This window comes from Amblyomma mixtum, chromosome 7 (assembly GCF_055824585.1).
Source record: "Amblyomma mixtum isolate Tamu chromosome 7, ASM5582458v1, whole genome shotgun sequence".
In the NCBI taxonomy this organism is placed as follows: Eukaryota; Metazoa; Arthropoda; class Arachnida; order Ixodida; family Ixodidae; genus Amblyomma; species Amblyomma mixtum.
Genome location: NC_143018.1, coordinates 18,262,621 through 18,839,336, shown reverse-complemented (window position 1 = coordinate 18,839,336; position 576,716 = coordinate 18,262,621). Strand labels below are relative to the sequence as shown.

At 46.5% G+C, this 576,716-nt stretch overlaps 6 protein-coding genes, 2 long non-coding RNA genes, 1 other non-coding gene and 1 pseudogene across 19 annotated transcripts; 4 read left to right on the top strand and 6 right to left on the bottom strand.

Moving 5' to 3' along the window:
- Positions 1-182,629: 182,629 nt before the first annotated feature.
- Positions 182,630-258,165, bottom strand: LOC149335143 (uncharacterized). The gene is made up of 5 exons (XR_016284496.1): positions 258,159-258,165; positions 253,750-253,765; positions 197,566-197,655; positions 188,954-189,083; positions 182,630-183,335 (listed from the first exon to the last, which is right to left on the bottom strand). It is a non-coding gene; the product is annotated as an uncharacterized LOC149335143 (long non-coding RNA).
- Positions 258,159-426,141, bottom strand: LOC149335140 (uncharacterized). 8 transcript variants are annotated; one of them, XR_016284013.1, is made up of 6 exons: positions 424,883-426,141; positions 404,157-404,220; positions 362,695-362,754; positions 311,074-311,124; positions 309,037-309,079; positions 258,167-258,243 (listed from the first exon to the last, which is right to left on the bottom strand). XR_016284013.1 is itself a non-coding variant. In XM_089551803.1 (2 exons), the coding sequence occupies exon 1, from the start codon at positions 426,089-426,091 to the stop codon at positions 424,916-424,918; it is 1,176 nt and encodes a 391-aa protein (XP_089407929.1). In that variant the 5' UTR covers positions 426,092-426,141; the 3' UTR covers positions 422,361-422,383; positions 424,883-424,915. The 8 variants fall into 8 exon arrangements, 2 of the variants coding, with proteins under 2 accessions (XP_089407929.1, XP_089407928.1); XR_016284010.1 differs by lacking the exon at positions 311,074-311,124 and having other exon boundaries at positions 258,161-258,243; XR_016284009.1 differs by lacking the exon at positions 362,695-362,754 and having other exon boundaries at positions 258,168-258,243.
- Positions 315,606-317,478, bottom strand: LOC149335142 (uncharacterized). The gene is made up of 2 exons (XR_016284472.1): positions 317,110-317,478; positions 315,606-315,777 (listed from the first exon to the last, which is right to left on the bottom strand). It is a non-coding gene; the product is annotated as an uncharacterized LOC149335142 (long non-coding RNA).
- On the top strand, positions 405,211-407,387 carry LOC149335141 (uncharacterized). The gene has a single exon (XM_089553887.1). The coding sequence runs from the start codon at positions 405,507-405,509 to the stop codon at positions 407,385-407,387; it is 1,881 nt and encodes a 626-aa protein (XP_089410013.1). The 5' UTR covers positions 405,211-405,506.
- A 50,814-nt stretch (positions 426,142-476,955) lies between the features above and the next one.
- Positions 476,956-478,308, bottom strand: LOC149335139 (presenilin-1-like). Its single transcript, XM_089553886.1, has one exon. The coding sequence runs from the start codon at positions 478,306-478,308 to the stop codon at positions 476,956-476,958; it is 1,353 nt and encodes a 450-aa protein (XP_089410012.1).
- Positions 478,309-494,182: 15,874 nt separating this feature from the next.
- On the bottom strand, positions 494,183-495,160 carry LOC149335138 (presenilin-2 pseudogene; annotated as a pseudogene).
- Positions 495,161-498,890: 3,730 nt separating this feature from the next.
- On the bottom strand, positions 498,891-500,860 carry LOC149335137 (uncharacterized). The gene is made up of 2 exons (XM_089553754.1): positions 500,639-500,860; positions 498,891-499,445 (listed from the first exon to the last, which is right to left on the bottom strand). Exons 1-2 carry the CDS (start codon positions 500,721-500,723, stop codon positions 498,892-498,894), a joined length of 639 nt encoding a protein of 212 aa, XP_089409880.1. The 5' UTR covers positions 500,724-500,860; the 3' UTR covers position 498,891.
- Positions 500,861-507,582: 6,722 nt separating this feature from the next.
- On the top strand, positions 507,583-553,369 carry LOC149335136 (protein FAM135A). 4 transcript variants are annotated; one of them, XR_016284006.1, is made up of 23 exons: positions 507,583-507,910; positions 508,774-508,883; positions 511,411-511,505; positions 512,183-512,322; positions 514,175-514,245; positions 515,416-515,593; positions 516,801-516,829; positions 517,466-517,568; positions 519,039-519,198; positions 522,898-522,947; positions 524,275-524,346; positions 525,494-525,723; positions 526,078-526,250; positions 527,444-529,244; positions 534,329-534,388; positions 535,896-536,005; positions 536,686-536,777; positions 538,403-538,500; positions 541,532-541,683; positions 543,373-543,483; positions 544,779-544,895; positions 546,155-548,725; positions 548,895-553,369. XR_016284006.1 is itself a non-coding variant. In XM_089551801.1 (22 exons), the coding sequence occupies exons 2-22, from the start codon at positions 508,807-508,809 to the stop codon at positions 546,358-546,360; spliced, it is 4,125 nt and encodes a 1,374-aa protein (XP_089407927.1). In that variant the 5' UTR covers positions 507,583-507,910; positions 508,774-508,806; the 3' UTR covers positions 546,361-553,369. The 4 variants fall into 4 exon arrangements, 1 of the variants encoding a protein (XP_089407927.1); XR_016284007.1 differs by lacking the exon at positions 516,801-516,829 and having other exon boundaries at positions 515,416-515,589; XR_016284008.1 differs by lacking the exon at positions 524,275-524,346.
- Positions 553,370-568,049: 14,680 nt separating this feature from the next.
- LOC149335134 (uncharacterized) lies at positions 568,050-574,073 on the top strand. Its single transcript, XM_089553885.1, has 4 exons — positions 568,050-568,086; positions 569,467-569,651; positions 571,544-571,754; positions 573,734-574,073. The coding sequence occupies exons 1-4, from the start codon at positions 568,050-568,052 to the stop codon at positions 573,946-573,948; spliced, it is 648 nt and encodes a 215-aa protein (XP_089410011.1). The 3' UTR covers positions 573,949-574,073.
- Positions 568,907-568,977, top strand: TRNAH-GUG (transfer RNA histidin (anticodon GUG)). Its single transcript has one exon. It is a non-coding gene; the product is annotated as a tRNA-His (tRNA).
- Positions 574,074-576,716: the final 2,643 nt, after the last annotated feature.

The following is a 576,716-nucleotide window of genomic DNA, read 5'->3' as shown; positions in this document are numbered from 1 at the left end:
AATTTCCCAAATGGCATATGTTGGAACTGCCTATACGCAGCATAGGCATGCGTTGCAACTATTCTCGTTCATGAACCTGAACCGGTCTTACCTTCTATTGTTGTGCGCCAGCAACGTTGTTAATGTGCAAGACTAGGAACACACACCGACGGGACGCAAGCGTATGTGTACCCTCGGTATGCTTTCTTCTCCCTAGGCCCCGTGTCTAACAAGCTCTGCAAATATTTGTTAAGGGAATTTATGTGCACGCTGCTTCAGCCTCCATGGCCGGGGATTTCGTTTTAGTAGTTTGTCTCCTCCTAAAGGAAAAGACAAAGGGGCTAAACGAGAGAGTGTGTGTGAGAGAGAGAGCGGACAAGAAGAACTAAAACCTCTGGAAGCGCCTTTTGATGCATTTCCCTGCCAAGGAGTCGTTCGCGTTCCCGGGCATCTCCTTCGCTACAGCTCGCATCGATCGCTGTGCACAGAGCACTGGCCGGGCCCCACCGATGCGCGTTGCTTTATCCTGCGCTTGATTTCCTGCCCTCCGCGCGCAAACAAAACGCGAACCTGTCCACTTTTTTCTGCTTAGCATGTTTTGTGATAGACACACTTCATTAGAGCATCAGGGCAGTGCGAACGGTTGTTGTTTACCTACGCGCTTGAGGCGCCGCTGCAATAGGTTAAAATGCTTTTTGCTTTTTACTCTCTTTATCAGTGCCTACCTGCATTTGCTATTTTCACCCTCAATTGTCATCTACATGCACAGGTGCCGTCAAAAGTAAATGGAAGGCAATATTAACGAAAAAAAATTAATCACTGCCGCCTCAATTCATGCATCCTTGAATACATATGTGCAGCCTAATTGTGATTGTGCGAATTGCACAGTGCACCAACAAACATGTACCATTATGCATTAGATTTAAAGAAATTAAATCTTTTTGACAAAGTCGCCTTCCATTTACTTTTGACGGCGAGTGTACGCATTATTTCTTGCACTTGCGTGCGAAGTGGACTGGCCGGGAACCTTTTCAGAAAACAATATCTCAATGCTCGATGTGGATTGGTATGGTTTTATGGGGGTTTAATGTCAGCATCACTCTGACATTGCTGTGCACTTGGCGGGCCTTCTTTCGTCTTGGTGGAGTGGAATGCTTCCATTGTGATGACTGGGATTTGGTTTACGGGTCGTGCCTGTACACCCAAGACTCGTCACCAGCGATTATGGTGTTGATGAAGTCGGAATCACTGTTTTGTGGAATCCAGCATATCCTGTGAGACTTCAACACGAAGCTGCTTTTGCTCCACCGTGAGCAGCTTCGGCACGATTTTGCCGCATCTATCTCCATGGTCAAACATTCTGTCATAATGGAATGTGCAGAAACATTGGTGATGTCCACCTCTTCCGCAATTTCTCGGACAGTCACACGACGGTCCCGCATCACCACAGCGTTCACTCCGGCAGTGACCTGGTCGTTTCGGCATATTGATGGCCGACCGGAGCGTGGCTCTCTCTGCACCGATGTGCGGCCCTCTTTAAACCAATTGTACCACTGCTTAAACTTTTTGCTGCTATTAGCATTGTCACCGAAAGCCGTCTGAATATTCCGAATGGTTTCCATTTGGCTGTCGCCCAGTTTCTGGCAAAATTTGATGCAGTAGCGCTGCTCCTGTCGCTCCGCCATTTTCCTTGCAATAAAAAACCGACGAGAGCACTGCGCACTGCCTCACTCAAACGCTGCGTGCCAGTGACTGACGCTATTGGCAGGCGGGAAAAAATTTGTGCATGAGCACGAGGCTTCAAGGTAGGCTGGTGCACGCGTGCTTGTTTCAAATCCATCAGGTGTTCACAACAAAAAATAAAGTCGGATACTTTTCTAACAGACCTCGTATGTCTTTGTTTTATGCTCGACGCTGCAAGGACAGCACGCTGTTCTGATTAGCGCTTTATTCCGCTGTAAACTGGGATGTTTGCTAAAACGATACTTCAAAGCCCAGCACTGTGTTTCCGAGAGTTTGTGTGTTTGAGTTATTCTTCGTTAGTTAAAATCCGCTTCCTTAATTGCGTTCGTTCCAAACCAGCTGTAAACCAACGCGCTAACTCGAGGAAACAAAAGGGGCGCCTGTATTTGCGCCGAATTTGCACGCCCCAATAGGCCCATACGTGCGGGAGGCCTTTCTGGTTCTCTGTGAAGATCTCGTTATGCGCGCTTGCTGGGATCACCTTTAATGAGCAGCGTTTTCAATTAGTGTAGCAAATAATTTGATCTATTTACAGGCCCGTCAGGATCAACACAGACATTATTGTGGTCCCAGTCTTCGGTATCTGAGTTTCATGCCGCAGTATTTTCATGCCACAGTGTTTTCACAAGGCAGTTCTTTCATCCACTTTCTACTGCGCGTTAATATTACAATACTTTTTATCAGTATTTCTGAAACACTGCATTTCTGTAGTTATTTATTCCAGTCTGGTTGTCTTCCACTGTAATCGGGTGTGCCGCATGGGAGCGCTTTGGGGCCAGAGCTGTTTCTAGTTTATATGTGTCGTTGTCAGTGAGGCTTCCCCTGCTGCACAAATTTGATTACACATCATCCTGTTTTATTTCTAGATGTTAATAACCCAAATGATCAGAGGTAGGGGCAAAATACCCCCGCTAATATTGCGCATTGATGCAGGTAGTGTGACGTCAATCTGAAAACCAAAAAATTACCGACGATTACGTTACTTCCTAATGCGAAATTTGAGCGCAGCAAAAAGCTGTTTCACCTTTTCGATAGATTGAGGCAAAGAAATCGAGCAACACATGTATGCGCTATCACAGAGTTTTTTTTTATTTTCCACACGTATTCCTTTAACAAAGATTCCACTAACAGTTCTTGACAGTCATGAAGGAAGCTTTGTGGTCGGAGAAATAGACTGATATATGTTCGACTTGGTACACCAATGCTTGATTCTCAAAGACGAGATCTATACAAGTGCCTCGCGAGGTTGTCACAGCCGTGGGACGCGTTACGAGCGAGAGGAACGGGATGTTCTCCCGCATAAGTGTTAGGAAATTGCTGTTTGTCTTTATGTCAACATTAAAGTCCCCCACTACTAACATCGGTGTGGATCGATGGACGGTTGATACGAGTTGCAGGAAGTGCACGACGTCTTTCGTGAGTGCGGTAGGGGCGAAGTAGGCAGCTACTACCAGCAAGCCGTTGGGCAACTTTGCGGCGCACAGTTCGCCAAGTTCATGTGACGTGCCAAACATTTCCACTGGTATTGCAGAGAGACCTGTGCGCAAGTAGATAGCGACTCCCGCCGCTGTGTTGTGGTCTCTGCGAGCACCACAGCAGTATAGGAAATCTATGATTTCGAGAGGCTCTTCGGGATCCATCCAGGTTTCAGCAAAGCAAAGTACAGAGGAATGGCGCAGAATGTGATCGTGGTGTACGTCCTTGGCATGTGCGGCACGGGAGCGTACGTTAAGAATGTGGTTGTGAATGATGAATCAAGTGCTGCCAGCGAATGACGCGTCCATTGGCTGTCTGCGTGTGTTACTGATGTGTGGTTAACATGTTAAGCTTCGCCTGTAAGAGTGGAACGCGACAGCGTCTTGCAACGCTGCCAGGGAGTCCACAGAACGCTATCGCCAATTCGGCTGTACGCCTTGCTGGACGGTAAATTTATTTTTTGAGGAAAGGAAATGTATCTCTCTCGCATATCTGGGTGGACACCTGCACCTCGCCGTAAGGGGAAGGGGGAAGATGGGAGTGAACGAAGACGCCGTATTAGCTAGACGCGCCTTTGTTCATTCCAAACCATTCAGCTGGCATTACGGAGTGGCTAGCGTGCTCGTATCGCACTCCGGAGACCCTGGTTCGATTCCCCAACTCGACCAATTTCGTTCTCGGTTTTATAGATTTATTCGGTCTAACTAGAAAGGTTAATTAGGCTATTTCATATTTACATTATTGCATTTCTATCCATCGTGTTCTGTCATTAACCTGTCAATTGTTGGAACTGTCTAGGATGTTCGACACAACGTATATGAAACGAGCAACGTCTTACTGAGTGGGGAAGTGCGTGGTGGTGGAGGGAACGCGGCTTTCCTATTTTACATTGCCCATTCCTGTTAGAAATGTTTATGGTACCTCTTTAATTGGCTTACCTTACATGCTTAGTGTCATGTGTTTTTGTAAATGTGAATGTATCTTGTAACCTTGGCATGTGTACATATGTAAATAAATTTTTTCTAAACGTACTTATCTGTTTTTTTTTTCAGCAGCGTCTCCTTCCGCGGACGCTGTTGTCGCTGCGGCGCGCGTCTTTCTTTTCTTTTCTTCTGACCTCTTCATTCTCCTCTATATTAATTAGGCTAATTGATTAATTAAGCAATTAACTAAACTCAGTCCAACTTAGTTGCAGCATCACTATACGATCCCTTTGATTGGTTGCATGGTTACTAGCCAAAGTACAATTGGCCCCATTTGAAATTCGCGCACTGTGACGTCACGAGCATTTCGACCAATTGAAAAGCATGACATTGGGGGCGGAGCTGGTTACGAGGCCGACGCCGACGCCGACGCCGACGCGAAACCCAGGAACGGACGCCAAAGAGCTGCGCTCTAAAAAATGATTTCCTTTCGAATAACTCACGAGTAAAACCTTTGACACTATGTATATAAACTGCAATCGTTGCCAGTGCAGCAAGCGACGTCCTCAAAGTACTCAGGTGTAACACTTACTAAGAACCTTAATTAGAACTGTGATATAGATAATATCTGTTCACTCGCATAGCTCTGTTATCTCAAGCTTAAGCTTCGAAACGCCCCAGCTAGCGTTAAGCTCCTAAGCTATCGTATTCTAATTAGGACCAAGCTCGAATATACTTGCCTAATCTGGGAGTCCTGTCGGATGTCAAGTTCAAAACCAGGAAACTAAGAAGAATACACAAAAATAAGTTCTGTCTATAAATTGGAAATTGCTACCGGCTGACTCCCCGTGGCAGTTGATGCACGCTCACGGTATTCAACTACGACAGTTGAGAAGACGGAATTATCGTGTAGAATTTGTTTCATTTCTTCTCAGCAATACTTTCACACTCTACCCTTCGTCTATTCTTTCCCAATGCCAACAAGAACCATACGACGCAATCATAAAACTTCACCAACATCGTATTTTTCACGGACCAGTTTGCACACGTTTTCTTGTTTTTGTTGCACACACCATAAACGACTATAACTCATGAAACGAACCCTATCAATCCTAAGAAATCTAACACATGTTCCTTAGCTTTGTTCCATGTCGCTTCACTATGTATTTCTTCAGCTATATTATTATACTGCCACATTATTCCTGATATATTATTGTTGGTATAGAACTATATATTTTTGTTACTGTTATTTTGATTTGTGTGGACGTGCCGTTCCTTTTGGCCCTAATGATGCTCTCCAGTACGTTCAAAAACAAAAAACAAACAAACAACATAAATAAAGAATTCCACGCACATTCAAAAAGTAGCTACTTCCGTCAGTAGGTTTTCGTAACGTATTTAGGAGTAACTAAACGCACAATCAAGACGAAGCCGAGGAAAATTGCCCTTGTACCTTTCTCCTCGTTCATCCCTTGCCTCCATCATGTTTATCGCTGTTCGCTGGTTTTCACGAGAACCATTTTCTAATTTCTTTTTGATGTGTCAGTGCAATAGATGGAGTCCACGGGGCTAAGACTAGCCTCAGCCCATTCAACCCCAGCCTTAGGCAGTGGTAGCGAGATTGAAACGCTTGCTTCTTCACTGTCAGACTTGCATACTAATCGAGTCGCACATATCGTCATGTTCCATATCTTACCATTCTTTCACTGCGCGATGTCAGTGCACGTTAAAGAACCCCAGGTGTTCGAAATTTTCAGAGCCCTTCACTACGGCGTCCCTCATAGCCTGAGTCGCTTTGGGACGTTAAACCGCAATAAATCAAATAAATCAAATCATTCCTTTGCCTCAAACCACAACGCAACGACACGACAAAGACCAAGGAAATGCAACAGATTGCAATACAATATAATCACAATGCGATATAAGTCACCATAAACACATAATTATGCTCCTGTTTCGTCTTGTTTTATGAATTGCGTTTCGTCTTTTGTTTTTTCGCGCTGTTTCACAATGAACAAATATGCAAGTATGTGGAAGTGGCAAGCGCTTGTGGGCGAAGATATCCCTCAAGACAGCCTACTCCAAGAGTGGGCTGGACCGAGGAAGTCGACCTTTTTTTCGCGCATCTTATTTATTTATTTATTTATACACAGTACCTACAGCGCCCTCACTGGGCAGCACGAAAAGCCTCGGCAGGAATCACGAATATCCCGTGACCATAAAAAATACTCTTGTCGAGAACCTTAACTTCCCTAGTAACATTAGCTGATTAGATAACATTACACAACATCGCTAGATAACATTACTATCGGACAGTAGGAGAACGCTTGAGTTTTCGGTCACTGCATACACCGGCGAGGCTGCCCCTGTCTACGTACCCTTTCTACACGCTTTATTGTGCCCTTAGCTTTGTATCCTGCGTCGTTCATTCTGCTTCCCCTGCGATTTCAGCGTATCGCATCTCCAACACATCTACACTAGATACGGCAATCTCAAGAGGGTCTCCGATGTTGAAGGCGTACAGGAATCACATACAAAGACCGACGTCCGACCGACCAGCTTCGCTGACCTACTTTTCGTTCTCGCTGTTTGCGTTTGCCCCAAATGCGAGCGCCCGTGGTCTTCTCGGCGTTCCTAAACAGCTGTCGGTGTTGTTGTTCTTGCTTAGGCTCGTGGTTCCACTCGCTCCCGTCGAAGGCAGAGATAAACAAACAGCTCGAGCAAGAACACCGGGTCGTTTGTAGGCAGCCGGCTTCCTTACGTGTAAACACGGTGGACAGCACGCTCTGTCTGAATCTGTTCGCAGGGAAAAACACAACCAAAAGCAGCTTAAATGCTCTCCCATTTTTTTTTCTTTTTGTCTTCCTTTCTTCCAGACTTGACGAACAAGACTGCTCTTTGATTTCCTCTCGATTTTTAGCCTTCGGAGACTATTGAAGAGCCTGGATGATTTAACGATTCTCTTCCGGTTCCATTCCATCTTTATCGCATTCGTTCTGATCATTTGCTAAGGCCAACTGCTGCCGGTATCTGCCAAATAGTGCAGTGGATGATGAGGAAATTAAGGGTATATTGTGTTTAGGGGAGTCTCGTGAGGTGAGATAACATTGATATTAGGGAGTAATTACACATCAGCACCCTCCCAAGCGCAACCAATCCGCTACAAATGAAAACTACACTGCATTCGCAGAAATTTCTTGCTTGAAAATGATAATGGCACCTACATCTCTACAGGGCAGTTGCTCAACCAGCTAATGTTACCATTGCGGCTAGTTGATGGCAGAGCGAGATCGATTTAGATAGGGTGGTCCAAAAAGTTTTAATAACACATCGCGGTCTAGTTGATTCATCACAAGGCAGAACAGCGCAAGCTACACAGGGACAAGAAAGTAGACGAGACACACACAGCGCTATGAATACACAGCAGCAGCAAGAAAATAAGAAGAGCAACCGAGTCTGATAGAGTCATCACCATCATAAATAACACAGAACTTAAATCATCCAGATACCGATAAGAACCTCAAGTCTTTATCTGTAAGGGCTATGGAGGGGGAGCTGACACAACTTTGTTTAAGATGCGCGACTTTTTCGGCTTCAGTGATTCATCACGAGGTTTTGTCATCACACCTGCGCAGCACGCTCGTGTTGCCCAGCTCAGGGGCGCATTTACAATCTCTACAATCTCTACATTTCTTTATATTATACAGTCCAAGGTTCTAACTACAGTTTTGTGTTGGTACAAGAAAGCACGCTTATAGCTGGTTTTACAAGCACGGGAGAGGACCCAGTGAAAAAGTGCTCAGCGTCTAAAGCGATGAAAAGCAGTTCGGGTACCTTGCTTATCAGCACGATATCTTTGGTTCGATTCCCAGCAGCGATTGCCGAATTGCAGCTGAATCGGTTTGCAAAAAACTTGTACCTGCGTTAAAATTTTGGCACACGTAAAAACTTCCAGGAAGTCAAAAGTGTTTTTCATACCGCTTCGAGCCTGAAAGCCTTTCGAGCGCAGGTGCATTTTTCTTCTGAAATAATGTCATTTGTTTTAATTAGGGCATCAATCAAATGGAGCCAATTTTCTTTAGCACTCAGTTAGCTGCGAAACAACAGTTTCCATATTTCTCAAGAAAACGCATATGTGCTGCAGCTTCTGTAATTCTGGGGTAAATTGGCGGTCAATTCTTCATATATAAAGCGGACGGGAGGTGTCGTAGCTTCATTCTTTTAATGTTAACAATAGCATGTTTCTTCCTTTAACCGCGCCACAATAATAAAATTAAAAAATATTCCTGAATATAGCATTCGAACTTCCATTCAGTGTTTTAACAAAGACATGAAATAAAAACGCGTTGCAAAGGAAGTGTCTGAAAGAAATTAAAGAAATTGCTCAACCTCTGCTTTCTATATGTGATATGTATATATATATATATACGTGCGAAGTCCCTGCCGAACCAATAATTGGCCAAAAACATTGTGCAAACATAGTAAAAACCATGTGTACGGTGTTTGCACAGAGTGAATAAAGTTTGCACAGTCGATAGTGACCCCACAAAGAAGGCTTTGCAGATCAATCGGATATTGTTCATGGAACAAAGAATCTGTAACAAATAATGTTGCTGTAGAAAAACCGACTTCTCTCTGATAGTCGACTTAAGTGCCGCAATATATATTTGGAGGCCGTGAAGTTTCCGCTGCTGAAAACAACTAAACAGAAAGATGTTCCGCACTAGCACAAAGCTACTCTGAACAATTTGTTGAAACCCACGATACCATAAGAACAAGATGGAGAAAACTATAAAAAATATGCCCTTAAAATATAGAGCAAACTCAGGAAGTCCCATGCGCCGACAAGACCTGAAAAAACATTACAGCGAATGTAAGAACATTTTTACAAAAACTGCAAGGGGTGAAAAGATATTATCAGCGCATTTATTTCGCCTCGTTTCAAGCGACTCGTTCCAGACACTAAAAAACTTTATAACTGCGTTGCCAACTTTACCGGTCGTTCATATTTTTTTTTACTTTCATCCTGGCAATTGTTTCCGAAAGGGGAGAGCCGTATTTCTTGCAGTAGAGGCGACATACAGTCTAAAGGTTTTGTCTCTTGGCGACAAACAAGAACTGGATATTGGTCCCTAAAAAAAAAACTTTATGGTCCTCTTTCTTATCTCCTCCTCCTCCTTTTTACTTCAGTTGGATAGACGAAACCACGCAGGCATTCAAGAGTATCTCCGTCTTCATTCTATATAGTGCAGACTAAACAAACACGAGAAAGTAAAGCACTTGCCGATCTTTGTAACAGACACCACAAAAGAAAGCTTCGAAGCTACCTTTTCTTTCTTCTCCGAAAAAACGCAAGTTATCATCTCAAACTGCCGTGAGGAACTTTCGATTTGAATTTTTTGTTATCCTGTCAAAGCCATACTGTAAGCGCCGGCGCACGGACTCTGTTGTTTGTTAACTTCAAGGCACATTTTTTTTTCTTCTGGAGCTCTCCTTACTGAGGCGTCGAAAGGAGGGAACCGGAGCTGAAGTTTTGGTCCTACGGTCCCCGAATATAGGGAGGCAGTAGTTTTAGGCCCTCTTATTCACTTTCCAGTCGCTGCTACCGGACATCGGGCAAGGAGCCATACAGGCTGAGAGAGGACTTCGTGCTCCCATTACATAAGTGTGCGTGCGTGCGTAAGTGCGGTGAGTACCTAGAAAGTGCAACTGTCGCCCTCTGTTGGTCATTACCAACATTAAACGACGCGATGGATCAGATGCTTCACTTTTTGCTTTCATTCTTGCAACGGCACGAAACAAAAAGGGGAAAGCATTGAACACATTGAACAGCAAAGCACAGGTCATAATGCAAAAACGTATGAGCACATGTAAGCAGAAATACACAAAAATAATAGCGATTGGAGAACGAGAATTAGTTACCAGACTGGACCGGCTCTTTTCTGAAGCGGTTTATTCGGGTGTACCATTTTTCCCGCTTTACTAGTGGCCGTTGCAAACTTTGGCACCATACTATACGACCCGGATCACGTGCTACTATGAACCTTAATGTCCAATGTGATACCCACAAATGGTATTAAGGGACAAGAAACAAATAGAGAAAAGATTCGTTATGTAATCATCATCGTCGTCGGCATTTCATATACCTTAAAGAGAACAAAAGACCCGCAGGCACGCATATCACTGAAAGCACGAAAAAGCCACGAACATGCCGCAGCACGGCGTTGTGGACCAAAACGAAGATCATTAGTTCAGTGGAAATTAATGGACGTGTCCCATTTTCTCGCACAAAACTTCTGAAAATTGAAAAATTGTAAGATACTGTTATGGAAATATGGAAAGTAATGGCCCATTCTACTGACAAATGCCAAAATCATTGTTTTAATTTCTTTCCATCGATTGCATCGAAAAGTAAAAATTGCCATAGAAAACCAATGGGGAACTCTTGACGACAGCAAAAACATTGATAGAAATAAAAATTTACGACTGCCGTCGGATGATCTGCGGATATATTGATTGTTATAACAATATCATCCATTATACGAAAAAATTGAATTCACAAACGGTTTCCCACTCAAAAATGCTTTTCTCCAGAACTGCTGGTTATGTCAAGGAAAAAAAGAAACAACGTGGACGTCCTAGTCTTCGGAGGGACGAGGTCCTGTATATCTTATCTTCAAGAGATTTGGAACCCTGGAAATGCATAGCGGTCTGACCAGTGCGCAAGACTCCTTGGAGTTTAAACTTTCGACAAAGGGTGTACATTTCCTTGACGTAAAAATTTTCTTTTTCAAGGCGTCAAGCACGAAAAAGCTGACGAAAGCGACAGATTTTCAGCTCAGGTAGCGCATAGAGCCAGCTGTTATCTGAGAACGTGGTTAAAAAATGCACCGTGTAGATGAAAGCACTCCCTTCTCCAATTCCCCACCCCAACGGCTGTCTTCTTTCAATCTCCGCCTTTCAAACAGCGGACCATATCTTCGACCGTGGCTTGAGACAGCGTAAAGTAAAGCACGCTTAAAAAGAACTGCGAACCAAGACTCAAGCTTGGCTAAGTCGACAGCAGCTTGCGTCACCACTGCCGCCTTCATCCCCAGTAGTGTCTTTCAGGATAATTAGCCAACTCAAGATGGCGCTGCGCGCAACTCGCTTCAGTGAGGTCACTGTACCTAGTACATGTTGTAGAACCCCACTATATAGGCTTGTCAATCCGGGGCGATTGCCGGAGAGAGAAAAAGGGCTTTCAAAATTGGCGACAGCTGCGTGCCATCACGGCGAACGAAATCTCTAGGGAGCCATTCCGCTTTAGCGGAGGACGACAAGATGGTCATTAAAGAAAACTGGCGCTCTTTCTCCGTTTGGGGAGGCCAGTGTCCTCTCAAGGCATTGTAAAAGGCTGTGCATTATATATTTTTTCTTTCCTTTCGCCGTCAAGACTTTCACCTTCGTTCACTCAGATATCGTGCTCCATCAGCGGCCAATTAAGTCGCTAATGATACCGTGTATAACTCAAATCAACACGATGTGCCTGTTATCGCTAGAATCAGCACTGTGGATGGTAATCAGTTGACACAAAAAGATAAAAAGATAAAAATAATTATTTAATTTGCTTCTCATGCCAATATACAGTAAATGATTCCCTTCATTCGAGTGTATTCCACTTGTATCGCCCAGGTATCGGACAGCCAGGTCATCCTCAAAATGATGTGACCAGTTAGTGGCATGTCCTCGTGCAGAGTACGCACAGCTAGAACACAGGACGAAAGGTGTGAGTGTGAGTGTGTGTGTGTGTGTGTGTGCGCGTGCGCGTGTGCGTGTGTGTGTGTGTGTGTGTGTGTGTGTGTGTGTGGGTGTGTGTGTGTGTGTGTGTGCGCGCGTGCGCGTGTGTGTGCGTGTGCGTGTGCGCGCGCGCGTGCGTGTGCGTGTGCGTGTGTGTGTGTGTGTGTGCGTGCGCGTGCGCGAGTGCGTGTGTGTGTGTGTGTGTGTGTGTGTGTGTGTGTGCGTGCGTGTGCGTGTGCGTGTGCGCGCGTGTTCGTGTGCGTGCGCGTGTGCGTGTGCGTGTGTGTGTGTGTGCGCGCGCGTGTGCGTGTGTGTGTGCGTGCGCGTGCGCGTGCGTGTGTGTGTGCGTGTGCGTGTGCGTGCGCGTGCGCGTGTGCGTGTGTGTGTGTGCGTGTGTGTGTGTGCGTGTGTGTGTGTGCGTGTGTGTGCGTGCGTGTGGGTGTGCGTGTGTGTGGCTTATGCGAATTTAACGTCCCAAAGCAACTAAGGCTATCAGGGACGCCGTAGTGAAGGACTCCGGAAATTTCGACCTTCTGGGTTTCTTTAACGTGCACTGTCATCGCACAGTACACGGTCCTCTAGAATTCTGCTTTTTGGTCAGCATCTGTCTCATATATCTCGGTGGACACCCGAACCCGAACCGCGCCGTAAGGGAAGTCATAAAGAAGGGAGTGAAAAAACAAAGGAAGAAATAGGTGCCGTAGTTAAGGCTTCAGGATAATTTCGACCAACTGGGGATCTTTAACGTGCACTGACATCGCACAGCGCACTGGCGCCTTTTGCATTTCACCTCCATCGAAACTCGGCCGCCGTGGTCGGGTTCGAACATCGGTACTCCGGCTCAGTAGACGAGCGCTTTAACCACTCAGCCACCGCGGCGGGCCTCCATCGAAATTCGGCCGCCGCGGGCGGGATCGAACCCGCGTCTTTCGGGTCAGCAGCCGAGTGCCATAACCACTAAGACACCGCGGCTGCAGAGCTTGAAAATGTCACAGGGACACCTAATTACTAATCTGTTGGTGATGCGATTACATCAGAAGCTTTTGATGCATATTACCAGAAATGACATCATTTCCGGTCTGGTGACGCCACTCTGGTCTGGTGAAGCCATTTCTTTGCAACCAATCAGCGAATTTTATCAGCGGTGACACATTTTTCTCGCGATGAGGCTTCTACCACGATTGCACTAATAAAATAATAAAACAACTGAACACAGAATCGAAAAGTTAACAAAACTACTGTTCGGGCAAGATGGTGCATAGCTTATATTGAAATGAATTCAAGCGCACAGGAACACGCACACAAGAGGAGGAACACACAGGACAGGCGCTATACTTCATCTGATTTATTCGCAGGTAAGAGAGCGAAAATATATACATAAAACGAGACATGCGCAGTAAAGAAACATATCGTCATATGACAATGCGTGCTCAAGGTGCCTGCAAAAGATTAACTGACGTGTCACTCACACAGCCATGCCCCCTCTTCTTGATGTGAAAGACTTCTTACATTTCACGTGCCGTCTTATCACCACCTCTGCCAAGTATCTTTATCTCCTTCAGCCGCGGCTCGCACGCTCTGCAGTTCGCACAATGGTCTGCCAAATGTGTCCCTGTCCTATGTGTTCCTCCCTTCTCTGCGTGTTACTGTGCGCTTGAATTCGTTTCAATATAAACAGAATTGAAATGAACACAGAATTCAACTGTTCCACAATTTCCCTTTCAGTAGTTTAACAGTACAGCCTACAAACCACTGAAAGTTTTCACTAAGGCGAAGTGATAATGGTGGAAGGACAAGAACAGAGAGAGAAGAAAGACGGGGCACTTTCTCATCGCCTGTTCTGGAGCGCCACAGCAGCACGGCAGCAGCGGAGTCGGCTTTCGTCTACGGCGCTTCTTCCACGCATGAGCTGCTCTCCAATTCTCCTCGTAATTGCCTTCAAAATAGCTCCTTTGTTCAATTTTACTTTTCCAAAATGCCAGCAAAACAACGCCGAAGCGGCTGTTCGCCCGCATTTCCTTTCTCTGCTGAAGTCCAGATGGAGAACAAAAAATAATAATCATGGAAGACAGCGACGAAAGGGATATTAGGATGAGAGTGTAGAGCTACAAACTGCCAACGGCAGTTCTTTTTTTTGTTATTCTTTTCCAGCATCATCCTTTACGTCGTTTTGTCTCGTTTTTTTCGACCGCGTTCTCGACTTTTTTCTTCTCGTGTTTTGTTTTAAGTAAACAACTCGAAAGCTTCATTCGTGAGAAAAATGCCGTGTATACAACAAAACACGCAAAAAAAAAAGAAATAAAGCCAAGATGTCCTGAAGGGAGCGCCACGAGTGAAGATTTCGTTGCGTAAAAACAGCAGGTGCAAGGACCGGGGGGGGGGGGGGGGGGGGGGAGAGGGGAGGAAAGGCAGTTGAGCCCATTTTTGCCGACGATGGACGAGCTTACACACGCTTGCAATTGCGCAAACGTCTACACCGGCTCTTGAGGAAAATCAGAGACGAAAAAAAAACAGTTAAAAAGCAAAGGCAACTGAAAAAACAGGTAGAGGGTGGGTTCCTTTCTCTTATTAGGTTTTAGTATTTCTTTTTTCGGAAACTCTCGATCGTCACAGACTCCGCCCTCTGCTCGTATACTTTATTCCTTCGCCTTGGATTGGTCCTGGGGGACTCACATCGGCCACTATCAGTTGCCTCTCTCAGCTGTCCCTCCCGCCCCCCCCCCCCCCCCCCCCCCCGTCCCCCCGTCCTCTTTTCTAAACAACTACCCCCTTACGATCCAGTTGAAATCGGTTCTTTGCCTTTCGTAGGGCGGAAAACAAAAGAAAGAAAATTACACAAGACAGACAGAAACGTTGCCGCATGTGCTTTGAACAGGTCGGCTTTGTCAGCGGGCATAATGACGAGTAGGAGCCAGTAGGGAGCGTTCCGGCCTGAGCGGAGGCATCTGCCACTTGCGTCACAAGAGAGGCATTTCAACTTCAGGATAGTTTCAGTCGCGGGTCAACGGCTCTACATGCGTTGTGTGTGCTAAGCACAACGCGGGCAAGATACGCGCAGCAGCCATCACATTTAACCGTTACAGCGCACTGTAGCTAAGCTGTATGGTGTTTCATGTTGTCATGTTTTGTACGAATTTCTTTCCATCTGAAAAAAGGAGCAGGCGAATAGGCTTTCAGGCACTAGCCGTTACAGATATGTGCAGGTTAATATAAAAAAAGAGAAGCTCGCTTAAATTCCTTGTCGAGTTGTTGTGCAACCGGCAAACAAAGTATGCACAAAGTAAAAGTGGACAGTGTTGGTGAGAACATGAATGTGACTATAGCGCGTGAGCTGCACTGGCTGTCTGCAACAGACCCGGCAGGGTGCTTATGCCACGTTCCTTTGGAAGTGTTAGGGAGACGCCAGTGCTGCAAATGATACTGAAGCGGAACACACAGCTCCAACGTGAAAAGATTCCGCTGAAAAAAGAAATTCTAGCACACGTGGCAGAGTCTAACAAGGGGGCAAGAGAGAAATTCTTCGTGCATAAGCTGCATTTTTCACTCGTGTGATTCTTCTGAGGGATTCCTTGAATTCCAGAGTTGAAAAGAAGAAGGTACATTTTTTTTTAAGCTAGACGTTCAGGCTTTCCTCGGGGAGGGAAGCCGTCCTTTCAAGATCACCTTAGCATGAGCCTACCTTCAGAATTAGTTAGTTAGTTATATTGATTTTAATGGCGCAAAAGCAACTGAGGCTATGATGCGCCAAACACAAGGTTGGAGGTTTTGTTAAAGGTGAAGCTTTTTATACTTAGAGTTTGTTTAAAACGCTGGCTTCCTCGAGAAACCTAAAAATACATAAGATGTCAACCAGTGCACGATCGCCTAAAAGTAGCATGGGGTGTAATGGAAGTCTTTCCCTATAAAATGCTGTAAAATATTTCTTTCTTAGTTCTTCTAGTTTGACACATGAAATTAAAATGTGGTTCACTGTGAGTTCAGCACCACACATTTCACAGAGAGGTGTGTTTTGTTTGGTTAGCAGAAAGTTCTGCGTGAGGTGGGTGTGTCCAATGCGGAGCCGACATAAAATAACTTCGGTAAAACGTTCTTGATGCCTACATGATTGCCATTCCCCTAAAATGGGCTTAACAGAATGTAATTTGTTGTTTGCGTGCTCTTCCCATGCTGCCTGCCACTTTTTTTTTAGTTTACTGTATATAAATTTTAAACAATCCCTGTGCGGTATGTTCACTTGCTTTATTTGGCTATTCCGGGCTTGTGCAGCGCATACATCTGCTTTCTCATTACCTAAAATTCCAACATGGCTAGGAACCCAGCAGAATTTAATGTTATGCTTTTGTTTTGTGATTTTAACTATGCTATGTATGATGTTTCCTATTATAGGTTCAGCTGTGTAAATGATGGTGTAAATGATGTAAATGATGCTATTTTTGATATTCTCTCTTACTATTTTTTCTACAGCTACAAAGATGGCATAACACTCAGCAGTAAAAACCGATGCGCATTCTGGTAGTCGCATTATCTGTTTATTTTTTCCCTGGATTACTGCACTTCCAACGTGACTTTCTGTTTTTGAGCCATCGGTATAAACTTCAATGTAGGTGTCATACTTTTCTTGTAGTGCAAAGAATTCCTGTAATATGTACTCATGTGGCGTTTGCTTTTTATCTAAATGTGTCATTGTGAAGTCACATACTGAAGGCAGGCTGTACCATGGTGGCAAACATTCATTCCTTTGTGCAATATTTGGTAGGGCATCTAGCACTGTTAGCTCTTCGCATTTATCTTCAAAGCGCAGTAGTAATGGTCTGATAGAGTGTGGTTTGTTGATGAATAATCTTTTAGATGGGCACTTGGTGACAATTGGATGGCAGAGATGTTTCCGAAGAGAACGGATTTTTAAGACATATGAGCATGTAAGGGCAATTCTTCGATACTCAAGAGCGGCTTCATTAGTTTCAACGTAAAGGCTAACTACTGGTGATGTTCTGTATGCTCCAGATGATAGGCGCAGACCAAGATTATGAATGGGGTCTAATCTCTTTAAGTAGGATGCTCTTGCCGAACCATATACTATGCACCCGTAGTCCAGCTTGGAGCGAACCAGAGAGCGATATATTTGTAAAAGGCTTGCTCTATCGGACCCCCACCGCTTCCGTGAGAGAACTTTTAAGATATTGAGGGCTTGAGAAGCTTTCTTTTTAAGGTTGTTAATGTGTGGTAGAAATGTGAGTTTCTTGTCGAAAGTTAGGCCTAAAAATTTGTGTTCTTGTTTAATTGGTAGCACAGTGTGATTCAGGTATAGATTAGGATCGACCTGTAGGCCTCGTCGCAATGAAAAAAGAACAGCTACTGTTTTTTGAGGAGAAAATTTAAACCCATTTCTGTCTGCCCAAGCACCTAGTTTATTTAGTGTGATTTGTATTTGTCTCTCACAGGTTGATATGCTAGAGGACGTGCATGCTATTTGTAGGTCGTCTACATAAACTGAATACATTATGGACTTGGGTATTACTTTAGCTAAGGAATTCATTTTTACTATGAAGAGTGTCGTGCTTAGAATGCACCCCTGGGGTACGCCGTTCTCTTGGGTGAAAGTCATGGAGAGAGTTGCTCCTAGGCGGACTCGGAATGTGCGGTTAGCCAGGAAGTCGTTCAAGCAGTTCAACATCCTGCCGCGGATACCTAGCTCTGCTAGGTCACGGAGGATGCCGAACTTCCACGTAGTATCGTAGGCCTTCTCCAAGTCGAAGAAGACCCCAATACAGTGCTGCTTGTGGATGAACGCCTCCCGGATGGTGTTTTCTAGGCGGACAAGATGATCTGTGGTGGAGCATGTTTTCTTAAACCCACATTGGTGTTTATGTAGTAGTTGCCGAGATTCAAGTACGAAGGTCAGTCTAATGTTTATTACACTTTCGAAAGATTTAGCAATGCAGCTGGTGAGGGCTATTGGTCTGTAACTGCTAGGACTTGTTGGTGGTTTTCCGGGTTTGAGAAAAGGTATTATGACTGCTTTCTTCCACTCGTCAGGTATATTTCCAGTTATCCAGATTTTATTAAAGAATTTTAACAGTGCCTCTACAGCAGCCTCGGAGAGATGTGCAAGCATAGCGTAATGCACGTTGTCTGGTCCTGGTGCTGTCTTTTTTCCAGAAGATAATACTTTATTTAATTCTTGTAGTGTGAGAGGCTGGTTATAATCCTCATGTACACCTACTCCAGATGGAAATTTTTGTTTTTCAGCTATTGATTTGTGTTTCTGAAATGTGTTTGTGTAGTTGGATGAGCTTGAGATCTCAGCAAAATGCTCGCCCAGTATGTTGGCCTGTTCTTCTAAAGATGTTTGTGTCCCGGGTGCTGTCAAGAGAGGAAGTGTGAAAGGGGTATGGTCACCAGTAAATTTACGAACTTTTTCCCACATTTTCTTTGATGTTATTGAACTATTTATTGAGGAGACATATTTCTGCCAAAAGGTTTTCTCTGCACTTCTTCGCACATACCGCGCTCTGGCTTTTGCCTTCTTAAAGGTAAGTAAGTTCTCTGCAGTGGGATATCGACGCAGAGCGCTCCAGGCTTTGTTTTGTTATTTTTTTGCTAATGTGCATTCTTTTGTCCACCACGCTTTATGTTTCTTTTGTGCAAGTCCTGTTGTTTGTGGTATAGCGAGTGTTGCAGCCGATATTATGCATTCAGTAAACTTCTCATTAATTTCATCTGTGCTAAGGTCGTCACAAAATTCCTTTTCCAGAGTGGCACTTTTTGTAAAAAGTGACCAGTCGGCGAGCTGAATTTTCCAGCGCCGTGGCCTTGTGGGGATGATTGGAGTAGACGATGAGAGCCTGATGACGGTAGGTAAGTGATCGCTGCCCATGGGGTCATTTAAAACATCCCATTTAAAATCGTTAAAAAGTAATGGTGATGCGAAAGCTAAATCGAGAGAGCTCATTTTTGCTGTGCTTGGACAGCAATATGTGGCTTTTCCCGTATTTAAAAGACAGACATTATTCGAAAGTATAAAATCTTCGATTGTTTGGCCTCTAGAGTCACAGCGTTCGCTTCCCCAAAACGGAGAGTGAGCGTTAAAATCGCCAACTACCAGAAATGGCTCCGGCAGTTCATCGATCAGGCTTTCTAGATCTTGGCATGTTAATGTGATGTGTGGGGGAAGATATACAGAACATATTGTAATGGTTTTGTAGCTGATGACGCTAACCGCAACCGCCTCAAGTTTTGTTTTCAGTTTGATTTCTTGAGCCGGGACGCCGCTTTGGATGATGATTGCGACGCCCCCCGAGAGTCTATTTGCATGTTCGCGATCACGCCTAAAAGTTGTATAATGTTTTAAGATATTTGAATGTTGTGGACCAAGATTGGTCTCCTGGAGACATAGGGCTAGAGGCATCACTGACCCTAGAATATGAGTTATATCATTGTAGTTCCTCAACATTCCTCTACAGTTCCATTGTATTATGAAAGCCATCTTAGTTTTGTGTTTGTACTGATTGAAAAAACTAGATCAAGTTGTTTATGGCCCCGTGACTCGGGGCCTGTCTCTTTTTGACCGATCCAGGGAGCTCCGCCGACCATCCGACGTGGACGGCGAGGGGCTGCCCGGGGTCGTGTCCATCGCCCCTGCGGAGGCACTGGACGACCGTGCAGGAGGCACATTGATTTTCGAATTTGACCTCGACCTGTGGGAAGAGGTCTTTGGGCCCGCCGACCCGGGGGTCTGCGTCCCCTCCTTTGGGGTAGGCGGAGTAGCGTGAGCTACTCCACCAGACGGCGCGGATGGCCCCGCCACAGGCTCACTACGTGTGGCCTGGACAGGTGCCGAAGCCTGGTGTGGTGCGCCGCGCCCACGCACCACATCGGCGAAGTTTGTTTTTGCAGTGAAGGTGAATTTGTTTGTTTGAGAGTATTGCCTTCTTGCTTCTTTGAAAGAAATGTTTTGCGTAGTCTTGAGAGTAATGATTTCTTTCTCTTTTTTCCAGGACGGACAAGCCCTGGAGTAGGCAGCATGGTCGCCATCACAGTTTGCACACCGTAGGTTAGCAACACATTCTTCGGATTGGTGGTCCTTTGAAGAGCATTTTGCGCAAGTTTTGCGGCCGCGACAACTCTGGGAGCCGTGGCCAAATCTCTGGCAGTTGAAACATCTGCGTGGGTTGGGAATATACGGTCTTACATTTATTTTCAGGTAGCCTACTTCAATGGATTCGGGTAATGTGCTCATGTTGAATGTCAAGATCAGGTGTTTGGTGTCCACTTCTTTGCCATCCTTCCGGATCTTGATCCGGTGGACATCTATAACTTCTTGGTCAGTAAGTCCTTCGAGCATTTCCTTTTCAGAAAGGTGGACAAAATCTATTTCAGAAATGACGCCTCGTACAGTATTCAGAGACCGATGTGGGGTCACAGAGACAGGGATGTCCCCAATGGATACAATTGTTGCAACTTTTGAGTGTTGTATGCTGTCGCGCAGTTCAAGAAGTAAGTCGCCACTGGCCATTTTTGACACCTTGTAGCCAAGGCCTAAGGCATCCGTCAAGCGTTTTGAGACTTGGAATGGGGATATTATCCTTGCTTGTGTTTCTTCTGCTTTACTGTGAATGACATGAAATTTTGGAAAGGATACTTTTCTTTTCTGGAAAAAGTCATCTGCTTCGGTCCGCCCTCTCTTGAGAGAGCGATCAAGTTTTGAAAGGGGGGGAGCCATAAAAAAATGTAGTTTTTCGGTCATGGTGCCAGCCACCCACCATGGAGTCCAACAAGGGGACGCGACAGGTACTTGAAAGAAAGTCCTACCCACGCCAGCTGTACACCTTAACTATAACCTAATATGACTCAACTCAGGGTAGTTGGTCACACACGGTTAACCCTCGCCGCCAGGAAAAAGGAAAAAACAAAGAAGAGAGGAGGATACAGGAAAGTTGTAAGAAAGGAAATAGGAAAGTGAAAGGTAGAGGGGAGGACAGGAAAAGGCGACTGCCGATTTCCCCCGGTCGGGTCAGGCCGGAGGTGCCGTCTACAGGAAGCTGGGGCCAAAGTGGTGTGTTGCCTCCGCCGAGGGGCCTTAAGGGTCCAAACGCTCGGCATCGGCTCAACCACCAGGATCCCCTTTTCCCCGGACACGGCGATGCCACGCACGGCTAAGCGCGGATGCTCGGGTCCGTGGTGACGCATTGTTCACCATCATCCCCCTGAGGGGATGTCCCTGCGGATGCTCGGGCTAACCCCGTGGTGTCGCCACTCACCAACGTCTGCATGCTGCAGACGCCTCCCTGCGGGGAACCTTCAGAATTAGAAAATGTGAATATCTAAACAAGTCACCAATGCATTGTTTTTTGTTTATACGCCTTTTAGTTTCTGTACAGATTTCAGCCCTGTTATGGGATACCTCTGTATCCAAAAGCAAAACACAAGCCCATTTCATAGCGACACGTTGCACGTAACTTTTTTTATTTATTTATTGATACCCTCAGGGTGGTAAACATTACAAAAAGAAACATTACTTCACTGATCAATCTTCCAATTTTCATTTTAAATTTTAAAGCCCTTACGATATTGATAATTGGTTTTTAGCTTGGAAACATCGTCACTAAAAGCACGCATCAAAGTTAAAACAATATACTTTTTAAAGAGGCCACATAAGAGTACAAAATCTTTTATTTTTTTCTTAAAAACTGGCGTCATAAGATATCATTTAAGGTGTCCAGGTACACACGTTTAAATTATTACAGCTGATTACGGCTGGAATATCTTACACTTCCAGCAATATTTTTTCAACAATTCAGTCACACCGAACAGTTCATCCGAAAAGAAAGCCAAAGCTGCAAGTGTATAAAAGGTTTTACTTAGCAGAAAATTCATCGAGATTGTAATAAACTACTCATATGTTGCAGTTTGAGTGTAATCTTCTTCCCTCATACAGCCTTAAAATTCACTGGTGGCAATTTCACGTCTTGGTGGCATGGTGGCCGCGGTGGCTCGGGGGTTATATTGCTCGGCTACTGTACCGGAACAGCCGGGTTCGATACGATCGCATTTCGATGGAGGCGAAATGCAAGAGGCCAGTGTATTGTGCAATCTCTGAGCACGTTAAGGAAGCCCAGGTGGTCTAAACAATACGAAGCCCTGCTCTAAGTCGTCCCTTATAGCCCGAGTCACTTTTGGACGTTTAACCCTATAAAACTAAGCCAAACCAATCGTTCTGACGTCTTTTATTATTTATTATTCAGAAACGATTCAGCGGTTGGTAATTTTACGCATAAACACTTCGTCCCATCCAAGTGCAGCTAAGAAACGCCTTGACGGGTCATTGTGTTTTCCCTCATTGACTAGTCAATAGATCATTCGCATCCGTTGTTCCATGGACGTTTAATCTGCGCGCACATGTACTTCTCGGAGTTTATTTCCGCGTCTGGTGCCAATGAGCATTGCTTCTAATATCATGCGCACTTGCTCTTGTAAATCCATTTTGCGTTGCGCATGCCGGTTTAACATACTGTCTTTGCCAAAAGTAACCAGGACACGGAATTTCTTTCTTGGCCGTAAAGTGGAGCGAATATAGCCGCACCAAGAGCTCTAAATTTGTGTAAGGACAACCTTTGTTCTCACCTTTAGAGACCTTTAGAGACCTTTATAGGATTCTAGGAGTGCCGTAAGAGCTCCACTATAAGCGGGGGAACCAAAAAGCGTTGTCTGTTTTCTTTGGCAAGGACGGTCTATCTTCGCTGACACCTCGACCTAAAGAACAAATAGAAAAAATGGTGACCCACTGAAGCCATAGCCACCATAGCGACGGTCATTTTCAGCAGTCGTACCGTGTGCAGGGCGGAGGGAACAAGTTTTTGTTAACCGTTCTCTTTCACTCACTGGGGCGCGCAGTCGGAACTCTTCTTCATATGTCTACCAGTGTTCACAGTCGCCAGAACAAATGACACGTGCATAAGCAGGGAAAGAACAGACACGCAAAAGAATGCCAACAGTATTAAAAACTAACGGTCTGAGAACAAAAGCGAGTATCCCGGGGATCCGGCTTTTTGGCTCGCGGCGGTGAATTGAGGGGCGTCGGTGCGTGTCGTTAAATGAGCTCCCTTTCGACTCGCACTTCCCGCGAGCTGAGCTGCTCGTTTCTACGCGTTTACTTTTTGCTCGCTTTAATTTCCTAAGAACGAACTCGTCCATCACTTTTACACAGTCGCGGTTTGCTTGAGTTTCCATCACTTTATTTCTTCTTATCCTCGTTTAGCTGCATAGCAAAGTGTGTAGTGGGGTTTTCAATGTTCCTTCCTTCTTGCAAGACGCCCAGAAGGCTGGAAGTCTGCGTGGTCACTTCTCCAGTAGGAGTAGAGTTTCTTCTTAAGTGAAGTCGCCTGTGAAGTGTGCGTGGCAGCTTCTTCTCAGCCCAGGTGAAAATCGTTGGTGGCTCATAGGAATGGCAGTAGACATGCGGGGCTGGGTATAAGACAAAAAGCAAAATACCTCAATGTGAAACAAGATTGGATTAGGTTCATGGGGGTTTAACGTTTTTTTCATTCTTTCTGTTCTGGTAGTACATTCTACTAATTGATTGTACAATGTTGTTGCCATGTTCTTGAAATGTGTTTTCTGACATATGATGTTTCACCTATGTTCTTTACCTGCTATAACTTCAGTGCTCAGGATCTTGTATAAAATCTTTAATTATTATTGCAAATTAGAGGTAAGATGTCTTTTTGAATATATAATGATGTTACTGATACTGCTATGTAACGGTCTTCTTGGCCTTAGTCAAGCTGCATGAGCAGCTTTTAGCCAAGAAGACCCTCCAGGCACTTTCTGGAAAATAAACATTGAATTGAACTGAATTGAAAGTGACGCAGGCTATGAGAGACGCCGTAGTGAAGGGCTCCGGGAATTTCGACCACCCGGGGTTCTTTAATGTGCACAAGAAATAAACTATTAGTTGTAAGTGCGCCTACGTGCTTGTCTCGTGTGTTCTTCAATGTTCCCCGTTCACTTTATGGTAACTTTTCACAAAAACTGTGAAACGAACTCGCACAGTACGTGATGAAAAGGAGGGGGGGGGGGGGGGGTAGAGGGGCAGACGGTGACGTAATAGGACACAAGATTGGAGTAGGTCGTACTTGCCTTACATAACAACGCGAGGAATAGGCAAAAGAAGAAATAAAAAAATGAACGAAATTCATACATCTCTATTCATTTCACCGTGCAGCTGAACTGCGAGATCCTTTCTCTATGCACATATATCCTATGCGGCGATGCAGCGTCTGAAAAAAATAAAACAACCTTTCTTCTTATTTATTCTACCGTGTAAATCAGTACTTCAGTAAGGACGACGACAGCTGGCCGGCACCAAGTACGACGAAGTTGGTTGTGCTGCGTTTGCTGCTGGCCGCACGCGTGCTTGAGCTCGAACTTTTCCTTGGGACCCGGCCGTACGCTGTTATACTCGAACTGCTTGTGCCTAGGTTCCTTCCTCCATCTCTACCAGCGTCACAATAAAACCATCTTTCAGTACCGGTAGACAAGCGGCCGTCATTATCGCAGTTATTTTAAAACAGCACTACCGAACACAGGACAAAGGAAAGACACACGAAGTTTATTGGAAATATGCTCATGAATTCATTAGTCAAACGTCAAACCTGCGCGCATGCGCATTGACATTATGAAGCACTTGTAACTGCTAAAACTGCCTTGTGGTGGCGCGTGTAATTATCACCGATCTCTCTCTCCTGCTTAGCAAGCCCATTCCATCAGGGGAGAGGACTGCGGAAGCCAGGCAGGCTAACATAGCCATTTGCTTTTCTTGAATTAGGATAAGCCTCTGCCAATTCTCGTGAGCAGCGATCATTGTGAGCATACATCAGTTTCAACAAAACACGGTATGCATCTCAAGGTGAAAGAGCGCGCTTTGCCAGGCCAGTTGAGGTTTTTTCTAAATAATTTTGTGTTGTGTAAGCCTCACGTTAAAACACCAGCCTGCCTGCCCTTCATACGTACGGCCGCAAGGCAAAGAAATCTGACAGACCACTGCAACCTTACACAGGACGAACTGAACGAAGTTACCTTTTGTGTTTTTCTCTTTCTTTCGTTCCCTATTCTTCCTTTCCTTTCCGTTCTTGTTCCTTTCTTTCTTTCTTTCTTTCTTTCTTTCTTTCTTTCTTTCTTTCTTTCTTTCTTTCTTTCTTTCTTTCTTTCTTTCTTTCTTTCTTTCTTTCTTTCTTTCTTTCTTTCTTTCTTTCTTTCTTTCTTTCTTTCTTTCTTTCTTTCTTTCTTTCTTTCTTTCTTTCTTTCTTTCCTTCTTTCTTTCTTTCTTTCTTTCTTTCTTTCTTTCTTTCTTTCTTTCTTTCTTTCTTCCTTTCTTTCTTTCTTTTCTTTCTTTCTTTTCTTTCTCTCTCTTTCTTTCTTTCTTTCTTTCTTTCTCTCTTTCTTCCTTCCTTTCTTTCTTTCTTTCTTTCTTTTCGAGGAGAAGGAATAACAGGTGCAATTGGCAAACGTTTCGATTCCCCTCCTGGCCACAACGACGTTTATGCAAGCCCTGGCCACAAGAACGAAGATATGCAAGTCCTTTCGTAACAACCTTGTAACTGTTCGTCGAACGGCTGTTCAAAAGAGTGAAGGAAAAAAAAAGTGAACTGAAATTGCTTCGATCCGACCATTGCATTCAGCCTGCGTCTGAACCAGGTCCCGTCCCAAAGTTATGCCCGCTCGCGAAATGAATGGTGAAATTGCAACAGGGCCGTCTGTAGGCACCGGTTCCCAGAGGCAATCTCTCGGAGTTCGTGACCCCATTGCAACTTCGCTCCCGAGGCAGCGGTCGTCGAACGTGCCTCAGAGCAAAAGAATTCGCCCACTCATACGTTACCAACGGCGCCATTCGGCTTTGCTGGCAGTCGGGAAAAAACGAAACCAAATAAACATCGTTGCGGGACGGTGATATATACATATATTTGGCCTTGTTCTACAAGACACATTTTTCTTGCGTTTATTTCGCTCGATTCGTTTCGTCTTGCATCTTTCCGACTTTTCTTCGGTACTTTTTTGTTTTATCGCAAGCCTATAATGTCGGCTGCATCATAAGCCTGTAAAATCACAATCATAATCATCATAAGCCCGTATTGCAGGCGAGACGTTGTAATACCGGTTAGAAAAAATTGTGGGGGACAATTAAGATCCGTCTTAAGGGTACGGCGCGACAGCGTAGTGGGTCAATTCCAATATAAGCTGAAGGTCATTATCTACTTTGCATTCATAGATTCATAGATTCATAGATTCATAGATTCATAGATTCATAGATTCATAGATTCATAGATTCATAGATTCATAGATTCATAGATGCGCCATTGCCTTGGAATTTGAGGTGCTCCCACCGGTGGGCTTTGTGTGGCCCAGATTGCTGTTCCCCAGTGACAGACCATTAATTTAACTGCCGTCTGCTACGGTGGCCAGTTGGCTCACTATCCGCTGGGCAGTTTGTGACGACACAGCAAGGTCACGTGACCTATAGGTGGCCCACCTTCCTCCTAGGTTGCTCTCTGGGCACCACCTGCCAAAGCCTTGCCCGTCATTTTTACCACACAACGCCGGCGTCGACAATTCCAACGCCGACACCGAATTTTCTGGTGAACAGGACCTTTAACGCTATCGCATTAGAACAAATATCTAGATATATTTTGTCTCCTCGACGAACTGGACGAATTGCTAGCATAATAGTAGGAACTACCTTTCCAAAGGTATTTATCACACCGAGGTCAAAGTTTCAGGTGTAAGATATGCAGACGGCATGCTGGAAGATAGATTCATGCAAAAGTAAACGTAATGGAAAATAGCCTACAAGTTTTGTGGCATTAATATTGCATTGACAGCTACTTTTGAGTTTTGGTCTTACCTGCTCCGCAGCCTGAGTACTTGCGTGCGCTTTCTTGGTCCTCAGAGATTCAGAAATCCTAAATAAGGCTAAATTGAACTGCTATATTTCTTTTAAATCTACCACTTCTTTCGAGATCTTGGAAGATTATAACTTCCAACTTTAAATTTAAAACGAAACTTTTAACGTTTTCAATGTCTGGGTGTTAAAGGATAACACAGATACCATTTTGGTGCGCCCGTACTCAATCCTCATTCGCACAGCACGGTGGTGGCAGTAAAAGTTAGCAGGTATAATTTCTCCTTCCTTATGGTCGTACTATCATCGACCCAGAAAATGAATTGCACACTAAAGCTCAGACATCATGAAAAAAAAAGGGCAGGGGCTGATTCGTAAGGTGAAGTATAACGACTGATAATAAACGAGGCAGACGGAAAGAAAAGAAAGTTCAGTGACCTGGAACAGTGGTGTTTAATTATAATTTATTTAATGCTCCCGCGCTCGAACGTGTAATTAATATGGACGTGGCCGAACCCCACCCACCCGCGCGGGTTTCCTAACGACGTGCGACACGTACCCTGTCGATTTAATTATGTTTTGTCTCTTCCTTTTGTGATAAGCGCAGAGAGACGGTGGCTATTTTTGGTTCGGCCTGGGCTTCGCGTTGCCATGAATGGAAGTCGGGGTTTGGGAGAGGGGGAAAGGCAGAAGGGAAGGGTCAGAACAGGGAGGAGCTCGGCTGCCCACTGATAGGCCTCGGAGGTGACGCAGCGGTGATCACGAATCGGGCAAGATGGCGCGGCGCACACTACGCTTGCGCAACTATCGTGGAGGCCGTGGAGAAGCAGCCAGCCGTAAAATTACAGCCACACTTGGCTCTGTCCGTCGCGCTGGGTGCGAGGAGGTGAAGAAGAGGGAGAGAATTGACGTTTGGGTTCGAGACGGTGTCTTGGATAAATGCCAGCTGCCAAGGTAGAAGAAAGAAGAACAGAGCGAAGCAGGCGTGTTGACTACGGCCCGAGCACTGCCTCTGATTATTTGTTCCTTATTAAACGTGGAGGTTGTTAGGATCTAATTCGGAACGCTATTCTTCTAAATCGACCTCCACAATTTGACCTCCCTCCTTCCACCTTGCCTTCATTACTTGACCAGCAACTATTTTTTAGATCGCCTGAACGAATCGCTTGAAAGTTTTTCACCTTTTTTTGGCAGGGGATCATTTGCATTAACGTTACTTCAGTATAGCTTTATAAAACGTACCTAATAAAATCATCCAATTAATGTTTTATTGTCTGCACAAGACAGCGATGTTCGGCAAGCCAGAGTACCGTATATATCGGCCAACTTACATAGATGAAATTTAATTCTTTTATTTTCTGATTTTTCTGTTGATTATTTGTTCTGTAGTGCAAAAGCTTAATTCATCGACAGCTCATTAATTTTCATTAAGCTGCTTTTTCTCGCACTAAAGTTGTATGGTAGAAGGTCGTTGTTTCAGTTCGTATTGATGTTTGAATCTTGTTTCAGATCTATTCTGCCCAAAGCTCAAATTTCATTGGGACACTATCTTATGACCATTCGCGTAAATTTATATTTTTTTAGTAAGTCAATTGATTCGGGAGGAGTACCGCCAGGCTACTTTTACGAAAAAATTAAAAACAAAATAAACTGTAGAAGAACGGTGGTTTGGGCAAGTTCCCCTTCTAGTTAGTTTATAGTGTCCCTTGTTGTTCTTCTTTGTCATGTAGCGGTATTTCATAATTGTGATCAAAATAAACTGCTTGGAGAAATGTCTGTACGGGCTTTTTGCCCGCTTCTGTCAATTGAGCCACACCTGCTTACTTTTTATGAGACCAGCAAAGCAAACACCAAACGCTTCACTCAATTTCTGAAGAAGTAGTGACGCCATACGTTATCTAATTTTCAGGTGTCGCCAGCTCGAAAACAGTTCCTACGAACCCTGCCGTTAGGTACTCCACAGCGTTACAAAGTTCAATATTCAAATGAACTTCCCATTCCCTTCCCTGTTTTGAATGCGTAAAAAACGCACCATACCCTCACCACAAGTGAAAGGGAAACGCTGACGTCAGAAACGATCCCACTGTCCGGGAAATCAGGAACTAACATAGTTCTTGAGCAATCTGACCGCTTACACTGCCATTCCAGAACACTTTCTGCATCTGCTGGCTAAGGAAACTGCGCGAGTAAAGAAGTCCCCCGAAAAAGAAAAAGAAGTTCCCCGGTGATAGCCCGCGCAGCCAAGGTGACGTCAGAGGGTATTTGCTCCAACCAATTAGCGGTCGGCACAAAGCCATGCAGGAGGACTCGCCCGCTCTTTCGTATACCGGGATCAGGGCACACATTGATTGCAAGGAACCGGCAGCCCAGTGGCCTTGGGTTAAGCCTCGCCGCCAGCCGCAAAGGAGTGCCCGGGAAAATCCTTTTTAGGCATGGGAAACAGATGAACCGGCAGAGAATCTGTCTTACGCGCGACCGCGAGTCCAGATTTATGACCGCCATGACAGGACCGGATCGAATATAGCCTCGGCACGGAGGAGGTTAGTGAAGGGACCCTATATTCCTAAGCCTGTCTCGAGGGGCGTATTTGTTGTTACCACAAACGCGCATAACGATAAAATGCATTCAAACAATGTTAGCCAGAATATTAACCATAAATCGTTCTATTCCGAATGGATTTCGCTTTGGTTCTTTGCGCCAGTTCTGAGACAGGGGCAGGTGGACTTTGAATGATTGCTTACTGTGCGCTACTTAGGAACACAATCAGATTTTGGACAAAACAAGATGCGGAGATACGGAGATATGGTTATACACGAAATGCTACCTTATAGCTCTTACCTGGATGCGTATTTTTCTTGGTATTTTCTACATATTTTTAACGCATGCTCTGTCGCAGTTCTTTTCGTGGTAATACATGTGTGGCCGCATTTTTTACTATTTATTTATTCCACTTTTTTATTGCGCAAGTATTTTGTAGTCAGTTATTACAATGAAAAGGTCATTAATTCAAACTATATTATGGCGTTCAGCGCCCGAGAGCGATACAAGTGCTACGAAGGATGTCCTAATGTAGTGGTTGAGAATAAAATAGACCATCGGGGATTATTTACCGTACGCAGGCATTGCACTACACATGACCGTTTTTTTTTTTTTGTATTTCTCCTGCATCGATACGCGGCTGCCACGGATCTAAACCGAGACCTTGGGATCAGCAGCCGAACACGAAACACGATCACTAATACAGTTTTCAAACCAAAGTGCATAATTTGCATATGATTCATAAAACTCCATTTCAGTTTTTTCTTTTCATATCCTACTGCACCTGCGCCTCCAAGCTTTGCTGGCGCCCTTCGTCAAAGCTTTTCTTGATGAACTCAAGAGCCACGTTCATTGATATTTCCGCCTTTAGCAAGTGTCTACAGTCGGTAATAGAAAATAATGAATAGAAATAATGAGCGGCCTTGTGATAAAGGCGGGTTGATATCAGAAAATTTTCCGGCCTCAAAACGCAGTAAAGGAACGATTGTGAGAGTCATTGTATTTCTGTTAACGTCACATCCACTAGCTTATTCGCATTTATCGTTCAATACAGACATTGTCCAGGAGTACAGGGTTATACACCTGTTTTTTTTTTGTTGTTTTTAACGCGGGGTGCTCGAAAAAATTTTTGCTAGCTCGCTTTCCTTTACGCTCAAGCTCGTGATCAATCGCTAACCTTGCTCAGAATGAAAGAAAGATAGACGAGCGTATTTTATTCGGCCTGCCAACCTCGACGCTTCGAAAGGCTGAAATAGTCTCAAGCGTGACGCCATCGGCCTATTCTCGGATGCAAATTGCTAAACAAACCTTCTTTGTGTCTTTTATTCAAAAGAAAGCGGGCATTTACTCTTCGGGTCATGTTGTTATTGGTTGTTGTTATCCTTTCGGATCTACACAGGAACCGAACGAAAGAGCGGGACGACTGAAAAACGCCGCATTCTTTTCCCGCGGGTTTCCACATGCCTCCTTTCCCATCCGAAGCCGATTTTGTTCACGAGACCGTTTTCCCAGGCTGGTTGGGAAATTTTCAAGCTCTCTGCGGCACGGACAGAGCTCACCGGTCCAAAAAAATGGTGCCGATTTCGCACCCTCGTAGTCACGTAACTGAATTCATGCGCCACGCGTAACGGCAACGGAAAACAAAAGACCCGCTTTCACGTGGTGCCATGGACGTCAAGAAGATCAAAATCAAGCTTTTTATAGGACGATGCAATTTCCAGACTCACTTTCTCAACGCGTTTCCTTACTCTGCCTCCATAATAGCCCAACCTTGCAGCCAGCACATGCCATCCGCAGTCGAACAGAGCTTTGGGCAAATAGAAGATCAGTGGCTGCCACGCTTCGCACGTTGCTTCCTTTTGGCTCTCTAGTGAAACGAGTGTAGTGCAGGAGAAACATGTGTATTGTATACACCGGATAATAACGGGCTTGCCTTCATTTCGGCCGAACGAAAGCGATAAACTCTTACTACTGGCACGGTAAATTACAGTCCAGGAAAATGACGCTGCAGGATAGAATAACTGAGCAGTTAGATAAACTGGAGCCGTGTTGATTGTAAAGCGGGTTTAGGGGTTCTCAAGCTGCTCCCATGCAACTTTTTCCTGGGCCTCGTCTATATATTGTATGAAATAGACAGCTGGAATCGAAATTGAATTGAAGTTTATGCCTTTCTTTCATTTTTTTTTTACAAAAGAAACTGTGTTACAGTATCCTAATCCTAGTAGGTCAAGCCTGAAGCAAGAGACTACGACACGCACCCTTGTTATTTTTATTTATTTTTTGTCCTACTGGTCACCCGAAAGCATTATATTTAGATACACAAACGCAAACTGCGAACAAAGAAACAAGGCCGCAACACCGCTGCAACAGCATGTCGACGGAGCATGAAATATTTCAACAAGAAAAAAAAGTCCCAAAGAAGCGTAAAATGCCTGTATTAATTAGCAAAGGAAATATCAAAAGAAAAAGACCCTTGACAACGTGGTACAAAGCCGCAAAAATTGATTATGGGCTATCAAAAAGACGCTTGCGAATTGCTTCTCAATCGTCGACACTACAAACTGAAGCTTTCATTTTTATTCTTTGCTAGTACGGGAACAAACAATGAAATGAATACTATTGTTTGGCTGCAAATTTTAGTATTGCTGTGCTATTTTCACATCTGTTTAATACGAGAGTTGGCAGTTTTAAGAACACATAGCGGTAGATTGCGGTGTATATGTTATCCCTACGTGCTAATCCAAGACTTTTTCACAAAAGGCGCCAAGCCTTTCCAGGAATACTCTGCCGAATGAGCATCCGTTTGGCACTCGCGAATTCATTCGCGCAAACTACACCGGCCGTCGAAAGTGGCTAGCGAATTGCGACAGTCGTTGTGCCATGATTCCTTGCAATCTGGGACGGAAGCTAATTTTGAGCACGAATCCAATCCGCTCTCATAAAGGCCTGTTATATCTCGCGATGACCCGCATGAGCATTGTCAACTGAGCCCCGCACAATCGCCCTTGTTCGGGTTGCTAATCGGCTGAGTGCGGATGTGCAACGGCTTAAGCCGAACAACCCGAGCTCACACTGCGCGCTCCATTATGGGGGGTGAGCAATGGTCTGTTAATGAGATTTTCTGGAGCCGTCAAGGATGTGGCGTTGAATTAGGCTTCTCCTTAAGAGGTTGTGCGACTGAGTGTGCCGTGTGTTTGCTTTAAAGGCTACAATGAGATGCCTGCTTACGCTGCCAAATACGTTTAGTTTCATCTGCGCGCTAACAATGCACACTGTTAGGTTCCAAGCAAGAGAATTGTAATGCAGAAGCAGAAAGATAAACATAACTGTAGTACTATTTGATTGAAATCAAAGCGACTGTTTCAATAACAGATGCTATGATCAAGGCACTGCGTGACACGGACAATGAACTTACTGGAAACACTAATCGAAGTGCGTTTGTGCGCATTTCGAGTGCGTGTGTGTGGCTCCGGCATTTTGCGCTGTCCAGTGGATCAGAATGCGGCCACTGGACATTATTCTATGCTGACACTCATCTCGGGAAGAGCAGGCGTACAGTCGTGAAAAATATGAGTGGGGAACACAGTTGGCGCATTCATTTATTGATTACTCCGTTATTATTTGTGACAAGCGCAGTTTTTCCTCTCTCTTTAACTAGTTTTCGTCTGCGCCTACAATATCCCAATGTCGTTGTGCAATTTAGTAGAGAAATAACCAAGAAATTTGCAATTTTCTGCGTGATGTTTGTTCCCTCTCATATTTTTCACCACTGTACGTGCCATTTTTGTAGCACACTTCTCTATCTCATTTTTGTGGGCCTATTTTCTTCGTGTTCTAAATCAGGCGCATTGTACCAACCTATTTCCAACCTCAATAAATACTGGTATGGGATGGAATAATCGTGTACCACTCTGATTCCGACTGGTCCCCAGTAGTCTGTAAACCCTTGTTATGTTTTCAGGAGTGTGTGTGTCTACTTCAAAAGCGTATAACTGCTTGTTGGTAGTGCCCGCTCAGACGTTTTGTGTGTATATATACATATATATTTATATATATGAAAGAGAGGCAGCCATCCGAAGAAACGTTTTGACAAAAGCCCGTCGCTTGAACTTTCCATCACCTTCGTTTTATGATCTCACGCTCCCATTGACCGCTACGCTTAGCGATGACAGGTAGCACTTTACGTCTGTTGGGCTCCTGGAACATCGTCTAGAAGCCCGACAACGCAACCTAAACCTAACTCAAAGCCAAGCAGGGAGCAGTTGGTCCGCTGCAGACTACAAATCAACATATTTTCAAGCCTCTTTATTTTATACAAAATGCATCCCAACTAGTACCGGGACACCTGCAAATTGTGGAGGGGTTGACCAACCTTTTATCATACACCATGGGGCTGCCAGCACATAACGGCAGTCCCTCACATACCAAACGTCACAATGCAGCACTAGGACGTAGCGCTTCCTAGCCAGCACCTGGATCATCTACTCAGACTAATATACCGGGCGTGTATTGCTGAAACAGACGCAGGTGCCCTAGTCTAGCTAGTGGCTCCACCCACCAAGCTCGTCAAGAGCACTGCTGAGCAATAAACACTTCTCATTCAGTCATTCATTTCCTTGGTGATGATGGCGCATTTTTAGTAAGATGCATGGCAATTGAAACCAGAGTCATACCTCCGTGCGTCTTTTTCTCTCTATTGTCCGCGTCTTGGGAGCGCTTTATTTTTGGACTATTATAGATATTTAAACAGAAACTGCAGTTGATAAATACAATGCATCTCCTGTGTTACAATGATTATCGTTTTATTTGTTCTTCAAATTTGACACGTGGTTTCCTTTGTGTTAGCGGCAAGTGGAATCTCTTGTGGTACTTAATAACACCAAGACTAAAGCCGTCGCAGGTAATACCAGTACACGCAGGCAGGAACTTGCGGCGGCCAGCAGTTGTCTGTCGTTAAGATTAAGCCCTTAATGGTCGGCTATTCAACATAGCTTCTTTTTATATTTAAACGAGTTCTTTCGAAATTCGCAAGAAACGATAATCACTCTGATGCGGAAATTTCACTTCCTCTTGAAAAACTCCCGTCTAGCTACCATGCAAACATAATTGATCTGCTGTAAGCGGACTGTGAAGCCGCCAAGAAAATAAAATGGCTGAGGCTTAGCTTAGGTTAAGCCTAGTCAGATGCGAAGCATATTGTCGCCGAGTTGCATATCGTGCACGCCGCTTGGCTAGACGTTCTTCACGCTCTTCATCAGTCTCTGTAGCACGCCGCAACTTTTGCTTCTCATTCCAACGAGCAGCCCTGTCTCCAGGAGGCATCTCTATCCTGTGTACGCCTAGCAGAGGCAGGCGCACCCCCTTGTATACCGCCGCTCCAGCATCACGTGTTCACTACAGCGCACCTAGCGGCAGAAGCAGGAAACACATTGGTCGCGACGCCTCGCGCGACGGCGCGAGCTGGGGCCACGTTTCTCCTATGTCGTTACGTCACGCATCACGTGGTCCTCCTTGGTCGCGACGCCTCGCGCGACGGCGCGAGCTGGGCCCCCGTTTCTCATCTGCTGTGACGTGACGCACCACGTGGTCATCCTTGGTCACGACGTCTCGCGCGACGGCGCGAGTTGGGCCCCCGTTTTTCATCTGCTGTGACGTCACGCATCACGTGGTATGGCATGGAGGTCACGAAAGGTCAATGGTAACGACACCGCCGCGCTCGAGGAGCTGGGTTGTGCTATTTTAGTATGCTTCGCATAAAAACGAACATTCGCCCAAGTGTGCAATTGAGCCCGCCTCCACCATTTGACTAGGGTAGTCGTAGGTAAATCGGAGTGTTTTGTATGTCCCGTTGCCTAATTCAATCGAGCCCTTTATAATTACAAAACACTGACTTCTCAGCTGGCTTTCAAGCATTCTTTATAATATGCTATGGTGAGACATTGCACTGGTCAGTATCAGGGCCAGAAACATATGTGTGCGCGCCTGTGAGCATGTGTACGTGTGCGTGCGTGGGTGGTGCGCGTCAGCACTTCTGCGGGCTCTGTGTGCGCCTTTCCTTGTCAGAAATGTCGAAACAAGTAGTAAAAGACTATGCCGTCGTCTCTGTTTTTGACATTTATTTTAGGTGTTTCGTCTTGAGAGTTTGCTGTTTAGGTGCAGGACATACCTAATTTGCAATGGCATTGCAAACATTTTCTCATCAAGGAAGCAAAAAGCAGACTCGCATGTTTTTGCTGCAATCGCTGATTGGATGCCGAAGTAAAAATTCAGATCCAAACTTTTGTTGAATTACGCATGGATAGTCAACTTTCATGCCTTGGTATAAAACACGCCATTAGAAATTATTAGTGGTTTTTTCGCGGCAAATAAATGAATACATATTAATATTTTTTTTTTGTTTCTCAAGAATGTGGGCTATACTTATACCAAAGTGCACGCTGCTAAAAAAGCCGCTTACTGACAAGTATATGGGGTTTCTGAACGTGCCACAAAAATCACTTCCACCCCGCCTCCCTCACTACCCCCCCCCTCCCCCCCACCCCCACCCTCCTGCTTTGAGAGTATTCGAAAACATTTGCTTTTCATTTAGGTACACCTGAATGTACCCACCGCGGCGAGGAATGAGAACAGCGGTTTCTCGCCTACCAGCAGAACGGAACAAATTAGAAACGGGAAAAGAAGAAACAGAGCTCTAAAAATAAAACCAGTACGCCAGAAAAAGAAAAAGATACAAGCGTACAAGCTACAGGTTCAGAACGGTACGGTACGGAGTAACCCAAGCCTTTGCTTTTCTCCCTTTCGGTCAGAAAACCCGTAAAGGAACCAATGTCCCACTCCCTTTTACGCTTTGGAGGGAAACCTAAAAACAGAAGAAAAAAACGTGAATAAGAAAATACAAGCTCTCACCCCACACCTACGGCCGCTCTCCATTTCAGCACATGCCAGGTCGGTCGGCGGCCCCGGCGTCGGCAGGTTCGGTCGTTAATCTCAAAGCCGTTGGGCCGCTGCCGACGCTTTCAAGGCGCCAATTGCGAGAGGCGCAGTTTTCTTTTGTTCTCCCATCACCTCTTCCCCTCTATCTCTCTCTCCTCTTCTACCGACCGATAGCGGCTGCGTAGTTTCTGCTCGTTTATCTCCGACGTTGGCCGCCTCCTCTTTCCTTCTTTTTTTCGCTCTCTCACTGTTCGACTTTTTCTTTTCCTCCCCCGCTCTTTCGCTCTCGCTTGCTGTAAAGCCATGCCCCCACCTTTCGGCGTTGCTCGATAAATGTGATTGCACAACGCCCCGCACATCCGCCCGACAGCGAAAAGGGCTGGACGGTGTTCGGGCGGCGTGCGGTGGAGCGGAAAGTGCCCGCCACCCACGCATATCAATCGCGGAGCTAAGTCAATTAAGTGTTGCCCAATGACGATTCTTTCGCCCTGTTCGTCGTCCCTCTGCCCCGTCGCTCGAGCGGGTGGGAGCGCTGCCTTTCTGTCGACCCTCTCTGTTTTAGTTAATGTGCGTAGGAACTTTTTTCAACAACTTGTCAAGCGGCACGAAAGCGGGAGGTTATGAAAGAGCCTCATTTTACGATTCTAAGGCGTCTAAGGCGAGCTTAATTATTGATACGGAGTATAGGCACGTTTCATGACCGTCACCGTCAAGGGAGATATCGCTCGTAAAGTGAGTTCACGATGAAAATATTGATTCGGAAAACAAAACGTTCAGAGCCGGAGGTGAATTTGAAGAACAAACTACTAAATTTAGGCGCGCAAAAAAAGAAAAAATTTAACTCCCGAACCTCTGTTCTTGAGATATATTGTGCAATATCTGCAAATTAAGAAGAATGCAAGATAACACTATCATGATATAGCCAATGTGAGTAGTCTAAGCGTGCTAGTACATCTCCTACATTGAGCGTTTGTGTGCGCTGTGAAGGAATATTCTGCAGACCAGAATGCGCTGTATTCTCGGAGAACCAAGCCTGCAAAATCACGGCGTTTTAATCAAACAAAAAGAGTACGAAAAATGCGAGCTACAGATAAGCATTAGTAGAGAGTATTATTACTGCTCTCAGCGCCTCGTTTTATTCATAAGGGAGGGCGACCCCTCGAATGTCTCGGCGCGGAATATTTTCCGCTCGTTTTCCACAGCAGTGCGGTCCGCATATTTGCGCAGTGCCGAAGATAGTGCGGGATGGAGGGGGGGGGGGGGGGGGGGGGCGACTCCATTCCCGGAGTTCTCTGGCGCAGTTTGTGTTCCCGAATAAGGATGCCAGCCATTCTCTGGGGATATCGGGACAGCAGGCAACGCTGGCAAAATAAATGCGGAGGGGAGGAAGCTGCCGGTAGTGGGTTAGGGAAAAAACGCAGTGGGGGAGGGGGTCACTGTAAAGTGATACGCTGCGGCGGGACCGGCGAAAGCGCGTTGGAGTGTATGTGCCTGATTTATTCAAAAGCTCAAAGTGCTTCCACCACATCATTTTCCAGCTTTCTTCCCTTTAAAGAATAAAGAAGGTTCACTCGTTTTTCAAGCGCCCTTTTCTTTTATAGAAAGTGGTCTTTCTGTCTCTGTATTTCTTCGCTGCCATTTTTTTGCCGTGTTGCAGAAAACGGCTCGTTGCCCCATAGATTGTCTATAAGATACACGCAAAGTAGTCTTTCTGCCTAGGACGCGGTACCTCAAGCTAAAACTTTCACACTTTTAAAGCTTGTTTTGGACATATACAAATTTAGTGGGTCTCCTGGGGGCAAGTCCGTGAAACCTGCTTTAGAGACCCAAAGCGCACGTTGTAAGGGAACATAAATTTAGTGAAATAAATACTTATCAATCGACACACCTCATGTGGTGAGCATGAAACCATGTTTACGCAAAAAGACGCCACCGGCTGGTTCCATGAAGGTCATAGTCATCATTAGCCTGGCTACGCTCACTGCACGGCAAATGCCTCTCCCAAGTCACTCCAATTAACCCTATCCTTTGTCAACTGCGGCCACCCTTAACCCATTAGCGCCCAATAAAATATAACGGAGAAATTTTCTTCATTTTAAGTACATAATGCTCTCTTATAAAGAATAACATATCAATTAAATTTCGTTACGACTGTTTCATTCGCTCCGAAGTTACACGCGTGTACTTTTTATAGTGCGCTGGGCCTTCCCCATAGCACATATGGTTACTGTGCTCAACAACTACGTGGTGGCGTAAATTTTACTAGTGTGTGCGTGATTTTTACACAGAGAGATGTAACCCTTCTTGCAGGCCCTCATGAATCTTTTCTGGCCATACTGGCACCGCAGTTATTCTAATTTGCGCGGGAAGCTTTCTCCTTTTCAAAGAATAATCACACACGATTGAGCAAAACTGTGTGCGAACTACTCGTTGCTGTTTATCAAGGCGTAGGTAATGACGAGTAACGTTCTTAACAAAGCAAAAATAGTCAGCAGGCTCGTCTCTAGCAATTATTTACATTGTTCAGGCGTTCACAATTGCGAAGTGGAGCTTTCGTGTCAACAGCCACCCCCACGTTTTGTCCCTGATGCCGATGTAGTAGCAGTTGACGGTTTGATCCGAAAGGTCGACACTGCAACTACCACTTTACAAAACATGTAGGCTCAATGCTGTTATAGCTGGAGGCCATACTGACTATGCTGTTGTCAACAGACTTCAATAAACGTACGTAACCTACACTACTGAAGCAAGAAGCAATTTTTCCTGGCTGCTTGTATTCCGTTGCTTTCCTTGGGTCGAATGGATACTTCCTAAACCCGTTTTGGTTAACTGTTCCTGTAGCCCGAAGTTCCTCCTGGTGGAGCGTTTAAAGATTGTCCTGACTAGTAAAACTATTGCCAAAAAAATGAAATTATCACTAAGCATTAAAATCACTTCAGGGAACTACAGGAAAACGCGCGCTTACTAAAGTTACTTTTCCGAGCTTAAGGACCTTCCACGGAGCTGTGACATGCATAACAGTAACCATCTGCTCTGCAGGGCATCCAGTAATTTAACCAAAAAGTAGAATCAATCAATCAATCAATCAATCAATCAATCAATCAACCAATCAACCAATCAATCAATCAATCAATCAATCAATCAATCAATCAATCCGGCGAAGAAAAAAGTTATCCCCTTTTATTTTGCTCCTGTAAAGGATGCACTCCTCCAACATGCCTCTTTGTGAGGAGAAACAAATGGTACAGTGAAGTTCCGAAGTGCAAAAAACTTGAGCCCTAAATGGACGAATTCTCGGGGTACGGCTTATCAAGAAAAAGGATGAAAATAAAACTTACTTGCGGAAAACGGCGCAGGGAGTATGAAAAAAAAGTAAAGAGTAGAACAGAAGCACTACATGATTGCTGCCGGGAACTAAAATACATTAAAGGGAAACTGCATAGGTTTTAGAAATCAGCGAGCTTAAGAGGGTCGAATGTGTGAAACTTGGAGGTAAAGCATGCGGAGTCTTTTTGGGTTAGCACTTGAAATAGTGAAGTAATCGCCTATTAAAATCCGGACGCCCTTCAAGCTTCTCCGCAGCGCACAACGCCAAGTGGGGGGCGCATGATGACGTCATCGAAGGTATCGGTACATTTCCAACGCACAAATGCCTGCTTTGAAAGAAAAAAACCAACGCCACCGAAGGCGAACCCTGCCGAGAGTTGTTTGGCAGCGTCTAAAGCGTGAGGGCAGGATGTGGCTGACGACAGTGGTAATTTCAAATCATACCTTCCGTGACGTCACGCTGAGTTTTCCTGCACTCCTCCAGTGTACTGAGGAGAAGCGCAAAATTCAATCGTCGATTACGTCAATATTTTAAGCGCTAGTGCAAAAACACTTGGCATGCTTTACCTACAGCTTACATAGATTTGAACCCTTGAATATCGCGAAATTTTCAAAAAAGTGCTGCAGCTGCCCTTTAAAAGCTAGGCAAAACTACGAAGTTCTGGTACGAAGAAGCAAGAACGATATCGAAATCCGGATAGATATGCGAGAATTTACTTTTTTTAATCCGAATTGAAATGCGCAGAAAAAAAGGCAAGACAGAATCGGCAGTGGTTAGAAAAAAAATAAAGATCACGGCGGCGACCCACATTGGGTAATGAGAAAGCATTCACGGCTCCTCGGCAATCGCCGCCTCTCTTTGCCTCTCTTTATTGATTACTTATCGGTCAATTAGTTAATTATCATTCAATTGATATAGCGATCAAATAATCTACTATCGATCAATTGAATACTTATAGATCAATTGATTATTTACCAACCACTTGATAAATATCGATAAAATTATAACTAACGTTGAATTAATTAATTACAGGTGAAGTAATTAATTGTATCAATAAACTGAGTAGTTATCAATTTTTTAACCTTATCCTTCGATGATTGATTACCCATTTTGTTGTTGAAATTCGACGCCTTGGTTGCTTTTCCGTCCACTTACTATATACCCGTCGATACTATTCAACCCTCCATTGTTTCGCTTCTCATTAAAAAACTAATTACTCCAAATCAACGAAGTATTCTAAGCGCTTATTTGCGATTTCATTCACCAAACACGATTGAATCCATTTCGAACTTTTCATTTTTCACTCAATTTGTTTAATTCTCTGCTATTGCTTGCTGTCCGCGCTATTTAGACAATAAATTTAGACATTTAGACTCTAATTATCGTCTGTAATTAATTGCCTAATCATTTTTGAGATAATTTTTTTGCGCGTCATCCTCACGCCGTCCTCTATACATCGCAAGCATTCGTTTGATGCTACCTTTTTTGAGAACGTCACGACTGCTGCGGACACGTTTTGTGGACAGGTTTTGCGGACGCATTTTGGTGATACGACCCCGCCGACATAGCCTAGCAATGCTTTCGCATTGAAACACTAGCGGTTTGTGTACAGGTGCCTTAATATGTACAGTACTAGAAATAACTACGGTACAACCTGCACCGCACGCATTTCAGCATTTGATTCATTATACACCGACAACATACAGTCATAAAATACGATGCACTTGCTGGCCAGTCATTAGCCAATGCTTACCAGCAACAGTGGCCACCACTAATGTCAAGATAGTGCCTTATACCCCTGTCACTCTAGCAAATTTAATGTCATTCGAACCTAATGGCATTCGATGCATCGAATGTCATTTGGTCTCTTTCGGTGCTACACGGAAAAAAATAATGTCATTCGAAAATGGTGGCATCGGCGATCAGTGAAGAAAAAATAGTCCAACTGAACGACATCAGCGCGCATAAAAGATGTTTGAAATTGTTGTGCAGTATTTCAAAAGCGAGTGAGAACATTTGTGAGCCGTATTATAAGCTGAAAATATTATTTCCGGCCATTCTGCACCACTTCAGCCATCAAAAGCCAAGCCAACTACAAAGTCAACCACAAATCCGATAACTGTAAACGAACAAAATGGCTGACACGGCGGCGTGCGGACACGCGCGGTGCTTGGAATTGACTTCCAAAAGGTGAACTGCTCAGTTACGTCTTTAAGTACCTTCGAGCATAACAAACATTGCATGCCTACCAGCAAGAATCACGCAACCCAAATAACTGCCGGTCGCGGGAAAGACGCTGCTTCACGCTCGGCCGCTGCTGTTGGCTGCTGCTGAGACCGAGAGTAATGGCTATCCACGACAGATTCTAGTGTGAACAGATTCACACCAACATTAACTTTTTTTTTATCAGAAGAAAATAAATGCACTTTTTAAGTTTGGCAGTGTGCACATTATTTTTCGCGTCGCTTGTTCCTGCTGCGTATCTGGTGTCCAGAGTACGCATTCGGTTCGAGATCGAATGCGAATGAGTTCCCCTAACTCATTCGATGGCGAATGTTATTCGAACCTAATGGCATTACATGTTCCCGTGTAGCAGCCGATTAATGACATTAGCTGCTAATGTCATTCCATTCAAATGACATTAAATTTGCTAGTGTGACAGGAGTATTACAAAATAACTCTTAAGACGAATTGCAAAACACGATCAATGGCCCAGAAAAGCAAAGCAGAACGGTAGGTGTAAGAATTAATACACATAAAACTAAAGTAATATTCAGCAGTCTCGGAAACGAACAACAGTTTACGATAGGTAGCGAAACGTTGGAGGCGATAAGAGGGTACATTTACATAAGGTACGCGGTGACCGCAAATAGTGGCCACGAGAATAAAATAGCTAGGAGAATAACAAAAGGGTGAAGTGGATTTGGCAGGTGCTTTCACGTGATGATTGACAGTTTAGCAGTGCCACTAAATATTTATCTATGTTCGACATCTTTTACATAAAAGAGAATACTCGTTTCGCGTTCATAAATGAAAGCCGGAGAGAAGAACCTACCAAGTTATCATCTAGTTCAAGCTGGTTATTGAAGACGACATCTCGTTTCGGCTTTTTTAGCATCATTAATACATTATCTCTATTCATCATTGTATTCCATTCCTTCAAGCGTCCTTCAAACGTCGCCTTTTTTTTCTGCCTCCTCTAATAGCATAACTTGCCCCTGCATCCATTTCACTAACAACTTCCCTCATTCTTTTGGACGCTTTACCTCCACTCTTTTTCTCCACCGCCACGTCATTTAATTGCGCCCATCAGGGCACATGCCCTTTCCCTCTAGAAAGCCTCACAGCGCAAGACAGGAAGCGCTCGCGCAGGACCCGATTATATTCCCCAAACCGGGGACGCAACAGCGCACCCGGTGACGACGGCCGACTCCACTCCGACGCGCACCAGCGATTCACTTGCCCCCTCCCCTCTTTTCATTCTGTCCTTTTCCTTTCGTCCGCCTCCGCATTCTCGTGGGGAATTGTGCGTGCGCAGATTGTTCGAGCTAAGCAGCACAGCGAAAGCCAGACGCACAGCACGAATAGGCTTTGCGGTTAATGCCATTAGCCTAATGACCGAGCTCGGAAAGCTTGTCTGCCTGCCCCGGCCTGTCCCGCTGCCGACTCCTCGCTTCTCCTGTCCTCCGGTGACCACGCAGATTAGCGCACGAGGCTCGAGCGTGCGCTTTCACTTCTCGGAAAACGGCCATCTAGCGCAACCTAACGGAGAGACAGCGGTGGGGGCGAAACGTGGAAAAAGATTCGTTCACTTGCGAAACACTGAAAGCAACTGTTGCGGAAACACGTTCCAACCTACATACTGCTCTGGTGGCTGGTGACGTATTACAGCCCTTTTCCTCTGCTTCTTACCTGTCCTTATCACGGCAACTCCTGTAGGCTAACACTAATATGTGACGTAAGCAATATGCGGTGACGCTCCTGTCGCCGTGAGTCGAAGGGGGGGGGGGTGTCGCAGAGGGTCGGGCGATAGAGGTTATGACTATATGGAATTCATGCAAAGAAAAGTTTTCAAATTATTTTTCTGTTTTCACATTGAACTTATCTGGAACAGAACGTGTAAGGATCAGACGTCATAAAAGGTCGATGTATTTTAAAACACAACAGTATGTGTTTGCTAGAGTTACCCCCGGGTGAGGGTGCTGGGCGGAAGCGAGGTAGATAAGAAACAGCTAAGCAAAACTTTGCAAACTAATTTTGCAAACATCATGATAAATGTGTGTTGTGATGCAGTATGTACCTCCTACAACATCGGGGCGCCCGAACAGCTGGGTGTTTCTTCGAATGAGACAGGCTACTCGTGTAGTCCCACATTCTGCCGCGTGTACTAGATTTTCTCGCAAGGTCATTCTTTGAAACTCGGCAGGATAGACACCTTCACGTAAAAGGCAGTTCTCAAACTGCATTAGTAAAACGCGCACAGTAATGGACGAAGGCGCCGATGATACCCCGGCCACCTCCGGCGTCTGTGAGAGTCTTCTAGTGTTTGAAAACTCGTAGGTGTTTATAAAATCTGATGTATCCAATCCACGTACTATGTCAACGCATTCAACTCCTTGTTTTTTTTTTCTTCCAAACTCACGTAAGTAACAGCGTAACCTGTGCAGCAGTGAGTATTGTTTAGGCATTACGCGGCCACGTATAGAGTGAACCTTGGTAAGGGCATCGGTGCTTGCTATGTTATCCAGGTGACCTTGGACCGGAATTGCTACGCGGATGATCTTTGACAGTAATTGTTATATAATGGCCAGCATTAGTGTTATACAGGTAAGGTTAGGTCTGGATTTTGTCCAGAATAACTTCTTCCTTCCTTCTCTCTACCATGAGCGACCATCATGAATTTTAATCATCATCACCTATCATAGGCAAGTACTGACACTTATGTGAGCTTTACTCTTACGAAGGTGATCTCAGAAGGGAACTGTCATGCAGATAACCTTGCACCGAAATCAATAGATGGATGGGCTTCAAGTTCATGCAAGTGATCTGTTACTGGGATGTTTTGCGGTGTCACGAATCCCGTATTGCTGCCTTCTATACAACTCCGCACAGAGGTGAACTTTACTGTTATAAAGGTGACCTTGGACCGGAATTGAAATATGGAAGAGCTTCATGTTTAAACCAGCTATCTTGAACTGAAATTTTCTGTGTATTCAATAATCACGTGTACTCGCCATCCGTCTCTCAAGAAATGGGATTATTACGCAGACGAGGTCTATAATTAAACGCGTGACCTTGGATCGGAATTTATATGTCGGTGAGCTTTACGTTTACAGAAGTGATCTTGTAACGTAATTTTTAGTGCAATGAAGTGTTCCTCATTCCTGCTTTTCATCTCCTATGGATCAGCAGTTTTATACAGGCGAGGCATATTATTATACAGACGATCTTGGACCTGTACTTATGTAGAGATGATCTTGAACTGGAATTAATACATGAGTGAGGTTAATGAGCTCGATGAGCTCAATTGTTATACAAATAATATAACTGGAATTTTTTGCATGCTTTCAAGAATCGCGTATGCCTCTCTTACAGCTACCATGAAGGCAGATTGTTCCACAAGTAAGCTTTTTAGCATACATGTGACCTTGAACCGGAATTACTGTATAGGGGAGCTTTATGCTTATTTTCAGTCTTATCAAGAGTTTCTGATTCCTGTTTTCGATTGTTGCACAGGTGAGCTTTATTTTTGTACAAGTAATCTCAAACCAGGATTTTTTATGTAATCAACAATCCCATTTTCCTGCCTACCATCTATCATCGAATGACATTGTTCCGTACATGAGCTTTACAGCAATATGGACACACAAGTGCTGTCACTAAAATCTTGCGCACAAAATCTCTAGAATGCATTTCTGCAAAACGAAAAGGAACGCTCTGGGTTGAAGAGCGAATGAAAAAAATCTTCGCCCTTGACCCAACACCTAAAAATAAGGCCCCTTGATTTTCTCCAGTTGCTGACAGTTCAAAGAGCAGAGTGAAAAACACAAACTAAAATTCTCACTGTGGAGAAAGAACCATGGTCAGTGGGAATCGAGTTAACAAAGGTCAGACCACGTCTGTTGACGATCGGTCAAGTAAAGAGTCTGGCGAGTTTTTCCCTTTTTTCTTTTCTTATAACCATCACCACTGAACCGAGAATATAAACTGCGCTTCATAGCAAGACGAGAAAGAGAAAAACAAATTTACTTGTCTGAAAAAAAGAAGCAACGGACTAAACACATCAATAGAGTCGAGCATATCTCGTGACAGCCGGCAACAAAATCGACTGCAAGCTAAAATAAAAATCGATGTCGAGTGAAACCGGGGATGAAAAGTGAGTGCGAAATGGTCGTGGGCGCCGCCAGCCGTGGCCACAATGTCAACAATAACTGATTGTGCGCGAAAACGTGAAGCTGAAAAGCGCCGCAGCACATCCGGTGTCAGATGGAGTCGAAGCTAATTGGAAAACCCACTCGCCGCCAGAGTAGTTGGTAGAGTTTGTATTTTATTATCTTCTTTTTTTTTTACTCTCCTCTTCTCTCTCTGCTCTCCGCAGGCACTGATACGAGGTGCCGAATGATGTATGTCAAGTGAAACAAAACAGTTAGATCCCCTCTACCTCTTTTTTTTTTTAAAAAAGAGCCATTCGCGCCGTGTTCATACCCTCTTGCAGCTAAAAAATACAAAAACCATCGCTGTTGGGTAGCGAATGTGCTTTTTTTCGTTTTTAAACAAAGGTTTAAAAGCGCCACGATATCTGAGTGCCCAGTGGAGGTCAGCAAAAGGCAGCCCCCACTTGACAGGGATCACTGAATATAACAAGAGTAATCGTGGAACTCGCAAGGAGAAAAAGAGGATTAGTGTACCGAACACAATTACCACGGCAACCCTGTCTGTATCCCGGATGACACTGCAACATGTTCGTTGATATGTTTATTAGGCCAATTTCAGCGCGGCGAAAAAATTAGAGCCGTTACTGAGTGCTCTAATGCGTTCATTCCCTGTTTAGAAGCAACCTAAAAAACATGATCTGTTTATAGAATTAAGAGGGATTTGTGACTTGTTTTAGGGGCTGTATATCGACTAGCCTGTGTACCCAAAGGCAGGCAAAGCAGGCCACGACATCATAAATGCTTCACATACTGTTTGTTTTCTTCTTGCATGCTTTTAGAGGAGACGGGGATCAGCGCTGGTATAATATGATAGTTCTCTACCTCCGACAAAATTTTACTTTACCAAGGCAAGTTGCTGGGAGAGTTGGTTCCGATATTCCATGTCTACAGGGAAACGAACGGGACAAGAAGAAGAAGACAGGCAGGGATGCTGTAAAAATGGAATTACTTTACCACCCGCCAAACAAAATGGCCGATCCCAGCGACAGCGGCATGCCACTTTCCCTTGAACAGTGAATGGTCAGGAGAGAGAGAGAGAGAGAAAAAAAAGGAAGAGGGAAGCCATGGATGGTGAGGGTGAAACCAATCGGCAGAGAATAGAATCGCAACGAAACTTCTCTATTATATCAATCTATTTTCTTTTAAATTTGATCCAAACAATAAAGTCTGATATAGAATGGTCCGGATAAGGTCAGGCACCATCATAAATTGTCCATGGTTGCACGCCATGCGTCGTAATAGTGCCAATGACATGTTTTAATGTGATATCAATAGAGGGCCCGTTCACGAGAAAAGCCAGCGTCCGCACGTCCGTCTCATTAAAAAGTAGGCGGCCCACTGGCCACTTACTTTTTACTGAGCAACGTGGGTCTCACAAGTGTAACCAGTGGCAGCACTCGCCATCGCAAGACAGTGGAGTACCGCTGCGCCAGGAGGGGTATGAGGACTCCTATCTACCTTTGAATGTAAAGTAGAGAATGACCAATTCCACATACATGGACATTAACCCATTAACACTATAGCGTCATACCCCTATATACCTTAAGGTACTGTTGTCTTTGGCACGATGGAGGACGTCCCAAGGGATCACGCCACAGTGACTCTAAACAAAGCAGGTACTGAAGTAGGCTGACTATACTAGCTCTGAGCACCCCAAGGAAAGGAGGAGCTGGCAGCAAGCTGGGCCTTGGAAGCATTTATTTTGTTCCTAATTAACGCTAAGGAAGCGCCAATTGTCTTTGCACAGTCCGCAATGCGTGTCAGAGAAAAAATGTGCTGCGTAGCAGCGACCAAGATGACTAAAACTGCGAAGAGCACGAAGTGAATTGTAATGAGAATACATGTCCTTTCATTACTGTAATTGCATTATGCCAAGTACTATATATATATATATATATATATATATATATATATATATATATATATATATATATAACAAATATTTTTAATGTCTGGCTGCCAAACAGGAAAGTAGTTCTTCAAAATATATTGCTTGCCGTTACATACTCGTACAATGCAAATGCATTGTTGTGCAACTGTTATACGTTGCTGATATTGGTGATGAATATATTGAACATGCTGACGATCTGCTAACACTGCCTTCTTAACCGCAGACCCTCTGTTCAGCGTGGATGCTTGCACTGACTGGTACTTATATTACATGCCTTTCGAGCCCTAAGAGAATGCGATGTGTTGCTGTTTTTCATGTTTGTGCCCGCGTCTGCTCAGTTCTGCAAACAATGGGACGACACTTCCGTAGTTCTGAATGCTTATAGCCAGCTCATTTCGGCAGGCAGACATGTGTAAAAACGATCCTAATGTGGTGCATTTTGCAGTGTTATATTGCGATGTTTTGTGTTGCTATGTGTTGTGTTTTGTTGTTTTATGTTGCATTGCGTTGTGTAGTGAAGTGTAGTGTAGTGTATTGTATTGCAGTGTAGTGTAGTGTAGTGTAGCGTAGCGTTGTGTGGTGTTGTGTGGTGTTGTGTTGTGTTGCGTCGTGTCGTGTTGCGTAGTGTAGCGTAGCGTAGTGTTGTGTTGTGTCGTGTCGTGTCGTGTCGTGTCGTGTTGTGTCGTGTCGTGTCGTGTCGTGTCGTGTAGTGTAGCGTAGTATAGTGTAGTCTAGTGTAGTGTAGGGTAGAGTAGGTAGTATAGAGTACTGTAGTGTTGTGTCGCATAGCGTTGTGTAGTGTCGTGCGGTGTTGTGCAGTGTTGTGTTGTGTTGCGTTGCACTACGTTGTCTAGTGTAGAGTAGTGAAATGCAGTGTTGTGTTGTGTTGTGTTGTGTTTTACTGTGTTACGCTGCTTTGTGTCGTGTTGTACTGCGTTTTGCAATGTCGTGCAGCATCTTTCTGCGTTGAGCTACGTCGTGTTGCTATGCCGTGTTGCCTTTCTCGGTTTCGGGGTGTTCCTGTTGTCCTGTTTTGTACTGCATGACGCTGTGCCCGCTTCCTCCGTGCGAAGCCATTTCTGCGCCGCGCCTTCTTGAAACATAAAACAGCGGAGGCTCGCTCATGCGTCCGCACGGTTTGCTCCCAGCCTCCGCTATAATACTAGCCAGATGGCGCTACTGCGGCTCAACGGCGCATGGAGCGGTCGAGGGGACACAGCGGCAGCGAGGCGCCGCTAACTCGCCCGCTTGTCGCTGGTTATCACTTATTTACGCCACAGCGGCCACTTTGGTTGATTAAGCGAATGGCCGGTCGCTGCCTCTTCCGCCCAGCGAAAGATAGAAAACAAAAACGCGGAAAAAGTCGCCTTTCCAAAACAAACAAACAGGTTGGAAACGCCGCATTCTTGATCTTACTCGGAGTGCTAGGTCGGAATCGTTCCTCTGCCTTCCTTTCCTGAGTTTTTGTTTTCTTCATTTCTTCGCGCATTTCGGTCGATCCCTTCGCGGTGGAAAAAGGAGAACGACTGAGTAATTCATATCGCGATCGAGTAACACGGAAATGAAGCGTGCGGCTTCGTTAATGAGAATAAGTTGTTTCTGCATTTCTTCCATTTTAACAATTCAAGCTTTCCCCGCACGGCGCGTGTGCAGGCATCGTCATGTTCCACGCATCGGTCTAAAAAACGCGCGAAACTGTACACCGCTTTCTCTCTAGTTTATCGTTTCCAAAGCCTAGGTGCAGTTATAAAACATACGCGCGATAAAATTTTCAATGAACGACGGAAGCTCTCATAAATTGTCTCAGCACCCAAACGTGCTGAGTGTTTTTGACTTGCATTAATTAGAAAAAGAAGAAAAAGAAGAAAAAATCAAGCCATAGCCATTTGCGATTTATGCATGCCCTACCCATGAGAGTAAAAAGATTTCGTCCATCTTGGCTTTCCTGATGCTCACTGACATACCGCAGCAGAGAGGCGTTTTTTATTTTGCCCGCCGGAAGATGTAACCAACGCTGTTCAGGATTATTCTCCGCAACCTTAAACTCAGCGAGGAAAACCTTGAAGAAACTCGCGTAAAAATTCAGTTACGCTAGCTCTCCCCCATCTCGTTCTGAATTAAGAAAAATCGTGCGGTGTAGGGCTGTGACTCTGCGTGAAGATAACAGAATCAAAGCCTAACTATACCGGTTCTGACTCGCACCAGCGCCGTCTCTTAGTAGCATGCAATCGTTGTGCTTCCGTGCTATTTCATTGTAATGTCACGACTGTGTACACGATAGAACGCTGGAGGAATAGTACATCTCGTTAAAAGCTTTAAAGTAAGGCGAGGTTCTCATAATCACGAGCAAACACGAACCTCTCACCCTAAAACTAATAATCTGCAGCTGCGATTGTTCGAGCAGAGGCGAGTAAAAGCGTTCGGAAGGCCTGAAAGAAGCAGAACAGGCCACTCGAATGTTTCACAGCCTTAGGTAATGATATTCTCGGGCGCAAGATGTGATGATCGCTGCACCGCTTGCAAATGTCTGTTAGAGACCAGCTCGGAACTCTCTGGCGTCAAAGGAAGTGTTTAAAGATTACTCGAGGATTAAAAAGAAGCGACGTCAGCAAACGCAGACTATGAGGACCCGAGAAACACGACGAGATGCAAATCTCTTTTTCGGGTACACGCTATAGTCTTCAGCGAACACAGGAAAGAGGCTAGGGGGGTGGCAGGCGCTTTGTGCTCGCGGCGCACATCAGTAAGTGCGGGGCCTGCATATTGAACAGCGCTCACAAGACACGGGCCGCGCGAAAAAGCGAGGCGTTCTTGGAATACGTCGTTCGTAAGCAGAAAACATTCATCTGGCGCTGACAGAACTAAAGCTCAGGGCTTGAGCTTGGGCGGCGGAAGTCCTTTGTCCCCGACATCGGTAATAAACGTAGATCGACGAAATCGGAGAGTGCGGCGACGCGTCGCGCTTTGAAGCTCCGACGTCTTAGTTGTCGCTGTGACAAGAAAAGAGATAATAACCAAAACTTCTTAGGGCCGGCGGTGAGAAAATTAACGTATATTGGGAAGAACAAGGGCGGGAGGAGTGCCTTTACGTAAAATATCAAGAGACAGGCAGGGAAGAACCTGTTTTGAGTCATTCACGTTGAAACAGCGGCTCCTATACACTCACTTCCTGCAGTTCAGTGCAGCATCAAGGAATCTGTACGACAGCTGTCAGCCAATCAAGTCGTTCACGGACGCTGGAATGGCCTCATGTGATTGGTCGGCATTTCAGCGGTCGTATTTTTGGCTGCTGCGATTGGTCAAAGAGTATACAAGCACCGATGCTTCACTGAGTGCTCATACGTGCGAAGAACTTTGTCCTTTCGATGCCTCGGGAGTGACACCACGCCATCTATAGCTCCCAGAACACTGCACTCTTTTCTTATCGGGAGAAGCAGTAAAGAAGTGATCGAGCTTCTGCTGCGCGATAGGCGGCCGGAGAGAGAGAATATTTATGAACCGCGGCTGCGGAGGCGGGTACCGACCGTCGCCGAAGACAAAAGATAGGAATAAAAAGAACAAATAACAGAACAGAGGAGCGTCGCCGAAGACGAGTGTGACGCTGCATATTCATGGGGCACCCAACACGGGACCAAGATTGTCACGCCATCTTTGTACCTCGTTGCGTCGTCTCCCTCCTTTCCTTCCTTCTTTCTCACACTGCGACACATCGTAGCACTTGCCGCACGTTCGTTCGCTGCAGCAGAAGCACTGACATCAAACCCCCAAGGTTACACTCCTTCTCTATTTTTTTTGGTACTAGCATCTGACGCGTCTTTCGATCGACGTCGTCAGGGACGCGTCTTCATAGCTAGGGCTACGTGTTGAACTTTATTGCGCAGGGGTGTTGCAATGCTGCTTCCCCACCTGGATCATCTCAACGGCGGTAGTGACAAGGAGGTCGCCGGGGGGTGGAGGCCACAACAGTCAATATGTTAATGTGGCTGCGCACGTAGCCGGATTAGTATACGCTCATAATTTATGCATCACAGTATTACGAAAAAACGCGCTCATGCGTGAAACAGCGGAGTGCTTGAAATTTGCGGGAACGTCAACGTTGCGTGTGAATACCTCCTGTTGCTCGCTTGAGTGATTGTAAAACATTTTATTCGCTGGAAAGAGCTTGGCAAGAGGTCGCGTTAAGTGGTCGAGAGTACATAGCCCTCGACGACTTTGTCAGCCCACTCCACCGCCAAAACTCGCGTTCTGGGGCCAGAGCTAGCCAGCACGGACATAACTCATATTGAAATGCAGGCACCATGAAATGCAGGCACCGTGATGATGATGATGACGATGATGTCTTCAGTCTTAATGGCACAAGGCACCATGTTGTTGTTGTTGTTGTTGTCCTCTAGATAATCGCGCGTACCCACTGCGGGGGATTGGCCAAGACACAGGCGGCAACTGATAGGTGCACAAAATGTTAAAACACTCATGTTGCAGTGTATAAGTTTTCTGTGCGAAGGCAATACTGCAAGAATTCAAACCGGCTCAGAGAGCTTGTGTGAATCTTCACCTTGATGGTGTCCCCGGCCAAAACATAAATAAGTAAATATTGATGTGATTGGGATTCAAACTTGTCAAATTGCAACAAACACTCACGCTGTGCATTGCACTACGTCGTCTTCCTCAACTAATAGTATTATCGAACTAATACACAAAATCTCGCACTGTGCATTGCACATCGTCGTTTTCATCAAGTGATACTATTATCGAATTAATATCGTCGCCAAACTTGCCGACGACTCAGCAAAGCAAAACCTTGAGCCAACTAGGCTAAACACATCGTTTCGCATGTTTACTCGGTTTAACTACGTTAAAACCCTGCCACTGTTTCCAAGCACACAGCCTTCTTTCGTGCATGAAACATTCAATTGAAGCGCTGTCTGCCTTTCTGCGTCCCGCCTTCAATGATGTTTTGATATTAACTGTGTTGACTGCTTTTCCTATAGAAACGCGTTGTTAGGTAAAGACACTACAAGTTCAACAGATGTACATTGCATGTTAGAAGAAATAGCGGTACTAGTCTGCATGTTGTCCTTACGTAAGGTTCTCTAAATATAAGGATTTTTTTTTTCTTTTTATATGGCGATTTACGTCCCAAAGGGACTCGGGCTATGAGGAACGCCGTACTGAAGAGCTCCGGAAATATCGACCACCAGCTGAGGTACATTAACGTGCACTGACATCGCACAGTACACGGGCCTCATAATTTCACCTCCACCGAAATTCAGCCACCTCGGTCGGCATCGAACCCGCGTATTTCGGGTCAGCAGCCGAGCACCATCAACACTGAGCCACTGCAGCAGCCAGTTATAAGGACTGCCACGTAGCCGCCTACCAAAACTTCGGAGGAAAATTCAATATGCTGACGTGACATAGCAGTTACACGTCGAGAGTGTACTCAGAAGACAGGCCCCCTACGAGACAAGCATGGGATTCAAAAGAGGCTTTATTATCGATGCGCGGCGTGTTGCCATGTAAGAGAAGAGAGGAAAAAGTGCTCCCAACTGTCGAGGGCTGCAAACGCGCGGTGAGGCTTCGCCGCGAAATGATACACTTGTGCGATAACTGCCAGCAGTTACAACAGCTTAGCGAATAAAGGAGCATGAAAGCTGCGAAAGACGATGAAAAGTTCATCATGAACTGAAGAAACAGGTTACAACCTGTACACAGAAACAAGGATGACGTCAGAGAGGAAGCTGCCGCAGCAGCTGGATATGAGAAACGACGGTAACACCCCATCTGTTGTAAACTACGCTCACTTGCATATATCTAGAGGAACGAGCAGATTTTCACCCGCAGTGGTGGCTTAGTGGCTGCAGAGTTTGGTTGGCTGTTCCAAGGGGTTTAGTTGTCGCGGGATTTAGTACCGGTCGGGGCGGCCGCATTTCGATAGAGGCGAAACTCGACACGCACCCGTGCGCTGTGCGGCGTTAGAGCATGCTAAAGAAGTTCAACATGAACAGCCTAATTCAAATCCCTCCACTGCGGAGCCTCTCATAGCTCACGAGCAGTTTTTTGACGCTGAATTGCAGTCAAACTCAGACAATCCATGAATATATGCGGGTTTGTAGTTTATTTTGATAGTGGGTTATTGCTACCGCTTATGAGTGCATTAACACCTCTTTTTGGGCTAGTTGGTGCATACTTGAATTAGAGAAAAAAAAGCGCAAATCATGCAAACCATGCACACCACGTTCCTTTCTCGTGGTGTGCAAGGTTTGCACTATTTTTTCTCTAATTCAATTATGAGTGCAGGTTGTGCTAAACCGGTCACAGGTAAGCAGTCGCCTTACAGTGCTGATATCTATCGCCCTCACGCATTCTTTGTGTAGCCTATTACAGCCCAAGACTGGAAACTTAGACAAGCCGGTATCGGTGATCCATGGCATGTCCGTCGTCTTGGTTTGCGCTACCCCTCATGTTATGGTATTTTACCATCAGACAGTTGCTGTGTGCTGCTTTGTTTCACTGAAGTCCAAATGACTGCCTCTATCCTCGCGTGTCAAATGTCGTGGCAAAAGAAGAACGCCTTCCAGAGCAGCACAGGTAATCGACCTAATATCGGAAACGTATTGACCAAGGCCAGTCCCGTAAACCACCGGAGTGAAACCATCCATTTGAAATATTGGGCAGATTACCTGCGCTGGTTGGGTCTTGCCCACCTTTTCCAGTGTTCGTCAGTGATTCAAGCGTACGCCCCTATGCAAGATAATCTTCTCACTTTCCTATTTTGCCCTTACCAGTTTGCCGATTTTATAAAAAGAAGGTTACTTGGAAGATTTAAGATGAAGTAATATTGGATTCCACCCAATGTAGCAGAAATTTAATCTATTGCAAAACATTAAGACCAATCGGGAACAAAGCTGCCTTCGACATTGGAAGAACAAAAAATTGTTGAAGAAGGACATAAATCAGCCTAGGTCTTTGTTTACATTTACTGGACTTATAACTAAGCCGGCTTTCTCTGGCCTACCTTCTTTATTGCTCCTAGAGATTTCAATGAACTATAATCATCATGATCAATAATCATCATTTTATTCCAACATCGACATTAGAGATGCTGAGGACCGTGAACAAAAAGCCTCTAACTGGGCTTGACGGGGTTCACGGCCCCTAAAAACATGGCATTGGCAACAAAACTAGAATATAAACACAACGCATCAGACATGGGAGGATGTGGTACAAAATAATTACATAAGCAAATACAATTACAAGATTAGGAGAGTGTTTAATGAAGTATACATTGTACGGTACAATGCAGAAAAAAGTAGAAAGTGCAATTATTGTGGCTACCCACGGCTATCAATAATCATGCTGGTCTATTTTTATACCACTGAAGCTATTTTCAGCAATGGATGCCAATTTAAGGCACACGATGGAATCAAACATGGGCAGAATGCTGGTGCAGTAAGTATTTCAAATCTGCGTTCGGTTGAACCAAGCCCGACGGAACTAGCTTCAGCATCTCCTACAGAACCTTGGCGAAAAAAGTAGTATGATGCAGTAACCTTCGTCATACAAACGGTAATTTGTATGATGTTGTATCACATCTGTATGACAAATGTACGATTTGGCAGAAATGAATGACATCTGTACGATAATTGTGTGACGAGTGACAAACTCTATGAGGTTATTGCATTAAGAACTTTTTCAGTAGGGAAGGGCAGAAAGGTTTCATTTCCGTTGTTTAGGAATCATGGCGTAGGTGGGCTCCTTCAAAGGGCACGTCTCTTGATTCTTTAAAGAAAAGAAATTAACGACTGGAAGCTCCAACCGTCGCACTCGTTTGAGACCTGAGCCAGGAAAGGAGCGCACATCGAGAGCTTATGCCAGAAAAAGTAATCCGCGACTGTTTCAGCGGAAGTCAATATTGAAGCCGAGACGCCAAGAGTAAGCAGATGGCGAAACAAACAAGAGCGGCAGGAACGGCGACTGCCGTTCCTATCCTCTTTCAAGAAAAACACGGGTGCAGTTATTAAGGGACGCACGTAAAGCAACGACTAAATCCCGAGTTCCCAGCTTGTAAGCACGAGACATGGGCAGGCTCGTCCTACGCAAGCGATTGCCAACTGGCCGGAACTGCGGAAAGAATCGGCTGAAACGACACTCGGAGGAGGCGGAGGAGGTTTCGAAGGAAGAGAGAGAGAACGAAGGACAACGCATTGTCGTTCCTGGATGTAGCTCGGAGGACGGGACCTTTCAGGTTTACTTTTATTTTATTTTTTACGACTGGCCATAAAAACGGATCTCAGCGTGGCAGGGCAGGATTTTCGATGGTTCCTTACGGCCGCGGCCGATGCGAAAAGTCGTCTCAGAACCGCTCTGTTTCTTTCGGTGTCTTTTGTTTCTTTATTTGTAGTCCCTTTTTACGTCTTGAATGCCATTCAGACCGTCTCGTCTTTCCCAATGAGACAGCCCAGAGCAGCATTCCAAGGCACGCCCCAGACTTCTGCGTGCACCCTCGTATTCGTGCGGACTGAAAGCCTTGCTTGACCCCTTTCCCAAGTGAAAGTGGCAAGGAGAAAAAAAGGGGGGGAGTGGTGAAGGCAGTTGAGCATAGCCGTATTCTGGTCCCCTTGTGCCACGCGTCACTTGGCCCAATACCACTCTACCACCAGAAGCGAGCGCGACAGCAGTTACGGGTGGTTAGACGCGCTGTCACGCGCATTCAAAGCGCCCGCGATGCTCCCTAGCGGGAATGAAGCTCATTTTCGCAAAGACTCGCGGGGGAGGAGGCATCCGACTTAGACACTGGCGGTTTTACGAGCGGCATGCTACTTTAGCCGCCGTGTATAGTAGCTTGTCGGGCGCTCCAGTCCCCACGCGTTTTCCGCTTATTCGGAACAACCATTCTCTGCTTTTCTTTATCGCTCGAAGCAAATTCTGTGACCCGAGGCTTGTCGAGAGGCGATCTGCCCTACTGCTTAGCATTCTCGTCGTCGCCTGGAAGCACATCGGCTATAGCTGGGCATGCCAGAGTCAGCTGGATTTCCATTAAAGAACCGTAGTTCCGCTCAAAAAGGTCGGTTAACCGATCACGGAGTAATAAAGGCAGGAAGGGAACGCAGTGTGCGTCACACCGAAGCATCTAACGCCAGCTCCTGAACTCCTGTACCGACGCAGTATACTTAGTTGTCAAGCAATCAGACGTTATCAACTTTTTAAACACAAATGTGGTGGAGAGGCGGCTTTCAGAGGAGCCAGTGGCAAGAAATGGTTTTTGCAAAACCACACAAACAATGGTTGTTTTTGAGAATAAAGCTAAAAAAAGAGGGGACTCTTAAGCTCCCCCTTAATAATATTACACGATAGAGTAGTGGGCTAATTCTCAGATATGCAGAACGTCATACCATACTGCACATTCACAGATCCCTCGGAGTCCTCATACCACTCCTGGTGCAGTGGTGCAGCGGTTAAGCGTTGCGCCACTGCCCTGCGATGGCAGGTGCTTCCAGCGGTGGACCTTGTCCTGCAGAGGTTGATCTTCCCGGGCGACCAGTCATTAATTTAACTGCCACCTTCCATGGCGGGCAGTTTGCTCCCTATTCGGTGTACATGTTGTGATGACGTAACAAGGTCACGTGACCTAGGTGGCCCATCCGCCTCCTAGGTTGCTCTTCGGACGCACCTGACATAATCATGTTGCACACACGGCGATACCCGCTTTACCTCGCAGAGTTAAGCTATCGCTTCAAAACTTTGGCAGACGATTACGATATACTGTAATGCGAAATTTCAGCGCAGCTCTTCACGGCTGGCAGGTAGCGTGTTAGGTTGCTAGCTATCATCCGGGTTCTTCCTGTCGCAGTCCGCTTCCAAGTGGTGTTTCGCTCTGATACTTGGACTACCGCTCACGCCGACGCCAATTACTACACCGACAATGTCGACGACTACGACACGGACGCCACCAACGGGTGCCTAAGAGAGTTCTAAATATTTTGACGCACTGCGCACATAACAGACAGTCCTACGAGGGCCTGTCGATAGCGAACACTTTTTCATGAATATGACACTTCGTTTTCGACCTCTGTACTTTCCCAGACATATAATGCAGCAAGATAATCGGCCATCGACTATTCCACTTCACTTCACTTTCCTACATCGCGTTAGCTAAGTCACAATACGAAATCGTTCTTACGTACGACAAGAGTTTTAAAACTTGAACTGGAGTCAGCAGTTGACCCCTGTGACTTGCACAACACTGTCCGGTTTTATGGGTAGGCAGTATTCATTGTGACCTAAAGGATATTCCAGACGTCTGGAAGGGTAACGCTCTCCACCGGAGCAACTACATTCAATCCAATGGTCGGCTAGATCTAGTCCGCGGTGCGCCATCGTAAACGGACCGATGCGCACGCCAACACAAGGCTGAATTTTCTTCTTTAGGCCTATTTCCATTCTTCCAAGGCAAAAACAAAAATAAAATCAGAAGGTGTACTGCTGTTGTTTGCAGGCATCATAGTCTTATCTACGAGGTCACAATAGGGCAATGCTCGCTTATCGCAAAAGCTGTGTTGAATTACTTCGCATACTGCGTTCATGCTACAAATGCTGCAGTGACGTCCCCGTCAGCTGCACACAATCATTGAAGTGACTCTTAGAGAGCAAAAACGTTTAATTCGAACAACGTCTTATCGCATGTCCTAACGTATGCGGGAGAGGAACAACGTTCGTTCACACTTAAGATCCATCAACTCGCGCTGCTGTAATCTGGAGCGCAAAGGAGTGAAAGGACGGTACGCGATGGTCGCGTCAAGCCGGTTCAAGTAAGCTACAAAAATATTCAAAGGAAGTTAATGGTGAGTAGCAGTTCTTGCTAGCTAGGTCACACTAAAAAACTGAGCAGAAAGAGAGAGTAATGTAACGAGGCAAAGCTAAGGTGATGACGATTAGAATACTGCTATCCGTCCAATGCAAATAGTATGCGCTCGCGTTGAAGCCATAGGCACCGCCCCCTTTTTTTTCATGCTGCAGCATTAGAAGCAACGTGGGTTCAAATGCGTTGTATGTCATAAAATTCGATTCTTCTATTGGCTGTAGGTAAGTGACGCCACCAGACCGGAGCACTGGCATTAGCTAGAGGAAGTGACGTCAGCAGTTTGAAGCAGCCTCATTGGCCGGAGGGTGGAGACGTCACCAAACTCGTATTGACGTCAAATCCGGTAAAGGCATCAACAGCTGTTAATGCCATCTCATTTCCAACGTATTGTAGGCTTATGAGTCCCTGTGAATTTTTTTGTGTAAGTTCACCGAAGCGGCCTGATTACCTTTGTGTTCTCTCGTGAAGTGACCGCCAGTGCAGAAGCTAAAGTAGATAAATAAAAATGCCGACAGCCGCGACAAACAGCAAAAACGCCCCGGCTTTCTTCATTCGTCTTCTTTACAGCCTCGCTGAAATCAAGGAAGAACCCTGTGTTCCATGCGTGATTCGGGCCCCCGAGCGTTTACCATACTTCGTGTTTCCGCTGTGAACTCACGGCTCCCGACGAGAATAGGCGTCATAACTCTGAATCGTTCTTCTCAGCTCTCTAGACGCAAACAAAATGGAAGGGCGTATAGCAAGTTTGTCTCCGCTCCGTCGAGCGCACTGCCCTGCGGGCTTTCCTTTCTTTTTTTCCTTTCTTTCTTTTTATATGTTTTTTTCATTCCTTCTACTATTTTATACTGTGATTCTTCCCTGAAGACCGAATTTTCCAGCGAGAAAGCGCGCTTCATGTGAATTGGGAGCTTTTTCTGTGTCTTGTTGCTTCGTTTCGCCTGGAACTTGGGATAGGATTCCAGGAAGCGTTGCATGAGTGTCGTGCAAACAGCGGCGTCGTGTCCCCCACTTCCACTAGACGCGGTAGCAAGGAGAAAGTAGGCGCCTTATTCGGGAGCAATTCCGCTCCTTCCCAGTCGCTCGCATGCTTGTGGGGGAAAAGGGGACTCTGACGGTACTCAAACATTTTTTGTTCCCCTTTGGATATACGGGACGGCGGGAACTCTGTCGTCTAGCACCGCCATTACAAAGTGTAGCGACAACGGCAGCATTTATAGGAAGCGAAAACATTCAAAGGAACACCTAATTACGTAATGCGTTGGCAATGCGGCAGCATTACAAGTTATGGATGCCTTCACCAGATGTATCGCCATTTTCGATCTGGTGATGTCAATTCCGGTCTGGTGATGTCATTTCCTCCCAGCCAATGGGAATCCTCCGGTGTTGTGGTGTCCCTTTACCTCCAGCCAAACAGCGAATTTAGCTTCTGACGTTACAGTTCTGGTTTGGTTAATGGGGTTTAACGTCCCAAACCGACTAAGGCTATGAGAGACGCCGTAGTGGAGGGCTCCGGAAATTTCGACCACCTGGGGTTCTTTAACGTGCACTGACATCGCACAGTACACAGGCCTCGAATTTCTCCTCCAAAGAAATTCAACCGCCGCGGCCGGGATCGAACCCGCGTCTTTCGGGCCAGCAGCCGAGCACCATAGCCACTGAGCCACCGCGGCGGCTTTTCCGACGAGGCTTCTAACGGTGTTGCATTAAAAAGACACTGAAATGCTACTGGATCAGTGCGTTTAAATTTTGATTTAGACAATACGGGTAGAGTCTTCAATCTTCACGCTTTGTATAAGTGCGATAGCGCATGTTGCAACACGAACCCTTTCCAATATGTTATGATTTGGTTTGGTTTGGTTTACTGTCGTTTAACGTCTCAAAGCGACTCAGACTATGAGGGACGCGTAGTGAAGGGTTCCGGAAATTTCGACCACATGGGGTTCTTTAACGTGCACTGACATCGCACAGCATACGGGCCTCTAAAATTTCGCCTCCATCGAAATCGGAAGACGCGGGTTCGAACCCGCGTCTTTCGGGCCAGCAGCCGAGCTCCGCAAACACAGAGCCACCGCAGTAGGGTCCGAGCTGTTAACCGGCAAATAAAACGGGTCAAAACTTTGTGACTCACAACTTAAAGGAGACTTCGAGTCGACAGAAAAGCTTTGTTTGATCTTCCTATCTAGTAGAAGGACCGACAAGGAGCTCTATACTTAGCGCTCGTACTGCTTTTTCGATAAAACTTCCACAAGTGATTTCATCTTCCAATTCTAAGCTGATAGAAATGGAGCCTCTATAAAAGCGACAAACTGTCAATATGCTTTTTTTCTCCATACGTTCTGTCTGATGCCCACTTGGTTCTCTCGAAATTTCTCTTGAAGGATTTCCTAGGATTATCCACACTTCTTCCACAGCTCATAATGGATCGTTTCACAAAAACAAACACATACCGGTATGACAAGAACACACTTCTCCCACACCGATATGTGCCGTGTCGTGTGAGGCGCTTCATAAATATACCCACGAGCTGAATCAGCAAGCCGTTCTCAGGAATAATTGATTCCCAGAAGTTATGCTAGAAAGACGCGTAAACACGCGCAAGCATATCCTTCAAGTTTCTTTCTGCTTATTCGGAAATACGGTGTCACTTTACGTTGTTTATTACCACACAGATCGTGACGCTTGACGATGATGACAGCTGAACTGCTTGGCTGAGAACTGCCGCCGCCTGCAGGCGACTTTGACACGCAAATACAGCTCGCATAAACAAAAATAAATAAAGTTTGAAACCTAACCGAATTCTTATTGATATGACTTCTCTGTTTTAGTGACATAACTCTCATACCTCAGCGCTCTTCAATCGAAGATCCACTATAGCTTGGCTCTCGGTTCTCCAGAAGACGGAAAAACAAAACGTAAGCTTAAACAGAAGGGCAACGAATTAACAACCTTCCCCTCTCTTTTTCCCTCTCTCTCTCTCTCCCCGCTTCACCACAGTAGCTGCGTTCCTCTCGTTAACGATTGGCAGAAGGATTGCGTGCCTCGGAGCTAATGAAAACGGCACACTGCCAAAAAACGGTTCTCCGCGGCTTCATCACAGACGATGTCGCAGCGTACGCCAGAATAAGAGAAATTTCCTTCTCCTCCTCTGTTCTCTCTCCTGCACGACTTGTTGTTTGCCGTCTCTTTCCCCTTACCTGCAGCCTTTCATAGGTAGCTTTTTCTTTTCTTTCATTTCGTTCAGAGGGAACTGCGCTCCCAGCACCGGCTTCCCGTCACGTACCCTGCAAAAACTCCCCCGCTAGAGCAGTCGCGTCGTCCCATTTTTCTTTTCTTTCTTTCTTTTTTGCGTCTGCTTCGCTTATCCGAGTAATTGATTGATTACGAAGCTCCCGCTTCTCGGTTTTCCTAATGGCTCCAATGAAACCCCCTGCAGTGCGCGCGCGCCTGTGTGTGTGGCGCAACCGAGAACGCCCACTTAGCTAGCTACTCGAAGCAAAAACGAAACAACAAAAGTCGGGAATTGTACAAACAGCGTCTATGTGCAAGGGGAGGAGGAAAGGGGGGGGGGGGGGCACTACAGCGAACGATGTTGCAACTTGTGCTGCGTCCTTTTTCCAGAGTCCTGAATGAAGCACCCGCACTTATCCCTTCATTATGGCCCCTGAGGTCTGTAGCTCGTCACGAAGGAGGAAAAAATTTAAAGAAAAAAGTTCCATCAGGACATTCGTTGTTAATCCGGATATATTTGCATCGAAAAGGAACTCTGGAAAAGCACTGTCGCAAAACGCGCCGCAAAAATAAAAATAATTCCTTATGCGCGCCTTACATTGATCGCGTGTTTTTTTTCTGCTTATACAGGGTGTGTCACTTAAGACCTTACACAATTTTTAAACGAAGGCTTTTTTAAGTTATTAAAGCGCTTTCTTTTTGGCGTAGCATGGACAGCGGTGAAGTGCATCAGAATACAGCTAAGACGTGCTAGCTAGCTGGCTTATTAACTAATATTGAAGAGTTAACTTTTAACCATTGCTTTAAGCTCCTTAATTATTGAGAGGCGTGTAGCCCACCGTAGGTAATATTCATAACAGTTTTTATAATTTCGAAAACGCGATTACCCTCGGCGCTGTGTCCCAACAAATTTTGGCTATTTCAATAAGTTACGTGCACTAGATAGGTTGCTTTGCCTGCAAGCTTCTCGAAAGTTCATGTATTTTTGCGCAATGTAACAGAAATTTCTTGGGGCACAGCGCCGAGGGTAACCAAGTTTTGGAAATTCTAAAAAACGGATATGGATATTGCATACGACGGCCTATTCGCCCCTCAGTAACCAAGAAACCTAACACTAATAGTTAAAAAGATCCAATATTAGTTAAACAGCCAGCTAGTTCGCGCGCCTTAGCTGTATTCTGATGTACTTCACCGCTGACAATGCTATGCCGAAAAAAGCGCCATTCTAATTAAAAAAGGCTATTTTTAAAAATTGTATAAATTTTAAGCGAAACACCCTTTATAGATCTGCGCGACCTGCATTCAGTGCTTCTTGATTTTTCTTTCTTCTTCAGACATATGTAAGTCGGCCAGCTTTTCGCATTTGAAAATTACTTCCTTTCGCCACAGTTTCGCCACCTTTGAAGTTAATAGGTCTATACAAGCTATAGTCGCGAAGACCTCCAAGTTCGGTTAGCTTTTAGCTGCTGTGTCGTCCACCCACGATTAGTTTCTTTTTGTGTAAGCATGCACTGTTAAAAAGAGACTAGCTAGTCTTACAGTAGGACATCATTTTGAGCAGTAATTAAAATGTGCATTTCTTTCCTTCTGGATAGAGACTGAGGGAAAGTATCACGACCCAGAATACACAACTCAGGTCTGGGGCCGTGTCGTTTGCTTCATATGCGGTCTCAAAAACCAAGTAGAGTACAAAGCATTGCAATAAACAAAAAGCCAACAGCCTCCTAAAATCCTCCCTAGCCCCGCTGACAACACCCAGCGCCCGACTGGGCGAGATCAGCCAGGCGCCTCACGGAGTGCTCTAACTCTCAGAATAGTTAGTACACTGTTAATTCAGATCACTCCCTCGGTACCGGAAGAACTAGGACGAGCAACAATCGAGGTTTTAATGGCTGTACAGATGCTTCACGCGTTCGCGACGCTGTTGTCTCTCTGGTTTTTTTTTTTGTGCCTTCATTATTTGTGCGTTTTACCTGTTCGCGTTTCGTCCCCAGCCTGAGCCGTGCGCTTGTGCTTATCGCCGCCAGCACACCACCCGCGGGGACCTAACCGGCGATGCGTACAGAGGTGCCGGCTTGCATTTAAAAAACCACGTGGAACAGAGGCACCAGCGGACAGCTCTCTCTATGCCTGACTCGAAAGCATCGAGGCACTGTGGAAGTTTCACAGCTGCCGGAGGAAGCTAACCACGGGTACTGAATTATGAACTGTTTAGCACACGTCAAGGTATACGTTAGGTATCCGCTTGAAAGAACTACGTCAGGAAGAATGCCGGCTACGTCGCAACTGCTTAAGTGAAGGTCGACCCATGAACACCGACCGGCAGTGATGCAGCATGAAAGAAGCCATAAAAGTTGGAAGCGGTTTAAATCTTGTAAACCTAGTTAGACAGAGTGAAGGCTCCATTACACTTGGCTACGCTTAGTTAAACGCTTGAAACGCCTCGCAGGCGTTTCAGGCACACTGTCAGCCGCGCTCTCATCCACGGCGAAAATGTTTGCGAGAGCAGCGTCCCGTAAACGGCGCTTAAGCGAACGCCGAGTCGCGTGCATAATCGCATGACCACGTCTCACGAAGCGGCGCTCGGCGCACCGCGGTCGGAACAGTGGCATCGCGGCGGTTGGAGCAGCGACGCGGCGGTTGCAGCTACGGCGAGCCACATGGTCTGACGTCATAGCCACAGGTGTGGTGCTCCTACTTGGTGAAGGTCAAACTGCAACACCCGATGACCCTGGCGAAACATGGCGTAGTGGATCGCTCGCGCCAAAATTTAGTTGGGTTTTACATAGTTGAACCAAGCAGATATGCGAAAGCATGTGTTTAGCCTGGTTAGCTCATTTCTGGGTCATCGGCACGTCAGGCGATGACATTAGACACAGTTTAAGCTCTGACCGAAGATAAGATGACCTGAAATGTTGACGCCGCAGATGCAGGTTGATGAAGACGACGATATGCAATGCACAGCACGAGAGTGTGTTGAAGTTAAACACTAGGTTTGAACAAGCGAACGAGGGAACCCAGCTGAAGCCAGCCTGGCTAATTCGGTTTGAAAGCTCGAGCGCGTCTTGTGAAGGCAGGCATGCGTCATGTATACTGCATATGCTCGCGCATCGCTCTCTCTCTGCCCCTTCCTTACTACGCTATTAGTGCCTATTACTAATCACTATTACTACACTATATTACTACACTTATTTCACTATTTGTGGCCACTCCCCCGTAGTGGTATGTGCCATTTTATTTGAGGCCAACTAACCAACTAGGCTTGATCGCCTGATCGCCTGGCCTGGCTTGATCGCCACAGGCGTCGCCGCCTGCGGCGATCGCACCTAGTGCTGTCGCACAGTGGCCAGCGAAGCTGATGTGTTTGCACCACCGCGGGTTCGAATTCCTGTTGTGGCAATATTTATTTTATTTCTGCATCTGCTGTTGCTATTCTAGACTTGGTCAAGGTCACTCTCAGGGTCACTCTCCCATTGGCTTCAGCTGTCGCGACACTCCTTCGAACTAACCCATTTTATAAGCATCCGCCCATCGGCTGCAGCTTGCACGACACACGTCTGAACTAACCCGAACTTACCCGAGGTACTGTGAGGCTTCACTCAAGATTCTTGGCTGGGACTGTGTTAAGTAGTGCTTTCGCGTTGAAATTCTAGCAGGGAAAGACGGAGAGAAAGCGACGCACGAGCATATGCAGCATACTTGACATGCATTTATGCATTCACAAGACGGACTCCAGTTTTGAAAAGCAACTTGCCAGGTTGGCTTCAGCTCAGTTCCCTCGTTCGCTTGTTCCATGAATCGCTGAAAGCCTCATGCAGAAAATTAAGACATAAGGCAGTGAGTACTGGGGACATGTCGGTCGATGAAACCGGTGTGGCGCTGTGTGTGAACTAGTTGGCCCATAATTAAAAGAAAGCTGCGAGTGCCTTGTTTTACCGCTCATCTTTTCAGCTCCTAGGAAGTCCGGAGGTCTTTGGTATCAGATTGCACAAAGTAGATAAAGAGTAACAGGCTGCGGAACCACCAAGGACGGGTCAGATTTCATGAGGTGCCCTGAAAATGAAGTATATGAAATTCTCCTTCCATGCGGGTGCTCCCATGTAGGACAAACCGGGTGCTGTGTAAATGAGCGACTAAGGGAACATGAACAAAACGCTGAGCAAAATAAGCAGGGCCCAGATTTAACAAAGCATATAAGAACTTTCCCTTCACTCTCTTGCGAGCCATGCTTAGCTACCGTGCGGACTCTACCCAGAACTAAGAATACTACAACCAGAGAACTGTCGGAAGCGTTCCACATCATCATTGAAACTCCCATATAAAAGTTAAAGCCGAGAAGGATTACTTCGAGCGTTTCTTATCACGTCACTCTTGATCCATGAATGTGTTCTTTGCATATGTGACGGCTGAGGACGCGTTTTATGCGAAGTAAAGCATATGTGTAGGGCGCTGTCTCCCGTTGTCCTCTCGTGTTATGTGTGTTTTTTACGCTTTCAGATACTTCCAGTGAACAGCAGACAACTCGCGCAACAAGAAGTTCTTTTTAATACCAGTCAGTCGCTTCCCGTAAGCCATCAGTGCGAAAGTAATTGTGTGGCAGCGGCAGCGGCCTTACGCAGCAGGAGCAGCACCAGCCGCCGAAGACGATGACGCCGAAGTTCCTCCGAATGGAGCTCGACTCTCGTGCCGGCGAAATGCACCGTTCGGCTGCATGCCATCTTACATCTTAGCACTCCAGCCAGTAAATCCATCATTTCCTTCCTCGTGCCGGCCTCATACTTTTCGGGTGCAGCAATTGTTTCTAAGATGTTACTGTTATTACCGACACAAGTCGGATCTGGGAGTAATATCCGCTGACGTCAGCAGTGCAGCGTCTGCTCTAAGTAATGTTTGTCCCTCTGGAGCCAAGCGGAGAAAATGTACAACAAATTGACGCTGACGATGCTTGGAAGGAAAAAAATCTTTATTTTCTACAAATAAAGTAGCGTGAGATTAATCGATCGGTAACGTCAGCCTTTTTAATTAAAACAAGCACATTTAATTATGCATAGCTCTTTGGTTTTACTTTTTCCATGAGCTCATACCTTCTCTTGTCAACAATTCAAAACAATATATTTGGAATCTATTCTTTGCCACCGCTTTTTCAGTACCGATTTACCTCCTCGTCAGTGCGCCCGAATGTGCTAAGGCATCAATGAAAACATGTTTCTTCAACTGCAGTAGACGCCATTAGAAGAACAAAAGCTGAAAGATAGCGCTGCACTAGCTCCAGGAACTCTAGTTGCTATATATCTGCGTATAAGCGAAATACACAGAAACAGAAAACAAAACGAAACTGTAAAAACGCAAGGACACCATCCGTAAGGAAACATTAGACGACGGAAGGATAACACGCGGTGAGATGGGCCTAGATTTCATGTCTGCGTCCGAGCAAGGCAAACACGAAGGCCCTAAGCGAAGTGGGCCGCAGGATGTGAATGGAATCTGTGCGTACACCGCATTCACGCATATATAAGCACACCACTTTGATGGCGAGTTGGTGAGAGTTTGCTGATACTGATCCACATCTGGGATCGTGGATTACGTAACCATGACTGAATTTGATCTCCTAGATAACCATCCTCAGAAAGAAGCGCAATGGGGCAGAAATGCTTGCATATCGTATTTACTTGAACGTAACTTAGCCACCTCTTGACATATAAGCAGTTTTACGTCACAGAGATCGCAGCTCAAAAAAGAATCGCCGTCGATGTAAACGCTGTTGACTACCAAGTTAACCAACGTGCCTAATTACCACTACCAAGATCATTAAAACGCTTTAGCCAAAATAAGCCACCTACTGCACTAGAGTAAGCACTGGAAATTGTATTTCAATCCGTAATCCTGAAAGACAGAGAACCATATTCCACCGGTTGGATGCGCATCCGCGACCTCGGAATTTCGCGGCCGGTGATCTACCAACTGAGCTACGGCGACAGCTGTCCAATGTTTGACTTTCAGGGGAACTTATATTACGTGTAATCTAACCTTCAGAAAGTTCACCACCGCCACTTTCGTCCACCGCAGTGAAAAATAATGGAGTGCGTATTTTGCGCGAGAGGGAAGAAATATACTTCTATACAGCTAAAGTAAGGGGCGCGTTCTCTACTCGAGCGCGTTCACTACGAGAGTATATATGGTATATGAGCTTCTGTGAGAACTTAACCGATCAGAAAGAGAGCGTAGAAAAGGTTCGGAAACCGCTGACCACAGAAAAGCGTAATATGCTGAGATGCATCTCTCCAGCAGATCAGGGTTAACACGTTTACGCAAAATTTTTTTCTCTTTCCTGCTATCAGCAGTAGAAAAAAACGCACTTATGCGCAAGATTCGAATAACATGGCATGTCACACGTACAAGCCTGACTTATAGCCAGGTGAAAAAACGAGGTTCAAAGACGTGCACCAGTGACCACAACTCTGGCCTCGCGTGCACTTATCTCCAACGGCCTATAGGCGGATGGATGCGGTAGACAGGACGCAACAGGCTTCGTCCGCGCTGGCCACGCGATGTCGTCGGAGACGACGGGGAGAAGGAGCAACTCGTCGCCGAGACCCCCCCCCCCCCCCCCCCCCCCCCCCCCCCCCCCCAACCACGGCCACTAGAGCGCAGCGCTCTCAGCCTGCGTGTGCTCTTTGCAAACAATGGCCGCGAAATAACGCAATTTCTACCCTCCTGCTGGGCCTCGTCATCGTCTAGCGTTACTTGGGCGCGTGCTGCACGACGGCTTTTGTTGCGTGTGCGTGTATAGGAGCAAAAGAGAATAATGGGTGAGGGAGTGAGCAGTCTTCGATTGCATCATCGGCTTTGGTTGCGCTTTTCTGAGTTGCGGGATATTCCTTGCAAAGAGCAACGGCATGTCTAGACTGATCGCGCACGCATGACTTACAACGCAAAGCTGGACAGTTTAAAGTATATCGTAGGAGCAGTACCGCTTCAGTGCGAATCTTCGTTTATAGCGAACGGAAATGAGACCTCTGACTGAACCAGCGCTGCACAACGCAGATTTTGTTTTGTAGTTATCACAAGAGCTGTGAAGTGTCACTCATCAAAGGAAACGTTTCTGCTTCTTTGTGTGAGGCCCTCTCTCCCTATACAACTAGTGGGGAGAGCCAAATGCTGTCTAACCTTACTCTTAGACCCTCTTCCTTCTGACAAAGCCAATTCAAGTTTGGTTGTGCGCAGTCGACATTCACAACACCGTCATTCCTCAATCAACCAATCCCCATCGAGTCCCTTCTTACTTTTTCCTGTCCTCAATCCGTTTGTTTACTCTTGCGCTAAGGTTCCCGTTTCGCTCACATCATTTCTATTTGAGCTCCTCGCTAATGGCGCATTGGTTTCCCGCGTCCAGTGCGTTCACACTTCCCCGGCAATCGCATCCGACACACACAATGCCCGGTCGCAATTCGGTCATTCTTCGTGACGACGCTTCCGACGCCATCCGCCCCGTCCGGCACAAAAACTCCGCCAATTGATGCCCACCGTCGCCGCCTCGACATTTCAGGACTCAATCAACGGAGCCATTGTTGTTGTTGTTGCCTCAAAAACGATGGCACATACCCACGGTGAGGGATTGGCCAGGGTTTGGTGCAGATCCAAACAGGAAAAAAAAAACGGGGTCATTTTTCCCTCTAGTGTCCTCTTTGTTCAGCCTCTTTTTCCTCTTCCGCCTCGTAAGGACTGCGCTCTACTATTGAACGCTGCGTTCTTTTAACTCGATAGCGTGCGTCGTTTGCACTCTGCCGGCCACAAGCGTTCCTTCCCTGAAAGTCGGGTGTCGACTGCGAGGAACAAACAACACTCGCCGGCCTACTCAGTCCTGAAAGCGTTGGCAAACAATGAACCAAACCTGAGGAGGTAAAAGAAGGAAATAAGAAAAAAAAATGAGCCGTCTTTAATACCTTTTATTTTTCTCCGATCCAATGCGAGAGCCAGACAGGAGGCACGAGCAGAATAGGGGCGATCCAAATGAAGCCACCGTTCCCGATTCTCAAAGCCCAGTGGTGGGCGAGGCCGTCTGACTTGCGGGCATAGAATGCGAGAATCCTTTATTCTTTCGACTTCCCTTTTTATACTGTTTATTCTTTGTTCACCAGTTTTTTTTTTTCTTTTTTTCTATTCTTCTATTCGCGGGGCTCCCTCTCTGGCGATTGTTCACTACCGACTGTTCGGTACCCGGGTCGATTGCTGATCGATGTGGTCCATTTGAGTGCGCAGAAGTACACGGTTTTCCATTTTAACTGTGGCGCCCTCTCTCGCGCCTCGAAGGAATACTCGTTTCTTTCTATGTTTCTTTCCAGTGGCCCACCATCGACGATGAGGATGATACGGACAATGCGGTCGCCCCCCCCCCCCCCCCCCCCCCCCCCCCCCCCCCTTTGCCTGCAGCAAATTAGCTGCAGTATTTGTGCCACTGTTTTATTGCTATTAGTTCAAAAGCACTATTCCGATGAGTAAACCTGGAGCAAGATCTTACGATGTTTGTGGGTTTGTGCGAAGTGAAATACATAAAAAGAAATCGGATAAATATTTTCGACTGGGATTCCAACCCTTGGAGGGCGAACAGATCAGCTTCGCTGACCACTGCGTGAGAGCATTAGGCTACCGCCGCAGCCGAACACGTCTCATATGATGATGATGATGATGTCCTCGGGCTGAATGCTGCACTCTCGCGCTGTGCGTTGCACTTAGTCTTCTTCATCAACTAATGCTACTTTCAGGCTAATATTAGTGGTGTGAGCTATGCGGCGGCAATGACAGAGAGGTGTGCACTGCATGGGTTGGTATGTACAACGCTGTGGAAGAAACACGTTAACAATACGCGTTGGCAACACTGCTGCAGAAACGCGGCGTGGAGCATAGGTCGCTGGCGTAGATTGGATGAATTGGCATCGACGATGAAAAAGTTGAACACGCGCAGAACCGTCTCCCTGGATCAGCGGACACCTCAATCGCGCTTTCAGGTTCGTGGCGGTGGTGTCCCCTTGCAAAAAATCGGTGCTTTCGCACAGTATTTCGCGCTTAGCAATGCTAAACTGCCGGTGTCGTTTTCTTGCTTTTTCTACCACTTTTTATGTCAATTTGTGTGATTTTCGTGCTCCAGTATAGGCTGACAGAAGCCGTACCACGTTACGCTGTGTGCATACAGGCAAATATGCACTACTCACATGTTCAACATACAAGTATAGTGTTACTCTATGCGCGAAAACTTGTTTACTTGCTCACAACATAATGTCAATAACAAGGCCACCGCTAGCGCTTTATGGTTTATAAAATAAGAGAGAATCTATTTTCCGAGGTCAAAGACGCACGACAAACTAAAGCTTAGAGGTCAGTGAAGGCAATTTGGAGCTCTAGGTACGAGGCTGATCGCATATATTTATTCGAAAAAATAAACTATCCGCAAACAAGGCGTAACTTTTATCCGACACGTTATTTTACCGAAGGACCGATATCGTAAAAACAGGGCGCATTATTGGCAGAATAGAGTGGAAGCAGACAGGGCGATAAATTTGCAACAGCGGCTCCGTAGTGCTTTCTAAACCAAAGCGCAATTCCAGAACGGAAACATAAAAAGTAAACAGACTTTTATATCTGCATCTTCTATCTAAATGACACCATCTGCAGTTCGGCCAAAGCTTTACTGACGGCATTTTGATGCTCTTTAACATGGAATTCGCACTTGTTGTATTTTTGGCATTTTCCTGTTTTCATCAGGTATGCCCTCCTTAAGATGCGAGTCTCGTCCTCTGAGAAAGAGAGAAGTCGTTGTGCCGATGAAATGTTTGCTCTGTGCTACATCGACGGAGCTGTGAATTCAGAGTGGCTTTTTCGTGCTTAGGTTAGACGTTACGTAAGAAAAACATCTCTTGCTTGTTTATTTTTTCCTGTCTCTGCAAACATTAGGCGGACAAAATTGAACAGACCGTATTCTAGAGTCTTTCAACCATGTACCGCTTTCCCTGTTTTCTGAGCACTTCCCTTTCAGTGAGGAGACCGGAGTAGCGCCTTTAACTGGCATCAATTATTCTGCGCCGCTTGTGCTAAGATCAAGGCGCACTTAACGCAAAAATAAAAACGCCAAAGTAACCGCCTCTCAGATTCCTTGCTCCGTGTAATTGAAAAATTGTGGCATCGATGAAGCTAAAGTGGGCGTCACACGCTCTCAGGAGGAATTTGTGAGGCGAGTCTCGCCCTCGAACGAATCGCAATTAGAGCGAGCTCGTGTTGGGGCTTCGTTTGATATCTCGATTGCGTACCGAGCTGATTCTGGCAACGAATTTCTAACCTCACCGTTATGTGCAAACCTTAATTCTAACCATAGTTTATAGCATTCTACATTTTACTCCTACAACGCAACGTGCGCCTAGCTGAACGTGGCGCCTCTGGATTTCTCAGCTTTCTAACACGTGCGACGTCTGTCGGTCACAGCCACAGGTACTCCCGCGGCATCCACAGCCCACGTTCCTCAGTAGCATCGTTGTCCTCTAGAGGGCGCTACACTTCGAGCACACGTTGATTACGTCAGCTTCCGAGAGCGGCGCTAAAATGACTGCTCGAAACGTATAAAAAATAACTGCTCTCAGGCGCTTGTTAATACTCTCCCCGGCGATTTTCGCAGGCGGCGATTAGCGACGGCATTAACATATACAAGGGCGCCAGGTCAAGACCGTTCTCTCAATTATCCCATATCGCTGCCGCGCATGCAGTATTAATTGCGAATAAACGCGCCACCTCGTGAATTGATTATCATAATAAATCGTCGCCCCACTCACCCCTCGCCTTCTTTCTTGACACGTCTTTGACGCGAGCGCTGTATTTCGCGCTGCTGCCACGGACGCCTTTCCCCGGAGAAGGCGCAAAGTTTCAACAAGACATATTCAAGCGAGGAGCTCCTGACTCTGGCAGCGCCCACGGCACATGCTGCGCAGACTAGCTCGATGGAGACGTCGACCCTCTTGCGCTGGCTATGCAGACGATGACGTCACTGCCGTAAGTGTTCGAACAGCTCTGGGTGGTGCCGATTGGGCACAAGTGTCCGAGGCTGTTCGGGCGGTTACAAATTAATCGGGATAAGATTTCCTTCCGTGGTCTGAAAAGAGAGTTTGGCGATCTCGAAATTCCATCCCCGAAAAAACTATTTTTTAAAACTGCTTACATTTTTTTGCTATCTCTTATACGTTAGGGAAATCCACAAAGAAGGTGTCTTTTATGAAAAAATGATAATACTCTATGATATGAGTTCGCATATTAGGCCTAATTGTGAGCTTAAATATATCAAAGCGAGCCGCCGCGGTGGCTCAGTGGCTATGGGGCTCGGCTGCTGGCCCGAAAGACGCGGGTTCGATCCCGGCCGCGGCGGCTGAATTTCTTTGGAGGAGAAATTCTAGAGGCCCGTGTACTGTGCGATGTCAGTGCACGTTAAAGAACCCCAGGTGGTCGAAATTTCCGGAGCCCTTCACTACGGCGTCTCTCATAGCCTCAGTCGCTTTGGGACGTTAAACCCCATAAACCAAATATATCAAAGCGCTCCGCACACATATAGCCTATGCAACAAATTAATATATAAAAATCGTAGTTGCGTCATCAGCGGCGTATGTTGGAGCGCGCCCGCTGCAGTTTTATGCTGTTTATACGGTAGGGTTTTGGTAGCTGAAGTCAAATGATTTGCAATATGAAATTTGTGTCGTACTGTGAGGATTCAATATTTTGTTGCGAGCACAAGCAACATCTGATGTGTCTCAGATCGCTATAGTGCACGATACAGAGAGAGTTGTAAGGCCATATAACGGCGCTTTGTACTGCAAGTACAACAATGAGTTGGTGCAGAAAAAGCTAACGAATAGATACTATGGCGTCTATATAGTACCTATATACTGTCTATGGGTGCTGTGGATCACGCATTTTAGCGGCTGAGAGCACAGCACGCAGATCTTGAAGTACAGTGCTAAAAGCTGTCATTCCCACTAAGCCATTGCCAATATATTTTTTTTAACTGTGCCCGCTTCCATTAGACTCTGTGATATTCGGAATGACAATGGGTATGGAATGACTGTCTCACACTTAAAACATGTTGGAAACAAATACCTGACCTCTAACTAGGCATTCCATCGAAATAAGAGTAGTCACTCTTAATTCTTCACGAGATTTGGGACACATGTCTTAAAAATAGTTTAACTGGACAACTTTCATCTAACCACAGCGCGAGTGATAGACATGGACGAAAGTAGCACCCTTTCGTGACGAACGCGGTCGAAAGCTTCAGAAAAATCTAAAAATATTGCATGAACTTGAACACTTCCGTCTATTAATCATTCTATGTCATCAATAAATCCAGAGTTGGGAGTCGCATGAGAAGCCATTGTGAAATCCACACTAGTGTTCGAAGATAGTGTTATCTTCTAAAGGGTAGATGGTTTTGAAAGCGTATGATCCTCAAGTTACTTTTGCTAAGCAGATGAGACTATAGCTAAGCACAGAAGCACACTCAGCACATTTTAAAACTGATTTTATCTTAGCTATTATCGATCCATCAGGAATGGCGCCAGTTGAAAATGAGTGAGAAAAATGGATAGTTCAGATAAGACAAATAATGAGTTATGCATACTTTAAAACTCAATTATTGAAACGATCAGTGCTTGATGTGGCTTTAAGCATTTATAGCAGCGTTAAAATACCAGGTTTACTGCTATCTCCCTCTCATAAAGTTATTCTCGCTAAGGCACTAAATATTAGTGACAAATTAGTGCCTTCTTAAGAAAAAACGGTCACCAATGTATCACCGAGAAGTTGAGTGCGCTCTGAACTGGGCATAGGAACAGCACTGGAATTAGTAAGACTACGGTCAAGAAATTCCTTGTCCTAAGTTCAAAACGTCTAGCACTTTAAGAAAAACCACACGAGACAAAACAGAATACATGTTGACGGAATCTACGTCAGTTTTCAAATCGAACAACAGTATTCAACTAGCCAAAGTTTCCGCCGGGCATGCGTACTTTCACCATCATCATCATCAGCGTTACTACGCCCAGTGCAGGTCAAAAGCGTCCCCCATGTTTCTCCAATTAACCCGGTACTTTGACAGCTTCGCCCACCGTGTCGCCGGAAACATAATTCCATCTGCCCACCTAACTTTCTGCCGCCCCCTGCCATGCTTGCCTTCTCCTAGAATCCACTCCGTTACCCTTAAGGACCAGCGGTAACCATGCCTTCGCACTATATGCCCTGCCCAAGCCCATTTCTTCCTCCTGATTTCGACTAGAATCTCATTAACCCGAGTTTGTTCCCTCACCCACTCCGCCCACTTCCGGTCTCTTAACGTTACACCCATCATTTTTCTTTCCATAGTTCACTGCGTTGTCCTTAACTTAAGCTGAACCCTCTTCGTTAGCCTCCACGTTTTTGGCGCGTGGTTTAACACGCCCCCCCCCCCAAAAAAAAAAAACAAAAAAAAACGAAAAGAGTCATGTCTGCAAATTTTTTCACCAACCCTAGTTGTTAGGACTCGCCCACGGTTCAACAACCGAGTTTCGCAGAACACCAGCAATAGCAAGCAACAGCTGCTGCAGAACCCCAGGGCGTCAGTCTATGTGCGCGGAGATGCCCCCGGCAGGCATTAATCTGATTTCTCTCCTACCGCGTGAAACACCGCTCCCGACGACGCGCCAGCCGAAATTCACTCGTAAAGCTTCCGACTAGCAGGAAGTCGCCGTCGGCACTTCCGGTATGGCAACCGCTCGTTGTGTATATTCTCACAGTCGGAGAGGAGAGTCACTAGCTGTTCTCTGCCTCGACGCTTGTCGCTTTTATTTACGGCTACCTCCTTCCCAGAGTTCCACCGCTTTATTCTGGAATCGCCAGGACCGGACGTGGCTTCGAGCTCGTATCTTTACGTGCACCTGGTGCGCATGTGAATCCGCGACTGGGTTCGTTCTTGAGCGCCCGGGCAGGGTTAGTAAGCATCGAGCGTAGAAAGCTGGGCTAGTTGGTTGCTAGTACAATTGTGAGACATTCCAGCGGCTAAAAAAGACACGGACGAAGGTAAAGGAGACAGCGTTCGTCCTGTCTCCTGTATACCTTTGTCCGTGTCTTTTTTCGCCGTTGGAATGTCTGTCACCTCATCATTGCTACGGCTTCGCAGATCGCGATGTATCACTGAGCTGATTTGTAATTACTAGATATTCATCGTAAACTGCTTTTGCAAGAGAAACTAATTATGATCTTTGTGAGGATTTCTACTCAACCCAGTCGAGTCGGCTAAAGGGACGTTTTTGATGCTTTCGTTACGTTTAACACGAAAACTACCAATTTTCCTTGTGAACAAGGATGAGATGGACTCTTTTTTTTTTAAATAAATTGTAGTTCGACTTCGGTACACATTAAAAATATTATATTAGTATTCCTAGCACTAACTTCTTCCTTTTATTTCATATATTTGCAACAGTTGTAACTATGCTGACACCTTGTGCAGTCTAATTTTTTCGTGGACCGGAATGGATTTTTGTTTTGCAGATTAACGTGTAATTACAGTTATATAATATAAATCAGTGCTAGCCAGTCACTGAAATCCGACCTAGAGGCTGTAAGTACATGGCGCTCTTATTGATTAACGGGATTAATAATTTTCAAAACTAAGCTCATATCTTTCGCCAACAGGTCACGAATCGCTACCAACCTACTCACCAAAATTTTGCTTGCCAGAAGCTCTCTGCAAGATCACATTGAAGGTTAAATTTATAGAAATTCACTATTTATTTATTTGTCGATTTATTTATTTAAACATGATCATTATTGCCTCATGCATTAAAGTAAAGAAAGGGGGGGGGGGAGTATTACGCTAAGAAAAGACAACAATTATTACCAGCGACTTCTTTGTACTCTAGTATATTGTCAAACACTTCATATTAAAACATTCAACCATACTTTTAGTTTTCGTCTGGAGCTTGCTACACACGCCTACCACGCGCACGTGTAGTCAAGAGAGACTTTTAGCATATCGTATAATATCTATGGCGATAAGCACTGATGGTATATCGCATACGCTATACTAAAGATACACTGCGCTAACTACTAAAGGTAGGGAGTGTGGTAAAGGTAACGGGTGCGATAGCATAGTAAAGATAAGATAAAGCGTTCGCCTAACTGCGTATACGTGCTGAAATTTCGCCAGTCAATCTCCGGGCATGAGCGGTAACCTTAGTTATGAGTCTGCGCGGTCACTGGTGCCGACGGTAAGCGGTGACGGCAGACGGTGTATTATGCTATGATAAAACTCTCTAATTGTAAACTAAGACGCACAAATAATTCATGTCCGAAGCACTCCAACATTTCCCTCTTCAGCAGGTACCTTAATCGAGCATTCATTTCGTTTGTTCGCGTATCTATATATTTCCGCTTGTTTTCATTCATGGTCCTTCGTTTGTGTTTACTGCCTTTCTTCGCATCCTACTGATGGCAGCCAAATGTATTAAACTATGCCTGGCTTTATGTGTCTGTCTATTGTTCTTTCTCTGCCTCTCCCTCTCTTTCTCGTCGCTGTTATATCTGGCTGCTTGGACAAAAGCAGCCTAAGCGGAAAAAAGCTAACGTGGTCGCTCTGCCGTCCAGAAAACCCACTCGTGCCGCCCACGGAGTCCCGACGCATACGCGACGTTGTCCCACCGACGCCGGGACTGAGGCTGGCTGCACATAGTGCGCCTCCGGAGCGGCCGAGAAGAGAGCGAAGGCTGCGGGTGACGCGGGGCGTCTGTGGTTCCACACGCGAAGGGTCATCCATTAGCATCGCTAATTCGTAGTCATCCATCCAAGCCAGTGGCGATGTACTGCCGGGAGAAGCCTTGCGAGGCGAACAGCCGGGACGAGGTGACCCGTTATGGAGGCGTTGAGAGGAGGTACGGGAATGCATAGAGCGACAGTCGCTTCATTCTACCCTTATAAGAAAGGTAAGAAGACTGTATGTAGACTTCTTTTAGACTCTATTGCCCTTCTGTAGATATTTCCTTTCTTCTATTCATAGCCTATAAACTGTCGTAAGGTATTTGTTTGGGCTAGTCGGTACATTGTTAAAACTGAAGGCACAGCGCACGAAAGACAGGACTAAGATAAGGACAGCGCTGTGTTTGTCCCTATCTTAGTCCTGTCTTTCGTGCGCTGTGCCTTCAGTATAAACTGTCGATATACAAAATTCTACTAAAAAGTGTATGGCCGCAACTATATTTATTGTCTATAGACTGTCTATAGAGTTTGTATTGGCTATAGTGTGGGCTAAGGATTTGTCTATGGAAAGTGTAGAAACTGTGTCGAGAAATTTTTATCAGGGTAGGTTGGAACACAGCAGAGGAAGCCACAAGTCTACGAGGAGAAAAGCGTGCCTTCAGAATCTCTTCCTTCTAAAAGACCACTTAGGGGTGGAATATATTACCGAGCTTAGTTGAGAGTAGTACACGAGATGTTGCTTTCTCTTCAGTGTTGTGAGCTGCATGACTAAATTTTTGTTTGTTTTTTGTATGACATGTTTTTACTCTGCCCAAGGACGCAGGTGTCTAAGTCATGTATTACTTTTCGAGCTTCATCACCACTGCAGTGCCTTTGGCGATATCCACTTCTGAATACATACATTTAAAAAAATAAACCAAAGCCAACTGTACAAAAACCAAACAACATTGGTTTCTTTGTTGACAACGATTCAAATCTGAAAAAAACATACAATAATTGCACTGATTTGCTTCCTGACGAACCCAAACTCTTTCTAGTGGCTATGTGCAAGGTACTTCCACACAGCAGACCGGACTCTTTTACTGAAGGTACCTTATAGGGAGTTAGGGGAGTCCATCCCTCTTTCAGAGTAAGACGCCTTAGGCACCACGAACACAATAGGAATTCCTCTGCACGAGTCGATGACCATACCTGTCATAGGCATTCTAGCCTGGGAAACTTTCAAAACTGATCACGGCTGGAATGTAATTGCGTCATGGTGGTCTGGGGCATCTACTTATAAACCCCCATCAATCTGCGCTGCAGCCGCTTACCGGGCATGCAGAACATTTCGTATTTACAGAGTGTGGTACATCAGTCAACATGCGCAAAGAGGTCCCACAGCAAAAGCCTATAACGGGGCCTTCTGACAATAAGTACGAATACTATACAAATGACGAACCTAGTCGGAAGGAGTGCCGCACGAAAGGAACCCAATGCCTAACGCTTTGGGTCAAAACTCTGTAGATGGTATGGAACTCCGCAGGAGTTGGCTGAAACCTAGTTCTCTACGTTTACAAGAATTTTGATGTTATACTTTCCGCGCTTCAAGATGTATGTGACAAGCTCAGCATGCAACTTATGCTCACTAGGCAGGCCTTTCCATCTCCACTTTCCTCGCTGTATTTTGACCGAGAAAAGAACACCGGAATCGCTCAACAATCCCTCAAGCCGCCGTCATACGTAGCCGCAGGCGTCAAAACCACTGCCCGTTTGTCCGTTCGACACTGGTTCTACCAGATCCAAAGAGCGGGTGAACTCTGGGCCTCACATTCCATACGGCTGCCACTGACAGATGCCGTAGGCTGTTGTTGCGGGGGTCTTTTATGTCGGTGGGGACAGACTGGAAAACACGAACAGCTTGTTTCCAGGCCCACGTAAGAACCGAAGGAGTGTTCACTTAATGTGACACTACTTTCAGCTTCAGCATGCAGTGAAGGGGGCCAGGTTGACAGATGTCGTTGGGGTGGTTTTGGTTGAGGAGGAAATGGTCATGTGCAAGATGAAAAATAATGTTAACATGACTCACTCACGTTTCCAATGGGTCCCACGACGAACCGATTATGACGTCACTAATTATGGTCTTGCGATGATGACACCTCTTTTCAAACAAGGAGATGTCCACGCAACAAGACAGCTGAAGATGTGAAACAGCCCAGGCCACGAAAAGAACGCTGTATAATGGAGCGCGCAATCCACACTCTATGGCGAGCCAGGAAAATTTGGACAAACGTTTCTAGTTTGCGCTGCCGCCACCAAGTGCCGCATGACGCTGAACCTGAAAAAATTATCGTTCAATATATGCAGACTGAAACTGAGTACAGCAGCCGCACAGAAAGTACTGAACGGTGGCATGCACACCATTTTTCTACGTACGAATCTTCATAATCAAAATCGACAGCTTCTTCCGTGTCTCCTCCTGTCCCTCGTTTTTGCGGCCGATCACATTTGCTAGCATTCCCCATCAGCGCCATCTGACACGCAAATTCCCATAGTTCAGATTCACGTGTGCGCATTTTAGTTCCTGCTTCCGCCGCCGCCGTCAGCCCTACAATCTACGTCAAACACGACGACGTCCGTAAAGTCGTTCCCCGAGGCGCTGTCAGTAAACGTCGTTTAGGCATCAACCCCTCCCCCTCCGCAACCCCAGGAAGAAGGGGCAGCCCGAAAGGTCCGCCGTCGTCTTATCGGTGGCGTCTTTTCACCAAGCTCCCTCCGAGCACGGGCGCGAGAGGAGCCTATCGCGCCTCCTTATCGGCAGAGCCATTTTTCACCGGACAGCCACGCTGCGCGCGTCGGGACGAGGTCATTCGTTCGGAGGCCGATTCAAAAGTGTGAGCCCAGCGGCTAGGGGATCAATACCGCCGGCGGCAGGAGCGCCGCTATCCGATGCGCGCTGTCATGGCACGCGCGTACCCCCCCCCCCCCCCCCCCCCCCGCTCCCTACTCTACGTGACATCCAACGCGGGAGACTTCCAAAAGGGGAGACGCTGGACGCTTGCGAAACTTTGTATAGCGTTACGCATATGCTGCCGCCCCTGCTTCGTTGTTTTGTCGCGACTGCTTCATTTAAGCGCGAGGCACGTCGATGCGGTGCTTCGGAATGTTTTAATATGGTAAGGTGCGCTAAGGTGAGAGGAAGTAAGTTAACGTAAGGCCACGTAAGGTAAGGCAAGGTAATGTAAAGGAAAATGAGGCAAGGTAAGGTGGTAACCCTGGTATGTAGGGTTTAATGTGGAGTTTAACGAATTAATGTAAGATAAGAAAGACAATGTAACGTTGGCAAGGTAACGTAAGTTAAGGTAAAATAAAGTAAGGAAAGGAAAGGTAAAGTAAGGTAAGGTAAACAAGGCAAGGTAAGGCAAGGTAAGGCAAGGTAAGGTGAGGTGAGGTAATGTAAGGCAAGGTGAGGTGAGGTAAGATAAGGTAAGGTAAGGTAGGGTTAGGCGAGATATGTGGACTTCAAGGTACGCATGCTCCATGTGAACGATGACGTGCACTATAGCAGAGGTCTCCGTGCGTATGAATCTCGGCCCGAAGTGAATCCTCAACTGGTTCTTCAATGTGTCTCCTGAAAATATCAACCAATCAGCTAGACTCCATTGTTTGCATAAGCGAGGGAGGATTAGCCAGAACAGGATAAATTAATCGAACTTTGAAAGGAGAAGGGCGCCCACTACCACCCCCTCTCTTCCTTTATACTTCCAGTTCATTTTCAGTGCTTTTAAAATGAAGAACAACCACACCTCACCAAGGATACCATAAGGCTTCAGTGCAATGCTAGACTTGCCAGTATTTAAAGGATAGGACTGCGAAACTGTGTTTTGCTTTTTTTTTCAGTGTTCCTTGTAATCGTGTTTCTGTAGCCTATGCGAGAGGCGAATGCATCCCTCTGTACTCATAATGCGTGGTAGGGCACGGTAGTTTCTGTAATCATCAGGATTGTTTCTGGCATTCTAGCCGCCTTATCTGGAGAGTCCTCAGTTGTCTTATACAAAGCCCGGCTGAGAATGATGGCTTTTCTGATTCAGACAACAGTCAAGAGCACTGGCTGCTAACATCACTCCCGAGCTGCATTGTTTAAACGCAGACGCAATTTCACCCAATTAACAGTCCACCGTTGAAGCCTTGCTACTCTTGTCTGGTGGTCGTCATAACAGCAGAAAGGTGCCTAACGGAGATCTAGACTACGGTATAAGCTTTCAACACAACGCTCACGGTTACACTCTTAATGAACAGCACTAACTTCACGAGGGCTCATCGTTAGGTTAGGAGAGGCAAGGTTAGGTTAGGTTCAGTTGGGTAACGTTTGGTTGGGTTCGGTTTTATCTGGTTGAACGGGCTAGTTTGGGCTAAATTACGCTAGGTCAGGTTACTTAATTTTGCAGCCTGTGTAATGCATCGCGGCCACTCGCGACAAGCCAGCGATGCTGCAACCAAGCCACCTGTTAGGAATATTCAGGATCCGACCTTAAACAGGAAACGCTTCGCGAATACGGGCCCCGTGGTCAACCTAGACTTTCTGCGCAAGATCTATTGACCGCACAGCCGCGCCAACGGCCCCTGGCCGACGACAGCGTTTATAAAGACCTCGGACGCCTCATCGCTCCCTCCCCTCAGTCTACACGTACTGTGCGAGCCGTTGACGTCGCGACGGAGACATCTCTCGCGCTGAGAGCTCGGTCACACTACCACACACACACGCGTGGGGAAGATGGGAGGAGTGTGTGCGTGGCACAAGGAAGGAGGGCGTTGTCGTTTGGGGCCTCGTTCCCGTGGCTGTAGAACTTCCCGCCACCCCTCTCTCCCACCTCCAGCGTCCATCTTTCCCTTTCCCTCCTCCCTTGCACCCACACTTTGCATAATGACTTGGCGCGCAGCGGGCGACGAACGCGTAATCCGCGCGGGTGAGCATAAACGGGACGAGGATACGACGCTTGCCGCAAAGCACCCCGTGCGCGCACTTACACTTACGCACACACGTATATGCGCACAGGCAGAGATTGTGCGCTGCACGAGATTCACCCGCGACGAGAGCGAGTGGGGGCGATGGGGTAGGCTTAGAATACCGCAGGAGGTCTCGGTTTTGGCTAGGCCTCATTTCTTCCTTGTTTTTGCTTTCTTCTGCTTTGCTTATTTGCAACATCCTGAATATTTCAGCTGAAGTACCTGCAAGGATGCGGGAAGGCAGGATGGCGCGGAAATGGCTGCCTTGTTCTCCGGAACACCCAGCCGAATATGGAGGGAGGAAGGGTTGCCCGCCAAACAAGGTGATTTATCCCACGCCGCCCGTCTTCCGTCAAGGCAATAACGTGACAGCGATGGCTTCGTAATCTCAAGCCCTTCTCCCCAATCTGCCCTAAGTCAAGCAAACACTAAGGATAGATTGCAAACACAGTTTGCTCGATTGTCCCTTCGGTGGCCGTCTCCTAGCTCTTTGTGCCGCGTGTGCATTTAGCAGCAGACCAATCCGAAACCGACCAGATAAATGTAACAGAGGGCCAAATGTCATTGTTCAGATGGCGGGCACGGAAATGCTCCACTCGCTCATGGTCAAGGGTTACGACGTCTACGACAGACACCCTACGACTCCGTTAGACCCAGAAAATCCGCTGTTAAAGATAATCACATTTCGGATCTTACAACTAGTTGTTTCAACTTAAACAATATCTTAGAGTGACAAGCCAATATCTGCGTGGCGGGCTTCAAAGAAGCCTAGGCTTCTTTGAAGCTCGCCACGCAGATATTATTTTTTTAATTGACCGCTCACTTATGTTCGTCCCTTCGGTCAGGAGTTGAGCTCGTCTCAAGAACCTGTCGGTTAAATCATAGACTACCGGCATGCCAGCGGTCAAAAACTTATGTTCAGAACTGCACTGGTGATTTCTGAAGAAAGATTTGTTGCCAGCGGTTCTTCAGTAACTGGGCACACCACCTCTTTTAGCAATAAGAAACACTGCGTGAAAGGAAGTAACCGCCATGGCCACATCTGTCATTCTTAATGTACACCCTTTTCTTCACGTTCTAAAGGCTCTTTTTGATGACCAGCTCGTAGACGTTGCTGCAAACATTCTTACGCATGGTTGCCATGGTTTCTTTGCTTCAAATAAAAATGCAGCCAAAGATTCTACATGGCCACTAACTACAGTTTCTTTTTTAAATAAACCGCATGCCATTGTGACAGCCTCTGCCACTGAAAACGTAACATCAGTTTATGTTACCCGGAAAATATCATGCGCGAAGCCGGCATATAAAGAACTATTCGTAACCGGTCAGAGTTTTAGCTGCCTCTTCCTCATCTTCATTAGCAGACATGCAAATACCTTTCACTCACAAGCCCTTCCTCTATCGGGCAAACAGCGGCGCTCATTGAATAATCTCTAATTAGTTGACGCAACCCATATCTTCTACAACGTTGCGAGGCTTCACCAGAGAAGTGTAATGCCGAGCAAGTTTTAATCTGAATGCCTGCAACGCTTCAACCCCACTGCCACCTCAAGTGAGCAAAACAATAAGCACAGCAGAGATATATGTGATTCGCCCAGAGGCTGAGCAAATAAATAAATCACACGCAGAGCTTAGCGCGGATATTTTTCCGTACCCGAGTTAGGCTCACACACGCATGAAAGCACCAAGAGATAAGCACTGACACAAAACAACGCAAAATAAAAAAAAAACGCTCTTTGCCGCTTGCCCGACCGGAGGGCGTAAATAACTCGATTCGGTGTTGGGAGGGGAGCAGATGCAACAGCGCCGTGCTTTCGCTATGCAGCTTCAGCCCAGCCAGAGGAAGATCTGTGCGAATGAAAGTTCAGTCAGTCGACAAACACTGCCTGCAAAATTAACGACTTGCATCCGGCGCAAACGTGCAGTACAAAAAAAAAAAAAACGAAAGTAAAGCAAAGATACAGATTGTGCAACAGAGTGAATTCAAGCCCTCCCGGCGCTTTTCACAATAGCTGCGGGATTCGCTATGCAAACTCCGGGCGACGAAGTGTTCCCCACCACAAAAGCCGCGCTTAGAGCGACGGTCGAAACAGGAAATATTTGTAAATGGGAATGCGTGTGTGTGTGTATGTGCGGAGGAGGGGGGGGGGGGGGAGAAGGGGATGGTAGAGAGGCAGGAAGCGTTCGCTACACACAATTACCGGGGTCTGTCAGTCGTAGACACGCAATTTTTTACCAGATGCGCCTAACGAAAGTTCGCTGGTTGCCCAATCGCTCGTTTAGAAAGATAACAGAGGCAAACCGTAGTGCGGTTAGAGATCCGTTGGTTCTGAGCATCCTTCGCTGTGTCGCAACCTGCTGTTTATTTCCATTTTTTTTCTTGGAACAGGACAGACGTATCCGCAGAATCTTCTCGCTTTTGACAACTCGCTTCTTTTCGTTTTCCCTTCACTTCCCCTCTTCTTTGACTGCTCTTTTTTTTTTGCCCTGCGGGCAGCCTGGAATCAAGACTCAGTGTTGGGAAAATTTTGTGCCCTGTTGCTTACATCTGCGGTGAATTCATCGAAACTACGACACTCGTTGGAGGTGCGGTGTTCTATCCCCAATGCCGCCGTGTGCTCACTAGTTACATAATGGTTACAAGGCTGACCCTGGCCTGGTGCTCGGAATATGTGTGGTGACATGCTTGGGAGACCGGTCTTTTGGTCCCACTTTGTGTAGACAAAAATAACTTGTGCCACGGCGCTGTTTGGACCAAAGCTGCGGTCATGGCATAAAATTTTTTCATCATCTCAAAAAAAATTATGACACTCAGACGTAGCTGACAATATGCCACAAAACGGAAAGCAGTTCTCGCTTCGATGCGGTCTTTCTGTATTTTTTTGTTTTCCTTGAGGGAAGGAGCAGCATGGAAGTATAATTCGCAGTGGTGACCCTGCATTACACATGCATAGATACTGCTTTTAAATGTGCGTGAGCATATTGTTCCTGTTCCACACCTCTCTGTTCGGCGTCGCCAATTAAATTACGTATCACCAATTAGTACTACCATCCTTAGAAGCGCGAGGCTCACCCCTTTTGCATGAGTCTTTGGAAACGGACGTGTCGAAAGAAACGCACGGGTACCTCAAAAGCCTGCTTATATGTCTAGTCAAATAGTGCACTCGATCGAAACATGCCACGGATGTACCAACTTGACGCATGCAGTTTAGGACGTGTATAGTATATATAGTCGCCCCTTTTTTTGTAGCACTGAAATACAGGGTTCTCGTACATAAGTTCTGGTTGTGAGGCAACTGAGGAATATTGAAAAGTACTCTTACAAAAATTTTGAAGGTAATGGTCCATTCTTCCGATGCGTAGAAATATATTTCTTTTAAACTTTGTCCATAGCACACATCGAGTAGTTAAGCCTGCCATATGAAACATTTTAGACGATATCAAAAACGCTAATAGCAAGAAAATGCAAGATTTCCTAGGGGAGAGTTCCTGGTATATTGATTGCTATAGGAAAATCTAATGGTATATTTAAAAAATGCAGTCATAAGCTATTTACCGTTGAAAACTCCGCTTATCCAGAATTTCCGGGTGCGATGTATGCCCCTAGTGTAGAATATTTAAGCATGAGATGCTTTGAATTCGCTTCCGGCTTACATCCTCGGCAAAATCAAGTGAACATGGTCTTGAAACCGCAACGAACCTGCCGCTGAACATGAATCCGAACTTGAAGGCAAGCATTAAGCCACACACAAAGCTGAGAAGGTGACCAATGTAGCCGAGAACGTCGTTAAAGCCCGCCAAGAGCGGGCAAGCTCTATGGGGCGTGAAAGAGCAAAGGCAGTGAGGAACACTAATCTCGTTGCCCAGCACAAAGGGGAGAACTTCTTGAGAGCGGCTGCACGTAAAGCTCCGAAAGCAGCCACGGAAACCAAAGGCACAATGTAGCTTAGGCAAGCGCCTGATGGCGAAGGCTCGTCAATCCGCGAAAGCAGCTACGGAGACCATGCTCACTCCCTAGCTTTAAGAACACAACAGCATGAAAGTGGGGACAAGTTCAGCATCTGAAGAAAAGGCCAGTGCCTTGAGGAGGTCACCATTTATGAGTCATTCTAGAATGCACTACGACTTGTGAGCTGTGCATTTCATGCTCACATCTACTCTCGGCGATGAGGTAGGCAAGAATTTTTTTATACACCCCATCGCTTGCTGAAAAATATGCTCCGTTTTCCATTGCCCCGTATTCTGCAAAAGCAATTTCACGTGTACCTGCGGACAGTCGTAAACTACGCAAGGAGTGTTCAATAATGTACAGAACCACCTCCCTGCTCAGCCCCGGCGAATCTGGCTCTTCATGCAATGTACGTCTAGTGTTGTGTGAAATAACACGCTTTTTTTTATAAATTATATGTAGTAGTTTGATGCCTGGAGTCAAATTTACCGTTGCTGCCGTCAAATACTTATAATAAAGTAATAGTTTTTATGCAATATCTCGCCTCTCCTAGCTGCGATAGAGGCTCTGATATGTGGGGTATGTGAAGTTGAAGGAAGCCTATGTTCAACTGATCTATGATGTGCGTAATTATTCAGAGTACCGATAGATGTCTTGGGGTATTTCTGGGGCGTTGAAGGCGCTGCTTATGTCTCAGCTTCGTTGTATGTGTTGCATTGGCAACTGTTGCTGCTGTTTGGGACGGTATGCTTCGAGATATTTGCCATAAAACTTCTTCACAATCTATCCCAAAGCGCAATCAGTATCATTCCGAAGGCAAACACCGCTCACGTCTCGCGTGCAATTGGAAGGAATATCCCTCCCATCTGGCTGGCCTCCCTAGATCTGAAACTGCAAAGCGCCCTCGTCACCTTGGCCCAGAACCTATCGAACGTCTAACATAACGGTTGTTTTAATAAAATTGTCACACCACTACCACCGCACCACCCATCACAGAGACCTCAGGTATAAGCCTCGAACGCTGCTTTCTCTCATTCCATATAGTGCGTTTTGCCAATAGCGCTATTTTTCTGCGGCCACTTTGAAGACCACATCAAATACACAATGACACATAGATTTTCGCTTCACTGGTGCCCCAAGCAGTCGGCTTGTTCTAGTCGGCCCTGGCCCAGCCAGATTTAGGTTGGAGTCCATTCTCTTCTTCCAACAGGTCGCAGACCTGATTTCAGAACTCTCTGCCAAGCAGTCTAGGTAATTGTTCTCGTGACGTCATCAGCCTCGCCTGGCTGGCGTAAGGAGGGCGGCTCGGTTGGCACCATCGCTACATAAACCACGGCCAGCTTTGCCTCGCCTTGATCATTACTAGGTGACCAGTCACTTGAACCCCATGGATGGTACATGTGATCCATAGGAGATATGACACTTTAATCGCACAAAAATGGTTCCTCTAAATCAATATTTTCATGTCAAGTCATTAAGCCGTGAACCATTAATATGTACATCACACCCTTCGCAGCTAAAGTTGGAAGTAGCGTTAAATTTCATGAACATCTGTTCTATTTTCCCTTCGCACTTTCATTTGCACTCCTCTTTCCTATATGCTCTATATGTGACCTTATCCTTTATTCGCATAATAATGGTTCACGTAAATCATTATTTTCATGCAAGCTCATCAAGCCATGAAGTCCTAACATGTACATCACATCGTTCGCAACTAATGATGAAAGTAGTGTTATTTATTTGAAATACTGCGGACCATGCATGGTCCTAGCAGGAGGGGCACATTCAAACATTTTTCAATACAAAAAATGACAAGCATATGCATAGAGAAAAAAATAATAATAATAAGTCAGACAATCAATCAGAATTGAATACATAGACAGGCATCGCAACACAAAACAAACAAAACTCATGAAATAAAGAGATGAGGTTCCAACTCTGCTACAAAATTGCTGGACAGAAAAATATGAGAAGGTAATGCATTCCATTCGGATACAGTTCTAGGGAAGTAACTACTTTTAAATGTGTTTGTGCGGGCGAAAATTGGTGCCAGTGAGTGTTCTTGCGTATGTCTGGTTCTTCTCGTACAATGAGCTTTGACGCAATTAGGCAACTTCATTTTTATTTTTCCTTGCAGGCAGTGATGAAGCAAGATGAGGCGACAAACCTTCCTTCGGGATTCTAGGGTGTGAATGTTCTATGAACATCTCTTCTATTTTTCCTTCGCACTTTCATTCGCACATCTCTTTCGAAACGAAAGAGCCTTACTTATCCTTCTTTCCTCAACTTTACCCATTGTCTTTCCCTCTCTGCTTTCCTCTCTAGGCAGCTGACCTACCTTCACGGCGACGCTCATTCAGCAACGCCATTTCCCCCCCGGTCGGCGGCAGCAAGCGCACATTTCCGCGCATTCGTTTCCGAACACGTTACGCGGCGTGGTTGCGAAACGGGCCACAGGGAAAAGCATTCGAGCGCGACCTAGCGGCAGACTTCGCCACGCTTACACGTGCACAACAGCCTGCGCGCGTGGCGACGCTAATAATAACCCATCCCGAAAAAGGGCGCCGGCTTGCATAAGCTGGAGTCGAGCATGCACACACTGACGAGGACAACGCAGCGACGGGGAGGACGCGACGCCTGAAGTCGAATTGCTCTACAGGAGACGCGTGCTGCTGTATGCTTCGCTGTACGCCCCCCCCCCCCCCCCCCCCCCCCCCAACCACCTCCCTCATTCCCCTTTATGTTCGTCCCACTCCCACCGCTGGAGCAGCAACGAATGCTTCGCATTCTGATGCACCAGAATTCCGCAGCAGTGGCGTGGAATCAATACACCTTCCCCTCCACCCTCTCCTTTTCTCAAGCAGAACACACTTCCTACCTTGCGTTATTTCGTCCACGTGATCATCACTGCCGCCAGCCTCTCCGTGCGTCTGCTGAGCGAGGACACATAGCGCACGGCGCTTTGTTGCTCCAGTGCGGTTTTGGCTCAGGTTTAGTACGACAGTGTGGGTAATTTGGCGAGTTCACTCCTGCTGACTATAGAAAGCAGTGAAGTGTTTTAGACAAAGCCTAAAAAGGGAAAAAAAATCTAAAGATTGTTCGTCTAAAGCCCGCAGCCTGTATGAAACAAAAGGATCCAGTGCTTCCAGCAGCAAAAATCTACGCCGTCTAATCGAGATATGCGAGAAAGCGACGTGATAGCTGCAGGTCGTATGTTTTCGTGTGGCCTTATAACGATTAATTAGAGTCGGTGCAAAGTAACGCAACAATCGATGTAAACAAGGCTTAGCTTAGGCGAATCGCTAAGTCATCCTATGCAGGATAGATCATACTCGCTTGACTGCGCTTTTTTTCCCGCCAAAAATTATTAATTGTGACAGAGATAAAAAATTTCTCGGATTGAACAAACATTTCATTCACTGGAGACACCCACCTCTGCTGGAGAACAAAATGCTGCACTTTATCTCTCTTCTTTAACGTTCGGTTCCTGAAAGGATCGCTTAAAACCCTAGATCAAAAGATAAAAAAAATAGGAAACATGTTCAGTGGAATATTAGCGTTACATTTCCGTAATGCTTCTGAAGGCAGCTTTCTTTCCTCTGTGTTTACTGTCAGCTCTATTAGAGCTTTTTTACGCGGCTACTGTGGATCTACAATCCCGCTTATAGCTTTTCCCGCTGTCGCGAATCCCTTAAATGAGTAATCGTGAGCGTCGTGAAAGTGCTTCACCTTCTCTTGTTTGCAAAAAAAAAAAAACACATAACCGCAGTTCGCACCCAACAGAGAGCGCTGACTCTTTCGTGCACTTACGAGTACAGAGAGAGGAGAAGTCCGCTAATTCTTCGCGTCTGCCGCACACGTTAATTACGTCGTCTCAGAAATAACCGCGCAATGAACGGCTCCGCATTCGAAGACAGAACAGTTGGGCACCACCATCCGTGACTCAACGCTCGCATATGAAAGTGCAGCCTGAAGCAGCGCTCGAAAAACTTGCTGCCATAACGAGCTGGAAATTAATTGAACCTTTCTCTCCGTTCAGCCCCTTCGTCGGAGAACACACTCTGAAAAAACACAAAGGAAAGAGAGCCGGCAGAACCTCTCTAAATGGCGTCACTACTTTTAGGGCAACATTTATTTTCACCATCCTCCTCACCCTCTAATCTCTCGCTCCTGCTGCAACACTCATGAAGCAACCCGCAGTGAGGCGGAATTGTGAAACCTCGCACTTCTTTGAAAGCCAAAGCAGAACCAAAGCGCGCGCTCCGTGAGCGTCAACGCTTTCATTTCTCCAATAAACACACAATTTCCGTTTTATAATTAAAGCGACGAACGCCTCGAACAACCGCCCCTGCGCCTATTCCTCTTTCTTCTCTCTCGGCTTCCAATATTTTCACGTGGTTCCATTTGAGAGGCTGATAGTGCAGCCACTTGTCGCCACCAGGCGGCGAGCAGAGCAACCAAATTCAATTCAATCGAGGTTCGCGCAATGCGTACGCGTTGCTTTTGCGAGGCGACAGTGGCGAGCATCTGCTTGATTTTTTTTTTTTTTACAGTCTTTCGCCCACGTTCAGTGTTTGATCGCGATCTTAAGGACCGCGGCTGACTTGAGCAATCAATTGAGGTGGGCTTTCTTCTTTCCTTGTGTTTTTGTTTGCGTTTTTATTTTACTAAGCTCTTGTTTACCACAAATGATTAAGTTTCTGTCTTTTGACGCCATTAATTATCACCGTGTGCATTTGGCAGACCGATCCTGTGAGACAGCCGAGCAGTCTATTAGTGGAGCAAACGCGGTGTGCGTTAACCAACTGCACGCTTTAAACCTAAATTACCCTATAAGGGAGTAAAAACGGATAGAACTGCCTTCTAGCGCACTCCATTTTAGGGGAGTGGTTTGCTACCCAAGTCCCAGGGAGATTTTAATCACTAAATATACGAAATACTGACTGCTGACAATGGAGGCATGTTTTCACCTGGGAGCATAGGAACCTGGTGAAGTTTGCAATGGAATAGGATTTCTAAACGTGACACGGGAAGTCTTGAAGTAAATCTTTGTAATTTGTAAAAACTTGCCTTGTTTCGAAGGAAATCATTTCCTATTCCGACCATAGGTATTCCGCATTTTTTTTTCTTTGCGGAAATCTACCACAAGCATGGCTTGGGCGCCCTGCCCAGCTCCTATAAAAGAGTGCTCAAAGTATTGTTTTCTCTCTTTTTGTTCCCTTACAGAGTAATTCGTGTTTAGAGTAAGTGTCCGAGATTTCTGTGCACATGTGCCTCGTTCCACCACTTTTTACCCTGATCTGGAATAGCCGGCTCTAGAAAGAATACTCGCAACTGTGTTCAGCCACTGAACATTGAAATCGTCATACATTAGGCGGCGACAACTCGGTTATTGTAGACACCGTGCCACTAGTAGTCTCCTCGTTCACAGGTTAACATTGATGGCAGCAAGGCATGAGTCATTCTTCTGCCAGACATAGAACGGATGAACCCTCAAAATTTCCCCTCACGAACAGCCGACTATTGGCCATAGAAGTCGGTGTCTTAACGCGTCACTGAAATAAGCGGTTAGTTCTCTTAAAATTTCATCCATTTGGTCACAAGGTCGTTTGCTGTCAAGCATGCGGGTGCGTTTCGCTGCTTTTTTCCAGCACCAGAACTTGTGTTCTACTATAACGAACAAGTAATGTGAGAGGTAGTACACAGAAAACAATGTTTCCATAGAAGCTCACGCATGGATATCTCAAGCACGATCCACTCCTGGTAGAAACATGATATACTAGCAGTTAGCAGCAACGGATGACGAATCGGCTATCCTTCCGCATTCTCGTAAAGATACGATTATTTGAGTTTTGCTATATCTTGTTTATAGGGATACTGATTTTTTTAGGCAATTACTTTGCATTTAGGCCACCTACCGAGTTACATCAGTGCACGTTTGTCCAACCTCCGTACTTTCTAAATACAAATGAAAAATGAACATCGCTTTTGAGGATAGGAAATGACGCAGTAACCATCTCACATATCTCCGTGGACACCTGAACCACGCCGTAAGGGATGGGAAAAAAGGAGGAAGTGAAAAAAGAAAGGAAGAAAGAAGTGCCATAGTGGAGGTCTCCGGAATAATTTCCACCATCTGGGGATCTTTAACGCTCACTGACATTGCACAGCACACGGGCACCTTTTGCGTTTCGCCTCCATCGAAACGCGGCCGCCGTGGCCGGGTTCGAACACGGGTACTCCGGCTCAGTAGACGAGCGCCTTAAGCACTGAGCTACCAGGGCGGTTTTCTGAACAGAGCCTCTGCGTGGTTTCGCAAGTGAATTCATATGCCTTAGATAGCGCTTTATGCCACATCGGTAACCTGTGCGCCAGAAATAAACCGCCGTTCGCCCATCTCTCCCGCATCGGAAATTTGTGGAGACAGCCGTCCGAGATGTGCGGGGTCTGTTTAGTCCTGGTTGACCAACCCAGTCTGATTTATTCGGTGTGGAGCAATCATTCGCCACCTCTGTGCGAGTATTGGAAAGCCTGATAGATGTCACTCTTCATCCGCCCTTCTTCGACGTAAGGAAGCGCAATACACTTTTGCTAGAGTGATGAACAGAGATCCCAGACGGGGCATCGGCCTCTAGGGAAATGAACGCGGCTCCCTGCTCGGTCGCTGGAAGCGGCCGTAGTCAGAACGCTGCGTTTGACGTGGCGTAGAGTCAACATGGTTCTCTGGCCAGCAGAAGCTTTCTGTGTACCGTTTTAACGAGAGTTTGACCCACCCTACTTTTTTAAGGCAACATAAGTTGTTTAATGGCCTTTGCATGGGCGGATGTAAAGAACACTTACCCTCTTGAAAACCGATGGGTCGCGCGGGCCACAAGGCTTCTAAAAATTAGGCCACTCTCCTGTTTTTCTGTCATCAATAGTCAAACATATTTAGTAGTTTACAACGCCAGATGCATTCGCTTTACTTTCATTATACCTAGACCACAGCGACTTACACACCCTCATAAACCCGGGGTCGACACGTAACTAGATAATACTCACCTGTAGAAGCAAATGCAGGCACAGCTGATCGACACTTGACAAGTCAAGCAAAAGCTGATCAAGAAGCTTGGCAAGTCAAGAAACAGCTGTCGCGGAATTGCGCTTCAGGCAGGTGTGGTGACCATCGGGAAGCTTTTTCTCTCAATCCTGGGCCCCCGTTACCCGGGAAGCCCTTTGTATGTAACGTCTATTACTATTCTGAAACTTCGGGCAATAAACCTCCAGATTTCGGGCAGTTGCATAAGTAACAGGTACCTTTTCGTTATGCCAGTGCCTTCAAGAGTCAGCTTGAAGGCGCTTTATAATTACTAGCTCATTCATTTGCCACTGCCAGTGTCAAGGGACAAGCAGCTACTGAAAAGCAAGAGCAAGTTTTTTTTTACGCTTGAGCATGCGGCCATTCTGATCACGAAGCTGCATTTTCTCCTGTTGCCTCCACTGCAAAAGCCTCGAACAAAACGCCCCAGCTCCCCACTGTCCCGCGCCCAAATCTGTTGTGCGTCTTCTTCGGGTCATTAGGCGCACCATGCACAAAAAACTGAATGGCCCGTCAGACACCATTTGGAACATAGTAACATGGAGCTGCACGCAAGAGCTCCCTCGACAACAGTGGGTACTTTTTGATCGGTGTTCGTGCGCACTAGTGGACCGTATTTGCACCATTTTAAACAAAGCGATTCTTTCAGCTTCTGCATTTTTATGCATCGCCGATCCATGTCTCACAGCGTCAAGCTTCACCGTTTGTAACGTTCCGTCTTGGTAAATTGGTAAATTGCTTTTTAAGGAAAGGAAATGGCGCAGTATCTGTCTCACATATCTCGGCGGACACCTGAACCGCGCCGTAAGGGAAGGGAGGAAGGCAGGAGTGAAAGAAGGAAGAGAGAAAGAGGTGCTGCAGTGGAGGTCTCCGGAATAATTTCGACCACCTGGGGATCTCTAACGTGCACTGACATCGCACAGTACTCGGGCGCCTCTTGCGTTTCGCCTCCATCGAAACGCGGCCGCCGCGGTCGGGTTCGGACCCGGGTTCTCCGGCTCGGTACACGAGCGCCTTACCACTGAGCCACCGCGGCGGGTCAAACCACAACCTTTTCCGTCCAGGCCATAGTCTGTGCAGGCTTGTCGATAGTGCAGGAGGGGTGCGCTTAGAACAAAAAAAAATTGAAACGCTAAGCCTGTCGCGCAAATTGCTTATGCTTCGCCTCACTCCCTCTTTCTCTCTGAGGAGCGAACCACGGGATGCGTGCACATGGCAGCCGCGTTTCGATTGAAACTAAATGAAAAAAATGGTTTCAGTTTAGCTCAGCTAAGTGTGGTTTAGCGAAATCGTCAGCCGTCTACAGCTCCCGATTTAAACTGCAAAGCAAATGTAAAAAATGGTCGCATGCCACAGCTGCGTGATGTTGAAACCACGAACATTAAGAGTGGCCATTCGCACTCACCCTCGAAGTTGTTAGTTTGAATCCTCTTTTTCAAATTCATCGACAGACCGTTTAATTACGGTGTTTCAAACCTGTTGCATAAAACCATTCTGAGCTTTGCGTTCCAGCCTCTCATTGCTTTAGTAAAGCTTGACCGCTACAGTTGTGCGAGTCCTACTATTCCCTTTTCAATTGTTGCCTTTAATACGGTTCCTGACCATTAGGTTTATCTCATGTAAGGAAAGTCAATTCTGAGTATCGCCTCATTCTTCAGATACAGTCAAACCGTACACTCGAACGAGTTTCCACCTTTCCCTCTTAAGTGCATATACGCGCGAGATGATTTCTCAAGACAAGATTGTCCATGACTGCGACATTTCCACAAGAATAGTTTCTTTTTTCCGTAAAACTAAATATAAAGAGTCAGAAACCACAGGACCGCAAAAAATAAGCCTCCCTTTCCCCCTATCTTGTGGCCTTTGTTGTCCTTCCTTCCAGTTTGTCGTTCACTCCTTTCCGGCAATGTCGACTTCTTTATTTCCGGTTTTGCACATTCCCGCCTTGTCAATTTCAACTCTTATTCTCGCGATCCTTCCTGTTGGTCTACATCGTTCTTCGGCTGCACACACGTAAGTGCCTGCGCATTTCGATCGAAATAGAGGCGACGACGTCACCAACGCTTCGCTATAGCTGGTTCAGACCAGCGCCTGCCTCGGCGGTCTGGCGCCGGGTTCTCTCTATTCCTTCGCCATTGACACACGGGCTCTGTATTTCCCAATTTCACCAAAAACGCGCGCACACATTCACAAACACACGAATGCGCACACATCCGTGCAAAACCAGACGTCGCCAGCCGCCTTGAATTGATCCTGCCATCCTTTCTGCCATTTTCTACTCTCCTCCTCTCCTATTTGTCGACATCGATGAGAGGGGGGTGGGGGGACGACAGACTCGTACAAAAAATCGAATTTCTCTCGACAGTCAGAAAGGCCTTGCCGGACGACTCAAGGTTTTCTTTATCGTTTTTGGGCAAACAGGAAAACCTTTTCCTCCGCCCTCCGGAGTATTGTAGGTGTGTGTCCGAGAGGTTTTATTAATGTTCAGTTTTTCGACCACTGGTATCACTTACTTTGTCACTACACTTGCCTGCGCAATTTCGATCATTTCTAATGCCTTATTCATTTCTATCGTGTCCGCGAGCTGGGCTTTCATACGTCTTGATGACATGTAAAGCTAGCTGTCGTATCTGCAAGTGAAAAAGAGGGCTATGCGAGTCGTAAGTGCGAACACGCCGGCAAAGGAGTTACCTTACGTGGAAGAATATGGGAAGATAGAGGGCAGCTGACATTTAGTAATATATATATTTGCTCCAATGATACTCTATTTATCACGCGTATCTACTTTAAAAGTGTTCAGATGTGTACTGTAACGAAGGAAGCGACTATAATGCCCGATTCGCGGATGCATAGCACCTTTGACGCAATGTCTGCTAAAGAAAAGGTACAACGGATTTCCTGGAGCTCGTACGTGTGTAAGAAGATCGGTCCTGCAAGCATCTACACAGTTCGTCAAGGTTTATCTGGGATAAATTTTAATTCCATCAAGGCTATTGACGCCTCAAAAGCTAGTAGCTTAACTATGGTGGATACTTGGGGCAGTTGCCACGTCTTTGTGGTCAAAAGACAATAAAAAGACTAAGACCAGAAAGAGACCAAAACAACAAGGATGCATATGTCGTCTCGTTTTTTTTTTCAGTTTTTTTTTGGCGCTTTTCGCTCATGAATGCAGCTCAGTTTCTCGAAGGCAGGCTCTGTAGATGAAAAAAAAAAAAAAAAATCCCCCGAGCCGATGTGCTCGAGATTAATGCTACTGGCAGGGCACAAATTGTTTATGCATTTTCCTTTTGGCAGACATCGGAAAGCTGTCGTTCATAATTCGGAAGTGACCGTGTAAAACTGATCTTCTTTTGAGACATCTGCATTGTCTTCGGTGGCTCGCATTCTTAAACGTGATGCTTTCTTTGGCCACCAAGGGCTGCCCAGACATTGCACAGCACAGTGGCTTGTTAGAATTTTGCCTTTATCCAAAAGCGAACGTCGGGTACGGGATTCGACCCCGGTACCTTGGACTCAGGACCTGAACTGCGTAGCCAATGACCCACGGCGCCGGCTCTGTACTTGCCTTGTGTTAGCTGACACTTATAGTTTGTTATATGCACGTTTTTCTTCTCAATTAGTGTGTCTATGTCGGTATAACAAAACACATAATGCAAAGTACTAGAGAGGGGTGCTGAAAACAGCAGACAAAAACACACAAAAAATACGCACTGGGTGACGTGTCCATTTTGTCTTGTGCGCTGACATGCATCATGTGGGTATCGAGACAGAGAGCTGATTACCCCGTAACTGCACTTCACCTGAGACCCCCCTCCCCCCCCCCCCCCCCCCCACACACACACACAGAGACACACTCAGCATGATGAGCTTTTGGACTTGTTATTCCGATTACACGGTTTCTTTTTGTAGTGCGGTAGGACTATTGCCTGCGTTCACGGATTTCGCCGGGGTCTCTCCGAAGCCGCGCCATGACCTTGAAGCGCGAAGATGAGCAGGTGGCGATGCACGCGTCACTCGGTTTATCCAATGAGAAGGCGGCGCGGTCGCGCAGCTGCAGCCAATGAGAGAGCGTCTGTATCATAGCTTCGGCCTTGTATTGCGCATCAGTGTGTCTTCCACAGATGGTGTCGGATTCTCGCTGGAGACCCCGGACAGAACAGACGTGTGTCACTTGCGGTCCCCCAAGCAGTGCTAGCCCGCGCATGGCGCATTTGATTAACTATGCAAATCGGCTTTCATTTTGTTTTTTCTGCTAACACACTAAACGTCCTCTGGGGCCCACTTTTTTTTTTTGTCTGTACTCAATTTCTGCTTCGTCAAAAAAACTTCTGGCAAATACCGACCCCAAAAAGCAACAGTGCGCGATCCTTCTTTCAAGATTTCTTCGAAATCATTTCACCGAAGCAGCACAGCAGTTACGACGATCAAAATCCTTCACTCGAGCCTGAACGTAATGGTGCGCATCTTTGTGCAAGCGCTCGGGATAATGCGGGCTTATTAAGAAAGACGTTGCTCGCTCAATTACTCGCAGATATCCAGTCCATGGAAGCACCTAGTCGCCGATTCTTTTGTAGTACGTTCATTAAGAGTTAACTGCCACGCTATAACAACCTAGAAGTTCATATAAACATTAAGCAGTGCGTCGTACCTTGTATATAGCTACCACACACATCTTTTTTACAGTGAAATATTTCAGCGCTTTCTTTTCATCCATCGCGAACAATAGACAAAGTAAAGCACGAGCTGCCTCACAGTGTAAAGGAAATACAAGAATCACAGAGTGGTAGTAGCTCAACTCTTTATCTCTCCATCGCAGTGGAATGCGTCCAACGTTTCGAGGAATACTCCAGTCGGAGTAGATTCGTATTAACAGAGTAATTAGTCATTAGTACCCACCAAAGCAGCCATGTGGCTACTCAGAAAAGTTATACAGCGTCCACAGGACAATCGGAGTTGAAAAATTTGTCCCAGTCCGGGGATGAATTTTTTTTTAGCTACGACGTTGCCGTGAAAGCTGCATGGCTTTCCTCTGTAACCGTGTGGCTGCACTGGAGTGGATACTAATGAGTAATTACTCCATAGATTTTTAATGTTATGTACAACCCTTCGGGAAAGCTCAATACTTGTATATAAGTATATCAAAACGATCTCGACGGCTACCTTCCTTTGAGTCCAGTTTACCAGTTCCTAACTATGACGTCATCTATTCAATTCGGTCCACTGTATTACCGCGATAGCGTTAAAAGCCCGGTTACCCAGGGAATCTACCGTCGGCAGTGTGAGCGAAAAATCACGAGCATGTCTCTGGTAGGTGGTCCCCAGACAGCAACCTAGGAGGCAGGTGGGCCACCTAGGTCACGTGACCTTGCAGAGCCATCACAACCTGCCCATCGGAGAGTGAGCAGACTGCACAAAATGGCAGACGGCGTTATATTAATGATGGGTCGCTCGGAAAGACCAACCTGGGTCACACAAGGCCCACCGCTGGGAGCACCTGCCATCGCAGGGCAGTGGCGCATCGCTTACCCGCTGCACCACTGCCCCAGGAGAGGTGCGAGTACTCCTAGGGACATATGGATGTAAACTTAGAGAACGACCTTCTGCATATATGACAATCAATTCATTACGCTATCGCGTCAATCCCATAAGGCAGACCTTAAGTATCCCCTCGAGTTTTCCACCTCGTTTTCATCACCGTTTTCTTATTCACCAACACTGAGAACTGGGTCACTACATTTATTTTAGCTGACAGGCTACAGACATATTTAAGACAATCACTCCACAGTTCTGATTTATTTATAATTACCCGTCACAAACAACGAATTAAGGATTCGTCTCATTCATCTTGACAGGCCTTCATCCGTCAGTTTCACACAAATGGCTTAAGAGCAGAAACAGTAATTCACCATCTAGGATAGAGCCAAAGAAACCGGTACCCGGTATTAGGATCTCGATTCTCAGAAGTGGCGGGCCACAGTAAATGGCACGCGCATATTTTGTTCTTCATTCGTTTAGGCTTTCAAAAAAAAGTACTAATAAGCACCGCTGTTTAAAAAAATTGCACGCACATGATGAAGTCGCCGAATTTACTAATGTTCAGAGGCGATGAAACAGCGCAGAGAGTTGAGGAACAAAAGTATTTAATTTAAGAGTATCTAAAAAGTCCTGCCAATGACAGATTGCTGCTTTTGTAGGCAGAAAGTTCTAATTTTTTCCGCAGCTACGCTGAGAAGCGAGACGCAATACTACGCGCGGAGTTGTTTTGGCAATGAAGCCAAAGCTGCACAGCCGGAACACCCCATCTCTTTCTACTCAGCCGAACACAGTCGACGGTCGCTATTAGCAGCTTTCACTTTAAGCAAAATACATAGATGAACTCGCAATTAAAGGAATATTTCTCAATTGCGATTTTTACCTTATATAGTCGGGGCAAGAGTGCTTTCTTTGATATCAGCAAATTTCCTAGACTCGTCTAATTCAAGAGACTGGCCCTGTTTTGTAAATTTATTTTGTAAGTTCCATTATACTGGTTCAAATTTTTGCTCCTCATCAAGGAATGCCTACTCATAATTCTTCCCAATTCCTTTTATAGACTTGAGTGCATGTCAGTAGTCCTTTTCTGCCTAGTACATGACAGTGCGCCAATACATTCAACCGACAACCCTGGAAAGGCTTTAGGAGAATTTTTACTGTGGGAAAACAAATTGATACTCAAGTCGTTAATAATATTTAGATTGAGAAACTGATAGTTAACTTCCCAAATTGAAAATATTTTTCAAGCTCTTCAAAACCTCACAGCGTATGCAGAAAACACACTAATGAAAAAAACTAGCACCTTAAAAACTTGTGTAGGTGGTATTTGTGGTCATTATTTGTAGCCAAAAAAAAACAATGTAAAAGAAGGCACAGAAGAAAGTAGTCTGAAGAGCTACAATTTTTGCTGAAGGAGAGCTCTCAAACACACGGTAAAGAAAGCGCCGTCCAGCAACTATACAGGGAATTGTAGTTGTTCAAGAGTGCGTTCCACATGAGTTTAGCCCCTATTACCTTCGTCCCATCGTAGTACGAATTGGAGATGCGCTGCGTCATTAAAATTCTGAGTTATATTAACATGAGGCGGATAAAAGTATGAAAAAACCTGCTAACTTAGCAATGCAGTAACCAGAAACCGTAAGAGGGCGTAGCCGACTCCTATAAAGCAGCCCACACCGGCTTGTGCAATTGTGCGCATCCAAGCACGCAAGTGGTCATTGCAAGAGAGCATGCTTTTATGGTCCATTTAAGCAATAAGGAACTCACAGTTTTCTATTTATGAGCATGGAAACTCGATAAGCTTTACCACATCTACGTTCACCATTGCGATGAAATTATCCTCCATCCCCGCCAGAGTGACTTCGAAGAGTTTTACAGCAATTAAAGTACCTCAAGGCCACAGACATTCATCTCTAGAACACGTCGAGGCGTCTGTATTCGTAAAGAAGCCACGAGCAGCGCTGAATTCCTGGGAGCGCAGGTAGCATGACATAGAGGTGCTGCTTCCCCAAGTTATGACCGCAAATGTAAAAAATGCTGAACAACTTCCTCAATTGCACTGTCATCGCCCTGTAAGCTACTTTGGCGCATATTGATATTGCGCCTTGTTTCTCACACATAAACTGTGACAGGGCACGTGAGTGGGCAGTTTTATTGTGACTTGTGACATTGTTTTCAAGAGGCACTATTCGGGGTTACTGATTTGTTTGGGCACTTCGAACATCCCTTAAAACTCACAGCTGTGTTGGAACAGGAAACGTGTTCTGTCGCATTGGTTACCTGTTTGAGTCAGTGCACTTTTTATTCATCGCTCCGCGTTGTATGAAATGCGTGTTGAAGAATAGAGTATGCAGAAAATAAATGCAAAAAGTAGAAATCAATTTCCTTTTAATTCGTCGAATTAAGACCCACTTGCTGCTGTGAAGTTTTACTAGTGCAGTGAAGCTATCGGAGCGAACTGAAACGGCAAGCGATCTTTTCTGCACAAAGACCCTTCTTGAGGCAGAGCAAACTTCACGAAAAAAAAATTGCATTGCAAGGCCTAACGATTGTCTGATGCTTGAAACATTCGCTTTTGCGTGGCGTACCGCTGAAGACATTTGTTCCACATGCAATTCATACCACTGGGCCCAACCAATATTCGCTGAATTTTAAAATGGCGCTTGCCATCCAGGGGCATTATTTCAGTGTTCATTTGCCAGTCTGCGCAGTGTCTATAGATGTAGTCTAACTCCGCCGCCTGTAGATAGTTTCTGTATCGAAAGGTTACACGCACGAGCCAGGCCGCACGGTTTTTAGGTATGGCTCATCCAATTTATGCTTTATCATGAAGGTAAGAGAAATTATCATTATCACCAGCCTGACGATGACCACTGTCGGCAAAAGGCCTCTCCCATGTCCCTGCAATTAACCCAGTATCTTGCCAGCTCAGCTTTAAAAATAAACTATCCTAGTCATTTCCAAACCGCACTCCGGTGATGGAAAATAAAGCATGTAGTTTGTACGAAATATAAAATTTAATTTTTTATATGATTTGACGACAAGCTGCTTCAAATTTTTCTTTTTTGATTAAGCCCATGGCAGAGCCAATGGGAGGCCCGGACCTGCCGTCACAATTTTTTGCGCTTTAACCAGATAAACCATTCTCGTCGCATTAGGGTCATCTTTGTTGTCGCATATTAATGGCAGATCAGCACTGAAACTTAATATACTTAAGAATAAATATTTTCAAATATTACTTGTAGAGGCAACCGGAACAAATGTGCACGCTCAATTCCCCTGCCAAGAATCGATCGCTGTGGGGGGGAGAAACTTGTGCCAAACGCAACAAGTTAAGAGGAGCGCTTCTCAACAAGTCAAGCGCCGACGCCGGGCGGTCCTCGAAATGGCTTCTCCAATAAAGCCGCGCTTGAGGGAACAACTTCACTTTTCAATCAATATCAAATAATGGCTTCCTTACCGTTGGGCGATGTTCCTCTCGTTTCACCTCTTCCTTCGTTTCCTGCGACTTCGCGGTCGCAAGGCGCCGAAGAAAAAAATAGGTTGAGTTTCTTCTTTCTTCTGTAGTCGTCGATCACCGCACAAAGTTAATGAACACGTGAGCGCTGCGTCACTCGTCGACGACCAACAAGCTCCGAAGTGCGGATCGTCGGAGACGTTTGAAACTTTCTTTTGGAGAGAACACGTCGTCGCCAAGAAGTATGCGACGATCACGCTGTCAGCACGCACCGCTTCAGACCGATCGTCGACTACAGAATGTATCGAGCTTCTAGTCACCGTTGGTCTGAGAGACCAGTTGCACAGGTCACTCTCACTCTCGGTTTGTGATGTTTTGTAAATCAGGAGTTCTTTTGTCACTCGAGTGATAACACTGATAACACAGGTCGACGCATCTGGTTCGCCGCGTGAAGACTTGCGAGATGACCACAAATATCTCCACCGCTTGGTGACGTATTCACTTCGTGTTTCTTTTTTCTCGGCACAAACAAGTGTAGTCGAACAGGCTCGGCACGACGACGATATCAGCCGCGATCGACAGTCGCAGGTTATTGCGCTATCAAAAAAGAGCGAAAAATTAACAGATTAACCCGTTTTGCAGATATCGGTGAGAGACTAACTCAGTTTGGCACCACACTATGCAGAGCACCTTAAGAGAAAACACCCAAGGGGGAAGAAGTAGTGTGACTTGAATGCTAACACGACAGAACTGTTGCTTTCTGAAACTGCGTTCAACTTGCAGGTGGTATACACAACACACTCAGAGATCGAAAAGCGGAGAAAGTTTTCGGGAGTGGCAACGAAAGTGCGACTGGAAGGGGATTAGAAAAAAAAACCAAAAGGGAAAAACAAAACAAGAAAAACGCTTCCCCAACCGCACGAGCCTGTGTTGTCCCGAACGGAGAAACTCAGAGGGAAGAACGCATAGCAGCGGATCATCCGTAGGACAGCGCTCCCGGTGCCTGCAGCATCCAACGTGCTGGAACGATCTGCAGATCGCAGCCGATCGCAGCGCCCCTTGAATTCGACACCGCCCCCTGAAAGTCGCTTCGCCAATGAGACAGCGCTTCCTTTGCGCCTCGCGCCATCTACCGACCGTAGTGGACGTTAACAGTCTCTAGCTCCGCGGTCAATAGGGGAGCTCGCCTTCGTACTGTGGGCGCCACAACTGAAGAGCTCCCTCCCCCTCCGCATTTTTTCCCCCAGGGCTCTCGTCTTCTTTGCTTTGCGTCCGTTGGTATTCGTCTCTCGGTTGACTCGCTGTCCCGCGCTTCGAATCTGGCGGTTCCTTTGCAGGACCAGCCGGGTGGAAAACATGCTCCGTGCTATTGGAGCGAGAAGGAGTGCTTATTTCCTGATGCGTGGCCGTTGGTAGGCAGCCAGAATCGCTCCAGTCTGATTACACTTGAAGGGACCCGAGCGGCTCCCTGAGACCGAAATTTCTATCCCATCTCGGCTACAGATATCACCGTAATCCCTGCTCCAGGAAGTTTCTTTTTCTTGCCTCTGGAGTTTTGTTTTTTCGATGATTAATGCACAGGAATGGTTTTCGAAAGTAAAACGCGCACTTTTGGTTTACGGTGTACGCGAATTAAAGGGGTACAGACAAAATTTTTTGTTCACAATATTTTTACCTTCGTAAAGCCTACGGGCCTAGTAATTATGAAAATCAGCTCGAAGCATAACTGCGCAGTGAAAATATTTTTTTACAAATGACTTTGTACCGGCAGTTTTGGTCTAGATAGGCAGCAGCGCTGAAGGACAGCTTGACCGCGCGGTCGACGGCCCAACCTGGACTGCCACAATCCTGATGGCGTCAGAGTCGCCGGCAAGCACTGGTTGTTCTGGTGAATGACTGCTGGGTTCGGTGACGTCATAATATCGGGGGCAAGTGGACCTTAACGCGACTTGATGCTCGGACAAGATTCTGAACCATACTAAACTATACAGTTCAGAAGAGCGTGTTGTCGGGCTAGTGGGTTCTGCATAGTATATAAGTGAAATGCGCAACAACTTAGACAGGACAGAGAAAGAAACACATACGACAGTTCACGAGCGCTCGTGAACTGTTGTATGTGTTTCTTTTTCTGTCCTGTCTAAGTTGTTGCGCATTTCACTTATATACTATACTAAACTATGTGCCCTTAAATGCTTGCGACTGAAATTTGCTAGAATGCATCTCTTTACAATCTTGAGGCAAATCATATCGTTTGTTTGCTTTCGAAATTTTGTGCCTGTGCCCTTTTGAGCACTGAACGCCACTGAAGGTTGTGACCACTCATGACTGCATTAAGTTAGTTCCTTATTTTCTTGTAAAAGGAACCATACCATGCGGTGATGATATGTCAGGTATATGAATTTCGCCACAGAGGCGCAGTGAAATACCACTCGCATGAACTTCATTTGAACTAATTTTATTTTAAGACCAACCAACTCCTGCGATGTGCCTCGTCGGGACGCCCTTGTATACAATCCTATTTAATTTCAGTTGGACCAATTTCAGCGCACTGAAATTGTTATTTCGGCGAAGATTTTTGAGGGCACTAAAGCACTGCTTCGTAACATGACACATTTCGCAAACTTGCGCCAATTTTCATCAACGAAACTTCTTACATTGCGACTCCGAAACTATGCGCCTTGATGAATTTGGCAACGTTACGCCTTGCCTGTAGAAATTACAGAGGCAATATAGTAGGACACAACTCATTAACAACGCGGGAAACACCCCACGAGGGAGGTTGTCCAGCCAACGGTGTCGACCGTTTCTCATGGGGTCACTGTTTATCCCCTAGCGTGGCATTGCAGGTGGCTGGCAGGTGCTTCCGTGAATTGGGATAACTACAATGTCATGAAAATCGACTGACGTCATTCGTTGGAAGGTTTCCTTTGAGAGGTGTTTGTCGCTTCGTTCTTAAGTTGTATCGGACTGCAATTATTTTCTCTAGCGAACGGCAAATCCTTGCCCCTCGTCAGAGGTTGCGACAAAATTTCCGAAAGCTGAGTGTTTTTGTCTCTTCAGAGAGTGTCAATATCGCTATCCACGTATTCCAACAGCAGAGATATCATCACCATCATCATCAGCCTGACTACGCCTACTGCAGGGCAAAAGCTTCTCCTGTGTCTCTACAATTAACCATGTCTTTTGCCAGTTGCGGCCACCGTATCCCCGCAAATTTCGTAGTTTCCGATGCCGGCCTGTCCGGAGCCAGCGATTCTTAGCCCCCTCCGCTCCGTCACAGGTGTGTGTGAGAGAGAGAGAGACTCTTTAATGAAGAGCAGAGAATTTAGCCGGCGTTAAAAAATCGCTGGCATGCTACTCTGCGTACGGAGGGGAATTTGAGAGATAACGACAGAAGGAGAGCAGTGTGGAAGAGGTAAAAAAAAAACGAAGATAAAATGCGGCCATGAAATTTGTACTAAGGATGCAATGGCGAGTATTGATGTAACCTATGGAATGATGGAGTACATTGGACATCTCGATAAGCTTTAAATTCATTTGCACGATACCTTCATGCATTCTTCATGCAGTGAACTTCGTGAGCCCATTTGTCACAGGTCTGACCGCCGCCTTGGTCAGTTGCTCCGCAGCCGCTTGGAACTGAGGGCCGATGGTTAATCGGTTTGTTCATAGTAGGTTGAGGCCAACATCCTTTTGACACAGTGTTAATTAAGCTACCATACAAGGACGAAATGTTTCAATTTCGGGCCGGCCAACTTGAACAATGTAAGGCTTTTTGAGAGGCTAGTTGGTACATATTCATATTTAAAAGGCTGTGCGCTAAAAAGACGTTCACATGAAAAAAGATAAAGACGACAGGAAAGAAACGCTCCTTTCCTGACGTCTCTATCCTTTTTTTCTGTGAACGTCTTTTTAGCGCACAGCCTTTCAAACTTGAACAATGGGACACACATGGCGTCGCGAAGTGGACAGGATACGTTGCTGTCATTCAACTTGAGTGAAGATAGGCTATTCAAAGCGGAAATGTATTCGTCGTAGACAGTGCAGTGGGGAGACTATGTGGGGGACAAAGAGGGCATCAGGAAAGCGCTAACGAAGCGAAGTGAAGCAATAGGTTCATTAAATACCCGCATGAAACATGGTAAACAAGAAAAAAAGTATAATCGATGGAAGATCTATATTGAGGACAAATCCTCGTCCACAGCCGCAAAGGTGCCAGTAAGAAACAGAGCCAGTACAGAAATAACCCAAGGAAACAAAAGACGCCAACAGGAACACTACTGATTGGGAATGCAGCGAAGAATGACTAAGAGCAAAAAGCAACCCGCGTTAACACTCGCGTTCAGACAAAGCGCACAGTGGACATCATCTTACAAATTCTCATGGGCCTACACAAGCATCGCCTATCAAGGCGTTTTTCTTTTTCTGAGATCGAAATAAACGCAGATCCCAAACTGTGCTCTAACTTTAGTGAACGGGAACTGTCTCGATATTCTTTTACTCGACAGTTTTTAGCACCTTTTCTACCCGTGTATGGTTATATCGTCAAAGTGTGCGGAAAATTTGCACAAATGCAAGTCATCATCATAATCATCATTACGTTTACTACGCCCACTGCAGTACATATACCTATCTCATATCTCTTCAATTAACCCTGTCGACTAGGTGCCAGCACCAATGGGAAATGCCGCCTTTTAAGGGGGCATCCTGTTCGTTAGAATTATCACTAAAGTGAGTAAAGCTAAGCGGCACTATATGTGAATGGCAGAACGCTATGGATAAGTATAGCCTGCAAACAACAGAAGGATGTTGTTAGACCTCATATTTTTGAAACGCTGTTCATTTGCTATGAAGCTAAATAAAACAATGGAGCGGATTTTTAGTACTCCGATAAAGCGAATCTCTCGATCAGGTGGGTTGGGGCTAATGTCCGACGCTAGTCTGAGTGCTTAGTAATTCTGACTACAGGAGTAGGATGTCTGCAGCTTTCATACGGCGATGGTATTTTTGGCTACATACACCAACTGCGAACCGTCACGTTGATGTATCAGAATTGTGTGGTGCCACCAATGACGTCATGACAACGTGCCAGGTGAGTTAACCTGAATTCCAATCATTGATAGTCCGAATACGACAACCCCCATTCATGACGTCACTAGGTATTCTTTAGAGCTTGCCCGTGGCGCTAATGCGAATATAGCGGCATAGACATGCATTAACAGCTATCGCCGTAATAAAATGAATCACGTGCATTTTGACCTTAGACCACGAAAAAGTTGCATCATCTTCGAGCACAGAAGGCGTGTCGTGTTTTCACTCTACGCCCACGACTTGCGATGAACCAATGACGCATATCATCACGTGAGTGTGGATAGATGCAAAGCGGAGGTGTTTCTTTGGTGCGCTTCACTCAAAGTTTGGTGAAGGATACACTCGCATGATGTAATATTTTTTATACTGCCACCGCCACTGCTAGAAGAGCTTGCCATTGTAGTAACCACTTTGCAGACAAAGTCACACGAGCCTAAATTTCAACTTCAAACAACAATGAATGCTACACATCAGCAACAAAGCCTGACTACCGAGTCATATGGTATAAGCTCGTCGAAACGTAGTATATTGGTAGAAACAGCCAAATATTTATTCATGTTGCTGGCATGCATGTTGTTGAAGCTCGGGATTCGGTGGCATGATACTGCAGGGCAGGTGGCATAATACTGCAGTAGCCATGTAAGTTTTTAAAGCTATGATGAACAATTCTTCTTCTAGGGAGTCTACGAAAATAATGCATGCATTGCAATTATTATTATCACGCCTTCTTTTGTATATAAGTACCCCAGTTTTTTTAACTTGGTAAGTACGTCCGCTTTTAGCTAAACGATACATGGTGGCCAGTCGATTCGAATACGTGGCAGATTCTTGCTGTGATTCAGCCAGAAAATGCAGAATAAATAAATATAGAGAAGCACAAGCGCAGTACGTGGGCAAGAAAAAGCTATGTCGGAACAACAAAGTTCAATAAAGCCTTAAAACACATGTTCCACGGCTGCACAGACAATTTAAAAAAATTCAAGCTCTTGGCCGCAGCTCGTTGAGCTTACGGGTGGTGTCCTTAATCCAAGGCTCCACTGACTTGAGCTGCACTGCAATACCTTTTTTTTTTCAATAAAGTTTTTCCTCCTCCTTCTCCATCTTTTTGTCGGAATGCGCTACTGAAAGCGAACATTTAAGTCCTCTGTCCTCCGCGTACTTGAGATGACGTCTGCTGCCGTCTGCAGCGTTTGATTGATCTCTGCGTCGCTCCCTGTGTTGATCCAGAGGTTGATGTCGTCCGCGTAAAGGTTGTAATTTAAGTTGTAGTTCCCAATTTTCCTTACATCGTAACTACATCGTACACCGTAACTTTCCCTACATCATGACATCCAAGCGTTTCTGCTTGTCTATCTAGCATTTCTGAGCCCCTGGTCTCTGCGTAGTACGAACCTGGCATGGCCATACGTACCTGCAGGCACGGCTGCATAATGTTTCCCAGGTGAGAAAAGGGACGTACTTTGGAGCCCTGCGTGAGCATGCGAATGTTTCCTCACGAGAAACAGAGAACTAAGCCGTTTCCTATGAAGATACAAAGACTCCCGGCGCCCAACCAACAGCCATAAATGCTCTCTCGGCGAAGCAACAGGCCGCATCAGAAAAGCTACAAGAAAAAGAAAAAGTCTGAAGAAGCACAGAACGAGCAATTGTTTAGAAGTACAGACGGAAGCGAAAGGTTCTGAAGCTTTCCTGGAAGCAGCAACCGGGGAATCATAAACAGGGCGCGGAAACGGGACGTATACACGGACCAGTGAGCGAGCGCCGTCGAAGCCGGGGAGAAAATGGGGAAGAAGGGAAGGAACGCGGCGGCAAAAACAGGTTATCTGTGTGGGTCTGGCCCTGGGCTTCCTGGGGCCTCGGTATATAGCAGCAGTCCGAATGGGAAACGAAACGATGACGGGAGCCGAGAAAGACAGGCAGCGCTGGCCAGGCCTCGTGAGAAAAGCAACAGGCGGGAGCGATTGCGGGAAAGGAAGGAAGGGAAGCGTTCTGGGGAAAAAGGGAGCGAAGGCAAAGTGGGCGAGCTAGATACGACGCGGAAGCCGCGATGCTGGATGGAGGAAACAGTAGTGGGGACCACTCGCGATGGGAACGTAGGGAAAAGGGAAGCTGAGTTAAGGACATAGAAAGGGTGGAGAAAGAAACAGACGAAAAACCGCTACCTTTGGGGAGGAAAAGAGAGAACGATAGACAAGGTTTAGAGGGAAAAAATCTAGGGAGGTGAGAAAGAAAGCAAGGTTAGAGAAAGAGCGACGTGAGAGGCCGACATCACCCTCCCCCTTTCCCTTTCCTCCAGCTTCACAGCGGTCTCTTCGAATGAGAGGCAAGGAGTGTGCTTCCCTTTAGGGAACGCAACAGGGTGCGCCGTGCCGATGAGATTGAATCGAGGGGAAGCAGAATTGGGGAAGAAGGAGAGAGGTCGTTGGCGGGCGCCACTGCGGTGGCGACTGCAATAACGAGATTGCAGGAAGGAGCGCGGCTCCAGCGACGGCAACGACGAAGGCAACCCTGGGAAGCGGAAGGAAGGCCAATTGGAAGCGTCAACTCGATTAAGAAGTGGGCCAAAGACTGGGTTGCCCAACCGGACGAAAACCGGTTTCGTTGGGTGGGAAAAGAAAAGCGGTTCTTGAACGAACGCCCGAATTGTTGCTGGCTCAGGGGTGCTACTGCCCTGAGGATGCTTGAAAAAGGGAGGTATGGACTTTCAATTACAATGATTAAAAAAAATATACCAGACTATTTGTTCAAGGAAGAAGAAAGATTGTCGTTGGAAGGGCGTGGCACGAAGACAAAAAACCCAACAGAAAGTGTGTAGTGTAATCTGGCTCTCAAGGCGGAAAACGTGAAGGGAAATATGCGCGCCTGCTCTGGCTTCGTAACTCTGTTGGTGCCGTTTAGGTGAAAGAACTGACGCTTTGATGTATCTATTACTGGATCTCTCTCTTCCGCATGCTGTAAACGTTTCTTTTTATTATAGAATGAGAAGTGTTAACTCGAGCGATAAGAACTAGTTACCCGAGACGTTAAATACACAATGGAGACAATAAATAAGCAATTAAGAAAGGTATTAGCACGTTATATTAAACTCATGTTCAGAGGCACACGAAAGTGTTAGATAAAATGGAAGGCAATATGCAAACAATAATCAACAACATCAGGACAAAACATCATTAGACACATCGGGCAGGACGCAAAAATTATTCGGAGAATGATTGCAATCATGCACCACTTATTTATTTATTTATTTATTTATTTATTTTTTTATACTGCAGCGCAATATAGGGTTGTTGCAGGAGAGGATGAGCAAAACCCTACACATGTGAAGTAGCATACAATGCGGTGTTAAACACAAGGATCTGCTCAAAACAAACATAAACAAATATACAAACTACATCAACAAAATAAATGCAAGCAATGATTTATAAAGAACAAATAAAAATATATTATGAGCAAGAATAGTGAAGTAGAGTAAAGTTTCCATCTGTGTTGTTGGCATGAATACTAGCGACTATGTGTCTTCCATGGCAGTTACAAAAATTTCAAAATCAAATGGGCGAATGTTTTCATGCAATGCACTCCACACCTCAATGGTGCGTGAAAAAAAAAAGAATTTGAACGTGTTAGTACGCGCGTTAAATTATTTCTAGCTAAGTTCGTGATGACTTCTTGTTGATGTCAGCAAAATTAAAATGAGAACGTGACCGAAGAATTGTTTATGCAATGCAAGGAATTTAATGATTCGCTGCGGCGACGTGCAGGAAGTCTTTTTAGTTTCAGGGAAGGATGTGTCGAAGAGGATGAAAAAAAGCTGTCATAGCGGCGAAATATGAAACACATAACTTTTTTGTTCACATCCTCCAACCTATTATTCTGTGTATGTATATGAATTAATAACTACAGATGCAGATTCTAAAACTAGATGTATTAGGGATTTACATCATTATTAGCTTTATGTCTGTTGGAGAATAAGTTGCTGTTCGCCGCAGAAAGTCTAACATTTTGACAGCTTTATTACAAAGAAATCTGATTAAGACCTGACAAGCTATGCGTGAGAATTACATTACGATATTTATTCACACACACTGCGTAAGTTGCGGTCATTCAATGAAAAACTAAAATTCGAATTAGATCTATTAGAAAAGGATATCAGGATAGTTTCATCAAAGTTAATGTTCATCTGACATGTACTGCACTAAGTACAAAACCTACAAAAAGACTGTTGTAGGTGAAGCTAATCATTAGAGCAATTAATGACTTGAAATAAACTGCAGACGCCAGTATAAAGATGAAGGTTGAGAAAGTTGTTTTGTGTATTAAAAAATAATGGCCCGAGTACAGAGCCTTGGAGAACTACTGATATTACATTTGGCTGAAGCAGAGCCAGTAGAGAACAAATGGGAGCGGTGAAATAGGAAGCTGGAAATCAAGTTAAATAGGTGAGGACTATTTTATATGGCATTAAATTTAGCAAGAAATTAAGAATGCAGTACAATGTCAAATGCCTTCCAGAAGTCTATAAAAATGGCATCAACCTGTCTATCAACATCAAGATTAAGAGAAATGTCATTTGTGAATTCAGGCAACTGGGTTACTGCGCTAAAGCTGCGCCTAAAACTGTGTTGAACGTTAGGCAGCAAGTTATTAGATTGCATGAAAAGCATGACGTCGTTTTGAATAATGTGTGTCAACATTTTTTCAATTCTTTGGTATCAATGAAATCTGTCTGCAATTCGAAAAAAGCTGTTTATCGGCCGATTTAGAAAGAGCGATAAGTTTGGCTAGGTTCCGTGAAGAAGGATCTGTAGCAGATGTTAATGACGTTTTGATGGTTTGGTTTGGTTTGGTTTGGTTTATAGGGTTTAACGTACCAAAGCGACTCAGGCTATGAGAGACGCCATAGTGAAGGGCTCCGGAAATTTCGACCACCTGGGGTTCTTTAACGTGCCCTCACATCGCACAGTACATGGGCCTCTAGAATTTCTCCTCCAAAAAAATTCAGCCGCCGCGGCCGGAATCGAACCTGCGCCTTTCGGGTCAGCAGCCGAGCACCATAACCACTGTGCCACCGCGGCAGCTAATGACGTTTTGAATATGACTGACAGATATTTTGATGACCACAATGAGCAACGAAGCAGAAGCGCGTTATGGATACCGTCTGGACAAGTGCATTTGTTTGTATCCAGTTACACAATAAGGTTTAAAATTCCAGCACTACTTATCTCGATTTCACTGATCGCTTCAGAAGAAACTATGCCGGTGAGTGGCGTGATGAGGTTAGTATCAGAAACAAATACGAAGTGAAAAAAACTGACAATACAGAAAATAAGGAAAAAATACGATCTGCAAAAAGGATCGGCGCTTCATGTCAACTCCGCTGTTATAATCCTTCAAGCTTGCCTCTAAAGCCTGGAAAGTTGCTGCTACCATTATCACTGTGTATTTCTGGCCCCATAAAGCTCGCGCAACAACCTTTCGCGGCTTTGCTGGGTCGTTATAGTGGGTACACCCACGTAAGAGCCCTCTCTAACATTGTTTTGCAGAAAAACTTGGACAACAATGTCTGAATGTGCCGGGGAGCCACTTACGCGACGGAGCAAGCGGCATGGTTAAGCACGCGCCGATCCTCCTTAGAGTAGTTTGCCGTGCTGCCGCAGCATAGCGTCGTTTTCGTAATAATGGCCACTAAACTGGTGAAACCTGAAGTCCTGGAGTGTGCATTGTGTCATTGATATTTCGAACGCTTAGGATGTGCTAATTAGATTTCCGAAACACTATAGAGATATCTTATTTTGCGTTTTGAATTTTTTTGCCGTTTGTTCGGAAATGTTCAATGTTGAAAAATCTGAAAAAATGCGGAAGCAAACAAGAAAATTTGGAACCCGCTTTTTATTAAGACGTACTCTTATATGCATTGGCATCACACCTGCGACTGCTAATAAGGGCATAAAAGTGATTTAACGCCTGTTTGAATGCGGAAGAATCCTTTCATCATGGCCGACGTAAAGCTGGCACTCATTGATCGAAAAACAACAGAAACCTTTGTGTTGTCGCAGCAGTTTTTCAGCTGTATTTCTGGTCTTGAGAACGAAGTTTTTGTTTTGCAGTAGCAACACAATTTTCTCTAGTATTGTGCAGACTCCATTCATCATGATAGAATCGATATAGTACAGAAAAATATGTCGGAACAACATGACGCCAAATATTTTGGTGGTCTTTTGGGGCCGGCTCAGTCTTATTATTTGACTGGTTCTTAAGAGGAGGGAAACGTTCCAGGTTTCACCCTACTTCCTATATTTCACAGTAAGTTCTAAACATAGCTGCGAAGGAAAAGCTTCTTGAGGCAGTAAGCCCGGTTCCATGGATGAAGCGCCTCGATTCTGATGTCCAACACAATGGACAAATTTTTCTGTTGCTGGGTCTCAGGAGTCTATCCCAGTACTTACGCCTCGTCGTCAAGCAATTATATTGAATAGTCGGCATAAGAGGGCGCTAGAAGCTCTCCACTCTTCCTGCAATTTTAGTTGTCTCAAAAGGACTAGAGCTGCTGCAAATGTGGCTAATGGTGACTGTAATCAATTGTGCATCGAAGACCAAGCACGCGTCAATCGATGCGGCCCCAAGCAACGCAGATTGCGTTCTCTAGAAGCTCTCGACATTGTTCGCTCCTCGCTTCGAAGGGACATTGGCCAATCGTTCCTGAGTCGCACATGGAGTTGAGGCGGTGTACTACACCAAGAAGGTTTCATTTGCGCAGGCTTGACAAATAAAGAAACAACGATGTGTGAAAAAAAAAAAACAGCACGCCGGCCTAAAAAATGCACCGTGATGCCGCAGCTAACTAAGAAGGTCCAGATCGCAAAACGCGAGCCAATACTCCCAGCCGGACATGCGCGCTCAGTAAGGTATCCTTTAGCAAAAATTGGCAGGTTCTCGATCTTCGCACGCGAACAAACGAATTTAATCTCGAAGTTTATTAGTGACACTTCACGAAGTGAAGAAGACTTTTTGAACCACATGACACATTGCAGAAATCACCAGGTGCTTTCGCGCATAGGCATCGTTTCGTATTTCAAAATTATAAGCCAAGCTTGATATCTGCCTGTCAAAAGACAAAATCAAAATGTGACGTCTACATCGACGTCACCTGCGAAGTGCACAGAGACCGAATAATTGGTTCCTTCTGGACTGGATTAGATATGTACATCATTTTTCATTGAAGTAATATGCTCCATTTATACCCTGCCGCCATAAACATACCTTCAAAAAATGAGATGTTAGATGATGCAACGTTAAATAGAGAGCAGTATTCTGAATGAGATGATACAGTGTGCGCAGTAAATCAAAAAGGCTCTTAGGAGAGCGAATGAGATGCGCAGTTAGAAAACATAAAATTGATCCATATGCAAGAAAAAAGGTGAAGTCTGAATTTTGAAAGCGCATCTATTAAACATCTTGGCAAGTTTTCAAAACTCCCAAAGAAAGCAAAGAAGAAAAACTAATGAGGATTAAAAAAATGGAAGGAGAAAATATCCTAAAAAGACACCCTCCCCCGAGAAATGGGAAAGAAAGAATTCAAGGTTTCGAGATAAATGAAACTACACCACATGAAAATTTTAGTAACCACTAACTCCTCGTGTTAAGCTCAGGTATGGAAGGGGTAAATAAGAAAAGTGGGGCGATTCAAAATTCCGGTGAAGAGCGCAAAGAATCAAGCGAAACAAGGCATCAGGACACTGTACAATTATGAGGTCCACGAGAAGAGGAAAATAAGACAAAAAAAAATAAGTGAGGGCGTCAGAACGCTGCCAAGAAGCAGCTTTTCAGAAAATCAAAATAGAACCAGACAAGAAGAGCACAGAATCATTAACCTAGATTGAATTCACGGTTCATGTGGTGGAGTCTAGACGGTGTCATGAATAAAAAAATCCTCCCGCTAAAAGAAACGACTATTTATTAATACGGCCTTCTTTCTACTTTCGCTCTTTCTTTATGGAAGGTCATGTTCGCTGTTCGTCTTTTGATTGGAGAAGCTTTTGCAAAGAGCTGCACTGAACACTCATGTGGTATGTTTATTAAGCGATAGGGTTACATCCACCTGACAGCCGCTGCTTTTGTTTGTTAGTGCGCACTGTGTAAAGCGGAACACCGGCGTCATTCACAGATATGCTTTAACCTGACATCTATTACTTTTTCTCATTGTCATTACAATCGTGCACTAATAGGTTATTCGCTCTTCACTTATGTTTGCTCAGCCAAATATATGTCGCTTCTTCTGCAGTCTTTTATAATTTGGAATTCTGATACAAAGTCGAATCCAGTTAACTACAACTCGAAGGGGATCTCGAAATTTAACGGAATCATTCGATTCGAACTCAGAGGAGAACAATCGCACTTCTCTTAATACACGCGATTTTCATGTCCAAAGCGTCAGTGCGAGTAAACCTAAAGTTCAAATTAAATCGGTTCTAATTAACAATACTCAGCTGTGACATAAATCGCTTTTTGTACACGGTAGGCTATGGTCGCGAGTCTTGACGTACCTACACTGTTAGCAGAAAAACACCCAAAAGGGAGTAAATGGCTTGTCCTCTAACGCACACCCAAAGGAGGATTTTTTGGCTCCATATGTATGGTGTTTTTAATTTACGCCCTTTAATAAGGGAGATATTTTGGAGTGTAAGGGAGTAAATTGTTTACTACCCACAGAAATGGAGCCCAAAAATGGCGTCATGTTTTTTATTCTCATTCAGGCTCATTCTTACAGCAGTGACAGCGGTGGAAACGGGCAGTAGCTCTGCGGGCCGCCGGCAACTCAACTTGGGAAACTGTGCTGCCCTAATGTGATATTTGACTAAAAACCAGAACATAAAAGTTCAAAACACCCCTGATGGTAAATTGAAATGGCCGTATTTGCCTTCATATTCACTTCATTAGGGCTTGGCTTTTCAATATGACTGAAGAAAAATGTAGTCTCATCAGCTCAGTCAAGAGCTCAGCGTTGACACTATGCTCTGTCACAGTTCCATGTTCATGCAACACGTAATCTGCTGCAACACATTGAGAGAATCACACTGAAAAATAGCCTGTGAGAATTAGGCCTAAGCGGGGGCTGTAACGGGGTGGTGACACTAACAAAAGAAAGTCAGGTATGGTTAGAGCACTGCAGGCTACACAGGAGCAATTCAATTATCTACCGTACTGTAGCGGAAAACGGCGACAAGTCAATATCTTGTACCGCGGCAGGCGCCCGTGAAGGAGCAGAAGTGAGCTGAGATCCGGCGACAATGGTAACCAAGCGGTCTTCACTCACCGCCATTATCAGACGACTGACCAGAAGCAGACGAGACGCTAGGTGGCGGGGTGGATTGCACAAAATAGCGTTTTTTTACTCTATTTCAGCATTGGTGGAGTATTTGGTACAATTAACTCCCTTTCTAGACTGGAGTAAATGCAGGTAAATCCTAATTTTCCCCCCATTATTTCCTCATGGGAGTAAAATGGAGGACAGTCCACCTTTTTACTTCACACTCATGGAGTAAATGTTTTCACAAATGGAGTAGAAAGGGTGGTCGCCACCATTTATACTCCCTTTTGGGTTTATTTTTGTTTTTAGTGTAGGACTGGCCTGTGCCAATATGTTTCCAATATTGGGCCGATTAACTGTGCGTCTGGGGCGGAGTGTGCGAAGTATGTCACTCGGCTGTATGGTCAAACTCTTGATGAGGGCGCCTTTTGCTGACAATGTTGAATTAGCCGGAAGCAGCAACCAGTGACGGGTCATGTGCCGCACCCGACTGTGGGTCGCACTATCTATCACGCACGGTCACATATTCAACCACGTGTAACCACGCACCTAAGTCTGACCTTTGGCGTGACCGAAACTGCGATGGATAAAGGTGTATGGGGCATTACTGATTACGTCTCACACCAATCATGGTGGTGCATTGTGATGATTGTGATGACTGCATTTGTTATGCCGATAATGACACCAACGAAGCGAAAACGGGAAACACGGTCTTAAAGAGACACTAAAGAGAAACATCAAACCAGGCAAGACGGATAGATTACTCCTCCAGAACAGACCGACGACGTTTGTGCTCGGAAAGGAGACTGCGTTGCAATCAAAACCGGAAACGAGGTTCGGAAATCCTCCCAGATTCAAAGCTGCTAAAAAAAACTGAAGTGCTGCTTGAAATCTCTGTAACCTGGCCAACTAGAGGTGCCACTTCCAAAGATCGGAAACTCGGCCGGAAACCTAAAACCGAAAGTCAACAGATAGTGGTGACGGCGGCGACGTGCAAGTGGAAGCCTACTCGGGCCTCCTCTAATTTGACGGGGGCTCTCCGATGCATTGCATTGCAAGCCTCGCGGATGGGAAAGAAACTACAAGAAGGACAGGTTGCTGATCACGCTCATGCATGTGTACGAGTTGGCGCCTTTCCCGTTATTTTCTTGTACCTTCCTTGTCCCTTTTGCTCCGTCTTCAGAATCAACCTTAGCTCTGAACCAACTAGACCAAACCAAATTATTTGTTCAGCATGTATATATCGGCGACAATAACGCGAGCGTATGGCCTTCGGTACGTTGTGTGCCATCGTGAAGTGTACAGGTATGGTTTGGTTTGGTTTGGTTTATGGGGTTTAACGTCCCAAAGCGACTCAGGCTATGAGAGACGCCGTAGTGAAGGGCTCCGGAAATTTCGACCACCTGGGGTTCTTTAACGTGCACTGACATCGCACAGTACACGGGCCTCTAGAATCTCTCCTCCAAAGAAATTCAACCGCCGCGGCCGGGATCGAACCCGCGTCTTTTGGGTCAGCAGCCGAGCACCATAGCCACTGCGCCACCGCGGCGGCTAAGTGTACAGGTATGCTTCGAGGGATCCTCAAAAGCATACTAGCAGCAGTCGCGCTCTAACGTATTCACTGAACACTGCTTCTCAATAAAAAAAATTGCACGCGCATTTCTCACCCAAACGGCACACTGTGCTGTCGCAGACAACCCTTGTGATTTACTTTTCTGTGGTCGGTGCGATTTGTACGTTCGTGAATTGCTTCCTGTGGGCTGTAAGCGGAAACGAATCATGGTACGCTGCACCTGCCCGCAGTCTGCTGCGTGACGCCTATTGCTGTCGGCTTGGTACGCACGCATATTATCGACGAACACGCGTCAGCTGGTTGAACGTTTTTCTTTCGAAAAACCCTGCCTTGCGCGCCCGCGCCTCCCGTACTGCGTGCTTTATGATCAGCGCTGGGAAACCTTTTTCTTTAATAAGGCAAAACGAGAGGCGATGGTGCATTATGTATAATGCAGTTCTTCTCAGATATTTTTCAGCACATCTGTAAGCTAATTCGCCTTTGCACTGCTCAGAAAACATAAAAGGCCACCCGCTCGAACGCACAGGCGACGTGCATTCAAATGCGTGTCAGCATGAGCGCGTACTAAAAATATAGAAACGAACGCTTTGCAATTTCATAACGCCCGCAGTCTGCGTGAAGTAGCTGATTCGACAGGCCGATTTGACAGGTCGATTCGACTGGCCGATTCGAATGGCCGATTCGAATGGCCGATTCGAATGGCCTATTCGAATGGCCGATTCGAATGGCCGATTCGAATGGCCGATTCGACTGGCCGATTCGACTGGCCGATTCGACTGGCCGATTCGACTGGCCGATTCGACAGGTCGATTCGACAGGTCGATTCGACAGGTCGATTCGACAGGTCGATTCGACAGGTTGATTCGACTGGCCGATTCGACAGGCGACACGCAGCCTTAGTGTACAGAGTGCGAGGCTAAAAGTTCCGTGCTCGTGTTTGCGACTAACCTTTTTTTCTCCGAAGTCTGCTTAGCGTTATTTTAATTATGAGGTCCTTCGCACAGTAGGCCATGCTAGCCGCGCTGCTTTCCTCATATTTCGACGTTAATTGGCCATAGAGACGGCGAAATCGTGTTCGTTCAGCCGCTGCCCTTATCTCCCATTGGCGGCGTCACGAGAACCTCGCTTTTACGCAGTTTCTTTTGCATCTAAAATCGTTGTTTATGGTAAATATTACATATTTGCTATAGGCAAGCCTACCCTATAAGTCTGGCCTGACTTAGTATTCCCCTTAAGTGTCCCGTTAACAGATGTCGCTCTAAAAAAGGATAGCCACAGCGCAGCTAGGGAATAAAAAACAAAAAAAAGTGGTAAAGCACCGGGAGCGACAGACGCACAACAGTGTGTATTGCCGTCTTTGTTCTTGGGTTGTCGCCTGCATCTGTCCCGTCTCTTTTTTCGGTTTTTGCTCTTTATAACGTCTCATCAGCTGGTCTGCAACTATGCCCTCCTAAACGTCTTTTTGACCCCGTGGAACACGAAGAGGAAGGGGACGCGAGAGAGCAGCGGCAAAGTTAGGAAGAAACAAAAATATGACTCGATACCATACGCGTAAGAATAAGGCCTGCGACGTTAGAAGAAAGTGGGGGCGGATGAGGTGGGTCAGAGCACATGGAGATCTGACGTGAGGGGAACGGCGAGGTTCCGGCGAGTCGGAGAGGAGGAAAGCATGGGATACACACGCTCGCGTCAGCCTGGACACGCTGCCGGCAGCAGCACGTCGGATGGATCTGTCGGTCCAGAATGGGAGGCCGTCCCGGATAGAGGAGATGAGTCAAGAGAAGCAGCGGGGCATTAAATTGCCCCCCTCCCTTAATGGCGCTGTACGGCCAGCTGCTGCCTCGCGGTGGCATGATGCCCATCTGCCTCCATTTTCTTCCTCTGGGCGAATCTGGCGAAAGAGAGAGAGAGGGAAAAGAAAGTCTCGGGAGGAGGACGTCATTTGGACCGCTGTTTCGAGAACGTGCCCCATTGGCGCAGACAGGGCGGGGTGTCTCCGCGTCGTTCTGCCGGGGCCATGGGGCTCGCAATGGCACTGAAAACGGGCGTGAATTGCGCTGGAAAATTGTGTGAGGCCTCCCTGAATTTAGGTTACTACTGCGATCGCTACCTCGGCTTCAATTTCGAGGCATACTCCGAGTCCTCGTGCATCATTATTGCACGACAGTACACGGGAGAATAGGACACTCCCCGGTTCGCTAGTTTCAACGTAATAATTGGCTCGTTATTACTTAAAGTAAACGCTGCTCAAGTACGCGTTTACTCTTGGAACGGTTATAGAATGGACTGAAAGTGCTTAGTTTGGCTACGTGGTACATAACCTGGAAATAATAAAAAAAGAAAGCTCTTGAAAGACAGGACACTGGTGAAAGCGCAACTGGATAAAAAAAATCCCACTTAATCTCCTTAATTTATGCTCTGTTTTATTCACTGATTCTTGCACTTGTAAAATATGTTTCCACAAACAAATTTCCTCGCTGATGCACTCTGCCTGATCCGTTTTGTACTCTAGCGCCACCGAGCAGTGTGCACGGATATGGCACGTGGTGTGATATACAACTAACCTCTTAGTCTTCAACAAATACGAGTGATATATTTTGATGCGTGGTCCTTATGGGGATGCAAATGCGACCGTGCAGTGTGCGATGTCAGTGCACGTTGGAGAACTTCTATCGGTTCATATTAACCGGAAGACTTCTTCTGCAGCGTCTCTTCCTCTCAACCTGCTTTGAATGGATGTAAAAACTTTACTGAGGGCGCAAGTTTCGACCCTTCACGGTCCCAGGGCCACTGCACAGCCCTCACACCCCGCGCGTGTGTCCAGGCCACGCAAGGCAATGACACTGGCACCCCGTTTCACGTATCGAAGTTGGGTCCTCCCATTCTTCCCATGGTCCTATGGTGGAGGTTTATCCTGCCAGGGAGGATCGGCAGGGCAGCCTAAGGGGATGTGGTCTAAGGTGGTGTTTCAATTCCTCCATTACTATCTCCTTCTCGATGTGGTTTATGAGTCCACCAAGAGTACCAATAAGATGGCGATTTGTCCTCCTCGCGTAAGACGCACTGTGATTGGTCACGTTGGTTGGTCAGCATTCGATGACATCATGTATTACGTAACGGCAACGCGCCACTATCAATAGTCTGAGCACAGTGAAGCCACGCGCGATCTACCAGAGAAGGAGAAAAGTATAGATGAAAATATTTACCACCGCAGACAGCTCTCGCTGAGTCTCGCTTTGTTTGCAAGTTTTCATTAAAGTGGGGATGCGGAGGAGTTCGAGAGTCATTGCTAGCACTTTCGCCCTCCAAGTGCTAACTGCATAAACTCTATGTGTGCTTTTCACAGGATTCATGATGCAATGCCTGAGTCTTTCGTTAGTCCACACTATTGTTTCACCTTTCTCTTCTTTTCTCTACGTGTCTCTATCTCTCTCGGTCGACTTAGCGGAGAAAAAGGGGAGATCTCGTGCTGCGATGCAAATTTCTGGGGAAGCCTACGCGACAACCGAGGGTCGCGGCAGCGGATTCACCGTACCACGCTACGAGGAGCCAACCTTAGGAAGTGGCCGCGAAGAAAGAAATGGTTCTCTGGTCGAAACGCTCGCAGACCCGGCGACGCACCATCCATCAGCGAGGACGCGACCGCCGAGTATCGCGCCGTCCAATATCTCGCCCGTCCCCACTCCCGTCACACGCTCCTTTGCCCCCCTTCGTGTCTTGACGGCGGTCATCTGGACGTGTCTGTCACCTCGGGGATATTCACCGGCAGTGCTGGGCAGAAGCAGCGGTCCGAGCCGGCGAAGACATGGTGGCGCCCTCTCTCCGAGCTCGACGGAAAAATATGCGCCAGTGAAAGCTATGCACAAGGTAAATTTAGTATGTTTTTCAAAACAAAAAAAATACATGGAATGAATTACGAAACTTATTACCCTATCAATAAGTCAAGAGTTAATACAAAACAAATGAGTAAGATAAAAAACCTAGAGGAACTGTGTATTAAATTTAGTTCATGGACTTGTGTTTTTATTTACGGTGAAGAACACAGGAGAAGGACCAGCATTTGTAAAATTGTGTTGGGTGAACTGTTTTCTCTTCGCCCTCTACAACTTCAACAGAGGTAGAAACGCCAAGAACACATATACCAATTACAACAATACTGTGTAATGAATTAAGTGTGTTCGCATACTCTTTGAATTTCAATCCCTAACTGTCTCCCTGTGAAACACACCATTGGCTAATCATCATACCCTTTTCATGTACCCTACGCTCAAGGAAAGACAGCATCTCGATCAACTTACGAGCCATTGTCGAGCGTCCAGAGTCGCTGTTTTTATGCGAAGCATACTACTTTAGCTACCACTTCAGCCCTTCACCGTGGTTGTGCGCCTCCAAATCACGTGATACATGACGTCACACCACGTGACACGATGACGTCACGACAGTGGAGAAACGGGGGCCCACCTCGCGCCGTCGCTGTGGTTGTGCGCCTCCAAATCACGTGATACATGACGTCACACCTCGTGACACGATGACGTCACGACAGTGGAGAAACGGGGGCCCACCTCGCGCCGTCGCTGTGGTAGTGCGCCTCCAAATCACGTGACACGATGATGCCACACCACGTGACACGATGACGTCACGGCAGTGGAGAAACGGGGGCCCACCTCGCGCCGTCGCTGTGGTTGTGCGCCTCCAAATCACGTGATACATGACGTCACACCACGTGACACGATGACGTGACGACAGTGGAGAAACGGGGGCCCACCTCGCGCCGTCGCTGTGGTTGTGCGCCTCCAAATCACGTGACACATGACGTCACACCACGTGACTTGATTACGTCACGACAGTGGAGAAACGGGGGCCCACCTCGCGCCATCGCTGTGGTTGTGCGCCTCCAAATTACGCGACACGATGATGCTTCGCATTCTCCAGGCTTAACCAAGTTAAGCCTCAGCCATTTTTTTGTATACATGTGCTCGACCAACTTGTCGCTCCCAGAACACTGCAACTGCCGTCTGCTGAACTGGGACCCACTGCTCAGTACTGACAGAAACACTGGTTACCAATAGAGATAACTGTAGCCATCTCCCAGAGCCACCTAGGACTTCAGTAAATATCTATAGGACGAGACTTCGAGGAACTGAGGCGCGAAGAATGGGGGCTAAAAAACGAAGGTTTTATTGTCGTCACTAAGGAGGCAACTTTGCTTGCTTCTGTAGTGTTTGGTATTGGCGCCTCCCTTGCTCGGGCATTGTCACGCTAGCTTCAACGCACCCCCTATCGGCAAACACACAGCGCGGGAAAGGCACGTTATTAGAGAGTTGTAGCACCACTATACGGTAAACACGGGCACTAAGTTAATTGCAACCGTACGACAAATGTCGCTAGGCAAGCATGACAACGGCAGCAATGGCAACGCATTAACGCGTTTAACGCACGGGGTTCCGGAAGTACTAAAACTATCTACTAGAGAACTTTTATCATAGCGTAAAAATTATAGCGCGGACGTACCACGGTTCAGGGGATGCCGACTGCACACGCACGCCGTGGCCCCACCTGCCAAGGGGCTGAGTAAGGCGGAGGAGCGAACTCTGCGGCGCCTGCAGACAGGAACCCTTCTCTGTCCTGCAATAGCAAAACACTTCGATCCGAACACAGATGGGCGCTGCCCGCACTGTGGAGAGATCTGCGATATCTTTCACATGGTGTGGGCATGTACTCAGAATCCTCACCTTCCCCCCTCCCCCACCCCCACCCGAGAGGCATGGGAGACTGCCCTCCTCAACTGCTCCACACTGGAGTCCCACAGGGCTCTGGTCAAGCGGGCGCGAGACGGGGCCTCGTCATGCGGTGTCCCGGACTAAGGATACCGACCATGCAGCAGGGTTATTTATTTTTTTTTTTAACCCTCAAGCTCTCTTGATTAAAGTTTTTCACCACCACCACCTCCACCACTGCTCATTCGTCGCAGGAGTCCAGTAAACCGCTATAGGTTTACATTAAAGATACCCAGGTGGTCGAAGTTATTCAGGAGACCTCCACTACGGCACCTCTTTCTCTCTTTCTTCTTTCACTCCCACCTTCCTCCCTTCCCTTGCGGCGCGGTTCAGGTGTCCGCCGAGATACGTGAGACAGATACTGCGCCATTTCCTTTCCTCAAAAACACAATTTACCAATTTTCAATCTGTACGTCCGAACGTCTACACTATATGCTAACAGCCTCTACCATATAGACACAGAAGGACCACCGCACCAGCCACAGAAGTTGATAAACGCTTTATTGAAAAACTTAGGAGATACTTTAGCTCCGCCTTAGAGGTATGGCACGATAGCACTAATGCATCCCTTCAGCGGGCCTGGGGTCCACTTTGAGCAACACTTCGCAGAAACGGAGACTGTCCTTTCTTTCACTATCAATTAATGCATAACCTACCATTAAATATACAATGCAATAGCATTAGAGATCCTCCCTGCGCAAGTACTCCTCCTCTGCCGCCTAGGTTCTGCCTAGGCATGTGAGGTAGCGCAAAACTGGACAAGGAACAGAGAAAGACGCACAGAACACAGTGTTGTATGCGTCTTTCTCTGTCCCTTGTCCCCTTTTGTGCTACCTCACATATACCATGGACCACCGTTACCGACTCCCTAAAATTTCTGCCCTCGTAAATTATAGGTTTTGCCTACATGCCCCTATATGCACAAATAGTCATTCTCTACTTTTCTTTCATAACTCGCGCGGAGTCCTCACTACTGGCGTTGTGATGCGGCGAATAAGAGAAGGGCCACTACCCCAGCAGGTGGCTGCTTCAAACACGGCCATCAGTGGGGCTTGGGACACCCAGGTTGCTCGCAGTTTGATCACAGTCCGGTGGGCATGTTGCCACCCGCCAAGGCGCGCAGGTGTGATGACGTCACAAAGTCATGTGAGCTCAGTGGCAGGTGGGCCGCCTGCTCTTCTTGACGCGCCAACGCCGCCGGCGCCGGTGTTGCCACTGAACAGGACCCTTATTGCGCTAAAACCGAAGAGCAGAACCATAGTGAAACGTGGAAGAACTTTAATAGAAGCTAAAGGCGTTATGGAGGAACCTATTTCTAGGCTTTCTGCTGCCGACATTTGAGCGTTGAGGCAGTTTGCAATGACTCTTTTGTGCGCTTTATTAAATTTAACAGGTTTTCTAATGCTGTGGACACAGTCGGTCACATTGGTCTCTAAAAAAAGGCGTAATTCTCAGCTGACAATTTGGTAGTGAGCTCTTTTCATGTTCGGTAATTCTATAATTTACGTTTCAGGGTGGTAGGCAGCTCAGCACACAACTTCCACGTTAAACTTTGCTTCTGCGCGAATAATTCATGGTGCGGTGTCTAAGTGGCGTGTGCACACACAAAAATGGGAGCAATTAGAAAAAGTTGGCCGAAAAATTTTCAGAAATGTAATAGCAAAAAAAAAGTTTTTTTCAAGGCACCTGCGTATAAGCAGCTGCGTCGTCAGGAAAAGGTGAGAATAGCGGCTATCCGTGTTTGACCGCCCCCTCTTGGGCTGATTGGTTTTTCGCCATACGCCATCCTGTCAATAATATATACTCCATCCCTTTCATTCGTTTTATTCTTCAGGTATGCGTTTCATCATTTCGAGCTGAATGACTACCGTGATGTCCTAGAACTCATTTCCAAAAGACCGACATCTACGTCGACAGTTCAGGGAAAATAGCAAAGGGCAAGCGCTCCTGAAAACTCGCTTGAACAGCACTGAACGCAAGCAGTCTCAGTTGAAACTCTTAAGCGATCCTCGTTGGATCGTTTAAATGCGTTGGCTGCCAGTCATTCGTTATATCCATGATAGCATACCTTTAGGATCGTTATATCCAAGGTAACATGTAAAATTTCATTATATCCAAGGTCAACACCAGCAAGTTCGTTGTATCCGAGGTGGTATACTAAGGCGCATTATATCCATGGTAGTTTACTAAGTTCGTAAAGCTCGGTCGCTGGTAGGCCGCTGGGCAGGTTGCCAGGTTGCCACCTGCTGCTGGCTACTGACAAAAGGTGGTTGTCATTATTTGTTGACAACGGTTGTCAGAATTATTTCGGTGCTTGCATTCCTCGTTGACCTATGCACTCAGTACGATCCGAACATCTCTCTGAGCGGTGTATGTATACTGGGCGCGGAGTACTCCTGCGCCTGCTCACCAACACGATGTTGTGCCCGGCAACTCTGCAACATTTCGATCCTCAATTCGACGGGCGGTGCTCACACTGTGGGGAGGTGTCTGACACTTACCACATGGTGTGGGCCTGCCAGCAGAACCCATCCCTACCCCCTATCCCTAACCCCACCCGAGAGGACTGGGAGGCGACCCTGTCCGGTTGCTGCACCCTCGAGGCCCAAAGGGCCTTAACGCAGCGCGCCCGGGCTGCGGCAAACGCCAATGGGGTACCTGTCTAGGCATCCCACCTAGTGGTTGTAAGGGCGTGACCCTTCAGGTCACGACCCCCAACACCTCTCCCTATGATTTAATAAATGTTTTCACCACCACCACCTTCCTCGTTGACCTATGCACTCAGTACGATCCGAACATCTCTCTGAGCGGTGTATGTATACTGGGCGCGGAGTGTTCATTTGTGGGCAGAGTGTGGATTTATCATGTCTTATTAGCAATGAATAAATTCGATAGATAAGGAAAGCCTGAGGCATATTGTAGGAAGGCAAGGCAGTGTATTTTAGGGTAATAATACAGTTGCAGTACAGTCACTGCACTAGACTTTCTTTCCCGTGAGGATCTGTATTAATAATCTGTCTAGGAGCGACAGAGTGAAGGCTAAATCAGTCCACAAACCCGTAACTGCGATGAAGGAACAAGTGTACCGATTAGATTCTATTGATACTCCAAGCCAGACGAACTCACGTGTTGCATCTCGTCTTCAGACTTTGCGCCTCGTCGTCCAGAGATTTGAAGCCTTTGACTTTTTATTCTATTTCTCCTTTTTGCTTACTTTTTTTCTTTTCTTTTTTTGAGGCAGTACAGGTTTAAAACGTCACGACGAGGCTGTTTAGCGCAATAGCACGTGCCCGCCAATAGCAGTGCTAAGTCGTAAACACCGCGCCATCGGTGTAGAGGCAATCTGTGCAGGCCTTCGTGCTCACTTCTCTCAGCGCCCCGCCGAATCGAACGATCGTGAAGGGGCCAGCAAGAAAGCACCGAGGAGCATACACGGCCCATGGTTGTGGCGATGTGTGTACGGAGGGGGGAGGGGGGGGGGGGTGGAGAGGGGGGGGATGTTGTCGGATCGAAGACGGCGTGAAAAGGTGCCGCGTAATTTAAAACTTGGCAATAGAACCGCGGTGCGGCGCTCGTGATGCGGGCCAGACCCCATTCCGACGGTACTGTACCGACGGAAGAGTGAGGAGAGAGACCGCCCTCTCTCAGAGCGCGTAGCGCTCCGCACGCCACGGCTGTGTGCATGGCGCGAGGAAATCTCGTCGATCGCTTTCCGATGAAAGCCTGGCGCTAATTAAACACAATTAAAGAGCGCGACGCGTAAGAGCGAGCGGGATGAGGTTTGGGGAGGCAGAGGGGAGAGGCTGCACTGCCGCCGAATCCCGTAGAGACGTGACGCGGTAAACAAGGGAGTTTCCTGTGAGGAGGGGAAAAAAGTCGAGTTCCGTGTACTCGCGCACGTAAGCGACAGCCAACGGGAAGGAACTTCGCACTCCCCTGCACCTGCCTTTTCGACAAGGCTATGTTCTGCTCAGCAGTTGAACCGTTACTCACTTCTCTGTAATCATGCACTCTAAACACGAGATAGTCTATTTGGAAATAAAAACGGAGTAAGCTCTTCTCCGGCGGTGTCTCTTTTAGGGGCAGAGTATTCTGCTTCAGGCCTCCGGTAGATTCTCATCACTAAAATTACTGAGTACTTACGGCTGGCTATGTAAAAGAGATTCCCTCTTCCAAACATGAGGTTCTAGAAGTTACGAATATCTTCTCAGTTTGCTAACGTCTAGAAATTCGGTGCCGCGTTTAAAATCCTTATCCCACTGCTAACGGCAACAAGTTATTCTATGATTTGTGGTGGAAATACGTCTCCATTGCCAAGAGCGACCATTCTGCATGTTTAGTGATCGAAATCCGCCAGTTTACATGGGCAACCTACCTTTCCCCTAAAAAGTGCTCCAGTGGACACTTACTCCCTTTTTAGTCCCATAGAGGCTAATTTTTGTTTAGAATGTAGCTAGCATGCCCGCTGGCGCAACGTTCCCAATCGCAAGCCTATGCTTAGCTCAATATTTTGCTTAAAGAAGGAACTAAAGTGATGTCACTGAGCATTCAGCTACCGCAATCATATTCCTATTGCCACTGCCCCTACGACGCCGTAATCTCGGTTAAAGCTACACTAAGGACCTGTAAATGTAGAAATAGAAAATATTTTCAGAAGTGAAAAAGAAGTCAGTGATTCCTCTTTGCTTATTGTGCTTATTCGCACTACTCCAGACAACCGCCGCGGTGGCTCAGTGGTTACGGCGCTCGGCTGCTGACCCGAAAGACGCGGGTTCGATCCCGGCCGCGGCGGCTGAATTTCGGTCAAGGCGAAATTCCAGAGGCTCGTGTACAGTGCGATGTCAGCGCACGTTAAAGAACCCCAGGTGGTCGAATTTTCCGGAGCCCTTCACTACGGCGTCCCTCATAGCCTGCGTTAAAGAACCCCAGGTGGTCGAATTTTCCGGAGCCCTTCACTACGGCGTCCCTCATAGCCTGCGTTGCTTTGGGACGTTAAACTCCAATAAACCAATACTCCAGGCAACACAAGCGCGAAGTGTGTTATTCTAGCCTCTGTTCGTAGAACTGCAAAGATGTAGCACAGAGATATCTGGCTGTCTCTTTTAGCAACCATTCATGGCCTTAAGCTGCGCATGCATTATATTTATTTAGAAGAAAAAGAGAGGCTTAAGGGAGGCGAAAAGAGCAACAAAGTGAAGATGAAAAAAGTTAGGCCATGAGAGCTAAGCTTCAAGTTCGCCGTCGCACCTACTGCTGATCACCCAAAGAATGAGCTGCCTTTTACCTTTCTGCGAAGGCGTGCTTTATAGTTGATGCTAAGTGTCTTCTAAACTCCGACCAGATAGTACTTGGAGATAGAACACTCATCGCATGAATTTAGTACTTCGGGTCTTTGTGTGTGTCCACATTTATAGTTCTTCATGTGATAGAGAACGATTGGCTTCGATCTGCTGCTGGTTGTTAGTAAATTCATCGCACTATAACTTTTTTAAAGGGGCGCTCAGGACAAATATAAGTCGCCATCTATGAATAAATTACTAAGTGCTAGTTACTATGACGCTAGTTTGTATAAAAACAGAACTTTTATAAGGTACAAAAGGTAAAAAACACCATGAAATAAAGATGTTTGCGCCACCAGGTGCTTTCGCAAGCCAACAGAAGTGTGGGAGGGCCGCTTTTTGCACATGAGTTTCAGAGTCTAGGCTTCAACGACAATCACTTTCAAATAAGGGAGTAATTACTCATTGGCATCCACCCAAGCGCAGCCATACGGCTACAAAGGAAAACTATACAGCTTTCTCAAAAACTTCGTAGTTAAAGAAAAATTCTTCCTAGTCCGGGGTTCGAACCCGGAACCACCGCCACACCGGAGCAGTCGCTCTACCAATTAAGCTAACCGGGAGCTTCTTTAACTACGAAGTTTCTGAGAAAGCTATATAGCTTTCCTTTGTAGCCGTATGGCTGCGCTTGGGTGGATGTCAATGAGTAATTACTCCCTTATTACAAATCTACTCCACCTTGGGGGATTCTCCTAAACATTTGACCATCACTTTCAAATGGTGGTCAAGGAGTAGCTTACGGTCATGACGTAACTAGTAGGGCTGGTATCAGGGGAAGATTTTTGAAGCTCATTTATTTCACACATGAATGTCTTCTTTTCTGCCGGAAACGCACCTATATGGCCATAATTATCCATAGAATGTTTTACTCGCAACAAAAATTGAATGGGATTCACCTCGCAGTCCCCTTAACACTTTGTTTTCACGTCTTTCTAAATCGCTTCGGCACACACCATTGAATACTCAGAAAGATATGCCATTGGGAAGAAATACTCTCTAGACTATGCTGCGGCTTAGTTGAAACATCCACCAAGAGCCCTCATCTTCATTTCTCTCTCCATGAATGCGTCGCTTCATTTTGTTCCCATTTTCCCTTCTTTTTTTCGTCTTATTTGCTTCTCCTTTCTCTCTTGCCTACTTTATTCTTTATTCTCCTTACTTTACTTTTTCCTTCCTTCTATCTGAGTTTGTCTCGGCTATCAGTTTACCTTGCTTTGGCTTGGCGCTCACTTACTTAGGCACCAAATCAAGCGTTGCCAATTAAGAACTGCTACAACTATAGTATACAACTGGATCCAGTTACACGAAGCTCACGGTGAGCTCCCAATAAAGGCTTTTGCAGTAAAACACACATTTCCATCTTGACACAGGACGAAGATACAACGATTGGTATCACCAGAAATAATTCATAATTGCAAAAAACCTCAACTCAGGAGCTGGAAAGAAGGGCTGATACAACTTATATATGAGTTAACACGGCACACTCTGCCATTGCCAATTTCGCTCTACCTCCGTCGTCATGACGAGAAAGGAGTGCTCGAAAGTTCCTCTGTTGTTCCCGGTGAGTCCTTTGCCTTCCTTCTTGCTCGCGTGCATGTTGCGTTCCGTGAAGCGAACGAGACAGAATGATTGCGCTTTGGGAGCCGCTGGCTTGCAATTAGGAAGAGAAAGAGAGGAAGGGAAGAGAAACTGGATTTCTGTTTTTCGGGCACGGGGGTAGAAGCTGGGAACGGCAGCTGTTCCCTATTTTCGTTCTGACCGCGTTCTCCATGTGCGTTCGCAATGTTCTGATGAAACCCTTTGAAACCGACAGCCAGGAAAGTATATTGGGAAGAAGAGGAGTACGCAATACTGCCTCTTCTTGTTATCCAACGTGACTAATTAGATTCTGTGACAATTTCAGAAAAGATAGCGACTCTTGCCACGCATGTTCGAATAGTTCTAAGCGACAAGCACCCCCTGCCTGGCTTTAATCTCTACACGGTAACAGCATCTAGGTTCTATCCCGGTTAGTGCTGGTGGTAGTAGTATTGCGTTGGTATGCTGTTTCGAGTTCAGTAAGGCATATTGACGGGCTAGTTGGTTTTGCATCTTGAAACTTGGGAAAAACCCACCTAGGCGCAAATAATTTCACAAGGACACAAAAAGAGACGAGGAGACAACGGACAGGCGCCAACTTCCAACTGTTTATTGCTCGAAAAAAACCCAAATTTATAGTCTCAGGCAATGCCCACATTTACACACCACGTGCCTTATCGCAGCCGTGACTTATCGCCTAGCACGAACATTATTGCTCAGAAAATCGTACTCCGCCGCATACAACTTAACTGAAGTGTCACTCACGCACTAGGCTGCCTTTTTCTTTATGTGAAAGGCTTCCAATAAAAGCCTCGTCTGCTTGAATTTGCTCTTGCCCAGAATCCTCCCCTTTTCCAGTCGAGGTACACACCTGCACGTGTTAACGTGGCTCACCAAAGTGGCGTACTTATCTTTATTATTCGCTACCTTTCTGTCATGTTCCCCAAGGCGTTTGTTGATGCACCTCCCCGTTTGCCCTATATAGGACATACCACAGGTCAGGGGTATCTCGTACACCACTGAGACTATAAATGTATGTGTTCTTTTCGAGCAATAAACAGTTGGAAGTTGGCGCCTGTCCGTTGTCTCCTCGTCTCTTTTTGCGTCTTTGTGAAATTATTTGCGCCTAAGTGGGTTTTTTCCCAAGTTTCAAGATGTTTCGAGTTCAACGTCCCGAAGCTGTACGGTGTTCTGCAGTACTTCTGAGACGTTGTACTGAAGAACACCGGATTAATTTCGACTTCTTCGGGCTCCTTACTAAGCAGTCACAACACGTAGTCGACAGGTGCATTATGCGTTTCACCTCCATCATAGCGAGTAAATACCTAGAGTTAAACCTAGGTCGGCCGAGAATATGCAGAAAGCATGCAAGTTATGCGGCAATGCACACTTCTCGTTTGCAGCAGACGCCATACGGCGCAACTCGGACGGATGGTTGCCATAGTACTGGTTTCTATGGTAACAGCGCATGCGCAGTAGTGGCCTTTCGCTACAATAGATCGCTGGGAGTTCTCCTAGCACTGCTGGCGCAGTGGTGGAGCGGTTTAGCGATGCGCCACTGCCCTGCGATGGCAAGCGCTCCCAGCGGGGAGGCTTGTGAGGCCCAGGTTGCTCATCGTAAGCAATCTCTCGCGATCAATCATTAATTCAAGCGCCACCTGCCATGGTGGTCAATTTGCTCACAGCCTGGTGGGCAGGTTGCGATGACGTCATAAGGTCACGTAAACTCTCTCGACCAGTCATTCTTTTAACTGCCACCTGCCACTGTGGCCAGTCTCTTCACAGTCCGCTGGCCAAGTTGCCACATGTCACAATGGGCAAATAGTGATGGGGTCACAGATTCACGTGACTACTCTTGACCAATCAGCGAATTTCCTGACATCGTATAACGGTTGGGTTTTAGAGTGAGCTCAAAAGCTATCGCATTACTTTGTACTCTGCCTGCACGCACAATAAGCAACGTTAAACTATTATAGGCTGCCTGATAGCACAAATAAAAGAGAAAGCACGGTCCATCGCGTGCACGCAACGGAAACATAGAAGTCAATGGTTCAGAGGGGTTTAACGTCCCAAAGCGACTCAGGCTACGAGGGACGCCGTAGTGGAGGGCTCCGGAAATTTCGACCACCTGGGATTCTTTAACGTGTTCTGAGAAGTCAATGGCAGAGCGCAGCCCAAAATAACAAAGCATCCCCTCGTGTCTTCTTGTTGAAGATCATAGCAATGAGTGTGGAACGGCTTTACAATTCAAGTGGACACCAGCACAACTAGGACTATAGCGGCTAGCTCCCTCTCCACAGTCATGACTCCATCTCCGACGGCCTGGGCAGTTGAGCTCTTCGCCCCGTGTCCAAAATAACCGACGCGCGGCCAAACTGCTAGAAATAAACGAGTTTCTAGCCGTAGTAGTACATAAGTGTGAAGTGACCAGACGGGGTGTCTGAATTATGCAGTTTTCTGAATTAATGCGGGTCGAATCAAAGAGGTTTCGCTATGAAGGTATTAGTTGTCGCTGATATCATATTCGTTATTACACATACTGCATTCGTTATTGCCATCCCATAAAGCCCAACGATCTCACCGCCCTGAACACCACGACCATTTCTTCAAGCAATGGCCAGTTTCCGAGCTGGCCATTGAGCACACTCAAAGTTTAGCTCGCGTGGTTCAGTTAGGTAGTGCCGGCACATGCTGGGAGAAAAGTAAATCAACTGATTAAAGCAGCACGGTCGTAATGAGTTCCCATCAGCAAACTCGGCAAGGCGGTAAATTGGGTTTTGTAATTTTTATTTATTTATTTATTTATTTATTTATTTATTTATTTATTTATTTATTTATTTATTTATTCAAAGTACCTACAGCGCCCATGAGGCATTATTGTAGGGGGTTATTACTATATACAATAACACATGCAAAGAAGATATTGGAAAACATGTCAGCAAGGATAACACAACATATTAAAAGAAGTCTAAATGAGTTTACAACTAGTATGAGTGATGGCACAGTGCTGGTAAACACACGAGACCTGGAAAAAAAAATACATCAGACTATCGCTTCAACAGCACTTTCGAAATCAGGTGCATAAACCACATCATTCGGAAGCTTATTCCAGCCCAGGATTGTGTTAGGGAAAAACGAATACTTAAATACATTAATGCGGCATTGATAACTATTAATCTTTTTCGTGTTATCGAGTCTCTCCGAAATGTAATATGGCTGCTTTAGATAAGTATTTTTATTAATACCGGTACAATCATGGTAAATACCGGTACAATCATTTTTGTCCCACCGTTACAGAGTGATTTCCTTGGAAATCACTCTGTAACTGTCTCACAAATCTTGGTGGACACCTGAACCGTGCCGCAAGGGAAGGTAGGAAGGTGGGAGTGAAAGAAGAAAGAGGCGCCATAGTGGAGGTCTCCGGAAAAATATCTAGCATCTGTGGATCTTGAAGATGCACTGAGATCATTCAGCACACGGGCGCTTTTTGCTTTCTGCCTCCAGCGAAACGCGGCCGCCGCGGTTGGGCTCGAACCCGGGAACTCCGGCTCAGTAGCCGAGCACGCTAACCACTGAGCCACCGCGGTGGTATCCTCCTGTTCGAAGACGAATTCTCGTCTTAATCCACACGCATGCCTCACTGCCGGTGGTGTTCTGCGAAGCATTCTGATAACCTTTAGCGCTCGTGAGCACGTGAAGTGTTTACGCTCTCTTTTAGTTAATTTTTAGTTGGCGCCCTCAGCTTCGGTTGTACTGCTTATGTTTTCTTTTAAGAGCGTTAGCTCTTATTCATCACGTTTTTCTATTTCTTGGGGTCTGCAACCACATTCCTTCGGCGTGGAATTTTCCAAGTCCAAGGAATTCAAGATGGCGGACCCCCTAGTAATTCGATATAGCAATCCAATTGGTGATTGATTAGGAACGTCATTAGCATATCGAAAAGGTGATTGGGGACGAGGACGTCACTGATTTTGTGAAGCCATAATTAACTAGCCACGTGACAATGTTTAATTGCTTTTAACTGAATAATAAATGAGGCATCATAAAACAAATTAGATATTTGGAATCCTCTATGTGAGTACAACAGGTTAGACACCAAAATTGACTAATGAAGTTAATATTTATTTGTGGTCATGCTTACATTTATTTCCTTTTAATTAATTAACCCATAACGTCATGATCCAACTAATGGATATTCGTAATGGGCTCGACGAGTGGGACATCTTAGACACCACAATTGTCTAATTGGGTTATTATTTACCTGTCGTTAGGCTTAAGATGGCGGCCATGTCGTCAACACTCGGCAGCTCACAGTTTCACACCTCATGGTGACCGGGCACCTACCGTCTTGAGGTAAGGAAAAATCGCCCTCCAAAGAGTCGAAAAACTTTTTCGGCCCAAATTGGTCAAAAATATCTGACCTTAAAGGGTCAGTCTACTCACCGAGATGAGTGTATAAATAATGGCATATTCTGGTAGTTGGCACCCTATAACATCAATAACGAGGGGTCTGCGCCCGATTTAGGCAGGAATTTATATTTTATTTCGGCGTTAAAAGTCGCGTAAAAAAGCATGGTGGCGACCCCAAACGTTAATTTTGTTCAAGAAAGTGGTAGTCTTTTTTTGTAGAAGCATAAGTGAATATACTACGTACTATTTGTATGCCCCAATGTCAGAGAAACGCACGTTTTGTTCTAGTAAACTGTAGAAGGCGTACCGCTCGCTTTTTCTGTAAATCACATGAATATTTATAGTTACACGTACGCAAAACGCAGGCACATTCCCACTTTTAGTTCAGCGTATGCTAGCAGAGACGCGAAAATGAACTCATCCTATAGTGGCGCCATCTGGTCGTCAGGACGGGAACCACTGCAGTAAACAAACCGACTCTCCACTTAAGCCTAGGAGCGGCAGAATCGTCACTCTAATTATTAAAATAAAGCAAATTTATCTCTTATGTGCTTTCTTATAGGCGAGATGAGACGAAGCGAAAGACAGGCGCCCCATTTATGGCCAGTGAACGCACTGAAAAAGGCAGCAACAACGAGAATTCAGTCCGAAGCGAGAGGTCCGGCTTCGACGGGCGCCGCCATGTTTGTCGCCGCGCGGCGGAAATCCAGGTGGTTGCCAGATGAGACTACCATCTCATACAGATGTGTTCCCACATTAATAAATTCTGTTTTAAAATGTTCTACCGCACTCCTTGGCACCACAGCTGGCTAAACGGTAATTTGAGTAAAGAGCTATCGGTTGCCGCAAAGAAAATATGGTCGATAAAATTCAGTAGACTGACCCTTTAAGGCGGTAGGCGCCCGCTCGCCGTAAGGTACGGAAAAATAGCCTAATCACGTGACAATACATCGCATGGACAATAGACGGCGCTACCGAACATCTAACGCTCGTTACTTGAACGTCTTCCACACGTGGCGCCATTTTTTGTAGAGCGTCGTCATGCAGTACATTTATCGCCTTTCACCTGGTTGCACTTGCCTCAGCTTGCCACTCTAGCTAGGTAGCCCATCGTCCTAGGACTACATCCTGTCACACAGTTCGCCGGCACTGAATCAGAAACTTCGCCTCCGGGTTAATTTCGGCCGCATGCGGTCCATATGTGCCCGACATAGCAGGCAACATTTGAAAGTGTTTATATTTAACCATCATCTGCGCCTGCGCGCTGTACTATAATAGTACACATTCAAGAAGCACAGATGGTCTAAATTAATACAGATCCCTTCACTACGGCGCCTCTTCATTCCTTTCGCAACCTTCTGCATTCCTTCCCTCACGGCACAATGCAGGTGTTTGCCGGAAATAGAAATGCTTTGCCCCTCCTTTCTTAATGAAACATTTGTATTTACGCTTGCAGGCAATCAAGTTAGAGGCGCAGAAAGCGTACAGCACACCCGTCTGCTGTGTGTTGTCATAGGAGGTTAATGAAGTCCAGGTGGTCGAAATTAGTCGGCAGCCCAATGTGGAGGTGCCTTCAAGACCTTAAACCTGACACACGTTACCTTACTAATTTCGGCGCACTATAGGATCTTAGCCCCTCTTTCCGACTTCCAACCTAAGCACGTCGGCAAATTTTGATTAGTGCCCAGAATGTTACGGTGTGGTAAACACAAACAAAAATGGCCATTATACCAGCAAGTGGTGAATCAGCATCAGTGTTGCGCCATTCCCATTTAAGGCAGGCGATTGGAAGTGAGAGAGAAGTCAGTGTCGTTGTTTCTTTTTTGGCAGAACAACGCTACAATGCTGACGCAATGTCTGCGCTCTCTTTATGTCCAAAACAGTGCAGCACTGGAACAAGCTGGTTTCTGGCCTTTGTGGGTCGAATCCGCAATGCCCAAGACAGGCGCACGCCATTGGACGCGGGCGTTATGGCTGCCCTAACTTTGGCTGCCTTAATAGACCAGCACTTCGGAGCCGTCCAATGACGGCCCGATCTTTTTAATTCCGTCGCATATTTAACTGACGGCAAGCCGGGCTTCCGCAATACTGCGCGGATTTATTTACGCAGGGCAGCGTAGCTCCTTATTGCGGCATGCTGGGGGAACGTGAGTAACATACAGGAGAAGTAATTCTGACATCGTCGCCATCTCCATTCAGTGCCGTATTTTTTTTGTTCCTTTTTTGTGCGCGTCCTGCGCGAACATCTTCATTGCTGCAATTACGAGTAGTCTGTTATGACACGAAGATCATATTTCTCCTGTACTTGCTGTTTAGCCTTGAGAGCAATTTTTTTCTTTCCTGCACCGGTCCAGGCGTTACAGGATCTGCAGGAAGTACGACAAAAAAAAAGCAAAAATAGGGACAGGATGACATGTGTCTACATGAACTTTACTGCATTGCAAGCACTAAAACAATAATAACCGTCTTCTGCCAGTAAGCAAGATGAGCCATAGAAGAAGTTTGATCTGAAGGAACAAAAAGCAAAAACATAGAACAGTGTTGAGCACGAACACTGGCGGGATACTGTATGTAGGGAGTAATTACTCCCTTATTACAAATCTACTCCACCTTGGGGGATTCCCCTAAAACATTTGACAATATTGTATGTATGCATGCATGCATGCATGCGTGTATGTATGCATGCATGCATGCGTGTATGTATGCATGCATGCATGCGTGTATGTATGCATGCATGCGTGTATGTATGCATGCATGCGTGTATGTATGCATGCACGCATGCACGCACGCATGCACGCACGCATGTGTGCGCGCGCGCGTGCGTGCGTGCGTGCGCGTGTGCGTGCGCGTGCGCGTGCGCGTGCGCGCGTGCGTGCGTGCGTGCGTGCGTGCGTGCGTGTGTGTGTGTGTGTGTGTGTGTGTGTGTGTGTGTGTGTGTGTGTGTGTGTGTGCGTGCGTGCGTGCGTGCGTGCGTGCGTGCGTGCGTGCGTGCGTGCGTGCGTGTGTGTGTGTGTGTGTGTGTGTGTGTGTGTGTGTGTGTGTGTGTGTGCGTGCGTGCGTGCGTGCGTGCGTACGCGTGTGTGTGTGTGTGTGTGTGTGTGTGTGTGTGTGTGTGTGTGTGTGTGTGTGTGTGTGTGTGTGTGTGTGTGTGTGTGTGTGTGTGTGTGTGTGTGTGTGTGTGTGTGTGTGTGTGTGTGTGTGTGTGTTGGGTTTTATGGCACATAGGCAGCTAAGGCCATCATGCGCCAAGCACAAGGTATGGAAAATGTTTTCTGCGCGATTTAATAAAAATGAGGAACGTGATCAGTGGTGTAAAGGGCCTAAAAAGTTTAACTACCTAGTAATAACGAAGAAGACGAGATCTAGGAATGGCTAATGGTGAAAGCTTTAAAAAGGTCAGTAGCCTCAGCGGCCATCCTTGGCTGGGCAAGAATGCCGAGGATGCTGACCAGTCAAATAAAAGCCTCAGCCTTTTCCTCACGAATGAGGAAGTGGCTGAGGGACATCATGTGAAGCTATAGGTCATGATTTATATTTTGTCGAGAAAATCTGCCTCAGTTAAAAACTTAAAAACACAAGATATGTCCACAATTGCATTTTCGCCTATGAGTAACGCGGGATGAAAGGGGATGGATTGATTATAAAACAGTGAAAAGCACTTTTTCCTCAGTTTTTCGAGTTTGGAACATGAAAATAAAATGTGGTTAACTGTAAGTTCACCTCCACATGCACAAACTGGTTTATCTTCTTTTTTGAGCAGAAAGTTGTGTGTAAGGTGCGTGTGACCTATACGGAGACGGCAGATAATGACTTCTTTAAAACGTTCCTGGTGTACACACGACTTCCATTCTCCTAAAACTGGTTTTACCAAATGTAGTTTATTGTTTTTTTCGCTGTTCCAAGCAGATTGCCATTTTTGCCTAGCTTTAAAATTTACTAAGTTTATGCAGTCTCGATACGGCACACTGACATTTTTAATTTGCTTGTCACGAGCTTGGGCTGCGCATAAATCTGCTCTCTCGTTACCTTTTATCCCGACATGACTCGGGACCCAACATAGTTTTATGTTTTGTCCTTTAGCTGTGGATATCACTATGTTGTGTATAATGTCCCCAAGTAGAAGAGTGATTATATTTTTAGAGTGGAGAGCTGTAAGTACGCTTAGGGAGTCTGTATAAATGATACCATTCTTGACGTTCTCGTTTACTATTTTTTCTATGGCAACACATACGGCGTAACATTCGGCAGTGAAAACAGATGCACACTGTGGAAGTCTTACTGTTTCCTCCCAATTCTCTTGTACTACTGCGCTTCCTACATAAACATCTGTTTTCGAACCATCAGTATAAAATTCTGAAAAGCTATTGTATTTTTCTTTTAGTGCAAGAAATTCTTGTATGATATGTTGTTGTGGAGTTTTCTTTTTACGGAACTGTGTCAGTGTGAAGTCGCAAACTTCAGGAAAATTGTACCATGGAGGTAGTGCATCCCGTCTTTGGGCAATGTCAGGCAACGTGTCCTGTATATTGAGGTTCTGGCATATATCTTCGAAACGCAGGACCAGTGGCCGGATTGCATGAGGTTTGTTGGTGAATATTGTTCTAGAAGGACATCTCGTTACAACTGGATAGCAGATATGCTTTGGTTGAGATCTTACTTTAAAGACATATGCACACATTAAAGAAGTTCTTCTGATTTCTAGTGAGGGTTCATTTGTTTCTGCATATAGGCTTGGTATGGGAGATGTCCTGTATGCGCATAATGAGAGGCGTAGGCCTGAGTTATGTACTGGATCTAATTTTTTTAAGTATGATGGTCTTGCTGAGCCGTATACGATGCACCCATAATCTAAGGAAGAACGTACCAACGAGCGATATATGTGCAGAAGACATGTTCTATCAGAGCCCCAATGTTTCCTAGAGAGCACCTTGAGTATGTTTAGAGATTTGTAGGCTTTCTTTTTCAGTGTGTTAATGTGCGGCAGGAATGTCAGTCTTTTATCAAATGTTACGCCTAAAAATTTATGTTCGTGCTTTATTGGTATCATTGTTTCATTTAGGTGTAGGATGGGGTCATTCTGCAAGCCTCTTCTGAGTGAGAAAAGCACTGCTACTGTTTTTTGTGGGGAGAACTTAAACCCGTTTCTGTCTGCCCAAGTAGCTATTCTGTTTAATGTGAGTTGTATCTGTCTCTCACAGGTTGCTAAGCTGGATGAAATACATGCAATTTGAAGGTCGTCAACATATACCGAGTACGTCACGGTTGTAGGAATTATTTTTGCTATAGAATTCATTTTTGCTACAAAAAGCGTCGTACTTAAAATACACCCTTGTGGTACGCCATTCTCTTGAACAAATTTTTTGGAATGTGTTGAACCCAGACGTACTTGAAATGAACGGTTAGATAGGAAATCTTTCAAGCAGTTAAGCATCCTTCCACGAATACCGAGGTCTGCTAGGTCGCGGAGAATCCCGAACCTCCAGGTAGTGTCGTAAGCCTTTTCCATGTCAAAAAAGACTGCCAGAAAATGTTGTTTGTGTATGAATGCTTCGCGTACTGTATTTTCAAGACGGACGAGATGGTCAGTTGTTGAACATCCTTTTTTAAAGCCACATTGATGGACGTCAAGAAGTTCACGGGATTTGAGAATAAACATTAACCTAATATTCAATACACTTTCGAAAGATTTGGCGAGGCAACTTGTGAGGGCTATGGGTCTGTAGCTACCAGCAGAGGTTGGGGGCTTTCCGGGTTTGAGGAATGGCACAATAACTGCTTTTTTCCAAGCATCTGGTATTTTTCCCAGTTTCCATATTTTGTTGAAGAATTGTAAAAGTGCTTCTACCGAGGCTTCGGAAAGGTGTGACAGCATCTCATAATGTATTTCATCAGGGCCGGGTGCTGTCTTTTTTCCGGCTGACAGTACTGCATGGATTTCTTCGAGTGTAATTAAGTTATTATACGGCTCATTCGAAGTGCCACTAGTTGGAAGTCTTTGTTTTTCAGCCATGTTTCTGTACTTCAGAAATGACTCCGTGTAATGCGCTGAACTAGAAATTGTAGAAAAATGTTCTGCTAGAACGTCTGCCTGCTCTTCAATACTTGTTTGTGTACCTGGGGAAGTGAGAAAAGGTATTGTGAAGGGGGAATAGCTGCCATTCATTTTTTGCACTTGCTCCCACATTTTCTTTGATGTGATAGAACTATTTATAGATGATACGTAGTCTTTCCATGATGCTTTTTCAGCGTTTCTACGGATATGCCTTGCTTTGGCTCTTGCCTTTTTGAAATTTACAAGGTTTTCGTATGTTGGGTATCTACGGAAAATTCCCCATGCTTTATTTTGTTCTTTTTTTGCTGTTTTACATTCTTGTGAGTACCATGTCTTATGATTCTGTCTCACTACGCCCGAGGACTGAGGAATAGATAACCGCGCTGCAGTAATTATACATGTTGTAAACATATTATTCAGTTCGTCAACGCCCAGATCATCCGAAAAAAGTTTTTCTAGACTGGCATTTTCTCTGAACAGTGCCCAGTCAGCCAAGTGTAACTTCCAACGGCGAGGTTTGCTCGGGATGATTGATGGTGGGGATGACAGGCTGATTTCAACAGGCAGATGATCGCTCCCATAGGGGTTGTCTAAAACATGCCATTTAAAATCGCTAAAAACAGATGGAGAACTAAAAGACAAATCTAAAACACTCATTTTTCCTGAGCTAGGACAGCAATAGGTGGGCTTACCGGTGTTTAGTAGACAAATATTATTAGATAGTATAAAATCCTCAACGACATGACCCCTGCTATCGTTTTTATCACTGCCCCAAAAACAAGAGTGTGAGTTAAAATCTCCCACTACCACGTATGGCTCTGGCAGCTGTTCTAAAAGGTTCTCTAATTCATGCTGTGTTACTGCGAGGTGCGGTTGAAGATATATGGAACATAATGTAATGGTTTTGTAAGCAACTACAGTGGCTGCTACGGCTTCGAAACTAGTTTTCAGTGTGAGCTCTCGAGCCGGAACTCCGGGTTGCACAATAATGTCTACGCCTCCTGAAAGTCTGCTCGCGCCCTCTCGGTCACGACGGAAGACAGTATATCTCTTTAGCAAATTAGTGTGACGAGGACCTAAATTGGTCTCTTGTAGACATAAGGCGATAGGAGCGTGTGCTGCTAGTATGTCTTTTATGTCACTGTAATTATTTAGAAGTCCTCTACAATTCCATTGTATTATGAAAGCCATCTTAGTTTTGTGTTTGTATTGATTGAAAAACTAGATCAAGTTGTTTATGGCCCCGTGACTCGGGGCCTGTCTTTTTTTGACCGATCCAGGGAGCTCCGCCGACCATCCGACGTGGACGGCGAGGGGCTGCCCGGGGTCGTGTCCATCGCCTCTGTAGAGGCACTGGACGACCGTGCAGGAGGCACATTGATTTTTGAGTTAGACCTCGACCTGTGGGAAGAGGTCTTTGGGCCCGCCGACCCGGGGGTCTGCGTCCCCTCCTTTGGGGTAGGCGGAGCAGCCTGAGCTACTCCACCAGACGGCGCGGATGGCCCCGCCCCAGGCTCACTACGTGTGACCTGGACGGGTGCCGAAGCCTGGTGTGGTGCGCCGCGCCCACGCACCACATCGGCGAAGTTTGTTTTTGCAGTGAAGGAGAATTTGTTTGTCTGTGAGTATCGTCTTCTTGCTTCTTTGAAAGAAATGTTTTCTGTAGTCTTAAGAGTAATGATTTCTTTCTCTTTCTTCCAGGACGGACAAGCCCTGGAGTAGGCAGCATGGTCGCCTTCACAGTTTGCACACCGTGGGTTAGAAACACATTCTTCGGATTGGTGGTCCTTCGAAGAGCATTTTGCGCAAGTTTTGCGGCCGCGACAACTCTGTGAGCCGTGGCCAAATCTCTGGCAGTTAAAACATCTGCGTGGGTTGGGAATATACGGTCTTACATTTATTTTCAGGTAGCCTACTTCAATGGATTCAGGCAATGTGCTCATGTTGAATGTCAAGATCAGGTGTTTGGTGTCCATTTCTTTGCCATCCTTCCGGATCTTGATCCGGTGGACATCTATCACTTCTTGGTCAGTAAGTCCTTCGAGCATTTCCTTTTCAGAAAGGTGGACAAAATCTATTTCTGAGATGACGCCTCGTACAGTATTGAGAGACCGATGTGGGGTCACAGAGACAGGGATGTCCCCAATTTGTTCTCAATGTTTTCGTCCTATGTCTCTAGGATCTTTCAATATTGTTCGTATATATAGCCCTGTTTTTGATCTATGTATTGTTTTCTTCACTGTCCCACCCCCTCTGTAATGCGAAAGCCCTGAGGGTAAAATAAATGAAATGAAATGAAATGAAATGAAATGGATACAATTGTTGCAACCTTTGAGTGTTGTATGCTGTCGCGCAGTTCAAGAAGTAAGTCGCCACTGGCCATTTTTGACACCTTGTAGCCAAGGCCTAAGGCATCCGTCAAGCGTTTTGAGACCTGGAATGGGGATATTATCCTTGCTTGCGTTTCTTCTGCTTTACTGTGAATGACATGAAATTTTGGAAAGGATACTTTTCTTTTCTGGAAAAAGTCATCTGCTTCGGTCCGCCCTCTCTTGAGAGAGCGATCAAGTTTTGAAAGGGGGGGAGCCATAAAAAAATTTAGTTTTTCGGTCATGGTGCCAGCCACCCACCATGGAGTCCAACAAGGGGACGCGACAGGTACTTGAAAGAAAGTCCTCCCCACGCCAGCTGTACACCTTAACTATAACCTAATATGACTCAACTCAGGGTAGTTGGTCACACACGGTTAACCCTCGCCGCCAGGAAAAAGAGGAGAAAACGAAGAAGAGAGGAGGATACAGGAAAGTTGTAAGAAAGGGAATAGAAAAGTGAAAGATAGAGGGGAGGACAGGAAAAGGCGACTGCCGATTTCCTCCGGTTGGGTCAGGCCGGAGGTGCCGTCTGCAGGAAGCTGGGGCCAAAGTGGTGTGTTGCCTCCGCCGAGGGGCCTTAAGGGTCCAAACGCTCGGCATCGGCTCAACCACCAGGATCCCCTTTACCCCGGACACGGCGATGCCACGCACGGCTAAGCGCGGATGCTCGGGTCCGTGGTGACGCATTGTTCACCATCATCCCCCTGCGGGGATGTCCCTGCGGATGCTCGGGTTAACCCCGTGGTGTCGCCACTCACCAACGTCTGCATGCTGCAGACGCCTCCCTGCGGGGGTGCGCGTGCGCGTGCGCGTGCGCGTGTGCGTGTGTGCGCGTGCGCGTGTGCGTGTGTGCGCGTGCGCGTGTATGTGCGTGTGTGTGCGTGTGTGTGCGCGTGTGCGCGTGTGCGCGTGTGCGCGTGTGCGCGTGTGCGCGTGTGCGCGTGTGCGCGTGTGCGCGTGCGCGCGTGCGCGTGCGCGTGCGCGTGCGCGTGTGCGTGCGTGTGCGTGTGCGTGTGCGTGCGTGTGCGTGTGCGTGTGCGTGTGCGTGTGCGTGCGTGCGTGCGTGCGTGTGTGTGTGTGTGTGTGTGTGTGTGTGTGTGTGTGTGTGTGCGTGCGTGCGTGCGTGCGTGCGTGCGTGCGTGCGTGCGTGCGTGCGTGCGTGTGTGTGTGTGTGTGTGTGTGTGTGTGTGTGTGTGTGTGTGTGTGTGTGTGTGTATGTGTGTAGTTTATGGGGGTTTAGGGTCCCGAAGCAACTGAAGAGATGACGGACGCCGTATTGAAGGATTTCGGAAATTTCGACATCGCACAGTACACGGACCTCTAGAATTTCGCCTCCATCGAAATTCGGCCTCCGCGGCCGGGATCAACGCCGTGCATTTCTGGTCAGCAGCCGAGCGCCATCTTATGTATGGAGGTATATGCGTGTGTATGTCCATTCATATATCTAATCTCTTTATGTACTTTCCTGCACTGACTCGACCTCCCCTCGCAGCGAACAATTCAATAGGAGAAGGCTGGAGTGCCACGCCTACAAGATAGCACTGCAAGAAAGCCTGCCACTCGCACCCGTCGTTGCCTCGAGAGCGCGGCACTCCTAATGAGAGGGCGTTGCGGCACACACACACATGGACAGGGTTGAAGAAGGATTGCGCCAAGGCTTCAAGGCACTCGGCAAGACCACTGCCTTGGAGCATCTCTTTCGGGCAGGCTACCGGCCGACCAACGAATTCCTCCTCCTCATTAAAGATCCTCCGTGCCGTTTTATTTGGGGGCGGCGCTCCTTAATAGTTCAGCACTCACCGTTCTCGAGTTGCGCGGTAGCATGGGCCACTGGTGCCAAAGCCACGCGCGTTTAAGAAAAACTCGGCATCTCTTTGTCCTTAATCATACGTGTCGTTATTCTATAGAGACCAGGAGCTTTGCTGCTAGAATTTTTTTTTCAGCGCGAATACTAAGTCCTCCAGCTTAATTTCGTAAAAGTAGTAAGTGTTGCTTGCACGCTCATGTTGGTAGAGGAGGTTGGTGGGCTTTCTTGTAGACAAACAACGCTTCTTCATTACCAATGGAGAAAGCGTGATTGCATTTCGAACGCAATAGCGTGCTCCGTTTACTTATGACCGCTCCTGTACCTGTGTTAAGAGAGCTATGGTTTGCCGCTGTAGAAAAGCCTATGCAGGTAAAAGAAGAACAGGGGTTTTCCGCTGTATCACTGGATATATCTGTTTGAAGTATATGGCTCAATTGGGGATTTCTTACAACTTATTTTGATTGGACATTCTCGTTTTCAGCCACCTTTAGCAGGTTCTTCTAGCCGGCTATAGCACCCCTTTCTGTGAGCTCACAGCGTAGCCGTATTTGTTTAGAAATAATTTAAAAGGTATAAATAATATCTAGTGTGTTTTTGTTTTCATTTCTGGTACCAATATATTCTTTTTACATTGTTTCAAAAATACCATTGGTGATTGGAGGAAAGATCGGCACCTTATATGACCTTGGCGATACACTAATGGTGTTATTACTGATAGTGTGAGCGATTTTTTCGGATAAGCCAGATAGCTCTATATTTACATCATTCAGGTATATGCTGATGATTTTTAATGATAATGTACTATTCCGTAGTAAGGTGTGTTCTATTTTCGCTACACGCATGGAATTTCCCCAGGTTGCCTCACAAACGCCAGCTATCACGGGGGAGTCAAATGCGTGATCATATTCTGAAGGAGTTCAGTAGCGAAGACCGATATTACAATCATATACCGTATATGACGACTGGGTGCTTTAGTTTTCAATAAGCGCGAACAGCATATTTTCGAATTTATGAAGGAAGGATGCTTATGTAAAATTGGCAGGCCGGTATATTACACCGATAACAAGTGAACAGTCTAGATCGATGAACAGTGTTTTGTTGTCTAGATTTCTCCACGTGACTGGCTGCAGGTTCGAAAATGCGCTTCCGTTTTCTACAAAAAAGAACCACCTCACCACCCCGTGCGTTTGATTCTTGTGGCTGCGATACGGTCATGTGCCTAGGGATTATAATAATCTTCCTTTCTTAGACGCCTTTTTGTGACAGCAATACTTTTAAAGGATGAGCATGCTTAGTAAGGAATGCTACGAGAAAGTTTAGATTTTTCGGTTTGGTTTATGGGGTTTAACGTCAGAAAGCGGCTTAGTTTATGAGGGACTCTGCAGTGGAGGGCTCCGGATAATTTCGACCACCTTGGGATCTTTCACGTGCACTGACATCACATCGTACAAGTTCCTCTAGCATTTCGCCTCCATTCAAACGCGACCGCCACGGCCAAGAACGAACCCGCGTCTGTCGGATCAGCAAGCGAGCACCATAACTTCTGAGCCACAGTAAAGGCGCGAGCACTGTTTCAGTTCTACTATTTCTTTCTTGGTGTAGTTGAGTTCTTTGTTCAGTCCCTGGCGCTCTTTTTGGCGTTCAAGACAGCGTTACTATAGCTCAGTTGACTACAGCCAGACAATCTTGTACTGGTCCCTGAACTCGTTAAACGTTGTGCTAAGAAAATGCAATGCCTTATAAAATTGGATGACATCAGTTTCAGTTCTTGCATTGCCTCGAGGATTCTGGTAAACCTGACAACTTATACGCTCGTACTCTCCTTCCAACTCGGTGCCTTGCCCCCAATGTCTAAGTCGGCTAAGCCTTTCATGACAGCATTCTCGAGGAATTTACCATTCAAGATAAGGCATGCAAAAGAAAGCCCAAATGCTCATTGAATAGTCAACTCGCAAGCACTCAGAGCAGACTGACAGCCGTAAGTGAAGTCTGAGGAAGAAGACAAACCTGCGTTTGGCCCACCTGCATTGCGTAAATCAGGAGTAACCAGTCACGCCCGGCCGGCTGCCAATCCGCTATGAAGTGCCGACTGCCTGAGCGGCGCCTTCCTTGTAGCCCAAGTGGACGGTCCAGATATACAAGTGACAAGCAGATGCCAGTCCACTGTGGGACGATTCGATGATGACCACGCGTGTTTCGACACGGCCCGGGATGCGCCTACGCGCTGCTTTCAGTCCTTTCCAGTGAAATGCCAGAGAAAGGCGGCAGGGAAGATTATGCTGATGCCGGCAGTGAGCAACAGAAGCGCTCAGGAGTCGTTCCTGGACAGCTGCCACTTCACACTGACGTACACTCTGATGAGGAAACGGAGTTTTTTTGCAAAAGCTGAACTAGCAGTGTGATCCCTCTTCCGTGACCGAAGAACGTAAGCAGAAACCAAAAAATAAAAGAAATTAGCAGCCGCCGATGTGACTCGGCGGTTATGGTGCTCGGCTCGTGATGAACGCGGCTTCAATCCCGGCCGCAGTGGTTGCATTTCGATGGAGGCGAAATTCAAGAGGACTGTGTACTATGCGACGTCAGTGCGCGTTAAAGAACCCCAGGTGGTCGAAATTTCCAAGAGACCTCCACTACCATGTCCTTCATAGCCTGAGCCGCTTCGGGACGTTTAACCTCTTAAACCAAGCCAGAAATCAAGCCACAAATACAGAAGTGACCACTGTTCACGGGCGCTCATTTGCAGTCCTTCGATTCAGCGCCATCGGCGCTCGTCCCGCTCACAGAACACACTTGCGGCGCGTGCCAGCTGGCTGCCGTTTCTACGGCCAGCTGCGAGCCACCAAACGCCACAACCAAGCCACAACTTCAGCGCACATGCAGCCCTGAATAGTATGACTTTACGTCGTTTCCGGTGCTTGGTAATGGCCGCTCCTTTTTCCTCTTTCGGTTTGAAAAATGATTTTGCTGGTGATTCTTGACGCCAAAAGTTTTATTACTAATGGTATCTTTGGTATTTAGCCTTCCTCTTGACATACTATTGGAAAATAATCTTTGTACGGGTAAGAAATTTTGTTATAGGTGGCGTTCAATGTCTCCCACTCTGAGCAACGCGACCTACAAGCACAGGCGACGCAGAGGAGACGCATAACCTCTCACGGGCCGAGAGACCTGCCATCGGCCTACCCGCTCGCTGGCATCGAGTTCAACACCGTACCGTGGCGTCGTTTAATGACCGCGTAGAGCCGCTTTAATGGCACCCTGCTACCCCGGACAGAACGCCACACCTGCCTGCGTGCGTGCGTGCGTGCGTGCTTACATGCGTACATGCGTGCGTGCGTGTGTGCGTGCGTGCCTCCCGGACCCTAAGAGCCAGTCTGCACCTCAGCTTCGTTGGCACTAAAGCGCAAAAGAAAGCGTTAACAGCAGATTCGAAGTATCCAACGGAGAAGAAAAAGGGCACAAACAAGGCGGCAAGCTGACGCGCACTGCACCAGGGTCGCACCAGGAAAAACCGAAAACCGAGAGCAGAATAAGAAAAAAAATGGGCCGGAGGGGGGGGGGGGGGATAGAAAGCACCGGCAAGAAAGAAAAAAGCAGTCTCTGTATAAGCTTGACATAGCCGCGCTGCGACAGCTCTGTGCTGCTTTTTTTTTTGTCACGTGACCTCTTTTCCTCCTTTACCTTCCAACGTTTTTTATTCCTTCTCCGAGCCATCCTGCCTCGTCTGTTCAAACAAAGCTGGAGATAAAGAATGGTGGGGAAGAAAGTGAAGGCAGGGCGTTAGAGCGCAAACAAAACGTAATAATAAATACTCCATATTACTAACGCCAGGCACTTTACGTGCGCCCTAGAATGGCGGCTTTCCTGCCGAAATTTCAGCTGGAAGACGGCGGCTGTAAAGAGGAACGATTTGCCTTCGCAGCTCCGATCTCCGGGAACACAAAAAGGCAGCGGAAAAAAAAAAGGATGGATTCAGACCAATGCTCAACAGAAAGGGTTACGTTTTGGTAGCCGTGGGAGCTTAAGGTCTTGTTAAGTGAAACGCCGCGAATATTCGCAAGGCGAGGACGGTACATTCGTCTTGGAATGGTTACTTTGAACAAAATGCAGGGATTTGCCCTTCACTGAAGGTAGGGTTTATGTGCATCTAGGGATTTTCCATTTTGGCAGGGTGTTCGAAACTATGCCGCTGCAGCGCAGGCATTACCGAGAAACGCACAGAATTGTTGGCCACTCGTGTGTCAGTATGGTTTGTTATATTTTCTCCTAGCTTTAACATAACCTTAGATACGTGCCTTCGTAAACGTGCGGTATTCTCGGCCTTTCACTTCAAACTAAATCGCGATGGCAGCCATATTTCTTCATCTAAGAAGCTTCATCGCTGCCGTTTTGCTATTTTATGACCCACAATGGTTTCAATCAATCACTGCAGGTAATATAATTATATATTAATTTTTTTCTTAAAGAACCCCGTCATTGGGCATTGCATTACGGGTGAGAGTTGAAAAGATGCAGTCAGCTAAAGAAGTGAATATGGATGACCACGGTCGTCTTCGACACAGCAGAAGAGGAGCAAGTGTCGCTTTTAAATGCAACAGGGAACAGAACATTAGTTATTTCAAATTCCACCTCTCAGAGAAATTCGGCCGAAACCAAAGACACTCTTTGGCTGGGGCGCTCATTAATATCTGCCTCCTTGCGCAACGCAGCATTTTTCATTAGCTTCCTCCGAGCACCACTTAGAATTAAGGATCACCGTAATAATCCTGCATCGTGAAATCATCCTCCTAATTTATGTTAATCCACTAAGAGTGGCTTCAGGCGAAATACTCTACCCCGGTGCAAACACAGACTGTGTAATGTGTAAAAAAAAACGCAATGAGAACCCTCTAAAAGCTAACTGGCTTTCGTGTGTTGAAGGCAAATGAATCAAAATAAAGCGAGTTTCTCGCTGTGGACACTTCAAAGTACCTGGAAGAATGCATAAAGTATTCAGTACAGCCATATTTAGGCTTCTGCAACATTTTGTTTTTCACACCGTACGATGTTTTCCTGCAAAGAAAGCACAAAATACGAACAAAACAGACTAGTAAAGTATAGCCCAAGGCACACTGTCTCGGTTCGGAACGCCGGAAACTGCTCTACAAGTCTTTTAAGTTCGCCTCCGCTTTCATATAGAAACGGTTGCCTATAACGCCCTGCTGTTTAATCTCCGGCCTCAGTCCTCGTATAATCTCCAATTTCCCGCGCACCAGTCTTCACTGCAGCGAAACAAGTCCAGACGCTTTACTTTATTTCCTTGGATCTTCTATCGCGCACTGCCCCAACCTAACTAAATCCCCTTCACTGTGCTCAGATGCCTAACAGAACGGGAGAAGGCCTCGTTATGCTTAAAAGGGGCTCAAAGAGAGTCATCGGATTGTTCAGAATTAGAGAATTAAAGAACTCACGTTGAGCAGAGAAATTTTAGGAGATATAGGAGAAACAAATGCAGTACGAGGCAAGAGAGAAAATGTCACAACTCGACGCGAAAGCAACGAAAAAATGGAGGAAGCGGCGTGTACGTCGAACTCAAAGAAAAGTTAAGCCAATAGGTGCAGGTCTGATGTAGAGAAAAAAAATGGTGCTCAGGAGCGCGAGAATCAAGGAACGCAAGAAAGAGATAGAACGTAGACAGACGAAGGGGAAAAACATTGACAGAGCGGGAAAGATGGAAGAAATGAAAAGAACGAAAGAAAGCGATGCCGAGCCAGGGAGACTGAACGGAAAAACTGGTGCTGGGGGCTGCTCCCGAGGCTGCCGGGTAGGAGAGAGGAGGTAGGGAATGGGGTTTGAGAGAAGGAACTGTACCAAAGGAGGAGAATAAAAGGAGGAGGAGGCGAAAGAGGCTAGCAAAGCGTAAATTCGGCGAGTGATGGACGGCATCGATCTCGTGACCCGGCACCACAGGTGAGACTACGCCGACGCACCCGTCGGAACAAGCGCCACCCTGCGGATGGTGGGGGAAGAGAGCTACCACGTGATGACAAGGGAGCAGAAACACACCCCAGCGAGCGTGTGAGAAAGAAAAAAAAATTACCGACGATTACGTTACTTCCTAATGCGAAATTTGAGCGCAGCAAAAAGCTGTTTCACCTTTTCGATAGATTGAGGCAAAGAAATCGAGCAACACATGTATGCGCTATCACAGAGTTTTTTTTTATTTTTCACACGTATTCCTTTAACAAAGATTCCACTAACAGTTCTTGACAGTCATGAAGGAAGCTTTGTGGTCGGAGAAATAGACTGATATATGTTCGACTTGGTACACCAATGCTTGATTCTCAAAGACGAGATCTATACAAGTGCCTCGCGAGGTTGTCAGCCGTGGGACGCGTTACGAGCGAGAGGAACGGGATGTTCTCCCGCATAAGTGTTAGGAAATTGCTGTTTGTCTTTATGTCAACATTAAAGTCCCCCACTACTAACATCGGTGTGGATCGATGGACGGTTAATGCGAGTTGCAGGAAGTGCACGACCTCTTTCGTGAGTGCGGTAGGGGCGAAGTAGGCAGCTACTACCAGCAAGCCGTTGGGCAACTTTGCGGCGCACAGTTCGCCAAGTTCATGTGACGTGCCAAACATTTCGACTGGTATTGCAGAGAGACATGTGCGCAAGTAGATAGCGACTCCCGCCGCTGTGTTGTGGTCTCTGCGAGCACCACAGCAGTATAGGAAATCTGATTTCGAGAGGCTCTTCGGGATCCATCCAGGTTTCAGCAAAGCAAAGTACAGAGGAATGGCGCAGAATGTGATCGTGGTGTACGTCCTTGGCATGTGCGGCAAGGGAGCGTACGTTAAGAATGTGGTTGTGAATGATGAATCAAGTGCTGCCAGCGAATGACGCGTCCATTGGCTGTCTGCGTGTGTTACTGATGTGTGGTTAACATGTTAAGCTTCGCCTGTAAGAGTAGAACGCGACAGCGTCTTGCAACGCTGCCAGGGAGTCCACAGAACGCCATCGCCAATTCGGCTGTACGCCTTGCTGGACGGTAAATTTATTTTTTGAGGAAAGGAAATGTATCTCTCTCGCATATCTGGGTGGACACCTGCACCTCGCCGTAAGGGGAAGGGGGAAGATGGGAGTGAACGAAGACGCCGTATTAGCTAGACGCGCCTTTGTTCATTCCAAACCATTCAGCTGGCATTGCGGAGTGGCTAGCGTGCTCGTATCGCACTCCGGAGACCCTGGTTCGATTCCCCAACTCGACCAATTTCGTTCTCGGTTTTATAGATTTATGCGGTCTAACTAGAAAGGGTTAATTAGGCTATTTCATATTTACATTATTGCATTTCTATCCATCGTGTTCTGTCATTAACCTGTCAATTGTTGGAACTGTCTAGGATGTTCGACACAGCGTATATGAAACGAGCAACGTCTTACTGAGTGGGGAAGTGCGTGGTGGTGGAGGGAACGCGGCTTCGTACTTATCTGTTTTTTTTTTCAGCAGCGTCTGCTTCCGCGGACGCTGTTGTCGCTGCGGCGCGCGTCTTTCTTTTCTTTTCTTCTGACCTCTTCATTCTCCTCTATATTAATTAGGCTAATTGATTAATTAAGCAATTAACTAAACTCAGTCCAAGTTAGTTGCAGCATCACTATACGATCCCTTTGATTGGTTGCATGGTTACTAGCCAAAGTACAATTGGCCCCATTTGAAATTCGCGCACAGTGACGTCACGAGCATTTCGACCAATTGAAAAGCATGACATTGGGGGCGGAGCTGGTTACGAGGCCGACGCCGACGCCGACGACGACGCGAAACCCAGGAACGGACGCCAAAGAGCTGCGCTCTAAAAAATCTAGAAAAGAGAGAACAAAGGCGATGTCAGCAGAAGCAACTTGAAAGCAAAGACAAAAAAAAATAATGAACGGAAAACAGCGGGTAAGTTATGCTAGTTGTGAAGGTGTAGGTTGCGCAACCACGGGACAAACCACGAATAAAGACACAGAGACACACACTGTGTCTTTCACACACAGACACACACAGAGACACACACTGCGCTTGTGTGTGTCTCTGTGTCTTTCTTCGTGGTTTGTCCCGTGGTTGCGCAACCTACACCTTCACAACATCATGTACCAACTAGGCCCAACGGAAGTTTTATTGAAGTTATGCTAGACCATGTAGAACGCAGTTCACGGTAGGCTGTCATAAAGAAGGTCATGTAGGCTTTATAAGACGTCCTGTATAAGAGTCTTAAGATATTTAGGAGCCGCATACTGGAGTGTCCGTCCGTTGACACTGGGTGAGTGTTTCCAGTTCTTACTGACCGGAAATGATCCTTGGCCTTTTGGTGCTCCCCCCCATGTCAAACACAAGAGAATAACTTATCACTTGATGTAATGAAATGAAAATGTTGTACACATGCCCACCTGCTTGGTCTCCTTGAGACCGCAGTACTTGTAAATAAATAAATAAATAAATAAATAAATAAATAAATAAATAAATAAATAAATAAATAAATAAATAAATAAATAAATAAATAAATAAATAAATAAATAAATAAATAAATAAATAAATAAATAAATAAATAAATAAAATGTGTTCTTTCTACACAAGCAACTCACCTTAGTTGACGTATTAAGCTGGGTGATTTTGCTGTGGCTTCCCAAACGGATCGTTTCTTGCACTTTCCTAACAGAAGGAAAGGAAGATGACCGAAGTGTTTGAGATTCAGAGGGCTACCGACATGTGAGTCAGCACCCCATCCCTAATTGTGGAGATTGGTTGTCTGCGCATGCGCATGCCACACAAGAAAAGGGGGGGGGGGGGCAAATTCGAGACTTGTGTTCAATGTCAAGGCACCTGCTAGCGCGCAGAATGAAATCTACATATGTCACGTCCGCGTGCAGTCAAATTTAGTTGGTCTAGCAGGTGTCCTGGCTTTTCTGGTGGAATGTCTGGATTTGCAAATTTAATGAAAAATCCAGATCTTAGAACTTTCCTTCTCTCTTCTTCATTCACTTCTCATTTTATCTTCGTTCCACATGTAGATCAACGGTAGAGAGAACGTACGAAGGTGGGATTCTTGATAACACGAAGCAATAGACGAAGATATGTCCTCTTGTAGAAATGTTGGCTTGCGGGCTGAGGCTACCCCTCGACCCTTTTTTTCATGTTTTGTATAACCTCCTGAAGTGTCGGGTAACCAACCGGGCGAATGCCTGCCTAATATACTTGTCCTTCCATTCTAGTCTCCCGCTGAATCTCTCATCCTTTGAATGTTAGTCTTTTGATTTAACTATTAGGCGGATAAGGCCCCAAGTGTAGCGAGAGCTGTAACAGCTTCATTACGCCGACATACGTGACAGAAGATCAACCGGATGATATTCTAGGAACTGTCTACGATGTAGCCCTGAGAAACCACTCGAATTTTTTTATTTGTCTACAGTGCAGTCACTAAAAAATTACTGAGTAAAAATTTTTAGGCTGCAGGCGATACAGCTGATCTGTTCGAGTTGCCTCGGGCTCGAGATCCAGTCGCGGCAATGTATATTTTCTTCTGCAGATCCGGCACACGAGAGTGGTATAACTGGATAAATAAGAATGGGTGAAGTGCATTTGGCAGGTTCTCTCTGTTAGCAGGAAGTGGCCGGATTCTTCTCGAATAAAGAAAACTGGTTTATTTAAGGATACAAGAATGCAAGAAGTTACGGATACTACAGTAAGATAACGGTCCTTGATACGTAGGAGGTTCGGCGGATCTGCAGAGTTGGGAGGGCTTTTCCGACGTGTCTCGTTTCGTCGGCGTCTCTCGGTCCCCTCCTGGGGCTCGCTCGAAGCATCCCTCGCTTCGTGCTCTTGCGTTCTGGGTCAGCCGAGCGGGACGCGTGCCGGCGTTCTAGGCAGAGCGCTAACAACTCAGATCATGAATGGCAAAAGAATCTTCTGGCGGGCTAGTTGGTAAGAATCATTCATAATTAAAACTGCGCGAACAAAACAAGGACACTAGAAAGAAACCAGACAACACACACAAGCGCAGACTTCCAACTTTTATTCGAAAAGATTGCCGCAGTCTTTTATATCCTCTGTGGATACAATCAACACACCCTCAACCCCATCCGTGACATTTAAAACACGTGCGCTTATCTCCTCAGATTGTCCGAAACAATCCACGTTAATGACCAGGCACCTAGCGGCACACAAGTGACTCATAACCACGCGCAAACTATACCTCAAAAAGACGAAGGTCATGAGCCACGTGCCTTGTCCACGACATGTCTAACACGCCAAGAATCACATAAAAGCAATGAAAAGAAGACAATCTCATCCTACATGAACAAAACCCATCTGAAACATGAAACAAGTGTAAATTGACAACAAACCCATAGAAGCTAAAAGGGTGACATGAAACAAGTGTAAAGTGAGAACCTTGTGTGTGTTGTCTGGTTTCTTTCTAGTGTCCTTGTTTTGTTCGCGCAGTTTTAATTATGCATGAATGGCAGTTTACCTACAACCCCAAAGAGAAAAGTATGTAGCTGTAATATGCTACCAGTACTCACTTATAATGCAGAAACGTGGAGGCTAACGAAAAGGGTTCACCGTAAGCTGAGGACAACACTGCCAGCTATGGAAAGAAAACTGACAGGTGTAGCGTGAAGAGACAGGAAGGGGAGAGAGTGGGTACGGGATCAAAATGCTGGTTAATGACATCCTAGTCGAAATGACGAGTAATAAATGGGCGTGGTCAGGGCATGTAATGCGAAGGCGAGATAACCGCTGGTTCTTAAGGGTAACGGAGTGGATTCGAAGAGAAGACAAGCGTAGCAGGGGCGGCAGAAAGTTAGGTGGGTAGTTGAGACCAAAAAGTTCGCGAGGTGACGGTCGCGGGGCAGGAAAACGCTGGAATGGAAAACGCTTTGTACTACAGCGGCCGTAGTCAGGCTGCTGGTGCTGATGTTCATAATGGGAACGTTGGCTAAATTCAGTTCGAAAAAATATCAATTCATACCAGCATATCAATTCAGTTCGAAAAAAAAGGCTGAGGCTTAACTTGGTTAAGCCTGGAGAATGCGAAGCATCATCGTGTCGCGTAATTTGGAGGCGCACAACCACAGCGACGGCACGAGGTGGGCCCCCGTTTCTCCACTGTCGTGAAGTCATCGTGTCATGTGGTGTGACGTCATGTATCACGTGATTTGGAGGCGCACAACCACAGCGACGGCGCGAGGTGGGCCCCCGTTTCTGCACTGTCGTGACGTCATCGTGTCACGTGGTGTGACGTCATGAATCACGTGATTTGGAGGCGCACAACCACAGCGACGGCGCGAGGTGGGCCCCCGTTTCTGCACTGTCGTGACGTCATCGTGTCACGTGGTGTGACGTCATGTATCACGTGATTTGGAGGCGCACAACCACAGCGACGGCGCGAGGTGGGCCCCCGTTTCTCTACTGTCGTGACGTCATCGTGTCACGTGGTGTGACGTCATGTATCACGTGATTTGGAGGCGCATAACCACGGTGAAGGGCTGAAGTGGTAGCTAAAGTAGTATGCTTCGCATAAAAATAACACCATCGGAAGGAAGCAGACACAGACTGGCACGCTGGATGTCACTCAGGACGACACAGGACCAGCGTCCAGTGTAATTTTCTTGTTGTAGGATACTTAGCTGGTGCGTGCTATTGAAAACAAATTTAAATTTCCTCCACTTTGCGCATTTTTCCCCAAACACAAGACGCTATTTGCGCTTCTCCTATTTTCTTTCATCGTATTTAAATCAAGGCTTATTGAGAACGTTACTCGACGTGCAGGCAGATATGATAGCGTAATACACTGATGAAACAAAGGTTGCGGGAAAAGTATCTGACGACATCCTGCCTTTTTTTAAAGTACGTTAAAAAGCAGGAACTTCCTGACAACACGGGAATAAAACAAAAAAAATAAAGCAGCCAGCTATCTCACTGCGACAAAGTGGCAAAAGAAGATAACCAATGAATGAGCGAGAAACAGAACTGAATTAAGTAGCGAGAAACCTAACGAGTGAACGAATGAGCAATTGGAAAGCCGATTGGATGAATGAACGAATGAATGAATGGACGGATGGGCGAACGAACGGATGGTCTGAAGGACAAATGAGCGTACGAAGAAACGAGCTAGCGACCGAACGAGTGAATGAACTAAAGAAAGAACCAACTAACGAAAGATCAGAAGAACGAAAACGAATAAAGGAAAACGAATGAGGCCAACTTCTCGCGTGGCCCATTGCTGGTCAGCGACTTTGTGCCGTCGTTAGGTGCAAAAAGGTAGCAACTCAGCACAAACAAAGCACCCGCTGAGCCAACAGCCCTGGGCCTTTTCACAGCACCGTAAGTAAAAGACGAGTCGTTTAGAAAACACAGCGCTCTCTTCCTCTCCCTTTCCTCCGGCAGCTCCACTTGAACGACACGCTCGTTGCTCGGAGAGGGCGCACTCTCGTCCTGGAGCGTGCTTTCTCTGCGCTTATGCAATTTATCAGACTTTTTCTTTTTTTTATTGTTTGTGCCTTTTTTTTTGCGGGGCGGGCTCCTCTGAGTCTAGCTCTCGCGCTTCTGCACACGGTCGAGAGCTGACCGGGCGAAAAGTGGCCCGCTCCATTGCGCGGGCAAAACCAACTGGAAAACAGGTCCGGTGTCCGGGGTGCCGGCTCCTCTGCCTTTGCGAAGACCGGCTGGTACTCGCGTGCCCGTGCAAACAGTCTTCGCACACGCGAACACGAAGCGCAGGCGAGTGCATTCCGCCGACGGAGCGGCGGTGTGAAAGTGCGCTCCGTAATCGGGCCCTTTTTGGGATCCTATATGGATATTAGAGTGAGTGAGTGAGTGAGTGAGTGAGAGAGTGAGTGAGTGAGTGCAAGTGAGTGAGTGCAAGTGAGTGAGTGCAAGTGAGTGAGTGAGTGCAAGTGAGTGAGTGCAAGTGAGTGAGTGAGTGCAAGTGAGTGAGTGAGTGAGTGAGTGAGTGAGTGAGTGAGTGAGTGAGTGAGTGAGTGAGTGAGTGAGTGAGTGAGTGAGTGAGTGAGTGAGTGAGTGAGTGAGTGAGTGAGTGAGTGAGTGAGTGAGCGAGCGAGCGAGCAGGAAAGGAAATTAGTGAAGGATAGATTAAGTGAAGGAGACAATGGGTCGATGAGTAAAGGAAGAGAAGAATGATTGAGTGAAGGAGAGTGTGAGTGAGGGAGAGACAGAGTGAGGAATACGGCACCATCATAAATGCAGGTCTATTTCGATGGCACGAAATGCGAAGAGTTTGGTGCCTTTTTTCCAGCCGAATAAATATGAGCATGAGTCAGAACGGAGGGCAGAATGATAGTTGCAACTCTAAGAGAAAGCAAGACAACAGAGTGGGCGAGGAAACAAACGCTGGCTAATGACGTTGTAGTCGAAATCAAGAAGAAATGGGTTTCAACAGGGCTTGTCTCGCTAAAGCAGAACAACCGAAGGTCTTTGACGGTAGAGGACCGGATTCCAGGAGAAGGCAGGCGTAGCAGGGGAGACAGATGTTAGATGGACGAATAAGAATTTGAAGTTTGAGCGCATCAGAGGGCCGTGGCTATCTCGAGACAGGGTTAATTGGAGATACGAGGTCTGTTAGAAAAGTATCCGACCTTTGCCCGAAGAAAAAAAACTGGCATATCTGGAGCGTTAAAAACCTAATAACCTTCAAAGTAGTCTCCTTGGGGCTCCATATACATCTCCCAGCGGTGCTGCCATTGTTGGAAGTATTCCGAAAAGGCCCTTTTCGGAATGGAATTTACTCTGCTGTCGTTGCAGCCATATTGTCCATTCTTTTCTGAAATCGCGCTCCTTTCAATAGCATCTTGATTTTAGGAAACAGCCAGAAGTCGTAGGGGGACATATCAGGAGAGTAAGGAGCCTGTTGAACTACAGGAGTCAGGTTTTTCGTCATAAAAGTCTGAATCAAATGCGAGGAATGTGCAGGAGCAATGCCGCGAGGGATGCGCCAATTTCTTGTTGACCTCAATTCCGGTCTCTTGCGCCGCGCAGCACCACGTAGGCGATGGAGGACATTCCTGTAGTACTCTTTAGTCATTCTTTGACCCTGTGGGGTGCGTACTCGTGGTGTGCCACATAGAGGGAGTCAAAAAAGCAGTCAGCATCACTTTGACATTGCTGCGCACTTGGCGGGCCTTCTTTGGTCTTGGTGACGTGGAATGCGTCCTCTGTGACGACTGGGATTTGGTTTCCGGGTCGTACCCGTACACCCAAGACTCGTCACAAGTGATTACGGCGTCGGTAAAGTCAAGGTAACTGTTTGTGGAATCCAGCATATCCTGTGAGACTTCAACACGAAGCTGCTTTTTCTCCACCGTCAGCAGCTTCGGCACGAACTTCGCCGCAACTCTCTCCATGGCCAAATCTTCGGTGATAATGGAATGTGCAGAAATATTGCTGATGTCTACCTCTTCCGCAATTTCTCGGATAGTCACACAACATTCCCGCATCACCACAGCGTTCACTTCGGCAATTACCTGGTCATTTCGGCATGTTGATGGCCGACCGGAGCGTGGCTCTCTCTCCACGAATGTGCGGCCGTCTTTAAACCAGTTGCACCACTGCTTAATCTGTGTGCTGCTCATAGCATCATCACCGAAAGCCGCCTGAACATTTCGAATGGTTTCCACTTGGCTATCACCAAGTTTCTGGCGAAATTTGAGGTAGTAGCGCTGCTCCTCTCGCGCCGCTATTTTCCTTGCAACAAAAAACCGACGAGAGCACTGCGCACTGCCTCACTCAAACGCTGCTTCCCAGCGACTGACGCTATCGGCGGGCGGGAAAAAAATCGTGCATGCGCACGAGGGTGCAAGGTCGGCTGCTGTAAGCGCGCTTGTTTCATATCCATCAGGTGTTCGCAAAAAAAAATAAAGTCAGATACTTTTCTAACAGACCTCGTATATGTGAGAGGCCTTTCGCCTTCAGTGGGCGTTAGTCAGGCAGATGAAGATGATGGGCATGAACCGCAGAGGTGATGGACGTTACAAGAAAACGAAATGACTTGAAGTAACAGGGCGGAGATATGTACTCGACATTCTATGCCGGAGGTATGTAAAGCAGTGTCCGATATAAGTGACGCACTATGCAAGAATCTACTCTAGCATGAGCCCTTTGTGTGATTGCAGCAAAACCTACCATAGCTACTTGGAATTATTTCTGGCTTCAATATATTTAGATACAATATCGAAGCCATCAACACCTGTTTACCCCGTAATCGAATTTCTTTACGAAGAATATACTTCGTATTTGTACTTATTTAAGAATATACATTCAGGCAATTACCTCTCGACACAAAACGAAAGTATGAGCATAACAACAACTGAAAAAGTAGTGAGCTGTACCGTCTTATTTCAGAAAACTCAAAAGTGCCCAAGGCGTTGGTATTGAGCTCAAAAGCTTCCAAGAGTCTCTCTTACGGTGTCTTCTACTTCGGTACGGGTCCCACTAGCGCTGGGCAAGCAACCAGTGATTTGAGTCCTCGCCAACCTGCTATATCTCAAGAAAAAACCGCACGGGACTCCCAGTGATCCACCCTAACATTGGCGCGTCAACGCCTCTCCAGAGCGCGAGCAATGCATACCTCCAGACACCGGGCTCACCTTGGCCGCATCGACACGCGCAGAGAAAAACAAAAACAACAAAAACCCGAAAGCGCATCGACGGCCCCGAACACAAAAGCCAGAGAAGACAACAGGCGAAAAGGCCTCAGCGCGAGGAGATAACACTTGAACGACGACGACTATGGCGGCGATGCTTCCAGCCAGGCCCGCGCGTTTACCGACTCCCGGGCCGGTGGGAAAGGAGACCTACTCTCACTCTCTCTCTTTCATCCTCCTCCTCGTGAAACCGTTTTCTGTTCATGGCTAGGTGGACCTCGTACGCCGCAGCGAAAATAAGGCACTATGTATTCTGCCATTGACAAGCGTTTGGCTTCTATGTGCCCTCTCCGTGCCCTCTCCGTGCCTTCTTCCATCTCTCTCTCTCAGAATGTCTGCGCGCTGTCTTTACCCTTTTTCCTTCCTTCTGAAACGGAGACTCGATCGCGCGTAACGGGCCGTACCCGCGTGCTTTGAAAGGCGGGCGTAGAAATTCGGGGAGGAGCCCCGTATTCCGGAGAGTGGCGACCGCCACTTTTCCGCCGGGAAACCGCGGAAGTGCATCCTCCGGAATCTCGCGCAACTCGCCCGCACAGGTTGGGCGGATAATGGAGGCACGTGCGAGGGAACGCTCAGCGACACTGAAGTTCTCTGTTCTCTTTGTAGGCCATATTCTTTGCTTTGAAAGGCAAAAGAAAGGACTGCAGCTAGAGGTCTTTCGCAGTACCCAGAATGTCAACTTTTCTGCTTTGATGGAGCCAGCAGAAGGCTCGTAATAACAACAGAATAACAGGATGCCGTAGTGGAGGGCTCTGGAAATTTCAACCACCAGGAGCTCTTTAATGTGCACTGATATCGCGCACTACACGGGCCTCTAGCATTTCCCCTCAATCGCAATGCGACCTTCGTGGTCGGGATCGAACCCGAGTCCTTCGGATCAGCAGCCGAGTGCCATAGCCACTGAGCCAAGGCGGTGGCACAAGTTTTGACAAAAGAGGCACAGAGATAAGTACAAATAGTAACCAATAAGCCCGAAGAGAGAGACAAGTAAAGATGTAATGGCAGTACCCATGAATTTAAAGTGCCTTTTTTTTTCATAGGTCGCTTTTAATGAAGTGAAATGCCTGTTTGGCGATCCAGAGAAATGCTTTGGAAGAGGAGGTGTGCTTTACGAGCGAGATCATCAGGGACAAAAAATACTCTTGTAAGACGCGAAAGGGCAGCGAAAAATTTTAATGTGCATAAACACAATTTCAGAGAACAGTGTATACGACAAAAAAGAGGGCTCTGCTTTAGAAAAAAAAACAATGCATAAGCGACTCTTGCGGGAGAAAGCCGCAGTCTTACGTATGGCTTCAAACGGACACCTACAGACAGTTCAGCTTAATACACAAGTGGTGTCTCATTAAATACCCAAATGCCAGTCGCTTCTGCGGTGTCTACCTAACACTATAAAAACTCCCTCTGGCCTATAAGGATAATCTGGCAGTCCCACCCATTCCTGGCATGATTGAGCCAAGCCCGGTCGACATTTAACCCTCAGAAGCCGTGGACCATGGGCCACTCCCGTGGGGTAACGGGGACTTGATTCTCTGAGCAACCAACAAAATATATTGCTGCTATAACTTTGATCACTTTCATTTCAGCGGCATAGCAGCTTTTCTAATAAAAATTTTAAATATTTGTATGGCACCCCACAGGCGAAATTCAGTGGTGAAGCTTTCGAGTAGCCGCTCAAGAGACGCATCATGCACTTGATTTAAACTTAGTCGTCGTACCACAGATTAATTCCTGTCAGGCTCCATTAGCGTTGAGCGGACTGTGTTGGTGGAAGACAGTAAATCGGCACATAGGAGAATATTCAACGACAAGAGGTTAGAACACCTCTCCCGCTCCCACTCCGCTTTCATTTAAACAATTAAGCTAGTACAGATATTCGAAACTGTTTCATAAATGCACAGAAGCTGTCCCAAGACTCACGGCGTTTCGAGGGTAACTGCATAGGTTTCAGAAATCAACGAGCTTAAAAGGGTCGGTGGAATGTGTGAAACTTGCAGGTAAAGCATGCAAAGTGCTTTTAGGCTAGCATTTGAAATGATGACGTAATCGCAGACTAAAATTGTTACGGCCTTCAAGCTTCTCCGCAGCGCCGAACGCCAAGTGGGGGGCACGTGATTACGTCATCGAAGGTATTGGTGCGTTTCCAACGCGCAAACGCCTGCTTGGAAGGAAAAAAACCAACGCCACCGAAGGAAAAGCCCGACGACCGTTGTTTAGCAGCATCCAACGAAGCATGGTAGGGTGTGGCTGACGGCAGCGGTAATTCGAAATTATACCTTCCGTGGCGACGCGCTAAACTTCCCTGCACTTCTTCGGTGCTATGAGAAGAAGGGCAAAATTTAATCGTTGATTATGTCACTATTTTTTACGCTGGCAGAAAAACATTTGGCACGCTTTCCCTGCAGCCTATATAGATTTCAATCCTTGAATATCTCGAAATTCCCCAAAAGTGGTGCAGTTGTCCTTTAAAGGAGCCAATTTTCAGTCGGACGCGCTTTAAATGCCTTATCGTTCACAATATTTTCTAGGGTGAAAGAACGAATCACAAGAGAGGCTGATAAGTCAGTTTCTATCGCAAGGGCTTTTGTTCCTTCGTACACGCAGATACCTTTTATGGCTTCTTTCTCTTCCTTCTTTTTCTTTTAGTTTCTTTACTGCCTCGACTATATCTCGCTCCCAATCCGATGCTCCGGAAATGAGAGCCCGCGGAAATTTTCAGAAAAGAGGAAAATAAAACAGATTACAAGTGAAGTGACGCACAAATATAGACGAATCTCGCAACCTTCTTCCACGAGAGAAACGGGGCCATGTGCTGCCGCAGGCGATGTCTCTTCTTGCAGGAAATTTCCGGCAGACCCTCGCCCTCCTTCACGCTTCCTACTTCCGGTACCGTCGCGTTTCCTCGATAATATTCCCTGCCGGCCGTAAGTGCACGTGGTGATGCTCAGGTCGCCGAGAGTGCATCTGCTAATCTGCTATTCGACTTGTATCCGTTCCCTCCATGTCTCTCTTACGCATAGCAAGTGGCATTGAGACCACGTTGAGCAATATGGAGGAAGCCGTTCTCTTCTGTTTCGTATAAGCAAGCTCGCGCGAAGCAGCCTTTCTGATTGCCCTTTACGTCATGTAATGCGGATCTGGATGTGAGAGAGGTGGTTCCTCAAATAATAATAATAAATATAGCAATTCGGAAGGCGGAAAGCAAAGGGTGTGCCAGATGTCTCACTACCGGTGCACACCTCAATCACGCGGTGAAGGTAGTGAAGGGGAGGGAGTGAACTAAGGATGAAGGAGGCGGTGTAGTGGAAGGCTTCGTAGCGATTCCTTAGCCTGCACTGACATCGCACAACTAGCTGGTGTGTCAAAGAGGTTTTCGAGGCCAATACCACAGGCATCTCGCACTTGGAGTCAAGAAGTATTACCCTGAGCGCTTCTGCACTACAAAAATTTCTTTAGACAGTCTATAGATTTTGCATAGAGTTTTCTCAATTAAATTCTGTAGACTTTCTGTTGAGAAATCGTACCGACTCGTCTATAGTCAATACAAATCCTATGCACAGTCTATATACGATCTCTAAATTTACGGCCACACACCGTTAGTAGACTTTCCTCTATAGAACGTCTATAGACTATCAACAGAAGAAGTTAATAATTATAAGACGGCAATGAAGTCTACAGTTGTCTAAGAAAGTCAATATACTATTTTTATAAGATCTGTATCTTCTCCATCCCGCTGTGAATTTTTTACGTCGTTTTGAGAGCCTTCGGTTGCGCTGTAGGTTAAGTGAGAGTATCGATTGATAGGTGAATAGTTTGGACGCGTCGTTTTGTTTCAACGTTCCTTTCTTCAATTTGGGACAACCACTCACACGCGGCCGAAAATTTTGACAAAAGGGGTCGCACCCATAATGCCGCCACAGGCTTTTGTCACCTTATGGTTTTTAAGCAATTTATTAAACCAGAAAGGCAAAGCATTATGGTGGACATAAAAAATAGTATAAAGAAGACTGATAATGTTCCACTATCGCAAAAGAAACAACAGTTTACGGTAGGCAGCAGACGGTAGTAGTCGACAGGGCTACACCTACTTAGGCCAGGTGTTGACGGAAAATCCGGAAAACGAGAGTGAAATAAGTAGAAAGTAAGAATGGCGTGGACTGCCTTTGGTGCGTAGCCTTCGTGAACAGTTGCAGCTCGCCAGTATCTGTCAACAAGAAGGTATGCAAAGCTTCTATTCTGAGCGCCGGTACTCACTTACGGGGCAGAAAAATGAAGGCTAACGAAAAGGATTGAAATTAAGTTGAGGAGAGCGCTGCAAGCTATGGAAAGGAAAATGACAGTCGTAACTTTAGACAAGTAGCCGAATAGGTCAGTGAACAAATGCGAGTTAGTAATGTGCTATTCGAAGTCACGAAGAAAGAAATTGTCATGAGCAGGACGTGTAATGAGAAAAAAAAGCGATGGTCGTTGTGGAGGAAAACAGAGTGGATTATCAGTAATGGCAAGCGTAGCATGAAGCAGTAGATAGTCGGGTGGGCTGATGAGATTAGGGAGTTTGCGGGTATTAGGTGGCCGCAGCTGGCCCAGGACAGGGTTAATTGGAAGGATTTGGGGAGGCCTTTCTGATGTAGCGAACGTAGTTAGGCTGATGTTGATAATTATGACGCTACTACACCTGCACGCTCAAGCAGATAAAGAATCGATGAAAACAAGAAAATTGTTTAGAATTAGTATCACATCAAACATTAGCATGAAAGCGTACCCATCTCTGCCGAAATTAATTTATGCGAGAACGGGGGCAACTCCGGTAATTGCGCCAGTGCTTTACTGGCGTTCTTAATATTTCAATCCTCTTAACAGTAATATGGGTCTTTGTTTTAACTATACAACTATTACCCTAGCTACCCTAACTAACCGGAAAATGCTCGCACCAAAAACTTCACAGCGCAAGAACACGTAGACAACAGATCGTAATGGTCTCTAGTGAATTAACTTCAGCTGATAATTCACTCTGAATCCCCCCTCCTGGTCTTCTTTTTCCCCCCGATTTGTCCTAAACTCTCTTATATACGTCAATTTTGCGCAACCCAGATACATGTTCTCAATATGACCTTAATCCCTCAACAATGCATCCTGCTGAACTCCAGCAAGGTAGATAACAGCGAAAGCTGTTAACAGCTCCTTTATTGGTTCTCCTGTTTGGGCGTTGGCGTAGCCTCGCAACTCTGATTGGTTAGCACGCAGTGACTTAGCACGTGACGCTAGTGCAATGCGCAATGCAGAGCTCTCGTAACATAGTGACGTCTCGAGCACCCAACCAGAGAAGGGGACAAACAATAATGAATGAACATTATTATTTCAAATAATGCAAACACTGTCACGGGATCCCACATAGTGTGTTTTTTTTTTCTGGCCCCAATATGCTCACAAGTGCTCAAAAAATATTCCGATGCAATAGCTTTCTTGCTATATTTGCCAGCAGCGATGTGGTGTACGTTATGCTTAATGATTTCTTCTAAAGAACCTTCATCAGGCCGACACGAGTGCGCTTGGAGGAGAACGAGACAATGTAGTGAACTCTCATTAAGACCAAATTACGTCAACTGAGAGGCACTCGGTAGTTCAGACTTCAAAGGTAGATTTTTGGGGGGTAAAGAAAAAAGAAACGAGGCGACAAAGATAAGCTACTTCAATGAACAGGAGGCTCGTCGTGCACCCGGTGTGTGTCTGCTTCGCTGATCTTGGATTGGATTTCGCTGAACCTCTTTATACTTTTGTGTCATCGTAACGAAGGACTAGTCATGAGACGCATTCACAATGTTTGTCTTTAATCCTCTGTCTTTTCTTTCTTTCATTCTCATTTTTTTTATGGTGAAATCATACCAGCTGCGAAAGATGTTGCAACAAGAGTGAATTCTTGTGTGTACATGGTTACCTTTTGTTCTACGTCCTGATAGTCGGCTGCGGAGAAGGCGAGACTGCTTGTCGAAGGAAATCCCTCTGAACGCTGTGCGCGCTTCAAGGGCTGTCTCCCCAGTGACGAGGCTGACGTTACAGCCACGGGAAAAGAACTGCAGAATCTGAGGTCGATAGAAAGAAAAGGCGACCCCGCGGCCCCTAACCTTCGTGTTACGGTCTAATTAAAAGGAAGCCGTTCTAGAGGGGTTCCCGCGATACATTTTCCTGTCTTCTTTTATTTTTTTATCCGTTTCTCTTGCGTTTCGCCTATTGATCGTTTATCGTTCTTTTCACGATGCGCTTGTCATTCTTTTCACCATGTTCTCTTCTTAAATTTAACGACGTTCACCATACGACTTCTAGTTTGGAGGATGGCGTCATACACTAAAGAATAAATAGAAATTAAGGCTCGACTGCAACAGGAGCTTGTTATAGTTCGTAGCATTCAGTTTCACTTAATTTAGTCTGTTTTCTTACTATTGCTTCACAACATGCTTCAGACGCAAATACTTCCATGATCAACCGATCTAGTTTAGAAGTCAATGCGCTCACATGACCTTTAAAGACTTTTTGGGCTCTCCAGGAATTCCTAACGTATCTTTTTATAACTAAGAAAAAGAAAAACAACATAAAGTCAAGATGTTCCTTTCCAATAGTTAGGAAACCTCGTAATTTTTTAACTTTTTTATTCCGTCTGTGTATCGTTTTCTACGTCCGTGCATGTGTGAGTGCGCGCACGCATTAGTCCATGCAGCACAGTGAAATATTTTGGCTATTTCAGAATTTAGAACTGAAAGGACGAATTGAAATTGATCTGCACCGACAGGGTACCACGTTCTGATCCCAGACACACCACTGTCACCAAAATAGAGATATTTTATAAGCTAGAAACGCTCTAAATACAAAACACAGCTGTGGCCATCAGTGGTCGGTTTGCGAAGTAAAATTCTCTCATCGACACCAATTTTCAGGAGCGGATCTCTCAGCTTATGCTATACTGTCATTCACTTTTAAAAAAGTTGTTGGCAACCCGTTATTTTCCTTAAGGACGTCGCATGTTTTAATCGAGGAACGGGAAGAATTTTAAATCCAATTTTCACCACTACATAATTGTCTTTTGCAGCGTGACTAATGTCAGTTTATGTGTAAAGAGCATAAGAATAAATTTTCACCGAAAAATATTTATTAAGGAAATTTACCTCAAGTGTCCCTTCAAGACAGACACGAAATGTAGGGCAAACTAATGTTGGCCGCAAGCTAATATCGTCTCGAAATAATTTATTCCGTTTCTTTCTGTCAATCGGTCGGTGTACTATCACCCTCAAGGTACTCTATCAACTAGCTCAAAAACAAAAAAACATTAATGAAGTAAAAGAGAAACGAGCCGCGGTGCTGCTCACAAGAATAGCAGCTTTTTTCTGAGTCTATGTATAACAAAAAAAAAAAAAAGCTGAGGAGACTTTTTTTTACAACACCACTTATGACGCGCCTCACAGAACTTTCAAACGACCACTCCGCACCGACGACTTGCATGCGGCAGCGAAATGGACCATATTCCCCTCCTCTCCGCCCCCCCCCCCCCCCCCCCATCCCCCTAACCTTCCATCCTAAGACCTTATGCAACCGATTTGTGGCGTACCCTGAGACAGAGCGCGACACTAAGAGAGAGAGGCAGCGCTTTACGACCAGAAACCCTGCGGTTACGTAAGCATGCGAGTATACGACGCGTGGCGCATTTCACAAAAGATGGATGGAACACTTCTGAATAAGTGTCCATAATCTTCCCACATGTATAAACACTGCCCATTCGCCTGAACGCTTCCGTCGCTGCATGCGAAAGAACATGGAGACAAGATGCTCCGCACATGGTGTCTCTTCTTTTCGTCGGAACTTCCGAAACACAAGTTTGAGAACGAAGAACAAATCAAAGAACAAAGAACAAGTCGAATGAAAAAAAGGAGCGCCATCTGCTTCGCGTCTCTTCCCCGCCTTTAATATGGACGAAGGGACTTCGATACTTCGATTCGCTGCACAAGTGATTTCCTTGCAAATCTCGATGCCCTGGTTTGTATGCACTCGTGCTCACGATGGTCACGAGAAGCGAAAAGCAACGTTTTAGCGGGCAGGAAGCAGAATGCGGGGAGCCCACCAACACATGAACGGATGGGCAGTTCGCAAAGACGTGCAGTGTCTGTCATCAGCAGGGAAGGGGCTAAACCACTCCTTCATCTTTTCGCATCCATACCTCTTCTGTTATGTGTTCAGTAATGTCGTTCCACCCACCCACTGACGACGCAGAGTCGTGAGAAGGACCCAGGTACGCATACGCTCTGGCCGCGCGCTTACGCTTCGCACAACGGCTGGCGTAATGGGTGCGCCCGGCCTAAACGACCTCGAGTTTTTGGAAATCTCTTCGCACGCTTGAAAGAAGCGCCGGAAAATAAATTCGCGGACACAAGTGTTTCGGCAGCGAAGTTGTACTGAATGCAGTGAAAGATCGAAGACAACGCTCTGTTTTGGAAATGTGGAAAGCGTATTTTCCTCCGCTTTTCAACAAGGCCGGTCGCGATTACCTGTGCGCAAGCGTACTTTGTTTTTTTTTCTTTTTTACTTCAAGCAAAATATGCTCCCTTGAATGCATTCTCCTTTCTATGGGCCTTTTCTTGTTTTCATTTTACTATGCTTACACCCACCATTGAAGCTTGAAACCGCATGGCACATTGGATGCACCGTATCTTTTGGCTACGTTGTTCACGCGCGTTGTTTATGTTGTTTTCATAGTTTACATTGTTTACGTTGTTTACATTCTTTAGGCTCCCTCTCTGAAGAATATCTGGCATCGTCGGTGTTGTCGCCGTCAACGTTGTGAGCGAAAAAGCAAGTGACCCACCTTGCACATAGGTCGCGTGACCTTCTGACGTCAGCCCACCGTGACAGGCGGCAGTCTGCATACCGGACTGTGAGAAAATTGCCTGCCCTGGCACGTTGCTCGGGAGGAGCAACCTTGATCCAGCACGCCGCACCGATGGTTGTGTTTGTAAGAAGCGCCTGCCGGGGATGTGGCGTTTTGCTTAACGTCCCCATCGCTGCGCCAGGAGTGCTACGAAGGTTGCTCGCGATCTATGAATGTGAAGTATAGAATAATCAGTGCTGCATATAGGGCTTTGTGGGCAGAACCAAGGCGACAAGGAAGGAGTACTTTTGTGAAAGGAATCTGCAATGCGACCGCATTGTACACCCAAAGGTATGTTAAGTGCTATATGACGGCGAAAGAAACAACTGTATCCGTGTCAGCGAACTGACCCAAAAAAAAAGAACCTCATGCCGCTGAAAGAACTGTATTTTTTAGTTCTTCAGGAAAGAAAATGGCGCAGTATCTGCCTCACATATCTCGGCGGACACCTGAACCGCGCCATAAGAAAAGGGAGGAAGGTGGGTGTGAAAGAAGAAAGAGAGAAAGAGGTGCCGTAGTGGTGGTCTCCGGAATAATTTCGACCACCTGGGGGCCTTTAACGTGCACTGACATTGCACAGCACACGGGCACCTTTAGCGCTATTACGGCATACATTCAAGGCGGAGCTCAATTTTCCCCTCAAGTTTCTTCAAGATATGGCCGATGATGGCTGAAGATATAGACCGTGACATCTCCAGTCTGGAAACGTGATCATCAAAAAAATAAAGACGTGAAACAAACAGAAAGTTACATCAACTAAATCGGACGTTCTTCGCTCTCAGATGCCAATCAACTATACGCTATCTCACCCCACACGTAACTGTATTCAGTGCCTCAAGAATTTGCGGCAGATTTTTCGCGACCAGACTTCGAGGTTTGTTTATATGCGGCCAATGCATTATTAGACATGGTTATCCATGTTGTCAAGTTTAGCACGGAATACAAAGAAAACGAACAAAAGTGATAAGTAGCAGACAAATAATATACCTGTGATGAAATATGTGGGTATCTGTGGTAGAATAAAATGTGAGAGCGTATGCTTCAGCAGTGGCAACAGTTATTCTTGAGTGCCTCCATTTTATTTTTTTTAACAGACGGGAAAATTAGCTAGCTTTGTCGCTCAAATACGCAAGACTCAAAAGAATGCAACGGTGTCAAACGCCTATGAATTGCCGATTGGTTTAAAGCAATTTATAATGTATTCTCGTTCTTTTCATCATCACAGCCTTACCCTTCATTTAATGCGTTAGCATTATAACTTCCCTTATCTTGAAAAGTGTCCGGTGTTTGCGTGTCAAGCCTCGGTGAAGAGGAGGTAACGTGGGAAGAAAAATCTCCCTCTCCACTTTAGGGTAGAGAAAGGAGGGGAGGGAAACAGGTAGGGGAAAGAGGGCAGTAGGGTAGGGAGGCGACGGGTGGCGACATAAAAGCCACGACCACCAATCAGAGTCCAGGGGTCCGCAGACTACAAATAGTATATCGAGTGTCCCGCATGACTAATGGACTGAATCGCGCCACCGTCGACGGGGAACACTACCTTGATGAATGAATCGCGTTCGTCGTGTTTCACGGTTCCTTAACCTTCTTCCCTATTTTATTATTTTTTTATACAGTAAAAAGTCATCGAAACCTGAAGGGAAATAATTAAAATGAGGACAGAGGTTTCTAAAATAACTGAAATGCGTAAGGCTCAAGTGATGTGGGTCCTGTGGCCAGGCAGTATAGAGAGAGAGAGAGACTCTTTAATGAAATGCAGAGAATTTAGCCGGCGTTTAAAAATCGCTGGCATGCTACTCTGCGTAGGAAGGGGAATTTGGGAGAAAAAGACAGAAGGAGAGCAGCGTGGAAGAGGTAAAAAAAAAACGAAGATAAAATGCAGCCATGAAATGGGTACTAAGGATGCAATGGCGAGTATTGATGTAACCTATGGAATGATGGAGCCCATAGTCCGACAAATGGGCTGACGAAGTTCACTGCATGAAGAATGCATGAAGGTAACGTGCAAGTGAATTTAGAGCTTATCAAGATGTCCAATGTCTTTTAAATATGTAAAAAGAAAGTGCATTGCAAGTCTCTGTTGCCTGAAGCAGGCTAAGGGACCTAAAACTTTGTCCATTGTTAGGGGCACTGGGCAGAGCTTCTGCATGCAATGTTCATAGTACGCACGCTCGTTAGCATACGCAGGGCACACAAGTAGGATATGTTCCACAGTTTCTATAGAGGCACAATTGTCACAATGCGGACTGTTCGTTTGTCCAAAACGGTATCGCAAGCCGTTTGTATATGCAGAATTTAGACGAAGTCAGTGATAAAGTGTTTCCAGTTGTCGAGGAATTCTGGGTGAGAGTCTTGATCTATGATGTGGGTCGATTGAGTGAAGATATTGGTACTGATGTGTCGGCAAACTCCAAAGCCGATACGTTTCTTCGTAAGCAAAACTTTTAGCCATTTGGGACGCATCCGATTTCGTGAAAAAAGTTCGAATGTATCTCCGATGTTGATGGCCCTTACGGGCCGCTTCATCTGCTTTTTCATTGGCCAGAATGCCACAGTGAGCAGGTACCCACTGAAATGTTATGCAGTGGCCTGCGGCAATAGCTAAATGATGTATATACCCGATGTCGAGGGAAACTGGCTGGTGATTCGTTTTCTTCAGCAGGTTGGCCAGGATCTGCAGAGATGCTTTTGAATCGGTGAAGATAACCCAACGGCCGGCGGTTCGGCGCAGGATGTAAGAAACAGCTTCCTTAATGCCGTGAAGCTCAGCTGTCGTAGAGGAAGTTACACTGTCCAGCGAGAGGCTGGTTGCTGCCAGGTCCTCGTCGGTTTCAGTGAAGGAGAGACCCACATCAGGCAGTGGATCTTTACAAAGGGTATAATGACGCATAGAGTATATCCAAAGCAAGGTTAACCTTCCATGAAAGTGAGGCTAGTTACGAATGACGGCAGGAGTTAGGGACACTCTAGTCAACTCGGATCCTGCTAGGCGCACACCCCTCGGTACCATTAGGAGGAGGAGGAGGAAAGGCGGGGAGGTTAACAGCCGGTAGATGGAACCAGTTTGCTAAAGGCGTGGTGGAGGGAAGGGAGCCCCACATGGAAGGGGTAGTGTAGGTGCGCTTTGCGGGAGGTGTTCATTTGTCACCAAAATGAAGATTGCATCCCCCAGGTGGGGAAGCGTACGCTGTGATGAGGTGGATGCCCTCCGGGTAAGTCACTGAGCAGTCCTTAGTTGGCGGATAGAGTAGGCAGCGCGGGATGCGCTCAAATCGAATTGGTAGCGAGAGATAGAGGGACAACCTAATTTCTGGAGATAAGCCTGTTCCCCGCTTTCCTTGTCCAGTGATCTGAGCCGCGTCACGATAAATGTTCTGGCAGAGCACGTGGCTATGGGTAAAACGTTGCAGTGGGCGAATGACATGAAGGTATTTCATGTGAATCATGATGTTGGCTGCGAGGAGCTGGGGAAGTGTCCCTAAGAAAGGATGGGTGATGAGGGAAAGAAAGGCGCACCAACTTCCCACTGTAGGTCGTGGACTTAACCGTGCCGAAGTGGAAGAGACACAGGAAGGAGTGAAAGAAGGGAAACAGAATTATTTAGCATAGCAGAGGTCTCCAGATTAATGTAAACCATTTGGAATATCTTAGCGTTAAATGACAAAGCACACCAAACAGGCACTTTTGCTTTCACCTTAATAAAGATGTGGCTGTCATGGCCATGATTCGATACGACGACCTCGTGATTAGGAGCCCAGCGCCACAGACACCAAGGCCACTGCGCCGGCTGAGCAATATATGTAAAGGAGAGGCCTTGTAATCTGGAAAGCACCGCCCACAACATGCCAGCAGGAAAAATTAATCGTTACCTTCGTAAAGCTCAGACAATAAAAAGTATAAAAAATTTGCACTTCATGCATTTCGTCATTACAGGCCCCTACACAGCAAGAATGGAAGGAGACTCTTAGGCTTATCCAGAAAAACTATGCATTGTATAATGCAGTTCAAGAAATTAAAACAACTTTCCAGTGCATAAAAAGAACAAAGCCATGTAAGCATACTGTGTAGAGTTGAAATGTGGGTCAGCTGGCACGTATTCATGAAAAAAAAAAGCAGTCAAAAGACGGAACACACCGAAGAGACGAGGCACACACATGGCTGTCGTAGTGTGTGTGGCTCGTCTCTTCGCTGTGTTCCGTCTTTTGACTGTTTTTTTTTTCATGATGCATACTGGCAATACGCATTTTTTTTTACTTTTTTTATGTCGAAAGAATCTGGGTCGACGCCGCTTACCAGCGGGAAATTTCTCGCTTGGTAGTGGGCAATCGCCCCCGTCGTAACACCCCCCCCCCCCCCCTAACCCCACCCTCGCCCTCTCTTTTTTTTTTCTGGTATAAATTCGGCCTTTGAAGAAAATTTTTGTGGACCCTCGCACTGCCATCGCAACTGGAGGTATCCTGCTTGCATGTTCTCACATGTGGCGAAGCTTGAATTCCATCATGGCGCGCTCGGCTGTACCGGTGTTGCCTGCTTCGCTCCGCCGGTTTTCTTTGTACCATTCATTGCTCGAGCGCCCGCGACCAATCGATGGAGCTTCAGCGCCAAGCAGCGCCAGGCACGCAGCGACACGTGGTGACGACACCGAGAAGCTCCACAGGCGGTCGGCGTCGGAGCGCACAGGATCCATCGATTAACGATACGGGATCAAGAGGAAGCTGGGAGGAGGAGAGGGTTGGGAGATAGAGGGTTGGGAGATGGATGGGAGGGGGAGGCGTCTGCGGTGGTTTGGGGCGGCGAAAAGCGCGGATCGAATCATCACCTGGGATAGCGTTTTCGATTGTGTGTGCCCGTGGGCTCTGCTCAGCGTCGGAGCTTGATTTCCTTAGGGCGCACGTCACGCCGCCGTCGGCGGCAAGGTGCTGGAGCGGAGCAAGGTGTGTGAGACGCTGAATGGAGGCTGTCCGGATAGGGCGCAGACGGTAGAATAGAACTCGTGTTAAAATGATAGGCCCCCGAAAAAGGGACGGATTTATGGGTCACCTTTGGAGGGGGCTGGTAGCATTCTTACAGGAGGAGGGGGTCTCCATTTGATACATGTTTTTCTTCGACGTTCATATCGCAAAAATAGCGTTCAGAATGGTTTTCGCAAAAGCAACCGCCTCCCCGCTTCACCCCTCTAAACCTACGACCGCGGCGAAAAGAAGGCAGCTTATGTATATAGCAATTATTCTCCTTTCTGTACTGTTTTTTCTTTTAGTGTTTAGTTAAGTTTAGTTGTTTGATGTGAACATTTTTCGCCCACTTTGTGTCCTGCCTGTACAACACTAAAAGTCTGCCGTAAATTTGAAAAAAAATTACGAACCAAGAAGCGACCAAATATTTACTCATTGCTGCTTAAAGTGGTACATTGAGCTAAAGCAATGCGCCGTGGCATCACATTGACGCTTCTGGTCGAGAGAACAAGAGTTTTCACTGAATTTTGCCAAGTTGATAAAAGAAGAGGAGGAGGTGGCAACCGCTTTAAAGAGGTTCGTCGGTAGCAACCGACGCCTTGCCCACTCGACGAGCACCAGTCACGTGACCATGCTTTTGTGGCGTCGCCGCGAGGCCGCCACCGTTAGAGCGCGCTTCCCGCTTTGCAGAAAACTGCACCTGTCTCGTTCCTAAAGTAGGAGGATTTATACAATAAGGACGACCTGCGAACGCGCAATGTATGCATAGTCGTTCTTTTCTGCGTGTCTTCTCATTGTAGTAACTAGTAGAGCGTGCGATGTCAGTGCACGTTAAAGAACCCCAGGTGGTCGAAATTTCCGGAGCCCTCCACTACGGCGTCTCTCATAGCCTCAGTCGCTTTGGGACGTTAAACCCCATCAACCAAACCAAACCAAACCTAACTAGTAGAGCGCGGTTTTCTGCACAATGAAAACAAAATAGCCGCCATTATAGCCTTCTCCTCTAATAGATTCCATGACAACTCGACACTTCGGATTGGTTGACCTATATGAGCGCCCCGTAAATTTGGCGAAGTGCGGTAGACCTCCTGATAACAGTTTCCGCTGTAGTAAAAGTGCCAGGTACATCACTTGGATGTTTCGGAGGGGTCTGTTTATCGGTAGCGCGGTTTGGTCGATTCTTACTTTTGCCAATAATTCGCTCTTTTTTCTTCTGTTATCAAAAGAGTGCAGGGGAAGTCCGCAAGGTGTCGCAGGTATGCGACGAGTGAGCTGTCACGATAAGTCATTTCCAGCGCTGCCACATGCTGGGCTACTTTGGTTGGCTCGGTTGGTGGCATGCCAGTTCGAATCAAATGTTGACCCCGTGTTTCATGCTACCCAAGTTCCTCAACTCCAGCAAAATCAGGCCCCATTTTCTTGCAGTGTGTCCTGTTCTTAACTCGATCCTAAATTTTGTATTGTTGGCGTCGGCGTTTGCGAGCTCAAAAGCGGACACCCACCTGTGAAAATTCACGTCCCTCCTCCGAGTCCAGCACTTCTCGCTCGCGAGGCGGGTGATCTAACCACTAGGTCATCGCTGCGGTGTATAACAATGCGATATCTCCGCTTATGCTTTAATTTGTTTCTTACCTCTTGCTGATGTTTCTGCCCTACAATCCCACTTCCATGCTTCTTGTAGTGTCATTAAAATTCAAGGCAAGGAATGACGATCTGATCAGTGACTTTTAACAGCCACAGATGTTACAACTCCCGCCGACCCCAAAGCAGTCACCACATCGAGGGAAGCGTGCATCGAACATGTCTTCCAAAACCGAGACCTAATAATGATACGTAACAAAGTACAACGCATTTTAGCGATCATGAATCAGGTATCGCTATCTTAAATGAAACATCAGCTCCAATATGTTTCCATTTCATCGCAGTCAAAAGCCTGTGAACATTGAGTGGTTTGCGTTACAAACTCGCAACCATCCTGTGATTATTTTTAGCACTAAGATTTTTGTTGGGCCTGTTGGTCCCTGCTTAGATCCTTATATACCAGGGAAACACGACCACACCGTCGCAAGAAAAAGATGCTTGACACAGATGAGCATCGGACCATCCTTCCTTTATCGAAACTAAGATTCACTCTCAAGACAGGCCATGTATGTGCAGCGAGATTACCTCTTCTTCAGACATGTGTAATGGTATTAGCATAGTTCTGTTTCATTTTTGTTGACTCCTAACTGCCCACAACGAAGGCACGAAAGATAGTATTTAAAGTTTTGTTTTTGATACGTAATGTGCATTCTTTAAGTTACGGCTTATATCTTTGACATATCTTTTTTTAAAATATCTCCCTCCAAATTTCTGCCTGCCAAATATGCTCACAAGGTTTAAAATTGTTTTACACCTTTTGAAAGCATGGCAATGAAGCGCCGAATGCCCTTCCTGGTTCGACGCGAGATATACCTTACACGCGTCTACCTGTCTGGACTATGTTCTCTTTTCCGCAAGCCAGCGGAATCCGGCTTAGAACTTCAGTTCTGCACTCGATCAAGAGCTTGACATGTTTGACTTTTCATGCCCTTTTGTTTGTCTTCTCGTTTTCAATTTGAATCCAAAGTCCAGACCGTTTTCAAGGCGCGGGCAACAAAGCATCCGTACCGTGCCTTTCCACCATCTTAATTCTGTGCTAGGGTTAGTGTAGCTGCTTCCAATTTCTCCTTTCGCTCTGAGGTTGAATAATTCGAGCCTGCGAAACCCTTCTGTTCTGCTAGAAGTCTTTCCTGTGCAGCTTCCGCTGACAGTTGTATGGCTACACCTGCATGGTCTAGATTTCTTCTTAAGAAATAGACTAGCTTGCTCACCTTGTATCTTGCCAACGATGTGGTGAAAAATTGTGCTGAATTTGCCTAGGTGTCATTTCAGTCGCTTGTCGTGGCCCTCTTGGATTGCGTCAGGATGCGAAGAGTTGCATAGTTTGCACAAAGTGCAGATTTCGCCCCAGTCCAAGTGAAAAGTCTCCAGCCACTCGCGTCCTTGTAGGGCTAGTCCGCCGTAGTGAACGACTTACAAAGGAAGGTCCGCGACTTGGTCCATGTACTGTACGGCCGCTCTGAAGACAACACAGGGCATGACAATTTCTCCTGCACCTTTCCAGTCGCAGTTCCGTTGGTTCCAGTTTTAAAGGCGGTCAAAGTTTCTTGAACTGTAGCCTCATTATCACGGACACCGTAGCACTTCTAATTCCACATGTAAAGATGGACCTTCAATTTCGGCGTCGATGGTGATCGAACGCCGGGCTTTTTCCAGAAAGCATCTGAACGCTTCCCGCTTTGTCGCTTTCAAGAGTGCGTATCGATTTCCTTGAACCCGCCGGCTTCACCTTAGTAGCACAACAGGCACTCTGAACGTTGTCTTCTTGCACGCAGTCCCTGCACTTATCTGCGATATGCGGACAGGCCCGGGAAAAATGCTTGTCAGAGCCGGAGCGATAACAACAAAAAGACCGCTTCTTTTTCGTTGCGTCTTACGAGCCCATTTTGTGAAAGTCATCTGCACATCTTTACACATGCGCTTCCTGAACATTTTTTCCAGCTTTTTTTTTTTTCAAAGGAAGTACACACTCAACAGCTTTTTGGGATGTCAGCGTTTTATCTTCTGCAAATAAATCTCCCTGAAACTCGGCACGGAATAAATGGCAGACAATCCTGTCGCGAAGCAATTCGTCCAAAAAGGTGCGAAATTCACCGGTTTGAGCCAGTTTTCTCAGCTCGGCAACATACTCTGCGATACTTTCATGTTGCAGCTGACATCTTGTATGAAATTTTGCTCCCTGTCCATCACATACACTCTCGGGGTCAAGTGATAGCGAAGCAGCTGTGCTAGCTGCTCGAGCGTCTTTTCCGATGGCTTATGTGGTGCGGTCAAAGACTTCGGCCCAATGGCACTAAGCAGAGCATGCACCTTAGTTCTTCCGGAACTTCTTCACCGCAAAAAAAAAAAAAAGGAAATCAAGTGTTCTTCGTAAGATAACCAGTTCCTCACAGTTTCGTCCAAGGCCTCTACTTGCCCAAACTTATTAAAGACTGGCATTTTGAACACTAAACTTTTCTCGTTGCTGCGGTTTCTTTCAGCCTTGCTCCTCAGAACGTTTCTTCCATGCTTGGTTTACCCTGATTCAGCGATTCTTCGTTGCGTCTTGCCTTGCTTCCGCCATCTTCGTCGCCAGTTGTAATGTTCGTGCGTCGCAAGAAGCGATAAGAAGGCTGCGTAGGACTATACTGGGCGGCAGCTAGGCTGCTTTCTGCCTACGCTCACGTGGGTGCTCTCTTTTTGTAGAGAACCTGCTCACGTCACATAGCGCGTCACTTATCACGCCGATAACAAACTGTGGCAGCAGGTATCATAGCATCCAATAGTTTTGATTAATAGGAACGCAGGTCGCATATGGAACGCAGCAGTTCTCTTCCACGGCTGTTTCAAAAACACGGCCCACTTCGATGACACACAGCGTGGAGTCGCCGCTGGCGAACGCGTTCAGATCAGCTCCCTCAAATGACCTTCAAGATTGGGCGACACGGCAGGGTTCAGCGAGATTCATCAAACTCTGCCTTCATGCCTGACATTGGCAGCTACATCGGTAGCGTCAGTAGCTAAAGGTAATTTTCTTCAGTCGATTGTCTGACTGTGACAGCTTTATTTGGGCACCGAAGCAATTCTTATAATCTGTAAATGCGAGAGCACCTGCCTCACTAATTGGTGAACACCTCAGCCACACCATTTGCTCTAGTGCCGCGCTTTTACCACAACATTGTCAATGCCAACGCAAATGACTCAGTGTATGCCGGAGGGGTACTGCTACCGGAGGATTGATGACGTCATTTGCGTGCCTCGTTTCTACCACGCGTGTCTGCCGTTAGTTTCTGATGACGGAGTCTTCGCTCAATGAGCCAAGTAATGCTCTTGCATTAAAAGACAGTAGGAAATTCGAAACTAATTCCCACAAGGAGAGCGACAAGGGCAGATAGGCATGAAACGGAGCCCAATGGCTTTCTACTTACGGGTCGTGATGGTGTCTTCTCTTTGGTCTCTTCACGTTACACCTTGCCTAATGTGAGGGAGTGAGGAACCTTTCTCTCGCTTTCTCAGCGAAAGCGCCTGCTTTTCGAGGTAACGCAGCGGAGAGGAAAGGCCTTTTATTCATGACCAGAGGCAAAAGGGCTGGAAGAGACCACTTCGTCACTGGCGGCGTTTGTGGGAACCGCCGAAACAGATACCACAAGACCGTTCTCATGAAATCTTTTATTGCCCCTCAGTAAAGCGTTTATGTTAAAGGGTAAATGAAGTGAAAATGGAAATCAAAGTAGTATTCTTCACAGTACTTTACAAGTCATGCAGAGCTCGGTGATTACTAGCACACATGTTTTATAAGAACAAAATGTTTACAGCGAGAGCTGTTACTCTTACGTTCCCCGTTATAGTGTGGCTTCACTTGGTCCGCGATCGCGTGATGACCCCCGCGCATGCAACCCATATCTCGACCCTTAGGCAGCATTTGAGTGGAACGTACTGTCGGATTTTTTCGAGCTTGCCGGTTCCATTCACAATCTTGTGCTCTTAACAGCGTCTGAGGCAGTGGTGATCGCTCACAGGGGTTTAGCATTGCTCAAGCGGCTTATTGCATCATAACAGCGAACGATGCGCGAGAGACCGACCACATGCTTTGAAGAGAAAGAGACGAACAGAGGACAGACCCTATCAATTAACTGCGCATTTCCTCCACCGAGGACATTGCAAGAGAAATGCTAAGGGCGTCGCTCTTGTAGGCGCCTGCCCTTGACCGATGACAGCGCCTTCCTTTTCAAAGAGCAGTGGCGACGGTTATCCCGCTTGCAGGCGCGTAACGCCAGCTTATGTACATCACCTCCTTCCCGCTAGCTCTTTTTTTCCACCGTAAATTTGCTGCTTCTGCGCACCGCAAACATTCAATTTCCCTTCTTTAACACAGCGGATGCCGATAGGACTATGCCATGCTCTCCGGAAGCAGGTATTAATAGCTTGGTTTGTTTGGTTTATGGGGGTTTAACGTCCCAAACCGACCTAGGCTAGAAAGCACGCCGCAGTGCAGGGCTCCAGAAATTTCGACCACCTGTGGTTTTTCAACGTGCACTGACATCGCACAGTACACGTGCCTTTATAGAATTTCGCCTACATCAAAATTTGAGCGCGGCGGCCGGTATCGAACCCGCGGTATGAAAAGCTGTAGATGTAATAGCGTTGCCCAGGAGAACTCTCTTGACGACATCGGGCTCCTGAGTGAGTGGTGGGAGAAACTTCTCCGTTTTAATGAAAAACATGGACCAAGACTTAAGGTAATTCGAATTCCGTATACGCAGAGACATTCGCACGTTCTACCTGTGTTCGAGGCCGACGTGGGAGGTACTCTCTGTTAAGGGGAAAGGGCGGCTATCACGGCACAGCAGTCAGCACAGCAGGAAAGCCTCTTGCACAGTCAAAAGGCCCTCCGAAAGTCGTATCCACAGTTGATTTTTACAAGTTTTCTGCAACAGTTCTGTAGACGTTCAATCGAAGGCTCTGATGTTCAGGATTTGTGTCTAAGCCACTGTGAGCAAACCAAACCCTCGTGATCAAGCATGCACCTGTGCGTCCTTGAAAAAACAAAAAAAAACGTGTTGGGATCCTGTGCATTTGTCCCTTTTCTCATAACATAAAGTGGGTTTCTAGATCAATTGATATAACAGTTGTTTTTACCGCTGCTGAGAAATTAGGCAATGATTGTTAAACAATAGTGAACGACAAGTGCCTGATGGGCGCCAAAAAATTATCAAACTGAGTTTGATAAATGCAAAAATAATTTTTTTTCCTGTTTTGCGTTCCCTTACGGTCAACACTATATATCTTAAGCCACTCGTTATATGTATGGTCCCTTCCGCTCACATAAGCGTAATAGAGAAAATAAAAACGTACAAGACGGACTGCTTGCACTGTATGAAAACACTTGAAAAGGGTGTAAATGACTCTATGGCAAGTGTTTTTAATAAGAAAAAACCAAACATATGCGCACACGTAAAATTATCGCAGGGAAAGAAACAGGTAGATTAGGAAGAACTTGCATGGGCACCCCATCTGACTGCTAGTGAGAGCAAGAACTTGCTTGCCTTCGCTCTCACTAGAATGCGCGAATGTCATTTGTCATCGCTGCTGGGGAGCAGTTTAAATATATAGTGTTTTTAACAAATTAAGGTTTTGTAAGTTAGCGCTGTGGGCACCAACATCTGTCTCCACGTCTCTTGTATTCTGCGGCGGTACAGCTTTGCAAACAATGCACTAACGACATCTGGTGGTGCACAACATATGCTTGTCTGGCAGTGCTGCGCTATCTGTACGTGAAAGTTGTCTTTCATGTAGGCCGCCAGGTGGCTCCGACGTGCATGCGAAAAGCCCGGCACTGCTCCTATGGACTTTCGTGCAGACGAGCTGATTACGCTGCTCTGGATTGAAGACATTTACACAATCTGAAGATATACTGATGATACTTTTGTTTACTGGACGGGCTCCTGGCCAGTGCTCTCCATCCAGATGTTACGCAGCAGCTTCTGTTTACTTCGTGGAATGGCCGGCGTGGGCAGCAAGCACCACGTGTGGAACAATGTGCAGAAGGGCAGGTCCAGCCAGGAGAACCGGTGCAGATATCACCGCCAGGCCAGGTCCACGAACTGCGTAAACACAGAGCCCGCTCACTCAGAATAGTAAGTGGTGGAGTCGAGGACACAACCTTCCCTTCACTCCACCAGAATAAACTTAGTGAAAACTGAAAAAGCGTTGCCGAAGTCACGGTCACACTGCTGGGTCTGTGTGTAAACAAACCAACATAAGTGTTCTGTGGTTTCTTGCTTAATATAACGATTAGAACATTATACAAAGAAAATGTACACCCTGTAACCTTAATGAAAACACAATATATCCGACCTTTTCACGAAATATACTCACAGAAATTACCTGCGCACATATTCTCTGAAGAATCAAGCAATTACAGTCGATTTGTTCGTCACTATCTAAATAGAGATACTGGTCACAATTTGCGCAGGACTTTCATTGTCATAGAAAAACCAAGGACAAATTATGCTAAACAGACAACTGATCATCAAATCATGAAACTATGTAATAACTATCCAGAAATTCTCTAGATTGCAAAATCATGTAGAAGTCTGAGAACATGTATGAATAATAATTTCTAATTGCAAAGTTATTGTGTTCTGATTTTTATAATTTTGTACAAAGTGTTAACAATAACATGTGTTTCTTTCTTTTTGAACTTGATTAATGTGCATTTTTGTACGGTAATATATTGTTATATCCAATTGTATGTGTACTGTCTACATGTATGCTGTAACCGCTGCTGTTGCGCCCAGTGGAGCCACGGCCTCGTCAGGAGATTAATTACCTCCTTTTGTCCTGCCCCACGGGCAGTACCATGTATTGTCCATCCAATAAATAAATAAAATAACACGGGAGGCTCTTCGGCTAACTACTATCACTGAAGAAACTGACTTTACACTCAAGGAAGTCATTAGGAAGTTACGCGCATGACACTCGCTGTTTCTAGAGTTTTTGATCTTTAAAAAGAAATCAGGTACATTGCCTGCCTCTTTCTGAATATACTTTCCGCCAGAGTTTCTAGAGGAATGGAAATGTCATGCCGCTGCATTTATTGTAAAAATATTATTGCCAGGCTGAGCACCTTCTGGTAAACTTAATAAGCGAGTTTTCCATTCCGAATTTCTCGACTTCCATGCAACAAAATGTCCAAGCTCTACAAACATTTCCCACGTTTCGCATTCACCACGTTGCGCAATGTGTATAGATTAAGGAAGGAAGAATAAACTCACTGCAGAGTAGCTCAGTGAACTTAATTTGGTTGTGTATTTAACACGCCCCATTTATTTATTCTTTTCCGTTATTTCAATGCGTATGTCTAATTAATAGTGTCTCGTTCTGGTGGTTTTCGGACTTCAGTCCTCAGAGTCTAGAAAAAATTGTAAAAAACTGCTTGGTTATTAAGCTTGCAGTTTCTTAAAGGCCATTTCATGTTTTGTGAAAAAGAAAGTACTGCCAGACAATAACGCCTTCAAACAAAGCATATAAGAGGATAGTTTTTATATTCTGGTGAAATCAGGACGTTTCAAGAAGCCACTCGCATCGAATAGCCCTCAGTGCGCTTACACTTCTATTATTATGCGCGTTGCCTACTTCTGAAGCATTTCATATTCGTGCAAGGCGTCCTTGACGAGTATGAATCTGCCATTGGCCTACATCTTTCTTTGCATAGTTTCAGAGGTAAAAAAGAAGAATACGTTTATTTCGCCCAAGTCATGCTGTCGGGCCAGTAATTTGAAACAAACGTGATACTTAATACAACACTTAAATATTTCCGTCATATTCTGTCTCGCTGCGACCTTATGAAAGCAGACACGCACAGGCAACAAGTCCCCATGAGTGTGCCTTTCTCCATATGATTGTTGGCTGCCATGGTAAATAAAGAAGATCGAAAAGATAAACAAACAAGTCGCCTTCCCACCCCCCCCCCCCCCCCCCCAAAAAAAAGAAACATTACTCACGTCTTCTGAGGGCTAATAAATTGATCAATGATAGTAAAACGATAAGCTATCTTCGAAGGCGAGCAACTGATTTAATGTGGCATGAGATTACCTGGTAGAAATAATGGAATAAAAGAATTTTATAACAGAGGATATATTTCAGTAATTACTTTATAAAAGATTAGGCAACACGAACACTTGTTTTGCGCACTTTGTTGAAGTCGCAATCAGTGTGCAATAATCACAAGTATTTTTCTTGTTACAGGTTGTGAGTTTCACAGCAGTTAAAGTAGCGAATGTTAACCTAAACACCCTGAAATGGCTCATTCCAGTGGAGTCACTTCTTGAATGTTACAAACAAGTACACAAGAATCAATTAGAGATAATTATATTTGATGAATCATGATTGAAAATATCAATTATAGTGGCGTCTCCCAGCTAAAAAAACAGTCTGCAATATTTGAAGGTACGAGATATTAGTATAAATATACTATTGGCTTGTAGCAAGAAATTTAACGGAAAAATAGTTACATCACTTCATAAAATACCCCTGCTGATAATTACGGAAAACTCTGATTCGATTGTAAATAAAATCAATTTTAACCTAACTAACGGATTCACGGTAGCTAACAATACCTGGAGCAGCGACCTTGCATCAGCATCATCGCGCATTTAGGTAACAAGCTGTTAACTACCGATCAGCGAAAATTTATCCAGGAAAACTTTTCCTGCAGTTAATAAACAACAGTACACCAATAGTTGCTTCACAAATTCTAACCAGAAAGTCCCAAAGTTGCTGCGCCAGCTAATACCTCAAGCACCCGAGTCCCAATATTTATCACTGATGCAGAGTAGGTACGTTTGAGAACCTGACCAATATGCACCGGCAAGGTTTATTGTTTCTTACAGGCTCATTTATCGTACAGGGCCAGTATCCTGAGCCCTCACTGAATGACTCGTTACTAGCAACCGTGTGCCTAACGGAAACCGCTAAAAAAAGGTCGATACACCATGCTCCTAGAAGAGACGAGAAGGCGAACAGATCCAGCCAGGATAATCTAATACTCGACGAACCTTCAGCGCGCGGCAGGTTTTGTTCGAACTGTGTTTCTGCAGGGATTACCCGGCCACGGAAGCGTAGCTGGGCACGGTTGCCAGTTGCGTTTAGTCCTACTGGGCTGAACAAAATCTGATTAGAGGTATGCGTGTAAGAGATTGCACAACAAGGCTACGGGGAGAGAACATGCCGCGCGAAAAACACTGGCCTTCTCATGCTCCGGGCGAAAGCGGCTCGCTTGCGCTTTTGGCGACATCACACTGCCCCAGAAGGACTATGCAGTGTTTCTACAGGCAGTGCTCGGTGTTTGTTTACCTAGGGCCGAACGCACCAATAGCTCTTTGAGTTTCGAACGGTTCTCTGCGTCAGCAAGAGTAGCCGACGACACACAATAGAAGGGCTATACGCGAGCCTTTCTCACAAGTGCGACCTGCGTTATGAAGGTACGTCCTTGATTAGCTTACGCAAATGACATCTGCAGCTGCGACGGTTCAGCGCATGTATTTTTCTTTGTGTTTGAGTATGTGTGGTAGGCCTACGAGCGGGCATAGTTAATAGCAGCCGAGTTCGACCATGGCACACATTATGAACGCACCTGCCGTCTGTAGCGTAGACAGAGGGCTTTCAAAAGCGACATGCGCCGTTTTGTTCTGCTTGGAACGGCGTTGTTCGGGGGAGGTCCCGTTGCCATGTAAGCGTGACAATGAAGTTTGTCATTGCGCGCCTCGTCCCAGAAGGCCACAAAAGCATAAAAAAATAAAAGCGAAGCGGGGCTTTGTTCCTTTCATTGTTACGCTTGTTCTACGCTGCACTGGGACTTAATGCCATCAGGATGGGGCATCAGTGGAGAATAGGGAAAAAGGGGGAAAAGAAAGGCAAGATGTACGCAACAGAGGGGGCACAATGAGAGGTTCCGGGCCATTCGTTCTAAAGAATAAAAGCCCCATTTACCGGGTTGTACGCCCGCCTCGACGAAAGATCAAGAAAAAATAAAAAGAAGGTAAATTTAAGCGCGTTTTCTTTCTCAAAAGGATGGTAAGGTAAAGTGGGAGTTGGGGGTGACATTGGCGTAACCTGTAAGCTCATGGGAATATCGGCCTAACAATGTATGCAAGCAAGAGTGTAATATATGCAAAATAAGAGCGGTGCGGTAATTTGGCTTGAAAATTACACGCATGTAATCTGCAGTGCCTTGAGACTAGATCCGCCTTCACTCATGCCGCCTTTTTGGGATCCTTGTGTAATATGGGAGGATATCCTGGTATATTTCTTTCAAAAAAAATATTAAAAAGAACTGCTCTGCCCTCGTTTTGTTTTCACGTTGCCCACCCTGTTCCATCTGACAGCAGTGCAGCGACGCCATTATAAGCTTGACAAAGCGGTACTATCGTCTTTAGGAAAGCTTTCTTATTCCCGCAATTCCACGAAAATGGAGCATTGCGTTTTTACTCTTAGAGAATGAATAGGAGCGCGCACCTCCGTGCCAGTAATTTTAACTATCACGAAACCAGCGCACGGATTAGCCGCTCCAGCCTCCCCCCTCCCATCTCATTCGCCTCAAAGGCTTCCACACGAAGCATAACATTTTGCCCCTCTGAAATGGTAAACACAGACCCTTCGTATGCAGATTTCTGAAAAGCTCGTCCAAATGCGAAAACCCTATATTTTTTCCCAGTCTATAGCCCATTATCCGCTCCTTTTGCATAATGCATACTTTGGTACCCACGTCAGTAATAGTGCGTCTTCATGTATGCTAACAAATGGGGCGGACTCTATCACCCCACCCCTCTTGTTACTTGGATCGCGTGCCTGTATTTGAAGCTTTAGTCGGAGAACAGAGGTCTACGACTAAAACTTAGATCTGATGTCACGAAAAGCAGCTTCGTACAACTTTACCAAGTGACAATGACTCGGATAAGGAGAAACTAAGAGAATAAAGAACAAAAGAAAGGAAGTAGAAAAGAAGGAAGGCAAGACAACTGAAACAAAGAAAAAAGAAAAATGGAAAGAAAGAAAGAAAGAAAGAAAGAGAGAGAGAAAGAAAGAAAGAAAGAAAGAAAGAAAGAAAGAAAGAAAGAAAGAAAGAAAGAAAGAAAGAAAGAAAGAAAGAAAGAAAGGAAGAAAGAAAGAAAGAAAGAAAGAAAGAAAGAAAGAAAGAAAGTAAGAAAGATGTAAAACAAAAAGAAGGAAAAAGAAGATGGTAGAAAGAAACGCGCTGACAAAGAAGGGAAGAAAAAAGAGAGGAAAAAAAAAACAACAGAAGGTCATAAAGAAAAAATTCATTTGCCTTCATTTCGCCATGTGTGCAAACTGCAATCTGTTTCCCCTCATAACCGCTCATTTTGCGGCAGTGCACCCTTTACAGGACGAAAACAAAGATTTTTTTCATAATTCGAAGTGCAGGTACAGCTACAAGCACCTGTAAGACGGGTGCAGGTGCCACCTGAATAGGACCATCAAAAACATGAAGAAATAAATATAAAATTAAATGGATACCATGGCGCCTGTATGTACGAAACTCAGAACCACATGAGACGGAAGTGCGACTTGAGACTGACACTTAAGCGCGATGTTCGTCTGGCACGTAAACACATTCCTGAAGGACAGGAAAGCTCAAAGCACCGATGGGCTGATACACTGGTTATTGTAGAGGATTTTGCTCATCTGTCGAAGTCCGTACCTGTATCTCGATGTCTAGGAAGATGTAGTCACGTACGTCGCGCTGCAGGCACTGCTGCGGGAATTCCTCGAGGCAGATGAGGACGTTGGTAAAGCTGCCGAGCACCAGCTCCTCGAATTCCAGGGTCTCACTGGAGAAAATGACGAGAGGTGCAAGAGGTCACAACACGGTGACAGCTCGAGGTCATACCGCAAGGCCTTGCACAGAGAACAAGCTCGGCCCAAAGGACCGAGCGACGCACGAAAACGACCGATTGTGTCGTACGGTACGACAACACGATCCGATAAAAAGATAATTCCAACAGAACGGAAAGGCATGTAAGTGCACCGGGATCACTAAAATGGTTTCAGATGAGACGATGGTAGGTGGTTTATTGCAACTTGTTAGATTAGTTTTACGGTCTGTCACTAAATTTTCAACTATTTAAAAATTTATGCATGATTTTCGTCGTCCCGGGACCGCACCGAAATTCACACGCGTTTTCAGCACAGAAGCGCCGTTTTCCGCTGCGTTTGCGTTTTGATGGAGACGAAACGCTGAGTTGTTGTTGTTGTTGTCACTGAGAGAAGAATTAAAAGGAAAGTGCACGGGTCTGCCGACTGGCTCCAGCCTAGCCACCATCGCTGCCTCGTGCAAATAGAGGAGAGTTAAAAGATGAGAGGAAAGAGTGAAAGAAGAGACACGTGTCACAACAACTGCGTCCGCCGAAGCGAAGACACTGGCTGAAACAACAGATACTTCCTTCCAGGCAAAACGCAACAGGCGCTCATGTGCTGTGCAATGTCAGCGCACCATAAAGTGCCCGCCTGGTAGTCAAAGGTAATCCGCAGACGGCAACTATTGCGTACATCATAACACATGTGTCTGTTCGGGACCCTAAACTCGAAAGTTCTCAATCTACAACTATCATAAGGTCACACTGCCACAGCTTGCAAAGCTTCCATCAAAATGGCTGCACTTAATGCTAATTTCCGGTATATCTCATTCATCTACGGATTTGGTTTACCCCGTCAGTGCCTAGGTCGGAGCACTTCGAAAAAATATTTTTCGCTGCTGTTTGCATCTACCAGCGTCACACAAGAGGTGAAAAATTTTTATTTTGCTTTTAGAGCCCGCAACCAGTGGGAAGTGCAGAGATATGGTGAAGTTCGAAAACGCGTATCACTTACTCGAAATACTTCCAGTATGTGACATGCTAGTTGCAGAAAAAGTAATAGCCAGAACCTTCGTTACTACTGCACACCAAACTGGTCTAGCTATGGTGGCGGTAGTGGTTAAAAAAGGTTTCATACATCAAAGTAGCACCTTGTATTATGTAGTGTCAGTCACCCTACACGCGAACTAGGCGTAGTAATGCTGAACTCGTAGGACCATCTGCTTGAAAGCCTACTGCATGCATTTAGCTTCGTTAGTTTTGTCTCTGTTGTATAATACTATAGGTAAACATCTGTGAATATTTCATCTCGTTCTTGTGAATTGTTCTCAGCACGCCTTGCCTTTGAAAACATTTTAAAACTCTCTTTCATGAGGCGAGGAAGCATTCATTATAACCTTTTTCTTTAACCTTGCTCAATCTTAGCACTCGCGCGCAGTTACCTCACGTGGGATAGGCACAGGTCGTACTGGGCAGCCGTAAAGGTCCGCAAGTTAGGGTGAACAAAATCAGTTAGCTCTAACCAATGGGACCTGCGAGCGATCAGGTATGCAAAGCTGCTTCGACAGGGAGACTAAACATGAGGTATTCCATGAGGAAGACAAGACGATCAACACAAAGAGAAAAAGAGAGTAAGAAGTATGCGGAAAAGAGGAAAATAATGATGCAGTGAGAAAGAAAGAGCATTTCGGAAATATCCTCGACAGGTAGCTCAGGCACCTTCGGGCAGATTCCGTACTGCCACCGCTCGGTTAGGATGCATTTTTCTCCATCATCCGTGCAGCAACGGCTGACGGCACGCGCGCAAGCGAGCGAGATCTTTCCATTCAGCGACCATTTCTCTTTTTCCTCTTCATCTCGACGTCGTCCTCGTCGGCGGCGGACGGCTGCTCACCAGATATGAGGGGCGGGGGTGGCGCCAGTAAGAAATGGGTGCACCTGTCTGCGCGTTTGGTCTTCTGCCCGAGTGTACGTGTGTGTTCGTACGTGCGCTGTCGAGAGAAATGCCTCGCAATAACCTCGCGTTCGAGGGAAACTCTTTTTCGGTGGGAACGGAGCGTCTGCTGCTCTGCGCACGGATCGACTCTTCCTTCTGTTTCGCTGTGCTTCTTCGCCGTATTTATTCCTTTTTTTGTGTGTCATCCCCTGAAGAGTGCTTCGCTCCCGTTCTGTTTGTTTTCTCTTTTCGCTCGACTACCTGACTGCCTGCATGCTTCCCTTTCGCTGACGTTCGACCGCCGACGAGCACCTAGCGATTGAGAAATGGGTTCCTACGCCCACTCCTTTCCTCTCTCTTTCTTCCCCCTTTTTCCTTCTTTCCCATTTCCCCATCTTTCTCTTCTATCCCTCTGCATCTTCTCTTCACCTTGGTTCCCGCCTCCTATGCTCTCCTCTTACTGCAATTCGTACGCGCTCCTCTTGCTTGGTGACCATCTGTCTTTTCTTAGCCCACACTTTGGTTCTTCCTGCCCCGTCGATTCCGATTAATTTCGCCGCAAGGGCGTGCATCCGCTTGGGCTTTGTCTTCCAGACGTTCGATCTTTGCGCGTGTCCAATTTAAACTTCACTCGGGTGCTCGGAAAATATCAGAGCTCTTCGAAGGGAATCGGACTGTTTCTTTTAATAGCGAAAACTGGCGGGAGGTTTGAGGCTGAATTCCCATTATCGGCGAGTCGATGATCAGAAACCGCGTGACCTCTCTGTTGAATGGAGACGCTTGGATAACTGTGTGAGGTAATGCATTCGGGATTGGTTACTGTTTTGAGTGAATCGGTTTCGACAGGTTTTCCTGTTGCTGCTTGAAAGCATCAATATTATTCTGCGAGTACCGGAACGAGAATGTCGTTAGTGAAAGCAGTGCCACGGCGAATGCTATACGAGTAGTTGATCCGACGAAAAATAGGTCGATTTGTAAACGTCAATAAAAATTATATTCAGAATTAATATACCGGACAGTCAAGGGCGGGAAGAGAACAAACCCCGGAAGTTGTGACCGTTTTAAATCTTCTGTGAGGATCTGTCGTTAGTCAGCTCCAGGGTGAGTTCTCCGTCCACCCACGTTAAGTAGAAGCTTTATTAAGCATGAAATGCTTTTAGCCCCCGTTGTCGGCAGTGTGGTGACGTCACGCCGAGACCGAGAGCCATCATCCGGGCACTGAAATCCACTCATCCGGGCACTGAAATCCACTCATCCGGGCACTGAAATCGAGTCATCCGGGCACTGAAATCGAGTCATCCGGGCACTGAAATCGAGTCATCCGGGCTCTGAAACGAGAACATCCGGGCACCGTACGAGACTTAGCGAGATTTAACGAGACTCCGTAAGCCCTCCTACGCGACCGGCATGCAAGCACTGGATGGTCTCCAAATGAGACAAAAAATAACTGCTGCCAGTGCCTTCTCAATGTTTATCAAGATATCAGTGGAGCTGTGGGTTTGATAACGCACGGAATTATAATTTCCGATTTCTAATAACGCGTGCAAAAACCACATAAATTGCATGTTGCACTTCGTTGTCGTACGTGATCCGGGGGAGAAGCGCTGCGTTCAAAGGGCAAGGCATCGTGCCGAACGGGTGGTGGCGTTCCTCCCTTCCTTTACGGTGCGGTTCGGGTGTCCACCGAGATGGCAGAGAATTACTGCGCCATTTCCTTTCCTCAAAAAAACCTTGCGTTCAAATGACAAGGCATCGCGCTGAATGGGTGGTGGCGTTCCTCCCTTCCTGTACGGTGCGGTTCGGGTGTCCACCGAGATGACATTAGGCCCGTAAACATTTCATGCTTACTCTACTCTCGGTTACGGGAGAGGCAGAGATTTTTATATAAAGCAAAAGGATATCTAAATGTTGCAGGGAAGGCAACAATCGGTAAGGAGCGTAGCCGGAAATGCCGACACCCAGACTTCCGAGAGCGAATAGGTATGGTCGCTCGGTTTTCAATCGAGCATGAATAACATGTTCGTCTGCATTTGGTTCTAGAATTCGATATTATTTTCATTTTCAGCCCTTCAATACCCAATCCTAAGATGACCTATCGCGAGCTTTTAGGGAAATATTATTTCGGCACTTACTTGGACACTGATCTTGTTTTATGATATGAAGCTTCAGGGACCACTACATACGAGTGAACTTCACTGAGAACTTCACTGGTTTGTGGGCGCCGTGACAACGCCCACAAACCAGGGCGCTCGTAGTTATCACAGATGTTAGCAGGCATGTAAAAATTACATTAGGGGAAAGATAGCCAAAACAGCGGTGAAAATGTTCGTGCAAAAAAACAATGGAATGGAGCAGCATATATAATAATAGCGTATGTGCATAGCACTCTCCGCGCAGATAATGGCGCACACGTAGTCACCGAAGATCTAGCGTTCCGGGAGTCGCTTGAGGAGACGGTAGAGGACCCTGAAAGCCCGACTACTTTCAGGAAAATACTAAAACATTACAGATTAGGTAGAAGACTCTACCCACAAGGGCAAATGACAATGAATAAGGAAGAACAAGTAATATTTAGGCACACAAAAGTTAGCACCTTTCCGTATCCAAGCAGATTACACAAAATCCACCCTACCACTCACGAGAATAAGTGCCAATTTTTCGGCGAATGTCCCAAAGTATACCTTATATTCTGGCCACGCGAAAAAAACAAACACATCCAAAGGATAGAACATCCAACGCTCGGGCAGTCCACGAGGAATATGACCAGCTCGGAACCCGAAAACCACCAACGACGCGTCACTAGGGCGCTACTGGCGGCCGAGCCCATTAGGGCTGTAGATTGAAGGGCTCCGTTTATAAGTAACCCATTCTTAATAAACGTTTTCTACTACTCCTCAAAAAGGCACAAATTAAAAAAAAAAGTTCGCTCTTCGCGAGGACTACCTTTTACTATTACCGTCCTCCTTTCCTTCGCTGCATCCATGAAAGGGCATGCCGTTAAGCTAGTGTGTGAATTTCTTCAAAGGTATGTTATCGAGACGGAGAGATTTTTATGTTAACTCTTCCTTCCCTTTACATTTCTGTCAAAATTTATTTACTTTTATTATTTTTAATTCATTAATTTTAAGCCTCACCGATTTGTTTCCTCGGTTTTCATTTCACTCTCCGCAAATCTCTAAAACTTGTTGAATTTTTTTCCCAGATTCTTTAATTTTTATTTATGAGCCGCTTGAGATAAGTCCGGATAAATTTTTCTCCTGCATGGACCTGAACCAATCTTTGACCAATCCCCCACCATGGGCACCTACCATCGCTTCAGAGGCAACAACAACAACAAACTACCGCGATTCTATGTAGCCTACGCATGAGTGAAAATGGCAATATACAAGGCGTTGCGTACTATGCCATATCTCCTCTAGTGACATGAACCCTTTGCTGCACTCTTCCAGTGTTATTACTAGTACAGGGTCTGTCCTGAAAGTAATGAGACAAATCGCGTTGTGACGCGTGCATGCTCTAGATCGGGAAACCGCTTTTGGTGGAAGGAGCGGGAACCTTCAGCTTCACCGTGCAAAGACCTCAGTGTGCTTCGAGCAGGTCAAGCGAGTGGACGTGCTCAAACGTGTACCCCTGTTTCGTCGCTGCGTCGAGGAAACCATGGAACAGCACGACGCGGTGAAGCTTTTCAATAAACTGAATAAATCACCGACCGAGACATTTGACAGCATGTGGTAACGATGCAGTGTCCTGATCGTAAGGGTTCCAATGGCACAAAGCATTTACAAATGGCCGCGAAGACGTTCAGGACCACACTGTCAACGTTACCGTCCGTGACCGTCATCCACAGGCGCTTGGACCGCTGCTCGTTGTGAACGTCGTCACGACCGTTTTTATATGCCTTGTGCCATTAGAACACGCGACGTGGACATTGCATCGTTCCCACATGCTGTCTTGATCACGTTGATTGACTCGGTAGGTGACTTACCCAGTTTATTGCAAAGCTTCACCGCGTAGCGCTGTTCCAACGTTCGCTCCATGGATTCCTCGATGTAGCGACGAAATATGGGTACACGCTCGAAAATGTCCACTCGCTTCGCCTGCTCGCAGCCAACTAAGCTCATCGCATTGTGAATCTGAAGGTTCCCGCTCCTTCCCCCAAAAGCGGTTTCACGATCGAGCGCGAGCACGCGCCACACCGTGACTTGTCTCATTACTTTCAGGACAGACCTTGTATATCATGCCTCCCAGCTATCTTATCTCTTGCGGCATCCTTTAATCGTTCAGCGAGGAGAGTAAGTAGTGGCCTGAGAAATTGTACGGCAACAATGGAAAGTGTGACGGTTTCGTGTCGTCCGAAGTCATTTTTTTTTCTAGCGTCATCATATCTTGAGCACGTTGCTCTTGACGTCGCCTTCAGTAAGACGCTGGCTAACGTGGCAGATGAGGTGTGTCACTCAAAGCAGCACTCAGACGAACTTCGCCAACATCACTGTGAACGTAAGCTACGTGAAGGCGCACAGCTGCCCGCCCGTGAAGCGAAGCGAACGCGTCAAACGCGAGAGTATAAGTTATCGCTTCCTGCAAAAGTAGATTAGGAGATGGCGATAGGATCAGGAACTACGTGCCTGCGAAGCCGAAGTGGCCGAATGCGAGACACCGGCGAACCAAGATGGTGTCACTCGGGAGTTTTAGTGCCCCTTCAATTCCAAGCCGTTCGGTTTTGCCAATGCGGTCATCGACTGACTCTCGTAGATGCTGCCAACTTCAGTATCGGCTCTGAGCTTCGCTTCATCATCATCATCAGCCTGACTAGCCCACTGCAGACAAAGGCCTCTCCCATATCCCTCTATTTAACCCTGTCCTTCGCAAGTTGCAGCCACCGTATCCGCGCAAACTTCTTAATCTCATCCGTCTGTCTAACTTTCTGCCACTCCCTGCTACGCTTGCCTTCTCCTGGAATCCACACCGTTACACTTAAGGACCGTCGGTTATCTTGCCTTCGCATTGCATGCCCTGCCCAAGCCCATTTCTTCCTCTAGATTTCGACTAGTCATTAACCCGTGTTTGATCTCCCACCCACTGTGGTCTCTTCCGGTCTCTTCATGTTACACTTAACAATTCCTAACAGCCCTTAACAGCAGCACCTACTTCGGATTTCATTTCCTCGCAAGCGCGGAACGCGGAGACGGCTTCCAGAAGAACTGTGATCTTGCAGCATCCTCCCTGCATATTCACAAACGATTCGCTCTGGACACCTCGTGGTAACGCGTCATGGCAGAGGAAGCTGTCACTAACCACATAGGCGGGCTTATCCTGGCGGTGCCCCCATGCACAGGCTCAGATGATTTTGTCAATACTTCGCGTGAGAAGTCTTTTGAGAGTTCTTTGTCCCATCTTCGGTGTTACGGTTCCAGGAAATTTGAAATTAATGTGTGTAAAATTCAAACATGTGGTCTCTGCCGGTTGTCGTGTTCCTTGTGGTTTTGTTTTTATACGCCTTGCATACTGATATATCCAGCTTTGTTGTTTCCATATTCGCCGTTAGTGCATCGTTTCTTAGTAAATTTTGCGTTCCCAAATAATCTCCCAATCCTCGAGTTTTCTAATACAGTCAGATGCCCTCTGTCCCCTATCGGCGGGTCGTCATTACGCGTTCCCCGGCTAGAACCCCTTTACCTCCCCCACCCCCCAATTCTCCTTCCCTTTTATTCTCCCCTCCATCCTCGACCATCTCCTTTGTCTCTTCGACCGGTTTTTGCTGCAACCCAGCTTCACCCACGAGTCCATGGCCGTGCCAGTACCCGCTCCAGTTCCGAGACCAAATGAAGCTGCGTTTCTTTTCTTACATCCCCGTTCATCTCTCTGTGCTCCTCGAGAAAATGACGTCCCGTACGAGAACTTAAAGAAAGGAAACTAAGACGGGGAAAAAAGCGTGAGCTGATGGGATGAAAGGATGTACATGCAGACGCTCCGCAAAACTGCCTCGGGAAAGAAGATCGTAATAAAGGATGACAGCGGCGGAGAAATGAACGCCTGTCGGCATGGAACGGGTAAAGGGGAAAGGGGAAAGGGGTTATTCAAGGGAATGTTGATGCAGGTGTGGGGAAGAGTAAGAACAGGTTCCAGATGGCAGGAAGCGGGAGAGGGGCCGCACAGTTGTGGGGACGAGCGGAAGGGAGCTGCGAAGTAAGGGAGCGGGTGAGGAAGTCGCGAGTTTGTTCGATTAGAAAAAGAAAAAAAAATGTGAGAGGGAACTGAATGTCGGCACGGCCGTTCATTCTGCAATTACGGGGAAGAAGACGACGAAGAGAAAGACGAGAAAACTTGGCCAGTTCAGCCAGTGCAATATTTCATTCCGAGTACTTATCTCCGATGCACGTGTATTGATGTTCAAGAAAGGCGGATTTTGCTGAATCCAATGGCGCCGCCGAGGGCTGAATGCCCATGCTTTGTTCTGACATGCGCGTGTGTCGCAATATGAAGGATGAGCACGAGGAACTAGGTAGTAACAAGATAACGTACTTGACTTCCTCAAGCCCCGTGACATCCTCGTTGAATAATGCGTTCACCGCAGGGCTTCTGGGATTGACGTCACCGCGCTGAGTTGGAGAGCTGTACAAACGCATTCCATTGATCGAAAGCCTGAGCATGGAGAGAATATAGTTTGGTTTTTGTTCAACAAAGAGAAACGAGACCAGGCAATAGAAAACTTCCTTTTACCTCAAAGTCGTATTCATTATAAGACTCGCGCTTTGCCTTTGCCTCGTATTTCGGGCTGTTATTGGGCGTCTTCCGCCGACTGGTGATTGTGCTTCAGGAAGCTAAGAAAGCTGTTTCCCTGGTAACATAAGTATCAGCGTGCTTTACAGCGTAAATTACTTCTCTGTGTCAAAAAGACCTAGAAAAAATCCTTTTTTTTTTTCTCTCGTTGACGAAGATGTTAAACCCAGTATAATTCTCCAACTCAACTCATGATATTATCAACCGAAAGAGACACCTAAAAAAAAGGACAATAAGGCTCCAGTTGGCCGCTGTGCGTAGGGTCATTCATTCACTCAGCCTGCACCATCATTTTCCGCCATGTATCCACCGGTAAAAATGCACCTCCGGGCACTAACATGTAAAGATAACTATCCCACTTAGCAGCCCAGCACATGGCTTAAGCAAAGTATGCGCAACCCCTAAGCCCACGCTGCGCTAGCCTAGTGGTAAAAACGTTATCTGCTCTTAACTGTTTCCTCAGTTCGGCGCTATTGGCGTCGACGTCCATAAGCCCACTGCTGGGAACCCAAGGGCAGAACTGCACCTTTGGGCAGTACCGCTGAAAAAAAAAACACCTCCTAAAGAGAAGCCTAAACCTCCCAGCCAGCACCTCCTGCACATTTCACCCCCTATCGGATCCGTGGCGAATGCACTAACCACTGGATCACCGCTGCGGTGGGGCCGGGGTTAAAAAATTCACTGTGGTATGTCAATTCTGATGTTCTTTAATATCTTCGCAATCGCAAGCTAGCTAGCGCTGACTTTTCTCCGTTACAACCGCCTAACAGACCCATGAATCTTTTTCTTCTCTGCCGAAGCATTATATCATAGTCTGAACACAGCCGCTTCAGCCGACATAGGCCAGAGTAGAGTAGTTAACCGACTACTACTCCAAAGAAGGCGTAGTCTGTACTATATAGCTTAACTCTTTTAAGCAGACAAGGTAAGAAGACTAGGTTGTCGTTAAGATACATGTATTAAACAAGCAAGCAGCCATCGAAACGTAGAAAAGCACAGTGAACATTGAGTGCTTTCTCTTCTCCTGAATACAGGTGCTGATATGAGCCTGAATTTAATTGCTCAAACATTTTGAATACATGACAATATTTTAATGTAGAAAACACTGCCCACATTATAAAGTCAATAAATTTCTACTACAATTGCCGCCTTAATTTTAAAAATAAAAATGAAAGCATGCCAATTGCACTTTCTTTCTTGGTTTTTATGGCTGTGTATTTTTTTTTTCGTTTACATGATTTGTTTGAAAGAGTCGAAAGCTGCATCTATTCCTCGCCTGAAATACTGCACGATGTGTGATAGAAAGTGCACGAGAAGTGACCGTGAATTTTCGAAGAATCATCTAGATATTGTCCACATAGAAAAAAAAATCAACACGAATACCTGTTCAGAAAAGGCGTCAATGTAGTATTTTGGCTTAAAAATGAACTTTCTGTTCGTTCCGGCAAGCTGACACTTCCCTCAACGAAGTTAGAATGAAACAGCGTGGTACAAACCATTGCTGACATTTCACTCGCATGCCCCAAATGAATACAGCCACATGCAAGGCGGTTCACTTATGTTTACCCCAATATAGTTTAGCAGCTTGCCGCAAGGCGACATGAACAATCACAGAAATGGGGGGGGGGGCGCAATTTGTTAAATAAGTGATACGGAAGTTACTGGCTGCTAGGTTGACAATGCCATCCCTAAACTTAATGCGTCTCTGAAAAAATGGCTGAGGCTTAGCTAAGGTTAAGCCTAGTCAGATGCGAAGCATATTGATGGCTAGGCTTGGTAATACATGGGACACCTGGCCGCCTCGTAAGTGCCCGGAGAGCGAGGCAAGCTCAGCTTTATACCGCTGCTGTAGCGTCACGTGGTCAGCTGCAACGCCTGTGATGTGGAGCCTCCACCGCCGCGGCCGACCGCGCGAGCCGGCAGCCCATCTCTCCTCTGCTGTGACGTCATGTTGTCACGTGGTCAGCCGCCGCGCCTCTGATGTGGAGCCTCCACCGCCGCGGCCGACCGCGCGAGCCGGCAGCCCATCTCTCCTCTGCTGTGACGTCATGTTGTCACGTGGTGTCACGTGGTCACGCTAAAGGTCAATGGTAGCTCCACCGCCGCGCTCGACGGGCTGTAGTGTAGCTCTAGTAATATGCTTCGCATAAAAAAGAAGCAGCAGTGTACTAGGGTACAATTCCTGCAGTAAGACCACAGCGGTGGCCTGGTGGTTGAGCATCCGCCTTGCATTCGGGAGGTGCTGGGTTCGATCCCCAGTGCTGCGGAGTACCCACCGGTGATAGAATAGGTATGTCTTCCCCTGGCCTGGTGCTCGGCGTAATTAGTGGGAAATGCTTGGGAAATGGTCTTTGACCCCGCCTTGAGCAAACGAAAATACCTTGTGCTACGGCGCTTTTTAGCCGCAGATGCCCTTGCTCCATAAAAATTCACATGATCATCATCATCAGTTCCTGCAGAAACCGTTGAATCTATCGCGTTCGTGGATAAGATCGAGGAGAAGACCCATTGTGACAAAAACAATACGCATGGTAAAAGTTTGATTTTGTATTTTAAAGTAAAGCCGCACTTACTGCCAAGGAAAATACTGGCAGAAGCTTCACATAGCTTGAGAATTCTGCAGGTACCCTTATCTTAGTCTGTTATTAACCGCGAATTTTTTTTTTCTAGTGGTTTCCTGCTGACGCAATCTCAATTTCAGTGGCTTGGGTTCACCACGTCCGAATTGTCCGCACGTAAAAAGTGGTTCACGAATGTTCGAAAAAAAAATGTTCAGTTTGCTAACTAAAGAAAAATGATTAATCACTTTAGGTGTCCTAGAACAACACCTACATGAAAACGTATGAGACAATAAGCAAATTACTCTTGCAAAAGGCCTACTAAGAGCCAAAATTAGAGGATTATTGGCTTAGCTAATGCGCATTTTTTATCAGGGCGCTCTTAAACTTTATTACCGCCTGTTTACTTTATTAGTGAAACCAGCCTCTACTCTGAACTGTTAAATAGGTAACATTCGTGTTGCTGGCATACAATTGTTTATTTTATTCCGCAGATCTCCCCCGTTATGTCCACAAAGGCGCAAATAAAGTGAGTCACCGCTGGAAGAGCATTAAAGGATGAAAGAATTCGCCGCGCTTGTTTGCTTAAAAAACCTCACCTCCGTTCTCACTATTCAGCTCGCGGTGCGCAAACACGGCTTCGTACCATAAAGCCTGCTGCCGCTGGACCTGATCAAGGCATTAAAGGAAAGAACCGCCACAAACAAAACAAAGGGCGCGCTATATGTTTCAAAGTTTGTGTTTGTCAAGGATTCATTTTGTTTCCTTTTCATTTTTCGTTACTTTGTTCATTTGAGTAAGCAACTCTATAATTTAGAAGCGAGTCTTCTATTCTTAGGCTCAACCGGCAACTTCTTTCTTCACGCCGCCTCGAAAGACTGAAAAGTTTTCGGGCAAACAGGAGAAATTTTGCTGCGAGTGTTACTTTCATTGGGCCGAGGTTCGATATGGGAGCTCCAAGTTTGTTGTTTTAAGCCAAAATTTTATCTTCAGGATAGTGCCGAAGGTGAACGCGGCAGCCCCGTTTTCAACAACGCCTGAATAATAAGAGGCGGATAAGGGCAATATTTCCAACAAAGTTCGATCTATTCATAAATCCGCTACCTTTAAGCTGAAGTAAAGTTTAACAAAAAAAAAAGACCCCGTTTCTACGTTCTGAGGAAAGATACGTTTCAGGTGTCAGTGATGGAGCCATGCTTTGAGCTCACTCATTTGTTTTCTTTATGAAACTGCACGCGAAGTGCCATCAACAGCATCGTGTATTTTTTTCTTCTAATCTACTTGCTTGTAGTTAACACTCGCATCAACCTAATGAACGTTTCAAATAGTGGTATATGCTTTCGCAATCGCTTAGACATGCAGAACGCACTAAATGGTGTAGCTATTAGTGAATGAGTTAATCGTTTAGTTAGCTCAAGATGACAAAACTATTTACTCTCCAGGTAGGCGTCCTTACAGACGAGGCCCGGAAAATTCCCAGGCTGATAATCATTTCTTTTCTATTTTAAAATGAACATCGTTGCTTAGCTGGTCGGAAACAGGGCTCTTGTGAAAGCCACACCGAAGCTCAATGTTCATAAGAAACGTTTTGTGTGCAATATACTTAGCGCAAGAAATTTCGAACTATCTAAGCTTACTCACTGAAGTTTGTCAGTTAAGGAACTGAACTAATATACAGGCGATTACTCTCTCTCGTTATACAAAATTAAGAGTCGCCAACACAATACGGGTAGGATACTTCTCCAAGAATACCTTAATATACCTTTGCCATTGGAGTTCGGGACTATGTACTGGACAATGCGAAAAAAAAACGTGAGTGAGATAAAAGTTTCCCAATCGAAGCTCCTGGTAAAATATTGCCGAACCACGCAACACAGTGGTGACATCTCGCTCAGCGACGTCAAAAAGAAAAGAAAAAATGAAACAATAATTCATTAGTAGCGTTTATCCTAAGTGGCATTTCTTTAACCCCTTTTTGTTACCTGTTGTCCCGGTGAAAAACCTGTTTCACGGCCGGTTTTATTTTTTTTTTTTTTTAGTTAAACCACTGGAGCGGCTTGCGGGGCGCACTTTTTCCTGCTCGCTTGTAAATTCGATAGTTTTATCACGGCAGCCTGTTTCCTTCGTTTAGCTATTGGCCATATTTCACCGTCCAGGTAAAAAAGAAGGAACAGCATTAGGGAAGCTGTGGAAATCTCTTCAAGCAATCCTAGCCGCTCACGAGAACAATTTATTAGTCGCTGATACCCTCGCTATAGCGATCTTTGGTATCACTAAGCAGCAACCGAACAGCGGGCAGAAAAGAACTGTAATAAATAGAAACAACTGTCATTATCCACTGACGCGGCTCACCGAAGCATAGAATGGGTTTATTTGAATGGTAACCTTGGTTTTCAATGCGCTAGGAAGTAATCTTGTCGTACGTGGCATCGATGATCGTCCTGCTCCCTGCTCCTGTTCTTATTGACTGGAAGTTGTTATTGCTGGGCGGTTATTATCATTAGCCTGTCTTCGCGATGCGCGTACACTATTGAGCTCTCTTATGCGGCCTCGACAAATCACACACCTTCGGGTAAAAGATGAATTCGCTAATGGCATCTTTGATGCTTCAAATACTGACATCATGAGCATTATTGGAGTAAAATTACTGTTTTTTACTTTACTCCATTTAGATTGCAGAAACCTTCTCGTCGAACGGCAGGTACCGACTTTACAACAGCCGTGAATTTGTTTTAGCCAATCAAGGAACAAAAACCAAGACGGTATAGAGTTTATCAAACAATTAGTATACTATGCCAGTCAAAAAAGACGCACTCGGCAAGAACGCTTATATGCCCTGTACACCAACCTCCAACTCGCTTTCATAATTGGGGTGCTTGGCTGCCTGACGTTAGGTCTGTAGCTTCCACAGTACTGCCCTGATTTATAGACCGACAAGGTGTGTGTAGATAGCAAAGTGCCATGAAGCTCTGACGGAGCCTTTGTTAACACGGGAAACTAGGGCACGGACTCCGCTCTATCGCGCAGGTCTACCTTCCTGGGCCCGTATTACGGAACTGTCAAATCAAAAAAATTACCGACGATTACGTTACTTCCTAATGCGAAATTTGAGCGCAGCAAATAAGCTGTTTCACCTTTTCGATAGATTGAGGCAAAGAAATCGAGCAACACATGTATGCGCTATCACAGAATTTTTTTTTTTTATTTTTCACACGTATTCCTTTAACAAAGACTCCACTAACAGTTCTTGACAGTCATGAAGGAAGCTTTGTGGTCGGAGAAATAGACTGATATATGTTCGACTTGGTACACCAATGCTTGATTCTCAAAGACGAGATCTATACAAGTGCCTCGCGAGGTTGTCACAGCCGTGGGACGCGTTACAAGCGAGAGGAACGGGATGTTCTCCCGCATAAGTGTTAGGAAATTGCTGTTTGTCTTTATGTCAACAATAAAGTCCCCCACTACTAACATCGGTGTGGATCGATGGACGGTTAATGCGAGTTGCAGGAAGTGCACGACGTCTTTCGTGAGTGCGGTAGGGGCGAAGTAGGCAGCTACTACCAGCAAGCCGTTGGGCAACTTTGCGGCGCACAGTTCGCCAACTTCATGTGACGTGCCAAACATTTCGACTGGTATTGCAGAGAGACCTGTGCGCAAGTAGATAGCGACTCCCGCCGCTCTGTTGTGGTCTCTGCGAGCACCACAGCAGTATAGGAAATCTATGATTTCGAGAGGCTCTTCGGGATCCATCCAGGTTTCAGCAAAGCAAAGTACAGAGGAATGGCGCAGAATGTGATCGTGGTGTACGTCCTTGGCATGTGCGGCAAGGGAGCGTACGTTAAGAATGTGGTTGTGAATGATGAATCAAGTGCTGCCAGCGAATGACGCGTCCATTGGCTGTCTGCGTGTGTTACTGATGTGTGGTTAACATGTTAAGCTTCGAATGTGAGTGGAACGCGACAGCGTCTTGCAACGCTGGCAGGGAGTCCACAGAACGCCATCGCCAATTCGGCTGTACGCCTTGCTGGACGGTAAATTTATTTTTTGAGGAAAGGAAATGTATCTCTCTCGCATATCTGGGTGGACACCTGCACCTCGCCGTAAGGGAAAGGGGGAAGATGGGAGTGAACGAAGACGCCGTATTAGCTAGACGCGCCTTTGTTCATTCCAAACCATTCAGCTGGCATTACGGAGTGGCTAGCGTGCTCGTATCGCACTCCGGAGACCCTGGTTCGATTCCCCAACTCGCCAATTTCGTTCTCGGTTTTATTGATTTATGCGGTCTAACTAGAAAGGTTAATTAGGCTATTTCATATTTATATTATTGTATCTCTATCCATCGTGTTCTGTCATTAACCTGTCAATTGTTGGAACTGTCTAGGATGTTCGACACAACGTATATGAAACGAGCAACGTCTTACTGAGTGGGGAAGTGCGTGGTGGTGGAGGGAACGCGGCTTCGTACTTATGTGTTTTTCAGCAGCGTCTCCTTCCGCGGACGCTGTTGTCGCTGCGGCGCGCGTCTTTCTTTTCATTTCTTCTGACCTCTTCATTCTCCTCTATATTAATTAGGCTAATTGATTAATTAAGCAATTAACGAAACTCAGTCCAACTTAGTTGCAGCATCACTATACGATCGCTTTGATTGGTTGCATGGTTACTAGCCGAAGTACAATTGGCCCCATTTGAAATTCGCGCACTGTGACGTCACGAGCATTTCGACCAATTGCAAAGCGTGACATTGGGGGCGGAGCTGGTTACGAGGCCGACGCCGACGCCGACGCCGACGCGAAACCCAGGAACGGACGCCAAAGAGCTGCGCTCTAAAACTTGTCAAAAACTCGTCAAAAAGCCCCGCCGTAGCCGCGCTCCTATTGGTCGGCCGTGGCCGGCGGCCATGTTGCTTTCTTGCGTCATGGGTGGCTGGCGTTTACGTCACGGACATGACAGAAGTGGTGACGTTGCACGCCTAATTATGCAGGCGCATTTTGACGTTTTTTTTTTTGACGGATTCGAGGCGATCAAAATTGGACCGTCGAGTTTTTGACAGAAAATGGCGGCGGCGCCAGCGGTTTATGTGGTGATGGCGGCTAGGCCGGCGCGAGCAAACGGCGAAGGAGGGCATACGAAGACGCGTTTGACTTGCCGGACGAGCTGTTTCGACGCCTTTTTCGACTGGAGAGGCAGACTACGGAGTGGCTGTGCGAAGAACTCTGCGATGAACTGGGAGGTGTGCGTGCGAGTGCGCTGTCGGTGCAGCGGCGGGTGCTGTGTGCACAGCGGTTATTTGCGACCAGCGGCTTTCATGCAAGCTTCGGCAGCCGACGACACCTCTGTGCCACAGCTGCATACGAATAAAACATGCTTATGCTGGCAAATGACTTTATTTTCCCCTGCAAATCGCACTTCGTGGTCGTCCGGTCGAGGAAAAATAAACAGACGACCACGCATCACATACAACGCTTCACGCTTTGACACTTTTTTCATCGATCGTAAGAGCCGAACAACACAGACCTTAACAAGTTGGCTTCGTCGATTTTTCCGCACTTAGAACAACCGCACAGTACCTTGATTTTCGTCGCCACGTAAGAAAACAGTATCAAGGCGTGGAACAGCTGTTTTCGTGCAAAGCGGCTTGTTGACGTTTTACCGCCGTCTGCGCACCCCCGCGGCAGCAAAAGTTACCCACCAGGAAATTTAATAGCCTACCTTCTTGCGCTTCTTGTTTTTCTTACTATTTTTTAGCTTTAAACATCATTGTTTGGCAAAATAAAATAATAATTATTTTTATCGTTGTGCATTTCTTTACTCTTTTAGCAAAAATTTAGCAGACGGTCCCTCGTCGTGCAGGCAAATGCTTCGGGGCGCCGCTCTGCTGTAATTGGCTGATTCCTCGTTGCGTCAATTTTGCGTCAGGCGTCGACGTCACATCGTTTCGTCATTTTGACGTCACTGTCAATAACTTTTGACATAATTTTGACAAAGTTCCGTAATACGGGTCCTGCTCCGTTAACGCGCTGTTCCCCACGAACGAAATTCGAATATCAGCAGTAAGGTGCGAGCTTTTAAAGTTACCTTCTTTCTTCTGCGATGTTATCTTTCAAGCTGGATCCTTTCCTTGCTCTGCGTTCTTTTCGCAGCGTTTTATCTCTGGAGACATCCCAAGAACGCGCGCATCTGCTGCTCGTATTTTGTGTGCTCAGTCTCTCTTTATTGTTGTTGTTTTTTTCGTGAAAAGAGAAGGTCACACTGGCAACAGAGTAATTAGGGTTGGCTGTCTAATGCCGCTGGAGGTGATAAGGAGTTCGCACATATCTTGCCTCTGCTTAACATTTAACGCAGAACTTAACAAGCATCACCATAGAAAATTTCGACGTTTACCATATGCAACACGCCCAAAGGAATCGATCGCAAACAAAATCCCGCAAAAGCAGAAATGCTTACCTATCAACTGCATGTCACACCACTTTTGAATCCTCGGTGGTGTGCTCTGCAGCACTGTAATTCGTGGGCTGTACTAAAACGTAGAAATGAATTACCGAAGTTAAGAGCTTTTCATACACAGCATAAAATTCTGAAGTCCGGAGATGTGGGGGCTTCAATCGTCTTATCTGCGAGAGATCTGAAATTCTACCGACAGAAAACAAGCCGCACTGTGTGGGCACAAGCATACCTGCTTGACTGTATATTTTTGACAAAGATTGTTCATAGGACCCGTGCAGTTTACCTGTCTTTCACATTGATTAGTGAAGCCTGAGTGTCGGGCCCTTAGATTTTAGCGCCCTTCTGCGGTCACAGTTGGCGTAAAACCCACGAAATGGATGAACTCTCTGCCGTATGCAATGTGTAAGCATTTTCTGGCTTCAGAGCTTTATGTGAAACTGCTCTGCACTTCTATCTATGCGCTATATACATGTTTGGGCCTGCCCATTGTCTGCCCCTAAAGGCACTCACTTGCAAGTCAGGCCGCGCTCAGCAGGCCTTCTTTTTCTTGTCTGCGAAGTTCGGTCACGTCTGTTGCAGCTATCCGCTTACGCAGCAGTTGCGAGAACAGCAGACGTTGGCACATGTACTACGCGAGACGGAAATGGAGGGGATAGACCTTCAGCGTAACATCCTACATGTTATCCCCGGAGCCACGTTCCATCTCAAGTACAAGAAAAACTAACAAAGAGGTCACGCGCTGAAGCTGATGTCACGTGTTACTGCGTAAGCTTTCCGGACGATTGGGGTTCCGGAATTGTCAGCACTGGTTTTTCTCTCTTTTCTCTGGTTCTGTTGAATGGGAAGCATCCGTAACCTCGGGGCTATACGGAATAAGAAAGAGCGTATACCCGTCAACTCTCACTGAAATAAATAGAAACAGCGAAATACATGTCGTCTCCGTAGATATTAAATTAAAAAAGTTAACTGCAACAACTGCCCTCCTATTTGTAACGCCTCAACGGCGCTGATAGTAACGAAATAAATCAAATAAAAGTATTGTGCTGTGAACAACACAAAATCTAACACAAGAATGCGGTATAAAAAATAATAAAAGCTGAATTACAGCTGTAAAGAACGCAAAACAAAAACGAAAACGGAGAGATGACGAAAAAATATAAGATGAACATGAAAAGAGATACTTCTAGGGCAGAGAAAGAAATTCGAAAATTACTGACATAAAATCAGAGTCATAAACTATGAGCATGAGGGTTGGTTGGTTTATGGGGTTTAACGTCCCAAAGCGACTGAGGCTACGAGAGACGCCGTAGTGGAGGGCTCCGGAAATTTCGACCACCTGGGGTTCTTTAACGTGCACTGACATCGCACAGTACCCGGGCCTCTAGAATTTCTCCTCCAAAGAAATTCAACCACCGGAGAAAAAAAAGATGCCCAGGCTTAATGCGTTGCATGTTGCGCGGTCTTTTTGCGCGAGGTATTGCTTGGCGGCACTCGATTTTCTCAGCAGGTTTTCCTCCGTGACGTATGGATGGATGGATGGATGCATGGATAGGAGCGCCCCCTTTGAAACGGGGTGGTGGACACGGCCACCATTCTCAGCCGTCCTTTTCTTTCTTTTTCTTTCTTTTTTCCTTTTGTTTTGTTTTTTTATGTGGTTTGGTGACGTGACGTCACCATGTGACGTGACGTCACCAAACCACGTGACGTGACGTCACGTGGTTTTGTGGCTGCCCGGCCGCACCCAAGGGCTGAACTGAGTGATTGCAATATGCTACGCATAAAAAGATTCCCAGGCTAAGCTTGGTTAAGCCAAGAATGCGTTGCATATTGTGCGGTCTTTTTGCGCGAGTTATTGCAATTGGCGGCACTCGATTTTCTGAGCAGGTTTTCCTCCGTGACGTATGGATGGATGGATGGATGGATGGATAGGAGCGCCCCCTTTGAAACGGGGCGGTGGCAACCGCCACCATGCTCAGTCGTCCTTTTTTTCTTTTTTTTTTCTTTTTTCTTTCCTTTTGTTTGGTTTTCTTCTTTACGTGGTTTGGTGACGTCACGTCACCACGTGACGTCACCAAACCGCGTGACATCACGTCACGTGGTTTGGTGGCTGCCCGGCCGCGCCCAAGGGCTGAACCGAGTGATTGCAATATGCTACGCATAAAAGATTGTGACACTCCTACCGAAGTCTCATTAGGAACCGATGCCTGGGAGGCGATTTGTTCAGTGTTCACTGGGTAAAAGCAAGAGACGTGCTTTTCAACATTCTTTGGGCCCACTTCCACTGTTCCGGGAAAGGGGGTGGCAGTCGCGTGACTCACATGACTTGCGTTGCCAACAATGCGTGGTCGTGGAGCTGCGTGCGATGGACTTCTCAACATCGCGAAGGCCGTGTAGATACACTGATTGAAGAGAGTCGTGGGACCAGTTTACATTTCCCGGCGTGTTATGTATGTGCTCGGATTTTAAAAGCTGTCGCTTGAGTGGGTTGAGCTCGGTGTCAACATCCCTGGCATGCTCAAAGTCGATGCGATAGTCCAACTCCTCAGAATGCTCCGCGACTACACTGCGCTCTCGGTCAGAGTCCTGTGCCGCGAAGCCTTTGTGAAATGATTCTTCGTTCCGCCGATGTAACTGACGGAACAGCCATCATAGTGTGAATAACAAACACAACTAAAAGCTAGCGGTTCACACAGCATGAACTAACAGCTTATTAATCTCGTTAGCTATGACCAGCCGCGATGACAAATTGGCTATGGCGTTCTGCAACCAGATTTGAAGTTGGAACTCTGCGGAGGGTACGCTTGTGGATAACGGCGGAACCAATGCTATCGACTGCTCTATGCAGCGGCGCCGAGGCGTAGGAGAGTGGAAATTGGGGGAGGGAACGAGCAAGTGCACTGATCATGCTGCTGAACGAGCGTCGTCTACTTCGCTTCATGCTTTGTGCGAATCAACACCCGCGAAGCAAGTCTTCTGGCCGAGCCCTGAGAGCACTTGTTGCTGGTTCTATCTGCTGCGTCTTTGTGGCACTAGATTGCTGCACACGTGCAACGTTCCAAGCACGAAGTTAGGAGCCTGTTTCGCTTTTCGCAATTATTAATGCTAGGCTATGTCGACGGGGTCGTGTCACCAATATGTGTCGGCAAAACATGTCCGCCGCAGTTGTGATGTTCTCAGAAGAAGCAGCATCAAACGAATGGTTGTGATCGACAGAGGATAATGCGAGCATGGTGCGCAAAAAAAACTATGTGGACTGGATGATGAGTTAATTAATTAAAGCCAATAATGTCGAAAACACGTCAAAATAGCGCAGTCGTCGATATATTGAGTAGACAGGAAAACAGCCATCGACGGCAAAACAGAGCAAAAATAAGGAAAGGAGTGAAAATGAAGTTTGAAACAAAATGTATTTGATGAGTGACAATTAATCGATCGAAAAGTTTCACTGACATATATTAATTAGTTAATAGTAAATTAACAGCAAAAACAATTGTATTGTTACGAAGACGACTACGCTGGCAGTGGCGCGGGACGGAGCTCTCGCGCTAGGCCAGCGGCCATTAAATCATCTCTCGTTCATGGTTCACCACGCCTCATTCTTCGGCTGGCCGCCATGTTACAGTACGGTTGAAAAGGCTGGACGGGGATATAGTAAGTGGACGGGAGAGCAACCACGGCACCAAATTTGAAAAACCAAATTGATTGATTGAGATGAAAAAAAATGTGTAAGAGGAAATAAAGCGATCTTTAATTAAAACTTAAGATAATTACGTTAATTCAGTAGTTAAATTAACATAGGAAAAGAAAATGATAAAGACTGGCAAAGAGAGGCGATGAGTCCGGAGAAAGCGTCAATGCTTTCTCATTCTCCCAGTGCGGGTCGCCGCAGTGATCTCTAAAATTTTCTTTTTTTAAATAAAGGCAGCAACTGGTTTCTTGGGTATGTTTTTGTTTATCGCAAATGGGGGTCCTCTTTTCAGAGGTCACCTACACTATGTGCACTGGATAAAATGACTGGTCACCGCTGGATGGGGTTGGGATGCTTAACAGCCGTTGATGGGCAAGGATTGCTTCGCACTAATCAAAACAGCTTAGCAGGTGGCGCTCACGCCGGCGGCAGAAACTGTGGCCATTAGTATCGTTTACCTCCGCAAGCATGGCACATATTCGGACGGGGTGATTGGTCAAGGTTTGGCGGTGAATGTCCAGGAGAATCACATAGGTAATTGCAAAGGCAAAGAAAAGCATAAGGCGGAGAAGTAGAATAGTGAAATGACTTAAACTAGAAAAAAAAATAATTGCAGAAAAATAAAAACAAACCAAACTACATGCCCTCGCATGCTTTTTCCTCTCCTTCGTCTTCCAGCGCAGCAGCTCGGGATAGTCGACTCTCTCGGGATATTATTAAAAATCTTGGAGGCTGTACATACCGGAAACGGCAGTTTTAATCTTTTCCGCTTAATAATTTTAATTGTACGTTCCTATTAAACAGTAATTTTTATAATTAATTTTATAGCTATGTATTCTCTCAATTCATTAGCCCATTTACACTTTGACAACTTTAATTTCAATTTTATAGAAAGTCCGAACGGTGTTCCTGGCTCTGCGACCTCTTCTGTATACAACCTGTGTAACCATTGCTTACTTAATTTCATTTGAGGATATCCGGAAGGAAAGAGCCAATACAATAACCTGGCAATCGACCCTTTGAGATTCGCTCATGGAGTTTTCTAACACACTGAGCACAGTTTCGAGATCACCTTTACACAGCCCGCTGAAGAGCTGCTTATTTGAGCGACTTCCTGACCCCACTCTCCTCATTTAACCCGAGATAATTCGCTTCGCACACCTCAACGCAGGAGTACGGTCAGTTTGTGTTTTTTTTTTATAGCAATAGTCTTATGCGGCCTGAATCAGGCTGAAGACATCCAGCAGGATTCGTTCCTGGGCGATTCTGTTTGAAGACAGCCAGAGGTGCATGTCTCCAAGGGAGTGTTGGCATTCGATAAATAACCAATACATTGCTTTCAAGGCATCTCCAACTTAATCGTGAGCTGGTAACCACTCCGCTCTTACATTAAAGCGAAAGCCTTTAATACCTCATCGTTGTCGACAGAAGGTTGTCAGCAGAAGTTTGTCAGCAGGAGATGTAACGCTTTTTGGTTGGTCAAAATGGTTATGACGTCAGAGTGCGCGGCTTCGGAGTAATGAGAAAATGAAAAGAAAAGAGAAATCAAGAAAAATATAACAAAAGCCAAAACAAATAATTTTTTTTGCAAAAACAGCAAGGACAAAATTATGAAGGAATAAAAACAAAAATCACAAAAATTAAAACAATAAAATAAAAGCAAGAAAGACAAGAACAAAACAACTGAAAATTACAAAAACAGCAAAAAAATGAGAAATGAAAAAAAAAATGAAAAATAAAGAAATCATTGCCAAACAGTGCGCAAGGAAAGGCTTTCGCCTTGCAGCACTTTACAAAGCCTAAGTGCCCCCTGAATATTTTTACATGGTTTGAACTCAGCTGCTTATAGATTTTACGTGGCTTCAAAGCAAAGCTCCAATAGACATTGCATTTTCTCACGAGAGGGCTCTTTCTCATCAGAAGACGGCACCAGTTTCATCGGGGTGCTTTCTAGGAACAAATCTGTCAATAAACGCACGCAAGTGCTTTACAAATACGGCCAGGGAAGCCCACGAACTACAGCGGAAGGCCGTCGCGCGTGTCTAATAGGCTTATCACCGCCTGTTCTGGCCTGCACTGCTGAAGCTACAAGCTGGAGAACACAACAGAACTCGTGACGTCACGTTCATACCTTCTTTAGAAGGTCAGCAGTCGTAGCTCAAAAGCTCAAAAAGAGAGCAAGAGAGGAGAAAAATATAGGAAAGGAAAGACGGAGAGTACTACCATAAAGTGTATTTAGTTCTGTTACACTACACCAGGGGTTGGAATGCACTTCATGTGAAAGAGAGAGGGAAAAAGGGGTGAATGATGGTTTGGTTTAGTTTATGGGGTTTAACGTCCCAAAGCGACTAAGGCTATGAGAGACGCCGTAGTGGAGGGCTCCGGAAATTTCGACCACCTGGGGTTCTTTAACGTGCACTGACATCGCACAGTACACGGGCCTCGAATTTCTCCTCCAAAGAAATTCAGCCGCCGCGGCCGGGATCGAACCCGCGTCTTTCGGGCCAGCAGCCGAGCACCATAGCCACTGAGCCACCGCGGCGGCAGGGGTGAATGAAGTAAGGGTGCGAGACGTCAATTAAGCATGCACGTGTGGCATATCGATATCCTGTCGTGGAAGCACGACACCCTCTGGAAGCGGGACAGTGGCGCCCCATGGTGTTACCCTGAACAAGCGCGGATATTATCCGGACGGTCACCAATGCTCAAATTCTTCTGCTCAGAAAAAAAAGACTAAAGCGCCTATTACTGACAGGGGACCTCCCGGCTGAAACGGGATGAATAATGTGAAAGGTGTGTAACGATCAAGGTATCAGTGAATCGAAAAAGGTAATAGCTGTGCTCGGTGCTCTTTCCCTGCTTTTTTAGTGACTAGGAATAATAACACGAGCAGAATGAAGGCCTTTGACACGACAAAGGAAGAAAAGGACTATAGTGTCGCGACTTTCCTTTTTTTCTCAGTTAATATACAAAAGAATAAATTTCCATACTGTGCAGAAGAGCGTGTTGTCGGGCTAGTTGGTTCTGCATAGTTCCTACCCCTCAGCTTCTATCCCACTTCCGCCATGTTTCCCCAGAGTGCACTCTCTGCGGAGAACCGCACGCCACCCTAGACCACATCCTCTTCGGCTGCCCTGCCGTCCCTCCCCCGCAGGGACAGCCCGCCATCGGTACATGGGAGGAATGGGAGGCCCGCCTTGCGTCGCAGGACCCGGACGCGCAACTTCGCTGTGTGAACCGGGGTGCCAGTGCCATGGCCCTACGTGGCCTGGACACATGCGCGTAATGTGAGGGCTGTGCGGTGGCCCTGAGATCTTGTACGGTCCAAACTCACTTGCTTAATAAAGTTTTCCATCCATCCATGCGCCACAACTTAGACAGGACACAGGAAGAAACACATACAACAGTTCACGAGCGCTCGTGAACTGTTGTATGTGTTTCTTCCTGTGTCCTGACTAAGTTGTTGCGCAATTCACTTATATACTTTCCATACTGTGAGCCTGGTGAGATATTGTGTGAGGACTATCTCGCTGGATAGCAAACAGGGCTCTCTTCAAATCTGGCTATCACCACTATTCGACACTCGCAGTGATCGGGCCACTAACATGGCTCTTGCTCGGGGAACGTTTTGTAAGTATGACACTAAGATAGCAAGATGCAAGGAATACACGATGCTTACTCCCCAAATGATCAATCAGAGTTCAGTGAAGTCTGAATTCTCAGGATTCAGAGCAATACGTAATAAAACAGCCACGGAAGAAAGTTTGCGAAGCTGTGCCGAAGGCAGCAGTGACGTCACAAAGCCTTCCCGAAGTGAGAAAATGAATGTCATTCTCCTGGAGTCGTAATGGCTGCATTGCTAAGCAGCAGTCACTAGGCTATGGCTGAGCAAGATAGTCGCGGCAGCAATCAAGGGGCAATAATTTGCAGGCCCGAACAGGTAAGCTTTCAGGCGCCGTTCGCTCTCGGTTCGTGCTCATTAGTAGAGTCGCACGCCCTTATCTGAATTCACGATGGAATGAATGGGGCCCGGGGCGCAATGTTCTGACGTCATTTTCTTTGTGATCACCCTCCCGTTGAATGCGCGATGTGTTTTATAACTGTTAGAGGTTAAGCACTCAGTGTATGCGTGGGAAATCAGAAAGTGGATTTAAAATGGTTTATGTTACCTCGGCTTTAATGAACACGTCGAAAAGTCGTTGGAGAGAAAGTTTGCCGACGACGATGTGCCTTGTTGCGCGTAATACCTGTGTGCTGTAGTATGTTTCATTCTACTTTCCCGTCTCCAACGAATGAGAATCGCTTGGTTCAAACAATCTGAATTTTCGTGCGCACTGCTAAAAGACGAATAAGTCGAAAAAATGAAATCTGTGAAATTGCGGCACTAATTACAGTAATAATGCTTCGTAAAAAAAATGCGCTGGGTGCTAATGCTGGATTGCATGCAACGAGAGTCACCATGCAAACTATTCATAAGAGTTCTGGATAGAAGATATGAACAGATTAAAGTAAATACGTTGTTTGTGTCGGAAGAGTAAAAACACCTTAGATAGCCCCTTGCAATCAAAATAAAAACACACAAAATTCAAGCCAGGCAAGACCTCGATTTGAGTCGGAGACGAGAAAAAGACAAGTTGCATAGGCGCGCATGAAATGATCACTAGCGGCGTGAACTCGAAAGTGGTGCTCTAGAGACAGCGTTTGTGAGGGGACAAAATCCGTACTCATTTCATTCCTTTGCTCTTGCACGTGGAAGCAACCACAGTATAGGCGTCAGAAAAAAGAAAATTAACCCATGAACACAGGTGCCTCGTTATGTCGAGTTGCGACATCGTGTATCGTGGCTGATGGGGAATTTCTCAAAAAGCTCCATTTTATTCTAAAATAAAAACAATCTGAGGAGTTAACACCTGCACTGAAAGGTGCTTGTGCACAGATTTTCTGCCAAGCTCCCCATTTTTGCTTATACCACTGGCTTCATGTCGCTGAGACATCACTATCGGTGCAATTGCATAGAGAGTTTGCTGCCGAAGCTCTCTCTACCACTGAGGTTCTTTCGGGTTCTCCGCAGTTTCCTTTCTGCGTGGCGGAATACATAATACGTTTGCGCAGTGAATGTCATCCCATGAAAATGATCCAACACCCCCCCCCCCCCCCCCCCCCCTCCATGCAGACGCATTGTATGCGTTTATGAAAGCGAGAAATGACGCTATTTTGCCGCTAGAACCAGCGAGAATTTCGTTTGCGGGTTAAGAAAATGACACTAAAGATACAGTGACAAGAAGACAAATGAATACTGTGACTTCTGCTAATGGGAAAATCGTTGTGCATCGCTCCTCTTTTGAAGGAAGCAAAAATTGCTTTCGGGGCTCGAAACACAATCACATTTCATTCCATGAACTAACCGCCGCTACAGCGTCCGCCTGCTGAACCTGAGAACGCGGGCTCAGTTCCGGCCGTGGAGGCACTGTTTCGATGTTGGTTAAACTAAAAAGACCCCACTGTGTTCTGTGATGCGAGGGCAAGCTAAGAATTTAAGTAAAATCAATTCATTTTTGAAGTGAAGTCGCTTGAGACATGCGCCGACCTCTAATTAACATTACAAGTCCTCTTTCCACTTATTTTCATTCTAGACAAACGAGCGTGACATCATATGTGTCGAGAGCCATTAACGTTGTCGTGTTAAAAAACCCTAAGGAATCGAAATCAATGCGCAGCCCTCCTCTATATATAAATACAGCAACTCATCCACCTTTTTTCTTTCACCCCCTCCTTCACCTCTTCCCTCCCAAAGCGGTTCCGGTGCCCACTGAGAAGTGAGACAGTTGGTGCGTCTTTTCGTTCCACAAAACCAATTTCCTATTAACTACCTGCCGAATTCCAGTGTTAAGTCCTTTTTGTCTGTGTTTCTCACAGTGCTCTGTGCTATTTTTAAATGAACTCACAGCTTATTCGCTGGCGTTATTCGCCAGAAACAGAATTTTTTTACCGCACATACGGGTTTCATCGCTTCCCTTTGCTGCACTACGTACTTATATACCTGCGATCTAACATTACTTAATACGCGAGCAACTGGGCTAATTTGTAGGCATTCATTAATAACAGCGAGATACCTGACAATGACAGAGCGGTGCATAAAAAACGGGTTTTCTTCTTTTTTTCTAATTAGCTGCCCAGTTTTCCTCTATTTATAATGATTACTTAATAGCAGTGATCTAGATGTTTTTTTAACGGCGTCAACGGTGTCTAGTAGTCAAAGGTGTCAATAGTGTCTCTAATGTGCTACACATTCACTGCGTCCATAATGCTTCTCCTAGTCCTCAATTAGATGTAACCGCCGCTACTTTTCGCAGCTCAAACTCTCACCCAGCAGCTCCTGATGAGTACGTATTCCTTCGTGTTGCGACACAGCGGTTAACGTTTTCAAGGTGTGTAGTCCGCTCATTACTGCGCCGCACATTTCGGGAGCTTCGAGAGGCCCACTTAGTCAACCAATACACGCGTCTTGCACAGACCACGTCCGGTCGCCGCCTCTTGGACCGGCTACACATCAAACATGACTACCATATTGAGGAAAGGGAGAGAGTGCCAGCACCCTGGAGACGCGCCCTCCGGGTCCGACCCCTTCCCCGCAACATGTCCATAGAAGACCATAGCGGTCGTCGCCAGGCGCGCGCGGAAGCGTTGGCGCGATACTATGGTAACCAACAACATGTGTATTACGTGGACGTTGCCGGCCCACACCACGGGGTGTGGTACACGGCCGCAGTCGTACACAACACAAACACAGTCAACGGGCTCACTTTCAAAGCCTGCAGCGCAACACACGCGGAGGAGATTGCCATTGCTCTTGCTCTCACTACTCCCAAGTCGAAACACATCATCACCGACTCGCGAGGGGCCTGTCGGAACTACGAGTTGGGCTGGGCTCCCCCGCTTGCCTGGCGCATACTGGAATATAGCTGTCGATCTGAAGATCCAACTCCACGCAACCTGATTTGGGCCCCCGGTCACCAGGGACTCCAGGGAAACGAACAGGCCGATCAGGCCGCCCGCGCACTCTCTCCCCGGGCTATCTCCCTGTCCTTGGAAGGGTACTCCCAATCAGACAATCTGGCCATTACATTCAAACAAATCACCGATTACTACAAGGAGGAGCACCGGCGCTACCCGGCCCCTTGTAAGGGTCTGAATCGCGCTGACGAGCGCCTCCTCATCAAAATTCTTACTAACACTGTACTGTGCCCGGCGGTGCTTAAACATTTCAATACATCCTTTGATGGCGCGTGCCAGTTCTGTGGGGAGGTGGCTGACACCTTCCACATGGTTTGGGCGTGTCAGTCAAACCCATCTATCCCCCCCAACCCCAACCCCACCAGAGAGGACTGGGAGGCGGCCCTGCTCGGCTGTCAGGACCTAAAGACCCAAAAGGCCTTGGTTCACCGGACGCGGGCGGCGTTGCTTGCCAATGGGGCCCCGGAATAGGGGCTCCACCTAGTATTGTTAGGGGAAAGGGCCAATAGGGCCTACCCCAATCAACTCTCTGTAAATATTTATTGCATTATAAATGTTTTTCACCACCACCACCGCACAGGCAAACTACACTCGCTGTTTTCGTTTACGCGATCATGTTTTCTGGCTTACGCAACGCTGCTGATTACTTACAGAATAAATTTCTTGGATGAAAGTGATGCTAGATGAGCGCGCTACGGAAACTTATGCAAATACATATAGACGCCACCTGCATCTGGCACGCAGTGAGAACAGTAGCGAGCGCCATCGGTGCGTCTGACGCACACAAACTAATGACAATGTCCCGCCTACACTCTCTCCCCCTTTGCACGCGCGCGGTGTGGTAAGTAGCAAGGCTATAGTAAGGGCTTGAAATAACAGGGCAGTCCATGAGCAACGAAGGGCTGTGATTATTTGGGTAGTTTCGCTGAACCAATTACGACATGAGCTCGGCTGCTGACCCAAAAGACGCGGGTTCGATCCCGGTAGCGGTGGCGGAATTTCTTTGCAGGAGAAATTCTAGAGGCCCGTGTACTGTGCGATGTCCGTGCACGTTAAAGAACCACAGGTGGTCGAAATTTTCGGAGCCCTTCACTACGGCGTCTCTCATAGCCTCAGTCGCTTTGGGACGTTAAACCCCATAAACCAAGCAACCAACCAACCGAAACATGTGAAGCAGCGGCTGAAGCGCAGGTTGGTGATGTTGTGTTGACCGGTACACTTTCTGGATTCGGCACTGTCCTTCATTAGTTGGCACCGCCCTTACAAAAATTCCTTCAGGCCGTCTAAAGGCTGTTCATAGAATTCTGTCGATAAAGTCTATAGAGACTGTCTACAGACAAATCCTAGATAACAGTTAACATGCAATGCATACCCAACACACAGTCTATAGACAATCTATAGATTTATGGCCATGAATCTCTTGTAGACTTTTGTCTATAGAATGTTTGTAGGCTATTGAAAGACAAGAAATATCGATACGAATGAAGCAGAGCCTCTAAAAAGTCTATAGACTGTCATCATCATCACCATCATCATCAGCCTGACTATGCCCTCTGCAGGGCAAAGGCCTCTCCATACCTCTCCAATTAACCCTGTCCTAGGCTGTCTATAGACCATTTTTATAACGGCGGCCACAGCTTTCATGACTCTGCACCGATTCTAGAGGGAATAGCGATGGTGCAGAAGCTCACCAGCTCATGAAAAATAAACATGGCACCGAAAGAAATCTTTTGGCTCAGAACAGAAAACAACAAAACCTGCCGGGCGCTGTCAGCAGTAAGGAAGCAGGTTGGTTAAGGGAAGTTGGCCGGAAAGCAATGGAAAAAAAAAACAGAACAAAGGATGAAAGAACTTAAACAGTAACCAGGAAAACAGAAGAGGCGAAAAAGAAGAAAGGACACCCGAGGAGAGCTCAAGTGGCTGAAACGAGAGCGATCTCCCCGAAATAGCTCCTGTGCGTAGTCTTAAGCCTTAGTCTGAGTCGGGGGAAGCGGCCGCCAGAGTGGCCAGCTACATGGCGGCACAGCTGACCTTCTAATTGGCTGGGCACGTACGTTAGCGGCTCACTAATGAGCGTAGCGGGCCAGTAGTGCGCAGCGTGTTTTCAAAGGCTGGGCTATTAGCATCAGTGCCAGGGGAGGGGGGAGGGGGGGCGGCCGCAATGAGAAGGACAGGATCTCGTTACAGATGGAGCGATGGCGGAGGGCAGTGGATGGGGAAGGAGAGTGAGGGTTCTTTTCTTGCAATCATCATTTCATTCTTGATCTTTCGTCTCGCTCGCCATTCTGTCGATGGCGTTGTGTCCGAAAGTGCATTTTACTGTTGCTGTTCTCTTCAGTGGAGACTCTGCGTGCTGTGGACTGCTCGCTCCTCGGTGCTTTCGACGCTGGGCTCAAATGACCCACATTGTTGCAGGCTGTTTGTCTCCGCCTTTTGTGCTGTTGCTGCTGTTGATCCTAGAGGACGCAGCTTCAGAGCTGGTGGACTCGGGCAAAGTGGAGGTCCCACTAACAGGCAGCTCGAAAGCTGATAAGCTTAGTGTGCCTTATCTGTCCTGGGTTTCTTGTCCCCTTTTGTTTATGCTTGTATTTTCTTGGGGGGGGGGGGGGGGAGGCCCACCAGTTCAAAAGCGTTGCCAGCATGTACATCATCATAATTAGCTCTAGCATCTACACAAGTGAAGTGACGACACACGAACCGTGTGATCCTGTTATGCTTGGACGAGCATAATGAACATGTTGTGGATTTTGCGGGGTCGCAGTGGAGCACCCGAGCAAGATGACCAGCGTGGCAGGTTTCTAGTTCCGAACAGCCCGTGCCGGGCGTGCGCTCCGAGCACGCGCTGTCCATCTTTATTTTCCTCTATCGCGGGAACGCCGATCTCAGCGCCTACGCTTTATAGCGTCGCCGGGCGCTATAGGGCCCCCTGTCTAGACGGGACGTCGAAATGTGCGCGCCGACGGGGTATAGAGATGGAGGTCACACGATGGAGTGTCCGGTAAGTCCATGTCAGGGGCCGGGAAGAGCCGTCGGGTGGAGTGCACGAGCTCAGGTGGACGAGCCTGGCTGCTGCGCAACGGGCGAATGATGCAGGGTGCCGAGCTGACAAAGGATATTAGGGCAATGGAGGCCATGGTCGGGCCGTCACCGACTGTCGTCACCCGCTGGCACAAGTGTCATTGGTGTTGGACCGTTGCAGCTGATGTCGGCGGGAAGCTGGCACACAGAGTACGCCGTCACAAGCAAGGGAGCGGCCGAAACGGCTCCGTGGACAGATGTGGTCTTTATCGTGTTGTCGTGTCGCTGCTGTAGCGACAGTTTCAAGTCGTCCAAGTTGGTTGCAATGGCTGGCTTACATGGCCCAGGTGCCCCTGATGTAGGGCGCGAGCAGTGCGGGCCGGCCACTAGGGTTGGCACAGCTGTGACCGACGAGACAACGGTGACAGCTGTGGTGATGACGGAGGAAGTTGCTCGGTTCAATGCCAGTTACTTGGGTGAAACGGGAGTGACAATCCGGAGCGACTGGTCAGTGCTGATTTGCGGGTGGGCATGGTCGGCTGTGGGTGGCGGGAATGGGCATGAGGTGGCGGCCCAGCTAGCCGTGTCAAGCTGCTTTGAAGATGCAAACACCGGCGGAGAGCAAGAAGGGCCCACATCAGTGGACTGGTCGGGCTTGAGAGCAAGCGCTGACACCGGGTCAGGAACCTTTTCAGGCAGGCAAAGTGGGGCTGGTGGAAACCGCCATGCTTGTTACTGCGGTCACCGGGTTGGCCTTCTCATCCTGCTCCTGCAAAGTGGGGCTGGTGGCAACCGCCATGCTTGTTACTGCTGTCACCGGGTTGGCCTTCTCATCCTGCTCCTGGTGACAATTAGTGCTCTGCGGACCTTCTGAGGGACTGGGAGTGTGACAAGAAGGCTTGGTCGTTGTCGAGGGCTCTTTAGCATCAGCGGGCGGCGGCTTCAACCTCACAGCAGAGGCCTGCAGAACTGTTGGCGGTAGTGACGAGGTAGATGGAGATGCCGGAAGCCTCGGCACGGCTGCTGCCGCAGAGTCGTCCTTGGCTGCAGGAGGCTCTGGCGACAACGCCACTGGTGTGGCGTCGAGAGGGACGGCCGGGCTGGAAACGCTGTGCAGGAGTGGCGGCGAGGCGGCGAGGGGCTGCTGAGGCGGGCCGGGCTCTGATGAAGGCTGAGTGGGCGCGCGCGAAACCGGTGTAGGGCCAGAGGCTGGCGGCGGCGAAAACGGGTCCGCTGCGTCGTAGAGCGGCGGCGGAACATAGTAGGCGCCGAAGTCAGCCAAGACGGCCGCACGCAGCTCATCGTATGGCCGGCAGCCGAAGGCAGAGTAGGTGAGCCGACACAGGAGGTCGGGCGGGAGGATGTCGCAAAGGACGGCGTGTTTAAACGGCTGGATGGTAATGCCGTTCAGGTACATCGCAGCCTCCAGTTGGGCGAACCACCCGCCGACGCCTGCAGGCCGGAACGCTGGGAGCGGCGGGTCGAAACTTGGGTCCTGCCAGTACGCCATGCTAGGACGCCGCTGGGGCAGAAGGCACGGTTCGCCGGGTCACCACTGTTGTGGATTTTGCGGGGTCGCAGTGGAGCACCCGAGCAAGATGACCAGAGTGGCAGGCTTCTAGTTCCGAACAGCCCGTGCCGGGCGTGCGCTATTTTCCTTTATCGCGGGAACGCCGATCTCAGCGCCTGCGCTTTATAGCGTCGCCGGGTGCTATAAGCATAATGCGTTATCCCATATGCAATGCCCCATACCAGGGGCCTTTAAGGTATCAAATAAAAAAAAATGAGCGCTGTGCTTAAAACGAACGTCTCAGTTAGGTGCTACTGCATTATGTATGTAGGGATGAACAAACGCTTTCGCACGCCAATCGCATTATCCATTTCGACAGAATTTGCGGCATTTGCGCGGCCACGCTGAAAGACTCATTATTTGAAGCAGGATTTTTGGACTCAATTTCGGGGGGTGCCATTCACTCATCGCATAAATCTAGAGTCTAAAAATTTCAAGCGTTACCTTTTACAACTCTGTAACGGCGCAGTACATCACTGTTGCCGAATTTTCGCCAAATAAATTTGACGACACATCCAAGGAGAACAAAAATGTTGGCTGAAATCGGACTCTGCACAGAAAGCTTCTTTCATAAGCTAAACTTTCCCAAAACTCTCACAGCTGAAATTCTAATATCACGCTCAGTTCAATGCACTTCTAAGCTTTCTTGGTTTAAGCACTGCCTCAAGTATTTTGAGGACCTTTTTACGTCTTAGGGGAATTTGTATGCGTCTGATCACGGGACAGAAGAGTTGTTAGGTTAGATTGTCTTAAAAATTCCCGGGTCTCGCAAAAATTTAAGCTACTTTTGTGGTGGCCCTCATCTTAGCGTCTAAACCTAAACTGGCACTCTACCTCTATCATCCAATTCATTTTGCGAGGCAAAATTATACGTTCTTTTGTAACATCAGGTTCATCACCTCCGGAATGCTCGTAGAGTTGTTTTAACGTACAGGACCATTCGATCTTTAAAAATGGTTCTATGATAAACAAAGCGATACCATAAACGTCACGGTACGCAAAAAATATTAAAAAAACGTGGTGTATAAATCTAAATTTGACCAGCTGCCTTAATTTCTCTTTATGTGCTTGAAAAGAAGAAATTGTTAAAGCAGCCAGAGACAGCGTGCAAAAAATCATCGTGCGGAAATAAGCACTTAAGGAAAACTTTTTTTTTTTTTTGGCTTGGAAGCATTTCCACGGGTAGTGGACAGGCCCCTTTCTTACAGGGCGCGAAGGAAGACGCAGTTAAAATGCGCTGAGGTGAGTAACAAGAACGCAAAAGAAAAGAAATTCTAGGCGAGTGGCAAGCCCTATATGGCATACGCAAAAGGTCCGCAGATTTGAACGTCCACATTTTGTTAACTTTGATCATTTATTTACGATCTATAACTGCTTATCCCAATTGGGATTAGCAGTATTTCTAAAGAAATAAATAATAAATAAACCAAATTTCAAAAGGTCCTCTTCGGTTAATATGGGCGAAAGCTGGCAATGTAATGAGGACAAAAAAATCTCTGCCTTTCCCGTAACCGAGAGTAGAGTAAGCATGAAATGTTTACGGGCATAACACATTCGTTGTAGATGGTACTAGTCAAAAAGTTCAGGGGGCACTTTGGCACACTAAACTGCTTCAAGGCGGAAGCCTTTCCTGGAGCACTGTTAGGCATTGACTGAGAGACTGTTTGTTATTGACTAGCGTTTTATTTGGCTGTATATTTTAACTGCGCATTAAAACTACACACTTTCAGAGGCGCTTTTCACTTCTCTTCTAGTGCGTCTCTTTATCTGCTTCTTCGACTCCGGCTGTATCCACGACTTCCTCAAAGTTTAGGTCGGGGGAGATTTCCGCAGATGGCTCATGCCCGGTGAATTCTTTATGTTTGATCGGGTCTACGTCGACTACTACCGCTTTGTGGTCACTGAAGTGGAGTGATATGTAGTCTAGATCTTTGACGCTGGGGTGGGTTCTGAAGACCAAATCCAAGCAGCTTCCGTACTTGGTGGTAGCTTTGTCCCGTGGAGTAGACAAGTGCAGACCCAGAGATTTCTGCATTCCATCTAGGAAGTCTTGATGCGTTCTGGCATCCTGGTTGAAGTCTCCTACCACTATCATTGGGCCAAACTTGAACCAGCTTGGTAGCACTTGTCCCATGAATTCATGGCCAGCCCGTTGGGATATGTGAGGTGACAAGTAGACGCACACCACGTTAATCAACTTTCGAACTTGACACCGCACACTTCCCCCACATCAAAGTGCAAGTCGTCAAACTGTAGCGGTGTTAGGTTGACGTCTGGGTGCGCGTAAATAGCAACTCCCGCTGCTTGGTTGGAAGCACGACTTGCTCCTGTAACGTAGTGAAAGCCTTTGATCTCAACTGGTGCCACCAAGTGATTCATCCATGTTTGTTAGACAGAGAACCTTGCACCGAGCCAAGACATGGTCATGTGCGACGTCTTGACCATGTAGCGACAGTGAACGTACATTCGCACAAGCTAGTGGAAGCTGTGATGCTTCCATGATCGCATTGCACCGCTGGGTGATTGTAGTCAAGCGATGCTCGTTTAGACACCTGAACTCGTCCATGAGGCTGCGGTTTGGGTTGCTAGTCAAGCCGTGGCGGAACTTGGCCGTGCTCGTCGGCAAATTTGTTTTTGAGGAAAGGAAATGAATCTGTCTCGCATATATCGGTGGACACCTGAACCTCATCCGAAGAAGGGAGGGACATGAGAGTGAACGAAGACACCGTATTCAGTACACGCGCCTTTGAAAATGTTTTTTTGAGGAAAGGAAATGTATCTGTCTCGCGTATATCGGTGGACACCTGAACCTCATCCGAAGAAGGAAGGGACATGAGATTGAACGAAGACACCGTATTCAGTACACGCGCCTTTGAAAATTGTTTTTTAGGAAAGGAAATGTATCTGTCTCGCATATATCGGTGGACACCTGAACCTCATCCGAAGAAGGGAGGGACATGAGAGTGAACGAAGTCACCGTATTCAGTACACGCGCCTTTGAAAATGGTTTTTTGAGGAAAGGAAATGTATCTGTCTCGCATATATCGGTGGACACCTGAACCTCATCCGAAGAAGAAAGGGACATGAGAGTGAACGAAGTCACCGTATTCAGTACACGCGCCTTTGAAAATGGTTTTTTGAGGAAAGGAAATGAATCTGTCTCGCATATATCGGTGGACACCTGAACCTCATCCGAAGGAGGGAGGGACATGAGAGTGAACGAAGACACCGTATTCAGTACACGCGCCTTTGAAAATGGTTTTTTGAGGAAAGGAAATGTATCTGTCTCGCGTATATCGGTGGACACCTGAACCTCATCCGAAGAAGGGAGGGACATGAGAGTGAACGAAGACACCGTATTCAGTACACGCGCCTTTGAAAATGGTTTTTTGAGGAAAGGAAATGAATCTGTCTCGCATATATCGGTGGACACCTGAACCTCATCCGAAGAAGGGAGGGACATGAGAGTGAACGAAGACACCGTATTCAGTACACGCGCCTTTGAAAATGGTTTTTTGAGGAAAGGAAATGTATCTGTCTCGCATATATCGGTGGACACCTGAACCTCATCCGAAGAAGGGAGGGACATGAGAGTGAACGAAGTCACTGTATTCAGTACACGCGCCTTTGAAAATGGTTTTTTGAGGAAAGGAAATGAATCTGTCTCGCATATATCGGTGGACACCTGAACCTCATCCGAAGAAGGGAGGGACATGAGAGTGAACGAAGACACCGTATTCAGTACACGCGCCTTTGAAAATGGTTTTTTGAGGAAAGGAAATGTATCTGTCTCGCGTATATCGGTGGACACCTGAACCTCATCCGAAGAAGGAAGGGACATGAGAGTGAACGAAGACACCGTATTCAGTACACGCGCCTTGGAGGAACGCTGCGATCGCCGAAGAGTGTGGACGTGCCTCAGATGCGCTCCGTGATTTTGGGGTCCTTTGACCCGGTTAATCCCATCGGACTACCGAAATTTTGGTCGGAATCGACGTCGGAAGTGAAGAGGACCACGAGGATACCAATTTCAAGCCGGCGGGTCCATTTTTTCATATTTTATCGGCATTTGAAGTTCCCACGTGGTCGGCAAGGCGTTAAGTACGGGGCTCCGCGGCCATCCCGGCTTCGGCCCGCGGTGAAGACGCATCGGAGCGATGTCCCGAACGAGAAATCCGAGCTACGACCAACCCGTGACCTTAGGACCGACAAGATTTTCGGCAGAATCCCAGGAAAACATGGAAGAAGACTTCCACGACACCATCGAAGTGGCCCACATGCAGCAAGACCGAGACGGCCTCGCTGCAGCAGGGATCCAAGCCCCGGGAAGCAGCACCTCACCGATCCAACGCTCACAAGTAAGCGGAATCGACAGAGAAAAAGAAGACGACTGGATAGTCGCCATGTCGAAGAAACAAAGGAAACGCCAAGATGGCGGCGGCAAGCAGCAAGTTTTGGCGGGAAAGGGCCTAGATTGCACGCCTTTTTCAGGGGCGACGAAGAACGCAGCTGGCGCGCCAGCTGCGGCGGAGAAGAAGGAGAGGGAGGGAGCGCCGAGGCGACGCCTGCCTCCGCCCCCCAGAGACGACTTTAAAATCGTCCTCCGGCCGAGAGGACTCGCAGTCAGAGACTTGCACCAACACCACGTGGCGCGGGCGGTAGTCGCGGCTACCGAGCGGGGATGTAAGGAAGAAGACCTGATCATCCGGCTGCGCAATGGATCGAACATCATAATTGTGAGCACCAGCAACGAAGAAGCGGCCAAGAAGATTATGCGCATCAAGCAGCTGAGCTTCGGAGGCAAGAACTACGCCGTAAACGCACACGTGGCGGCGCCGGAAGGCACGCTACGCGGGGTGATCCACGGAGTGGATCCGGAGACTTCGACCGAGGAACTCAAGGCAAGCCTCAGAGTTCGCACGCAAGGCGAGAAGATCCTAACAGCCAGAATGCTCGGGAGATCCAGCACGGCCGTCATCACCTTCGACGGCCCCACCCTCCCGAAGCAAGTTCTCTACCACAGCGGAGAATTTTGGTGCTACCCGTACCGGCCCACGAGGCAGGTATGCTACACCTGCGGCCAACAGGGGCACCGAAGGGACGTCTGCCCGAATCCGGAGACTAGGGCCTGCAGACAGTGCGGACTCCAGAACCCGGCGGCAGACCACCAATGGACACCCAAATGCCTGCTGTGTGGCGGCGACCACGTGGCGGGCACGAGAGACTGCAAACAGCGACTCAAGTCGGCGAGCGAGCTGCGGTGGGGCCCCCTGCAGCAGCAACGCCGTAGCCGGGGCCGCAGCCGGGGAAGAAAACCAAGATGGTTTCGTGACGAGAGTCAGGAGTCGGGCCGGAGCAGCCGCGGGGGCAGCCGGAACCGGAGCCAGAGCCGGGGATCCGAAAGGGACGAGTCCTTCCCACCCTTGGGCGGCAACGGCAAGCAACAGCAGAAGCAGACGCAAGGGCAGCAACAGCAAAAGAAGAAGAGCGGCGGCGTTAAGGTGAGCTGGGGAGACGGCCCTCCCAAATCACTCTTTGCTCCGCACTCGAACACAAACAACACACAAACCGCACGCGAGAAACAGCTAGCGGAGGAAAATAAGACACTTAAACGTGAACTTGAGCAGCTTAGGAAGCAGCTAAGCGAGGTTATCAGAGAACTACGTGAATCGAGGACAGGCTATGCACCGCCTAGGACTCAGACCCCACCGCCTAGGGCGATGGAGACGGGGCAACAACACCACGAGGGAGGGACCTCCAACGATGAGCTTAAAACCTTCATGATGAACATGCAGAGGCAGATGCAAGAGCAGATGCAGCAGTTAAAAAGCGAAATGCAGCAGGGACAACAAAAGTTTGCCCTGTTAGAACAGAATGTCAGGACGCACATCAAGAGCCAAAACACACAGAGAATAACCAATGATGCTAGAGACAGACTACTTAACGAACGCAGGTTAGGCACAGAAACCCCCAACGCAAACAATGGTAACCCATCATGGCAGAACGCCTCCAACAATTAGAGATGTGGCAGTGGAACTGCAGGGGGTACAGGCAAAAACAAGGCCTCCTGCAGCAATTCATCTATGCCAGAGGAACCCCACCAGACGTAATTATGCTACAGGAAACAAACTGCACCCCTACGCTTAGGGGCTACACGTGTCAGGAAAATGGCGGTACAGCAACTCTCATTAGCAAACAAGTAGTAGCCATAGCACATAACGAAATAGAGGACACCCGGATCGAACACGTGATCACGGAGATAATCCCCATAAAGAAAGCACGATCTAAAAGCACTTATATTATAAACCTATACAGCCCGCCCAGACAGAAAGATGGGGACTTTATTAGGCTCTTTACGGAGGTGAAAAAGTTAGCGGGGAACAACACCCTAGTAATAGCAGGTGATTTTAACGCCAAGAGCCCGAGGTGGGGCTACAATAAAGACGACAAGAAGGGACGTGGCATTTGCGCTGCAGCAGAACAGGCAGAGTGCGAATTGCTAACCGACGAACACCACCCAACTAGACAGGGGAACAACGTCAGTCCAGACACGTGCCCTGACTTAACCTTCGTAAGGGGCGCCAGACAAACAGAATGGGAGAACCTGCTCGAGAACCTTGGAAGCGACCACCACATAATAAGGATCAGCACAACCGCAAACAATATCAAGCGGAAAATAGGCAAGGTCCGCTTAACGGACTGGGACGCCTTCAGAGCACACTGCAAGCAGATCAAGGGCGACATTGTATCTGCGGAGCAGTGGAGCCAGCAACTCAGACAGATCCAAGAACTCTATACTAAAGAGGTGGATAGAACCGAACAAACTCCGGAGGTGGACAAGCGGCTCCTCAAGCTATGGGAGGCGAGACGCGGGCTCACCAAGCATTGGAAAAGACAGAAGTTCAATAGGAAGCTAAAGATTAAAATAGACGAAATAACTAAACAAGCGGAGGAGTATGCAACACAGCTGGCTAGGCAGGGATGGCAGCAATTCAGCAACGCGCTGAACGGCACCCTCAGCACGGCCAGGACGTGGCAGATCCTCAAGTCCCTCATGGACCCGAGCGAGAACAAATCAGAAAGCGGCAAATCGATTCAGAGGCTGGTGCACCAGTACACGGGCACGGACGAACAGCTACTCGAGGAAGTCCGGGTCAAATGCTACGGCAGAGACCAGGTCGAAAGCTACCAAGAAGAGTACCAGGGCGAAGAGAATCCAACCATGGATCGGCCTATAACGAGAGAGGAAGTCGTCGAGGCGATCAGGTCGGCAACAAAAAACACAGCAGCGGGGGCGGACAGAATCAGGAACTCGCTCATAAGAAACCTCAGCGATGGAGCCATAGATCAGCTCACAGCCTACTTCAACAAGCTCTGGCAAGAAGGAACAGTGCCGGCCGAGTGGAAACACGCGGTAGTGGTAATGATCCCGAAGCCAGGCAAGAAACTCCAGGTCGAGAACCTCAGGCCGATCTCCCTCACGTCGTGCCTGGGCAAGATGTACGAGAAAGTAATCACAAAAAGGATCCAGTCACACCTAGAGAAGAACCAACTGTACCCAGACAGCATGTACGGGTTCAGAGCCCACCTGTCTACGCAGGACGTACTACTCCAACTCAAGGAGGAAGTACTCGAGAAAATGCCGAGAAGTGGCGAAAACGTTGTCATGGCCCTCGACATAAAGGGAGCCTTCGACAGCGTGAGCCACGCCGCCATCATGGAAGGCATCAACAACGCCAACTGCGGGGGAAGAACCCACGACTACATCAGGGCCTTCCTGAGCGACAGAACAGCGACCGTGGGACTAGGCGAGCTGAGAAGCGACGTCTTCACCACGCCTTGCAAAGGAACACCCCAAGGCTCCGTGATATCGCCCGTCCTGTTCAATATGGCGATGATCGGGCTAGCAAGACGACTCAAGGAAATCCCGGGCATCCAACACGCGATGTATGCCGACGGCATCACGGTGTGGGTCACCCAAGGATCGTTAGGGGAGAAGCAAGACAGACTACAAGAAGCTGCGACCTGCGTAGAGACCTACGTCAGGGAGAGAGGCCTGAGATGTTCGACGGAGAAGTCGGAAATCATCAGGATCGGAAGAAATCCTACCAAAGCCTCGCTGGAAGTAGTTCTAGAGGGGCAACTGATCCAAGAACAGAACATGGTACGAATCCTAGGCATGTGGCTGCAGAGCAGCCGATAATGCAGCCATACCATCAGCCTGCTGAGAAGAGCCGCGGAGCAGGTTGGCAGAATGATCAGTAGAGTCTCTCAGAGAAGGTACGGGATGAAAGAAGAAGATACCCTCAAACTCGTCAACAGCCTAATCGTTAGCAGAGTTATGTACTCCTTGCCCTACCACGCAACAACAAAGGCGGAGCGAGAGCAAGCCGACTGTATTCTCAGGAAGGCATACAAGATTGCTCTACACCTGCCCAGAAACGCATCTAACGAGAGGCTACTCCAACTCGGAATCAGCAATACCTTCGATGAGCTTGCCGAGGCTCAATTGGGGGCACAACTCATCAGACTCAGAGGCTCCTCTACGGGAAGGGCGCTCCTGAGAAGGTTGGGTCGGAACACGTGCGGACTGGTAGACAGATACGCGGACGTACCGGACGACCTTAGAAAGACCTTTAATGTAGGACCCCTGCCTAAAAACATGGATCCTAACCTACACGAGGACAGACGAAAAGCAAGGGCCGAGCAGATAGAAAGGAGGCTAGGCCGATCAGAGAACACAGTCTATACGGACGCCTCCATGTACGTACATGCAGGGAAGCGCTTAGCCGCTACGGTGGTAGTTAATAGCACAGGAGACATGGCCACATGCGCCTCAGTGGAGGTCGTGGGCATAACGGAGGCCGAGGAAATTGCCGTCGCGCTGGCGGTACCAGAAGGCTATAGGAAAGGCCGATCCCTAAACATCTTAACAGACTCGAAAGACACGTGTAAAAACTATACGAAGGGCAGAATTAGCGGCATGGCCCTCAGGATAATCAGTGGGGCAGCAGCCTCTGCTGAGAAGACACCCATACAACACATAATCTGGGTCTCAGGCCACGCAGGCGTAGCGGGGAACGAAAGAGCAGACAGCCTAGCTCGAGGGCTTACATACCGAGCAGGCATGCCAGATGTTCTGGAGCTTCAGCTACTAGCATGCGAGGGGGGATACACAGAGACATTACAACTATACAGGGGGACTAGATTCAAGTACCCACCACCACACAAAGCCCTCACGAGGGAGGAAGCAGTCGGCTGGCGTAGGCTACAAACAAACTCCTTCCCCAACTTGTACATCTATAACAAGATGTCACCAACACAATACAGAGCAAACTGCCCCTGGTGCGGCGACACACCCACACTATACCACATCACATGGGAGTGCGAACGAAATAAAGCATTCCACCAACACGAATTCCCGAGTGCGGAGCAATGGGAGAGCCGACCCACCAGCAACGAGCTCGCGACCCAAAGGGCCTTAGTGCGGCACGCTACTGATGCAGCGCGACTCAGTGGAGCCCTGGACTAGGGGCCCAACCTTGCTGAAGAGAAGCCTCAAGTCGCCGGCGCCACGAAAGACGACGGAGGCTTCGAATCCGCGAATCTCTTAAAAGATCTCAATAAAAGTTTTCTACTACTACTACTACTACTTGAAAATGTTTTTTTGAGGAAAGGAAATGTATCTGTCTCGCATATATCGGTGGACACCTGCACCTAATCCGAAGAAGGGAGGGACATGAGAGTGAACGAAGACACCGTATTCAGTACACGCGCCTTTGAAAATGGTTTTTTGAGGAAAGGAAATGTATCTGTCTCTCATATCTCGGTGTACACCTAAACCTCGCCGTAACGGGAAGGGAGGAAGATGGGAGTGAACGAAGACACCGTAGTCACTAGACGCGCCTTTGTTCATTCCAAATCATCGAGCTGGTAAGGCCGTGAATACGGACAACCTGAGGCCCATATCACTGACCTCATGTGCGGGCAAGCTTATGGAGATGATGGTACGGGATCGCCTCTCTCCATACCTGGAGAGTAAGGGCTTCTTTGCAGTCACCATGTTCGGGTTTCGCCCTCACATGTCTGCACAGGATGTCCTTCTCCAGCTGCACAGGGATGTAATACGACCCACAACTATGCAACACAATGACAAAGCCATCCTCGCCCTTGATCTGAAAGGGGCTTTCGACAATGTGAAACACGGAAGCATCCTGGCCAACTTGAGTTCTACCGATTGTGGGGCTAGGACCTACGCGTATGTAAGAGATTTCTTGTCTAATCGCCAGGCCTTTCTTCGGATTGAGGGCGAGGAATACGGCCCTTACATGATGGGAACACGGGGTACCCCTCAGGGAGCAGTGTTATCACCGCTCCTGTTCAACATTGCTATGATGCGCCTCCCAAGCCAATTGGCCCGGGTGGAAGGCATTCAACACGCGTTATATGCAGATGATATTACAATTTGGACCACTCAGGAGAGCCTTGGAGACATGGAGGACCGCCTTCAGCAGGCTGCTTCCATAGTCGATGCGTATGCTAATGACTGTGGGCTCCAATGTGCTCCAGCGAAATCAGAGCTTCTGCATGTCAGAGCGAACCCAAAGGATAGGACAGCAATACACATCTCTCTGTCAGGAGGTCCTATTAGAGAGGTGGAGGAGCTCCGTATCCTGGGCCTTTTCATTCACCAGAGACTCAGACCGGACTCCACTATTGCGAAACTCAAGAGAGTAGGCGAACAGGTAGGGCGCATGATCCGCCGCGTTTCCAACAAGCGGGATGGTCTGCGGGGCAGGGACGCGCTTCGGCACGTCTATGCCTTCGTGACTAGCCGGATCCTCTACGCCGTGCCATATCTCCGCACTACTAAGCAAGACGAGGCGCGAATAGACGCCATCATCCGCAAGGCAACTAAGCGAGCCCTGGATCTCCCGGTGGCTACCTCTAATGCCAAACTCAAGGCATTGGGGGTGCTAAACTCCTACCAGGAGCTGCGGGAGGCCCACCTCGTGAACCAATACACGCGGCTCACGCAGACGGCTCCTGGGCGCCGCCTGCTAAACCGCTTACACATCCAACACGACTGCACTCCAGAGGAGGCGGAGCGTATCCCAGTACTATGGCGCCATATGCTCTGGGTCTCCCCGCTCCCCCGTAACATGGACACCGACATGCATGAAAACAGACGACAAGCGCGGGCTCGGGCTCTTGAGAGACAACACGGCTCCCGACCCGGTGTATATTATGTAGACGTAGCAGGGCCATCGCCCACGGGATTTTACTCGGCCGCTGTCGTTCACCAGGAAATGCACGTTGATGGACTCTCCTTTCGAGCCCCGAATTCAATGCGGGCCGAGGAAGTAGCGATAGCGCTTGCTGCCGCCCACGCCAATTCGAGAATAATCATCACGGACTCCCGAAAAGCATGTGAACATTACTTGGCAGGGGAGATCTCCCCCTTAGCTGCTTGTATTCTACGACGGACTGCCACTGATCCAACACCCAAACGAATCATTTGGGCTCCTGGCCACCAGGGCTTACGAGGTAATGAGGCCGCTGACGCGGCTGCCCGAGCGCTTACTCACCGGGCTCCTCATCCCAGCTCTTCTGGCTCGGAGACTAACCAGCCGCTGCTGCGATTCAGGGAAATATTAACACATTATAGCGACAACCACCGCCTTTTCCCGGCCCCTGCAAAAGGGCTGAGTAAGACGGAGGAGCGAACTTTAAGGCGCCTGCAGACAGGTACTCTACTCTGTCCTGCAATAATAAAACATTACGATCCTAACACGGATGGGCGATGCCCACACTGTGGGGAGACCTGTGATATCTTCCACATGGTGTGGGCATGTACTCAAAATCCCCACCTCCCCCCTTCCCCTACCCCTTCCAGAGAGGCATGGGAGACTGCCCTCCTCAACTGCTCCTCGCTTGAGTCCCAAAGGGCTCTGGTGAAACGGGCGAGAGACGGGGCCTCGTCGTGCGGTGTCCCGGACTAGGGACGCCGACCATGTAGCGGGGCCACTCTGTGGCTCCCAAACTCTTTTTTACAATATAAAAGTTTTCACCACCACCATGGCGAAGTGGTAGCGTGCTCGTCTCGCACTCCGGAGACCGGGGTTCGATTCTCAAGCTCGGAAAATTTCCTACTCTGTTTTATTTGTTTATCTGGTCTGACTAGAAAGGCTAATTGGTTAAGTAAGTCCCACTAACTTGGAGCATCACTATACGATCCCTTTAATTGGTTGCATGGTTAGTAGCCAAAGTGCAATTGGCCCACTTTGAAATTCGCGCACTGTGACGTCACGACCGTTTCGACCAACTGAAAAGCGTGACATTTTCTGTCGACAACTTCTGCTTACAACGATGAGGCATTAAAGGCTTCCGCCTTAAAATCTTGAAATGGGTCTAGTGTTCAACACACCACACCACACTCTTCTTGTTGCGTAGAAGCGATCGCCTGCAATAGTGCGGGCTTAGGTAGGCAGCCGCGAACCGTGGCGGCCTAGTCGCTTTCGGGAGCGGCCGTATAATCATGGCGTTGTCGGCAGGGGCGAGCAGTCTTCTGCTATGGTGTATTACTCGCAAAGCGATCGCTTTCCGCCAGACGCTTCCTACCTCTCCTTTCATCAGGCTCCATAGCTCGGCTTAAGCAACTGTGACGGTGGCGGCATTGCAGTGCAGGACGATGCAGAAGTGTACGCGGACACGACGAGACGCAGGCCTGACAAGAATGTATATGCAGTGCGTCCGAATACTCCACGAGGGCGTATACATCTACCTGCCAAAGGGGGAAATTTTATGAGCTGAAGGCCCAGCGGCCGGTGTTTTACATGCGTGAGTGTGGCACCGCAGCGCCATCACTGGGGACGGCGCGGAAGCGCGGCTCTCTCTCTTAAAGAGTCTGGTGAAATCTCGTACGGTGCCCGGATGCTCTCGTTTCAGTGCCCGGATGAGTGGAATTCAGTGCCCGGATGTTGCCTCTCGGTCTCGGCGTGACGTCACCACACTGCCGGCAACGGGAGCTAAAAGCCTTTCATGCTTAAAAAAATCATGATTCGTGGCTCTAGGGTTCCTGAAGGAAACAACGCATAAAATAACGGATTGGATTCAAACTCAAAACAGAAAAAAAAAATAAAAAAAAAGAAACGAAGGAGGCCTTATTTATTATGATACTTCAATGGAATAATCCTTAAACTTCTTTTTATCCGTTATTTACATTAGCTCTCCTAATAGCTCGACCAAATTGTATTTTGTTTTTCAGGAGGCAAAGTCACTACCTCATTCTGCCGCTTCTTGAATGAATTTGAAGCGAGAAGTGATAACTGGAGAATTAATCGCTGAAAAAAAAACATACGGAAGAATCTTATTAAGAACAAGAGTGCCCTTGAAGCGAACACCACTCCAGTTCCTTTTCGAAATAACGAGATGAGACAGGCACAGAGGCAGTAAATTAGGTAAGCATTCTGTCTAGTTGTGTTGCTTGAATGATTTTTTTCAATTGAGCAACGAATAATTGAAAACAGCACGTGAATAAAGTGTTCTTGAAAATCAATCTTTAATGATAAAGCACGCCAATTACGGGCGTACAAAACGAGTGAGGTAAAAAAGTTATGCACGTACAGAGCTCCTTCTATAATATAACATATAAATCAGCCATTCTCGATTCGAATTGAGCGAGTGTATCAACTGGCTCAGAACAAAATGTGGTCATGACAGCAACATAAATGGGTTAAACTGTGTTTTTGAGATAATTAAATTGCCGACAATGAAATAATGAACCACGAGGAATAAAGCAATGTACGTAGAACAAAGAAGTATCTCTCGTCGGCGGACATAAAAAAAATATGCTATGCAAGACGGCAAGTCCTTGCATAAAAACAGGCACTTCAGGTGCAACGCTGAAGCGAAATTGGAAATTTCACGTGAAAACCAGAGACTTCCCATCGGGCATTTTTTTATTATTATTTTGCTTTATCTCCGAGCCTCCTGAAGAGCCGCCTAGCTCATTATAACAGCAGGTTAGATGAGGCGTTCCAGCTTCTTTCCAAACAGGTATTTCGTTCTTTGTAGCAACAACCAGATTTCTCAATACGTTATTTTCTTTTAATTTCGTTCTCTCTCTATCGGCCCATTGCTGCTGATTTTTATAACTGCGTACCTATGCAGAATAAACGGCAGCATCGCCAGCGGGTGCGGTGCACACGCTGACGGCAATAAAAATTTATAGATTCTGATTAAAGTCTTCATTTCTAGGCGGGCCACCGGTAAAAGCTAATATACCATAACGACATGCCTGAGCACTAAGACTCACGACACTTTGGCTCCAAGCTTTGATTTAAGAGCGGTAGTTACTTTTTTTCCTGCGTATATTTTCAGGAAGATCCAGCCCATGCCGGCATACGAGAATCGTAATTTTAGGTTTACTTGTCGCGTTTGGTGTTGATATGGGCTTCTTTGTTGGCTGCAATTTTGCCTACAAACGTCTCAGGATTCCGCCTAATTGAGTTTCAATGCTTTCAGCCGTGCGCGATAATGGTCTTGCAGAAGAGATGGGCGGTCATGGTGCGGTGATCATCCTCTCCCTCGCTCTCTTTCTGTTTTTTTTAACTGTTGAAACTGAAAGAACGCTCATTGATAGAATGCCATACTTTTTTGTGGATCGCTTCTAAGCGCAGTTTCTGTTATTCCCTATGTACGCCTCAGCAGCACATGTACAGGTATGAAAAATATGAGTTTGGAACACAGTTGGAGCATTCATTTATTGATTACTCCGTTATTATTTGTGACAAGCGCAGTTTTTCTCTCTCTTTAACTAGTTTTCGTCTGCGCCTGCAATATCCCAATGTCGTTGTGCAATTTAGTAGAGAAATAACCAAGAAATTTGCAATTTTCTGCGTGAAGTTTGTTCCCTCTCATATTTTTCATACCTGTACACCCCGTTTGTCTTCATTACATTGAGATGAGTCTTCTGTCGCCGCCTAGAGATATCCGCTCGCTGCAACATTCAAAATGTCGCTGTCGAATCTTTTTGTCTAGTCACGGCTAAAGGTTGGCCTGAAAGAGTTTTAGAAAAGAGAAATGAAGGTCATCTGGAATTAGACCTTTCATAAAATTTTGGCCATTATTTTGTCTGTACAGTAGCAGTGTGTGTGCGTGTGTGCGTGCGTGTGTGTGTGCGTGTGTGTGTGAGTGTGTGTGTGTGTGTGTGTGTGTGTGTGTGTGTGTGTGTGTGTGTGTGTGTGTGTGTGTGTGTGTGTGTGTGTGTGTGTGTGTGTGTGTGTGAGTGTGAGTGTGAGTGTGAGTGTGAGCGTGTGCGTGTGCGTGTGCGTGTGCGTGTGAGTGTGAGCGTGTGCGTGTGCGTGTGCGTGTGTGTGTGTGTGTGTGCGTGTGTTCGTGTGTGTGTGTGTGTGTGTGTGTGTGTGTGTGTGTGTGTGTGTGTGTGTGTGTGTGTGTGTGTGTGTGTGTGTGTGTGTGTGTGTGTGTGTGTGTGTGTGTGTGTGTGATCTATGCTTATCTATGCTTATCTATGCTTAAAAAATGATTATCTATGCTTTTCTTTGGTGTTTCGTGGCTGTTGCTTCGGTGATATGTAACGTGCTGTGATATGTAACGTGCTGGTCATTTCAATACGCTTGTCCGGCGGCTGTGCCAGGTCTAGGGTGTATAGATAGTACCGAAACACGCGACCTCCATCAAGTGTACTGCGGCATTCAAGACAGTGGTAGCCGTCAGAAACAGAACATTCGTAGTCTGCCAGGCAGTGTACAGTCGGGGACAAAAGTCTCCGGACCACGTGTTCCTCAAACGAAGCTTATAGCTCTACTATCAGAGAGCGGCTGGAGACCGCACTTGTGGAGATGAAAGAACAAAAATTAAACTTTTACCTCCACAAGTGCGGTCACCAGCCGCCGACTAACAGCAGAGCTATCGGCTTCGTTAGAGGAACGCGTGGTCCGGAGACTTTTGTCCCCGACTGTACACTTCTCGTCTTCCTCTGCTTCTAGCCGTTGGGCCGAACTTCTTCACTACAGCTGGGAGGAAGACAATATGAAACAGAAGCCTGACGCACGTTTATAAACATAACAAGGGTTTACTGAAGTTTCGACTGGTCTCCGGTCTTCTTCATAGTGCTACATGGTATCCCAGACGGGTTTTTATAGGGGTTGGAAAATACTGCTACAATGCACCTCAGGTAAAGGGTTTACGGCGGGTGTATGTTAAGAATTACTCAGGCTTATGCAGAAGTTGTAAGTCTGAATTACGTGTAATTTTAGCAGACTTCCAGCGTCACCGCAAACATTTATCGATGTAAGTTGTATATGCTTTTGTTCAGGCCTAACTCGTCAGCGTACGCGGTCCATGCTTTGGTTGATACCAACTGTAGTGCTTCTTGTGTTCACTAATGTAATAAAGCTATTGTTCCACAAGTTCCCGAGATAGAAGTAGACAGTAATTCTTTGCGTGTGTTTGAAGTCATGCTTAACTGTCGTAAAGGAGAGACATTTCTATTACAATGAAAAAAAAAAAACAGTTCAAGCGGCTCGAAACTCCATTCCGGTAGAAATGTGACGACACACCAGAAACACTTAATTTAAATGCGGAAGTTATCACCCGCAATACGGTCCATTATAAAATAAACAGGAAGTGCCAATAGGTGGCATGTCCTCCTCCTACTAGAGCAGTCGTTTTTCTGTCTCCTTCAATAGTGAAAACAATTAAACTCGCTTAACTTTCCCCCCAGCTATCGTATGAAATTGTTTAATTGAATTACAGCGTGAAAAAATATGAACTGCTCCGTGCAAAAACAGCGGGTATCTCCTGCATTCAAGAATATTTTATGCGCAGTGCGCACTGGTCATGCATTTTTTGCTTTAGGCGAGCACGGCTCTCTTGTGGTCCCGCAGATTGCTGAGGGAGTTAGGATGACAGCACAGACGGGCTTGTGCTTTGCACGTGATATCTGGGCAAACGTTTCCAGATCTCCTCACCGTAAAAGGAAGCCAACCTCAGCTAGATTGATTCTCAAGGCTAAGTCGGAGGTTGTACTTTACGTTCGCAAAGGCGAAGTGTCTAGCAAGAAGAATCTATAAAGGCTGCCTTTCGTGTGGCGGTTTTCCTTGTGGGAACGTCGACTTTACGCAATTAAACCTATTCACTTTTTTCCACGGCCATGATGAAGATAAAAGCGTTTGTCTAGTCGCGCGTCCCATGAAAGACCGGAGCTCTCATTTGTGCCCATTTGTGCCCCCCCCCCCCCCCCCCATTTCCTGCTATTCTTGTTCAATTCTCCCCTTTCGCTCCTTTTCTTATTCACTATGAGAAGGAGAGATGCGAGAAAACGACGAAAACGACGAGATCGTTTATCATTCTGACTACGTTCATTGTGAAAAAGGCCCTGGCGCTTCCGTTGTTTTGGAGAAAGAACGCCGCAGAATAATCTTAGTGCTTGAACGTGTGCCTCACTGACGGGAGCTTCTCGGTTCCAATATCAGCACCACCGGTGGCTCCTGGGCTTTTTTATGTGTAAAAGTGTCTTCTGGCCGAAGGCTGTGAGGCACCTCCCAAAGCGCTCAACCACTCAGAAATCCAAACGCTTGGCCTGTGCATGCATGTACCAGATAAAAATCAAGTAAGTTCTGGTTGGTAACGGCATTCCAGTCGAGTTTCCTTCACAGAAAAGCCTGTTATTCTGATAATTATGTTCTAATTCATTCAACAAAGAAGAAGAAAGAACCTTGTGGTATCGGTGTAGAGCAGGTGACAGGCGTCGCGCTTCGCTCTTAATCTTTTTGACAGTCGGCCAATTTCAAGGTGCAACGCTGCTCCTTTGCCATGTTCTCCATTACTCTCTCGTAGAAAAAGGGGCCAGTGGTAGCACTAGTAAAGGCTATCTTTTTCCTATTAACTAGTAACTTCTTGTAACTTTCAGGTAATTAGTAACAGCTACTCTGAAACCTGGAAGAAGACCGATAAGCCGTTAAAATTATATTAAATCAGTGTGAAACAGCGCAGCTCAAACTAACGAGACAAAGCATTGGAAAAAACAGAGGACCGAAGCTATTCGATTCGTCCGCCGACTTCTGCTCTTTAATCCCATTCGGGTTACTTGTTGCACCATTGGCAATTATTCCGATCAACAAGACCAAAGTATGAATCACAAGCTACTGACCAAGATATAGGAACGCGGCAAAAGAGTGTGTGAATGTATAAACAACAATTATAAACCATATTAATGCACATATTTTGTATTTTTTTAAATAAAAATATCAGAATTGCCCATGCAGCACGCTAGACGATTACGCCGAAGCGCCGAAACGTGTGGCCTGCACTTATCTGTCACTGTCTAACCCCCTTTCACACCGTTTATCATTCCTTTCAAGTGTGCGGTTAAGGCGTACGCGCAGAGTAAGGCATTTCCAGTGTCTATCCTGTATTCATAACCCAACCTAACCTGCTCAGGCTGTTTAAATGACCCAGGCACGTACACACACGTAACGCGACCAACGATCAGGCCGGCAGTAAGATCAAAGCGGACGAGCGAAGAAAAGAAATCCAAGAAGCATCAAAGATGATGAAGAGGCGGGAAAGAGAGAGAGAAAGGAAAAAGCGGCGGCGGTGACAGGGGCACACACACGCACAGAGCAAGCGACGCCTATTTCGTGCGCGCTGCCGCAGCCGATGCCAGGTGAGTTCCCGAGAAAGTAGCCCGGCCGTTTCAGGCTCTTTTCGGTGGACGATGCGTAAGATCCTCCTCTTCCTATACCCGCTGCGGTGGCTCAGTGGCTTTGGCGTTCGGTTGCTGGTCCAAAGGTCGCGGGCTCGAACCCAGCAGCGATGGTAGTGTTTCGATGAAGGCGAAGCGTAAAAGGCACTCGTGTGTGTTGTGCGATGTCAGCACACGTTGAAGCTTTAACTACAGGTAGCTTAAATCAACCAGGATCCCTCCACTACGGCGTCCCTGATAGCCTGAATCGCTTCGGTGCATTAAACCCGCATGCCACGTAATTGTTCCTCTTCTTCGCACTTTCTTTCTGGGCGATCCAAGGCTCGTTTTCCAGCGCTCACAGAAGAGAACCGCGTCTCGTTGTGGGTGTCGCGTTGCAGCTCGGAGTAATCACCTGCAAGCATGCTGGTCCTCATATCGACGACTCAACATCGTGCCCAATCAACGGACACCTGAGGGAGACTTGCTCTTTTGGACCCAGTCGGTGCCTACTCGGTCGTCTGGTTTGAAATTAAGATATGAGGCATTCTTACGTCCCGAGAAGATACTTCTCTGCTCTGAAGGATACTTCGGCGGATGGCTCATATGTGACTTCAGCTTCAGAATCAGCCTGTTTTCTTTTAACGTACGTTAATGGTGTTGAGGACCACTGAAGAACAATGCCTCAAGATAGGCTTGACTGTGTCCGCGGCCCCATGTACATGGCTACATGCGACAACGATTTATTCCTGCCTTAACAATCGCATACAATCTCAAAGCTGACAGATTTAAATCACACAGCTTGCATTCTTTGTAGAAGCGCGCTGTTTGGAGAAAAACGCAGAAATGTACGCTGGCCGTTGTTCGAGTTTTAGACACTGATTAAAATAACAGAACAAGGTAATAATTGTATATAAGGAGAAGGCCTGCCACCCACTCTCGACACCTAACCTGTGACATCGATTACATAACATCAACCTATCAGCCGGCGAGCCACTGCGGAGAGTCTCACATCTATTTTAGACAGACCGCTAGACAGCGCAAGAAGCGACAGACACTTTCTTTACGAGACAACAATAGCTTTTAAGATACTTAACCTATGTCAAGTGGCGTGCATCTTTCAAGGTAAACCTACGCCACTCATATAAGCGTCTATCATGTTTCTGTCATTGCAGGCTGTCGGTGTATCAAACCAAAAGATGACAAAATCAAAACTAACTGGCTTCACATTGCTGTTAAGACACTCTAAATTAATGATGGGCCCCCTCTTTTGTGCTTATGGGTTCACTTTTGTGAGTCCCTCCTTATTCTATACGTGTCTGCTCCTCTGAAGCCGCGATGGGGCTTTTTGCACCCTTCAAAGTAAAGTTCGACTCCTGCCTTGCTGATCCTTTGTGCATGAGTAACAGTGCTGACAGCCGAATGATCGTAAACTACGACAAAAAGTATTTCAAGACAAGTGCTTGATTTCTGTGCTTTCCCGGAGTGTAGAGGAAACAACGGTCGCTGTACTGCTTCTTGCTCAGCACGCCGGCTCCTAAGCTCGCAGAGTACACTGACAGCCACACCAACCACAGCTGATCCATTCGTTGCTCTGGGTAGGGAGTGCAGAAAAGCTCTTTTCATATCGGGAAGATGATTATCGCGCCATATCTGCAGTGGTGATGCTTTCGAAATTCTACGTTGCGACGGTCATACTACGAGTACTACCGCCACAGTGATGATGAAGCGACCAAGGAACCTTCTTAATACCGCTATGACTGTAAACGTCCCTAGCATGATGACGTTTCGAAAATAATGTTAGGTACCACCAGCAGCGTTGAACTTGCTTTAAAGACCCGCCCCTATAACTTTCACCACTGTGCACCAATATCGGGGGAATAGTAAGACCTCAAAGATGAAGATGCAGCAACTGCAGCGGAGAACTACTTCAGAGGAACAGTTTATTACACGCTATTGGGGCAAGCTGGTTTACACATAAGACTGTAGTGCGTTGTGTTCCAACGGCTATCAGCTTGCTGTGACGAACTCAAACTTTTTCATTTCCAGCCGCTCTCTCTAAAAAAAAGATAGAAGATTAGGCAAGCTCTAGGTAACTAATCGGATGAGAAAGACTAAAAAGAGCTTACTGACCGAGTAGATGACAGACTAGAGCTGATGACATTCTAGCAGAAATCAAGATAATGAACTGAGCTTAAGCAGGACGTAACAGTGTGGATTCCTAGAGAAGGAACGCGTAGCCAGGGACAACAGAGAGTAGAGTAGGGAGATGAGGTCTGGGGCAATTTGCGGTAATAGGTTGTCCGCATCTGGCGGGGGACAGGGATGACTGGAGGTCAGTGATAGAGGCATTTCTGCTGCTGCCAATGTGTCCAGGCTCATGTACCCAGGCGACCACTGACTGCATAGTTTTTTCGGCTTTTAGAGACGATGAAGAGACGCTATGAAGAGACGCGTTGGTCGTGGACAGTTGTGCTCTGCCCATCGTTTCTTAAACTGCTACACAGAGTGCAAAATAACTTTTGCACGGCTTGGAATTAAACGCATATATATCTGCGTTCCCCCGAGCAAAGTTTTTCATATGCCCTCAGTTTACGAAGAACCGACTGCCGCACACTCTGCTCGTGTTAGCTGTCCCTCTCTAATGGAAAACTGTACTACAGTGGCTACTACAGGTGAGCACCTGAAGTTGATCTAAAATGTGTTGCTGAATGCGATGACAATAAATTTTGTGGCGGAAGGGTAGCTTTTGGACAAAGGGTACCATAGCAAAAGATGTTTGCTTGTACACAATTTGGGTGAGGGCCACTTTTCCCAAGCGTTTTCCCCAGACAAGCCGACCACCAGGCCAGGGGAAAGCTTTTACCCATTACACTACAGGTGGGTACACAGCGGCACACCTCCCGCATGCTAGGCGGATGCTCAAACCTCTAGGCCACTGCTGCGGTATGTTACTGAAACTTCGTAATTTGGAAAGTTGGTACGGTTCTTTTTCAGAGCTGCTTTGGCATTCAGTTATAAGTCGAGTAGTTTTCTAGGGACACTAAATGCACAAGGTTTTCACTAGTGGACATGGTGGCGAGGAAGCTCCAGAACACGATAAGTTCAGAAAATTCTTGGCTAACGAGAACAGCTGAGTGGCCGTCAGCTGGTCTCTTCACTTCACGCCTCGACCGACCGTCTATGAATGAAGGTGAATACACACAATGTGTTTTTATTTAGCGTGTTTTTTGTTGTTCTTACCTGTGTTTTTTTTTATGCCTAAATCTAATAGAACAGCTTGTGGAGATCCTAAAAAAAAGTATGTTGACTTCTCAGTTCTTCTTCGCGCCTCCTTTCTAAATTAGCATTAATAACGGAATAGTCAGGACAACTCACGCCTAATTTCTTTTCAGTCCAAATCAATTCTGCAGACTTTCTGGCTGTGTACAATTTGTCATTACGATTTATCATGAAGATTTCGACAAATTTTTCTCTGCTACACATTTCCTGACTGCAACCATCCTGACCCAATCGCTCCTGTGACGTACTTAAATGAACATAGGAGACCTGCGATGACGTTGCATACTTGCATGTTTCATCTGTACTCGTGCAGTTTGTTCTGTATGTTTCAGCATCCTCCCACCACAAACACTTTTGTAAACGACTACTCACAAATTTAGTTTGTGAGTAGTTAATGAATTTCCACCTTCCTCACGTTGCTGACTTGCTCGCATCGCTTAAGATTCAAGCGTTGCTCACTTTAATTTTGTTCACTTTGGTGTTAGTAACTTTAATAAGATAAACAGGCACGTCGATAGCAGAAAGCCCCTATATAGAGCATGCAGTCCGAACAGGAAAAAAAGCCTTATGAAGTGCCCCCGCTGTAGAGTCCTGAATGAATGTTTTAACATTTTTAAATTGCCCCTTTACGTAAGTCGGAGTAGAATGCGTATGATGCATGCGAGTTCGCGGTACGCTTTATTGTTCAAAACATTTTTTGAGTGTTGAGGTCTGCTGCGTGAATAAGCTTTAACTACTGCTGGTCATAATGGCATGCATCGTTAAACAACCCCTCAAGCTCCTCTAATGCGAGCCTATTTCAAGCTCATTTTAATGCATCAGGCTCTCTCCAAGCAACTCCACAGTGTCATACATCAGGTCACGCTACAGTTCTTTTGATAGTCGGCAAGGATTGTTAAATAATCTCTGGTCTTTACGTTAAAGCTTGATTCTTCTGACTTGGGACTTCCTAATCAAGTATATATCGAAGGTGGAGGCTGTGAGAAATATATGTTTTTGTTGTATCCACATTGTTTTATCAACTTTTTTCAAATAAAGTAGTGGTCTTGTAAATTAATTTATAGGGCTTTTAAGTGCATAGTCGACTTCGCGTCGAAAACTTTCATAGTTAAATTACTTTTCCGAAACGTAGAGATCTATCTGCCGCGAGCAAAATTACTTCAGTGTACTGTTATTATTATCTCCACGGGAACGGTGATACATGCTGCTGCTACAGCATGCCTATCCCCGGTATGAACGCCAACTCTCAATAGGCGCTTAGAAGGGCTACATATTTACTAAACTCAGTAAAGAATTCTAGCCTGGCAAATCGCCGCTTCTACATGGGCTACCCTTTCCATCGAGTCGTAGCCAAGTTTATTCTGACCCAAGGCGTCTATAGCGTTGCTTCCACTTGTCCGAAGAAATCAGTTTCTCATTAAGTAAATAAATAAATTGTCTCAAAAATAGTTCTGATATTGATTGCGACATACATTTTTCGTCTCTACGATTACACAATAAATAGCCGTGGTTTTTTCTCACTTACCTTGCCTAGTCTTACAACCACATTGGTTGAACGCAACCTAAGCGCATTTTTGATAATCGCTGTTTTTTTCCTGACGCCGTGAATGAACCTGCTTTCAGCAAAGCGAACCGAAGTCAAGCACCCTAAAATCTAACTCAGCCATCCCTATCTCTCACTCTTTACAAACTTTACTGTTCCTTTGGCATCGATGAACAACTGCTAAAGCACGTGCGGGCTCAGCCCGGCTAGAAAGCCCGGGCCCAGCCCGCGGGCTAGGCCAAAATATGCGCTTCGCCGGACCCGAGCTTGAAGTGGCCCACCTAAGCCGGGCCCAGGCTTAGCTTGAGCCTCAGAGTTAGGTCTGTGCAGTGCTGTACTAAGTGCAGCCACTCCTGAGCCCAATAAGTCGATTAGGTTATAGTCAATGCTTCTCAGAAAAAAAAAAATAGACGTAGCCTCGTCATAGTTCCCTGTTTCTCACGCCAGCGGCCCAGAAAATAAGCGCAGCTCTGCCGTGGTGCCCGAGCCTATAAGGCCTTACTAACAGGCCTAACTGGCTGCTCCAGTGCATTCATGTACGGTTGAAGGGATTCGTGGCGCGTACATTAACCAACTACCCTTTTTTTTCCTTTAAATGTCAACATCGTTAGCCGTTATCCCCTTGGCCCGGTGTAAGCTGCCTAACCACATTAGGTTGTGGACAGCTACCTGCCTGTACTTGTCGTATTATCTGCCTATCTTTTCAATCAGCGATACTTTTGAGAACCTAGGCAGACAAAAAGAGTCCATTACGTTCGACGAAGTTACCCCTGAAAAACTTCCGGGTCTTAGAGGTAGCGTACATGCGATAATGCTGTACAGCCGAACCAAAGTCTTTGCGATAACCGCGAAAAGCAGTTCTTCTATCTCACGCATTAGCAGCTTTTTTTCCTACTCTGAAATAAGTGTGCCAGTGTTCGTAGCTTATTTTTGACTTCATGCACTATCTTGCTTGACAGGGAAGGGTAGCGTTCGGTTGCCTTCTCATGTAATTTTTTTAATTCTGCTTCCTGTGAGTTACCTGGGGTTTATATTAAACCCTCTCAGACATTTTTGTTCTGCATGTATATTAACACTGCTTAACCAAGTCTGAAATCGAAAAAAAATTAATCGTGTGGCAAAAAAATTAGCTTGAAGCGTAGGTGAGACGGGAAACAAATAAACAAGCTTCCGAGAATTTTGAGTGAAAATTTCTTCGAATACATTATTCAAGCCAACACCTGTGTTGTATATTGGTTTAGCAAGCAGTTATCGTTAATTTGCAATGAATGCGTTCATGATCCGTGCAACCACCCTCAGTCTCATTTGTTGCAGGGTTTTTAATTATAATTTTGCATAACTTCAAGTGAGATTTCTGGCTGAGTTTCGCCTGGAGACAGCCTGGTGTCAGCCATGGGGAAATCAGGATTACAAAAAAAAACGTACGAGGACCTTGGCGGAAACAAGACATTCGACCTCTTGATGCCGAAATGTTTTGTGGCCACTCACCCACAATCTCATCAGCAGCATAGCTGACGTGGCGCGAGTTACTAGTAAAAAAAAAAACGCAGAAAAAGCAATTAATGCCAAAAGCACACTTTAGTACCCGCTAACCGCGAATTGCATATCCTATACCTGAAACCATTTCACGCTTATTTATAACCGTGATTACGCAATAGTCTGCAGCTATTTCGAGCGCGCTAGTTTGGCAGGATGCTGACTGAAATAGAGAGAACCTGTGCTTTACGCTACATACCATGATCAGCCCTTCTTGCAGAGCTTACAAGTGTAGCTAAGCTCTGCGAAACCTGTAGATATCGTTACGTGAGTAAAACTTGAAAAATTCCAGTTTGTTGCTTTCTTTGCTGTCATACATGGTTTCAGCACTGACACACAGCATTTTACGATGAAAGCGCAATAAAAACAAAACAAAAATAGTAGCCCTTCATTTTGCAGATGAGAGATTAATTCACAATCTCTTTTTAGGAAAAGTCCTAGCACTTCAAGTTAAGCCTTAGCACTGTGTTTTAAGTGGCACTAGTAAGCGTGATTACAGGCCCGACTGGGTATGCGCCGATGGCGTGCGTCTGAAATGAATGGTTTGGAGGGGGGGGGGGGGGGGGGGGGGGGTTAACAGGGGAAATAAATAAATTCTCCCCGCTTATCGCGGCTGCCGCTTTCAAAACCGCCAGACCCCAAACTGTGATCGCGTATGCTACCGAGCGCACGCCGACCCCGGTGGGACTTGCTCTGACGGAACAAAGAAACGACACCCTGGCTGACACAAACAGGCATTTATGGCTACAACAAGAATAACGCCAGCTAACAACCCTATGTCGTGACGACCTCCGGTGGATGTGACGTCACACCATTCCTGTGGCTATATCGATACCCAAATTATACATATTTCGGGAATCTTAAGTGTTTATTACGCTTAATTACACATTTTTCCATCTAATTTGTCACAAATCCGACGCTTCTCCGATCATTCTGAGACAATTTTCACTACGCCGTGACGACTTCCGGTGGATGTGACCTCACACCGTTCCCGTGGTATATCGACGTCCGCGCTATTTCGACACAATTTCGACATTTTTGCCTATAATTAATTAACTAATTATTCTACAGTCATCAAACTTGGCTTCGAAGTTCATTTTTCCTCCTCTATCTGAAGCAATCATTGCTTTTCTTCTATCTTTTTTTAGTACCAGAGTTAAACGCATGTGACACACTTTCGTCATTAAAGGCTTTCGCCTTAAAATGCGCTAACCATTCGAGGACCTCCGACTCACCAGCACGGTTATGAGCAAACGTTCGCACACGCCAGGACAAGGGGGAAACTCCGAGGCCGGACGGAACGGGGTGGCGGGAGAATATTCTAGCCATGAGGCCTCGCCGCGCTGGCGGAGAGCTGAGTACCGCGCCGACACTTTCGTACGCGTTCAATTCCCAAGCCAAAGAGAGCCGTCTCCCCCTCGCCGCGCGCGCTGCAATCACGCCATCCGTGGCACTCATGTCGCTGTGACACCGGCACCCTCCCTTGTTAGTTAAGGTAATTAACCAGGCTAGCGAGAGTGCATCACGGAAAAGCCAACCATAGGGGATCAGCGGGGCAGCTGGTCCCCACAGGTTGCAAAGCAATATTGAGCGCTTCTGAAGCCGGTCCGATAGGAGCATACGGCCCCAGCACGCTGGTAAGACATGAGCTAAAATAAGCCATATACTTACTGGGTCGACTGGAAAGGTAGTAGAAGAAGCCGTCAAGACGAAATAAGAAAATAAACGCAAGAAATGTCCAAAGTACGCGCGGAGTTTAATCGTGACAGCAGCGAGTGCAGTGCACAGGACAGCGCTTCTTTTCAGACGAGAGAGAGCTCCGTGTATTCTAGGGCTTCCCAAAATAGCGCCCGGTGACACCAAACAAATGTCAATGCATGGAAAGAAAAACAACCGCAATAATATTTCTATTACGCCAGCTGGAAGAGGAAGGAAAAGAATGTAACTTGGTCCTGTACAAGTCTACGTTTTCGGACAGAAGAGTGGGTGAACAAAACTGCGTTAAAAAAATGCGTTAAAATAGATGCAGCAAGGAAGAGAGTCTTACTTTACGGCCCTTCTCCGAACGAGCACGGACACGGGAGGCCTTTCATTCGCTGGGCATATAGACGCCAGGTGAACGTTAAGGTACTTCGCCTGTTACTTCGACGAAATGCTCTCAAAATTTGCCGGTTTCTATGCGGACATGCCTGTCTGTTTTCTTTATCACTGCGTGGATTGGGTGTCACAATTTTGTCGTTTTATTTTTCATGAAGCTCGATCCGCCCACTCTGCCATTTTTTTTAGCAAAGTCCAGCTTTTGAACTTTGTTGGGGCAGGACTTTTCAAGACTAAATGGTGGAGGTGAAGTGCCTTGCCCTTATTTATTTGCTCGTGTTTCATCCCGGTTCTTGTGCTGATCTTCAGTCTTCCTTGCTTTCACTTCATTGAACTATACGAGACAAATTTTATGAGGATTTTCTTCGATGGACTGAAGTGGCTCGCGGGTGAACGTTGTATTGCACAGGGAGGCACCGCTCGTCGTTTCTGAGGCGGGATCGATGTAGGTAAACGTTTTTTTTTTTGTGCGACACGTCTCTTTGTCCCCAATTACTTAAATAGTGGAAGTTTCTGATTTTTTTTATTTTAAAAAATTTATTTTATATTTTATTTTTCACTCTTTAAGTCAGTGCAAAATTGAACCATTGCACGTGTTGCATTCAAATTTGCACAAAAAGCCATCGTCCCGTCTTCGATGTCTCAGCTAACAGGTCCCCTGTCGTTGCGTCGTCCAATCTGTCAGCCTAATCCCTATTAATACTCCTTTTCCTCTAAAACTGCTAATCATTCCAACAGTTCACCGCCTGTGTCTTGGCCACTCCCCCGTAGTGGGTATGTGCCATTTTATTTGAGGCCAACCAACGAACCAACCTCTGTGGCACCGAGTATGCCAGGATATATAAGAAATCATATTTCTCTTTTCGCATGCAATAGCATAATGTCGCGAAGAATTTCGATGTTTGTTTTTCACGTTCATGGTTTAAAGCCGCTGGTACGCCCCTTCTCAGTTCGGTAGCCGCGCAAAAAGAGACCAGATTTATTCGGAATGATTGTAGCTGTGCGGAACTGTTTCTACAGTGTTTGAGATTCCAGTGTTTGAGACTGTCGTAAGTGCTTTAGGCGCCTTATCTTCAAAATTTATTGTTGCTTTCGAATTGACCGTTGCTGACTGCTACGCCTAGTCTTAACCTGAGGACATCAAGAGATGTTGTCGGGCTAGTAGGCTTGATAATTGTAATACTTGTAACACTTGTAATTGGCTTGATACTTGTTGGTTTGATACTAGTTGTTAGTTTGCGCTCGTCCTGTCGTGTCTTCCGTTTTCGTGTCGTCTTTTTTGCGCATAACCTTTCATGGCATCACAACCCCAAGACAGTCCATTGCACTTGCTGCGCTCGTTGCCGCCGAATTGCTTTGTCTTTGTGAACACGAGGTCACCAGAGAAAAATAATTTGCGCTCTTAACCAGACTTATCGTGCGGTCTCTACTATTCCTACCATCGCAAGCACTTGACAATATTTAGGCCCAATACTGACCGACAGTACGGCGCATCTGCTTTCCCAACTTTTGTTTTCCTCGCTAGAAGTCCTTTACTTTACGTTTCCGTCTGATAGTCGATGTCTGACATTTTTCGAAAGCGCTAAAACAACACGGACAAAGAAGGGACGGACTGCGACGAGCGCTACTTCCGTGTTGTTTTAGCGCTTTCGAAAAATGTCAATCGTGCACCAACTATCCCGATCCGCCACTCTTCTGATAGCCGTTGTCGTCACGATTTCCTCTGCCATCATACAAGCGCAGTCAAAAAAAGGTTCCGAAAGTCCCATCTCTTGCAGCCTCAAGTTTAATGACTGCCACGTTTTGGAATCAGATGAGCAGCTCACACCGTAAGATGAAAATGAAGACATTTGTGGGCGCAGCCGACCTAGAAATAATCGGCGTACTCTGTCTTTCTTCAGCTCGTGTCTTATTATGTCTAATTACAGGTTACAATATAGCGTCATTCGGAAAGTTAACGCCCTCGCACTGTCATTTACTCGAAGGCAGAACATATACAGAGAGAAAATAGTGCTAAATTATACATAGACATATTGCGAGGAGTTTTAAGGACATAAATATTAAAGTGCAAAAATAAGTTTATTCTACAAACAAGTCTGCAATAAACGGGTGTACAGAAACTACTAAGCGAAAAAAAAAGCAGGAAGAAAAGGAGCATCAATAAAGAAAGGCCGACAATATCATTCACGGCGTTCTTAGTTTATGGGTGGAATAAAACATTTATCGCTTGTCAATTTAAAGCCTAAGCATGAAATCAACAGCTTCCTTTTCAAAAAGGGGTGACAAATCCAACTTTATTCTTTTCGCGCTTCATAAATTGATAAATGGCTTTTGAAGAAAGGAAATGGCGCAGTATCTGTCTCACATATCTAGGCGGACACCTGAACTGCGCCGCAAGGAAAGGGAGGAAGGTGGGAGTGAGAGAAGAAAGAGAGAAAGAGTTGCGGTATTGGAGGTCTCCAGAATAGTTTCGACCCCCTGGGGATCTTTAACCTGCACTGACATCGCACACCACAAGGTCGCCTTTTACGTTTTCGCCTCCATCCAAACGCGGCCGCCTTAGTCGGGTTCGAACCCGGGTACTTCGGCTCGGCAGACGGGCGCCTTAACCACTGAGCCAGCGCGGCTGGATTCGCGATTCATAAAAATAACTTTCCTGCTAGTAAACTCCTCAATGCGTTGGCAACGAACTATGCAGAGTCTCGGTTAACGCAGGTAATGCTTTCATATGTTTACCTATTTGCATTCTTCTCGCCCTTTATCATTACCTCAAGTGGCGACAAGCTGCTATATTTTGCAAACGTGGCGCTGAAAGATCAAATGATACGTAATTTAGGGAAAGAATTTGCATATTACAGCGGCCTCAGTCTCCAACGAACATGCTCTCTTCTTGAGGCAACCATGGCTGCACTCTAAACAGGAAAGAGTAAAAATGGGAGTAAACTGTCCTCCAGTGCACTGTCTTTACGCGTACCTTACACCCTTTTTGCCCTCGCATAGGCGTATTTATTAATGGAGTGTGTGCCCGTTCTCCTTGAAGTTAACCATCGGCCAAAGAACGCGCTCACTGTTTCACAGCACCCGCGATAAGTGATGAAATTGCGCCGCGCAGCGACCACTTGGGGCAACGTGTTGTGAGTACACTTTAGCGCGCTTTGGTATCCGACTTGTCCGATGTAACGGGAGCGTCCAATGCCTCAGCTTCAGGCTTCTAGGCCCTGATTGAATGATTTAGAAAATAATATATTAAGGCGAAAGCCTTTAATGCCTCATCGTTGTCGACAGAAGGTCGTCAGCAGAAGGTTGTCAGCAGAGTTGTCACGCTTTTTGTAGTCATACCAGGAAAAGATCTTTGTATACGATGGGATTCGAACCACCATCCATCCGTTCCGCAGCCGAGCGTCCTTATGGCTACGCTACTTCCTGCCAACGCATGTGTAGTTCTCCTTGTCTAGGACGCTGGAGAGTTTGCAGAAGAGCGTCGAACCAGACGGATGCCTCCCAAACGCCCTCCAGAGTCTCCAGAATTTAAGATTCACAAACAATTGTGTACTTAATTAACACCTTAACCACTTTAGCCACCTTAACCACCTTAACATGGTTAGCCACCTTAACCGCACCTTAACACCTTAACCACTAGCCTCGCAAAAAGTTCTGCTTGATTACCTTAACCACACATCAGTCACACAAGCAGCAACACTGCGCTTAAGGCTTTCGCCTCACCGCACTTTAGGTCAACAAAGCGCCGCCCTGAATCTTTTTCCCTCTCTAATAGCGAGACCAGAAGCACTCGCAATCGTCGATCAGCGTGGAGGGAAGAAAGAGGGGGCAATTAATTCTGGTCTTGGAGGTATGAGAGTGGATGCATGGGTCCGAAGTGGCCCTTATACGTCCAAAAGGAGCTGCCTATGCAAATAATGAATTTTCGTACATATTTGTTATGCTGCTACTATACGGCTTAACCTGCACGTCGCATAGGAATGTCACGTGCCTTGTGGGGTATCTTCAAACTTTTTTTGGTGCGTGATAGCCTTAGTTGCCTATGTGCCATAAATTCCAGCACAACACAACCCAACACAATGCTTTTGCACCATCAAACAAAAAATAGAACGGTATAATGAATAAGAAGATATATGGGGTGCAGACAGAGGTTTAAAATCGAGTTACTTCTTTATTTTTTTATTGATGCACTGATTTTTTGCAGGACTACACAAAAAGGCGATATAATTTCCACTCTGTGCTTTCTTCTCATGGATTTCATTTACTGTTGTTTCTAGCACGACGACACATCCGGTAAGGACAGACCCCACTACTATAAAGATGGCTCCATTATATTACGATTGCCCCGTATCACGATGACTGCCCGTGTCCGCGTTCTGCAGGCGAGCAGCGATTAATGCAGAAATAGAGAGCTCATAACGGGACGAAAGATAGGCTGAGTATGGTTACGGCGAACGTACTCACCCTTTTGTCAGATGCGCTCCGTGTCGTCAATGTCTCTTATGAACTCGGGTCCCGCTGAACTGGTCTGGCGGCCGATCTCTTAGAACTGGGAGATGAGGCGCGCTTACAGCGGCGTGGAGTGAAAGGCGCCATTCTGCACGCAACAAGAATAAAAGGAAGCGATCACTACAAATCTCACTATACTCGTACAAGAACGAATATCTACGGCTGCATCCCAAGGTCCAGTGCTCCACATTGCTTCTACTGCTCTCGTCATGTAATAGCAGACCCTACTCCAGAGAGAAAAATGCAGTCCCAGCTCTTCGTCCCGTTTGCGCCCACTCTGGATACACACTAGTTTGAATGCACGAATCCCAAAGTGAAAGCTTCATTTTGCGCCAGAATTGTGGCACTGGTAGATAAACGAAGCCCCCTTTTTATATTCTTGTTTTGTTTACTTCTTACAAGGTGTCTAGAGCGGGAGGCCAAGCGAAGGGCGCACTCAGGCCTGACGGGGCCTCGGCATCTTGTACAAAAATTTCGCACGAAAGATCCCTATGTACAATCCGGCAAGTAGCACTACACTCGAAAAACAGGGGAAACATATGCAGATAGGAATATGCAGATGGGTACCAGGCTCTAGAGCTATACAGCTTCCACGGAAACTTTGTAGTCAAAGAAAAGTTCTAATTTTTATATAACTCATAGTAGCCAATGGCTGCGCTTGGCTGGATGGCAATGAGTAATTTCCTCTCTTATGACCGCCAGTGGGTGGCGCCATCTCAATGACAACATTAAAAGCAGGGACGTCACTCGCTTTACCATTGGTTCAGACATCTGCAAAAGTCGATATCATAACAGGTACTATATGGTAATCTGGAAGAACTATTCCAATGTACGAGTGCCTTTTTTCTTTTTACAATGATGCTGCTGAGTAAATTCAGTCAGGTACTCTGTCCCGTTGTGCGGTTAGCATTTATATAACAGAATGTCGTAGCCATTGCGAGATTTGCTCCTGGGCCAGACAGCCAGACCGGATTAGTGAAGGAAATCGGGGTCGAAAATGTCGAAAATTGCAAGAGATATAAGTGCATGTTGCAAAAAAGTCACTGTGTGCCCTGCTACGATGTCACAGTCTTTATTAGCTTAAAATCATAATATTTTTTTTCCCTTCCACCCTGTTGTTACTATGCACCACGCTCCACACCCAACATTGGCTCATTCAACAGCGTTCAGCTGCCATTGTTGGCAGCAAACGTAAGACAAGAGCATTTCTTATTCTTTTCTGCGGCTCAGCCAGTGTTGAATACCTTCATTCAATTTTTTCATTCCGGTGGAGAACCGTGTTCAGGTAAGACTTTGTTGCAACTCCGGGGTTTCGGAAGTCTGAAAACTCTCTAAAAGGCACTCCCTTTGCAAGGACCTCAGCCGACACGTGTTTAGTTCCTTCTCTAACCATTCGATGCTTAACCTACCGATGAGAGATCCGATCGCTTCTTCGCTGACGCTGCCGGTTATGACGCTTGAGTGAGAGACCGAGATATAAGTAGTACAGCTAATCGCATCCCGTCCAGCATGGCATGGTTGCCAGAAAGCAGAAAACTTTGGTCCAAAGTTAGAGTGGCTTAGGAAAGAGATAAGAACCCACCCAAGCGGCTCTTATTGAGGAGCAGAACCAAGGAGGCAAAAATCTCGTCTTAGGTACAAATAACTTCAATTTTAACAACTTGAACATTGTGCTATAGAAGGCCACTGCGCCTCAGCTTTACGCCGTGGTTTTCTACTCGAGAAACTTCAAGGAAAGTTGACCTTGTTACAAGCTGAAATTGAATGCCTGAATTCCTGTGAGGATCTCAGAGTTGAAGAGATTTCTCTACTGCAGCATAAAGAAGAGAAATCTGCCAGTAAATAGAAAGTAAGGTTGATTTTTCCAGAAGACGCTTCTTACAGAACAAAGCCGCAACTAATAATCTATCAAAGACAGCGTGCTCGGAGTTTGAGAGATCTCGTTTCAATTTGGAGGAACTTGACAGACACAGGTTTTTTTTCTGCCACTTTGATTGTTGAGCGTATTTGATGTTTCATATTGTCGTTGATAGCCTAGATTGGTTTAGTTGGCTTATGGTGTTTAGTAAGTAAGTAATTCATTCCGCAACAAAAAGGAATGTTGCGAGGAGGGCAGGCAAAAGGCTGTAAAAACAGCTTGAGGAGTCCTGACCTCCCAGCTTGCAGAGCAGCGCAGCAGCGTGCGGCGAAGGTGATACGCATATATATTCAAGCATTGGCTCGGATTGCATCAAAAACACAACCAAAGAAAGGCAGCAAGGAAAAACAAAACAACGTAGAAACATTATTATACAAACACGGCACGAGCCGCCGCGGTGGCTCAGTGGCTATGGTGCTCGGCTGCTGTCCCAAAAGACGCGGGTTCGATCCCGGCCGCGGCGGCTGGAATTTCTTTGGAGGAGAAATTCTAGAGGCCCGTGTACTGTGCGATGTCAGTGCACGTTAAAGAACCCCAGGTGGTCGAAATTTCCGGAGCCCTCCACTACGGCGTCTCTCATAGCCTCAGTCGCTTTGGGACGTTAAACCCCATAAACCAAACCAAACAAACACGGCACGCAACTACATTAATGAAACTGTAGCCTTGTCGGTATTTGTTTCCATAAAAAGGTGATCCACAACCGTCGGCAATGAATATTTTAACATCTATTAACCCGTAGTTTTTTCGGAATTAGTGGCGTTCCAGGGTTCCGTATAATGTACGTTAAAGGTGGTGGAGTTTATCTGTAAACCTGCTAGTTTAGTTCATGCATCATTATTTTTAATATTCGAAGTTTATAAAGCCGGCACAATTTGTAATTCTATAAAGATGTAATAGAAACGAGATTGTGCTTCTTCAATAGGCGTGCAGTATGGGAGTGATACGGAACATTACAGACCAGACGTAAGACCCGTTTCTGCAATATTAACAGTTAGCTAATGTTTGTTCCTGTTGTTGTAGAGCATACTAAAGAGGCATAGTTTTATGTGGAGGAAAATAATGAGGTATATAAAAGTACTATAACTGAAGTAGGAAAAAATAACAATGAAGGCGCATGATGCCAATAGTTGTAGACAATTTATTAACGATACCTTACGTGTTCATACTTTGTCATTTTTTTCTGAAAAGTATACAGCTAGTTATTTAAAAGTTTTACTATTTCAATATTGGTATTGTTTACCGGCCGAAAGCTACTCAAGCTATGAGGGATGCCGTAGTGGTGGGCTGCGGATGATTTCGACCTCGTGGAGTTCTTTAACGTGCACTGACATCGCATAGTACGCGGGCCTCAAGCGTTTGGCCTCCATCGAAATACGACCACGACGGCCGGGATAATATCCGTCTTACGGGGCAACAGCCGAGCACCATAAGCACTGAGCAACCGCGGCAGCTGCGATGTAGGCTAGAGAACCTTCGTTAATGAGAATATGCAGTGACCTTATGAAGAAAGCGGCACACACTACTGAAATGCATTCATTCGTGGCATACAATATTCTTTTGTCTGCTGCTATAAAAAACTAAGATGCAACCCCACCGCTAAGCTATGCCCTAGCACACTTGCTTGACGCCTAGCTATGCCAAAGCAAATCACCTTAGTTGCACATTGTCTTGGCATTATCTCGGCAATCGATTTCGTCTTTAGCTCTTTCATTGTGTAATGAATGAATGAATGAATGAATGAATGAATGAATGAATGAATGAATGAATGAATGAATGAATGAATGAATGAACGCACGCACGCACGCACGCACACGCACACGCACGCACGCACACACGCACGCACGCACACACACACGCACACGCACACGCACACACACACACACACACGAAATTTTTGCCTAAAAAGTTCTTAGGGTTAGATTGGCAGTACACTTGAAGAAAACAAACGACTAGCTCTCAAAGAAAACAGGTGCTACCTTTAAAAAAAAGAAAGGTTCATAAATCTTCAGAACAGCAAGAGCATAATCCCAGTACACACAATTTCCGTCTAACCATTATTCACTGCAGCTTAAATTAGCAAATATATCTTCCATAGAGTAGCAAAAGCTTCAGCAGCGAACATACTGTTAACTAAAATCTCTAGTTAAACTTCCTGCAGGCAGCCGATAACTTCAATGTGCACCACAGACGAAACAAAGCACCTTATACAGAAGGCACAATCTGCATCGGATGTTTGCCTCTTCTTTGCGGATGAAGCTGTCTCGGTCATTTCGCAGTGCGGTCACGTTCTTCGCGGAAACCGTTCATGCGAACATGTTGTCTGCTGCCCAGAAAAACAACTTCGGTAAAGCGAGCCCTGGGATTTTCGCCACACTTGTTTGCTTTGCTCAAAGGAGGGAGACGCTAGTGAAAAGCAAGGGGCTCATTGGGAAGAACTGGCACTCACCTGACATCGTGCAAATAATTGGAAAATGTGTCGCAAAAAAGCGAGCGTTTCGGCGCAGGACTTCTTCCCTTGCACTTGTGTGGCTCTGAAACGAAAAGAGGCGGGAGTTTTTTTTTTTTCAGTTGGCTCGTGAAAACCGAAAGCGGCCACGGTGCGCTTTGCCTCGGTACATTATCTGTGGCGCAAAAAACATGTCCTCATATCAGGAAGGGTAGAAAAGTCCGCCTGAGGAACACATATTTGGCGTGTCGATGCTTACTGGAAAAGAGAGTATGTTATAGCAAGACCGCTTAACCGAAGCAGACGAACAACGCTATCAGTTTTAAGATGAGTCGGAATTAGGGGGGGTGCAGAGGGGGAGGGGGGGGGAGGGGGGGGGGGAGGGGGGGGAGCATACATACTGCAACGAAAGATGAGTTTGGTCGATGTCAACGTTGGAGTTGATAAATTCTGGGGAAAAAACATACTAGTTTTGCTTTCCCCAATGTATTTGCTTTTAGGAGACCTATAAGGTCATCCAGCTCGTCCTGAATAAAGATGAATAATTTGGCTTCAAGCTAATAGTGCCTTATGCAGTCTTTATATTTATAATCTCAAACCAGAATATTTTACAAGGGTGCTACATAGTCTGCATTATCTTCTTGGAAACTGCATCTCTCCTAAATAATCACTATCTATTAGGCATTTAAGGCAGGCTACAAAAAAAAACATTATAGAGGAACGGGAAGGCAATTCCCGCAATACACAATTATGCAGCAATTATACAGTAAAGATTTAATTACTTTTCGCAGAGCAGAGGAAAGCAAAAAATGTTTGCTTGGTACTGGATGCAACAAGAATCACTCCATTTACTCTCCCAAAATTTTGGGGAGAGGAAAGGAAACGCGACATACAGTAAAACGCATTATTTTGTTACTTAGCACCCACTGACATTTAAATGAGCTGCCAAACTCATTTGATATTCATGGGCTATGACCCGCGACGTGCACTTCACAGTGTTGTTCAACTTTGTTAATTGATTTATTGGGGTTTTAACGTCCCAAAGCAACTCAGGCTATGAGGGACGCCGTAGTGAAGGGCTCCGGAAATTTCGACCACTTGGGGCTCTTTAACTTTGTTCAGATTGACCTGTTCTGAGAAGAAAAATTAACCGTGAAGTGCGCCTTGGCGAACGAGAAAGCGATTGAAGAAGAGAAAAATTCTGCATGGAAGAATTTTCAAAACTCTGCAGCTCAATAAAACTGGCATTCAAGATAAGCGAAAGTATTTAGTCAATACAATCGGTTATTTATCCTGTCTTATGCGAAGATTAATCATTTTTGCGCCTTGGGCAAATAAAATAAAATTGTTTTAGCGGCAGGCTCCAGTCGAAAAAAAAACAAGATGTTCTCATGTTCTGGCGAGAATAAAAAAGTGTAGTGTAATGTTTGGTTGATTGGTTTACTGGGTTTTAAGGCCCCAAAGTGACTCAGGCTATGAGGGACACCGTAGTGAAGGGCTCCGGACATTTCGACCACCTGGGGTTCTTTAACGTACACTGACATCGCACAGTGCACGGGCCTCTAGAAGTACGCCTTCATCGAAATTCGGCCCCTGCGGCCAGGATCGAACCCGTATATTTCGGGTCAGCAGCCGAGCACCGTAACCACCCACCGCGGTGGGGCTGCAGTGTAATGTTGTAACGCAGTATAATGAAAGTATTGTAAGGTACAGCTTACTCTGAAGCTCGGGCCTTGTTTTCCAGCACTCTAGGATACTCCAAACGATTAATTAAACAAACTAGAGAGACGCAAGTAGCGCCGGTGAAATAAACCGTTCTGGTATTCCCAAAATTTTCCATAGTAAAGAAAATTAGAGAATATAAAAGCAGAAACTGTATAAAAAGCACTGCAAACCCCAGTATCGCACTCTGCCCGGCGGGCATGAACAGCTATTTATAGAATACATTCTTACAATGGAGCAAGTTCTGTTCGTTTTGGCCTGTACAATCATATTAAAACCACATCTTCACGCACTGCGAATAGATCCAAATCGCGAGTGCTTTCAACACAGCCCAGCGAGACAGCAACCACTTAGGCTCTAGAAGAGCGATAGTTTGCGATGAAGAAAGGAAATTCAAAAATATCGTGCAGACAGGCTACACGTAATGCTCGATGTTAGAACTGCGCCGACTGTAGTGGGCCATTCAGCAAAACAAGGCCGGGTTAGGTGTTAGAGCCAGTGTCTGCCATTGGAATAGGCTGACAAAGATTGTCTACATGTCCATGGACCCAACCTTGTGCGCATGCATTGCAAGGATAAGTGATACGGCGATTTTGAAGGACGCCTCATTTCGGCCGGTGCACTTTCTCATTTTGCCTCATGGGGTGGGGTAAAAAGCAACGTTCATAAGTCTTAAATTTCAATAAACTGTGTAGTTCGTTTTAGGTAATTTTTTTTTATATTTGGGGAACGGGATGTCAGAAAGCTAGAAAATAATTTGGCAGTATTTTGTTTTCGAAACATGCGAGAAACAAATTATGGCGGCGATTTGCAAATTTGTGCCACATTTTGCCTTACTCTCTTCTACTCTGTCTTAGATATCGTTTTATCACAATGGAGAGCCTTTGTTGATTCTAGCAAGTGGCACAGTGCAGAAGAAAAATCTACTATTGTTCTCGGCTGAAAAGTTTTATAGACTGTCGCAGCCGACAGACCCCTAACTTGTAAATAATGGAGGAGACATTAAAACAACCATTTTCTCTGGAATCCATCGTAGCAAGTATGAAGTGCGCGTACTAAAATCCACCCAGTCTAGAATCAAAAAGTAGCAAAGACAGCACAAATAAACTTGAGGTGAACTTCGCTGACACGGTAGCTTGAACTGAGTTGCGAACGTGTGACTAAACGGGATGGAGTGTGCGCTGAATGGACGAGGGGGAACCGTTAAAATTCATGCAAGAATGTACGACCCAAACGATTCTTGCGCTTGCAACAACTGGCGACGTGAGAAGCATTGCGTTTAGGAAGTTCGCAAGACCGAAAAGAAAATCAGAGAGGATTTCGGGACAGCGCGATTTGCGTGCACGTGCTCGTGTGCATTGAACATCGAAAGAGAGAGGGCCTTCTTTCCTTCCCCCTTCTGCCTCGCATTGTTCCAAAGGCATTGTTCTATACGTTCTCTCACTAGATTTCTGCGGAATATTGTACACTGGAGATTTACTGTCTGGCGCCCAAAAAAATTCGAGATCATTGCAGTGACCCACATTGGAGCAATGCGGAAGCAAAACGTCCACACACTATATCCACGTCCGTGGCTGTTCTGACGTCCATGTACTATATCGACGTCCATGGCTTTTTTGACGTCTAAATGCATTTTTTTGCGTTTTTTCGCGTTTAATTAATTATCTGATTAAACCTCATCAGCCAAATTTTTCGCACGGCCACATTTTTTCGCACACTATCTGTCACAGTCGCACTTGCACACATTTGCCTTCAGAGACAGACGTAATCATGAGGACAAAATTGAGGACACTTTTTGATGACGCGACAGAGACAAGTAATGCACTCGCATCGCATTAATAAACACAAGCAGCGTCTTGAACATGGGTGCTCTCCAGGACTGATAGAATGCAAAGATTCTTCCTCTTTAGGTTTAATCCATGCTCGCCTTCCGTTCCATGTTCCCGCACATAGAGGCGATAGCGAAGGCGTGGAGGAGACGCTTATGCCGGTAAGGGAACATACTCATGGTTATTATAATAGAATGATTTATTGATTTATTTTTATTTGTTTATTTGTTTATTTATTTACCCTCAAGGCCTAGGAGGCGTTACAGTGGGGTGGGTACAGGAGTTGAACAAAAATTCCAACAAAAACAATTTGAAAAAAAATGAGATAATTAAAGCACACGCGTACACGCGCTCCTGCTTGGGCAGCGCTGCCGCCTGCAATATTTGGAAATAAATAAATACTGAAACATATGGTGCAGAGCTTAAGAAAAGAAACAAAATGCTCTGGGCACAGCAAACAAGTGATAAGAAAAAACACGAAATAAGCAGGCTAGACAGTCAAGAATTTTTTTTTTTTTTTGCGCGTCTTTGACTGCCACAGGTAATTGAATATAGGCAATGGAGGGGGGCAGGTGGTTCCATTCTGTTATAGTTTTTGGCAAGAAAGAATTGCTTTCGATCAAACCTATTCTACACTTGTCATCCGGCGCACCGATGGTCAGATCACAGTAATAGTAATAGTGAGTTGTGCTGGTCAAGCCAAAACCTAGAAAAGGAACAGTATTTTTTTTTTAAATGATGCATTTTAAAGCTCCATTAATCAGGATACTGCGAATAATTTTTAATTACAAACTTTTAAAAAGGTTTAATAGATTCTTCTGGCCATTTCAGTACTTCTTTCACAAAAAGTATTGGTTCATTCGTTGTTGGATTACTTCCATCTGATACGCCAAGCCCTTTTTCATCTTCCTAACTGATTATAACTAAGAACATAAGTCGCCGATCGACTTAGCGTTGGACCAATATTCAAATAACCTCATAGCCAGTTACAAAGTTTCTAAACCTATTCGCAGGGGCGAGAATAATGTAATAAACTGGCTGCCCTGAGTATCATATAGATAGTTATCACGACTGGCTAACGCCCTCACATTCGACCAATCGCAAAACGTTCCCGTTTGTACTCGGCGGCCCAGCGAGTAGGGCCTGTGATCATCCGGTGACAGCTCTCTGGCTTCCACGCCACTGCACCGTTTTCAGAGAGACGAAGCGTAGCGCGATCCGCATTCGGCTCGCGTCCCGTCTGTTTGACACTGCCGCCGAACCAAGCACGAACGATGCGACGCCTAGGGGCTCCTGGGCGAGCGTGGCTCTCTACATCTGGCCGCAAAGCAAGCAACTTGGATAATATGGCCGCCACTGGAAGCGGGACGAACTTTAACGCTTTTCTTTGGACTTCCTTTTTTTTTTCCTCTTCGGAAACACTTGCACGTATTGCACCAGACGGACCTAAGTCTGGTATACGTGGAGTTTCATCACCTCCCCCCCCCAGGGGCCTCAACCCCCCTCACAACCAGCCCTACCGCGCGATGTTTTGTTCATGCTTCTTTGACTGGGGAAAGGGTTTTTTTTTTGCTATTGTTTGTTTGCACAGCGACGATGTGAGGTGGAGTTACGCAAGTGGCCAGTCGAACAATAGGACAGAACCGTGTCAGAAATACGACAAAATAATTTTTCATTCTGTCGCGGCAAACGATTTTTCTGCTGTTTTGTAATGTTTCTTTCTGTATTACTGCAGTTTTTTCTTCGTGGACCTTTTCTGTAGTCTGTAGCATTGAAGTACATTTCTGTAGTAACTACATAAAAGCATGTTGTCACTAAAATTTATGTTATTGCATGTTCATTCTCACGAACATTACAGAAAATCTGTTCCGACGGTAGAAAATTCTCTGTTTGGTTTTTTGACCGGGATAGAAGGTGTTAACACGCTCGTAGAACGCTTTCAAAGCTGAATTTTTGAGCAGAGCATTAGGCTTGCAGTAGGGTTGAAGGTGGAGCACCATGAATGGGCTGGAAGTGGCATCGCAATTAAATGCTGGATAGTTAGCACTAACAGCAGTAGACTTATGGATTAGTTGAAGTTGCATAGCTGAAAACTTGTTGACGGTAGACGAAACGAGAGCAGCTCATTATTCCGGAGCACTGAATAAATAAAAATAGAGCACACTGCCATGCTGGAAAAAGTTGTATGATGCAATAACCTCATAGAAGCTGCGTCATACAAATGACGCACAATTTGTATAATATTTAGTGACGTCTGCATGACAAATGAGTAATTTTGCTAAAATGAGTGACTTTTGTGTGATAATTCTGAATGATTTGTATGATAATTGTATGGCATTTGGAAGACTAACTCCGTAAGTTTACACTACACACCATACACTGGCAGGCGGTTGCTGCAATATGCACCAGGGATTTCCTGTGCGCTATATTTTTCGGTCAAGAAGACAGATACAACTGTCAGCCACTGTGCACAGCCGCGCTTTGACAGAGGAGAAAGCAACAGTTGTTCTAAATTTGAGAAATTGTAGAAGATCTTATCTTGATCCAGAGTTACAATTTTGTACGACCACCAGGTCTACACAGCGGAAATTGATCTAGTAGTGTCCATACTGGACTAAGGTCTTGTTCTCGGCTAAGGCAGTTGACCAGTTCGTCTTTGAACTGCTACCCGCTATTCATCGAGGTAAGTTTAAACGGCAGTGGCCACCCGTGGTTCCAATAGTAGCGGGCTCAAGTTGAAGGATAACAAGAATTTCATCCCTAACTCTCGGGATTTCTGAAACCTGTAAACTTTCCTTCGCATCCATACAGCTGGAATCAGGTGGATATAGCCTAGTCAGTTTGCAGTTAAGCAGACAGGGGAGTTGCTCTATCACAATCACGTCATTATTACAAACAAACGTAATAACCATTCTTGTGTTTCACTTACGCAAAAGAAGCGTCTGCATCGTTCCTTTTTTTTTTCAACACACGCCCGCTATAGAAACGCGTGTATCTGAAGCGTGGCGCCAACGCCCAAGCAAACATAGAGGGTCACTGGATTTGAAAGATCCATTGTGAACAAGAAACCTGTGAGACGAGAATCGCTTTAGTTGTCACGTGTGTTTAATAATAATCATTCTACCTGGCCGCTAGGCGTGCACCCACTGTAGAAAACAATAAACAGCCGTGCCTCGTTTATAAGGAAACTTTAGTTCCAGGGCAAAGCTGTTTATAAAGCTAGCCGTCTGGATCAACTAATCGTGAATGTAAAAGAAGTTAGGCAGCGATTCAACTCTCCCTAACCGTGTTTCACGCAGCGAAAGCTGCATAAGCATGATTAAACATGGTTTATCTTTGGTACATCTTTTATTGCTTACCAATTCCCCCACCACTTCACAGCCGCTTATTCGTCTTCATTGATTGGCTTGATGGAGACAGACTGACCGATGGTCAGTAGAGAAGAGCTCCGGTTATATATACCCCATACCTGACGTCACAACTCAGAAGTGAATCACGTGACACAAGGTTATTACCACGTGACGTTTTTACTGCCTCTGCCGACAACTTGCCATGCCAAAATTAAATGTACAAGTTCAGTATCAAAGTTCAAGGTCAAATGACAAAGTCAAAGTTCAGGGTCAAAGTTGAAGGTTGGAGTTCAAGGTCAAAGGTGGTCCACTAAGTGGACCACACATGGATAGGTATATGTGCAAAGCAACACTAGCCATGACTTATCTCAAGGTTGTTTCAAGGTCACTCGGATACTCACGACGGAATGCGTCCCAGCTATAGTAGTGTAGTTTTCCATACAATAGAATATGTCGAGAAAAAATACATGATTAAGATCTGCTACTGGGCCGGGAACCTTTTTTTTCTTTCTTTTTAAAGCCCTTTCTAACATATGTACATGCATGGAGCGCAGTGAAGTGTCAATTAGACAGAATCTTGTCAGCTTGAGCTACATTATTCTACTCACCAGTATTTTAAAGATAATATGGGGCAGTCTGACCAGTCTGACTCGCCCAGTGGCCCATGATGACGACTCAAGGCGGAATTACGCATCTCCTATCTGTCCACAGCTCAGGAACTGATAGTACATAGTTGTGCTCAGCCACCTGACAGCTGCTGAAGGCGGCTTTCAACCTAGCGCAAACTGCAGAAGATTTTTTTTTCGATGCCATTCATGCTGTACGGCGCGTCACAAGGAACGTCGACTGGGCCCTTCAGCAATGTAAAGCATAAAGAAACATACAGGAAAAAAAAGGACATCATTTCGTTTCGAAAGGACAGCAATTTCGTTTCCGCACAGCCTTTTGCTGATGTCATTCCCTGAAAGTAAAGGAAACGAAAGAACAAGGTGGGCCGGTAAATGTTTTGCTCTCGTCGCTGTCCAAACTAACTTGACAAAATGCTGGGCTCCAATGGCCTTTGTGTATTTACTCTGTCCAATATCGGGACCACGGGTTTTCATACTAACGATTCGTAAATACATAAAAGAGCTTGGTGTCCAAAAAACTATCTACAATTTGACCCGTCCATAATTTTATAGAGACTCTAGTCGATCTCAGTTCTGCAAGATGCCCTGTTCTGCAAGGACTCCGCCATAAACACATATCGGACACTTCGTACGCATAAACTCTCAGCTTATCTTCTCCGAAAAGAAAGTCTATAAGCACCCAATCCATGTTTAAGGAGGCAATTTTCACGGACGATTTTGACGGCCACAAAAGATGACTGGCGAAGAATGCATGACAGGAAGGCAACAAAACAGGAAGCAACATCGCTCGAGTGCGTAGAGCGCAGAAAAAATGGCAGCGAGACAGCGGAGCCAACGTCGACAAAATAGGAGATGACAGTACGCAATCCTCTTCGAAGCGTCCCACCCTCTATTTTTATCTTTTTTTCGTCTCTTTTGATAGCTACACGTTTTCTTTGGTTTATGTGTTTGTATCACTATGCTTTGCTCGAAGCGGGCCTTTATTGGTTAAATTTAGCACTTTTTCTTTTTTCGTGCAGTTTTTTTATTTCCTACGCAACAATGTGCATCTGCCGGAGAGATCTGCTTAGTGCGACACGATTCCTTTTCTGTCCACATCGGTTCAGTTGTCCGCTGGTGACGCGAACTGAGCCAGCGTCGAATGGGTTGTCGTGGAGCCTGGAAGACGTGTCTTGGTTCGACAACTCCACACTTCGCCATTCTCCACCTGTTGCTTCCTTGCCCGTATCTTTTTCTGAAGTTTCTTACCATTTCAGAAAGGAAGAAGTAGGTGGCAAGGAAGCATTTCAGTCTATTCGTTTGAGAAAGAAAAAGGTGCGTGTGCTTCTGGGCTGGCGGCAGAGACATGATGGAACAGGGAGTGTAAATACGTACCGCAAACAAAAAAAAACAAGAATGACATCCGATAAACGAGAATACGACTGAGTTAAAACATTCAGCGAGATCAGCTATATGTCACTAGTTTCTTCTCTACTCTATTTCCTTCTTCTTCCTCTTGTTCTTCTCTTCTCTTCATTCTCTTCTTTCTCAACTTCCTCTTCTCTCTTCTGGCTTGGCTTATTTTATTTTCGCTTCTTCTTCCTGCTTCTTCTCTCCTGTCTCTTTCACTTCCTTCTTTTCCTCTTCTCTGGCTTGGCTTGGCTCAAGTAATTTTTGCTTCTTTTTCCTTCTTCTTCTCTTCTTTCTCTCTGTCTTTTCTTTCTCTCACTTCTTTTTCTTGGCTTGGCATCTGTAATCGCTTCTTCTTCCCGCTCCACTTCTTTATCCATATTTCTTTTCTTTCTTCCACTTCTTCCTCTTATTCTTCTTCACTCTTCTAGCTCAGTTTCTGTTCCTCTTCTTCTTTCTTCCCTTCTTTCTATCTCACTTCATGTTTCATATCTTTCCCCTCCTTTTCTCTATCCCTCTTTGATTTGTTTCCGTCTTCTTCTTTCGTCTCTTTTTCGATCTCTTGGCTTGGCATCTTACTTATTTCTTGTTAACAGATTATTACAGCTTCAAAGGGCTTCAGTTCCGCGACCACTCGGGGTGGGCTCCCGAAAAAAGCTCTCACCATGAAACAACTTGATATATATTTATTCTTTGGCAACTACGGTACCTACGCAAGGTGTGCTTTATTTGTATAATCACAAACGTGCATTGGCTTTCGCGTACCTTATGGCGATGACTTTTTTGTCTTCAAATCTTTTTCCATCAAGTATTCAGGATTGCTAAAAAAACTCGAAGTGGTTGATAAGTGATTAGTCCCGCTAAGGACGATACGTCGATACGAGTCAGAACAAAAAAGTGCCTCCTGACTTTGGATAAAGCATGAAAGCAAGGAACATATCTCATATCATTTTTGTTCGGTGTCCACTGACTAGGAAAGAAGATAAACCAAAGAGTGTGTCACAGGTCAACGCGGCTTTATTTACCGAGGTTGTAGGATGATGATGATGAAAACGTTTATTTAAATCCACAATGCCTCAGTTCCCTGTCAGGGTCCCTAGTCCGGGACGCCGTTGGCAAAAGCCGGTGCCCGTCTCTGGCGACGAGGGCTCGTTGTTCCTCGAGGTCCGAGCTGGACAGGGCCGCCTTCCAGCCCTCCCGCGTTGGCTGATTTATGATGTTAATGCTGTCATTTTTCTGACAAGCCCATACCATATGGCATAGATTTGCCTTCTGGCCACAAAATTTCCACTGTGCCGAAAAGGACTCGGGCTCAATGGCGTGAAGCGTATCTGGATTATTGAAAGACATAGTTTGTGGCCTGCGAAGGTGACATTCCTCTGATTTACTAAGACCCTTAGCGGGCCTCGGGAGTGTCTGCCTTTCATATTTCGAGGTTGTAGGCAATCCTTCCTGACCCGAGGAAGCGTAAAAGCTAGGGCTTTCTAAGAAACCCTGTATGCTTATACGATTAAACTACGCAGTGGGCTAAGGTCATAGACAGGCCGTTGTTAGGTTCCCCGTCATAATTCGATGCCCACACATTCATCAGGCCGAGCGCAACAATTTGATTGCCTATTGTTATGTCTTGTTTGTGTTGAGTATGGTGGATGCGCTCCTGAAAACGATGATGATGCGCTCTGTGATATACGCTTGGAGATACGAGAAATACGTTTACACTTACGGCAGCCAAATCCGAAAGTCCCTGCTTTAAATTAAAGGGCTCGAATTGTTAGCAATTAATATTACGTACTTTTAGCGATTGACGGCAAAGTTAATGGTTATGTAAACGCAATGTGTCCGACATATAAAGCGACATCAGTTAAAATGGTGTTTCTGGCTTCTGCGGTGTTGGCGCTGGCATAGCACGGAGGATTGCGCAGAGGAAAAAGGAGGGTAAAAAAAGAGAAGCAAGAGCACTGCTCCATGCTGACTGTTCAGTATACGCCGTAACGTAGCGCATGAGGTCCCTGCAACTTGTCTCTCTGAGTGATCCCAAATTAGTGGCGTCACGAGTGATAGCATGGTGACCTCACGCACACTACTAGCGAAAAAGATAATAACGCACGAAAAAAATCTCCACCTCAAACAGATCTCGTTGATTCTCGCGTTACACGGAGGTAACCGCCCAGTGAGTTTTTAAATAAAGTGCCTCACCAAATCCAGAGCATGAATCATAACTTGAACAAACGTTGCGGAATTATTTTTTTTATTTTTATTTGGAATACTTCTAACCCCAGAGGGGTCATTACATGAGTGGAATTTAAAAAAAAAGAAAGATTGGGAAAAAAACAGCAAACAAATACACAAGATGAAACAGAAAATAAATACACATGATGAAACAGGGTCAACAATGCGTATTAGAAAGAACTGCCTTTTCAGCGACTGCAATAAATTTTTCCAATGCTGGCTGTGCGGTAATACACGGTTGCAAAGCGTTTCATTCGCGTACGGGCATCGAAAAATAAGAATACCAGAATGAGTTGTTATTGCAAGAAAATTCCTGAATCATATTTGAGTGTATGTGTCTGGTTTGGCGCGTATGTCTTATATCTAGAAAGTCTGAAAAATTTAGTTGGAATGTGTTGTGAAGAAGTAAATAAAGAAATTTCAAACGCTGCAGTTTTGCTCTACTTGTCAGAGTACGAAGACCAGCGCGCTGTAAAAGCTCTGTGGCTGAATCGAAAGGACTGTAGCGGTTAAATAAAAAACGTGCAGCTTTTATTTGGAATTATTGACTCAAATCAAAGCAAGAAAGACTTTTAGGAACTTTTATTACAGAGGAGTATACGAGCTTAAAACAAATACACCGGTGATCACACACACGCACACACATACCCACACGCACGCACCCACACACACGCACGCACATGCACACACACACGGTACGGCTTTTTCGCCGAATGAAGATTGCAATGGTAATGCCGTAAAAACATTTCTCCAAACGGAACCAGAAACTCGGCTTTGTTTCGCCAATGGCGCCAGCTGTGCGGCAAGTGCAGTTGCTTAGTGGCGGGTGACCTTGGCTGCTGCACTACATTGCACACAACAGGCCAACGGGCTTTCCCCGTTCGCATGTGAGTCGTTGTGCACCCCGACACCTTCGTATGTCCCTCGTATTGCGAGTTCCGGCCCATTGTCGCACCAAGGCTCGCGAGACGTGCAAGCCACTGAGCAGTAGATCGAATAGCACCGCGAACGTGCGCGGGTTGACGGAGCAGCGGTGTCGTCTGGATTGTAACGGTGGCGAGGCTCCGGAGAGCTCCGCTTTGATTTCTTTGGCCCCACAAGCAGAGCAGCGTTTCTTCGAGAGCTGTACTGGCGCGTTCTCAAGAAAGTTGGTTGGTTTGGTTTATTGGGGTTTAACGTCCCAAAGCAACCCAGGCTATAAAGAACGCCGTCGGGAAGTGCTCCGGGAATTTCGACCACCTGGGGTTCTCTAACGTGCACTGACATTGCGCTATACACGGCCCTCTAGAATTTCGCTTCCCATTCGCTGGTGTAAGCTCGAGAATTGGTCGAAAGAAATCCGGGCACCGTATTTTGTACCGTTGCATTTCGTTTTACATTTCTTTTAGTCCATTTTTCCTTTGCTTCTGCTCCTGGTGACGTGGGCTTTCTGGAATGACGTCACGCTGGGCGCACCAAAAACTCGCAAATGATGCCACTTGCATAAACGAAGCCGGTGCGCATTTCGCAGAGGCGCACAGGCACCGACGAGAGACTCGGTATTTAGTCACCCTACCGTACGGTGGCTATACACATAGGGCGGCGACCGTACGTTGGGCTATAGCCATGGAATGGATATTGTGAGGAGAGGGGGGGGGGGGGGTGAGGTTAGAGGCTGGTGGCAGGATGTTGAAGCCACTCTGGAAGCGGTAGAATGCTGAAGCCAGTTCACGACCGGACCGGCTCTCCCTGTAAACGATGGTTTGCTTCTCTACTTCATTCTGCTTTCGTCATGATTGATGTCAACAAAGTCAACAAGGCAGGTAAAAGGTGAGTGGTTTGGCCCCCTACAATCTTGACTCCTCCTTTACCCTGCCTACTCCAATTTCCCCGATTAAAGCTTTTTTAGCACTCCTAGCTTTTTTCCAAAGGGAACGGGGCTGGCTCAAGAAAACAAAAAGCTCGCACATTGGCTAAGCACAAAAGAAAGCGCGCACACAAGTAACGCGTTCAGCTTGATGTGCTCACCGCTCCAGATAGAGCGAAGAATGACAGACTGCCGGCTTGACGTGGCAGCCTTCATTGCTTTTCCTTTGACTTGCGAACAAAGGACTGGAATCGATGCGGCCCAATAAGAAAAACGCGAAACGAGTGTTATTCAAGTGCCGCCTATTTCTAACTTCTCGTTTTTTTTTTTGTTAGTTTTCATTATACAACAATCTCGAGGAGAACGCTTTAAGGCGGCGCTAGAATAGGCAGCCGAGGAATCGATTACGCAAGAAACGCGGGGAGGTATCTTTCTTCATTCTTCTTCCTTCATTTCCCCGCCCATCATCGATCTTGCCAGTGAATGCAATCGTCGAAGAGTTGGCATTGTGCGTCCCCTTGCAAAGCGGGCCTTTTCCACCGGTCCTGAGGGTGGAGTCCAACACTTTTCCAATATTGCCCTCCTTTGATCGGTTATAGATACTGCCCCAATGTAACAGGAGTACTTCCTTCTACGACTGTTAGTGCAGCGAAAGTGGAAATCGGGCCATGATGACTATGTACATTAATGGCTGAGGTACCACATGTCAAGGAGTAGCAAAGTTCCCTTCAGCAAAACAATAACGTTCATCACAATATCTAGATGTATGCATGTAGGCCAAGATGCAAGACAGATAACATAGATGCAATACTGCGTACCACAATAGATAAGGAATACTGAGAGTCTTTGTGGAGATCGAGGATAATGCCAGGTTGGATGCAAAAACGACAAGCTATGGTCAGTACTGCCTCGAGTGTAGTTGCGACAGCAAAGGCAGTCTCTGTTGGATGGCATTCTAGAGCGCATTCATACAATCAGCAAAGTCGGGATAGAATTCAGTCCGGTATGTTACCAACGAACTGCGTGCGCTTTCTTCCCGTCCGATATTGATTGCTGAGAAGATGACACGAGGACGGTAGTTTATTTTTACACAGGCACTGCTACAAGTATCCTTTGTCAACGCATCATTTCCATTCGGCCACTATGGGAGACAACCATAGAAGTGGCTGTTCCTAGCATTTCGTCTAGCTGCATCTCTATATTTGTGTTCTTGTTTCCTCGCCATCGCAGCCTATACTTTCCCCCGCAGAATGGGAACTGCCACTCATGAAAGAATGGATTCGGATACTAGGTTTAAGAAGTGAAATTTACGCGACATTGCAGCGAAATTTTTGCAGCTGCAAGTTTAGAGGAGCCTGAGCCTGCATCTCGATCTATCTGTTTTAGAGTATACCTGTCGAGCTAGACATGCTTCACGGTCTACTTATAAATTTAGCACCGATCACATTCTAGAGAAAGATTTTCCAGATGGTCGGCTTCCCAATTTTGTTTAGCGGCTGTCGAAAAACATATGCGAGCTCGTCTGGCGATAACAAGTACGGTAGTTTCATTCTCGAACTTTGTTTTGCTTGTATTATTTTGTTGCTATGATCTTCTCGGCAAACCTTCGGTCATATACGCACCCTTTCGTGGGCATGAACGCAACCAGAAATGACCAATATGTGTGCCACAGCTAACTATACATGGTCTCATCATCGCAACCACAAGAGAGTTGGGTCAACTGCATGGGAAATGTCTTCTTATACGGTCCCTCCCAATAATCCTGTTTCTCATTAACCGAGGCCAGGATATTTCAAAAAATTTCCAAAGCTCCTCACTCTAGCTGACTCGTCTTCTCCAATAACTTTTCCCTTCTGTTGGTATCCACCCTGGCACCCAAACAAGCTGACTTCAAACCGCTAGTTTTAATTTCAGCCGAATTACTTTATAGTGATCACGCGATCTGCCTCGCATCTGGCGTATTTTACCTTCCAATACAACAGCCTCACTATGTAAGTTATCTACATAGGCTATAAACTCTTGTTATCTGTCACTTTTATCTCGAAGAGATCTCATCCGGCCCCTGTTCAGCCGCTTATCAAAACGTTCGAAACGAATGCGCGCGCTCAGTAAGGTCTGGGCGCGAGCTCATAACTTTTCGCGTCGCCCGATGGCGCCTAGCGGTGGCAAAACAAGGTTGCACCTACGTTCAGGTCCTCCTTTTTATCTCTCTCTCTTTTCTGACTAAACCTAATTAACACCTATGCCACGAGCCTCCGTTCGGCTCTAACAATGGCCGCCAGTTTTCCCCCGTGCTCTGGCCGCGTTACAGCTAGAGAGCGCCGTTTATCAGAGGCCTCTCTGCGGGCGAACACTGGGCCAAGAAGGAACGAAAGGAAAGGGAAGTGATGCGCTACGAGCAACACAGCCATCCGGTGCATTTTGCGTGCAGCGAGTTCTGTGAGCACACCTGCGGCTCACAAAGCACCCGGACTCACTTTCTTCTTTTGTGTTTCTTTGTAGTTTGCCTCTTTTTCCCCCTCTCTATCTCTGTTCCTAGGGACTGAGATACGAAGCGTTTAATTACACCCTATGCGCTCACTGTATATGTGTGCAGCGAAGTGGAAGGTAGAACCGGCATCACCCAATCAGGTGGCGAGCCAGCATGAATGATTTAGGAGAGAGCGGTTCGTAATTGGTTCAGTTGAAGAACCTGTTAAGTTATTTTCGGGTGCAAGGGGTCATGGCGAATCAACAAACAGATTCGTGATGTGCTGGGGCCTCTTGCATCCGCCAATAAACAAACACTTCTGCCAGTGCGACTTCTCATTGGCTGTCTGGAGCTTTACGTTGCACAGCACTTCACTACTGAAATGAAAGTCTATAATAAGATACAAATCACGAAAAAAGCGGCTTTTCTCCGTCAAAGCATCCCCTTCCAGCCAATGACTTCGGCCAATTTTCGTGAACCTGCTAGCGTGAATAGCCGGACAATGCAAGTAATAGTGTGACAGTTTAGGGAGGGGACTGTCCATGACAATAAAAGAGGGCACTCTCCCATTTCCTCTTCCACTCCCTGCATTGTTCCGCTAGCAGGCTCATGAGAAGTGACGCCATTGGCTGGAATTGGGCGGTCCTGTGACGGGGAAAAGCCGCTTCGTTCTTTAGTTGTATCCGACTATAGGGGATAACAAAGCGCTTCGCGTAGAATAGGGCATAAAACGACAGCAGACGCGTCTATCAGTCAGTAACCGTTTTCGATGTCAAACACGTTGTGAAGTGGGCCGCTGATAAGTGGATGCCAGCTTTAACTTCCGCAGCGTTGTACGCATTTCGAGAGGAAAGACGTCCCACCGTCACAAAAGGACAGGCTGGCTAATAGAGTGCACAGGCTGGTGTCCGCTTTGAGCGGGCCGCTGATATATCACACGCTCATTTACTGCCTATATTAACTCAGAGGAAGCGCGTGGCTCGTTTAGGCAACCGGAAGCTGGGCTCCCGTGCTTATCTACTTCCACATTAGCTAAAATGTTTTGAAATATATTTACCCCTTTCTTCTTTGCGCAAGTTTTGCGCGTGCACCACACCAATGTGCAGTGAGCTCCGGGTAAAGATGTCGACATTATCGCTGTAAGTGTAACTCTTTGCCTTAAAGTGCTCTGAACGCAAAATAAGTGCGGTGGTCATCAGCCGGGATATTTTCTAATGAAGGTGGCAACTGAAGCCACTTAAGCAGATAAAGAAGATGGACGTGGATATAACAAAATCACTAAACGCATAGGATTGATTCACACATAATATATTTTTTTTCTCTGGAGCTGTAATCTTATTTTAAAAAGTTACAGTATGCCCGTGCCCTATCTTGTAAACTACACTTGTTCTTGGCTGAAAGAATAACCTTCGAAGAGTATCCTTTATACATAAACGTCAAAACGCTAGCACATAGTATAGCGGAATTTTTCGAACGCTGTCTGATCAGGCAGCTTTGGTGTCAAACACCTGAGGTGTCTTTAGATTTCGAACTTTGTGCTAATTCATAGCTTCAAGGTGTTCTACTGGTTACCAGCAAAGCCCGAGTGTAATTTTATGACGCGAAAAAGCTCCCAGGACTGTTAACACTGCGTAACGCGAGATTCAGCAAGAGTTATTGAGGACTTTTCATTACATCACATCTTGAGGCAAAACATTTCACAGCCACATGCATACATGTATAGTTATAGAGCGTTCTTTTTAGCTAACTTTGAAATTATAAAACTTCTTAGTGTGAGTGGAATGACAATAAGTAACCGCGAGAGGGAATCTCGCAGCTCGTTTGTTGGAGAGGACGCCATTTAGGTTCTTTTTTTAATTTTTTTTATGTGTGGCACTTTTCGCACCGAAAAGTTGAAACCTTTCCTTCGATTCCTTCAATCTTCACACATGTTTATCATTTCTTCACACTCTTCTACCTACACGGATGAATGCACGAAGGCTGAGAAAACTGCGTAAAATTATGGCTTCCTTAGGTTAAGTACCTAGCGCCCAGGCTACGCAGCCGAACGCGATAATCAAAGGTCACCGGGGCGGGTATGGATGGCTAGCACAAAGCTTCGACATTTTAGTGAAACAATGTATGCATGTGATCTACTTCCCGGCATAAATTGTTTTAAGTGGTAAACTATACCCACGGAACGCTTTCCTTTTTGCCTACTTTGTTACGAAGTTTTCTGAGGCTGCAGGAATGTACATAATATCGCTGTAAGTTAAGATTGCAGTGAAATTAAAGGTAAAGGAGTTACATAACTTTTTTCCTTAATATAAAATCCACCCATGAAAGAAAGAAAAAACTAACTGAAGTTCAAATGGGATTTCGGCTAAGTTACCAACACAGGACGCTTCAAGAAACATCTCTGCATTTTTCCAGGAAAAAAAGGACCCTTGAAAAGTTTGAGTTTCCTGCCACCCAATTTATGTTCGGTGACGGAACGCAGGTTTCTTTCTCGAGCCCGACCTCAGTCGAATATTTTTATGCACCTGTTTTGCCCGAGTCTTCATACCTTTAGCGGTTAGCTGCTTTGAAACCAGAGTAAATTCAATTTCTGGAGAAACCTAGACTGCCTTCCTTGATTACCCTTACTGGCTTCTTGATTGTTTTGTAGGCTCCGTTTGTTGCGTAAAGTTATATTTCTTCATTTTTTTCCCGCTCACGTTTTGAACATAACTAGGGAAACAATTTCATTCTCCCAAAATGGCTCACATTGTAATGCACTTCATAAGGTGCAGATTTTTTTGTAGAGATAGCTTTCAAGTAACTGATGCAACTTAACAATACTGCCATAGGGTAATTTTCTCTAGACGTGTTCTAGTTTGCTAGCACGTTTATGGAAAATGAGTTATGCGAGCTGTGGGTCATTGGAAGGAAGTTCTATATTTACATCTCGTTCACTACCCCTATTCTACACTTGTCATGCCTTGTCTTAAGTAGGAAAATACGCATTTATTTACCAACGTAAGTGTTTATTACTATGAATATATTACTAAAACGATGCTTGTCAATCCAACGATATTCTATGCCAGCTGACAAGAACTAAGAAAAAGAAGCAAGCAGGTAAGAGCATAATTAGTGACTGAATAGCAACGAAAAGGGTGGCAAATATTCAGGCACTCGGATTAATGTTTGCATGAATCACCCTGAGTATTGCTCGAAGGTACCATGCATGTAACTCTTGCGGATAGAACATAAAAAAGCAGCGTATAAATAAAAACCGCAGTCTGAAGAACTTGGAGCTCCTACGGTACACCTAACTACCATACCATGTACAGCTCTCTCTTTGTTGTTATCCACAAAAAAATCCCATTCTGCTTGTACGATCATTGTGTACGCAAAAGGAGAAAATAAGCATCGATGTCAGTGTCGTGTTGATATCGACCGTGCATAAGCTTTCTGGTTAAGTTACTCGCACTCTAGTGACGGGACACGGAAAGTAAAGGGAAGTGTGCGCAAAACTACACGTCCTATTAAACTTTAAATGTCACTTATAGACAAACTCTATTTGGTTATCAGCGTTTGAACGGTGCAATTTTGAACTTATGTTGATCAGTTTGAATACCTCTCAAAAGCGTTTATTTTTTGTGTATACGTGTGTGTGATTCTGCGCGTCCTCATATCTGAAGCGTTGTTCTTCATATAAAGAATTTATGAGCAAAAATTTTTCGCCACATGTAATTAAAGGCCTAGATAAATTAGCACCATGTTTGGCTCTTTAATAATAGGCACGTATTGAAAAATTCCTGCTCTTACCTTTTGCGAACGAAAGGAATGCGGAAGACAACACTACCTCTACTTTAATCACCCTATTGACGTCACGTCTGTGAAGAAAATGAAGTAAGCCTTGCGAAGAAACAAAAACCGCTTCACAGAACTAGAATGGTGACGCGAACCCTATTTGGAGTTAAGTGCTTTGCAACTTGGATCCAACGACAGTACTTGCAAAAATTTTTTGGACAGTCTATGACTGCCTACGGACTTTTGGCAATAAAGTCAACCGATTTTTTACATTCAAATCCTAAAGACTATATTTTAACGATACAAATCCTATAGATAATCTATAGACCATCTGTAAATTTATGTTCATGCACTTTTATTAGGCTATTGTTTATACACAGTCTGTAGGCTACAAACTTAAAAAAAATATCTATAGGAAGCCAATCTGTAGACCATATTTATGAGGAAAGTTCTCACGGATGAAATTTATTCTCCAATCTTTTTTTCCTCCTCTTCAATATAGGTAAATTCAAGCTCATGGCGTCGACTCTCCGAGCTTCATCTAAGCCGCAATGTACAACCTTCTTCTCCCAGTCTTCTGCGTTACAGCACACGGTCCCAGTTTCGGGACAGACGACTCGGCGGGTGTCAAAATCCTAGCTTTCTCTCCAAAACCACGCGCCAAAGAGAGCAGTAGAAAAACAGCCTCAAAAGCTACTATAATCGCCTAAAAAATTTTTCAAATAGGATGAATAAAAAAGATAGGTCAGAACATATACAGAACGTCGGCAGCACCCGAAGGGCACACATTGTAACCCGTCCTTACCTATTTTATTTTTTTTGGTGAATGTACCACGGACAGCTAAACCAAAGGCTCTCAAACAATGGCTGGAAAGAGGAAAAACCGCCCGTCTGCCTTCATTGTGTGGCGTGCGACGCGAACGGTGACTCAAGGAGAAGGGCCACGCAATAACTTTCGCCTGGGAGGCTGTCTCGCATCCTTTCTCGCGCACCGGTCCAAGTCGGCCGTTTCTTCATTTTAGCCTTGCACTTCTCCTAGCTTTGGTCGTCGTGAGATGGGGGAACATTTTGTTTCTCTTTCTATTCATCGTACCTCTTAGGCGATAGCATTTATTCCTTGTGTGCTTTCTCTACAAAAAGAACAAAAAAGGTTCTCCCAGTAACGGTGCGTCACCGTTGCACCTGTGTTTTTTTTTTCTAATCCTTTCGCCTTCTTCTCTCGTGTGTTCTCGGCGCTTCGTCGATAGCTCCCGCTTTGGATCGCTTCTTCCGTATACAACCTTCGAGTAATTTTCCGGCGAAGCACTTCTGTTGTTCACTGAAGGCGCATAAGTGTGAGGCTCTTCGTTTTGGTTTCCGTTCGTCACCGTTTCATTTTCTTTGGTGTCGAAGCTGTTTTGAACGCAGTAATCTCCCAGATTCTAAGGCTTGCTGCAGGAGCTACTTCCTGTTTCTGCGGTTTTTCGCAGGACCACCATACGGGTACGTTCGATGTTGCCGCATCTCCCGGTGACTCCACAAAAGAGTTGTGCTGACGAAAATGCCTGCCAACTATCACTAAAAAATAAGGAGGACGCTATTGAAGGTTTACACTTGCCACGCGTTTCCGCAACCAGATGCAAACCCCGAGATTTGCCTCAATTCTTCAGACACTGCTCCTTGTAGCGCGAATAGGCGCTCAATGAAGTGCACCCATGAGCATCTTTTTCCCTTGCAGTGATCGCTTCGAATTTTTCAGATCTCCCTCACAAGATGCAGATACCAGAGGTTTCACCCCCAAGATCTTATTCCATGACATTACGCAGCACTACAGACTCACCCGCAGTACATACTCCCAAGGACATGAATGCCTGATGAAAGCACAAGGAAGTGTATTGCGTCAGGTACAAACGGGAGTATACCCTCATCAAACCCGAGAACAATACATATTCCCCACACTGTGCGCTCGCCACTGCCTTTAGTGCGTAGAGTCGGCCATCCTCTACCACATGGTGAACATAACCTGTGAACATATCCAAGAGGTAACACCAATTACTAACTTTACAAAGCAATCTGATAGTCCAGCCCAGACACTGGCCAGCAACATGAACTTGTCCAGAGTACTCACCGGGCGGCAAAAACTAATTAGATCCAGAATTGAAGTCGTAATTTTCACTGAATTAAAGTTTGCTCCTTCTCCCTCGCAACGGCCACGCTACGTTTTTACTTCGGTTGTGTGGCGTATCATCATGCATCTGGGAGAAATAGCACGATACCTCAAGTTCTCCACATTCAGCCATTCTAGGGCAGATGTGCGAGGACTCGAGAAGTCCAAACTGAGAACCCAGCGGAATATGGAAGACGGGAACTGCTCAATTGCATGAGAAGAGGAAGAAGGCGAGGGGGGGGGGGGGGGGTTGAGGGGGATTCTGCGTACCTTCCCTTTCCCTTTCAACCGCAGTCACTTGTGGCGTGTTTTCTTGCTCATGTTCCCGGCGTTGTGCCCGGACTTTTCCATTTATAAGCACCTTTGCCAACAGGGAGGCACGTGGAAGTGCCACACCTACCGTACTCATAGCGGGATAGCAAAACAGGTCCGCATAGACGCGATTGAGAAATGAGAAATGCTGCCTAGAAAGAGGGAGAGGGGAAGGGAGCCACACAGAGAGAGCTGTACCACTCGGGACCCGAAAACTGACACACAATCTCAATCGCACGTTGCGGTGGTTGGGGAGGGTCGCCTACGGGCCATAAACTCGACGGGGATAGTTGTAAAAACGTCTTTCGCGAGATGGACGCGGTTCCTGCGTCTCTTCAGTGCTGCGTGATCGTAAATATCGTTGCTGAGCGCTAGTGCGGCGTCCATGTTGCTACGTGCATTCTATCTTGCCATGTGTGCGCTCAATGAGGTGTGCGACGTGTAATGAGGAGTTATAGCTCTCCGTTCAACAGCGTTGTTTCGAAATGCAAGACCTCCACTGCTGTGAACAATGCATGTAGTGCGGCCGAAGGTTACAGGAAAAATTACAGGATAGCAATGAAGTCTTGCTTAAGAGCGGAAATGCGAAAGCCTTTCCCTATCCTCTCTTCCTCCCTCTATTTTTTCTTATTTTTTTCGTTGTTTCTGTTCACTATATATGTTTTGTATTTTTACCGTGTTTGTTATTTCTTGTTTTTGATTTTTATCATTTTTTTGTGTTGCTCTCCTTACTTTTGTTCTTATTTTTGTCTTTTTTATTTTTATTTTTTTTTTCAACTTGTGGTTTTCAATTTGTTTTTGTTTTATTTTCATTTTATGTATACCTTTTTAATACCAATTACTGATGGTTAATTACCGATTGTAAATAAGTGACTAATTAGTGTATGTTAATAGTGTGGACACTTTTTGCTCAAGCAACTTGCGGACACATCCTGCGGATGCCACTCATGAGCCAAGAAGTGCTCTCCCATTAAAATGCTGCTTCAGCGCTACCGCAGCTGGCACTGACAAGATCAGTGTAGTACACTTGCGAAAAGAAGCTTGCTTGCGACCGTAATACTAAAGTTGTGTTGAATTCAGTGGTTTGGTTGGTAGAACACTCCGGCACGGCGAACATTGCAGAAGGTAATTAACTGGGTTGTGCAGTATTAAGCCCGTAAAAGTTCGAAACATATGGAAGCTTATTAAAGCAGATGCATAATATCAAAAAACAACTTCAATTTGTCATGCATTCCATGCATATTTTCTTGCATCCGTCGTGCAAACTTGCACAAGCTTATCTCAGGCTGTGACACCTTTTTTCATGAATTACAGTAGAGAATGAGAACACCTAGCTGATGTTAGCTTATACAGCGTTTTAAACTTTAGTGAGCCAAAGTACGTTATATTAAGTTTGGCTTTACGTATTTCAAATTCTCTAGCGACCAAATCCTGCTCGGTTCTCACAACCACGGCCGATCGTTCTTCAATGAAATTTAAACTGAACTCGATCGCCAGCTGAATTATAAGTTTACCAGAAATTCATGCTGACTCACACAGTCTACGCACTGCGCAAAGCTTTCAGAAGGAGGCAGGTATAGTCCCTACAAGAGCCGCCGACCTCTCAGCGCTTATTCCATAGAAGGGCTCTAGAACAATCTTTCCTCAAAGGGCCGTTGCTTTGAGCTTCCTCCTTTCCCTCTCTTTTGGAAGGGGCTGCTAGCCGTAGCTCAAGACAAAATCGTGGCTACATAAATTCGGAAAAAAAAAATATCTTCATATTTTCAGCTCCAGTCTAAAAAAAAAACGGTTTCTCCGTCGCTTTCTAGTAAAAACTGTGCTTATGTTTCAGACATAAATAAAAGGCCCTAAAAAATAGACCCACATCTTTACTGGTAACACAAGTACAAAAATTACCAATCGTCAAGTTTCAAGCAATTTATTTGTGGATAAATAATTAATAAAAGGCAAACCAAATATAACACGACATGGCACCTGTCCCGAGTTTGTTGCAGCGGAAAGAGTCCCTTCGGCATAAGAAAGAATTTCGTTTCGAGACTTCCAAGGGAGAGAAAAAAAGACCTAGCAGCACTTCGACCAACAGTGCAGCGAGAGGGGGCAGGGGGTGGGGGGTTGCAACGCTGCCTGCTTCTCGGGAGCTGAATCGTTAAAGAAAGGCAATCTCACCGGGAGGGACCCACTCTGCCTAGCTTGTGAGTCTTTGTGTCGCCCCTCTCTGAAGGCCGTCTTGAGTTTGACGGTTTCGTAAAGGCACGGGGCAAAGTATACTACTGCGGTCGTACCTTTGCAATTGGACCTAGACTACAAGAGCCGCCGACCTCTCAGCGCTTATTCCATAGAAGGGCTCTAGAACAATCTTTCCTCAAAGGGCCGTTGCTTTGAGCTTCCTCCTTTCCCTCTCTTTTGGAAGGGGCTGCTAGCCGTAGCTCAGGTGCTTCAGGTTTCAATCGCAGATGCCGCGGCTAGCAACTTCTGTTCCTTTCATTGTAATTTTGATCAATAAATAGCCACTTACATGTGCGTTTTAACCGCCAGTTCAATAACGTGTTTGAATTTGACTGCATCAGCGTGGGTAACCTACGCCGTGAGCTGCAGATCACGCGTTAACGCGATGCGTTTTTTTAGCACCCATGAAAGGACTGTATCCATGATCTCCCTGCCCATTGTGTGCAATATCTCCTCGTTTAATTTTTAATTGCATTTTGGAGAGGGACAAGTTATATCAAAGACAATCCCATGACCCCAGAAACTGATTGCAACTATACGCAGTTGATTGATGACATGGCATGGCCATATGCTCAAGCAGTTTGCTACCGCCGCTGTAGGGTGCTAGCCGCGGCGTTGATGCAGTGTAGTGAAGTGAATGGTTGGCTGGCCAAGGTCTGCAAAATAATGGTGGCATGGCCCAACAACGAATAATATCGCATAGCACAACCTACAGACATCTCCCATTCTAACATCATTCCCCGACCATCTTCTGCCTCAAAACGCCCGATGGTCACAGCCTCACAAGGTTATAATCGCTCGTAAAGTATCGAGGCGAGTTACCGTACTGCGAGCGCGAATATTAGATACATTTAGCATAGCGCGTACCGCTACCGCTTACCGCTTACCGCCTACCGCGCCCCGCCACTGCACATGCGCTGATTGGTCCTGACGCGGTAGGCGGGGGCGCCACCTGGCGCCCTGTCGGCAATCTGCGCATATGCAGTGGTGGCTCACAGTACGCGGTAAGCTGTAACGGTAGCGCTACGCGCTATGCTAAAAGAGTTTATTAAGGCGGAAGCCTTTAATGTCTCATCGTTGTAAGCAGCAGTTGTCGACAGAAAATGTCACGCTTTTCAATTGGTGGAAACGGTCGTGACGTCACAGTGCGCCAAATTTCAAACGGGGCCAATTGTACTTTGGCTAGCAACCAATAGAAGGGATCATATAGTGATGCTCCAAGTAAGTGGGACTGAGCTTAGTTAATGGCTTAATTACCAAATTAGCCTAATTAACTTTACTAGTCAGGCCATATAAATAAATAAAAGCGATTAAGAAATTGGTCGAGCTCGGGAATCGAACCCCGGTCTTCGGCGTGCGAGGCGAGCATGCTATCCACTTCGCCATGCCAGCTCGATGGTTTGGAATGAACAAAGGCGCGTCTAGTGAATACGGTGTCTTCGCTCGCTCTCATCCTCCTCCCTTCCCTTTCGGCGAGGTTTAGGTGTCCACCGAGATATGCGAGACAGATAATTCCCTTTCCTCAAAAACTAATTTATCGACGAGCGAGGCGTAGAACCGAATGGGCGATGGCGTCCTATGGACTCCCTGGCAGCGTTGCAAGACGCTGTCGCTTTCCACTCTTAGAGGCGAAGCTTAGCATCTTTACCACACATCAGTGACCACACTTTAGGTCAAAAAAGTGCCGCCCCCCCCCCTGAATTTTGACTGGTGTCCACCGAGATATGTGAGACAGTTACTGCGTAATTTCCTTTCCTCAAATACAATTTTCATTTTCTTCATTACGGCCCTCTTTGTCTTCTTTCACTCCCACTGCCTCCCTTCCTCTACGGTGCAGTTTAGGTGTCCACCGAGATGACAGAGAATTACTGCGCCATTTCCTTTCCTCAAAAAGCGTTGCGTTCAAAAGGCAAGGCATCGCGAAGAACGGGTGGTGGCGTGTTATGGACTCCCTGGCAGCGCTACAACACGCTGTCGCGTTCCACTCCTAAAGGCGAAGCTTAAGCGTCATTAATTAGCAATTAATTAGTATTCAGGCACTAATCAGTAATTAACCATTAATTAGTGATTTGTCATCACTTAGTAATTAGTACTCAATTATATGTGACGACACCAGGGCCACAGAAGCAGCGAAAGTGGTGCGGAAAACGCTTCCGCCTCTACGAACTTTAGACAGTCAAAGTGCCCCCTGAATTTTTTCCTGATACGGTGACGTTACAGTACTAAATGTTTTCTCTCATCTGTTTTCCTTTAAACTGGCATCCTTTATTTGTTATTTCACACAGGAGCGTAATATCTCCAGTTGCTCACATTTAATTCACAATGAACCAACTCGCCCAAACAAAAGTATTATTTAAACACTGCTTGCGTTATGTCCAATAAAGTTTTCTTTTCTATGTTACAACGTGCATTTCAATTTTGTGGTGTTGTGAGTAGCTTTGTCATCTTTTGTTCTGTCATTGCTTTTTGATGCGATGTTGATTTGTTCTGTGGTTGACACTGCTTACATCATGTTATCTTTTCTATACCCTCCCCCACTGTAATACCAGCTTGCGCTTTGAGTAAATAAATAAATCTTGGCGGTAGCGTTAAACTGGTGGAACCTACTGTGTCGGCCTCCTTAGATTTCACTCTCTCAAGCGCACCCTCTAAAGAGGAAAACCCTTACATGAGACTAAAAAGAGAGTAACCTGTCTAGTGCATTTTCTGTGTCGCTTGAAAACAGCTTACTTCCTTTTAATTCCTTTCTTTTTAGACTGTACCTGAAGACGGCATACCCCCCCCCCCCCCCCCCCCCCCCGCCTCCAACCAAAGGATCGGTCCTATCGCACGCTCTATTGTAATATCAACAATACTTTAGAGGTATTTATTCTTTACACCCTCTCACTGTTTTGGCGACCAGTATAGCGAGCAGTGCTCCAGCAAGTTTTCACGCAGTAAGCGCTTCTTTTCTCCGATCGGACTTGTCCTTAGCGATGCGCTTGAATGTCTCTCACACTTCCTCAGCTCCTCGGTTTAAGCCTACTGGTCCCCCGTTTTCGCGAAATTCTCGCAGCCGTCGCTTTAGTTTCGCGCCACTTGTAGCTGCGAAGCTCAGAGAGGCGAGGATTACGGCGCGTCGCTGCTGGCACTTGTAGTCACGCACCGCTTTCCACTCTTAATCCCGGAAAAGAAGTGATGGAGGAGGAACTTCTTTTTGGCGCCCTTAAGCACTTCGCTAAGCCCAGCGCACGTCACAGCCAATGTAAAAAAAGAGAGCACGGAACTGCGAAAGAGAGAAACATCGGTGAGAACTGAACGACGAGCACATGCGAGCACACAAACACTTCCACTCTCAGACGCACCTACGCGGGCAAACACAACCACACATGCATTCACACAAACGAGTGGCGCTGCACTCCACATAGGAAGGAAACAAGGACAAAAGAAAGAACCGCGAGGAAGACGAAAGAATGAAAATTACCGTCCAAGCAAAGCGTTCTGGCAAGAGGGTGCTCTAGAAGTGGCGCGAAGTACGACCGGACCACTTTTCCTTCGTCTCGGCTATTTGCATAACACATTCGGCCGGCTGTATTTACATAAATGCACAGCAGGCAAACACGCCGGGCACTACCAAAGACAGAAGGGGAGCGGGAGAAGAGGAGATGGGGAAAGGGATAGGGAAGACGGGGATGGCTCTCGGGAGCATCCCGCTCAAACTGTCCCTATTTCTCTTTCGCTCTGGGCGTCGTTTCCCTGCAAGCTATGGCAGTTTTTTCCCCGGACTCCAGCACGCGCCCGCTTTGCTCGGGATCTCCCTTCCGCCACTCCTGCCTCTAATCTTTCCCACTGCGTTGATTATTGTCTGTAGGTCGGCTCAGGTCTTATTTCCCGCAGAAGGACAACAGTTTGTCTTGCCCCGGCAGGAACACCACGAACGTCGACAGCGCCCTCTGGCTTCCCGGGAGAGCAACGCAAAATATGAAGGGGAAATAAAAAGTACCAAGTGAAGAAACGATTGTCGTCGCCGTAGACTTGTGTGTGCTTAGTCCTGGGTTATGCTCCCCAGACCTTAGGTGTTTGACAGCCGAGGTTATTGAGCGGTCCTTAGCGAGGCCATTCTGCGAAAATAAAGGACTGCGCCTGATGTGCACTAATGCATTTAAATACTTAATTTTTCAACGGAGTATCGATGATTAGAACAAGTTGCCAACGCAAACATTCAAAACAGCACTGATTTTTTTAGTGCAATTTATTGCTAATGGCTCGTAATCTTAGAGTCGGTTTGTTTGCATTTGTTAAATCTTTGTGTCTTGTGTATTTTTTTTTGCAATCTAATAGTTTCTATTTTGCATTTGCACTTTGTACTTTAAGATCTGCGTTGGTTGTGTTCACTCATACGTTATATCCTTTTCGGTTCTGGATGTGTTTCTTTCTGTGAACATACTTATTCTCTTCCCCCTTGGGCCGATTGCAAGGAATTGCAGTATTTTGTAAATAAATAAAATGTGCAGTTTTTGAGCCGGGCCATACAAAAATGGTTGTGGTTAACAGCTTGAGAGCAGAGTGCATGATTAACTTTAGCTGCTCAGGAACTGAAGTCTGATTATTTCAACTAGAAAGTACCGACCACTGTCGTTACTCGAGAATTTAACAATTCGTCGACAATCACTATGGTGACATATATTCTACTTCGGTACGTATAGTTTTCACCGGCATATACCTTACATGTCGATAGATCAGCTGTTTAACTTCATTATGCTCAAGAAATTATTTGTCATTCGTTGCTGTGTAGCTAAGCCGTTTGTTGATTTTTTCTTCAGAAAACAATAGGAGAGCGATGGGAAGCTGTCTAAAGCAGGAACTTTTGCGGTGATTTGTATGAAACTTGTTTTACATGTCAAAATCGTGTAGCCAATGCAGGATTCGCGTTATTTCGTTTCAATCCTATTGAAAAACACCAGAAAAAATTTTTGGGCTCACAACAAATATTTGGTCAGAATTTTATGACCTGAATTCGCAGGAACAAAAGAAGTTTTTATCTCATCAACACAGCTTTATGCAGTCCTTGTCGTAGGGACAGAACCAACTCTCTCGCGCCAGCAGGCTACTGCAGAAAAATCTGTCTATAAGATAAGTCGCACAAAAAAGCTTGTCGTATTTTGGGATGGCCTCTAAGTTATCTTTCGTCAGGCGCTGATTTATTTAGTTATTTTGCTTACGGTTTGTTCATTTTCTAGCGTTATGAAAGCATGTGACAGCTGCCGTCTTCCTTCTATTCTGCTCCCATCATGTTATCTGACGGCTATGTCTGTCAAAATGCGACAGTGAAGCGAAGCCGTATAACTAGTCCTTGCAGCAATATGAGCGAACGGTGAAGAAAAATGGAGATATAATTTCTGCAAGTCTAACACAACGTACATACCCAACATCAACAGCCCCATAAACGAAAAGAATAGAAATTTCTTGGCATATAAAAAAAATTATATCTCAACGCGCAGATTTCAGCCATGCTTTTGAAGACCCGTCTCCAGACAAGGTACACCCTCAAACGCCAGGTGATGAAGTCCACTCCATTACCTCCCCCTCCCACATACACACACCCACACGCAAGCACGCACACACAGAGACACACAAACACTGGAGCCGCAGAGCTGGAAATTAAACTCTCCAGTTCTGAATTGTAAACTGAGCGCGCCGCCTTACCAACAATGCGCAGACATTTTCTCTATAACAAAGCCATCTTATTTTCGGCATTAAGGATCCTAATTTCACCTGACACAAAGAAATCGCAGTTAAGTGAAGAATGCCCAGAGAAAAAACTGCGAGTTAACCCTTATAAAAATGGTCTAAAGACAGGCTATAGACTTCTATTGACTCTATTGGCTTCCAATAAATATTGCTTTTTGTCTATTCACAGTCTATAGACTGCCTATAGACAAAAGTCTACTAAAAGTGTATGGCCATAAATCTATAGATTGTTTATAGACTGTCTATGGCATTTGTATTACCTATAGACTGTTCTCTATTAATTGTCTACAGACAGTCTATAGACTTTATAGACAGAAGTATATACACACTCTATAGACTGTCTAAAACCTTTTTGCAAGGGCGGTTTGCACACAGTTATGTACTATCGCGCTCAATATGAGTTGCAACACGCGGTCATCGACCGGGGCTCGTTCCGTGTTGTGCCTCCTCCAAACAGTTGCTCGGAATTCTGGGAGAAACTTTTTCCTGAGCGGGGGTGCTGTTGTTTCCTGGAACAGCAGTTTCTCCCTGAATTCCGAGCGTCTGTTTGGAGGAGGCACACCACGGAACGAGCCCCGGTTGATGACCGCGCGTTGCAACTCATATTGAGCGCGATAGTACATAGTGCCTGAAAGGGTTGAAGAGAGCTTTTTGGCCTCCGGCAGCGAGATTCGAAGAATGTGCGTTCATTGAAACCTACAGCCTATCCCAACTGCGGTGCCAGTGATGCCACTAAGCGATAACTTGCACATGCTTCGCGAGTCAGTTCACATTACAAGAGTTGCACTGACGAATAAAACGGCCGCCGCAGCGGAGTCATCGTTTGTCACAGGGCTGTCTCGGACTTTCCCCTCCTCTCTGTGCTTCATACTATTCTAAACAACGAGGTATACTGGTACCATCCACGCTTTTAAAAGAAAAATTAAAGATCGGTATACTGCCCCTCCATTCAGAGGAGGCCTTATATAGCACAGTTCGTCTAGCGACAAGACGCCAAGGCCATAACGAGCCCTTCAAATCGCCTGTCAATTTTGAGGCCGCCGTACACGCTTCAAGAGCGATCAATTTCCCGAGTCGCCGAGCAACTCGCCCTCTGAGCCGCCCTCTCTCTTTAACTGCACCTATGCTCTCCAAAAAGTAACGCTCACAAAAAAGAAAAGTTTGCTGGACCACGTCACCGACAAAAGGAGGCCTCGACCTGGAGGCCAAAATGCGCTCGCATCAGCGACTTCACCTCCTTCCCCATGACCTCACTACGCACTCCTCAACCGTATACCCCCTCTCCATCTCTCCCCCATTTTCTTGCGTCTCTCTCTTCTTTCATCGCCACTGCCACAAGCTCCGGCTGTGTTGTCGGCTTCATCCATTTCCTTCAAAGCGTCGCCTTCGCGGTGGTTTTTTCTGCCTGCCACCTTCCAGAGTCAAGCGAAACTGAAAAGTGCCAAACTTGCTACTTTCTCCTCTCGCTCTGAACCACTCTGTGCAAAGCGACACCTCCCGAATGCACTGGAAACTGCCACTGCTCCCCCACCTCCCCCCCCCCCCCCCCCCCACAAGAAAAAACAAATCAGTTTGTTTAACCTCTCTGTTCTGCCTTTTGATATCCTTTCTCATTTTCTAGTCTTAACAGAAAACGAGCAAATAACAAGTGGAGAGGTTTCCTTCGTTAAGCACAGGCGCGAGCACAACGAGATCTGGGCGAGCACCAAGGAGAAGGCAGAAGGCGCCCTCAGACCTGTGACGAAGAAGAGTTTGCTTTTAACCGGCACAGGCTGTATGTGCTGGAAGGCAATACGAGAAGCAGAAAGAGCACACCTTGGAGCTTGAGAAGGAACACGAGGTTTGAATGTATAAGCTGAAGTAAAATATTCTCCGGCGTTTTCTCTTGCAATAATGCCAATAAGACCGACAGGTCGAGGAGTGTGAAATGCCGTTGCCAGTCAGATTTCCCAAGAAACCATAGCGTACAATGTCTGATGCGTTTATTCCTCTATATACTCGTTAGCGCCAAGGGTAAGTTTGAATTAAAGGTTTAGCTGGGGGTGTTGGAGTAGCCGGGAGGGATTCATCAGACACGGGGCACGGGGGTGGAAGGGGTTGTGTGGGAAAGGGAGAATGGGGTACGAGTGCACGCATGGTCGCTCATTGTTCTGTAGACCTTTTCACATTTTCTTTTCAAGGCGCAGTCATATTTCCACTAGGCTGTGCCAGCAGGGCTGTGCCAGCAGCATTATGATTGGCGCTTTTTATACAGGCATCCACTGCGCATACGCTGCGTAGTCCAAAACGCAGGCTTCCTGCGTTGATCAGGCTCAGAGAGTGAAAGTGTGAAGGTAGGGTGTTTGTGTGCGGCGCTGAGGTGTTAGAATAGGCGGGTGCAGTAACCTGTCGCGAGGTATGGATGAGGTTTGGGGTTCTCACTGCCGCTTACCCCAACGACGGCAACCTGGTATTGAGGAGCGTCATCCATACAGCTACGTAGTTGAGGTCTAGTGAGAGTGGGGCGGCTCGAATTGCTCATCAAGTTTACTTAGATAACGTGACCACAACGGGCGCAGTGCAGTTTTAAATCATTAGAAAAATACTACAAGCTTGTTTTCCGGCAGTGTGAACTGCCAATTCGGTGATAATAATGGTGAGACCAAGGCTCGTTTGCAGTGGCAAAAAAATAACGAAGTTAGAACCGTATCTATGCATATATCTCGTCATATGCAAATAGGCTTAGTGTATTATAATGTCCCATCCAGAACAAAAGATACGCCAAGGTTTTGGTCCTGTAAATATCCTTTGTTTAATAGCTATCCTACTGCACTAGTTAATACGACGTCTTTCTGAGACATTTAGTGGTCGTAGTTACCATCATCATCACCCTAACTGCGTCCATTTCAGGACAGTTCCTGGTGCAGTATTTTTTTCTTATTCACACTGTTCTGTACGAACTGCGACTTCCTTGCCCACACAATAAGACTTCCTAATATCTTCTGCTCTGCCGACTTTCTGCCGCCCACTGCTATGCTTGCCATCCCTTAGAATGAACTTGGTCACCCTAGGGTAGCATCGGCTACCTTCCGTTAGCATTTCTTTCTCTTCCCATGCCAATTTCTCCTTTAATTCGACAGGGGTGTCACTAACCCGTGTTCGGTTCCTGACCGACTCTGCTCTCGTCCTGTCTCTCAACCTTCCACCTATCATTTTTCTTTCCATTGCATTATTCATAATTTAGTCGCGTCTTGTTCTTATCCTCCTAGTTTCTGCTGTACAGCTTAGTACTGGCTAGACACAACTATTGTATAGCTTCCTCTTGATGGGCCCTGCTAGATATAGAGGCTGTTTTTGCTAAGGTGAACCATAATTCCTAAAAACAGGCTTTTTAGAATATAGAGATGGCTTCTCTGGTGTTCTAATACCATTGCGAGCGGATATCAGAAAAAAAGGTGAATCATGTTAACAAGTAGTAAGTTAGTAAAGTAATTTCTTGAAGTTACAAGCGTAAATATGACAGTTAGACGCTTGGTGCAGTCGGCATTAAAAAGGCCCATCACTTTTCAGGATGTCAAAAATATGTTCATACACTCGCTGCAATAAGATAACAAATTTACGCATTTCCGTTTCCTTTTAGAACAGCGTGCATCGGGCAGACTCGAACAGACGTCGAATATTAAATGACACTCAGTGGGGCACGAGTCACGTGACTTTCTCTGTACCGCCAGCACTCGCGTGCTCTCCGCTACTCGCTGCTCCAGACCACAAAGAGAGTGAACATGCGACACGTGTGAGTAGCGTGCAGGGATCGACGTCAGTTCGCACGTGTCAGAGGCGCGCTTTTCGAACGGGGCACGGGAATGCGTGAATCTTTTGTGCCACTTCTCCACCTGCACCGGAATCATGTCCAACAATCTCGGACAAAAATTTCGAGAATTGGGAAGTTTTAAAACACTGCTATTGGCAACACTGAAGCCCGGTACATTCTCTCTGACTCTAAAACCACACTACTAAATTTTTCTAGAGGCAGGATCCACGAGACCACCTACTCCGTCTTACAATCCCTTTCTGGTACTCTGCCTCGCCAGGTGGAGCTAATCTGGGTGCCTGCGCACTCGGGAAACCCAGGTAACGAGGCCGCCAGTGTCCACTCCCGAGGACTAATAAACCGGGCGGCGGCGGACTTGAGCCTGGACGACTCGAGAGAACGCATGCATACCTTCAGCAAGCTGACGCAGGCCTATCGGGCCGAACTTCAGCTCTACCCCCCCCCCACCCCCTCTCCCTCACCCCCTATACCCCACCCATCCCTAACCAATCACCACCGAATCCTGTGGCGCCGCTTGCAGACCCGAACACTGCCCACCCTCTACCTACTGTCCCGCATCCACCCGGGTGCTTTCACCCTGTCCTGTTCCTTGTGCTCCCATCCCACCCCTACCCAAACACACATCCTCATGTAGTGTTCAGCTGATCCTCCCCTGCAGGGCTCAGAGCTCTTCACCTGATAGGAGTGGGAGGCCCACTGCGCGCGACGGACCCGCACCGGCAGAAGACCGCTACCACGCGGGCCGTGGATGTGCTGCAGTGTCATGGACTGCCAGACATCTAGCGCAGTGTGACTGTGCCTGGCCCGGGCTTGTAGCCCACACCAGTGGAAAATGAAAGTTACTTCTCTCTCTGTCTTCCTTATGGAAATATCGAAGGTAATGGTCCATTCTTCTGATATGCAGCAAAATCTTTCTTTTAAAGTGTTTCCATCGCTGCCATTGAACAGTTAAGACTGCCATAGAAAACCATTCGACGAACTCAAATTGTTCATTCTTCAGTCAGGCTTCAAATCGACTAGGGACAGAAAATACAGAGAAGCATTCCAAATCCACAAATTTAAAACACTGCAACCAACAGGGATTAACATGTCTAGAGGAAACCTGGAATCTCTCAGGTACATTCCAGGGTTAGCATAATTTTAAATTAACAAATGTCTTGCACGTGCTCAGACCATTTCCTAGAACCTCGCATAAGTATATTATCTTTTCAGGAGGACACAGGAGCGGGATGGGGGGCACGGGCGTGGAGGTAGACAGGGACAAGGGCTTGTCCCTGTCTGCTTCTATGTCCGGGTCTTTTGTTGCGCCCCTGTGTCCTCCTGAAAAGTTATGAACGAACACGGCCAAATACAAGTACTTCTGAGTATACTATCGCTCTTTGCACCCTTCCCACGTCATATCTTCCACCACATTTCCGGCCTTCTCACCGTCTCCCTGTGACTCACCCCCCCCCCTTTTTTTTTCTCCTAATCCCCTATTATCAGTTCTCGGAAACCGTGACATTCCTGTTACCCCCTCCGCCCCACCTTTTTGGCTTTCTCTGAACGCGAACCATTCTCCCCCCCCCCCCCTGCCTTGTCCTTCCTTGGAAATACCCCGCCTTCCTGTGCCAGCCTATGTTGTTTGCCTTCTTCTCATTTCCCTGTACCACGCTGACTAATCCTCTTATCTGAGTTTTTCAGGTCCTACAGCGCCTCCCCCCGTCGCAGCCCCTTCAAAGCCTTTGTTCATTACACACCCCCCGGATATAAGTTTTTCCACTATTGCCGCTTAACGAATCAAGGTTCACCTCCCTCCCCTTCCTGACACGCATCCCCTCTCACACCACTTTCCTTCCCCACCCCCGGGGCCTTCCTCCTCGGAACGAAGGCCCTATTTAATCCCTGCCAATGATGAACGCTTTGCCCAGACGAAGACAAGTCCCCTTGTCGAAACGTTGGCTCCAGCAACCTGAGGTTTTCCCCTCCCTTGTTCATTTTTGTGATCGCAAAGGACCATCAACCACACCCTCTCTCTACCATAGAAAACCAAAGGGGAACGCTTTTGAAGAAGGCAAAAACGTAAATATAAAAAAAATGCCAAACTGCCCTTGGGTGATCTGCGGATACATTGATTGTTATAGCGAAATCTCACATTGTACGAAAAAATGGCGGTTCATGAATGGTTTCCCACTCAAAACTGCCTTTGTCCAGAATTGCTGGGTATGGACAGAGTCGGGAGCAGTGAATTCTACCTCGCATCGCACAATGCATTTCTCATTTCGCATTCCGGCTGCAACAAAGGTTGCTCCTTTCCAATCATTGCATCGTAACGTGCTTGCTTATTTATTATGTTCCTTTGATTTCACTCTTTTCTTTCTTTCCTTGCAGTCCTTTTCACTGCTTTCTAGAGGTTTAAGCTGTCATATAAGCATATAAGCATATAAACATATAAGCGCAAAATGTGCCTGGTCAGGTAGCTGAAACTCATGCATGGAGCATAGCGGTGGCTCAGCTCAAGAGTGAAGCAAGAGAGTGCGAAAAATCAGAATAAAGGCTTCACGCCCTATATGAACCACGCTTCGGCATTCCAGCTCTCTACTCGCATTACGTAACGAAAATTAATAGATTCCCTGCCTTTATACGCGAGCGCACAACCAGCGTTTTCTTGCGCAAGTATCAAATATCCATTAATTATTCCTAGGTTTTGAGCCACGCTTTTTTGACTGCCGAACCGTGGTCTATATTACTCTGCCCGCGGCTGTGCACGAGTGCTTGTTGCAAGAGTTGTGTTTTTTTGCACTTCCTTTCCAATTTTTTCTACCAGCCTAGCTACGCCCCTGCCTTCCTCTACGCACTGTCATGATGTCTTTCCTCCTCAACTTCTTTTTGAGGGTCTCTTTGTTATTCTTTTTTTTTTCATGACCTACCTAGGCAGCGAGCAGCAATTCTTTAAAAGGAAGTGAACGCATATTAGACGTCAGCGTCATGATATAAAATAGCAGTCACCTTCATGAAAAACCCGGCGTTCATGTAAAACTCTCACCAGATTGTTCTCCTCGAGTCTACGAGCACCGTTTCTAGGCGATCACTACAAATTCGACTCCGGGCTGTTCTATATCCTTTTTCATCTTTATTTTTCCCACTGATCATTATTTCAGCCGCCTAGCCAGATTCTGAACATGGAGTACTGCTGCATCCATTTATATCAATTCACCGTTCGTGCTTTTGGTGCTATCTACATTCTCACTGGTAAAACATTTATGTATTTCGCTTTCGTAACACACTCGAGGGATTTCATAAACGTACACCTCATGCCTGCTCTCGCTGAGCTTACACTTATTCTCGCTGAATTGCCTTTTCGTAGTTTGTTTCTGGCTCTTCATAGAGTAGACTGCAGCTAAGTTCACCTATTATTCCTTTTCCCCACTTGTATATGTTCATCTACACAAGTCCAGAGTTTCACAGCGCTCTCATTCTGTGGTGCGCCGCTGCGCTTTGGAGTACGATAAAGCGACAGCTTCTCTGGCGCTGTGGGAGACGTCCCTTAGGCCTAGCGCTGCTGCTTCTACGATTAGAGAAAAGATTCCGCGCTGGCAGCGGGAGAGGAGGTCTACGGCTAAGGGACAAACCAGAGGAGGAAAATGGGAGGGCCAAGATGAAAACCCTAAACTTCTACCTCCCCTTCCCTTTAACCTCCCTCTCCAGTCTCGTGCTCCACTTTCTCCTCCAGTGGGCGGCGATCTCTCGTGTTTAATCTTTCCGCCTTTTTATGCGGATGAGCTCAAGAATAATGCCTACGTAGGCGTTCCGGCTCGGTAGTCATTGATATCACTTAGAGCAGCCCGCTGCGCCACCTGAAGCCGCCAGCACCCGCCACCGCTGAGAGCGAGGAAGGGTACTGGGACGAGCTCGCTGTGTTCCTCCTAGAACGTGTTGCCCCGCTGCCCTACTTTCCTGCCTAATCTCCTCCCCTTATCTTTGCATGTGTGCGTGCGAGTTCGTCCATGCGCGCTCGCGCATGTGTTTGCGTTCGTTCGCTTTCATGACTGTTCGTGTGTGCATGCGTTCATTTTCATTCACGAGCGTCGGTTTGCATTTACGAGCATTATTAGTATGCATGTCTATCTGCTTGTAGGCATTCACGCGCATCAGCGAACAATGCCGCTCTTCCACTCTTGAGGCCCTATGTGCTTGCGTACGTGTGCGTGAGGTGCGAGTGCGCTCCTAAGCGGCGATTCTGGTGCCCTTATCCCAATGTCTGTCTTTCCGCGCGTCTATGAGTAAGCGTGCGCCTTTCATTGCGTTCTGAGTTCTGTCCGCGCGTATACGCGCCGGCTGTCAGCGCTTCCATGGCCGCCCAGGCGAGCTCCACCGCCTCACTACGAAGGTGCGTTACAGACGTTGTGTGACACGAGCACACCCGAATCGATGGGCGCGCCCGTCCGCTGCTGTCGGCCACGCGCTGAAAAATACATCACGGCCGAGAGAGCGGAGAGCGTTCTCCACCAACCGGTGTTGGCGGAGTGCGATCGCTCGCCCTATGTATTGTTTGAGTTGGGTGCCTGTGTTGTGGGGAAGCAAATAGCGGAGTGAGCCAAACAGTACCCGACGTTTCCTGCCCGAGCAAGTGCGGTGGGCCGTGGTCTTGAATAGGACGTTGTTCTGAATAGGATGTTGAATAGGACGTGGTCGCGCTAGAGATTGACTCTCAAGTGTTTTCGGATTAACGTACGCGCCCCGCTTAAAGTGAGTCAAAACGAATTAAATACTCATCATTTATAACACCGAATCAGTTAATGTTTCCTTCCTCAGGTGGCGCTCCTCTTGAAAGTGACGAATGGCGTCAACACTTTACACGACGCTAAACCTGCGGTAGAGTGGCAGTGCAACCCAGAAAGAGAAAGCACCCGTCTACATGGAAAGAGAGAAATGTGGAAACTTTTCTGGCGATTTCTGGTGCGATATAATGCTTTTCTGCGCACGTTGTGCAAAACGAGGAAGGACGCAAAAATTTTATACAAGCACTTTAGTTGTCCTATTCATAACCTAGCACCAATTCAAAGATCATCGCCCAGAGTCCACCTTCACTAAGACGAAGCACACGATGGTACTATTGAGTATACCAAGCTGCTAATTAGCAGTCGCCTAGCGGGAAGATGTGCGATAGTTAAAATAGCACAATATTATCACGATAGCTACTATTTAATTTATATCGCTGCTTCAGACATATCATGACTCCGATAGGCCTGCCTCTACAACCACAAAATTTTTTGCAACCTTGCGAGCCAAAAAATAAATCCTAATGTTGTTGTAATTAAAGTTTTCTATTGCACTACTTTTCTCCATAATAGAACTGAAAATGCAAGGCGTCACAGTAGCCCTTATTTCGGTGGATACCTGTGATCACATTTCAAGGCGCAAAGGGAATCGTCATTCGGACTCCTTAGTTTAGGCAGAAACAACGCTTTTATAAAAATATTTAATCAAAAAGTTTGGAATCATATGCTCTTTACCATTCGGAAGAGTTCGTCTCCAGAACTGTGTACCTCTGCTTTCTAACGCACCTTTCAACGAATAGTATCAATGTGAAGCTATAGTCATCTGCAACTGCAGAATGCGGCCGTGTGCATGAAATGGCTTTGCAAATACATATGATTTATAGTGATTTTTGTTCAATGTTAAAGTGTATTAAGAGTACGCATTCGTTACAAGCTGAAGCGTTATTATTATCCTTCCAATCAAATCCAATAAGTTAGCTGTAAGCTTTCCAGCTCACTTCGAAAAATGTTTACAACAAAATCAGTTCATAGAATGCATCCCCGAAACTCATGGGAAGAAAATCCGAGTACAAGACTACTGTAATGCGCAACTCAACGCATTTAAGTAGGCATGCCGACCAGTAATTAGGACCAGCGCGAACCGGGCCAGCGATACTTGAGCCCATAAAAAAAGAACGGAAGGCGTTTTCTAAAATTTAATAGCGCCAGTCCTTTCAATACTGAAAAACCAAATCAATGTTCATTTTGTTTTGTTCCCACTGGTCCAAAAGCTCAAACTATCAGGCTCTACGAAAGCTGTCAAGAGATGAGGCCAGCAATAGAAGTGCAGGCTCAACAGGTGGCTTTAAATTGAAGTCCCTGCCACGAAGAGGACTGTCGCGTAAAAGAGATGACCTCATAGCCACCCGGCGCGCCAAAAACTCGGTAGTGTCGTTCCGGTGACGCGCACTCCCTAATGCACTTGCTGTCTGATCATCCGCTGTAGAGCTTCTCTGCTTTCTAGTAGCGAAGAAATTGGCGAAGCCTAAAAACAAAACGCAGACACGAGCGGCATGGGGAATGAGAATGAAGTCTCTGCCGATCCGAAACAAGAAGGAGTCGGGAAGGAGAACGTGTGGGAGACAAGAGAGAGAGAAATAAGCGCATTTTATAGCGGAGACGTCGAGTCGTGGCGGCAAACAGCTGCCATCGTGTATCTCGAGCCAGCGTGATTGATATGAATGGGAGCTGCGCTAGTGGCCGTGGCGGCGGCAAGGGAAGCGAAGGCAGAGCCCTCTCTGCGCTGTCGGTGCTTCTGCCACCTCCGGAGAGGCGGCAAGGCACGCTTGTCACGCTGTCTCCTTCCCCTTTTTCCTTTCTCTCCCTTTTTTCCTCCACTCTCGCCTCATCACTTCCCTAAACCCGCCTCCACGCGCCGGCACACAACCAAGGCCTAGTTTTCTTGACTTCTAAGCTATAACTCGTTCAACCCTTTGATTGTTTCTACTTTGCGATGACTCCTTTCCGCGCTTTTTAACTCCTTTTTAACATTTAGAACCTTTATAATTATTTCGTCGTCTATCGTTTATCTCATTTTCTCGTCGCAACCCTAGCTCTTCCTGTCTCTGTTTGTGATCTCCTCCACCTGTCTCATCCCCTGCACTCTCGACTCCTTCCTCTTTTCTTGCTTTCACCCTTGCATTCCACTGTCACCGCTGCGTTTGCTGTGGAGTGCTTCGATGTTCGCATTCTCGGCCCACCCACAAAAGCAGCAGTGACGGACAGTGCACTAAATTACACTACACGGAGAGACCCATCAATTAGGTCTGCCGGCTGCGCGTCCGCAGTGCCTGTGGGCGGCCTGAGGCTGTTTCAGGACGCCTGTAGGGAAAGTTAGCTCCCCGCATACTCTGCCTGTTCTGCATACTCTGCCTTTTCTTTTCGGACTTAGCACGGCATTAGTTTGCTTGGCCTGCAATGGGAAAAGAAAAGCCGGAAGAGGAAATACCAAGCATAGGTTCATGAAAGAAGAGGCCTATAGTCTTAAGTATCGACTGCAAATTTTTTGCTCGCTTGTTTTCTTGGTTCGAATCGATAGACATTAGTATATACATGGATCCCCTCCTGGTATTCTCCTGGCACCACTAAGCATTTGTAATTTAATTTTTTCTTGATGCCGTTTGGTTTCTTCGACCAAACGATGGGCTGCGATGTCTAGTCGGTGTCGAAGTCCCGTAATGCGTAAAAAAAGGCGGCAATATAACTGCTGGTACTTTGTTGTCACTCTAGGGCTTGAAACGGGCTATATTAAGAGTCGCAGTGAATTTAAACTGCGTATTCTTGATTATACTGCAGTTTTTTTTGTGCCTCACATGAATTAATCACCAACTACTCGTTACAGCCATCATTCGATTGATGAAACCGAAACCAGAGCAGCATCAAAAAAGAATTAAATTGTAAATTATGTAGCGGTAGTAGGAAAATACCACAAAATGATTTATGTATTCTAATGCCTAGCGCATCATTTGGAAGAAGAAAACACGCAACTAGAATTTCATGTCTGTAGTCTTTTTAAGAGTACAGATACAAAGATACGTTTCACAACAGAAAAGAACACTGGCACAGCGCCTTGTTATAAACATTGCAGCATGCTTGTCCATTCTTACGACGAAGGAATTCACACGACCGCATCGAGTCCATCCCGTTTTGACGTTAGAGGCTAGGAGAAGAACCGCAGCCTTTGCGAGCTTTGTTTTCGCTTCAATGAGTTCTGGTGACATAAACCATAGCGGCACTACAATAAACGAACAGCTGCTGACGTCGCAAACGTTATGGGCGTTTATCTACGGCCGACTAACTCAAGTTCAGTCGCCTAAGGTCGCAGAACCGTTTGCATATACGTCACAAAATAATGGCGACCAAGAATTTCAGCAAATGTTTCGTATTTTCGTGTGCGCACATTGGCATGGAAAAGCTCTTTTATGGCTCGTCCTTGCAGGTAACACACTTTTTTTTTTGGTCACGTGGGAACAAATAATGGCGCAAAGTGTGTTGTACGCGTGGATTCAACCGGAATTCTACACAATGTCATGCATGGCCATAACTGGAATGCAGCCGAATTTAGCCTTTTATTTGTTCAGGGAGAGAAGTTTCTCAAATATTGTCGTACCAAGCTACTTCCTTGCGTTTTCAGCAAATACTCAATTTTCAGTGTTTGTTTTTCGTTTTACGGTTTTCTCCTTCCTGTCTGCTGTGGGTAATTCTTTATCCTCAGTATTCTCGTTTTCGAGCTCATAGTTGGTGGTTAATTTTTTTTTTAGGTGTCTACTCACTGCCGAAACAACGACAAAAACTAAAACTTCAGAGCGCCAAAATGATGTAATATGCGGCTAACGCCTCTCTTGTCTTCTTGTGCTGACCGTACGCAGCTTAGATTTTGCTCGACCATTTGGCTCTATCGCTATACGAGATAACTTTATCGAAAATGTTTCAGAATCTTCTGGTGTTTGAGAAGATTAAGAAAGGAAATCACAGAAAGTTCCTCCCTCTATGCCCTTTTGGCTCTCAATAGACGAAACTAGCTAGCTCCCCCAAAGCAGCTAGGCCTTGTGGGAGCATTAACAATCTTCTGCTGGTCATCTAAAGCAAGCACCTTGACGCCTAATAACTTTAAAATCAGTTGTTTAGCAGTCGTCCTATGCACTTGTGCTTGCAGGCAGAGGCCTTACGTTTAGAGGGATATTCTAGGCAGCTCCAACGACTAGCACAGCACACCCGAAGTTTTCGCAGAGCAGGTGGTTCTGACAGGAAACGAAGCGTGGAGCCGCCGAACTCTGTGACACCACGAATTGCTTACGCACTAGCCAAATGAGCTCAACAGCCGCTACTTCGACGAGGCAACGCTGCAAGCGACTGGGTATTGTTAGGAAGCTCTTCCTAAAGATGACCACGGAGAAAAGAGCATAAAAATCCTAGGGTGCTTCTACAGTATCTTGATACCCATGCTACATGCAAACATATTGTAGATTGCTGTTCTATATCACCCATAAAAACTTAATTCAATGAACTGCACGACTAAACGCTGTCCTGAGAATCACCTGGATTTTCCTATCCAATTCGATACTCCTTCCTTATGAGACTCTCATCCCAACGTTTGGGCACTATTCATGACACCGTTGTATTCGGACACTCAGATTCGTGCAAGGCTCAAAGGGAAGCTGACTCACACGCCATCTGAGGAAAACAATTGAACTGCTTAGTATAGCTCAAAACAAGCAAAGGTAAGCTTTCAGGGGCAGCCGATGCCTTACTGCGCAGATCGTAGGCAGCACCACCATCTGGTAACCTCGAGATACTGGCTGAAGGGCATCCCGCGTTTAAATACAAATAGATCCGCAAGTGCTTGATCGAAGAGCTCTGCTTACTCCTCACCCTCGCATGCTCATTAAATTGTTACTTTTGTTGTTGTCCTCAAGATAATGGCGGGTACCCCTTGTCCGGGATTGGCCAATAGACAGGCAGCGACTGAGATGTGCTAACTTAAAGAATGCAATAAAATTAAAAGAAAAATTATAACCGTAACAGTAAAAACAAAAATAATGATAAAATCCGTTTGCTGATTTGTCTACGGTTAGCTGATTCTTTTTTCACAGCTTTCGAACAACCCCGTTCCTTATCTGTTCGTATAATAATATTGCATATGAAGTGACATCTCGACTATTTCTTCACATTTAGCAGAATGATGTCTAAGTGACTACCGTTATTTTTAAACGCGTTGCTTTTTATCTGCTTCGTGCACGCGGCAGCTGCTTCTCTCTCAGGACCTGCGAGGAGGCTTAAGTCACTGTTCGCAGCGAGTGCGTATGTCCAGTACTTCTGTGGTCATTATTCCAGCTGTGCGTTAACGTTGTGTTGACATCTCCAAGAAAGGCCAGATGAATTTCACGTCTAGTTACATTCCGATTTCTAAAACAAATGAACACTGACCCGTTTTCTCAAGGTTATATTAATTTAATCAGCGTCTAAAATTCCTCCGACAGAAAAAAAGAAACAATGATTTCATGGTTGTGCGTCTGCTGAAGTACAAACCGGGGCTGGCATACAGCCAGCCTTGCCAGCCTTCATGTCGGCACTCATGACGTATTGGTCATTTTTTGGACTTTTCTGGTCTTTTTTACGAAAGCCCTACGACTATGTGACGACCCATTCGCCTTTCCTAGTTCGAATAATCCTGTTGGGTGCTAGTAATTTTCACATCGCTGCTAAGCATACACAATATCTGCCTCCACTAGTTCATATAAAAGGACGGTTTCATCGACCCCCCAACAGTGAGCACACTCCGATTGAAAGGGTGCAATCTTCCTATCACGCATGTCTGAATACAAGCGGCTCGCGTCGAACCGCATGCCCTGGATGGGCGGACTGAGCTCAATCCACAACGCATTTAAAACTCTGTCCGCCAGAGTCAGCCGTAGGTAACTTCAAGAGCACGAACCTGTTGGTACTCGCGCCGTCACTCCTAATACCACGCAAGCATGCATGTCGATTCTGAACCTTCCGTTCGCATGCACGCTCGCTGCATATACGACAGACTCAGTCGCCCTTGACTTGCATGACCCCACAGTACCCAACGCATGCAAACATTAAGTCAAGGAGCTGGATAAATTTGCTTGACCCGACGGCTTAATCGACGTCTTTCTGCTATGTTTTGGTGCATTGTAGTATTAACCAAATAGAAATTTACTCGCCTGATCATTTTATGCTGCAAAAGATTTAATGAAGAAATAAACTAAAGACAGGAACATCATTGTGAGTCATGGGACATAACACTTCAAGACTGTGCTTTCTTTCTGACAGCAGTCATGTGACGGATTGGTACGCTGAAAGTGTCGTCGCGTCAACCAACCTTAGAACTACTAAATAAAAATGGCGAACTGAGACCCGGAGAGGCATCTACTACAATGTGAATGGTGAAAAGAACACCTCCCTAGCATTCCTAAGGTAATTCCGGGGAACATGGCGGCGGAGACCTCGCGCTCTGTCGTTCCATCGGCCAAAGAAGAGAAAAAAAACGAAACAAAGGGATTGCAGACAGCAAGCACGTTCGGCTGAGGCAAGTGTAACAGATCGTTACCGCTGTACACTTCATCTAATACCCACCCAGTGCATGACATCCTCCAGAGTTCGCGGCATCGACTTGCGAAGCAAAGCGTCATGGCGTGTCACGATGCTTGAACTCCTTGCGTTTCTTGTCCAATTCTATTGGGCTCATGAACTCGGACAAAAGCAGATGTGTTGCTTACGTTAGGCTCGTTCTGTTGTTGGTATTGCCGGCGTGCACAGGGAAACGCGCAAGCACAGTGCAAGATAAGAGTTCCAGCGCTCAGATGACAAAGGGTTAGGCGCAACACCACAAGTCCCGTTGCAGTGAACGCCATCGAAGAACGCTTCGTTCTCGGTCTTGTTCTGACATTGCACTACATGCTTATGTTTAGTGTGTCCAATGGGTACAATGTGTGCGTCTGCATCGGGGTCGGGAAAAAAGGGACCATTCCGGTGGCTTTTTTTATTGGTGCTAATCTTACAGGAACGTGTCATACATGTGCCAATATAGTTCATTCACATGATGCACTTTTAGAAACTCTATGTATTTGCTCCGCAACCGCAGCTATATCCGAAAAATTCTTTGATATGTCAGCAGACGTATCGAGATTAAGAAAATCATAAGGAGTAGCCTGCACTCTGAAGGCAGCAAATATCACCGTAAACACATTTGTTTAAGGCCTAATAAAAACTTCATAATACACATGTTCAAGTGTGTGATTCTGTGCTCGTTCAGACAGCGTTTGAACTGTATCGCGCAAAGCCAAACTGGCCACGATATGGCGTTACTTCAGAAGACCTGCAGCGTCGTGTTTCCACGATCAATTCAATCTTCAAAACGCACAGCATAGATTTTAGACGCATCTAGGACTTACAAAGGACTTGGGGAAGTTTTAATACCAATCGTGTTTGTACGTTCAGCAAGCATCCTTTCAACCCTATCGTGTCTCCCCTGTAAAGAGTGCACCGCCACGGTAACGAAGAAACCGCGGTGAAGCTAGCTCACGAACATATGTTTCGGAAAACGAGCATGCCAGAACTGAGACCATTCCAAAGATAGAGAAGTTCTTTCTAGTAAATATGAGATAAGGAAATTTTATCCTATCTAAATGTGAAATAGAAACACTGCTAATACTCAAGCTCCTGAATGGGCAAATAGGAGTTACAGCGCAAAAAACTACTCTAACCCCCCGAAATCAGAGAATATGGTGCACATTTGATGCACATTTCTAGGCTTACAATTTATCTGAACTGGAGAAATCATCCTCTTGTTAACAGACCTGTATGGGGTCGCATGTTAACAAGAACAGGGACGTTGCATGCGTGCCCCTGTAGACCTCCTAAATTTCCACAGTCAATTTACAGTGCCAAGAAGAAAGAGGCTGTCTTGATATCTTCAGAGTGTTGAAGACCTTCCCTTTTTTTCTCTGTGTGTTTCCCTTTCGCTGTATCGAAATAATCCGCACAGAGACACGCTAAGTTAAACTGGAGGAACACAAAGAAAGTAAGATACAAATTACTAGGGTAACGAAGCAAAACTGTACCACTGCACCGTCCACAATGACCGGCGAGACGGCGAGATAATGGTGCGACACAGTCCATACCCTAGAACAACGGCCATTCCCCCCACTCTCCACACACGGGCACGAGCGGCCAAAGGGGAAGGCAGCGCGAGACACATGGACTGCTACCATGGACACCCAGCGAGAAGCGACGGGGAAGGGTGGTGGTCGCGAGCCAGGCCGAGACAAGTCGAGCCCCAAATTGGCGCTCGCAGCCCGGCGGTCCCCTTTCTCCCCGCCCCCGAAGTGCGGCCATTAGTCTCTCTCGCCGCGCCGCTAACCGCTTCTGCTGCTGCTCCCAGCTGAGGACACCGCACGGGCACATTATGCTGCCGGCGACAGACGCCCCTGACACACAGCACCCAGGGGCTCGATGGGGCGCGGGGAAAAGAGCGCTAGACAAAAGGGCGCCTCCAAGAGGAGAGGGAGAGGAGGGCGACGGAGGAGGGGAGAGGAACTTTCTAACCTCAGCCAAGACGGAGAGGAGAACGTGGCCGACCATATCTATCGACAACAGCCGAAAGGACTGAGCCCAGATAAGGGTACATTCTAGAGGTCTCCTTGGCCCCAGCGTAGAACACTCTCGTAGTCGAGGGTTTGACGGCATACCGTCTGGCCAGGAATCATAGGGATGAGGATTGCTGGTCACTGGCCAAAGTCAATAAAGATGGAAAGACGTTTCGGAAGCGCTACGGCTCCCTTGTTCACTATCTGATGAGAACACTCTCATCAGGCGGAAACTGAGGCACCAAGGCCGCTTACTTTTCTTTAGTGTCACTAACTATTTGGCACGAAATTAGCATTCTCTAACACGTCATGAATCACAGCGAAAAGGTCGCAAAATACGAATGCAATTAGTTTTTGCATAGACGCTGGTATGAATGTTCACTCTTGCCTTGAAATGAAACTCTGGAATATTCAGCATTTAGGTGGTAAACGCAGGTTTTTGTCAGTCTAGGCAGATTGGAGTCAGAGAATCTGTTCGCAGTGCAAAGTTGACTATAGGGCAAAAAGATGGCAGCGGACTGAATCACCCATTACATCTCTTGTTGAAGTTCGCATTTACTATCACTCTTTCACTTGCGTTAACCGAACGAGGAAGAGGGAAACAGGTGGTCTTAAACCCTGGAAAACTGCCGCTAGCAGTTGGTTCACCGTCATTTCGCAAAGGGAGTGTGAAGTGAGCACGAAAGTGGTGCGAATTGGACGAGGTACGTTACATCACGCATGACGTATCGCTTATACAAAGAAGAGCAGTTATAACTATTGATAGCATAGCTTTATTTACGGTTAGGTAATCGAAATACTCAGAAAATTTTGTGCACAAAAAGGCGAAGCCTATTGCGATGTTCCATCAGGAAAAGTTATCCTGACGGGGAGTATAACCTGCAGTCAAGACGATCGCCAGTTACAAGCCATTCCTTTGCGCCAGAAGCTTTGTTTACTTGACCTCTTCTTACGCTTAGCCTCACCAAATCAGTGCGGATATGTAAAGCGGAGCATGTATCTAGCTTGAGCATTGTAAGGTCGGCAGAGATCCAAAGGCTATTTCCTATCTTGCTCACAGCAAGTGCAAGATACGAATGGCATATGTACACATCGATGCGCTTCCCATGTTTGTTTCTAATGTTTTTACAAATGCTCCCTCCTATTTTGCTCAAACGTCTGCTGGAGTAAGCAATAGCAGGGTTTATCTTTAAAAAGTGCGCAGCGCCTAAGAAGCTGTAGATGAATTGAACCGACTGAATCGTCTCCTGCATGTTGGTAAACCAAGTGCACAGTGAAAAGTCAGCCGTTTTTTGGCGTTCAGATCTTCATGTGCGACTACAAGTACCTTGCAATCTACGCATGGTCCACTATCATGGCGCCCATATCGACTCAAGCAGACGTCTCTAAAACTTAACTCAATACGGTACAACAGCATCTAAATTATAAATTACTGCTAAGCGCGCAACATTCTCGTGTGGTTGGCTCGAACTTTAGTTTGCGAATCATTTCATATCGCGATTGGTCAGCTTAAGCACAGTTGCTGATCGTGGGTTTTTCGTACAGGAGATCAACTTTTTCAGTGGAACAAATGAATGTCTTATAACAGGTGTACAGTACTGACAACACTGCACAGCTGCTGTGAGACAGAGCGCATGGGCAACCAGACGGGCACCACCGCTGTGCTACTCAGCAGTCGTACATATACATACGCATGAAATAAAAACACGGATACAAGAAAAAAAATACGAATACACGTGGCCCATTATCCCTGCAGAGGAGCAGAGCCTGAGGATTGGCGCCACCGCCCATTTCTCATGGGAGAACCAGTGAGAACCGGGGGCTCAGTGCGCCGTCACAGTGTCGAGCTGGAGAGATGCACCGACTCCTCCTTCTACGCTTCCAGCCTATTTTTTTTCTTTACTTTTATCGCGGGCACACTTGTCTCGGCCTACCTAGGCTCGAACAGTGTAAGGGGCACCCGGATATGCCTCGGACGACAGGCACATACCTGCGATGCTACGCAATCAATCAGGGAAAGGTCCTTCCCGGTAGCAGCTGTTTAAGTGGCATAAAAGAAAAAAGTTTTCTCCCTTCTTCACCCACGCTTGTCACTTCCTCTATATCCTATATGTTTATTTTCCTCTTGCTGCCTACTCGGAGTAAAAGCCCCAGTTTTTTCGCTCTTTGCGCAAGTCGGGAAAGCATGGCGATGCGTCACGTCTGCCAGGTAATGGGGAATTTCTCTCAAGGGACAGGTGTTCCGACCGCACAGACTGGGGAGCGACACCTCTGCTAGGGAGGAAAGGTGCGAAGAGGCAGCTGAGGACGCATGCCCAATCCGCATCCATAACACCCGTCCTCGGCCGTCTACTTTGCTGCCTGGGGAATCTTGCAGGACTGGCACCCACTTACCCATTAAACGCAGGGCCCATCTTGATCGCGACTGCCTGCTCATGGCCCAACATCGTCACTCACTCCTTCACTTAGCGGCGCGTCCAATAATGAAAGTCTTGAAAGACATGTTGACGTTTGCGTTGATGACGTTGTTCATACAAGCAAGCTTTCCGCCTGAGCGACATACATATTCTAGGTATTGCTTGATGGTCCTTTGAGTTCTTCGGAGCGGCTCACACCTTCCAAGCGTAGATTATTCGGAGATCATGAAACAAGACGAGCAGATGCAGAAAGTCCAAAGGAGAATTGCATATACCCAGATATACAATGGCAGAAGAAAAGTCGCACAGACAACTTAAGAAAATTGTACCTTAAAGGAAAGGCATCTCACAAAAGAAAACGCTCTACATGACTATTTATCGGCCAAAGGCTGAATCATATGTACTTGTAGAAGTACTTGATGAGCAAGGAGCGCTTAGAGTGCTACTCAATGTTTTTTCTCGCGTTTTTGGAGACCTATTGCTAGGGCAACTACCAGGTACACCTCTACTGTCTTCATTAAAAATTTTCCTTCTCTCTCTTTCTCTTTGCTTGCGGATCGTGTACTCACTGTTTGGCTTTTGGCGCGTTTGTTTCATGCCGTTTGCAGACCACAGATGTCCAAGTCTTCTTATTTAGGAGTGGCAGTGTTCTCGAAATAAACAAACAACGAGTGCAGCCCCTAAGAGAGGAGTTGCAGGAGAGTCGCGGTTGAGCCTGGCTTCAAGCGTGTCTCTACAACGCGTATCTAGAGCTGGGCACAGTTCGTGACTCGGGAAGCGCTGCGAACGTGAACGCTCACACATCTTATGCAGGCGGCAGAGCGGTGTTCGCGAAAAGCACCCACGCGCATTGCATACGCAAGTGACGCGCGAGATGCCCGACCTGCGTGGGGTGCCGACCGGGCAGCGGTACTAAAACCGGGATGCGCACGTGGAGGGGAGTTACAAGTGTTGGCACAATCATACTCCTATTTTGATCGATTTGTTTTATTTGTTCCGATCCTTATTATACTAGTTCCCGGCGCGCAAGCATAGTATGCTGTCGATTTCATAAAAATTGCCAGTAACGTACTTATAGAATAATGAGAGGTAACAAATTACGCAAGCAACAGAATTATTTCTGGTGAAAGTATTATTGCAGATATTCTCCCAAATTTTCATCGCAGCGAATCCGTGAATGTCTGCTTGTGTTTTGTGCAGCAGTAGCCCGTGTGGCTTTATTCCAGACATTTTAGTTTGTGGACACTGCCACAACGCTAAGGCTTTCCTGGCGCTGACATCTCAAAGAAGATTCAAAGATGAAAAGATGAGAAGATGAAAGGAGAAGAATGCTTTGAGCTGTGTTTGGCTTTGATTTCATACCTTTGATCCATCACTATCAACCACAATTCAAGAAGTGGCGATTGTGTGATATGTTTTAGTGCTTCTCTTTTATCTTTCGCGCCATCTTTCTTTCCTGCTATATTTTAAAGCGCTCGAATAAAAGTGATCAGTTGTTAGCCAGCGCGAGTCCCTGTCACCTTCTTCAAGTCTTTGTTTATTTTTTGTGTTCTGTTTCCCACCTAAGAGAAGATGAAAGAGACTCACCTTGTTGAGGCTTGGTAGCAGAGTTTTTTGCTTCTCTTGTGTCCTGCAAAAAATGAAATGAAGTGTGAACAAAAGGGGCAATAAACGACTCAAACGAGGCACGCGACTGCCGAGAAAAAGGCAAAAAATTTGTGCCTTGCTCCTTTAGATAATATTGGGTTTTATACCGGCATAAAGACGGCCGGACATGTGAAGTGTTAAAGGCATACCCTACATAGAAAAAACAAAAGCATATTATAGGCATTCTCTTAGTATCACCTACTGATTGTGAAGTGCTATTTCTAGACGCGACGTTATGACATCAGTGCTACTTTTATTCTGGTTGGCCTCCGAGCATGCTGTTCTTCTCGTTCACTGTAGAAATCTCATTTCTACTACATCTTTCTTCTTGTTGTCCGTGTGTGTCAACGCAGTACCTCTTGTACCAAAGACGTAGATGCACTAATTAACCAAGCTTGCTGCTCTGCTGCTTTATTCAGGAGCGTTAATAAAGCGTTTGTACATACCAGCACCTCACTTATATTCACATCGTCAGCTGTTAAAACCTCCTTCCTTTCTGTGTTCATTTTTCTAAGTAGAGTATTAGGCCAGAAAATGATTCATTAGGCTGACTTCTCAGACATCCTTCATAAGTAAACCTCCCTGTCTCTTTCCTGCTGCGCACAAAAAGCAAACCTGTGCCTTGCATTCGATGAGCTACATTGTTTCAAAACGTGTTCGGGATGCGAATTCACGGAATAATAAAATAAATTTCAAAGAGAAGCGCCGCATTTATTATATTACAAAACAGAGCTGCCATCGAAACGGCTGTCTCGTCCGGGCACGAAAATGTAGCGAAGTAAAAAAAAAACTGCGAAGTTCTAAATCCATCTTGTCCATGGTTGCAAAGAGCTCCTTCAGTACTCTACGTCAGGTTGTCAATAAATCAGGGCCGTTCAGCAGAATCAAGTTGTCTCACACCAGTTGTCACGCAATGCGAAAGTCTAACTAGCTGTGAAGACACTTTCTAGCACTCGGCCTCACGGAAATGCTCGCAGTGTTGTGGAAGCTGCAACCAGGCTTTGAACAACCCGGCCTGAATGAACGAAACTACTTTCCCGTTGCAGAACGGTTTCGCAATTCCTCAGCGTTGATCTGCTTCTCTCGTTGGCTTTAGGATTTGAAGCAACGCAGGCTCCCCGTCAAGCAGCCAATTCTTCTTCAAAGAAAAAAAAATTCTTGAGCTCCGCGACTGTCTCGTAGACCTACAGCCCATAGCTTATAAAAAACTCCACGGTTTCAGTGAAACGACACTGCCAAGAACTGCGTGTCGCGTTGAATAACAGCGCAGTGAAATTCCTGGGAGAAAATTGAATCTGCGGCAGGGCCTAGCTCTCATCTCAAACAGTAGAGAAAAAAAATAAAAATAGACAGATGAAAAAAGTCGAGAGCTTGCTAAACGGCTGACGAGGCCGTTATAATATATAAACGCAAGGAAAGGAATTGCGAGCAACTAAAGTCATCGCCACTGCCGATGCTTCGAGCATAAAAAAAGGCGACAGAAGCAACGCAGTGCACTAAACTTGCTTACAAAAAAGTGACACACCAAGGGAATCAAATTTTTTTACATGATGGAGCAACGTAGACAGCACACGTGCACAGTGAGGAGAAAATAACAAAGAAAAAAGGCTGCAAATGTAAGCCGTCGAAAGCGCCATAAAGCTGTGTTATTAACTGGCGAAGGATATAAAAGAAGTTTGCCCAACAACAATTTCTAATTGCTAAAAAAATTGGAAACACAGACCAAAACGACGGTGTCGCCGTTGTTGAGTAGGAAGAAACTAAGAACATGCAAACCAGTAAAGTTAATTTACCTTGGTTATCGCTCCGCGGCACGGCGCTACGACTGGGTACGTGAATTTACAAAATTATCTTAGATGCGTCTAAATCTCTTTTCACGAAATCACTGACGCCGGCGGGGGTTTTTAAAGTGATCCCGGAGCCCAGAAGGCGTCTCCGAAGTGAGCAGTACAAAGCATAACAAGAAACCATACCCACACATGGCAGCAAGTGCAGCCATACGCCCCCCACAGCCGGTGACGATAGTACCTGGAAAAAAAAGAGTTCCAAACACGTCAGACTGTAGCGGGGGCCGACGTCATCCATCGCGCGGTGAATGCGGCTACAGTCCCCATCGTCCACAATGTTGACACTGTGGAGGTAGAACTTACAGTTCTACTCAAAGCAGTGCAGTGGGCCTACAAACATTTCGGCTTGGTTTATAGGGTTTTAACGTCCCAAAGAGCTATGAGGGACGCCGTAGTGAAAGGCTCCGGAAATTACGACAACCTGGGTTTCTTTAACGTATACTGACATCGTACAGTACGCGGGCCTCTAGAATTTCGCCTCCACCGAAATTCGACCGCAGCGGCCGGGACGTCGACATGACTACGGCCACTCACTCTAACTCTTCATAACATATGCGCCTTCATATTCTTCATATTCATACGCGCCTTGCACATATGAAAAGCGCAGACGAGTGAGAGCGAGCCCGTCAGCATACCCTACCGTCATCGGAGATTTATTAGTTATATATATATATATATATTTTTAAAGCTTTAAAAGAAGTACCGCCGCCGCGACTGCTCAGTGGTTATGGAGGTCGGCTGCTGACCTAAAAGACGCGGGTTCGATCCAGGCCGCGGCGGTCGAACTTCGATGAAAGCGAAATTCTATAGAGGCCCGTGTACTGTGCGATGTGAGTGCACGTTAAAGAACCCCAGGTAGTCGAAATTTCCGGAGCCCTTCACTACGGCGTCTGTCATAGCCTGAGTTGCTTTGGGACGTTAAACCCCACAAACCATAAACCAAAAGAACTACATATCAAATTCAGCATTACTGCGATGGTTTCCTGGATGATTGCAAGTGCCAGCATCGAAGATAATGAGTGGGTCGAACGCGAGGCGCAAAAAGCAGCATACAAGTTGGCAACCTAGTCGTGCGAGGATACTGCGGGGGCGCGTGGAGAGAGAGCCGAGCCGGCGTCGCAGGTGACGCGAGGAGGGGTCGCTGACTCGCCGGATATGCGCCTCGCACGTGTGCTCGTCGGCGTCTTCAGCCGCCCGCTCCCTTTCTCTCCGCGGCAGGAACAAATGGCTCGCCATTCTCCGCTATCGCCGCTTTCTCTCTCTCTCTCCCTCCTGTTGCTAAACTGTTGCTAAATAAACTCCTGTTGCTAAATAAACTAGTCTGCACGGAATCTCTACGGGTAAAGACGTCTCTTCTTTTCCCTCTAGGACGAACCTGGCGCGCGCTACAATACCGCCTTAGCGGGTGAACGGACCTGGTCGTTGGACTGCTAAACCTTCAAAGAAATTGAGAACAAGCGACGCGGTAATGCCCTGCGTCGAGAGGAACGAGAGGAACGGTCTGAGGAGGAGCGCGCTTTATTTCACCTATGGCGGAGAATCTAGAGAGGGCCATGCAGACTCTAGTCCACCACCTCGCAATTAATGCCTCACTAGATCCACTCTTACGGCAAGTGTTGCTCAATAATGACCACGGCGAAAGGATGCGCTGCCTCTGCCGGAGCCATTCAAGCACTGCTCATATCGTCTGCAAAGCACAAAGGATTTGCTATTGCTACCTGCCCGGCCACGTACACTGAAAGTGCAGATAGCAATCAATCAGTCAATCAATCTCCCCTCTATGTGTACATGTGCTGCAGGCAGCCTTGAACATTAGAAGCATAGCTCTGATTGCCTCAGTATACTGTTTCGTACGTAGAAGGACGGCGCTATGGGACGAGGACATGCTTTAACCGAAATTAATCATCCCAAGCATGCCTTCGTGTCTGGCATTATGCGGTCGAGCTCGCGTAGCTAAGGGTCTTATATCCTCTCAAGGGGGCCACTTATCTACATGAAAGCCACGACACTGCATAAAACAACAGATTTACCAATGTTGAGATTTCAGCTTGTGTTGATAAGCCATGAAGCTTCAAATTTAAACCGCAGCACACAAGTACAGCGTTCATGGTACCCAGGGTAGAGCTCATACATGCTAAGATACGTAGTTCGAACATTATGAAACAAAAGCTGTAGCTTCACCTCGCGCTCAGTGAACTCAATTTTTCCACATGAAGACATGCTTTTCGTCAAGTCAAGAAAAGTAATACTTTCCGGTAGTTTGCTCGTTTTCTTCTTTAAATAGCAAATTAAAGACAAACGTCTCCACAGATGCGGCCTTTTTGCCTGGACGAAAATGTTTCTGCTTACCTGAGCTCTGCATCTTTGGAGGGTTTTAATTTTTGAAGCACTAGTAGCACAACAGCAACTGGACGCGCAATCATCATAGAAGTGATCTCCTCCTATCAGCCATTCACTAAACGCGCTTTTTATGCGAAGTCTATTTGGAAGGCAAAAAGCCCATTGCGTGCCAGACTGCACAAAGTGCACTGGTACTTCTCGTAAAGTTTTTGGTGCCTCAAAGATAAGGTCGTTAAGCAAGGAAGTGGCGACTAGTCATGCTTCACTTCAAAACAACGCAGTCTGCATGCCGAACGAAGCTCTTTTTACCTTGTTCTCTACATAAACTCAAATAGATACCCGCAAGTGCAATTTGTTGGTACTAAAGCATGTACAGGTAGCCTCAATATTAAAGAGAACACATCATTCGCATTCAGTCAGTGATTACTCCATAAGTGTGATATAAAGCACAGTCCCTGCTTCCTTCTAAATGGTTTTCCTTTAGGCGGGTAATTCAATGACTCATTTTCGACTTAGGCCTAGAAGTAACAACAAAACTCGTCCTTCGGCAAAACATGACTGTTCCTCTCAATATTGGTTATAACTGTAAACCCTTACTGCTTTCGGAAATTAGGTGTAAATGCCTTGCAGTTCACGCAATAATTGTACTTCTTTTTTCGGGTGCATCCTGCTTTCCATCTTGATAACTTTTATCCTAGAGGTACGTCTGCATATCGCCGTGAAGTCGGACTCATCTCCTGCCCAGATATCACGTGTGCAGCTTAAGAGTTCCGCGAATTTGCCTTACCTGCATGCAACAGACACTTCAAGCCGCCTGCCCAGGTTCAAGCCATGACAACAAGTGGGCTTAGCTTTGTCCGCCAGAGAAAAATGAGTGAGAGAAAAAGAGCTACAGCCCGAGGGAGAAATATTACGACAGTACTCTTTTGAGCACATGAGCTTTCAGGCAACTCTCCTGAAATAGGCGCTCCATGCATTCTTGCTTTCTAATACAAGCCACCAAACAGCGGTGGCTGAAGTGGAAGCTTCTTCTGCGCGCCAAACGAAAAGGGAAAAATGCGTCATTTGTTTGAAATGCACCCCCGAGTAAAAGCCATGGTAATCCCCCTAAGCCTCCCCGTGACAGGCGGCGAACCCAAATCGGTGTGAGGCGCTCACGTCTACGGAAGCTGTCGCGCGTGCCGGAGAGGAGGGTCGCTGGCTCGGATGCAGCAATGCCTCCTCTTCCCCACGCCCTCCCCCATCTCAACGTCATCTCTACTGCTGTTTCTCTTTTGTTTAAGTTGCCGCCATTTTTGTTGCCTATAGCGTGTCAAATAACACGCTATAGGCAACAGCTAATAATGTATAACTAGGAGCAATCATTTTTGTATTACTAATTAGTTTGCTGCACTGTACATTTTTTTCCTGAAATTTTTGTAACCACTCCCCTCTATAATGCCTCTGGCCCTGAGGGTACACGAAATAAAAATAAAATAAAAATAAATGCGTGTGCCTGCTTTTGTGTGCTTTTTCATGATCGTCCAGTTGCTCGTCGCTTCTGATGCCCTGCAATGTTGTTTTTCCCCCGTCGCTTGCGCTGTCGGTCAACAACCATGAAAACACCGCAGGGCTAACTGTAAAGCAGGCTAAACTTGAGCACAAGATTATGGTGTGAAATCAGACGCAATTCGAGCATAATTAACTTGCTCGCAGCAATTCCGTGGCAAAATTAAAAAAAAATGGCTGAGGCTTAACTTGGTTAAGCCTGGAGAATGCGAAGCATCATCGTGTCGCGTAATTTGGAGGCGCACAACCACAGCGACGGCGCGAGGTGGACCCCCGTTTCTCCACTGCCGTGACGTCATCGTGTCACGTGGTGTGACGTCATGTATCACGTGATTTGGAGGCGCACAACCACAGCGACGGCGCGAGGTGGGCCCCCGTTTCTCCACTGCCGTGACGTCATCGCGTCACGTGGTGTGACGTCATGTATCACGTGATTTGGAGGCGCACAACCACAGCGACGGCGCGAGGTGGGCCAAAGCCACCTAGACACTTTAAGGCCTGCGCGCTCCCTCCGTGACGTCACCGAACTTGACCCAGCCGCCACTCCCCGCGTCTCCTCCCGTGCCGGGGCACGCGCGAAGTGCGGGCGGTACTGATGCGGGGTAAAATTTTTGCGCCTGCTTTTTAATTGCATTGGGTTAAAATGAAGAAAGGTATGCATTGAATGGGTGGGTTTTCATCGTACTTAATGAAGGGATTGCTGGAAACGTTTAGCGGTATATGTTTCGCGTAGCATATCTAGATTTGAAACTTCAGTGAAAGAAACGTCAGTGATCGAAAGGAACAGTGGCCACAAGACTTTATTCACATATTTACAAATTATATACATATTTACAAATGGAAAAGCTTTTTCCGTTTGTGTGCCATGAAATGCTTTTAGCTCCCGTTGTCGGCAGTGTGGTGACGTCACGCCGAGACCCAGTGGAAGGTTCCACTCATCCGGGCTCTGAAACGAGAACATCCGGGCACCGTACGAGACTTCACGAGATTTAGCGAGACTCTCTAAGCCCTCCTACGCGACCGGCATGCAAGCGCCGGCTGGTCTCCATACGAGTCACAAAAAATAACTGCTGCCAGTGCCTTCTCAATGTTTATCGAGTATCAGACTAGCTGTGCGTTTGATAATGCACGGAATTATAATTTCCGATTTCTAATAACGCGTGCAAAAAGCACATACATGCCACAATATTTAAAATAATTTTTCAACAGCGCATGCTACACAAGGACACAAGACGAGGAAACACACACACAGCGCTTACTGCAACTTTATTATTATTTGCGCTGACTGCAAATAAAGTTGCAGTCAGCGCTGTGTGTGTGTTTCCTCGTCTTGTGTCCTTGTGTAGCATGCGCTGTTGAAAAATTATTATGAATAACCAACTAGCCCGTGAGCTCACCCTGTTACAATATTTAAGCATGAAATGCTTTACGGTGCGGTTCGGGTGTCCACCGCGATGACAGAGAATTACTGCTCCATTTCCTGTCCTCAAAAAACGTTGCATTCAAAGGGCAAGGCATCGCGCCGATTCGGCGCTGGCCGAACGGGTGGTGGCGTTCCTACCTTCCTGTAAGGTGTGGCTCGGGTGTCCACCGAGATGACAGAGAATTACGAATTACTGCGTAATTTCCTTTCCTCAAAAAGTGTCGCGTTCAAAAGACGAGGCATCACGCCGAACGGGTGGTGGCGTTCCGCGGACTGCCTGGCAGCGCTACAACACGCTGTCGCGTTCCACTCCTAAAGGCGAAGCTTAAGCGTCATTAATTAGCAGTTTATTAGTATTTAGTCATTAATCAGTCATTACACATTAATCAGTAATTTGTGATTACTTCGTAATGAATTGACGTAATCCAGTGGTAACATCACCAGTGTCACATACGCAAAGTGGTGCTGAAAACGCTTTCGCCTCTACGCACTTCGGACAGTTTCGAACGCGCTGCATATACATTCTTGTCATGCCTGCGTCTCGTCGTGTCCGCGTGCGCTTCGCATTATGCCCGTAAACATTTCATGCTTACTCTACTCTCGGTTACGGGAGAGGCAGAGTTTTTTTTTAATTAACCAAGACATGAACGCCCGCACTGAACTTGAAAAACTATCTATTCAACCACACAAGAACACTGCCTGGTACATAAGAGACAAAGCTGTAATATTTACTGATACCAGCAGTCTAGGGAAAACTTCGCGTTCCATCAATTTTAAAACCACACCTTGCCCATATTTTAGCACCGTGATAAATTGTTAGTCTTCAACGATAGCTTCAATGCGCAGACAACGTACCTTAGGATCTCGCAGAGTCCGTATGTCGACGTCGTCTCGACGAACAGCACGCTCCCACGTAATCCTACGGGCGTCTTTTGGGAATGAAAACACACGCACTTTTGGCCCGTTGTCGTAATTTCCTTTGCAGTTGGGCACGCAGCAGCGACCCATCGTTTCCACAGCAGGTGCGGGACACGCAAAAATTTATGTATCACGATCACAAGCAATTTTCTAGCCAGCACTCATGAACGCAACAGCAATGGAACGCAGCAGCGCACGCTGAGACGTCCGGCTACACGACAACGGAAGGGTACAAAACTGGTTGAGGGAAGAAAGGAGACGTCTCAGTGTCGGAGGAATGCGGTGGGGCAGGTGGGGGCGCTGGGTCAGCGGTCAAAGTGGCTGAGGTCAGAGCAGGGGAAAAGGAAAGCGCGCAGGCCTTGAGAATTAAAGATGGCGCTGGGTGGGCCCCCGTTTCTCCACTGCCGTGACGTCATCGTGTCACGTGGTGTGGCATCATCGTGTCACGTGATTTGGAGGCGCACAACCACAGCGACGGCGCGAGGTGGGCCCCCGTTTCTTCACTGTCGTGACGTCATCCTGTCACGTGATGTGACGTCATGTATCACGTGATTTGGAGGCGCACAACCACAGCGACGGCGCGAGGTGGGCCCCCGTTTCTCTACTGTCGTGACGTAATCGTGTCACGTGGTGTGACGTCATGTATCACATGATTTGGAGGCGCATAACCACGGTGAAGGGCTGAAGTGGTAGCTAAAGTAGTATGCTTCCCATAAAAGATAATATCACGAAGGAGTTGCAGTGGAGCAGTTAAAAGGCTTTCAGCTACCAACAGCTGCATAACTGAGTCCTCTGATGAAGCAGTCACTGGGCAATCATCGGTCTCCACGCTAATTGTCTTTTGCACTCAAGTTTCATTTATGCGAAAAACGATCGCCGCGAAGATTGATTTAAGGAACAGTGTCATGATTTGTTTCTTTCGCGCAGTTTATATGCGTGACTAAAACAGAAAGTGATGAAAAAAGTCGAATAAACTCCTCCGCTATGAGAAATTTCATTAATTAGAATATTGCGAGCACAGCTATGTAAGGTTATTGTGAATTTCAATAGCATATGCTATAAGAATTAAGGCAATAACTATTAACATAACTAGGATACTTTTTAAACGCAACTCGAGCATTTTTTTTTCATTTCAAAGCACTAGAAAGTATTGTTACGAAGAAGACGAAGCTGGCAGTGGCGCGGGACGGAGCCACTGCCAGCTTCGCCTTCTTCGTTACAATATTTACAACTTCCTGTTCCCTCATACATCTCTGTTCAATTTAGTTTCAGTAAGCAATTTTACAGCACCACTAACAGCTCGACAGAAGGTAACTAGGAGGAAATGAAAAGGTCGCCACAACTAGAGCTCATACGCAGATAATACCAGATAAGAAACTAGCTTTCGAAATCTGAACCCAGTATTAGCGCTTTGATTTCTCAGTAGCGGCGAAACTTCCCATATGGTGGTGGCGGTACAATTTCATTTCGTAGGCCCAAAGGGTATCTTAATCAGACTACGGGAAGAGGGGGTGGGGGGGTGGGGCGGTGGACGGGCGAGGGGTCACTCCCCGGCCGGGAGTCCACGGAGCTCGGTGACCTCTAGGGCTCGTCTCACCATGCGGAGTTGTCTCTCGGAGGCGGAGCTAAGCAAAGCGACCTCCCACTGTTCAGGGGTTCGAGATCTGCAAGTCCTCTGAGGTTTGTTTTGTGGACATTCATATAGTGTATGACATAGGGCGTCTTATTTGTAGCCACACTGTTTGCATTCCGTGGAGAATTCTCCTGGGAAAATAATGAAGTTAATGTAGCGGTTGGGGAAGCGGCAGTTTGGAGTTGCCTCAAGGTGGTATTTGATGAGAGATTTATCAGGGGGCGGGAAATGAAGCTTATCATTGCGGTAGTACATGGTAATCTCGTGATAAGTAACCATACGCTTCCTTGCCGATCTGAGTTATGGGCAGGCCACTGCCTGATCGGCGAATCCTCGGGCGTAGATGTGGGCAGGTTTGGTTGTGGGCAGCTTTGGAGATAATTTGGATCAGGCCGGGTTCTAACTTAGTCCATTTTTGAGGGATTGAGACGGCAGCAGAGTGGATTTTGCCTTTCGCAAAATTTCGAATGGCAGTTTTGCGGTCGCTGAGAATGTGAGCTTGATTTGGTTGAGGAAATGGCTAAGGCGATGGTTGCGACGTGTGCTTATTCTACGTGCTATACGTGGCGGCTGTGAGCAGGTTGCCTAAGTTGTCGACTGCCGCCAAGCACCAAAATTCAGGGGTTTACGTACTGTTGCGACGCTCATGGTCAATAGCGTGAATTCTGTTCCGAGAATGTTGATAAACACACTACCGCCTGTAAAGAAATCTGTGAAACAGACTCAGCAACAAAAATGCATTGACATAACAGTTCGGATAAACACACTACCGCCTGTAAAGAAATCTGTGAAACAGACTCAGCAACAAAAATGCATTGACATAACAGTTCGAGAGTTAAAATACAAATAAAACTAGAAAAGAATAAGCGCCCTTCAGAATACAATGGTGACCATTTGAGATAGCTTGTACTGGTCGCTTTTAGATGGCGCCTCCATCCGTATACCGAAAGGGCTGGATCAATCGACGTTGTAGCTTAATAGGACGGCTAAATCTAAGATTAAACGGCAAAACTTTTTAGGCAATTCCAAAGGGAGTGGCTCACTTTTCAAGGCCAGGACTGGGTGCTTCTGAGTGATGTGTTACCGTCAAAACTCTGACATCGTGGGTTGTTGCATGCATGGCAGGGAAATGACAAATCATATTTTTATGCAGTGTAAGACCCTCCAACCCTCTATGCATGATGCCCAGATTACGCCTGCTCAGAATATGTCTGCTATACCCAGTTCTGCTCCTCCACACAATAAAAGAATACACTAAAACCGGCGAAGAAATTCGTATGAAATTTGCTTGACTACAGCGCAGCCACAAAAAAAAAAGAAAAACACACTCAGTTGCAATTTGAACGTATTAATGACCTGTGTATTCTGTACACAGCCGGCTTCGACCAGCACCTATAAACAAAATTTACTCATAGATCCTGAATCCACGCGTACGTTGTCAAAAACAAACTCCTTTTTAATTGCACATGGGGCGCCACAAAATTGGCATCAGGCGGCTGTAGCGCAGTGAAGAGATGATAAGGAAGACGCAGTTTGACTTCAAACTGACATCGGAACTCTTAATGCGTCTCTGTCCATATTGCCGTCGACCACAAATGAGCTACAATCATTTGTTATGCCTCGCTACATCTCGGACAGCTTTCCAGCCTGTAAAATTTTATTTAAAACCTATGTGAAGGAATGAACAGCTTCCGTATATTGTACAAAACGGGCCTAGCATGCATGCCGGCAGCTGCACTGTATGTTATGTGTATTTCCTGGAAACGGCACATAACCGCTTTGAAAGACCCGCATCAATGGGAAGCCGTTCCTGCGCTCCCATGGCCTTTTAGTTGTTTCTCTTGCTCCAGCTACCGAGCGCTCTGGAGCGTGATGGTGGAAAAGGAAAAAAGAAAAAGAAAGTACAACAGCGGCTTAGACAGAAAATATTTCTCCCTCCTGTAGCGCTGTCCAGAAAGGCGCTCACAGCCCTACCGTCGACTAGGAAGCGCAATTAGCCCGGACGGTTGCACTGATCAGAGATTCTGCGCTCTCCGCCGGAAAGGATGGAAGAGGAAAGTGGCACGCATGTTCTTCACTCGCCGTTTGATTCCGCAGCCCCGCTGTCGAGTGATGGCACGAAAAGCACGTTCGTAGCAGCGCCTGGTCGGTCGGCGCCATTGACACAGCTTGCTAAACGGCACGAAGGTGTCCTCTTTTCATAGAAGCTCTATTTCGTTTTGTCACCCACCTCCCAAAGAAAAGTTAATAATAGAGTAAAATCTTCGCCAAGTACACTACATTTAAGTGTTATCGCACTGCCTTCTGCATCGGGACTAAGTTCAACACAAATATTTTACTTCGAAACAAGTGAAAATCCCGTTGAAGCAGCCAGTGTAGGGACGTAAACGCTGACTCGAGCTAGGAGGTAAGCGAGACACTTAAAAGACTGGACGCCCCTACGATTCAGATACACTGCGGCCTCTGGAGAAGCATCACAATCAGAATAGTTTTTAATTTTTTTCTCAAAGCGCGACGTCAAATATTCTGTACGGAATGATGTCCTATAGTTAGAGAACTTACTGGGGCTAGACGTTCAAGTAAAGCAAGCAGATAATACTAAGATAATGCTTTAAAACATTACTGCAACTTCTCCATTTTCAAAAGGCTACATAGCTTTAGTGAAACAAAGAACTTGGTGCCCGCCGAACAACTGTGGCTATATCGCCACCCTATGTTCAACTCCAGGGTATTACGTAATTCGAAGTGCTGCAGTTACTCCGTGGTGTAGCTTTGTTCTATTTCCCGGCATACGTGAGCGCAAAGCAAGTACGACGGTGAAAACGGTGCTGCCAATGACAGGACTGGAATGCCAACCAGCCTAAGAATCTCCACCATGCTTGGCTCGAACACACCGACTATGCCCTCTATTCGGTAGCCCCAGGAATCCAGACAACAGCCACAGCGGGTGTGTGGATAGACGCGTTGTATTGCTCAATGTTGAATTCGTTCGGCAATCGGCGATGGACTTATTCGCCGGCCGTGAAGCGTCGCTTTCTTATAGACCCACCCAAATGAGATCGACAAGCATGCGCAGGGGCACGGTAGCCTTTTTAAAGAGGTAGAAGATTCGATATGTAGGGAGGCTAACCTCTCGTAATGCTTGGTTGGCTGCACTCTACATAAGAAATAAGTTTAAAGGGCAACTGCAGCAATTTTTGAGAATTTCGCGATATTCAAGGATTCAAATCTATGTAGGCTGTAGGTAAAGCATGCCAAGTGTTTTTGCACTAGCATTTAAAATAGTGACGTAATCGACGATTGAGTCTTGCGCTTCTTCTCAATGCACCGGAGGAGTGCAGAAAAACTCAACATGACGTCATGGAAGGTATGATTTCAAATTACCGCTATCGTCAGCCCCACCCTGCCCTGACGCATTAGACACTGCCAAACAACTCTCAGCAGGGTTCGCCTTCGGTGGCGTTGGTTTTTTTCCTTCAAAGCAGGCGTTTGTGCGTTGGAAATGTATCGATACCTTCGATGACGTCATGATGCACCCCCCAACTTGGCGTTGTGCGCTGCGAAGAAGCTTGAAGGGCGTCCGGATTGTAATTGGTGATTACTTCACTATTTCAAGTGCTAGCCCGAAAAGACTTCGCCTGCATTACCTGCAAGCTTCACACCTTCGACCCTTTTAAGCTCGTTGATTTCTAAAACCTATGCAGCTTCCATTTAAGCAAATGAAAAAGCGGAGATAGAAGAAAAGAAAAGCTAAGAAAAGCTAAGTTCTTAGTGGGCATAAAGTAGATCCGTGGAGACTGGTGAAAAGTTTAAATTCTCAGCCTCATGAATTTTGTGTTTTACCAAGAATGTGCAGCTTCTTTAAGTTCTTTAAGAAGTGAGGATAACTAGGGAAGACATAGTGTTACTCAAAGCTTTGCAGACCTGGACTGAGGGTGGTCGCAACTTTAAACGTGCTTCTAAATGTTACAGTTTGTGTTATTTTTCTCTGGTAAAAATGACTGTCTATTGGTCCCAAAAAGTACAAAAGATCATAAGTATACATACGAGCGTCCCAAAGTCAAAGACTGTACCGGTACCTTCGATAGACCGATAATGCAAAAAATAAATTCAGCATAGTTAGTGGATAATTATAAAATATAGAAGATAGCAAATCAATATTTCACCACAAAAACAGTCAAAAAGCACAATAACGCAGGTAATATACATAAAAAGAGAATGAAACATCATTCCAACAAAAATACCTTGAGCTTATTCTTGAACACAGGCGAAGTAATTGATGTTTTTAGAGTGGGCGGCAATGTCTTCCAAAATGAAACTGCTTGAAAAGACGATGTCGCTTTACTATAATTGGTATGGAATCTGAAGAGCAGGAAATTTTCCCCAAAAAGTATGAGAACGGGGTCACCCAGATTTATGAAAAGAATTGGCACAGCATCTGTCAAGCTCATAAGAGACCGACATATATGCATTTTTCATTTCGTATAGTTGATTTTTTTAAGATACAGTTAGCCATCTCTAACAAAAAGAAGGTTTAAAGTTTAAGGAAATTTTGACAAAGCGCATATTAAGAAACGCGTCTGGTTGGCTATCAAATAGCGCAAGTGTAAAATATCACGCGGTAGGTTCTCTAAGATGTCGTTTTGTTTCGCTCTTCTATTTCTCGTGCACGAAAAACTGGAACTGTTCTTGCGAAGAAATTTCTGATAATATCAACGAAAGAAGCCTCGTTATCCTTGTCATGATTGAAAGCATTGAAGACTTTACGTAATATGACCAACAAGACTTTTACCACATCAGCCTGGTTCGCATAAAACAAACAAGTGTACTGGAGTTATCAATTTTTATAATGCACCTAAAGACTCCAACTGTGTTTCATAACCTTGCGCAGCACCCAGAAAAAAAAAACACTATATTAGATGGAAGGGAACTGCGTTATCCTCCAGGGCTGGTGTGATATTATAGCAAAGCAACAGTGATGCCATTTTTCTGACTTACTGAATAACGCTTCCATGCACTCTATATCCACGAAGAAAAGTTCATTTGTCAAAATACCACTATTTCTCTCTATATGAGACGTGACCCTGAAACTAAATTCAGCTCGACCGAGAAGCGGTTAGACAAACGGCCTAAACTGGATTTCACTACAGATTAGGAAAGTAGACAGTGCAAACTTCAAAAAAAAAAAAACAAGAAGTTAAGAACGCTGCTGCCCGGTCTTCGTACGTCGACGCTGGAAATAAAGAAATGCCAAACAACGCAAGGGCAAGTGTTCCAGATAGGCAGGGCAAGTAAGGCGAACACCACATAAACGTTTCCCGCCAACCTCAGGGCAGTCAGGCAAGTACAAAAAAAATCAAAATGAAAAGTGTGCCTTATAAATGGCGTAAACATAAAAATACGAGAAGCAAGTGAGCTGGACTTGAGTTTGAGTGGGAGCGGAAGATACTGGAGTGTTCTGAAATATCCTAAAAATCCTTTTTAGTGAACCATGCCTCGTTGTCGCTCTTTAGACGTGACTGAACGGCTGCGGGAAATCCAGAGGTGCGGTGATTTTGCGGTGCAGCTTTCCGATCGATGGGGAAGCCGTCGCAACGTCGCGGAGAAACCCACGTCCACTCCAGGAGGCGAAAGAGCGTACGTCCGCAAGTGCAACCATGTTTAGAGCACCGCTCCTTTAGAAGGAGTTCGCACTTTGCGCTCACCATCTACGATGGATTTGGGTGGGGAAAATTGCGAGCAGTTTTGCTTGTTTCTCCAATCTCTATTATTCAAACTCGAAGGGAACTGGAAACCTCCCCACGTGAGGCAAATTGAAAATAACGTGTGCCTTTACACCTGCTGCCGATAGGAATAAACTGCCTGCTCGGATGAAATGGATGTACCACTTAAGCGAGTTTGATCTAACGAGAGTTCACTGAATATAAAAGCGTTGGTGTCCTCCTCGCGATGGGAAGGTGGAACAAAGTAGGGGTTGTACGGAATGGCCTGATGACGTCTCTTTAGTTAGAGTGCTCCAAAACTATGTTTATACTGTGGTCCTGTGCCTCATTATATCTCTTAGCATGCTTCGCAAGATCGGTTGGGTTATAAGGACGTGTATTACGTCACTGGAAATAAAAGGCGCACACATCCGTTGCTCTTGCGAAAGAGTGACCAATTTAAGAAAACACGAAACAAAGACAAGAGTAGACATTGTTACGTTGTGGTGTAATTTGACGAAAATTGCATATATAGTTGTGCTGCCCAAATCATGCCTTCGTAGCATCCGCGTATACTTTGATGCTATTGCATAAGACCATTATCTGACACTTTGCGCATCTCAATGCCGTTGCATGAACGCTCACTTTTTCTTTATTTTTTTCGAAAATTAGGACATTAACCTTTTGTGTTGCATACAACACGTAAATGGGACGCCACCAATCGCCGAGGCCCTGGCGGGGAAGAAAAGGGAAAGTGTTTATAAGCGTGTTGTAAAGGCGTTATGAAGATTATGAAGTTAAAGACGTGTCTTTGCGTCGTTCTTAGGGGGCAAATGTCGGGAACGCTCCGCGCATGCTGCGCAGGGCATTTTTCGGTGGTATCTTCCAGCAAACCAGCTGCGATGAGGGGGAAAAGTGCCTTTAAAAAAATGAATAAATTGTGCTGGCTGTAATGGGACCTTTCTAAATTCACAACTTCAGCCTGCTTCGTTCAGTTGCTGCATAAACGCTACTTGCAGATAAGAAGGCCTCAGATGCGAGTAGACCGCACCGACAATGCGAGAGGTTTAAGGAGCCTTTAATGTTAAAACAAATTTATGCATTCAAGTCCCCAATTGTGCAAGAACCTTTTTGTGTGTGTGTGGGACAACGGAGTCTCCTGAGAACGCGAGCACGGCGCTAATAGCAGCGAATATCTACGCGTAGTTGCTGATGAGTGACGGGTGGCTGCGTGGCGTGAGGAAAGCAGTTCAGGTTAAGATTCGGAACGTGTCTCAGTGACGTGCCGTTTCTTCGTTCGCTCAAGCCGACGCAAACTTCGCGTGTTCCGTTCATAACAGAATCGGTTCAGAATCGTGAACAAAGGAGTGCGAATTGTGCCGTGACAAGCGGCAGCCGGGCGGCGCCCACAGCCACAAGCGACAGACTAAATGCGCCTTCCAAGTCCACTGTAGCGGGCGAGCAGCTGAATTCTCCCTAGTAACGTGACGTAAGGGAGCAAAATACATTAGTGGTCAAGTATCTGCGCTTAAGCGTAACAGGATTGGTCAGACATACGTCATGCTTAAAAAAAAACACAACAGCGAAATTCAGAGGATTCTAAAGTTGAGAGTTGTAACTTTAGGGGTTCTAACGTCGAGGGTTCCAACCATAGCTAGGTGAGCACGCTTTTTTTTTCGCCTTTCAGTTGCTGCCGAATGAATTTCCAGTTTTTAACTTTTTCAATTTCTATGAATTTAGATAAAATGCGAGCTGTTTATGAACATGGGAGATACTGAAAGGGCTTAGATATTACCTGGATTGTACCGTCTATTCGTGCATACGATGCTTACAAACTGCTCACTTTATTGTTGACAGATCAAAGTCGGTCTTCTCCACATTTCGAAACGGATACGCGCCAAAGACGACAGCAAACACGAGATCGCAACGAGAGTGAGTTACGTCAGAGAGAGCGGGGGATACTGCCGGCGGTTTCGCTCTGTTCTGCTTTCATCGAAACCGGACTCTTCCGGTTTTGGCCGCCGCACCATTCGGCAAAATTACCTACACGAGCAGCCGAGAAAAGCCAGAGGAAGGTAGTCGTTATTCCAGGCAGAGGAAAGAAACCAGAATTGTCCCAGAGACGGGGAAGCTCCTGCAGGACGTTTCCGACGCTCTTATCGGATTACTAACGACCTCCGCAGAAACCGGACGCTCTGAAAAATTTCCCGCGCTGTACGTCACGCTATATGCCACTATCAACCTTGACGCAACAAACCAACCACAGTGAAAAATGCACACATGCAGACTCTAAAAAAGGGGGCTGAAAAAGGCGACAATAAGGCAACCAAAGCAATGACGATATGCGATTGCCGCTTTGCTTGTTGTCTGCCGGTGCGTCTTGGAAAGATTGAAAAAATTAGAAGAAATATTTCTAGCGCATCCCTTTTCTGGCAGCCGGACTGGAGGTCTATTGCTATCCTCGCTGAAGCAAGCAGATTGTTTGATGCGGTTTTTCGGGTTTCCGCCTGGCTGGCGTTTATGCGGCCATCGGAAGCCGCAAAAGTGTTTCCTTGTCTCCTTTCTGTTTTTCTTGTTCTTTTTATTGGTGGTCGGAAACGGCGATATCCCCGCCGAGCTCTTCCGCGAAATTTTGTTTTAATTTTTTGTCTTTCATCATCACTGGTTGCCTCTTCTGAAACTGTGGAAGCAAAAAGTTAAGAATGTCAAAGTGAAACGGGGGTGTTTGCTCAAAATGGAATCACATGTACTGAAAATTGTAATGAACTAATTGCTCATCGGCAACCACCCAAGCACGCTGATACGTCTAAGAAAGAAAGCTATACGGCTTTCACGGCCATTCCGTGCGTAAAAAAAGAATTCATCTTGGCTCTACCACCTCATCTGCTAGTCCTCCTGGTTAGCTCAATTAGTAGGCCGAGTGCCCAGATAGACGGTGGTCCCGGATTAGAACCTTGGACCAGGAAGAATATTTCTTCAATCACGAAGTTTTTGTGAAAACTGTACAGGTTTTTGTTGCCGTATGACCACGCTAGGTTGGACGCTTATGTGTAATTACTTCATCATTACAAACCTACTACACCTGGGGGAATTGCTCTAAACATTGGACCATAGCCTGAATATGCTATGGCATGTTGAGGAGATGGGCTCCTTTACTGTTCTGTTTGTCGGCTTTAAGCGGGTTTGGGATAGCGAATAAGGATCAAGCGCAACGTTTTTCCAGCTCTCCAAAGCGTTTGTCCTGGTGCACCTTACGCACATGTATGCGGTGAAATAACCTAAAAATGAAACTGAAATTCACCTTTTTTTCTTCTTCAGCGTCAATGTGAATAGAGTTTGCTCTCTTCATTTTTCCACATGCGTTTTTCTTTACGCGTCTATGAATGCAGTGCGATATTTCCTAAATTAGAATTAGCGAGGCTGAACTACGCGACATTGCCACCTTAGTAATTCTTCAATAGCAGATTGTAGGAAAGCATGATGAGGCAAAAGGGAACTGTGATGAGCCATTAGCATATTCTACGGGATAAGGTGACCGCGTCTGATGCAGGTCAGAGATAATTACAGATCAATGGGAAGAGGCTTCTGTCTTGTAATGAATACACCGGTAATGATCACGGTAATGCACGGTGTAACTGCGGCTGTACAACTGAAATCATCATATAGCGGAAACTCTGTAAAACACCCATTTATATACTACCGTCACTCTATAGACATGCGGTAGAATTTTCTTGTAGACTAGTTCTCCGCAGGAAACATACCAGAGAGATCAAATTAGGAACTGCTATTTTGGTAGCTAGATAGTCAACGAACGATAACTTCAAATAAGGTAGTAACCAGAGGGAACCGAAGTTCTGGCTTCACTGCAATCGCTAGCCGACCGAAGTGACCGAAAATCCCAAGCTTAAACTGTCTTTCGAGAACTTCGAATCTTAATCGCTACTCCAAGAATTCCCAGTGCGCTGAAGGAAATAGGGAAGCGCGGGAGAGGCAAGAGGGAGGAGCCGCTGACTACTCAGCCCATGGTATTTTGAGGGCGCACACGTGGGAGTGGATGGGGGGTATATACTACGGCACACTGATATTAAAGCGTCTACTAGCTCGGAAGACTAAGCCATACCAAGGCCGACTCCAACGAGAAGGGGAGGGGGGGGGGGGGGGGGGTTAGCGACAGCAGCGTGCACTCCTCCTAGCCCACACGTACGGGACCACGCATATCGCACGACGGGTGAGAAGCAGAGCTCGTTCGTCGCGTTAAAAAATCCGAATAAATAAAATTCTTCCCTCTACATTTCATCCTCGGCTCTCACGCAGTGTCATAGGCGCGAGCGACGAAGCCCTCGCAATTTCTCGACTGCCACGCTTTGCGAGAGGGAAACACAGAGAGGAAGCAAGGCCTTCCTACCCTGTAAGAACGAAGGGAGGGAGCTAGGGCATGCCTAACGCACAGTGGGGTTCACACAATGGCTGGCGGCATTTTAAAGGCATTCCGCGGGCGCCGACGTTAGGAGAGTCAGCTGCAGCAGCAGCAGTATACCGAAAGCCCGGGAGTCGGACCCTGACTTATTCCAACGTCACCTCGCCTGTATATTAAAATCGCCGCCGACATTCGTGTGCTGGCACGTTCTTTACGGCGCTCGTGCCTTCTTTCCTGAATACGCGTGTGCCTTTGAATGCATCCATTTCCCTGTATTTGCTCCGTCCGAGCCGTGCTGCCGCCTGCGAAATCGACAACGTCGGTATTGTGCGCCCCAGGCGACCGACTGAAGGGAGCGCGGGGAAAGGCGAAAATGCAGGCTAGGTGAGCGGTAGTGATGGGGACTTCCTCTGACAGCTCCTACTTTCTATGTAAAAGGTGTTGCCAGTGGCTGAACAGGAGGCGGAAATCGGGAGAAAAATATTGTCTCTAGGACTAAATGTATTGGTAATGGTGCGGGTCGAACCATAGGAAGCAATTTCTATTGTAGCCGCAGCCTCGCCCTGTCTTTTCTTGCTTGACGGGTTCCTAACACGCAACGCCCGAAGAATCCATCTAGCGAACCATATTATTTACTATCACTAAGAAGCCGAAGCATGCACTTTACCTGGCACCATTTGACCTGAGGGCGCCCGCACCTGCTTATGTCACGACCAGATTAGGAAGATAAATAGACAGGTTGATTTAACGTGAGTACTAGTCTGAGCCGTAACTTCCAGTGGGAGTGTTGGAGGGCCTTTGGCTGTGTTGCTCATAATAACTAACAGGAATTGCTTTATGGTGTTTATGTGAGCCACTCATGGCTACAAGGTCAAGCGGATATTTTGTGGTCATAGGGCCCATTTTCTTTAAGTAGAGTGAGCGGAGTGGTGGTCTAGATTAATTAATAATACAGAAGCACCAGAAACGAGTGGAGGGCGCTGGGGTGACTACCGACAAACTCATCTCATTATTTTTTCTTAATTTATAGTAGACCAGACCAACCAAGGATCCCGAGTGCTCGGATAGGTTGATACGTCTACACAAGTTTGCTCCACAATCGGTACTCCTGCATTGTGGTAACAAAGCTACCAGTTTCTTTAAGACAACTCACAACCTTGATTGACAGATTGTGACTCTGTTTCTCATTCCTTCTCTCTTCCCTCTTTAATCCTCTCATTCCCTTCCCCTGTGCAGGGTAGCCAACCGGAAACCTTTCTGGTTAGCATCCCTGCCTTTCCCCTCTGTCTATATTTATCTATCTCACAACCTCGGTTTAGAACACGCAGAGGTCTCCATTCACTTCTGTACGAGCCTTTCCGGCGTCAAGACAAAGTCAGCGAATAAACATTGATGTAAAATTTTTACGGTCGAAACCTACTCAAAAAGGGAAAAAAAATACAATTTCAGAGGATTGCACAGTATCATTTGGTGCGCGCGTTTAGCTTTCACCAGTGATTCTTTTGTTTGTTTTAACTAGCTCCGATGCTCCACAATAAGATTTCTCAGACCTAATACCAGTTCCGATAGAGATTTTCTCGGAGAAACAAAAAACTACAGCTTCGAGTGGATCCCGTAGCTGAAGATCATTTATGAAATATCATTTACTGCACTGTTTCCTGAGAAAAAAAATTGAAAGGCTTAAAAGGCAGAAAAGCTGGAGTTATGCAGATTGGCATGTCCCCTAGTCCATTAGCACGCATTCGTAGTCTGGGACCCATATGCTATTACAGCTATGATCGCTTTTGTGAACGTAGCCTTCCCTCCTCTCATCCTCTTCACCCCTTGTTCGCATTTTACGGGGCTAACCTCAAGTTCAACAATGTACGCAGCGGCACTCTCACAGAACTGCCTTCCTGTTGTGAAACAGTTCCTTTCTTATCTTTCTTTCATTTATGACCTCGAACTCAAGTCTTAAGTGTAATTACACTTACATCAAAGACAGGTTAGGTTCAACTCACGTGCAAATTGAACAGCGCTCCTCTTGCTCAAGTATTAAATTTCAACTATAATTTAGCAGTGAGCATTCAAAAGGCCATGCCTAGATGCGATTACCTGAGAGTCCCGCACTCATCGACCGTGCGCCATCCCCTGCACATCCGTTTCCTCGATGGACTCGGAGGGCCTGAAATGACTTGCACTGTAAAGCCACGTGAGATGAGGCGGCAAATCTCACGCGGTTTCTCTTGTCTGGAATATCCTCTTCTTCCTGTGTTTCAGGCGTAACTGCTGTCGTGATACCGCCCAATATGATTTTTTCTTTTGTGTTTCTTTTTTTCATTATGCTCCAAATGTACACCGCAAAAAAAAGACTGCCTTACTTCTAAGGCCACTGTGCATTTTCTTTTCCTCGCTGAGTGTAGTTTCCAGCAGGATATAGCGCTGCGAAAACACTTGCGCCTTGAATCACGTTGATTTTGTAAGGGATTTTTAGGAGAATTGTTGAAGGGTGGAACGCAAAGGGAACGCTGTGTGCACTTCCATTTGTTGGCTAACGCGAGCTCTAGAAAATTGCGAGAGGGATCGGCAGTAATGTAGAAGATCTTGAAAACGTTTCTATTGCTACCGCCAGAGCAAATACTTATTCACATTGCGTGCTGTTTCCTGAAGCATGTATGTACTATACAACGGCTGCTTTCACTCTGCTTTTACGGCGCCTCCACAGCCTGTCTAATGCTTACTGCACACGTCAGTAGACGGTGCGAAAACGGTATACTCACACAAAAAAGCTGGTAAGCTAAGAATCGGTACGTTAAAGGAAGAAAATATACTGAGTTCAAAAATTAAGAGCAAGATATCGGCGCTGCGATAAATACTTCTTTCTCAAGGTTAAAATCGATGCAGGTAAATACGCTCTGTGTGATACAATATTCGTGAATTATTTCATTACACAGATGACTAAATATACACAATTAAATTAAGCCAGTACCTTCAGAGACGCTAGTTGACAGCACTGAGCGCATACTACTGCCCAAGAATTCTTTCTACATCTGGTTGGATTTAGAACCATTATATTTACCTCCATAGTGAGTGCAATGTTTTTACGTAACTTTTAACCCTCATAGATGGCTGGTGGTCTTCAAATTTATATCATTTTTTTTTACTTGTCAGCGAGAGCATGGGCAGGACAGAAACTTGTCTACTTGTTAATTAGCGCTTTTTCAAAGTTTTTATTGCTCAATTTTTCAGTCTGGTAGACGCATTTCTTCCTATTCGTTCTTGAAGTGCATACGAAAGCGAATAAGTGTGCCAAAAATATATCGCGGCATTCTAACAAACGTGAAAGAAGGAGAATCAAAAGTAAAAAAAAAACGTAACTTCATGCCGCACTAGCCAGGAAAAAGTCTGCGTTAAGTAGAATACTGCCCCAAGCAGCTTGTGGAGATTTTTCCTGGAAATAAAACCCGCAAGCCGCAGACGATTTCGTAACTCTTATCTGCGAAAAAAGAAAGAGAGAAAGCGAAGGAGATGAAATAGTAAGAATGAGAGCGAAAGTAAAAAAAAAGGATGCATGAGGAAAGCGCACTTTCCCGAAAGGAAAATAAAAGAAGAGGCAGAAGAAAGAAAAAAGAAGAGAGGTCTAAATGGCATCGATGTAAATCCGGGAAAAAGAAGAAATAAAAAATTAAATGAGTAAATACAAAGAGCAAGAAGGAAACAGAAAGAGCAAGAAAGCAGGAAAGCAAGGAAGAAAAAAAAAATTACCGACGATTACGTTACTTCCTAATGCGAAATTTGAGCGCAGCAAATAAGCTGTTTCACCTTTTCGATAGATTGAGGCAAAGAAATCGAGCAACACATGTATGCGCTATCACAGAATTTTTTTTTTATTTTTCACACGTATTCGCAATTTCGGCTCGGGCGGTGCACATATACAGATCCGCCGCCACCGATCTGGCTCTCTGATTGCCACCGTACAGGGGTTGCATTGGAGGAGGAGCGAAGAAAGGAATTAAGTTCGAGCCGGTGCTTTGACAACCGGAGACTCGCAGGAAGAGGGGGGAGGGGGGCGGCGTGTACACCCAGCGGCAAACGATGGGGGCAGAAGCGCGCGCAGCAAGCGGACAACACGATAAAGGGAGGAGGGAAGAGATAGCAGCGACTGACTGATGCCGCTGACGCCGATAGCGCTGGGGGGATGAAAGGGGGGCGGAGCTGGTTACGAGGCCGACGCCGACGACGACGCGAAACCCAGGAACGGACGCCAAAGAGCTGCGCTCTAAAAAAAGAGGGGACACTTTAACTCCGCCTTAAAATATGACGCTATAGCGTAGTGGGTTCATTTCCATATATGCAGAATGTCATCCTATACTTTACATTCAACGATCCCTGGGAATCCTGACACCGCTCCTGGCGCAGTGGTGCAGCGGGTAAGCGATGCACCACTGCCCTGCGATGGCGGGTGCTCCCAGCGGTGAGCCTTGTGCGGCCCAGATTGATCTTTCCGAGCGGCCGGCCAATCATTAATTTAACTGCGACCTTCCACTGTGGGCAGTTTGCTCCCTATTCGGTGTACATGTTGTGATGACGTAACAAGGTCACGTGACCTAGGTGGCCCGCCTGCCTCTTAGGTTGCTCTTTGGACGCCTCCTGCCAGAGTCACGTTGCCCACACGGCGGTACACGGCTTTACCTCGCAGAGTGAAGCTATCGCTTCAATAAGGAAGGAAAGAAAACCAAAGAGAAATAGAACGGGGAAACAGTAAAGAAACGAAAGGGAAATAAAGAAAGAGGTAAAGCAAATAAACAGTGACACAAAGATTGCGAGTTGACATCGAAGGGACCAAAATATGCGCGGAAATCTCGCCTGAAGTATTGGCATAACAAGTTGCTTACTTTAAAGAAAAAAACTGCGAAATAACCACTTTGGGTGTTCTTTATGCAAATAAATCAAACAAACCAATAAATTCAGTTTAGCCATCTGCTATAAAAGATTAGTGCACTTGGATCAAGTATGGAGAACACAGAACTCCGAAAGTTCCGCTTATAATTCTGCATGTGCCTCTACTGTGCAGGCTCATATATTGCTTACTAGGTTGCGGGACTAGCGAAGTCTATTAGGGGATTATAACGGTTCGGAAATCTTCACTTACGATTCCTAATTATCTGATACCGAAGTATGCGGCTAACAACCGTTATATCGCGCAAATCACTCTCTGCAATCACATCCTGATTAGCTGGCATTAAATCCACCTCACATAGCACTGCATGGTTCTAAGTTAAAGTGCGGCTAGAGGACACACTCCAAAAATAATAAAAATAAAATAAAACGAGAGAGCAATAGCACTAATGCCGCGAAGTTTCCGAGGGTTCAGACTAGAGCTGGAGCAGCAGCAAAAAAATACTAGCCAAATAAGCGCGCAGAAATCGCCGGCTCTGCGGCAAACGTTCTCTCCGAAACTATTTTTTCCTTTTTTTATTAACTTTCGTATTTTTGTACTCGCCCTTGTTACCGTCTACTGCACTTACACAACGAGTCTAATTTGAAAGCGCCAGTATTACGAATATTGATTTTTATTTTTCCTTGCCGTTGCTGCTTAAACCGAAATAGAAGCACCCTGGAAAACTGCTTTTGTAACCTCGAAGTCCCGATTACGGCGGAATGATTCTAAATGTACTTTTAATGTTCTCCGAGGGCAGAGCCATTTTTACCAGATGCCTCGCGCTCCCTAAACTCTGCGCAGTGTCCATCGCTTCGGTGTTCCCGCCTGCTTTTGCAGGAAAGAAAGTATTATTGACAGACTTCCAGAAATAAAGCCTCGAGCTGAATGCCGCTGCTACCGCAGTGAGGGTCTAGTGGTTCGAGCGTTCATTTCGCATGCTGGAGCTGCGGTGATGACTCCCCAGTGCCGCAGGTACCCACTGTTGCTACAATGAGTACAATCTTTCCCCTGGCCTGGCACTCGTCTTATCTTGGGGGAATGCTGGAGAAATGGGTCTTTGAACCTTCCTTGAGCGGACGAAAAAACATCTTGCGCCATAACGTTCTTTGGCGCCGTAAAAATTCATCATTATCATGAATGACTGTGTCGTTAGCGCGAAGCAGCTGTTTGTCGAAACACGGCTGAAAGTTCGGGATCTTAAAGTGCGTTTTCGGCTCTTGAAGTGCTTTGGTGGTCGTAAATATTTGTTTAATTAGAAGTGCTCTTGCTTAATTGGCAGTCTTTTTCGCGTTGTGAGTGAATTTTAAAGCACGGTAGCAGTGGCGGCTGAGGCATTTCTGGCAGTTTCTTTTTGCTTTTTTGGTGGGGCCATGACTCGATAGCGCATCACTCAGCGAATGATTAATTCTAATTCATTATCGGATATTTACTGCACCCATGTCATATATGATGTGCCACATACATATGACATGGATGAGTCGCGAACCTGTGTAAGTGCACGACGAATTCTCAGTTAATGAGACCCGATATTAGGTCATGCCATTCTTCAAGCTCCATCGATGGTGTAGGGTTTTTTTTTTTCTTGTTAAGCCGTATGTCCCCCTTCCGCCCACTTAGTCGCTCATTAAGAAGCCATTGGTGAACAACGCACCAGAACGGCGAGATCAAAAAGTAGCGAACACTACACATTACAGGAATCTGAACGACCAACTGGCATCCCGTACACGTGCTTCGAAAATAGTGCCTCATTCTCCGAACTCAGAAGTCGGAGGAGGCAAGACAGAAGAAAATGCTGGCAAGCAAAGAACCTTTAAAAAGGCGGAGGACGGGAAGTTACATAAACACGAAGAAAATAAGTACACGTGGAAGTTAGCGCTCGCTGAAAGATCACCGCTTAGCGCCGTTCGCGCGTTGCCGACCTTGATCCGCTATTCCAGTCCAATTCGCTGTGCCTTCGGCTTTCTTGTTCCAGATCCCCTGGCAGCGGTGCAATGACGCCAACGCGTGCGTCGCTCTTTCTGGTTCTCGACGCCGGTTTGGAACCTGCTGACGTCATCCATCCGTGTCGTGACGCCAACCGGCACCGCTACACCCCACCCCCCTTCTCCCCAATCTACCTTTGTCTTCACTTTGCATATCTCGCTGTTTTAACTCTTAACCCCCACTGCCTATCCACCATCAGTTCTCAAAGACCTGTCCCCAAAACCCTGTGGTTTATGGCACCCGCAGAAAGTAAACAATAGAAGAAAAGAAGGCAAAAGAAAAGAGAAAAGTGCAAACAAACGAAGAGAGAAAATTTTGACGTGTCGAGGCCCGCCCCAGACAGGAGTATGTAGGTCGAACCTGGAATCACAACTCGGACGAGAAAACATCAAAAATAATAAAATGGCCACCCTCTTCTTTCGAGTTGCTCTGGCGAGTTAATCTGAGAAGAGACACCATCTTTCACGAAAGCCCCGCGTCGATAGCCGTGTTGCGACCTCCACCCTCGATGCTCCGTTTTTCAATCGTGGACGATTGTTGCGCCCTTTGAAATTTTTTCTGCCTCTTTTAATCTCTCGTGTATTCTCGCGGCATTACTCTTTCCGTTTTTAGACCGAGCCGACAGCCAGACAAGGAATGTCGGGAGGATATTTCAGCGGCAGTGATTTCTCTTTTAGTTTAGTTTTAGTTTAGTTTAGTTTAGTTTTTATCATGAGCTGCAAAGAAGCAAAGAATTGTTTGTCTTTTAGAGCGGCTTTCAATACGTAAGAAGCCAACAAAGCAACTGATGAAGACAGCCCATTTGTTGAAGGAAAAAGTACTCGAAGCAAAATAATGAGATTTCTTTCCTTACTGGTGGCACGGTGTACCATTGCACGTTTCTCACGTCGCGGGTACAGTTATGAAAATCCCGTAAACTGCGTGTTTTTTCAACTGTGCTAGCTATAAACATTCACGAAATTGGAATACGTATTGTGTTCTTGGAGTTCTCCGGGGTGGAGTATATTTCAATCGGGAGAGCAAATACTCAATTGCATCCGCCATAGCTCGGCATTCCGGCCACAGAGTGAAGATTTTATTATAGTTTTCATGAGAGGTATTTATCATTTCCACCTTTCCCTGTCACCTGTCAGGTGTCCTTAAAAAGAGTCCTTGTTTTAAGAGTCCGGCCAAGAGGGGCTGTTTTCTTGCCCTGAGTCCTAGGTCAAAAGCAATTTCTTTTAAACTGCAGCGGTTTAAGAAATGTGAGTAGCTTTCCTTTGCAACTATATGACGGTTGTAGTTAGCGCACTAATGAGTAGTTATTCTATCAAATTAAGACTTATTCTGTACAATGAGCTACATTTTAGAAGGTGTTGGTAAACTAATATTTTAGGATACTGTGCTCGAGCTCACGCTTCAAAAATGTCATTTTCTTGCAATATTTCAGTCCCCATTTTGAAATTGAAATATGCAGGCTTTATTTCGTGCGCAATGAACGTCATTGAACGTGCCTACATAATACTTCTATGTAATATTAAAGCTTTCTACCAGGGAAGTGCTACACGGTGATTTTGTCGTTTCTTTTTTGTCCTAGTTTTTAAATGCACACATTCTAACGGGAAGCTGAAGTCAGGTGAGGTACTGCTTGTAAGAAGGGATAAGCAAGACAGCCCACTGGTCATTTTTCTAAGACTGGTGACAAGTTACTAGTGATTAATACACCGGTGCTGGAAATGCGCCACAGCTGAGGGAGACTACATGGAGAAGTGTTGTGCTGCTGATATTAATGACATGCCAAAGTTTTGTTTTATTTAGCACTTTAGGTTTCCGAGATCTATTACTCGTTAGGAAAACTGCCACTCAGGAGGCAAGAGGTACTCACAAGCACTCGTACTGAAAAACGCGTACACGAACTCAGATAAGTAAACAAGATTAAAAACGCTCTTTCCTCTCTTCTTTCCCCCTTTGGTCAAGGAGCATCAAGCCGAATAAGCATGTTCCATAGAAGGTGGAAGAAAAGGAAAAATTAACAGTTATTAAATAACTGCTTGCTGCACTGAATGCCGCAGGAGCCTTTTATGGATCAAGAGCAGTACACGTAAACCGGTATTGTCCAATAAAAATTTAAACAGCCACAAGCAAGTTTTTCTCTCGTCGTGATAAATTCGAGACAATGGCCTCCTCACTATTTATCATCTTTCATTCAAATGTTTTGATGAGAAGATTTACTTAATTTTTTTTTATTTCATCCAACGCGTCCGCGTGTATCACGACCAACCAGACTTTCTCTCACCGTGCGTTTGGCTTTGCCACACTACAGGCGCGGCACTCGGTGAAGCCAAATTGCGAAGAAGTGTCACGCGGTTCCCGCGTCTACGGCTTTTTTCCTCGAGCGCCGGGGGCACCGGGTACGTCGATGGAAAAGCGGTCTCCCCTGGTTACAAATGACCTGCGGCTCTCCTCGACACAGCCAGCAGCTGTTGCTGGCGGCCCCACAGCGCGCGACGATGCTGAGGGCCGCGATATTGAGGTTTGGGACACACGGTTCTTGCATTTGTACGAAAATTATATAGGAGTTAAAATTTAAGGCATGTTTTGCTTGTTTTCTGATCTTTCGTCAGTGTCTCTGCCAGCAACGCACGTGCACATTCATGCATTGCTCTTAAGCGAGCACAGCATTGCCAGTTCAGCGTTGCCAGCCGAAGCTAAATATAGCTTCTTTCCCGACGATGCACCGTCCTTGAAGTGATGCAGTATAGAGTTACTTGATGGTAGTGTTCGAGCGCCGAGCCACTCAAGAGATAAAAAACAAACAAATAAAAAAGAATGGAAAGAAGGAAGGAAGCATCGCAGAGTCCGAGCAAGAAAAATAAAAACAGGGAAGCAAGCAATGCAGAGAGACGTCGGGGATGGAGGACATCTGAAGACCGTCCTTTAATGAGAGCTCGAAGAGGACCGCTTTCAAAACAAGCAGATCAGATTTAGCCGGCGAGCGAAGAAGACGATACGAGCAAGGCCTGCCACTTAGGGACTCCCGCATCACCTTCTCGCAGAAGACGCACGTACAAAGAGGCCTCGCTATCGCTGTCGTCTAAGGTGGATCCTTGTGAAGCATTACAAGCGAGGACACCGAGTCGCGTTTGGCTTCGGTTTTTCTTCTACTCGGTTTCAGTGGCGGCGTTACATTCGACTTCAACGTTGCCCTTTTGTATCGAACTGATGACGGCCTTTCCCCGACATCCGAAAAGCAGTTCGCCGCATTTCTTCGCGCAAGCATGTGACGAAGACGACAAATCCGGTGCATGTTTAGAACATGGTCCCTCTTATTTCGAACTTCTTTAACTCGGAAAGACTTTCCTCTCCATGCATACTGCTTATTAATCTTCCTTGTTTCCTAAAGAAACATAAAGTTACGTCCACATTTGATTCTCAAAAAAATTTCTTTCATACGTCGTGAGCCTGTAGACACTGTAGACCACGCAGGAATTTTTGCATGGCGCGGAAGACTTCCCGGAGCAGCACTGCGGGGCCGGCACCGGCGCCTCGCAGAGTTCCTGATTGGAGTCCACTCTGCATGCGTTTCGTTTGTTACGTGACATCAAAAAAAAATAAAAAGAAATCTTAAGCTCCACCTTAAGGGTATGACACGATAGCGTAATGAGTGAACTTCCATATTTGCAGAAGGTCATTCTCTACTGTACATTCATAGCTCCCTGGGAGTCCTCATACACCTCCTGGCGCAGTGGCCCAGCTGTTAAGCGATGCACCACTGCCCGGCAGAGATGGCAGGTGCTGCCACCAGTGTGACATTTATTGCGAAAGCAATACTACCCAAAAGAACGGCTTTTCGCGTAGCGGCGGCCACTTGGCACGTTTGACCTTTAGAATGACCCCTGACGTCATACCATGCCTAGTGACGTCACAGCATGACGTCATACCAGGAGCGAGAGACGGGCTACCAACTCGGCTCGTCGGGTAACGGCGGCCGCTTGGCACGGCGCGCCGCGCTCTTCCCGCTAGGGGCGCTGCATATGCAGTGTAAAACGCCGGCTTTCGCAACCTGCCAGGCTTAAGCAAACCGAAGCCCCCGACAATTTTTCGTTATCCAGGTTGCTCTTCCCTGCTACCAGTCATGATTTAACAGCCACCTCCCACGGTGAACCGATTGCTCACTATCCGGTGGCCAGGGATGACGTAGCAAGGTCACGTGGTCTAGGTGGCCCACCTGCCTCCCAGGTCGCCCTCTGCGCGCCACCTGCCACAGCCACGCTCGTGTTTTTTCGTTCACAACGCCGACGCCGGAGTTTCTGGGCAACGGGTCCTTTATCGCCATCGCATTAAAATGCCGCGCTCCATCGCTCTCCGCGAGCACAAGAAAGCAGCAACCAGCACAGCAGGGGTTCCTACGTCACGAACTTCATAGCCACGGCATTGCAAGAATTGCACACGAAACCATCGACAATTAAGACTGCTTACGTGTGGGAATACGAAAGTAACGCTAAACCTGCGAAAGCTTACTGCTCCATGCTTCCCAGTAGTCACCGAAACAGCAGCGGTGTACCAGTGATTACGGTGTTCGGTAACTGAGCGCGAATTCATGAAGTCGAATTCCCTGCCGGGGTGGTCGCATGTCGATGAAGGCGAAACCCAAAAGTGGTGCGGTTCTGAGCGACGTCACCTCCCGTCAAGAAGCCACTGAAGACAAACTGAACGCCTGCGTTGATAAATTACCGCATTCAAATTACCGAAAGCCTGCTTTAACTGAAAACAGAGCTCTTATAAGCTCGAGAAAAAGAACAAGAAACTGAATTTCGATGTCGTGGTCAAAGGCCGATTTGGCAAATACAATGCGCGCCTTTAAATCTTTTACATAAAAGAACTTTAAAACCGATTATCTCGCTCATAAATGCGTCTCTTCCTGTCGGTCAAACGTCGGCGTATTCAAAAAAAGGCAGAGATTTTCTTTTACTAAGGTTTTATTGAATTGAGTTGCCCTCACCTTTCTTTAAGGAAAGCCTGGTCAGTCGAAATTAACTCACAGCCCTCCACTACGGCAACCCTACTTCCCTTCCTTCTTTCATTCTCTCCCTCATCCATTCCCTCACGGCATGGTTCAAGAATCCACCATGATTGAAACAGTTACTGCAACTTTCCGCTCCTCAAACACGCCCAAGCTAATCAACCGATCAAGGACGTCACTCACGTACGCATTCACCCACCTCTTCTCGCATTCACTGCGAACCGGCAATAATGAGCTCCATTTCCTGCCCGGTCATTCAGATTGAGGAATCACGCTCCCAGCTCCAATACCACCACGCTCGTGCCTGCTCTCCCCAGAGGAGCCTTGCACAACCTTCCGTGCAATTTCAGCGGCGACATCGCCGATGCCCCTCCTATCCTCACCCCTTTCAATTTCCGTTTCGAAGCATCGCGTCTCAGCCGTCTCTGCCACGGCGTCTTCGTCGTCGACGTCGTCGTCGTCACGTGCTCCTCGCGCTCAAATGCGTCCTGGCAGACAAGCCTGACGGCGTCATCGACTCTCAGCCGCTCCAGTGCTTCGCGCGTCGGCGACAGCTCAAGGTAGCGCATTCTCGGCTTGCCCGAGTTGCCTGAGCGACATCTCAATTTTTCTGCGCGTATTTTTTCGCGCTATTTCTTCACCGGTTGGACCCCGCGACTGCTCGGCTAACACGTGGCCATGACATTGTTAAAGTTGAATGGAATTCTCCTCACTGCAGACTTCATAGTTCCCTTCCAGCTCTCCACTTTTCAAACAGTTTCAGTTTTTTTTTTCTCCCCGTGATCATGAGCAACGGCAAAGAAAAGTTAAAATGAAAAAGAAAGCAAGTTATACAATTCATTTTCCCCTTTTCCACCCACTTCATCCTTTCTTCCTTCGTTCGTCGTCAGCTGAGCCCCAGGAAGAAGTTGTGTTTTTCCATCAGGGGGCAGACGAAGTCTAATTTATTTACCAGCCATTCTTCGGCTGATACATACTGCGCTCTTAAGTAAGCGTAAAGCCGTCGCTGTCAGCCACTTAGCGCGCCGCTTAAAGCAAACGCCAGAGGGGCCAAAAGGTGAATAAGGTCGCTATAAAACGAACAAAAAGGCAATTTGTGAAATATTTTTGTTTAAGAAACGCGTAATATTAGAAGGAATGAGCAGCGTGTACAATGGCGAGATACGGCGCATGCAGTTTGGCTGAGCCGAACTGTTTTCCCTCTGGAAACCAGTCACTGCTCTCTCCTTTACGAGTTTTTTGTTTATGCTTATACCGGATTATTTTGTTTACACCGGGACTGGGGGCAAGGTCTCTGTAGTCTTCTCTCGACGCCTCAACGCAAGAGACCATCAGCGTGTTAGTAAAACATGTTTCTGGTAGTTCTTCATGCTTGTGTAGATTTCAGTTAAGGAATAAACTACTCGTTAACATCCACAATGGCTTCATCAGGTAGCTGCAACAAGAAAAAAACGCAAACACCTCTCCCGGAATATTCGCAGTGTTACTGCAGTAAGAGGGCGAGAAAGGAGACGTCGGGTATCAGTTACAGCGGCGATAAAAACTCCTTAACATTTTTGCTTTTTTTATTGTTGCAGCGGCGCCTTAACAACTCAGCTGCAGTGTGCCAAGGTTCTCGTTCGTTCAGGACATTTATTCATTTCATTATTAAAAAAATTACATCAAATTTATGCTTACATTAATAGCTACAATGTCTTTAGAAAGATTTCTCAATTTACTCTAGATTTCACTGAAGGTGTAGTTACAGGCAACCAGTACGTGTGCTACGCTGCCTAGCTTATATGCGGTCACACGAGGCAGTTTGAAATCTGTGCAACTAAAAAAAAAAGCGAAATATCCGACAAAACACGGTTTCTGGCCCACTGCAGCTAGACATGCGCGATCTGGGGCTCGTCAATTGTAATTGACGCATTTTCCTTTTCGCACACGGGAAGAAAACTCGCTGGAGAAGACCTTGCCTGCTTTAGCAGTCAAACGGTAGACGCGGGACTAAAAATTGCTCCTTCAATTCTCCCCCGATGGACATTTACAAAAAGAGCCCTAACCAAATTCCTCTACACAATCTATAGACGGTCCATGGACTTTTGTCGGTGAAGTCTATATGCTTTATATAGACAATAAAAATCCGACAGACTCTCTATAGACAACCTATATAGATTTATGGCTATGCATTTTTAATATGTTTTTTTCTATAGGCAGTCTATAAACTGTGAATATACAAAGAAAATATCCGAAGGCAGGCAATAAAGTCTACAAGAAGTTTAAAAAAGTTTATAGACCATATCTGTAAGAGAAGATAATATTTCGATTTTGCCGTTCCTTTGCAATGCTCGCATGGCCTGCAATTTAAATTTAATAAGGGCTTAGCGTTTCAACACAGTACTTATTTCTGATGTCTGATATTTTACTTTCACTCCGTGTTTAAAATTTTCTAGCGGCCAGGTCTGGAAAAAAGACATCTGACGCTGCCTTTTCAACGAGAGGAAATAAGACAGGAAAAGTTGAAATCAACTCGAAATATTTTGAAACCACATCGTGCTTTCTTTTTTTTTTTGTCAAATCAAGACAGCCAAGCGCAGTAGCAAATAAGAAACTTCCTCTTTCATTTCTCTGTGTGACACACCGTCGCCCAATTGATTCTTTTTAAAATAGACATTCTCATAATCCACTTCATGCACCTCGAACGACTTTGACACAAGAAAGATCAGCGCTCGCTAAATCCATGTCGTCTGCGAGTTGTCAATTCCAAATCATGAAGCTAGAGGACTCCGCGTTGCTTCTTTTCGCCGTAGCGGCGAAAAGCCTCGATCTCGACCATCTCTCCGCTGACGTTAATTATTTGCAGGACAACTACCGCGCTGACTCGCACCAATCGAGTCGCCAAGTTTTCAAGCGTCTTTCGTTCTTCAGTCAGCTTGAAGAATGGTGGAGTCAGACTTAATCCCAATTCCGACCCCGACCTTCCTCCCTATAGTGTCCCCCTTACTGTGTTTATTCATACTTTCATCCCGCCCGCCACTCTCATTAACTTTCTGGTCGTTTTTGAGGAATCACAAACTCCTTCCTCGTCCCCGAATTTCGGAGGCTCAAACATGCTCTTTCTCTTCTCCCGTCATTCGTTCCCTCATTACGCAACCTGGTGGCTATTTCAAGTCTAAGTGAGCGGCTTTCTGCTGCGTTGGACTGGGAAACCGAAGCTTTCTATTATATTTTTTTCTTAACAATTGGTCGCTCACAAATTTTCTCTCTTTGGTAGTAGAAAATAGGTGAGATTCAGATTTTTCCTTGTGATATCTAGCAGCAACCTCGCAGCGAACGATTCAAATTAGCACAATTGAAAAATAATAGTTTTTCTTTCCATCACTTACTGCAGTCGCTTAGTTAACACGATACATGCTACTTTTTTTCATGAACGCCACTTTTTCTCAGCTTTGTTATTTTATTGTATTCTGAAATGGCACAGACTCATGACCGTGAGAAAACGAACTTGAGTGCAGCACGAACGAGTGGTGGTCTGTAATCTGCCGAGTAGCAACTGTGGTAGCGTACTCATAGCATTAAGCGTTAACACTTCTGGGTTTTCGCATTATTTAGCACAGAGAAATATACTTGTACCATCCGAATAGTGCCTAGCAGCGGCTCAAGCTGATACAAGGACGTTTACATTATCGCCGCAAGCGGTATAAACTTTTCGTTTCTATTTATAATCAAATTAATAACTATATCCCCAATCCTTCTCCCTGGATGCAATCGCGGACATGTGCAGCAAGCCAGCACCATTAATTACCGGATGATCCATTTGCCCCAGGAAGCACTAAGAGGCCCAGTTGTTGTTACTGCTCTTCTTCCACTACTAGGCGTACGTACCTCGCTTCCATTTCTTCTTAAACCAATGCCCACGGCCACCCACCCTACTTAATACGATGGTCAGCGTTAAGGCATACCAGTTGTTATTGATCAACATTTTTCTCAGCACCCCTGCTATACACGCTGTTAGCCGACCGATGCTCCCGTTTCCATATGACATCTTCTGTTCTTTTGGCAACTGTCTATGAACAGTCAATAACGCACACTGAGACTGCTGAACTCTCATTTTGGGCTAGATTTCGAATACCTGAAACAGATCTAACGTTTCACCAGCCTTAAGAAAATGATCATATAATACCTCATATATCATATACTGCCGCACTACGGCTTCAGCTACCTGAACGCCAGTAAACAGCCGGCATAATTACTACCACACAAAGAGCTTACAAGAGAAAGCAGGCTTAGCAAGGGGTGGCTAAAAGTAAGGTAGGTGGATAAGATTAGGAATTTCGCAGGAATAAGATGGCCGCAGCTGGCACGGGACAGGGTTAATTTGAGAGATACGAGAGAGCTCTTCGTCCTGGACTGAACGTAGTTAAGCTCCTGCTGCTGTTGGTGATGATCAGTGCCATTGCAACACCTTGATTGCAGATATTGACGCCCACAAAAAAAAAAGAGAAAGAAGGAAAAGCTGTGCATGAAACCCCTGTACGTTTTTGTGAAATCGGCTTCGGATTACCCCAGTGCACTTCCAGTCCGTAAGGTTTCGATGAAAAGGAGTAGAGTTAATTATTTACTCGCTTGCTGTATCCTCAGGACCAACGGCATTATAGAGGGCAGGGGATTACAACAAAGTACTAAAACAACAACATGTAGCGAGTATTGAGGGTAACGAAATTCAGCGTACTCTGGACCCTAAAATGTTACCTAGAGCATAGAAAAACTTTTATGCTTCGACATACAAACCCAACAATACCCCAGTTGTTTGGCGTGTATAAAATGACCTACTCCACAAACAAACAGAAATAAAAGGGAAAGAGACACCCACTGCTTCCTGTTATGTCTACCCGCTCTTATCAGGATTTACCAAGCTGCGGCTCTGCCACGTGGGAAGTTCACTCAACGTAGTGACGAGAAAACTAGGAAGTCTTCAATCTGCGAACGCGGGCATGTTTACTAGGGAACCGAGCCCGACTACCTATACAATCCATGGACCAACGAATGCGGCTTTAAACATGAGTTTATTCAAACCCCCTTCCCTTCTCAGTTTCCTCTTCTCTACCCCTAAAACCCTCGGCCTTCCGGCAGCTTCAGACGCTGATTTGCATACCTGTCAAGCGAAAGCAGGGGCACGACGTTGCCTGGAGCTCACCTGGATTCACGGTCTCAGCCAAATTTCGCCTCTCCCTAATACGATATAAATGCGCTCGACGAAGTGAGGCTCCTATGTATACAGTACGACGCGGTGCACCCCGAATTCGTGTTTTATTAAATCCTCCTCCTTCTCCTAACCCGCCTCTCCACTATCGGGTTTCGCTCAGTAAAACTGTTGGAGCCGCTGGGATGACCAAACGACCACCACAAGGGAGACAGTGATGCCACGTGCCATGCATTTATCTCCCCCATTTCATTTTAAACCGCTTTTTGACAAGGTTCAGGAGCATTAGCATGGGCAGCTGCGTCATGGATGAGCGACCACATGTTTGGAGGTTTTCTGGGGTTATGGCGCTCGGTTGGCTGCACCTGTGTGTTGCTCCTTCAGGAACCACAAGCAATGACTTTGTGCTCGTTTCTTTTTCTTTTTGTTGTAGCGAAATAATGATGACAAAGTTCTTTTAGTGCGCGTAAACAGAATCACTTTCTGCATGTTACAAAGGGGCGAAAACTCGCACGTGCCATTTTTTGTTCATAGGAAAGAGAGGTATCACCGTTGCCGTGGGCATGACCGTCATGAGAGACGTAAATATTCCTGGTCGCGTTCCCACTCTCGAGAATGTGACATCTGTGCTGATGTGAGCTAGGAGAACCTAGATCATCCACCCTTGGAGAGGGAAAGGAGTGGGAGAGGATTCTGTGCAGATATCACTGTCATATGTTTGCCTTAAGACGCAGTGAATACCTTAGCAACTAATATTTTGCGCTTGAGCTGTTAACCCACAGCAAGGAACTAATGAGCGACCATGCGAATGAATGACGGACCCAGGGAGTTTGGAAGTTGGGCAGTTGTGACTGAGGTAAGAGACTGATAGAGCCACGGAATTATTGAGTGAGCAATGTAGTGAGCGGGTGGCGAAGGTAATTAGTGAGTGAATGAGGGCAGGAGCAAACAAATCATTGAATAAACTAGCCAGTGAGGTTTGAAATCGCTAGCGTAATAGTGAATGAGCGAGGGAGAAGGGTACTTGTTGTGTCATTAAGAGACATTAATTCGCACACGCGAACACGAAGCGCAGGCGAGGGCATTCCGCCGACGGAGCGGCGGTGTGAAAGTGCGCTCCGCAATCGAGCCCTTTTTGGGATCCTATATGGATATTTGAGTGAGTGAGTGAGTGAGTGAGTGAGTGAGTGAGTGAGTGAGTGAGTGAGTGAGTGAGTGAGTGAGTGAGTGAGTGAGTGAGTGAGTGAGTGAGTGAGTGAGTGAGTGAGTGAGTGAGTGAGTGAGTGAGTGAGTGAGTGAGTGAGTGAGTGAGTGAGTGAGTGAGTGAGAAGGGTACTTGTTGTGTCATTAAGAGACATTAATTCGCACACGTGAACACGAACCGCAGGCGAGGGCATTCCGCCGACGGAGCGGCGGTGTGAAAGTGCGCTCCGCAATCGGGCCCTTTTTGGGATCCTATATGGATATTTGAGTGAGTGAGTGAGTGAGTGAGTGAGTGGGTGGGTGGGTGGGTGGGTGGGTGGGTGGGTGGGTGGGTGAGTGAGTGAGTGAGTGAGTGAGTGAGAAGGGTACTTGTTGTGTCATTAAGAGACATTAATTCGCACACGCGAACACGAAGCGCAGGCGAGGGCATTCCGCCGACGGAGCGGCGGTGTGAAAGTGCGCTCCGCAATCGGGCCCTTTATGGGATCCTATATGGATATTTGAGTGAGTGAGTGAGTCAGTGAGTGAGTGGGTGGGTGGGTGGGTGGGTGGGTGGGAGAGTGAGTGAGTGAGTGAGTGAGAAGGGTACTTGTTGTGTCATTAAGAGACATTAATTCGCACACGCGAACACGAACCGCAGGCGAGGGCATTCCGCCGACGGAGCGGCGGTGTGAAAGTGCGCTCCGCAATCGGGCCCTTTTTGGGATCATATATGGATATCTGAGTGAGTGAGTGAGTGAGTGAGTGAGTGAGTGAGTGAGTGAGTGAGTGAGTGAGTGAGTGAGAAGGGTACTTGTTGTGTCATTAAGAGACATTAATTCGCACACGCGAACACGAAGCGCAGGCGAGGGCATTCCGCCGACGGAGCGGCGGTGTGAAAGTGCGCTCTGCAATCGGGCCCTTTTTGGGATCCTATATGGATATTTGAGTGAGTGAGTGAGTGAGTGAGTGAGTGATGAGTGAGTGAGTGAGTGAGTGAGTGAGTGAGTGAGTGAGTGAGTGAGTGAGTGAGTGAGTGAGTGAGTGAGTGAGTGAGTGAGTGGGTGGGTGGGTGGGTGGGTGGGTGGGTGGGTGGGTGAGTGAGTGAGTGAGTGAGTGAGAAGGGTACTTGTTGTGTCATTAAGAGACATTAATTCGCACACGCGAACACGAACCGCAGGCGAGGGCATTCCGCCGACGGAGCGGCGGTGTGAAAGTGCGCTCCGCAATCGGGCCCTTTTTGGGATCCTATATGGATATCTGAGTGAGTGAGTGAGTGAGTGAGTGAGTGAGTGAGTGAGTGAGTGAGTGAGTGAGTGAGTGAGTGAGTGGGTGGGTGGGTGGGTGGGTGGGTGGGTGGGTGGGTGGGTGGGTGGGTGGGTGGGTGGGTGGGTGGGTGGGTGGGTGGGTGGGTGAGTGAGTAGGTGAGTGAGTGAGTGAGTGAGTGAGAAGGGTACTTGTTGTGTCATTAAGAGACATTAATTCGCACACGCGAACACGAAGCGCAGGCGAGGGCATTCCGCCGACGGAGCGGCGGTGTGAAAGTGCGCTCCGCAATCGGGCCCTTTTTGGGATCCTATATGGATATTTGAGTGAGTGAGTGAGTGAGTGAGTGAGTGAGTGAGTGAGTGAGTGAGTGAGTGAGTGAGTGGGTGGGTGGGTGGGTGGGTGGGTGGGTGGGTGGGTGGGTGGGTGGGTGGGAGGGTGGGTGGGTGAGTGAGTGAGTGACTGAGTGAGTGAGTGAGTGAGTGAGAAGGGTACTTGTTGTGTCATTAAGAGACATTAATTCGCACACGCGAACACGAACCGCAGGCGAGGGCATTCCGCCGACGGAGCGGCGGTGTGAAAGTGCGCTCCGCAATCGGGCCCTTTTTGGGATCCTATATGGATATCTGAGTGAGTGAGTGAGTGAGTGAGTGAGTGAGTGAGTGAGTGAGTGAGTGAGTGAGTGAGTGAGTGAGTGAGTGAGTGAGTGAGTGAGTGAGTGAGTGAGTGAGTGAGTGAGTGAGTGAGTGAGTGAGTGAGTGAGTGAGTGAGTGAGTGAGTGAGTGAGTGAGTGAGTGAGTGAGTGAGATAGAGAAAGAGAGTCGGCGAATGAGTATGCGTAGCACCAGAAAATTAATGAATCTTCAAGCACATAACTAAACAGAGCTCGAAGCAGTTAGCGAGAAGCGTACAAGCAAATCTGAGCGGCATCTCCTTTCAGCCGCCTGCCATATTAAGGGATCCTATGAAGACCGCCGGGTCAGGCACCATTGAGGGGAAAGGCATTTCAGAACATGGTGCAAATCCCGCGCGCAGCAGAAGCCGACAGACATCTCCGCTAACCAGACATATGCCAGCCCCCAACTCCATTCCCTCTAATTAGGGCTCATGAACTGTGTCCACCACTTCAAGGCACGCATTAACGTACCCCCTTCGCCAAAAGTAACCGAGCAAGAGGCTTTTGCTTCTCAACCATATAATGGAGCCTTTACGGCATCCCTAAAGACCGAAAGGTGCCAGAACGTCAGGACAGGGGTTCACCTTACTTCGCACGGATTCGGAGATTAAGGGCTGCCATAGGTGCTTCGCTACGACGCTTAGCAACAAACCATAGTTGCCGGGTTACTTTTGGCAAAGACTGTACCTTGGCTTTCCCCATGTGCCATTGTTAAGAGAGAAGGCAGAGGGAGGGATCCGCCCTGTCATCGATGGTAGGGCTAAATGATCTGCTTCGGCGCAAAACTGGAGAAAAAACAGCAATCATCTATTAAGCAGAAACCACTCGAGGGGAACAATTAAAAATAAAACGCGGATTCAGCCGCAGGTTTTATGACGGGATTAATTTACGATCCCCATAGTACCAATACTCCTCGTCTGATCGAAAATATAATAATACTCACTAACTCCTCAACACTTCAACACACGGGACATTTTTACTTTGACGACCGATTAACGCATCGTACCGTTGCCAACCTCAAGCATGTGCGATGATGCTCTTCTTTGCACAGCACGGCTTCGTTCTACGAAAGCGTTTCTATTCTTCCCTGCATTGTTCATTGCGCTTCGCTAATGACAGTCCAGTTTAGATTTCAGGCAGCTTTCTTTTTTCTTCTTTCTTTGAGGTCGCCAGCCATTTCAATATGAGGGCGCCGTGAATTACCCTTAACCTTAAAGCTTATCAGTACACGATAGCCAGTTGGGCGTTAACGTTAACTGGCAGTAGCTCATGATGAACGATGACAAAGAAAAAATGACGAAGACGCTGAGGAAAAGAAAACTAAACAAGCGCAAACTCCCTGTTTCTTCATGCTCGTTCGCTCATTATGATTCATTAAGAATTAGCGCAATTTTTATCAATTACATCAGGCTCTTCTCGAAAGGCTAACGTTAGACATGTAAACGCTTTCCCGTGGTCCTTGACTCACTTACTTCATCGCTATTTTTTAAGCGGTGTCTTCATGAAGAATGAAGTGCAATAAAATGCTAAAGAAATACTGCTCATCTAAAGCACTCTTGGTAAAAGATCAAAACCCAAATGGTGACTTCTTGCCACTTATAAAAAAATATAAGGAATAAAATTGCCTCCGGGCACTCGAGTCTTCCAGTCGATGAATATGGAATAAATTAAAGAGCATGTGTGTCAGCGATAATGAGATCCAAGCTAATCTCGCAGAAATTTTTCTACTAATAGATTACCGCCAATTACGACGTTATCTTGCTTTCTTTTTTTAGCTTAGCAAAACATTTCGAGGCTAATGAACGCGCGAAGCACAAACAAAACGAACAATTTGTTACCCTGAAAAACATTCAAAAAAAGGGTAGCTAAGCTCTCAAAACACTGGCGCTGCTATCAACAGTACAGCAGCTATAAGCGTCAGTGCATTAAAAAAAAGTTAAATTTGTGAATGCTTATCGATATCTCGTCTTTTATTGCTGATGCATTTTGAATGAAAACTTTGTTTTGAACCATTCGTGTTCTGTATATTGTGTTCCGCTGTTTATCGTGAAGTTTCAAAAGTTTTAATTAGTATAATGATATTGCGACCAATTCTTTTTTTCACTAAGACCACGGCTTAAAAGTGGCCTGCGTTTACCCCACAGCGCGAGAACTGATCATGGGAGCGGATTATACAAGAGCTTAAGTGTTGTGTTAATCTGACCTTCCCGTCAAGTCCTTTACATTTTCCTATTTTATATTTCTTGATTTCAGGTTTTCGCCCTCATCAACAGCAATAGATCTTGCTCCCAAAATATATGGCCGTCTGTATCCAACAACTGGGGAGGACACTCAAGCTCCGCCTTAAGGTTATGACACGTTAGCGTAGTGAGTTAGGCTTTCCATCCTGAGCAGTTGACACCTTTGAACGCACATTTTTCATCTTTTTTACTTGTTTCAGTTAATTCATTAACTACACTCTGAATTTTCTTAACTTCCTTCATCAAGCATTGCCTTTTCCTTCTGAGCATTTTGACACATTTGATCCCCCCTTTTTCTAATTTTTCATTTTTTCACTTCTTTATTTAATCACTTGATTACAATTATTTTATTAAATCGTCATCACCTATCACACGTCGATCAGTCATCAATCACTAGAAACAAGAATTACCGTGGTACGATTTTTTTTAAGCAGCCCCCCCCCTCCCAATTATCGGTCAGCGGTTCGAATCCCTGCCCCGAGCTAGGCTCTAACTTAACAAAGAAGTTTATGCTGCACGAAATGTTAAATCGTATGACACCATCCGGGATATTCTGCGGCCAACGGCTGGCATGATACGATTTTTTTTACGCAGCCACCGATTATTTCCGACACGCGAAGCCCACTACGACGACGGCTTTCCGACCGAACGAGCGGCAGACGCTGTCGCGTAAAATATATTTTCCATTATCTGTAGGCATAAAAAGGTGGCTGATTAATTAAAATATCTGCTCAGGCTTACCTTTCCTAGTTCTTGTGCTTATTGTTATATCATACTCACTAAAACTAGTTTTATGGCGGTTCCTATCTCCTTAATTCGATCCAAATATGCCCAATACCATGATGAAGTCTTTAGGTTGTTCACTTCAGCCTTCTCGTTGCATACGGTTGCATGATTTTTTTCCTCCTTTCCTTTATCACAGTAACCTACTGACCTCACCAGCTTCATTTGCTGCGCCTCCTACATAAATTGATGAACTTCTTAACAGCACTTCACCGGCGTCCCAACTTAATTACCGAAGCTATCTCTAGCCAGCTGAGCTTCCTACTTGTACTTTCTGAGCCTCCGAAGTGTACTTGCTGGCCTTCCTAACTGCGATTGTTGAACTTCCACCTGTGGCGGCAAAGCTTCCTAGCAGTAACCTGCTGAGCTTCAGAACCACACTTACTCATTTGCCGAATCGTACCTTTCGAGTTTCCTAACTTGACTTACCGAGGTTCCCACTGTACTGTAAGTGCTGATACCAAAGCACAATTTGCTTATTTTCCTAAGTGTACATGTTTAACTTCCGAACTGCGTTTGTACTGATGCTTTGGCGAGTTGGTATGCCATGTTCAAGAAGAACAGCGCGAAAAGACAAGGACCACAGGAAGATACACAAAGACAAGCGCTTGTCTTTGTGTATCTTCCTGTGGTCCTTGTCTTTTCGCGCTGTTCTTCTTGAACATGGCGTTTGTACAACTTCCTTATTTTCATTTAACTAGCTTTTAACTTGCTGAGCATCCTAACCTAGCTGGAATTCATAACTAGAGGCTGCGCTTCTTACTTGAACATTGCTGAGCTTCCTCACAGTACTTGGCGATCTTCCAAGCTGACTTGCTGGTCTTACTAACAATTCATGCTGAGCAATGTGTGTGTGCGAAAAAAAGAGAGAGAGAAATTAAACAACGTGTCTTTCTTCTCGCTGGCCACATTTAAACAATGGGACACCTTAGATTAGATATAATGGGTGCAGATATATTATGATTGAATGAATTATCATGAAACCTAGGGTCGGCATCAGTATAGCTGCGAAATATTTCTCAACCTATTTCTAATAGGGAACAGCCTCCAGGAAAGACAATCACCGTTTTTGAAAGGGTAGGTTAGGTTCAGATAAACCGACACGTTAGCTCGCTGGTTCGCTACGTCTTTTTTGAAAACAAATAAACTTTGCAGCAAAACAAATGTGATGTGGTGGCAGGTGGGCAGATAGGCCCATCCCAAAACTCCATGAAGAAGCGCCTGAATGGGAACCTGTATTACGAATTGTGTTTACAGCTTGAAATTATTGCTTCCGGAACCCAATACCAAACAGAAGGGGCTCTACAGATGGTGTGGGCGCCCATCCAATACTTATTGGCTCAAACCAAGCCCACAAGAAATGAGTCATGTTCTTTTTATTTTCGTCATCATTGTCAACAACAATAGCCTCTTTACGCCCACTGCAGGGCAAAGACCTCTACCATGTCTCCTCAGTTAACCCTGTTCTTTGCCAGTTGCGGCCACCCTATCCCTGCAAACTTCTTAATCTTATCCGCCCACCTAACTTTCTACCTCCCCCTGCTACGTTTGCCTTCTCTTGTAATCCATTCGGTTACCCTTAAGGACCAGCGGTTATCTTTCCTTCGACAGTCCGTGCCCAAGCCCATTTCTTTCTCTTGACTTCGAATGGGATGTCATTAAGCCGCTGTTGTCCTCACCCCTATTCCATTCGCTTCCGATCTCTTAACGTTACACCTATCATTTTTCTTTCCATAACTCGCTGCGTTGTTCTTAACTTAAGCTGAACCCTCTTTGTTAGCCTCCACGTTTCTGCCCCATAGGTGAGTACCAGTAAGATACAGCTGATGTATACTTTTCTCTTGCAATCCACTCCGTTACCTTTCAAGGCCAGCGGTTATCTTGCCTTCGCATTACATGCATTTATACCTAAACAATATACAGCTCTTTCGGTATAGTTATGGGCCGAAGAAAAATAACGAAGGCAACAGACGTTTAGAAACAAATTCCCGCACTAAAATTAGTCAGATTAATGAGATTAATTTGCGCGATACAATTAGCGCAACATATTGCGGCCAGCATGGGTTTGAGGAAGGAAATAAACAAACAAACAGCCAAGTATTACCGGCCAAAACTAGAGAAACGTACGAAATGCGCTCGGAAAATGCGTGAAAAGGTGGGAGGACGAAATGAAGAACTTATGCGCGTGGGCACGCAACAGATCTCTCTTACGGAATCAACGATGCCGAGTGTACAAACCAGCGGAAAGACGAAAGTCTGCCCTGCTACTATATATCCAGGACTGCGAGTTCAGCCTGGAAATAAAAAATAAAAATATCAGAGGAAGAAAAAAAAACTCAGAGGAAAGAGAGTGCGATGGGGAAAATTCAGAATACATGACGCAGGTGAGGAAAGCCTCATTTATTTCCATTTCAGTACGCTCCAGAATGGCTCTGTCGAATTGGAGGATTTGTTTACGCGCGCCGTGAGTGTGCCAGAGGCAGGCCTGTTGCCGCCGCCACGCGCTTTTGCAAGAAACCCATTTCCCGCCTCTTCCTCTACCCTCTCTCACGAGGCCATTAAACTTTCTTTTCAATCCTTCCTCGGTCCCCACTTCACATAAATCATCCTCCAGCGTTCCTTTTGTAAAAATGAGCGATGCGCCTCCATTTAATTCAGTTATTTCTTACTGTTGCTTCTGTTCTGACAAGACAAAGCTGGCAGGGTGCTTAAATTTTGAAAGAGAGCGCGCATTTTCTCGAATATGTGGTTCCAGTGTAGTTACTCGGAAACCGACGTTCTTTCCTGACAGCTGTATACGGCCACGGGATGATTTTTTCGGCATAAGCCTAGAAGCGTAGCTCGTATCCATGATGACAATGCAGAAGAAATTAGTCATAAAAGGTGTCTAAAAATAACTACACTTCCTTTGTTTCTTGCATCTTTTGCTTGCAGTTTTTTGAGCTAAAGTAAAGATGTGGGCTGAAGTTCCTTCTCGGTGCTCAATTTACACATCTTTTGTGACCCGTATGTATCTATACCCGGACTATCGCTAACAGCGTAGTGGAAGGCCACGGCCAGTTCAATTGCTTATCGGCCGTGTTGCACAGAACATGGAAATTTCGGTTCAGTGACGTTATTCTTTATATTTCCTTTCCAATTTACTCGCCGCTCCCGGCTGTCGAACTCATGACCCCGTTCTCATTCCTTTAACGATGTGGCGCAAGGCTCATGTACACACACACGCACGCACGCACGCACGCACGCACGCACACACACACACAAGCGCACGATGGCGCGCACGAATGAAATCATAAAAATCAGAATCAAAACACACGCAGCAACCTAGGGCACTCAGTACCAGTTTTTCGCGAGGTTTGCGAAGCTCTTGTCATAACTGGCTCCGCACCATCGTATATAATATTGTTACGATGAAGACGCCGTTACGAAGAAGACGAGGTGGCGTAACAATATCCTTAGTTGGGAACGTGTTAAGTAGTGCATTCGCATTAAGAGAGAAAGAAAACGCTCAGACCACAGCATGTTCGAGAATCTGGAGAGGGAAGCCAGTGTTGCGCAAACGCAAAAGTTCCTCCTGATGGTAAATTATCTAGACACCGGTGCTTGAAAAGCTCGAACGTCGTCATCGATGCATCCGCGACTCGCTCGGGTGACCGGGCAGCACATGAGGCGTACGAACACAGGTGGTGGTAGTGGTGGTGGTGGCAAATTTTAGTAAATATGGAGCCTGAAGCTAGAGACTATTTTTGGATTGGCTCTTGGTCTCGTGAAGTGGCCGGCAGTCTGTGACGCCCGGGGTTTTCTAAAGCCCGGCCCATGAGCTGTTTTTGGACAGCTGGGTCGGAGCTGGACACCACGACCTCCCATCGCTCAAGGTCAGTGAGGTGCCACTCTGATGGTGGCTGGAACTCAGAGCATATGTAGAGTATGTGGTGGAAATCAGATATTGTTGCTCCACAAAGAGCACACTCTGGCGAGAACAGCCCTTGGTGAATTAGTGCTAAATTAAAGGGGGGGAGCAATGTGCGAGATCGTAGCAAGCGCCACGTCACCTTATCTAACTTAGTGAGTGATTTGTGAGGTGAAGGACAGTGGAGTCTTTGGACGCCACTCTGGCAAACTCAGTCCCCGTTTGCCAGCGCCTGTAGCCAGTCATTCTAAACCAGTCAATCAGCGCTCATGTGCCAGATACCGGCCACCTGTCGTCGCGAGTTGTCATGAGTGTAGACCGTTTGGCTGTGCCTTCCTCTATAAGCAAGGTGGCCATTATCGCCTGAGCAGGCTTCGGAACAAAGTATTAACGGCGTGTCATTATTGTTTCTATCAGATTATTTTTTGTTATTTACAGGGAAAGCAGACCCTGCGGTCTTTCATTCACAGCAGGACTGCTGAGAACTGTGTACTTTGTACTCGGCATCGCTAATAATTTGCTGCAATCCCGGCTTCAGCGGTAAGAGTACCGTTTTCCTCGAGGGAGACCTACTAGATATGGTTTCGTTTAATACCAAACGCCACATAAGCTATAGTACCAAATATTCACTTGCAACAAATTTATTCAAGTGATGAAAATCGCACTATTACAACAACCAAGTCTCGACGCGATGTGGAAGAACACGGCGTAGCCATATTTCAGAAGCCGAATTGTAGCCTAGCCAGATAGGAAGTCCGCTCTTCTTTGGCATTTCATTGCTGAATGCAGCGCTCTCCAAGAAACTAGCGTGGCCGTTGCAAACTGCTTCCCCTCTGGTTAGCTCTGAGAAACGCTACATGACGTCCAACTTTCCTTACCGACATAGGTTCGATGGAATTCTGTCGTGGTAAAGACACATATTACAAGGACGCAAAACTGACGAAATTAAAAAGGAAGCTAAGCCAAGTACCGGAGCCCTACGGAGCGTTAGGGAATTATTCGAAAAGGTTAATCAGAAACCGCAGCAAAGTGTAAAATGTCTCCCACAACATTATTTCGCACTACTGCAAAGATAAACACTGTCCTGCGACGTAGCAACAGTCTATGCTCGTGCCGCTGAATTCAGTTCGCTTACAGTGCAAGTAAAATAAACTGGTGTACATAGCATCACTCCACTGCACACGATTAAGATATTTGCTGAAAGACTAGCCCTACGTCCAGACCATAATGCAATCATTTATTTTACCTTAGTGACCTTTTCCATGTCTTAAAAAAAATTTGATTTCGTTATTATGTTCGTGGAAAGCCAGCTGTAAAACTATGACCAAAACTCAGCAAAACAAAAGAGTGGCTCCCAAATTAGCATGTCAAAGTAAGCACAATAATGCAGGAAAGTCCCCCAGTGCACTAGGATTGCGGGCTTTGAAGGACCGTATTGAACTAGGACCGCGTTTCGCTTGTACATTAAATGAACTAAGGGCGTATTACAGGCTCACAGAGCAGGCAATAAATTGGTGACGCCACTTATGCGTCTCTGTGTCGCCAGTCACAGTCTTCTACGTTAGAACCCCTTGACCTCGGAACATGCACCAACGGATCAAGATGCTCTTTCTCCGAATTCCTCTCAGCGCATTCATATTACCACAAATATGTTTACCTACTTCTGCTATCCTTACCGAGCGGATTATAGCGGATAAGTAGCGGATTGCAGTTGTGGCGCTGTACCTACCAAGAGAGAACTAAATGCATAAAGAATGTAAAGGGGATGTAAAGTACACCACTTTGATACCCTTGTTAAAGCTGAGAAGTAATGGCCATAGACAGAGCATCTAATGTGAAGGTAAGATAACCGTTGAAAGGCACGCAGTACAAGTGTTCGACCATAGCAATTTGCGCCCCTCCTTTTCTAATCTACGATACAACCCACTTAAAAAGTTGGTTTGGAGGAGACGATGGACCTTTTCATTGAAGAACCAAATGTCACATTACCATTCAGGGCGCTCTTGTCCAAAATTCGCTAATATATTGCCCTCATGGCTAACATTCTTTTGGGATAGTAGTCGAAAGCTTGAGTTTCCGGTTATTGTAAACAACATCGGCGACATTTCCACTGTTTACGGCATAGAAGGGGCTCTATTTATTCATGAGTATTGCAGTGGAGCCTATTGGTACGATGGCAGTTAAACAGTCTCAATTTTCTTAACTTAATTTCCCGGTCCCTTTGCTCTGGCTTCCCGGTGATTTCAGCTGGTCTCATCTCCAGCACACGTGCCCTAGATGCGGCAGTCTCAAGAGGCTCTCCGACGCCGAATGCGGCCATAGATCGCACAGAACGACCGACCACTCGACCATCTTCGCTGGCCTTCCTTGTGTTTTAACTGTTTGCATTTGCCCCAGATGCGAGCACCCGAGGTTTTCTCGGCGTTCCCGAACAGATGTCAGTGTTGTTGGTCTTCCTTTGGCTCGCGATCCTACTCACTCCCGTAGAAGCCACGAGTAAACAAACAGCTCGAGCAAGAACATCGGGCCGTTTCTGGGAAGCCCTCTGCCTTTTGTGTAAACACGGTATACAGCAAGCTCTCCCTCTAAATCTGTTCTCGCGACAAACACCACTAAAAGGCGCAGCTTAAGCGTCCTCCCATTTTTCCATCTCCCTCTCCGTTCCCTTTTTCCCGAATCGGGTACAAAGTTCCTATTTGATCTCCTCCCTTTTTTGGCCTTCGAGCAGTACTGCAGAGCCTGAATGACATGACGCTTTTCCGCCTGTTTGATCACATCTTTACTGTTTTCTTTCACAGTCATTCACTAAGGCAATTTTTATCGATTTTTGTAAAACGGCATTGTGAATATAAGGCACTAAATGGGCCCAGTGGCCCCCCAGCCCTAAATTGCCCAAATTAGGCCCAAGGCTTCAAAGGGCCTAATTATCTTTCAGCCAAATAGTAATCAAACTATAAAATTTCAATTGATCAAGATGACAAACGTAAAGAAAAAGTAGTAACTTTCTTATATTATTTTCCTTGCTTCTGTGACTCTTGGCTTCCTTCATACCATCAAGGTGCAGTAAGATCTGATACAAGAGAGTAATTACTGATTTGCACCCTCCAAAAAAACAAGCTATTCGAAAATTAAATGAATTTCAATGAAATTTTGATGTTGAAGAAAAATTGGTATTGGCCCGGGAATCGCACTCGAGGCTCAGCCTATCTTGGGCAGTTTCTCTGCCAACTAAGCTACCGGGCCGGCTATTTTTTTTTATATTTACATGACTCTGCAGACCTCAAAGGGTCTACGCAGATGGCAGGGCGAGGCCTTATTCAAAATGGTCACCAGAAAAATAAAAAAAAACATTTGATGCCGTCTCAAGATTCTTACCTCACTAATGGCCTTGGAAAACATAACAAGTACATCGCAACCAGAATTTCACTAACAAAACAGAAGATCCTGTGAAAAAGTCGTCCACATCCGCAGTGGTAAGAAAGCAGTTACGTCACTCTGCTGCCGAACACAATAATAATAATAATAATAATAATAATAATAATAATAATAATAATAATAATAATAATAATAATAATAATAATAATAATGTTTATTGCCACTTTGTAGCTAATACAATAAGGTTCAGGCCCGTCAAAGCCAACAAGAGGCTTGAGTGACTGGGAACGGCAGTTACGGCCAGGACTACAAAAAAGGCAATAGATACAGTAACGCTTCTCGTTACACCCAAACGAGAGCAAAAAAAAAACAAAAATTGGAAAACACAGGTTAACAGCATAAGTATTCAGAAATTCAACTCTAAACCCAGAGTATCCGTCAAAATAAAAATAAAAATAAATGAAATAACGAACGTTTTAAGCATAACTTCACTCTAACAGAAGAATACCAAGATCAACACAGGGCTTTCAGATGCATCTTCAGGTCACGCATAGAAGTTACAGCAAAAATTTCATCCGGTAATTCATTAAAGATTTCAGGTACATAAGCACAGCGCCTTGCTTTTCCGTATCTAGTTACACTGCGCGGTACATAATAACGAAATGTTTTCCTTAATTTCCATTTAGGAGTATTAATAATTAAAAAGTCTGAATTCCAAAAATGCCGCTGAACAACTGTCTGCACAAAAAGAGAATGAAATGACGGAAGACCTAGGAACTGAAAGACGTCCGTGCCGGATGGCATGTGACAATTGTACACAATGCTCTTCAACATGTTTTTTAGTATACTATCAATACGGCAATGCCAGCGTGAAGGACATGGCGCAAATGCAGTTAAGCCGTATCTGAGAACACTGTACGCAAGTGCATGAATTATAGTTTTTTTCACTGACATCGGCGCCAAAGACTTCATATTGAAGAGTAACCATGTAACCTTCCGTAGCTTAGCACACAGATATGCCAAGTGGTCATGCCAAGATAAGCTGCTGTCAAAAACAACACCAAGATATTTGATCGAGTTTACATATTCTATTGGCTTGCAACCACAGGGAAGGGAATCATGATCATGCAAGAATACTTGTCTGTCTATAAGTAGCGTCTTTAAAGGATTTCTGAAACATATCATTTTGGTTTTGTTTATGTTCACCGAGATTCCATTCTCGGAAAACCATTTCATGACATAATGTTTTCCTGCAACACGTTCACTGCCGTCTCGTAGTTAATATGCTTCGTGAGCAGAACTGTGTCGTCCGCGTACTGAAAAATCAAGCACTTGGATGTTACTGAGCTGAGATCATTTGTGAATATATTAAAGAGCAATGGAGATAGAATAGATCCCTGTGGTACACCCGCTTTCACAGGGAGCTTTGCACTGTGCTCCATTTGGCTGTTAATTCTGACCACTTGTGAACGTCCGCTTAAGAAATTCTTTAGAATAGCATAGAAAGGTCCTCGAAAACCCAGAAGGTACAGTTTTTGTAATAAAATAGCATGATTAACCGTATCAAACGCTTTCTTAACGTCTAGAAAAAGAGCACAGCTAAACGTGTTTTCATCGAAAGCAGCGTACAATTCATCAGCATAATAATAATAATAATAATAATAATAATAATAAAAATAATAATAATAATAATAATAATAATAATAATAATAATAATAATAATAATAATAATAATAATAATAATAATAATAATAATAATAATAATAGAGATTTATTCATCACAACGATGATAAGGGCCGAGGAAAAAAGCCAGCAAGGATTGACGAGCCCTCGGCCCCTACATATACAAAGGCATCAGGGGAACAAAGAATACATATTGTGCAACAGTATCACAATAACAAAAATAGTACTACAAACTTTTGATGCAAACAATGAATAAAAAGAAAAAATGAAAAGATAATAAAACCAGACTAATTTTTGAACCACAGGAAATGTTTACAAAGGTCACGGATCGGCGTAATAATTATGTCAATATTTGTCAATATTATGTCAATATTTGTCAACATGATGTCGCAAGTCCGATTCTCGGCAGGCACAGCCTAATCGTGACAGAATCAAACGACAAAATTGCATGTGCGTTGACGTTTTAGCGCACGTTATAGATCTTCCAGGACGTCAAAACAATTTACGATAGGGTTTATACGATAGCTCTTCGAGAGTAAGTGTACTTTTTAGTCGAAAAACGACGCGAGTTGTTCTAGTTGCGACATTAGTCAATCAGAACCCGTTTTCCAGGTCCCTCCAATTCCTTGCATAGCAATGGTCTCCATGTTTCTCGATTAAATGTATGTTTTACAGCTTCTGTAATTAGGCTGCATAACTAGGCTGCAACACACAGACTGTAATTAGACTGGAACACACAACGCTTGTGTTGTGCACCTGGTCTTTGTTCGCGCTGCATTTTTCTTTTAAAATAAATGTAACCCAACAAGCCCAACTTTCCATCCTACTACTGCATACTTAGTTAATCAATTTTTCTTCTTACAGCGGTTCATGCCACTTCTCCGTATAAGAAGTAAACGTCTGATGTGCGGCAGGCTCTAATTTAAACATTAGTGACATCATTTGTCTTTCTTGCGGTTCAATAAACAAAATAAAATAAAATAAAAATGCAGCAAAGGCTACATTCACACAATATTGCAATTCCCTTAAATTGTTCGAAAAAATCAAGTGTAGTGTGCCAACTGTGACAGGTTCCGCTACCGCCATGCGCCGACACTGCGCTGCGCCTGACGACGACGAAGTTATGCGCCGACACTACGCTGCGCCTGACGACGACGAAGTTCCCACGCTCTCTTGGTGCTGGCTACGCCAAGAAATAAAAAGTAACTAGCAAAGGAAAGCACTAGAAAAATTTAGTTGCCAACTTCCATTTCCTATAATTCACACTAAACCAATAATGGGCCTAAATATTTGTGCAAACATACTGCACTATGCGTGCTACGTTTTAATTGTAGGAATAATGTTTACGTGTCGAAAACTGACGATAAAGACCCCAAGTTGCAGATCAAACGAGTACTGTTTGTTCCAAAAAAAAACAACCAAAAAGCCAAAACAGCCAAAAAGTGTTACCGCCAAAAAAAAGAAAAAATCTACCTCTACCTGAACGTGCACTCAAATGCTGCCGCTCACGTTTACAGAGTGTGAGGTCTGTGGCTAGAAACAACTAAAGTGAAAAGTGGCATACCAAGGAATGCAGCTGCTAAACCAATCCATTTCTTGAAATCCACGATATCTTTGGAACGGGCTGGAAAAAAGTTTTAAAGATACACTTAACAATTTGACCATGCTTTTGGAGCTCCTTGAGCTACCAAGGTTAGAAAAATACTAAACTGAAATGAGAGAACCCTTTAGAATCGCTGAATTCGGTGAAAACTTTTTGTTTACGAATTTTTACTTTTTTTTGCACCTCGTTTCGGTGGCGAACTCTGTAACACAACGTTGTTTACTTTTTCAACCACTTATTTTTCTTTCGATTCTCATGCCGGCAATCCTTTCTGAAAGGGGAGCTCTCTTCCTTGCAGTAGAGGCGATAGATCGTCTCGGAACTTTATACAGCGGCCGACCGACAACAGCCGGATGTTTCTACCAGAAAAAAAAAAGTTTAGTCTTTTTCTCTGTTATTCTCCTCTTTGCCTCACTAGAACCGCAGGAAGCACTCAGGCATTAAAAAGTTCCGATATCTTCATTTTACCTTGTGCGCCCCAACACCAAAGTAAAACCGCTAGAGAAACATAGTAACAGATATTACGAAAGAAAGTATCGAAGCTTTTTATTTGCTTCAAAGCAGCGTAAGACATCTTCTTAAGCTGCGTCAGCAAATTGCCTCTTATTTTTTCTTGTGCCGTCCAATCCCCATTCTAAACGCCGACGCACTTAGTCTTCTTTTTTTAGGCTTGTTCATTCCAGAGCAGCGCTTATTTTTCGTAACGCTCTTCACAGGGGCGTCGACAGGACGGTACTGGAGCGAACTCTTGTGCCAAGGTCACTGATATCGGGTGACAGTAGTTAACGGCTTTCTTTTTTACTTGCCGCTCGGGTTAAGCGGACATCGGATACGAAACCATTCAAGCTGAAAGCGGGCTTCTTACTCTCGTTACATTGCGTAAGTGTGCGTACGTGCATGCACGCGTGTGCGGTACGCCTTCGAGAAAGAGAAGCTAGCGCCCTCTATGATTCTTCTCCTACACTCAACGAAAAGATGGATTTGAAGATTTTTTTTTTTTTTTTGCTTACTGAGCTGGCGACGGACATAAAATAAAAGAAAAACTAAGTGATCTGCAATGTGCGGGTATATCAACGCAGGAATACGCAAAAATATATACTATCGGAGCAAAACAGTAACATAGCAGATAGAAAAGGCATTATTGTGAAGTGGTTTATTTTAGTGTTCTGTTTTCCCTCTTTATAACTGGCCAGTGCAAACTTTTGTACAAAGTCCTGCGACCCACATCGTGTGCTAGGTGTAAGCCCTGATATCATAGCTCCTAGGCACTGACAGTATTAAGAATCAAGAATGAATAGACGAAAGATTCGTTGTACAATCATCATCATTATTATAATTTATTATATTTTAAGCTCCAAAGTGCATGTGACCACGCAAGAAATTGAAGCACTCAAAAGACACAAACGACGCCAAAGGAGTGCGGTTTCGGGAGCTAAAAGAAGCAAACTAAATGCAAAAAACATAGCCCAATGAAGAAAAAAAGTAACGAATATTGCTGTACAGAGCGGCGCACGAAGTTAAATTTCATTTGTACAGGCCAGACACCGGTACCAATCATGAGTGCTAGCGAAGAAAAATAAGGTGTGCATAAAAGCAACCTTGAAAGAAAGGTCTCTCCTGACTATCTGTTTCTTGAGAAGAAAACATTCTTCGCTCTGGGTGCAAGCGTCTCAAGGAACTTCGTACGAGAAGCCACGCGGACTGAGGATATGAGAAATCATTTCATTTGACGTAGAGGTACGTCATACACCGAAGCTATGTCGGTTTCGTTAAAGCCCGCCTGTTACACAATGTGGACGGAAAAGTTTCACCGATCAGTTACACAGCTGATTGAAGGTGTCAAACAAAACAAAAACATGTGCGACAACAGGGAACATCAAATTAAGAGGCCTCTGCAATTACTTCATAGCACTACATAGCAATCGGATGAAGTTATGCGCAGGCAGACCCAGTCAAGCTATAGGGAACTACGAAATCAGTAATGCAGGAAAAAATAACTCCCCCATTTCAATGGATTTTTTGTACAATTTAGACAACAATATGCGTTAGGCTGACAACTTGTAAATGAAGGCTAGACTGCGAGGTCAGCTCATCAGGACTCTATTTAGCCTTTTTGGTGCTAATCTTGGAGTCGGCTTTTTGCTCAACATTTCCTGTACAGTCGTGAGCAAAAGTGGAGAGATCGGCGCTTCGGCGGTGGGAGCAGTTGCGGGGCCGCCCCACGGCGCTGCTATCTCGCCGCGCTCGCTCGCTGCGAGAGTGCCTCGAGTGACGACAAACTTCCCTCTCGCTCTCGCGCGGGTGTTTATCACGACTGATAAATTCCTAGTGCGGATTTCGGCTACTTTCCCTTCGGGAACTACACACTTTTCTTTTCACACTCCTCGTCGACGCGACCGTTCACCAGCAGAGTAGCCGAAATCCGCACTAGGAATTTATCAGTCGTGATAAACACCCGCCCGAGAGCGAGGGGGAAGTTTGTCGTCACTCGAGGCACTCTCGCAGCGAGCGAGCGCGGCGAGATAGCAGCGCCGTGGGGCGGCCCCGCAACTGCTCCCGCCGCCGAAGCGCCGATCTCTCCACTTTTGCCCACGACTGTACATATCCTGCAATTTAAAATGAAAGCGAAAAATGTGAGTTATTTATTATGGCCGTAAACGGTTCTGACCGGATGTGAGCACGTGGTACAACGCGTATTTCTGGTGCGTGACGCATGCCGACAAGGCTTTCACTACAAAGAAGTTTCGCAATAAAACCACCTATGGTGCTAGTGGTGTTCACTTTTTTCCGCGCTTGTACTCTAAGATTTTCGCTTCAACAACCGCAGTGTTTAAAAAAGGGCATGCGCTCCCACTATCTGGTTTAATACATGGTCGACTGTAATTAACGATAAAGTAGATACAGTAAAATTAGCAGCTTCATCAGAAAGGAGAAAGCAAGCGAACTAGCCCACATGCCATCTCCATTGCCCACTGGGCATCGGTGACTTCTCAGTTGACGGCCAAGCGTACCTATTTGCGAACAGAAACACCCAGATTTAAGGCCACAAACATGCACTTGGGCGGTGCCTGCTATCCAGGATTATACCATCAGCCATTAAAGGGAGATGAATAACACATGATCTAGTAGAAAAAAAAACGGGAAAGGTGTCCAAATTCACAGAGGTCTGATAAATTGCTTTTTGATCAAAGGCAAACGCGCGTCTTGAAGATAGAGCGCAATATTCGACTTTAACGATGCAACAACAATTGCTGTTAAAGGGCGCATTTTCCTGACGTGATAATCTCGCTTTCATGGCGGCACCCACAAGCAGGTTTACGAGAAGAAAAATTTTCAATTCAAGTAGCACACTAGGTGCGTTTTATAGCCGCCACGGTGGCTCAGTGGTTATGGCGCTTACGTGCTGACCCGAAAGACGCGGGTTCGTTTCCGGCCGCGGCGTTCAAATTTCGATGGAGACGAAATTCTAGAGTCCCGTGTACTGTGCGATGTCCGTGCACGTTAAAGAACCCCAGGTGGTCGAAATTTCTGGAGCCCTTCACTACGGCGTCCCTCATAGCCTGAGTCGCTTTGGGACATTAAATCCCATAATCCAAACCAGACCATTTATTTGCGAATAGAGTTCAAATGCATCAGAAAAATGAAATCCCCGTCTCCTCGCTTTTTTCTGACAACTGGACTCTTTAAGATTTGACCATATATTCTACCGTTGCTTCAGTTAATACAATAAACGAAAGAACGCAGATTATTCACCCTATCACAACGGCGAGCGAAGCCTCACATCTAGCTACATTGATGACAGCTTCAGTCACCACCACCGCCTGCTCCCCCAGAAGTGTCTCTCAGCATTTACTCGCATAATGCTCGCACTCGCGTAATGCTCGCACCCCCCACATTGGCTATCAAAAATTGGGAAAAATTTTTTCCCCGCATAATCATCGCACCCCCAAAATTACTGCCGCGAGCCGTCTGCTTCTCGTAGCGGTCGCCATCTATTGACCGCGGCTACAACTACCGTATTCACTCGATTTTAAGCACCCCCTTTTTTTCACGATCGCGATGCCCAAAGTGAGAGTGGTTGCTTAGATTCGAAAAATCTAAACTGACCCCCCCAACCCGGGCCCCTTTTTTCGCGGCGAAATCTCGATGAAACGGGCGCGAGAAAAAACATTTTATTTAAGAAACATTCAAAAGAAAAATAGCTGCAGACAGTTCTGTGCCCCTATCTGTCTTGTAGTGTCGGAACGCAGCAACACAAAAAGCGCCGTGGACGCCGCTGTCCTCGCTTCGGCGAGCGCGGCCTCGCCCGCTTATCTCGCCCGCTTATCTCGCCCGCTTATCTTGCCCGCATTTGTTGTAGCAGTGCTGCTACGCGTGTCTTATCTTTTCTCTTTATCTTTCCTCTGATCTCTTAACTCTCCTCTATCTGCACTTGGCAGCGGTGGCTCGGCTCGAGCCAGTAGGCAGGCCCGTGCAATTTCCTTTTCATCCTTCTCTCAGTCACAACAACGCGCAGGCTGCGCCTCGGGACTCCCGACTGCACAGGCTCGATGAAAAAGAGAGCAAGTGCACTTGGCGGCCTTGGCAACGCTCTCTTCCGCGCAAAAAAGCGGGTGCTTAGATTCGCATGCAGTTTTTTTTTTTTTTCAGAAATTTTTTTCCCGAAAATAGGGGGGGTGCTTAGATTCGGGGGGGGGGGGGGGGGGGCTTAGAATCGCGAAAATACGAAAACACCATGGTTGGGTGCGCTTGCTACTAGGCGGTGGTACTGTGCTATCATCCGCTGCCACCGCCGCTACCGCACTCACCACCGCTACGCCGTTTTGCGAAGGTGTCTCCAGCTCTCCTGTGTCTCGTAGGCCTCGTTTGCCTTGTTTGCGTGTGGCACCGTGCTCTTTGTGCCGCTTCGCCATGGGACGCTACGGAAGCTACACAGCTGCTTTTAAGCTAAAAGCTATTGAGTATGCGTTGGAACATGGCAACCGCGCCGTCAGCAGAGTGACGGGAGGTTGCGCGCGGCAAATAAAGTGCTTTAGCAGCTTGAGCTTACGTTCACCTTGTACTTTCATAACGAAGGTAAGTTCCGCTTGAAAGTAATGTTTTAGTTATATTTACAATAGCGGACCTGACAATCCCGATCTCGCACCCATTCATCTTTTCATTTAACACTCCGAAACATTTGCTTGAAAATTTTCCCCGCATAATTATCGCACCCCCAAACTTCGCGTTGATTTTCAGGGAAAAAAAGTGCGAGGATTACGCGAGTAAATACGGTAACTAACTCAAGATGGCATGGCGCGCGTACCTCACTTCAGTGAGATCAATCTACGTATACATGTTGTATAGCCTCTATATATGAGCTTGTCACCAGGCGCTGATAGCCTGGCACAGAGAGAGAAAGTGCTTTCAAAATTGGCGACACCTGCGTGCCAATCCAGCCAAGGATGCCTCGAGGGAGCCACTATGCTTTATGCCCGCGCATTCGCATTTGTAGGGAAAGATTTGTAACCATTTATTTCTTTTATTTACATATGATTTGAAAGGATGTTAGGTACATTGTCTCATTGTAATCAGTGCAGAGCGAAAAACTGATATCCGCAGAGGAGAACATTACCATCACTCCCAAAAGGAGAAATCGAGTGTCATCTCTTCCATTCTGCTCGTGACTGTCTTCAGAATAAACTTTTGTCCTATTTTATTTTACAACATTGTGAGAAAAACAATGGACAAGCGGCTCTTCACCCACCTTTTGTTTCTGTGCTGAAATTCAAATGAATAATAAAAATAAGAAACGAGCCCAGAACAAACCGTCGAAACAGATTAAAAGGAGAGCCTAGAGCTGCAAACTGACGATGTTAGTTTTTTTTTTTTTTCCTTTTCAGCGTCATCTTGTTCTCTCTGTTGCTTACCTTTATTTCCCGCCCTCTACATACTTCTCTCAATTATGTTCCTCTTATTTTGAGCGAAGCACTCTGAAGCATCGTTCGAGAGAAAAATTCTGCCAACGCAACCAGATACACGGACACAAGAAAGAAAATTTGAAGCCGGAATGTGTAAGGAGAGGTGGTGGTGAAGGTTATTTTTTGTGTGAAAAAAGGAGACGGTAAAGGAGAAAGGAGAAAAAAGGGAGACTTGAATCCATTTTTACCCACGATGGACGAGCTTGTACACGGCAGTCGCGCAAACGTCGCCACTGGCTCTCGAAGAAAACGAGTGAACAAAAAAAAAAAACACTGCAGAAAAGGAATCCGTACAAACAGGGAAATAGTGTTCGTTTCTGTTATTTGTTTTTGTATTTTTTAACTGCAGATCGTTCCTAGCATCGCCGTTACTCGTATACTTTACTTCTTTTATTGGCCCTATGAGCAGTTTCTGTTCGTCCTCAGCCCGCTCCCGCCACGACTATTCGCTTACTTTTCCAGTGGCATTTCCTTTCCTTTTCCTTTTGCGTTTAATGAAGAAAAAGGTAGAAAACAATACAAGGGAGACAAAGACACAAACGCACTTCCTTCGAACCGGTCGGCTCTGTAAGTTGGCGTAATAACAATCAAGGAGCTCTCCTGCCTGAGCAACGTCGTCCACTTGCGTCACATCAAAGACAGCGCCAAGCTATTTCATAATCAATTTCGGTTTATGAGGTTTAGCGTCCCAAAGCGACTCAGGCTATGAGAGGCGCCGTAGTAAAGAGCTCCGGAAATTTCGACCACATGGGGTTCTTTAACGTGCACTGATATCGCACAGTACACGTGCCTCTAGAATTTCACCTCCAACGAAATTCGACCGCTGCGGCCGGGATCGAAACCGCATCATTCGGGTCAGTAGCCGAGCGCCGTAACCACTGAGCCACCGCTGCGGGGCCTATTTTATAATCAGAACAGAGCTGCAGTCCGGGTCAATAGCAAAATTGGAGACCAGGTGGGCCGTATGGTACGTCGCGTCTCCAATAAGAGAGGGGGTTTGCGAAGCAGGGATGCAGTTCGGCTGGCCCTTGCTTTCGTAACCAGCCGAATTCTCTATTCGTTCCCTTATCTACACTTGCGGAAGCACGACGAAGACAAAGTTGAGGTAACAGTGCGTGAAATGAAGAACAGGGCACTTGACCTTCCTGTCTCCACCTCGAATGCGAGACTTCTTGCATTGGGAGTGGTGAACGCCTTTCAGGAGCTCAAGGAAGCCTATCTCACAAATCAATACACGAGGCTAGCCCACACGAAGTCGGGCCAGCACAAGCTCGCCCGGCTTCACATCCAACACGATTTCCACATTCAGGAGCGGGTCCGAGTGCCCGAACTCTGGAGACGGTGGTGGTGAAAAGCATTTATTACAGGTTACACATAGAGAGGTAGTTTAGGAGGTGGCCCCTAGTGCTCCACCCCCCTCACAATACTAGGTGGGGTCCCTATTCCGGGACCCCATTTGACTCTATCGCCGCTCGGGCACGCCGGACCATGGCCTGTTGGACCAGAAGGTCGTGGCAGCCGAGCAGGGCCGCCTCCCAGTCCTCTCGGGTTGGGTTGGGGTGGGGGGTGAGGGAAGGATTTTTCTGGCATGCCCACACCGTATGGTAGGTGTCAGTCACCTCCGTACAGTATGGGCAGAGGCCAGAGAAGGAGGGGTCGAAGTGTTTCATGACTGCCGGGCACAGCAATGTATTTGTAAAAAGTCTTATCAGAATACGCTCACCTGCTTTTCCCAGCCCCTTGAGGGGGGTCAAGTACTTGCGGTGAGAGTCTTGATAGCGATTGACTATATCTTTAAATTTTAAAAGGGGTTCGTTGTCCAGATCCGAATCGGTAAGGTCATCGCCAGGGGCCCGGGAAGTGAGTGCGCGGGCGGCTGTGTCTGCAGCCTCGTTACCTGGTAGGCCTTGGTGGCCCGGAGTCCAGACTAAGTAGCGGAGCGTAGGATCTCGGTCCCGTGCCGCGTTCCGAAGTATTCGATAAGCTGTGAGGGAGACCCAACCCAGCGCGTAATTTCGACAAGCGCCTTGCGAGTCTGAGAGGATATATTGCGCCTGAGGGTGAGAGGCCGCCAGGGCGATGGCTACCTCCTCAGCGTGAGTTGCGCTGGGAGCTTTGAAAGTGAGCCCGTCCACCTGTATTTGTTGGTGTATGACCGCGGCCGTGTCCATCCCCCCCTAGAGCGGTGCGGGCCGGCCACGTCCGTATAAAATACACCGTATTTGTTGCCATAATGGCGGTGGAGGGCATCCGCCCGCGCCTGCCGCCGGCCATTATGGCGCCGTCAGAGTTCGACCCCTCCCGACTAAGATGGATAAGGAAAATCATAGTGGTCGTAGCCAGGCTAAGGCGGAAGCCTTAGCGCGCCACTATGGCAACAAGCAAGGTGTCTACTACGTAGATGTAGCCGGGCCGAACCATGGGAGGTGGTACACGGCCACGGTCATACATCAAGAAATACAGTTTCGAGCCCCAGACACAACACAAGCTGAAGAGGTTGCTATCGCCCTAGCTGCTTCCGATACAAAATCAAAACACATCATAACAGACTCGCGTTCGGCGTGTAAAAATCATGAGGCTGGCTGGATAACTCCAGTAGCTGAACGGATACTAAAGAACTGCAGCCGAGACACCGATCCTACTCCCCGCTGCATAGTTTCGATTCCAGGCCATCGGGGCCTAGCAGGAAACGAAGCTGCAGACGCGGCGGCCCGAGCACTCATTCACCGGGCGTTCCCATTGGCTTCTGAGCACCTGAAACCTGAAGGTGGCTCCTTACTCTCGTTCAAAGAGATAACACCTTATTATAAGGATAGACATCGCGTGTACCCAGCCCCTGCAAAAAGGTCTGGGGAAAGCAAACGAACGCGTTCTACTTAGACTATTCACTAATACAATGCTGTGCCCGGCAGTATAAACACTTCGATCCCGCGTTCACTGGCAGGTGCAAACACTGTGGCGAGGTGGCTGACACCTACCACATGGTTTGGGCTTGCCAGCGCACCTCAGTTCTCTCCCCCCACCCCCACCCCAACCCAGCAGAGAGGAATGGGAGGCGGCCCTGCTTGGCTGCTCGGACCTTCAGGCCCAAAACGCTTTGTACAAGAGGGCTAAGCTGGCGGCTTCGACCAATAAGGTCCCAGAATAGGGACTCCACCCATTGCGGGACTCTTTAAAAGAGCCTCACCACTTTTATTGAGTAAAGGCTTTTCATCATCATCAACAATAGCTCCACAAGCGTTGCGCGCGCTTAGGCACGAGGCGGTCGTGGTGGTCGCTGCCGTCATCCCACTTTAACGCTACAGCATGCCGCAACTCTTCTTTGTTGTTTATTATGGTGTAAGCCTTCCCGCAATTTTCCCCGTAGCCACTGACACTGTCAAGCAACAGCCTCTCTCAAGATGTTCACGTCAGTAAGAAAATCAAATTTTGCTTGACGCTCTTCAGCAGACCCTGTGCGAGGCTTATTAAAGGCATGCTTTACAAAGCAAAAGTGGACAGTGTCGGTGGGAACATCAATATGAGAATACCACGTGCGCTGCATGGATATTGCAACGCTTCTGCACTTTCTAGAGAACACGTTAGGAGACACTTATCACATATTCATGTTAATTGTTAGGAGGAGGAGGAGGAAGGAACTTTTATTATCCAACAGAAATGGTATTCCCCTACCCCCCTCGGCACTAGGCCGGGGAGGCAAGCACCGCTTTAGATGCTGGCCGGGAGGTCCTGTGTCCCGGCGGCCCCTTCAGCCAGCCGGACGAGGCGGAGCTGGTGCTCAGGGTCCGAACTACGCAGCACGGTCTCCTAGGATTCTTTTGAGTCGATATTTTGAACGCTTCCAAGAGAATATGGGCATTGCCAGATTCAAGGGCCGAGGGACCTTCGCAATCCGCAGTGTGAACACTCGTCTGATCTCACCTCCGGGAGCATATGGTTCGCCACGATAGGGTTTGGGTACGTGTATGTTTGGAGTAGTCTTCACGCGACTGCCTGCGTATTATTTAACAGCTGGAAAGGGGGGGGGGGGGGGGTACCAGCACATATCTAAAGGACGCTGACTCAGAAAACAGTGCTCCGAAACAAAAACGACACCCCTGAGAAAAACTAAAACAAGTTATTTTACTTTCTGTGTGCTCCAGAAAGTTTTCCCCCAAAAAATATCACATTTACTGACCTCGAGAATAGGGGAATAAAAATGTCAGGCCTAATTCATGCTGTTCCTAGACTACTTAACTGCATTAACGTACTCGTTTTGTTTCAGTTTTTGATCTGATCTTTACACAAACAAGAACACATGAAAGTTTGTCACTAAAGACACCATTATGCACTCTTTTCGTTACGTCAGTTGTAATCACCCACGCGGCAGCAGCAGTAGAGTGACGCCTACATAACTACTTAGAAAACTCGCCGGTTCTCAACGTCTATATGCCACCATTTGTTTTTAATTTCATTTCCTTTCCAATGCCATCACAAGCTCCAGGTCACGCCGATGAGGGAGATGCAAGGAATGATGACGCTTGCTTTGGACAAAAGGATATTGATAGTCATTTTCAGCTTGGGACGAGCCAAGCGTACATAAAATTACAGACGATCAATGTGATGGATGCGCTAGAGCATGCACTGCCATTAGTGTTCTAACCGGACGGAGTGGCTGCCGCTGAAGGATTCAGACCATGCAAGCGGGTGGCATGATCCAGTCTGTCAACCATCGCGTGACACGTTGTACTCCCTCTCCGATATTCCCTCTCCCTCCATCTATATCCTGAAAGCGAAGAGGGGAATTTCCCTTCTCCACTCTCCCACTACCCCGCCGAGGCTTCAGACGGACGGACGTACAGTTTTCCAACGCTGACCTTTTAATGCTAACGCACTAACAAAGTGGAAACTACCATGTTTACCGGATTGCAGTCCACGGACTATGCATGTTCGAAAGGCAGTATTTAGGTTTGTGCGAACTATCTATGGGTTCGGATTATACATTTTTAAGATCGTATGACATACCCGAAGAAGGCTAGCATTGCTGTCGCAATAAAAAAAATTAGAGAGAATGTTTGTAACATTCGTACACAATGCTAAAGCACAGCATATGCGCATATATAGAACTGGTCTTTCTCTATTTACCACTCATAGATCCCTGGGAGTACTCATTCTACTCCTGCAGCAGTGGTGCACTGGTTAAGCGGTGCGCCACAGCCTTGTGATGGAAGGTGCTGCCACCGGTGAAATTTGTGCAATCCAGGTTGCTCTTCTCGAGCCACTGCTCTTGCAATCAATCAAAAGAAAAAAATCAATAACTTGAACATTAGTGAGCCACTTTAGCATTTTCGTATTCTTCAGAATGTGCTGTTTTATTCTCGTAAAAAGCTCACGGTAGTAATTTATGCTTGTAATGTGCTGTGGTAGTGCGTTCCAATTCTTAATGGCACCGTATGCAAATGAATAAGGGCCATAATTAGTTTAATGCGCGAGGCCTGCAGAGCAGCTGTAGATGAGATAGCCGAGCAAGTCAGGAAACTTGCAGAAGCGTTACTGTAGGGCAGATTACGAGATTCTTCAGTAATTTAAGCATTTCAGTACTTTAAACACCACAAACGGGCAAAGATTTGCTGCTAGCTCGCTCGCTACCTTCTGCTCTACTTTTTTTAACTTCCAACGTGTTTGCTCTGTTAACGTGCCTTCTCTAATGCCGCAAGCTAAACGAAAAAAGAAATGAGAAGAGCACCTTTATACAAAATGTGCAGTGATTTCAAGTTCCCAAAAAACTTAAGCGACTCTCATTTCCAACAACCATACCGACGTACTCTAGACATCAGCTGTTTATCTATCACATTCTTTCCGCCCACTGGTCGTGTGGCCAGAACCATACCTAAAAGTAGTCGCCTGTGTTATCCTGCATTGTCGTCAAAAACAAATGTTACTGAAAAGAAAAGACGAACACCAAAGAGATAAAAAGTCACAATCGCAGAACACAGCGCACTTCCCGCAGGTCCGCCTTTTTGGCTCGTGGCAGGGAATTCAGGGGCGTCGTTGCGTGTCGTTAAATGAGCTCCATTTTGAATCACGCTTCTGGGCTCGGCCACCCGTTTCTTCTAAGCGCAAGCTTTCTTTGCTGGCTTCAAATTTCTAACGATGAACTCGGTCATCACTATTATGCACTCACGATTTACCTGGGCTTTAGAGGTGTTTTTTTCTCCTATTCTAGTTCAGATATATTAGAAGAAGCGTGGTGGGCTTTCTAATGTTCCTGTCGTCTGAAAAATCACTCAGAAGCCTACACTTCTCCGTGGCCACTATCGTAATGAGAGAGGAGTTTCACTTTCTGCTTGGTCGCATGTGGACTGCGCGCAACACTAAATTTGCATCCTCGGTGACAGTCGTTGGTGACTGATACGGATTCCAATGAAAGTATCCGTTGGCGTTTTTAGTGCACGAGACAAAGAGAGGAGCAAAGTTGATAACAGTTATGCCCGAATCCCTTCCCCGCGCAGAGTAGTAAGTCAACGAATTTAAACACCGGTTCAATTTTCTATATTTCGATTTATTTATTTATTTATTTATTTATTTATTTATTTATTTATTTATTTATTTATTTATTTATTTATTTATTTATTTATTTATTTATTTATTTATTTATTTATTTATTTATTTATTTATGTATTTATTTATTTATTTATTTATTTATTTATTTCATAATACTGCAGGCCACTGCTTGGCCCAAGCAGGAGTGAATATACAATGTCACATAACCAAAAGAATAAAGTTATTCAATATTAGCAGCACACGGAAACCAAAAGAATAAACTTATACAATGTTAGTAGTGCACGGATACCAAAAGAATAAAACCAAACGAATAAACTTATACAATATCAGCAGCACACGGACACAAAACATACATATAATCAATATTAGCAGGTAAGTAGACGATTTAACGCATCAGAAAAATTTTGCGAGGAAAAAACAGATTCCGGTAACGAATTCCAATCTTGCACTGTTCTAGGGAAAAAACTGTATTTAAAACTGTTAGTTTTGGCGAAAAGGGGAGTCAGTGAATGTTCACGAACGTTCCGAGTCCTTCTCACTAGAGGACGCTTAATGCACTCCGGAAGCTTCAGTTTATTTTTACCTGTTAAACTATTAAACAAGAATACCAATCTATTAATCTTTCGGCGGACTTCTAGTGTAGCAATGTTATTTGACATCATTAACTGCGATGGAGAGTCTTCCCTTTTGTATTTTCCGTATATAAACCTAACCGCTTTCCTATTTACTTTTTCAAGGACCATTATGTCCTTTTTCGAGTACGGGTCCCAAACGACTGAAGCATATTCAAGTAAAGACCGCACACAAGTTTCATAAGCCAATTTTTTCATGTGTGCTGGGGCAGTTTTTAGCTTTCTTCGTAAAACCCATAGCTTTCTCAATGCGGCTGTAGAAATATTAGTAATATGTGACGACCATTTTAACTTCTTCTAGCTTCTTTCTAGCTTCTTCTAGCTTCTTTTAGCTTCTTTCTCTCTTTCTTATTAGCGAGTAGCAGAGTGGAAGCGAATTTGCACCTTCGACATAATAGTATATACGAACTGACTGTGAGATAAAGGGGCGATTTGAAAGAAAGAAAGAAAGAAAGAAAGAAAGAAAGAAAGAAAGAAAGAAAGAAAGAAAGAAAGAAAGAAAGAAAGAAAGAAAGAAAGAAAGAAAGAAAGAAAGAAAGAAAGAAAGAAAGAAAGAAAGAAAGAAAGAAAGAAAGAAAGAAAGAAAGAAAGAAAGAAAGAAAGAAAGAAAGAAAGAAAGAAAGAAAGAAAGAAAGAAAGAAAGAAAGAAAGAAAGAAAGAAAGAAAGAAAGAAAGAAAGAAAGTGTCTGTATCCATTTCACCTCCGCATTCAACGAGCTACGTTTCCCCTCACAACGAGTTATAGTACGGCGGTGCACCCTTCGCAGGAGCAGAAAATAATTTGGCAGCTTCGATAAATTAGCGACCTTCATCGTGGCAACCATAATAACCAACACTTCAAGAGTGCCAGCACAAGCGAAAGGAAAAGAAAACATTGAATAAAGATCAGAGGAGTTCAATTTAATACCAGTGTCTTGTCTTTCATATTCCTCGTTTTGGACTTCTTTCGAACCAACCGATTGAAAGCATCATGTCACTTTACCGACCCCTAGTCGCAGACGTTTTAGTTTCAATGAGAGAGCCCAAGGCAGTCGATACAAAGTCTGCGCACGGCGACTCACTCCAGTCAGTGGCATCGAGTATGGTAGCTTGAAGATATCTTAGAACTGTAGCTTTATTAAAATACCACCTTTTTCTTGTGAGTTGTCTGCGGGAGTTAAGCAATCCCTAGGTTCGAAGGTAATCTGCAGCCCTAAATGAAAGCGCGCATAATAGCCTGAGCAACTTCCGGCCTATAAAGCTCATCTTTTTAAAATTTATATGTTAAACATATCAAGCTGCATAAAAACGTATAATATTCGGCGGTGTCTGTGCGACCAGTAGCCGCGACGGAAACCTCGACAAGTTTCTAATTCCAGGGTTAATCATAATTTAAAAATCAGAGCGCGATGTACAACACCAGCGTGCGCCCAAACGCCTATCGGTTTTTTCCCGGCCACAAATAAACGGATTTCACTCCAGCAAGAACAAAATCGTCCTGCATTAGGCGTAATTTAAAACAAAAGTGCTCATTTTTACTCTGTGCTGTCGGATTTAGCAGAGCGTAGCGAGTGGAATCAAACCACAGCTTGATACCGTTAAGTCCCAAACATTTCAGCCCCTCAGCAATTCAGGGTTGTATAAAGCCTCTCAAGTTTAAAATGGCAGGGTTTTGACGTAGTTAAATCAATTATGCATGCAAAAATATGTGTTCATTTTCCGCCCCTTCTTTCTTGCATCTGCATGTGCACGCACCTGCGTTTTTCACTCTTCGTCTCCACAGACTCTCTCCACTCAGCGGCTGCTGGCGTGAGGCCCTCCTCTCATTGGCTACAGCTGGCGCGACGCTCCTCCGAACTTACTCGAGCTTCCTCCCATTGGCTGCAGCTTACGCGACGCTCCTCCGAACTAACCCGAGCTCACCCGAGTTATTCCGAGGCTTCACACAGATTCTTGGCTGAATTTGACCCCGTATAGAATTGTTCTCTCAATAGAAGAAAACTAGCTTTCTTCTATATACTTTTTTTTCTTTTCTTTCCAGGCCACGGTGAAGAAATCGCAGATGGATTTGACAAGAGTTTCCAACTCTCTTCTGAGCAGAACGACGTTTATGCAAGCGCAGGTTAAGCAGACATGCAGATGCTTTCGTAACAACAGTGGCAACTATTTTCGGCAAACGGCTACCGAAAGCAGTCGAAGAAAGAAATTGAACTGAAATCTTCGACCCGGCCATTGCATTCAGTCTGCGTCTGATCCAGACCCCTGCTCACAGTTGTGCACGCTCGCGAAACGAATGGCGAAATTGCAGCCGGGCCGTGTTTAGCCGCCGGTTCCAAGAGGCAATCTATCGGAATCCGTGACCCCACTTCAACTTCGCTCCCGAGGCAATGTCCGTAGAATGTGCCCAAGAGCAAGAGAATTCGCTCTCTCATACGTTACCAGCCATGCCATTTGTCTGTGCTGCAAGTGAGAAGGAAAATCATCCCAGCAAAGTGCGATAGGCAGACGGCTATAGATGCATATTTTTTGTTGTTCAGTGAAAAAGATTTTTCTTGCGTTTATTTTATTCGATGCGTTTTATCTTGCATCTTCCATCTTTTAATGTACCATTCCAGTTCTTAATTTTTGTTTTCTTAGCTCCCATTAATGCCCAGAGTAACAGTTAAGGCGAAAAGTGTTAAAATGTGAATAATTTCCATGTCTGCTGACAGAATGGGGAGCGGAAAAAGGACATTTCTGCAATTATGTTAGTAAACAATATTGCTGAAACAGCCTTTTCCTTCTTGTTTCCAAAATCAAGGCCAAAATCTTGGGTGCTAGAAAAGCAGGAGGTCAGCTAGAAGATAGGTTCAGAATAAAGCGAAACGTAACTACAAAACAGCTAAATGTTGTTATGGTCATAATGCTGCCCGAGAAGGTTTTTGAATTTTGCTTTCTATTTCCTGTATGCACCGGAACATTTCTGCGCACCTTTATTGTCTCCACACATACAGAAGTCTTCCAGAACGGCTAAATTTAATTATGCTGCAGTCGGCGTTTTCTTAACAAATATGAAACTATTTTTATACTTGCACAGTAAAGAGACCTTTAGTGATGAAAGACTTTCATATGACATTTTCAAAGTTTAGGCTTTACAGGGATAGCACCATTATCACCTTGGTATGTCCCCACGTAATCACCTTTACTACCGTCATTACTACAATATGATGGCGACAATAAAGGTGTCATTTTTTTTTCATGTGCATAGGTTTTATCGGTCGCAGCATGATGTCACAGAATATAAATTGAACACGAACGTCCAGATATCACGAGAGAAGAGCGCAAGCAATTATCGTTAGAAAGGCGGGCACCAGATATAACGACGGATAATAAATGAGACAGGTGGAAGGAAAAGAAAGTTCAGTGACCGGAAACACTGGGGCATAACTATAATTTATTTATTGCTCCCGCGCTGGAACATGTGTTTAATAGCGACAAGACCGAACCCCACCCACCCACACACACGAGTTTCCTAACGACGTGCGACACGCATCGTCTCGATTCGATGTTTTTGTTTTACCTTCCTCTTTTTTCTTTTTGTGATCAGCGCAGAGAGAGGGGGGCTATTTTTGGTCCGGCTTGGACTTCGCGTTGCCATGAACAGAAGTTGGAAAGAAAGAAAGGCAGAAGGGAAGGGTGATAGCTGGGAGGAGTTTGGCTGGCCACTGATAGGTCTCTGAGGTGACGCGGCGGTGTTCGCGAAGCGGGCTGAAGGCAAGATGGAGCGGCTCTCACCAGGCTTGCGCAATTTCGATGAGCCGTGGAAAAGCAGCCAGCCGTAAATTTACAGCCACACTCGGCCATGTCCGTCGTGCCGTATGTGAGAATGTGGAGGAGAGCGAGCACTGGCTTTTGGTCTTGAGACGGTGGCTTAGATAAATGCCAGCTGGCGAGTTAGGAGATAAAGGGCACAATGAAGCGAACGCCTTCACGACGGCACAAGAGTATCCTGTGATTATTTAGTCCAAAATTATTGCGTTAACATTAAAGTCTACATTCCGTAAAAATGGCGGCTTGTGTCCCGAAGTTCGCTTATTAGTTGAGAGGTCACGTAACCTTGAGATGTCATCACAACCTGCCCACTGTGGCAGGTGCCAACCTGGCCATCGGATGCTGAGCAGTGAGTCCATAGTTTCAGGTTGCAAATAAATTGATGATTTATCAGAGAGGTAATCTAATATTGTGACGTCATCACAGCCTGTTGACAGCGATGTGGTATATGTCAATGTCAACACCGTTACAGCCTTACGGACACCTGAAACTGCAGCTAGCGCTCCAAATATAGCGGTTGATGGGCCGACAGTTGCAAAGAAACTGGCGCAAACGTGCATAGAAGTGTGAACAGAAACTGCGAAAAATGTGAAATTTAAGGTTTTCGCTTTCCAATTTTACAGTGTCTTAAGACTCCTTGTATATTTTGAAGCGAAAAGCTTCACTAGGCTAGTCAACACCGCGCTTCGCGTAAGCCACACTACAGATTTGACACCTCTGCGCATGCATGAAACCGAGTGATGTCACGCACGGCGCAGACACTCGCCATGGAAGGATAAGAAGCAACAGTAGGACGGCGCAGAAACAGGCAGAAGTGCCAGTGCGATCAAGGTCTTCACGGCAGACTTTGTGAACAATACGTTCGGCTACGTGAGTGACGTTTGTGAAAGGCTATGGCACTTGCGAGATCTTAAGCCGGTAAGTGATTCAATGCGGCAGACATTGAGCTTAGCATCTGTTCAGTTGTGTGAAACCGTGCGTAGGGCGTGTGCCTCATGCAGAGCATTTTTAGTCAAAGAGAAAGACCCTCTGTTCAGCGTTTGACCTTTCACCGCAGCCGTGCGCTGTGCACATTTGAAAGGAGAAGTATAAAAGGCGCGCTTGCGTATAGAACAGACACAGACACTCGCCATGGAAGGAGAAGCAACAGTCGGACGGCGCAGAAACACCGATCCAGAAGTGGTAGCTTGGGAGTTAGCTGAAAAGCAGCGAGAGCTTTTCCCTTCGAGATATCCAGGCTTAACCTTAGCTAAGCCACAGCCAATTTTTTAAACGTGCATTGTGTTTAACTCAAGATCCCAGTGCTATTTCTGAAAACTTACCTCTCTATTTGGACGATTACGTGACAACCAGTCGGCTCTTAAATTGGCTAAAGTAGTAACCTGAAAAGATTTAGACTTGTTCCAGGATGGGACCACGTATACCAATATTACTTGAATTAAGAGCTATCGAAAGTGGCCCATTCATGCTTGGTTCTTTTGCTCGCCAAAGTGGTGATGTTCGCCTAGTAATGGTATTGAAATTTTTTGGTTAGCACTAGCTTGATTCAATTTAACGGGTTCGTGTCCTGATTTCTCTCTGCAATGATGGTCCGAAATAGTAATACCTTGATTAATGGACAACACAATTATTTTTGTTTTCAGCCAAAAGTTATATGGTAAAAGATCCTTTTTTCAGTTCGTCTTTATACTTGAACTTTCTTTATTTCAGACACCTATTCTTCTCAAAGCACAAGTTTCATTTTGATACAGTCTTACAAGCATTCGCTTCAATTTACATTTTTACCATAAGCCAATTGGAGAAGATTAACGCGAATTTCGCGAGCAATTTAAAGCAATCCAAATTGTTAAAAGAAATGTCTGCACACGCTTTTTACCGCTTCTGTCAACTTAGCACCTCCTCCTTACTTTTTCTTTGACTAGCAATGTAACGCCGAGCTCTCCCTTCAAATTTAGAAGCAGTGGTGACGTCACAGAAGATCTAATATGTTAGCGTAGCGGCCCTGAAAACAATCCCTATGAATCCTGTCCTTTGGTACTACACGGCATTACATAGTTCTGTCATGGAAAGGCAATCCCCCTTTCCTTTCCCCCTCTCGAATGCACAAATAAAGCACCATACCCTCACCTCCAGTGAAAGGGTAACAGCGACGTCAGAAACAATCCCATTGGGCAGGAAATTAAGAGTGAAAGTAATTCACGAGCGATCTAACTGCTGACACCACCATTACACAGCACTGCGCACTTTTTGTCGCTTAAGAAACTCTGCGACTAAAAGAGGCAAGGAAAAGAGGCACCCTGTCGATGGTTCGAGCAGCCGAGGTGTCGGCAAGGGGTTTTTGCCCTAACCAATTAGCGGTCGGGACAAAGCCGTACGGGAGGACCCGCCCGCTATTCCCTATACTGGGATCAGGGCCCACATCGATAGCAGAGAACCGGAAGCCCAGTGGCCTTGGGTTAATCCGCGCCGCAAGCCGTGAAAGAGTGGCCGGGGAAATCCTCTTTAGGCATGGGAAAGGGATGAATGGCCGCGAGTCCAGATTTATGACCGCCGCAACTGGACCCGAATAAACCTAACGCGGACACGATTGAGGCAAGCGAAGGGACCGTATATATATATATGTATATATATATCTATATATATATATATATATATATATATATATATATATATATATATGTCTGTCTCTAGGGCTGCGTTTTCTGCTACAACAAATGCGCATGACGATAAAATGCTTTCAAGCATAACTAGTGCGGACCTGGGTAATAAAGCACTTCATTTCCACTCTACTTCGTTCTCTTTCTTTGCATGGTCTGGTAGGTTCAGCATCATTGCTTACTGCGCGCTACTGATACAAGCGCGCACGAAGATCGAGACCAAGAACCGGACTTGCATACCTGGAGTGCGAACTGAGCACTGTTTATTGGTTTGTGTTGTTTCTTAAAGTTTTCTAAAATTTCGTTTTCTTTTTACGCAAGCAACGGTCCGTGTTATTTCCTTTACGGTGCGCGTGCTACCATACTAACATTAATATATTTATTGCACTTTTGATTAGGTATACTTTAAACTGTGTCAGCGCAATGGAAGTATCGCTAATGTGTTATTTAGATTGGTTTGTGTTCTTTCTTAAAGTTTTGTAAATTTTGTTTTGTTATTACGCCAGCAACTGTCCAGGTTATTCCCTTTATGATGCGCGTGCTACCATACCATTATTGTTATTATTCTTATTACTATTTCACTTTTCGTTAGGTCTATTTTAATCTCTGTCAATGCAATGGAAGGATAGCTCATATGGTATTCAGATTCAGCAGCATCAATTGCTTGTGCTTTTGTAAACTCTTTATATGTCTTTTTATATTCTTTCCATATCCTTCCATACTAGTGTCTGCAACCATTCCTTCCTTCATCAATGGCCCAGTCAACGCCATGCTTTTGTTCGTTACAGGCACACAACACATTTCTTTAGCGAATGGTGCTTAAAGTCATTGCTTATAGTTCGCTCACACGCTTGTAAGAGATGAAATAGTTTCAGCTTTAACTCCATTCGCCTGCTTCCAAGCGCAAACTGCAAATTAAACCTTTTCTGCGGATTTTGTTTCAAATGTTGCTGCGCGTCCACTTTCGAAAGCGTCCGTTTTTATTCGAATGGTCATGTTGTTATCGTTGTCGTTATGTTTGTCTTATGCACGCAGAACCCCACTAAGAACAAAAAAACGGAGATTGACGAAAACACTGAATTCATTTCCAGCCAAATTCCGTGTCTCTCCTCTCCCATTCCGAGCCAGTTCAATCCCCGGTGGTCTTTTCCCAGGTACGATGAGGAATTTTCGGAATAAATTAGGAACGGAACACAATCGCTGGTCCGAAAGGACGCTGATGACTACGCACCCATGCACCCATTTAATTGCGCTCATGCGCGACAATTGCGACGATAACGACAAATACAAGGCGCCGACTGACTCCGGGCAATAGACTTTAAGAAGGCCAAATTTTAAATCGCTGCAAGCGTTGTAATTGGCAACACCACCTTTCTGATCCTTTAAATTCATTCTACCCGACTAACGCGAACAATAGTACAAAACTCCCCCGAAGTTATCACACCCTATCCAGCAAATCCCTTACCATGTGGTTAGCGGTCGCTCGCACTATTTGTTGTGTCTCCGTGGGAACCACAAGGGACTGGTTCGAGAGATTCCGAGTATTACACAACGTACCCATCACGTAAACATTACGTGCTAATGTTCATGACGGCTGCTTAGGATACACTGTTGATACGAGACTATATGCGAAAAGCATACACACTCAGAGACATACAGAACCACATTTATTTATTTATTTATTTATTTATTTATTTATTTATTTATTTATTTATTTATTTATTTATTTATTTATTTTTTTATTTATTTATTTATTTATTTATTTATTTATTTATTTATTTATTTATTTATTTATTTATTTATTTATTTATTTATTTATTTATAGCAGGATGGCAACAATGGCGAAACCACAAGCAACCGAAAGCAAGCAGCAGCTCGTTTAAAAAACGAGAAATCCACAGAAACCACATGAAACAGCAAAAAAATATAATAAATTCGAATTGAAGTCTTAAAAAGGGCGTAAAGCATATGTTTTTGAAAGGCAGACGCATCCTCTGTGGAAAAGACACCTATTTGAAGTCCATTAAACTGGGTGGTAGTACACGGCATAACACAAGTGCTTGAAAATGTCTGCGAGGGGCGAAATGTAGTGTGAGGCTCTGAAGGCAATGAATATCAGATCATTCTTTAACTCTCTAACGCAGGATCGCTGTTCGCCGCCATGAGTGTCGATGACGAATCCAGTCAGCGATAGCAACTAAATCAAAACCGACTTTTTTTAATCATTGCAAGCTTATTAACACCTCTTTTCCAACACGCAATCCGGGCTGCTCATTAAGCAGTATTGCACCGACTGAGCCTTTCGTTCGCAGCTTGAATGCATCCATGCAAACCGTGCCGCCGAGCGACGCAGGCGAATTGGGTGTCGTCGCTTCGCGCAATTAGGGCTTCCATGGTCCCCCGCCAAACATGAGGGAAGATTCTTTCCGCGGGCCCTGTTATGTATGCCTGTTAAAACTCACGATAACCTGAGTGAGGATTGTCCGAGGGTCACACAGTCGCCCCTGTGCGGGTTGCTAATCTCCAGAGCACCCGCGTGCTCGCCACGTAAGACTCACACTACGAGCCAGGACATCGCACTGCTGCATGAAGACAAAGCGGTAGTCTGGTAATCAATTTTTCTGGAGTCGTCAGAAAGTTGGTATTCAATTAGGCAGCTCCTTAAGTGGTTGCGAGACTCATCGCAGCCTTGTGATTGTTGAAAAAGCGATCGCAAATGGATACCGAAAAACCAAGTACTTTTCTTTTTTCATCTGTTCAAATTGTGAAGGAATCAGGGAACCTTTTATGACTTTCGTATTACGCTGGCTAATGAACACGGCTTCCAAAGCTAATCTCTAAGCTTTTTAGCGCAGCTGTAATCTCAGAGATCAGCCGTGGCCAATCAACGACAGTTACCACTTTGTCTATTTTGTGCACCTAGGTCGACTTCTGGGACAGAGCAAATTGAATGCATCGACCCAGCTCGAATCCACAAATAGAGTAAACATTTTTTTTTTGTCCAACAAATGTCTCTCTATTTTTCCACCAACAGTTGCTCGAAAATGAAACAAGCGAAATGGGACGGCACTGTCTGGAATTCGGACATTCGCGCCCTCTGTTTACTTCAGCGAGTTTTCTTACAACGGCCATTTAACCATTCTTATAACTACCATATTTCTTATAACGATCATTTTCATCATAAAGCATTCGCTTCAGAGCGCACATTCGCAAGACATTTGTGTGAAAGCTTCATGCAGTAATCAATAAATGGCATGCAAACTTAATGTTGTGGGTTTTTGGTACTTACCATTAGAAACTTAGCGTGCAACAAAATATCCAGTTCTCGCAAACACCTGCTTTTCAGCTATGCCTATAATTGCGGCCACCGCCGAAAGAAGTACAAGCCGTGATTTTTCTTCCACCAGCAGGACGCTACAAAACAGAAACGAAAAACAACGAGAAACTAAACGAAACAGCGATGTCATAAAGCGAAAAAAGACAAAAACCTGCAATCTACAGCTTCAGAAGGAGGTTCTGAGGGGAGTCCAAGCCGTTGTTTTTCTGTGATTCGGTCAGAACACCCGTAAAGGAAACAGTTCCCCCTCTTACGCTGTTACCAGGAAATGAGGGAAACAAAATAATATAAATAAAAAGTGTGGTCTAGCACCCAATACCATCTACCGCTGTGTCTTCAGCACTTGAAAGGTCAGCCAGCCGGCGGTTCCGGCGTCGGCTGGTTCGGCTGTTAATCTAAAAGTGGTTCGGCCTCTGCCGACGCTCTCAAGGCGCCAATCGCGAGCGGCGCCATTTTCGTTTTCTTCTCTTTCGCTCTTTGTCTACCTCTCTCCACTTCTACCGACCGTGAGCGGCTGCGTAGTTTCTGCTCGTTTATCTCCGACCTGACCGTCTCCTCTTTCTTTTCTTGTTTCTCTCTCACACTGTTTCACTTTTTCTCTTCCTCCTCCGCTCTTCTGCTGTTCCTTGCTGTAAAGCCCACCTCTCGGCGTTGCTCGATAAATGAGATTGCGCAACGCTCCGTACATCCGCCCGACAAGGAAAAGGGACAAACGGGGCTCCGGCGGCCGGCGGCAGTGCAGAAAGTGTCCCACCGCCCACCCATATCATTCGCGGAGCTAAGTCAATCAAGTGTTGCCAAATTACGTTTCTTCCTCCCGGTTCGTCATCGCTTTGCCCTGACGGTCGAGCCTGAGGGAAGGCTGTCGTTTCGTCAACCCGTCTTATTTTAATTACCGTGTGGAGCAACTATTTCGCAGGATTTGTCAAGCGGTTGGAAGGAAGCGGGTTATCAAACCGCCTAATTTCAGGCTTCGGAGATATCTAGTGGAAGGCTGAATTATTGAAACGGGTTATAGGCACGTTTCATAACCGCCACAGTAGCGGGAGGTGACACTCGAGAAGTTTGAAAAATCAGCTGGCGACGACAATACTCGATCAGAGCCCCGCAGCGGTGACTCAGTGGTTACGGCGCTCGGCTGCTGACCCGAAAGACGCGGGTTCGATCCCGGCCCCGGCGGCCGAATTTCGATGGAGGCGAAATTCTAAAGGCCCTTGTACTGTGCGAAGTCAGTGCACGTTAAAGAACCCCCAGGTGGTCGAAATTTCCGGAGCCCTTCACTACGGCGTCCCTCATAGCTTGAGTTGCTTCGGTACGTTAAGCCCCAATAAACCAAACCAAACCAATACTCGATCAGAAGAAATATACGAATCCAAATATATATTTGAAAAAGAAGGTACTAAATTTCGGTACGGCTAAAAAAAAAATCAGAACCAATCCTGCGCTTCTGTTCTTGAGGTATTGTGGGATATTTTGAGACCAAGTAGATTTTATAGAAAGCGTATTACGGCGTCCCCGGTGTGAGTCTAATCTAACGCGCCCGCTCTTGTGAGCGCTGAGCACACGCATATGAACGTTTGAATGCAGTGGGGCCGTGCGGGGGCCCAAGGACCGACGTGTCCAAAACTCCCTTGTTACAAATAAAGTTTTCATCATCATCATCACAAGAGCGGGCGTAGAATAGAATCAGAGCTGAACCAAACCACCCCATTCGAGGGCGTGGCGCAATCTCGCAGAACAAAGGCTACAGTTTTATTGCACTCTAGCAAAGAAAACAATGGTAAAAACAAAAATGAAGAAATACGAAATAGACGTAACCGTTACTAGAGAGTAGTATTATGGCACTCAAGAACGCGTTTTATTCATAAGGGAAGGGTGACTCTTGGAGTGCCTGCAAGCGGATCTTCCGCTCGGTTTCCGCGCCACTGCTGTCCGCATATTTGCGCACTACGGAAGGTCGCACTGATGGGGCGAATACATTCCTAGGGTTCTCTGCCCTAGTATGCGTTCTCGAAAAGGGAGGTCAGCCATTCTCTGGAGATATCGAGGCAGCAGGCAACGTCGTCAGAATAAATGCAGGGGTGGAAGCTACCGGTCAAGGGTAAAGCGATACGCTGCGACGTTGGAGGAGGCAAAAACGCACTGGAATGCCTGTGCCTGATTTATTCAAAAGCTTAAAGTGCTTTCCCCGGCATTATTTTCTAGGATTCTTCCCTTCGAAGAAAAGAGAAGCACCACTCGTTTTTAAGTGCACTTATGTTTTGAACTAAAGCATTGTCCCAGACTGCCTGTTTTATCGTTGTGTGTGTGTTTATATGGTCTAGGGGGGTTTAACGTCCCAAAGCGACTCAGGCTATAAGGGACGCCGTAGTGAAGGGCTCCGGAAATTTCAACCACTTAGGGTTCTTTAACGTGCACTGACATCGCAGAGTACAGCCGAGCACCAGAACCACTAATATATATATAGTATGTATATATATAAACACACACCTCGTTATGACATACATGACATGGCTTCGGTCATATACATGCATGTCAGGTGCCCCCAGCTAAATGTGACCAAGCTTTTCAAAACCGGAATGTCCTAACTGTGTGAAACCAACAGACGGTTGTTTAGAGTCGCTTGACCTAGTATGCAGTATTTTTTTTCGTATTTCAAAGTTAATTAATGAGTTCAGACTAACTTGCTAACTTTCTAATTATTGACTTTAGGAACAAAGGGTAAATGAAAAAGTTATTGATAGCTATAATTGTTCATGTTCATAGCCAACCAGAGAGGTGGCTCGTCATCTCGGTGTCAAAGATGAGACTGGTTCATCTCAGAAGCAAAAAAAAAGAAAGAGAAAAGAATTTCGGGAAATTGGTCTCCAAAGTACTTTTTTTACCACTGGACAACTATACCACGCCGCCGTTATTAATCTGCTGCGCATTTTCGTAAGCTGCGCCGTAAGACGTCTCCCAGAACTTTCCACTACACAGACATCGTCTGTAGAACGTATAATGCGCTAGAGGAAACAATGCGAGAAAAAATGCTTAGTTCCTCAGAATTTTTTTTTTTGAGGGAGGGGGGGGGGGAGAAGGTTTGGGGGGGGGGGGGGGGGCCTTCAGGCGTTACGCCACGACAGAATGGATAATATTAATTTATATTTGGACCCCTGAAAAATAAATTAAACGATACTTGGCGTTCACAAACGAACTTGGGAGAGAAGAACTTTCTGACCGCCCATCGATGGGCAGGCTGGTCTATGTAAACGTCATCTCTTCTCAGCTTTCTGTATATCTTGGACTACGTTATCTGTGCTTTGCATTATTTTCCGCGTAGCCTATTTTTCCTGCCTCGTAAGACAATGTGACTAGCCAAGTTTCATCTTGCTAACAGCTTCCTTCGTTCTCGTTCACCGTTTTTGTCAACCACCTTTTTTTTTTTTACCGGTGCTATTTCATTAATTGCGCCCATCAGGTGGCGTGCCCTTTCCTTCTCGAAACCTACTCAGCTCAAGATGCGAAGCGCGCGCGCAGGACCCGATTATATTCCCCAAACCGGGGACGCAACAGCGCACCCGGTGACGACGGCCGACTCCACTCCGACGCGCACCAGCGATTCACTTGCCCCCTCCCCTGTTTTCAGTGTGTGCGCAGATTGTTCGAGCTAAGCAGCACAGCGCCTCAGCGGAAGCCTGAAACACAGCGCGGATAGGCTTTGTAGTTAATGCCTTTAGCCTAATGACCGAGCTCGGAAAGGCCGTCCCCTTCCGTTCCGGCCTGTCCCGCCGCCGACTCGCTGCAACCTCCTCGCCTGTCCTCCGGTAACCACGCAGATTAGAGGGCAGTAGGCTTGCGCGCGCTTTCACTTATCGCACAACCGCCATCTAGCGACGCAATAGAGAGACAACTGCATTGACTAAACACAGCGAAAAATTCAGAAATTTACACTTGTGGTAACTGAAAGCAAATGATGCTGAAATGCGCTCGCACCTATTGACTGCGCTTGCGGCTGCTGACATATTACTGATCATTTCCTCTGCTCTTGTTACTCTCCTTCTCACGGGCGCTTCCGTAGAAGCCCGTGTATTGTTTTGAGGCTAGCTTCTTTTTTTTCCTCTATCACTTCTTCCTATTCAGCTTCCTTTTCTTCCAAGCTCACATAAAGTGGATAACCTATACATCCATGTGAAAAATGCACGCTTTGTATTGTCACATATACAAAGTACAGTCTTTGTCAAAAGTAACTAGGCTGCATGCTTTGCTTCTAGCTCGTACAGTCGAACCCTTACAGCTTCCCTGAAGCTGAAATGGTCGTTAAAGGTAAGAACTGGGGGTCTTCTTACCTTCTAACGCCTTTAGACCTTTAGGAAAGCCACAAGGGCTCCACTATACAAGCTAGAAGCAAGCCATGCAGCCTGGTTACTTTTGACAAAGACAGTACTTTAAGAAGGCATGGGTGCATTGCATTGTCATCCACGTGGTCTTGAACTGGATCTGTTACATGGGTGTTAGACCGTTATACAGGTGGCAGGTAATCTTGGGTCGGAATTCGTATATATGAGGGCTTTATTGTTATGTAGGTGATCTTCGCTAGAAATTATTATACCAGTAAGCTTAGACGGTAATTGTTGTATATGTGAGCTTTATTAATGTGTAGGTTATCTAGGTCCGGAATCGTAGTATAGGTGTGATTTACTCTTATACAAGTGGTGTTCGAACGACACTGTTATAAAAGCAATCTTGAACCAGAGTTGTTGCTTTCGCGAGCTTTATTATTACACAGGTGATCTTGGACCGACATTCTAGAATAGATGAGATTTATTGCTTATAGTTGAACCGTCATTGTCATAAAGGTATTCTTGAACCGGAAATGTTGTGTAGATGAGATTTATTGTTACACAGGTGATCTTGGTACAGAACTGTTATACGAGTGAGCGTAAATCGGAAATGTTACATAGGAAAGTTTCGTTGTTACACAGGTGATCTTAGATCAGGATTCACACAGGTGACCTCTGTTGTAATACAGCTGAGTCTAAATGCGGAAGCTAAAGTGTTGCCGCAGAAATACGGCGCATGAACATCCATATACTGCATTTCCGCGCAAAAAAAAAGTTCTGGAATTGAGGGAGGATAAGGAAAACCCATCGCCCTTGACCAGTTCCCTAAAAATACAATGTCCCGATTTCCTACAGTCACTGACAGTTTAAATTGCGGAGTACAAAGAAATGACCCATTGAAGACCCGCTGGGGAGAAAGAACCTTGGCCAGTGGGAATCGAGTTAACAAAGGTCAGACCAGAGCTGTTGACTGCACTTCAGGTGTAGAGTATGTCGTTTGTATTTATTTATTTATATCCTTTCAACCGCTACAAGTAAGCCGAGGATAGAAAATTGCAGTTTATAACTAGACGGCAAAGACGCAGCAATCTCTGTTGACTGAAAAAAAAATGAGAACACACGAACCTCGTCGATCATATCTCTTCACAACCAGAAAAAGAATCCAACTAGTCGAGAAAACAAGACACTCCGTCGAACGAAACAAGGGGGTGAAAAGTGAGTTCGAAATGTTCGTGGGCGCTCTGAGCTGTGGCCACAATGTCAGCAATAACTGACTGCTCACTGAAGAGCGCAAAAGAAGAAGTCCGCACCGCATCCGGTGTCAAATGGAGTCGAAGCTAGTTGGAAAGCACACCTCGCTGCCACAGTTGGTGGCTCTTTTTCTTCTTTTTTTTTAATTTCCTCTCTCTATAATCGATCTCTGGCCACTCCATTCCCCACTAACGCCGATAGAGGGCGCAGGAAAATAGGACCTAAGTGAAAGGAAAAGTGAACTTCATACAAAAATGTGAGGCTTGTTTCACTGTCCGTCTAGTGCACTCTTGCAGTTAAAAAATATAAATGTACAACAAAGTGTTTTTTGGGAAAGCTTCTTTTTTTTTTAAGATAGCTAGAAGCTAAATTTTTTTCAACGCCGCGGCAGCCGCGTTTGAGCGGAAGAGTGGCCGCCAACACATGAATGGGGTCGACTGACCGTAACTGGAGCAAAAATGGAATTATCATCACACAGCAACCACGAGGCATGCAACAGAGTTAGGACTATGGCCTTTTCTGCAGCTTGTTGTTTTCTCCAAAACAACATGCTGGTGTATTAATACACAAAGCTTTGAAATTTGAAATTGGGCTGGATTTGTATGTGACGGAAAACAGAATCGCGGTACTTGTCTCGACCGAGCTGGCAGCACCATCAACTAAACATCTGTTTACAGAAGGTTCAAGTTAGGCTGTGTGACCTATTAGAGAGGATGTTTTTGTGATAATCAACGAAGACGTTAGGTACGGACAAATGCAACTCGTCCCTCTCTCTTGTGTTTGTGGAATAGCGCTTTACCACCTTCGCCTCGTATATGCAACCAACTAGCTAAGCAACCAGCTCTAGGATCGCAGCATAGGCAAGAACCAGTCAAAATATATCTGACATAAGTTATCCTACTACTGCTTCTCTTTTAACTCCCTGTGCCTATCAGATCACTGGAAGTAAGGGCTAGTAAAAAAATTATTGCAATATTGCCAACAACTATCCAATATTACTAATACCTTCACTAAAAAGAGAACCTTGCCTCTCTAGCCCAACCGACAGGAAACATTATTTTAAATTAGGTGGACGCTGCAGCAATTGAGCTTTTCCAGTATTTTTAGAGCTTTGAAAAAAAAACACAGGAGTTACGACACTGCGCACTTTTTATTAACGCTGCGGTCACGTCCACAAGTTTTTTAAACCCTCACTTTCTTCCTGGAGTGTTTGGCTGTATTGGGAGTAGTCGGGTCACCGTAGGACCCCAGGGGAAGAAACGCTCATTTTCACAGGGCCCTGCTACTGGCCTTTACTGGCTTTACAGCGACAGCTCTTAAGGCCACATTTACCGTTGAACCGGCGTGGGTGCCTTCGTCACACACCACGTGCAAAGCTACACGCTAATTTGCCGTAATGGAGTGAGGTCAAGGTTGCCGTCACGACAACGTGTCCCATTCCCTGGCCGGAATAGGGTGACATCACCCATGACGTCAGGACAATGCTTCATGCTGATTCGCCAGAATACCAATCACTGATCTGTCTGAACAAAATCGCGTCGCGTGCTATCGCGAGGCATTTGTTACGTATTCTAATTAGCTGTTAAACTTTTAAAACTGGCATCGACGTCTCGCACCCAACCCCAGCTATCAATAAAATTCACATTACTACAATGGTAAAAAATGGCTTTTTTTTTTTTTTGCCTCCTGTTCCTTATATTGCATGGATGCCGTCTTCGCACATCAAGTGTATATGCTTAAGCAAGGTGCAGCCATTCGGGAGTTTGACTTGTCGTCATATACATGTCGCTGTTGTTGTTGGGCCATCACTTTTCCCCCAGCGCGCGCTCCTAGTCAAATAAAAACTTCGGCCACAGTGGCAGTATATAGGAATCTAGCAGGTGCTCCTTCAAAAAGCTGTACAGGTCAATTAGCATAAAAAGGTATCTCATAGCACTGCTTCGTACCTATGTGTCGAGTTTATTTTTGATGTCCGCTGGATAACGTTCCAAGAGCGCGCGACAAGACGGCACAAACCAGAGATGGTACTACAAGTTCTCTAAAGTGGATTGTTTACCGTAAGATATAATACACTTGAAAGATATCCGAGCTTGAAGTCAGAATTAAAATTTGACGCCCTTCATTGTACGACCGTGGTAATGCTGCTTAAATTGAAGGCCTAGAGAGTCAACAAGCCTGTTAGCAATCGCTTCCTCGACCAAATGTTTATCACAGCCACTCTCCTCAATGTGAACATTCGGGCTCGTAGGTAATTTACCATCATGTCTTTTAGTCCTAACAGGACGCGAAAATTATTGTAAAAGCGATGTGTCCGTGTGTTCTCTAATTGGGCCCGCGTCTCCTCAGTGCTGTAAACAACATGACGACACTACTGCCATTGCGTCTGAATGCTCATAGCCTGCGCATTTCTGCAGTCAGCCGCCTCTAAAAGCGATCGAAGTGTGTTTTTCTGTGCTGTGCTATATTAAGACCTATTGCGCTGTGCTCCGTTGAGGTGTATTCGAGCTATGTTGTGTCGCCTTGTGTGTTGTCCTGTTTCGTACTAAGTCACGTTCGGCCGACTTCCTCTCTCCGAAGCCATTTCTGCCCTGGGCTTCCTTTAAACATAAAACAGGGGCGGCTTGCTCCCAGTCTCCGCTATAATGGCCGCCAGATGGCGCTACTGCGGCTCAACAGCTGACCGGTCAAGGGGACACATCGGCGGCAAGGCCTCTCCTAACTCGGCCGCTTGTCGCTGGTTATCACTTATTCACGCCAGGGCGGCCACTTTGGTTGATTAAGCGAATGGCCGGTCGCTGCCTCTTCCGCCCAGCGAAAGATAGAAAGAAAGCAAACACACGCCTTTCCAAAACAAGGAAACTGCTTGGGTAAGCCGTAGTCTTCGTCTTACGTGGTGTGTGAGCTCGTCATTGTTCCTCTTCACTTCTTCCGTTTCGCTCTTTATTTCTTCATGTATTTCCTTGTATCTATTCTGAATATTTCTTTATATCTCTTCTGTGTACAGAAAGGGCAATGACCTAGAAATTCGAACTGGGATCCAGCAACACGGGAATTAATCGTGAGGCTGTGAAATGTGAACAAATTGTTTCTGCTATTTCAGCGCGCTTAATCTTAGAAAGTTCTCGCTCATGGTGCGTATGCACGCACGGTCATGTTACAAATACCAAATATAAAAAGAATGCAAAGCAGCTTGCGCGTCGTTTTTTTTTGTATTTGTCTTTTTTAGCTTCCTAAAAGCCGTATTAGAAGTTACCGAAGCACAAAATTTTGGATAAAGGCTGCAGTTCAATCAAAATTTCCATACGCACCGAAGTGGGCGCAGTGCCACTGACTCTTGATTGCACTCTAAAAGGAAAGGGGTAAAAAGAGAGTAAACTGTACTGTAGCGCACTGCTCTTTATAAAAAGTTGTGCGCTAGAGGGCAGCTTGTTCCCTTTTTTACTCCCGTATAGGCGTATTAGTGTTAGGAGCGTAATTTGGTCATGATGCCTCCGAAGGCGAATTCAAAGCGCGACCTGCTTTGAAGCGCTACCGTTTTCGTCGTCGTATAAAAAGCAAGGTGACAAAATATTTGCGTAGCTTGCGAGCCTACGCAGAGTGGACCGGAGCGAAAATTGACGTACATTCGGAGGGACATTGGCGACAGAAGCGAGTTTTACACAAACACAATCAGGATAGATGCACAGGAGGAAGAAATTGTATTGAGTCGTTCACGTCGAAACACCTGCCATGCACATATACAGTGCAACATGTCAGTGCACGTTAAAGAGCCCCAGGTGGTCGAAATTTCCGGAGCCCTCCACTACGGCGTCTCTCATAGCCTTAGTCGCTTTGGGACGTTAAACCCCATAAACCAAACCAAACCATACTGGAAGCTTCAAGGCAGGGGTCGACCATTCACGTCCTCCGAAGATGCAACGATAATTTCTCGCGCTTGATCAGCGTTTAACCTCTCGTTTTCGGATGCCGAGATTTGTTAAAGACTCTGCAAGCACCGACGCTTCACACACCTCTCGCACATGCTTGGAACAATGCTCTGCGCATGCCTCGACGCGAGCGCATGCCATCGGCTGCTTCCAGGGTGTCGCTCGTTTTATTTATTTTTTTCTTTTCGCGCGACATAGTAAAAAAGTGAACGAGCTTCTGCTGCGCGATAGGCGGCTGGAGAGAGAGAATATTTATGAACCGCGGCTGCGGAGGCGGGTACCGACCGTCGCCGAAGACAAAAAATAGGAATAAAAAGAACAAATAACAGAACAGGGGAGCGTCGCTGAAGACGAGTGTGACGCTGCATATTCATGGGGCACCCAACACGGGACCAAGATTGTCACGCCATCTTTGTACCTCGTTCCGTCGTCTTCCTCCTTTCCTTCCTTCTCTCTCATCCTGCGACACATCGTAGCACTTGCCGCACGCTCGTACGCAGCAGCAGAAGCACTGGCATCAAACCCCCGAGGTTACACTCCTTCTCTTTTCTGTTCACTTGCATCTGACGCGCCTTTCGATCGACGTCGTCGGGGACGCGTCTTCATCGTTAGGGCTACGTCTTGAACGTTATGGCGTGTGAACGATGTGTGTCGGCTTCCCCACACGGATTATCTTAACGGCTGTGGCGAGGAGCACAGCGGTCTCGTGCGGAAGCCACGGTTGACAGTCTTAATCATATTACGGAGTTCTGATCGGAAGGCTCATCTTGCATCGAATCAGACGACACTCCCCGGCACAAAACAGTCGAGGACTCGGTATTCACGGAATCAGGGCGAATCCTGCCTGAGCACGCCTTGTTACTCAATTCGGGAAAGAAACACAACCTATCTTGAAATGTAGGCAGCGTCAGCTCTTCTCTTTCTTCGCAGTCATTCTTCTTTGTTTAGCCTGCCTCGTAAAAAAACGCACATGATGCCGCTTTGGGCTTGCAATAAAAACTCATGACACCAAAATGTCCCTTAGCGCACTCTTTTTACAAAAGGGAGTGTGTTTGAGAACAGATAACTGCCTTTTTAATCCCATTTAGGCGTGTTGGTGTTTAAAGTGTAGAGATCGCCCAATTACATTCCTTGTGTGGTCTACTGCAGCATCAGAAACGTCAGGTTTGCGCTCATTTCTTGCACCAGAGTCCAAAATACCCGCCTCTTCCCTCATATTTCGATGATGAATGGGGAAAAAACAACACCTCTGATTCTCCTTATTGAATGTTCGTCAGCTAAAGGTGCGTACTTATCTCCACTGCATTACGTTCTCACTTTTCGAATGGGTCATTTCCTATTTGCCAACTTCATAAAAAGTAATGACCATTTAAATAATGTTCACTGAGCGAATTGGAGCTAACTCACTTTCAGAGAAATATAATCGTTCCGAAAACACCAAAACCTGACACCTAGAACAAAGTTATTTCTGCCTTTAGAGGAGGAAAAAAATATTGAGAGAACAGCTCAATCAGTTTACTAGATTTTGCTACGCCGGCTTTTTCTTGCCGAATTTATTTATTGTATCTGGAAATTTATACGCATGATTTGAAAAGAAATCCATGCGAGACAGTGATCAGGAAAGCCTATTTTTATCCCACAGGTTGAATTTTTCTGCGATTTCAGGTATAACAAATAATCGAACTGAGGCACTACACGTGTGTGCTAACCATGTAATAAACCTGTTTTTGATTCAGGAAAGCTTCACGGAACCAACTCTATGATCTCCTGCCATAAGACACGAACATTTGGCTTCCATTATTTAGGAAGCATAGTGTAGGAGCACCGTTTTGATACATTTCCCTATTCTCTAAAGGAAAGAAATTGCGCTCAGCTAAACCAACTCCTCAGGCCTTCCAGGATTAGGCCAGTAAAGCAGTGCACAGACGGGGCGCAGCCCCTCTTCAAGCCTATAATAGGCTTTTTGGCTGCGCCCTTAGCATCTTTGTGACGTTGAAATAAAGATGACATGACTTGACTTGGCATCTAGGGCTTACGGCTGAAAAAGCAATCCCTGACTGTTCCTGGGGAAGTCAATGTTCAAGACAGGATGCCAAGAGCAAAGAGAAGGCAAAGCAGCAGCATATCACGAATGTTGATTGCTCTTCCTATTGTCTTGCACGAAAAACACGGATACAGTTATTTTGGGGGGCACATAAACGGAAGACTCAATCTCAAGTTCCCAGCTTGTAAGCACGAGACATGACATGGGCAAGCGCGTCCCACGCCGAAGATTGCCAACAGGGTGGAACTGCTGAAAGAATCGGCTGCAACGACGCACGAAGTAGGAGGAGAAGGTATCGAAGCGAGAAAGAGGAAAAAGAGGACAACACAGTGTCATTTCTGGATGTACCTCGGAGGATGCTCCCTTCGGTAGTCTGTTTCTTTTTTTTTTTTTTTACGACTGGACGTAAAAACGGATCTCCGCGCGGCAGGGCAGGACTTTCGATGGTTCTTTACTGCCGTGGCCGATGGAAAAACTCGTTTCAAAAGTGCTATCTGTCTGTTTTCTCCTTCTTGTTTTTTCTTATTCATTTATTTTTAGTCCTTTTCTATGTCTTGCATGTCATCCGGACTGCGTCATTTTTACCAATGAGACAACACAAAGCAGAATTCCGAGGCATGCCCAACACTACTGCGTGTCCCCTCTCATTCATGAGGACCCAAACGGTCGCTTGACACTATCCCCAAGTGAAAGGGGCAAGGCGAAAAAAGGGAGGGTGGGTAGGTGGTTGAGCGTAGTCGTATTCTGGCGTTTCTGTTCCACGTATTTGACTCAACACCATCCCAAGCGCGACAGCAGTTACGGGTGGTTAGGCGCGCTGTTACGGGCATCCAAAGCAACCACGACGCGCTCTGGTGGAAATGAAGCTCAATTTCACAAAGATCGGGGAGCAAGGCATCTGAGTGAGACACTGAGATTTTTTTGCGACTTGCATCTTACTTCTGATGCTGTTTATCTTGCCGAATCATCCGGTCCTTATGAGCTTTTCGTTTATTCGCAACGAGATTTTTTCTTTCTTTTCTGTCTTTTTCTTTCTTAAATCAAATTTTTCGACCAAAGGCTAGTCCAGCAAACAGCTAACTTAGTGGTTAATATGCATGTCCACGTTTCAAAAAGCTCATTGGGAATAGCTGAGCCGGTGTTGTTTACAGCCAGAGTCAAAAGTTAAGATGACGCGGTTTCACTCAGACGTTGTAGGTCACCGATAACGAGGCAATAAAATGGAGAAAGCAATGAACTGTTCCTACCATCGGAATTTCTGCCGACCGTTTCTGGACGTAGTACTGGGCTGCGAACTCATCAGAGGCTATCAAGTTCTGAAAGGCAAGTGTGAGGAGAGGGGACTCTCAGAGGAGCCAGTAGCAAGGCTTTCTTTAACCATATTTACGATCCATGTTTCTGAAAATAACTTAAACCATGCGTGTTTAATATGCACAGTTTACATGTGCACTCGTTTTTAAAAGTACTGTTAGAGCCTAAGGATGTTTTTCTGCGTCATGTCGTGCAGCTTGTTACGCATCGCCAACGTTATAAATTTCTTGAAGGTGAGAAGAAATTTCGTCCTCCTCACCTCCTCGAAGGTTAACACCTGCTGTGGTGCTGCAAGAGCCCTGTTACATGACACACAAGGAACTCCTTGAGCTCTGTGCGTTTAACATAGGCTGTTTATACCTGCCTGCCCTGTAAACTCCAACTGGACACCCCAGATACCGTATCTTGGCGGCAGATACAGACGAACACATTTCCAAGCCTTCATAGACTACATATCATGCACCCAACATTATACTCCGACACGTGTCCCTGGTGCCAGGCCCGCCCTACACTCTTCCACATTTCGTAGGGATGTGGGGCCAAACCAAAACACTATACAGACGGAAAACACGTCTTCTGAGCGGTGGGAGGCGCTGCTGACCAGCGATAACCTGGAGCTCCAACGGGTTCTTATACAACAGGTCTGCAGGGCAGCTCAAGCCAGTGGAGCCCTAGAATGAGGCCCTCACCCATAGGCTCGCACAACTCCCCTTCACTTAAGTTTTTCCTCCTCCTCATCCAGCTAATAGAAAGCGCTTGCGTGTGCATGCGTCATTTTGTTTTCTATCGGTGTCTTTTTATGCGCTTAATAAGGCCTCGAGATAAACAATATTTCAAGCCTCTTCACTATACTGCACCGCGACAACAAAGTTGCGGTGGAATCACGAATCTCTGTTACGCACGGCACGGCTTTTCAAACTTGAACTGTGGTTAGAGAACGCCCCCTGTGACTTGCCCGACACCTGCCTGTTTTATGAGAAGGCAGAGTTCAGAGTTACCAAAGAAGATCCCGGACGTCTGGAAGGAGAAAGGTGCCCCTACGATCACCGCAGCCGTCGGCCAGATGGGATCGCCGTAGCACCATCATAAACGGATCAATGCGCACGCCAACGCAAGGCTGAAATTTAATTTCTGTCTAGCAATATTTGCCTTCTTTCACGACAACAACAACCATAGATATAAGAACAAATGCCGCTGTTGTTCGTAGGCGCCAGACAGTCTTATCTACGGGTTCACTACACAGCAGCGCCCGATTGTCCAGAAAGCTCTGACAGACAGCTCCGCATATTGCATGCCACCTATAAAAGCTTCAGTGACCTCACGATTAGCTGAGCACAATCCTTGAAGTAACCCTCAGAGCGTAAAATGACTGTTATTCGCGACATGGCATATCGCAAGACCTAACGTTACACTACATACAATGCGCATGAGAGGGTCAAATTTCATTGACACTCCGGGGCCATCAACCCAAACTGCTGTAGTATGGAAAGCACTGGAAAGACAATGGCTGAGCGCGAAGGTCATGCCCAACTTTTTAAAATAATTTTCGGAAATGTTTAATGGAAGTTAAGGAAGAGAAACAATTTCTGTCGAGGTACACACGGCACGCAAGAAAACTGAGCATACAGACAGTAATGCTAAGAAAGCAGACCTACGGCGATGACAAAGGAGGTACACTTATCCGAGCATTGTGCATAGTATGTGCCCGCGTCGAAGCAATAGGGTCCATAACTTCTTCATGCGATAGCATTAGAAGCCTCATGGGCCAATGATGAGGCGTCTGCCATAAAATTCGCCCATTGACTGAAGTGAAGTGACGTCACCAGACAGGCGCATTCTCATTGGCTGGAGGGAAGCGATGACATCAGACAAAAACACTCCCACTGGTTGGAGGGAAGCGACGTCACCGAACCAAAAGTGACGTCACTTCCGGTAAAATCATCAACAGCTGCTAATACTACCGCACTGCCAAAATACAATGAAATTTATCACTACTGTGAATTTTTTCAAAGAGTTAGATTAAACTGACCGATCAGTTTAAGGCACGATCACTGCGTGATGTACCTCGATGTGTGGAAGATACAGTAAGCAAACAAAATTTTTGGCAGGTGGGATCAAAAGCAACAACGCCCTCGTTTTCATCATTCGTCTTATCTACAACGTCGCTGAAATCAAAGAAGAACCTTAAGTTGCAGGCGGGATTTGCTTACTCCGAGCGCTTACCATACTGTGCGTTGCGATTGCGAACTCAAGGCACCAAAAGAGAATAAGCGTCATAGCTCGGAATTGTTCCTCGCAGTTTTCTACACGCAAGCAAAAGGGGGCGCCTCGTCCGGTTTTTCCTCCGAGTTTTCTTTCCTTCATTTCTTCTTCTATACCAGACTGGTATCCTTCCCTGGAGACCGAATTTTCCAGGGCCAAAGCGGGGATGATTTCTATGTCTTGTTAGTTTCGTTTCGTTTGGAACATAGGATGGGACTCGAGGAGGCGTTGCAAGAGTGTCTTACAAACAGCGGCGTCGTGTACTTCGCTTCCACTCGACGCGGAAGCAAGGAAAAACTAGGCACCTTATACGGGAGCAATTTCGCTGCTTCTGAATCGCTTTCAGCAAGTTCGCAAAGAAAAAAAAAGGCTCTGAACCATGCCGCGTCGTTTCCCCTCGAAGAATCCTCCGAGTCTTTGTTCTCCTCTGAATTCACGGTAACGAGTGGATTCCTTGGGCAGCCGCCACGAAGAATGTGAGCGTGTACAGGGCACTAACGTCAATTAAATGAAATAAGGAATGCCAATGAATTTTTGTTTCAATTTCTATTTAGCATAAACCTGAAGAATCTTCAATTTTTGAAGTGTCACAAAAGTGCGAGGTCACATTTTACAGTGTGGATCATTTAAAGGTTGTTGCTTTCGACTAAAAGAGGCACCAGACTTTGCGAATCACAGCGTGCAGAACGTTTATAACAGCCTTGATTTTCCTATGAAAAAAAAAAAAGGAAGAAAGTCTACGCTTAAACATTGTTTTTTTTTTTTCAGTAACGTTTGTACAACTGATTTTATTTTCCATATAAGCTGCCAAATATGGGACTTCTATGACCCTAACATGCTCGTGTAGAACTAAACATGCTTTTTACCTGCACAGACGCAGTATGTGGGGCACTAGCTGCCTTTGAAGACATCTTCAAAGACTTTCTCAGCCGAGGTGGAAGCCTTCCACGATGAAAACGAAGCATGTATGACAAAACAAAAGACATAATGACAAGACAAGACGAACTTTTCTCACATCGATATCTGCCGTGTTTTTTGTAACTCTTCATAAATAAACGTACGAACTACGTCAACAAGCAGTTCACTGGAATCAGCGGTTCTGAAACGTTTCACAAGCAGTTCACTGGAATCAATGGTTCTGAAACGTTTCGCTAGAAAGCAAGCGCAAACATATCCTTTGAGTTTCGTTTCATTCGAAAATACGACGCATCGCGTTTGCCCTCACAAAGCTCCTGATCCCAAGTTATAATAACAGAAAAATTGTTTATCTCAGAGCTTCCTGCGTCCGCAGACGGCTTTGACGCGCAAATACCTCTCGCGTAAACGTAAATAAAAAAAGTTCGGAAGGTAATCGAAGTGCTTGTCGATATATTCTCACTGTTTTATTGGTATAACTCTCAAACTAGAGGGCTCTTCCGTCGATGCTAAAATAGTTTTTCACGAGGCTCCCCAGAAGACGGGAGAATAAAACGTAAGCTTAAACAGAAGGGAAGGAATTAACAACCTTCCCCTCTCTTTTTCCCCCTCTCTTTCTCTCTCACCGCTTCACCACAGCAGCTGCGTTCCTCTCGTTAACGATTGGGAGAAGGCTTGCGTGCCGCCGTGCTAATGAAAACGGCACACTGCCAAAACCGGTTCTCCGCGGCTTCATCACAGACGATGTCGCAGCGCTCTCCAGATTAGCAGAAGCTTTCTCCTCCTCCTAATCCTCCTCCCTATCCTCTCTAGCACAAATTGTTGTTTTCCGTCTGTTCTTTCCAGCAGCCTTTCATTGACAGCTTTTTTTTTTCTTTTTCTCTCATTCCATTCCGAGTGAACAGTGCTCCCAGCATCGGCTTCCCGTCCCAGTTCATGTAGAAACTGTGTCACTCTTCTTTTTTTCTTTTTCTTCCTGCTTGCTCCGCTTATCTCAGTAATTGATTGATTACGAAGCTCCGTCTTCTCAGCTTTTCTAATGGCTCCAAAGAAGCCGTCCGCAGAGCGCGCACTCTGTGTGCGGCAAAACCCAAAACACGTGTCCAGAAAGCTGCAGCGATGCGCATGAAGCAAAAAAAAAAAAGAAGGAGGAGGAAGGGGGGGGGGGGGTGGGGGTAATTATTCAAGCAACATTGACCCAGACGGAATAAAACAACTATGTTGCAACGACTGCGGCGTCCATTTTCCAGAGACCTCAACGACGCACCCGCACTTATCCATTCATTATGGTCCTTCAGGCCTGCACATCGTCACAAAGCGGAAGAAAACAAGGGGGAAAATGAGTTCCATTACGGCCGTCATTGTTAATTCCAGACATTTGGGAAGAAAACGATGAAAAACTGCCTTCGCAAAATTGAAACTCCAAAAGCCAAAGTAATTATTTATGCGCGTGTTGCATTTCTTGCGTGTCTTTTGAGCTCGTCATCTTCGCGAACTGCACTGAACCCTTCTTCATTTTCCTTTTTCTTCTTTCTTGTTCGTAAATATTTGAGGCAATCGTTTTTTTTTTTGTTTAGTTTGGGAACAATACTGAATTTTACCGCATCTTCGCCACCTTTGAAAAAAAAAAAACCCGATAAACCACATCTGAGAGCTATGCATGACGTAATGAGCACCACTTTATCTCTTCGCGTGTCTGCACTACAGGAGCTGTGTTAACGACGACCTCCAAGTTCCTCCCGTCTTTTCCCCTCGATGCCGTGTATGGCGCAGTAATTTTTTGCTCGAGTTAAGCATGCGCTGTTTAAAATGGGAAGCTAGTCCAAGGGATAGCACCCAACCGGCAACGTGTGCAGAGGTGGTGGCTTGCATTCTAAATAGCCAAGGGGCACACAAACTTTAAAATATAGCTGTATGTATCAGATATAAAAGCTTCGACGCACTGTGGAAGTTTTGCATGTAGCGAGGGCAGCTACCCAGTAGCCTAAATAACGCAGTTCTTTGCGCGCGTCCTCTCGTGTTAGGCCTAAGTTCAAGAAATAGGCAAGGGAGCATGCCGGCCGTATCTTAAATGCTTACCTTAAAGTCAGCACATACAGTGATTTTCTATCTGGGGAATATTTCTTTTTCAGAAAATTTCAGCATATTTAGCAAAAATAAAATGTTTACTGGGTTTCAGGAAAATTTAAAAACCGACGTTGGATCCAGATTGACAGAATTTTCAACCTTCCGCGAGAAAAAAAAACCCGAGGTAGGATTTATTCAAGATCTAACTGAGGGTATTTTCGGCTGCGGATGGAATAGCGTCATTAAACACATGAACATCCGCCGGCTCTGAAAAAGCGTCAAGAAAGAAGGGGGGGGGGGCATAAATTAAGCAGTAAGGAAAGACGGAAATAGAGAAAAGGAGACGGGTGCCCTGGCAAGTGATAGAGAGTAATCACACGAAGAAAGAATACATGCGTAATGTTTACCAGCAAATAGTTGTCCTTGTAGTTTCACCGCTTTAGAGCAGCCGGGACCCAAGGAGCGACTGTGCTGCAAAAGAGAACAGGACATATAGAGCCCGCTGTCGGGAGCACGCATTCTTCGCAGCCACGAAAGCGCCTACGTATAATATGGGGGCGCCCTGACGGTACGGTGTCCTGTGAGCATTCGGGAGGTTAAGAGGTAGATAAAACCAGTCTGGGCAACAAACTGGTTTCATCTACTGGTCAACCTCCCGGCCTTTCCTCCTCCTCCTCCTCCTCCTCCTCCTCCTCCTCCTCCTGGTGGTATTTACATTCGTATGCGCTGCTCTGAGCCTTCAAACTTTGTCGAAGTGCGCAAATACCATTCCCTTGTAGCTCTTGTTCAGCGCCTAAGTGTACCTTCGCTCCATTGAGAACCACAGCTTAGCAGAGAAGTTGTTGCCTAAGGGAAGCTTGGAAAAAAACGCTGCTCACAGCTTAGACATATAGGGGCAACACCATGCAGCTTCTGTTTTTCGCGAAAATTGATTTCGAGGCTTTTGTTGTATATGTTGCAGTCTCACGGGCTGTTAAAGACGCGTTTACAGCGGAGAAAAATCGATTTAGGACATTTTTCGCTACTTGATTCAAAAATGGTGACGTCAAGAACGAAAAAAAAAAACTACAAGATCCCCGTTTATAAGCCTATGGCAGTGTAGCCTATCTTGAGAGATCCGCCCCTCAAAAATTATTTTGAAGTACCGCAGTTTTCTTGCAAAACTGTGGTAGGTCAAAATAATAAAACAAAAAATATGCACCGGATATAGCGAAGATGGCTAATGACGCAATATTCGTTCGATATTGCTAACGCTCGATACTCATGCGCTGCCTCAGCGTTTTGCTCTTTTTTTTCTTTTTCCTTTGGTTCAGTATCGAGAAATTCTCGTTTCATTACGTTCGGCGACTCTAGTTGCCATTTTCGCAACATTTTTTGGTTTGTGAAATATATTTCCTGAGAAGGGTCTGGACGTTCTGCGGATGATTTTGCAAAAATGTTTCTCGGCTTCACCTGAGACCACCTGTGGTAGCGGAGGAGTGCGGACGTGCGTCGCATGGGCTCCGCAGATTTCAATCCCCACGGACTATCTCGACCCACTGGGCCACCAACGTTTTGTTGGATCTGAAAGAACTCACAAGCTGGATCACCCGGACACCGGTTTCAAGACGGTAGGACCATTTTTGGCAATATTACCGGACTTTGAAGCCCCGCGTGGCTCGGGCGACTTTTTGGTGGGAAACGCTCGCCGCTGAGCCTACTTAGGCTTAGCACGACTACGGGCGTTCGCGGGCAGCCAGGCCCGCTGAGCAACCGCGATGCAGCCTGGAACCGCCTCCCGCACCGCAGAATACCAAAATTTTGAGCCCTCAACGAGCAGAATAGCCCCGAATTTGCTAGAAGCACAAGAGATGGACGACGCGTTCCTCGACATCTCCGACTCCGAGAATTCGGCAGGCGGGGGAATCGAGGAATCCGCCATGCAGGAGCAGCAAGACACCCAAAAAGAAGACGAGGCAAATTGGGAATTGGCCCTGACCAAACGCCAAAAGAAGCGACAGAGAAAAAACGGACGGAACGCCGCGGCAAACGCCCCAATTTCCCCGGCCGCACAAGGTGACCTCGGAGGGGTATCCCCGGCGTCTACGCCCACAGCTGGCGTTCCAGCTGCCGGCGCGCTGAAAAAAGACGGGAAAGGAACGCAACGGCAGCTCAGGCGAAGGCTGCCCCCGCTCCCCAGGGACGATTTTAAGATTATTTTGCGACCGAAGGGACTTGTAGTCAAGTCGCTCCAGCAATTCCAAGTGGCCCGGGCCGTAGCCGCGGCATGCAGCAACAAGTTCGAAGGACGAGACCTGATCACCAGGCTCCGTACAGGATCGAATATTATAATCGTGAGCACGCCGAACGAAGAGGCCGCCCAGCTCGCGAGACGCATCACTAGCCTCAAGATCGAAGGACGCTCATACGACGTGAACGCTTACGTGGCCGCACCGGAAGACACCCGGCGTGGCGTGATACACGGAGTTGACCCCGGAGCGACACCGGAGGAACTGAAAGCCGATTTGTGGACGCGCACACAGGGTGTTACCATCCACAGTGCTCGAAGACTAGGCAAGACCAAGACAGCTGTCATCACTTTTGACGGACCCATAACACCGAAACATGTCATCTACTGCGGAGCCGAGTACAAGTGCTACCCGTATCGGCCCACAAGACAAATCTGCTACGTTTGCTGCCAACAAGGTCACCGCTCCGACGTGTGCCCCACACCGGACGCCAAGGCTTGCAAACAGTGCGGGATGCAAAACCCGCCAAAAGACCACCAGTGTACCCCGAGATGCCTGATCTGCGGGGGCAACCACGCTACCGGATCGAGGGAGTGTCAAGACCGATTAAAGAAAGCCAGGGAGCCGCGAGGCAAGGCCAACAGCGGCAACAACGGCGGCGGACGCGAGAGCAGACGTCGCAGCCGGAACGACCGTGGCGAGAAACCGAGGTGGTTCAGCTCGGAGGGGGAGTCCTCCCAGAGCCGCTCGAGATCCCGGACGTCACGGAGCAGTTCACGGAGCCGGTCACGGTCCTTTCCGCCCCTGCCACCCCCGGCCATCAAGGGAGGGAGCCAGCAGCAGCAGCAGCAGCAGCAGCAGCAGCAGCAGCAGCAGCAGAACAAGCAGAAGCAAGCCCGAAAGAGCGGCGGCGTCAAGGTGAGCTGGGGAGCCGAAAACCCCTGGTTTGCTCCGCACTCGGGAGGGATAACTAACAAACAGAACACAAACACAAACAGCAACCGCGACCAACCTAGACAGGAGGACGCGGAGAAAACAGCGCTGAGACGCGAATTAGAACTATCACGCGCTAGGCAGACAGAGCTAGAGCGCAAAATAGCAGAGCTCACGAAGGCAGTACGAGACCTTAAGTCGAACAGCCCTCCGCAGCCACAAACATTACAAACCCAAGCCCAGTCGCAAACAGGCAACGAGGATCTCAGTCAATTTAAGGCAGAAATCCAGCAAATGATGCAGCAGATGATGCAGCAGATGATGCAGCAGATGATGCAACAAGTGCAACTACAAGTCACAGAACTCCGGAGCAGCATCCGCAGACAGAAATTCGCCGATAACATTAGAGAAAAGGCCTACCACCGGCCCGCGCTAGCAGCCCTCGCCAACTCGGCCACAAACAACACTGAAGCTTAAATATGGCCAACAAAACCTTAGGCAACAAAGAAACCCTAGACATATGGCAATGGAACTGCAGAGGCTACCGCAAGAAGCAGGGCCTCCTCCAACAACACATTCATACACAACAAGCACCGCCCGACATCATAGCGCTTCAAGAGACGGGCACTACGCCAACATTCGCAGGATATACGTGCTACGAGACTCAAGAGAAAGGAAGAACGGCAACCCTAGTCAGTAAGGCGCTCATCGCCATAAACCATGACAAGATTGCCGACACCGACGTAGAACACGTGATAGTAGAAATTATACCAAAGAAGAAAAGAAAGAGGGGCAGCATCTTCCTTGTGAACGCATACAGTCCTCCAAAACAGAGGAAAGCAAAATTCCATGAACTTTTCCATGGCGCACGCAACCTAGCAAAAAACAACACGCTAATCATACTAGGAGACTTCAATGCCATGGACAAAAGCTGGGGATACCAAACAGCTAACCCAAAAGGCAAAGCACTAGCAGCGGCAGCAGAAAACACTGACTGCACCCTCCTCACAGACTCAGACACTCCAACCAGAATCGGAAACAGCGTCAGTACCGACACCTGCCCCGACCTCACATTCATACGGGGAGCGGAACAGGCAGTGTGGGAGAACCTGTTAGAAAATCTGGGCAGTGACCACTATATACTTAAAACACAAGTAACCTCAGACAGGCTAAAGCGCCAGCTGGGATCGGCAAAAATTACGGATTGGAGCGCTTTTCGCGAGGCATGCGACGGGAATCTCGCCGCGAAAGGGATCCAATCGATAGAAGAGTGGGGAAACATGCTGAAAGAAAAACAGCGCAAGTACACTAAAGAAATCGCGCGAACGACGCAGACACCCGAGGTGGACGCCAGGCTGCTCAAGCTATGGGAAGCTAGACGCGGGCTCACCAAGAGGTGGAAGAAACAAAAGTACAACAGAAAACTAAAACTTAAGATCGCAGAAGTCACAGCGAAAGCAGAAGAGTACGCGGCGCAATTGGCAAGGCAAAACTGGCAACAATTCAGGGACTCCCTCAACGGAACTTTGAGCACATCGAGGACGTGGCATATACTCAAGGCTCTCATAGATCCAACAAAAACCAAGGCAGAAAACAACAAAGCCATCTACCGGTTAATCCACCAGTTCAAGGGACCAGATTCAGCACTCCTGGAAAAAGTACGCGTTAAGTGCTTCGGGGACACACACCCAGCAGCTTACGCAGAGCGCTATCGAGGAAGTGAAAACGACACCTTGGACAGACCCATCACGCGAGAAGAGGTCTACGCAGCGATTCGAAACACAACCAGAAATACGGCCGCGGGTGCAGATAAGATCAATAACGCACTCATCCGCAACCTCAGTGATGAGCTAGTCGCTGAATTAACGGACTTTCTCAACAAACACTGGGAAGCGGAGACCGTCCCCGAGGAGTGGAAACATGCGGAGGTTGTCATGATTCCTAAACCAGGCAAGAAACTACAAATTGAGAACCTCAGACCGATCTCGCTCACATCGTGCCTAGGAAAACTGTACGAACGAGTGGTGACGCTGAGATTACAACAGTACATGGAGGACAACGAACTGTATCCCCACAGCATGTTCGGTTTCAGAGCAAAACTATCGACCCAAGATGTACTACTTCAAATCAAAGAAGAAGTACTTGGGAACGTCCCCAAGGGCGGAGAAAACATAATACTGGCATTGGACATCAAGGGGGCTTTTGACAATGTCAGTCACGAGGCTATCCTTACGGGCATGAACGACCTGAACTGCGGAAGGAGAATCTACGGCTACGCCAAAGCCTTCCAGCATTCCTGTGGCTTTAGTTCCAGCTGATGGAGGCGCCATTCGTTTGAATAACCCGGAAGCGGTGCAGGTGGCCCTTCAGACTACATCGCCACATTTCATGCGAATCACAGATGTGCGGCAGTTCGGCAAGGGTGGGATATTGTGCAGGTCGCCGGACAAGGATTGTGTCGCCGACCTTTTGAGGTGTACCTCCTTCGCCAACCACCCGGTGAGCGCATTTATTCCGCCTCATTTAGCATGTTCCAAGGGCTTAGTCCGAGGTGTTGACTCTCGATTGAGCCCTTCAGAAACGCTGGAGAACCTCTCGTCTGCGGGCGTCATTGCGGTCCATCGTTGCAGCAGAATGGTAGAGGGGGTGAAAATTCCTACAGAGTCCGTCATAGCCACATTCGCAGGAGTAGTGTGCCCCTCAGAGATCAAAGTGTGGCCACTAGTGTTTCGAGTTGACGCATTTAACTCTCGTCCCCTTCAGTGTCAGAACTGTTGGAGATTTGGCCACAGCGCCAAAGCGTGCAAATCGGGCTCACGGTGCTGTGCATGCGGCGAAAGCCATGCAAGAGAAGAATGCCCTGAACAGCAAGAAAAATGTTGCCTGTGTGGTGGTGCCCACTCTGCCAACTGTCCTGATTGTCCTGCACGAGCTCAAGAAGTGCAGGTTCTAGAGATAATAGATAAACGTCGATGCACGCGACGAGAGGCCTTTGCAGCAGTCAAAGAAAGAGCCTCATGCTATTCTAGTGTGGCTGCCAAATGTCCACCTGCAATGGACGCCTCTTGGACACAAGCAATTAACGCTGCGGTTGAAAAAGCAGTGGCGAATGCAATGGAACGTATTATGGAAACGGTATCCACGTGCATCTCACAGGTAGTAGCTACCCAGATGACTAATATGCTGCAAGCGCACGCCGCTCCGCTCTTGTCTGCTATGGTTTCGGCTGCTCCTCCACCATCTGTGGACATCAATAGCGCTCCACAGGGCCAAAGTCAGCATGAGCGACAAACGACTCCTGAAAAATCTCTCCCGAACAGCGTTAAGGACGCATCCTCTGATGAATGTGTTGAGATGGAATTCGATACCCGCGCCCAAAAACGAAGTGGGTCTCCTTTGAGTATCCCGGATCCATCTTGTCACCAGTCCAAGTCCCAGAAAAGTCATGCAAAACAAAATCCTAAGACCAGGATTCTCGAAGCGGCAGTTGCCGCTGCAGCTCTCCCGCCAAGATAGGGTCGTTAAGTGTTCTCCAATGGAATTGCCGATCTATATCCTCAGCTTCAACAGATTTAATGTGCCTATGTACTCAACTTCAACCGGATGTAATTGCGTTACAGGAAACATGGCTTACTTCAGATATTAATTATCATCTCAAACATTACCGTTCGTTCCGGCTAGATAGGGAGGGTTGTTGCTGCTAATTTCCTTAAAGTTTTGTCACAGGGCCTTCATTTCTTTTCAGTATGCGGACAGTCAGTGCGAAATACTTGCGGTTGATCTCAATATCCCAGGTCAACAGCCCTTTACTGTAGCTAACGCATATTTCCCTTCAGGTGTGCATGACACTCGGCCCCTTGACTCATTGATGTCTAGCAGCAGATCTCAGGTTTTATTAGTTGGGGATTTTAATTCGCACCACGTGACGTGGGGGTTTAAAACAGATTGTTTCGGCTCTAGACTATTTGATTGGGTTTGCGACAACAACATAGTCTGCAACAATTCAGGCATGCCTACATTTGTACGTGGTCTATGCCGCTCTGTTTTAGACTTAACTTTTTCCTCCCCAGGAGTCTCTGTCTCGTCTTGGGCGCCTGTTGACTGCGCGACTAACAGTGATCATCTACCGATCAGTTTCAGGGTTGCGTGTAACTTAACTCTTCCCGAACGACAACAGCGCACCTTCATAAATTATGTTCGCTTTAAAGACACTCTCAAATCAGCTCTCACAATCGATTCGGACCGAAACACCACTACGAGTTCCGAATGTAAAGCTACACATATATGCACAGTGTTGGAACGCGCAAGGCAAAAGTCTGAATTCATAGTCACAGGATCCAAGGATGCAATCACCAATAATTGGTGGAATGCAGAGTGCACGCGTGCCTATAGACGGCGGAAAGCAGCCTGGAAGAAACTCCTCCTAAATCAATGCCCTAAAAATTGGTTGGATTATAAGTATGTCGCAGCAACATTTAAGCGCACTATCTCCCGCGCGAAGGAGGAGTATATTACAAGTCATTATGATTTTCTTTCTCAGTCAGGGAATAAACGGGCCCTGTTTAATTTTATGAGGAGAAGGAAAGTGATTCCACCGGCTGTCAATATTGAATCCCTCATTCAATCCCCTGCTGACATCGCTAAGGCCTTAGAGGGAATTGCGGGTGGCCTAGAACGTCGATTCACATCTGCACTTCATTATCCACCTACATTCTCATGCATCTCCAGTGATTTCATTGAGGTCACAATGCCTGAGCTTTCGCAAATTGTTTTGCGCCTATCTCCAGCGGCTCCTGGCCCCGATAAGGTGACTACATCTATGATTAAAATTTTGTTTACCGAATCTCCTGAAGATCTCTTGGCTTTGGTTAACCATTCCCTTAAAGGTCCATGGATACCCCATGAGTGGCGTCTTGCGGAAATAGTTCCAATACTTAAAAAACAAGGGGAGGGTTTCACTTCTGACAACATACGCCCGATTTCATTAACATCGAATTTAGTGAAATTGGTGGAACGGGTCCTGCTTCGTCGTATCATGTATTTCATTTCTGCAAATGATATCTTGAATCCTTGTCAAATTGGTTTCAGGCCGGGCTGTTCGATTTGGTGTGCTCATACTGACCTTGAGAGCCGTATTAAATTAGCTCGCAGCACTAAACAGTTTGCCGCGCTTGTCACACTGGATATCAGTAAAGCCTACGACAGCGTCGAGTACTCGATGCTGTTACACAGATTACAGGTCCTTAATTTCCCAAACTATTTCGTAGCCTGGATCTTTGCTTTCCTGGAAAACAGAGAATTTTATTGCCGCCGAAATGGTGTTTCTTCAAAGAAATTCCGACAGACAAGAGGTGTTCCGCAAGGCTCAGTTCTTTCCCCTGTTCTTTTTAACATCTTTCTAAGCTCCATTCCATGCATCCATAATGTGTCAACTTACGTGTACGCTGACGACATCGCATTTTTTGCTTCTGCAAAAGATATTCACTCTCTGTATCAGATCTTGCAGGATTACCTCAATATTCTTGACAACTGGTTAGGAAGTATTCATCTGTCCCTCAATGTGAACAAATGCGCCTTGTTGGTCTTCCCGGTTTCTCATCCTGTACATATCAGCGTTTCTTATAGAAATCATATAATTCCTCAGGTTCAAACAGTGAAGTATCTTGGAGTGATCTATGACTCTACTATGTCCTGGCGGCCTCACATTGAGCAAGTTTCTGTAAAAGGAGTTCGGGCCATTGGCATCCTGCGTCGTCTTTGCAGCGCTAGGTCAGGGATGAGAAGGCACACACTTCTGCTGATCTATAAAATGTATGTCCGCCCAATTTTGGAGTTCGGATGTGTTTTATTCTCAGGAGCTCCTGCCTATAAACTTCGACCGCTTGTGCTCTTGGAGCGTGAGGCGTTGCGCCTCTGCTTGGGACTTCCGAAGTATGTAGCTAATGTTGTCCTGCACCTTGAGGCGCGAATTCCATCTTTATTAGCCAGATTTCGCCTTTTAACAGTCCAAACCTTTTTAAATTTGTGCGACTCTCCTCTCCACACATCCAATGTAATATTTCTTAGTCAGCCCGCAGTCTTTTTAAATGCCACCTGGTCTCGTTTGCATACTCCGCAGATATGTTTCGTGCAGTCTCTCCTCGATCCCTTAAACATTAAGCTCACAGATATCCATCCTCTGCATAACATCTCACCTTCAGTCGAGATTGCATTTGATAACATTTTCCCATCGAATGCCAAGCTCCAGCCCTTTCCTCTCCTTCTCGGTTTGTTACAGGACCACCTAAGATCCTTTCCTTTTCATATTCTCATTGCTACCGATGCCTCGCAGGATCGTGAAAAGGCAGGTGTGGGCATTTTTTCTCCTGCATTGGGATGGTCCTTTTCTCTCCGTCTCCCTGACTTCACTCCAATTTATCTGGCCGAATTATTAGCTGTCATTCTAGCTTTACGTAAATTAGATCCTGCCGTTTCCAAAGTCATGGTTATGACGGACTCTCTATCTATTTGCTTTTCATTATCATCTCCCTCTGAGTCTCGGGCATTACGCCTCTTTAAGCAGCTGATCCCGCTTCATCTAAAGTCGGTGAGGTTGCTTTGGGTACCGGGTCACGTGGGCATTCAGTTAAATGAGGTTGCTGATTCATTAGCAAGGGCCTCTCTCTGTGGCCCAATAATTGCGGTCCTGCCAACCTGCGCATATACAGCTGCGGTGAGGTTTCGCAGTTACACAATATTTCAGGAATTTTCAGCCTCGGCGCTTACTTCATCCCCCGAATACAAGCATCTTCTGCACCCTTGGAGCAGCAAAGACTGGAGTTCGCGTAGACTGGAGGTCTCTTTCACGCGTTTGCGATGCCGAGTTCCTCTGCTAAAATTCTACCTTCACAGATCTGGTCTGGCGGTTTCTCCACTGTGCCCATTTTGTGCTGAGCCTGAGACAGTGGATCACTACCTGCTGTTCTGCCGCCGATTCTGTTCTTTGAGGAGGCGCCTATTAGAAATTCCGTTTCACCAGCTGGGTCTGCCTGTGACCACTGAGGTTGTTCTTTCCTTTGGCGCTACTTCGCTTGGACGAAGCAACAGGAGTGCGCGCTGTGCGGTTCAAAAATTTCTTTTAGAAACACAGCGACTCCCATGCTAATTTTTTTTTACTTTTTTTTTATTTATTTATTTATTTATTTATTTTTTTCCCCTTTTCATTTTTCTGATTATCAAACTTTTAATTTATTATTATTCTTTTTTATTTTTTCTGCCTCTCTTTCAGTCAATACAAAATTGAACCATTCCAGATGTATTCAAATCTGCACATTATGCCGTCCTCCCATCTTCGATCTCCCAGCTAACAGGACCCCTTTCGTTGCGTCGTCCAATCTGTCAGCCTATTCCCTATTAATTCTCCTTTTCCTCTAAAGCTCCTAATCATTCCAACAGTTCACCGCCTGTGTCTTGGCCACTCCCCCGTAGTGGGTATGTGCCATTCTACTCGAGGCCAACCAACCAACCAACTACGTCAGAGAAAGAGGGCTAGCATGCTCCACCGAGAAATCAGAGCTCCTAAGAGTTTGGAGAGGAAAACAAAATCGCACAGTCCCCACTAGCGACGACTTAAAGTTGAACGTCTACCTCGACGGGAAGTCGATACCGGAAAAAACACTCATCAGAATCTTGGGGATGTGGATACAGTCAAACCAACGCTGCACTCACACTCTCGCCCTACTCAAAGCATCCACTCTACAAGTGGCCCGCATGATCACGCGCATCTCACACAGACGTCATGGCATGCGAGAGGAGGACACACTTAAGTTGGTCAGAAGCCTGGTAGTCAGCCGAGTGACATACAGCCTCCCCTACTATAATCCCATCAAGAGTGAGGTACAACAGGCGGACGTGATTCTACGCAAAGCCTACAAAACCGCACTCCACCTTCCTCACAGCACTTCAACTGAAAAGCTCCTAGCCCTAGGACTACACAACACTTTCGATGAATTGAGAGAGGCACAACTAGTCTCCCAACTGCGCAGACTACAACAGACCCCATCTGGCAGGGAGCTCCTAAAGAAACTGGGCCGCGCCGATCAAATTCAAGAAATACAGAGGACAGAAACAATTCCGGACGAATATCGCAACACACTAAAAGTAACGCCAATACCCCGGAACATGGATCCCAACCTACACAAAGCACGCAGAGAGGCAAGGGCTGAATACCTACAAAAGACATTAGCACCCCAAGAAACGACGGTATACGTGGACGCAGCCACATACACCAGAACAGCGGGGCAGCACAACAGCAATGCGGTAACAACGGTGATTGACTCAACCCTACGCGAGATCACCAGCGCATCACTACAAGACTGTACGATAGTCGAGGCTGAGGAAGCGGCCGTCGCTCTAGCGGCAGCGGAGGGCTATCGGTCTAAACGGTCTCTAAAAATCCTTACAGACTCACAAACAGCATGCCGCAACTACCTACGCGGCAGAATAGGGCACAGAGCGCTCCGCATACTCCGCTCTGGGGGCCACATAACACAACGACAAACAAACGGAGAACCAATCAGGCATACGATAGTATGGACGCCGGGACATACGGGAGTAACAGGGAACCAAGAGGCGGACAGGATAGCTCGAGGGTACACTTATTACCGAGCATCCAACGTAGGCGACCTCGAGGGGAACGAACCTGTACCCCAAGATTATTCGGCGATTCTAAATTATTACAAGGGCTGCAGAAAGCGGTATCCACCACCGGACAACTCCCTTAGCAGAGAGGACTCTGTCGCGTGGAGACAGCTACAGACGGGCTCCTACCCCAACCTACACGTACTCAACAAAATATATCCAACACAATACAATGACAAATGCCCTTGGTGCCAAGAACCCCCCACGCTGTACCACATAACGTGGGCATGCCAGAGGATAAGCGTGGTACCAGTGATAACAAACCCGAGTGCGGAGCAATGGGAGGGAGTGCTCTCCAGCGATCGTCGGGTCGACCAAGAAGGTCTGATTCGGCGAGCAAAACTGGCAGCAGCATCCAGCGGAGCCCTGGACTAAGGGCAACCGACCTTTGAGCAAGATGGACGAAGCCATCTCAAAACCGCCGAACACAATCCGAATCTAGAGCTAATAAAGTTTTCACTCACTCACTCACTCGGCTTCACCTTGTAGGCTTTAACGTCCTGAATCAACGGCAATCTAACAAAGCAATTTACAGTTTTATTCATTGAACATAAAGAGTTCATTTTCGTTCGTTTCCCATAAACCAGTACGTACCTTGGGTAATCAGAGACATAAATAAACGGCCACTGAAGCCAATTAAAATCAGTTCTCGGTAGCAGTAAAAATATTGATCATCTGGTAATAGAGGAAAGCGCGTTCAATCTATCTCTAACATCGTTATTTTCAAGAAAACAACAACATTCACTTATGAATTCTTTTTTTTTTCTCGTTGTTACCTTCCCTTCAGTTCAAGCATTCTTTTTTTTATATAGAAAAAAACTGCCTGTGAGGTATAGTGTTTGGTAGCGCTTTTTAAATACCGGTTCACTTCCTCGACAGTGTTGCGTAATGTGGGTATGTACAGTCAGGCCGGAATGAAACGCGAACACGCATATGTTATACATTTCTGCTTTGCAGCGAGGTATTCCTTTACAACCTATTTTCGATTATGCCTTTCAGTAGCCCCTTTACCCACACACATGATTCAGGCTAGTTGTACACTTCAGCTGAAAGTAGCCAGGTAAAATATTTTGTTTTCTTGACATGCTCTGTTCGCATTTCATTCCGGCCTGACTGTACAAATGAAAGCATATCGCGTCAACTTCAAAAGATAACGAGAAAGAAAAACGCCGAAGTTGCCAAATACGGAGGAAAATAATAAAACAAAAACAAACTCTGAACCAAGGAGGCACACCATCCGCATAGGCACATAACATTGCGGAGGGATAACATGGTGAGGTGGGCCTAGATTTTGTGTCTGCGTCCGAACAGCGCAAACATCCCGGCCCTAATCGAAGTGGGACACATGATGTGATGGGAATTTTCCCGTATTCCGTGTTCACCCGCATATAAGCAGACTTGTGTTTAGCGTCTGTGAATTGGTGGTCTTATGTTGATTCGGGCTAGAGATCGCCGATCACGTAATCATGTCCGAATTAGATCGCCTAGGTCCATTCTAGATCGCACCCCTCGATCATATCTCCTTTAGGTCGCATCCACGGAAAGCAAGAAAATTGGGCACGCAATGTTTGCATGCCTTACTCATTCGAACATCGGTGCGCGAAGTTTTGTTAAATTTGGGAGTAATCATTACAGATATCACAGCCCAAATAAGAATTTTCAATCGAGCGAATGCCGCACCCCACCAAGACTGACCGTATGCATATACCCAATAACCGTTTCAGGTTTAATAGGTGTACTACGTTAGGGTCAATAAGCTTTCTGCGATTTGTGTTTGCATTTCATAGTATTTTTGCATAATATACGTAAAACACACGAAAAAGGACGGCTATAAATGAAATATTCTGCCAGAGTAAACGGGCAAAAGCTGTTTGAATTATACCCGATGAGGCCTCGCTTTCTGGCGAGAAACATTGCACCCTGTTTTTTGTTTTGTTTTGTTTTACTGGGTCATCGTAGAGGTTAATAGAGAAACTGCTTTGTGCATTCCACTGCATACATAAATTAAACTGCAGAGATTATGTAAGCAGTGCCCTAAATATATTCTCAAACGACAGCTACTGCAGTATACACATATAAGTGTTCTCAAAACAAAGACAACATAGCCCGAGCAGTCCGATCGTTGTAACATCAAACAGGAAAGAACAAGACGCATTTGCACAGGCATAAATACCATAGTATTAGAAGAAACACAATATAGTAAAAAAATAAAAATGGTTTGGTTTGGTTTATGGGGTTTAACGTCCCAAAGCGACTAAGGCTATGAGAGACGCCGTAGTGGAGGGCTCCGGAAATTTCGACCACCTGGGGTTGTTTAACGCGCGCTGACATCGCACAGTACACGGGCCTCAAGAATTTCGCTTTCATCGAAATTCGTCCGCCGCGGCCGGGTTCGAACCCGCGTGTTTCGGGCCAGCGGCCGAGTGCCGTAACCACTGAGCCACAGCGGCAGGTAAAATAAAAATTACTTAGATTACTAATATAAAGAATGCGGGAAAAATCATTTCAGCGCAGTTTGTGACATGACATATACCAGACGGTTAGATTTACGTGATTTGTGCCAAATAACTTTACATTGTAATCAGTTGCTTTTATTTGGCAAAATATCAGTAATTGAAGGGTAGAAAAACTAGGCAGTCATGTCTCAAGAAAATATAGCCTCGCTCATTGCATCAAGCAGTGAACTGAAGCATAACTTCCGATAAGCTAAAGACAAAAGTTATTTTTTTAGAGCTCCTGCGTAGGATAGGAAGACGTAATAAAGGCGCGAAATATGATGACCCCAAAAAAATACGTAAGCACTTTTGGGAGGCTTCTGTAAGAGGGAGGAAATCGGAGGAAAGAGGCGGTATTCCGCTACCAATCCCAGGAATGATCTGTTGGAATACAATTGTGTAGACCTTACAACCAGCGCTTCGCAGGCACATAGAGGCAGCGTTTCGCAGGCACATAGAGGCAGCGTTTCGCAGGCACATAGAGGCAGCGTTTCGCAGGCCTCTATATAACTCTGGAAGTTATATAGAGGCAAGCAAATACAAAAAAACAAGCATGCACGTGACGACCACGATATGACACCAAAAATCCGAGCCCAACTTACAATCTAAACACAGATATGCCTCTAATGGAGGAAAAATGGAGTAGCATGTCCTTCCGCTCACTCCCTATTATAAAACATAATAGACTAGAGGACAGGATACTCCCTTTTTACTCCTCTCTGTTTAGAGTGTGAGGAGGTTACCAAAACAAGCTTCAAAAACGTGGCTGCAATTTCACGCGTTCCTGAACTTATCTCCGACTTATACGCGGGTACGTACGGTAGACAGGACGCAACAGGCTGCGCCCACGCTGGCCACTCGATGTCGTCGCGGATGACGCGGAGAAAGGAGCGACTCGTCGTCGAGGCGTTCTTAATCTCGACCCCCCCCCCCCTCCCCCAACAACCTCGTCCACTTGTTCACGCAGCTCTCGGCCTGATCTAGTTTGCTTTTCGCAAACAATGCCCGCGAAATAACGCAATTTATTCCCTCCTGCTGGACCTCGTCTCATCTTCTAGCGTTACTTGCACGCGTGCTTCAGAACGGCTTTTGTTGCGTGTGCGTGCCCGAGCAATAGAGGCAATAATAATGGTCAATATTGGGAGGGGGAGCAATCTTTGATTGAATCATCGGCTTTGTTCGCGCTTCCCTTAATCGTGGGCTATTTCAGCATAACAGCAATGGCATGGATGGCTTAATCTCGTGCGCATGAAGTAGAACGCAAGAATAAACAGTTCAAAGTGCGTTGTATCGATGCCTCTAGGTAGAGAAGACCTGGACAGTGGTCAGGGGAAATCGAACCGTGCCTAGGGAATAACGCAGCTTGCCAGTATTAGACACCTTTAGCATACAATGTACCGTGTTACCGTTACCGGTAACCGAGTACCGGGAGCCCGCGCGCAGCCAATGCGCATGCGCAAATCGCCTTGACGGCGCCAGATGACGCCACGTACTAGGCAGTTGTGCACGCGCCTGCAGCATCGGGACCAATCAGCGCGTGCTCACCGGTGGTAGGCGGGCTCCCGGTACTCCGGTAGCGGTAACACGGTACACGGTATGATAAAGTTGCCTATTATCCTGCGGGCTGTGCCATTTCGTGCACGTACAGGTGCGGACAAAAGTGAAAGGAGCACACTATTGCCTTCTGACATTTTAAGGCGAAAGCCTTTAATGTCTCATCGTTGTAAGCAGCAGTTGTCGACAGAAATGTCACGCTTTTCAGTTGGTCGAAACGGTCGTGACGTCACAGTGCGCCAATTTCAAACTGGGCCAATTGTACTTTGGCTAGTAACCATGCAACCAATTGAAGGGATCATATAGTGATGCTACAAGTGGGCCTGAGCTTAGTTAATTGCTTAATTACCCAATTAGCCTAATTAAATTTTCTAGTTAGGCCATATAAATAAATAAAACCGAGTAAGAAATTGCTCGAGCTCGGGAATCGAACCCCGGTCTTCGGAGTGCGAGACGAGCATGCTATCCACTCCGCTATGCCAGCTCGATGGTTTGGAATGAACACAGGCGCGTCTAGTGAATACGGTGTCTTCGCTCACTCCCATCCTCCTCCCTTTCCTCCCGGCGAGGTTTAGGTTTCCACCGAGGTATGAGAGACAGATTCATTTCCTTTCCTCATAAACCAATTTACAAACGAGGGAGGCGTAGAACCAAATGGGCGATGGCGTTCTATGGACTCCCTGGCAGCGTTGCAAGACGTTGTTAGGGTGTTCCACTCTTAGAGGCGAAGCTTAACATCTTAACCACACATCAGTGACCACACTTTAGGTTAAAAAAGTGCCCCCCTAAATTTTGACGGCTGTCCATCGAGATATGCCGCACAGTTCCTGCGTAATTTCCTTTCCTCAAATACAATTTTCACTTTCTTCATTACCGGCCCTCTTTGTCTTCTTTCACTCCCACTTCCTCCCTTACTCTACGGTGCGGTTCAGGTGTCCATCGAGATGACGGAGAATTACTGCGTCATTTCCTTTCCTCAAAACGCATTGCGTTCAAAGGGCAAGGCATCGCGCCGAACGGGTGGTGGCGTTCCGTGGACTCCCTGGCAGCGCTACAACACGCTGTCGCGTTCCACTCCTAAAGGCGAAACTTAAGCGTCATTAATTAGCAGTTAATTAGGATTCAGTCATTAATAATTAATTAAGCATTGATTAGTGATTTGTCATCACTTAGTAATTAGTACTAAATTATATGTGACGTCACCAGTGCACAGAAGCAGCGAAAGTGGTGCGGAAAACGCTTTCGCCTTTACGCACTTTAGACAGTCAAAGTGCCCCCTGAATTTGTTCGCTCGTTCTCTAACTGAAATTGCCGGTTATGGTGCGTGCATGGTATTAAGGCGGAAGCCTTTAATGTCTCATCGTTGTAAGCAGCAGTTGTCGACAGAAAATGTCACGCTTTTCAATTGGTGGAAACGGTCGTGACGTCACAGTGCGCGAATTTCAAACGGGGCCAATTGTACTTTGGCTAGTAACCATGCAACCAATTGAAGGGATCGTATAGTGATGCTCCAAGTAAGTGGGACTGAGCTTAGTTAATTGATTAATTACACAATTAGCCTAATTAGCTTTACTAGTCAGGCCATATAAATAAATAAAACCGATTAAGAAATTGGTCGAGCTCAGGAATCGAACGCCGGTCTTCGGCGTGAGAGACGAGCATGCTATCCACTCCGCCATGCCAGCTTTTTTTCTTTTTGTCTTTATTGCCTGTTTTGACAGATTACAACAGATCATAAACAGATGTTCTGCGCTGCACACTCAAACAACAAGAACGGACATGTGTTTCACTCGCGTGAGAAAATCAAAACTGTCTCAGGGAACACAACTCTCCCATCAACTCGATAACTTCATCTCCAAAACATAGCTCCTTGTACACTTCACGTAGCTTAAATATGTTTTCTTTGAAGTAATCGCGGACAGAACGCGCATCTTGATCACAGTGTCGTACAGCCATCCTGCTTCGCCAAATACTGTGCAGGCCAAGCAGGAAAATTACATCATATTTATAAAGATCCGGCTCTATGTCCAGGAATCGTATCCCATACGGCGTTAGGGGTAATTCGTTCTTTATTGTACGCTGGAGCACGTCCCAAAAGAGCAGCGCATCCCAGCAATCAATAAAAACGTGTTCTATTGACTCTGGTTTGCGACACAACAAGCAGTCAGCACCCCATGGTAGAAACAATCCCTTTTCCTCCATCCATGTTTTAACCGGCAACGTCCCAGTGTGTAACTTGAAGAAGAACGTCTTCACACCCGCTGGCACCAACATTTTTCGTACTCTTTTTAAAACATTTCCTGCTTGGCCTCCACTATACATAGATCGATAGATTGGCTCCGGGAAGACAGAGTCGAGCAAATCTTTTAACAATTTCTTACGCGTGACATTAGAAAGATATTCCAAACTGAAGCGCGCATTCAGAAACCGGAAAGCAAAGACCACTTCTTTCAAAAACCTACTTGCACTGTATCTCATCCCGTCCACACTGGAAATAACATAGTTTGGCAAAGCCGAAGAAAGCCTCACTTGAATAAATGTCCGCAGGAAAGGGTCGCGTTGATCTCGAAGAAACAGAAATCTTGACACCACCTGCCTCAGGTACAAGTGGGGCAAGGAAAGACCCCCTTTTCTCAAACGCAGAAATAAATTATCACGTTTAGTCCTCTCCCATGAGGACTGCCAAACAAAAACTGCGAAGAGACGATGAAACTTTTGAATGCTAAGTCGAGAGCATGAAAGGACCTGCAACAAATAGCACACTTTTGAAACCAGATATACATTGCATATGTTTGCGCGCGTGAATACAGACAGTTCCTTCCCCGACCATTTCTGTGCACGCGTGGAGAGTTCTTGAATTTTCTCCTTCCAAAAGTCATCGTTATCTCGATACTTGTCAAGAGGTACACCTAGGTATTTGGAAGGAACATGTGACCATTTTACACTTGCGTGAAACAAAGGCGCTGATGCCCAATTCCCATGCCAAAGGCCCGCACACTTGTCCAGGTTAACAACGCTATTGGTTACATCACAAAATCTACGAACAACCGACATCGCATGTTCTATGCTGCTGTGGTCACTACAGAAAACTGCCACATCATCGGCATAAGCCAATACTTTAATTTCACATGCTTCCAGTTCGAAACCACGAATACAGCTGTTATTTATTACATTTCGGCAAAGTGGCTCCAGGTACAGAGCGAAAAGTAGCGGTGACATTGGGCAGCCTTGCCGCACGGATGCTCTAACGGCAATTCTGTCTGTGAGCTCTCGGTTAACAACCAGATTCGTGGTACAGTTGCTATAGGCCATTTTAACCCCTTTTAAAATAACTTCTCCAACACAGACATGTTCAAGGATTTTAAAAAGAATGTCATGACATACACGGTCAAATGCCTTCTCTAAATCAATTTGCAACATTGCGACTCGCCTAAAGTCAGCGTCACAGCATTCCAGTATACTCCGAGTGACATGAACATTCGTGAAGATGGTCCGCCCTTGAATTCCACACGTCTGGTGGGGGCCAACCAAGATGTCCATAACTGATTGTAAACGTTTGGCTAATACTTTCATAAAAATTTTATAATCAACATTAGTAAGCGTTATCGGCCGATAACCTGTAACTTGCTTAAGCTGAGCAGGATTGTCAGTTTTCGGTATAAGTACTGTATGTGCACGAGAAAACGACGGTGGTAAAATACCAGTTCTATATGACTCTTCATAAACGCGTTGCAAAATGAGAGCAGTTTCACGTTTGAACGCCTTATAAAATTCTGCTGTTATCCCGTCAGTACCTGGCGATTTCCCCAAGTGAAGCTCATCAATAGCGCATTCCAATTCCGCTGTTGATAAGTCGGCAGACAGGATGTCAGTGTCTTCACTGGTCAGTCGGGGTAACAGACTTAAAAATTCATCCTGAAAGGCCTGTACATCTGCCGATTTGGAAGCGAACAAATCACGGTAATGCTCACTGAAAGCCTCCCTTATCGCCTTGGGATTGTCGGTCAGAATGCCTTTGTTTTCAATTTCTACGATATCTTTTCTTCTAGCGTATCTTTTTTCTGTCGTCAAATTTCGCCTACTGGGCATATCATCTGCCAGCAAGCGATCTGCTCGTGCACGAATTGCAGCTCCCTGAAACAATGTCGCATCGATAACCTCAAGCTTTGCTTTAACTTCGCTGATAAGGTCACTGTATAGTCCCGGAGCTCTATTTTCCTCTGTAATTAATTCTTTCAACATCTGTTTTAGGTTCTTCTGTTTCGCTTTCTCAGCGTGCTTGATTGCTACGGACCTTTCAATAGCCCTCATTTTGACATCAATTTTGAATTCCTCCCACTTTTCTGCCCAACTTTTTCCATAATTCAACCGAACTCCTTCTAACACGTTCTTTGTTTCTAAAACAAACGAATCGTCCTTTAGTAACTTTGCATTCAGTTTCCACAAGTCCCAGCTGAATTTCGCTTGAGGTGTCACATTCCTGCCAATGGTGAATATGACACAACAGTGATCGCTAAACGTAACCGGTTCGATAATGTAGTTATCGCAAATTGCCGCCAGCTCAAGGGAAACGTAAGCTCTATCTAGCCTAGCATGACTACACCCTTGAAAATGTGTATAATGACGCCTCATTCCGCCCTTTGCAAACTGGGCTACGTCTTGAAGTGAATACTTTTCAATGTTTTCTTTCAAGAAAACAGCACTTTCGCTTTCGGTGACTGTTGAGCCTGATCGGTCATCTGCACTGAGAACACAATTGAAATCCCCTAAAAGAATGACAAGTCTATTGCATTCCAGATACGCACATAGTTCCTGGAAAAACAAAAGTCGTTCACGGGGTTTCGTAGGAGCATACACACAGATAACTCTCAAATATTCCTCCCCGTACAACAGATCACAGAGCACAAACCTTCCCTTCGTGCAATACACCACTGCTTGTTCCTCGATATTAAGACTATTCTTAATTAACAGAACACAGCCCGCTGATGTCCCCACTGCATGACTAGCACGCACGTTATATCGCGGCTTGAACTGCGCAACCATAGCGTCTGTCGCGCTCGCACTCTCTACCTTTGTTTCTTGTACTGCAAGAATGTCCAGGTCTTTCTCATAGAGCAGGCGCCTTAGCTGACATTGTTTACGTCTAGCTGCTAGTCCACGCACGTTTAACGTGCCGCATTTTAAATTTGACGGAAGACAAGCCATGCTGAAAATCCTGAGCACAAAAAGGTACAAGTCCCTTACCAGGCGTACGCCTTACCCTCCGAGAAGGGGCGATTAATCAGCGCTCCTTGCGCTGCGCACGGGAGACGCGGACGATGAACGACACTCAGGCACATACTTCCCCTTGGCCCCGGTGGGTCTGAGCCACTGGCGCTCAAGGCGTTGCGACCTGACCTCGGTGGAAGGTTGTGAAGGGGACGGCAACACCGTCTCGGCACGCTTAGCCGGACCGAAGGTGTCATGTGATGCCCTTTCATCCTCGACTGGCTCCGCTTCGGCGTTCATGGCAGACGCCTGGTCACTCATCGGCGGCGTTTCAGTCGCGTTGCTCAAAGCTCGTTGTTCGTTCGGCGTCTTGCTCGAAGTTTCCATGTTTCCTTTGGAGACGCTTCCTTGTTCCCCAGACGCACTCTTCTTTGGACGGTCATCAGGGGCCGCCGTTTCAGCTTCCTCAACGTCCATGATATCCTCTTTATCATCACAGTCCTCTGAGGCCGCCCCTAGCACATTGGCGTACGTACGTATGCAGTCCTCACGGACATGACCAAAGGCTCGGCACTTAGTGCAGCGAGGCGTCTGGCAGTCGCGGCGGATATGCCCGCGTCTGCGACATCGGAGACAAACAGGCGCCCTACCGGGCACAACCACAAGGACGGAGCCCCCGTAGAATTTGAAAAGATGCGGTAGCTCCTCCGCCGTGACTCCCTCTTTAAGCACCATTCGAGCGACACGTGTTGTCGACTCCGCCGATTCAAATCCTGGAACACTCCATTCCTCATGCTGAATTTCCATCACTTCCCCTAACTCGCTCAGGGCCTTCCGTAGGGTCTCACTGGGTATGTGAAATGGCACCCAGTGAATCTTCACCTTGATCTCCTTTCGACAGGGATCAATAATGGCACAGTAACCGCCTTTCACACTCAGGCCCCCGGCCGCAAGTACAGTGTCCTTCGCCTCCTGGGTGCGGAACCTCACGAGCCAGAGGTGGCTCATCTGGTAAGCGCCAATGCCGCTGACATCCCTAAGGACGCCGGCATCTTCTAATGGTTGACGAAAGTCCTCTATTCGATACGGACGCTTCGAGGTATCACCGTGCAAGAAAACACACAAACGCATACCTTCGTCAGCCGGCAGTGACGGTAGCAGAAAGCGATAACCAGGAGGTGGTCCAGTCACCGATTCATCCCGACCAACAAAGGCCGTTGCGACACCTCGCCCGGAGCGAGCCATTTCTGCGTCCGTCTAGCAGGGCAGCCAGAAGCAGAATCCCACTCCGCCATGCCAGCAAGATGGTTTGGAATGAACAAAGGCGCGTCTAGTGAATACAGTGTCTTCACTCACTCTCATCCTCCTCCATTCCCTTCCGGCGAGGTTTAGGTGTCCACCGACAATTGAGAGCCAGATACATATCCTTTCCTCAAAAACCAATTTACCGACGAGCGAGGCGTAGAACCGAATGGGCGATGACGTTCTATGGACTCCTTGGCAGCGTTGCAAGACGCTGTCGCGTTCCACTCTTAGGGGCGAAGCTTAACATCTTAACCACACATCAGTGACCACACTTTAGGTCAAAAAAGTGCCCCCCTGAATTTTGTGAGACAGTTACTGCGTAATTTCCTTTACTCAAATACAATTTTCATTTTCTTCATTACGGCTCCTCTTTATCTATCTTCTTTCACTCCCAATTCCTCCCTTCCTCTACGGTGCGGTTCAGGTGTCCACCGAGATGACAGAGAATTACTGCGCCATTTCCTTTCCTCAAAAACCGTTGCGTTCAAAGGGTAAGGCATCGCGCCGAACGGGTGGTGGCGTTCCGTGGACTCCCTGGCAGCGCTACAACGCGCTGTCGCGTTCCACTCCTAAAGGCGAAGCTTAAGCGTCATTAATTAGCAGTTAGTTAGTATTCAGGCATTAATCAGTAATTAAACATTAATTAGTGATTTGTCATCACTTAGTAATTAGTACTCAATTATATGTGACGCCACCAGTGCCACAGAAACAGCGAAGGTGGTGCGGAAAACGCTTCCGCCTCTACCCACTTTAGACAGTCAAAGTGCCCCCTGAATTTTTTCACTCGTTCTCTAACTGAAATTGCCGGTTATGGTGCGTGCATGGTATTAGGTGAAGCCAGTCAGCTTTCGTACGGAGAAAAAAAAAGTAGCTTCATTTCCAACAGCCAAGGCGTGATTGCACTTAAAATCAAATCGCATGTTTCCTTCACTTATGCCCGCCCTTATCCGCTCTCCTATTCAGCGCTTTTTTATGCCGGAAAGCCTTGTCTCTCACAGCTGTGCTTACTGTCGTGGACGAATGATTGTCAATTGGATCTTTAGGGGTCATCTGTTTGAAAAGTTCGGCGCACACTTCCTCACAGCAAGTGGTGCAGGTATTAGGCCTATTTCACGTCCAGTGAAGCCAGCGGTGTTGTGTGTGTGTTTGAGTAGATGCGTGGTTATGAAAGGAAGGAAACTAACCCAATGGGCATTGAAACTCCCCTGGATGTCCTGCGGACGTTCAGGATGTCCGCAGGACGACCAAAAGAGGTTCAGTGCCCATTGGGGTGTGCCCTTGTGCATTATCTCCTGTTTAGAGAAGGCACAAGCACTTCACGTTCCAGGCAGGTAATATCCGTGATGTTACAGGAAATTGATATTAAACTAAAAACAGCCTGCCTGCCTGAACCGGCGTCTGCCCGCTGGCCTCGACTGCTCTCGCCCGCGTAACACACAGGAATGTTGTAAAGCAAATTTACCGGCAAATTACCGAGGCGTGAATGCTGTTATGTGCATTCCCTGTTAACATAAGTTGTGTGTTGTGGTTGCGGCTTCCAAATAACCATGGGGTGTTTTTTTTTTTTTTTTCCAGGCTACGAGATGCATCAGTATCCGTTGTGTACGGCCGTTCATTCTGCTAGATATTCATGCCGTCTGTTGCTTCGGGATCTTCAAAACTCGTGAATGTATTATCGCTGTCCTGTGTTAAAAATATGCGCTTAAAGTTCGTCGCTGCGACAATTCGCACCGACAATGCTAACATCAAGCAGCGAGGTGTTCGATTGCAATTTGATTAGTCGGTGCCGCTGTTTCATTTTAGAGCGCAGCTCTTTGGCGTCCGTTCCTGGGTTTCGCGTCGTCGTCGGCGTCGGCCTCGTAACCAGCTCCGCCCCCCTTTCATCCCCCCAGCGCTATCGGCGTCAGCGGCATCAGTCAGTCGCTGCTATCTCTTCCCTCCTCCCTTTATCGTGTTGTCCGCTTGCTGCGCGCGCTTCTGCCCCCATCGTTTGCCGCTGGGTGTACACGCCGCCCCCCTCCCCCCTCTTGCTGCGAGTCTCCGGTTGTCAAAGCGCCGGCTCGAACTTAATTCCTTTCTTCGCTCCTCCTCCAATGCAACCCCTGAGCGGTGGCAATCAGAGAGCCAGATCGGTGGCGGCGGATCTGTATATGTGCACCGCCCGAGCCGAAATTGCGAATACGTGTGAAAAATAAAAAAAAAATTCTGTGATAGCGCATACATGTGTTGCTCGATTTCTTTGCCTCAATCTATCGAAAAGGTGAAACAGCTTATTTGCTGCGCTCAAATTTCGCATTAGGAAGTAACGTAATCGTCGGTAATTTTTTTTTTTGTGTGTTTGCGTTCTGCATGTCTTTCGCAGTGCGCATATCTGCAAAGAAGACGCCGGCAGTGGCAATAACAAAACGCTATTCGCAGTTAGTATATGAATTAGTGCCGCCGGTGAAACAGCGCTGTTTGTTAGTTACATAGGCTTTGATTATTCCTGTGTTGGTCCTGAAAATTGTTTCTGCCTGTTTTCCAATGAAATTTACACTTGTCATGCATCTAATTAGTTACATAGCCTTTGAGGCAAATGTCTTTTTCTGGAAAAGTTTCTCCTCCTGCATCAATAAGAAATGTGAAAGGATGTTATTAACTCTACCAGTTATGTGCCATGTGATTTTGTTTAGGTGTTTGAAACAGGAGACAAGCATTAACTGATTCTTATCATTTTGCGGTAAAATGCTCTGAAAGGTAGATGAGCCCAGTTTATTGGACGGGTTGGTACGACTCGGCTTTATAACAGCACTGAAGACGCAGAAAGTGAAGTGTGTGGTTGCACCGGACAAGCAAGGTAAATACTTACTTCAGCTGTTTAGTGATAACAGGTGCTAGATATTACTGGGAGTATAAAAGCTACAGAGACTCCCGATTAGACTGTTTTTTGTGTGCGCTTGTGTCCAGAAATTAAGGTTGTTAATTGATCGCGAGATAGACGCATTATTCAAGCGCATTTTAGGTTTAGGTTTTATGGGGTTTAACGTCCCAAAGCGACTGAGGCTATGAGAGACGCCGTAGTGGAGGGCTCCGGAAATTTCGACCACCTGGGGTTCTTTAACGTGCACTGACATCGCACAGTACACGGGCCTCGAATTTCTCCTCCAAAGAAATTCAGCCGCCGCGGCCAGGATCGAACCCGCGTCTTTCGGGCCAGCAGCCGAGCACCATAGCCACTGAGCCACCGCGGCGGCTCATTTTATCAGCGTATTTGCGCTAGCGCGACATGCGACATATATCTCTATTCCGTGTCAAGCAAATGCTTTTTACTTCCACTCAAACTCATATTGGTGATATTCAGTGATTGTTAGTGCGTATGTGTACTTCGTGGTTGGTTTTCCGTGGTTTGTGTTTCATTGCTTTTTGTAGCTAGAGCTACATTACCCGATGTCTCGCCGTTTCGCTGTGGGCCTTCGGCGCCACTTGTGCGCATGCGCGACGACCCGAGTGACGTCACAGCCCCGCAGCTGGTACGCTGCGAGCCGCGCCGCTCGCCTCCGACCGAGAGGCCATCGAGGCGGCCGCGTGTGACATTACGGATCACCGGGCCGTCTTTCTAGCAGTCAGTAAAGTTGAATAACACGTCCCACCTTCACCAAATGTCTCGTCTTTAATGTCTAACACGTAGCCATGACGATAACCAAAACAACTAGAAGTAACCAGGGATATACCGTACCTCTCCCAACGTATATCCTGGCATAGCTGAGCTAAGCCACTGCCATTTTTTTTCTTTTCGCTAGGAAGCTTCTCGCGTTGTTTATTGAGTGGTTATTCTGATAAACTGTCAGCTGTAAGTCAGCGCCGTGTGCATCCTTTGTTGTTCTTTCCTGTGTCCCGCTCGGCTGTAGGTGTTTATACGCTCGCTGTTGGGTGCTCGGAGCACCAGACGTGGAATTCGGAAATCGCGGGTTCGGATCCCGCCACCAGCATATGATTGTTTTTTCTTCCACTTTCTAATCAATTGTCTTTCAGCGATAAAATAAATACTTTTCTTATTGATTAGATCCACAAAAATATATATAAAACAAAAGCATTTTCCTGTTCTTCTTGGTTTCGCCGACTGTTGGCTTTCTTCATATGATTACTGCATGACAGATTGAGTGAGAGTGCCTGAGTGTGTGAGAGTGTGAGTGAGTTTCAGTTAGTGAGTGAATGAAGAGATGAGTCCCAGTCGGTAGAATCTCAAGCGCAGTGAGGCCTCTGGTGCAATCACTAACGCGCGGCCCCAATTATTTTTCGTTTGTCGCTGTCACAGCAACTTTAAAGGGTCACCCTACTAACGAAACGTGTTTTCGTTTTTGTGCATTGCCGCTTCGCCATACAACTGCCGTGAAGGGTCAGATTAATTCTGCGAAGCGCAATCTCTTAATGGTCTTCAGTTTCATACAACCAATCCAAGATCTGTTGGCACATTCGACATACAGAGAACTGTCCTTGCTCAACCCCATTTGTTTACTTCCGCAACTTATTTGTCTGTTTCTTCTCTAACGTTCCTATTTTTCTCGCGTGATCTATATTTGGCCTCCCCTTTTTGAAGTAATGGTTTCCCACGTACAGTGCGCTCACCCTGTCCTGACAATCGCACCCGACGCACAATGTCCAGTCGCAGTTCCATCATTCTTTCTTTTCGGCACTTCCGCCGCTTTCCACACCATCCACCAAAAACCTCCGTCAATTGACGCCCTTCGTCAGCGCTACGACAGTTTAGGAAGAAATCAATAAAGCCATTTTTTTCCTCTCTGCACCTCTCGTCGGCTTCAATCAACTTTCCTTTCCACCTCCGCCCCATGCGAACTGCGCTCTGTTATTTAACGCTGCGTTCGTTTAACAAAACAGTATATGTCGTTTGCACTCTGTCCCCCACAAGCTTTCTTCCCGTGAATGTCGTGTGTCGATTGAGCGGAACAAACAACATTCACGAGTCTCCTCACTCTGAAAGCACCCGGCAAACAACGAGCTAAATATGCGGAAGTTAGAGAAGAAAGAGAGAAAAATGTGGGGATTTCTTTTTTTCTCCGAACCAATGCGAGACTACAGATAGGAGGCGCCAGCAGAATAGGGGCGATCTAAATGAAGCCACCACTCTCTACTTAAAAGCCCAGGAATGGGTGAGACCGTCTGACTTGCAGGCATAGGAGGGGGGGGGGGAGATATTTTATTTCGCTGACTCCCCCTTTCTTCCTCCACATTCTTTCTATACAGGCGATTTTCTATTCTTTCTATTCTGCTATTCGTGGTGCTTCCTCTCTGCCCATTGTTCCCCGCTAACTGTTCGATGTGCGGAATCGATCGCTGATCAATGAGGTCCATCTGAGTGCGCAGAAGTGCACGGTTTTCCATTTTAACTGTGGCGCCCTCTCTCGCACTTCCAAGAAAAAATATTTTCCTCCTTAATTCTTTTCGACTGGCTCGCCTCTGACGATGAGGTTGATACGAACAATGCGCTCTCCCCGTAACGCTTATAACAAATTTGCTGCACTATTTTACCCACTTTTACTTGCTCTTTTTCTCTGTTTTTTGTTTTTTCCAATGTTTCCTATTTGTGCTGTTTGCTGTTTTTGTCTCGCTTTACTGTGCACGCTGTCTGCTATTTGTGTCACTATTTTTTGCCAGTTTTCGCAAAGTTCGCTGAACGTGGCTACAGGCTCCGCTATTCCGAATGTACTCTAAAATATGGCTGACGGAAGCGGTGTCGATTAGTACTTCGTGTTAAACAACAAATGCTCTCTGTTTTCACGTTTAAAAGTTAGAAACAGTGAGTTTCCATGCGCGAAAGATTGTTACAAGCACACATCATATTGCCGCGTGGTCATGAGTGATAGCAGACGACGAGGACAAAGTGGGCCTGCGGGCGAGTCATCATCATCATCGTCAGCCATCTTGTGCAGCTTTCTCCACTGATCTCCACTAGGTGGCTGGATGCCGCATTCCCGCTTTCCGAGACGAGCGCGAGTGAAGCCACCGGAAGTTGGCCTGCTTGTCCCGGAAGTCGGGTGTCTGCTGAGTATTTCAATGCAAAAAGTCGCGTCTTTCGCCCTTTCGTTCTCAGTTTTTTGCGTTGTTCTCGTGTAATGTCTGCTGTTATATGAAAGGAACAAGCAAACTGAACGCGAGAAATGCGAGCATTGTGTGCAGAACCCTGTAATTTCTGCGAAAGCGGCGAAAACAGGCATGCAGGTCTCACCCTGCCTCGGCAAAGGGGTACGTGCATTAAACACTACATTCTTGCCTGGTTCTTGTCTTCCGAGCGTAAAGGAGAAGTAGTGGAATGACGATGAGGCTAGGTCATCTTAAAATCAAATTTTCGTGCAGCAAAGAAAAGGCACAGGTCGAGAAGAACGACTGACAAGAAAGACGAATGCTGCAGTACGCGTGAGAAGCGCTGTTAGAAGTCAACTGCGCCAAGCACCACGAATTAAAGACCATTCAGGCTTAACTTGCTCCAATACGAAAGAGTACATGACACGCTCTGTCGAAAAAGCAGTACCGTACCTTTTGGATGCGCTAATGTGAACCAGCCGAACACCGTCGACACCTCACCAGATAGTAGCCTAGCCGTCGCTCCGGTTTTGCCTTACCATAATTCGGAAAAAATGGTCACTGCAAAGTCAGCTGCCTGGTGAAGGTTTTCATCTATTCTTTCTTAAATGTATCCCCCATTGACAGCATAACTTGGGCTTGAGCGCGGGAACGTGCATCACAGTAAAGCGCAGTGTTGGCGACGGCAGCGACGGGACGACACCGAGCCGAGTAGACGAGGTGCCATACTTGCTGTGTGTAGCGACGTCCTATCGTCTGCTAGCGTCGTCCCATTGAGATGCAATGGGCCCTTATTTTTGACACTTCTTTCCCAAAGACTTCACTGGTCTCCTCGCTCAGTTGACGGCGCAAGAGGTAGGCATTGTCATGGAAAAAGACGAGAACGACGAAAAGACGAAATGCTAGATGGGAAAACAAAACTGGAACTGAAAAACCGTGCTGAGGTCCGATTTCATGCACTGCCGAAGGCTGACTTCCGGGACAAGGCCGCTTACTTCTGGTGGCTTCACTTTCGGGCGTCCGATGCGGCATCCAGCTCCCCTAGTGGAGATCAGTGGCTTTCTCTGCTGTGCCAGTGCGGCTGTGGAAAGTCTTCGTTACAATATTTTCAATAACAAGGCCGCCACTTGCGTTTTATGGGTCATAAATAAAAAAAAACTATTCTGTGATTAAGAACAGGAGCAACTAACGATTGGTTTATTGGTTTATTGGGGTTTAACGTCCCAAAGCAACTCAGGCTATGAGGGACGCAGGAGCAACTAACGAAACATTATATGGCAGGAAAAGTAATTTTGAGCCTTAGATGGGAGCTAGATCTCATATATTTATTCGAGAAAAAAAATATGTGAAGAGCGCGTAAATTGTAACTTTTAAGTAAAGTGATCAATGAACGAACCTCGCAAGAACAAGGGGTGTTTCCAGAGAATAGGACACAGGAGAGCAGCGTGATAAATCTGCAACAGCGGCGGCACAGTGCTTCGAAAACGAGCCGGCATGGCGAGATTGAAAAAAAGAAAAACTAAAAAGTTTTTGTATTCGCATTTTGCAATTTAAATGCCACCATATGCAGCCCGGTGAAGCTATATATACGGCTTTTATGCCTTTTAAGCTGCTATTTAAAAAATTGAAAATTGTTTTTTTGGAAAAGAAAATGGAGCAGTATTTGTCTCACATATCTCGGTAGACACCTGAACCGCGCCGTAAGGAAAGGGATAAAGGAGGGGCTGAAAGAAAGGAAGGAAGAGATGCCGCAGGGGAGGGCTCCGAAATAATTTCGACTACTTGGTGATCTTTATCGCGCACTGACATCGCACAGCACATGGGCGCCATTTGCGTTCCGCCTCCATCGAAACCCTGCCGCCGCGGTCGGGTTCTAACCCGGGTACTCCGGCTGAGTAGCCGAGCGCCTTAACCACTGAGCAACCGCGGCGGGTAAACTGCTATTAGTGCTTTTCGTACTTTCCTCCCTTCCTGCTTTCATCAGGTATGCTCGTCATAGGTTTCGAGTCTTGGTCTCTAAAAAAAAAGGGGGGGCGGGGGGGGGGGGGGGCAGTGTGCCAATGCGGTGTTCGCTCGACGCTGCATTGAACGAAGCGAATTTAAGAGTAGCTCCTCTGTATTTTTTTTTACGTAAGAAAAATACACCTTCTTTGCTCGATTCTTTTTGTTTTCCTGACTGCGGGAACATTAGGCAAAGTAAAAAACGAAAGGTCGGTGACCTACAGCCTTTCAAACCAGTACCCCTCTTCCTGTTTTCTGCGTACTGCTCCTTTAGTCAGAAGACTACCGGAGTGACGTCTTTTACTGGCATCAATTATTGTGCGCCGCTTGAGCTAAGATCAAGATGTACTTAAGAGAAACCTAACAGCGAAAGTAACCACCCCTCAGGTTCCTTGTATTAGAAAAATTGTTGTACTCCTATAGCTACAGTAAGAGTTAGATACTCTCAGGATGAATTTACGAGACAGATCGCACGCACAAAAGGATCACGATTAGCTGGCGCACATGTTCTTATTTAATCCCAAATTGAACAAGGGAGGGGAAATCCTCAGAGAGCTTGTTAACGTTTCGACTAGAAGACAGGCGAAGACAAGTCCTCTCGTCGAAACGTTGGCAAACTCCCTGAGGCTTTCCCTCTCTTGTTCACTTTGTGATTACCAAGAATCAATTGACCAACCTCTCTCTACTATATGTTCATATTTGCGCTACGTTATTGAGTGACCGTGGGCGGGTGTTTCTGTCAGACGTCGTTTCATCTCTCCTGCAGCAGTGCAACATTACTCGCCGCACCACTACTGTCTATCATCCCCAGACGAACCGCTTGACTGAACGTTTCAATCGAACATTAGGTGACATGTTGTCAATGTACGTGGCGGCCGACCATTCTAACTGGGACGTCGTCCTCCCCTTCGTCAAATATGCCTACAACACCGCTACGCAGAGCACTACTGGTTTCTCACCATTCTTCCTTCTGTACGGCCGTGAACCATCCTCGCCGCTCGACACTATTCTTCCTTATCATCCTGATTCGTCGGACTCCACAACCGTATCTGAAGCCTCCAGACACGCTGAAGAGTGCCGCCAGCTCGCCCGGTAATTTACGTCCGACAACCAAGGGCGCCAGAAATACCGCTTCGACCACTCCCATGGCACCGACACTTTTCAGCCGCAATCCCTTGTTTGGCTCCGTGTGCCTTCTGCTGCACCAGGTCTCTCTAGCAAGTTGCTGCCAAACTACCACGGACCCTATCGCGTCCTTGAGCGCACTTCTACCGTCACTTACATCGTTGAGCCCGTGACGCCATCACCCGATCTCCGACGACGTGGGCGCGAGACCGTCCACATTTCGCGTTTGAAGCCGCACTACGCCCCTTGCGTCGTGTTGACCCTCTAAATCGCCAGGATGGCTCTTTTTCCCCCGGAGCCAAATGTAAAGAGGAAGACGATCAGCAGTTAGAGCAGCAGACCCGACACGAGGCGCCAGAAGAGAAGACGACGATCGGCAGCTGAAGCAGCAGAGCCGACGCGCGGCGCGAGACGAGAGCGTGAACTGTTCTGGGACCGGACCTGTCCTTGCCCGCTCTAACCGGCCTTCAAAACTGTCAATAAAGGCCGTTACAATGCGGATATCTAGCCGATTGTTACAAAAAATTACTAACCGCACGTATATGCGCTAACAGTTTCCTTATTTCGAAATCGGATTAAAATCACGCTACTCTAGCTGTTAAAACGCAACATCCGTTTAGCAAGAAAGACAAAGGAAACACGGCTCCGCAGAATGTCTTCACTTGCAAATGTGTGCGCCATCTGTCGGTCACAATAGCTTCCTCGCCGCCGCTCCTCCCACGACGGGCACAGCGCACGTTCCCCAGTAGCGCCGTTGTCCTCTAGAGTGCGTTACACGGCAGGTATGCGTTGATTACGGCAGCTTCCGAGAGCGGCGCTAAATTGACCGCTCTAAACGAATAAAAAATAACTACTCTGAGACGCACGTTAATGCTCTCCCCGGCAATTTTTGCAGGCGGCGATTACCGACGGCATTAACATATACAAGGGCGCAAGCTCTCAACCGCTTTCTCAATCATCCACCATCGCTGCCACGCGTGCAGTATTAATTGCGAATAAACGCGCCACCTCTTGAATTGATTACCATAATAAATCATCCCCCCAACCTTCTCAGTCTGCTCTTCTCGTTTCTTGATACGTCTTTGAAGCGAGAGCCCTCTCTCGGTGGAAGCCCAAAGTTTATACACGAAATCTGCAAGCGAGGAGCCCCTAACGCCCGTACCGCTCTGAGAACACGCCAAGCAGACTAGCCTGACGGAGACGCCACCCTCTTGCGTGGCTATGAAGATGATGACGTCACTTACGTGAGTGTACCAACAGCTCTTGGCGGTGCGACTGGACACCTTGTTTCAGCATGTTCGGGCGGCGGCCATAAATTACTCTAGCGAAGATATCCTTCAATGATCTGTAGAGATACCTCGGAGAATTCTGACTTTTATTCCTGATAGAAATGCTTGACGAAAGTTTTAGCATTAAATCATTTATCTCTTATTAGATTTTGCATCTCAGAATTGCACAAAGCGTGTGTGTCTTTAAGGAAATTCATATTGCGGTACAATAATAATAAGCAAATTAGGCCCATTCATAGCATCTCAATACAGTAAAGCTATACACACATACTGAGTGCATGCAATAATTGAGTAGCGAAAGTGGTAATCGTACCAAAACATACACACGTAGCCGTGCGCCGACTGAAATATAAGGTTGTTTCAAGGAGGTGGTTAGTTTGTGCAGTGAGCGATGTTACGTCAAGTCTTATGCATCTCTAGCAGTTGTCACTTCGACTTCTAGATCTTTGTGCGGAAGTTCGATTTGTGAAGGACTTCAAGAATTCATTATTCCTTTGCGGGAATAAACTAAAAATAAAAATATTTATGTAATTTCTATCCTGAGGGATAAGCAGAAAGTGTCAAGGCTGATTACTAACACCTTGGACTGTCAGTAAAGGGCTGGGGAGGAACTCCCAATCGATGGCCTCTGTACTATTTCTGTACTGCCTAGATACTGTCTGCCCATGGCGCATACTTTGCATTCTAGCGACCGGGTACGTAGCACACAGGTCTCTCGTGTTGTGTCTTCTCTCCTTTTTGTCCTCGTTTTTGGCGCCAATTTCATCATGAACACAGGCCTGACAGCACCGAAGTCAACAATACGACTCCTCGCTTGACCAGTGGTGTCTTTTTTGTTTTTTTTTGTTTGTTTGGACCAGCACAATAGGAAGAGAAAAGGCGCGGTAAAAGTCGCGGAATGTCATGCGCTTCTAATGGCTACATAGTACCTTTCCTTCACACCGCTCGGTACTTGTGCGCGGCAACACAACACTGCGCAGTCAGCACCAATTCCTGCAGTATAGGTCAATCTGGCGTTTGAGGCGGCAAAACTAACATTTATTTTTTTAGTTTTGTATTACTCCAGGCTCATTTAACGTATTTCGCGCATAAGCATGCAATGCATTTATGTCTCAATATTACAGCAGAAACACAGGTCATTATTTACATACAACTTCCATTACTGCTAACATTCCACTTACTAATTGCGGTAAACAAAAATCTAAGCTCCTACGCAATGATTATCCAAGCATAGCTGAAGCAGCAAACAGTGCTTTCACAGCACAAAACTTCTAGTATGAAACTCGAGCTTTCGTTTCTCGCTGCACAGTAACAATGTGTATGATTAAGTTGACATCTATGTCATTTTCTGAATATAATTAATCTATCTTCTTGTTAGCACAAATAAGCTCCTTGCAGACACTAGTTCGAACGAGCTAAAACCTATTTCTCTTCTTGTTGCATTCTGCACAATAGGCTATTTGTAAGTTTCATTTTATATAACAGATCCCTATTAGTCTTATTGGTCTGCCTTTGTTGTACTGTACCTCATGTCTCCAATTTCGCCTTGCATTTCTGTGTATTCATATTCATTTTGTATGGGCCCAAACTCAAACTAATTTTGTCTTCCGTGTGTGCTATATTTTCATATTATGCTTCGGATACAATTACTAAGATTATATCTAAATGCCTATTGAAATTGTTCATTCTACTCAATGAGTATGCGTACTGCTGCATACAATCCAAAAAACTGGTAGGCACCGCCTGGTCATGGCCAGTACCTCATGTGGGTATGTGCCATTATATATCGAAGAACAACCTCTGTGTGGCGTCTTTCTTCAGGCCAACAAAGATACCTCCAAGTGTGGATATGCGTCGGTATTCGATTGCCAAAGAAAGCAACATCGGTTCCTCATCTTAACTTCCGTGAGAAACGCGCTATTACCCCGGAACATCTCCAGGGTTGTTAAGGTGTAACACGGAGTAGCCAGCAGTCTTTTACCCAATGTCTGCAGAGGGCAAAAAGGAAAGGGGTGTGCTGATCTGGCGGCACATTTAGCCACTGCTGAAGAACGTGGGAACACACTAATATATAAGGACACCGTACGTTCTTGTCTACTACCAGATACATGGCCTACTCATCAGAGGCTCTCATGTAGATGGCAGGCGGCGGGTTCAATGTCCTAGCTGCCGGTGGCAAATGCTGTCCAGGTTGGCCCGCCCGGATGGGGCCGTGGATATTAGGCGTGGCGGTGGCAACTGATGTCTCCCTTCGCCCGGAAAAGCGGAGAAGGGGTCAAAAAGGGGGCTGCGACAGACAGTGACTGGTTGCGGCGGAAGCGTCGCATTCAGCGCAAAATATGCGTGGCACCTCACATCTCTCAAGTTCCTTCCCGTCCCACGTTGAGCCTTTGGGTTGCAGTGCACACATGGTGCAGGCCTGCTTTGCTGCGAGATTAGCGCAGGCACCCCAATGAGCGAAGCGTGATCGGACGTGCAGGTAACAAGAGAGGACCTTCGCCAATAGCCCGGAATGGAATAGAATGGTCGGTGGCTGAGGGCAGTTCCCCGAGGTACTGGGGAAGTGCAGGTTACAGATGTGGACCTTCGCCAAAGTCACCGAATGGAATGCTTGCTGGCTGGCGGCAGCTCTCCGAGGTACTGGGGAGGTGCACGTTGCCAGGAGCGAACCTTCGGCAACATCGTAGAGTGCGAATGGAATGGCTGGTGGCAAAGCGCTGCTTCCCGAGGTAATGGGGAGTATGGCACGATCGCGATTCAGTCAAGGCACTCGATCGCAGTGGGAAGGAAGGCGTCTTACCTTGTCGCACGTGATTGAGCGGGCTGCTCTGACCGTAAGGGGTGGAGTGAACCTGGTTAGCTTACATTGCCATTTTTTTAACATGCCCTGGTTGTTTCTGTTGGCTTACATTTCAACTGAGGGCCGTGAGAGCCTCAGTAAGTGAATCTAGGAGTCCGGAGTTACCCTTGGCGTTCACTTATCTGATATCTAATCGTATCGCGTAAAAGAACACCCCCGATGACGCTCCAACCGAAGTTCACTCGTAAAGTTTCCGGCGAGCAGGAGGTCCCCGTTGGCACTTCTAGTGTGGACGCCATGCTTTCTGTATGCTGTCACAGCCGGAGAGGACAGTCACTGTATTTCTCGGTCTCGATGTTTGCTGGTTCTATTTGCGGCTGGCTCTTTCCCGCAGTTCCACCGCTTTACCCTCAATGTGCTGCAGGAACAGATATGGCTTCGTGCTCGTATCTTTTCGCGCAAGTTTTGTGTGCGAATGAATCTGCGACTCGTGTCGTTCTTGTGGACATGTAAGCGCTAGAGTCAAAAGTCTACAACGGGGCCTTCTAATATGGAGCATAAGCAATGCATAACTTGCAAGTAAGAACAGTGGAAGAAAAGTTTGCTAAATTCGAACAAAACAAGAAATTTAGTCGGAACGAATAGCGTAGAAAAGGAACCGAACGGCAAATGTTTTTCGTCGAAACTATGGAGATGCTATGGAACTCTGCAAGAGTTGGCTGACACCTAGTTCACTCCACTTACAAGTATTTCACGTTGAAATTTCCACGCTTCACAAGTTATGTGACCAGTTATTCACTCTTAGTAGGCTGACCTTTTCACCGGCTTCCTCAGGGCCATGGGACTAAAAAGTGAACACTGATATCACTCAACACTCGCGCACGCTGCCTCCATATGTAGCCGCAGGCGATGAAAGTGCTGCCCGTTTGTTTGTTCGACCCTGGCTGCACCAAATCCCAAGGCCCGCCAAACACAGGGTCTCATTTTCCATCCGGCTGCCGCTGACAGATGCCGTAGGCCGTTGTTGCCGTGGTCTTTTATGGCTTTGTGTGCACCGAAGGACGCAGACAGGCATTTTCAAGCCCCACATAAAAACTGAAGTGGTTGTTCACTTAATGTCACACCACTCTAATCTTCAGCATGCAGTGAAGCGGGCCACGTTTAAATGTCATGTGGCCGTGAGTGGTGCAAGGCGTCATGCGGTCATATGTGGTGCAGGAGGTGATGGTCATGTGTGAGATTAGAAATAATAAGCCGTATGACTCACTCATGTGATAAATGGGTCACACGTACAACCGATGATGACGTCACTTATTAAGGTCACATGATGATGACTTCACATTTTTGCGAACGCTGGGCAACACACCCTAAACAGCTGACGATGTGAAAAGTGCCCGACAATGAAAACAACCCAGTTTAAAACGAGAAGCTGTTTTTCTGGAAGGGCCGACTTTCCCTCCTTGGTAATATTCAGAAATATTACCGGTCCCTACAAGCAATTCGATGGCGAAGCACTGTATAAGTCGCTTTTCTGCATGCCAGTACAGATAATCAGAGGCTGGTACTGCACCAAAGTAAAATTATCCCAAGAAATGAAACCATTCTGGCGTTTGGTAATTACAAAGTAATAGCCTCTGCGGCTCACAACGCGGCAAAATTCACAATCTCAGGGTGTAAAGGCCCACGACACCTGAAAGCAAGGGACAATATAACTTGGAGGCCACAATGCGGTTCTCGTCTTGTTTGAATGGTACTTCACGATAGTTCACTGGTCTTGACAAAAAGAGACGAGTTGTAATGGTAGACCTAATTCCAGCCAGCCGAGGACCAAGTTACCAAAACTTTTTGTACAAAGGATCAGTTCGTGATTGGCCTGACCTTGGCTACAGCGTCGACAACTTCCAGTGAACAAAACATCATCCAATTGAAGCCACTAATACGAGTCTCGAACATGTTTTCTGAATTCGGCCTCTGGCTATACGGCACTAGCTACAACTTTTGAAGCGCTTGGACAGAAACATAGCACTGCTCATACAGAGGCGGATGCTGAGTTTAGTTTTGCACATACAGTACTTAACGGCGAAATTCAGTCTATTTTTCTTCGTTTGTATTTCCATAATCAAAACTGTCAGCGTCGTCTACGTCTCCCATCCTTATCCCTCATATTTTCCGCCAAGCACATTTGCTAGCCGTTCCCAATCACCGCCATCTGACACGCAAGCTCGAACAGTCCAGATTCACACAGGCATATTTTAGCTCCTACTATTGTTGCCGCAGTGGCACCTGCAATCTACGCCAACGCAACGACGTCCGCAAAGTCGTCCCAGAGGCATTGTCAGTGAATGTCGTTTACGCATCAATACCCTCTCCCCTTCCCTTTCTCTTCACGCCTGCCAGGACGAACGGGGAGCCTGACAGGTCCATCGTCGTCCTATCAGTGGTTCTTTTCAACGAACTCCCTGCGTACACGGGCGCTAGCGGAGCTTGTCGCCACTCCTTATCTGTGGGGCCATTTTTCAGTAGGCGACCGATTCAAAAGTCTGAACCGATCAGCTGGCGTGGGATCAATACCGGCAAATTCAGGAGCGCCGCTATCCGACGAGCGCTATCTGACGAGCCCCCCCCCCCCCCCCCCCCCTTCCCTCGGCGTACGCAGGAGACAGACAAAAGGTGGGCGAATCTCTGGATGTTCGCACAACTTAGTATAGAGTTATGCATATGCTTCCAAGACGACTTCGTTGCTTTATTTCTGCTGCTTCATTTTACGAGCGAGGCCCATCGTTGTCGGTCGTTGTCGGTTATCGCTGAGCGCTCACAGACACAAACACGTGGGGTGTGCGGTGGAGATGTGTGTGCGTGTCGCATGGAAGAAAGGTGTCTTCGGTTGGGGCCTCGTTTTTGTGGCCACATTTCTCGCCGCCCATCTCTCCTTCCTTACACCCACACTTTGCATAATGACTCGTCGCTCGGCGCGTGATGAACGCTTAATCCGCCCGGACGAGCCTAAACGCGAACGGGATTTGGCGCTTGCCCCAAAGCACACCGAGCGCCTACGTACACTTACGCACCGACGTACGCGCATAGGGAGAGCTTTTGCGCATTCCTTTCGTGATAAACCGAGAGGCGGTCGTGGTGGTGAAGGCTTTGCATACCGCATAAGAGCTCGGTTTTGGGTAGGCCTGATTTAGTCCTTGTTCTTACTCTGTCATTTTTTGCGTCTTTGCAGCTTTCTGATTATTTCAGCCGTGCCTGCAAAAAAAGAAACAGGCAGGAAGGAAAGTGCGGAAATGGCTAGCTGACCTCTCGGACGCCAAGGCTCGACTGTATATAGGACACGCAGAGCTCGGCGCGGTATTGTTCTGCTTTCAGTCTCGCTGAAGTGTGCAGCAGAGAGAAGCACCGACACAAGCATACGCAAAAAAAAAATATAAAAACGCGTGTTTTTATTTGGCCGCTTGCCCGCTTGTGCGGTGTAAATAATTCGATTCGGTCTTGCGAGAGGAGGAGCTGCAACAGCGCTCTTTTTTCCCTACGCAGATTTTAAGAGGCCAGTAGAAGATCTGCGCGAATGGAAATGGAAACTGAGTCAGTGGACAAACAGCGCCTGCAAAATTAACGACCTCCATCCGGCGCAAACGCGAAGTGGAAAAACGCTTTGCAAACACAGAAAAGCAAACAAAGCACAAAAACAAGCCGAGAGTGCAGAAGACCGAATTCGTACCCGCCGGCGCTTTTTGCGACAGCTCCGGGAGGTGAGCTATGCACACTCTGAGCAGCGAAGTGTTCCCCACCAAAAAAGCCGCGCTTGAAGCGACGGTCGGAACAGATTATGTTTGCAAATGGGAGTGCCTCTGTGTGCGAGTGTAGGAAGAGGAGGGGAGGTAAGCAGGTTTTAAGCCTGTGGGTATGCGCTTTCTTTCCATGTACATTTCGCCGGGTCCATTTGCTGTAGGCGCACCATTTTTCATCAGCGGCGACTAATAGTTGCGCTGGCGCAATTGCTCGTTTAGAGAGATGACTGCAGGCGAGCAGACCGCTGGTTTGCGATCCTTTGTTTTCAGCATTGCATTGTTGCGTCGCATCCAGCTGTTTAGATTTCATTTCTTTTTTTTCCTTTACGGGGCGGGGGTGGAAACGGGTGGAGCTTATTGCAAGTTAAGCGCACTTTTTAGAGGTTGCCTTCGTTTCTTTCCTCGTGACTTCTGGTATTTCTTTACAACTTTTTTTTTTCTTTTTGACCAGCCTCTGGCCTAGAGTCAAGATTCAGTGTGCCTAAAGGGCTGGGACCTTACTTGTTACACTTGAAGAGTGTTCATAAAAATTACAGTCCTCAGGCACAGCAAACGGGGCCGCAGAATGCTGAGCCGTTTGCGCTTCATTATGGTTGTTCTGTTCTATTTTCGTCAGGGAAGAAGCAGCATGGAACCATTCTTGAGAGTTCCGGCCAATTGTCAGTGGGTGTTACCATTGAATGTGCGACAGGGCATCCTTCTGTTTGGCACTCTACAGCGCAGTTATTAATTGCCCATTCCTGGCTTGGGCGGCATCCGATGGCACATTCAGTGACCATCTCGTGACATATACTCCTCCGGCTTCGGTCTCGCATGCGACGAGCGGTGGTCATGTGACCGTGCACCTGACGTCACTGCGAGCATGCAGCCTTCCAGGCGTGCTTCCTGCTCACTGATCACGTGACTACTTAAAGGGTCAGTCTACTGAATTTTATCGGTCATATTTTCTTTGCAGCAACCGATAGCTCTTTACTCAAATTACCGTTTAGCCAGGTGTGGTGCCAAGAAATGCGGTAGAACATTTTAAAATAGAATTTATTGATGAGGGAACACATCTCTATGAGATGGTAGTCTCATCTGGCAACCCTCTGGGTTTCCGCCGCGCGGCGACAAACATGGCGGCGCCCGTCGAAGCCGGACCTCTCGCTTCGGACTGAATTCTCGTTGTTGCTGCCTTTTTGAGAGCGTTCACTGGCCATACATGGGGCGCCGGTCTTTCGCTTCGTCTCATCTCGCCTATAAGAAAACGTATAAGTGATAAATTTGCTTTATTTTAATAATTAGAGTTGGTCAAGTTGGTCACGTTAATTTAACAGAAGGGGTCAGAACCGGTTAAAAATGTGTCGTACAGCGCAACGAACTCCAGGATGACGTCTCGTAGTTCGCGTTCCAAAAGCACACTAAACCTCCGCTGGTCAGTCCCATTTGTAGTGAAGCATAACCGTAGAATGATTGTAATGCGGTAGCATTAAAAGTGCCATGTACACGAAAACTGTCCGGCAGCGGCGTCGTCGTCTGTATGAAGCCTGCGCCTACCAACCGTGCCTGGTGGCGTTTAGGGAAATTTCCCTCTCTCCACGTGCCTACGACCTTGCCTGCTCCATCCGGAGGGAACAATAAAGCTGCGCATGCTCTATCGTGTCAATCGCATTAATAGTCAATCATTTTTTTGTCCTGTAGTTTTAATATATTTTCATCGCATCTGCATGCGGCGCTGATTGTGGTCTCTTGATGATAGTGAATTTTTATGGTGCAAGGGCATCCGTGGGCAAAGAGCGCCATGGCACAAGGTATTTTCTCTTACTCAAGGTGGGGTCAGAGACCCTCAGATTAAGCCGAGCATGAGCCCAGGAAAAGCTTCCACCCGTTGTATCACCGGTTGGTGCCACTGGTGGCACTGGGGATCGAACCCACCCCCTGTATGCGAGGCGGGTGCTCAACCACTAGGCCAACGCTGCGGTACGATTGTGGTCTCTTGGACTCCAGTCGCCAGGACCCTGCTGTTCCCCGCTCACATCAATACAGCCACTTATTAGCGCTACTACTATACCACTAGCAGCACAGAGAATGCTGCGACGTAAGTGACTACGTACGTGACTTTCCCCCAAAGTTCTCTTGTCGAAAAGTTTGTCGCACACTGTGTCTTTTCTCTGGGATCTTGTTTCGAGTCTGTGCTATCGTTCACAAGGACGCTGACCCCAAACAACGCGAGCAGAAATGGCTATCAAAGAACTGCCTCGCCCCACAAAGACATTGCAGTTTCACGAATGGCTTCAGCCGTTGTTGCCCCATTTTCTCGCGTCAGCACATCAACGTTTCTCTTCCGTTCCCTACTTTCATCGTTTCATTTCGCGATGCCTTTCTTGGTGGAAACAGCTGCACCTTTCTTTCTTTCCTCACTTTACTCCTCTCTCTTTCTCTCCCTCCCTTCTGTTCTAGGTAAAGGAAGTGCTTTCGCAGCGTCACCCATTCGGAAACACCATTTACTCTACGGTCAGCAGCAGCAAGCGTGCAATTGCCCGCATCTGTTTCCGAACGGAACGAGCCGAGGTTGCGAAACGGGCCACAGAGGAAAGCGTTCGAGCGGAACCTAGTGGCTTCGTTACTAGCGCTTACACGTGCACAAGAGCCTGGGCGCGTGGTGGTGCTAATATTAACCCACCCTGAAAGAGTGCTTCGGCTTACGCGAGCCTGAATCGCGAATGCCCACACACACCTGAGGACCAAGCAGCGGCGGGAAGAACGCGACGTGGAGAGTCGAATGCCACGCCGGTGACTCGCGGCACGACCCTTCCCGCAATAAGCCACCCACCCCCTCTACCTCTTTCTCTATTCCCTCTCAATCCTTACGCTTGCGCAGCAATGAACCATCTGCGTTCTTATGCCGCAGCATTCGACGGAAGTGGGGTGGAATCAATACATCCTCCACCCTCCCTCCTTGACTTCCCACAGAGCACATCTCCTACCCACAAGTATTCTGCGAAGAGCAGCGCAATCGTTTCCATCAACACGCACCAACCAGCTCGAATAAACCCTCTTCTTGAAGGATTTAAACCATTGCCCAAGTTGCAAGGCTGTCTCTTCATCCTATATAGAACAGATTATGTCGCGTCTGAACGCTAAGTATAAATAATAATAATAAAAATAATAATAATAATAATAATAATAATAATAATAATAACAACGTGTGTATAATAATAATTTATTATACCCTGAAAGGCATAAATGCCATTATATGAGGGGGGAGGGGGGGCACAAAACAGAAGACACTAGCACACGAATCTTCTCGTACAACAACAGATAGGTTTCAGCGCGACAGTACAACAAATAAGCTAAGGTGCGGGGATGTAATAAACGTGACGTATAAAATGTAGAGTCAAGTCTCCAATCGACCCCACATTTCTACAATCCCACTCCGCTGCTTAACGATCGGTACGAGAGAGCGTTACCAAAGACCCAGTTTAAAGAAAAGTTTGAAGGTTTACGATAGAAAATGAACGTTCCAAACCTGCGCTGAAGGCAGTCATGTTTTCAACTGTGCTTTCATTGAGCGTAATTCGTGTTTCTAAGTGCCAATTCTTAATCCTCAATCCATACTGTCACTTTTTCTGCTGCCAAGAAACTCATTAACGAGTAATCAACATCGAGTAATCATCATCACAGTTAAAGCGCGTCGATCGTCCTCTGTTGTTCGCGAAAAACCCGTAATAGTAGCGGCTCGCGCGCGAAAAAAGGCACTCGCCCTTTTGCGGAACTGCGAAAACACAGACGAGGGAAGGCTGCTAACTCTGAGCATATGCAACTCACTTTAATTAGTCGTCTCAGAAACAAACGCCCGTCGAAATTGCTTCGCATTCAAAGAAAGAATTGTTCAGCAGCACCGCCAGAGACGTAACGCCCGAAGGAGAGTGCGGGAAAAGCACTGCTCGGGAAACTGCCATCATAACGATCTCGAAATTAATTGAACCTATCGCGCCGTTCGCCTCCTTCTTCAGAGAAACACGCACTATAGAAACACATGGGAAAGAGAGCCTGCCAAGCACTCTGTAAAACTCGTCGCCTCTTTTAAGGCAACGTTTATGTTTCTCCATCCTCCTCACGCACGATGCCGAGTTGTGTAACCTCGCGCTGCTTCGAAAGCCGAAGCACAACCAAAGCCCGCTCTGCGCGCATCGGATGCTTCCTTTCTTCAATAAACAAACAATTTCCGCTCTGTAATTAAAACGAGAGACGCCGCCTCTCCGCCTACCCTCTTTATTCCCATACGGTTTCCAATATTTTTACGTGGTTTCATTTGTGAGGCTGATAGTGTTGCCTGGTGTCGCCGGCAGGCGTCGCGCAGGGTAACCAAATTCAATTCAGCCGAGGCTCCCGCAAAGAGTGCGCCCCGCTTTAGCGAGGCGACAGCAGCGAGCATCTGTATGTTCTCTTTAGGTTTTTCTTCCCCCTTGTTTCGTGTTTGCTCGTGACCTTAGAGACAGCGGTGGATTCGAGAAATCTATCCCGGAAGACTTCCTTTTAACTTTGTTTTTGTCGTGGCTTTCTCTATTTCTTTTTGTACAGTCCTCTATGTCATTACTCCACCAAAAGCTGCTGTATGCGTTTGGATCAGCAGTCCCTTGGGACAGCGGAAAATGATACAGCTGCCGCAATCGTGTTATACGCGTGCTATAATCCATTGTAGCGTGGGAAGTCACGGCGCAGTAAGACGCTGAGATGCATTCAACACTGTAGTGTCTTCTTGAACTACAGCAAATTCTTGTTAAGTACTCCCCGCATGTTTCAGTTATTTGGTCTTCGAAGTATTATAGACTGTAGTGATGAAAAAAAAAATGACACACCAGCAAGGATATTCATTTCCATGAGAGAAAAATTAACGTTTTAAAAGTCATACATAACGCAATAACGCCTCCGTAAATGCATACCTCATGATATTAACAGTCTTCACGTTCGCAGGTAAATATTATTGGTCATGAGGCATGTGGCATTTTTTCTGCCTTACAAAATATGGCTGAACACTCCTATAGCGCTGTTCAAACAGATGTATACTAATCACTAAAGTCGTGAAACGAATGGGCTATTGAAAGAATGTACCATCACCTTCAAAAATTATTCTCTGGGTCGCCTACCTGTTCGATGTCGAACATGCGGGTGCGCTTCGTTGGTTTCTTTTTTCTTTTTTTTTGGTATCCCGAAAATTTCCTCTGCCACAGCGATCAGGTTGTTTCGGAAATGTCCGAATGTGCGCCGTAGGCGTTAGTCGGATGTGCCGGGAATTTCCGGCGACCATACCGACTACAGTCCGCTGCATGTTCATATTATGTATGATGGGGGTAAGTGGATGTTTACGGGACGTCCAAACTTTCATAATTTGATGTCCAAGAAATAACTCGTAGCACTTAAACTATGCATGGGAAGAAATTAGAGATTGTAGACCCAAATAACACGTTGTCAGCAGCTTTGGAGCCCCTTCTGCCGGCTTTAAAGGAAATAACTTTTTTTTCTTAAGTCTCGGTACATTTTCCTTTTGGTGTATATTGCTTTTTCTAAGAGGTTTTTGGGTATTTCGAGCCTCACTTAAGTACAGCTGTGCACATTAGTAACACCCCCGCGCCTTCTGAGTGCAAATGCCTTAGCGCGCCGCGCGGGCTTGGTGATCTCCATCCTAGAAATAAACATGCGTTCGCCCGTCTATTCTGCATCGCAAACTCATCGAGGCAGCCGTCCGAAATACACGGGATCTTGTTAGCCACCAGCGAGTCAACCTCACTGAATTCTTTCTGCACGGCGCAATTATTCCGTGGCTCACACGAGTGCTGGCAAGCCTAATGGATGACACACGTCATCCGCCCTTCCTCAATGCAAGAAGGCGCAATCTACTCGTGCTAGTGCGATGAGCAGGGATCCCAGACGGGGGCACGGGCCTCACGGGAAATGAACCAGACCCTCTGCTCCGTAGCTGGAGGTAGTCCTGACGCAGCGTTCGATGTTCCGTCGAGTAGATACAGGGCACTGACCGCTGTGGCCGGCCTATCTTTCTTTTTAAGGGGAGGTAGTTGCTATATGGTGATGGATATATGACTTTATGAATGCTTTAACATATATGAATGCTTACATGAATGCATATATGAATATATGAATGCTTTAACATCTCGTCTTTTTAAACCTGACTGTTGGCCCTTCTGTTGTATTATTGTTTGTTAATTTGTATCTTCTTGCTTATAAATCCGCTCCTGTGGGACTAACAGTATGTTACATAAATGTCAGTATGTCACACACCTGGTGGCGTGTGACACCAGGCAGCGTAATGCTTTGTATTAAATGAACGCTTTTTTAGAGCTATTACACAATTTTGATATTCACCCTTTGTTCTAACACAAATACCAACAACTTTTAGGCGGCACCGAATGCGACTTCTAGAAATCTTATCTGTAGGATGCATCCCGGCTTTTCAGCCCCTATCCTCCATAGAGTTTCTTACTATTACCTAGAGGGAAAGCTGGCGGCGCTGCACTTCAGCCACCATGGACGCCCAAAGCATCATGGGGCGGTGAGCTACTTGTTGCGGCACAGTCGTAATTTTTTTGGAACATGGAGTGGCACTACTAAGACGTTCCATTCCGAAAACGCTGTTCGTGTGTGCGCAGACGACTTTCGCGCGAACGCAGTGGGCAAAACCCATAGTAGTGAAAACGCGACGACACACGACGCCAATAAAAGGTTTCACTTTTCTGAAATGCCATTAAAAAACCTCTTATAGTATTTAAGCAACAACATCTTTTTTAAAAACATATTTACTTTTAAAAACGCGCTTGTTAATTACGAAATATTAGTTTTTATAGTGTTCACAACTTGGCCAATAGGAGAGCGAGTCGTCTCTTATTTTGGGCAAACTTTTCACTTAAATGCTTTTCTGCTCGTTAGTTGCAATCATTATACAAGATTTTCAATGTTAGGACGTTTGTAGTTATCAAACAGCTTTATTTTTCTATTATTTTTTGGCCAAAAGTTGCAGTTCCGCAACAAGTAGCTCACCGCCCCATGATGCTTTGAGCGCCCATGGTGGCTGAAGTGGTCTCGAGGGGTCGCCATGCAAACTCCCATAGACGGGCTGCCAGCTTTCCCTCTAGGTAATAGTAAGAAACTCTATGCTATCCTCCAAACGACTGTTACTGATATATAGAGATCATATATTACCACTACCCCAGGACCTCAGGGCCTTAGAGATGCTGATAATGCCAGCAACCACACGTGGATGGAAGCTTTCAAGCGGCAAACAGACATATGGAGGAAAAACATGTAAAAACTGCATACTCAAATGAGCAAGGGCAAAAGGAATCGACGCTTGCCAAGTAAAGTAACACCTGCTGACTGGAGATTTCTGTACGAAGAAAAACTGTCGCTGATATCCTATACACGGCACGAAAACGCTACAAAGTACGAATTTTGTTTTCACACCTTTTTATATGTACGTATGGCAGAGTCCGGAATCGCACCGACACAGTCATGCCCAGAAGTTAAGCGCAGTATTGCCACGAGCCACTGCCGCGGCATGTACAGTGTATGTCATACTTAAAGGAAACACGGGGAGCGGTTAAGCGAGCCCTTAACGTGACGAAAATAGGATTCACCGCGAAGTAGGAGCGCGGCTTCAGGGCCCTCCTCCCGAGCTCTCTGCACCTTGTCTTCACTTCGCGGTGAAACCTACTTTTCTTCGCGTTAAGGGCTCGTTTAACCGTTCCTCGTGTTCCCTTTAAGTATGACACACACTGCACTTGACAGTTATGCTCGGGAGTTTTGCCTACTCACCTTGAGATTGATCAACCTGACTCACTCCCTGAAGGAAATAGGCCTCTTCCATGTCTCTTGAATTAACCCTCTCCTGTGCGGCCTGCGGCCTCCTCATCCCTGCAAACTTTCTAATCTCATCCGCCTACCCGACTTTCCGCCGCCCCTGCTACGCTTGCCTCCTGTTGATATCCACTCCGTTACCCTTAACGACCATCGGTTATCATTCATTCGCATTGCATGTCCTGCCCACGCCGGTTTCCTTCTGACTTCGACAAAGATGTCATTGGATGACTTGGGAAGGAATATAGACAAACGATACCCTTGCCAACCCTTTCTCCTCTCCCACCTCGACCATGCCTTCCCCATATCCGCATAATTCTCATTTGTCCATATAATACGCATATAACTAGTTCCTCATTGTTTAGCTGACAGCTGTTCTAGCCGCAGTCTTAAATTTTTGTGACGCCTCTTCAGGTATTAAAGTTTTTTTTTTCGCACAGTATGGCTTTCTGCGGTACCACACTAAGGCTATTGTTTTTTCAATGCATGCATAAATAGTACTTCCTGCAGAGTCCGTCTGATCGTCGTCATCGTCGGGCAACGAAAATTACGCAGATTCCGGCTTAACGTCAAATTTTTCTAGACTGATCCCGATGAAGGCCTCTGTCGTCGCTGCTGATGCCCTGCCACCGAAACCCATATTGTCTGGAAGTGCCAGGTCAATTCGGAGCTACGCACAAGGACGCTCACAAAGCTCCCTCTTCTAGCAACACCAGACACCACAGCAATCGCTCTCCTGTGGACAAAACTCACAGAAATTTGCTGGAGAAGGCCCGAATGGCATGCTTTATGGCAGTTTGTCAGGTGCATTGCCAGCAAGGAATTCTTCGATACACTTACCGCAGCTGAGTACTGTTTATCTAGGCTACAGCTGGCTGCATTGTTTCAGTTCGATATTCGTAACCTCCATCATTACCTTTTTTTTTATTGCGATAGCAGTTAAGTGCACGCTTCCCGGTTATGCGATGTCGGCGTAACAAGAAGGAGTGCGAGGCATAAGAAAGATGGAAAAGAAAGCGGACCTGCGCCTAGCACTGTGTCAAGGATCACTGGCGCCCTCTGTGCTCAGCGGCACGAATCAGCACTTGCGGTTCACTGCGTGACGGATCCGTTCACATCCGTCACGCTGTCATCCGTCACATCCGTCACGCAGGACAAAGGCACCAGTACTGAGGGTAGCGATACGTACTCGTTCTTAACCCTTATTCATGGCAGGCCACTTTTTCTGTTTCTCCGCCACTTTTCTGAATTCTCCAGCCAACAACTAAAAAACACTAAATTGATCATTTTACGCAAAAACATCTTGCGTTTTTATATTGATTTCGCATCGCATTAGTGACACCTGGCCTCCCCGAGTTTTAGAGTCCAGTTATCACTATTTAAAGGGGCCGTATGGTTTAATTCAAGGTCATTCGACTTTGAATATTGTCTCTATCTTCGAGCATAGTCAAATCAGATGGTATGTTCGAACCAGTTTCCATCTTTCTCTTTTAAACCTCCCATGCGCACCCCCCAGATTTGTCACAAAATTATCAAAGGCTGAAACATTTCAACAGGCAGCGTTTATTTTGATCTTCTTATTGTTCCAAATCTAAATTTGAAGTGTAAGAAGCTTCCGGATTTCAAAGAATAACCTCGCTTGCTCCCTCTCTTGTCCCCTTTTTTTCTTCCCTTTTGTTTCTGTTTAGTTCCCTCCTTTATGGCTATGGCGATTTTTTTTTACAGCTTTCTACATTCCTGCATTGTCAACTGCGGCTCGTACTGTCGCGCTTCTTCATGCCGTAGAAGAGGGTACGAGCTGGTTTGTGCATATTGACAGAGGATGTAACAGTTCTTAGGCGGGACAATAGGAACCAGAGAAACACTTGCGCAAGTGTTCGTCTTGTTCTCCTTTTCTCGTCTTAGCGCTGTTACATTCTTTTCTAGTTCTTCCTGTTGGTCTCCTTCGCTCGTCGGCTGAATAGAAGCGACGATGTCGCCGGTGCCTGTATCGGCGGTTTTCGGTAGTGTTCTCTCTATTCCTTCGACACTGAGACAAAGGCTCTGTTTTTTTGTAATTTTACTGCACACTCATACACATATTCACACACATATGATTGCGGACACATTCGGGCCAAACAAGACGTCGCCGGCCGTTTCGAACTGATCCTGCCACCCTCTCTTTCAATCTACACACCCCGCCTCGCCCCTTCCTACTGTCGACAGCGTAAGAATACGGAAACAAGCCCAAGGAGGGAAGAAAGGTGGGGGAAAGAGATGACAGGCTGACCTAAAAATCGAATTTCTCTCGACGGACAGAAAGGACTTGCGCGTGCAAGAGTGTCTTGCTCGACCAACCAAGGCTCTTTCGTTTCTGTTCTTAGGCAAACGCGAAAAACCGCGCCCTCCGGCCTCCGAGCGAGTGTCGTATGTGCATGTCCGGGGCGTTTCTATAATTGCTAGATTTTCGTCCATCTTTTTCACTTCCAATGTCGATCTACTTGCCTGCGCAATTTTCTCCGTTCCTAAAGCCCCATCTATTTCCATCGTGTCCGCGAGCTGGGCTTTCATATATTGTGCTGACGTGTAAAGCCGGCTATAGGATAGAGTGTTGAAAGGAAAAGAGACCGTGAGTGTCGTTAGAGTCTAACCGCGCAGCCAGGGTCACGTGATAGCTCAGAAGGGGGCAAGTATCCGAACAACAGCAGGCAGCTTACGACGTTTCGTGATATTTCAACTTGATCAGACTGAACGGTGTTTATTACGGGACGTGTACGGCTGGAAAAGTGGTGACAATAAAATGAGGGGGGGGTCTCGTAAACAGTCTGAGTGAGTGAAAAAAGGCTGCGATGCTTTTCTTGGGGACAACCCTGTATTTAAAGAAATCCGTCCTGCGACAATTCCAAAAGTCGTAGAAGCTTGCCAAAGGGCGAGCTTGAACTCTGCCGACCTAATGTAATCTCAAAGTAAAGCAAATCAGTTACTCCAGTGAAGCTTTGTATTTTAAAAATACTGTGGTTATTGCCAGTGACGAATATGCAGCCACAGAGAATACGACGCCGTATCGGTTTTAAAGCGAAGCAAAGGTCCTTTTCTAAAGCCACGTGTTTTTTTTGTGTTTTTTTCTGCACCAAACCCAAACTCAACGAATGAGGAGAGCCAGAAGTCTATTGCAAACGCAACGTCCTCTGGTGACGTGTTTCAATTCATGTGGCGGCCAGTTCGAAAGTGGTGAGCCATTTTTCCTGGCTACCTAGCCTCGACTCTTAGCTTAGACCATGGCCAGACTTATCTTTTGCTTCTTAGCTCGGCGCAAGAGAAAGGCCAGTCATCGACAGCTACGCGTCCCGTCGATTTTGAGAACCCTGATAAGCACTGGCCCTGCGAGCTGTCTCAGCAGTACCCCCCCCCCCCACCCCCGCAAGCAGGCTTTCTTTCTTTCTTTCTTTCTTTCTTTCTTTCTTTCTTTCTTTCTTTCTTTCTTTCTTTCTTTCTATATTTCTTTCTTTCTATATTTCTTTCTCTCCTTCTTTCTCTCTTTCTTTCTTTCCTTCTTTCTCTCTTTCTTTCTTTCGCATCACGCTTGCTTCGTTAAAGGAATAAAGCCACGCGTCTCTGACAGCGGCACCCGTTACTTGACATGCATTGTGTAATTTCTGTAGCGTTTATTTCTTTTAGATTTTATCGGCCTCATATAAAATGAACAATAATGACTCCTTGGCTGAAAACTTTTTTGGCATTGCAGAGCGACGTTACTTCCAATCAGATGACTCAATTCTATTGCCGCATGAGGAAGCGGGCGCATCTCATTTGTCGTAAGAAGTGTTAACCCAATAGGAAATTTTTGCCACAGGTGTTTAGCAGCTTCGAGTCGTAGAACAAACATGAATGAACAAAATTTGAATATTTTAACGTTTTAGTTAGTTGCAACTCGATTCCGGCATTCCCCCATGGAAGGAATATTATTTGAGACAACAAAACTTAATTTTTACATAACGTGCTCAACTTGCTTTCCCTTCATTTCGATGCACAGAAAAACGCAGTCTTTCATGGCATCCGCAGCAGATAAAAGCATCTCTCTGGGAATGTTTTCAAGCGATATTCTTACACGGTGTTTCAGGTCTTCAAGGCTGGCTAGATCTGTCTCGAAAACTTTATTTTTACCTTATCCCCAGAGGAACAAATCCAAAAGTGATAATTCGGGCGACCTAGGACGCCAGGCTGTGGTTCCGCTACGCCCAATCATTGGTTGAAAAAAAACTCCTCCATTAATTGCCGAACCGATTAAGAAAAATGCTGCGGCGCTCTGCCATTCTCAAGCAACATTTTTTTCAGCGCAATCAGTGGCAACTGTGAGGCAAATTTTGAGACGACGCCCTTTAGAACGCAGTCTGTATACTTCTGTACCGCACGGTTTTTGTTAATGAAGCATGGACCAACAATATGGTGGTTATAAATGCAAAACCAAATATTTACTCACCACCTTACTTGGTGCTTACGGTCACGTTGCCAGTCTTGGGTCTGGCCGCATGAATAAAGGGTTGTTGTGCAAATTAACATTCGAATAACTGCAAAATCGAGCCTCATCAGTCCAAAGCACTTTGTGTAGGAATGCCGGGTCTTGGTCGCACTGAATCAGGCATCAATTGAAAAAATAGAGTCGTTTCTTAAAGTCATTTGGCCTCAGATCGTGGTGAGAGACACACATGATGAGGGCAGTAGCTTGTCCTGAAAGTGACCTTCCCTGCCGCTTGCTTCCAGCCATATGGAGACGTACTCCAGGTCATCGATGTCAAAACCATCGGTAGCACTGGCTGGTCGCTTTCTTTTCTGAACATGGACTGATCAATTGGTCCTAAATTTCATTACATATCGATATGAGCATGGGTCGAGTCAGCACATGACAGGCAGGATGTTGGGCAGCGTACATTATGGATTCCAGCTCCGTGTCCATTTGCGCGCTCACATAAGCGATCACAATGTCCACCTTCTCGGCAACGGAGTATTGCAGTTGCGCTGGCGTGGCCAGTCTCCCAATATTCACCCTGCGACGTTGAAGGTCTGGTCGAGACGATATTTCCGCAAATTTAAGAAATATGAGACCCTGACACTGCAATGGTGATGTCGGCCACGCACCACAAAAACAAGCACTTCAGAGGCAAACGTCAACGCTTTTTGTGGAACTGGCCCTATACAAACCACAAGAACAACTGCCTAAGGGCCTACCGCCACTGTTAGGCAAGGTCTCCTTGCATCACGGACGAAACTTTTCTTTCTCTGATGTACTTCCGAGCAGGCAGCGATAATATACGGAGAGCAGCTATATCTGGTGACTAAGCGAACGGATGATGACGCTTCACACCTAGCCCGTCTGATATTCACATCGAAAGTGGCGAAGACAAGTAAAAAGGTAAGCGAATGGCCGGCTACGCTTATCAGGGCTCTCATAATCGACGGCCGCGTAGTGGGTGATGAGAAGCCTTTTTCTTGCTCCGAGCAATGAAACAAAAGATAACGCCGCCCGCAGTCCCAGCTGAGCGTCTAGGCTCCCTATTCGGCGAAATTACCAGAGACGTTTCGAATTGGACACCGCAGTCTTTGCAACACGTCATCAGCAGATGTCGTTTACGCGCTAGCTTTTCTGCGCTGCTCGAGTTTCAGTTCTCTACGGAAAAAATTGACTCTTCTTTCGCGCTCCCGGACTTTAGATAACGACTTTTTCATCGTTATAAAGCAGATTTGTCTGTCTTTTCTGTGGCTACAAGCTCCTCTTTATCAATGACCACCAAACTTCGTCAGTTATAGAGTTAATTATTGTATTTTAGTTGATTAGATACCGAATTAGGATATAACCTAAGAAGGCAGGAGTTGGTAATATTGGGCCACAGTCCGCGATATCTTGTATTACTCCGCTAGATATTCACAACAATAAACGAAATCAGGTTTTTAATGTTTGTCTTTATTAAACAAGCCAGGTATCAAAATTCTAGAGCTTATAATTTTTTCCTTATGATTATTTTTCTGTATAAGTAAGTTTTAACAACGGGCTGCTTTTTTTCGTGAAAGAATTCTGTGCGGCGGTCCCGAACGTGGGCGGATCTTCACTGCAGACTGAAGTTTTATCCGACTATGGTACGTTTTTAACAATTACTAACTCCCGTTTCAGCTCAGAGTTTCTTCCTGTACAATTTTTTTTCTTGAAAAGGCTATATTTACGAATTTTTTAAAGTGTTTGTTGAAACACCCGATGTTTTCGGCCCACATGTAGCACTGCAAACGCCAAAACTCATTTCGGTTCAATGCCATTCTCTTTATTTCTGCAGCCATAAAGCCGGTGCATTGGCACGCATCTGCTTTGGTTTGAAACAAAACTGGCAACTGGGGGTGTTGCTAACGGTCAAAACTGAAAACGCTGCAAGAAAGTGGCCACACAGAACGAAGGACACAGGTGGAACGTATCAGTTGCAGACACCAAAAGAACACCTTGAAAACAAAAATTGCAGACACTCTAAAACAAATTTTTTTTTCGCAGAACTATTGAGGAAGGTGGATAGGAGGAGGAAGAGAAGTAAAGGCTAACCGTGACAATAAATCAGTTTGCTGCACTGAACTAGGGGAAGGGGATGACAAGATATAAAGGTGAAGGAGAAGGGCACTAAGCGGAACGTGAAGTCAGCAGAGGGTTATAGCATAGCTCGATCCGCTGCCGAGATCCGCTTCTTGGGCACCACTACATACGCGCTGATTGGTCCCCACTCGGCATGTGCGCATGCAGGTTACGGGAATGTGGCGCCATCTGGCGCCCTTAGGGCGTTTTGCGCATGCGCAGTGGCGCCCCGCGGAAGCAGTTCATGGTACCGGATCACGCTAAGCTATAACTCTCTAGTAACAATCAGCGGGCGGCAAAGTTGTGGCCTGTCGTGCCGGTCAGAAGCCTTCAAGAAACGGAACCATGTCTGCCGCGCTTTCACCGTCGACGAACACCGCGACAACTCTCCCAGAATCTTCATCTCCGTCAACGGGCCTGGATCAAGACGCCCTAGCGCACGGCACAGATAATGCCTTTCGGCATTGTATGATGGCCATGCACGGAGAATGCTTGCGATGCTCTCGTCGGGCACGCAGTTAGCGCATGCGCGGCTATCGGCCTCACCGATGACAAAGGAGTAGTGATTCGTGAATGCGACAACAAGCCACATGCGACACAGCAAAGTTTTTTCGCGTCGTGGTTGGCCGAGTGTACACTGTGGCCGAGTGGAAGTTCAGGTCAAGGTCCAGGGATGGTAGACGTCGGTTCGAAAACAAGCCGGAGAAATCTAAGTATATTTATGAGATATTAGGTCTTCCTCCCTGTGTGAGCAGATTTCTCTATGTAGGGGAGCATGTTTTTTTTTTTTTTAACTCTGTAGCTATATCAAAAAAACACACTACACAACGTGGCGTACTGCACAAGGGGCGTTAAAAAAAATAATAAATTTTCAGAGCACACTGCAATTTTTTTTAACGCGGTAGCGTTAAGAGTGTCGCACCGCAGAAACGCCGGCGTCGTCGTCAGCGTCGTTAGCCGTGAGCGAAAAACCCATGAAAAACCCCCAGAGAAGCAACTTGCCACATAGGTTACGTGACCTTGTGACAGTGATTGGTCGCGCAAGGTTGCTCGGGGAGAGCAACCTGGGTCGTAATAGACCCACCCATGGCAGCAGCGGCGCATCACTTAGCTGCTGCACCACAGCGCCAGGAGCGGTATGAAGTCTCCAAGGGATCTAGCTATGAAAGTAAAGTAGAGAATTACTTATTCTGCATATATGGACATTAACCTATTAATGTTGTCGTGTCATACCCTTAAGGCGGAACTTAAGTGCCCCTCCAATTTTTTTTCTTTTGGATGAACGTTTATACTTATTGTCATTGTTGGTCAGTCTCTTACTGAGAAGCTTAACAGTGCATGGAATGCACTCTCGTTTCCACCTTTCTCATCTCTGTGCTCAATTTTGCTCCGTCATATAATTTTTTAGAAAAATCTGGCTTCAAAACAAGGCAGTACGACCACCTCCACTCGACGTTACTTGAAAATCTTGCTTTATCTTGGCAGCAACGCAGCTGCTGCTCTACTCTGTGAGGAAAACATGCACGAAGGAAAAGATTGGAGAGACCCCATGTGTTCCCTATGCATTGCGAAAAGAGTGCCGGACGTCGTGTGTCAATCCTAAACCTATGTATGGGGCAAACAGCAGTTCTGCCATTGATTAAAAAGGGCGGAATGATGGTCTACGCGCATAGGCCATTGCGTAGGTAGCGAGGAAGCTACCTCGTGTAGATAGCACAATAGCGCCTTCCGGCACGCGGTGGCTTCAAAAACTGCGATGTCATTGCCTCTCCTCTATTTATTTTTTCCCCTGTGAAGCAAAAGTAACAAGGTCAAAATAGATCCTCTCAGGGGCTACATAAAGATACCCCTCCTCGCCCACTAGAAGCCCACGTAGCAGCGGAAATAAAGAGCAACTGCTTAATCGAATTCAAAACGGCAGTGGGAAAGCAAGCTGCCCCCAAGGAGCGCCACCTACCGGTAACCTCCTCACTCCTGCCCGCTAGCTAGGGAGAGGGGTTCGCTCTCACCCACTTCCACTTTCGACCCACTCTCACCTCACCTTCATCCTCAAAAAAAAATTTATCTCGTGTGTGAACCCTCGGCTTAGAGAAAAAGCATTTGTTACAGTAAAATCATCAAATTAACCATCGAAAGTAAATCCAACTGCTTTTGCAGAACTGTCGCATCAGATGTCTGTTCACCCCGTAATTTTTTAAACGAAGTTTCCAAGCCCCATTTTCACAAATTTCCCCACGTGAGTGACAAACCAAAACGGTCTAGCGAAGTTATTGTTACACAAAGACGGCGCGTTTTGAAAGCTAGCGATTGTGTAACAGTCTAGCGACAGATTACTTCATGTAGACCTCTGCGATACTCTGCGTGTCATAATATTCGTTTATGAATCATAATTGATGGCTTATTTAGGCCTGCTGAAGTCATTTCAACCAAACTTTTTAATCAATACAGGGTGCTTAAAATTAGGGTGTTCAAAATTAGTTATCTTCCTGACAAGCTGTTGTTTCTCCATCTTCACTTCTCACGGTTCGCGCAAACACTCTTTCGGGGGCTTCTACTATTATAGATATTTTTCCGCGTTACCTGGCGGCGAAACGCATTTCTTTGCATTTGCCTGAACTGTTTTCATGTGCTTCCTCATGCTGGCGCAGCAGAAAAGCTCGCAAAATCAAGCGCAACTCGCAAATGGGGTAGTCCGGAGATGCGAGCGCCTAAACGCGGCGAGCTCCGGAACTAAACGCGATGGCCAGCATCCTAAGATCTCAGCGCAGCTCACCGGGCTTAGAAAACGTAGGTGTCTAAGACGGGCCACTTTGGAGGACTCCCGAAACTGCCAGCAGCGTTTAAACTGCAAGCGTGCTCTGCCGCATTAATGGTCTATTTGAGGCAAAGCCCCTGGTACGTCCGCAGGCGTTCTATGCACCATTTGCGATTTCACCCAATTATTCACGCGTCAGTAAACATTACGAGTTGTAGAGAAGCGTATTGAAAAAGTGTACACATTATATCAGTGTCAATTACTTTTTATTTTTTGTTGTGTTAAGGACTTATTCTCTAATGCATTGTAATAAGGTAGTAATTACTCATTTGCATTCACCCAAGCGCAGCAATAGGGCTACTGTTACATCAAAACTCTTGCAGCGTAGTTAAACTAAAAGGCTGTTTCACTGCACCAAGAAACGATTTCAGTCAAAGTCAACTTCACAAGCAAACACTTATGAGATGTCAGTTGACTCTTACTTCTTTGCATGGCGTACCACTGAAAACATCTGTGCGCATACAGTACCACTTTATTCAAAACACATGCGCTAAATTTTAAGACTACTTCTATTCTCGAGGAGTATTAGCCAGTTTTTTCACGCCACTGCTATCCTGTACGAGCTAACATAACTCCACCATATCGGAATAATATGCGTATAGGAAAACTACATGAGCGAACCTAACCGTAACTTTCCAAGCTTGGCTTGTCTGAGGGCTCGCCACTTGTGATCGCCGAAGAATTTATAATAACAGTTCCAAAAATGAAATATCTTATTTAGTTATGACACACACTTAATGAATATAAAAGAGAGATATATACGCAGGCAACCAGCGCCATACATGTCATATAAACTTGTTGACATTATCAGATCAATACTTTTCGTTAACGTTCACAGCGGAGTCGACGGCAGGCCCAGACTAGACACTATTCTTTGTGCTTTAAACTCAATAACATCTAGTCGCATTATAAACATTTGCCTCGTTTCATATTATTCACAGACCAATGCCGAAAACTGGATCGTATAAACATAATTACGGTTACAAATATTACTTGTGGAGGCAACATCAAGCTCACTGCTACTACCAAACATCAATCGCTGTGGGGGAACAAATAGAAAATAAAGCGCCGAAGCTGGACGGACCACAGAACGGCTTCCCCAATCAAGACAAACAAGCAGCAGCAACTTGATTTTCAATCAATATTAAGTAAAGGTTTCCTCACCGTTCGGCGATGTTCCTCCGATTTCACCTTCTTTTTTTTCTTGCGACTTCGTGGTCGTAAGGTGTCGAAGAAGAGTTGAGCTTCTTCGTTCATGAGTAGTAGTCGTCACTGTGCAAGGATAATCAACCTTCGAGCATTGTGTCACTCGTCGACGATCAACAAACTCAAAACTGCGGTGCGTCAGAAGTGTTTCTTTCTTTCGGAGAGTACACGTCGTAGCCAATAAGGGAGCTACGATCATACTTTGATTGCACAACGCTTCAGACCCATCGTCGACTGCAGCATTTGTCAAGCTTCAAGGCACCTTTGGTCTGATAGACGCGGCTGCACAGGACACAGTCTCACTGCCGACTTGCAACGACTGGTAAATAAGGAGTTTGTTAGTCACTCGAGTGATAACACCAACAACAAAGACCGACGCGTTTGGCTCGCCGCGTGAAGAGTCTTGAGGTGGCAACAATTTTTCGTCACCGGTTTGAGACCTTGGCGTTTTTTTCCAAGCTAACAAACGGCTGTATCACACGCATTCAGCACGAAACGACGGCGATATCAACTGCGAACTACATTTGCGTCGTCTCAGATTATTGGAATGTCAAAAAGTTAACAATAAAAGGTAAACTCGTTTGCAGATATCGCCGAGTGACTAACTCAGTTGGGCAACACACGAGGCAGAGCACTTTCGAACAAAACACCCAGGTGGGAAGAAGTGATGTGACTTGAATGCTAACACGACAAAAATGTTGCTTTCTGATAATTCGTTGCACTTCAGGATCGTATACACATCACGCTCAGGAGTCAAAAGGCAGAGAAAGTTTTTGAGGATGGCAGCAAAAGTTGGACTAGAAGTTGACAAGGGAAAAAAAGAAAGAGTTGACAAAAAAAGAAAAACGCTGCCTCGTCCGCACGAGCCAGTGTTGTCCCGAACGGATAAATTCAAGAGGAAAAACACATAGCATGCGTAGGACAGCGCTCCCGGTTCCTGCAGCATCCAACGTGCTCGAACGATCTGCAGATCGCAGCCGATCGCAGCGCCCCTTGAATTGGACACCGCCCCCTCGAAAGTAGCTTCGCCAATGAAACAGCGCTTTCTTTGCACCTCACGCCATCTACCGGCCGCCGCCGGCATTACCGGTCTCTGACTCCGCGGTCAATAGAGGAGCTGCTCTTCGTACTTTAGGCGCCACAACTATAGCGCACCCCACCTCTCCTCCAAATTTTTTCCCTTGGGGTTCTCGTATTATTTGTGTTTTGACCGCTGGTATTCGTCTCTCGGTTGACTCGCTGTCCCGCGCTTTGAATCTGGCGGGTCCTTTGCAGGACTAGCCGTGTGGAAAACATGCTCCGTGCTATTGGAGCGAGAAGGGGTGCTTATTTCCTGATGCGTGGCCGTTGGTAGGCAGCCAGATTCGCTCGAGTATGATCACTCTTTAAGAGGTCCGAGCGGCTCTCTGCGACCTAAATTTCAATCCCATCTCGGCTACAGATATCGCCGTAATCCCTGCTCGAAGACATTTTTTTTTATATACAACTTAAACACTGGACATAACTTAAAGCTCTGGCTCTTTTCAGCTCTTTCCCTTTCTTGAAAAAGGCTCTATTCCATGCTATGACGCTATAACAAATATATACATTTTACTATGAAGATGTAACGAGCAACTGCAAGTTAAAGGTGCACTGAAGAGGAATCTGAACTCGTCTTTTTGCCGAGGGAACTCAATCTACATGTTCTGAGCATTCTTAGAAACTGCGACTTTATTGCCCTGTGTGGCCGATTTCTCTAATTAAATCGAATTAGCGCCCGGCTCCCGCCTTTATTTCTTGAACTCTCCCTGTACGGTGGGCGGAGTGGACCAACGCGTGGAGTGCCTTTCAGCCAGCTCCGTGGAGGCTTTGCTTTCGCTTTATTTTGTTTTTTAGGTTTTCGTGAATAAACAGTTTCATTCGCAGATAATATAGCCGCAAAATAAGCCCGCAGAAATAAAAATACGCGCCGACTATTTGCTACTACGGATTACTACGTATTACTCCACTGATGGCAGAGCGGCAAGCCTCCACGGAGCTGGCTGAAAGGCACTCCACGCGTTGGTCCACTCCGCCCACCGTACAGGGAGAATTCAAAAAAAAAAAAAAGGCGGGAGCCGGACGTTAATTCGATTTAATTAGGGAAATCGACCACACAGGGCAATAAGTCCAAGTTTCTAAGAATGCTCGGAACGTGTAGATCGAGTTCCCGCGGCAAAAAGACGAGTTCAGATTCCTCTTCAAGGCATCTTTAAAGCGGATACGCATACGCAGTTCTCTTTTGGCACGCAGCGAGTCCAAATGGAAAAAAAAAAGTCCAGTGTTTTTTTTTCCTTAATAATAGCAAGCGGCATGCTGATATTTGAAAACCAACATTTGTGCGCAAGAGAGAAAACAGCAAGGCCACAATTGAAATATCTACGGTGGTTGAGATGGCAGTGCTGCGGCAGCGGCGTGCTGCCGTCTGCTCATGCAAACTGGAAGTCGGTAATGGTGTGAGAGATCGCAGCTGTTTCGCACGTGCCGATAATTCTTTGCGCAGAGAGATGTTTCTTGGGGCAAACTCAAGCCCCGTACACTACGGGGTTTTCGGAAGAACATCTAGCATGAGATCCACATGATGTATTTTCGGCTTCTGTGGGCCATATGTAGAAATATAGATGGAACTATTATGCGGGATTTAACGCCACGTGACCGTGTGGCGTCATTACGACCTGCCCACGCATAGTGAGCAAACAGCCGACAGTGGCAGGTGGTAGTTAAATTAATGATTGGTTGCTCGAGAAGATCAACCTGGGCCGCACAGCTGAAAGCACCTGCCATCGCAAGGCAGTGGCACCACCGCACCAGGAGTGGTGGAAGGACTCCCAGGGATCTATGAATATAAAGCAAAGAATGATCTTCCGCAGATAGCGGAACTAACCCACTAGGCAATCGCGTCATGCCCCTAAGGCGGAGCTTAAACGCCTGGTTGTTTAGCTGTTCGAAACTGTCATAATCATACGTATTTGAAGGCGTGGCGGTACAAAGCTTCCCAGACGAGAAAGCGGACGTACTTTGGACAACTTCGTAAGCATGTGAACGTTTTCTCAGGACTTATAGAGAGAGAGACAGAAACAACTAAACTATTTGCTGTCAAGAAACAGACTCGTTGCGCCCAATAAACAGATATAAATGCTCTTTCGGTGAAGCAACAGGCTGAATCAGCAGCAGTGTCAGCCAAAAGCAACAAAACAAAATACGCGCAGAACATGCGATTGTTTAGGAGCAGGAAAGGAAAGAAGGAAAGATTCTGAAGCTTTCCTGGAAACAGCAACCGTGGAACCATAAACAGGGCGCGGAAACGAGACGTATACAAGGACCGGTGAGCGGGCGGCGTCGGGGCCGCCGAGAGAATAAGGAGTAAGGGAAGAAACGCGGCGGCAAAAACAGGTTATCTGTCTGGGTCTGGCCCTAAGCTTCCTGGTGCCTCGGTATATAGCAGCAGTCCGAATGGGAAACGGAACGATGAGAGGAGCCGAGAAAAACAGGCACCGCTGGCCAGGTCTCGTGAGAAAAGCAACAGGCGGGAGCGATTGCGTGAAAGGAAAGAAGGGAAGCGTTCTGGGGAAAAAGAGAACGAAGGCGAAGTGGTCGAGCTAGATATGACGCGCAAGCCGCGATGCTGGATGAAGAAAACAGTCATGGCGGCCACTCGCGACGGGAACGTAGGAGTGAAGTTCGCGGTGCCGTATGTTGTTTGCTGCATCCGGTCGCTTTATGGGAATGCCCATTACGTTCTTTTTCTTGGGCCCTCCGCACAACCACACAGGAAGGGGTCAGTCAACCCGGCGGGAAAAGAGGGGGCGCCGAATGGCGGGGGATTACAGGAGACTTCAAACTCCCCTTATGGACGGAGTCGTTAGGCGGCATCCTGTGTGCACGTGTGTACGGCGAGGCTGACCCGCGTCACAGTGCGTGGCTCTTTGTACCATGTCTGCAGCGGCATGCTTTGACCTATTGTCACGCTAGCTGCAGGCATGAGGAGCGACGACGAGAAACAGATGAGTTGAAATGGCGTTCCTCGAACTTGGCGGCAACCGGACCTTGGGAAAGCGAGTGTTCGCGAAGCTCGCAGCGGGAAAGCATAATTATCCGAAATCGTGATGGGGGAAAGCGTGCATATGTGTACAGTGTCGCGATGAGTTACCTTCTTTCCCCAACCATTCATTGGTTGTGTTATTCTTTCCCCAACTGCTGATTTGTGGTATTTTCCTTTCCCCAATAAGTTATTGGGTGGATGTTTGTATAGTACTTGATTGGTTATTCTCCCACCGAGGGCGGGGACATTGGTTTTAAAACCAGCTGCTTCGGCAGGACCGAGGGCTGGTTTCGTCACGTAGAAGTACGAGCCAGTCAAGTGTAAATATGTTTTCTCCTTGCTTGTATCCTCCTTTGTGCTTTTAATTGTTATAAAAGTTAACCTCTCCTGAAGTGTCCTCTTGCAATGTGATTAAGCAAAACGAATCTGCAAGACGTCAAGAATCCTTACAACAAACATCATTAACTAAATTTCCCTCTACGAGATCAAGAGAGGGAATCCAACTGGCGCAGTCGACAGGATTTGCTACGTCTTCCTGCTCGAGGTATCTGACGGAGGGGCGGAGGATCAAGTCGGTGGACAAGCTGCAGAGCGGTACGTCCTAAAGGAGGAACGTCAGCGTCATAGAGCGACGTTGAAAGCTTCATGAGACTGCTGGTCTTTGTCAACGGGACGTAGGAGGCTCAAGTCGGCGAGGAGCTGAAGGAGCCAGGCGACCGACGTGTCGTGGAGGTGCCTAGTCCGTGAGCTGCGGAAGGAACCAGGCGTCCCCGTTGAGGTTCAAGAGAAGAACCAGGCGACCAGCGAGTCAAACGAGGCAGGAGGTTCAAGTCAGCGAGCTGCTGTGAGAGCCGGGGCTCAACTCAACTCATCCGCATCAAGGAGCCCGCTGTCGTCACTCAGGGCGACGAGAGTACCGTGGCAGAGGAAAGCAACCTGCGAGGTAGGATACCTTTCTGCTTCCTCCGAATTCACCATGTCGGTGTAGTGTTTTCGTGCTATAAATGATAGCACGGAAAAGGGAGATGGCTGCCGTACGGTATAATTGGGAGGGCAAGATGCGATGTTTGGAGATTGAGGAGGCAGGAAAGCTGCTTGAAATTGAGAATTTGAAACTCATAATTGAGCGAGAAAAGATAAAGCTCGCACAGATGCAGTTGAAAGTAGGACAGGGAACGAAAGCTGGTAGCGAGATGTTATTCGCTGCAGTTCAATGTTTTCACTGCATGGAATTTGGGCATCTAATGATTGACTGTCCGAAATCGAAGCGAGAACAGCATGTTCCCGTATCGAGAATGACCTGTGTGCCAGTGGCTATAGGTGTGAAAGCTGCAGCGGTTAGGCAGCAGGGCCCAACCGTGTGTGCCGTGCCAGGAGAGATGGCTGAGGGCATAGGGGCGTTAGTCGCGCCTTTGAAGCGCTGCTTGTCAGAGCAAGCTGAGACAGAGGAGACCCAGGAGGCACACGAGTGTTTTGTTTGTGAACAGGAGTTCAGCATTGAGCCAGAACAGGTTGGCGCTAACTCCGAGGCCGCAGTAACGCTCGGCGAAGAGGTAGAGCAGGCGCCAACAGCGGGAACGCTCTTTGCAGGCGGCGGGAAGCTAGCTCTCAAAGGTGAGGTGGGTAGCCAGCCGGAGCTGACACCCTGCGCACTGACAGCCCATGTAGCGGAAGGTGTAGAGAAGCTGGTAACACCTGAGACGCACTCGCTGCTAGAGCAGCCAGAAAAAGAGCGGCTGCATGAAGAAACAGAGCGAGCTGATTTTGAAGAACATTTCAAAATTCGAGACAAACCTAAGACGCCGGTAGAGCTTGAGGCCAATTCGGTAGCTGCAAAAGTTTTTACAGCAGATTGTGAGCTAACAACGAGCGATGAGGCTGCATTTGATGCCGAGGAAGGAAAGAATGCGCGTTTGATCAATGCAATGGTTTTCGAAGCTGATAAGGAACTGCAGGATTGGGATAATGCATCTGTCCCCGTGGGTATCGACGTGGAGGAGACACAGTATGCTTCATCGCCAGAAGTGGGGAAGCAAGCTGGTGAAGGTAGTTGTCAGAAAAGAAGGCGTGACAGCACGATTTTCTTTGAAGCGAACGTCGGTGGGCACCTGTACGAAGAGCTAGCGCTACGTGAATCTCAATGCAAAACTTCATATGAAGTAGCCGATGGGAGGCCTGAGCATACTGTAAAATTCAAAGAAGTGGAGAATGCAGACGCGAGGGCAGTAGCAATCTTCGTGGCCCGCGAGCAGCAGGTGTGCTCTATTGATCCGACGGCGGCGGCAGCCTTTAGAACCGGTGTTTTCCCGGATAATTCGGAAGTTGGGTCCAGTCTTCTGGGCAAGGCTCAAAAGAAACAAGTGTTGTTTCGAGATGTAGGTGGCTAGAATTTATTTCTGCCAGTTTGGGGCACCGATCTGACATGGTGAATTCTGGAATGTGCAGATTGGTCTCCAGCCTTGTGTGTGCGGGTTGAAATGACCGCTGTGTGCGTGCTGGTGTACTGACTGGACAGCCGGCGCACGTGTGCGTGTGTGTGGACTCACCGGACAGCCGACGTATGTGTGCGTGCGTGCGTATGCACCTTTGTTGTTGGACACCATGGCTGAACTTCAATGCCCCACTGACAACAAGTGTCCGTGTGACATTCTTGGTTGGGAGGAGTGAAGTTCGCGGTGCCGTATGTTGTTTGCTGCATCCGGTCGCTTTATGGGAATGCCCATTACGTTCTTTTTCTTGGGCCCTCCGCACAACCACACAGGAAGGGGTCAGTCAACCCGGCGGGAAAAGAGGGGGCGCCGAATGGCGGGGGATTACAGGAGACTTCAAACTCCCCTTATGGACGGAGTCGTTAGGCGGCATCCTGTGTGCACGTGTGTACGGCGAGGCTGACCCGCGTCACAGTGCGTGGCTCTTTGTACCATGTCTGCAGCGGCATGCTTTGACCTATTGTCACGCTAGCTGCAGGCATGAGGAGCGACGACGAGAAACAGATGAGTTGAAATGGCGTTCCTCGAACTTGGCGGCAACCGGACCTTGGGAAAGCGAGTGTTCGCGAAGCTCGCAGCGGGAAAGCATAATTATCCGAAATCGTGATGGGGGAAAGCGTGCATATGTGTACAGTGTCGCGATGAGTTACCTTCTTTCCCCAACCATTCATTGGTTGTGTTATTCTTTCCCCAACTGCTGATTTGTGGTATTTTCCTTTCCCCAATAAGTTATTGGGTGGATGTTTGTATAGTACTTGATTGGTTATTCTCCCACCGAGGGCGGGGACATTGGTTTTAAAACCAGCTGCTTCGGCAGGACCGAGGGCTGGTTTCGTCACGTAGAAGTACGAGCCAGTCAAGTGTAAATATGTTTTCTCCTTGCTTGTATCCTCCTTTGTGCTTTTAATTGTTATAAAAGTTAACCTCTCCTGAAGTGTCCTCTTGCAATGTGATTAAGCAAAACGAATCTGCAAGACGTCAAGAATCCTTACAACAAACATCATTAACTAAATTTCCCTCTACGAGATCAAGAGAGGGAATCCAACTGTAGGGAAAGTGGAAGTTGAGTTAAGGACGGAAAAATAAAAACAGCTAAGACTAGCACTATCTTTTGGTAGCAAAAAAAAATAGGATTCCAGAGGCAACTTGAAGGAAACATAATCTAGGGACGCTGAAAAAGAAAGCAAGATTAGGAAAAGAAAAAACAAAAGCTGCCAGCATCCCCCCGCCTTTTCCTTTCACGTCCCTTCGCAATGGCCTCCTCTAGTGACGGACAAGCAGTGTGCTTCCTCTAGGGAACGCAACAGGGTGCGCCGTGCCGATGAGATTGAATCGAGGGGAAGCGGTATAAGGGAGGGAGGTCGTTGGCGGGTGCCACTGCAGTGATGACTACAATAACGAGATTGCAGGAAGGAGCGCAGCTCCAGCGACGACGAAGGTAGGGTGAGGAAGCGGAAGAAAGGCCAACCGGAAGCGTCAACTCGATTAAGAAGTCTTGCAAAGACCGAGTTACCTAGCCTGAACAAAACTAGGCCACATAGAAAAGGAGATAGAGAGAAAATGATTAACGGAAAGGCAAGGAGGCTAACCAGGCGACGCCCAGTATGCTGCCCTACACGTGGGAAGGGGGACAAAGGGAGAGAGAGAAATTGGAGAGAGGAAGGTAGATGACTTTTTCTCATGCCCGTAGTCCGTAACGAACAGGGTACACTGGGCACACTCTGAAAGTTTACAGCATTGAATCGCATAGGAAAAGAAAAGCGAAAAAGAAAGGCGGTTTCTTGCTAAATGCCCGGAAGTGTCCCTGGCTCAGTGACGCTGCTGCTCTGGGGGCACTCAGAAAAGCTGGGTATGGACCTTTGAAAACAAAGATTATAAAGTGAAAGAAATGGGTTTATCGTGAATTCTTGTGGCGCAAGTGCTTTTGTGGCCAAAGAGCGCCCTGACTCAAGGTGTTTTCGTCTATTCAAAGTGGGGCCAAAGAACTATTTTCCGCCTCATATGCGGAAGATGCGGGGTTCAATCCCCGGTGCCTCCTTTGTACCCACCGGTGATACAATGGGTACAAGCTTCCACCTGCCTGGTGCTCGGCTCCTTTGGGGTGAAATGATTGGAAAATGGGTCATTGACCGCACCTTGCAATAAAACCTACCTTTTGCCATGGCGCTCTTTGGTCAACGCTGCCCTTGCGCCATAAAAAAAAACATCATCATCATCAAATAACCGTTTCCCAAGTATTCCACTGAAGAAGCTGGGCACCACGCTAGGAAAAAGGAAAATATTATACCTATTGTATCATTGGTGGGAACCGGCGGCACTCGCGATCGTACCCTGCGCCTGCTGCATGAGAGCCGGATGCTCAGACCACAAGGCCACCGCTGCAGTCAAAGTAAAGAATTCTAATCTCCGTTTACGAGACTGTGCATTCACATGTATACGTAGTGCTTCATGACCTCTAGCGTACCTGAAGAACTCTAACATAATCTTAATCCCTAAGAAATGGGACGTAAAGACTTGAAAACATACAGAGCGATCAAGTTATTGTCCGTCGATTAAAGGTATTTGCTTAGGTAATAGCTAATCGAATTAGATCATCTTTAGAATTCAGTCAGTCAATCAGTCAGGCGATGGAGCAAGCGGAGAACATAGCCGTACTCTATATATAGCCTTCATAGACTACGAAAAAGCATTTCATTCCGTCGAAACCTCAGAAGTCATGCAGGTATCGCGTAACCAGGGTGTAGAAAAAGAGTATGGAAGGGTTCTATAAAATATTTATAGAAGTTGAACTGAACCATAGTCATTCCAGTCGCTTATGTGCCATAAAAGAACACAATTCATTCCAAGGGAAAGAGATAAAATATCCAACCGAAGGGTTGTCAAGCAAGGAGACACGTTCTGGCAGGTATCATACACAGCGTAACCATAGGGAGTATTCATGGAAATTGATTAGGAAGAAATGGGAATAGAAGTTTATGAAGAGTGCCTTTGTGATCTACGGCGACCATTGTAGAGGGAGGGCGGGTACATGGTTTTTTGATATACACAGAGTGAACAAGGGAGGCGGAAGCCTCAGGGTGCCCGCCAACGTTTCGACAAGAGGACTGGTCTTCGTCTGGGCGAAGCGTTCATCATTTGCGGGGTTTAAATAGGGCCTTCACTACGAGGAGGAAGGCCCGGTGAAGGAGAGCTTCTGCGGTTCGCTGATGACATCACGTTGCTAAGTAACTTTGGGTACGAATTGAAAAGTATTACCGCGGACCTAGAAAGACAGAGCAGAATGATGGGTCTAAGCATCAATAGGCAGAAAACGAAACTAATGTTCAACAGTTTCGGAGAGGGACTTAAGTTTACCATAGGCAGCGAAGCTTTGGAAGCGGTAAGGTAATAATCGATCTAGGCTAGATAGTGCCCACATGTCCAGACCGCAAGAGTGAAATAACTGCAAGAATAAGAATAGGTTAGAGTGAATTTGGCAGGCACTCTTAAACCATGAATAGCAGTTCACCAATATTCCTCAAGAAGAAAGTATATATAACAGCTGTATATTTCCGGTACTCACCTAAGCAGCAGAAACGTCGAGGCTAACAAAAACAAGTTTCTGGGTACACGCACGCACACCGCAAGCATTTAATAGTACGTGAATGTGGTTATGTGAACAAAATCAATTCTCAGAAATACCTGAATTTATCTACATTAAATGCGCCAGAAAATAATTCTTCATTCAGGCAATTTTGTATCGTGAGAACTCCACGTCGCAGAAAATAAGTAAACTGACTGTAAGCATTATCGATGAAGTGGATACTTAAGCTCCGCCTTAAGGGCATGACATGGCAGTGTTAATGGGTTTACGTTCATATATGCGGCATTGTTGATTCTCGACTTTACATTTATAGATCCCTAGGAGTCCTCATACCCCGCCTGACGCAGTGATGCATCGGTTACTGAGCGATGCGCCATTGCCCTGCGATGGCAGGCGCTGCCACCGGTGTGGCTTGAGCGACCCAGGTTTCTCTTCCCAAGCAGCCTCTCACGAAGAATCATCAATTTAACTACCACCTACCACGGTGGTCCATTTGCTCACAATCCGATGCATAGAGTTTCTTACTACTACCTAGAGGGAAAGCTGGCGGCGCTGCACTTCAGCCAACATGGACGCTCAAAGCATCATGGGGCGGTGAGCTACTTGTTGCGGCACAGTCGTAGTTTTTCGGGAACACAGAGTGGCAGTACTAAGGCGTTTCATGCCGAAAACGTAGTTCGTGTGTGCGCAGACGACTTTCCCGCGAACGCAGTGTGCAAAAGCCATAGTAGTGAAGACGCGACGACACACGACGCCAATAAAAGGTTTTACTCTTCCGAAATGCCATTAAAAAACCTCTTAAAGTATCTAAACAACAACATTTTTTCTGAAAACGTATTTACTTTTAAAAGTGCGCCTGTTAATTACGAAATATTAGATTTTTTAGTGTTCATCACTTGGCCAATAGGAAAGCTAGTCATGTCTTATTTTAGGCAAACTTTGCACTTAAATGCTTTTCTGCTCGTTTGTTGCAATCATTAGACAAGATATTGAATGTTAGGACGTTTGTAGTTACCAAACAGCTTTATTTTTCTATTACTTTTTGGCCAAAAGTTGCAGTTCCGCAACAAGTAGCTCACCGCCCCATGATGCTTTGAGCGCCCATGGTGGCTGAGGTGGTCACGTGGGGTCTCCATGCAAACTCCCATAGACGGCTTGCCAGCTTTCCCTCTAGGTAATAGTAAGAAACTCTATGATCCGATGGGCAGATTGTGGTGACGCCACAAGGTCACGTGACCTAGGTGACCCACCGGCCTTCTCGGTTGCTCTCTGGGCACCACCCACCAGTGTGATGCTCGTAATTTTTCGCTCACAAGACCGAAAAAGCCGACGCCGGATTTTCTGAGTAGCAGAGCCTTTAACGCTGTCGCGTTAAAAGAATCATTTTTTTTTCTAGTACAACAGAATTTCAAAGCTCGTCCTGTTACAAGAAGCTTCTATAGATGGCTCTAGCTACACCAGAAAAGAAGTGAAGCAAATGCGCGGCGAGTAAAGCGCTAGGCGTCCAGGCGCGCCGCTCAACGGTCGAACTAGTTAACGGAGCGACGCAGTTACGTACATTGCAGCCCTGCAGCTTTCTCTTCTTTGCCAATAAGAGTTGTCGCAAGGTATAGTAATAGAATGAAGGAATGAAGCTAAAGTAGCGCGTTGCTGAGGAGCTGTTTTGTGCTCAAGGGGGAACTCGGCACAAACAAAGCATACGCTGAGTCAATCTGCCCAGAGTCTTTTACAGGTCACGAAAAATAAAAGACGAGTCATTTAGAAAACACATTGGTTTTCTCCCCATCCTCTTCTTCTGCCGTCAGCGCCACTTGAGGGACATCCTTGTTGCCGCCTGGAGAGGCGCGCTCTCGACCTGGGACGTTCTTTATTTGCACATATATATTTGCAAGACTTCTTTTTCTCATTCTTTTCTGTCTGTCGGAGGTTCAGAGTAATGCACTCGAGCTTCTGCACACGGTCGAGGGCTGACCGGGCGAAAAGTGGCGCGCTCCATTGCGCGGGCAAAACCTACTGGCAAAACAGTTCCGGTGTCCGGGGTGCAGGCTCCTTTGCCCTCGCGAGAAGGGGCTAACCCTCGCGAGCCCGAGCAAACAGTCGTCGTACGCGGCAACATGAAGAGCAGGCGAGCGTCTTACGACGATGGAGTGGCGGTGAGAAAGCGTGCTCCGCACTTGCACCTCTTTTGAATTCTACTTTGATATAAAGGTGCTAACTCACCCACTCACTCGCTCGCTCACTCACTCACTCACTCACTCACTCACTCACTCACTCACTCACTCACTCACTCACTCACTCACTCACTCACTCACCTGCTCACTCGCTTACTCATTCCCTCATTACTCTGTCATCTTCACATAAGTAATAGGGCGAACGAGTGTGTTAACGAAGGATGAGTTACTCACTCATTACTCACTCAATCATTGAGTGAATGAATGGGTGAACGGGCGACTGGGCAAGTGATATTATGGTGTACCGCCTCAACTAAGAGGACTCACAAATGGCAGAGGTGTTGGTATAGAGCGCGCACGCTTCCCAGAGCCTCTCTTAAGATCCCTGGAACGAACTCACGTGTTTTCCGACCAGCAGGACCTGTCCTGATGATCCGGTTGCTCACCAACCAGCTACCGTTCGAGGGAAGCCAGCCGGAACTACCAGTGGTCTACGACAAACAGGGGCGAGTCAACGCCACTCCACTGCGCGAGCCGCTCATAGCTCCCGACTACGAACCCACCTTGGCCGCTTCAACGCTCGCAGGAAAAAAAAAAAACAATACAAACCCGAAAGCGCGTCGGCGGCACGGAAGTAGGCAAGAGGCGGAAAGGGGCTCAGCGCGAGGAGATAACAGTTGAACGACGACGACTATGGCGGCGATGCTTCCAGCCAGACCCATACGTTTACGGAGCCCTGGGCCCGTGAGAGAGAATACGTACCTTCCCTCTATATCTCTCCCCCAATAATTCTCCTATTTATCCCCTCTATGAATCTTGTTGCCGTTCATGGGTCGCTGGAGCGTGCTCCGCGACGAAAATAAGGCACTATGTATTCGGCAATTGACAAGAGTTTGGCTTCTATGTTCCCTCTCCGCACCACCAGGTTTTCTCTCTCTCAGTGTCCACGCACTCTCTCACTGTCCTCTCTCTTCCTAAACCGAGACTCCATCGCGCGTAACGGGCCCCTCCCGAGTGCTTTGAAAGGAGGCTATAGAAATTCGTAAAAGCGCCTCGTATTCCAGAGGATGGCTTTCGCCACTTTTAGGTCGGAAAACTGCGGAAGTATATCCATCGGAATCCCGTCCAGCTCGTCCGCACTGGTTGGGTGGAAAACAGAGGCACGTGCAGGGGTAGGCTCTGTGAGACTTGGCTTTTCTCCATTCTTTCCAGTCCAACTTCTCTTTTTTTGACACTTTGTGCAGGAGACAGGGGACAGCAAAATGAGTGCCTCTGTTCCCCGGTCATTTATTGTGCCTAGAATACAAACTTCTCTTTCGACAGAGAGCCCATGAGGTTTGCCTAGGCTTCAGCGCAAATAATAATACTAATGTCAATGCTAACAGCTGCAGTTATACCCGGTTGCGTATTCGCCAACTGCAGCCTGTACAGCCACAAGGCTTGAAACCACGGTGAATTGATCACGGTGACTGAAGATTGTCACAACGGCTTACCTAAAAGGGATAATTATTTCCTAAATAATGCAAATCATGATGCCACTAAGCATCATGATTTGCGACCTAAAAGAGAAAAAAATTTGGATATGAAATTAAGAAAAAAGCAATAAAATTGCAGTACAGAGAGCGAAGTCGAACGGCTGACCTTCCATACGCAACACGTGCCTCCAATCCACTGCGCCATAGCGGCGATGTCAAGCCGTCGTTCTGAATGAATATTTATAACGAGCCTTAATGGTGGCTGCTACCTGCCGGTGGGCGGCGCTGTCATCGCTGGCTGCACCGGCTGCATTTGGCGAACACGCTACCCGGTTCAGTGATATGGAAGTAATGATAATAGCGATGACGCCAATGTAATAGGCGAGGTGAAGAAAAAGGTGATCATTAGGATTATGATGATTATTGGACATTAATGGCGCAAGGGCAGCTTTGCCAAAGCTCACCATAACTAACGTGCATCCTAAGCTTAAAAGTGGCGCAAGAACCCATTCTGCCAAGCATTTCACTACAGAGGATGCCTTTCACCCGCTATAAAAGTAACCGGTACGCCAGTGGCACTTGAGACGTCGAGAAGTGAAGCATACAGTTTTTATGAACGATTTTAATGTAAAGCATAGTTCCGTCGTTCATTCATACTAAGTGTTCTATTATTGATTCTTTCAATGGCATCGCTTGCACCTTTGGTTGGTCGCAAAGAATCTTGCACATTTTATGTCAACTTTTTATTCTCCAAAAGGGACTAAGCAAACATCTGTTCTCATATTTTAGAGCGCACAATACATTAACTGACCATACCCAGCAAAGCGGTTAATCTGAAAGAAATAACGGTAATTAGCAGTGATTCTAGAGTCGTTTTCAGCACAGCGAAGCCATTCTTAAAAGATAACTCCTAACCATGAACAGAACGACCGAGTGCGACGACGATTGCTTCAAATTTTCCAATCTTTAAGACAATTATTTTTCCTTACAACAATTATGCTGAATTAGTTCAGCCTTGTACATAAGAGGAATGCAAGAGTATGTCATATTCTGCGCTGGACAAAATCTACAGTTATGATTAAACAGCTTAATGCGACTCTCGGCACTATTGTAACGGGCGTGCTAATAAATGCACCTCGGATCAATTCAACCTACCGTCGGACACACGCACGTTCACCCACTGACTGGGTCAACCTTCGTTGCTCGGATGTCATAGAATCTGGCTGAAAAATTGTCAATATGCAATCAGAGAATCTGGTCGAAAATTTCCAATATGCAACCTTCGATACTGTGGTCGAAAAATTTCGAATATGCAACTGACCCAACAATCATCTCAAAGGCAACTTGATTACGTTGACCGCATTTTCTGCAATAAATATCCAGTGAAAATCCCTTGTGTCATGTTCACTTGAAAAGGTTCTTTCAGCGACTGCAGCATGCCTATGGTAACACGGTCCTCGACCCAGCTACAGGGGCTCACATACTCAAATGAACGCTTGCATAGAAAATAACTCATTCGCGAAGTTCTGAATGACGTTCTGAAACCCGACGAAGGTGAGGCCAAATGCCAGCGACAGTGGAAGTGCCGGCAGCGCGGACTCCATGACCGCCAGGAGGAAGAGGGTAACGCAGACGCCAACCAGGATTCCGATGAAACTGGCGAACACGATAGCCCAGTCGCCGAAGGTAGCCACCTTGCCTACGAGGACGCTGTAGAAGACAAAGTCGCCGAGTCCCATCTTGATTCCCTGGCTCTCCTGCGTGTCCGAGTCGCTGTCGGAGCTCGAATCATCGTCCTCTGGTCTAGCAGGAAGCGATTTCTTCACCTTAGCGAGCGCACCTTGATTGGGAGGAAGTCTGGCCGCCTGAGGTGGCGCCAAGAGCTGCTCGCCGGGCACCTGGGGCAAAGCTTCGAGCTCCTGTTGCGCAGGAGATTCAGGTGCACTGTAGGAAGCCCTGTGGCCCGGAGGCTCGGGTTCTGAAGACCTCCGCCGTACCAGACTGGCGGGCTCCTCGGCGGTGTCTGAAGGCCGCCGGTCGGAAGGGCGCCGCTGAGACCGTCTGGGGCCAGGAGTTGGTTCCGATGGTCCGGGCTCCCGGTTGGCCATACCGGCAAACGTGCCCGCGACCATGGTCGAAAAGATTAGTCCAGGCTGCAGACCTTCCTTTCTCTCTTTGGCCGTCTCGACGAGGATCCTGAGCGGCCCGATGACAGCCAGTACGGCGACAAGGTCCCAGATGGGGATGAGACAGAGCACGACCCACAGGGTCCAAGCGGGCAGGAACTTGATCAGGATGAGGGCCATGAATGAAGATTCGATGATCAAGTAGAACTGCTGGACTATAAGTGGGCCTTTGGAAAGGATCACGACGAGACCAAGAGCCATGAAATTGTAGACGAAGAAGCCCACGGAGAAGACGTCCATGGGTATATTGAAGGTGCCGGAGATTATTCCGATGTATGTGATGGGGGAAATGACGAGTATCAAGGCGCAGGAGAGGGTGATCCAGGCGCCGATGACGCTGTAGAATCGGTAGTAGTACAGCGTCACCATGAAGACCGTCATGGTGATGATCACCCCGAGCAGCATGAAGGCGTTGGCCGCGGCGTTTGTGGCTCGGGTGAAGGACACTTGCTCATTGGTGTCCGGGAGCGGGGTGTAAGGCAGCGTGGCGCCCTGGTTGTCGAGCACTTGCGGACTCACGTTGACCGTGACAACGACGAGCATCATGCAGCAGCTGACGGCAGTGAGAATCCGAATGACGTGCCTCAGGGCATCATCCAGCGCTAACGAGAGAGCGTTCGCAGGAACCCCAGAGCGTTCTTCTTCAGCCATGTTTACTGCTTCTGACAGCCCGTTCTATGTCTTCACTTCTTCTTTGTCCCTCGTGCTATGACACGCGTTGTTGCGCGCGCGCGACCATCCAGCAAAGAATAGGCTTTTTTTTGTGACAGCGTGCCGTCTGGTATAATGTACTAATTTACAAAAAAAATGTTCACGCCGGATTCCCGCAGGTAGCCCAGTAAGGTTTTGTGGTGCAGCTCCAAGACCCTGTCTTTTGCTGATCCGGCGATCGACCAAGGGGCGGTCCGCATCATAGCAGGCGTTTCTGTCGGAAGCTGTGCAGGGAGGTGCAAGTCCCGGGAAGGTTTCCAGTGTCCATCTCGCAGACAGCAGCGGGACAGCTAGAGAAGATGTCGCCGAATGAGGCATGGTACTGTGCTGGCAACTACCATGTTACCGCTACGGTGAGGGCTACATGAAGGCGTAACCTTCGAAGCAGGACTTTAGGTCACTTAATCCCAGTCGTTTGAGCGACCACAACATAAATTTTATACCTGCAGAAAATAGTATAAAGCACTCCAAACAGGGCTTTCCATACGCATAAAACAGTTCTCTAAATCATTATACTTAATTAGTTAAATGTTCTGGAGGAATCCCTCGCGGCGGAATAGATTTGTTATATAGGAGTCAGTTACTCATTGTCATCCATCGAAGTGCAGCCGTACGGCTACAAAAGAAGCCTAATGAGCTTTCACAGTATTGATTGTAAAACATTTTATTCGCCGGAAAGAGCTTGGCAAGAGGTCGCGTTAAGTGGTCGAGAGTACATAGCCCTCGACGACTTTGTCAGCCCACTCCACCGCCAAAACTTGCGTCCTGGGGTCAGAGCTAGCCAGCACGGTCTCCCACCGCTGGAGAGAAGAAGCAGTAACTTTGAAGCTGAAGAAAAATTCGTCCTTGTCCGGAGTTCGTCCGGTTTATCTCAATTGGTACAGATCTCCCACTAGGCCTACTGTATCTCGAGAGGAATGTACAGAGTGTGACCATCGCAGGTGCTCCTCGGCGACATCAACAAACAGCACGCTGCCGAGCTTCCTTTTCGAAGCAGTACAAGCCCTAATTAGTTTAAAAGTTTCCCTTTTAGCTGTCACACAAAACAGGCCGGATCTCTGTAATTTCTTGGCATGTTTGGTGTTCAGAAACCGTAGGTTCTGAATATGCGTATCTGGAACATCTAAAAGAAGCGCATATTCACGACTTCGAAGTTTACCACGAGTTTTAACGATCCCAGCATACGCTACAAAAGAAAGTAACAGAACTTTCTCATCAGGAACTGGAAAGAAATAAAGAAAAAATTACGGAAGTATAAAGAAAAAAATGCTTTTAATCTTTTTCTCGGACACTTGTGTGTAGCCGCTTGCTAGGGTGGACATTAATTTCTTTCTTTCATGCTTCATCTCTGTTGAGTTCGCCTCGATGGTCGAAGAGGAAGAAATGGGAAAGGTATAACATACAGGAGGATAATGAACAAGAAGTGAAAAATGCGCTTTCTCCGCTCCTGCCCCACTAAGTTCCAAAATGCAAGCACCGATATTTCGCATTATTTCATGAATTCCCAGAAGCTTTCCCAAGACGAACAGGGAATTTTCCGCTCAGTGCAGGGAGTGAATGTTCAGCAAGAGGCGGTTCGAATTTCTCTCCGTTCTCAAGATTCTGTAAGATGGAGCAAGGAACCACAAAACACTGGGTGGCCAATTTTATCCCCAGGGCTTTTGCTCCCTCGTACACGCAGATACAGTCTAACGCTTCTTTATTTTCCGTCTTTCTTTTCTTTCTTTTTCTATTTCACCGTCTATATCTCGCTCCCAATCCGATGCTGGCGGAAATGAGAGTTCATGGAAATTTTCGTTAAAAAAAAAAGGAAAAGCAACGAGATTACAGTGGCACAAAAATAGACAAATCTGTCAACTTGTTTCGCGAGTGCAACGGCGACAAGTGTTACCCCGGGCGATCTCTCTTCTGGCAGGAAATTTCCGGCAGGCCCTCTCCCTCTTTCACGCTTCCTACTTCCGGTACCGCCGCGTTTCTTCGATAACATTCCCTACCGGCCGTAAGCGCCTGTTGTGCTGCTCAGGTAGCCTGAACTGCGTCTGCTAATCTGCTATTCTACTTGTATCCGTTCTCTTCATGTCTCTACTGCGCTTAGCATGCGGCATTGAGACCGTGTTGCACAATGTAGAGCGAGCCGATTTTTCTGTTTCGCATAATCAAGCTGAACCAACCAACTTTTCTAATTAGAAATTCTAGAGGCCCGTGTACTGTGCGATGTCAGTGCACGTTAAAGAACCCCAGGTGGTCGAAATTTCCGGAGCCCTCCACTACGGCTTCTCTCATAGCCTTAGTCGCTTTGGGACGTTAAACCCCATAAACCAAACCAAACCTTTTCTAATTAGCCATTACGTCATATAATGCAGATCTCAACCGAGCACGTCAATTGCTCAGATGATAATGATACTATTACTTTGCTATGAGGAGAGGAAAGGTTCACTGTTTATCTCACTTCTCGTCAGGCACTTCAACTGGCCCCAAGGGGAGGGGTTGAAATATGAGGAGGGGGGGGGGGGGAGCAGTAAGAGAGAAAAGGCGCCGTATGGGCGGGAAAGGCTTCTGAATAATTTCGACCATAAAGGGTGTTTTATCACGTTAAAAAATCATGGGCTACCAGGAAAGGTCCGATGGCCCTCACCTCTGCGTGTGCGTGGACAGCTCAACCACGCCATGAGGGAAGGGAGGAAGGAGTAAGCGAAAGAAGTGAGAGAGGTGCCGCAGGAGAGGGGGTGGGGGGTGTATGCTACGTGGGCTGCTTCGGTGTGAACGTCGGTATTTTTGCAGGGTTGTTAAAACTCCAGTTCTCTTAATGCTAAGCCGGCAGTTCTTTTAATTATACTGCTATCATCCTAGTTAACTCAACTAATCGCTGACTACTTACGTAAAGATTCACGGCAACTGAATGCATGGCCCACAAATTCTCTATGGTCATCTATGCCCACCATTCTTATACAAAAATTTAGAATATTGGAATATTTTAAAGTACTATTATGTAAATATTGTCGCGTAGCGAGCTTCGCAGATTTCGCGCGCCAGTTTCTCTGACAGGCTGAATGTGTTCTTCTCCCCGCGGGGCGACTGTTGCTGTCCGTGTGCTCCCTGCTGTGCGAGGAGCCATTAGAGGGGCTCACACTCCGACATTTGGCAGAGCCGTTTTCTCTGGGGCTCTTTGTAAGCAGGCATTGTGCGTCTCCTCCCCGGCCTTGTGTGAATGTTTAGTTAGAGTAAAACGCAGTAAACTGCGAGGGGAAGAGGTCGCCCACGGCCGCGTCCGGGCCACCAGAGCGGGCGCGCGGACCCCCTGTGGTTTGCAGGAGAGTCGCGCGAAGTGATTGCCTCGGGCGGCACACTGCCCGGCGGACCAGATATGCCGGAGACGAGCCGCGAGGGCTGAAGGCGCGGACGGCGGGTCGCGTGGTGCACCGACTGCGAGGTTTGCGTTCCCTGTGTTTCGGGTGTCGTTTTGTGTGTTTGTATCTGTGTGCCGAGTGGAAATGCGCACGTCTTCGGGGAATTTTACGCGGTGCTCTCGAGTAAACAGCCTCGTGGGCACCGGCGTGCTATTGGCTGCTTCTGTTTTAAAGAAATCCTTGTCATTGGCTCCGACAACAGCAATTCCGATTGGCCACTAAAAGTGTCCCCAGAATCCTGGGCAAACGTATATAAGAGCGGAGTTTTGGCGCGAAGAGGGACTCGAGAGAGGAACGGCTGCCTCCCGGCTGCTGCTCGGGACCTCCGCTCCAAAGATGCTGCACGCCCCGGGGTATGACTGACTGTTTTACTATGTGACCTCTTATATTTTTGTCTCAGTTTCCAAGTTTAACCAGTGATTCGCATCTACCTTTAATAAATTAAGTTCACCAATGCATCTAATCGACGCCTGCTGGTCCCCTTCTTCGATGCGGCGGAGCCACCGTTCCGTCCCGACTTACGCTTCGCTACAATATTGCAGGTAATGGTCCATTCTTCCGATGCGTGCCAACAAGTTTTTTAGTAGCTCGCATCGAACAGTTATGACTGTCATAGAAAACCAATGAGCAGCGTTTTTGACGATAGCAAAAACGTCAATAGCGAAAAAAATTTAAGTCTGCCTTCGGGAGATTTGCGTATATATTGATCGTTATAACGAAATCTTTCAATATATGAAACATTTACATTCATAAACCCTTTCCCGTTGAAAAATGCTTTTCTTTAGAGCGGTAGGGTATGCGTCATTCCGCCGGGGCTGCCAGTTCCTCACTTCTTCGGCCTAATCTTCTTGTCTATTCGACCTCGCCACTCGGAGACTGCCATTCTTGTGCAACACATTGCTCACAAGTGCTCCAAACTGTACTCCAGTGCAGCGGCTTTCCTTTTACGTTTACCTACCGCTATGTGGCAAGAGATGGCCCTTAATGATTTGTTCCGGCGCTCCGTCGGACCGGCACAAAGGACCTCGAAGGAGAACAAGACAACGTAGTGAACTCTCATTAAGGCCAAATTACGTCAACTTAGAGGCACTCGGGAGTTTGACTTCAAAGCAGTTTTTTTTTTTTTTTTCAGGCCGAAGAGAAAGAGATGGGGCGGCCGACGTGAGCCACTTCAAAGGTCAAGAGGCTCTTCGTGGGGTCGATGTGCGCTCCGCTGATCTTGGATTGGATTTCGCTTGAACCATTTCATGAGCCCGAAAGGCCGGAAGGTCTCGGGCAGAGTTTGCTCGTTTGGACGATTTCACGAAAGACGATTCAAGAACACTCACTCGCAGTGTTCGTCCTTAATCCTTCATTTTTCTTTTCTTGTTTCGGTTCCCCCCCCCCCCCTTTTTTTTTCTGGAAAAGATGTTGCAACAAAAGCGAAATCCTATGTGTAAGAGGCCACTGACTTTGCGTCGTTTCCTTTTGCTCTATTGTTCTGCTTGTCGGCCATGGAGAAAGGAAGACTGCTTGTAGAAGAAATCCCCTCTGAAAGCCGAGCGCGTTTCAAGGGTCGTCTTCCGTGTGGCTAGGGTTGATCGTGTACCCAGGGGAAAAGAACTGTAGGACTTGAAGACGACAGAGGGAAAAGGCAACCTTGCGGTCCTAACTTTAGTGTCCTGTTCTACGTAATTTAAAGGAAGACACTCCTGAAATTCCCTTCATATATTTCCCTCTCTCGTTTTTCTTTATCGCTCTCTACTTCCGTCTACTCATCCTACTCTCTTCCCATCTCTTTCTTCTCACGACCCTCCCGCTAAAGCTTTTAGTTGGTTTCACACACTATGGAAGAAATAAAATCAAGATGCAACTGCAACTTGACCTTGTTTCGCGTCAGAACATTTGGTTTCGGCTAATTTAGCCGGTTTTTTTTGTCCACGACTTAAGTATCCCCTTGATCCATGTGTCGAGTTTTGCAGTCAAAGCATGCGCAGCACTTCTGAAGGGCTGCCTTTTAGCGTGATAGCGGTAGGCTCCCGCTATGCTGAAAATCCGGCGTTGGCGACGTCGTCGGCGTTGTGAGCGAAAAATCGGCTAAGGTAAGGTAAACCACTTGACCACACTATCCATCTAGGCTGGCCACATTATGGCCAACCTGGGGAATAAGATTCTATTCAGCCTCCCGCAACCCGCCATGGTCGAAAAATGGGCCGGTCACGTAGCTCTGTCACATCATAATAGTTCATGTGACCTTATGGCGTCATCATAAGCTGCACCCCCCCCCCCCCCCCCGTATTCTGAACAAACTGCCCACTGTTGCAGGCGGCATTTAATTTAACGATTTGTCGCGAGAGGTGCGTGCGTGGGTGTGTGCACGCGCGCGAAAATTTCGGTTTTCCTATTTTTGTAACTTATTTTATATCCTCGATAACAGCTGTCTTTTTTTTTATCTGTCACGAGCCTCCTCACTTGTGTGGTGTATACAAAGTGGTCATCATAAACAGACTACGTCCACTGCAAGACGGAAGACTTTTTCCGTTGTTGTTGTTGTTGTGACTGAGAGAAGGATGAAAAGGAAATTGCACGGGCCTGCCTACTAGCTCGAGCCGAGCCACCACCGCTGCCACGTGCAGATAGAGGAGAGTTAAAAGATAAGAGGAAAGAGAAAAAGGAAAGAAAAGACGCGCGTCGCAGCAACAACTGCGTCCGCCGGAGCGGACGCTGCTGAAAAAAACAGATAAGCGGCCGAAGCTGCGCTCGCCGAAGCGAGGACAGGTTGCGGTTGCGACTGAGAGAAGGATGAAAAGGCAAGTGCACGGGCCTGCCAACTGGCTCAAGCCGAGCCACCACCGCTGCCACGTGCAGATAGAAGAGAGTTGAAAGATAAGAGGAGAGAGTAAAAGACAGAGTAAAGACGCGCGTCGCAACAACCGCGTCCGCCGGAACGGACGCTGGCTGAAAAATACAGATACACGGCCGCAGCCCGAAGGCTGCAAACCGAAAGCCTTCAGATACTCGACTACCTGCAATTAACCCTGTTATATTCCATGTACGCCCAACCTATCCCCGCTAATTTTTACAATCACATCCACCCACCAAGCTCTCTACCAACTCCTCGCGCGGCTAGAATTTCTTTGGAGGAGAAATTCTAGAGGCCCGTGTACTGTGCGATGTCAGTGCACGTTAAAGAACCCCAGGTGGTCGAAATTTCCGGAGCCCTCCACTACGGCGTCTCTCATAGCCTTAGTCGCTTTGGGACGTTAAACCCCATAAACCAAACCAAACCAAACTCCTCTACGCTTGTTTTCTCTTGAAGTACCTTCCATTAATATACGGGGACCACCTGTTATCTTACCTTCGCATTACAACTCTGCCCATGCCCATTTCCACTTCTTGATTTCGGTAGGACGTCACTAACTTGAGTTTGTTCCCTCACTCACTCTGTTCTTTTACTGTCTCTTAGCGTTAAACATATCATCTTTCTTTCCACAGACTGCCACGTTATTCTCGCTCGAAAATTTAAGCCTTTCATTCGCCCCCAAACTTCAGCCCCGCAGGTGAGTGTTGCACCATCGCTCACGGCTGTAGCATCAGCGACGACAGATACGCAAGCATCAGCCATGCCGAGTGTATCAACGATCTGTTATGGGGAAACAGTCGCTGTGCATATTTCGACAGGAGCGCTTGTAATCTGGGGAGCGAGTGAAATAATGGTGTCCTCGTAACTCGCAAACAATTCGAATTCTATGAAGCCGGTTCCAAAGAACATAATAGCACTCATTGTATGTGCTGGAAGTCGCACGTTTTGAGAGAGGATGTTCGCAGGAATGCCATATGTCTGATAGACGCCTAGCACGGAGTGGAATCGTCCCGAGCTCTTTCTCGTGTTTAGGGCTGACATTTTCGAGAAAGCTTTCTCCCGTGAAAATGGCGCACTAAAGCATTACTGGAAACAGGGGGGAATTATTTTGCGGAAAATTCAGACAAGAAACACGGGACAAACTAATGTTTTCGCAAACTATCTCTTCCCTTCCACTATGGTAATTTGTCGGTGTGCTATATCGACGATGCTATACAACTTAGCCTGCACAAAAAAAAAAATAGTGAGAGAAAAACACATGGCATTGCTCGCGAGGACATGAGCTCTTCTTTCAGCCTACGCCTTGAAAAAGAATGGCGAAGAGCCCTTTTTACGACGCCACTTACGACGCACCTCACCAAACTTCCAAACGGTCCCACCGCTCACCAGCGACTTGCATGCGGCAGCGAAGTGGACCATATTCTTCTGCTCGAGCGAGGAAAACCATATTCTTCTGCCCTCCTTCTTCCACGTCCTACTCGCTCCCAAACTTCCACCTTAACATCCCAACCAACTGAGGTGCGATGCATCCGGCAGCACACACACACACAAAAAAAAAAAAAAGCTGAAGCGCGACACTGCAAGAGGCAGCACTTTACGACCAGAAACTTCAGTTACCCAAGCGCGCGATTATACGGCGCGTGGCGCGTTTTACAGAAGCACCGAGGAACACTTCCAAGCAAGTGTCCATACTCTTCCCATGTGTATGTATGATTTCGTTGTCCGTTCGCGTGGCACCTTTTCTGTCGCTGCATAGCAGGGAAGGTACTCGGTACAGAATTTTTCTTCGCCACTCTTCAAACACGCGTTTGAGAACCGGTCGAGAACAGAGCGAAGAACACAGTGAATAAAAAGAAAGCGCCATCGGCTGTCAGTCTCCTTCCCGCGTTAAATCGAGACGACGGGTCTCCGATGGTACGAATCGCCAGTGGTGTCTATGGATTCCCGAGTTATTTAGACTCCGGCTCAGAGTAGTACGTTCGAGTAGAAACGACAAAAAAAACTTAAACAACGCTTAAACTACTCCTAGAGGGGCTTTGAGAAGGGCTCTCAATAAAATTTTGGTGTGCCTGGGATGTTAAAGGACGCCACTCCACGAACATCCTCCAGCAACAATTTTTTAATGAGCTTTGTAGATTTTGAGTTATCTATAGCCAAATTTTGAATTTCAGCTTCTCCGCGCCTTTCCCTCTCCCAAACCGAACAGTTCTGGACAAAAAGCATTTTTGAGTAGAAAACGTTTTTTGAACACATTTTTTTCAGATAATGTAAAATTTCACTATAACAATCACTATATCCGCCAACCACCTACCGGCAGTCTTGAATTTTTTTTTTTCTATTAAAATTTTTGCTATCGTCAGAACCGTTCCCCATTGGTTTTCTATGGGAGTCTTAACTGTCTGATGCGATCTATGGATACACTTTAAATGAAAGATGCTGCTATATATAAAAAGAACAGACCATTATCTTCAATATTTTCGTAAAAATACCATACAATTCTTCAATTTCCAAAATTTTTGTCAGAAATTCCTGGACATGGAAAGGTCTGCGCTCTTCCGCCGGCGCCATCGCCTACGCGCACGGGAATCACCTGCGGGTGGCGCTTCCAGACCGTACGGAGCGACGTACTCGGGTGACTGGCCGCGGCCATGACGTCTGAAAGAATCTAGCTAATAGTCATCCCTTAACTGGCATACGCAGTAGCGTGTGCAAAGTTCACAACGCATGACTATGGGTTTTCTGCTGCGTGTAGAAGGGCATTGTTTAGCTCAGAGCCCTTTTAAGAGTACAACGCGATAACGTTAGAGATTCCACCCGCGTGAGAACTCCTTTTCTGTCCTAGATTCTTAAATCGCGGCAAGTCCGCTTACCGCTACGGACCACACCAAAACTGCGCCAATGACAAGTGGCACGACATTCGCTGATTTTTCTAGAGAGGTACCGTGACCTTATGACGTCATCACAACCTGCCCACCAGGCTGTGAGCAGCCTATAGTTTCTGGACAGCAACCTGGACGGAGAATCGAAATCGAAAATCAGGAAAAAAATGTGATACATGCTAATATCGGTACTATCAGAGCATAACGAATACTTGATGGACCGAAATATGCAAAAAAAAACTGACGCAAACACACACGGAAGTTGCAACAGAAGCTGCGTCAAGTTTGAAATACAGTGCTATCGTATTCCACTCCTAAGTCGAATTAAGTGTCCCCCCCCCCCCCTCCTTATTTTTTTCTGGTTTTGACGCCCGACTTCGAACGACACATGTACGACTCCTCATCTCTGTTCATCTGCTGTCGCCAGTCGCGCTGCCAGCGTCATGGACCCCTTAAGCATGAACGTTTGAGTGTGATGGGGTCATGCGGGGACCCAAGGCCCGAATTCCTCTGCAAAATAGTTTTCTCTCTCTCTCTCTCTCTCTCTCTCTCTCTCTCTCTCTACAGCGCGCACCTCAAAAGAGCCTCGAAAGCTCTGCCTTTTTTCTCCTTTCGCTGTCTTTTTCCCCGAGTCCCAAACCGCGAAACCAGAACGGTAACTCTATCTATTCACATGCGGTGGATAAATAATCATTTTTCCCCTCTGAGGCAGCATTGTGCATGCGGCTCTGTACCATTGAAGCAAGGCTCCGGATTAAGGCAAGGCTGGTTAGGACATTAAACCGCTGCTGTCACACAGAGGAAGTCGGAGCCGGGAGATTGTTGTTGCTGTCGCCTTCACTACAACTGGCGCACACCCATAGCGGGAATCTGACCAGAGCAGCCTTCATCGACGTCTCTCATTTCCCTTCTTCTGCCTCTTTCAAGTGCGTCACTAAGGAGCCAAACACTTACTGAGTGCAGGGCAAACAAACTTTCGAATTGACTATCGGATAATGAAGCGAAGAAAACCATTTGGTGGCTGCGTCCCGAGAACCGCATGTTGACGTCCCGATTCGAGGACTGGAATCCGTCTCAGGCACTTAACTCCTGTGCAGAGCCTCAGGAAAGAATAGCGTGCTCCAGGACGGCTTTTTAACTCTTCAGTTGTAAACATTTATGCCACCGTTTTTTCACATAAGGTTATACGTCTAATACAAGGTTTGAGCTCCGGTAAGCCTAGCACTGCTCCAATTCCTGTTTCCCACTCTTTGCGTGATGTAGCGCATGTATGTTATAGGTAGGTCCCGGAACACATTTTTAATAATGTATGCATATGTGCGTGCTGCGCTCTGGAATCATTTTTTCTTTTTATTCAAACAAAGATGTGAGGCTGAAATCCTAGCACCGTAACGATAAAGCAGTGAAAATATCGGATAAAAGTTATCAATTTTCCCCAATTTTCACTGGTTCCTTCAGAGTAGAAACGTAAAAAGCTGGTGTATGTATACAAACCACGGCTACTGAATATTTAAGTTTAGGAAATTGCAATTGCTTATAAATGCTTGAAAACGGTACACTGGACTCAAATAGCCAGGTAATTAAAATGAACGTAGAAAAATCAAATTAATTTCATCATTTCCTTCTGTAGCCGAATCCCCGCTGAAATTTTAGCCGGGAGGAAATATTGACGCGACGCAATCCTACAACTTTTCAGTCAATTAATTATGGGCCGACACTGTTCTCCTGTGGACAATTTTCTCGCTCGGAGATAAACGGTCACCCTTCCCCTTACCCTCCCTTATTCTATGCCCCTTGCGCAAACATATCTGCGGAGCGGTGGCTTAGTGTTTGGGGCGCTCTGCTGCTGAGCCGGAGTTCCCCGGTTCGAATCCGGCCATGGCGACCGCGTTTCGATGAAGGCGGAACGCAAAAAATGGCCTGGCTTAGCTTATGGTTAAGCCTAGGATGCGAAGCATAGTAGCCAAAAAAATTAAACATTACCTGGCCATACCTGGTTAGCCATTTCATAGACAAGAACAACTCATGTGTTACTCTGCTTCTTCCTTTATTTTTCTCAAACCAATAAATACACTATGGTGATCAGTAAAGTAATGGCTCTTTGTTTGAACATCGCTTATGTCATATTTTCTTGACAAATTTCGATGCGGGATCCAGTCCAAGCTGCTACCCCAGTGGTTTGTAGACTTCGGCTGCAATGAGCACAAGTCAAGGGAATATCTGGCTTCCAGAGCTTCCACAAATGTAGGATCTCTCTTTGGATGTTTGTTGAAATCCCCGGTGCAAATAAGCATTCTCTTGTCAGTCCGTTCAGGCAATCCATTCGCAAGTACATTGATGGAATCTTCATTGCTGGTCTGCGGTGATATATACACTCCGGCTACAACCAACTCCAGAGCCCGTATCTCTATACACAATGCCTCTCCTTGTTCCTTTGGCACTGGAGGTGTAACGACTGATGCTTGAAGAGGTTTTCTCACATAAATTGCCACTCCGGCATTCTCGTTCTTCTCCCGTTCCCGTGGCTCTTTGTAACTTGCGCTTTGCGGTCTGGCGAGCCGCCCTCTCCCTGGCCGACATCTCGCTGCTCAACTGACTGTTGTTGTTGTTTGTTGTTGTTGTGACTGAGAGAAGGATGAAAGGGAAATTGCACGGGCCTGCCTACTGGCTCGAGCCAAGCCACCACCGCTGCCACGTGCAGATAGAAGAGAGTTAAAAGATCAGAGGAAAGAGAAAAAAGAAAGAAAAGACGCGCGTCGCAGCAACAACCGCGTCCGCCGGAGCGGACGCTGCTCAAAAAACAGATAAGCGGCCGAAGCCGCGCTCGCCGAAGCGTTGTTGTTGTTGTTGTTGTTGTTGTGACTGAGAGAAGGATGAAAAGGAAATTGCACGGGCCTGCTACTGGCTCGAGCCAAGCCACCACCGCTGCCACGTGCAGATAGAGGAGAGTTAAAAGATCAGAGGAAGGAGAGAGAAGAAAGGAAAGACGCGCGTCGCAGCAACAACTGCGTCCGCGGGAGCGGACGCTGCTCAGAAAACAGATAAGCGGCCGAAGCCGCGCTCGCCGAAGCGAGAACAGATGTTGTTGTTGTTGTTGTGACTGATAGAAGGATGAAAAGGAAATTGCACGGGCCTGCTACTGGCTCTAGTCAAGCCACCACCGCTGCCAACGTGCAGATAGAGGAAAGGTAAGAGATCAGAGGAAAGAGAAAAAGGCAAGAAAAGACGCGCGTCGCAGCAACAACTGCGTCCGCCGGAGCGGACGCTGCTGAAAAAATCAGATAAGCGGCCGAAGCCGCGCTCGCCGAAGCCCGAGAACAGATACTAACGAGTGCGTCGCCTTTTATACAATTGCGTGACGTCAGTATCTCCTAGCGGTAGGAGCGGGAGCTAGGCCGCCGGCGGAGGCTGCGCGTCCGCAAGCGAGCGCACGAGGCCCCAGCTTTCACAGCTATTGTGACGTCATATCACGTGGTGCGCCGATGAAGGTCAAGTGGTAGCTACGCGGCCGTGCGCGGCGCAGCAAGGGAGAGCTCGGTTGTGCGGCTAGTATGCTTCGCATAAAAGGCGCCCGTGTGCTCCTGTACACACATGGGGAAGAGTATCTGTTCTCGCTTCGGCGAGCGCGGCTTCGGCCGCTTCTTTTTGAGCAGCGTCCGCTCCGGCGGACGCAGTTGTTGCTGCGACGCGCGTCTTTTCCTTTTCTTCTTTTTCTGATCTTTTAACTCTCCTCTATCTGCACGTGGCAGCGGTGGTGGTTTGGCTCGAGCCAGTAGCAGGCCCGTGCAATTTCCTCTTCATCCTTCTCTCAGTCACAACAACAACAACAACAACAACACACATGCCACTTGGTAAATAGAATACCTGTACATACACAGCACCTCTCTCCCCGTATCCCTTCTGGCTGTCCTCTTACCTCTCTCATTTCACTTCTCCAGTCTGCCTTCTATCCCTCTATTTCCGCTGCACCAGCTCAGGTGCTTCCCGTAGCTATGGCAGATGCCGGGCCAGCAAAAATCCTTTCCTTCATTTTTATTATTCTAGCGTGAGCTACACTGGCCGAGGTTGAGCAGTTTCGCCTGGCTCGTGGAGAGCTGTGCTGCGCATGCGCGAAGAGCAAGTGACATCACTACGTACAGCTGGCGGGCCTCGCCGCGCGCTATCGCCTTCCTTTCCTTAAAATGATCGGAGTGTAAAATGTTGGCAACGCCAACGCCAATGAACACAATGAACGCCGACGGCCTATGGCTTCGGCGCCGCGTTTCTCGCACAACCTTGTCAATGCCTGCAGCCCACATCTCTCTCTCATCACCCCACGTACGATTCAGGCGTCCACTGACCTATGGATCCATTATGCGGACTTCCTTTCCTTAAAATGATCGGAGTGCAAAACGTTGTCAACGCCAATGCCATTGCAAACAACGAGCGCCGACGGCCTATGGCTTCAGCGCCTCGTTTCTGTCACAACGTTGTCAATGCCAACGCATGCAGCGCACACCTGTCACTACCACCACTTAACTAAAGCACGGTTGAGGTGTCCACTGTTCTAAGAGGGCAGTTATGCGCCTTCCCTCCGGTTCAGGTGTCCACCGAGATGTGGACACTTCGCCCTCACCTCACGCCACGTATATCCTGGCATAGCAGCGCTATGCCACTGAAAATTTTTATTTTAAATAAACCACTACTACTACTACTACTGCCCACGGGCTTTGCGATGCCTGCGCACGTTAAAGTTATTCTGGAGACCTCCACTGTGGCACCACTTTTTTATGCGAAGCATATTAACGTAGGTTTCGGGCCTTCGCGCGACGCCCGGCGGTGGCCATTGAAGTGAGATCACATGATGTGACGTCACGTGATGACGTCACACCGGCTGCAGATGGGGCCTCATATCGCGCCGTCGGACTTCGCCCGGCGGAGGCCTCCACGCTTCGGTTCGCGCCGTCGCGCGCGACGCGGCGGCGGCGTCACCATCGCTGCATCACGTGATATGTGACGTCACGCCAGGGATGAAGCGGCGCGCGCCCGCCGTCGCGTCAGTCTCTGTGCCCGCAACCGCGCCAGCGTCTTTGCGCCGAGCGTGTATGCGGTCAAGATGCCTCCAAACGCTAAGGACGTTAATAATAAGAATGCAAAACGACGGCTGCTTCGCATCCACTGGGGCTTAACCTTGATAAGCCTCCAACTTTTTTTCCTTTCTTCTCTCCCTCCCTCCTTTATGTATCCCTTCCCTTCCGGCGCTGTTCAGGTGTCCACAGAGATGCGAGACTTCCCTCCCTTCCTTCCCTCAAAAAACAATTTTCAATGTATCGCGCTCGCTTGCTCCCAAATGTAGCTAAGCTTGCGTTCCATCATGCATTCCATCGCTCCTCCTTCTCACCGCCACTTTTCTCAACATCGTTGCTGCAGCGTCCGCGACCGTCACCGGCCCGCGTCCAATCGGTGGGTTTCCAACAGAAAAGCGCTCCGGGTAGGCAGCGACACGTGTGGACGACATCGAGAAGCTCCACAGGCGGTCGGCGTCGGAGCGCTCGGGGTCCATCGATTAACGATAAGGGATCAAGAGGAGGGTGGAAGGAAGAGCTCGGAGATTGTAGGCCGGTGGCGGCTGCGGTGGTCTGGGCTGGCGGAAAGCGCGGATCGAATCATCACCTGGGATAGCGTTTTCGATTGTGTGCGTGCCCGTAAGCTCTGTTCCGAGTCGGAACCTGATTTCCTTGGGGTGTGCGTCACGCCTCCGTTGGCGGCAAAATGCTGGACCGGAGCACATTTATGGGACGCTAAATGGAGGCCATCTGGATTTAGGGAAGATGGTAGAAAGAAAGCCCCGTTAAAACGAGAGGCCCCCTAAAGGAAGAAAGCTGAAGAGCACTGCCCTCAGCTGGCTCGGTTCCTGTGTTCAGACGTAAAAGTCAATGCACTTTATATGTAAATAAACTAGCGAATAAATTTAAAATACTGACAAATTTTAGGTATTGGTTAGACAAATATAAAGAAGTACCGAGCGGTATCGGGCATGGCAGCACCTGCCGCCGTACCGTTTTAAAGGGACCACTCTTAAAATCCATCCATCCATCCATCCACCCACCCACCCATCCATCCATCCATCCATCCACCCACCCACCCGCCCGCCCGCCTGTCCGTCCGTCCGTCCATCCATCCATCCGCGTCCGTCCGTCCGTCCGTCCATCCACCCACCCACCCACCCATCCATCCATCCATCCATCCATCCATCCATCCATCCGTCCGTCCGTCCGTCCGTCGGTCCGTCCGTCCGTCCGACCATCCGTCCGTCCAGGAGAGCTGGGCATGGAAAAACGCGGACGAAAAGACAGACTGCGATCTGGAGAAGGGTTTACTCGCGACTTTATTTTCAACATGCAAATGGCTCAAATCCTGTGGGGACACGTTGTTAGTTCCCCGGGCTTTTGATCTTGCGCTCCAACGTTAAGCATGAACTAGCCTAAACTGAAACTGATTAATTGCAAAGTAAAATGGAGCGCATTCGTACAGTCATGGTAAATGTATCTCGCTAAATTTAACCCCTTTTCAGGCATAGAATTGAAAATGCGAACGCACTGTGTAATGCACATTTGGCTGTCTGCGGTCTTTGAAGGACTCTGCTGAGTGTTCGTGGCGTTCGTATGACCACAAGGTCCTCGGTACTGCTGCACTAATTCCAGTTATCATATGAAAGCTTGCACAGCCAGTAGCTCATTAATGAAGCTCTGAATGACATTCTGGAAAGCAATAAAGGTAAGGCCAAAGGCCAGCGACACAGGTAATGCCGGCACCGCGGATCGCCTGAAGGCCGCAAGGTAAATGGTCACACAGACTCCGGCCAGGATTCCGACGAAGCTGGCGAACACGATGGTCCAGTCACCGAACGTGGCCGTTTTGCCCACGAGCACGCTATAAAAAACGAAGTCGCCAAGCCCCATCTTGATTCCCTCACTCTTGGTTGAGAAGACTAATCCGTCCTGCAGCCCGTCCTTTCTCTTCGTGGCCGTCTCAACCAGGATCCTGAGAGGCCCCATGGTGGCCAACACGGCGACAAGGTCCCAAATGGGGATGAGACAAAGCACGACCCACAGGGTCCAGGCGGGCAGGAACTTGATAAAGATGAGGGCCATGAATGAAGATTCGACGATCCAGTAAAACTGCTGCAGTATGAGTGGTTCCTTGGAACAGTTCACGGCGAGACCCAGGGCTAAAAAATTGTAGACGAAGAACCCCACGGAGAATATGTCCATCCACATTCTGTAGGCGCCGCAGATTACCTTCATGTATATGACGGGCGCTTCGACGAGGATCCAGCAAGAGACGAGGGTTAACCAGGCGCGCATGACGCGGTAAAAGCGGTAGTAGTACAGCGTCACCATGAGGACCGTTGTGACGATGATCTGTCCGAGCAACAAGACGGCGTTGGCCACGGCGTTTGTGGCTCGGGTGATCGTCGCTTGCTCATTGGTCTCCGGAAGCGGGGCGTTAAACGGCGAGTGGTCTCCGATCAGGAGGCCTTGCGGAGTCGCGTTGACCGTGGCAGCGACGAGCATCATGCAGCAGCTGATGGCTGTCAGGAGCTGAACGACGTGCGCCAGCATATCTTCCAGCGTTTCCAAGGTGATCTTCGCAGGCCTCCTGGAACGTCCTTCTTCGCCCATTTTGTCGGTTGTTGTTAGCCCTTCAAAAGATGGCACATACCCACGCTGGCGGATAGGCCAAGAATCGGGAGGCAGAGGTTGATATTCACCTGTACATAAGAATGGCTGCTTCTTCTTCTTGCTCTTAAAACGCGAGGCTGCTTCTGATGACGTGTTCTTCTTCTTCTTCTTCTTGTCCGTCAGTAAAATGGCACATACCCACGCGGGGCGATTGCCCAAAAGACGGCGGTGAATGTCAAGGAAGTATTTGTGCAGGAAAAAAGGCGCGAGGCGGTAAAGTAGAATAGTGGAATGACTGAAACTAGAAATATATATTGTAGGAGGGGGTTGTGGCTCAGCAGAACCTAGGTCGCTTTGCAACGTTCAGCAAAGGTTCAGCGAGCCATCAACATGCGACCGGCAAGCACACCACATAACAGAGCTTCGGCGGCGCCCTGAGAAACTCGTCACGATAGAGGATCGAACTACGGCTGCCTTTCCCATATCTGACGCACTGACATCGAACTTGCATGCTGTTCCTCAGTTTTTTGACGTCTATGTTCATAAGATGGGGGCCCGCTTAAATCCTGCCGGGAATGATATCCATGTATGGAAGGAATAAATAGAGCATATACGTAGAGAGCCTACATGTCCGTCTGAAGCGCGCATTATGTAGGCTCCCTACATATGCGAAACGCGGGGCGCCATCTCTTGGTGCTCCGAGAACTACGCCCGCCATGTTGCCTCGTTCTCGAAAACGAAACCGCTGTCCGACGTTGGGTAAAGACGACTGCACCACGTGTGAAAGGTGAAACGCCGATGCATTGCTGCGCTGTAGTTGCGCTATGCTATGCACTCAGTGAGGATAGTACGATGCGTTCGGCAACCGGATACGTTTCATCTTGTCGTTTATTATTCGTTTATGGTGCGTGAACGCATCAGTAACATCAAAAGCAATGCAAGGTGGGATTAAGCGCGTCGACCCGTTTGAGGCTTTCGCTTTCTGCGCTGATTTTTCACAGTACTATACTGGTTCCTGGTGTTCAAATTAGGATATGGGGAAAACCCTTGATTGCCTGTGATAAAAGATGAGGATCAAGTTTTCTGAATTTATCAACTATCGGTAGCACATATAGTAGGCCAGACTTAAACTTACTATCTGTACGCACATGAACGACGGAATAGATCAGGCAAATTTTTTCATCCGGCGTACGCCGGAGTTGCTGAGGCGTGCAAGCGGCCGTAACAAGAACTGTCAGTAATTAGCTGGCTAAGCATAGCCATGCGCACTGAGTGCTCTCCAGCGACTAACTTCGATTGCTCGGACCGTGGAGTACTACAGTGCACTCGGAGAGTCATGCACTGATGAATGATTAGTTGTCTACGTGTTGAGATACTTTTAGCAGCGCTAGCAAAGCTCTCTTGAGAGACCGAGCAGTTGTCACGAGGTTCACGCACTGTTCTCCTCTATGTCGAGCGTGTTCACGCTCGCGTCTTATGTTCCTTGATGTGCCTTTGTGCGGGTATAAACGCTATGTATACAGAAACTGTTGTCCGAATGTTTTTAGAGCGCAGCTCTTTGGCGTCCGTTCCTGGGTTTCGCGTCGTCGTCGGCGTTGTCGTCGGCCTCGTAACCAGCTCCGCCCCCCTTTCATCCCCCCAGCGCTAGCAGCGACCGACTGATACCGCTGGATGCCGCTAGAGAGTCAAGATAACGTGACTGCATGGAACACCGTCGCCGCCATGCAGAAAGAGGAGGAAAGGGTCCCCCCCCCCCCCCCCCCCCCTGTTCTTGTGTGGCGAATAGGGTGCTCTTCAGTTGCCGACGCGCCGGTTATTTCACGTAGGCCCCGGCACGTCGACGAATACGTGACCACCTTCCCACGGCTAGACCTGGTTCTTAGCGCTGCGGAAGCGAGGGTATCATATTGTTTGTGTCGGCATCGGCGGCGTTGTCCCTGAAACCAACTCCGCAGCTGGGGTTGACTCACTATCGAAAAGGTGAAACAGCTTATTTGCTGCACTCAAATTTCGCATTAGGAAGTAACGTAATCGTCGGTAATTTTTTTTTTCATGCTTCCTGTAATCGATGCACGCGATTCGGGTGTTTTCTTTTTTGTTCAGTAAAACGGACAACGCAGCTAATTTATCGTGAAGGAGGAACACATTTCAAACTTACCTAATACTACTACGGTACGCTGAAAATACTTCAAGCCGCCCCGTTTTGTTATCACTGTGGCAAGCGGCAATAGTTTACTCTACGACAAAGCCATTCAGTCTTCTTCCGGTTTTGGAAACTAGCCAGTAAGTTTCGGAAGCCACGATGGATGCGAACTTCACACCTGCGCACACGGCTTGAGCAGTGTACTGTACACCAAGCCCATCAACTGCTGTAGGCTCTTTCTTTAGTCAAGCGCGCCATTCATGGCAGCAAGAAAAATCGTTTCAATTTCGTAGAAATCTAAAATATAAAAAACTGTATTTGCTTGCAATATTTTAAACAATATATGCGCCTGCTTTGCTCTTGTTAACATTGACTCTCAACACTGCGATATCTGTTCCACCCGCGCCATCGGGCTTGTTTAAAATGTGGAGTTAGAAGCCAAGTTATGAAAAAGCAACACCGACAACTGTGCCAGACTCTAAAGGCGACGTTGAAAAACCTATCAGTTGAATTTCTGCGCGCTTGAAAATAAAACAGTAATGATAATGAGTGACACCTGAACCAATGCCGAAATGCGCAAAAATAGCGCAGAGTTCGACTTTTCTGCGAAATAGCTGGTGCTGATTTTTGCCATTTTCAGCATCAAACTTCAAGAGAAGCAAAGGGCGCGGTAGAAGATGACGGCTCTGACTAAACGACAATAAAGGACTTACATTTGGTAAACGCCGGACAGTGCAAGCAACGCGCCGGCTGGGGTTTTGCTCTTGAAATTCCTCTTGAGATTCTTGACGTGACCGGTATGAGTGACGAAGTAATTGCCTACGATAGACGAAGCCACGTCGCGAGAGTGCCGCACTACCACCTTTCACAGTCAGGCTGAGCCAGAAGTGCCTGCAAGCGGCTACAGACGCGTCGGTCGAAACGGTGAACACGATTCAAGCAGGATCAGCAGCAGAAGCAGCAACCTGACTACGCCCACTGCAGGGGGTAAATGCCACTCCCATGTCTCTCCAATGAACCCTGTCCTTTGCCAGCTGTAGCTATCGCATCCCTGGAAACTTTTTAATCTTATCCTCCCACCTAACTTCCTGCCGCCCCCCTGCCACGCTTGCCTTCTCTTGGAATCCATTCAGTTACTCTTAAGACCATCGGTTATCTTGCCTTCGCATTACATGTCCTGCCCAAGCTCATTTCTTCCTCGGGATTTCGACTAGGATGTCATTAACGGCCGTGCGATAGTCACGTCTCCAAATAGCGGCCTGCGTTGGGCGTACTCAATCCAACTATATGCTGGAGAGCCAGCGCATGCGCGGAGATGCCTAGACGCCGTGCCAGCAGATGTTGCAGCGCTGGGTCCAGGGGTGCAGTTCACGTGGAGCATTAGCTTCTGCCGGTCCAGCGGCGGACCCTTATCCGTGCCAATGAATGCGCCCAAAAACGAAAGAGAAACAACGAAAACGCTTAGCAAAGAAAAAAAAGTTTTATTGGCACAGAAATACAACACGCGGTTAGGGGTAAAAGAAGGTGCCAACTGCTTAATTTAAAAACTTGGAACATTTTGCCTACCTATAAATTATAATAGCAACAACTACCGATGCCTCAGCCCCGTCACAGTGGTGAAAGGCGGCACGTTGAACAGTTCGCGGTGCGAGGAGGCGTAGCTGTGGACAGACGTCGAGAGAGGTCGCCAGTCGTCTTCCCTGGTGTAGCCCACGGAGAACGGGGCTATTCGGGGAACTTCAGTAGACGGTCGAGGGCGGCTTCCGGGACGACCTCGCGAAACCAGAGACCGCTTGGCCACTCCCGTGTGTGCTACGGAGTGTTCCACACCGATGGACAGGTCCTGAAGGGACCCGAAGGAATGGATAGCGGACTCGTACGAGGGCGGGTAGTACGTGGGGCCGCCAGGGAAGTCCCCAAAAGCGGAATCGTGGCGGCTTTCATCGAAATGCTCCGCAGTGTTTTCCGACGACATGTCGAACACTACGTCGTGGTAGTGGGGTCCATGAGCAGGAGCCAGCACGGCGGGAGGCTGGCCCGAGGTCGCACCGAGGTCGTCGTGGTCGGTCGACCTCTGAACATGCAGGCCACGCTCGGCACTGCCCGGCCCGTCGGTGACGAACTTGGAAGGCTTAGTTGTGCCTACGATAAAAGAACGAAGAAATGCGGAAAGTCTATGAATGGTCGGTCTGAGCGAGCGAAAAAGCAGTACCGGACAATATGAAACGCCGTCAGTGTAACCGGTTAGTTTCACATCTTGCCTTGGGTGTCTTCGGCGGGTGTTTGAAACTTGAAATAGCGTAGACGTGCAAATAAGGGCTACGTAAAAGACAGAAGCAAGAAAGTTAACTACGCCGAGGGGCACTACACGCGATGTGTGGCCCATATGTCGCGCAGAAGTGACTATTTAGTATTCAAGAATACTGAACTACCATGCATATTTGAGCTGCAAAGGTAGAGTCCGTCAAAAATGTGCAGCCCAGGGGGGTTGGATTGCAAGCAGTGTAGCGGGGCTCTTAAACACATCTGACTGTGCCAAGTTTCGGGGCTAAGTTGAGGCCTTAAGTTCTTTCCGCCTTCGTGAGATTAGGGTGCCTGAGTATGCAAGAAGAGCACCGCTGCTAGGCTCAGAAGCAGACCTTTTGGGCTGCATACTTTTGACAAGAACTGTACGTCGTGCATCTAAGCGGAACTGCGCATTAGGGGAAACTAATAAATTCGATCAACCTGTGTCGTTTAAGAGGACGGAAGGCTTAGGACCTGGAAGTTTCTGAATAATGTAAGCTGCGGAGAAGCTGCAAATATATGATGCGGTTAGAAAAAAATAAAATCTATGTCGCCATACTTGCGCAATGGAGAACGTGAACAAAGAAGGCTGCCCGAAAAACAAACGATTCCGTCAGCACTGTACAGTACACAGTGAAACTTCTGCAGGCATGGGCGACAAATGCCGAGACGAATGAAAAGAACGAATTCCACCTACTAGGAATCAAGTACCCACCCTTTTCGTCAAGATTTCTAGCATTTATCTGTAACAAGGCTTGTCCAACGCGTTTGGGCGCTTCGTGCAGAATGTACCAAAAATATACATCGCATCTCAATTGAAAACGGTCAGATGGAACTTTTGAGAACAACTGTTACAATCTACATACAATTCGGAGCCGATGGAATTTCAACTGATTCCAGCTGCGCTTTCTGCAAGCTCAAGTAGGGGTGTTTTTTTTTTTTTTCCCCGCTTTTAGACGTGGATACAAAGTTGACAAGGGTACGGCTGCCGCATTGAAACAGACGGACGCCATCTTTCATAAAAACCTACAAAAAGGACACGAACTCACCGTAGTCTACGACCGTAGGTCTTGCCGTCGCAACTCCCAGGAAGGCGAAGAGTGCCAACGGCCGGATAACACTGACGTCGCGCATTTTTCCCACAGGCGAAAATATATTCAGTGGACCCCGGTGTAGTCTGTGCAGCTTCCAAAACAGCGTTCGCCTCCCAGCCGGACTGCTTTCCCTGCAGGAATGTGCCGCTGCAAACTGCGGCGGCTAAGCAAGCTGACTGCGTCTCCAGTTTCGAGCGGCGCTCAAGGACCGCTTATGTAGGCGTCTGCGTTCGTCACCGCCGATTGGGTTCGAGACTGTGGTCAGCGATTACCCGATAAAAACCGGCAGGTGCAAGTGGGTCGCACTGGTGTGTGTTTCTGCGGTGAGTCGACACTTTAGATGAGTGCGTCCGTCACGCCATTGACTGCTGCTGCCTGCCTCCCGGCGACCGACACACTTGTCACGTGCACCCTATCGTATGCTGCAGCTGACCGTAGCGGAAAACCGCCGCAACCTAACGTGGTCGGTCTGCCGAGCTGAAGCGAGGTGACGAAATACAGTTGTTCAGTTGGCCCTATGTCGTTCTCGAGCGAAAAGCGCGAAATAAAATTGGTTCAATAAAACTTGATTTGAAAGCTTTTGTTTGTGTGTGTGTTTTTTTAACGGCGTATTCCAATCGCCGATCTGGAGCAGCTCTCCGAATCCTCTAAGGAGCAAAATATCCGTCGCGGTCCAATCGTAACTCAGGAACTGAGTCCAAATAGCTTATTGAAACACGCTCTTCGAGTATCGCGGAGCAAACAAAAACCTGCTCTGAATCGCTGATTGGAATACGCCGTGTCAAAATTACACGTGTGCACTACGGCCGTTGAGGAGTACCGTCACGGTTTCTTATCGATGGCCAAGCCAACGCTCATCGGGTGACTGCATACACGCTGGAACCAGCCTAGAGCACTCAAGCCTACGCTGTACATCATACCCGTCCACTGATTTAGTTTACACCAGTTAACGATCGCTTAAACCACTGGATATGTATGCGGACTGAGCTTCGAAACTGGAAACGCCTCTTATTTCAGGATGGACAGGCTTTTCCGCGCCTTAAAGGCAGCGTGCGAAACTTTAAAGGAACATTTCTGCCACTCGCACGCTCATAGCCACTGCGCATGCTCCAACAGGTACGACGTAAACCGGCCAATGGGGTAGCGCTCCCTGCGCGCGATGTTCCAAAAATTCGCTGTGATTTCGGACTTCGCACGCTGTCCTCAGAGCGCGAAAAGAGTTTTTGCAATGGAGCTACCGGTTATAATGGATTCTATAGCTCGCTTTGCCTGCAGGCTTCTCGAAAGCACATATATTTTGGCACGCGTTTTCGAAATTCTAAAAACCGATAAGGCTATAACTAACGGCCGGCTACAAATCGAAATTGCAACTAGGTGTCTAACTGTAATAGGTAAGAAGTTGACTATTAGAAGTTAGTTGATCACTTTACTATTTAACATGATTCCACGGTTTTTTAACGTCCGTCAACACTGGTATTACAATGCCGCAGAAAGGTTCTCTTTACCTCAAAAACCCTATTTTTAAAAATCAATGTAGTAGGTATGCATGGGCGTCCGGAAGGGGGGGCAAGGGGGGGGGGGTGCGGTTGCCCCCCCCCCCCTCACTTCTGGAGTTACGGATATTATTTATGCACTAGTTCCTTTTTGGTGCTAACCTACCGCCGCCCCCATCCCCGGACATCGGGTGCCCCTCCCCCCTGGAAAAAATTCTGCGGACGCCCTTGTAGGTATGTATACTATATACATAACTCTCTAATACAGTACAGTGCACTCTCTGCTGCTTTCTTGCCTCCTGTTCTGTAACGCAGTTTTCTTTCTTGAAATAGTGTAACAAAACTCTCAACTTTCAGTGCACGTTAAAGGTCACCTAGCGGATTGTTCCAGAGCCTTCCGCTGTATATACGGCACCTCTTTTCATTCATTGTCACTTTTCCCCTAAGTGAGACAGTGACTGCTCCTTTTATTTCCTGATTTCATTTTTTTTTTTCAAATGCCCCTCAAAAGATGTTCCATCCAACCAATGACTTCATCATTGTCATGACGTCGCGGTGAACCGCACCTATCTGGCGTCTAACCGTTGCTCGCATAAACGAACAGGTGTTGATAATGTGCTCGGCGGCAGCGGTACGGTCTCTAGCGCTCAATAAAAACGGACGGAAACTTTCTAACCGAGACCGATTAAAAGGGTGCAAGGGCAGCATGTGGCCCTGGTGCGCCAGGCCCGCTCCCTTAATTGTTGGTTGTTGTTGTTGGCCGCACATACCCACAGTGAGGGATTGGCTAGGGTGCCTTGCACATTCAAACAATAGTGGCATACTGAGCGACCAAATAAAATTGTCTTCTTCTTCTGCGACAACTACTACTACTATGGCTGCCCTTAGAACGTACGACGAGACCCATATATGAAGGGAAGGGCGAGACTTCAAAGCAATTCCCACATCTAGGATTGCCTATTACGCAGTGGGCCACCATTTTTTTTTTTTTTCCTGCGGAGCTGATTGAGTCAAATGAGCACCATTCCTTCTCGTTACCTGCTGCAGAGTTCATTGTGAATTGAGGGACGCCGTAGTTAAGGGCTCCGGAAATTTCAACCGCCTGGGGTTCTTTAACGTGCACTCACATCCCCCAGTGCACGGGCCTCTAGGGATTTCGCCTCCATCGAAATTCGACTGCTGCTGCCAGGATCGAACACGCGTCTAAATTATCGGCGTTATTAGCGTCCATCTGTGCCTAAACTGCAACAGAAGGAACGCAGCCGACAAAACACAGCGCTATCTACTGGCACTACAGGAAAAAGATTAATCACATCCCATACAAAGGGTTTCATGTACTAGAAATTAAGCTCGACAAGATTGGTTGTCTTATCGTCTATCCCTTTCATCGTGCCAGTAGTCGGCGCTCTGTCGTGTCTTCCTTGCTGTGTCCCATCACTCGCCCAGCAGGTTTTATTGTTATTAACATCTCGTGATGTGCAAAATATTGTACTATGTGCTGCGACCTACGGTCATGCTATTGTGTGCATCATGCTGTGCGGTTCGCACTTAATACGCCAGTTCTTATGCATTTTTGTCCACCTGTGCAAAACGAAGCAGGCGCCACCTTCAAGTAACAACTTCTTGCATTTATTTTTTATTTGTTACAGATATCTCAAAGGCCCTCGGGTGAGTGCTTTAAATGAGGGGTGTTATTTGCATGCTGATGTTATTCAAAAAAAAGAAAGCTAGCACAGCATAAACGCGTTATTTGTGGTTGCCCCCAGCGTCCTTGCCCTGTAACACTGTAACCGGAAATTCCCTAGCTGTTCAGAGGTGATGACTATTCTAACAAATAATTCAGTTTTATTGAATTATTGAATCACTAAATAATTGAATTTATTGAATTAGCAATAATCACAACCTCTCGTGCCTTCGCTTAGTGACTTCTACAATATTGTTTTATTTCAATTCTCGCAGGCTGCATCAGTTAAGTTTAAAATCTTGTCTTGCGACAGCTGGGACGTACACTTCTGTATAAAATGTTCATTTGAGCGCGCCTTAAGCGTGTCTTAGTTTTCCTTCACCCCTGCCCCCCTCCCCCCCCCCCTTTCCACCTTAGATTGCTAGATCTCGCTCTTGGAAATAAAGCAGTTCTTTTCACTGACCGGCCTACGTAGAACAGCTACATTACAATATAATATGTTTTTTGGGGGGGTCAAGCGTTAATGGGGCGTTCATCCCTGCAGGCAGGAACCTCGCACTTTAAGCGAAGTACGCAGATGGAATTACTTACTGCGGCCCAGCATCATCACTGCTGGGCCGCGGTCAGTGACAAGATCGGAAGAAGTACGGCTAGCGCCGGGCACCGCCACGTATAAGCCCTTATCGAGGGGCATGCTAGAGTAGAGCACGTGTATAGGTTATCAGCAGGGACGTAATCATTACATTTAATTCATTGTTCTTAATGTATAGTCTTTCTATTGTTGCCGAAGCGCTAGTATTAGCGCTGGAATACCGTTTTCATAACCTTAATGAAGCAAACAAAAAATGTACAACCATCGCTAAAGCGGTAATATAACCCTTCGAGACCAGACAAGCCAGCTGTGTTATCCGCCAGTGTTTGGTTTGGTTTATTGGGGTTTAACGTCCCAAAGCGACTCAGGCTATGATTGATGCCGTAGTGGAGGGCTCCGGAAATTTCGACCACCTGGGGTTCTTTAACGTGCACTGACATCGCACAGTGCACAGGCCTCTAGAATTTCGCCTCCATCGAAATTGAACCGCCGCGGCCGGGATCGAACCCGCGTCTTTCGGGTCAGCAGCCGAGCGCAATAACCACTGAGCCACCGCGGCGGGGCCCGCCAGTATTTCAATCAACACGTTGCAAGGAGCATGGAGAAACACAGGCGACACGCACTACAATACAGCACAACTAATACAGCAACTAGCTCACACACTCCTTCTAACGGATAATACAGCCTCAACTATAGGCAGCCATGAAGGGTGCCTAAGTGACAGTGGTGGATTGGTAACATGCAAGGCTTCCTCATGAAATTCTCATGAAACTTCATGAACTTTTGGGGCTGCGAACGCAATCTATGGCAGGTACCATCTGAGAAATTACGGCGACAGCTGCTAGGCGCCCGTTTCTGGGCGCCTAACAGTAGTATTAGTCATCGGGGGCGTTGCAATGGGAACTACTTGAAGAGTGGTTACCGTAGAAGGATGAGGGTATGACGTTAGTGGAGGGATCCGTAACCGGCGGGTGTTTAGCACCGGAACCATCCGGAGGGTGTCTACCATGGAAGAAGGAGGTTATGGCGAGAACGCGAAAAGCCGCCACCGGTGGATGGTTGCCACGGGAACGGGGTGGTTATCGTGGAAGAAGGAGAGAGGGAGTGTGGCGAGAACGGTGAAATGCAGCACGGCCCATCTGGGACAGCTGCTGCGAAACGCGCCGTCCGAGGAGAGGGTCAACGGCGGCAGTCGGGCGCGCCCGGGCGGCGGCACCCGCCACTGGGGTCCCAAACTAGGGGCATCCACCTAGTGCTTGTAAGGACTTTCCCTTGGGGGCTGATCCAAGCATACCCCTTGCATAGCCTAATAAACATTTTCACCACCATCGCCGTTGACCCTCGCCTAGAGCGACGGAATGGGAAGGAGTGATAGTCGAAAACCGAGTATGCAGGGAAGACTAAAAAGAGCGCTCTAGAAATATATAGATATATGGAGTCGCTCTCATATTGTCTACGCCACCATACCGTATAGTATAGATACCTCAAAAACAGTCGTCGAGCCTTGTGTTACACAGTGGCAGCCATCCTGTCAATTTTATTTAACTGAAGAAGTTCTCACAAACATCATTACTGCGCTCACACTGGGAAAAAGTTCTGATACGCAGTGCTTGAAAATTTTCGTAATTAGCTGGTATTGTTATGATTTACACGTTATGATATTAGAAATTGTAACGTTGTTCTGGTTTATAGTTTATGAGTGTTTAACGTACGTCCCAGAGCGACTTAGGCTATGAGGGACGCCGTAGTGAAGGGCTCCGGAAATTTCGACCACCTGGGGTTCTTTAACGTGCACTGACATCGCACTGCTCACGGACTTCTACAATTTCGCCTCCATCGAAATTCGCCTCCATCGCCATGACCATTGAGCTACCGTGGCGGCCGTAATGTTCTTCTATTTATGCCAATATGCTCTGTTTAGCATCTGAACATAAAATAACATTTCAAAAAGAGCGTAAGCATCGTGCAAGTATGAGCGTTAAGCTGATGTTTATTAAATAACTAAAACGTTATATATCGATTTTTAACATTACATTACGTGTAACATTGCTGCAATCTACACAACTTTCTAACATTACACGTTATACCATTAGTAGTTCGGCACTGCCGGCGAACATCTTTAAAGGGACCATGAAACGGTATTTACTGAGGCGCGATCCGTAATCCATCACTCGCCACCGCACCGGAAAAAAAAATAGAACTTAAAAAAAATCAGCAGTTGCTACGGTACGCGGCGTCCTGTATTACTCCGCTCACCAATCGGCCTTTACTGTTTCACTACATATAACAATCCATGTATCGAAATTCTTGACCTCATAATTTTTTTCGGATTAACACAACATGGACAATATGAGAAACTGAAACGAGGCTGGTAGACGCCGTCGCCAGCTGCGCAGAACTGAGGAAAGAGCTAAGAGCTAACGCTGTAAAGTCTACCACCGGTTCATTGGGGGACCGCGGGCAGTTGTCCTCGCTTCGGCGAGCGCGGCTTCGGCCGCTTATCTGTATTTTTCAGCAGCGTCCGCTCCGGCGGACGCAGTTGTTGTTGCCTTGTTGCTGCGACGCGCGTCTTTTCTTTCCTTTTTCTCTTTCCTCTGATCTTTTAACTCTCCTCTATCTGCACGTGGCGGCGGTGGTGGCTCGGCTGGAGCCAGTTGGCAGGCCCGTGCAATTTCCTTTTCATTCTTCGCTCAGTGACAACAACAACAACAACTCTTTTATGGTATTACAGCGCTCTACACTCTGGCGTCGGCGTTGCATTCTAGCCTGCCACTGGGGATGGGGGGCAAAATAGCCCCGCCAGATGTATTTAACATAATAAAATATGGTAACCAATGGCAGCAGGTCTGCCAATTTTAACAATGGAATGAACAGCCGAGCTCATCTTCTTTAGCAACCCCTTAACAACGCCGGAGAGACTGAAGCAGTCTCGTTAGTTTCGATTTTTATTCTCGGAAGTTTATATTTGGAAACCGCTCGAAACCGGAGGTGCGTAGAATATTTTTGGTGCAAAGCGTAACCGAAACCACGCAGGATCGGGGCAACTCGGGCACTACGCCGCCATGTTCCGTTATCGCATCAGCTGATCAAGTTGTCTTGCCTCTTCCAACGCAGTTGCTCTGGATTTCTGTTTGAAAATGGCCGCTTCGTGCGATGCCATTGAAGCTGTTCTAGATGTTTGACACTCGCATAAACGGTGCTGCGTTCTTGCTTAGTCTGTTTTAGTCGCCTGAGTGGTGCAGCGCGTCATCGGTACTTTTTGGCTGTGTGTTTTACGCGTTGTGCGCGCTACAACAGATGTCTGCCATGTCTGTTTCGACGCCGGTTACTCTGGCAAGCTCCTGGCTTAGGCTTAATTCTTTTCCGACGGCTATTCGTGCCAAAAGTGTGAACCACAAGCGCTGCAGTGTGCCACGACAAGAAGTTCAAATGGCTGCATTTTACTGAAACCGTTATCAGTAAGTCCCCGATTGGGAGCTGCGTCGCCGCCGGCCCCTCTCGGCGCGCGTCTGTGATATCGCGCAGCTGCTTGCTACTTTTGTCTAGTTTCATTTATCAGCAGTAATCTCTCCCAGGAGATTGCACGTTCCCGGTAGCGTTTTGTTCCTAGTCCCATACTACGCTTTGTGTTGCTGCGCGGTGCACTCCCTGGCACTTGTTTCATGTGTCGCGATTGCGTAACATCTGTCACCGGATATGTAAGTAGCTTGGGAAAGAGCGAAACTCTAGTAAAAGTGCGCCTTCCCCTCGCATAACAACGTGCCATACGACTTATTGTCAGTATCACATAAGTTTGGCTTGTTTCCATAAGCCGCTGCGCCTAAATTTAGCAGGGCTCGCGTGGGGCATGAAATGCCTGGCGCAAATTTGGCTCTCCATTGATTAAAGAAACTATTTTGAGCTCGTGACACGCTTCACCCTAGCGCTGAAATGATGGTCCTGCCTTGAGCTGCTTTTTGTGCGTAATCTTTACTTGGTTGCTATTTACTCTTGTGTGTACCACTGATGTTTGTACAAAACCGTTAGATACTGATGCTGACGCGGTATCGATGTATTTCCATTTGCTCGTGGTTGGTTCCCGGACGAGTGATTCACGTCAGAAGCACTCGGGGCATGTCACTTTGATAGAGTGGATAATAGCAGACGGGTATTACACCATACCTGTGCCGTGTTGGAAGCTTTCCACATATGTTGGCGCGATAGAATCGAGGGGAAAGAAGAGAGGGATGGAGCTCTGCTTTGTACTGCTAGCGGATGCGTTAATTGATACCTTCGGTGGCCGTGTTTCATTGATCGTTTGTGGATTCTCTCGTGCGCTCAGAGATCGAGCCTCAATGCTGTGAAGACTCGAGGCATGGCTGAACTCCAGGCATCAGTAGAGTTTTTCATCGAGCTCTACAAGTTCAGCAATGTTGACCTTTTTCAGCGAGGGTGAGCTGTCTTTTCTGCCTCTCTGATTGGTGTTCAAAAATTGTTGCTCGTGTACAAAATACGTTTGCTGCAGCATCATGTGATGCTTGTGACGTTTGCCCTATTCAAGCTAGGTTTGCTGATGTCCTTTGATGGTGTCGTGTGATGTTAATAGACATGGCTTGTTGTTAATTTAGAATTGTTAAGTTAGAACCGCAATGTACCAGTTTTCTAGGGAGTAGTGTTTTTCTGATCGATAAGTTTCCAGAGCGAAGCTTGTGAATAATTAACATCTAACATGTGGTTCTTCATATTATGCGAGATGAGTGTCACATTGTACTGACTGATGACATGTTAAATTAATCCGCTGAGTAATCATTTGCTGGAGAATAAAATGCGCATTATAAGTTGAAGACCAACACGTGCTGCCACGTTGTACTAGTTTGTTGTCTTAATGGTGAGCCTAAAATTTAAAGTGATATGGCAGAAGCAGTTGGTGAAAACTAAGTTATGCCTTATAATAGGTCTTGGAATGTTCATCACATATTGAAAGACTGGTGCGATCAAATAGAAAGGTGTACGTGATTTCGGCATCATTCCTGACTCTCCCACTAGTTTCGTGGGACGGCATAGTTTACTTGGTTGCCCGTATGGTATGCTGTAATCTCGGTTAACAATGTTCGCATTGGTCACTGCATTTTGATCTGTCTTGCAGAATGCATTTTTTTATTCAGCAAATTGTTCAGATTGACCTAGCAGCATGTCAGATATGGAAAACTTTTCAGAGAACTGATAAGCTTTGGTGTGCTATTGTCTGGGCTGATTGTCCGATGCTAGGACTTCCTGGAACAATACTTGCACATGTGACGTTGAAAATAATTAATTTCCGATAATAATTTGAGCCTTTTAGATGGAGTTCACCATTTTTATTCGAAACATTTTTTTCTGCCGATGTGATCTTTGCTGGCCTGAAGAAAACCAATTAGATTTTTTTGGAACATCAAGCACCAACTGTTAATTTTGCACAGGCATATTCACAAATTATGCAAACAGTGTCATGATGGGTGCAAAGTTGTAACAAGCTTCTGACTAGTGAAGGAAATAGGCACTTGAAGGTTCATGCGATCGCGTGACATTTTTTTTTTTTTTTTGTGGCAGATAATACACTGAACCCAGAATAAAATGTGATGAAATTTCTTTATGACTGTGTCAAAGGGCATGCTGTCAAGCGCAATGTTTTTAGAAACATTTTTACTGTGTTCACCAGCTAACATGAAGAAAATCTCCCAGTCATTATATGAATAATGCTGAATTTGTCTGAAACAGCAAGCTCACTGCTAGGTGCAGCATGTTCTCAGAAAAATCTGGAAGTCTGACATGTTATAGTTATGTACATGCCCTCAGAAAGGGTTAAAAGCGGTTTTATTACCTTGCAGAATTCTAGTTTGCCTTTTGTCACAAACTTCTAAAATTTGATAGCATTTTGTCGCTGTCATAGACTGTGGCTGTTATTTCTCGCTTTTTGGAGCCCAGAGGGTCTTGTACAATTGTGACCTGAATGATATGGATTACGCTCTGGGATCAAACTCGTCTCATGCATTACGTAGGTAATATGGAGTGGTGGTCTGGGGTCATACAAGCAAGTGTCATATATGTGCTTACGCATAAACACACGAAGCAATCCTGTTTTTTTTTTGTGCAACTCGAGGGAAGGGTTGGAATGCCAAAGCATACTCCACATACTGGCCGTGAAAGTACATGCTATGAAGAGAGGACACATGTTGAGAACACCTGCTCTGTGAAAAGTAACTAGGGATGTTATGTTGTCTGGAGAATAACCAACATTGGGTCATAAAGGGCTTGACTGAATTGAAGGCAGTTGTGTTCAGAATGCTCACATATTTGTTCTTCAGTGTTAATGCTTCTGAAGAATTGCTTTTTCTGAGTGTACACGCATCATCATGCTTGCTGGCTGTACATGCTCACAGCATACATTTGTTGTACTCGTTTGACTGATAGTATTAAGGCCACAACTGACAACTTAGTTGATAAAGCAATCTATTCATTGCTTATGAAGAAAAATGTGCATGACGTTCTACTACAAGTGCCTTGTTGGCATATGTGTGGCACTACTTGTATGCACACTGTTGTTTCAACAAAATTGCTGGAAGTTGAACAAAATGATCGTATTCATTGTTTGTTTGCTTTAAGTTTTTAATTCCTTTAGTTGGGACCAAGCTTGTGTGAGAAAAGCATAAGTTTATGCCAGGAAAGAATCCTACTAGTTTGAATATTGTGGTTGATTTTAGATATGGGTCCAAGGTTGTAAGTGCCATTGACCTTTGGCAATGCCAGCAGATCTTTCTTTCTTTTTTGTTCCTTGAAAAGTCTGGCTGTCTTTAGAACACTTTCTTGATCATTTTCATTCCTGGCTGAGTATTCAGTAAAGGGTTGTGGCTGTCAGGTACGGCGAGAGTATGAAATTGAGTCCTACCTAAAGTGGGTGGCTGCAAACTTACCTGTATTTTTCTCTATTTCATCCCTGCAGGTACTACCAAATTCGATTGTCTCTCAAGGTACCACAGAGGCTTCCGGCCAAAGTTGAGGTTCACCTGCCTAGAAACACAGTGATTCAAGGTTATGGTATGAGCCAGGTTTTTTTTCTCTCTCTCTCTTGTTGGGACTAATCTAGTATTTTAAAGTTTGAAGTTTGCATTTAGCATGGAGCTTTGATGTGCAGTATCAGTGACGTCAGTAGTGCCTGCTCAAACAGAGCACTAGAAATGGTAAAAATGAAACTTTGAAATTTCCAAGTTGTTCAGTTTTTGGCAAGCTTTTGCAAAAAAAAAAAAAATCGTGCCTTGAGTGGAAATTCTGCTTCTCCCATTCACCGTGGTTTTAATTTGATTTTTCAAATACAATTGCCTGCCGCGGTGGCTCAGTGGCTTTGGTGTTTGACTGCTGAGCCGAAGGTTGCAGGTTTGTTTCCAGCTGGGGCGGCCATATTTCAGTGTAGGTGCAATACAAAAACACTTGTGTGCTGTGCTATGTCAACACATGTTCAAGAACCCCAGTTGATCAAACGTAATCCGGAGCCCTTCACCACAGCATTCCTCGTAGTCCATGTGTTGCTTCGGCAAGTTAAACCTCACAATTTAATTTCATTTCACTTAAATTCAATTAATTTCACCAGGCGTGCAGCAGTTGAAGTGTTCCGACATATTCCAAGTGATTCGGAAGTGACACCGCACTATGATTCCTCTATTATCAAGGTTTGCTTTTTCTCACAGCTTGCCTGTTGTGTTCTCTTTCTCTTACAGCGCTGCCCATCGTTTTTCCTGCCTGCATCGTGAACGGCACGGCTGTGAGCAAGACTTTCCAGATACTGTACAAGAATGAAGAGGTCCACCTGGACGACACCATTGTATTCAAAGTCCATGCTCTTGTCGATGCACACAGGGTATGTTGCTTCGCCCTTGTGTTGTGAGACTGTGTTTTCTGTTATTCTTATGATGTGTACTAGCTTGCATCCTCCTGCCCGAATTGCCCTTGCCCTTAGCGAATGTGGGGCACATCCTTTTTACATGCTCCACAGCCATCCGTTCATCATTATCATCATCGTCATCATTTATTTGACCCTTAAAGGCCCCTGGGGGGTATTACATAAGGGGGGAGGGAGTAGTACATTCAACATGACTCACATTGGTGGGGGGGAAAAAAAGCATAAAAAACAATAAAAAAACACACACAGACAACAAAAGCATAAATAGAAGTAAAGTCGCGAAAGGGAAATGAAACAATTTTTACAGCAAGATAAGACATCAGACGTTCTTTAAACCTTACTGGATCGCATTCAATGACAATAGATTCTGGGAGCTGATTCCAGTCTTGAATAGCGACTGGCAAAAAAAATTTGTTAAAGGCATTAGTTGATCCGTGTAAGCGTTGGATGCTCATGGAGTTGAATAAACGGGATGTCGTGCGCACAGGAGGGACTAGAAGGGACTCGTGTAGGTTAGGAAAATTGTGGTATAATTTGTGCAATAAACATAAGCGAGAAACTTTGCGTCTAAGGGCTAGTGGGCTGATAGCGATGGATGACTTGATAGCGGTTCCTCACACTACCTCAGTCCCCCCTCCTACCTATTGGCGAATGTGGCTGGCCTCAGCAGCTCATGCTGACCATTTGGCTATTGCCCACTTTGGGGAAGGGTACATATAACATCTTAATTCGACCTTTAATAATGACTTTCCCTTCTCTCTCTTGCTCTTTGCCCCTCGTAGGGATGGTTACGAATTGTTCACCTATGTTAACCTTAAAGCGATGTTCAATCATTTTGCACTGGTGGGGAATTTAATGGGTGGTTGTAGGTAATACTGTTTAGGTTACTCTCAGTGGCTGCAGTGAATAAGATAATTCATCGCATGCGGTATTGTACGACCTAAAGTGGGAACATTTGTGGCTTCATGACCGATGTCATGTACCTGTTGCACAAAACGAAGAATGATTTCTGTCTGCCTATCTGCCGCGGTCGCTGAGTGGTTAAGGTGCTCAGCTATTGAGCCAGAGGGTCCCGAGTCCAAGCCCGGCAGTGGTGGCCGCGTTTCGATGGAGGCGAAACGCACAAGACGCCTGTGTGTTGTGCGATGTCAGTGCACGTTAGAGATCCCCATGTGGTCGAATTTATTCTGGAGACCTCCACTATGGCACCTCTTTCTCTCTGTCTTCTTTCACTCCCATCTTCCTCCCTTCCCTTACCGCGCTATTGAGGTGTTCACCAAAATGTGAGACAGTTAGTGCGCCATTTCCTTTCCTCAGTAAGCAGTTTTAAATTTTAGTTTGATTACAAGGCTATGACGACAGCATTTGTAGTGTGCACACAAAAATTAGTTAAGCACCTACTGATGGCTAGGTAGCTTACTTCTCAGGTAAACGTATTTGAGAAAGTCATCCTTTTTCGAGATTACTGTCAGGGACTAAAATTTGCGGGATGCGAGTTCTTGGAAAAACGTTTATTGTAGGTCCACCTCGCTACCCAGTCGCCTGATATTGTTACCAGAAGAAGTACCATTTAAGCCTTTAATACCCTCTTACAATATCAGGAGGCTGGGTAGCGAGGTGGAGCTATATTAAATGTTTTTCAAAGAATTTGCATCCTGCAAACTTTTGTTCCTGGTATTACATTCTTAATTGCTTGCCCCGTATGTACTGGTTTGTTACTTCGCTTCGATTATTTGTGCACAGGCTTGGTGGAAGTTTTTGTTATGCATGATCTATTAATGCCATACTTCAATGTCTTTGTTTTGTGCAGGTTCGGGACATACTGGCAAAAACGGATTTCCAGCTCTCTGTAGAACTTTGGTTCACTGATCAAAACTTTGGGCAAGTCCTGGTTTCTTTTAGTTCATAATGGTTCTTTTGTGGTACTACTTGGCTGTACGAGTGCAGACACTTGTATTGTTAGTTATATTAATGGAATTGCAGGACATTCTCTCCTGCTGACAGAGCTCTTGAAGGGTATAGGAATGTTGCTCATCTTGAAAGCCACTGCAGAAATTCTTGCTTTAAAACCTTGCTCATACAGCAATATTTGCCTGATTTCTGAGTGCAGGCCAACTTTTTTGCTGCGTTTTCTTGCAACAGTAGACCTGGGGTGGTATTCTGCCAGTGTCGCCTTTTGCGACATGTCGCATATGGGCGGGGCCTAAAAAAGTGCTTACAGATGCTCGAATAAACGGAAAACGCCGCCGGCACTTTCGTCTGCGGTGCATTCATTCACTCCGAGAAGCGACAATTTACCACTGCTGATCCACTAGCAGCAGTAGTTTCGTATCTTTTATAGCAAGAATATTTGCCATCACATGACGTCTAATGTTCAAAAAAACATTTGCAAATTTAATATAAACTCGCTTTACTTCATTTAAGTCTATAAAACACCGCGAAAAAGCTCCAAATCTATTTTTCTTTCGTTCCGGACGGTTGTGCTAGGTTTTGGCTTCGTTTCGGGCAGTTGCAGACGGTAGCAGTGTAGCTGGAGGTCCCATTAGGCTTGCGCGCTCTAGAATCGGGAGCGTATCTAAAAAACTAGGCTGAATTGCAGCTTAAACTTTATCGTCAAAGCAAGGTAAGTCATAGCGAAAAGTAACACTAGTAGTTGCCGGTAAACATACCGACCGGAATCGCAAGGACTGCTGAATTGGCTGAAGCGGGCGGCTCTCGCTTGAAAGGACGTCGCCATGTTTTCACGCCAAGGGCGCAAAAGCCGCAACTGCCGATTGCGTTCGCACACTAACGGTAGCCCGTTGCCCGCGCGAATCGCTTCAGCGCATTCCGTTGTTCGACTAAGCGTAGTAAATTGGGGCGGCGTCACGATGACATAGCAGGAAGGCGGGTCCGTGTCGTCACGCCGCCGTCACCGTGGCTCGAGCCAATCAGCGAAGAGCGAATGCGACATGTCGCAAAAGGCGACACCGGGAGAATACCACCCCTGAAGGAAGGAGACTGCTTCTTTTTTTTTTTCTTATCTTTATTTCCTCACTCTATTCCTGGCAGCCCCGACCACCACAAGACAATTCAGTGCGTGAGCTCGCGGCTTCTCACCCTGCACTTGGACCCCAGCCGGGGACTGCACCACCACATTCCCGTCCTGTTCGACTACTTCCACCTGGCGGCAGTTGCGGTCACCATCCACGGTTCACTGCTGTCTCTGTGCCAGCCTTACCTCAGGCAGGTGGTCTCAGTGTGGTTGCACAAGCTTGTTCCGTCCTTGGGAAACCAGGTTGCGCTCCTGTCCTGTTGTCTCACCATGTTGGTGATTGCTTTCAAATGCTATTGCACGTGGTGCTCTTCATTTCCTCTTGGTTTGCCGACTAAACTTGCATGTGCTACTTACTTGTGGAGAAGGTTCTCTTAATCATGTGGCACTTGTTCTGCTTAACTTTTTTTTGTCAGACGCACGGCCATGAAAGATTGCATTAACTGCCCAGTGCCTTGAATTTCATGGCTTTTGGAATTGCCCTTTGGGGATGAACTTAATTGCATTTGTCCTCGTGCAATGTGTGTTCACTGAGTCCTTTGCAGCTTATTCATTCGTGAGACAGGCTCTCTTGGTTTTATACAACACCATACTTTTTTTTGTTTGAAGTACACCTTGTCAGGTAAAAAAATTATTTATTTACAACTGGCCGTCGTCGTATCTCGGTGGCTGCAGCATTCATCAGCTGAGCTGAAGGACGGGGGGTTTGAATCCCAGCGGCCGCATTTCTATGCAGGGGAAATTCAAAAACACCCATGTGCTGTGTGCTGTCTGCACATGTTGTGGTACCCGAGATAGCCAAAGTTAATCCGCAGTTATTCACTAAGGCGCCTCTCTTAGCACATTAAACCCATTGGGACATTAAACCCAACTTGCCATAGCATTTATTTGCCTTATTTGCTACTTACTGTCAGATGAAGCATGTCTGAGGTGTGAAGATGCGATAGGTAGAGGTTTAGCGAAACTTCAGGCTGGTGCTGTTCGGCCCGCGGGCTGTCTCAAGGGCCTCTGGATTCTTTACCAGCATAGCAAGCAAATGCAACGTCGCTACTTTTAAAATAATTTTTGGGTTGCATTTCAAAAGTAGTATTGATGCCATTTTGAGACTTTGAACAGGGCTTTATGTGCACATGTAAATGCCCGAGCAGCTTCTGTGGATCATCATAAGGCATATACCACTTGTTTAAAAATAACGGAATTGGCGAACCAAAATCTAATGACATTTCTGATGCATGTGGGGCTCGAGTACTATAGCTCACCAACTTGTCGAGTATCCTATGTGTCTTTGACTGCTTTAACTAGGCTTCTCTAACAAATCTCACACTAGGACTGCTGGAATGGCATTTCCTGACCTAACCCTTCCTCTCTCTCTCCTGTCCACTTTCCACTGCCCTCTAGGAAGGGTCCTGTCTTGACACCATCTCATCCAGGGTAAGCCCTTGGGACTAACCCTAATCGGGGCACTGGCCCCTGTCCATATGCTGCGCTGCTTGTGCATGTTAAAGAGCTATCATCTGAAACACGTTTTCGTGCTGCATTTTTGTGTTAGTTAGTTTTTGGCTTTCGAATGGCATTGGTTTTCTGTCTTTATTCAACTGTGTCTATAGGTTCAATTTCAGGAAGGGTACTTTGCCACTGGTGTTCAGAAAGAACACTTCCTTTCAGCCTTTCAGTAGAATTGTGACGAACCTAATCTCCTCAATCAGTCAGCGCAGTGCTGTCAGAAAAGCAGCTGCTTGCTTTTATGAAAAGGCAGGTATTTTTTTCTGTGTGTCAGTCAGTTTCAGTTCAGTTTATTAAATTATGCCACACGTAATTTCAGTCACTGCGTGGACCGTTAGTCGCTGCCTGGTGTAGGGTTGAAAAGCACAAAGTAATGATCTAGTCAGTGACAGGTCAGTATCATTCAGAGTAAAATTATCAACAAGTCAAGACTGTCATATTACAGTTGGCAGAATATGGAAGTGCCTCCAGCCTTGCGGGCAGTGTGCAGCATTGCTTTGCAGTCGCTTGAAGGTATCGAAATCAAATTGTGTGGTGGGCATCGTGCCTTTTCTTGCCGTGCAGTTTTGCCAGGACAGGAAGGGCACAGTGGTTCACGGGCAGCCCAAGGCTTTCCTCCCGCAGGTCCATGTCATCCAGCTTGGAGAGCGTCTTCTTTGGGGCTCAGGTGAGCACTGGCTGTCACTCCTTTTGGCTGCTGTGTCAACACATTTTCTCGACGTCACTTTACTGTGCCGAGAAGTATAGGAGCTGATTCTATGCCACCCATCCAGTGCTCCCTTGCCTGGCCTGTCGTAGATTAGTGGTGTCCATTTTTTTAATCTTTTTTTTTTTCACTGACATGCTTTTGATGAGCATGCTCTCTTCCACATGGTAACAGTTCAGTGGCACCATTGTATTTTAATGTTTGCAAGGAGTGTCATGTGGCTGAAGCCATGAGGGATGATGAGAGATTTAAAGAAACTTGGGAGAGGGTTGACAGTAGGTGTATCTGGGACAGCTTACTGTGCTTTTCAAAATTGTTCCCTGTAGATTTAGAACCCCACTACAGTAAACTCGGATATACTAGGGAAAGCTCAGATGTGGTGAAATGAAACTGCGGTCCCAATTCGCCTTCCATTCACTCTTCGTATCTTATTTTATTTTTTACTTTTTCATATATAGCACAGAGCGCCCGGCTATGGCGATGTACTTGCGAAATGATGATGTCGTGGCAGGCTCGCAGTCTGGGACATGTCGGAGCCACAGACACCTAACGGCGTAATCACAGGGTCAACAGTTGGAGGAAAGTGGATGAGAAAATTGATGAAAAACAATGGAACGGCACTCTTTGGGTTAGCTTCACTGCTGTGCTCGGTGGCTATGAGGAGAGGCCAAATTTTTAAGCGCCATAGATGAGGCATTCATGGAAAAAGAAAAAAGTAAAAAGGTGAGAAGGCAGTGCAGGCTGTTGAGAAAGGAAAAGGAGCTAAAGAGCAGTGTGGAGGACGGAAGAGAAGGAAAGGGGGTGGGGGGGGGGCAAATGTGCTTTGCACTGAGCTGTGAATTATATTATGAAGCAGTGGTGGCAAGATGCGAGGCGGCATGGTTGCACTGCGTGGGTAATTTTCCATTGCGTATTGTGTCACACGCATAACTTTACCTATTGCCTCCTGAATGATACCAAGGCTGCTGACGACAACACGGTCTTTACGCAAAGCTTTCGTTTTCATTCAAAATGAAAGTCTCCCTTGTGTTATATTCATGGCCGCATTACATCTGTGGATGCTTCCACAAGACTTAGACGAAATTGAAAATGCGACAACGCAAAATGTGATAACTAAACATAAATAATTAGTGCATAATGAACGATGAAAAGCGTAGTGGAAGGTGTTTATATGTGTTTCTTTTTTAACTGCACTCTGTGCGTTTAGCAAGCAGCCAAATTGCCAGACAGCATCCTGAGAACCATGCCACCACCACCAACTGATGTAGTAAAGATGTTTGCTGTTCCAAGTGACTTTACTAAAGGGGGGTTCTACCACTAGCATGTTGCAGGAGCATATCAGTTTGATTCCGGACGCAAGAAGGGTGCCCGGGAAGGGCTGTTCGCATTCATTGTCGACAGGGGATATACAACTTGTTGCGATGCTTGCAGGCGGGTGCCACTAGTGGTGGCCGTCTGGTGGCTCGCTTGCAGCGTGCCTGCCTGGTTCACTGGGAGCTGTGCTCGCTGCTCCTGACTGCCTATGGCAGCCTGCAGCGCCGCCTGGTGGAATTCATGCGCCTCTTGCCGCCCTGGGAACAGCTGCAGCTGGGTGAGCAGGGGCCACTCACTGACCCTCTCATACCATCAATCGATCTTTTAGTGATTTCTTCAGTGATCTACAGTGGAACCTCGATTATACGACGTTCAGGGGACCGCGCGAAACCGTCGTATAATCCGGGTGTCGTATAATCGAAAATCAAGCGTGATATTTTTTAAAGTCTGAACTTCATCGTCATCTTTTTTTTTTTTTTTTTCGGAACACAAATGCAGCACATTTGCCCGCAGAGGGCTAGTCTTCAACAAACAAGATAAAATGGCCGTTGAGGCTGCCGTGAGCGGCGGGGCAGCGGCTCACGCGGTTTTCTTGATACAGTAAAACCTCATTAATACGTACCCGCTTACCAAGTAGTTGCGGTTAAAATGTAGTTGTGTGAATTCCCCGGCGTAGCCACCATTGAAACCAATGTATTGGCTGACCGCTTAAAACATAGTAGCCCATGAACTGCCTACCGCTTAATGCGTACTTGCCTTCGTGGTTTGGCTGGCGCCATGCTATTACGCAAAACGTTTTCCGCCTTTCCAAAGAGCATTGTCAACGTGCAAACCGCTGGCGATTCAACACTGCGGCCATTTCGGCCATGTCCCGACGAGCGCGGCGATGTCCATGTCAATGGGGAGCCCGAGAAGCGTCGGCCGCTTCTGCGTTCTTGCGCGCGAATGCATCGTCGCCAGCCCTATCGCAGTAACCATCACCGTCACCCCCCCACTCTACCCATGTCATGTGATCTCGCTACACCTCGAGGAAACCTCGCTGCGCGCGTGACGTGTTGTGGATGTGTTGCAGTTAGGCGAAGCGCGTCTTTGTTCCGTGTGCACGCGAACGGTGGGCACCATGCCGAAGCCTACGCGACCGAAGTATCGCGTGCTAACAGTTAAGGAGAAGTTGGACATTATTCGTTCAATTGAAAATGGAACTACGAAAAGTGCACAAGCGCGTGCGTGGGACTTGCCGTTAACAACGGTCTGCGGCATTTGGAATGCTCGGGAGAAGTTGAAAAGCGGGGCCCTATCGAATATGAAGAGGTGCCGCTTGAGGGAACGACAGGGTGGAACGACAGGGTGGTGCGGAAGCTGTGAACTTCGAAATGTTCTGTGAGGTCGACAGCGACGTTGCAACCACTCCAGGCTGGTCGGACAGCGAGATTGTCGCCGCAGTTGCACCACCCCAAGGCGGTGAGGAAGACGCTGAGAATGAGGACAGCGGCGACAAATTGCCAACCGAAGATTTTAGCCCCACTGTAGCGGAAGCTTCGCAGGCATTGGCGGTAATGAGGGCGTTCGCTGAGAAGAGGGGCCTCATGGAAAAGCTTGCCCCCAGTCTCTCCAATTTTGAGACTGCTGTTGTCGCCGCACGGCCGCCACGGCGGCAACTGAAGATGACCGATTTCTGGTCGGCGGCACAAGAATAAAGTGCACGTACGTACGTGTATTTGTTGGATATTTACTGTGCCTGAATTTCTTCTCTTTTGGGGCGTGAATAATGGCAAATTTTTATTAGTTGGTTAAGGTGTACTACCGGATAGTGCGTACTATTCCCGCGTTCCCGCCAACTACGTATTAACGGGGTTTTACTGTAGGTGGAAAGATTAAGGCGCACCGGTTATCTACTGGCTAAAGTGTGCCTACCATATTTACTCGATTCTAAGCACCCCCTTTTTTTCACGATCACGATGCCCAAAGTGAGAGGGGGTGCTTAGATTAGAAAAATCTAAACTAACCCCCCCCCCCCCCCCCTCCCCCCCTGGGCCCCTCTTTTCACGGCGAAATCTCGATGAAACGGGCACGAGAAAAAAACATTTTATTTAGGAAACATTCAAAAGAAAAATAGCTGCAGACAGTTCTGTGCCGCCATCTGTCTTGTAGTGTCGGAACGCAGCAACACAAAAAGCGCCGTGGACGCCTCTGTCCTGCTGTCCTCGCTTCGGCGAGCGCGGCCTCGCCCGCTTATCTGTTTTTTCAGCAGCGTCTGCTCCGGCGGACGCATTTGTTGCTGGGACTGCTGGGACGGGCGTCTTATCTTTTCTCTTTATCTTTCCTCTGATATTTTAACTCTCCTCTATCTGCACTTGGCAGCGGTGGTGGCTTGGCTCGAGCCAGTAGGCAGGCCTGTGCAATTTCCTTTTCATCCTTCTCTCAGTCACAACAACAAGGCGCAGGCCGCGCCTGCAGGCCCGCGCCTCCTCCGGACTCCGACTGCACAGGCTCAACGAAAAAGAGAGCAAGTGCACTTGGCGGCCTCGGCAACGCTCTCTTCCGCGCAAAAAAGGGGGTGCTTAGATTCGCATGCAAAGTTTTTGTTTTGAGAAATTTTTTTCCGAAAATTGGGGGGGGGGGGGGGGGGGGGGGTGCTTAGATTCGGGGGGTGCTTAGAATTGCGAAAATACGGTACATCCCGGCCTGCGTTCGCTGACGACCTTTTTTGACGGACGGTACGAGCCAGACGTCATGCGAAGCAGGGTCCTTCTAAAATTTGCGTCGTATAACCGAGGTTTTTAATGCATTGTCTCTATGGGGGTTTTGCCGGGACCGCACAAATTCGTCGTAAAATGCGGGTCGTCGCATGACCGGGGGACGTATAATCAAGGTTCCACTTAGTAAGAGAAACGTTTTACTGTAGAAAAGGCTCCATAGGCAGACTACCATAAAAACCGGAATATAGATCAAACTTTTTTTCAAAAAACCATGGCAAAAGTTGACCCCCCCTCTTATATATACCGGTCATTGGCGGAAAAACTACAGAAGTCTTGCAGCAATGGGCGGCTGAAGTCAACAGCCTCCATCAACATTGCCATCAGCAGCAGTGCGGTATGGCGACGTTGTGACACCGCCAATTTGTGTTTCCGTTGTCACAAAGTTATTTTGGTTTGTGGCTGGGTGTTGTCGGCGTAGAAATCTCTCCCCGCAGAGATGGTACGCAAGTCTTTTAGAAAATGCAGCATAAGCAATGCACTAGACGGCACAGAGGATGACGCTGTATGGGACGTGGGCAGCGAGAAGCAATTGCCTTCCGACTCGAGTTAGGACGTCTCTGATGACTCGGAGTAACGCTTACGAACTTTGTGCCCTTCTCTGTGCTGTACACCCGGCCAATTCTTCAACACTATCGCGTGACCATTGCCTTGCTTGTTTGTCAGCACCTTATCACGGAGCGCCGAAAGAAGCGAGAGTAAGCGCATGTGTACACATGTGCGTATCTCGCTTGTTTCACTGCTCAGCGCCATTGATAAGGCGTTGACAAGCACGCGGGTCGATGGTCGCGCGATAGTGTTCAAGAATTGGCCGGGTGTACTTACGAGCAGCATCTAAATTAAAATAAATACTGCCACCATTGTGCAGCCGGTTGAGTTGCATTTGTTTCCAGGGAAGAATGTCTTTCGGTACTTTTGCCATTGAAAAAGATTTTTTTTCATGTTTAGAATTGTTTCGTTGAGGGGTCGACCTATATTCCGGTCCGACCTATATTCCGGTCTTTGCGGTATATCTGAACTTCTTATATTCCTAAATGTCCAATACATGTGCATCTCAGATGCAATCACAAGAATCGGTCAGAAACATCAGAAACAAAATCATGAAGGATGTAAAACAGGGGCCTCTACAAATCCATTGGCTGATGTGAAATTTATAGTAGTGGAGTGTCTAATTTTCGTGAACTGAAAGTCTTATTTCTTTTTTCTATCTCTTTTTCTAGATTCGCTGCACCTTTCTTCATGTCTGGAAGGACTCAGCAGTATGGCGAAAGTGAGCATCACCTATTTTGTATTTGGCAGATTTTTTTTTTCTTATACTGGATCTGTGGGCAGCTAACAATGCATGCTTTTGTGGAGAGTGGCGTGTGTTATCTCTGCTTCTTTCCATGCTTTTATGCCTCCTTAGTTAACGGTAGCTGGTTGTGTCAAGGGCTGATTGTGGCAGTGTGCCTTATGGTAAATCAGACAGACAGACAGACAGATTTATTTGACATCATGTGTACACAATGTCGGGAACATGGGCAAAAAGCCGGAAAAAGCGCGGCTTGACAGGGCCCATGTTCCCTATTAATAAAGGCTACATATGTTATGAATTCTGGTAATGAACACAATTTGACAACAGCAACGATTAGGAAATGGTACAAAGATCACCTTTAAAAAACATTAGTTTAGTGTTCAATTCGACATAGGAGTATGAAGTAGCAATGAGGGTTATTAAGAAAGTCAATTTGGAATACAAGTGATTAAGATATGTTACAATAATAATGCTTATTAATAGTTTACTATACAATTGAACATAGCAATATGAAGTAGCAATCAAAAATGCAAAACAGAATTTGGAAAATACAAAACTATCACAAATTATCACAGTTCAAATCAAACAGTGTGAAAAAGTTTATCACACAGACATTTATCGCTGGACACAAATGATCATGTTGTATTGCTGAGTGAGTTCAGTAATGATGGCAGTCTGTAACTTCATCATCATTCTTTCATCAATCCGTATCAGTGTGGCTTCATGCAGTAGCTGTCAGTTTTGGCTAACAAAGCCGTGTGTGTGGACTGAGGTCACATGCAAATTTCTCTGTATAAACATTGGGATCAACGACACAATATTTCTTGCCTTTAACAATGGCTCAAATGTGGACTTTTCTTGTTCTTGTGGTTATTTTAGAACTCCGTAACTCTATTTAGGTCTATCTGGGTGATTGCATAACCAAAACATTCTTGCAGTTATGTACTGCTATCATGTGGAAGCACTTACGGTTGGATAGTGAACAAAATGGCAAATGACAGGTTGGGTGGATGAATCGCTAGATATCATTTTTGCCGAGTATTTTCTTTGCCTTTGTCTCTCATTAACGCTGCTTAGAGTGAAAAAAAAAAAATTAATTGTCTAACAAGTGGATGTTGTGGCGGTTGTGCTGTTTTCCTGGTTAGTGCATTGAATGATTTTTTCTGCTATGGTGGTTGTGGTTTGTCACTGGTGGTTGTGGCTTCTACCTTGTCAGCTCTCACATTCCTTTTTTATTTGTTCTCTTTCTCTCTTTCCCCCCTCCATTTCTTTTACCTCTCTGTCCTCCTTCTCGCGGTACTAGGACTGTTTTCACCACATTAAGTGCAAGAGCGTCTCCCCTCCACAGTGGGACAAAATCTTTGCTCACATCACGGTAATGGCTGCCACTTTTCTTGACCTCTCTCTCTTGGTCAGCATTCTTAAGTCACCTTGGACAAAAATTAGTGTAAATGCCACTAACACTGGTAGGCCTGTCAGTTAACTTGTATGCAGCATTGATTTCTGAGACAACATCGAAGTCACTCCCTCACAAATGTGTGCACTAGAGCGAGCGTTCGTTCATTTCCCAGATGACAAAATTATGGTAATATGAACAGCACGGTTTTACTGTTGTGTGGAATCTTTGAAAAAGAAAAATAAAAACATTTTGCACTTTTAAAGGAGCTTCTTTAGAAAAACTAATTTAGGCTACACGCTACAGTGGGAAGTGTATTTAGTCTTAATTTAAGACTGTCAAAATCGCTCGAAAAAAAGTTTCTTTTAGTTGTGGTATTGAACTGGCAGTGTCTAGAGGGGTGCTTAATGCATTAGTTGCCTGAGCCATAGAACAACTTGGCCACTCGTGAGCTCCAGTATAAGGATACCAGAATAGAACGATAGCGATGACGGGAAATGTGACATGTCTAGGTTTTACTGCAGTCACACCGTGCAAAGTTATCTACCTGGAGCTATTTATTCATGCATCTGCTTTTGGTAATCTATTAGTCATTCCTCACTTTTATGGCGCTCTGGTAAAGCTGGAGGTTGTGGTGCTCAGTGCAAGTTCGTGATAGGAGAGCAGCAGCACTGAGCAGAAAATCAAATGTGACGAGGTTCCAACTTGTCTGTGCTGTCTGCTTCTGTTTTTCGCACCATTTTTTTAACAGTGCTGATTAAGTGGAACTGTGCGACACTTAATGTGCAGCAGGTGCTAATTAGGTGGAACCCTGCAACACTTAATGTGCAGCAGGTGCTAATTAAGTAGAACCCTGCGACACTTAATATGCAGCGGGTGCTAATTAAGCGGAACCCTGCGACACTTAATGTGCAGCAGGTGGTAATTAAGTGGAACCCTGTGACACTTAATATGCAGCGGGTACTAATTAAGTGGAACCCTGCGACACTTAATGTGCAGCGGGTGGTAATTAAGTGGAATCCTGCGACACTTAATGTGCAGCGGGTACTAATTAAGCGGAACACTGTGACACTTAATGTGCAGTGGGTGCTAATTAAGCGGAACCTTGCGACACTTAAATGTGCAGCGGGCAGAGAATGAGGAGGACTTCCTGGCCGTGGCCAACAGCGATGTGGCCCAGCTGTGTGGCTCGCTGATTGTGCTGTGGAAGCAGTTCCTCGAGGTGGTGGCTGGCCAGGAGAAGGTGCGCCAGCAGCTGGCTCGCCAGCGCCACCTGCAGCGAGTCAAGCGTTTCGCCGAGGCCTACTTCATCATCGAGCGGCCCCGCATCGCAGTCCTCTCGGCCAATGATGCCAGGTGGTGTGCCACTGCTTTCCTTGACAGTGGCCCGTGAGTGCTGTTTCACGGGGTCACCGTGGTTCATCTTAAGTGGATTTTTTTTGCATTGAGTCCTGTGGGGAACCAACCAATTGGTTTCACATTGCTCATTTTATTCGAGTTCGTCTTAGCGGGAGTCTGCTATATAATTTATTCGTTACCTGTTTGAATTGTTGTTTCTTTTTTCTTTGAGTGCATTGCTTTGAACAAGACATAAACTTTTCTCCCAGTGCTCGTGTAGCTAGCTTAACATGCTGTGTTACATGCTGCGTGCGGAAACAAGAGTGCCGTGAAGTGATTGGCGATTGTGCTTCTCCGTGGATGCATGTACAGCACGCAGCTCTTCTACGAGGTGACAGAGGCCCTGAGGCGTTCAGACTACCTTGCCCTGCTTCCCCCGCTGGAAGTGGAGTGTGCCGAGCTGGACGGTGACAGCAACAACCTGCCCATCATCTACGAGGAGCACTACCAGGACTTCCGCACGACACCACAGGGATGCGGATCGCGTGAGTGTGTGCGGCTTGTGCTTTGCCAAGTGGCGTGGCGGCCGATTTGTGAGTTCTTTCCTTCTGAGTATAGTGCAGCGTTTGAGTTGGCCATACAGCCTCATGCACTTTGCAGTTGATTTCAGGCAGCAGAAAATTCAGTTAGCTTCAATTCGTTTGTTTCTTCTCCAAAATACTAGGTGGTCATCAGAGATGAAAGTTGCAGTTAGGAGTAAACTGGAAAATAAACCTTGAATTGAATTGAATTGAGTTAGCTGTTTTCACTTGGCCGAGAAGCCCATTATGCAGAATTTTGTGCCAAGCAAAAGTTACAAATAGAGCAGCAACATGAAACAAAAGTCTACTCTTGATAATTCAGACTCGAAGGGGACTGCAGATTTGTTTGAACTAAGGGGGGCTTTTTAAACACTTGATGGATGTTGATGAAACCAAAATTTCAGTTAAGATATGACCGGCCACCCTTCTGGAGCCCTACGCGAACTTCACAAGTTTGCTTTTCCGCATATCAGAGTAGACCAAAACAAGGCAGCATAGCTCAGGCTAGAAGAGTTGTGAAGGCGACAGGATGTGTGCCATGGGTGTGGCATCAAGTACGTAACACATTATGGAAGGCTCAGACAAAAAATCATGTGCTTTTGAGTTGCGATTTTTCGAACTGGTGATCAGCCATCTTTCTTTCATCCCGTGTGATAGATGGGAAAGCCCACTTGCGGAATTTTGCTCAAGGTTCGAGCCTAGTGGCATTCGAATGTGAGCAGTCCATGTGATAAATGATGAAGAAGGAAGCAGAGAGGAGGTCTTTGGGCTGTTTAAACTTGATATATCAGGTAATTGCCCAAATAATGTGGTTTTGCAATGGCTGGGTTCATGAAAGTCGGCGTAGTATTCAATGGCTGCCGAATTTTTGGACATTTTAGAGGTTTCGGAAATTCTCGAATAGTATCAATTTCTCCAATTGAATGTGAAGTGATTAACAAATACCAATTTGTATTCGAAATTTCGAATATTCAAACACCCCTAATGTTTACATATGTATATCAGTAGCAGTTTTACTGTTCTTTAATAAACAAGCACTCTGCATGTCACTCTAACTTACAGAACTCCTCTGCGCACTGGGCTCATGTCCTGACAAAGCATTGGTTATGCAGAATGTAAGAGAATGGCAACACTGATTTACTGCACATTCATCGCAGAGTCCTGCCTGAACCTCAGTGACATCTCGCTTCAGTTTGAAGATAGGCGCCGCCCCTCAGCTGCTGTTGTGGGCAATGTGAACCTCGCAGAGAAGACTGCTTCATCCAAGCTGCTGGGCCAGAAGTCAACGCCGCTGAGGCACGGTTCGCCAACGCTGTCTGCCGACGCTGACTTGGGCTCTCCTACTTCAACCTCTTCCACTTCTTCCGCTGACGCGCAAGACCGTGACAGCGCCACCCGCTCCAGCAAAGCGGTCACGTCTTCATCACGGGCAAAGGTGAAGTTAAAAGCTCGCACTGCCAGCCTGCTTCGCCAGCTGAAGCGGCCACACTTGAACAACTCATCGGTGACCCTGCTTGCCTTCAAGAGGCTCGACGCCCTGCGGAGTCGCACTAGTGACCCCAGCGGAGGCGCTGCTTCTTCAGGTGTCTCGCAGATGAAGCACTCGCAGAGTTCTGTCGTAGTCACCACATCGGCGAATCTCTCTCTTCCACGCAGCACCACAACGCCATCGCAGTCTCATCTCCTCAACAGTGAGTCAATGCCCGATCTGACAACCCAGTTGGGACCAGTCCGAACTGTGCCGCAGCGCGTACCGCCCGCTCCTCCGCCACCGCGGACGCGCGTTGCGAGCGACAGCCTCCATAGCAACTTCGACGCGCTTTTCGTCAGTGAACCAGCATTTGCTCGGAAGGCAGTTTCGGAGTCGTGTTCGTGCGTGAGACCACACCTTCGGAAAGCTTTAGCTCATAGCCTCACGGTCACTAAGCACCAGAGGAGGTCAACGCCATCTGTGTCGTGCCAAGTGGGCTTTGACGCTTATCTGCCCTCTGGACCATTAGTGAAAGCTCGGGACTCGAGAAGTGGAGAGTCGGCGGGCGTTTCCGACTTTAGACGAGAGTCTCTAGGAATTTGCGACTCCAGGCGGGAGTCTCTTTGCATACCCGACTCAAGAAGAGAATCTCTCGGTATACCCGATTCGAGGAGAGATTCGTTGGACGAAGTCTTTCTCTGTCCCGGGACTGGTGGCTCCAGCAAGTCTACTTCGGGTTATGAAAGTGCAGACACTTCGTCTGACGTTGTTACTATTGCACCGATGCCCGAAAAGGTAGCCATGTCCCCGCAAGACAGCGGAACGTCGTTACCGCCGCTTCCACCACCACAGTTCAGGGACGCTCCCAAGGACGTTACGGCAAGGAATCACAGCACTCATCCTTGTTCTTCGTCACCGCGTAAAGAAGGCTGCAAAGCAAACTGTTCCACTTCTACAAAAGCAAACGGTTCCACTTCTACAGACCAGCAATCCTCAGCTGCTTCCCGCGTCGAAGAGGTTGTCTCGAACGGCGTCATGTCTTCGAAAGAGAAAAAGGGGGAGCCCGTTAATGCTCCCATGATGGCGTGCGAAGGGACGGCGTTTTTCCCCAAACCACCTGCTGAGTTTGCGAGTGACCAGGCTCCGCACTCGACTCCTGTCGTTCCAGAGAACGGGAATGATGAGGAACCACCCGAGGATCCCAACATGATTCAGAATGGCGTTGAGAGAGAAGTGTGCCCAGTGGACGGGGAGGCGAGGCGGCGGTTTGAGGAGTGCAGGTCGTACCTCGAAACCAAGTGCACCTTAATAGAAATGCTGACCGACCCGAAGGACGAGTACAATGCAGCCCTGGACAGTGTCGTCGAGTCGTCGCAGGACCTCTGGCAGGAGGCAGTGCAAGGTTGCAAGGATGAAAGTGTTGATGGGGAAGATGAAGATTGTGTCTGCGTGCGGAGGGCATCAGCGGTCAACGCTGATGTTGTGAGGTGTGTGCATCATGTTCAAATTGTTGGTGTTGTGGTTATGTTATAGTAAGAACTGCTTTACAGATTGCGTGCAATATGCTCATTTAAATGAGCGATAGACTGGTTGTAATCTGCTGGTGTTTCTTTGTGCTAGTTGGGGAATTGATATTTGAGGTATAGTAGAGAATAGAAAAAGGCAGGGCATGCTAACCAGCTTATGTCTCATGATCCTTGCTTGTGTCGGGCGGCTATAGCTTTCACACGTGGCGAAGAGCGAAGCGAGTGATGGCCCCGTATATCGACGCTTCTTGCTTGGCTTCCTACTCTTGTTTCTCGGACGCAGCACACATACAGTGGCTGGGGCACCCTGCAAACTTGTGCCCACCGTGCGTGCGAGACGCCCGGCGACGTGTTTTCTTGTCTTCACTATGTCTTGGATGTTGTTGTTCCCGGATACAGTCCAACCTCGTTATAACGAAGTCGCATTTTGCGCGGAAATTCGCTCGTTATATCCAATATTCATTATAAAAGTATGCACTCAAATTCCCGCAGAAAAGGTCGCTAATAAGCCCAAGTAAAGAGTACTTTAAGGTGGACAGCACAGGGTTGAAAAAATGCACTATTTTTGAATTTAACGCGGGGTATAAGCATACGAAACCTCGCCTTACATTTCGTACTGGAAAGCAAGAGCGAACTCGCAAATCGGGATGCATGGCCAGGTGCAAAAACTGATTTATTTAAAAAACGACGTAATCTCCGTTTGGCGGCACTTCACACTATATGACAGGTTATATTTCTCGACGAAATCAACACAGAGCAGCGCTTTCCCGATGTCAGCTGATTTGGCCACAGGTAGGTTCTCGAGGTACCCCCTCAACTTCCTGAGACCTCGCACTTCGCCATCTTCACATGCATCGCTGTTTCTAGCATCATCTGCAGAAACCACCTGATCAGCAATTTCTTGGTCGGGCAGTTCGGGCGCCACAGCCAAGTTGTCATCTGCACAGATGAATTCCTCGAACGTAACGTTCGGAACCGCCAGCTGACGCCATGTCGTCTCGCCGAAATTGTCCGCTTGCCTCCCAGTTGCATGCGGAAGCTTTCTGCCTACTTCTCGCAGTTCTCGGCGCCAACGGCTGCTTCTTCGCCAGACAAGACGTGGCAAACAATCCGATGGCGGTCATTAAATCGCTGCAGCCAGCCACTGCTTGCATGAAAGTCATTGTGGCCTCTGACGGAAGTGAGACTTCTCGCCTTCATTTGAAGGACGGCACCAGACACAGGCAGGTTACGCGCTAAAACGTCCTTGAACCATGCAAACAAGGCATCTTCAACATCCTGTCTTGCTGTCATTCTTCACAGCGCCTGCAGAGTGGGCGTTTGCAATCTTTGCCTTGCGCTCAAGATAACCATCTTATCTAGATAGATAAGAGTGCTAGGCGCAACACCGAAGTCCGTGGCATTGACTTTTCCTTGCGCCCGCTGTCAACTGCCCTGAATATCTTTATCTTCGTTTCAAGTGAAACTGCTGTTTGTTAAGACGCGGTCCGCGACGGCGTCTACAGATTGAACTGCAGAGATAGCGCGCGCGGGTCGGAAATTGCGACGGCGGGGGTGGCCGGGGAGCGGGCGTCGGTTCGATCATGTGCCAGTCACGTGCTAGGCAGCCGTTGATGCTAGATTCATTCGCTCTCCCTAGATGGCGTCGCGTGCGGAAGCGCGGGTGATTCAAACACATTTTAGGTGCGCGCGCTTCAAAAGATCAAAATTTAGCGTGTTTTGAGATTTTTCCTACTTGTTTGCGCATTTTGAGCCCAGTGAATACAAAAACTGCTTCGTTATAACCAATACAGTGTCAAATTTTGAATTTTTCGTTTCGTTATACAGATAGAACTCCCTTAGAAATAAAGCATGTCCAACCAAACTTTTCTTTCACTTCGTTATATCCGATAATTCGTTGTATCCGTGTTTGTTATAACGAGGTTCGACTGTATATCAAACTCAAAGGAGATCGCGAAATACTTTGATATAGGGATCATTTGATATATATAGCAATAGATAAGCATATCTCAAATCTTGAAGCATGAATGCAGTGCACCCAAGCTTATAAGGACATGCTGCCCTCGGCATACTGGCTGCAAACTGCTCTATAAGCTTAGCCTGTTTTGCATTGAAGCTGCAGCGGACAGTGCTTTGGAACTAGGCACTGCCTATCATACAAGGCTTAATCCTGGTGCAGTAGAATCTGGACGGTACGATCCCACTTGATGTGAATTTGTAAAATGCTCTGGCCACAGTACATTGTGTGCAATGGGCAGAAATTTGAATGTTACGAACAAATCCTCCCACCTCACTGAGGATACACGAATGTGTGAGCCACGACTGCACCCTTGAGCACGAAGTACTTGCTGCCTGTACAGTCTTTGTCAAAAGTAACCAGGCTGCATGGTTTGCTTCTAGCTCGTACAGTGGAGCCCTTACAGTTTCCCTGAAGCTGAAATGGTCGTTAAAGGTAAGGACGTGGGGTCTTCTCACCTTACAACATCTTTTGATCTTTAGGAAAGCCACAAGGGCTCCACTGTACGAGCTAGAAGCAAACCATGCAGCCTGGTTACTTTTGACGAAGACTGTACATCGCCGACGCCAGGATCACCAGTCGCGCGGCGAGCCTGCTCTAGCAATGACCGGTGGAATGCGCTCAGCATGGCACTGACGACACAAATTGGTGGTGGTACATGGTCGTAAGTAAATCCCGTCAACTGGAAAACAGATTTCCGTAAATTCTGCATACGAATTTGTCCATTTTGGATGATCCAAATTTCAGGTAATACGAATATTTTTCGTGACCCCCTGAAATTCGTGTTATTGAGATTCTGCTGTACCAGTGCACTATAAAACAATAATCTGTCTAAGTTAAGGTGCAGTTGGTCTTTGCTACGCCTTCGTCTTCGAAACGAGCGAAGCTCTCCAGGCGAAGGCCGCCACTGGACAGTTTGGCTCCGGTGCTTGAAGAGCTGTGCATTAAATGCTGCTTTTTCCACGTGACAGCAACGTTGCAAAGAAAATTTGTGAACAAGGCTGAAGGCTAACCTCAAGCGCACTACACGTTTATCTTCACAGCGCCTACACTGCTAGCAGGTGCTGAAGGTCTTGTAGCCGATGCAGTTCTGCACTCAAAAGGAGATTGCGAGGGCGCCGTTAGGAGAAGTGTGACATGCAGGGATGCAGCGCACTGTTCAGTATATCGAACCATCTAGTGAACACAAGTTCGGTTAGCGTGGTTTTGTGTAGGATTTTCAAGGGGATGTGTTGACTCTTCAGTATGTCTGGGATGGACTGTATTTGTTGCATTTTAGAATTTACCTAGAACTTTACATATTTGATACGTAAGTAATGAATGAAAGGAAACCTCATTCGTCATCGCCATGCGCATGAGGTTTGTATTCTGGTAATACACCCTTACGACCAGCTGTGAAGTTGGGGAAGAAGTTTGGTTTCTCAAAGTAAAGTAAGAGTTAGAAGCCGCTTCCGTATATTGCCACGTCTAAATCAACCGTTTGTTACGAAAACAACCGTCTGAAATATGAGGGTCAACCTGTACGTGCAGTCGACGTATTTGCAAGGTCTGAGGTAGTTTTCATGAAGCTGCAGTAGTGTGCACCCCATGTTGGTGCTTATTTCTGGCAGGAATGTTGTGTGTAAAAAAAAAAAAAAAATCATTGATTGATATGAAAATCGGTTCCGCTTATCAAATTTTGAATTTCGTGCCGTTTACCGGGCTGGCTTGCGCTGGCAGTCACTTGCCCAAATGAGCAGGAGGCGATAGACAACGCGAGAGAGAAATTCAGGGGACCTTCGGGGTTCTTGAATCTGAAACTTCAGGACCGTTGGCAGTTCAGTTTGTTCCTAATGAGCCAAGCCACTTGCGAGTGGGAAGGGTAGTATGCGGTACAATTTTATATCGCCTTTGATTTCCGTTTGTCTCTGAGTGCTAGTATTGTGATTGCATTGTTACATATGTATTGCTTTGACCTGCACGTGTGCTGCAAAGCTGTCCCACTGAAAACTGCAGAAGAAGAAGTGCGACGGCGGAGCATTCGAACTTTTTTTTTGCGAGGGCTGCAGGCTGGGGGCCAGCTTATATTCAGCGTTGATTGTACGTGGCAATATACGGTAATTGCAAGTTATTCATGCATATGCAGGCAGCTTGTTACTTGCCCTTGTGGGTAGCTCTAGCAATTATATATGGCCTAGATTTTGGAATGGGGTATTAAGGGGTGCATTGGGTGCTTGTGACATTTGAAGGTCTTAAGCAGAGAAACGAAATGCACAGATATCTGAATTGCTGAATTTCAACTTGGGCGGCTTACGGTCATTGTGGACACATAATTTCAGGGATTCCTGTTTGTGTGAGATTCTGCAGTGAATAAGTGATGGCATTGATTTCTGTAGGCATCGTCAGGTGGTCAGAGTAAACAAATAGGCAACCTTGTGTTTGTGTATCGCAAATTAAGTTCTGCAGTTGAGCTTCTGCTTGCAGAAACTTGAGGAAATTAACACTTGCAGTGCAAAATGTTTGTAGTGTAAGAAATTTGTTGGATTACACTGTGGTTAGCTGACGGGAGTGCAGAATACTTCATTGTAGTGGAAATTTTGCTGTTGCAAGGTTTAACTACTTTCTGCAAATCTTTAGGAAGAAGATGCAGAAAAATATATTAACCAGAGCTCTTGCATGCTGCATTCAAGTGCTGTGTTGAATTCGTGGAAATCAGCTCTGCTGGCATGTTTCTGAGTGGTGTTTACAGTCCTTGCATTGTCAAAAAGCCTGTGACTTTTTAATGATTTCCTGATTAACTATACGTAATACATTGATGACTGCCTTAAGAAATACATATTCGCGTGTGATAACCAGTGTCCTTATTCTTACACTAAGCTTCAAAAAGGTATCGTTCAGCTGTCTTCAACAGTAGACATTGGGCAGTTATTGTTCGAATTCATATTCACTTTTATTTCATTATGAAACTGTTGTACTATTGGACTGTACTCTGCATTGATGCAGTTCCATGAACACTTCTGCACTTCACGTTTCTTTTTTTTTGCCACAGCTTTGTGAAGGCCAAAGAGGAATTTCGTGCTCACCTAAACATGCCTTGGCTGTGGTACAGGTTGGTATTTTTTTTTCTCTCTTCCAGTGTTGCTTTTGGGGTGGCATTGCTACAATGTTTTTAAGCACAAAAGGCTGAGAAGTGGCATTCTGCCAAAATCTCTAATGGTGAACCTATGAAAAGCTGTGCAGAGCTGCTATTGAAACATTAGCGATTACCTTGTACAGGGCCATCAATGGTAAAATCAACTGTGATGAGAGTGTAGCGATAATTTTAGATCAGGCGCAGAAACACTTCTTTGTGCTCTCCACTGCAAGGCATGTCATGATTACGCATGTGCTCATTGTTATCGAAATGTGTCAAAGGTGCCCAAGTGGCTTGCTCCTTGAATCATAGGAAAGTTATCCAAGCCTTAGAGGTAAGGTCCGCACATGGTTTTGTTTTGTTGACAACCAGAACCTGTACGCAGAATTTGCAGGTGACAAAGACTTCGTCTATATTAGCAGAGGACAATGTCAAATTGCTTTCATATTTTATGCTTCTTAGTTTTTGGAACGTGTGAGCTGAAGGCTTGAAGCAGGCACAGCTGGCCTTATTGGTGTGTGCATTTTATTTGCTTTTTTTGTGTGTATTTTCATCGTTGGTACTTCGTATGTGTTGTGTCAGGTTCCGGGTTATTGTATCTGTCGGACGTCGCTTTGGGGTCGGCTACTCTAAAACTATGTGGTAATCAGAACTGCTTAGAGCTGACTGATGAAAGTCGAGCTATTTCTGCTGCAGTCTACAGCACAGGGGCAAAGCGCTATTTTGGAAGGGGTTATGTGGCCGAGTGCTGTGGCTTCACTGGCTAGCTGTACCCATGGTCTTTTGAAGTAATTTCCCAGGGTGCAATCAGTTGCACCTAGTTAGAATGGTCATTTTTGTTCCATTGCTTTTTAAGCCTCTGTTGTAACATCATTCCACTGCAACTACACTTGAGTCTCCTAATAATGAAGTGAATGCTAGTATGGAAAATTAGTGGTAGTTCCTCTTGAAATGTCCCATAGAAATTCATGTAGTTGATGCCAGCTTGTAATAAAGGTAGGTTCCTTTTAAAGGGATGTAGTTAACCAAAATGAAAAAAATATAGTGATTTCACCAATAACATTCATACTGGCTACATCTGGAAAAGCTCCAGTTATACTAAGCTCACTGCAGGGGCTATTCTCTAAAGGCTCCAAATATGTGAAGGTCACTGCAGATGCTAGTCTGGCAAAGCTCCAAGTGCACCAAGCATACCTGCATGAATGCATTTGAGAGCAGCAGCAGCAGTCTTGACATTGTGGCCACGGCTGCTGCCATTGAGGGGTAGGGTGAGCAAAGAACCATCATGGGAACCATCAGTGAAGGGCAGCTAGGCTGTTGTGCCTACCTTGCTTTAATTTTAGCGATATTGTGCTCCCAGGTGATACCGGTACTTGCATTAAAGGTGGTAAATTCTTTCGTGATAAAACAATGCTTATACAATAACTTCATTATGTGGGGCTTAAGTGTGTTTGTGACCTGTAACACCTTTGCTCTCTTGCAGTGACTTCCCTGTGCTGGCTTCGGCAGTGCCATACTTTCAGTGCGACAATGACTTGCGAGCATTCAGTCCTGAGGGGCTGCACCTTGTGATATGTGTGCATGGTTTGGATGGTGAGTGCTGTCATTCATCATTCACCCTTGTGTCGCTTGCGGTGATTCGAGAGGGAGCTTTGTGTGGAGTAGAACTTCAGTATTTGAGTCATGTGCTTGTGTGATGCACAGACGTCCTTAGTCGAGCAACTGCTTTGCTAGCTCGACTAAAATTTGTTGCTTCTAAAGGAAAGTCTGGGTTTAATGGGTAATGCAAACTGGGAACATTGGTAATGCTTAATCTCCTTAGTGTGAACAGAATGCGCTGGAAACAAAACTGAAGTCATGAATGTTAAACAGCACGAAAGAGATGAACACAAGAAAGATGCCATTGAACAAATGCTGTCCTCTACACAGTGTTAATTTGTCAGCTACTAGATGGTAAACTTTCCTTGTGCAACTAGTTTTGTTCAGACTGGACTGAGTAAACAAAAACTTGTATGCATTTTTGTGCGTGCTAGCATGTGAGCCTTGAAAAAGATGGCAGGAGTGACATGCAAGACACACTGTATTTACAATGTTGCAGGTAAACTAAACTTGAGTGTGTTCATCACTGCCAGCCTCGTCAATCTGCTTTGTAATTACGGATGGTGTAATTTAATGCTTTCTTTGCATAACTGCAGCAGTTGTTTGTATTTTCTATATTTACCGGTGACATTTTCAGCAATTTTCACTACTCTCTCCTTTCTCTATGGCTGCAGGAAACAGTGCTGATTTGAGGCTAGTCCGCACATACCTGGAGTTGGGCCTGCCTACGGTCAACTTCGAGTTTCTCATGTCTGAAAGGAACCAGGTGATTGCTTTTTTGCTTCTCATTTTTTATCTGCCAGTGACTGCCTTTTAATATTAAAGCAATAATATGAAAAGTTTGGCCGTAGTCCACAGTGGAAGTGATGTAATCATCAGTTTTATGCTCTTTTGGGCTCATCTGGAATGCCATTGCTTGTAGCTAGTGGTTAGTTGGAGTTAAAGGTGCACTGAAGAGGATTCTGAACTTGTCTTTTTGCTGTGGGAACTCAATCCACACGTTCCTAGCATTCTTAGAAACAGTGACTTATTGCCCTGTGTGGCCGATTTCCCCAATTAAATCGAATTAACATCCGGCTCCCGCCTTTTTTTTTTAATTCTGCCTCTTACGGTGGGCGGAGTCGACCAACGCGTGGAGCACCTTTCACCCAGTCCCGTGGAGGCTTTGCTTTCGCTTTATTTTGTTTTTCAGGTTTCCATGAATAAATAGTTTCATTCGCAGATAATATAGCCGCAAAATAAGCCCGAAGAAATAAAAATACGCGCGGACTATTTGCTACTACGGACTACTACGTATTACTCCGCCGATGGCAGAGCGGCAAGCAGCCACAGGACTGGGTGAAAGGCGCTCCACGCGTTGGTTAACTCCGCCCACCGTACGAGGCAGAATTAAAAAAAATGGCGGGAGCCGGACGTTAATTCGATTTAATTTGGGAAATCGGCCACACAGGGCAATAACTCACTGTTTCTAAGAATGCTAGGAACGTGTAGATCAAGTTCCCGCGGCAAAAAGACAAGTTTAGATTCCTCTTCAGTGCACCTTTAAATATGGGCGGCTTTTGACATACCTATGTCTGTTTGGTTGTTATTAATTATACTGCACTTTTCTTACTTTGCGCATTAATTAAATTTTTGTAATAGGTGCTAAACATATTCTTCCACTAGGCTTGTCCCTTGTTTGAATCACTGGAAATGGTGTGTGTTAGAAATCATTCCTATTAAGTCCGCAGTTGTTTCAGAGTAGCCAAAGTGCATTTATGAAAGCAATAAATATCCTTCTTTTTTTTTTTTTTTCATATAGAATTGTAGTACCTGAACAGCCATAAGGCCAAGTGTCATACTTAATGCAGTTTTTGTATCTGAAATACTTTTCTGCAGCAGTTACAATATTTCGCTGCATAGGCACATCTTAACAGTCATCCTTCATGAAAATATATGTAGAAATAAAAATTAAATGGACTTCCGTGACTTGGCACTATGCTAGTCTAGTTCATGCCTTGGCATAACCTATTGTATGGCATAGTGGGCTGGGAAACTTTAAAAGTGAGAATATTGTCACGGCTAGACAGTCGGGATGGCCAGGACACGTTTTACTGTGAAGTGCCAGGCAGCAGCGGACTCCCGAGGGCACCACACAGAAGAGACGACGAAGAAGAAGTATTGCCCACCACCATGGCTGAGGCTAGCCAGAATAGCGGTTAAGGCAGTTCGGCCGGGAGACGGCGCCACGAGAGTGCCCAGGAATGTGGCAATATCTTATCTCATTTCATGAGGCAATAACAGCAGCCAAATTATTATGTGTCTTCTTAATCCACTCTACCTGTCCCAGGCAGATGCAGCATGAATATGAATGATGGGATTCCTTACTAATACCGGTCTTCTTTGTTGCAGGGAGAAACATTTGAGGATTTTGAAACCATGACAGATCGCCTGGTTTCTGAGATTAGCTATCACATAGAAGTATTTGCTTTGAAGCCTGCCAAGATCAGGCAAGTCCACTATATCTGTGCAAACCATAGTATCTCGCATGCGCGTGTGCATTTTTTTTTCGAAACTGCATGTGGTTCATTGTACAGTCGACGACCGATTTTTCGGACTCTCTAGGGACCGCGAAAACGACCGAAAAATCGGGCAGTCCGGAAAATCAAATTTCACCGAAAAAATCACGAACTTATTACCACTATGCCGGAGAAAGCGGCCAATTGTATTGCACACATTCTAAAGCTCCTCATGACTATATTTCGCCGCGCGAAATACCGTATAAACGCGTATAAGGGCCGCACTTTTTTTTTTCCAGATTCGAGGGCCAATTTTCGGGGTGCGGCCCATACACGCGATATGCGAAAAAAAAAAATTTTTAAGTAAAAACACACCAACCAGGGAATGAGCGACATTTATTCTACGTTCAATCGTCACTCGCGAAGTATTTAGACTCCTGAGCTAGTGCTGCGCTCTGGTGCACGCTCATGCCAAAAGAAGCCGCGCAGCATGTCCGCTGTCAACGCGTAGCCGTTGTTCCGAAATTCCATCGCATAAGAGAGCAGCTCTTCTTCCAGTTCAGGAAACTCGCACAGCTTGACTCGGAAAGCGCGCTTTTTGCAGCTTGTGTTTCTCTTTTGGTTGCACCATCATCGGACGCAGCGCGTGGCCTCCGCGAACGGCGCAGCGCCGGAGCAGATTGCGGCCGCGATAAGATCCGGCGGCGCGATAAGATCCGGCGGCGCGATAAGATCCGGCGGCGCGCCCGAAGCGCGCTTCGATCGCGGAGGCCACGGCGTGCACGTAGCCTCCGCAATCAAGCGCTCCGCGATCGTATTCGCGTTCCGTGTTCGGGACTAAAGACTCGGCACAGATGAGTTCCGTGAACTCGGACTACGGTTCAAGTTCGTGCGGCGGAAGACATTCAAGGACAGTACGAATTCGAAAACACGCGAGCGCAATGTGCCAACTCGCGCAGAATTTCAGCGTCGCAAGAGGCTCCCTTTAAGCTTGAATTTCGTTTTGTTTGATCAAGTTTTCGATATCTCCTGCAGTCTGAATTAATGAGGTTCCACTGTACACATTATATGGCGGCTTGGGTACTGGCGGCGAGTGCGAACGAGGTCCGAAAAATCGAGTGGTCAGTTGCGGTGCGTCCGAAATTTCAAGCGCTCTTACACATTGGCTCTATGGGCCATGTCGCGGTGCCGCGAAAAAGTCCGAATAATCAAGCATGTCCGAAAAATCAGGCGTCCGAATTTTCGGTCGTCGACTGTATTGTGATGTCTTAACCCGTTTTCCTTTTCTCTCTTTTTTCCGTCTTTGCCCCTTCCCCAATGTGGCGCAGCATGTCAGAGGCACGTTTCACGGACTAAGTTTTTTGTTCGTGACTTTATACTTCATTTAGTCTTTTCCGTACGTCACTTAGTAATTGAGCTTTATTTGTATTATTTTATTTGTTTACGTAACACTGCAGATGCTCGGTCATCTCAGGAAGAATTAAAATAAAACACAAAGAAGCAATGTTTACATCATCTGCAGGTAGCACATAAAACAATAATGTTTATGACTCGTGCGTGAGGAAATGCTGATGGCGATGCCTTTTGCTTTGTTGTGTTTTTTTGAAAACTCTAATATAAGTTTTATAATATTAATTGTTACCATTATCTCTTGTCATCATGACCGTTCTTGTGTGCTGCATGGATGTGTATTTTTATATGTTCTTCCAAAGTGTCCAGTAAAGGACTTTGCGCATTACATTAAGTTGGCACGAAGGTCATCTTAAGCTTTCATGTTGCCACCCGCTTGACAGCTGTGAAATAAATCTAAGCTAGGTGAACATAAGGAAAATGGTCATGCTCTTTCATAGCGTTCCATTAAATCAGTTGTACTCGCAGTCCTGTGTACAGCTACAACAAAATCACATGAAAGTGTGGTACAGTAAAAGCTCGTTAATTTGGCCCCCATTAATCAAGAAATCCAAATACCATAAAAACCCGCGTATAATACGAACCCGAGTAAATACGAGGTGAAGTTTTAGAGATGCGAAATGGGAAAGAAAAGTTTTACCCGCGTATAATACGAATGACGCAAGCTCATAGAAGACATTTATTCAAATCGCATCCTGCACTTCACTTCAATCACTTTCATCTTCAGCAGCGCTTTCTTCAGACATTTCTTTGTCCGACAAAGCATCCCAAATGTACTCATCTTCCGTGCCATCGAGGGCGTTCGAGATGCCGCACTTCTTAAAAGACCGACGCACAAGGTCTTCTGGGATCTATTTATACAGCGTGGCTGGCGAAGCCCGCTTCAGCCGCCCGGTTGGCGTCACTGCAGGTTCACCTGAGCGCATCCACTCTGCGTAGCACCGCTTGACTGCGTCGTTGAACGGTTTGTTTACACAAACATCAAGGGGCCGCGAAACCTTCATCGCGTTCCACTGCACGCGAAAAGGGCTTCTTTCTGTCGTCGCCATCCACAAATGCTTCCTTCGACGAGACCAAACTGCCTTCCGGCCACACTGTTGCCGATGTTCTCCGCAGCTAAAATCGCTTTTCGCTTGCAAGCAGCCTAGTACTGTTTTCGAGACCCTGACATTGTGCTCCTCAAAACAATATCCACTTCACGAAGCGTGCCTTACATGCGAGCACGTGCGTTGTCAACAGGCACACAGCACACCGCGACCTCCCCCGGCGCACCCAACGGATCAACAAAGAAACGACGTCGTGACGTTGTTTGTCGAGAGTTACGAAGCCAAGCCGTAGTAGCACGCTGCAATAATGAAACCAAAACTTCGAGCAACTTCGAAAATGTTTGTTCAGATTTGCAAATAGTACGTGGTGGAAATTTAGGACGCTAATTACCACTTCACATTCTGTGGACTGACACTGGCCTTGTGAAGGGTGCCCATTTCATAGGGAGAAAGCAGTTCGCACTTCAGAGGAGGTGTGCACGCAAGATACAGTGTCGCTTCTTTCTTTCTGAAAGGGCTGTTTTGATTGCTGTTGCGCCTCCTCCTCTCTCTCTCCCCCCGTGCAGTTTCATTGGCCACTCCCTGGGCAACATCATCATCCGCAGCGCACTCACTCGCCCCGAGATGAAGCCCTACCTTAGCCAGCTGTGCACTTTCCTCTCCCTCTCGGGGCCCCACCTGGGCACACTCTTCAACAACAGTGGCCTCGTCAACATGGGTCAGTAGTCGGCCCCAGCTCAGCTCTGCTATTTTTTCTGATAGCCTCTAACTGAATGAGCATGTCTTTAGACGTGCACTTCTGGTGTTTTCGTCGCGGAAAGTTAATCTGAAGACACGGCTCTTTTTTTTTTTTCTTGGTGTGCCAAGTCCACCATGTAAAACTGACCTCCTGCTTCCAGATGTCGAAACTAATGTGAATTACGTCAGTAGGAGTGTAGTATTTTGATTTTTCACAGCAGGTGGCGGGGATATCAACTTTTTTATGGCTAGAATTGTGAAGCGCATCACACCTTGCTTGAAGACTTACCTTGCGAGGAAAAAATCTTTCAGGAGTAATAGAATTTAACGTTAAGGTATCACATTAAACATATCTTGTCTTCCAGTGAAATAGAAAGTAAGCTCTATTTGTTGTGAGTTAGAAACGGTTGCGTCCATTTTCAGTGAAGCAACTACCCAGGGCATGGTTGGCAAGGAATAAGCTTCCCCAGTTGCGGGCTTAAAGCAGCCACCAAATCTTTAAAACATGGCTGAAGCTCGTCACTAGTTTGCTGTCAGTAATTTCTCCAGAAGCATCAGTTTGAACCTCACTATGCCTAGAGCCTTTTGCTTCATAGGTGGCCTTGTGATATCGAGGGCAATACGGAAATAATTTTTTTTTTCGTCACTGCATTGGTCGTTTTGCTGGAAGCACAGCTTTCACTTGAAAGCTACCCTGGATTACTGAAAATGAGCTTGTGTGTTTTCAGCAGTTGTCTGTGAAGTAGCGTTTGAAGGTTAAGATGCCCTTAAAAAACTTGGATGGTTGACCTACAATGCTATAGCATCTGAGATCCCTCCCATGCAAGTACTCTTTCACTTACATAGATTTATAGATCCACAAGGGATTTATAGATCCACAAGGGATTTATAGATCCACAAGGGATTTATAGATCCCTGGGACCTCTAATGCCATCACATTAAAGGTGCACTGAAGAGGAATTTGAACTCGTCTTTTTGCTTCGGGAACTTGATCTACACATTCCCAGCATTCTTAGAAGCTTCGACTTATTGCCCTGTGTGGCCGATTTCCCCCATTAAATTGGATTAACGTCCGGCTCCCGCCTTTATTTTTTTAATTCTTCCTGTACAGTGGGCGGAGTCGACCAACGCGTGGAGTGCCTGCCTTTCAGCCAGCTCCGTGGAGGCTTTGCTTTTGCTTTATTTTGTTTTTTAGGTTTCCGTGAATAAATAGTTTCATTCGCAGATAATATAGCCGCAAAATAAGCCCGCAGAAATAAAAATACGCGCGGACTATTTGCTTCTACGGATTACCACGTATTACTCCGCTGATGGCAGAGCGGCAAGCCGCCACGAAACTGGGTGAAAGGCACTCCACGCGTTGGTCGACTCCGCTCACCGTACGGGGAGAATTTAAAAAAAAAAAAGGCGGGAACCGGACGTTAATTCGATTTAATTAGGGAGATCGGCCACACAGGGCAATAAATCGCAGTTTCTAAGAATGCTCGGAACGTGTAGATTGAGTTCCCGTGGCAAAAAGACGCGTTCGGATTTCTCTTCAGTGCACCTTTAAAACGTGTGCATGAGAGATGCATGGAGAAATACTCCTTGCCAGTTAGCTGTTGTCAGTGCCCACATACGCTGGCGGACTCTTTGGCAATTGTGTGCTCCTCTTTGCTCGCTCTGGCAGGCATGTGGTTCATGCAGAAGTGGAAAAAGTCTGGTTCCCTGCTCCAGCTCTCCATGAAGGACACAGCTGATGTCCGGCAGTCGTTTCTTTACAAGCTCAGCCAGAAGCCCGGTTGGTACTCTCTCTCTCTCTCTCTCTCTCCTCCTGTGCCTTACTCGCCCCTTGCGTGCTAGCACATGAAATGTTGAGTCTTTTCAGTTCAAGTTAGCGCTTCGTTACCTGTTCAAAAACAAGTTGTATCATGTCATTTTGTATTCTTGTGTGAAACATCTGACTCTGACAATGGGGTTCGCTATTGTCAGCCATGGAAGGCCTTGTCACCAGCATTGTGCAGATGTTAAAAATTTTGAATTGTTTACTGTTGTAGTATTTGCGATTCAATCTGCAACTCTCTTCCTTTATCCTTTATTCTTCTGTTCTCGTTCTTCTCGCACTGTGCACCCCTCAATATATTTCATCAACTAGCCCAGGCTGCTACCCTAGATAGTCGGGTACAACTCAAGAACAAAGTGGTAAATGCCACTCAAAGCAGGCTCTCCAGCGAATGGCATCGGCCGATTTTCATGACATCATGGTTCATCTATGGTTAATCCCCTGTCAGGCTAGCATTAAAGAGGATTAAAACTCTTTAACCTTGACGTCATGAAAATCGGTCAATGCCATTGGCTGGAAGGCCTGCTTTGACGGGTATTTGCCGCTTCATTCTTTAGTTGTGTCCGACTATAGTGACGTCACAAAATGAATAAGGGGCAGGAGGGAAACCTTAGTTCGTTGACCATTGCTATGACACTTGACTACTGAGCCTAAGGACCTGGTTCAGGCCGGCCGTGGCAGCCATGTTTCGGTGCACGCGAAACACAAAAGGTGCCGTGTGCTGTAGGATCCTTTTTTCACTCTCTCCTTTATTCCTTCCTTACAGCGGTTGAGGTGTCCACTGAGATAGCCATTTCTTTTCCTCAAAACTAATTTTCAATTTTCATTCTTTTTTTCGTTTTCAGCGAACATTAAAGAACTCTGGGGGTCTAAACCAATCCAGAGCCCTGCACTATGGCATCCCTCATAGCCCAAAGGTTGCTTCAGGGTGTTAAACCCCGCTATTAGAATTTTACAATTTCTTGGTAAAAGATTGAAGACTTTGTAGCAGTGGTCACTAGCGACACTCACGTGTGAATGATCTTGTGCTGTGGTATCAGTGAACTTGCTCTTTTCTTGTAGTGTCCATTGCCAGCACATGGCAAAAGCACACATACAGTAATGAATGGCGTTTCTCCTGTGCACTGTTTTTTACCTTGCTGGTCCGATTGAGCCCACTGGAAGAATGAACGAGTTAACAGCCCCAAGGCAGTCAAGGCAGAAAGCTGAGACGGTCACCTTGTGTTGTTTTTCCTCCCTCTCTGCAATTGCAGGGTTGGAATTCTTCAAGCATGTCCTGCTCTTTGGGTCGCTGCAAGATCGCTACGTCCCCATTCACTCGGCCAGGATCGAGCTTTGCAAGGCAGCAGCCAAGGACACGACACCAATAGGTGGGGCCTGCGGGAATGCTGTCTTGTGCAGTTAAGCCTGGACGTAATAAGCCTCCGTGTAGGGAGCTTCTCGATATTACTAAGTTTCTCAATTTCACAGTAGCGCCCCCGTAGAAGCGCATGTATTTGATAATTCCATGCAACAAAGGTGTTGTGGGGGTTGACCTTGATATCATGAACTCGCTGCACTGACTGTCAGCTTGCTAGTGTCGAGTTACTGGAACTTTGGCTAAACTATGTGAAAGTTTCGTGACGGTGTTGACGTTGTTGTTAGTGGCTATTTATTGGTAATAAAAAAATTTTAATAATAAATGGAAGGAACAGATGTTGCTAGCCACGGCGTCTTCCATGGAAATGTGAAGCACCTGAGCTGTGGCTAGCGGGAATAAAAGGACATGGAGAGGGAAAGAAAGGGCGGAGCAGGGATAGAAGAAAGAACAGGGGTAGGGCGGCAATATACACTATGTACAAATATAGGATATATAGTGAAACTTGATATATCTCATTTCCAGTGGCGTTCCTCGTCTTGCTAAAATAAAAGACAGTGTATGATGATATCAGATTGGCCGACTGTAGATAGATTGGAAATTCTGTTATCAACTATTTTGTTTATCAACTTCATCACAGGTCGTCTTCCGTCCTCTTTACCTGCAGTCACCTTAAGCAAGCCCATTTCCCAGTCTGCCCTCCCCACCTGACTGTTGGTTATCGGCTCTTTTCATCGCATGTGCCGCTCTAAGTGCATTTTCGGCTTTTAATTGCCTCTAGCATATCATAATTTCGAGTGTTATTTGATCCATGTTACTCCTTATCTGTCAACATTATACTGTCATCTTCCTTTCTATAGCCTCCTGCACTTTCCTCAATTTTTTTTTGTTACTGACTGCTAGGTCAGCTGCATCGACATGTTTACGATACAACTAAAGGAACTGTCAGAGCTTGTTTTTTCTCTTGCTGGATTTCATTCTGCAGCTGTCAGTAAGCGTTGCAATTTGCAGTGGTGCATATGACACCTATTGAAGCTGACCCGCTAGCCGACATGCACTTGACAAGCTGGTACCCCCTCTTGACAGCATGATGGTCCAGTACCGCAGTGGTAACCCAGTGGTCTGACCATCCAACTTGTATGCAGGGGGTACAGGGTTCAATCCCTAGTGGCGCTAGATATCCGCTAGATATCCACCAGATATCCACAGATATCCATTAAATGTCCACAGGCCTGGGGCTTGCATTTCCCTAACCATGGATCTGTCCTTTAGGAGCCGCATACCGGGAGATGGTGAGCCACCTGCTACGACCACTGGCCAACAAGCCGGACATCAGCCTGGTGCGGTACGATGTGCACCACGCCCTGCCCAGTTCGGCCAACTCACTCATTGGCCGTGCCGCCCACATCGCCGTGCTCGACTCTGAGCTCTTCATCGAGAAGTTCATGGTGGTCACTGGACTCAAGTACTTCGCGTGAACATTCTTCACCCCCCCCCTTCCTCCCCCCCTCCACTTCCTCCCCTTTTCTAACCTGGAGGCAATGCGTGCCTGAGAAAAATGTGCTGATTCTTGCATCCGTAGTGGACACAGGTATGAGTTTTTTTTTCGTGTGTGTGTGCGAAACGGCTTACTCTTGTGTTTTTCAGGGGTGTTTGTTGATTGTAGTACCTGCTTGGTTCATCCAGACCAGGAGTTCTCAATCTTTTTTTTCTAGCCTCGGAGAACAGCTTTCAAAAGTTTCTGAGGAACCCCATGTGTCTTAACTTTCATCCCTACCTGCAACATGGATGTAAAAAAAGGCCATGGAGACGCAAAGCCCATTAGAAAAATGACTGAATTGAGTTAATCATGACTGGCTGTGTAGTAAAATGGACTGCTGCTAGCAGTTACAGTATGACTGTAATCCCGAAATTATATGCATAAAAGTGAAAGTGGAGGTTGGGGCATGATTTGGGTGTTTGTGGAAACCAAAAAAGTACTCCTAGGAACCTCGGAGTTCCACACAAACCAGTTTGAAAACCCCTGGTCCAAACTGATTTTAAATACACTCTGTTTCAAGGGTACCTTGAACCAGTTGTATAGTTCTGCGGAAGAACAAAGCTGTGCTGCCATCTTTCGTTTGGATTGCATGATGTCCGCCAGAAAGTGCGATGTGTAAAAATATCCGGCACTTTGCTTTTCTAGTGAAAATACTGCACCGCTCCTTTGAGATTGCCTTCCATCTTTTGTCAGGCATTGCCGCAGACATGGATGAATCTCGTTCATTTCAGATAAAGCAGGCAGGCAGGCAACGGGATGACATATTATGTACTAAACTCATCGCACAGTACAGTGGTTGCAATGCTTTAGCCATGAGAATTGCACACAGACCTGCCTCCATCAGTGGTGCAGCGGTCTTACGGATGACAGTACCTAACCAGTCAAGCAGCTCTTCTCAATCGACACTATTGTGAGGCGCTATTTTCGTGCTGTTCTGTCGACCCTGCGGTCTACTGACAGGTCAAGCAAGCAAGCAGCTCAAACTTAAGCTTGGTGGTGCATAATTTTACCGCACACCAGAAAAGTAGGCCATGTCATTCAAGCTTTACCGTTTCTTGAGGTTCACAAAGTGGTGGAGGCTGCGTGTAACTTGGCTTTCAAAGTCCCATTGGTTTCACCCAGAGTTCTATTGGGCATTGTCTGTTACAAGGCATCCGCCGTAGCCATTTGGATTTGGCGGTATACAGTCTCAGTTTTCAAACGTGCCTCTTCAGTTTAGCTCTAAGTGTTTGATTTCGTTCTATCTTTTGACTTTTAAGCTTTTACCTCATTTCAGCTAGTCATGTTATATGTACAGTTTGGAGTCGTTGAAACCTTGGAGAAAAGCAGTGGATTTCCTTTGGGACAAACTCTGTTCGGCTAAATTATCTGATTTGCTAGATATTCCAGAGGACATAGTTTAGTTTTTTTGTAGACACTATGCCAGTAAAAGAAAGAGAGAGAGAAAGTGCTTAAAACCATTCAATTCGCGCGCCTTGGAGGGCCTGGAAAGCTTAATTGAACAGACTCATGTCTCTAGGTGTTCTTCCAGGCTCAGGAAGGGTTGTGGGCAGCCTTGTATAAGACTGTGTGCATTTTACTCTTTAACCACAGTATCAGTTTAACCACAGTATCAGCTTGAGGTTTCCGATTTGTTTTTGTCAATAGTTGGGGACACGTCACAAAAAAAAGTGATTGCCATAAAAAATGTTAGCGCAGGTGACGTCTTGTGAGCACCTTGTCATTTGCGCTTGTGTCATTTCCGGTTAACTATGGCAGTATGCATACGTGTTTAAAATCCTGTCACACTTGTCTTGAGGTTAAGAGACTGCTTTATTTTGTTGCCATTCTTGTGCTTGTCAAGAGTAACCTCAAATGCTCAAAATTCTGACAAAATATTTCTTCGCTTTCTGAAAAATAGAAGTGACAGTGGTGATCGTAATTCTTCCCCTCCTTGAAAAATCCTATTACTTAGCCACACTCGGTCGTATTGCATCTCCTGGCCTGCTGTTCCTGTTTCATAAGCTCCGAGGTTATTGAGCCCTCGCTGGGAAGGGGCAAGCTTCACAGGTTAGCAACTTGTTCTCTAAAGCTTGCAAGTTGGGACAGCAAGCTGAGCCTTGTACCGCCCCTTTTTCACATGGTGTTCTTTCTTATTATTATTATTATTATTATTATTATTATTGTTATTATTATCATTATTATTATTATTATTATTATATATTGTTATTAATATTGTTTGTATCATAGCAGTCAAAGCATCTGATTGAAAATCCCACGGTAAAGTATAGTGCCATTATTGGCTTCATCTAGCACTTCAAATGGCGTATACATACCAGAAGAGGGCAAATACGGGCTGGTTGGTACATGTTTTACGAATTGGAAAAACAGCGCAATCAAAGACGAGACACAAGAGAAGGAGAAGGAAGCGCTGGTGTTTTGTCCTTCTCTTGTGTCTCGTCTTTGATTGCGCTGTTTTTCCAATTCGTAAAGGCGTATACATGATCACTTTTCCCTCGCAGAGTGGAATGTGGGGTGTGGTTGTGGATAGCCTTTAGTTTGGCGTAATCATTCCCAACAATTTGCAGTTACATTCTTTGACCTGTCAGTAGTCTGCTAGTGGATTATAAAGCCACAAATATGAAACCATACATTAGTTGCTTTTAATTTGTCTAAGTTTTGTGCAGGATCCATTTCAAAGTTTCAGTCGAGACACTGGGATTAGGTACAGTCTACTCCGTACTAACTTGGCTACTCCATGGTTTGTGTGCATCTCTCATTGCTTGTACCATCCACAAAGTTCCTGGAAGTGCTGCGTGTTATGTGTCTTTGCTTTTGTTATTCTGAAAAATATAGTAACTGCAAAGTTGAAAAAGTAGTACTCAGACTATGAGCACGGCAGTGCACCCAAAAGCATGGCAATCTCTCGTGGGCTGAAGCCCAGACCTGCACAAGCAATCTCAAGCTGCTTGTCCGCAAACTGTGTTTTTCTCGTCCTTTTTTTTTATTGCGGATATGTGCAGTTTTTAAAGTCTTGCTCATTTCCACAAACTGTGTTCCGAGAGAAGCGTTGATCCACTTGGAAGCCTGTGGCCTTGTAAATTCTGCGGCTTGCTTTTGTTCACTGCTACAGTGTTTACCCCTATTGGAGCACTTGTTTTTACGTGGTTATTTTGGCACTTGTGCGTTTTTCTTGCGTCACTGTTTTTATTGTTTTCGTTTAGCCATTGTTGGCAACGTGAAGCGCATCGCGTGCAGAGCTGTAACTATTTATTTCTTGTTGTCATATTTTCAGTGTTTGTTGTTAGTCAGACATGGACACCACTTATGGTCCTTTTGCCATGTCGTGGTGCAAGAGCGCATTTGTGCGGCGTATTCATGGCGGATGTGTCTTGTATTTGTGGAAGAGACGCAGTTTTGCTCTGTAACCTCAGGCGGTGTCTGATTTGCTTTTATTCTGTTGTAATTCAGTTCTCTTTGCTTTACTTTTGGTTTTGTGTGTTTCACTCTACACAGCATAGTATGCGTGGCATTGATTACTGTGCAAAAGTAATCATGTCGATTGCGCATGCCGCGTTATATATGGCCAGCTGTCTTGCGCACCAAACTGTTCTAGTTTTCCTCCGTACGCCTCAATATTATTAGCCAAACTGTGACACCTCAGAGATGATTAAAAAATTTCACATCTTGTTCAATAGCTGGCTGAAGTAGAGCCTGGACTGAGCAAAGGGCTCGGAAAATGAGAACGGCATTATTTATTGCAATGTCACCAGAAAGGTGCATCTCCAGGTGCTAAAAAAAGCTTACTTTAGGGCAAGTAACATTCCAGTGCTACTACTAGTGCAGTTCCTCGGTGTGCGCACTAATAGTTTAGAAGATAAAGGGAGCTGTCATGTGCATTGTGAACTTTCTCTGTTTTGTGGCATAGTTTTTTAGGGTCACATTTTAAGCAGTATCACGAGACTGATCTCTCATACTGAATTCACATGCAGACCTGTATTCCATGTATATATTGCTTTCGAATGAAGTTATCTTGTGATGTTTTCACGTCTTGGATAGTTTGGCAATGTGTACAGCGCATTTGTCTCTTATTGTTTGTTCGATGTGTTGTTATTGCAGACTAATTCCATTGCTTTTTGTATAAGCCCTGCAACAAACAGCTTCAGTGAGGGATCTTGTATAAAATTCGTGGATATTGTTCACATTTGTGTCAGGCCACATGCGGCATGTGTGACTTTGTTGTTGACAGTCTTGTTGATTATGTAGTTCTTGTTTCTTGTTGCTTCTTGGGTTGTTTTTCTTTGCACTGCATATGTTAAATTTTTCTAGGCATGTCATCAGATTGTATTGTTTGCTTTTTTTTTCTTATTGAGTTGCCAAATATATATTTATTCTAGTTTCCTTTGCGATGCGTTCTGTGAAATATGTGGTAATTTTATGTGTGCTTTTATTCTGCATGCCGATATATATATATATATATATATATATATATATATATATATATATATATATATATATATAGTTTTTAATCTTCTTTGAGGCCATAAATTTGACTTTACTCAGTGTATTTCTCATTCTCAAAAGGCGGTAGTATGCATGGGGGCAGTGGCAGACCTGTTTAGTCTTGTGACAGTATTCTTTTCATTTAAGGAGCATTCATTGGTGCTGCCAAAGAATTGCTTAGCTCCCAATGCATGGTGTTCACAATTGTTTCTCTCACTGCAAGGTACAACCTACACAATGCAAAGCTGGCAGGGAGTAGCATGCACCAGCATTTAACTCTTTCCCTACCGTGCCCATTGAGCTTCGTTAGCCCGCTAACGATGATTTCATGCCCCGATTTCAGAACCTTCTGCGTTGGTAATTACCACGCTGCTGATGTAGTTTGTAGGCCAGGAAACAAAGTTTTGTTTCCGATGTAATTTTCTTTTGTCCCGCGAGGGGGCACTTTCTAACGCGCTGCGAAGAAATGAAGACACAGACCTGCGCTCATTGCCTGCCATGTTGCCCGCAGATGACGCCTTCGCCGCTCGACTTCGGAGCCTTCCCCGTTGCCTACAGGCACGATGCGCATCTGGCTTGTAGCCGGTGAACTGAAGTTTTGTTTCCGATATAGTTTTTTTTGCCCCTACGAAACGGCATTTTTTTAACGCACTCCGAAGATGCGGTACCATCAAAGTCGCTTGGCAGCCTCCGCATGCGCGGCACGCGCTCTAAGACATAGCAAATCTCAGGACTCCGTTTCGTCTGCGAGTGATTTAATCGACGTCCTGTGCAACAACGAGCCTGAAAATGGTGCAAGGCACTGAAGATAATTGAGTTTTCACATCGGTGATGATGGAAACCAGCTTGAAACACAGGCGGCCGCGCTCCGATGCACAACTATAGGGTTTCCAGTTATTGTTTTGTAGCAGCAATACTATTCAAGATAGAAATGATTTTTTTTGCAGAGAGTGGCCAATAGTGTAATAAATATATAAATATAAAAATATGAAATATAAATATTTCAGAAAATTTTCAACATTTTTTTCTTTTTAAATACAAGCATGCTTTTGCAAGTTTTGTTGAATTTTTTCTAAAATCTCGTTTTTAGCTAATAAAATTTTTTGGTGCAACATGCAGTTTGGTGTTTAAACTTATATTAATAAAAAGCACCTTTATTCAGCTCTGTTTTTGGGTATTGGATTCAATACTGAATGCAATAGTTTTTACAGAAAAAAAAAATGTACTGAAACCTTCAGAAAATGGTCTTTTCCCCATGGTAGGGAAAGAGTTAACAAAGCTAGTTGCTGCATTAAACTTTGCAAAACTGATCTAATTTTTTCATGTTGCTTTAGCATGCAAAAGTAATGGTTTTGAGCTGTTCGCTCTTTGACAATATTTTTTTAGTTTTAGTCAATACACATGCAAATTTGCATACTTCCTGTTCCCTCCAGTAATGCCTGTGACACACGATCTTATATCTGCCATGTAAAGAATAACGCCGTAACATTCAACCTGGTTGTGAACACCCTGACTGATGGTGTGCCGATACTAGTTGAAAGTACAAGCTTGTATACATTATAAGCATGAACAATGGCAGCTACTTTCTGAAGAATTTTTTTTCAGGCCTTGCACTTGCCGACGGAAAAACGTTGTACAGCCAGGATTTCTCTGCCCACCTTCAGTACAACACACAGAAGGGACAATGCAGTGGTGCCCGTTTTGGTGTGGGAAGTCGACAGCGCCACCTATTGCATGGAAGTCACATGCATTAAGGAATGAGCATACGGTGTCATCGCGACACCTGCAGCCATGTCCTGTAGATGGCGCTATGCACTCTGTCAAGGTTATATCGAGGCGTGGCATAATAACGCTGTATGCGATGTGTAATATGATGTAGAGTGAGAAAAAAAAAACACACTTGTGAACTCTTCATTCCACTTGTGACATGCTGCTGTTTCAGAAATCATTACATTATTCTACTACCGTGTAGTGGCAATACAGTGCCGTCAAAGCGCCAGTACTTTCACCACGAGGAGACCCAAGCTTGATGTCAACTTTTGTACTAAAGTTTCGAGCTCCGGAATGGTTGTGTACCACGCGCTGGTTAAACAACACTCCGATGTATCGCATGTTTTGTCTGTGTGTATGGGCAATGCATGTTTGAACCAGTTTCATGTGCCAGTTCATGCTCTTGTTTTCCGTTAACTGACCTCACCCACCAGTACTACCGACGTGTTCAGAGAACAATCTGCGAAGTCATGGCTTGCCTCCCATTATCACAAGAAAGCGTCACCTAGTCTTATCCACGTACAAAGATGCATCACTCTGTTGCCGGTCATAACTCTGCGCTGCTGGCTTGCACTGCGCGCTCACTGGAAAGATGCCAGGCGTTTTATGTACATGGCTGTCTTTGCGAAATTTTGTGCGTAACCATTGTGTGTGCACTTGTTGCTATTCATTAAATGGATGTTTACTGCAAAGTCGCATGACAGACTCTGGTTTTCCTCGCTTGCCAGCATCTGTTGACGGAGAAATGGGAAGAAAGCATGACGCCGGACAGCTATTCTCTACAACCAGGTCTCCACTCAAGCCGATTTCTCTCAAGGTCAACTCCTTTCAACTTTTGTTCTTAAAAAAAAATAGGCTTTACGGCTCTTTCCAACTGTGCGGGTGTTTGTCCAGTAGCAAAAGTAGCTTTTGTTGCCAAGAAAATTGAATTTAAAATTTTCCCTCTTCTCCCGACTCCCAACTTCAAAATTGAAATAGGCTCCGTGATAACTGTTGGAAGTGACGACAAGGATGCCATTAACCCGCGTTTGCTCCCCTACCCACTCCGCCCGCTTCCGATGCCTTAACGACTCCCAACTTCAAAATTGAAATAGGCTCCGTGATAACTGTTGGAAGTGAACGGCAGTGAGCACTTGCCTCATGAAAGTGTTGATGCACCGCTGCTTGCTTGTCAAAACGGCCAGTGGTGGCGACACTTGTATTTAGAATAAACATCACTACTAGTGACCACCACTGCCACTTGTATTTCAATTGTTACCTATTATAGCTTTCAAAAGGTTTGTTTTCAATGAAAGCGTTTTTGTCACTAGAACGCAGTTATCTGTCGAAACAGGCCCACTTTAGTTTGTCCTCTGAGTTGATGAATAAGGCTCTCAACCAGGGTGTGGAACTGGAACCTAATCCATACTTTTTTCACCATCATGGAACTGAACTTGAGTCGGAACGAATTCAAAGGAACTGTTCCGAAACAGTTTGGGACTCGGTTCAGCCCTACTTTTCTTGCAACATGGCTGCCTTTCTTTTTTTTCAGACGAAATAAGATGTGCTACCATGCAGGTTCACAGAAAGCTGTCTGCATTGAACAGTGCGAAAATGGCGCCCGGGCTACAGGACAACAAAATATGGAAGTCTGGTGTCCAGGAAAGAAACCTAACTGCGCTTCTGTGATGCACTTTCGGCAATTCTGAAGCATTCTGAGTTTATCAGTTTATTAGTGTATCCCCCTTTCACATGTTTGCAGACAGTTGTAATTGAATTTTAGCACTGCTCTAACTCTCAAACCACGAAGTGAGAATAGCTTTCCGTTCGTTGTGTCATGTACCATAAATATATAAAACACAGGTGCAACGACACAACCAGGTGCAGCATTTACTTTCGGAGGAATTTACTGCCTCGGAAAGCACATACAAAATAAGGCCCGCCATGACGGCTCAGTGGCCGTGGCGCTCGGCGGCTGATCCCGAGGGCGCGGGTTCGATCTCGGCCGCGGCAGCCGCATTTCGATGGCGACAAAATGCGCATGTGCTGTGTAATGTCGGCGCACGTTGAAAAACCCTAGCTGGTCTGAGTTGATTCCTCCACGTTCCTCATCGCCACCGTGCCGCTTCGACACGTTAAACCCCAGAAATTACAACCATTGTGAGCACTGTATGCGCCTTCGTCGTTTCCACCTATCTGGCTGCGACTTCATCCTGTTTCACCTGTGAATGCTCATCTCATCGCTTGGTCTAATCGCTCGGGGCACGTCTCTGGCAGCGGGTTGGAATGAACGTGATCCGTGAAGTCTCGCCTTACACATGGCGGAAGTGCACCTTGGCCGTTGCCTCTTTTACCGCTTCTCCGTGGAGCTGCCTCCGGTCGCCGCTTGTGTCCTCTAACCGTCATGTCCCAAGATGAGATCGCCGAAGGCCCGAGTTCCACCCGCTGACCTCCGCGGCGACGGTGACTACTGGCTTTACAACTACGACAGCGTGATTCATTCAACCCATATTCAACCGCGATGAGACGACCTTTAAACTCCTGAATGTGCCCTATTAAGGTGAAAGCCTTTAATGCCTCATACTGTCGTGACCGAGGAATGTTAGCAAATGTGTCCGCGTTTCGGCGTCACTACTTAATTAAAAAGCAGTGTCGAGGGTGGGAATCGAACCAGGGCCTCTGGCATTTGAAGTGGTGACGCTACCACTCCGCCACGAAGGCTCGGGGTTTGGCATGAATAAAGGCGCATCTAGTGAAGGCATGGGTTTCATGAATAAAATAAATAAAAAATAAGAGTAAGAAAAGAAATGAAAATAAAGTAAAAACTAAAAATAATAAAAGAAACAAAAGTAAGAATGAAATAAAGAAAAATAAAATATGAAAACTAAAAAATAACGAACAATGCGCCAGGAAACGCTTTCGTCTTGCAGCACTTTAGAGAGCCAAAGGGCCCCCTGAATTTTTTTTACTGATGCCGCATGCACATGGTTTCTTAATCACGGGACGGATATTCCGGACTGGCCCAGTTTCAAGCAGCGGTTAATTAAGACAGATTTTTGGCTCTCCGACTGTTCGGTCTTAAGTAGCCAAGAAGGAGCTCGATAACCGCATTCAGCGCCCTACTGAATCGTACGTTTCCTACATTGGGGATGTACTTTCTCTTTGTCGGCGTGTCAATGCCACCATGACCGAGGCTGGCCGTGTTTGCCATGTCCTGAAGAATGTCGGCTCTCGCGTTCAACGCCTTTGCCGTCCAAAACCGTATATCCGTCGATGTCATCATCACAACCTGCCAACGCCTAGATCAACTGCAATCCATCCGTTTGCAACCTGACCCGGCTGCCTCCCTTTTGTCCTCCGACCTGCGTGCGTAGCTTCTCGCCCATGGTTCTTTGTGCTTCAATCAGCCTGCCACTCCTACTTCGTCATCTACTGGTGTTGGCCTTCGAAGCACATTCAACGAAGAGTTGGCCTTGATCACCTGCTTTCTGACACCAGACCCCCCTATACCCTTACCTACACCACGTACGCCCAAGTCGCTGCCCAGGTCGATGCAATTAAAGCAAAGGTTTATAAACTAGGTTTTTTTTAGAATCCAGACATTCAATTGTTACACGCGACGGAACTAAGCAACGAAAGGCGGGCGAGATACTTAATAAAAAAAATTGCAGCCGATTCGTATAGTTAATCAAATGCTCCGCCTACATTCAGGACCACCGCACTGAATTCCTCCACAACAGAAAGTAGCCTTTAAATTTTTCCCAGCGATAGCTGTTAGGCTGTCCTGCATGTAACCTTCTACAGGTATATCATGCCAATAGGTCACTCTAATAAAGCGAACGAGATAGACAGGAGAGATAACTGCCACGATTTAGCCCGCATCGATGATGCAAAGGGTAACGTGGCTATTGTTAAGAGTGGACAACGTGGTCCTGGGAGCCGGGTGTGACTCATCGCAAAGCAAGGGATATGACGAGGCCTGGCGCCGGCGGCAGAAGCATAGACGACGACGGCCGGGGCTGTTGCACTCCAAATCACCGAACCTCCGAACCGATCGAAGGAGGCCGTCTCCCACGGGCCTGGGAGAAATTACTGTCAGACGAGTGTCGTCGTTAGGCAAAGATGCGGCGAGAGCTTGCCACAGCAGCAACGCTGGAAGCAGAGATGCACATGAAGCACGGCGGAAGCAGCGGTATACGTTGGCCGAGTCGGCCTTCGGGTCACCGGACTGGATGATGCTACGCAAGGTCACGCTGAGCGAGGCTGCTAATTGAAAGACGCTGTGTCGAAGGGGTCTCGTGCTTCGGCCATCCGGCGGGGGAGATCGAGGAGGTCATTCACCTGCGAGAAGACTGCGGGATTCTGCTTTCCCACGGAGGCAACGCACAGAAAACTTGCGGCAGTGGTCAAGGTGACGCATCTGTGTTTGATGACTGTCTTCCCCTTCTCATCCCCCGAGCTGTGAGAGAGCGAGAGAGCTTCAGCACCGCCCCGTGCCGTGGGTGGTACCGCCAGCGTCATCAATGGCCCATCCGATTGGACAACGTTATTCGAACCAAGTTCCCCAGTCAGGGATCTGGGGAACGCGAACCGTATTTAACGGGATGTTGTTGTGTGATCGGAGCATTGCATTCGATTCGATTCTCATCTGTAAATATGTAGAATAAACCCTTCTGTACAGTTTCCTCGATAGCGCAGTCCGTCAACGTCATTCGGAGCCGGTACCTGTGGGGCTAAACGAGTTAGTCATCTCCAGGACCCCTCCGTCTTCAACTCTGGTTCCAGCGGTGGGATAGAAGCCCCATCTTTAACACTGGTTCCAGCGGTGGGATTGTGGGCCCGTTCCTAACACTGGTGGCAGCGGTGGGATGGACCGTGCGGCATCGTGCTTTCTCCACGGGTGAGCGTTTTGGCTTTTGCTATGGGATTCGCCAGGCTTTAGATTCAGAGAAAAATCTTGACTGGGAATCAAGGGTTTGTCATTTGAGAAGGGTTATTCTCAAGGCATTTTTTTTTTGAGTTAGCAGAGCCAAAGCGGAGAAAGCGTCACAATGGACCTAAGGAGATTGTTGAAGTCGGACTTGCTGTTGATATGCGAGGAACTGTCAGTGGAAGTTCAGAACAAAGTAACCAAAATTGAACTGGGCGAAATCATTCTCAAACACGTCAAGGATAACGATCACCTAGAAGTTACATGGAACTTGATACAGGAGGAAAAAGCGCGCACAGAGGAAAAAGCGCGTAAAGAGGAAGCTGATCGGGAGTGGGAAAAAGAGAAGGAACGGCAACGGCAAAAGTGGAAGGTTGAAATTGAAACAAGGAAACTAAAGATATTAGAACTTCAAAACGAAATACGAAGAAAGGGCGGTAGTGTGAGAGCCGGAAGTCCTGAAAGAGCAAGCGATGCTTATGAAATAGGTCCGCAGATAAGACCCGAAAAGTCTGTGACCGTAGCCGCGTTGGTAAATCGTGACACCACGAGAGAAGTGGCAGAGAACACGTTCAACCGGTGCGGTGGTCCAAGGGAAGCCGCAGAATCCGAGACCGTGTCCAGTGTAGTTGGACGTAATGCTAAGAAAGAGCATTCCGAGATAGCGTCTCAACGACACGAGTGCGAGGATTCTCCTCCAGGTGAGGCAGGAGTGGCAACGGACAACTTTGTCGGGACTGTTACGAGCGCGACCCTTTCAGTAGAGACGATACAGGCGTCAAACCGGCAGGACCGCGAAAAGGGAGGTTTACCTATCGGGAAAGGTTTCGAAGTTGAAACAGCAGAAACCCCTTTTGAGAGTAACACCCGCGGTAAGATCGAGTTGAGATGTCACAGTGGCTTCAGTGACAAAGGCTCGGGAGAGGCTACCTTGGCAAAGCTGGCGCAAGAAGAATGCGAGGCTGCCGAACATAAGGATAGAAGTAAGAGCCAGACTTCTAGACAAAGAGAGAATGGCGCGCAGAGCGACAGCCAAGCGGGCTCAGTTGTAGCTGAGCACTGCAGTTCAGGGAATGGCGCGCAGAGCGACAGCCAGGCGGTCTCAGTTGTGGCTGAGCACTGCAATGTAGACAATGGCGCGCAGAGCGACAGCCAGGCGGGCTCAGTTGTAGCTGAGCACTGCAATGTAGACAATGGCGCGCAGAGCGACAGCCAGGCGGGCTCAGTTGTAGCTGAGCACTGCAATGTAGACAATGGCGCGCAGAGCGACAGCCAGGCGGGCTCAGTTGTAGCTGAGCACTGCAATGTAGACAATGGCGCGCAGAGCGACAGCCAGGCGGGCTCAGTTGTGGCTGAGCACTGCAATGCAGAGAATGGCGCGCAGAGCGACAGGCAAGCTGGAGAGGACAACTCCCGAGGGAATGAGCTGGGGATCTCAGGGGCAGTTTCATGCCCGTCTGTCAGCTGCGTGGAGCTGGTACTCTGCTGCGAAGGCACAGAGGCCAGTTTGGAATCTGAGGAAAATTTCCAAAGTGCGACGGAAAAACTAGAGATAGCTAGTTATGATCAGGAGACGCACGCGGTACAGTCTAGGCGCAGAAAAAGAAAAAGGGCAAGAACCAAGAGAAAACGAATCAAATTCAAAGCCCTAAATTCGGTTGCGCGCACAGGTGCGAAAGAAAGAAATGCGGTGGAAGGAAAGGCGAAGCCTTCCCGCGTTGCGCCTCATAGACTTGCAACTGCAGTTAATGATCTGGCGACATGTGCAGCTCGTTCGAAGGTTGACTGCAGCAACGGAAAAGGAAGTGTGCGTTTTCCGACCAGAACAGGCGCGAAGTGCTTCAAGGGGCATCGGCCTGTGAGAAAGCCTAGACGGGACAAAAAGCCAGTTAGAAAAAAAGCAAAGCGGCCCAAGAGATCAGAAAGCGCAAGGTTGCGCGGTACTCGGCGCATGCGAACGCAGGCGTCGAACAACCGAGACGACACATGCAGGCGTGTTCGGCGGGCGCACTTGAAAAGGAATCGTCCTTCACTTTTGGCCCCGCATTCTAGGAAGCGCGCATGGCGAATGGGTAGCCGAGCTTCCTGCTTGGGGCGAGAGAAAGAGGCACCTTCTCGCGCTGGTCACTGCTTGTCGTCCGGACATGGTAGGAGCGACCAAGGTTTTCGGAGAGCCTCGAGGGGGCGCGGAAACGACAGGGAGAGTCGGAGATCGTTTTTTTCTGCAGCCTTTTGTCACGAGTTGACCGCAGTACAATCAGTCAAAGCGCGACCGCGGCGGGCGCGTTTTCAACTCGGCGGCGGGGAGTCAGCTTTCCCCCCCGCGTGGCGATTTGAGGTAGCTGTTGTTTTTTTATTCCTTTTTTTTTGTGTGTTTGTGAAATCAGGCAGGGAAAGGCTACTTTTGAGTTAAAACAAGCTGATCGGAGGTTACTGTTTTTTTTCCTTACCTTAGACAAGGGCTAGGGCGTCACTGAGTTAGAAAGGCTAGGGCGTCACTGAGTTAGAAATCACAGGTGTCGATTTCCCATGCTACCAAGAGATAACGGCACTCACAGGAGTGCAGCTCGAGTAGAGCTACGCTTAACGTCGCGTAGACGGAGCGTAGATCCCTTGATTGACTGACACCTTACGAAAAGGGAGCCTCACTGACATACACTGAAATGACCGAAAAGAAAACTCGTCTGGGGGAAGCGCTCGTGTCCAGACCTTTGATTCGGACCACTTATTATGGTGAAGAGTTAAGTTCAGTGTGACACCAGTGATGGAGGACTACGTGCTATTTTAAGTCACGTTGGCGACGACCACGAAGAGCACCATGTTCAGTACGTCAGCCGCAGGCTGACATGTAGAGAAGCGTTAAGCGCTTTAGACAAAGAGCGCGCGTTTGGTTTAGGCGGCACAGATGTTGTCGGGTTACCAGAGTTACTTGAACGGCGCAAAGTTCATATTTGAGACTGACCATCGTCTCAAACGTGCTTATGACAGTTTTGTCCCCCCAAAGATGGTCGCTTGTTTAGAAGGAGTCCTGCTCTCCAAAAACAGAATTTCTCGATGCGTTTCAGGAACGGAAAACCGCACGGAAATGCTGATGGATTCAGCCGATTGTTGTAGACAGGAGTACTTCGTAGAACAACCTACTGTGTGTGTGTTTTTTTTTTTTTTTTGGTCCAAGCAGTCCGTCTTTGGCGATTTCAAAGGGGATATTTCGCGCTTTGTCCGCACAAAATTACGACAAAATCCAATCATGTTTTAGTAAACCTTTCTTGTCATTGTGGGAAGCCTGGTGGGTCTTTGACAAATTCCGAGCGCTTGCTTGTGGGTCAGTGCCCTGTCTCGTGGAACAGTCCACTGATGCCATTCTTTGTTGAATGTTCGAGCTTGGATGCCATTTCTGGAAACCAGCCCTTCCACCCGACTCCGGCCTCATCTCTTCCTGCCCAGCGGTCGTGAACGCTGGCCATTCGAGATTTTTCGGGCCGCGGACGAGCTGTTAAGAGTGGACAACGTGGTCCTGGGAGCCGGGTGTGACTCATCGCAAAGCAAGGGATATGACGAGGCCTGGCGCCGGCGGCAGAAGCATAGACGACGACGGCCGGGGCTGTTGCACTCCAAATCACCGAACCTCCGAACCGATCGAAGGAGGCCGTCTCCCACGGGCCTGGGAGAAATTACTGTCAGACGAGTGTCGTCGTTAGGCAAAGATGCGGCGAGAGCTTGCCACAGCAGCAACGCTGGAAGCAGAGATGCACATGAAGCACGGCGGAAGCAGCGGTATACGTTGGCCGAGTCGGCCTTCGGGTCACCGGACTGGATGATGCTACGCAAGGTCACGCTGAGCGAGGCTGCTAATTGAAAGACGCTGTGTCGAAGGGGTCTCGTGCTTCGGCCATCCGGCGGGGGAGATCGAGGAGGTCATTCACCTGCGAGAAGACTGCGGGATTCTGCTTTCCCACGGAGGCAACGCACAGAAAACTTGCGGCAGTGGTCAAGGTGACGCATCTGTGTTTGATGACTGTCTTCCCCTTCTCATCCCCCGAGCTGTGAGAGAGCGAGAGAGCTTCAGCACCGCCCCGTGCCGTGGGTGGTACCGCCAGCGTCATCAATGGCCCATCCGATTGGACAACGTTATTCGAACCAAGTTCCCCAGTCAGGGATCTGGGGAACGCGAACCGTATTTAACGGGATGTTGTTGTGTGATCGGAGCATTGCATTCGATTCGATTCTCATCTGTAAATATGTAGAATAAACCCTTCTGTACAGTTTCCTCGATAGCGCAGTCCGTCAACGTCATTCGGAGCCGGTACCTGTGGGGCTAAACGAGTTAGTCATCTCCAGGACCCCTCCGTCTTCAACTCTGGTTCCAGCGGTGGGATAGAAGCCCCATCTTTAACACTGGTTCCAGCGGTGGGATTGTGGGCCCGTTCCTAACACTATCTTAAGTGTATGTGTGCGATACGAACTAACGATAGAGAAGAGAATGCACGCGCTTGTATTGTCCATCGTTGAAATGTGCTCGCGATGATATGTCACACCTATTGTTCACCCACAAAATACGGCACATACAAAAACGACGGCAGACAATACGGAAAGGAGAGCGAAAGAATATTTGGGGCTTATCTGGACCAAGCTTTGCGTCGGTTGCAGTAGTCATCTCTAAGTTAGCGGTTATCGTAGCTTTGTTTCAGAGATGATAAGCTCTGTATTCTGCGAAAGGTATGTGCACGCTAACGCTATTGCTTCGCAGTACTTCGGAGGCGGTGCAGTGTCGGCGGTTAACCATTTACAAGTCACTCAAGAGTTGCTTCGGAGGCCGGTAAAAACCGACTCATCTGACCTAAAACATAAGGTAAGATGTCGCCTGGCGTCTCGTTTCCCCAGACACTTGACTCTTTGAAAAAAAGCAGCGCAGTCGGGTGTAACTGACGCGCAGCTAGAACTTTCCCGAAGTCCCTTTTGCATACCGGAACTGTATTTTTTTTCCTTTTTAATTGATCCTACTATATGTCTCCTTACTCATCACTGTTTATATTTTTTGCTACCCGATTACCAGGCAGCTACGTTTGTGCTTATCAGTAACCGTCAATTTGGTCGTTTTCGTTACCGTGAAGTATTTCTCAGGTCGGACTGACCTCGATGAATCGTAACAAATGTACACAGACGCTTTAATGCGGGATTCTCAAAACCTCACAATCAGCACACAGCTAGGATACACTAACTATATATGCTATGACTTCTTTGAGGCTATAACATATCACTAAACCTCAATAGAGCTGCTACTCAGGATAGTAACGTAATTATGAATTTCGGAAACTGGCTTAGCGAAGGGCCGCTGCGTTGGCTCAGTGGCCCGAAAGTTGCGGGTTCGATCCCTGCCACGGCGGTCGCATTTAGATGGAGGCGAAATGTTAGAGGCCGGTGTAGTGTGTGACGTCAGTGCACGTTAAAGAATCTCAGGTGGTCGAAATTTCCGGAGCCCTCCACGCGCCCTCATAGCCTGAGTCGCTTTGGGATGTTCAGTCCCATAAAACCAAACTATCCTATATACTCGACCCGTACTAGGCTTTCCTCGGCTTTCGAGGAGTTTTGTTTAGACCGTGCGTGAAGCATCCAAAAGTTTAATAGCACAATATTTCCAGTAAGACTAGCATGCGCTTCTCAACATCGATGGAGGAAGAGTAGAATTTAGGATCGAGATGCTGTGACGTCACATTTTTTTAAAGCCGGACGTGATAGCTCCTGATCGCAGGCCGCCGTCTCAACGCGCTTGCGTATGCGCAGCGCCACCTGGTGTGTGGCGCGCGAACCGCGGTGCCTCCGCCATTACTTGGGCATACGCCTGCCGTACTGCGCTCGGGCCGAATTGAAAAGCACGGCGCCCGGCGAAGTCACAACAAGCGCAATTTTCTTGTTTCTGGGTCCTATCCATCTTCCTTGGCATTGGCTCTCTGCTCCAAGCTAAAGTCGCGATGCCGGCATGCTGCTGTGTGCCTTTCTGCAGCCAGCGCGGCGTAAGAGACGCGCACGGAAACAAGCTGTGTATCCAGAGCACGGAGCGCATGAAGTAGCTGCGCCGCCGCGGTGGCTCAGTGGTTATGGTGCTCGGCTGTTGAACCGAAAGACGCGGGTTCGACCCAGCCGCGGCGGTCGAATTTCTTTGGAGGAGAAATTCTAGAGGCCCGTGTGCTGTGCGATGTCAGTGCACGTTAAAGAACCCCAGGTGGTCGAAATTTCCGGAGCCCTTCACTACGGCGTCTCTCATAGCCTGAGTCGCTTTGGGACGTTAAGCCCCATAAACCAAACCAAACCAAACCAAACCATGAAGTAGCTGCATGCTTCTTCCTTCTCCTCCGTGTCCTGTTCGTTTTCACATTAAAATAAATGATATAAGTATTCCAAGAGCAGCGAAAAGTTAATTCTACCGTGTAGCCCTTCCGCTGTATAGTGAGCACAAATATAAGGGTACCACCTTCGGTGCACTCGAGGACATGCATTGTTTCCGAAGCTGGCGACTGTTTCGGCGCGCCACAAAATCAAAACGTTCCTCAAGCGCGCTTGTTTTGGATTTGCTAGCATCCGCGTCTAAACCATTCGTAGTGTGTTCCGTGTGCGGGAAAAAGAGCACGACGATGCGGCGCGCCGAGGAGCGCCGTCGTTCTCTCCGTTGCGAACCTGCAGCAAACGACGGCGACACAGGTGGAGTGCAGCAGCAGCAGCGGTGTGTTATCGTTGGGTCGGTGCCTGCGCACTCCGGCTTATAAAGCAGTCCGGTAATCGGTCACATTTATCTCAAGTGAGCTAACTATAGGCATGTGAACAGCTAGTGATCTTGCACCGACGGCTAGCGCACCGGCACGGCACCGAGCGCCTGTATTCGGATCCACACGCACTTCACCCTGCAGTCCGCCTGATCGTAGTCGAGTCCGGTCGAAGTGTTGTTAGCCCTCCTTTATGGACAGCTGATTCGACCTGCACGGCAACGCGCACTGTCGACGGATCGTAGTAAGTCTCGCATACCAGCTTGTAGCTTCGCGAGAGGTGCAGTCGTACACCAAAAGCCTTTCCGAAAATCCGTCCGAAAAACGCTTTGTTCCTATTAAAACTAAGAAAAGAAATACTAATGTTCCTTGGATGACTCGAGACATTTTGCATTTATCTCGTCGCGTTCGTAGACTAAGGCGATCTAGAAGAAGCAACGATCCCATAACCTTAGACAGATTTCACACGGCAAAAAAAGAACTTAATCTTAAGTTGCGCATGGCCAAGGATTTCTTTTTTCGTGTCCACCTGCGCGATCTGTTAAAAACTAACCCCCGAAAATTTTGGTCATCCATCTTACCTCGTGATACTGCATCCACTTCGTTCAGATTAGATAATGACGTCATCAGTGAGCCGGCTGTAATATCGGATGCTTTCAACAAATATTTTATCTCGGTGTTCGTTCCGGATAACAACGTCATTCCGCCACTCACTAATATAATTTCTTCTCCAGCAATCAGTGATGTTGTGGTAAACATTGATGGCATCCTAAATCTTGTATTAAACCTCGACGTTAAGAAATGTACCGGCCCAGATGGAATACACAATGCGTTCCTGGTTCGTTACTCCATGTGGTCTTCAAAATATCTGACCATCATATTCAACAAGTCCTTAGCATCTGCTACCGTTCCTTCTTCTTGGAAATTAGCCAAAGTGCTCCCTCTTTTCAAATCTGGTGATAGACAGTGCTTGTCGAACTACAGACCGATTTCATTGACATCACAGTCATGCAAAATGTTGGAACACGTCATTCATAAACACATCATGCTTTTTCTTGAATCCAATAATTTGCTCTCTAACTTTCAGCATGGGTTTAGGCGCGGATTTAGTACGGTAACACAATTAACAGAATTCGCTCATGATATATTACATAACCTCGATGTCGGTAACCAAGTTGATGCCATTTTTATAGACTTCTCGAAAGCATTCGATACTGTTCTACATTCCAAGCTTCTTGCTAAACTAAATGCTATACTAAACAATCCTCACTTGTTGGGGAGGAGGGTTGGAGGAGGGCCCAAAGCTTCCCCTTGTTGAATCCTCACTTGGTTGATTGGATTTCTAGCTTTCTCTCATCTCGTTCCCAGTTCGTTTCCTATAATTCTTCTCATTCTGCTGCTGTTGATGTAACGTCAGGAGTGCCTCAAGGCTCCGTCCTTGGACCACTACTCTTTTTAATATATATAAATGACTTGCCACATAATATTTCTTCTAACATTCGTCTTTACGCTGATGACTGCGTTTTATACGAAGTAATTAATGGCCCTAATGATCATCGTCACCTCCAAGAGTCATTTGCTATGTTTTGTAGTTGGTGTAGTACCTGGCAAATGAGAATTAATTTCGACAAAACCGTCCTCATGTCTTTCTGTAACAAATCTTCCGTTTCCCATTTTAGTTACTCTTTCAATGGCCGTGTGGTGGATAGGGTCTCTCAGTACAAATATCTTGGTGTCATATTCACGCATAACATGTCTTGGTCTAAACACATTGATTACGTATGTAATAAAGCACTAAAAAAACTAGGTTATCTACGACGCACGCTACCCAATTCACCAAAAGACACAAAGCTACTGTTGCATAAATCTCTAATCCGCCCTGTTCTTGATTACGCAGCTGTAGTGTGGAACCCGTACAAGCAATTCGAAATTAACATCTTAGAAGCAGTCCAAAAGAAAGCTGTGCGTTTTATATGTCATCGTTATGATCGCGATTTCTCACCCTCTTCTACACTTCTCTCATTGAATTTAACCACGTTGTCTGCCCGTCGCCACACTGAATCATTAAAATTCTTACATTGTGTTGTCAATTCCTCAGTAAGGCTCTCAGCTAACCACTACATTAACTTTGCACCATTATCATCTACAAGAAGTCATCACGAGCTTAATTTGATACCGTATTTTGCGCATGCTAATTTTTTCAAATTCAGTTTTTTTCCCCGTTCAATAGAAGCCTGGAATTCTTTACCTGGGCCCATTCGTTCTCGTCCATTTCAAAACTTGGTAACTGCCATTGAAGACGCATAATAGCTGTGTATTCTTACCCTGTTGTTAACAGTTCCTTTCTTGTTTGTTATTTCATTTGTGATTTTAACTTTTTGTATTTCTCACTTTGTACATTTTGCTGCATTTTGTTTCCTTGCGTTTTGTGTTTTTCCCACTCCTGCCATAGCGCATACAAATTGCGCTGCAGTATGTATAAATAAATAAATAAATAAATAAATAAATAAATAAATAAATAAATAAATAAATAAATAAATAAATAAATAAATAATAGTCAGGTCCCTCGACCACTGCAAATTTTCCGCTCACGAATGCAACCAAAGTATTGTAGACATGCCACAATGTGCAAACTGATGCAAAGGCTGTGCAGATCATTATAGCTGCGCGTCTTCTACCAAAGGTCCAAAGGTGCGCAAAATATGGTGCACGGAGCCGACGGAAGTTGCTGATGATGCCTGCCAAGTTGCCTGACTGGAGGCTTACGAAAGCACGTGACATAAGGCACACTTTTTGTCATTCAGCTCGGATAGCGAGAGCCTTTCTTCCTTCTTCCATGTCAAAATCCCATATCAAATATGGCGGCTGCTTCCGGCCACTTCTATAAGGGTTTCTAACCTGAGAGTGTTTACACTAAACTCGAATTCAAATTTCTACTTCAGCCATGCTTGTGCATACAGTGAACTTATTACCGCGACGCTATGTATAATACACCACGTGTTTCAGGAAAGGTGATCACGAACTTTTAAAAGCAGGTTTTTGAGGTATAAAGAGAAGATTTCAGGGGTATAGTAATTCAAATGTTGACGGACGTCAAAAAAAAAACAAAAAAAAACGGGCCATTCATGTTAAATACTAAAGTGATTATATTCTAATAGTTGACTTTTTATATTATCAATAGGCATATGATTGCAATCAGAGATTTGTAGCAGGCCATTAGTAATAACCGTATCAGTTTTTAGAATTTCGAAAACGTGATTACCCTGGCCGCTGTGGCTCAACAGAATTTGTTTATTTCGGCTAGTTATATGCACTGTAGGGGTTGCTTCTCTTGCATGCTCTTCAAAGGCACGTGTATTTCTCGCACGATGTAGCCAAAATTAGTTGAGCCATAGTGGTGACGGTAATCGTGTTTTCGATATTCTAAAAACTGATATGGCTATTACTAACTGCCAGCTGCAAATTTCTAATTGCAGTCAGGTGCCCATCGGTAATAGTTAAAAAGTTAACGATTAGAATTTAGTTAATCACTTTACTAGTGAACATGGTTAGCCCGCTTTTTGACATCTACCAGCACTGGTACTACTATGGCGCAAAAAACTCTACTTAAGAAACCATATTTTTTAAAAAATTAGTAATCAGCTTCCCTGAAACACCTGGTATATGCATTGCGATAAATATTCATGTTCTTGATTTCAGAGAGCAACGATGCTCTTGCGAGTTTCGGCCCTGCTTTTTCTTGGAGGTAAGATTTTTCCGTCTTCCCATTGATAGGTGTGAGACCTAAGATGTGTACTTAAAGTTGAACTGCCGGTAACGATTAGAGTGGTTTCCTGCAGCTACTGTCGTTAGTTTTTCGTCCAAAAGTAGTGCGTCGGCAGTGCTACTGTACTCCCGCCCTTCTCTCACCCATGGGAATCTGATGTCTGTTCAAGTGAAGCTTTCAGCTCAAGCGAGGAGCTCGACCTTCCAGACGCACATCCTACCAGCCGACTCCCACTTGCTTGCTTGAGGGCTGCCCACCCACCTACACGCCGTCCCACTCCACCGACCATCACTCTCCAGAAGCGTCATTCACCGCCCATCCGCTGAACTCTACCCCTCCGCCCCCCCCCCCCCCCCCCCTCTCCGGAAACATCACGCACCAACCAACCTTCTACCTCCCCAGGGTCTCCACCCATTACAAGCCCACACAGAAGCGCAACGAAATAGAGACAATGAAATCGAATTGAAAGACGCAATGGGAAAGCCATCTGCCCTCCAGAAGCACAACCCTACAGCCAACTACTCACCTCCACCCTTGACCCACCTCTGCCCAGCATCACCCTCCAGGCCCTGCGATCATCAATCAGTCGAAGATCAGCTGCACGAACATTTTGACGCGATGGCGTTAGAGGCCCCCTTCCCCGAAAAATCTGGTGTCGACGTTGTCGGCGTTGTGAGCGGAAAATCATCAGCATAGATCTGGCAGGTGGTCCCCGGAGAGCAGCCTAGGTCTCCTAGGAGGCAGCTGGCCGACCTAGGTCGCGTGACCTTTTGGCGTCATCAAAACCTGCCCACGCACCGCCGCGGTGGCTCAGTGGTTACGGCGTTCGGCTGTGACCCGAAAGACGTGGGTTCGATCCCATCCGCGACGTCTGAATTTCGATGAAGGCGAAATTCCAGAGGCCCGCGTGCTGTGCGATGTCAGTGCACGCTAAAGAACCCCAGGTGGTGGAAATTTCCGGAGCCCTTCACTACGGCGTCCCTCATAGCCTGAGTTGCTTCGGGACGTTAAATCCCAATAAACCAATAAACCAAAACCTGCCCAGCGTGGCAGGTGGCAGTTAAATTAATAAATAGTCGCTCAGGAAGAGCTACCCGGGTCACACAACCCCCTGTCATCGCAGGGCAGTGGCGCATCGCTTAACCGCTGCACCACTGCGCCAGGAGGGGTACGAGGACTCCCAGGGATCTATGAATGTAAAGCAGAGAATGACTTTCTGCTTAATGGGAATTAATCCATTGCGCTATTGCGTCATTCCCTTAAGGCGGAGCTTAGGTGTCTCCTCTACTTTTTTTTTTTGTCCGCTATTTCGGTTGTCTTCGTTGTCAATCACTCTTCCCTCCTGTCTTTCCACGGTAGGTTGTGCTTGGGCGAGCATCTCCCGCATCAACTTCGCGGTCGACGAGGCGTTGAGCCACGTCGACGTTGACGTGCTTCCGCTCCAGGAGACCTCGTTCGACGTGGACAATCAACTTAACTGGACCTTCTCCGGATTCGTCGGATTTCACCTGGAAAACGGTACCGTGCGCAACCTGCGCCGAAGGGTGGGTACCCCATTAGTGCAGGGCTTTCTGCTGCAGGGCTTTCTGCTTTTCTCAAGCCTCTGGGCGATAGATGAAGAGAGGTTACGTGTCAACTGCAACGGCTACAGTCGTGCTTCTTCTCCCCGATCAAATAGAATCACGTTTGGGTCGTATGACACGTTGGCATATATGACGCAGGGCAAGGCTCCTTGAAAATGCTGACGGAGTGTGTCCTTAAATCGCGAAGTTGTGTCGCCCTATTTAAGCGACAAGAAAAAAAATCACGGGGACGCTTCAGTCCCTTTAAGAATGGAATCCGACAGCATCAGAACACACCTTTCTGCCATATGCTTCTGTGTCTGACATTTCCCACATTCTTGGACAAAAATTTTGAATATTGGAAAATTGTAAGGTGTGGAAATATTGAAGGCAATGGTCCATTCTTCCGATGCGTAGCAAAATATTTCTTTTAAAGTGTTTCTATTAATCGTATCGAACAGTTAGGACTGAAAGCCAATGGGGAAAGCTTTTGACGATAGCAAAACGTTAATAGAAAAAAAATGCAATCCTGACCACGGGAGATCTGCGGATATATTGGTTGTTATATAGTGAAATCTTACAATATATAAAAAAGTTGCGTTCATAAACTCTTTCTCGTTCAAAAATGTTTTGGTCCGGAATTGCTAGATACGAGTTCATGCTGTCACTGTCATCGTATATATATTTTTTTGCACCAACGTAATAATGCCTACAGAATATCTTCGTCCATTTCATCTTCATACGTCTCTTCGTGTCTTCATCGATGTCGGAGGACCAGATGCCATCGACAACTTCCTCTTTCGATGCGTTTTCTTCTTTGAGCGCAATTGTGGCTGTTGCAGAAGTACTTGGCAGTCTGTCTATTCTCTGTGCCTGTGGATACACTTACAGTAGGCTGTGGATCCATGCAGCTAGAGCTGTTCGACGCGTGTCCGTACTCGTCGACCAGCAGCGCTGCATACTGAAGCGGGGACCGTCGTGGCCGCCGGGCAGATGTTCCAATCTGCTCGTCTTGTCGTTTCCCGGTTGCTACCCCTTGTTTTTCAGTTTTTAATTTTCGCGCCGGGGTCACGTGATTATGACATCATCTTCTTCTAGACCAATCAGCGACTCTTGTGACTAATACAGGGCTCGAAATCGCATGGTGTGAAGTCTATTGCTGTCGCATTAGAAGACATTTGATAACAAGCAGTATACGATGCTGAGTAGATATTTGCGGCTGCTTCGTCCCGCGCAAGAGCGAAATGTCCAGGAGTCTCTTCTTCAAGATACAAACAGTCGGCACGGCAGAAATAGCAAAATAAAAGAAGCAAAAGAAAACAAACAAACAGAACAACAGCTCCTGGGCTTTACTTTAAAATCAGGCCGAGAAGTGGCAGTCTGCGCAGTGTACAGCGCTCTTCTGTCACGTAGCGCGTGTAGACCTGGTCCACGTGAGTACTGATGTCGGCACAGTCATGTTTTTGTTGCGAAAACAAAACTACGTGAGTCGCCGAGCCATTTCGCGGAGCTTACGAAAGGACACACTGCGCATGCGCAAGGAGCAGCGACGTCACACGATGCGCAGCTGGCGCGCCGCCGCGCTCGCCAGTTGCGCATGCGCAGTAGCGGCGTATAGCTAGCGTGCCGGGGCCGCCGCTGCTGCCGCGCGCTCTCCATCGCCTCTCTCTCTCTCCTCGTTGCTTCCGCAGTCTTCCAGGTGTAACCAGAGCTAAACCACTGCCATTTTTTTTTTTGGTGGGGGGGGGGGGGGGGTGGTTACGGAGGGAGCGGCATGCATGGTCATCCAAGCAATGGCTGCCGCAATTTCATCCCAAAGTAGGCCGAAAAGTCTGGAAGTTCTTCCTATCCTCTCACACCCTCTCCTCACGCAGGTCCGAAGACGAAGCGACTGCAAGCGAAGTAACGTCCGCGCTGAAATCATCCCGATCGAGTGCCGCTTCAGCATTCGCGGCTTGGTAGCAAGGTACGACGTCGAGGTGACTGTCGAGGAAAACCCGTCTATCTGGAAGGGCGTCGAAGTGCACGTGGACGGCGGAGATCTCCTCATGTGGATAGGGGTGGCGAATTACTACTGCACGAAATGTAAGTTGCACATGCACGGGCTCTGAACACTGACAGTCAGCTCGGCGCAGTGATTGAAGGGTGCGTTTGACGTGTGTTAACCTCGCAGAAAAACTGAATACCTTTCAGTGTCCCGCCATAGCGCCCATAGCGGTATCAGGAATTTGTGACAGCCGCTAGCTAGCGCCGCTAAGCCTTGCTGCCTATACCGCTCAAAAGAAAGAAATCTAGTTTTTTTTTTTCTGCATAACCATGTAGAGAAAACGGACTGGGTTTTTCAACCGGACGTCGATTTTAGCAGTTCTTAGAAGATTCTAGGACCCTCGTACATCTCGAGGCAGCGGCGCTTCGACGGTTCGCCCAACATTTGTTCCGAACCAATTCGGAGTTTAAACAATCGACGTCTATGAGAACGACGAAAATTTTAAGCTCTTTGAGGTGACAAAAAACCCATTTTTGCAGAATCTACTGCTGAAATTTTGTTTTTCCCGCGAGTATGAATAAAGCAGTGACTGGGCTTCATACTTTCAACGAAGTGTTTCTCGGAAAAAAAAAAAGAGGAAAATTGTGCAAAGTTTGCATTTTTACTACACCCTCATACGATCTCAAGCTGCAGGGCTCTAAGCCAATACATCTATGAGCACGTTTAAGTGACGCCGTAGCCGAGTGCTGTAACGCTTAACGGCACAGATTAAGAGGTTCTCGGATCGAGCCTTGGCTACCGCCGTATAAATTTTTGAGGGAAAAATAAAACCATTAGTTTCTTGACATGCGCCACGCGGTAGCGGAACAATCAACTAGGCCTTTGTCACCAATTACTGGTATGGGGCGCACCGGTATCCTCCTCCTCCGGGTGACCACCACGTCTTTCTTTATCTCTCGGTTCATTGTGGCACTCAGATACGAAACCAGAATTTTCTGCATGCGAGGCAAGTGCTCTACCATTACAGGCAACTATTACGAGGAACATGATAAGGAAACATCATACTCCACCTTAAGTCATTATCTGGTAGACGAAATTACCAATGCTAGAAAAGTGTGTGCCGTCCTTATTGACTGATACTGATATTTTGAGCTGTCGAAAATAAACTCCGTTGGAACCATTTAAGTTGCACTGACATAAATTTTACAAAAGCTTCTTTAATGCAGATCCTGAATACAACGTCAGTGTGTGTAAGCTTACATAACCAGGTTTAAATGCCGTTGTATACCCGAGCTACAGAAGAAGAAGACGAATGCAGTCCTCGGTAATATTTTGCATACTTTTCTGTACTCTAGATTTCAGGTATCTTTTTTGAATCTTGGCGGCATAATCAGCTGCTTTATTTCATCAGACAGGACAACGCTGAAATGCTGACAACGGAGCTGTCGCCTAAAATGAATCTAGAAGCAGCAACATTACAGATCAAGACTAAATTATAAAACAGAAGCCAAGACACCACCACCTAAATGATGGTAATTAGTTGCACAAATTATGAAGTGCGGTAAAAAAAAAAAAACTTTTCTACTTGTTGTCTTCAGTTTCAAAAATGGAGCCACAGCTACTTTTTTTAAAACTACCTCAAGTGATCTGCCAGTTGTGGTCTTCGTATTCTAACGTTTTAGATCTTCAGCAGGCACCTGTACTGCCTGACTAGACGGCATGTCCCTTATAAAATGGTCTGCAGACAGTCTACAGACTTCTTATAGGCTCTATTGCCTTCCTATAGATAATTCTTTTTGTCTATTCGTAGTCTATTGACTGCGTATAGAAAGAAGTCTACTAAAATGCATGGCCATAAATGTATAGATTGTCTATAGTCTGTCTGTAGCATTTGTATTGCCTATAGACTGTTCTCTATTATTTGTCTACAGAGAGTCTAAATACTTTATAGACAGAAGTCTATAGACAGCCTATAGACTGTATAAAATATTTTTGTAAGGGGTGATAAAGGAGTCGCCTTCGTGAGACTCTGCCATTTTTCCTTGCCATCAACAACACTGCGCATGCATATTTCCAGGCTCCAGCATCACCAACGCTACCCTTGAGAATCCGTCCGCCCGGCTGAAGCCCCTCAACGTGTCCATGGACTTGCCTGAAGAAGTAGTTCGAGATTTCAACAGCAAAATGATATCTCAAACAATGGCGACCGTTGGCCACGCACTCGCAACTGCATATAAGTCGGCAGCAAAGGACAAAATGGCCGATCTGCATATGCGCAACATCGATAACTAAGCCCAGGCAACTTTGATGCTTAAGCCCAACACATACCGGTCTTTGAACAAGCTATTCCTTATTTTTAGAAGAAAAGTGCTGTCGCATCTCTCGAAAACGGAGTAAATAAAAAGACTGGCGACTTATACATAATTTGTTCGATCCCGGCCGCGGCGGCTGAATTTCGATGAAGACGAAATTCTAGGGTCCCGTGTGCTGTGCGATGTCAGTGCACGTTAAAGAACCCCAGGTGGTCGAAATTTCCGGAGCCCTTCACTACGGCGTCCCTCATAGCCTGAGTTGCTTCGGGACGTCAAACCTCAATAAACCAATAAAGCATAATTTGTTCGCATTTTTTCTTGCTTCGGCTGTTTACCAAAGCCAAGAGCGGATTGTATTCTAATCTAATTGAGCCTATCTCTGTCACGTGACCCTTGTCTTTTCGTTTTCTTTTTCGGCTACTGATGCCAGCGATGGCGAAAGGGTGGCGCTGCTACAGTGTAACTGCTGAAGATCCCTTCAGCACCACCAATTGCTCGAGCGGCTGCTGACGGATGGTCGTCGTTGCTCTTGGTGGTGGTCTCCCTTGAAAGGACGCATAATAGCATTTCCCCTGGTCTTCTTCTCACAGCAGCGCCAATAAAACCCCGTGTATTTGAGTGAGGCTGCCCTCTACACTGTTCGCCTTTTACACGTCTTCCTCCTCTGTCTGTGTGCTCTTCATCTTAATAAGGTGAGCTGTAGTGCGAAATCAAAAGTGGGTCCTTCACAAATCCCACTTAGTAGCTTTAACACGGATTAAAATGTTGACATTATTGCATGCCGGGACGAATCCCGTTGTCTTCAATAACCAATCTTTAGTTTGGATATATTTTATCACTGAAGTACTCCGAACGTAGCTATTTCTGTATTTGAAAGGAGGCAACTAAAAGTGCGACAAGAAGGACGCTGCGGTAGCACAGACTTCGGCTTTTACCACAGGGCTCCGTTATTATAGCACCTGACTTGACATCCGGTATGACGTCAGGTGCGGCACCTTTAATGACGTCACTCATGGCACTTGGTATGACGGCTGGCGGGAGCCTATTACGGCATTCGAGGGCTTCCCCACTCGTTTCCCGGGGCGGCCGGGCTTGGCGATGGTCAGTGGAGGGTGTCGATGGGTGCGGACAGTTGCTGGGTGATGAAGACATGCCGGGCGCCGACGATGTAGCCTGTAGCTGAGACCACCATCGGCACGGCGAAAACAGAAAGAATGCCGTCCGGCGAAGAACGTATCGGTGTGTGGGGCCCGCATACAGTCCACAGCGGCTGTCGTCGCAGCTTCGTTTCGAGTCTCCGGCACCCTGTCATCTGTGGTCTCGGGGAGACCATCTTATCCGTTTTCAGACAACAGGGAAAAGGGCTGGCTTTTACTCACGAACTTCCTGACAACAACAGCTTGCAGTTTTTAGATATTAATATCAAGTTTTTAGAAGGACGTGTTTGTTGGATGTATTCCCCACGAGCAAAAAAGGAACTTCTTCCGTACGGATCAGCGCACTCTAAGACAGTAAAAAGGGCGATCGCTTCACTTTGCCTCGAGTCCGCATTGCTTAAGTCCTGTGCTCACATGGCTGAGGCTAGCTTTAACAATCAGATCGAAAGGCTTCAAATGGCTGGCTTCCCGTGTTCTGTTGTTTGTAGCGTAGCGGAGACCCTCCTTCAAAAAATGAAAGGAAAGAAGAAAAAATTCCATGCTAAGCCGGGATCAAAGAACTTGAAGAAAGTTGCTGGCCGGTACGACGTTCCTGTCGTTTTCTCTGCGCCAAGAAAGCTGAGCGGGTTATGCTCGCGGATCAGCGAAGAGAAGAAAGCCATGTGCGGAAAGAGGCACGGCAAGCATTTCGTTTCTTGTGCCGTCGGAGTGGTGTACGAAATCCCACTGACGTGCGGGGGGTCTATATAGGCCAGACAGGTCGCTGCATTAACGACAGAACACGGGAACACGAAAAGTCGTTAGAAAACGGAGGCGGGTCGAATTTGCCCCTACATTGTAAAGATTGCAAGTGTGAGCCAGTGCTTAACGGAATAAGGATTCTCGGCAGGAGTCGCGATCAGGTGGCACGCGAAATTCTTGAGGCCTTTATGATCAATAAGAAGGGAAGCACTTGTGTTAGCGACTCCTCAGTATCCCTCCGTAGAAATGAAGTGTCCTTTCTTGACAGTTTTTTGTAACGCCATGTGCTGTGCATCTTTTCAGCCCTGCATTTCTAGCGGCCGTCTGTTGTTTGTTTTAGGCGGGTTGTTAACTTTGTTACTGTTTTTTTTTCTCTCCGTTTTGTTTTTTTTTGTTGTTTTTCGGGTTCTGACTGCTTTTGCTTAATACGTTTGACTCTGCCTTTGCTACGATTGTATTTTTTTTGACTGCTTTTGCTTCTCTTGTTTGACTCTGCTTTTGCTACGATTGTTTGACTCTGCTTTTGCTACGATTGTTTGACTCTGCTTTTGCTACGATTGTTTGACTCTGCTTTTGCTACGAGATGGCCTGCTCAAAGTTCTGTTATCAAAATCTTTTAGTTTTTTCTGCAGAGGTTAAGGGTTCTTGTCTTTTATGCTGATGTTGCTGTTTCTTTTCCACGTGTTGGGTTCTGAGCGAGAATGGGATGAGTGTCATGCCTGAGCTGTATGTTTAAATATGCCTCCTTTCCATGCAATAAACAGTTGGTAGTGTGCGCATGTGGTGTCCCCTCTCTTGTTAGTGTCCTTTTTGCGCCGCCGTTCATTTCATCATGCACCAACTCGCCCCT

Excerpts from the sequence above, each read along its gene's own strand:
- LOC149335141 (XM_089553887.1), top strand. The coding sequence starts at position 405,507 with ATGCAGCCTGGAACCGCCTCCCGCACCGCAGAATACCAAAATTTTGAG.
- LOC149335140 (XM_089551803.1), bottom strand. The coding sequence starts at position 426,091 with ATGGCTCGCTCCGGGCGAGGTGTCGCAACGGCCTTTGTTGGTCGGGAT.
- LOC149335139 (XM_089553886.1), bottom strand. The coding sequence starts at position 478,308 with ATGGCTGAAGAAGAACGCTCTGGGGTTCCTGCGAACGCTCTCTCGTTA.
- LOC149335137 (XM_089553754.1), bottom strand. The coding sequence starts at position 500,723 with ATGCGCGACGTCAGTGTTATCCGGCCGTTGGCACTCTTCGCCTTCCTG. Across the intron at positions 499,446-500,638 it reads ACCTACGGTCGTAGACTACG|GCACAACTAAGCCTTCCAAG; the intron begins GTGAGTTCGTGT and ends CTTTTATCGTAG.
- LOC149335136 (XM_089551801.1), top strand. The coding sequence starts at position 508,807 with ATGGCTGAACTCCAGGCATCAGTAGAGTTTTTCATCGAGCTCTACAAG. Across the intron at positions 526,251-527,443 it reads ACCACAGGGATGCGGATCGC|AGTCCTGCCTGAACCTCAGT; the intron begins GTGAGTGTGTGC and ends CATTCATCGCAG. Across the intron at positions 529,245-534,328 it reads GTCAACGCTGATGTTGTGAG|CTTTGTGAAGGCCAAAGAGG; the intron begins GTGTGTGCATCA and ends TTTTTGCCACAG.
- LOC149335134 (XM_089553885.1), top strand. The coding sequence starts at position 568,050 with ATGCTCTTGCGAGTTTCGGCCCTGCTTTTTCTTGGAG. Across the intron at positions 568,087-569,466 it reads GGCCCTGCTTTTTCTTGGAG|GTTGTGCTTGGGCGAGCATC; the intron begins GTAAGATTTTTC and ends TTTCCACGGTAG. Across the intron at positions 571,755-573,733 it reads GAATTACTACTGCACGAAAT|GCTCCAGCATCACCAACGCT; the intron begins GTAAGTTGCACA and ends GCATATTTCCAG.